The sequence below is a fragment of the Panthera onca genome, chromosome A1 (assembly GCF_046562875.1).
Source record: "Panthera onca isolate mPanOnc1 chromosome A1, mPanOnc1 haplotype 2, whole genome shotgun sequence".
NCBI classification, from domain to species: Eukaryota; Metazoa; Chordata; class Mammalia; order Carnivora; family Felidae; genus Panthera; species Panthera onca.
The window spans coordinates 238,052,199-238,582,117 of record NC_138339.1 but is presented as its reverse complement, the minus strand read 5'-3'; the positions used below and the strand labels follow the sequence as shown (position 1 = coordinate 238,582,117).

The window sequence follows — 529,919 nt, the reverse complement described above, 5'->3', positions numbered from 1 at the left end:
GCAGAAATCAACAGACACACTCAACCAACTGAGCCACCCGAGTGCTCTGGTTTCTTCCAAATTAAAAAAATAATAATAATTTTGGTAAAATACATCTAACTTACCATCTTCACCACTTTTTTAGTGTACAAACTTTTATGTTTCACAATAATGAAAACAGTTCTGATACCAGAGGGGAAAATCCCCAGTATTAAGTTTTCATTTTGCATTCTTATGTGTGTTTTCTAATATTAAAATCATCTTCTCTGATTCTGGCTTATTTCTAATTGCTTTCACCATTTTCCAAAACAGGACCTCCTGGAAAACTTGATGAAACTCTCTAGGGCATCTTTAGGGGAAGGCCCAGGGTCCCAGCAAGGCTCCCAGGGTGGCCCCCTGGCCAGGGTCCACAGACCTGCCTTTCCAGCCCTCCAACACCACCGAGCACAGCTTCATTCTCCGCATAGCAGCCGCTCTGCTGCTCAGATGAGTAATGAAGTATGCGATTGCATAAGTCAGGATTGCTCAAGACTTTAAGAAGATTTGTTCCCAGAAGACCTCAAAGAAACACTGTCAAGATAAAAATCACATTCTGCATTTAGAGAATTCTTATGTTGACACTTCACATTATTAAGAGACGAGTTGCTAAAACAAATTTTCTTTTCTTACCACATCCCCCGTTAGCTTACTTTTCATGCCGAGTGAGCTATGACAGCAACACCAGCTATGTATTTACTTATTTCTCATTACGTGTAGAGTTGGCTGCGATTTCTATTTTCTCTGCAGACACGAGCAGTACGTTGTTGTGTCTGTAACTGAAATACAAATCCCACTGACAAGGTCTATATGCTCCGATATGTTCTAAAACCTTCCATTCAAATTTTTAATTTAATCTTTTGCAGTGAACCTTGGCAAATTTTGCTTTAGGAAGAACTAAAAGTGTGAGGCTCAAAACTGATCTCCACAAAATCAATTTCGTAATGTAACGAAATTAACATTCTCAAAGGGAAACATCTGAGCCAATCTACATTGACAATAACTATTTAAGTGGGTAATTGTAAAAGAAACATTTTCATGGTCTATTTTTAACTTTAAAATTAACTACTAAATGTCATCTTGGTTGTTATTGAACAGTTGCTTTTAAGACCATGTATTTTGTTTCATTAATCAGATCTGAAAAAACAAAACAAAACAACAATTGAGTGTGTTATCTTCAGATGCTTGATAAATGGGTTTTGATCGTGAAAACCACGATGAGATGATGATAAGGCGATTTCACATGCAGAAGTGGAAGGAGGCCAGTGACGGAGAGGCGGCCAAATTTCAAAGAGCAAAGGGAAATCTGTAAAAGTCTGGAAGCACTCACGCAGATTGTATTCGATAGCTGGTAACCCCAGGACAAAAAGAGTTTCTTGGCTTGGGGTCGAAACTTGAAAAATGTCCCAGAGCTAATACCCTTCAGGAAGAGGCGACAGAAAGAATTAAAGTTTGAGGTAAAGATACTCGGAAGGGGAGAAGGGCGGCAGCAAAGTCATGGGAAAGTCTGGTATTCCAGGCATGCGGAGAATGGACAGAATGAAGAGAGTAGGGAGAATGTTAGAGAAATAGGGCCATGAAGTAAACAGAGAAGTGGAGAAGACCAGATGGCATCGCTCTGTCAAATTAATATCTGAGTGGGAGAGAGGAGCTGAAAGAATATTGGTGCGATATCACGGGAGGTGAGAGAAAGTTAAACTGAGCTCAGGTAGAGGGAGGGGAAGAGTGGATAACGCTCTCGTGGGAATTATCACGGTGCCCAGGGTTCACACAATGAAAGAACAGAGCAAGGTTTATGTCTACACCGAAAGGTAACCTTAAAGAAAAAATGAGATCTTGAGTTTGCCTATCATTTCTCTCTGGTGTTTTGCCTAAAGAGGAATTTTGGGTGCGTTCATGGCTAACAGAGGTTACAGTTTGCATTTGAAAGTCCCACATCGTTTCCACACTTCCAAGGGATGCTGGACATTTCCACGTATGTGTCTTGACAACCTTTCAAAGTCAAAATGGTCTCAAATGGAACACATACATTCATTCAAATATTTATTGAGCATTTACAATATGCTAGGCTTGTCACCCTCTCCAACAAGTACCTAATTTGTTCAACGTTGGGTTCAACACCGGGTGCCCAGATGTGCTAGGCACCTGGGACAAAATACTGAAAATGGGCGTTATCACGGAGCTTGCAAGTCTAGCCGGAGAGGTAGATAACAATCAGGCCCACACTATAAACAAATGGAAATTGTGGATTCTGGTTTGTACTATAAAAAGACACAAGTATCCGTGAGATTTTATAAAAGAGGGGATGTGACCTGGTCTAAGAAATCAAGAAGCAATGGGGCGCCTGGGTGGCTCAGTCGGTTAAGCGGCCGACTTCAGCTCAGGTCATGATCTCGCGGTCCGTGAGTTCGAGCCCCGCGTCGGGCTCTGTGCTGACAGCTCAGAGCCTGGAGCCTGTTTCAGATTCTGTGTCTCCCTCTCTCTGACCCTCCCCCGTTCATGCTCTGTCTCTCTCTGTCTCAAAAATAAATAAAACGTTAAAAAAAAAAATCAAGAAGCACTTTAGCTGAGATGTAAAAGATGCAAAGAAATTAACAAGATGGAAAGCATTCTAAGAGAGACAACGGCCCATGCAAAGGCCCCGTGGGGGAAAGATCGGCACATACCACTTCGAACATTAAAGAGGCCATCGTTATCGGAATGCAGAAGTAGGGGGTGGGGGTAAAGACAGAGAGGTGGGCAGAGGTCAGGCTACATCGGGCCTTGCAGGTCGTTTTAAGGAATTTAGTCTTTATACTCAGAACAATGGGAAGTCATGAAAGGGTCATAATGACCTGATGGAATGACATGATCTGACTAGTTTCCAAACGATCATTCTGGCTGCCAAGTGAAAGGATGAGTGGGAGCTGAGAGAAAGGAGGCAAAACTAGTTGAGGTGAGAAGTGATACAGCTTGGGCTAAGACAGTAGCAATGGACATGGAAAAGAGTAGATGAAATGGAGAAAGGACGACAGGATGAGCTGAGAAGGGAGTGGCTCCTAGGTTTCTAACTTCCAAAACTGGGGGGCCATCGTGTCCATCCAATGGACTGAGATCAGGGCTTTGGTGTTGGAGGAACACCACCTTTGAGGTGGAGTGAAGTGAATGGAGGTGTTATGAAGGCAGTTGTAGACACCTATTTGTAACTCAGGAGAAAACCGATCAGGAGGTCCAAACTGGTGAGTTTCTTGCGCGTACTGCGGGTGGCCCCTAAAGCTCAAGGTGTACAAGAATTTGCCCCCGGGGACCGTGTAGAGGGAGAGGGGAAGGAGACTTGACCGTTGAGGAAATGCAACATTTCACGGTGATGTAGAGCAGGGTCAGCCTGTACGGGAAATCGACAAGCTGCCAGAGGGCCGGAAGTAAACGTGGTTTCACAGAAACAAAGGGAAGAGTGTTTCAGGGAAGGAGGGATCAACAAAGATATAAGCTACTCAGAAGGGAGGTAAAATGAGAAGTGAAAAATGCCCATTGGACTTAAAGACCCAGCAGTCATTGGAAGCTTAGCAGAGAGCTCTGCTGGGAGGCTGATAAGGGAAGATGTTAGATGGGAGCACTTCCTGCGAGTGAGGCAGCAAAGAACAAAGAAGATTCTGGGACATGCAGTTGGAAAGGTGAGGAAGTGAAAGCAGTTGGAGGACAAGGAACGTTGGGGCGGGGGCGGGGCTGGTTTTCAACGGGCGACGTCTGCTGCCGTAATAGGTTAGCACACAATTAGTGACTTGAGGAAGCACAGGGTTATTACCTTCCCACCTGGCGGGGCAGAAGAGGACGCCCGCAGCACAGGGGCAGGATGGGCCAGGAGACCCCAGCGTGTCCATTCCCTCTCCTTTGTAGGCCAGCACCTGGGCCTACATGGGCTCCCCTACTTTCAGTTTCTTCTGTCTCCCACCCATTCTTCGCAGCCCGAAGCCACATTAGTTTTCCTAACATACAGCCTACTCCAAAACCTCTAGGGGCTCCCCGCTGCCTACCGAACAAGGCCTAGACTCTCTGATAGTCGACGCCCTCCGCGATGAAGTGGAAAAAGGTGCTTCCAGGCTTCTCTTGCACTCTTGGACTCTGTGTGTGCGTGTAGGTGTGCCCTAGACCTCCTGCTTGGAATCTGGCTCCACATCGTGTCTTGCCAAGTCTCGCCAAGCTTGGCTGTCTTCTCCCCAGTTTCTCTCCTGGTTGAAATCCGACCCCCATATGGGAGGTAGCGGAATGCCTGCCCCCCCCCCCCCAAGATGGCCACACCGTAATGCCTGGAGCCCGAGAATGTGTCACCCCACATGGTGGAAGGGACAGTGCAGATGTGATTAAAGTTACAGATATTGAGATGAGGAGATTATTTTGTATTATTCAGGTGGGGCCCAGGGTAATTAAAAGGGTCCTAAGAAGTGGAAGAAGGCAGATGGGAAGGATTTGACCTGCAGCTGGCTTTGGAGACAGAGGAAGGCCCACAATCCAAGGAATGCAGTGGCCTCTAGAAGCTTTGCAAAGCCTCCGATTTACAGCCAGCAAGAAAACAGGAACCTCAGTCCCACAACTGGAAAGAACTGAATTCCACTAACAACCCAAGTGGATGGGAAACAGACTCCCCCACCTCGTCTCCAGGAAAGAACTCAGCCCTGATAATGCCTTGGTGTTTGCCATTGAGATCCGTGCCGGCCTCCAGAACCACACAAGACATTTGTGTTGCTTTAAGCCACTAAGTTTGTGGAATTCGTGGTGGCAGCAATAGGAAAGTGCCACGCTCTCCTTCGTGGGGTTTCTCCTTCATTAGACACAGTTTCTGATTCAGTGTCTCCGAGAAGCTATCCTTGACCATTTAAGCAAGAAGTGACCACTTTCCTTTCTTTTCATCTCCCAGCAGCACTGTGTGGGACTTCTCTCTCGGTGAGAAATGGTCTGGCGTCCTGGGTATTTGCAGACGGGTCCTAATTCTCCCGTTAGACTTCTGGCTCCTCGAGGTGAGTGGGTTTCGGTGTGTATAAGGAGCTGCCACAGTGCGTGGCCACTTGCCCAGTTCATAGGAGCTTCTCAACCATTGCGTTCGCTTTCTTTTGCTTTGTTTTTAAGTAATCACTAAACAAATGGAAACCGTATAAAGACGGCAGAAGAAAAGTAACCATAGTAAGTGCACCCTTTCTCTTCTCTTTCCCCTTACGTTAAATATTGTTATCTTAACTCGGAAACCAAAGGCCTTTCCTTTACTATCATCAGTGGCCCCAAAACCATTTGGATATTTAGTTAACAGAAAATATTACTCCCATCACATAATTAATTGCGATTAGTTCTATTTCCTGCCTTTCCTCAGAAGCAGACCTTGGAACTTTCTTTAGGGAGTTAATAATAAATAAGAATGGATAAAGAGACATGTTTACCTGTAAATGGTTGCTGGCAGCCAAAGTATTCTGTTTCTTTTTTTTTTTTTCTTTTCTTTCTTTCTTTTTTTTTTTTTTTTAAGTGGGCTCCACACCCAACTGGGGCTGGGACTCATGACCCTGAGATCAAGAGTCGCGTGCTCTACTGACTAAGCCAGTCAGGCACCCCCCGAGGTATTATGTTTCTTAATATTGCTGATTATAATCAGTTACATTCACGCCAAATAGGATTTGGCTTCCTTATGAAGAACTAAGTCTGCATTTTAATGTTTTTTTTCCAGGGTGGAATTATGAGGGAGGAAACAGTACAATGGTGAATATAAATTATATTTAAACTTAGAAAGAGAAAACTGTGTTAAAAAAAAAGTTCCCCCAGATCAAGTGACATGTTCATATCCATCTATACTGAACAAATGCCACGATGAAAATAGCAAGATGGATAGAACATTTACACACTACTAAAAATCCCAAGATGTGAAGCTACAGTGTTCAAAGAATCACTGCGAAAGCATAAAGCAAGATTCAGATATTAGAGACGATTGCTCCCTTGACAATGGATACATGAATTTCACAGATCCCAGAACTAGAAACCTAAGAGGTCAAGAGGAAAGGCAAATATTATCTGAACAGTTGAAACCACTAAAAATCACAACTCAGAGCTGAACTAACAGATTTTTACACTGAGAGGTCAGAATGATAGATTTTGTTTTTACCAGGCTCTTGCTGGATTTTAAGCTTCCACGATACCCTCCCAGTATGCCCTTATTTAGCAGATAGTATACTATATATGAGTTGAAGATCTCTCTAGCGAGCGTGCGACTATACAAATACTGAACGTAGCTAGCTACAGAAATCCAGAGAAATTGTAGATAAAATCTGGCTGGGAAGGAAAGAAGTGGCAGGAAAACAGAGGGAGAAGCCAGAAGTCCAACTGGACCAGAAACTCAGAGAAAGAGCCCTCCGAAGGCAGAGCAGGTGGGGAGGAAAGGCTGAGCTCCCAGCAGGAAAATAAAGAGCATTGGTGCTCCTGCGACAGACAGGGCTATTGGACTATGGGTCCACCCTGTTACTGTAAAATTGTTCTTGATAGATTTCTCAGTTTTCTCCTCCAGACTAAGTTTTAATTACAAAGTGCAATAGAAATACTATAGGATCACATAGGTGCCCGAGCCCAAGTCCTTTTTATGAGTGGGACCTAAAAGGAAGTCAAAAGAGGGGAGATCCTTTGAGGTCCTCATGGAAGGCAACCAACGCTATGTCACCACGTCCCCAGGACAGTGCTAGTCCCAGGTGTGGTCACCTTAGGAAGCCATGTCTGAGCCCATTCTGATGCTGCATTTCCTCTGCAACTGATAACCACTGAGTATTTGTCTTTTAAAGGGAACTCAGGGGGTGAAAAGCCTTTAAGATTCGGGGCCGAATCTCTTCAAGTGGAATCTCGGGGATTAGAAATACTTTGTCATTCATTCATTTATCACACGTATATTGAATTCCAGGCCCGGTGTTGGGCATGGAGATCATAATGGTGACCAAACTCAGACAGGACCCCATCGTCATAGAAGTTACAGCCGAGGAGGAGGAGGGGGGCATAAATCAATCATCATCAAAACAAATGCATGGTCAAAACAGTATTAAGTGTCATATAATCTAATTCCTCTTACCTACTGGGCACAGGTGGCAGTCAGGGCTGCCCTTCCTGAAGGAATGACATCGGAGAGCTGAAGGGTGAGTAGGAGGTAACCAGGCAGAGGGCAGGGGCAGAGGAAGGGGTGGGGGGTGGGGTGCTGTGCTAACAAATGCCTTGTGAAGATTGTAGCCAGTCTGCTGTTGCTGCAAGGACCCTCATTGTTTTCACCAAACCAACCGCCTCTTGGTGATGCTGATAGGAGTGATTTTGGGGCCACCCAAGTTTCTTGGAGGGGCTGAAGGAGATGTGGGTGACCTAAACCCCTCTTCTGTCCCCCTCACCACTAGGCAGAGGGCACTGCCAGGGCAACCTCCTCATCAGGCCCAGAAAAACGTTTTAATTTTAACTTCTTTTAAAATCGGGGAAAAAACACAAATGTAATAATAAATCTAGCCTAGATTATATTTGCCTTTGTACACAGTCATAAATACCCTTTTAATTGTTATGGAGGAAGCGGCCACACCACAGCCCTGGGACGGGCCTGTGGCAGGAGTATGAGGGGAAGTTGAAAGGAAAGGTTTGGAGGGCAGGCAGGGCCAGACTCCTGGGAAGTGTAAGGATGTGGGACTGTATCTACCCCAAAGCAATGGGCAGTCACTGAGGAGCTCTGAGCTGAGGACTGACATGATTGTAAAATGATCACTCTGGCCACCGTGTGGAGAGCAGACGGCGGGGCCCGTCGGGAAGGAGCTTAAGCCATCACTGGGCTCGCAGAGGTGAGAGATGATGGTGTTTCCTCCGAGCAGGGCTGCAGGGCTTTGCTGAGGCTGCCAAACAAAGTACCACCTACCACAAACCGGGGGGCTTAATAAACGGCAAGAATGTGTTGTCATGGTTGGTCAGGAAGGGTAGAAATCTGAGATCCACATGTCAATGGAGTCGGTTCCTAGTGAGGGCCGTGAGGGGGGATGTGTTCCAGGCCTCTCCAGGAGCTTCTGGAATCTTCAGGCGTTCCTTAGCTTGTCGGTGGTCATTTTCTCCCTGTGTCTTCACACGGTCTTCCTCTGTATGCGACTGTGTTCAAATTCCCCCTTTTTATAAGGACATATAATCATACTGGGTTAAGGTCCAACCTGATCACCTCACTTCAAATCGGGTCATGATCTCACAGTCATGGGATTGAGCCCCACGTTGGGCTCTGCACTGAGTGTGGAGCCTGCTTCGGATTCTCTGTCTCCCTCTCTCTCTGCCCCTCCCCCACTCATTCTCTCTCCCTCTCTCTCTCTCACCCCAAAATAAATAAACTTAAAAAAACAACAACTGTGGTTTTGATGTCCACATTTTAATTCCTGATACCGGTAGCTTTGTGTTCTCTTTTCTCTTGATCAGTCTGGCAGAGGTTTATCAATTTTATTGATCTTTTCAAAGAACGAATTAACTTTTCATTGATTTTCTCTATATCTTAACCACTACAAAGACTCTATCGCTGAATAAGGTCACACAGTGGAGGTACTGGGGGTTAGGACTCCAACGTTTGAAATTTGGAGGGACACAACTCAACCCATAACAAAGCCAGCAAACCATGGTCCATGGGCCAAATCTAAGGCACTACCTGTTTGTTTTGAGGTTTTTTTTAATGTGTATAATTTATTGTCAAATTGGCTTCCATACAACCCCAGTGCTCGTCCCAACAAGTGCCCTCCTCAATGCCCATCACCCACTTTCCCCTCTCCCCCACCCCCCATCCACCCTTAGTTTGTTCTCTGTATTTAAGAGTCTCCTGTGGTTTACCTCCCTCCCTCTCTGTTTGTATCTATTTTTTTTCCTCTTCCCTTCCCCCATGGTCTTCTGTTAAGTTTCTCAAGATCCACATATGAGTGAAAACATATGATATCTGTCCTCTGACTTATTTCACTTTGCATAATACCCTCCAGTTCCATCCACGTTGCTGCAAATGGCCAGGCTTCATTATTTTTCATTGCCAAGTAGTATTCCATTGTATATGTAAACCACATCTTCTTTATCCATTCACCAGTTGATGGACATTTAGGCTCTCTCCGTAATTTGGCTATTGTTGAAAGTGCTGCTATAAACATTGGGGAACAAGTGTCCCTATGCATAGCACTCCTGTATCCCCTGGGTCAATTCCTAGCAGTGCTGTTGCTGGGTCATAGGGTAGATCTATTTTTAATTTTTTGGGGAACCTCCACACTGTTTTCCAGAGCTCCTGCACCAGTTTGCACTCCCACCAACAGTGCGAGAGGGTTCCCGTTTCTCCACATCCTCGCCAGCATCTGTCGTTTCCTGACTTGTTCATTTTAGCCACTCTGACCGGTGTGAGGTGATATCTCAGTGTGGCTTTGATTTGTATTTCCCTGATGAGGAGTGACGGTGAGCATCTTTTCATGTGTCTGTTAAGCCACTGCCTGTTTTTATGTGGCCCCTGAGCTGAGTGGTGTTTATATTTTTAAATAGGGGGAAAGCCAGAAAAAGACTAATATTTCATGATTCATGAGTATTTTATGAATCCGTATTTCGGTGTCCACGAATAAAGCTTAATTGGAACGCGACCACACTCATGCAATCGTGTGCCACCTGTAGCTGCTTTTGCCCTACACTAGACTTGAGTAGTTCTGATGGACACCATATGGCTTGTAAAGCCTAAATATTTGCTATCTGGCTTATTACGGGAAAAGGTTGCCAACCCTCACCCCAGAGCCACAGCAGTGGGCATGAAAAATTGGTTGGCTGATGGGGCTGTGGAGGAGGCAAGACTGACACAACTTGGCATTGGGTTACACGGGGGTTGAAAGGGAGGGGGATCAACGAGTCCTGCTTTCCTGGAACCTCCCCCAGAGATCTCCGCAGAGTCCAGGATATGCAAACGCCTCCGCAAACCAACAAGGTGAGTGAAATGACCCTGTGCGTGGACCCCCATAAGAAAGAACCAACACCGGGGCCTTATGGGGGGGTGGGGGAGGGTGGCGTGCCTCGCCTAAAAGTTCGCAGTCGATTTTTGTGAAGACGATGCTGGTGAAACAACACACGTCTGGAAACCAAACGCAGGCCGATTTACTGGTTCATGGCTCCCACTTACAAGGCTGATGCGCCGAGTCCAGTGGGGCCCGTGGGGAGAAAGGTGGGGCCTCGCATCCATCAAATCCCACAGCCCCCTGTCCACCTCGGGGTCTAAGCCACACCGCGCGTGCCCCACCTTTTGTCTCTCCTGCAGGCCCTCGGCACCCAGCCTCGGAGCTCCTTTGTTCCCGCGGCCTCTCCCCCTCCCTCCCTCCTGCACCCTGGCCCGTGTGGAGCCCTCCTCGCCTGTCAAGAGCTCTCCTCCAGGCTGGTTCCTGCCCGTGTAAGAGGAGCACGGCAGGCAGGTGCAGGTGCGTGAGAAGACTGGAAGTGAAGACCGAGGCCACAAGACCAGGATGTGGTTCGGATGTAAGCGGGTTGTTTCCCAACAGACCCCCCTGCACCTCTGCCGGCCTGTTGGCACGTCCCCTCCGGTCTGCGATGGGACCCAGGCCGGACCCAGACAGACTCTGGGGAACCGATGCCCGAGTGCAGCTCTGAGATGCTCCACCAGCCAGAACCTGCCCCCAGACTTCTCTCTGAGTCTTGTCCCCTGGATGTGCTTTTGAGATTCCGGGAAGAGAAAGCTATGAATGAATAGAGGCGGGGAGGAAGGAGAGACCTTACCCTGCCACTGTCAACTGAGCCACGACGGGGATTGTGTCAGTCTTCGTTGGTCCTTAGCACCTAGAACACGGCTGGCACAGAAGAGGTGAGGCATGAATATTGTAGAACGATTTCGGGTAACTGTGTCGTGTGTCTATTTTCCAAATGGTTCTGATCCTTAGTGCTTTTCTCTACTCGTTGCTTTGAAAGCTTCCATCACCCTGGTTTAAAAGAGCTCCCATCCTCCTCCACGGAGTCTTTCCCGAACCTGGATTGCACACATATAACCTCTGCTCTAGGAGGCAGCGGAGTGTGTTGTCCGTGGAGCCAACGTATCTGGTTATTTGTGAGATCTTGACCAATTTCTTCAAAACTCTTCAGAGCCTTGGTTTTCTTATTTATAAAGCAGGGATTCACTTCTGTCTCACGGTATTGGAAGACCAAACGACACAACGTATGCGGAGCCCCCGGCAGATGCAAGGTGGTTGTCGAAGAAGTAAATTTTCGATTCAAGGAAAGTTTTTGAAGAGCGAGAGCTTACCAAATCTCAAAAGAGTAAAAAGAACATCCTAGAAGGGAGGATAAAGTCAATAATCTTTCTGTGAGTCTTCAGCCTAATGAATCAAATTATTAACATCAAATTTAGGGAGGGAAATGCATTTCTACAGAAGGTAATAGCACCATATGCTACCATTTATAGCCCATAGCTGTGCTTTCTTAGGAATCGTGAACAGAACATCTAAAAAAGGCATTTATGAGTTTTAAGTAAGGCACAGTTGTGATCAACATCCTGTAGATACTAAATTGTTTTTTTTTATATAAAACTATTTAGCCATATTAAACTCTACATGCTGTACATGCTGAAAAAAAAGACTAAAAGAATTTGGGGACTTTGAATGGAATTTCCCTAACCTTAGGAAGGAATGCCACAAGTCGAACATCATAAATGCCAGCTGTGGAATTAATTCTAAGCCATTTTAAGGCCTGACAAGTATTTTATTTGGCAAGAGTAGAGCAATGTGATACGGTGGATCTCTGAAACTCAGGGTTCTGATGCGTGGATAACCCTACTTTTCCTTTAGTGCTGCTATTCAGAGAGAAGAAGCAAGATTTACAGGTTAGACTGGAAACATAAAGAAGATGACTTTAAACTTGTTGATATCCCAAAGTCTTACGTCACCATTTCACCTTTTTTGAAGGTTTGTTTTTACGTTCATCACAAAATTACCTGAATTGATCAAAATCAACCCCTATCCTTTAATAAGCATGCATGCGCACACACACACACACACACACACACACACACACACAATGGCCCCCATCTCAGCTGGAAACAAGAGGTCAGACAGGCTGCTCCCCACCGCCTGTTCCGTGAGGCAACACCCTGTTTGGTCAGTTCACACGCCCAACAGAATGTGTCACTGAAAAACTCTCTGAATGTCAGGAAATTGAGACTATGGGTACAGAGAGATGGTCAAATGATTTCAATTCCTTCCTTGAGAGAAGCAATTCCTGACACCATGAGGAATGCTCCGAGGAATTTGCTCTCTCACTTGCAGGAAATCGTTCTCCTATCTAGTGGGCATTATCGCAAACACCAAACGGGCTGACAGAGGACACACGTCAGCACACGAGGGGCTCAGCCCTGAAAATTCCCCGGCGGTGCTGGACGTTAATTGGTGATGCAGTCATTACATGCAAGTTCCACGAAACAAGCACAGCTGGCAAGACTGGGGTTTCATTTGTGCGAAAAACAAGGACTCGTCTGCTCAGCTGCAAATGAATTTCATATTTACGGCTGCCTTCATTGCTCCGCTGCTGAACGTGAGCCACAAATCAGGGCAGTGAACGTTCCGATGTTCTTTCAAATGCCCAGGACACCACAGTAGTGTAGTGCTGAGTTTCTGGAGGTGTGCTACTCAGTAAGGGTAGATAGGACTGGATGTCAGCCAATAGCATCCGTTGAGCACTTTTGTGCCAGGAACCGTGAAGAGAAGGAACAGGAAAGACTGACGGAGGGAGCCCCACAGACAAGAGGAATAACGACTGGCATGTTTTTCATGGAGCAACAGAACAGTAAGAAGTTCAACGTAATATACTAACAAAGCAAGGGCTAGAGTGCTCCCGGGGTGTCACGCCGAAATCCAGGGCTCAGTTGGAATCCAAAGTTCAGACGAGTGCAGCAATGAAAAACAACAAATGAAGCAGACAAGGGACAGCTCTGGGGGCGGGGGGCAAACCGTGTGGTCTAAACACAGGTCTGTGGGCTGGGAAACATAATTGTTTTTAAGTTTATTTATTTATTTTGAGAGAGAACGAGTGAGGGGAGGGCAGAGAGAAAGAGGGAGAGAGAGAATCTCAAGCAGGCTCCACACCACCAGCACAGAGCCTGATGTGGGGCTTGAACTCACGATCTGTGAGATCGTGACTGGAGCCGAAATCAGAGTCAGATGCTTAACCGACTGAGCCACCCAGGCGCCCCCGTTTTTACACGGTGCCCAGGAATTAGGCTCAGAGAGCTATCATTTCACCTTCAAAATCTAGAAGGCAGAATTAAATATATTTTCTTATTTTATTTAAAAAATAAGACTATCTACTTCTACTGAACTGCTAAATTATTCTCATGTAAAAATTGGCTTGTGTGACTCTACACAGTTAACTGATATTTGGTTTGAAGACCGTTTATTCTTAAACTTCTGGCACTTGGTAGTGATAAGACGAAAACGTATAAACAAGTGGAATATTAATGTAAAAACTTGGGTTCGATCATGTATGCTTGGCCTCACAGACCTTCTTTTTGAGGAAGTGGCCTGAGTGGGAAGCAACCAAAATATTCACCAAGTCAACGTATAAACGACCTGCAAAATCACAGGTTTTCGTGAAAGTCAAGGCGCATCCTTCATCATAGCTTCTCGAACACAGACCTGAGTTTGGCAAAGCACCAAGGTGGCGGAAACCTGGAGGGTTTCTGGGGTCAGGTTCATTTGTAATTCACAGACCGGGCTGGAAACCCTCAACCAATATTGTCTATAGGGATAGCCTGGGGAATTTGTTAAAAAAGTGGACTTCTTACTCACTTACCCCAGAGATTCTGAGTCCAAAAGTCAGTCCAAAGTGACAACTCTAGGCATGTTCATTTTGGTTTTTATAATGGAAATTTTTTAAGTATTTACAAACATAAAGGGATTCGTATAATGAGCCCCCATGTACCCCTCACTCAGCTTCAACACATGGCGGCATATCTTGTTTATCTTCTTGTATCCTCCCCCATATTATTCTGAAGCAAATCTCAGACATCATGTTTTCTGTAAATTTTTCAATATCTTTAAAAGATAAGGACACTTTTTAGAAAAACCGTAAAAGGCATCTGAATTAGAAAGGAGAAATAAAATTATCTCCGTGTACAGATGACATGATCATGAATAAATATATATATTTATACATATATATACACCCTAAAAATACATATGAATAAAACTATTAGACCTAATAAATTAGTTCAGCAAAGTAAAAGGGTACAAGAGAAATATAAAAAAATCAATTTTATTTCTGTACATTAGCAATGAACAATCTGAGAATGAAATTTTAAAAATCTATGATAGAATCAAAAAGAAGAAAATATTTAGGAATAAATTTAACCAAGAAGCACAAGCCTTTTATACTGAAAACTACAAAATATTGGTGAAAGAAATGAAAGAAGACCTAAATAAATAGAAACATGTCTGTGTTCATGGATTGGACAATTTCATACTGTTAAAACTGACTACAGATTTAATATAATACTGATCAAAATTCCAAATGTCTTTTTCACGGATATGGACAAGCTAACCCTAAATTTCAATGGACCAGAATAGATAAAACAATCTCTTGGGGTGCCTGGGTGGCTCAGTTGGTTAAGTGTCCAACCTCGGTTTAAGTCTTGATCTCAGGGTCATGCATTCAAGCCCCGCATTGGGCTCTGCACTGAGTGTGGGTCCTACCTAAATAAAAAATCTTGGCGGTGCCTGGATGGCTCAGTCGATTAAGCATCTGACTCTTGATTTTGGCTCAGGTTATGATCTCCCGGTTCGTGGGATCATGCCCTGTGTGGGGTTCTGTGCCGACAGCATGAAGCCTCCTTGGGATTTTCTCTCTCTCTGCCCCTCTCCTGCTCTCTCGCTCTCTCTCTCAAAAATAAACAAACTTTAAAAAAAATCTTGAAAAGAAAAAAAAAAGTTGGAAGACTCAACACTTCCCAATTTCAAAACCTACCACAAAGCTACAGTAATCAAGGAAGTATGATACTGACATAAACATAGCCATGTGAATCAATAGAACTGATTTAAAATTCCAGAAACAGGTGCACCTGAGTGGCTCAGTTGGTTGAACATGTGACTTCGGCTCAGGTCATGATTTCGCAGTTTGTGAGTTTAAACCCTGCATCGGGCTCTGTGCTGACAGCTTGGAGCTTGGAGCCTGGAACCTGCTTCGAATTCTGTGTGTGTGTCTCTCTCTGCCCCTCCCCCACTCGCACTCCATCTCTCTCTATCTCTCTTTCTCAAAAATAAACATTAAAAAAATAATAATAATAATTTAAAAAATCATTACTAGTCCCTTAATAAAATAAAATAAAATAAAATAAAATAAAATAAAATAGGGGCACCTGGGTGGTTAAGCGTCTGACCTTGGCTCAGGTCATGATCTCCCAGTTCGTGAGTTCAAGCCCCACGTCTGGCTCTGTGCTGATGGCTCAGAGCCTGGCCTACTCTGGATTCTGTGTCTCCCTCTCTCTCTGCCCCTTCCCCGCTCACACTCCATGTCTCTCTCTCTCTCTCTCTCTCTCTCTCAAAAATAAACATTAAAAAAATTAAAAATATCTTACTTCTTCCTTACATAAACTGTAAAAACTAGGATCATTTCCACAACAGAGAAAGGAAATACACATGAATTATATCACACACACACACACACACACACACACAAAATAAAATAAAATAAATAAAATAAAATAAAATTCCAGAAACAAACCCATACTTTTATGGTCAATTGATTTTTGGTAAGGGAGTGCAGGTAATTCAATAGACAAAAATAGTCTTTTCAACTAATTGTGCTGGGACAACTGGATAGCCACAGGCAAATCCCTACCTCACACATTCACAAAAATTAACTCAAAATGGATCAAAGACCTAAATGTAAAAGTTAAAATGATAAAACTCTAAGAAGAAAACATAGGTGTAAAGCTTCATCACCTTGGATTTGGTAACCTTTCCTAGATATGACACCAAAAGCACAACCAGCAAAAGGAAAGAATAGATAAATTGGACTTTATCAAAATTAAAAGCTTTTGCATATCAAAGAATAGTACCAAGAAAGTGAAAAGACAACTCACAGAATGAAAGAAAATATTCATAAATCATATACCTACTAAAAGGATTGGGGCACCTGGGTGGCTCAGTCAGTTGAGCATCCAACTTCAGCTCAAGTCATGATCTCACAGTTCATGGGTTTGAGCCCCACATCGGGCTCTCTGCTCTCAGCATGGAACCTTCTTCAGATTCTCTGTCTCTCTCTCTCTCTGTCCCTCCCCCACTAGTGTGCTGTCTCTCAAAAATAAACATAAAAAAAAGAAGTTTCTCTTAATAAAGAAAAATCTACTGAAAGGATTATATATCTAATAATATATCGAGAATATATAAAAAAACTCTTATAACTCAACAATAAGACGAATAAAACACAAGCAAGGGATCCAAAGAGACATGTCCCCCCAAAATCTATACAGATAGCCAGGAAGTGCATGAAAAGATGCTCGACATCCTTAGTCATTAGGGAAATGTAAATCAAAATCATAATGAGATATTAATTCCCAGTTACTAGGAGGACCATAATAAGAAAAGACATATAAGCGTTCGTTAGGATATGGAGAAATTGGAGTCCTCGTCCATTGTTGGTGAAAACGAAGACGGGACAGTCACTGTGGAAAGCAGTTTGACAGTTCTATGAAGCATGAAACCTTGAGTCACCATGACCCAGCAATCCACCCGCCCCCCCCCAAATATCTACCTAGAGGAGTGGAAGCAATGTTGATACGAAAACTTGTACACAAATGTTCATAGCAGCAGTATTCATAATAGCCAAAAAGTGGAAACAAGCCAAATGTCCATCAACTTAGGAATGGATAAACCATATGTGATCATCCAGTCAACGGAATGTTACTTGACCATAAAAAGGAATGAATGAAGTACTGATACGTGTTACTACGTGGATAAGCCTCCAAAGCCTACGGGTGGAATAAGCCAGTCTCCAAAGTCTGTATATGTGATCGTATATGTGAACATTATGAAATGTCCATAAGAGGCAAACCATAGAGACAGTAGATTAGTGGTTGTCAGGACACAAGAGGAAGAAGGGAAGGGGGAGTGACAGCCTAATGAGTATGGGTTTCTTTCTGGGTTGACGAAAGCACTCTGGAATTCGATAGTGGTGATGTTTGCACGACCTTGTGAAATGCTAAGGCCCTGAATTATTATACCCTATAAAATGGTGAATTTTGTTATGTGTGAATTATACCTCAATTAAAAGAAAACATAACCATGATATGATTTTCCCACCTAAGAAGTTAACATGAATCCCTTAAAATCACCAAATAGAATCATTGTTCAAATTTCTAATTTTCTCTTTAAAAATATGGTTCTTGCCCTCTGGTCGAACCAGGATTCCAGTAAAGTCTATACATTGCAGTAGGGCCAATAGGCCTCAGTCCCTTTTAATCTATAGTTTTGCTCCCTGCTGTTTTTCTTTTTCCTTCTTTCCCCCCTCGCAGTATATTCACTAAAGAAACCAGACTACATGTCCCGCAGAGCTTCTGCCGTCTAGATTTGGCTGCTTGCATCCCTGGCACCATTTAACATGTTCCGATACCCCTTTTATATCGTGTGAATGGGTGGTGGGACCAAGCTGCTTGATCAGATCCAGATTCGATTTTTTGGCAAGATGGATGTAATATACCCCCATAGTCGGGCACCTAGTATCAACCTAGTATGATTGTTTCTCTTGCATTGTGTTAGGAGATGTTGATGCTGGGTACCTAATCCATTACTGCATTAGGGGGTTGCACAGTGGCAATATTCCATCATTCCACCTTCATTGATCAGTTGGAATTCTTTTATAAAAAGAAACTTCCCTGAGGGGCTCCTGGCTGGCTCAGTCGGTTAAGCGTCCAATTTTGGCTCAGGTCATGATCTGGCCATTCATGAGTTCGAGCCCCACGTCTGGCTCTGTGCTGACAGTTCGGAGCCTGGAGCCTGCTTCAGATTCTGTGTCTCCCCTTCTCTCTGTCCCTCCCCTGCTCACACTCTGTCTCTCAAAAATAAACATTAAAAAAAAAAAAAGAAATGTCCTCGAGAACTATTTGGTTCTCCTAAGGTTCAGTTCTAATAGAAGATGGAAGATAAATGTTTGACTTTTTTCCCTTTATTTTATCGGTTTCCAGAGGAGTAAGTTGTTTCTCTAGCATTCTGTGAAAGTTACCCATGAGTGTTCGTTTTGCTTTTGGTATCGTTTGAAAGTGTCAGGATGTATTTTGCCCCATCGACGTGTTTATTCTCACACTGCCCCATTTCGACCAGCGCATGCTGATGCACATCGCCTCCTGAGTCCTTCTGAACAGCTTCTTTGCTTTCCTGATGTTCCAAGTTCACCTTGCACATTCAGGAAAGTTCCTTTTCAACAAGTCTTGGTGGTTCTCGTAAGGGAGGTCTAAGGACCACAGTTGAAAACACACGAACCTCAGTAGTTTCTCCAGCTTCAGCCCACGTCACTTACCCTCAACAAGATCGCTTGTGTTTTATCTAATGACATGCTTGTCTGGACTAATTAAAGGGGGTCGTGTTAGTAGTGGCTGTTGGCTAGTGGTGTCCACGAACACCATAGAATTATAGAGATGAAAGTTCTCACACTTATCTCTCTTTTTCTGGGGAGACATCAGTCCACACTGGCATCGGCGACCCGCCACACCCGTGCCAAAGGAGGTGGTGTAGATGACGACGATGGTGTTGACAATATCGACAGTAGCAGCCACCTGTTACTCTGTGCCTGCGATGTGCCCGTCACCGTGTGAAGGGCTTGACAAACACTCTTTCCCTTCAGTCTTCACATAGGCCCTCTCACATCACCCCATTTTGCAGACAAAGAAACTGAGGCTGATGTGGTCTTTGCTGGCAAGTGTCCCTAAGCAGCCTTCAGTCCCTTCAAGGCCGGTGTGAGGTGGGGGCCCCCACGGTGCTTCCAGTCTCGTTGGAACCCCCAGCCCCGTAGTGAGGCTGACCGTGGCATTAGGAAGAGCTGTTTGGTACCATGGGAATTTGAAGCGAGGATCCTGTGAGGTCATTGGTAGGAGGGCCCTTTTTTGTTGTTTTTTTAATTCCAGTGTAGTTCACAGACAGTGTTAGATTGGTTTCAGGAATATGATAGAGTGGTTCAACAATGCCATAGGTTACTCGGTGATCATGATAAGTGTGCTCTTAACCCCTTCACTTGTTTCATTCATCCCTCCCACCCACCTCCCCTCTGGCCACCATCTCTTTGTTCTCTGTAGCTTTGGGGTTTGTCTCTTGTTTACTTTGTTTCTTAAATCCCGCTTATGAGTGAGATCACATGGCATTCTTCTGTCTCCACCTGCATTATTAGCATAATTCCCCCTAGATCCATCCATGTTGTTGCAAATGGCAAGAGTTCATTCTTTTTCACAGCCGAGCAATATTCCATCGTGTATCGTCTTTATCCATTCATCTGTCCGTGGACACCTGGCCTGCTGTCATAAGTTGGCTACTGTAGACAATGCCACAATAAACACAGGCGTGCATAAGCCCTTTCAAATCAGTGTTTCCATTTTCTTTGGGTAAATATGCAGTAGTGGAATCACAGGATCATACGGTAATTCTATTTTTAATTTTTTGAGGAAGCTCCATATCGTCTTCCACGATGGCCGCACCAGTTTGTGTTCTCACCGACAGCACAAGAGGGTTCCTTTTTCTCCACATCCTCACCACACTTGTTTCTTGTGTTTTCTACTGCAGCCATTCTGACACATATGAGATGATATCTGATTGTGGTTTGGATGTGCATTTCCCTGATGATGAGGGATGCTGAGCATCTTTTCCTGTGTCTGTCAGCCATCTGGGTGTCCTCTTTGGGAAAATTTTCATGTCTTCTGTCCATTTTTAATTGGGTTATTTGGTTTTTTGGTGCTCAGTTCTTTATGTATTTTGGATACTTACCCTTTATTGGATATGTCATTTGCAAACATCTTCTTCCATTCAATAGATTGTCTTTCAGTTTTTCTGGTCATTTCCTTTACCGTGCAGAAGCTTTTCATTTTGATGTAGTCTCAATATTTTACTTTTGGTTTTGCTTCCTTTGCCTTAGGAGACATCTCTAGAAAAATGTTGCTACAGCTGATGTCAGAGAAATCACTGCCTGTGCTCTCTTCTAGGATTTTTATGGTTTTAGTTCTCACGTTTAGGTCTTTAATCCATTTTTGAGTTTATTTTGGTGTAGAGTGTAAGAAAGTGGCCCAGTTTCCTTCTTTTGCGTGTTGCTGTCCAGTTCTCCCAACACCGTCTGTTGAGGAGAGTGTCTTTTCGCCGCTGACTAATTGACCATATAACTGTGGGCTTATTTCTGGCTCTCTATTCTGTTCCATTGATCTATGTGTCTATTTCTGTGGACGTACCGTACCGTTTTCATTACCGCAGCTTTGTAGTGTATCTTGAAATCTGGGATTGTGACACCTCCGATTTTGTTTTTCTTTTTCAAGATTGCTTTGCAGTTCGGGGTCTTTTGTGGTTCCATACAAATTTTAGTATTATTTGTTCTAGTTCTGTGTGAAATGCTGTTGGTACTTTGACAGAGATTGTGCTAAATCTAGACATTGCTTTGGGTGGTGTGAACATATACAGATCCATACTTGATCTCCTGATCCGCGAGCATGGAATATCTTTCCATTTGTTCGTGTCATCTTGAATTTCTTTCACCCGCATTTTAGAGTTTTCAGAGTACAGGTCTCTCACCTCCTTGGTTAGGTTTATTCTTAGGTACGTTAGTATTTTTGGTGCAATTGTAAATGGGATTGTTTTCTTAATTTCTCTTTCTGCTGCTTCATTGTTAGTATCTAGAAGGAGGTCATTGCATTTTAAAACTGAAGTTTGTTGGCTCAAATAGCTCTTCTGCTGATGGGAAGTGTGGCCAGGTATTTTGAGGCCCAGGAGCCCTGCTTCCATTTCCTGAGCCTGCATTACGAGAAGAGGAGTCAGAGCCTCGGTTTTCCTGAACGATGACAACTTCCCCCCACGTCGGACCACTCCTGAGCAGAGGTGTCCCTACGGTTCGTAAAGCTCCTTCAGGATCCATGATCATTGCTGATTTCTACCTGTCCTATGTAATAAAGTACATTGATTATAAAAAGCATCTTAGCCAATCAAACTTTGCTAAAACAGCTAAACAGCAAAATGATTCAAGTCAACAGTCCCTTTCACCATGTACGTCCGTGGACACTGCACTGACGTTGCTGAATTAAGTTTGCTTCCCACTCAAACTAAGTATGGAAGTCAGGAAAGCAAGGTGCAGTGGGTGAAATCAATGAGGCAGGGAAGAAACCTTCCACCTCTACAAAAATCGTTCCAAGAAATCGTGAACATGGACTAAAAGTTATACAGGACACTCTTTACTAAAATCCAGTGTAGGCTCAGGACATACGGGCAATGGCAGCCAGCTGGCAGAAAGAGCTCAGACGGCTTAAGGAATCAGGGAGTGCAACAGGATTGTTTTTAAAATGGAAACTGCAGTCTTCTTCTTTGATCACCTGTGTTTTCTGATTTTTCTCTCGGGACCAGATGTTGCTTCTGTGATCAGAGAACAACAGCAATAAACTCCTGTTTGGAAAAACCGAAAAGGGTGTGCCAAAGGAGCCGAGGGTTCGGGCTGGGCAGGGGGTGGGGGGGCGGGGGCAGCCACGTCCAGGTCCCAGAGCCTGGCGACCTCTTCATCCTCTGCCCTCTTACTATGTTCGGGGAGTTGAGGTGGCCGAAGAAGGTTGGGAAGCCGGAAAGCCACTCGAGTGGGACCTTCTGTGTTCAATGGTCAACATCATGGCTGTGAGTTTTAGAGACACTGCTGCCGGGCCTTGCCCCCAGGGGCCCTGCTTCAGTGGGTCTGCGGTGTAGCCCGGACATTATGTGGAAACTCCTCGGGTGAGCATTATTGTTTCACGGGGGCAGAGTCTCTGTTCGGGCAGGTGAAAAAGTTCCGGCGATGGGCAGTGATTGTGGTACATTGTCAGTGTTCTCAAGGCTACTGAACTGCGCCTCTAAAAGTCGTGAGCTGGTAAAGGTTAGGTCATCTGTATTTTACCACAGTAGACACCCCTGCCCCACCTCCCGCCATCACTCCCTGCAGCCGGCGTGGGGCCCAGGGTTGAGAATCGGCGCTCACCGCGTCGAGCGCCAGGTAAATTCCTCCCAGTATGTTTCTCGTCGCATCCTCAGGGTCACTCTACGGGCAGCTACTCCGACCAACTCCATTCCGCAGGGAGGAGGAGGCGGCTCGGAGGCTTTAACTGGTCCAAAGTCTCACAGTCAGTGGCTAAACCGGGTTTCACATGCATATCTAAATTCATTTTTAGAATTTACTAAGTGGACAATTTCATCGCCATTAACACTAACCAGAGGGTGTCAATCAGCAGGCACCTTTCATTCCAAGTGACTTTAATGAAGTGAACAGGGACCTTTCTCTCCTCCTCTCCCCCTCCCCCTCCCCTCCTCCTCTTTTTTATTAAAAACACTGTGTTCATCCTGAGCTGGGAACAGCTTCTAGTTGAGTTTTACAGCCGGCAGAGCAGAAGCCGTTCATCGTAAGTTTCTGTACAGTGGGCCAAGGTTGAGCTTCGCTGAAAACTATGCAATACATTTGCAATAAATCTACTTTTGTTTTGGTGCCACTGAAAATACCGGAGCTCACACCAAAAGCGAGGAATTTGAAGATTATTATTTTTAATAGCAAAGGCTGTCACCGTAACAACGGATCACTAGCAGATCACCAGGCCCAGATGGGAGGACCATGGAAGGAAGGAACAGAAAAGAACTGAGGCGGGTGCCTCCTCTGCCGGTCTGGTTTCTTAGGCAAGTGTTGTTTTCCATCAGCCTGCACTTTGCTATCCGTCCTCCTTCCAGCTCCCTGGAATTCTGAGTAATTGTTGAATCTGGCTGGCAGGGCCCGGGCTTGGGGGACGTCCCAATGCTTGCATGTTTCAGAAATAAGTCTCAGTGGAACAGCTATCTCTCAGTCTGGCTAAACAGGGTTTTTGAATCTCTCTCTTTTTTGGGGGGGGGGGGGGATGAACCTCTTTAACCATCTGGGGAAGCCTGAGGACCCCTTCTCAGAAATTTTCTAATGTGTGAAATAAAATACACATAATGACAAAGGAAACCAATTTTGTTGAAATACAAGTATCAAATAGTTTAAAAGTCTGATGACTTAGTCATATGTGTTTCTTCACTCATGCGTTAAAATCAGATCTAACAACTTCCATTAAAAAGTTAAAAAGTAGTAATGACCGTAAGTGGTATTTCAAGAATAACTACAACTGCCACGTGATAGGAAGATTCTAGTATTTCTACTGGAGACAAAGTCACAGGTTCTGTTCATACTACTGAGAATGTTGTCTACATTCATAAAGGAAGGAAATGCTAAATTTCAGTTAGAAGAGAAAATAAAGATGTAACTTGTCCTTATCTGGGTTCACAAACCCCTTAGCTCTATCCACAGACTTTTTGGGATCTCTGTACCTCAGGTTAAGAACGCTGGATTAGTATCGCCTACAGAAAGCATCCCCCATATGAAGCCTTCAAAGGCTTAACACAGCATTCAGTGTTAGCCGTGATCGCAATATACATCCCAATATACATCACATTTCCTGTTAATGAACCTAACCAGGAACCCTAGAAGGTGTACTTTTCTGCAATGAATACTTAAAAAGGAAATTTTAAAGTACTGATGGTAAACAGCTAAACCTCAGGTAAGGCGACTACGTGAATGTTCCTGAACCACGTGGACACCAAATAATCTGTCCCCTAGGTGTTATAGCTGACCGGAGTTCATTTGATCCCACGCAACTGCTCGGTTCATTTTCATGGGTGATGATAGCTGACAGAGAGTTTTGAAGTGGTCAGGGTTAGATACCCTCCCACATCTCACCATTGGGTTATAATGAAAGCAAATCTCCGACCAAAATCAGATACAAACAGGTATTTATTAGACAGACATTTATTAGCAAAGCGAGCACAAGACAGTTCACACAACCGGTTCTGGAAGATCCAAGAAGTTCCAACTCTCGGTCCTTCAGTTGCTCTGCCCAAACCCTCAACATGGCAGACGCAGCGTTCCCGAGGTGCAAAAGCTGGACCCCCAACTAAAAGGCCATCAGACCCCAGGCCCGACCTTAAGGGTGCAGGCTGCAGGCCTCCAAATTCTTATAACTTGCTCTTACGAGGGTAGAGAAAGTCCAAACTGTTTTAACCAACGCCTACTTGATTAGCCTTAAGGTCACCCATGGGAGCCCATTATTGGCATTTATCATTCTAAAAAACAAGATACTGTCTTACCGATAAAAACCCATTTTTGATAGCCGGTATGCTTCTCAGAAAGGCCTGGGCTGCTGATGGAGACATAGGCGCGGGGGGACTGGCAGTAGCCACCTGTGAAAGCCACCTGTGTGACGCTACTGACCACTCCTGGACTTCCATTCCTCTCTCTGTCTCAACCTTCTATTATGAAAGATTTTAAACTTACAGAAAAACTGAAGGAATTGTACAGTGATCCCTATCTATGTCAATAATTCTCACATCTGAGCATACAGCAGAATCACCTCGAAGACTTGTTAAAACACACATGGCTGGGCCTCACTCCCATAGTTTCTGATTCGGTGGGTCTGGCCTAAAAACGTGCACCTTCTAACAAGTTTCTAGGTGATGCTGATGATGCCAGTTCCTGCACGTCACTTTGAGAACTACAGACCCTGGTTCTACCGTGAACACGCCGAGATATTTGTGGCCACACGTCTATCCACTTACCTGTCCATCCATCCATCCAATTTTCTGATCCATTTCAAAGTAAGTTGCAGGCATCAGTACATTATCCCTAAATTCTTGAACATGCACATCAACTAGACTCCAGTACTTGCACATGGAGTTTTTTCAAAGGAATCTCCAGGGGCACCTGGGTGGCTCAGTCGGTTAAGTGTCCGACTTCGGCCCAGGTCATGATCTCGCGGTCCGTGAGTTCAAGCCCCGCGTCGGGCTCTGTCCTGAGAGCTCAGAGCCCGGAGTCTGTTTCAGATTCTGTGTCTCCCTCTCTCTGACCCTCCCCCGTTCATGCTCTCTCTCTGTCTCAAAAATAAATAAACGTCAAAGGAATCTCCAATGTGGGGCTTGAACTCACAACCTTGAGATCAAGAGTCGTATGTTCCACCAAGTGAGGCAGCCGGGCTCCCCGTCATGGATTTTTTTTTTTTCAAGTAACATTTACATACGGTGAAATTTGGACCGTGTGGTCTCCTTCTTCCTCAAGTTTATTGAAATATAATTTACATATGGTAAAATTCACTCTTTATAGTATATAGTTCTATGAGTTTGGCAGATATCTATAGTTAGGCACCACGATCGAGATACAGAACATTTTCTCTGATATAAAATGTTTCTTCGAGCTCCTATACAAAATGTTTTCCTGTATAAAACGTTCAAGCCCCTTGTAGGAAACACCTCCAACCCTTGGCAAGCGCTGATCAGTTTTCTACTCTGATAGTTTCGCCTTTTCCGGAATGTCATGGCAACAGAATCACAAAGCATGAGACCTTTTCTGTCTGGCTTTCACTTAGCATACTACATTGGAGATTCAACCACGTTATTAGTAATTCCTTTTATTGCCGAGCAGCATTTTACTGCTGACAGTAAAGCTGTTGGCCGGACAGTCTTAAAATTCAATTGGAGGCTGATCAGCACACGTGATTGCACCGAAGTATTTTTTTTTTATTAAAAAAAAAGTGTTTTTTTTTAACGTTTATTTATTTTTGAGACAGAGAGAGACAGAGCATGAACGGGGGAGGGTCAGAGAGAGGGAGACACAGAATCTGAAACAGGCTCCAGACTCTGAGCTGTCAGCACAGAGCCGACTCGGGGCTCGAACCCACGGACCTCGAGATCATGACCTGAGCCGAGGTTGGCCGCTTAACTGACCGAGCCACCCAGGCGCCCTGCACCGAAGTATTTTAAAGTAAATTACAGATGTGGACACACCTGCCCTTGTGAGGACACAGGTGCCGGACACGGGCTTCTGTGATGATCTGCACCTGCCATCCCTGGGCCTTAGTAACGTTTTCTACTCCATGACCCATGATTTCCTTCAAATGACTCAAGGAAGACTGCTGCTCTTTCCCTCCCTTCGCCTTCTAGAAACTCTTAGGACAAGGGTCCTCCTGGCCATTCCGTGAGTGGCCAGCCGTGCTGGGTGTGTGAAATTTGGATGAACTCCCCACGCGATTATAACATGACCCTAGGCCAATTTTTCCTTCAGGCCAATACAGGTTTTTCTTTTCTTTAAACGCTTTGTTTTTTTAAGTTTATTTATTTATTCATTTATTTAGAGAGAGCGTGTGGGGGGAGGGGCAGAGAGAAAGGGAGAGAGAGATCCCAAGAGAATCCCATGAGGCTCGATCCCACGAACCGTGAAATCGTGACCTGAGCCAAAACCGAGAGTCAGGCTCTTAACCGACTGAGCCACCCAGGTGCCCCTCAAAGGCTTTATTTTTTGAAAGCAGTTTTCGGTTCACAGTAAAATTGGGAGGAAGGTGCAGAGATTTCCCATGAAGCCTCTCCCCCTTCATAGGCACAGCTTTCCCCGCTATCAACTCCCCCCACCGGAAGGATACATTTGCTACAATGGGTAAATCTACACTGACACATCATAATCATCCAAAGCCACAGCTTACGTTGAGGTTCACCCTTGGTGTCGTACGTTCTATGGGCTTGCACAGAACAGTTTCTCGGCCCTAACAATCCCCTGGGCTCGCCCTATGCAGCCCTCCCACTTCCAACAACCCCTGCCGATCCCCGATCATTTCACTGTCTCCATGGTTTTGCCTTTTCCAGAATGATGTATAGCTGGAATAACAGTATGTAGCCTTTTCAGATTGCTCTTTTCTTTTCTTTTTTTTCAGATTGCTTTTTTTTAAATTTAGTAATATTCATTTCCTCCATGGGTTTTCATGGTCTGATAGCTCGTTTGTTTTTTCTGCTGAATGATGTTCTGAGTCTGGCTGTATCACAGTTTGCTTATCCATTCACCTGCTGGGGCAGATCTTGGTTGCCTCACAGTTTGGGCAATTCTAAGTAAAAGGGCTAGACGTATCTATGTGCAGCTTTTTCTGCAGACACAGGTTTTCACTCCTTTGGACAAACACCAAGAAGCACAATTGCTAGACCTCATGATAGGAGTGTGTTTAATTTTTGAGAAACTGCCAAGCAACACCTTCCAGAGTGACGGTCCCATTGGCATTCCCACCAGCAGGTGGACGAGAACGCCTGTTGCTCCTTCACCAGCATCTGGTGTGCTCAGTGTTCTGGATTTTGGCCATTCCAGGAGGCGCGAGGTATCTCATCGTTGTGTTAATTTGCATTTCCCTGATGGCATGTGACGTGGAGCATCTTTCCGTACGCTTATTTGCCATCTGTCTATCTTCTTTGGTGAAGCGTCTGTTAAGGTCTCTGGCCCCTTTCTAAATAGCATGATTTGTTTTCTTATTGCCGACATCCTTGTTTTTAACTTGGGAATTTTAATTCAAGTATTTTGTTGAAAGTGTTTCTAGAATAGCACTATCCAATAAAAATGTAATGCAAGTCACATATGCAATGAAATATTTTCTAGTTAGCCACATTAGGAAAAGGAAAAAAAGGAAATTAGTTTTCATAAGTATTTTATTTAACCCAAATTATTATTTTAACATGTCATCGATATTAAAATTTTATTAATGAGATTTACTTTCTGTATTTTTTACTGAGTCTTCAAAATTTGGTGTGTATTTTAACTTATAGCACCTCTACAATAAAATTAAAAAATTTGTTTAATGTTTTTTTATATTTGAGAGAGAGAGAGAGAGAGAGAGAGAGAGATAGTGCGCCAGAAGGGGAAGGACAGAGGGAGACAGAGACAGAATCTGAAGGGGACTCCAGCCTCTGAGCTGTCAGCACAGAGCCCGACGCGGGGCTTGAACTCATGAGCTGTGAGATCATGACCTGAGCCAAAGTCAGACGCTTAACCGACTGAGCCATCCAGACGCCCCTATACTACAATTCTGACTAGCTACATTTTAAATGTTCAAAAGCCACATGTGGCTAGTGGCTACCATATGAGACATTATAGGTGCAGAAGTAACCAGTAGCCAGGACCCCCGTGGCTAAGAGGAAAAGTTGAGTTGTGGATAATAATAATAGTAATAATCACAATAATAACATTTTAGAGCAGGTTTTGGTTTGCAGAGGCTTCCCAGACATTATCTCATACGGTCCTGGTAGCAACCCTGTGAGATAATTATTTTCAGCAGCATCATTTTGCAATGAGAAAATTAAGGCTCTGAGAGGCGAAAGTGGCTTGCCCAACAGTGCTCAGTGGGTAGGTGACACAGCTTGGCTTCTCTCCCCAAGGCGTCTTATCCTCACACAACCTCCCCTAAGCAGACCCTACAATCTAGGTGTCACTAACGAACATGAAAGCAAGTGAAGTTACTTCCCCAATCATTCTAGGGAATGATTCCCCAAGAAGAGATGTTCACATTAAAATGAGGAAAGGCCAGGAGCTCTCAAAGTTCAATGCTCATAAGAATTTCCTAGATGAGCTAACTTTACTGTTATTATTTTTTAATGTTTAATTATTTTTGAGAGGGACAGAGAGAGAGCAGGGGAGGGACAGAGAGAGAGGGAGACACAGAATCCAAAGCAGGGTCCAGGCTCTGAGCTGTCAGCACAGAGCCCGACACAGGGCTCGAACCCACAGACCACGAGATCATGACCTGAGCTGAAGTCGGAGGCTTAACCAACTGAGCCACCCAGGTGTCCCATAGATGAGCTTACTTTAAGTGAAGATTCCTGGTCCCCAAACGTTGACATTCTTATTCAGTAAGGCAAGAATCTGCATTTTTATTAATAGCCCCAGGATCCTGATAGAGGTGGTTCATGGCCCACGAGTTTCCATACGTGGCCTGCAAGAATGTGCAGGGCCTTGAAATGAGAGTCCTGCTTAAGGATTGAAATTCGTTTCAGAAAGTTGCTTGACTTCAGGCAACTCAAGAGTCCCAGGACGGGGGGACCACCGGGGTTCACAAAGTGGAATACTGAGGTTGTGAAGCATGCTATACAAGATTTAACGCCATGTTAAGATATTCGTTATATATTGCATAAAAAAGGTTACCGGATTTGTGCACTTTTCTGTAGGATGTTATACGTTGATGAAAGTTTTATAAAAAGGAGATTATTAAATAAATGTTACAGTGTCAATGCCTTATCTGCATATAGTTATTTCTTTATATTTATACTTACATTTGTATGTGTGTCCACATAAAATGAATGAATAACACCAAAATATGCACAACACTTATCACTGCCTGACATGTTTATGGATAATTCTTAAATTTTCTTCTTTCATCTTGATTTTTTTCCTGAACTGTGTGCAATAAACATGTGCTGTGTTGATAAAAAAATAATGAAATGTTTAAGGCAATAAATCATAAAAGAGAGGTCTTGAAAGATAAGACCAGTTAGTAGTCACTTTATTGTTTTCTTCTGAATGTTTATTTTTGAGAGAGAGAGAGAGAGAGAGAGAGAGAGAGGGAGGGAGGGAGGGAGGGAGGGAGGGGGAGGGAGGGAGAGAGAGAGAGAGAGAGAGAGAGAGAGAGAGAAGGCACGCACCAGTGGGGTTGGGGCAGAGAGAGGGCGACATAAGATCCAAAGTGGGCTCCGCACTGACAGCAGAGAGCCCGACGCGGGGCTCAAACTCAGGAACCGCGAGATCATGACCTGAGCCAAAGTCGAACGCTCCACCGACTGAGCCACCCAGGCGCCCCAGTACTTACTTCACTATATAAATGAGGTCTTAGGAAAAGATTACATTTGGTAGCTTTTAAAACATTTCCATGTTTTCTCATTTGGGGTATAAATGGATACCGTTCATGCTCCATAGACTTGCATAATCACCCTAAAATTGAAAGCCTTAGCTGTCAGGTCCTTTTCCAGGCTCAGAGCTCCTTAAAGGAGTTGCTGAACATTGTCAGGGACGGGATGCACTTTGCATCTCGATGCCACTCTACCCGTGATGAAGGCCGTGTATACCGGGTCACAGGGACCCGAGCAGGGGTGGGGAACCCCTCTGGTTTATCCGACATCAAAGCCCGGGGGTGCACCACAGGGCTCCAGGCAGATCTGGCATAAAGAGGTGGTATAAAACAACGGTTGGGGCATCTGGGTGGCTCAGTCGGTTAAGCATCCGACTTCAGCTCAGGTCATGATCTTGCGGTTCGTGAGTTTGAGCCCTGCGACGGGCTCTGTGCTGACAGCTCAGAGCCTGGAGTCTGCTTCAGATTCTGTGTCTCCCTCTCTCTCTCCCTGTGCCCTGCTCATTCTCTGTCTCTCTCTGTCTCTCAAAAATAAATAAATATTAAAAAAAAAATTTAAAAAAACAACGGTTGTTGGTTCAGGATAACATTAACGTGCACGTACTGAGTATGTGTGTGTGTTATACATTTCTACTTTTATATTTAAAATATGTAAGTATATTTTCTAGAAAGTGAAAGCATCTCTTAAAGACCCCCCAGAAAACTGTTTTAGGGCAGCATGTGTGGCTTCTGGCCGGCCTTCAGGCTAATACAGCCTTCAGGTGGTGAGGGTCCCCTCCGGCTGCCTCACTGGGTAAGTTCCTGGTACCCTGGGAACACCGCGTGAGGGCTGGATTTGAACCTGGCTTGTGTGGTCTCAGGCCACTTTGTGCCCTCTTGAGACCCTCGGTGAAGCGCTCGCTAGTCAAGCTGCAGGGCGATGCTGCCAGGACCCTGACCTCTGTCTGCATCCCTGACGCGCCCCCGAGTCTCCCCATCTGAAAAAAAAAAAAAGAAGAAAAGTGGGAAGAACGGTGATATTCATCTCACAAGGTTTTTGTAAGCCTGACACGAGTTAATTCACGTGAACGGCTGAACCACCTAACGTGGCTCATGCTGCCGCCACCGCCAGAAACATCAGTGAATAAATGAATAAAACGGGGGGAACGTCTGCACAAAGGCCTTTGCCAGAAGATTCCCCGTGGTTACCTCGCCACTAGCTACCGGGAGAGTCGGGAGGGAACAGCCTGCGGGCAGCGGGAGCCCACAGCTTCTGGTCTCGGGCCCACGTCTCCTGCCCGCGGGCTCCCCGCAAACCCGGTGGGCCGATTCTGGAAAGCCTGCCAGACTCCCATTTTCGCTTTTCTCCTCTTTCTGTCTATTTTGGGTCACCCCCTGCCCCCCACCCCCCGGGCAGGCCTTGCCTGTGGGCCAGGATCCAAGGCGGTGGGCGAGGGGCTTTGATGTTCAGAGGCCGTGTGGGAGAGTGGGTGGCCTGTGGATGGCAAGCTCGGCTGGGGAGAAGGGGAGAAGGCACCCCCACTCTTCTCCCACTGCGAGGGGAGCGAGGGGAGCGAGGGGAGCAGGCAAGGCCCCTGTGAGCCTCACAGGGCCCCAGAAAGCCGAGTACGGGAGTTACTTCAGGACAAAACAAGCACGAAGAGAACAGGAGAGAATTGTGTGAAAGTGGCTAAGCTGTGTGAGTCACTGCGTGATGGCCAGAAAAATTCTAGGGTTTCTGATTAGAAGAAAAAAAAAAAGTAACTGTTCCTCGCATTCTGCACGGAGGGAGGCTGCGTTTCACTTACCAACAGGTTACAAAAATGAACTTTCAGGAAGGAAAAAAAGACCCTCCAAAAGCATGAATGAGGTCAAGGCCCACCTCCGAAGGAAGCGCCTCCTCAGGGCAGTGCGGGGAGGCGGTGGCGGCCAAGATGGGTTCCCAGCCTGGGGGACATCCAGACCCCACCGTGGGAGAGGAGGGTCCCTCTGGGAGGTGACTGGCTCCTCCTGGCTGAGTCGGAGGCCTTTGCCGCAAGAAGGCGGGGGGCCAGCCCCTTAATGTGGAAACGTTTCAGTGGTGGAGGATGAAAGCAAATGAAACAGCATCTTCTAGAAAGACGTGCTCTATTGACATGATCCAGAATACTGTGACTGGAATATTCTTAGGCAGCTTTAGACACACTAATGTCTAAAATCATTAACCCGAAAGAAAACGTATCCAAGAGGTCGTGTTTCCAGGGAAGTATCCTCCCCTCGTGCACAGGTTTCCACACATTTCTGACCTTTAAATTTCAGGAACTTGTTTTTTCTTGTTTTAAGGAAACACTTCTGCTGTGCGTCCCCACCCCCCCAGCCCCAAAAGATATGATGAAACGCTAACCCCCAGCACCTCAGAATGTGACCTTATCTGGAACCAGGGTTGCACCGAGGTCATTGGGGAAGGGCTCGTCCCATATGGCCGCTGTTCCCACAAAAAGGGGAGGTGCACCTTCCTTCCTCCCTCCTTTCCTTCCTTCCTTCCTTCTTTCCTTCTTCCTTCCTCCCTCCTTCCCTCCCTCCCTTCCTTCCTTCCTTCCTTCTTCTGTCCTTCCTTCCTTTCCTCCTCCTCCTCCTCCTCCTCCTCCTCCTCCTTCTTTTACTTTTTCTTGCTTATTAGAGTAAAATGTACACATCCCGAATCTTTGATTCACAGCTCAATGAAGTTTTACATACGGGTCTACCTGTGTCGTCACAGCCCAGGCCAAGACATCGAACGCTGCTGGCACTCTAGCAGTTTCCCCTGAGCCCCTCCTCAGGCTTCATTTGTTTAAATTTAGGAATAGATCACAAATACGTCTCATGTCGGTCAATACAGACCTACAAAATTATTTTCAGTTTTGGTACAGTATTCCATTTTATTTAATGGGTGTGTCATAATTTACTTAACTACTGGTATATTTAGAGTCTTTCCAATTTTTAAGACTTTATAAATCGCCCTGACAGGCATTCTCACAAACACATCCTACCTCCTTGGTGTAATTATTCCCTCTAGGAGGTAGGGTTGCTGAATCGAAGGAATGCTCACTTTTTTAGGTGTGCTGCAAGGGGCGCCTGGGTGGCTCAGTCGGTTAAGCGGCCGACTTCGGCTCAGGTCATGATCTCGCGGTCCGTGAGTTCGAGCCCCGCGTCGGGCTCTGTGCTGACAGCTCAGAGCCTGAAGCCTGTTTCAGATTCTGTGTCTCCCTCTCTCTGACCCTCCCCCGTTCATGCTCTGTCTCTCTCTGTCTCAAAAATGAATAAACGTTAAAAAAAATTAAAAAAAAAAAAAAGTGTGCTGCATACTGGCTAATGACCTTTCAGAGAAGTCCTACTGCTGGAGCCTCTCAGCAGCATCACATGCCCGTGCCCGCTTCCCCACGCCCTTCCGGGCACCGAGGCCCAGAGCCCCATCCTCGCCAGTCTTGTTTCACCGGTACCTTAGAAAGGCGGCTTGAGACCCCTCTCGAGAGAGCATCTCCGAGAGACTGCTACACAATTCAGGGAGACAGTGAACACCCGCACTGGTGCAGCGCATTTTCGGAGGCAAGAGGCCGAAGGAGCGACGGGGACAGCATATTGCTTGCGTGCGGTTTACAAGGCGGCCTCACACAGATGCTCTGTCGTCTCAGAAACTCGCTGAAGCCGCCACCGTTATCCTTCTCAGTACTACTGTGGTTCCCGCTATTATTATCCTCCTAGGAAAAATGAGAAGAAATTAAAAAGAGAATCAGAGAATCAGAGTTCACCGATTGTCTGAAATGAAATACCCAGCTGGTTACAGAGCCGGGACTGAAACCTAGATATTCTGGCTCTCCCCCCTGCCCCCCACCCCAGGACTTCTTCCAGTCAAGCTGAGGGCTTTTGTTCATTTTTTATTTATTCGTTTCCTCCCACCCTCCTCGGTCTGTGACACAATCGGATTTAGGGTGAGTGGAATATCTTCCTGTGCCAAGCAGGAAGAATTGACTCGACTTCAAGGGTTCAGTCCAGAAAACCCAGGATAGCATTGAAAGCTCCCATAGACCAAAAAAAAAAAAAAAAAAGAAAAAAAAAAAAAGACAGTTTGAGCAACTGTGAGGACTTTTACTGCATTGGATGGAAACACTTTACAAATGTCTACGTCTATGAATTCAAAAGGATACTAAAAACAGCAATGGTAACACCTTCATTGGTCACCTTCAGAGAATGCTAGGGACACGCTTATTTTCAAGACTCGTAAATAAAAGGCAAGAATCATAGGTATTTATTTCTGCCATTCCAGTATGAACTGTAGTACTGAGTAATCAGAGAGGGACAAGCGGAGGCTTCTATTGACAAAGTATTCCAGCTAATAAATGGAGAAGACAAGGCCGAGTGTCACCACTCTGTGACCTTTGCATGGGCTCGAGGCAAGAAGCATCGATGGCTGATAAACACACAAAAAAAGACAGACCAGCAGACCCTTTGTGTGAAAGGACACACTACCACCTGTGAAGTATTCTTGCCAAGAATTTAAAACTTAAACCTGATCCCACATCTCAATCTAACTACCGATTCCTGGGAAATAGAGGGGACAGGGAAACTTGCTAAGTGACATTACATTGGGCTACAGTGACAAACGTTACCCGCTTTCTTCATCAAAAATTTGCAAAGAGGGGCGCCTGGGTGGCTTGGTCAGTTAAGCGTCCGACTTCAGCTCAGGTCGCGATCTCGCGGTTTGTGGGTTCGAGCCCCGCGTCGGGCTCTGTGCTGACAGCTCGGAGCCTGGAGCCTGCTTCGGATTCTGTGTCTCCCTCGCTCTCTGCCCCTGACCACCCCTTCTTTCTCAAAAATAAATAAATATTTAAAAACATGTGTTAATGTTTTAAAATATTAGAGAAAACCTAAACGCAGGAAAGTTGGTATTTTTGGTGCAACCCTGGGGTGGGATACTATACTTCCGTTACGAATGAAGATGTTCCCAATATGTTGTATATGATAAAAGCAGCTTATAAAGGTAATTTTTATTATGAAAAAACTTTAAATTATTTTGTTTTATTTTTTCCATCGTGATCAGTGTACCTTTTAATCCCCGGCACCTATTTCACCCATTCCCCCACCTAGCTCCTTCCTGCCCCAAGTCAGTCTGTTCTCTATAGTTAAGAGTCTCTTGGTTTCTCTCTTTTTCCCTTTGCTCATTTGTTTTTTTCCTTAAGCTCCACATGTGAGTAAAATCATATGGTATTTGTCTTTCTTTGACTTAGTTTGCTTAGCATTATACTCTGTAGCTCCATCTGTGTCATTGCAAATGGCAAGATCCCATTCTTTTTGACGGCTGAGTAGTATTCCATTGTATACATACTACATCTTCTTTATCCATTCATCTATCGATGGACACTTGAGCTGCTTCATAATCTGGCTACTGGAGATAATGCTGCTATAAACATCGGGGTGCATGTATCCCTTTGAATTAGTGTTTTTGTATTTTCTGAGTAAATCCCCAGTAGTGCAATTCCTGGATCGTAGGGTTGTTCTATGTTTAATTTTTTGAGGAAGGCCCATACTGTTTCCCATGGTGGCTGCAACAGTCTGCATTCCCACCAATAGTGCATGCATGAGGGTTCCTTTTTCTCCGCATCCTCACCAACAATCGTTGTGTCTCGTGTTTCGGATCTCGGCCATTGTTATAGGTGTGAGATGACATCTCGTTGTGGTTTTAATTTATATTTCCCCGACGATGAATGATGTTGAGAATGTTTTCACGTGTCTGTTGGCCATCTGGATGTCTTCTCTGAAGAAGTGTCTGTTCTTGTCTTCTGCCCATTTTTTAATTGGATTATTTGTTTTGTTGGATGTTGAGTTGTATCAGGTCTTTTTGTATTTGGGATATTCACCCTTATTAGATATGTCACTTGCAAATATCATCTCCCATTCCATAGATTACTTTTTAGTTTTATTGGTTGTTTCTTTTGCTGTGCAGAAACTTTTTATTTTGATGTAGTCCCAAGAGTTTATTTTTGCTTTTTTTTCCCTTGTTCAGGAGACACATCCGAAAAATGTTGCTACAGCCGATGTCAGAGATTATTTCCTGTGCTCTCTTCTAGGATTTTTATGGTTTCAGGCCTTACACTTAGTCTTTAATCCATTTTGAGTTTATTTTTGTGTACAGGGTAAGACAGTGTTCCAGCATCATTCTTTTGCATGTAGCTGTCCACTTTTCCCAATGCCATTTGTTGAAGAGACGGTCTTGTTCCCATCTTATATTTATTTCTCCTTTGTCGAAGATGAATTGACAATATAATTGTGAATTTATTTCTGGGCTTTCTGTTCTATTCCCTGATCTATGTATCTCTTTTTATGCCAGTACCATATTGTTTTAATTACTATCACTTCATAATGTAACTTGAAATTTGGAATTGTGATGCCTCCAGTTTCATTTTTCTTTCTCAAGATTGCTTTGGCTATTCGGGGTCTGTGTGTTTGTGGTTCCATACAAATTTTAGGATTGTTTGTTCCAGTTCTGTGAAAAAAAAAATGCTGTTGGCATTTTGATAGGGATTCCATTAAATGTGTAGATGGCTTTGAAGAGTATAGACATTTTAACGATATTTGTTCTTCCAACCCATCAGCGTGGAATATCTCCATTTCTTTGTGCCGTCTTCAATGCCTTTTATCAGTGTTTTCTAATTTTCAGAGTACAGGTCTTTCACCTCCTTGGTTAAGTTTAGTCCTAGATATTTTGTTGGTTTCAGTGCAACGGTAAATGGGATTGTTTTCTTAATTTCTCTTTTTGCTGCTTCATTATTGGTTACAGGCATGCAACAGATTTCTGTACATTGATTTGTATCCTATGACTTTCCTGAGGTTATTTATCAGTGTAAAGGTAGTTTTTAACTTAATTAAGATATTGTAAAGATATTGCATGCTCATTGTAAAAAGAAACTCAGATAATCCAATGGGAGTAAAGTTCCCATCGCCTCCTCTCCACTAATAGCACTCAATTCCTCTTTCTCGTATAGATTTTTTTCAAAGTTACTCATAATGTAAATGTATATTTCTAAACTCTGATGGAAGCCTTTTACTTAATAAAAATATTAACTACTAGTATAAATTAGTAGTTATTTTTTTTACTCTTTCTACATCAATTTTACATGGAGAAACCATTCTTTTTTGTTACAAATTTTCTGAAACTCTAAATTTATTGATTCAATAAATGTTTATTGGGTGACCTACATGTCTCAGAAACTGTGGTGTGTGTGTGTGAGAGAGAGAGAGAGAGAGAGAGAGAGAAGCCATAACGAGTAAGACAAATATCTTAATCTTGTCCACAAAGCTGAGAAACTGGCAAAGGAAATACATATGAAACAATAAGTCAATCTAATATGGTAGAAAGAAAGCTTTTTATTAAAGCCAGGAAAGCAGGCAAGGGGGTGTTTCTCTGGGAGAAACTATGTTTATTTACAAAAATATCTTTTTAAAGAATGTTTATTTTTTTATTTATTTTAAAAGAGAGTGAGCAAGCGAGGGATGGACACAGAGAGAGAGAGAGAGAGAGAGAGAGAGAGAATCCTAGGCAGGCTCTGCACTGTCAGCACCGAGTCGGATATGAGGCTCAGTCCCAGGAACCGTGAGATCATGACTTGAGGCGAAATGAAGAGTTGGCAGCTCAACCGACTGACCCACCCAGGGCCCCCAAAAACCTCTTGATGAACTTTCTTCGTATGAAAAACCACATGCTTAGAGTGCTCTAATGGACTTATTCAGTGGTTCTCAAACCTGGTTGCATATTAGCATAACCTAGGTCAATGAAAAAAAACGAAACCTGATGCCTGAGCTCCACCACCGGAACTTCTGATTTCACTGCTTGAAGGCCCCAAACATAGGATTGTGTGATGCTTCCTGGGTGTTTCTAATGGCTGAGTCTAAGAGTATATTTAATTTGCTCTGCTGCAATGTGAAACCACTCTACCCCCTCCTACCACCACCAGCACGGCTACCGACTTTTTACGAAAGTCGAAACACATCACCTTGTACTCCGTTCAGTAAAAGAACAGGGATCAAGAACACCTCCAAGTAGCTGTCAAATTGTGTCCACATGTACAGGTAGCAAAATGCAGGTAACTTGCATGCAGCTATATAGGAATTTGGATACAGAAATGATCAAGAGAAATTTAGGTTCCCTACTAATTCCTGAAATACTTAGAATATTCTGAACTTCTGCGTGTAGAGTGAAAGTTAAACCCATTTGTATTTATTTATTTATTTGTGTTTTTATTGAAGTATGGTTAACATACAGTATTAGATTAGGTGCAATACAACATATTGATTCCACAATTCTATACATTACTCTGTGCTCATCAACATGGGTGTGCTGTTTCATTCAGCCCCACTCGTCCCCCTCTGGCAACCACCAGTTTGTTCTCCATATTTAGGAGTCTGGTTTTTGGTTTATCTCTTTTTTTTCCTTGTTTTGTTTCTTAAATTCTGCATATGAGTAAAATCAAATGGTATTTGCCTTTCTCTGATTTATTTCACTTAACATAATACCTTGTATATTCTCTTAATAGGCATCTTCTGGTCACATACAAATGTTTAGACATTACTGCTTGCAAGTTTCTCTTTTTTTTAAACTTTTAAACATTTATTTATTTTTGAGAGAGAGAGAGAGACAGAACACTAGCAGGGGAGGAGGAGGAAGAGGGAGGCACACAATCTGAGGCAGGCTCCGGGCTCTGAGCTGTCAGCACAGAGCCCGATGCGGGGCTCGGACTCACAAACTGCGAGATTATGACCTGAACCAAAGTCCGATGTTTAACTGACTGAGCCACCCAGGCACCCTTGCAAGTTTCTCTTTTGACTTAACATATCATGGATGCTTTTCCATGTCAGTTAAAGTTATCTCATTTCTTCAAACAACTGTACAAAATTCCATTTTATGTTCCCACGAGGGTACATTTTTTTTAACCAGTCCCTATTGATGGACATTTAGTCTGTTTATGATTTTCACTATTACTTTAAAAATGCTGTAAAACATCCTTATCCATTTATTTTTACCTTATTTTGTAAGCATTTTCTGCAGGACAAATTCCTGGAAATGGGAATTCCTGTGCAAACAACCCCATGTTATTGTTAAAAGTGTCTGTGTTTGTTGTGTCTGTATACAGGCAATATTTTTTCATTAAATTTTTAAAATATTTATTTATTTTTGAGGGGGGAGAGGCAGAGAGAGGGGGAGACACAGAATCTGAGCCAGACTCCCAGCTCTGAACTGTCAGCACAGAGCCTGACGTGGGGCTCAAACCCATGAACCGTGAGATTATGACCTGAGCCCAAGTCGGATGCTGAACTGACTGAGCCACCCAGGTGGTATTTTAACATATAAACTCATTCTCATTAGTTCCTTTTTATCCCACATTCCCTTCCATCTTTATATCCGGATCATGAGACATGTTTACTGCCATTGAGAGGGCCACAACTCAAAGTAATATGTCATCAAAATAGACTTTTGACGCTCATGACAGAGACAGAAGCTTTGAGAGAGCATATTTTTTGAGTTACCAAAAGCCAGTTTGAAGGCCAAACTCGCCAAGTTTATGCCATAAACAACTGATTCGGGAAAATTTTGTGATGATGTAAGAGCAAGTTCTACCTAAGAGGAGATTAAAGGTCACCGGGGAGAGGATGAACTTCCGAGATGAAGACAAGAGCCATGGAGTCACCCTTTGACGGTGTCTCCAAAAAGCAGTCTGGCTCAGCCTGGATGAAAGCTGACGGCAGCCTTGGAAGGGACCGAGGGGATCCCACATCTCAGGGAGGCCGTAAGGCCCTCTGAGGAGTCCCAGGCCCCTCAAGGCACCAGAGTTGTACAGTGGCCTGGCTGGGTGAGGTTCCTGAGCAGATGGCTTAAGGACAGCATCAAGCAGTCCTTCCCAGCACAGCATGAAAGGGATGTGGGGGTGGCTGAGAGAAGGGACAAGGAGGACTCAGAAAACACAGACACTTGACCAAAGCCCGCGAGGGACCAGGGCCATCCGGCTAAGGGCTAGGAATAGAGCAGTGAACAAAACTGATGCAGGCCTTCCCTTCACAGAACCTGCAGACTACCCCGGATGACACCAAACAGTTGGACAATTATTACATGGGAATATGATGTAACATATTGGCATATCTAGCTTCCTACAGTAAATGATGTCTACGCTGAGACTTGAAGGGGGAATAGAAATCTGCTCGGCACAGGTACATGGGGATAGTCTTCAGGCAGAATAAACATAGTACAAAGGCTCAGGGCCAGAAGATGGAATATCTGGGGGCCTGGCTAGAGAGACAAGGTATAGCTAAAGAGGTAGGCAGGAGCCAGCTACAGAGAACCTAGAACACTGCATTAATTGATTTGCATTTTGTCCTGAAGGCACAGGGGAGCCATTGGAAGATGACCTATTTCCATCATCTATTTTTTTTAAGTTCCCTGCTTTATTAATTAACTAAATCTACAGCTAAATTGCCAATGAAAACTCTAAGATATAAAGCAATCACAAAAAGGTCGGGAATGAACAGCACCAGAGTTATTGTTAAGGCAAGAATGTCACATCATTGAAACTAAAATGTCAAAACCAATCAACCATTTAGGATGTGATGACAATAACATCATTGAGAGTTTAAGACGACTAAGGGGCACTCAATGATTTGAAGCAGGGAATGCCATGACTAGCTTTATGTATTTAAAAAAAAAAACACACATAAGACCACTCGGGCTGTTGTGTGGAGAAAGGAATGGAGGCGGCAAGCCTGGAAACGAGACCAGGCAAGAGAGCTGGAGACCCAAACCAGGCTAGAAACTAGGGCAACCCTACATCCTGTTCCCCAGACCCGGGTTTGCCTAGAACTGACCAAGTTTATGCCTGTTGTCCTCTCTTGCCGTCTGTTGGAGCACCTTTCACTCTTAAACACATCCCAGTTTGGAGGCTCCAACAGTGGCTGGCAGTTGAGGGGGAGAGAAGCCATTCGAGAGCTCTTTGGGACATGGAAGTGACAGGGCTCGGTGAAGGGTCAGATGTGGGGGTGAGGCAGGATGACTCCCAGGGCTGTGGTGTGAGCAGTGGGTGCTGTTCAGGATGTAAGGAGCACTGGTGTAGTCGGTTTGCTACTTCAGGGGCCCTCCCACCTGGAGGGACGAGTAGGGCTTGGCTTTGGCAGGGGAGGAGGAGTTTTCCGGCCGGGAGAGCAGGTACAATGGCACAGAAGCAGGAAGCAAAATGTCACCTTTAGAGACAATTCAAGTGTTTTGTTTTACAGGGGAAGCGAGCGTCCTGGTGTGAAGCAGGGAGGAAGGAATGGTCAGGGGCCTGGGGTACGGATTTTAGCAGGGTCCTACCCGGGCAGCCTGAGACTTGCCTGTGGCTCACCGTGGCTCTGTGTTAGGTTCTCACCCGGGGATTCCCACACTTAAAAAACACTGGGTGAAGCCTTCCTCTATCTCTTTTTTCTGCTTTTCTTTAGCAGGAAAACATCAACAACCAGAACCTTCATCAAATGTGGGATGCCAAACTGTCCCACAAGCCTAGACTACTATATCTGGACTATTATATGAAAAAGAAAGGAACATCTATATCATTTAGGGCTTTGTTTTTTAAATCTTTTTGTTATAGAAATCTAACCTGTGTACTAAAAAACAGTAGGTGTTAATAAACTTATTTAGACATTTTAAATAGAAGTCCCTGCTATTTACTGACATGCTAACCTTAAATAATTCTAATCTCTTCGGTTCCCAAAGTCCTGGGCCCTTAGCTGAAAGCCTGGACTTTGGCCAAACAGCGCAGAAGATGAGCTCCTCATTGAGGGCTCGGGGAAACCAGGAGACAGAAGGGAAGAACGTAATGCTGAGAACTGGCCTTCAGGCCAGAACCAATCAGATGGGGACCCCAGGGTTGGAATGAGCCAAGTTTCCCTTCTAAGTGTCTGTGGATGTGCTGAGCCACAATGGGGATCCACAGTGGAAAACTGCTCAAGTTTGGGCCTCTCTGTTAGGCTCAAGAGACAAATCATTATTAAGTAATGAATGATGAATGGGCTTCAGGGGGCTCTGGAGAAAAACACAGATGCCCATCTACTTGTAGGACCCACAGGGGAATGTCTCTCCTATGATGAAGTCCTCGGGGGATTGAGAAGTTTCTTAAGATCTCCACCTATGCACACTCTATTTATTGGGCACTAACTGGATGCCAGACAAAGGATCAGGTATGAAAAATTAAATGCAAAGTTGAATAAAATGATTCCCCTACCATCAATTAGCTAACCTGGAATCAGGGAAACAGGCCAAGAACTATAGTGTGATCCCAAGGAAATTCCACATCTGTGGACAGCCCTATCAGTCCTCTTGATGCACTGATGGAAAACATCCTGGGAATCCCACCCTTGTCTGGAGTGCTATCTACTGGGCTCATGTGGTACTCAGGGGCGAGATCACTGTTGCACTCCGTAAAGAAAAACCCACTTTTAGAGACAGTGCAGCCCACCCTTCAAACTCAGAGAAACACTGCATACCATCAATACCGTTAGATGTGCTGGCTCTGACTTCAGATACTCAGGTGGAAACTCACCCTGCTCAAGTGGAAAGTAACCCTGCAATCTCTCCCTGCCCTTCTCACTCATCAAAGCACCAATTTTCAGAGTCTGAGTGTCTCACAAATGCCTCCTAATGGATCTATCCCATGGTTTTGTTTACTTTGTTTATCAGAAGAAGCTCCAATGGTATATTTTTATCCTTAATAGGCCTTCTTTAAGGCATGTCAACCTCTTAATTTACGTTGCCTTCGGAACTTTTTCCTTTTTCAGACGGTGGGCAACCAGTTCAAAAGACTAGGGTCTGAGCATGGGGTACAATTTGTATGGGTCGACCCAGGAGTAGCCCACATTACTAATGCTCTACTTCCATCCTTGGCATCTCCAGCCACGAAGAAAAGATGTGAAATGCATTAAAAGACCATTCTTTTTCCCTTGGTTTGTAATGGATGACTGAAGAAGAAAAAGAAGAAGGAGTATGCCTATAAAATTTTGTACATACAGGTGCATAAAATGTATACGTATAAATAAATACATATACACAAAATGTGTATTTATATATAAAGTCTGGCTTTGGTATCAGAATAATGCCAGCCTCATAATATGAGTCGGAAAGTGTTCTATTTCCTAGAAAAGTTTGTGTATAGTTGGTCTTTTTTTCTTCTTTAATGGACGGAAGAATGCACCCGTGAAACCATCTAGGCCATGTGGACCTGGAGTTTATTATATGTAATAAAACATCCTTTCTCTTTTCAGAGGTCTTTACTTAGTATTCATCAGCTTACTTAAACATTGAATTAGGAGGGCTGTGTGCTTTGGGCACACAATGAAGATCTCCAAGTCAATTGAACCCAACTGAAATGACATGTGCTTAACTTCTGAGTCACCTTAAAAAGCTCTTTGGTCTTCAGATTGTTTTGTGGGATTTTGTTTGTTATATAGTCTTATAAATGGCACACAGATTGGCTGAAAACAGCTACAATTTGACACTCTATAATAGTTTAAAACCACATGCCTGGCCAAAAAGCATATGAAAAGATGCTCAACATAGCTAATCATTAGGAAAATGCAAAGCAAAACCACAACAAGGTATCTCTTCACATCCATTAGGACGGCCACTATTATAAAAACAAAAAACAAAAAACAGAAACAGAAACAGAAAAGCCTGAGGGGCAGGCTTTAGATTTGGCAGATGTCTTATTGCCTACAGGGCTGCTCTCAAGGAGCATAGGCTGTAGATGCCATCTTGCCACTTTCCTTCTGTCTTGCTCCAGCTTGCTGGTATCTCCCACAAAAGAGGTTATACTCTCATGTGGAGCCCCAATTTTTGTAACTGCCACCCAGAAGACACCTCTAGATCTCCTGGCTCTGGTGGCCAGTGGGGCTTATGATTGTGATAACTACAGACTGTATATATATTTGCAAACAATTATAAACAGTTTTTTTTTTAACGTTTATTTATTTTTGAGACAGAGAGAGACAGAGCATGAACAGGGGAGGGGCAGAGAGAGAGGGAGACACAGAATAGGAAACAGGCTCCAGGCTCTGAGCTGTCAGCACAGAGCCCGATGCGGGGCTTGAACTCACGGACCGCGAGATCGTGACCTGAGCCAAAGTCGGCCGCTTAACCGACTGAGCCACCCAGGCGCCCCTATTTGCAAACAATTAAAAGCTGATGACTGAGGGTCTGACTTCCAATCAGCCTGAATCTAGGTGCTAAGATCCTCCCCTTTGGGATATTGACAAGTCTAGGCACATATGTAACTATAGGGAGCTACTAAAAATATAATAGACTGCTTGGACAAACACAAAGGTTTGAGAGACAACCAAGAGATGGGACAGGGTTGAACAAAAAGGTATATCTCCTATACAAGGCCACTCCTTCAAGATTGGGAGAGAAGTCTCAACAGCATAGAAACCAATACAGAGAGTCAAGCAAAATGAAGAAATAGAAGAATATGTGCCAAATGAAAAAACAAGATGAAACCTAGAGAAAAACCTTAATTAAATGGAGATAAGTAATTTACCTGATAAAGACTTTAAAGTCATGGTCATAAAGATGCTCACCAAACTGGGGAAAGGAAATGGATGAACATGTGAGAAATTCAACAAACAGACAGAAAACATAAGAAACTATGAAATAGAAGTCACAGAGCTGAAGAACACAATGACTGAAATGAAAAGTACACTAGAGGGGTTGAACAACAGACTAGATGAAGCAAAGAAAGGATCAGTGAACTCAAAGACAAGGCAGTGGAACTCACCTGATTGGAGCAGCAAATAGAAAAAAGGATGGAAAAAAAAGTGAAGACAGCTCAAGGGACTTATGGAGCAACATGAAACTGATTACATTTGTATTATAGGGCTCCCAGAAGGAGAGGAGAGAGGAAAGGAGGAAGAAATCTTATTTGAATAGTGGCTGAAAACTTCCCTGACCCAGAAGAGGAAACAGACATCCAGAATGAGGAAGCCTAAAGGATTCCAAACAAGAGAATCTAAAGAGACCCACATCAAGGCACATTATAATTAAAATGTCAACAATTAAACAAAAACAGAGAATCCTAAAAGCAAGGAGAGAAGAAAAATGCTTACATATACAAAGAAATCCCCATAAGACACTCAGCAGATTTTCCAGCAGAAACTGTGATGGCACAGGTGAGCGGCATGATGTATTCCAAGTGCTGAAAGAAAAAACTTCCAACCAAAAAAAACTTCAATCTACTCTACCTGACAAAGTTATCATTCAGAATTGAGGAAGAGATAAATAATTTTCCAGACACAAAAGATAGAGGAGTTCACCATTAAACCAGCCTTACAAGAAATGTTAAAGGGAATTCTTTAAGCTGAAAAGGAAAGATGATCATTAGTAATAAGAGAACACAGAAAAGAATAAATCTCGTTGGATAGGTAAATATATAGTAAAGATAGTGTACTAATCACTTATTAAGCTGGCATGCAGGTCAAAAAATGAACTAGTAAAAATAACTATGAATATAATAATGAGTTAAGGGATATACAAGATAAAAAGATGTAAATCTGACATTAAAAACATAAAATGTGGGGAGGGAAGGAGAGCAAAAATGTTGAGCTTTAGAATTTGATCAAATTTAAGTTGTTATCAACTTAAAATAGATTATTATAGATATAAATTCTTATATGTAAGCCTCATGGTAACCACAAGTCCAAAACATATAGTAAATACAAAAACATAAAGAGAAAGGAATCTAAATATATCACTAAAGAAAGTCATCAAATCACAAAGAGAGCAAAAGAAGAACAGAGAGGAACTACAAAAACAACCAGAAAACAATTAACAAAATGGCAATAAATACATACTTCTCAAAAAAATATATGTAAATGGACTAAAGTCTTCAGTCAAAATACATACAGTGGCTGAATGGAAAAAGAAAAAAAAGACTCATTGTTTACAAAAGACTCATTTTATTTTTTTAAAGGTTTTATTTATTTTGAGAGAAAGAGAGAGAGAGAGTACAAGCAGGGGGAGGGGTAGAGAGAAAGGGAGAGAGAATCCTCAGCATTAACAGTGTGGAGCCTGATGCAAGCAGGGCTCGATTCCACGACCATGAGACCTGAGCCAAAATCAAGAGTCAGATGCCCAAATGACTGAGCCACCCAGGCGTCCCTACAAAAGACTCACTTTAGATGTAAGGACACATGCAGACTGAAAGTGAAGGAATGGAGACAAATATCCCATGCAAATGGAAACCAAAGGAAAGCTGGGTAGTTATATCAGATAAAATGGACTTAAAATTTTTTTAATGTTTATTTATTTATTTTTGAGAGACAGAGAGAGAGAGGGCACAAAGTGGGGGAAAGGCAGAGAGAGAGAGAGAGAGAGAGAGAGTGAGAGAGAGACAGAAGCCACAGCCAGCTCTAGACTCTGAGCTGTCATCACAGAGCCCGATGTGGGGCTCGAACTCATGAACCATGAGATCATGACCTGAGCCGAAGTTGGACATGTAACCAACTGAGCCACCCAGGTAACCCCAGACAAAACTGACTTTAAAACAAAGACTGCATTAAGGCAAAGAAAAGCATTACATAATGCTAAGGTGGTCAACACAACAAGAGAATACAACATTGGTAAATATTCATGCACCCAACATAGAATAACCTAATATATAAAGCAAATATTAACAGACTTAAAGGGAGAAATTGACAGCAATACAATAATAGAGGGGACTTTAACACTCCACTTACACTGGACAGATTATCCAGACAGAACATCAGTAAGGAAACATTGGCCTTAACACATTAGACCAAATGGACTTAATAGATATATGTATATATATAGAACACTCTATCAAAAAGCAACAGAATACACATTCTTTTCTGGCACACATGGAACATTCTCCAAGATAGATCATGTGGTAGGTCACAAAACAAGTCTTAATTGATTTAAGAGGATTGAAACCATATCAAACTTGTTTTCCAACCACAATGATATGAAGGTAGAAAACAACTACATAAAGAAAACTGGAAAATTCACAGATATGTGGAGATTTAAAAATATGGTACTGAAAAACCTACAAGACAAAAGAGAAATAAAAAAAATACCTCGAGACACATGATAGTGGAAATATAACATAATCAAAATTTATGATGCAGCAAAAGCAGTTCTAAGAGGGAAGTTCATATCAACAAATGCCTACTTCAAGAAACAAGAAAAGTCTCAAATAAACAATCTAACTCTACACTTCAAGGAACCAGTAAAAGAAGAGCAAATGAAGCTCAAAGTTAGTAGAAAAAAAGAAAATAACAGATTAGTGTAGAAATAAGTGAAATAGAGACTAAAAAGGTAATAGAAAAGATCAATGAAGTTAAGAGTACGTTCTTCAAAAAGGTAAACAAAATTGACAAACCACTAAGTAGATTCACCAAGAAATAGAGAGGACTGAAATAAAATTGGATACGAAAAAGATGTTACAACTGATGCCACAGAAATACAAAGGATCATGAGAGACTACTATGAATAATTATACACCAACAAATTGGGCAACATAGAAAAAATGAATAAATTCCTAGAAACACATACCCCACCAAGACTGAATTAGGAAGAAACAGAAAATCTGACTAGATAGATTACTAGAAAGGAGATTGAATCAGTAATCAACAAACAAACAAACAAACAAACCGACAAACTTCCAGGACCAGACGACTTCACTGGTGAATTCTATCAGACATTCAAAGAATTGATACCGATCTTTCTTAAACTCTTCCAAATAATAAAAGAGGAGGAAACGCTCCTAAAGTCATTTCATGATGCCAGCATTACCTGATACTAAAAGCAGACAAGGATGCCACAAGAAAATAAAATTTGAGGCCCTTATCCCTGATGACCGCAGACGCAAATATGTTCAACAAAGTATCAGCAAACCACATTTAATAATGCAGGAAAAGGATCGTATACCAGGATCAAGTGGGATTGATTGCAGGGATGCAAGTTTGGTTTAACATGCACAAATCAACCAATGTGACACACCACGTTATCAAAACAAAAGACAAAATCATTTGACAAAACTGAACATATACGCATTTATATATTAAAAATTCTCAAAGCAAGTAAAGAGGAAATGTACCTTAACATAATCAAGGCCATATATGACAAGCCCCTGGCTAGCATCATACTCAATGCTGAAAAGCTAAAAGCTTTTCTACTAATATCAGGAAAAAAATAAGGATATACTCCCTCTACTTTTATTCAACATAGTAATGGAAATCCCAGCCAGAGTAATTAGACAAGAAAGGGAAATAAAAGGCATCTAAATTAGAAAGGAAAGAGTAGGGGCGCCTGGGTGGCTGAGTCGGTTAAGCGTCTGACTTCAGCTCAGGTCACGATCTCACAGTCCGTGAGTTCGAGCCCTGCGTCGGGCTCTGGGCTGATGGCTCGGAGCCTGGAGCCTGCTTCCGATTCTGTGTCTCCCTCTCTCTCTGCCCCTCCCCCGTTCATGCTCTGTCTCTCTCTGTCTCAAAAATAAATAAACATTAAAAAAAATTTTTTTAAGAAAGGAAAGAGTAGGGGCGCCTGGGTGGCGCAGTTAGTTAAGCGTCCAACTTCAGCCAGGTCACAATCTCACGGTCCGTGAGTTCGAGCCCCGCGTCGGGCTCTGGGCTGATGGCTCGGAGCCTGGAGCCTGTTTCCGATTCTGTGTCTCCCTCTCTCTCTGCCCCTCCCCCGTTCATGCTCTGTCTCTCTCTGTCCCAAAAATAAATAAAAAACGTTGAAAAAAAAAATAAAAAAAAAAAAAGAAAGGAAAGAGTAAAACTGTCATTAATTGAAGATGACATATTACATATAGAAAACCCTAAAGACTCCATAAAAAAGTGTTAGAATTAATAAATTTGATAAAGTTGCAAGATACAAAATCAATACACAAAAATGTGTTGCATTTCTATTTACTCATAATAAACTATCAGAAAGAGAAATTAAGAAAGCAATCCCATTTTCAATCACATCAGAAAGAGTAAAATACTTCGGAATAAATTTAACCAAGGCGGTGGAAGATCTATACCATGCTCACAGATTGGAAGAATCAATGCTGTTAAAATGTACACACTGCCCAAGGCAACGTACAGATTCAACACAAACCCTACCTAAATACCAATAGTATTTTTCACAGAAATAGAACAAAAAATCCTAAAACTTGTATGGGACTGTAAATGACCTTGAATCTTGAGGAAAAAAAAAAACAACAACCCAAAACTGGAGTCATCATGATCCCTGATTTAAAGTTTTATTACTGAAAATAATAGAATAGAGATCCCCAGAATAAACTCACGTATGTCAATTAGTCTTCAACAAAGGAGGCAAGAATATATAATGGGGAAAGGATAGTGTTTTCAATAAATGGTGCTGGGAAAACTGGACAGGCACATGGACGGAATGACGGGACCACTTTCTTACACCATACACAAAAATCAACTCAAAATGGATGAAAGACTGAGGGTGCCCGTCTGACTCATCAGCAGAGCATGTGACTCTTGATCGTGGGGTCATGAGTTCGAGCCCCATGTTGGGCACAGAGATTACTTTAAAGAAAAGAAAAGAGATGGATTAAAGAAAGGAAGACATGGGGGCACCTGGGTGGGTCAGCTGGTTGAGCGTCAAACTCTTGATTTCTGCTCAGGTCATGATCTCACGGTTCGTGGGATCAAGTCCTGAATCAGGCTCCAAGCTAACAGTGTGAAGCCTACTTGGGATTCTCTCTCTCTTCTTCTCTATCTGCCCCTCTCCGCTCACATGCACTTTCTCTCAAAATAAATAAAGCTTACAAAAAGAGAGAATGGAAGACTTGAAACTATAAAAGAAAACATAGACAGTGAGCTCCCTGACACAGGTCTTGGCAACGGCTTTTTGAATCTGACACCAAAAGCAAAAGCAACAAAAACGGAACTATACCAAACCAAAAATCTTCCACACGGCAAAGCAAATAATCAGCAAAATGAAAAGGCAACCTATTGAATGGGAGATATATTTGATCTCGCAAATAATGTATTTGATAAGGGGTTAATTTCCAAACTATGGAACAAACTCATACAACCCAACACCTAACAATCTGGTTAAAAATTGGAGAGAGGACTAAATAGACATTCTTCCAAAGAAAGCATCCAGATGGACAACAGGCACATTAAAGTATGTTCAACTTCATACATCATCAGGGAAATGCAAATCAAAATTGCAATGAGCTATCACCTCGCACCTGTTAGAACAGCAATTATCACAAAGACGAGAAATAACCCGCTGGAGAGGATGTCAAGAAGAGGGAACCCTGTGCACTGCTGGTGGCAATGTAAAGTGGCGCCGCCACTATGAGAAATGGTGTGGTGACCTCCCCACAAAGTAAAAATGGAATTACCGTATGATCCAGTATTCCCACTGCCAGTTCTACACCCACAAGAACGGAAAGCAGGATCTTGAACATATATTTGCAAATCCATGTTCACAGCAGCATGTTTTACAACAGCCAAGGGATGGAGACAACCCAAGCGTCCACTGACAGATGAACAGGTGAAAAACAACGTGATATGTACATACAACGGAGTATTACTCGGCCTTAAAAAAGAAGGGAATCCTGTCACAGGTTACAGCACAGATGAATGTTGAGAGCATTATGCTAAGTGAAAATAAACAGTCACATAAAGATAACACTGCTTGATTCCACTTACAGGAGGCACCTTGAGTAGCCAGATTCATAAGAGACAGAAAGCACAAGAGGGGTTGCTGGGGGCTGGAGGGAGGCAATATGGAATTTCTGTTTTGAAAGATGAAAAATTCTGGAGATCTGTAGTACAACAATATGACTATACTTAACGCTATTGAACTGTATACTTAAACATGGTTAAGATGAGAAATGTTATGTGTTTTTTTTTACCACGATTAAAAATAACCCAGATGCCTAATTTTTAAGTTTTGATCCCTTGTGAACTAATTAATATCATACATGAACTATTATTAGTTCCTCTATGTTTCACACCTTGATTTACATACCCAGGGTTGCTTGGAGTTTCAAATAGATGACAAATACAATCCAGTCACCATCACAATGCACTCAGTGAAAGGAGTTCAGACATGTGTTAGCTTCACTCGTTGTTTAGGATTGGAAACTCTCTCTCCAGTGTTATATGAAATCTCAAATTTTGTATTTTCTTAAAGATTTTATTTTGCTAGTGTTATTTTTTAATGTTTACCTGTCTTTGAAAGAGAGAGAGAGAGAGCGAGTGGGAGAGGAGCAGAGAGAGAGGGGGACAGAGGATCGGAAGCAGGCTCTGCGCTGACAGCAGAGAGCCCGATGTGGGGCTTGAACTCCCAAACCTCGAGACCGTGACCCAAGTCAAAGTCAGATGCTCAACTGGCTAGCCCCAGGTGCCCCTAAAATTTTTATTTTTAAGTCATCTCTATACACAACATTAGGCTCGAACTCACAACCCCGAGAGCAAGAGCTGCAAGCTCTACCGACTGGGCCAGCCAGGTGCCCCTCAAATTTTGTGTTATTTTTGGTTTTTTTAATTTTTTAAAAAAATTTTTTAATGTTTTTATTCATTTTTAAGACAGAGAGAGACACAGCATGAGCAGGGGAGGGGCAGAGGGAGGAGACACAGAATCTGAAGCAGGCTCCAGGCTCTGAGCTGCCAGCACAGAACCTGACGCGGGGCTCGAACTCACGGACTGTGAGATCATGACCTGAGCTGAAGTCCGAAGCTCAACGGATTGAGCCACCCAGGTGCCCCTGTGTTGTTTTTAAAAAATCGAACACAGCATAGAAATTCCAAATAACAAATTTCAAAAAAAAAAAAAAAAAAGAGGTTAGAGTGGAAGAGAGCCAAAGCATAAGAGACTCTTAAAAACTGAGAATAAACTGAGGGTTGATGGGGGGTGGGAGGGAGGGGAAAATGGGTGATGGGCATTGAGGAGGGCACCTTTTGGGATGAGCACTGGGTGTTGTACGGAAACCAATTTGACAATAAACTTCATATATTGAAAAAAAAACAACAAAAAAAACCCCAAAATAACAAATTTCAGTGAGATGTACTATTTCAGCAGTTTTGATTAAAAATAGTAATTTTCTCTTAGTTTTTCAAGACTTTCACTTTCAGTCATAGCACTGTCGTCAATTAGTGTCGCTCCGACGCACGCACATCAAGGCCGGTGGAAGCAGATGGAGGCCGGTTTGCCAATGTGCAAGATATTCCAGTGGTTCTTAGTACAAGTGAATAACAGTTGCCATGTCCCCGGCTTAAACAGGTAGAGTTCGGAGGTGAGGGGGAACAGCGTTCTGAGAGGACAGGAAGAAGACGAGGACGTCGTCCACCCGCGTCCCTTCTGGAGTAGAAGGCACATGGAAGTCCTACACTTTCAGAGACTGTATTGTTTTATGTTACGGTTCAATAGCTGGAAGTGCTTTTCTCTGGGGACGCTGGCTATATTTGGTTCACGGTATTGCTCTGCAGGCATTTCTTCCCAATTTCTTTTATTAGTTAAGTAGACTTTGGTTAAGACCAAGCAGTTTACAGGAACAGATTTCCTTGACAATTTATTTAAAAAGGAGTTGGGGAGGTCAGCTTGTAGTCAGGCTAGATGGGACACATGTGTCAGTTAAATCCCATCAAGAAGCTAAGGATAAAACCACACAAGTCAGCAGCCTTGTCTGATGGCAAAAATTACTCGACTCACGGTGAGGAGACTATAATTTTCATTTCAAGTCAATTACCAACCGGCAAGGCATTGGGGATATCTTTTAAATTCCTTAAGTCGCATTGATTCATCTCTAAAATGGAGGGTGGGACTACGTGATCTCTTAAGGTCCTCTCCTGCTCTAAAATCTTATCGTGTAATGAATCCAGAGACCCGCTGGACCTCCCAGCCTCTGGCCCCAGTCACTCGTGCAGGCTTCTACGTAAGTCCATGCTATTTGGCTGCCCTCCACGACTCAGATCACTTCAAACAGCGGTCACTAACAGCCCTGCAACAAACGTTCCTCCCATCTCCCCCTCCCTGACCTCCCTCGTTCCTCCCATCTCCCCCTCCCTGACATCCCCAATGTAGTTTTCCTGCTTGCTCTGCATTTAAGGGCACCAGGAGGTCAGGATTTTCAGTCCTCACTGTTTACCCTCCAGTCCTCTGAGAGCAGAGTGTGGGCGGGCCCAGTAATGCTTGAGGTTCAGATTCTGTGGAGTAGAGTGCAAAGAGCAGGAATAAACAGACACAGAATGTGGCTCCACCTTTAACCCGCTCTCAGACGTGTTAAGTGCGGTAATGAGCACAAAGGACTGGGATCCGACACATAGAAATATAACCAATCCCTTTCAAGTACAATTAAAAAAATTTTTTTTAATGTTTATGTATTTTTGAGAGAGAGGGGGAGACTGAGCGTGAATGGGGAATGGGCAGAGAGAGAGGGAGACACAGAATCTGCAGCAGGCTCCGGGCTCTAAGCTGTCAGCACAGAGCCTGACGCGGGGCTCGAACTCACAGACCGCGAGATCATGACCTGAGCCGAAGTCGGACGTTCAACCGACTGAGCCGCCCAGGCGCCCCAGGCACAATTTTTAAAGCATTTCTCATACTGTGAAACCGTCCTTGGCCTTCTCCCCTCCTCCTCCCACACCAAGCAGAGAGCCCACCCTACCTGGCAGACGTCCGATTCCCTACAGGACCACTGGCTAAGCCTGCTGGCGTCAACAAACTGGAAGCGGGCTGGATTGCCGTGTAGATGAGAGCAAGGAATCCTATCCACCTGGGCCAAACACAGAAAAGCCCAAAGTATATAAATTTGCTAAGGGGGTGCCGAGTTGACTCAAAAACAAGCAGACACCAACGTCTTGTCCAGACACAGGGATGAAGTCGAGACTCAGGACTAGATGTCACTGAAAAGGAAGCAGGGTGGAATCAAGGCGGGGGGGGGGGGGGGTCCCTAAGTTAGGCGGATCAATAAGGATCCATCTGACCTCTCTTACAATTCAATGAACATCCTTAAAAAGTTCATCTTCAGCGAAGAGTAAAAACAAAGCAAAGGAAAAAGCAAAGAAAAAAGAGGCAAAGGACGTAAAAATCCAATTCAAAAGGCTGACACTTTAAAAAATCAACTTCTCTACGATATAATTTACATACAACAAAATGCACCTATTTAAGCACAATTAAAATAAGAAACATTTCCACCATTGGTTCCATAAGGAACCCAAAAAAGTTCCTTATTCCCCATCTTTTGTTGAAACTTCTCCTTACCCTCAACCCCAGGCAACCACCGGTCTGTTTTCTGTCCCTTAGAGATTAGAATGCCTTTTAAAAAGAATTTCTTACAAATAAAATCAAATGCTGGGACCCCTGGGTGGCTCAGTCAGTTGAGCGTCAATCTCTTGATTTCCAGCTCAGGTTGTGATCTCGCTGTCATGGGATCAAGCCCCGTGTCCAGCTCCGTGCTAAGCATAGAGCCTGCTTGGGATTCTCTCTCTCTGCCCCTCCCCCCTCTGTGTGTGTATGTGTGTCTCTCTCAAAATAAATAACTTAAAATTTAAAAACAAAAAAAATGATATCAAATGCTATGTACTTTTCTGTTTCTGTGTTTTTCATTCTGCAAAATATTTTTGAGATTCGTCCATGTTGTTGCACGTAGCTGAGTATATTCCATTGTATAAATATACCACAAGTTGTTGACCTACTCACCTGTGAATAAATATTTGGGGTCTTGCTAATTTGGGGCTGTGAACATCTGTGCACAAGTCTTTGTGTGGACAACTGTTTTCATTTCTCTCGGGTGCATACTGAACAGCGGAGTTCTGACACGCAAACCTGGTAAGAGATTGCCAAACTGGTTTCCAAAGTTGTTGTACCCTTTCACACTCCCACCGGCAGTGTATTCAAATTACAGTTGCTCTGCATCATTGCCATTACTCGGTATTGTCCTTTCAGTTCTAGTCATTTTAATGTGTGTGTAGTCATTTTTATTTGCTTTTTCCTGAGAATAATAATGCAGAGTGTCTTCATGTGGTTACATTTTTTTTTTGCAGAATCCTTTGTTCTGTTTGAGCTGTTTATCTTGCCGAGCTCTCTTAGAAGTACTAGTATTTTATCCATCCACTTCCTTAAATGGTCCACGTAGATCATCGTATCGTTGGCAAATAATTACAATTTGGATCCTCTGTTCTGATATGCACACATCAGTTATTTTTCTTATTGTATTGCATTAGCTAGAACTTCCAGTAAAATGTACTATAGAGAAATTATAATAAGCATATTCATCTTGTTTCTGACTATAATGAAAATTTTGCACTGTTTCACCATTAAGTATGATGCTTTTGTATGTTTCTGATAGCTATACTTTATTCAATTAATAAGAAATCTTCCTTCTGTTGATAATCTCATGAGTGTAGCAAAATGCTTTTAATGCAAGCAAGGCTGTAAATTTCTTTCTGAATACAATGCACATTTTTTTTCTTTTAAAGTTTACTGATGTACTTTGAGAGGGGGTGGGGTGGGGAAGGGCAGAGAGAGAGGGAGAGAGAGAATCCCAAGCAGGCTCCGTGCCATCACCACTCAATGCCACAAACCATGAGACCATGACCTAAGCCGAAATCGAGAGTTAGTTGCTTAACCGACTGGGCCACCCAGATGCCCCCGGACATTTCTAGAGATATATTTTTACCTAGAAAATAAATGTGATGCTTTAATAAGATCACATAACTATGGAATGTGATGTTATTAATTTGATTTAAACATAAAGAAGTGTCAGTTTAGGGGCGCCTGGGTGGCTCAGTCGGTTGAGCATCAGACTTCAACTCAGGTCACGATCTCACGGTCCGTGGGTTCGAGCCCCGCGTCGGGCTCTGGGCTGATGGCTCGGAGCCTGGAGCCTGTTTCCGATTCTGTGTCTCCCTCTCTCTCTGCCCCTCCCCCGTTCATGCTCTGTCTCTCTCTGTCTCAAAAATAAATAAACGGTAAAAAAAAAAAATTTTTTTTTAATAAATAAATAAATAAATAAACATAAAGAAGTGTCAGTTTAGACACAACTTCTTCTGGTCACGTGTTACAAAGAGTAAACAAGCAAAAGACCCCGGATCTACCGGCCACAGACCCAGAAGGGGAGGGAATGAGGAGGATACATTTTAACTGGTTTCCCGAAGAAAGGGCCCTTGTAAGAGAAAGCGACAAAAGTAATGGGGCCCAAGTGTGCGAGGCCAACCAGATCTCAGATCGCACTTGGCGACAGCAATGGCTGTAACGGGCTAGTCTCACCTGAGAGACTGCACTACCGTGAACTTCCCGACTTCTTCCAAGCGCACGGCGACACGCGGCCCGTGGCAGGCGGCTGCGGAGACGTCGTGGACCCGCCGGGGCAGCCGGGCAGCCCGGGCAGGTGGCCGGGCAAACAGGCGCACTCGCACCGGCAGCCGGAGAGCCCTCGCACCGCGACGGCGTCGCTCTTCCGCCTTGTAGCCCCTCGGCGCTTCCGGAAGCTTCCGCCCCCAACGGCCGCGGCTCCTCACCAGCCAATCACCTTTACCCAACGAGACTAAGCGAGGCCTCCTCCACCGCCCCCCGCCCCCACTGCCCCGGCAGGAGAAGCGTCGGGAGTCGCTGCTACGGAGATCGCAGGAGTGGCGCGAAGCTGGGTTCGTGCCCCTGTGAGCATCTTGTGTTGTCTGTGCCGTTTTCTGACTCTGCAAGTACTCTTTCCGAGACCCCCGGACCCTGCCATCTTGGCACTGACATTGCACAAGTGAGCAGATCTTTTTTTTTTTAGTTTTCAGAAAGAGAGAGAGAGACAGACAGCGCCAGCCAGGGAGAGCGGCAGAAGGAAGAGAGAAAATCTTTTTTTTTTTTTTAACTTTTTTTAAGGGTTATTTATTTTTGACAGAGAGACAGTGTGAACTAGGGAGGGGCAGAGAGAGAGGGAGACACAGAATCCGAAGCAGGCTCCAGGCTCCGAGCCGTCAGCACAGAGCCCCACGCGGGGCTCGAACTCAAGAACCGCGAGGTCATGACCTGAGCTGAAGTCGGACGCTTAACCGACTGAGCCCCCCCAGGGCGCCCCAAGAGAGACAAAGTCTTAAGCAGGCTCCACGCCAGCATGGAGCCCGTCGCGGAGCTCGATCCCTCGACCGGGAGATCGTGACCTGAGCTGAAATCAGGAGTTGGACACTCAAGCAACTGACCCCAGCGGATCTTTCTATTCCACACCATGATGCCAAAGCCAATAAACGGTCAAAACCAAGCTCCCCAGACTGGATCTCGCACAACTGTTCTCACACAAATACGAAAAGCAGCTCCCCCACGACCCTCAAGCCGAACACACATCACTTACACACACTCGCTAAGTGCCAGGCCCTGTAAGTACATGCTTCACCAACACCAAGTGGTCCCATTCAGGCCTCTGGGCAACCTCGCAAGGCTGCTGTGATTCCCCCTCTGTCACAGATGAGGACGAGGCTGGGAGGGGCTCACTAACTTCCCCCAAGGTCGCACACCGGCTGGTGACTGAACCATGAGCAAATCCAGGCCGTGGGCCTCGGAGTCTCTGCTCTTAATCACTACAGGATACTTCCTTTTATCCGAAAGTAAAAGGGAAAAAATGTCACCGGGTGGGGATGTAGTTAAAGCCAAACAATGCATCGTACCCCTGGGCTGCAAAGTGACCTGGGCTGCAAAGTGAATCCTGAGCAACTTGCATACGCAGCACTGGATGGGGACGGGTCACTGTCCGGATACAATCAGAACGGTTTACATAGAGGGGCGCCTGGGGGGCTCAGTCGGTTGAGCGTCGAGTTCGGCTCAGGTCATGACCTGACGGTTCGTGAGTTCGAGCCCCGCGTGGGGCTCTGTGCTGACGGCTCGGAGCCTGGAGCCTGCTTGGGACTCTGTGTCTTCTTCTGTCTCTGCCCCTCCCCCATGCTCTCTCTTCCCTTTTCTTTTTTTTTTTTTTTTTTAACATTTATTTTTGAGACAGAGAGAGACAGAGCATGAACAGGGGAGGGGCAGAGAGAGAGGGAGACACAGAATCTGAAACGGGCTCCAGGCTCCCCGAGCTGTCAGCCAAGAGCCTGACCAGGGGCTCGAACTCACCGACCGCGAGATCATGACCCGAGCTGAAGTCGGAGGCTCAACCGACTGAGCCCCCCCAGGCGCCCCCCTCTCCCTCTCTCTTTCAAAAATAAATAAACATTAAAAATTTTTTTTAATTAAAAAAAAAAAAAAATCAGTTACATGGAGTAGCAGCCAGCAGCCCACACTGTCGTTGGAAGCGGTTGACCCCGTTCTTCCGAAAATGCCCACTGCCCGCTGGTGTAGGGGTCGGGGATAGTGGCCACGGGTGGGTCGCGCGTGACACCAAATTCGTCGTCAGCAAGAGCCACGGTTGAGACCGCGGGGAAGCGGGGAGGCGCCGCAGCCGGAGCCCGAGGCGACACGCGGCTGTTCGGGGGCCCCCCGCGCGCCAAGGGCACGTTGGATCTTGCCCTTCGAGGTGGCGGGACCGGGCGCGAGAACCAGAGCCCCCAGGCCGAGGGGGAAACGTGCCGCGGCTCCCGGGCGCGGGTCGAAGGAGCCTTGCCACCCGCGAGGGGCAGCGGCCGCGGCACCACCGCCCGGAGGCCCCAGGACCCTCGGGCCCCGCTCGGGCCTCCGCCCGCACGTAAACCCTCGGCAGATTCTCTCGCGGTCCCCGATCCCAGCTGGACGCCTAGAGGAGGCGAGCGGCAGCCGGGGACTGGGGGGACCGGGCCGGGGCCCCTGCAGCAGCCCCGGGGAAGGAGGCGGGCAACCTGTGTCACATGGTCTGTGGCAGCTCTTGTCCAAAATGCCGCTCCCTTGCGTCTCCCCAGTGACGGTGTGAGTCGTCGGCATCCCGGCACACGCCTGGAAAAACTGCGCTTCAAAGAGGGCGGGCAATGGGCCCAAATTGGCACGAGCGGGGAGTGCTGCAGCGGCCCTTGAAACCAGGACGGCTGAAGGCCGCACGCAAACCTCCCCGTTGTGTCCTCCTGTCCCGGCGAGTGTGGATGGAGGCGGGGCCTGCTGTCTACACTAGCTCAGACACCGGGGAGTTTCCTAACCAAGGCCGCCGCTTTCTTTCTTCCACTTCACGCATCGTTGTACGGTTTTTCCTTTTCACACGACCGACGACCGACGTAACCACCAGTCTCAAATGACCTCTCTACAGGAATCGTAAGCAGGTATGTTTTTTCGAGCTTATTCAAGTCGACGCAAATGGTGTTGGCAGAATGAACAGTGGGAGCAAAATTTAAATGACTGCAAATGTCGTGTCCGTATCATCTGGATTGGAGAGCGGAAGTCTGGGGATTCGGCATGGGCTTTATTCAGACTAAGGGTCTGAAAAGTGCCACACTCGGCATTGCCTGTCACTGCCGTGTCATTCAACTCAGCCCTGACCCGCTGGGACTGACCCCCACCCCGGGAAGGGGGATGACTGGCTCAGCTTCCTGTCTGGGAAGCGGTGCCCGGGACCCCGAGCCACTCCCTGGGGGCCGAGCCCTCCCTCCGTCCTCAGCTTCGCCTTGACTCTGTGGCAGGCCACCCGGAGCCACCTGGACTGGAGTCAAGACACCCTAATGATGCCAAACGTCTGTAATTACTACTTGTCCGTTTCACCTGCCCTTTTAAGCAGGGTCCAAGAAACTAGGACATCTTTTGTAGTGAATTCAAAACTAAAGCATAACCTCTTGGAAATTCCCATTGGAGGCCGTTCTATTTATAAGGTTCTGAAGACATCATGGCCTCAGCAATGACAGGTCCTGTGCACAAGAAATTTGGAACGTGGACCAAGTTTTGGGGATTTTCTACGTTGCTCCCAGTACAAGACTAACTCAACATGTACCTGAAATAACCACCTTAGCCTTATATTTATTTTCCCATATGTTCTAAAATGTATCGGTCAGGGCCAATTTGTTGTCACTCATTCATTCATTCATACAGTTTCAGCCGATGCTTGTTGAGTGTTAAACTCAGGCGCAAGCTGGGCCTTGGGACACAAGGGAAAAAACACACACCCTACTGTCTGGAAGAAAGAAAGAAAAGAAATAACACTGGTTAAGTGTGAGTCAACTCTGTGCACTGAGTTAGAATGACAGATGTGGTAACAGATAATTGAGATAGAATTTAAAAAAATTTTTTAACATTTATTCATTTTTAAGAGACACAGAGAGACAGAGCACGAGTGGGGGAGGGCAGAGAGAGAAGGAGACACAGAATCTGAAACAGGCTCCAGGCTCTGAGCTGTCAGCACAGAGCCCGACAAGGGACTCAAACCCATGAACCGTGAGATCATGACCTGAGCCAAAGTCAGAGGCTTAACCAACTGAGTCACCCAGGTGCCCCTGAAATTGAGTGAATAGAATAGAATAGAATAGAATAGAATAGAATAGAGTAGAATAGAGTAGAATAGAATAGAATTTTGGAGAGCGGTCACTCAAGATCCTATGGGTGCATGGGAAGGGGAAACGAGGTGTCCTTCCGATGGAGGTGGCCAGCTGGCACCTGCAAATGTAGGCAACACGTTATCTTTTCTAACTCTGTTCTTCTTCCGTGTGTTCCGATACTGTTCTTTCCTCCGCCACACAGGCGTCTCTGGGCGTGAGGGGACTGTTAGCACAGACGATAAACAATTGACCTAACTCCCAAGTAGAGTCTCAGTTTACTCAGTTAGCCTTGTTTTGCTTGTTTATCTAAAAATTTCTGTATTTCTTGAGTGGTTAATGTACCTACATGATTCATGTTAGCAGGCGTTTGGCAGAAGTTGATTCCCACCCTCGGGGATGACTTTGGGGGGGTTGGGGACGTTAGTGGAGGCAGTCGCTGCCGATGTGGTGGGAACAGCGAGAGAACCAGGACTAGAAGTGGGGCCTGAAGGTGGACGGCGTTGCCACGATCCCGTGACAGGATGCGAACGGGTGAGGACTGCTTCTCACGGCTGAGCAGAGAACGTGGTTTCTCGAGCTGGAATCCACTCCCGCTGACGATGCTGTGAAGGTTGTTGAAGTGACCACATGGGATTTGGAATATCACATACACTTAGTAGTTAAAGAAGGGGCAGGGTTTGAAAGGATGGACTCCGAGTTTGAAAGCAGTTCTACTGTGGGTGAAACGCTCTCAAACAGTATCGCGTGCACGGGGAAGTCGTTCACGAAAGGAAGTCAGTCGATGCGGCAAACTTCACTGTTGTGTTATTTCAAGAAATTGCCGCGGCCACCCCAGCCTTCAACACCCACCACCCCGATCGGTCAGCAGCCATCAACATCGAGGCAGGACCCTCCAGCACAAAAAAAATGTCGCTTGCTGAAAGCTCACATGATGATTACTAGCACTTCTTAGCGATACAGTAATTTTAGGTTAAGGTACAGGGAGCCTGGCTGGATCAGTCGGGAGAATCTGTGTCGGTTGGTCTCAGGGCCGCGAGTTCAAGCCCCACGCTGGGGGTAGAGATTACTTAAATAAATTTAAAACTTAAATTAAATTAGGGGCACCTGCGCGGCTCAGTCGGTTAAGTGTCTGACTTCGGTTCAGGTCATGATCTCACAGTTTGTGGGTTCAAGCCCCGCATCGGGCTCTGTGCTGACGGCTCGGAGCCTGGAACCTGCTTCGGACTCTGTGTCTCCCTCTCTCTCTGCCCTTCCCCTGCTTGCACTCTGTCTTTCTCTCTCTCTCTGTCTCTCTCAAAAACAAATAAGCATTAAAAAAATTAAATTAAGGTACATATACTGTTTTTTTAGACATAATGATATAGCAGTTAAGACTACAGTAAACATAACTTTTATATGTACTGAGAAACCAAAAAATAATTTGACTTGCTTTGTTGTGATATTCACTTTATTTTAGTGGTCTGGAACTGAACCTGTAATATCTCTGAGGTATGCCTGTATATTTACTTGTTCATCACCGTTTCTTTTTTCAAAAGACTATAAACTTCACTGGGTCAGATTTTTTTTTTCTGGTTTATTGAACAGCCTCAGCTGTACAGATCCGCAAATACAGTAAATGTTCATTAATATTTATTGAATAGATGCACTAAATTTTCATTTTATTTTTCTGTAAGAATTTTCATCTTTTCTTATGAATTTTTCATAGTTCAGATATTAGCCCTTTATGAATATGCTGTAAATATTTTCTTAGAATATCTGTCTACAGTTTTCTTTATGAATTTTCTTACACTATTGATAACATATTTTGCATACTGTATTATAGACTTTTCCAACTTGTGACTATAGACATTTTCTCATATCTTTAAAAAATCCTTTGAAATCAGGACTACCGGGTGGTAGAAGCAGAAATCTGCTATGTCTGGGCACGTCTTGTGACCTGGAAGAATGTGCTAGATGATTTGTATGAGAGAGAAGGTCTCTCCTGGGAAACAAGGAATTCTGGGGGTGCTGGCTGGCTCAGTCTGTAGAACACGCAACTCCTGATTGTGAGTGTGAGCCCTACGTTGGGCATAGAGATTACTGAAGTAAATAAAACTTAAAAACGAAACAAGGAATTCTGAGGAGAGGAGCCACGTCCCAGGAGCTCGATTTACTGGTTTCCACCCATTCTAAGGCAAGCTTTTGTTTTTTCTTTTCACATTTTCACACTCTGGACCAGGATGTATCTTATAATTGATGGCACCTTCCAATTACAGTTGGCAGTGTTTTTCCCCCTTTTAATAGCACATAGAATAACAACGTGCCTCACAACTGGTAAGTCTTAGATTTGGTGAGATTCAAAATGAAGACTTGGTCACCTAAGGAGAGTGCGGTTGAGACCACAGCGTGGTCCACGGCATGCAGTCCTCCCCTCCCAGCTGTCTCTTCGCTAGTCTCCCTGGGCTCATTTTTAATTCAATGGAGAACGGGAACAGTTAAAAGGAAAAATGAAGGAGGTGTTCCAAGTACGAGGGGATGACCGGCACATGAGAGGGACTGGATTCCCTTATATGAGGACGTGACCCTCTGGGGGTGGGGGGTCAGGCCGCACCTTGGCCTGCAGGTGTTCAGGGGCATTGGTAGCACTTGGCCAAGCAGGCCTGCTCTCGGGAATGTTGGAGACCTTCTCTGGAAAGACTTGGGAGATCGTAAATGGTGCCGGGTTCCACCGACATCTCGCAGTCCCCTCAGTGAGTACATCTCTCTCCCTCCCTGGGTCAGATTTGAACCTCCGGGGTGCGGGTGGGGGCGTGGGGGAGGTTGGCTATTGACTTCAGTTACAGTCGGGAGAAAATGAGGAGATGGGTTAGAGCTCAAGGAGAATCAACCTTCCCTTAAAATGTATTCACTTGAGAAGAGATTATTCAGGGTTTCAGGCACGGTGGGGTGGGTCTCCTCAGACCCACGAGGAATTCCAGCTGCTTCTGCTGGCAAGAAATAATCAGCGGGGTTTGAGAGTATTCACCTCCATCCAAATGCACCCAAATGCCCTCATTACAGTGCATGGGGTGCCTCCCTTTTCCTGTCAGGTCCCTCAAGTTCATAGACCATTGGGCAAGACTGTGGATGCAATGTGTGTTGTAATTCTGAAATCCACAGGTTTGACCTTTGGGCCTTTTGGGGACAGTTTACTGGCCCTACAGCCCTAAAATACAAGAGTTTCTTTTAGAGCCGTTACTGAAAATCTCTGGTTTTCTGACTCTGCATGAAGTTGGAAGTTTTCTTTTGATAAGCATTCCACGCAGCCACTCTGTAGGCCTTATGAGTAGCATTCCTGTCCCTGCGCCCTCGCAGTGGCCACTGGCCCTCAAAGCATCACCTTCGTCCCTGGCGCCCACAGATACAGACCCAAGCAACTGTGTGGTCCGGGTGTTCTGCACCTGCAGGGGCCCATTTCCACTGCCACCCGACCCATTCAGCTTAGACAATGAATCCCAGACCCCCACCTTTGCGGGTCATTTCCTGGAGCCACTTCTGACGCCAAATAGTTCATCAGTCAGGGTTCTATCGAAAAAACAGAAGCCATTCCAGATATTTTAAGCAGAAAGGAATTTAATTTGTGGAATCAGATACTTAAAAAAAAAAAAAAAACCAAAACTGATGGAAGTTCTAAAAGAACAAAAGTCAAGGGAAGCAGTCATCGGTTTCCAAATTCATCATGCGAGCTGTGGGGCAGAGACTTAGGAATCTGTTGCCATTTGTTTCCTGATCGAGAACCTCCACCAAAGGTCAGACACCTGGAAGCAGGGGGCCTCACAAGGGAGCCTGGTGGCTGTGCAGAGCCTTGGCTGTTCTAGGGTCCACACATCAGCCCACTACGTCTGTGCCTCGTTGCCTTTCAAATAATGCACGAGTGCCCGTCGTGGGCAAAATGTAAATCCTAAAACCCTGAAGACAAGGGTTTCGGGGAAATATAGTTCTTTCCATGGAAGGCAGCGGTGATAAACAGGGTTGAAGATTAAAAAAAAGAGGGAGAGAAAGCCTCACTATGTCTAGCACACCCCATAAAAATAACCTTTTTTGTAATCAGGAATTCACCTCTCTTAATTAGACTCTTCCTGTGGAAGGCTCCTGCCCTGGCCATGACCAGAGTTTCTTAATGACTGACCCTCAGGCCAACTGCATCGGGTCAACCCGGGAGTTCCCTGGGCCCCACCCCAAACCTACTCTCTGGAGGAGAACTTTCTGGAACACTTAAGTACATTTACTACTAATGTTAGGGGCAGTCCATGTTGCCTTCTGGGAGGCTTTTCTTTTCCTCCTAGCTATGAAGCTAGCTGAGTTTTAGAAAGCCCACAGAACTCAATGAGCATGTCCAGGTCCCAAGAGCACTCTGTTCAGCCAGACGGGGCACTGACTCTGCTCAGAGTGGCAGCTTGTGTTGTCAGAAGCAGGTGGGGACCTTCCACCCACTGGAGGCATCTGAGACTGGCCCAGCCTCCCGGTAAGCCCCAGTGCGTGTGTCCAAGTACAAAACAGGAAGCTGCCTTTGTCCTAAAGAATGACAAGTAGTCCACTGTAGGCTTCCAGCTAATCATCCCCAATCATTACCCTCGGTAGAAATGACAGATTTATAGTTACATACCTTTATGCCTTAGCAGAGAATAAAATTACGCTGAGTTACAAATCAGATGGATATTAAAATTCTAAAGATGATGGATACAAAGACAAATATACCATTATAAATGCTTGAGACTTAACTATTTTTTCTTTTTAAGGACAAGCAATTAAAAATTAAATTGGTAAAGAACAACAACAAAAGAACAGAGGCAAGTTATCTTGCCCACCAAAATAGTTGGAGCAAAAATGGAATCTGGTCTTAAAAATTCTTTGAACTTAGGGGCCTGGCTGGCTCAGTCGGTAAAGTGACTGACTTCAGCTCAGGTCATGATCTCATGCCTCATGAGTTCGAGCCCCATGTCGGGCTCTGTGCTGACAGCGTTATGCCCAGAATTCGTGATCCCCAAAGACCACCAGGGAGCCGAGTCCGATGCAAAAGCAAAGAGCCTTTATTCGGGCTAGCTCGAGCTCAATCACCTACCTACACCGACGCAGCAGTGAGATGCGGGGGGGGGGGGGGTTTCAAAAGCACAAAGGTTTTATAGGGATCATGGCCTTAGCCGATTGGCTGGGGAAGGGTCGTGGCCTCAGCTGATTGGCTGGGGAAGGGTCGTGGCCTCAGCTGATTGGCTGCAAAGTGTGGTCCCAGATCTGCAATTATCAGCATCACCTGGAACTTATTAAAAATGCAAATGTTGGGCCTGGTGGTCATAGACCCACTGAATCAGAAACTCCGGGGGTGGGGCTCAGCAATCTGTGTTTGAACAAGTCTTCCAGGAGATTCTGATGCACCTGAAGTGTAAGAACCACTGTGTCTGAGGGTCTCTAACATGTTTGGCCTCCGTGTATACAGAACGTTTCTCACTGGCACCTATTAATCATTGGCTGTCAGCCTTGCCGTGCTATATAAATACCTAGCACCAAACACCATCCCCAGAGACTCTGATGAATTGGTTTGGGGAGGGGTAAAATGCTCCCAGGTCATTCGAAGCCTGGACAGGGTTGAGGACTCCTGCCTCTGGCCCCGACCTGAGAGAAGCCCTCCGTCTTCTACTCACACTTTCCACGCCTCTCAATTCCCCTTCCTCCCACCTCAGACTTCGGAAGAATGCATCAATCGGTAGCCTGCTTTCTTAGAAAACATAAGTTACTCAAGGGGAGGAGGCGTGGTCTGAGGTTTGAGCGGGAACTTCTTTCTGCGACCACGTCGGGGACATAGTCACTAGTCGGCCGGCCTAGGTCTGCTCTTTCAACAGCTCAGGGCCTGGAGCCGGCTTCGGGTTCTGTGTCTCCCTCTCTCTCTGCCGCTCTCTCTCTCTCTCTTTCTCTCAAAAATTAGTAAACATTAAAAAGATTTAAAAAATCTTTGAACTTAGAACCGTACAAATGACAAAGAAGGGGTGTCTGACACATTGGTAGCCTTGTACAGAGATTCCCCAGCCTCTTGAATTTCAAAGCTCATGCGCTTTTTTTGCTTGTTTGTTTGCTTCCCATGTGACCCTCATGTGTAGCCGGGATTAGAAACTTCCGGTTTAGAGGTTTGAAAAAATACCACCTAAATGTAACACGCCAAGTCACCATCGTTGAAGGGATACGGAGTCCCCATTGTTTTCACAGCACGTCTCCACCGCCACAGCACTGCCGAAAGCCCTCTGCTGTTTCCTGTCCCACAACGGTGTCTTCCTGGACCCGTGCCAGGGACCGTTGTCTTCACCTGGCCCGTAACCGCCTCCCTGCTCGCCGCCTTTCGGGAGCCTGGGATTGTGGCTGATCCCCGCTCCTGAAAGGCGGCGACTTTCCCTGGGCGAAACCAGGAGCGCCCACTAGTTGCCGTCTTCCGTCTCGGCCGCCATCCGGAAATGTCTTCCGACAAGCCTACCCGTTTACTTTTCCTCTTTTCCCGGCTGAGACCTTAGGATTTTGAAAGAAACCGATTAAAATATATATTCTCAGGAACCTGAATTGGTTGCCAAGAATGTTGAGTCACACCCCCGATGAGGAGGATTTTCAGCAGGAGGAAATTGGCTCCCGCGCGTGACTTCCTGTAACAGAAAACGTGACCGTTGCAGTAGGTGAGCAAATGCTTCCATTTTGAATAAGTTATGCCTCAATTCCGTACCACCTCATGTTTTAAAATAGGTCGTAACGTTTAGTCTTGGAACAAGACAGTGTCACAACCGTCAGGGTGACATTTGTGATGTGGGAACGAACAAGAACACCCAAAGCGATCTTCTTTCTTGTTTAGAACAAAAAATACAAAGTGGGTGAATGACTCAGGTGGCCGGTGAGTAATGCCTGGCCTGGAGTGGTTGTTGCCATCCTTTCAATGCCCCAGGGGCACATTTGGTGCAGACACTGCATTTTTGGCGGTCCTGTGGCTGAAGACTCTTTCTCTATTTCCCTCCATCAGAGGCTACCAGGGTCCGTTAGAGGCACCGCCCTGGACACTGGGCCTGCGGGGTCCACTCTGCTGGCAGCCGGGGTTCCTCCACACTAGTTCCGGGACATGGTCCCGCCTCTTCTGCCCACCGCCCGCCTCGCTGGGCAGCTGCCCATTTTCCAGACCCGACTCATCAGGCTTCTTGGTGGTCCTGCGAGTTTTCCAACCTCTTTTCGGTCAATTCCTTTTCTTAACTCGGCCGGAGCCTCTTTTTACTCGCAGAAGAGCCCCAACCACTACAGTTTCCTATTCCAATGAAAATAAAACTCAAACTCCTGCCGTGGCCTCCAACAGGTGAGCTGGTTCCCTGCCCACCTCTCAGCCTCATCTGATTCCTTTCTCTGCTCTGTCCTCCCTACTCCATCCTGGCTCTTTTCGGTCTCCAGTACACTCTGTCTGAGGCACCCCAGCTCCATCCCAGAGCTCTTCTGCCAGGAACCCTCATTTTCCAGGTCCGCTCCCTTTGCCTCAACCAGTAGAATTTCAGAGCGCTTTGCCCTATTTGTTTCCGTGTGAAGGCGCCATGATCTAAAATCCTGTGTGTGTGTGTGTCTTTGTGGTGTCTTTGTTGTTCTTCACTTCTTTTCCGTCTCCTCTACCCTAAGGTCCTCGTGGACAGGGAATTCATCCTTCTTCACTACTTTATGCTTAGCACCTACGAGGGTAGTAGGCATGTCATAGGAGAAGGTGCTTGGTAAATAGCTGTTTAAATAAATGAGTCGGTTTCCAGTGTCACAGTACTTTTATTTGATCTTCACAATAATCTCGTGAGGTGAATGTGTGCTTTATCATATCCATTTCTCAGGGAGGCCATGAGGCTTGCCTTCAGTCGGCAACTAACGGGGGAAGAACCTGGCTCATGTTAGTTTCGATTTCATTCCTTTTAAAAACCCTTATGGAAAAAATCTGATATTCTTTACACCATACCATACTTGATAAACATTAAAAAAAAAGCATCGTAAAAAAGATATTACTTTTTCCTTCAAAATAGAAACTTCTTAGCAAAATACCTAAGCACCAAATCCTCTCTTCACAATGTCCATGAAAACAATGCCAATTGTTCAAGCCATATGTTTTGGGACCTGCCCATTCATTAGATTAAAATAATGGCAGGGGTGCCTGGGTGGCTCAGTCGGTTAAGCGTCTGACTTCAGCTCGGGTCATAATCTCATGGTCCGTGAGTTCGAGCCCCGCACTGGGCTCCGTGCTGACAGCTCAGAGCCTGGAGCCAGCTTCGGATTCTGTGTCTCCTTCTCTCTCTGCCCCTCCCCCACTCACGCTCTGTCTCTCTCTATCAAAAAATGAATAAACGTTAAAAAAATAAATACATAAAATAAAATAATGGGAGCAGATATGGAAAGAAGTAAAGGGATTTGAAAATGAAGGGCAGGACCAACATGGCTTGCTGATAGGTTGGATACAGAAGATGAGAGGCATGCAGGCTACACTAGCTAGGTTGCCTGCTTCAATCCAGTAATTTGGGACCGTGTTCTGAACCACAGCTTGGCCTGCTCCTGATTTCTGTTTGTTTGTTTGTTCATGACAGTAGATAAATTCTGAAGACTATCAAAACTCTCTGCCTCCGTGATCCTAATATTTGTAGTGTAGGAGAGGTCTTACATCAAATATTTCATTGATAACACAGATAAATGGAGGTTTTATATTAAAGGAACATTTTTGCCTGACGACTTCAGATTTTAATGGTGGTGGTAGTATTGACCTAATTTTTAAATTAAATGCCATTTAATAAAATGCAGTTACTGAGGCACCTGGGTGACTCAGTTGGTTGAGGGGCCAATTTTGGCTCAGGTCATGATCTCCTGGTACGTGGGTGTGAGTCCAGCATCGGGCTTTGTACTGACAGCTCAGGGCCTGGAGCCTGCTTCAGATTCTGTGTCTCCTTCTCTCTCTGCCCTTCCCCCCCACTCACACTCTGTCTCTGTCTCTCAAAAATGAATACACATTAAAAAATCAATCAATAAATAAAACGCAGATACTGGCATTATGATTATATAGGAGAGAAAATACATTTTGAGATACTTACAAAGTTTTAAAAATACAGTAAAACCTTGGTTTGCCAGAGAAACATGGTTGTGATCTGAGGCACTTGTATATCAAAGTGAATTTCCCCATAAGAAATAATGAAAACTCAGATGATTCATTCCACAACCCAACATAGTTGTATAAAAATTATTATAATACTGTAATATAATACAAAATAATAAAGTACAAAATATAAAGAAAAATAAACAAATTGACCTGCACTTACCTTTGAAAACCCTCGTGGCTGGTGTGAGGGAGGCCAGAGAGGAGGGTAATCGGGTAGGACGGCTTTCACTACCACTAACAGAATCACTGCTATCTATTGCTCAATGGACTCTTCTTCTTTTTGTGCAACTTTAACAAGAAACCTATCCAATGACACTTGCTTTTGCCTCCTTTGGAGGATTTCACGGAAATGGGACATTGCGTTGTCGTTAAACAGATTCATCACTCGCACTTCCACAGCCTCGCTCGGGTCGTGTTTTCTACAAAATTTTGCATTGTTTCCCACATTTTACACATCTCCCTAATCTCATTTGAGGTGGGGGATTCCTTTGCCTTTTTTTCCTCCTCCTCTGCAGATGAGATGCAGATGTAGACTTCCTATAAAATCTTGCAATTTCGTACAAATCAAAACCACAAAGAGATACCACCTCACGCCTGTCAGAATGGCTCACATTAACAATTCTGGCAACAACAGATGTTGGCGAGGATGTGGAGAAAGAGGAACCCTTTCCAACTGCTGGTGAGAATGCAAACTGGTGCATCCACTCTGGAAAACAGTATGGAAGCTCCTCAAAAAATTGAAAATAGAGCTACCCTACGACCCAGCAATTTCACTACTAAGTATTTATCCAAAGGATACGAAAATACTGATTCGAAGTGGTACATGCACCCCAATGTTTACAGCAACACTATCGACAATAGGCAAGGTACGGAAAGAGCCCAAATGTCCATTGACATTTGGATAAATGGATAAAGAAGATGTGGTATATATACACAATGGAATATTACTTGATGATCAAAAATAATGAAATCTTGCCATTTGCAACAACGTGGATGGAACTAGAGTGTATTATGCTAAACGAAATAAGTCAGAGAAACAAATATATGGGTTTCACTCATACGTGGAATTTAAGAAACAAAACAGATGAACATAAGGGAAGGGAAGCAAAAATAAGCAAAAAAAACCCCAGAGGTGGAGACAAACCATAAGAGACTCAAATACAGAGAACAAACTGAGAGTTGCCGGCGGGGTGTTGGGTCGGGCAATGGACTAAATGGACAATGGACATTAAGCAGGGCACGTGTTGGGCACTTGTAGCACTGGGTGTTACATGGAAATGATGAATCACTAAATTCCATTCATGAAATCATTATTACACAATATGTTAACTAACTTAGATTTAAATTTAAAATTAATTAATTAAAAATTTAAAATTAAAATTTAAAAAAATCTTGCAATTTCAGCCACTTGTACTTCTTGATGATTTCCTTCTTAACTTCCACCGTAATCATCTCCTTCTTCTTTACCGCCTTTCTTTTCAACCTTTCTCTGCATGGGGGGGCCATTGTATATGCTCACATGGATGTTGACTACAGCACAGTATTCATAAACTCTTATCATATACTGTATTTAACGAAACTGGCAATAAGGCAGCAGAGGAAAGGGTCTACATCTGCAGGCGCTTGACCTAGAATGAAGCAAAGCATTCCTAAGCTTACTCTTGTCTGGAAAAGCAAAGGACTGTCCACAGGTGCTTTGAAGTGACAAAAAATACACTAGTGCCAGTTGCAGGCACCTTCAAATGTTCTGAAAAATCACTGATTTCTGTCAAAACCGTGGTCTGAGACTGAGTGTCAGAGAATGGGAGACAATGACACACAATCCCACAGTGAGGGAGAGAGAGAGAGAACCATTGGTTCAGTTGTGATCATGTGATGTTCGGCGTCACATACTTCTCATATTGCAAGACATCACTCGTTTATCAAGTTAAAATTGATTAGAAATGTTCGCTCATCTCGTGGAACACTCGCAGAACAGGTTCCTCGCAATCTGAGGTTTACTGTACTTGTAAATCATAGTAAGCATGCATAATTTTCTTACGGTACACCTCTGGTCTAAAAACCAAAAGTGGATTTGTGATAAGTCCTAGGAGTTAAATTTCACAATTATTTAATGAAATTCACAATACAAATTATACTTCATGTAATATTTAGTAAAGAAATTTGTGTCAGCCCATATACTGGTGAATAACCTGAATAATGTTTATGGTTTCATACCCCTTATAAGATTGCAACTGCTTGTAAAGATCTAAAACAAGCAGTTTCTATTTCAGTACTTTTTATATGCTTCATAAAAAATTTCTTAAGAGATTTTTTTTGCCCTTGGGGCACCTGGCTGGCTCAGTCGGTGGAGCATGTGACTCTTGATCTCAGGTTGTGAGTTTGAGCCCCATGTTGGGTGTAGAGATTACTTAAAATCTTAAAAGAAAAATAATTTTTTTGTCCAAAATGAAATGATTTTAAGGAATTATTCCATTGCAACTTGTAATATTTTCATTTGGTAGAAGAAAATTTTATTTACTAAGGTAAATGATATAATGATCAAACCTAAGTGATATAATGCTAAAAATGAGGAGAAAAACAATATTTATATATTTATTTATTCATTCATACATTTATTCATTCATTCATTCCTTTTAAAATTTTAATTCCAATATAGCTAACATACAGTGTTATATTAGTTTCAGGTATATAGTACTGTGATTAAACAATTCTATACATTATTCAGTGCTTATCATGATAAATGTACTCTTAATCCCCTTCACCTATTTCACCCACTCCTGTAACCCATCTCCCCTCTGGTAACCATCAGTTTGTTCTCTATGGTTAAGACTCTGTTTTTTCCTTTGTCTCTTTTTTTCTTTGTTCGTTTGTTTTTTTCCTATCCTCCACAGATGAGTGAAGTCATATGGTATTTATCTTTCTCTGATGACTTGATTCCATTTAACATTACACTCATTAGATTCATCCATGTTGTTGCAAATGGCAAGATTTCGTTCTTTTAATGGCTGAAAAATATTCCATTTTGCGTATATACCACATCTTTACCCATTCATTTACCAATGGACACTCGGGTTGCTTCCATAGTTGGCTATTGTAAATAATACAGTGCAATAAACATAGAGGTGCATATATGTTTTTGAATTAGACTTTTTGTATCATTTGGGTAAATACCCAATAGTGGAATTACTGGTTCATATGGTAATTCTATTTTTAATTTTTTGAGGAGCCTCGATGATGTTTTCCACAGTGGCTGCACGAGTTCACATTCCCACCAACAGTACAAGAGGGTCCCTTTTCCTCCACATCCTCACCAACACTTGTTTCTTGTGTTTTTGATTTTAGTCATTCTGACAGGTGTGAGGTGATATTTGTAGTGGTTTTGATTTGCATTTCTCTGATGATTAGTGATATTGACCATCTGTTCATGTGTCTGTTGGCTATCTGCATGTCTTTTTTGGCGGAATGTCTGTTCCTGTCTTTTGCCGATTGCTTAGTTGGATTATTTGGGTTTTGGGTGTTGAGTTTTATAAATTCTTTATATATTTTAGATACTAACTCTTCATCAGATATGTCATTTGCAAATATCTCCCATTCACTAGGTTGTCTTTTTGTTTTATTGTTTCCTTTCCTGTGTAGAAGCTTTTTATTTTGAGGTAGTCCCAATAGTTTATTTTTTTTCCCCTTCCCTTTTGTTTTCCTTGCCTCAGGAGACGTATCTACAAAAATATAGCTACTGCTGTTGTCAGAGAAATTACTGCCTGTGCTCTCTTCCAGGATTTTTATGGTTTCAGGTTTCACATTTAGGTCTTTAATCCATTTTGAGTTTCTTTTTGTGTATGGTGTGAGAAAGTGGTCCAGTTTCATTATTTTGCATGTAGCCATCTGCTTTTCCCAACACCATTTGTTGAAGAGACTGTCTTTTTGGCATTGATTAGTTAATCATATAATTGTGGGCTTATTTCTGGGCTTTCTATTCTGTTTCATTGATCTATGTGTCTATTTTTGTGCAAGTACCATACTATTTTGATGACTATGGCTTTGTAATACAACTTAAAGTCTGGAATTGTGATGCCCTCCAGTTCTGTTCTACTTTTTCAGGATTGCTTTGGCTATTTGGGGCTTTTTGTGGTTCCATACAAATTTGAGAATTGTTTTAGCTCTGTGGAAAATGCTGGTGGTTATTTTGATAGGGATCACATTGAATGTGCAGATTGCCTTGGGTAGTATAGACATTTGCCAAAGCAAAAAACAAGGGGGGGTACATACATCCCAATATTTGTAACAGCATTATCAACAATAGCCAAACTATGGAAAGAGGACAAGTGTCCATCTACTGATGAATGGATAAAGAAGATATGGTATATATATATATATATATATATATATATATATATATATATATACACACATATACATACAATGGAATATTACTCGGCCATCAAAAAGAATAAAATCTTGCCATTTGCAATGACATGGATAGAGCTAGAGTGTATTATGCTAAGTGAAATAAGTCAGTCAGAGAAAGAAATATACCATATTATTTCACTCATATGGAATTTAGGAAACAAAGCAGATGAACATTTGGGAAGGGGGGAAAAAGAGAGAGGGAGAGAGAAGTAAGCCGTAAGAGACTCTTAATGATAGAGAAGAAACTGAGGGTTGATGGAGGGAGGGAAGTGGGGGATGGGCTAAATGGGTGATGGGTATTAAGGAGGACATGTATTGTGATGAGCCCTGGGAGTTATATGTAAGTGATGAATTCTCCTGAAACCAGTATTTCACTATATGTTAACTAGAATTTAAACAAAAATTTAGGGGAAAAAACCCACAATATTTGTTCTTCCAATCCATGAGCAGGGAATGTCTTACCATTTGTTTGTGTCATCTTCAATTTCTTTCATCAATGTTTTATAGTTTTCAGAGTACATGTCTTTCACATCCTTGGTTAATTTATTCCTAGATATTTTATTATTTTTGGTGCAATTGTAAATGGGGATGTTTTCTTAATTTTTCTTCCTGCTGCTTCACTATAGTGTATAGAAATGCAATGGATTTATGTATATTGATTTTGTACACTGTGACCTTACTCAATTCACTTGCCAGTTCTAGTAGTTTTTTAGTGGAGCCTTTAGGGTTTCTGTATATAGTTTCATGTATCTGCAAATAGTGAAAGTTTTACTTCTTCCTTACTGATTTGTATGGCTTTTATTTCTTTTTCTTGTCTGATTGCTATAGCTAGAACTTCCAGTACTATGCTGAATAAAATTAGTGAGAGTGGACATCCTTGTCTTGTTTCTGGTCTTAGGGTACAATCTCTCCATTTTCCACCATTGGGTATGATGCTAACTGTGGTTTTTTTCATGTATGGACTTTATTATGTTGAGGCATGTTCCCTCTAAACCTACTTTGTTAAAGGTTTTTAATCATGAAAGGATGTTGTACTTTGTCAAATATTTTTTCTGCATCTATTGAAATGCTTGTATGGTTTTTGCCCTTTCTCTTCTTGATGTGTGTGTTTCAAACTGATTGATTTGTGAATACTGAACCACCTTTGCATCCCAGGAGGAAATCTCATTTGATCATGGCCAATGATTTTTTAATGTATTGTTGGATTTGGTTTGCTAATATTTTTTTTGAGGATTTTGCACCTATGTTCATCAAAGATAGTGGCTTATAGTTCCTCTCCTTCTTCCTCTCCTCCTCCTCCTCCTCCTCCTCCTCCTTCTTCTTCTCCTTCTTCTTCTTCTTCTTTGTAGAGTCTTTATCTGGTGTTGGTATTACGGTAATGTTGGCTTCATGGAATGAATTTGGAAGCCTCCTCCTCTTTTATATTTTAGAATAGTTTGAGAGAATAGATATTAACTCTAGTCAGAAAAAAATTTGCCTGTTATAAAATAATTTTATTAGTCTATGGAACCCCAAAATATCTGTAACACTCAACAGGTATATTTTTATAGAAAAATGACAACCCACATTAGTGAATTCCAGTTTCAAATTCTGGCCACAATTCTTAGTTTTACAATTTTGTAATTCTTGGTTTGCTGGCCTACTGGAAAAAATCACTCAATAGTGTGCTTGATCACTTCAAGGTATGATATTGAATCTCCCTTTAATGGACTTTGAAGTCCCCAGGCATGAGGTCCTCCATCAGTAAATTGGGCAGTTAGTGCATTGACTCCTTTAGGCTATTGGAGACTATTTAGGAACCATTTATTAAATTGCATAAGGCTAAAACATTGAGATGTTTGCTTAGACAACTAACTAATTACCAGGAACTATATCAGACATTAAGTAGAACTTAGTTAACTTAGGCTGTTTGAAAGTAAAACAAAGTAAAACTGTAAAAATTGAGATTTTTTTGATATTCAATTACATTTTTTTATTAATAGATTTCATTTTTTCTTTTCCAGTGAGATGAGAACTCCTTATCTGAATGCAATAGCTATATGAATTTAAGAAACCATTAGCTTTTCCCCGCCCCTGTCATTTCTTTCTTTGTATGGGATAAGACTTCTTCCACCCCCTTTTAAATTTTTTCCAGGGTTACTTCAATGAAAAAATCAAAGCACAGCTGGTGGAAGGTCCAAACCACCACTATGAGTAGGGACGTAAAGCAACCAGAGTTACAACAGAGAGCATGCAACACATTCCAAAAACACCTCCTGAAGGGCCAGGCCCTGGACAGTGTATGACCCCTTTTTAATATAGTAGTGCTCACCAGTGCAGGACATGTAATAAGCTATTAAAACACATAAGGGGCAGAAAACTAGCCAAAATGATGAAAAGGAAGAATTCTTCTCAAAAGAAATTCCAGGAAGAAATGACAGCTAGAGAATTGCTCAAAACAGATATAAACAATATATCTGATCAAGAATTTAGAATAATAGTCATAAGATTAATAGCTGGGCTTGAAAAAAGCATAGAAGACAGCAGGGAATCTATTGCTCAGAGATCAAGGAACTATGAAATAGTCACAACGAATTAAGAAATGCCATAAATGAGGTGCAAAATAAACTAGATGCAGTGACAGCAAGGATGCAGGAGGCAGAGGGGAGATTCAGTGAAATAGAAGATAAAATTATGGAAAATGATGAAGCCAAGAAAAAGAGAGATAAGAAAATACTAGCCCCCAAGGGGAGGATTAGAGAACTAAGTGATTCAATGAAATGTAATAATATCTGTATCATAGGAGTTCCAGAAGAAGATGAAAGAGAGAAAGGGGTAGAAGGTTTACTTGAACAAATTATAGTTGAGAACTTCTCTAATCTGGGGAAGGAAGCAGACATCCAAATCCAGGAGGCCCAGAGAACTCCCTTCAGAATCAACAAGGTCTTCACCATGGCGAATCATAATGAAACTGGCAAAATACAAAGCTAAAGAGAGGATTCTGAAAGCAGCTAGGGACAAACAGGCCTTAACTTACAAGGGTAGACACATAAATGTAGTAGCAGACCTGTCTACTGAAACTTGGCAGGACAGAAGGGTGTGGCAGGAAATATTCAATGTGCTGAATAAGAAAAATATGTAGCCAAGAATCCTTTATCCAGCAAGGCTGTCATTCAGAATAGAAGGAGAGATAAAGGCTTTCCCAGACAAACAAAAACTGAAGAAGTTCATGACCACTAAACCAGACTTGCAAGAGGTCCTAAGGAGGACTCTGTAAGTGGAATGCTGCAAAGACTACAAAGGACCAGAGACATCACCACAAGCATGAAGCCTACAGATAACACAATGACACTAAATCCGTATCTTTCAATAATAACTCTGAATGTAAATGGACTAAATGCTCCAATCAAAAGACAGGGATCAGAATAGATAAAAAACTAAGATCCATCTATTTGCTGCCTACAAGAGACTCATTTTAGACCTGAGGACACCTTCAGATTGAAAGTGAGGGGATGGAGAACTATCTATCATGCTACTGGAAGTCAAAAGAAAGCTGGAGTAGCCATACTTATATCAGACAAACTAGACTTTCAATTAAAGGTTGTAACAAGAGATGAAGAAGGGCATTGCATCATGATTACAGGGTCTATCCTTCAAGAAGAGCTAACAATTGTCAGGTGTCTGGGTGGCTCAGTCGGTTAAGCATCTGACTTAGGTTCAGGTCATAATCTCTCAGTTCATGGGTTGGAGCCCCACACTGGGCTCTGTGCTGACAGTTTAGAGCCTGGAGCCTACTTCGGATTCTGTGTCTCCCTCTCTGTCTGCCCCTCCTCTGCTCCTTCTCTCTCTTCCTCTCTCTCTCCTTCCCTCCCTCTCTCTCTCAAAAATGAATAAACATTTTTTAAAAATTAAAGATAAGCTTACAAAAAAGAGCTAACAATTGTAAATGTTTATGCCCTCAACTTGAAACACCAACTATATAAATCAATTAATCACCAACATAAGCAATCTTATTGATAAGAATATGGTAATTGCAGGTGACTTTAATACTCCACTTACAGAAATGGGCCAATCATCTGGGCAGATAAATCAATAACGAAACAATGGCCTTGAATGATATACTGAACCAGATAGACTTGACAGATTTATTCAGAACTTTTCATCCAAAACAGCATTCTTCTCAAGTACACGTGGAACATTCTCCAAGATAGATCACATACTGGGTCACAAATCAGCCCTCAATAAATATAAAAGACTTGAGATCATACCATGCATATTTTCAGATCACAACACTATGGAACTACAAAAGACCCTGAATAGCCAAAGTAATGTTGAAAAAGAAAACCAAAGTGGGAGGCATCATAATCCTGGACTTTAGCCTCTACTATAAAGCTAATCATCTACTAATCATCAAGACAGTATGGCACTGGCCTCAAAACGGACACATAGGCCAATGGAATAGAATAGAGAACCCAGAATTGGACCCACAAATATATACCCAACTAATCTTTGACAAAGTAGGAAAGAGTATCCAATGGAAAAAAGACAGTCTCTTTAGCAAATGGTGCTGGGAGAACTGGACAGCAACATGCAGAAGAATGAAACTGGACCACATTCGTACACCATACACAAAAATAAACTCAAAATACATGAAAGACCTAAATGTGAGACAGGAAACCATCAAAACCCTAGAGGAGAAAACAGGCAACAACCTCTTTGCCCTCAGCTGCAGCAACTTCTTACTCAACATGTCTCCAAAGGCAAGGGAAATAAAAGCAAAAATGACCTATTGGGACTTCATCAAGATAAAAAGCTTCTGAGTAGTGCTAAGAAGTATTCTTTCTGCTCCTACTTTCTGGAAGAGATTGTAGAGAATTCATATAATTTCTACCTTAAATGTTTGGTAGGATTCACCAGTGAACCCATGTGAGCCTGGTGCTTCTCTTTCAGGAGGTTGCTAGTTATTGACTCCACTCCTTTAACAGATTTAGGTCTATTAAGAAAAACTATTTCTTCTTGTGTGACTTTTGCTAGAAGTTTACTTTTTAAAATATTACTTTTCATTTCTAAAGTAAATATATGCTTATTATGAAAAATGAGTAAAATACAAGAGAGTAGAGTGTCTCAGCTGCAACTCTGACCAAGAAGTGAAGTCTGTTTCTCCACTTCCTTCATTTTTGTCATGGCCTTGTGACTTGCTTTGACCAAGAGAACGTGGCAAAAGTGAAGTCGTGTAGCTAATGAGCCAAGTCTTCAAGATGCTCTTACTCTATTGGAACCTTGAGACTATGATGTGAAGAAGCCTGAATTGTCCTGGTAAAGACACATGACCCAGCACTATTACCTACCTGGGAGGCAAAGTCCTCTTAGAGATCAGATAACTACAGTGGCATGAGGGAAGCCAGATGAGACCAGAAAAACTGCCCAGCTGAGCCCGGCCCAGATAAAATGGCTGGTGTCTTAAGCTTTTGTGTTTTCAGGTGGTTGTTACATAGCACTAAGAAGATAATTGATACAGTGATCAATAAATATGAACTGATATAATTATTACCATATAAATCTAAAAGATGAGAATATGACCTTGAGATAGTTACCGAGGCACTTTAAAATGTCTTTTATCATTTTTTTTGGTTTATTTATTTTGACAGAGAGAGAGAGAGAGAGAGTGAGAGAGAGAGAGAGTGTGCACAAGTGGGGGAGGGGAAGAGAGAAGGAGAGACAGAATCCTAAGCAGGCTCTGCACCATCAGTGCAGAGTCCAATGAGGGACACAAACTCATAAACCTCGAGATCATGACCTGAGCCTAGATGAGAAGAGTCAGTCGCTCAACCAACTGTGCCACCGAGGCACACCTGTCTTTAATCATTTAATAGATACTTTAGTGTTGGGTATATACAAAGGACTGCCTTAAATTTTATGTATGGTATTATGGTATCAATACCACGAAGACATCTATCACATGCATTTCCAAATCTCAAAGAACTGACACGTTATTGGAGATCTTTCTTCATGTGCAACCTTAGAATCAGGGCCAGAAGAGCCACCCAAGTCTCCCAAAGTATCACTCCTTCTAGATTTGATATTTAAACACCTAAACCAAATACCTTCCATAGCTTTTTTTTTTTTTTTTTTTTTTTTTTTCCAATTGAATAATGCTCTCGGTATTTTGCAGCGATTTAAGATGAGCCCACATCTGGGGCACCTGGATGGCTCAGTCAGTTAAGCATCTGACTCTGGATTTTGGCTCAGGGCATGATTTCATGGTTCGTGAGATTGAGTACTGCCTTGGGCTTTGCGCTGACAGTGCGAAGCCTGCTTGGGATTTTCTCTGTCTCTCTCTGCCCACCCCTCCCCCCTCACACTCTCTCTCAAAATAAATAAACTTAAAAAAAGATTAGTGCATATCTATTTGAATGTACATGATAATGAATTGGCAAGGATTTATGATTAAGTACTCATGAGAGCAATGCTATTTTTTTCCATGAGATTTTCATGAAATCAGCTATCCTTTGGCAATAGAGGGAACTGACAGGGAATTAGCCTCTTAATTTGCCCCCTTGCCTCTTTGCAAAAGATGATGCAGTCTACATAATGATGAATATAACGGCTCACATTTGTTGAGCGTTTAGTTTATAGCAGCCACTGTGCCAACTATTTTAGATGCATTTATTCCTCATGAAGTATTATCCTAATTTATGGATCAGGAATCTTTGACTCAGAACAGTTAAGTGATTCAAGATTAACCAGCTAGTAAGTGACTAAGCTCAAATTTAAATAAAGATCTATCTAAATTCAAAGACTAAGATTTTTAAGCATTAATTAAGCTTTTTAAAACCATTTTTTAAGTTTTTAATTTATTTTGAGAGAGAGTGCGAGTGGGGGAGGGGCAGAGAGAGAGGGAGAGATAGAGAGAGCAAGAGAGAATCCCAAGCATACTCCGTGCTGTTAGCACAGAGCCCGATGCAGGACTCGATCCAACGAATCGTGAGATCGTGACCTGAGCCAAGATCAAGAGCCAGACGCATAACCAGCCGAGCCACCCGGGTGCCCCACCATTAAGTAAGCTTTTTAGTTGCTCCCTACAATTTGCTTCTGGTGAATATGTTGTTGACACTGCAGACTCTTGAGGATGAGGATGTCTGTTTAAAAACGATTATCAATCTGATCATTCAAATGCTTAAAGTAGGGGGTAAAGTGAGAGATATTTCAACCCTCTGAAATGCCAATGCGCCCTCATTCCCTTGGCTTAAAATGTACTGTAAATGAGATGGTTCTCAGAACAACCTGAGAAGCTAGTTAAAAAGTGGATTCCAGAGGCGCCTGGCTGGCTCAGTCAGTGGAGTGTGCGACTCTTGATCTCAGGGTTGTGAGTTCAAGCCCCACGTTGGGTGTAGAGATTACTTGAAAATAAAAGCCTTTAATTAAAATAAACAAAAAAAGTGGATTCCCCAAACCATCCCCCAGAGCACGTTTTAGTGGGAACAGCCTTTACAAACACTGCCTCTCTGGTTGTAGTGTGAGCAATGGCTGAAGGGGAGACACGGAGACCAGCTAGGAGTGTCAGGACTGGCTCATGGCGGCATTGCTTTTAGGGCTGATGCCAAGCAGGCGTGAATGCTTATTTGTAAAAATACAATTTTTAGGGAAACATAAGACAATGTATCTTCTAAGTAGTAATTATACTGCTTCTAGGCTTAATTTTTCTAGGAATGGTTATGGAAATTCACATATTTTTGCTACTCTTGGTAACAAGCAGATGCTTTACTGAGAGTATTCACATACACTGCTGTCCAAAAAAAGAACCCATAAATATTGTGCTTATAAATGTCGTATACCTAGTCTCCCACAGAGGCACCTGAAGAAATTTTAAAAAGGTTTCATAACTCCCCAGAAATATCCAGATTTACAACCCACAGCTTTTGTAAAAAAAGAGTCAGAAAATTTTATGAAAAATACGTTCCACTAAATCTTTTCCAGAAACAGTTTGTACACGTTCATGAATATCTGTTTCCTGCCATCAGAAAGCTGTCCTTCTGAATCTCAACAGCAGAAAAAGCCATGGAGTTATAGTGATTGACTGAGGCAGATTCTATAAAACTTCACCTTACATATTTCTGATTTTAATTAGGGTAATCTACTTGCGCCCTGATTGAAAATGCCAAAACATGTTTCAGAAGAAGAGCGAAGAGGACAGGTGGAGACACATACCTCAAATGTTCATTCTTTAAAAATTTTTTGTTGTGGCAAAATATAACGCGGAATTTGTAATTTTAACCATTTTTAGGCGTACAATTCAGTGGCATTAAGTATATTCACAATGTTGTGCAATTATCACCATTATTCACTTCCAGAACTTTTCATTGTCCCCAGGAGAAACTCTGTATCGTTAGACAGTAATTTCCCATTCCCCTCTCTCCCCAGGCCCAGGTGACATTTATTTTACTTTCTGTCTCTCTGAATTTCCCTATAACGAGTGCTTCGTATGTGTGGAATCATACAATATTTGCTCTGTTGTGTCTGGCTTATTTCACTTGGCATAATGTTTTCAAGCTTTATCCTTGTTGGCATGTATCAGTACCTCATTCTTTTTTAAGACTGAATAATATTCCGTTAATGGGTATCGATTCATCGGTTGAGAGACACTAGGTCGTTTTCACCTTTTGACTATTGTGACTAATGCTGTTATGAACACTGGTATTCAAATACTGATTGGAGTCTCTGCTTTCAATTCTTTGGGGCATACACCTACAAGTGTAATACTCATGCGTGTAAATTCTAAAGAGAACGGACGCATATACTTAAATATTATAATTTGTGTTCAGAGCTGGATCTAGAAGCTCAAGTAGGTGGATTGAAGCATGCTGAAAATCCACCTTAACTTCTAAACTATACCTGCGGTTCCACTCCTTCAAGGTACTGGGAAATTCTGTTTTGATGAGGGCCTGTCATTTGGAAAGGTCCAAATGAGAGCTTACGTCCAAGAAATTAAACCTCCCCAATAATGCCAATAATACGTTGTGAGGTTCTTCATTTCCCCATTTTCATTGTTGTTCCTTTAATTGATTGATTACAGTGCCCTCATGTGTCTATATTTTTATACTATGCAAGTTTTGAAATAAGTGATGGGGAGAAAGGAGCATATTTGTGATGAGCCCTGGGTGATGTATGGAAGTGTTGAATCACTACACTGTACACCTGAAACGAACATGACACTGTATGTTAACTGGAACTAAAATAAAAGCTTAAGTAAAAAAAATTAAATTAAGAAAATAGAATCATAAAATTGGGGAGAAAATTTAAAGATCTTTTTAAAAACTGAATATTCACTTCATGCAAGGACCCATCTCTAAGCAGTTAAAACACTTTAACAGAGATCTAAATTGCACACACAAGAGTATTTAAAACGTATGGCCACAATGTGACCAATGAACACCCCCCCAAAACCCCTCTAGTGAGAAAATGCTAGCTAGTCCATTAGAAGCTCCCTAGATGCCTTTCATAAATTGCATTACCCTAGCTTACACTCAGAAGTAACACCGTCCTGAATTTAGTGTTAATCATTTCCTTGCTTTTCTTTATAGTTTTACCACTTTGTGTTTGTTTTCCTAAACAGCATTCGGGGGAAGGGGGAGAGAAGGTTCCTATTTTTTAACTTTGCACAAATTGAATCCTATTGTATGTATTGTTCTGTGACTTGCTTTTTTTAGTCTACTTTTTAAATAAGCACATTGATGCATTCATTCATTTTCAAATCCTTATGAAATTTCATTTTATGAATATATTCTGGGTAGACATTCAGATTTTTTCTAGTTATGAAGAATAAATGTTTCAATGTTGTTCAACATGTCGCCTGGTGCTCACGTGTGACTATTTCTCTGGGTATACAAATACAACTGGTGTACCTGGGTCTTAAGTTGTGCATATATCCAATCTTTCTAGGTAACACCACTCTTTCCACAGTGGATGAGAGTGGTCTATAAGAATTCCATTTTCTCCATATCCTTGCCAGAACTTGGTTGTCAGACTTTTATATTTTGGCCAATCTGAGTAAAATGTAGTTGTGGTTCAAATGTGCATTTCTATGATTATTCACGAGGTTGGGCAGCTTTTCAAATGTTTACATGTAATTTGTGTTTCTTCTCTCCTATGAAATGCCCATCATGACTCGTGCCCATTTTTCTAATGGACTGTTTGAAAAATTTTTTTTTTATCAATTGATAGGCATTCTTTTGGGGTGGGCTTTTTTTTTTTAATAGCAAGATATAGTATTCATACAGAAGAGCATAAAACATAAACATACTGCTTAAAGAATAATTTAAAATCTAACAACTGTGTAACCACCACAAAGGTAAAAAAAAAAAAAAAAAGAATGTTGCCAGTACTTCAGAAGCACCTTCTTTGCACACACCCCCATCACCGTACTCTTCTCAGAGGTAATTCCCATTCTGACTTCTGTGATTAGTTCATTGCTTTTCTTTTTATAGTTTTATCACCTGGGGATGCATCCTGAACAGTATAGTTTAGTATTGTCTGCTTTTGAATGTTATGAAAATGGATTCACACAGTATATAGATTCTTCTGGCTTTGGTGCCATACAGCCACTATGATGTTTGCGAAATTCCCGTTGTTTCACATAGTTGTATGTAGTTTCATGTAGCTGTAGTTCATTTTTGTTGCCATACGGTGTTCCATTGCTGTTCGGCACTTTTGTTGCTGTACCGTATACCGTGACTCACTGAACTCATGATTCATTGTACTCATGACGGAACTGGGGTTGTTTCTAGCTTTTTGTTCTTATGAACAAAACTGCCAAGAACATTATTGTAATGTCTCTGGATACACTTCAGCAAGATCTTCTCTAGGGCATATACCAAGGAGTGGAATTATAGATCTAAAGTATACATATATTCAACTTTACTAAATAACCCTAAGCCACTTTCCAAAGTAGGTATACCAGTTTACACATTCATCACCAGCATCGGAGAATTCCCATTAAGTCTGCCAGCAAATGTCAGAGTTTCTAATTTTTGCCAAGCTAGTGAGTGTAGTTTGTTTCCAACCAATCAATTCAAGCCAATTACTACGGTTTTAATGCATTCCCTGGATAATTATTCCCGAGCACCTTATATGTTTATTGGCCATTTGGAATTCTTCATTTTAAAAGCACCTGTTCAGTTATGTTACCCATTTTCTATTGGGATGTCTGTCCTATTCTTTATATATCTTGGACACTAGTTTTTGCCAATCACATGCATCACAGATATTTTTCCCACTCTGTGGTTTATGTTTTTCTTTCTTTATGATGAATTTTGAAGGTCAGGTTTTGTTTCGTTTTTCCAATTTAGTCAGATTTATCAATCTTTTCTGGTTAGTATCACGTATCCCAATCCATAGGTCACGAAGATGGCTTATGACGTTATATCCCAAAAGCTCTAGTTTTGCTGTTCATATTCAGGTCTTTGATCCATCCGAAATCGTGTTATTGTGGTGGGGGAATGGCTCACTTCACTTTTCCCCCATACACACAACTATTCCGTGAGCATTTACTGTTCATGGGTGTGTTACACAACTTGTTATTCCTTTACTAAAGAGTTCGATACTTTGCTAATAAAGTCATGTTTTTGCTTACTTACCTCCTGTACCATTCGTAAGAGTTTTGCGTTTGTTAACTTATTCATTACATGCGAAAAGTGCCACCGCAGGCTTCTTTGGCCCGTGAATATTTCAGGTAATAAATTCCCAGGCTACCAACGGCCTGCGAACGACCGCCTCCCTCAGAAGCTCCGCCCCGCGGACGCCAATGCCCGCCTTTTTCCTGAGGACGCAACACGCAGGCGCGGCCGGACCCGAGCTCCCGCGCCGCACAATGAGTTGCGCCTGCGCCGGCAAACGCCCCGCCCCTCCTTCTCTGGTCCTCTATAAAGCCTCGAGCTTCTCCTCGCGAGAGGCTTCGTTCTCATGCTCGCTGCAGGGGTCGGAGGTCAGAGCGAGCGTCTCGCGGGCCGTAGGAGGAAGATGGCGGTGGAGTCGCGCGTTACCCAGGAGGAAATTAAGAAGGAGCCGGAGAAACCGATCGATCGGGAGAAAGTATGGGGTCCGGAAAGAGGTGGAGGTGGGCCTGGCGGGGCGGAGAGCGCGGCCTGTGCCCGAAGGCGGCGGTATTCCAGCTCCCCGGGCGGTTCGGAGGCCGCGACGCCTCCGGAGGGGAAGGGAGCTCTGGGCTCGCAGCCGCTTTCTTTAACTTCTGCCCTTCCTCCTTTCGCCCCCAGACGTGCCCGCTGCTGCTGCGTGTTTTCACCACCAATAACGGCCGCCACCACCGAATGGACGAATTCTCCCGCGGAAACGTACCGTCCAGCGAACTGCAGATCTACACTTGGTGAGAGTGCTGGGGCCGCGGGGGGCGCGGCCCTGGGGGGCGGTCGGACATTAAGTAATTCCCTGTGCCAGGAAAGAAGGGTCCTCCGTGTTTCCGCTTTTTCCCCTCCACTCGGGGCCTTTGGGCCCAGCTCTCAGGCAGTTGGAGGTTTTACCCGGTAGGTAAAAGGGGCCTGTCTTGTAACACGTTTAAGGTTCAAACTTTTTTGAGTTGTGAAGAATTGACGGACCCAAGATTGCTATCGCTTGTTGTGGCTGCTGGGTACAGAAATAATACGTAAAGAAAACGCGGCGGCCTTCTTTACGGGGCTCATGGTCATGGGATAAAGGGAAGTAAAGGGAACTCATGGGATATTTATCCTCGAGAGCATTTATGTGTGATATTAATCCTTAGGTGCCATGCGTTTAAAAAAAAGAAAAAGAAAAAACAGGTTGATTTTTTGATCTGGTGCTTGATGGAAAAGACTGTGGTGCGTGTTCAGTAAAGACCTGCCCCTGAATATTTCTCTCACGGGTGGGTACCTTCCATACCCCCAAGTCTGTCCGGGGCCAGTACATACTGCAGACTTCTCTTTAGTGCTGCACGGATTTCCTTAGTGTCACATCATAATGGCTGTTTAGTAGCAGAAAAAGGTTAATAACTCTTAAAACGATGCCTTTATTGTGATAAAGATACATGTAGCGTTACATTTGCCACTGTAAGGACTCCGTTGCATCAGCTGTATTCACATTGTGCAACTCTTAACCTGGTAGCAAAGCTTTTTCATTTCCCCCAACAGAAGTTCTACGCCTAATAAGCAGTAACTCCCCATTCCCTTCTTCGCCCTGGCGGTCTGTATGAATTTGCCTATTCTAGATATCTTAAACAAGTGGACTCGTAACAGTGTTTGTTGTGTTTGCTTTATTTCACTTAGCGTGATATTTCGTTCTCTTTTTGTGGCTGAATAATACCTCCTTGTAGGATATACCACATTTTGTCCACTTATCTGCTGGTAGGCGCTTGAGTTTCCATTTTTTGGCTTTTGTGAATAATGCTGCTTATGGACCTGGATCTGTTTAATCCCTGCTTTCAATTCTTTTGGGTATATCCCTAGAAATGGGACTGCTGGAACATACAGTTATATGTTTAACTTTTTGAGGAACCACCAACCTTTTTCACAGCAGCTGCACCATTTTATAGTCCTGGAAGGGTATGTAATTTTAAACTGTGAGCCCGGCACAGTACAACTTGATTCTTTAAACATTGGGACCTTCTTTGTCTTTTTGGAGGTACCCTGTAGTGTGCTTCCAGTTGAGCATCATTCCAGGATAAAAGTTCCAGGGAGATTGATTTAACTTACAGGGAAGAACCGTTACTAAAGGGTTGATGAAAATCTCTATTCAGAGATGAAAGTGTATGTTTCTTCCAACAAATAAGAGTTCCTGTTTGCCAGGTGCTATGCTTAGATTCTGAGGGGATGAAGTAAAGGAGGTATCGCGGTTTCCTACAGTAAGCTCAGTCTAGTGGAGAAAGCCCGTGAATAAATACTAATATACTTCAGGGTGAAGATGGCAGAGTGAGATTTCACCAAAGACCTTCTGCTCCTGATCCAGAAGAAAAGTTACAAAAAAATTCTGCCCTAGAGTGTCCTGTCCTTAAAGTACAACCAAATAAGGAAAGACCACCTAGGTCGTCTCTCAAAGTGATGGCCAAAGACAGATTCTGAAAGACTGAGCAGTTGGTGTCATAGTAGCACAGAGCCCTGCCCTCTCTGCCTAAGAGCAGTACTGAAGGAAGATGAGTGAATAAATCTTGGGACTTCTTGATTGGTGCAAGTAGACTGAGGGACTAAATAGGCAGCCCTAAGACAAGTCTAAGAAAGAAGAGTGCAGTCCAGAAGACCCTAGCAGAAGCAAACTGAATGTGCCGAAGCTCAGGGCACTGTATGGAGCGGGGGTAATAATAATAAACCAGATGCCACAGGAGTGGTAAAGCTCCTGTGCTTGTATGGTCATTAAACAGGTTATTGAAAGAGAAGTAGTTAGGTAAGCTGTATCAGGGTTCGGTCAGAAAAACCGAACCAGCAGGAGATCTGCATGAAGGGCTTTGGTTCACGTAATTATGGAGACTGCCTAGGTACCTAGATCCCGATCTGGAGGGCGAGCTAGCAGGAAGGGCCAGGCTGGAACTTGAGCAGGAGCTGAAACTGCCCACAGCAGCCTGGATTTCTTATTCAGGGAAGCCTCCCCTCTGTTCTTAAGGCCTTTCAACTGATTGAATCGGGCCTACTCTGATTGAATGAAGCTTACTCAGATTATCTGGGATAATCTCCTTAATTTAAAGCCAAATGGTTATAGACTTTCATCACATACACAGAATACCTTATAGCAACACCGACATTAGTGTTTGATTGAATAACTGGGGCTGTAGCTTTCCCACGTTGACGCATAAAACTGACTCTTACAGTCACACAGCAAAGTCTCTTCCCAAGAGAGCTCTTTCTTCATCCATGCACTCAAGCTTCGGACTGGTGGTCGGAAAGCAACGCTTGGCATTCCCAGCTATTAGTTTAGGGAGACGGTCGTCGGCAGGTTGGAAGCTTGTAGGAGATTTACTGTCAGAACTGATAACGGATGTAAACCAGATTCCCTCAGCTCGTTAGGACAAGATGACAGTATGGGAAGTATTTTTAGAAAGGAAGAAAGAACTCTTTGTGGTGCACAGCATTAGTATATAAGGTGTGCCAGGGAATAATTAACATCAGGTGAAAAAAAAGGTCACCTCCAAGACTGATTAAAAAATCAGCTTGATCCCAGACCTCATGGGGACAAAGTTAAAACAGGCAGGGGAGTTGTTGCAGAATAGAGTAGAACTCTGACAGTTAAAAAAAGAAAAAAAGCTACAAAATTAGGAGGTGATAGGAGGGTAACAGTGTGACTCTTTATCTGAAATTTTGTAATTCCTTCTATTTTACTTGTTTTTTCTTCTGTTAAATTCAATGGTGAATTTCGTTAAAAATACGTATAATATTTGAAGAATGAATTACATTTTTGAATTACAACTTCATAATACATATGAAGTATAATGTGCTTGACAATCTTCAAGGTTTTTTTTTTCTGCCTCATTGTGTATGTGTACAAGAAGATGCCTACAGTGGTGTTAACGTCACTGGTCATTTCTGGTGGGTGAGATTTGGGATATAATTTACTGCATTCGTGCATGCAGCTTTTCCTCCTCTGTAAAGTGTGTCAAGTGGAGAAAGGCAGTCATGCGCAGCTTCTCGCCCCATCCTTGCGTGGCTGCATAAGAGTGACCTGGGCCTGGAGCTTTTTTACTTGTTTGTTCGTTGGTTTTCCCCAAAGAGATAAGAACCCTCACAGCCTGTGCTGGACGTGTCTCTTTGGCAGTACCTTTCCCTGTTCTGGGTTTGATGTGCCGTTGTCTGGCACCTGACCGGCCCCACTGCAGCGTCCGTTCCCCGGGGGTCCTTTACCTGCAGCACAGGAAGGGTGCGTGCAGACTGTCGGCGCATCAGCTCCAGGGCGAGACCTGCTGGCGCTGAGGGACCCGCGCTCTCAAGCCAGTCTTGTGCTGTCTTTTCTCTGTGCAAGTAAAGCATCGTTCCCTCCGTGGTCTGTGTGAGTCGGGTCCGTCTGGGCAACCCCAGTACCCACACAACATGCAGTAGGTTGACATCCTGGGCCTCCTGCTCCTGCTGGAAGGCACGGGTGTGCTCTGTGCCATCCTCCACGTGATTGGACTCCTCCCCTGGAGGTGGGAACAGCTGTCACTTGTGTGACAGAAGTTTTATACAGAAACGTTTAAAAACCGAGATGGAGAGGAGTTGAAGGCAACATATACGGAGTTCCGTAATGAGGTGGAAATAAGGCAGTGGTGGTGGGGAGTGGAGAAGACGATTCGATCTGTGTTTAGGAGGCAGAAACAACAGAGATGGGAAGAACTTAACAGTGCTTTTAGGTTTATGACCTGAGCGGCTGAGTGGGTCTTGGTAGTTTCGGTGGTTAGAGGGCAAGGGCATTGTTCTGGGGGTGATGCTTTTGAAGAGTGTCTGGTGTCCTTGTTTCATTTTATCGCACCTTATAGGCAAAGTTGTTTCAGTTCCGCATCATCCATTAAGTTCTGAGTTCACATCGTTTCAGGGCAAGAATATGTATTGTCAAAGGAGCTTCTGCTTAGTCTAAAGAAAATTTCATGTTTCATTGGCCTTCTGGCTCTGTCATCTATAGAACTCTTAAGATTCCATCTTAGAAAGAAAAAACGTTACATCTTCACAAAAATGCTTTCCTGTCATTGAGTCTAAGATGCACTTCAACTTTAGACATGATAAAATGTGGAAAAGTATATATGCTTTAGAAACAAGGAAATAGAGTTATTTTAAGTGTTTAGGTTAAATTGGATTATTCTTAAGGAGGTAAATCACTAGCCCAGAAAGATGTTACATAGCAATGAAAGATAGCAGGTGTAATCCCTTAAAGTCCCTTTTGGCACTAAAAGTCTGACTTTAGTTCATCAAAATTTCAATCATTGAGGCTGGTAAGGGGAGTTTAGGGGGCAAATAGTATTAGCCGCTTTAAAATTAAGTATAGGGGGCCCGGCTGACTCTGTCGGTAGAGCTTGCGACTCCTGATTTCAGGGTTCTGAGTTTGAGCCCTGCGTTGTGTGTTTTGAGAATGCTTAAAAATAAAATTCTAAAAAAAATAAGTATAAGACCTTGACAGCCTCAATTCTAACAGGTCACAATCCAGACACACATAATTAACTCATTATATGTCAATATCCTTGCTATCTTACTGTTATATTGTTGATTAATCAAATGTAATGTTTTTTTAAAAAAAATTCAGGATGGATGCAACTTTGAAAGAACTGACTAGTTTAGTAAAAGAAGTCTACCCAGAAGCTAGAAAGAAGGGCACACACTTCAATTTTGCAATTGTTTTTACAGATCCTAAAAGGCCTGGCTATCGGTAGGTAACTTTTAATTTTTTAATTCCTGTAATCTTTTTGGCTTTGATATGTTTTAATTGATAGGGATAACCCCTTTTAATGAGCTTCTTATTGGGCAGAAAATAAATTTATATTATCTTAACGTCTGGTTCAGCTTAATGTAGTCATTAATTTATAACTGTGCCGTAAGATAACGGAGCGAATCCAGTTCCGTGTTTACTTTGCATATTTAGCTTCGTTGGTCTGTGATCCATTAACAGTTGGTCTCCTTTTCTGCAGAGTAAAGGAGATTGGCAGCACCATGTCTGGGAGGAAGGGGACTGATGACTCCATGACCCTGCAGTCGCAGAAGTTCCAAATAGGAGACTATCTGGACATAGCAATCACCCCTCCAAATCGGGCACCGCCTCCTTCAGGGCGCATGAGACCATATTAAATTTTATTTACTATTCCTTGAATTATTTTTCGTTCAGTTATGTAAAATAAACTTTTTCCTCCCCTCGTCATTGCCATTAAGCCTTTAAACTCTAAACGAATTGTAATGCGTCTCCTTAGGAATTAGATCTGGCCGTGTTGAGTGTTAACAGAACGTCCACGTTTCTGGTCCTTCCATAAAATAATGAAGAAAAGTGCTCTTAGCATCCGATGTAAAACTGTATTGTCAAATACATGTGTGCAATCAGCCGGAGTGTGAAAGTTCATGGCGATGGGAACAGGGTTTAATTAGCATTTGGGGTTTATGCCGAGTAGCGGAGGATGTTGTGTTGAAGCCCGAGTGGGGCAAGCGAGAGCCGTGGTATGGCACGAAATGGAGCGCGAGCTCGGGGCCCGGCCGCTCCGTGCAGGTAGAACTAGGGCGAGGTGGCTGGCGAGGCGTCTTGCGGTAGCACGAGCCGAAGCGAGTCGAAGAAGCCACGTGTGCCGGAAGAGATCGCGCCGTCTGAATCAAGGTACGGTGACATAAAAAGTTAGAGGAGGACGGGTGCCACGGGGCGTTTTCTGTTTTAAAAATGGGGAGAATAGGCATTTTGAAGACAGGAACCAGTAGCGAGGAAATCAGGGTGAGAACTTAGGTGAGGGTGGAAAGGTTTCCCTTGAAGCTCTGAAAATGGAGGGAGGGATGAAAGCAGAATCTTGAGACCTGGGAGCAGAGCCAGGGAGGAGGCCCAGTGGAACGAGTAGGAGATACTCTTGCATCCCGTTGACGGGGCCGGTGAGGGGGGGCGGGGGACGGGCTTGCGTCTGAGTATCTGGTTGGAGGGTCCGCGAGCGTGATGCCAAAGACCGGCTGGGACGACGTGATCTGGTTGCACCGGGAGCTCCGCAGCCGCGGACCCGTTGCTTGAATCTGTGTGTTTGTAAAAGGGATGATGGCACACAGGATTAAGTGTCTGCGAAGGCCTGACCTGTAAGCGACCGTAAATCCTACCCGTTCTCGGTAAGGTCGAGTTTAGTCACAACTGGAACTGGTCTTCCGTGGCACTCTTGTTCCCGTCTTGAAGTGTGTGGACCATGTGGCCGCTGCGGAATAAGCCTAAATTACGTTCGTGTATTACGGGAGGAAATGGGAGGCGTGTATTCCAGAATGAAAGACGAGGTGCTAGCAGTGGATTTCAGAGTCGGACTGCAGTCGTTTTGTACCCACAGAAGCAGCCTTTTAAATGTGACGGGATGGGCCCCCCATCGCGAAGGCCGTCACCGGGCTGCAGAGACCAGCTTGGAGCTTAGATCTAATCTCGGGCCTCTTCTCCTCTGAAGCTTACCCCGAACTCTTAGATTCTGTATTCATTCAGACTAGATGGACTTGAGTTCTGGAGGTCATAAAAGTAATTTCAACCTTTTTTTTTTTTTTTTTTTTTTTTTTTTGAGAAGAAGAGCCATGGTCCCTTCCTGTGTGTGGGAAGAAACTGATTTACTGTGCAGACGGCAAAAGCAGGAACTAAATTCAGGACCTTCGTAAGACAGTGTTTCCCATGATGTGAACCGCAGTGAGGGCTCTCCTGTAATTCCAGGTTATTGTCTTAGGAGTTTTAAAGTGGTTTATTTGCTTGGTTCCAACGTGGAATTTTCCCTTTAAAGATTGCGGTCTTCCACCGAAAGTACAGTTAAGGACTATCTAATGAACTTATTACTGACTATAATGCTAAGAGTCAGAAGACTTGTACTTAGTCCTTGTTTACGTTTGGCTTTGGTAAGTATGGCTTTGGGTAAGTAACTGAGCCGTTTCCTTAAATACAAAATAGAAATAAATGGTCACCGTGACAGCACCGTGCTCAGTGCGTAGCATCCTGACTGCCTCGCTTGCTCTTAGGGTATTTTGGAGTTGAAATTTTCCCTTTGGAGTATGTGTTGTAGTTCACGTGTTGCCTGTAATGACTTGCCAGTTTCCTCACGGTGTATGTGAACTTGGCATTTTGAGTTATTTACCAGATGTTCAATAGGGAGTCTCGCCATTACATTCTATTTAGGTTTTACAAAACCCGACTGGGACCGTCCTATCCATAGTGATCCCTGGCTCAGGTGACGTTTGAGACAGCGGTGTGCACGTGTGTGTGAGCACGCGCAGGCCTGTGAGGGGGAGAGAGAGCTATTAAACTGTTAGCCTAGGTTGGAAATTCTAAAATTTAAACGCTGTTATTCTTAAATAAAGAGCTGAACTTAGCCTGCCTCTTTCTATTCAATCAGACACGAATTCCAGACTTGGTTTTGGGGAAACCGAGGAGGCAGCACCCGGAAACAGCTTCTCAGAATTACAGTCAGTGCTGGGCTGTGCCCGGCACGAGGAACTTGACTGCGTTTCCTCACTGGACCTTGACGGCCAAGCTACGGAGACCGTGGTTCCATCTAGCGATCAGGTGGGGGCCTGCTTCAAGCGGGCACCGCCGTGGGGCACGCGCACCCAGGTTCCCAGCAAAAGCTGAAACGTACGTTCCCCCAAGTAGGGTCCTTTGGCGATTTCTTTCATTCTCGCCTCTGCAGCCTGGCTCCCACTCGCGTTGCAGGGCTGCTTCCTGCAGGGAATCTCCCCGCCACAGCTGGTTTCTCCCAGGGGCCAGTCGTCTGGAGTATGTAGACCGGTTTCAGTGTTTGTACAAACCAAGCCACCCGTCGTGAGTGAAACCAGAGCTCCCAGCCGAGAGTTTCAGAGCAGCCGGACGGGGTCCGTGTGTTCCGATTGGTGTTTTGCTGCTTGACTGTGGGTGGTTTTGCCGATAGCTGTAGTTTCTTGGAGCCCGCAGTGGAACCAAACCTGAAGGAAGTCTGTTTCTCAGGGATTTTCTTCCCCCCCGTAACCCCTGGGAGGGGAATAAGCTCAAGCCTCAAAAGCAATTTTAGTACTAAATGCTAAGAAAATCATTTTGTTAAACAGAAATCGTGGTCCTGGGAATGTTATGCAGAATTTATTATAGAAAGGTGTTATCGTTACAAAACCAACCTTGGGTTTGTGGGGAGGAGCCAATGAAATGCTGCTGGGTGTGTGTCAGGTGAATATTCAGTTAAAGTGCTATTTACTAAGGAAGAAGAAAAAAGGCATCTGTGGCCCCTTGTTTTGTGCCTTCGGTTGTCAGAATTTCCTGTCCAGGCTAGCAGCTCCTAAGAAAAGTTCAGATGGGAGTTGATGAAATTAAAGCAATTTGAGTTGTGAATGAGGTGAACCTCCCGAGGCATTTTTCACACCTGTAAACTGTAGAGTCCCTGTTGGGAATTGTTGGAATCTGTACTGTTCCTGGTTACTTCAGCTCCCCTCGTGCTTCTCAGTACTTTGCCGGGACAAAATACATGTGACGAGTGCCCGTCGGGTAGCAGGTGCCGTGGGCCTGGCAGTACACCAATAAACCTGAGCCACATACGGACCCTTAGACAGTCTTCCAGTCTAGGGGTGCCTGGCAGCCGAGTCGGTTGAGCATCTGGCTTCGGCCCCGGTCATGGTCTCACAGCTCGGTTTGTGAGGTCGAGCCCCGCGTCGGGCTCCGTGCTGACCGCTCGGAGCCTGGAGTCCAATTCCGATTCTGTCTCCCTCTCTCTGCCCCTCCCCCGTTCACACTCTGTGTGTGTGTCTCTCTCTCTCCTTCAAAAATAAAAATAAAAATTTTTAAAAAGGCTTCCGGTCTAGTCACGGAAGTGTAACTGGTAACAGGTGGGTCGGAAGGCGTCACGACGAAGGTAATCACTGCTGAAAATGGCACTGGAGCTTGTCCAGCTCCTACGGGCAGCTGGGCCGGATTTCTGTGCCCCACGTGGGGTCTGGCAAGGGCAAAGGCGCGGCTGTGAGGAGGTAGGCGCCGAAGCGCCTGGTGGCTGGGGCAGATACAAAGGACATGTCTGATGCTACTGCGGTGATTCAGGTGAGGGTCGCAGGCCCGGCGCCGGCCGCTGGGGCCCGGGGCCGCGACGCCGCTCCGTCGCGCCCGGAGCTCGGCTGTGCGTTCTTCGGGGACGCCCGGCGGGCCGTTTCCCCTGAAAGGCCGGTGGCGGGCGGGCCGACGCGCAACCTCCGGCCACGGGAGCGCATTCGCCAACTCAGCGGGGCGGCCGGGGAAAGTGCCCTCGAGAGCAGCGTGCGTGAGCCCCGCGGCAGGAGGGGGCGGAAAAGCAGAGTCGCCCGTGCGGCGAGAGCACGAGCTGCGAGAGAAGAGGGAGAAGTGGCCCAAGGTCGGATCGAGTAGGGCCGCGGAGGCCGCCTCCGCGATCTTGGGTTTCATTCCGAAAGCGCGGGGGGGGGGGGGGGGGGGGGGGGGGGACACTGAAGGGTTTCAAGCCAGGAGACAGGCTTGCCGATCCTAACCCTCGGAGCTGAATAAGCTGGAAGCATCGCAGCGCGAAGTAACGGGAACCTGGGCCATGGGCGACAAGTGGAAAGGGTCGGGGGGAGAAGTTTCGGGCAAATGGAAGTCGAGGGGCCGCCGCGAAAAAGCAGGCGACCGGAAACGCTTCCTACGGTCTTTATTTCGCATCTTAAGACACCTGACGCTTCTCACCCCACCCTCTCTCCAGTCCACTGCCAACTTCCTTCCCTGGGGCCCCGCCAATATTAGTGCTGTCGGGGGCGCCTGGGTGGCTCAGTGGGTTGAGCAGCCAACTTCGGCTCAGGTCATGATCGCACGGTTCACGGGTTTGAACTGTGTCCGGCTCGGTGCTGACAGCTGGGGGCCTGGAGCCTGCCTCGGATTCTGTGCCTCCCTCTCTGCCCCTCCCCCGCTCACGCTCTCTCAAAAACAAACGTAAAAAACAAAAAACTAGCGCCGTCAACGACCTGTTTCGCCAAGCCCAGTGGTCGCTTCTGTCTTTTCACTCGGATCCTTCTCGACCTCCTTTGCTCCATCGCTCCGCCTCTTTCCGTCTTCCAAAGTTCGGGGAACCCCAGGCCTGAGTCCCGAATATGCTTCGAGTCCACCCCTCCCTCCTTCGGCCGTCTCATCTGCTCTTGGATCTATGTGCGTGTAGCTCCAGAAAACCGCCAACAAGAGCTTGACAGCAATTTGGGAGTCATATACAAAACTGACCAGAGCTTTCCCTTGAAAAATAAAACTGAAAAACTTGCAGATAATTATGTTACACTACATTTAACAAAATTAAGTTATAACCACATAGTAATTCCTAGAACAAAGAATCAAGTGTTGCTTTAGCGATGATCTTCTAACAGGATGAAAAGAGCACAGTGGGATGGGTCTTCCATTGGACTTCCGAGGCACAGGCATCAAAGAGGGTCGGGTCATCTTTCCTGCGTCAAATTTCCCAAACCTAATAAGCCTTTGAAGGTTAGTAGGTTTGGGAAACCGAAGCACCTTGTCAAGATACTTGCAAACTGCTGCTTCTCAATTTTAACTGGTGTCCACAGAGGACAGGCCCTTCTTTTCCCCCTGGTTGTAATCTGGAGTTCGCCAACATGACTTGCATGAACTTAGAACTACTTCCTGGGCTTGGACAGGGAGGCCTGAAGCTATCAGAGGGCTCAAGAGACAAGGGTCCCTGCCTCCCGGGGTCCCAGGTGACAGTCCACAGAAGGGCACCTGGCCCAGGAAGAGTCCTCAAAACCTTCCACATAGAGGGTCGGGGTGTGCTAGGTGGCCAAGCTGGAGAGAGGGAACGCTGAGAGGGTCAGCAGCCACGTGGTGGATGGAGGGGACTGGAGAGGACAGAACTGACGCGTACGAAGAAGCTGTGAGTGAAAACAAAAGGCACGCGTCCTGATGGGCGAGCCCCCGGCTCCCGTGGTCCACCCGAGGCCGTCCGCGGTATAGTCACCCAGGCCTGCGGCCTTCTCCCTCTTCCTAAATTAACTTAAGCTGTCATCTGTAGACGACAGTCTTAAGAGAGCGCTGCTGAGCTAAAAGGTGTGAAAAGCTCAGGGACAGTCGTGAGAGGAGACAGGACAAGGACAGAGCCAGAATCAAGGGAGGAGCCCAGCTCTGGCGACGGCACCACCACCCCGCCACGAGAAGATCAGGATGGCCTTGTCGGAAGTCACAAACGTTTAAGAACTTTAAACTTTGTACCCTGCGTCCTAGTATCTCTCGACCATTTTGTTAGATCAGGCAGGTGAACGTGAAGTCAGTGCAGTCGTAACGACAACTTTAACAATGGAATAGCTGAGGAAGATCGAGGTTAAATGGAGTCAAATCTTAACAAAAGCACATCTGTGTCCGTGTTCATCTTTACTCTGGGCTGGTTTGGAAAAAGGGGGAAGATGTGGGGTGACACGACGAGTCCATCCCGCTCCGCTTCCACCGCCTTCTGTTCTGTGTCTACAAAACTTGCAAAGTTTTCTGCGAAAAGATACAAAGTTTAAGAAAAATCCACGAGCTATAATAGACATCAACACCGCAAATGACAGAACACTGTGACTATGTATTTTTGCACTTAGAAAATCGTGTAATATAGATGCCCAGTGACATCATCCTACTTGCTAGTGTGGGGATCTGAACTGCAGGGACAGCAAGCTCAGTATCCCGAGAGCCAGAGTTGGGCTGTTAACCTGTTAAGCTGGCAAATGTCAAAACGTTTTTACTACCATCTGAATGCTCATTTGTAAGTGTCTTCCTCCAACAACACAGGTGATTTCTCTGGAATGGCGCCTACCTTCACCAGTTTTCTTTGTTGCCAGCACCTCGGACGCTCGGTGCTCCGTATCTGGCGAGGAACGCTTTGCCGGGTGGCACGGCTCTCACTGCCACTGGAGTAGCTAGGTTCGAGTTGTATTTTGATAAAATCTGAAACAAAACAAATTCCTTTTTATCAAGTCCCAAGAACTACACAACAAACTTGGAAGGTGTTATAAAATACTCAAGAAAAGCCAAGAAAAGGGGCTCGGCTCAGTCGGTTAAGTGTCCGACTCTTGGTTTCGGCTCGGGTCATGATCTCACGGTTTGTGAGTTCGAGCCCCACGTCGGGCTCTGTGCTGACAGTGTGGAGTCTGCTCAGGATTCTCTCTCTCCCTCTCTTTCTGCCCCTCCCCCACTTTCTCTTTCTCAAAAATAAATAAACTTACCCCCCCCCCAAAATCTTTAAAAAAAAAGCCAAGAAAAATGTAAAAATATGGGTTATTTGAAACAGTAATTTTTCAGCAGCACAGACATTCAACAGCAAAGAAAGGATGGAGTTTGAAATTGAACTTCGATGTAGAGGCTTGACTTCTGAAGCCTTCTAAAATGTACTCTAAGATTAGTGGAAGTACAATAAGCAGCAACATATCCCCAAGAGCAAATTAAGCCTTTACAACACTGTCAGGGAAAATATATCTAGGAAAGAGGCAAAATATGTGCTCAAAAGAAAGATGATCAGCTATTAAAGATTATGAAAAGGAGACTCTGAAATATCAGCTATGATTTTTTTTTCACAAAGAGGTGATACATGAAATACAAGGATCCCCCCCTTTCACGTAGAAATAAAAAGGAGGATCGACCACAGCAAAGTAGAAACTCTAGGTAAACTCCTATAAAGATAGAAGACGCTCACCCCATTTTCTAACGTCCAGGAAAACAGAGAAGACCGAAAACAAAGGGTAGCAAATACTTTCTTGATGTCACAGGATGAGTCCGCTCTCTTGGCATTTAGGTATTATTCCAAGTAGCCACGGCTCTCCACAAGCTAGGTAGTTTGCGAGAACGGTTCTGAACGACTCCACTTGCCTAAGCGACAGCTGCCACTCTAACTTCTATTAGGGTGGGGATGACTGGTGGTGACGGGGTAGAGTTGGCAGTCCTTACAGATCAGTAGTAGACTAGAGGTAAGTGGTGTATAAAACAATCAGACATTCTTGGGGTGCCTGGGTGGCTCGATCGGTGAAGCGTCCGACTCTTGATTTCGGTTCAGGTCATGATGTCACAGTTCGTAGGACAGAGCCCCGAGTCGAGCTCTGTGCTGACGGCGCGGAGCCTGCTTGGGATTCTTTCCTTCCCTCGCTCTCTCTGCCCCTCCCCCACTCACGCCTGTGCACTTGTGTGCTCTCTTATAAATACATAAACATTAAAAGAATCAGGTATTCTAACATGTAAGTCAGTGTTTCTCAAACTGATGTCCAAGATGTCTCAGGTTCAAGAAACACTGAAATGTTATCCATGATACCCTACCCTGGAGAATGGGGGGGTATGTGGCCTTTCCGATTTTGCCAGCCATACCTCCAATGGAAAAAATGGTCAACGTGGCAATGGCAGCTGAACAATTATTATAAAATATTATAAGAAGACATTTCAGAACATGAAGTTGAAGGTAAAGAGAAAATGCACCACGAGGAAATAAAAGTATGATGAAATCCTGAGCTCATGCTCAGTCTGAAGAGCCTTATCCAGGTACTCTCAGAAGGGACTGAGAGCCCAGAATTCGGATTTTCTCAGTACACAAACCAGCACATTAGCCCGATGAGAAATCAGACGGTTTTTATAGTTTCAGGTCGTTAATATAAATGTCTAATTTTGAAAAGAATGTATCAGAAAAAGAAACAGCCTGGGAAAATAACCTGAAGAATATCTTCTGGAATGGTAGTGACTTCTGGAGGTGTAGGTGTTCTCAGCAGATTCTCGTAAGAAGAAATTACGGGAGAAGAGGGATCCGCAAAACTCTCAAAACACTTCTCCGAATTTAAAACTAACGATGTACAGTCTTTCATTTCCAAATCGTTTGATGAACTATTTGTTTCCGATAATGGATAATTTGTGGATCCCTATTGAACAGAATAAATCATTAAATTACGATGGCATAAAATACAGTAAATAAAAATTAGTCAATTTTAGTTCTGTCGCACAAAAATGACCCGCTCTTCCTCGACCGATTACTAAAGAAAATGGAGGAAACAAAGAAATGGCACGTGGAGGACAAAATACTCTCTTCTTACTAATAAAGGCTGAGCTACAGCTTATTATGAAAACTAAACGGGCCTGACTGAACAAGGTTAGAGGGACTCACCCACCCAGTTTCAGGCAACACTAAGCTGTCCCAGGTAAGAGTAACACCATGGATGAGCAAAAGTGTGACCACACGCCCTCACTCTTGACACAAAGAAAGCCCGTGTGAGCTAAACTTAGCATGCAATTCGTGCTTACCTGACCAACCCAGTAAATCACCTCCTCTCTCTAGGGTCAGAGTTAATAGAGTCACACCAGCAGGGGGCCTTCCACAAGAACAGGAACACAAGGGGCGAATTCACTGCAAGTGGCAAGTACTAGCAGGAGAGAGCCTGATGGGGACTTCAACTGATACTAGTATTTTATCCGTCTAGCTATTCCGTCCAATAGAGTAGCAACAAGCCACACGGGTCTATTTAGATTTAAATTGAAATTCATCAAGTTTTTAAAAGTGAAAAATCAGCTCCTCAGATGTACTAGCCACATTTTACGGATAGCCCGGTCTACTGTGTTGGTTGTCTTAAGTGTTCATAGTGACTTCAAAAAAGGGAGGAGGTATGATTATATTAATTTGTTCATCGAGTAATATTTGGAAAAAGCATAAAAATTACCCATGAATCTGTGACCTGGAGACAATCACATTTTGGTGTGTTTCTATCCATTCTTTTATTTTTTTCTTGAAATAAAATATATATATTGTGTGTGTGTGTATGTGTGTGTGTGTATACATGCACATGCATGTCATTTTCCATCATTAAGTATTTTTAAAACATTCTTTTTATGTTCTTATCTGTGCTTTGACACATATGTTAGGGGTGCCTGGGTGGCTCAGTGGGTTCAGCATCCAACTCTTCTTTTGGCTCAGGTCATGATCTCATGGTTCGTGAGTTTGAGTCCCATATCTGGCTTTGCACTGACAGTGCGGAGCCTGCTTTGGATTCTCTTTCCCCCGGCCCTCTCCCACTCTCTCTCTCAAAATAAATAAATATTTTAAAAAATAATAAAAACATATGCTAGTAACAGAACACCATACACACCCTAGTGTAGTTTGCTTCTATGCTACCACTTGACATCTAGATCTTTCCCATGCTTTGCTCTTATAAATAATGCTGTTCCTTCCTCTATAAACTCCTTGTTATAATTCTTTGTGCCAATGTACCTTAGAGTAAATTCTGAGACACGGTTGAAGGGCATGAAAATTTTAAAGCTTTTGCTATATGCTGCCAAATTCCCCTAAATTCCCCTCTAGAAATATGTAAATGTACTCTTAAAGGCTGCAGTAGTCTAAGTGGTTTTTTTTCCTTTTTAACTGAAGTATAGTCGACAGACAATATTAAAACAGACTGCGTCTAGAAATAGTAGCGTATATAGGTCATCAGGAAAAAGATCAGAGCTTTCAAGGTTATGGAAACGTACCAAAGCTATACTGTTCTTTGTAGAAGGAATTTTCAAACCAGGAGTGCAGAACGTGGGTGCCAAGGGGGAATCTGTATAGTCGCCATCTAAGAGACACAAACAATGGCATGAAAATATACATTTGGAAATAAAGTTGAGGGGCACCTGGGTGGCTCAGTCGGTTGGGCGGCTGACTTCGGTTCAGGTCATGATCTCACAACTTGTGAGTTCGAGCCCCACGTCAGGGCTCTCTCAACTATTTTAAAAAAAATTTTTTTTAATGTATGTTTATTTTTGAGAGACAGAGTGCGAGCAGGGGATGGGCAGACAGAGAGGGAGACACAGAATCCGAAGCAGGTTCCAGGCTCTGAGCTGTCAGCACAGAGCCTGACATGGGGCTCAAACCCACGAACCGAAAGATTATGACTTGAGCCGAAGTCAGATGCTTAACCGACTGGGCCACCCAGGCATCCCAAGATTTCAACTTTTACGTTACAGTCAATATAATTTGTGTACTTTATGTTTAAGAACTCAAGAAATTAGCTACAGTGTGTGCTTGACTAGACAGGAAGAAACAAAACTTCATATTCGCTTATCATCGGCACTAATAAAAGTTCAGCAAGGCTGCAAGGTGTAAGGGCAATATACAAAAACAAAAATCAGTAGTTCTAGCAAAAGAGCAACAAGCAATTAAAAATATAATTTGATAGAAGATCTTTTTTTTAATATGAAATTTATCGTCAAATTGGTTTCCATACAACACCCAGTGCTCATCCCAACAGGTGCCCTCCTCAATGCCCATCACCCACTTTCCCCTCCCTCCCACCCACCCATCGACCCTCAGTTTATGAGAGAAGACATTTTTTATAACAGCAACAAAGAAGACAAGACGCCTACAGGTAACTCTATTAACATCTGTATGAACTTTCTGGAGAAGATCAAATTTATAAAGAAGAAAAGAGGGAGGGAAGAGGACAAGGAGGTCACCTACCTTTTTTTTTTTTTTTTTTTTAAGAAATTTTTTTTTTAACGTTTATTTATTTTTGAGACAGAGAGAGACAGAGCATGAACGGGGGAGGGTCAGAGAGAGGGAGACACAGAATCTGAAACAGGCTCCAGGCTCTGAGCTGTCAGCACAGAGCCTGACGCGGGACTTGAACTCATGGACCGCGAGATCATGACCTGAGCTGAAGTCGGCCGCTTAACCGACTGAGCCACCCAGGCGCCCCTGGTCACCTACCTTCTAAGACACTAGGATTTACTCTAAAGCCATAACTATCAGAACAAGAAAGAGACCTCAGAAACAGAACCATGTGTATACAGACATTTAATGACTCTCACACATAGTATGATGAAAGCAGTCTTAAAAAAAAAATCAAAGAGAAAAAGTAAACATGTTAGAATAATGATCAGACTAGGAAAATTTTATTATGTCTAAAAATCAAGTGCTGGGAAAGATGGAGAAAAAGGAACAGAAACACTGCTGGTGGGAATCAGAACAGCCACTCTTGGGTGGCAATTAAGCATTTTCCAGAATACGGAAGATATGCATCACCTTTGATCTAGAAATGCCACTCCTAGATGTAACACATGTACGCAAGGAACAAAGTCATCAGAGCATTGCCTGTAAGAGTAAAGAAGTAAAAAACAACTACCCCTTAATAAGCAAATGAATAAATGACATTTGGCTTATTCATGTAGCGCTTAAAACTTAAGATGAACTGGATTTACATGGAGTGAACGAAAAAAAAAACAAGTGACAAAATAAAAATTGGATGTTGTAACTTAAATAAAATTTTCAAACAACACAACTATACTTTAGAATAATCATCACTTTAGGGGAGGAAGGGAAGGAGAATAACGGAGTAGGGATTTAGCTTTACGTGTAACAGTAAAAGAAAGATCTGAAGCAAATGTGGTACGATGCTAACATCTACTTAATCTGAAATCTGCCCGGAGACAGACACGTGGGACTCTAAGACGGCCTCTGAAGGGGCAGTGGAACGGAGACAGTGCATCAAGCTGAGCGCCTGGAAGACCAGTGAGGTCTGCGAAGCAGGAACTGGAAGATGCTTGCCCAGTGGCACCGACTCCAGGGGAACGGGATGAAAGCAAGTGAGGCTAAAAGTCGAGTCTTTGCAAGAAACGGAAAACCAGAGTAGCAGCTCCAACGGTGTAGAGTCGTGGGTTCTGAGCTCACTCTGCGTGTCCAGTGCAGGCGACCTGAGTCAAGCAGTTAACATAAAGACGTGTGCGATCGGTAAGCCCGTGGGGCCTTGGCTGGGGCAAGCGTGAAATGGTTCCACAGGACTCCGTGACAACCCATGACACTGAAAACAACTTCATCTGAGAGGAGTTAAAAACTAAGAGCCTGGCAATCCCTATCAAAATAACACCAGCAGTCTTCACAGAGCTAGAACAAACGATCCTAAAATTTCTATGGAACCAGGAAAGACCCCGAATAAGGAATCTACTCCCGAAATCGCTGTTGCACTATATGCTAACTAACTTGGAGGTAGATGAAAAAAAAAAAAAAAAGACGAAAAGCCTGTAAGGAAACACACCTCCAAGAAAGAGAATCAGAGCAATAAACGAAAGTATTAACACCTTAAACAGTTTTCCAAATACATGTGTCTAAAATGTTCAGAGATAAAGGAAGGCACAGAAATCATAAGGCAAGGGAACAGGATTACGGAAGGGGAAAAAAAGAACAGTCACATCTGAAGGGAAAAACATGTAAGACAGAAAATGTAGTCCCTGGAATAAAAATTCAATAGATTAAAATAATAATTTAGACTCAGTATAAAAGAAAAATAGCAAAGTGGAAGAAAGTTCCAACTAAAGCACATGGTAGCATAGAGAAAAGGAAGATATCAAAGGGAAGTTAACAAACCAAGGAGACTGAAGAAGAACATTCTAAAATCTGTTACAGAGATTCCAGGAGAAAAAAATTGAAGAATTAGGGAAGAGGTAATCTTATTAAAGAGAGAATCTCAGAGTATTTTCCAAAATTGATGACATGAGTTCTTAGTTTGACAATCATACCAAATTCTAAACACAGTAAATAAAAACAAATAAACTTATTTTAAAATTACAGAGAAATGTAGAATATCAAAGATAATGACAAAAATCTTACGACCGGGAAGAAAAGACCACAGATCTACACAGGAAAGCACATCAGGCCCACAGGACTCTGCTCATCAGGAATGGGCACCAGATCACAATGAAATAATTTCTGTATAAAATTTTGAAGAAAGTCAGCTATCTATTGTCTATGTCCAGTTAAATCACCGTTCCAAAATGAATGACAGAGAAAGAAAAAAGAGATCTTCAGACACAAAACCAGAGACCACTTCTCCCAGACGAGAAGTATCCCAGAGAACTGCTGGAGGCTGTGCTTTCACAAGAAGAAAACTAGACCCAGAAGGAATGACTGGGATGTAAGAAGCAACAGTAAATAAAGAAAATGGTAAACAAATGACGAATTTTCACTAGGTATAGACTCTAAGAATCATACTAAAGGTACTTTTGTGGCATAAGAATAGAGTCAAACTGAAATACGATACAATCTCTCTTAACAAGCCGTCACTGAACCAAAGTTCTAATGGATAAACCTAAGCTTGCCATTCCCTCCGTCAAATACACTGCCTGTGGTATACGGAAGTTTTTTCGCCAGTAAGCTGTTCTTTAAAAACTCCCTCCCGGGGACACCTGGGTGGCTCAGTCGGTTCAGACTCTTGATTTCAGCTCAAGTCACGATCTCACGTCCTGTGAGCGAGCCCACATTGGGCTCTGCACGGACCACGCACAGCCTGCTTGGGACTCTCTCCCTGTCTCTGCCCCTTCCCCGCTCGTGCTCTTTCTCTAAAAATAAATAAACTTTAAAAAAGATGTTTAAAAAAAATCCATCCCACTTCAGAAGTAATACACAAATATTCTCCTATATCATTTCCTTTCCTTTTTTTTTTTTTGCTTAAAGTTCATTTATTTATTTTGACAGAGGGAGAACATGTGAGATGGGGGGGGGGGGAGAGAGAGGGAGACACAGAACCGGAAGCAGGCTCCTCACTGTCAGCGCAGAGCCCCACGAGGGGCTTGAACCCATGAACCACGAGATCATGACCTGAACTGAAATCAAGAGTCAGATGCTTAACCGACTGAGCCACCCAGGTGCCCCCCGCTCATCATTTTCTAAAAAGTTTATGCTCCACTGGGAACTGACTCTTGGTGTCTACGAGACGGTGGTCCACTCTCTCCCTCTTTGGTACAGACAGGCTCTTTCCCACAAGCTGAGCTCTAAGTTTACTACGAGTCATTTGTATTTCTTCACACCTGTTGATGCCAGAAATACTTGTTAACTTAATAACATAATTTAATATTATATGTCAGTGAAATTAGTACAAAAAGAATTTTTCTGAAAAGACGTTCCTAAGTTTGGAAGACTTGATAAAGACAAGTTACTTTTAAAAATATGGCAATGGGGCGCCTGGGTGGCTCAGTCGGCTGAGCGTCCGACTTCGGCTCAGGTCATGATCTCACGTCTCGTGGGTTCGAGCCCCACGTCGGGCTCTGTGCTGACAGCTCAGAGCCTGGAGCCTGCTTCGGATTCTGTGTCTCCCTCTCTCTGCCCCTCTCCCGCTTGCACTCTCTCTCAAAAATAAATAAACATAAAAATTTTTTTTTTAAATGTGGCAATAAATTTGACAGAGATTAGACAATTATAATTAATCAAGAAATCACAAAACTCTAGAATGTCTTCTTTTATATTTTTGTGAAAACTGATGTTTTTGTAGTTGGTGGGACAAATATGAAAACACTGTATGAAATTTTTCTTTAAGTTCTTGTATTTTAAAAAAACAATTTGAAATGGTAGCTACTGTATTCTAAGTGTAGTTTATGTAAGAAAAATAATGTAGAATCTGATCAATGGGCTGAAGCTAAATTTTAAAAAAAGGTACTGTTGATTCTGTATCAGAAGTTTGGTGACTGAATATATATTTATGTTTTAAGTTAAAATGTTAGAAACAAACAGGCTGGCAAATATTTTTTTTTAATGTTTATTTATTTTTGAGAGGGAGACAGAGACAGCAAGCACACATGAGCAAGGGAGGGGCAGAGAGAGAGAGGGAGACACAGAATCCGAAGCAGGCTCCAGGCTCTGAGCTGTCAGCACAGAGCCCGTCGTGGGGCTTGAACTCACGAACTGTGAGATCATCACCTGAGCTGAAGTCAGACGCTCATCCGACAGAGCCACCCAGGCGCCCCAGATAAATATTGGCTATAATCAGGAAAACTATGAAAAGCATACCGGAAAATTCTCTTTCTCTGGTATGAAATCATGCCGCACCCAATGGGACAGAACTTTACATAACTCAATAGCATGAACTGACAAGACGCAGAAGGACTATGGGGGTGTCTAAGATGAGAGAACCATTTTTGTACAAAGATAATCTAGAAAAAGGATAGCTGAGAAGTAATGTGATTCTTATACTCACCATTTTTTTTCAACTGCTGGATTATGAGGCCAGGAGTAGCAAAGAAATGATTACTGGTCACCGGTTCTGATTCTACGGCCTCCTCACTGGCGTGATTCATAGGGAAATTATAAGGTGTAAAAAAAAAAAAAAAAAAAGTTAATATTGAACCTCTGGGAAAAAATTCAGTCTTGCTATATACTGTCCAGTGTAGGCAAACATCCAGTTCCATTCTGTGTGACACGAGTCCCATTGAACTGTGTTTGTTTGTTTTTTTAATTAATGCACACACATGGCTCAAAAAAGGTTATGAACCATTTGGTATTGACAGCCTTGACTGCGAAGCAGGCTAAGAACCCCTGACTTAAGGGAAAGCTGTACGTTTAACTCATCAGTTCAAATACAGGAGCTACATACTTCATGGTTTCAAAACCATAAAGTGGAATTTTGCAACCAGTTTACAGACATAAATTAAGAACTTGTCATTTTTTTAGACTAAAAAAGACTGATCCCTGTCATCTAAGGATGTTCTAGCCATTTACTCAGATGTCTGGAATATAAAGAGGAGTATCATCAAGTAACTATAAGATGGTTCAACTAACCAATTGTCCTGGCATAATTTACTGAATAATTTTTACTTCTGTAATATATATATTTATATGTATCTGTATATTATATATTTTACTGTTCGGTCATATTCGTTCATTACTATTATTTTTTATTACTATTTTACTACTCTTTTTTTTAAGATTTTATGTTTTTAAGTAATCTTTACACCTAACACAGTGCTCGAACTCATGACCTCAAGGTCAAGGGTTGCATGCTCTTCCGACTGAACCAGTCAGGCACCCCCTTTTTAGCTACTTTTACTTATTATTCTTCCAAGTAAATTTTAGAGTCATTTTATCATTTACTTTAAAAAAATCCTATCGAGGCTTTGTTGTAAATGCACAACATCTATAAATTAATTTGTCATGATTAAGCATCTTAACATTTAGCCAGTCTATCAGGATGAAGAAAAAACATTATATTCCCCACTTTTTCCTTTACTTAACCCAGAAATATTTATGGTTTTTATCATGTAGATCTTTTTACCCACGACTGGCATCAGTATTTCACTTTTTTGTCGCAAATTTGAATGGATTTTTTTCTACTCCGTTTAGGAACTAGTTATTAATAAAATATAGGAAAACATTATTTTAAATGGTTAACTTACCACTATATAAAATACATCTTCTATGAGCCTCTTTCTTGAAGTTTGAGATGTGAATTTTTTGAGTTGCCCATGTACAAAACATGGCCTAGAAATACTTGTTACTGGCCAGAGTTATCAAGAATGATGTTAAATAATGGTGACAGATAGCTTCACTATTATTAGATACTTGTAATTTATCATGTTAATGAAGTACTCTATTTGGAGTTTGACCAAACGTTTTAAAGGAACGGGTATCAAATTTTACCAAATCCTTAAGGCACCCAGGTGGCTCAGTCAGTTAGGCATCTGACTCTTGATCTCGGTTCATGATCTCACAATTAGTGACATTGAGCTCTCTGACAGCACAGAGCCTGTTTGGGATTCTCTCTCTCCTTCTCTCTTTGCCCTTCCCCCATCTGCACTCTCTCTCTCTCTCAAAATAAATAAACTTAAAAAAAAAAATTTTATCAAATTCCTTATTGGCATCTATTAAGATTATCCTTTTTTCCCTTATTAAATCCAATCATTAAAATGTATGTTATGGGCTTCAAGTATTAAACTATCTTTGCATTCCTGAGATAAGCTTAACTTGTAAGTTATCTACTATACTTGTAATATTCTGTGAATTCAATCTGAGTAGTTTAATTGGGACTTTACCTTATTATTCATCAAGTGGACTGGTTATAGTTTTCTCTTGCATGCTCTGTCAATGTGTGTATCAAGGGTATGTCAACCTCATAAACTAACCTCAGTGTTTTTGGTCTCAGATGTTTTAGAAAAAGAACTTTTTAAAGTAGGTTTCACGTCTGCCACGGAGCCCAGCGTGGGGCCTTAGTATGGGGCCAGAACTCACGACACTGAGATCAAGACCTGGACTGAGATCAAGAGTTGCACACTTCACCAAGTGAGCCACCTAGGTGCCCCCAAAAAGAACTTTTTTAGGCTGTGCTCCAATAAAACTTTATGTACAAAAAATAGGGAGGAGGCTGGATTTGGCCTGTGGCGGTAGTCTGCAGACCCCTGATAGTGACAGTTCTTTTTCAAGATGATTATTTTCAGGGGACCTGGGTGGCTCAGTTAGTTGAGCATCTGACTATTGACTTTGGCTCAGGTCATGATCTCACGGTTCATGAGTTCAAGCCCTGCAGTGGGCTCTGTGCTGACAATGTGGAGCTTGCCTGGGATTCTGTCTTTCCTGCTGTCTCTGCCCCTCCTCCGCTCCTGCTCTGTCTCAAAATAAATAAATAAACTTTTTTTTTTTTTAAAGCGGCTTACCTTTTATTCTCCTTCATATTTTTAAGTCCCATCGTGGAATCTTCATTCAAACACGCAGTACAGTCAGAGATACCGAAGTGTTCTAATTTAGGAGTTACACACTCAAAATCATCCATCTTCAGGGCACATTTTGGAGTTTTTAGTACTTTAACTACGGACTGCTTGGAAGATGGAGTTAAAATTCTGGGCTCTTCTTCATGGTCGTTTACTGCCTGTGGAGGGTTTGGTGGAACTTGGGCTATCATGTACCGCTCAAGTCCAAAATCTGAAAGCTGGGGACTCCGTGGAGACTTCTCAGAACTAGCAGTGCTTGGAACAGCAGGATTGGACAGACTGTCCTTGACATCAGGCATTTGGGCATTTTCATGCTTCGTGGACTCTGAGTCAGAGTCAGTGATTTCTTGTTCATCCGCTGTGAGGAAAAACCAAGGAGGTCGTATTCTGGTCAAACATCAAACCACAAAATCCCAAGTACTAAAGCCACATAAAATAGCTCCATCTGAAATGTCCCCAATCAGCAAAAGTCCTGATTCCCTCTTTAGTCTCTAAAGTTTTATTTCAACTGTCCCTGTAGGAAATTTCTGACCCAGATCCCATTTTGCCTACACATTAAAGAAGGAAAGTAAACTAAAGTATTAAAAGATGAAAAGTCAATGCAAATGAAAGTCCAATATCCTTACTCCCCCAGCTAATGTGATTTACCCATCTTTCTTAATGAATTCTGGAACTATTTTCTCATTTGATGACATTAACTACAGGGTGGAATTAACTATGATCTAGATTTAAAACACAAAGTATAACATTAGTTTAGAGTATTCATTTACAGATGCCTAAGTTAAAAAGGAAAGACTGTCACACCAAGATAAGTTTTTATCCTTCGTCTGGAACGCCTGTATCAAAAGTCTGGTTGAGGAAAATAATAGGAGAGCATTAGAAAGATCTGTAGTTTCTCAACCCCGAAAAGGTCATATCTGGCTCCAGACCCCATATGGTTAATCACCACACTGTACATTTCAAACTAAATAATTTACTAACAACTGTGCTTTTCCCCCACAATCCTTTGCCATTTCCTGCATACATTAATGGTTAGTGAATTTGGTGTGGAACCCAAGTTGCAGTTAAAAGGTCCAGGATAGCACTATGATGCCAAGGAACTGGAGAAGGAAAACCACTAGCTTTCAGTGTGAGAGACAACAGAAAGTCAAAGAGGATAATCAGAAAGAAGATATGTGGATTTGGCCAGGATCTGGGCAGATAACTTAAATGACAGGGTTTCAGTGAGATAGCAAGGTATGGAGAGTGGGATGGGTATTAGGAAAGCGCGGGACAAATGTAAAATGTGTAGCATGAAGTGGAGAAGAAAAATGAACCAGTAATTAGGGTAACAAGAAAGGAAGAGAAAATGGAGGGGGTGAGCTGAAGGAAGAGAAATTAAAATGTGTTTAGCACCCCCCATGGGACAGGCATTTGAATGTTTCACCCCAATTAATTTTCATATTAACTATTTCAAGCACAAAACATCTTAGGATATTTTTTGTTTTTATAAAGGCACCAAACAACATTTTGGAAAACACTCAGCTGATACAATGTAAAGAGCCAAAACTTGACCTCACATCCTCTCATTCCAAACGCTACCATTTGTTTAAGAATAAGGAGGGAGGGAGTTACTACAAAGATCTGTTTTAGCCAACCTTGAATACATATCATTTGGTTGCTAAATTAGAAATATGAATTGGAACAACTGTACTTGCTGAAGGAGATGGGAAAACGTTTCTCCAAAATGCCTTGTTTGTTGTATTCTTTTTAAGAAGAAAGTATTTGTACTTTTGTTATGAATCGGAATGTATTTTTGTTAAGTCTGATAATGGTCTTTTTTGTTTCTCTTCATCTTTTAAAGGAAAGTCTATAGTTAGAGTTAGATGGGGTCTATCAAACATTGGTATAGATCCCTGTCAGAATCTTTTGGGTCCAAAGGAACAGAAAAGGGATGAATTTAGGCTGTACATTTAGTTAGCCAGCGAAGAGATCAAACAGATTGGAGGAAGTGAAGAGGTGCACGCTTTCTCTTTGAAGGTAGGGTTTTCTTTGTTCTGACTGGCAACAGGAAACAAAGTAGGATAGGATACTGTTTTCGCATGCATGATAAACCAGGATGTGTTAAATATGGAGTATGCACCATACCAAAAAAAAAAAAAAAAAAAAAAAAAAGGTTATAGACTCTGGTTTCCTGGCTTTGGGCCCTTGGAAGAGCTGCTCATTCACAGCGTTCTGTTTTGGCATCGTGCTTTCTGCTTTCTGTTAATTCTGAGAAATGTTAGAAGAGCTACCAAAAACTTATCCTTGTATTTATCACAAGGCAGTCACTGATAAGATTAAGAAAATCATCGCGATATCACTGCCTCGCAGGGAGTTACTATCGTCCCCATTTTGCAAGTGAGAAAAAAGCAATTCCGAGAAATCATCCGAGGTCACACACCTGTAGCAACTGCTGGAGCCAGGACTTGAACCCAGAGCTTGTTCACAGTAAAGTCAACTGAATTCTTTGCACTGCACCACGCAGACTGTTTAACATACCCTCCACACAGATCCCCAGTATGTATTTGCTGAATGTAATTAATGGTTGATTTGTGTACAAAGATCATTCTCATAACGGAAACAAAGACACTGAAGTATACTGAAATTAGTCCCTCACAGGTGTGGGCCCAACAAGAGTTGACACCAGGTGATTAACATGCCAGGTACGATTCTAGACAAACTTTATGTCATTCCATCCTGCTGCAACCTCAAAGGTAAGGAGTATTAAACGTCTGCACTCTATAGATGAGATTCGGAGGTACGAGGTTAGGTAAGTGGTCAAAGGTAATACAGTAAATACAGTCAACGGTGGGATTAGAGATTTGCATTCAGATGGTCTGGCTCTACTTCCAAAACACCATGTTATCCTACCCTTCGTTACAACTGTAAAACCTAAAAAAGGACTTGATCAGTTTATATTGCCCCCAATTTCTTGTTCTACGGAAGAAAAAACTGAGAACAAGAAAAATGAAATAGCATGCCTTACCTCCAGTCTCTCGGCTATTTTTGGCAGAGCTGACTAGAAACCAGCCATCCTAAAATCACGTGGATCTATCTTGTAGTCTTCTTTAACGTTTATTTATTATCGAGAGACAGAGAGACACAGAGCATGAGCAGGGGCGGGGCAGAGAGAGAGAGGGAGACACGGAATCCAAGGCAGGCTCCAGGCTCTGAGCCGTCAGCCCAGAGCCCGACGCGGGGCTCGAACCCACCGACCGTGAGATCGTGACCTGAGCCGAAGTGGGTCGCTTCACCGACTGAGCCACCCAGGCACCCCTCTTGTACTCTTCTTTAATCTAGCATTTTGGAAAGGAGAGGAAGGACTGTCTTTGTTTTGCCACCACGAGTCAGCACAGATTGATGAATAAATGACCACACATGACAAGCCACATAATGGCGGAGCCAGAACCAGAGTAACCGTAATCACGCTGCCTTCCTTCTTTAATACTAAAACAAACGCCATAAAATGCAAATCATTCACACCTGAGCTCTTCTTGGCACGTGGATTATATCCATACTTCTGGAAAAACTCCGTTATTTTCATGATATCCATTGAATTTTTTTTCATTAGTACTTTTGTTGCCTTTATGAAACCAATGCTTTCTTGACTTTCCAAACTTGCTTTATCAAGAAGAAGAATGACATCGTCCTTTTATGAGGAAAAAAAGTACATTATAATTTTTCTATCAAAAGACTTAGTCTTAAGACTAAAAGACTAAGTCTATTTATTTAAAAATTACCACACAAAGATGATAAATTAATATTGCAGGACCGATACCTTTAGAGTCTGGACTTCAGAAAGAAGGTCATATAAAATTCTCACTGGATAATCTTCAATGTCTTCAATATGAACAGAGAAAGGAAAAAATGCAATAAGGAAAAAGTACAATAAGGAAAAGGAGGAAAAAGAATAGAAAATATAATTTAGTATTGTTTCTTAGAATTATAAAATCCTTGTAGATATTTATCATTTGTTTCGTATCAATTACAAAGTATTACAGCCTTTGTTTTAAAAGTTATTAAATTATCACATCCGTACAAAAAAGTACAAAAATCCTAAGTATATAGCTTGATCAACTTTCCAAGTGAACATACGTAAATAATTAGCACTCAGATCAAGAAGGAAAGAAGGGAGGGAGGGAGGGAGGGGAGAAGGAGGAAATGTAATTCCACCTAGCAATTTTTTTATAATGAGCACTTTTTGGTTCCTATTTTTAAAATCTCTGCCAATGACAACACTTACGTTTTCTTCTAAAAGCTTTATTGTTCTGCCTTTTGCATTCAGAGCTACAATCCTCCTGGAATTGATTTTTTTTTTTTTTTTTATGGCATGAGGTAAGGATCAAGATCCATTCTTATTTCCAGGTCCAACTGACCTGGCACCATTTATCGCAAAGACATCCTTCATCCGCTGTACTGTCACCTTTCTTACTAATCGGTTGCAATATATAGACTATACATCATGTAAAAGCAGTTTTTTAAAGAATTATATTTCTCTTTCTAAACCATGCCTCCTTTGAAGATCTCCTTTCACCTGTTGAAGCTGACCAATTTTTCTTTGGGAAATGCAAGTCAACGTGACAGTGATACTTCATACCTACTAGAAGGACTATATTCAAAAGACAGGTAATAATAAATGATGAGGATGTGGAGAAACCGCAACCTTCATTCGTTGCTGGCGGAAATGTACAATGGTGCATCCACTTTAGAAAACCATGTGGCAGCTCTTCAAAAAGTGAAACATAGGTTTACCATGTGGCCCAGCAATTCTAGGTGTATACCAAAGAGACCCGAAAGCATAATGTTCACCGGAAATGTTCACATATATTCATAATATCTAAAAAGTGGAAACAACCCAAATGTTCATCAACTGATGAATAAACACAATGTGGCGTATCCGTACAATGGAATATTATTCAGAAATATAATGGAATGAATCACTGATACATGCTGACACGGATGAACCTTGCAACATCAGGCTAAAATAAGTCAGTCACAAAAGCCTACTTTTGTATGATTCCTTTTATATGAAATACCCAGAATATACAAATATATACAGGCAGAAAGCAGATTAGCAGTTGCATAAGGCTAGGGTAGTTGGGGATGGGATTATGGGGAGTGGATATTAACAGTCACAGGGTTTCTTTTGAGGATGATGAAAATCTAAACTTACTGTAATGGTTGCACAACTCTGTGAATACACTAAAAACCACTGGACTGTATCCTTTAAATGCTGAATTTTATATTATGTGAATTATATCTCAAAGAAGTTTAAAAAGTCAATCAATTTAATGATTCATAAAAGCTGAAATTTTTTGGTGATGATTTTCTCTATCACATTTCCGTATATATATTTTTTAATTTTTAAATGTTTTTATTAATTTTTGAGAGAGACAAAGAGCACGAGCAGGGGAGGGGCAGAGAGAGAGAGGGAGACACAGAATCTGAAGCAGGCTCCAGGCTCTGAGCAAGCTGTCAACACAGAGCCGGACCAGGGGCTCGAACCCACAAACTGTGACATCATGACCTGAGCTGAAGTTGGACGCTTAAATGACTGAGCCACCCAGGTGCCCCCATACCATATTTTCTGTAATACATATTGGCCACAAATAGAAGAATCATCCCAACTTTTTCTTATAAAACCAGAAGAAAGTGCAAAATTTGTGTACACGTTAATATGCTGGTAAGAAGGTAAATTAGCACAAGAACCCAAAGTGGCACCTAGCTGGCTCAGTCTGTACAGCATGAGACTCTTGATCTCTGGGTCATGAATTCAAGCCCCACATTAGGTGTAGAGCTTACATTAAAAAAAAAAGAAAAAAACAAAAACAAAAACAAAAAAATAATAAAATATTAATAGTGGTGTCTTTGGATGGCTGAGTTACAGAAAATATTTATTTTCCTCTTTCTACTTTTCATTTCTCAAATTTTTTGTCATGTACGTATATTGTTCTTACAGTCAAAATAAACATTTTTAAATGGCTGGAACACTGTTCATAATATAACAAAAGTAAAAGGAGTCTGTGTCTACAAAGCACGATGTTTTAAGGCAAATTACATTTATGACATTTCTAAAATAATCTCAAAACCTGAGCTACTCTTGCAATATTTTTAAATTTTTTTTATGTTTTATTTTTTCTTTTTTTGAGAGAGAGAGAGAGAGAGAGAGAGCGAGAGCGAGCATGAGCGGGGAAGAGCAGAGAGAGACACACACACACACACAGAATCCGAAACAGGGTCCAGGCTCTGAGCTGTCGGCACAGAGCCCGACGCAGGGCTGGAACCCACGAACCAGGGCCGGAACCCACGAACCGTGCGATCATGACCTGAACTGAAGTCGGACGCTCAACCCACGGGGCCAGCCAGGCGCCCCGCAACAATTTTTCTTAAATGTCTAATACAAAGGTTAGTGGTGAAGAATTCTGCTATATTAATTTTATTTTTAAGCAGTATTGACGGGTGCCTGGCTGGCTCAATCACAAGGTCATGTGACTCTCAATCCCCAGGTCTTGAGTCTGAGCCCTGTGCTGGGTGTCGGGATTTCCAAAAAAGAAAAGAAAAAAAAAAAAAAAAAAAAAAAGGTACTCACTAGTATTGACGGGTTGCTGGGAAATATACAGGCATTTACTGCAACTGTGGGCCATTTGGGTGAGACAAAGTCAGTTTACAAGCAAAGAACCGTGCTAAATAACTGCATTTTGTTTAATTACACAGTATTTTTATTAATATCCATTATGTGACTTGAAGTATATCGTGTATAAATGAGTGTGCGCATTATGAGCTCAGTCTGCCAACTTAATTTACACTTCTATTCTATGCGGTTTCTCCTCCTAACACAGTGACAGTGCTATTTCAATATTTGCGGAGAGCAAATGTGGTTGGACACAGAACTGAAAACAGCCACAACAACGTACTTGAGGGGGCAGAAGAATAAATAATAAAAAGGTGACACCTGCAGCCCCTCGGGGCCCTGCTGACGACAAACGTCGAGCGTTCTGATGGGTGTGCCACCGCCCTTCCATATCTCTTTCGAAGCACCCCTCGCCACTGTAGCTAAAATAACACACTCTCGGCCGAGTGTGTGCGTTCGTACTTGTGAAGGCCCTTCTGAGCCGCCGCACTCGGGGCGGGCTGCGGGCGCCCGGGCGGGTCGCAGGAGCCGCAAAGGCCCCGACGCCCGACGCCGCACTCACCGCTCTCCTCTCCGTCCAGCGCTCGCTGCAGCCGGGCCGTCTCGCTGTCGAGGGTGATGGCCAGAGACCGTAGCTTCGCGTGGAAGCTTCGGATCAGATCCATGGATAAGGGCTGCTCGGCAGGACGCAGGACGCAGGACGCAGGACCCGAGCGGACCCCACCTCTCCGGTCCGGCCCGCCACTAGTTTGAATCTCTCGGCGCCGGAAGTGTCCCGCCTCCGCGGGGGTCGCACGAGCCCTCTCTCGCGAGAGCTGAAGTCTCGCGCGAAGCGGCAAGGAGGTTCCGGGAGGCGGACGCGCTTCCGGGGTCGCGTCCGCTGGCGCGCGGGGGAGCTCGTGAACGACGCGGCCGGTGAGTTGATGACCGTGTTTCGTTGCTTCGGGAGTCCCTCTCTTTCCCTAGGGAGTCTAGTTGGGCTCCCTGCTTCTTTGGGGGCACGCTGTGCGTCCTCGGGGGTGGCGGAGCGGCAGGAGAGCCGGGGTCGCGCGCGCGCGCTGCTGTCACCTGCGGCCGAGTGCGTAGCCATTTCCCGGTGCGACTTTCCCCGTATCTCCGCAGGTACCATGTTCGTGACCGCCCTCCTCCTCCGCAATCGCATTCCTGGCAGCCAGTGGATCGGGAAGCACCGGCGGCCGCGCGCCGTGTCTTTCCGCGCGAAGCAGAACATGATCCGTCGCCTGGAGATAGAGGCGGAGAACCATTACTGGCTGAGCATGCCCTACCTCACCGCGGAGCAGGAGTACGGCCACGCCGCGGGGCGCCGGGCGGCGGCCTTCGAGGCCATCAAGGCGGCCAGCGTGTCCAAGTTCCCCCCCCACAGATTTGTGGGAGACCAGCTGGACCATCTCAATGTCACCAAGAAGTGGTCCTAGCCCAGAGCCACCGCCTTGGAGCTGGGCGGGTCGCGGGGCCGCCATCTCTGTGACCCGGTTCTGGAACTGAAAAGCTAACCTCGAGAGAGAAAATGAACCTTTGGACCGGAGTGGTCTGCATGTAGAATATCTGGGGCTCCCAATTCTTTACTACTTGAGAGTCTGATCTCTGTCGCATTGTTTCCTTTTTCTTCATCCTCATAGGAAGACACAGGAGATTTCCTGGGTCACAGAGGATATGAAATGTATTTTGGGTGGAAGCTTCAAAAAAAACAAAAACAAAAAACCTATGAGCTATGGTTTGGAATCTGTGCCTCAGTATGAAGATAGTTGATGGGGGCTTTATAAAATGTAAATGAGTTCGCTTACCTTCTGTGGAAACATCGCCTAAACATAAATGAAAAAGTGAAATAAATGAAAATCTGAAAAAGTTCAGTTGAACATACTCTCAAAAACAGCATTTTCTTCTGGGATGCTGCTGAAAGTAGACATTTAAATTTTTTTTTTTTTTTAATGTTTATTTATTTTTGAGAGACTGAGTGTGAGCAGGGGAGGGGCAGAGAGAAGGGGAGACAGAATCCGAAGCAGGTGCCAGGTTCTGAGCTGTCGGCATAGAGCCCGACAGGGGGCTTGAACTCACGAGATCATGACCTGAGTCAAAGTCAGTCGCTTAACCGGTGGAGCCACGCAAGGCGCCCCTGAAAGTAGACGTTTAGATAAAGTAAAAGGTATTCATCAGAACTGCGACGTGAAGTTGTATTTTAACAACCTATTTCTGGGATACAATTGACATTACAGGCCACCAGTTGAAGATGTTTGTCTTTTCGAATACCCTTTTTCAGTATATAATACTGTATTCTACTGTATAATACCCTTTACATGTATTACCCAATCGTATGATATATGATATTATGAATCGTATGCTATAAAGGGCTTGACTGTTGTATATACCCTGTATATTTTACATGTGAAGAAAACTCGTCCAAAATCCGTTCCCAGTAATGAATGTGACTTGGGTTTCAATTTCTGTATAATCTCGATATCTCAACTGCTGTGTTTATATTTGACAACATTTTCAAAATACGGAAGAAAAAGAATTCAGTCCCATTGCCCAGAGATGAAATAATCATCTTTTATATATATTTTTCTTGTCGTCTTTATATGCTTTTTGAACACATACTGAATCTATAGGGGTAAATAGAATCTTGAGTTAAAAACTAACATTTAAAGGTTATGATGCATATTGCCAATGGCTTTCCAGAAAAATTGTAAAACAGCAAGACCAATGTATGAGAGTGTGAATCTCATTTGCCAGCATTGACTGTTTTCTTCATTAATGAATGATTCATGGTTCACATTTAATTATCTGCCGTTGGGATGTGTAGGCTGTGGTGCAGACATTATTATTACTTTTTTGATTCATTGCACCTAAAAAATGCCTGCCGCATGATAGTTGAATATTTAACCAAGCTGAACTCTGTTATTGATAGGTCATATTCTGTGGTGTATACTTATTGAATGCTTTTTATAGCTCACAAAAATGTCTCTGGTTCCTATGAGCAAGTTAATATCTGTGACCATCTCTTTTCATTCCTGGAAATGGTGACAGCCAATGCTGTTTAGGAGAAAGGTGAAGGAAGGGGGCTCAGGGGACCTTAGAACTGTAACCATTTCACATAAAATCGTTAACTAAGCGCCTGGGCAGTTAAGCGTCTGGCTCTTGATTTCAGCTCAGGTCGTGATCTAACGGTTCCTGAGATTGAGCCCCACATCAGGCTTTGTGCTGAACAGCACAGAGCCTGCTTGGGATTCTCTCTCTCTCCCCCTCTCTTTCTGCCCCTCTCCCTCTCGCAGACACTCTGTCTCTCAAAAAAAAAAAAAAATGTACCTACTTCTGTTGCTTCGATCTCTGTGTAACTCAGAAACTTTGGAGTTTGAAAAAGGAATGGTTAAGGTGAATCTCAGAGAAGGAAAAAGATGCTAGAATCTTGGGTCTGAAGAAATAGAAGGCAGTTCATGAGAGGAGAGATTTTTATGTATAATCATTGCAGTTGTAAAACAGTCTCGTGAAGTAGTCGTCTCCACTGTACAGGTTAGAAACTGAAGCTCAAATGTCAGCAACACTGTCACGTTCACACGGCTAACAAACGGTAAAACTAGAATTCAGGACTAGGTTTATCTAAAGATCGTACGCATTTTAATATAGTACACTAACTGCTATAAATACAAGGTCACAGCTGTGTTTTAATCACTTCTTGGCCAAAGCGATGCTGTTGAAACATTTGATTTTTTTCCCCGCGAGGCTACAAATGTTAACACCATAGCCATCCTAGAGTTCATCTTTCCTTAACAACAGAGCTCCTTGCCCTCAGCTGATTATAGTTACATGCCTAGTTGAGTATACCTGTGCCAACCTGTGCCTTCTGAACAGTCGCTGGCTTGGATCTGTAATAGAGCTCCTAGGGCTCTGTGTCATCCGGTTGTCCACCTCGCGAATATTAACCTCAAGGAGCTCACTGTCTCACCGGATGAAATGCACAGCATAAGTAATACGGCGTGATGACTCACTTCACGGATACAAGGTGTAATAAGAGTCCAGCGAAAGGGCCGTTTATCAACCTTCCCTGAACAGTCCGGAAAAACTTGAGACGATCTTCGAACGGATGCTTAATTTGCCTGGCAAGCGTGTGGCAGGAAGTAAAGGCAAAAGTAACAGTCTAATGATGAGTCATAGAATTGCCAGTGGTTGCAATGTAGGCTACTTGGGAGTGGGGGAGGAGAAGTGACCGACAGGCTGAGGATGTAAGCAGGACCAGAAGATGAAAGTTCCTGTAGGACACTTTAAGAAGTTTGGCTTTTATCCTGTAAGTAATGGGGAGCCATGAAAAATGCTTGATTCGTTAAATAATGGAGAGCATTGTGGAGAATGGGTTAGTGGAAGAAATGACTAGGAATAGAAAAACCTGGTAGCTATCAAAATAATCCAGCTAAGCACTGAATTTGGATGGCGGAGGTGGAAAGTGGTTAAAAGAATTAACAAGTCTGTGGACATTTGTATTACTCCTAATACCTTGGATCCCTATATGGAGGGTACTTTATCGTTTAATTAGGGTAATTAAAATTTGTTTTAATGTTGGGGCACCTGGGTGGCTCAGTCAGTTAAGTGTCTGACTTTGGCTCAGGTCATGATCTCACCGTCTGTGGGTTTGAGCCCCGCGTTGGGCTCTGTGCTGACAGCCCAGAGCCTAGAGCCTGCTTCGGATTCTGTGTCTCCCTCTCTCTCTGCCCCTCCACTGCTTGCACTCTCTCTCGAAAATAAACATTTTCTTAAAAATAATAATTAGAAAAAGTCTGAAAAAATTGTACAATACCAGTACAGTGAAAACTATAAAGTGTTTGAGGAAAGTCAAATCCTAAAGAAATGGAGATATTCTGTGCACATTAGTCAGAAGAGTCTTAAGGTAACTATGGCAATTTTACCAAAAGTAATCTATAGTTTCAATGTAATCCCATTTTATGTCCCAATAGGTTTTTTTCTTATTTTGTAGAAATTGACTAGCTAACTCTAAAATTCATGAAAATTCAAAGGACCTAGAATAGCAAAAACAATTTTGAAATACAGAAAGTTGGAGGATTTAATACTCCCTGATTTCAAGACTTAATGTAGAGCTTCAGTAATTAAGAGGGTGTGGTGTTGACATAAAGACAAATAAAATGGAAAGTTCATAAATAGGCCACACGTATGTAATTTATTAATTTTTAACAGATACACACAGGAAATGCAGTGAAGAAAGGATAATCTTTTCTAAAACCTGGTGCTGGAACAAATGAGTATTCATATGCAAAAGATGACCTCAGTCTGTGTCTAATGCTAGATACAAAAATTACTTCAGGGGCACCTGGCTGGCTCCGTCGGTTAAGCATCTGACTTCGGCTCAGGTCGTGATCTCACCATCTGTGAGTTCGAGCCCCACGATGGGCTCCGTGCTGACAGCTCAGAGCCTGGGGCCTGCTTCAGATTATGTGTCTCCTTCTCTCTCTGCCCCCTCCCCCCGTTTGTTCTCTCTCTCTTTCTCTCAAAAGTAAATAAAAACATTAATAGAAATTTTAAGGGACGGCTGGGTGGCTCAGTTCGTTGAGCGTCCGACTTCGACTCAGGTCATGATCTCATGGCTAGTGAGTTCAAGCCCCGCGTCGGGCTCTGTGCTGACAGCTCAGAGCCTGGAGCCTGCTTCATATTCTGGGTCTCCCTCTCTCTCTCTCTCTCTCTCTCTCTCTCTCTCTGCCCCTCCCCTGCTCATGCTGTCTCTCTCTCTCAAAAATAAACATTAAAAAAAATTATTTTTTAATTAAAAAAAAATTACCTCAAAACGGATCATGGATTAAATCTAAAACCTCAAACTTGTATAAAACTTCCCATAGGAAACATAGGGGGAAACTCTTTGTGACCTTGGGTTAGGCAAAGATTTCTTAAAAACGTATGAAGTCATGCTTTGTAAAACCCCAATCTGATGAATCAGAATTCATCAAAATGAAGAAATTCTGTTCTTTGAAAGACATTCTGCTAAAAGAATGAAAAAAAACTAAAAAGCCAAAGACTGGAAGAATACCTGATAAAGGACTCATATCCAGAATATATAAATCATTCTTAAAATTCAGTAACAGGAAAATAATTTTTTTGAATGGACAAAATATTTGGACAGATGCTTCATCAAAGGAAACAAATGGGCTGCAAAAAAACGCATGAGTAAATGCTCAGTATTATTAGTCATTAGGGAAATGCAAATTAAAAGCACCATGAGATACCACTACATATCCATTAGAATGTATAAAATTTAAAAGACTGACAATACCAAGTGTCATCAAGGATACAGAATACCTAGAACACTTATATACTGATAAGAATATAAAATGGTGCAACCACTTTGGAAACAGCTTGGAAATTCCTTTAAAAGTTAAACATAACACTTATCATATGACTCAGCCACTCTACTGCTGGGTACTTACTTAAGATTAATGAAAGCATGTGTCCATAGAAAGACCTAAATGTTCATATCAACCTTTAATAAAAAAGTAGAAACAAGTCACTTTCATCTGATGAATGGATAAACATTTGTTGTATATCCTTGTACAAATGTACACAAATGATCTGATAAACACAATCAGATCTGAGTTAAATATTCAAGGAAAAACTAAAGCTTTTAGAGGAAAAAATAAAATCGTCATTATTTGGCCACAGGTAAAGATTTCAACATATCCATGTTATTGCTGCTTCCTTCTTTTATTTTTTTCTTTCTTTGTCTTTCTTCTTTTCTTTCCTTTCTTTTTCTTTCTCTTTCTTCTTTTTTTCTCTTCCTTTCTTCTTCCTCTCTTTTCTTTCTTCTCTTTCTCTCTCTTTTCTTTCTTCTTTCTTTCTTTCTCTTTTCTTTCTGATGTTGCAAGAATCCTTATCATTTTTTGTTGTTGTTGTTTAGACATTATCTAGGGATAGGTCTGCTGGCAATGAATTCATTTACTTTTTAAAAATTGAAACATAGTTGACACACAGTGTTACGTTAGTTTCAGGTGTACAACACGGTGATTCAATGTCTAGGCTCTATCTTACGCCATGCACCATTGCACCAAATTTTAACTACCATCTGTGACCACAAATTCACTTAGTTTTCATTTGAGAAAGTCTTGATTTACATTTCTTCTGGAATAACATTATCATCAGATATGGGATTCCGCATTGGTAATTCCTTTCTTTCAGCACTTGAAAAATGTGTCGCTTCCTTCTTGCCTCGTCTTTTCAGATGAGAAATCCAAATCCACTGCCATTCTTCTTGTTTTTCCCTACAGGTAAGGTGTCGTTTCTCTCACTGCTTCCAAGAATCGTTTCCCTTGTCTTTTAGTTTTCAGAAGTGATTACGATGGGTGTTGGCTTGGATATCTTTGTATTGTTTGAGAGTCACTCAACTTCTTAAATCTGTAGGTTTCTGTATTTTGTCCAATGTTGGAATGTTGGAATTTTTTTTTGTTCTAGTCCCACAGGTCCTTGAGGCTCTGTTCTCCCCTCCTCGAGGGGAGCTCCTTTCTGTTGTTCGGATTGGGTAATTTCATTACTCTCCTTTCAACTTCACTTTCTTCTGTTCCCTCCATTCTACCTACTGTTGAGCCCATCCATTATATTTTCTATTTTGGTTATTGTGTTTTTCAGTTCTAGAACTTCCATTTTTCTTCTTCATAGCTTCTATTTCTTTGCTGAGACTATTTTTCACTTTGCTTCAAGCATGTTTATAATTGCTCACTGGGACATTTTTATGACGGCTGTCTTAACATTCTTGTCAGCTCATTCCAACATCTCAGTGCCAGTGCCTCTTGCATTACCTCTGAAGTTGAGGTTTTTCTGGTTCTTGGTAGGGTTGATTTTTTGTTGTATCTTGGCCATTTTAGGTACGACGGGACCTCGGGTCTTCTTAGATCTTCTGTTTCAGCAGGTCTCCTCTGACACTGCCCACCCTGCCCGCAAGGAAATAGGTAATGTCTCATTTCTGCCAAATGGGGGTGAAAGTCCAGGCTTTCCCTTTGACACTCACTGGGGACAAGGGGTACCTCCTTCTTGTCAGGCAGAGGTGGTATTTTGGGATCCTCTGTAGGCTTTCACCAACCACACCTCTGGTCGCTGAAGCCTCATTATTACCCCCCACCCCACCCCATGTAGTCTCTAATGTCACTGTGGGAGGGGTGAGGTTTCATTATTATCAGATGGTGGTGAAAGTTCCAGTTTCCCTCCTGGTTTTCTCTGATACGACCCCAGCAGGATGGGGTGGGAGGGGACCTCATTACAGCTGAATGGGAGGAGAAATCTAGGCTCCTCACTGGGCTTTGCTGGTAGGGTAAGGCTAGGGCTGCATTTTGGTGGTTGTGTGTATGTAAGCGTGCTGTTGGACTCAGTGAAGTAGTTATTGTCTGAATGTTTTGTCTTGACAGGTGTTCCTTTCTTGGTCTTTTGGCTGGAGAACAGGCTGCTCCCATTGGTGTTCCACACTGCCAGCTTCTCCAACACCCAGTATTAGATATACGTGGCAAAAAAGAAATGTTGTTTCTTGGGTCCTGAGGTTCCTAAATGGCCTCTCTCTCCACTTTTCAGACCCTTATGTTTTTTAGGTAATATCCAGAAATTTTTGTTGTACTTAGTGGGAGTCATAGGGGGCATTATTCAATCTCGTTCTAGAGCTGGAAGTCCTGGAGAAATCTTGGATTACAAACTCACTGTCTTTGCCACTCAGATTTCCTTTCATCTTATCAGTTTTGGTAAGTTGTGTTTCTTTAGGGATGTTTTATCTAAGTTATCAAATTCATTGGCATAACGTTTGTAATATTCCCTTTCTATTCTCTTGATGTCAGTAGGATCTGTAGTGACTTCTTCATTACTGATACTAGTGATTTATGTATTGATCGAGACTTTGCTAATAACTTTGGTAATGTTTCCAGAGAACTTTTGGTTCTATTAGTTTTTGTGCTATTTTTCGTATTCTACATCATTATTCTCTGGTCTTATTTTTACCTTCTTTTCATTTGAGCATCATTTGCTTTTCTTCTTCTGGCCTTTTAATTTAGATCGATTTTGAAGGTTCTTGAAAATACAAGCTTTTAAATATTTAATTTTCCCCGTATGTACTTCATTAGCTGCACAAGACAGGTTTTGAAATTTTGTATTTTCATTATCATTCAGTTCCAAGTATTTACTAATTTCCTTTCTGATTTTTTTGACCCATTGATAGATTTTTTAAAAAATGTTTAATTTTGAGACAGAGAGTGAGCGAGCGAGAGAGCACGAGTAGGGGAGGGTCAGAGAGAGAGAGGGAGAGGGAATCCCTCTGTCTCTGCGCTATCAGCACAGAGCCCAATGCGGGGCTTGATCCCATGAACCATGAGATCATGACCTGAGCCAAAATCAAGAGCTGGATGCTTGAGTGACCGAGCCACCCAGGTGCCCTGACCCATTGATAGATTTATATGCTACGAAAGGACAAATCCTTCCTGAATTTTTCAGTGTTCCTACGAAGTCTTAACCTCCTGAGCTGTAAAATTGATTTTAAGGTGCTTACTTTTAACTCCCCTAGAAATAATAGATTTTCATATATCACTTTGCAGCCATTTGCCCCTGAAAGGTAGAACTAATGGTTACCATCCAAAAGATAAATCCAAAAGATAAGAGCATAATCTCTTTGGGAGCCAAATGGTTACGTTCCAGAGTAGAGACCTAGGCTAATGGCAAGGCTGGCTGAATGAATAACCCAGACCTCAGGAGTGATTTTGGACATTATCTTCCTTTTAGTCTCCCCTCCAGGGAAATATAGTTACATTTCAAAGGTAAGGACCCAGGATCCTTCCTCCTCTCATTGGACAGAAATTCTCTAAGTGCAGAAATTCATATTTTCAGGATTCCCCTCTGACAGTATAATCGCCCCACCACATATGTAGGCATACACAGTCTGAGTTCATCGTCTGCACAGTGTTAGGCATGCGGGGACTAATAATACTGCAGTGTTATTCTGGCTGTTCTTAATGTGAATTAGGCTGACCTCTGACCAAGGTGACTGGTGTTTCTGCTAGTATCTATATAAATATGTAAGAAAGGTAACATCGCAGATCCTTCACTTAATCAGTGTGTCTTTTAATTTCCAATAATTTAAGCTCTTCTAGATGTCTTATTGCTATTAATTTAGTGTTATGCTGTCACGGTAATAAGACATTGAAAATGATTTCAGCCTTTTAAAATTTATTGAAATTTTTTTTATGGCTCACCATGTGGTCTTAGTGAACATCCCATGAGTGCATTCTAAGGTTAATGGGTGAGGTGTTCTGAAATGTCAGTTACGTCAAGGTGGGTAATAGTGTCATTCAAGTCTTTTTATATTCTTACTTTATATCCTGACTTTCGGTATAGCCATTTTATCAATTATAAAGAAAGGCGTTTAGAATATCCTATGACTCCAGGTTTGTCTGTTTCTCTCTTTAGTTGTTTTCATGTATTTGAAGCTTTGTAATTAGGCACATTAAAATTTGCAGGCATTATGCCTTCCTAAAGTCTTGATCTTTGTTTTTTTTTAATTTTTAATGTTTATTTTTGAGAGAGAGAGACAGAGAGTGTGAGCAGGGTAGAGGCAGAGAGAGAGGAAGACACAGAATCCGAAGCAGGCTCCAGGCTCTGAGCTGTCAGCACAGAGCCCGACGCGGGGCTCAAACTCAGACTGTGAGATCATGACCTGAGCTGAAGTGGATGCTTAACCGACCAAGCCACCCAGGCACCCCTAAAGCCTTGATCTTTTATCACTATGAAAGTATATTTTATCTGATGACTAATGTTTGCATGATGTATATTTATTTTTTCATCCTTTTACTTTCAAGTTATCTTTGTGTTTAAAATACATTTCTTAGAAATACCATATAGTCATAGAATAGGGTCTTGTGTTTTTTTTTTAATCCAATATGACAATTACTGTCTTTGTAGTATTTAGTGTATACTTACATTTAAGTATACATTTAAGCATACATTTAAGTATAACTTACACTTAAGTTATGAGTAAAGTCTGCCATTTTGCTATTTGTTTTCAATTAGTCTCATTTGTTTTTGTGTGTGTGTGTGTCTCAGTTCCCCTCTTGACTTCTTTTGGGCTAACATTTCTTATTATTCCATTTTGACTCCTTTGTTCACTTTTTGACTATACCTCTCTGCAGTATTTTTTAGCAGTTTCTCCAGGAATATGAAATACCTCTTTATCAGTCTATTTAGAGTTAATATTATGCTACTTTCGCTACAATTGTATAGTTCCATTTACCAACCCATCCTTTGTGCTTTTACTATGTTACAAATCTCACAATACAGCGCTATACTTTGTTTTAAACAAGCACCTCTTAGACATTTTTAAGTTTAGTTTATTTTGAAAGAGAGAGAGAATGCAAGTGAGGCGGGGCAGAGAGAGAAGGAGAGAATCCCAAGCAGGCTGACACCATCAGCACAGGGCCCCACGCAGGGCTCGAACTCATGAACTGCGAGATCATGACCCGAGCCAAAACCAAGAATTGGATGCTTACCCGACTGAGCCCCCCGGGAGCTCCTAAACAAGCACATCTTTTAGAGAAGATACTAAAATATAATTTTACAAACTATCTACACACTTACCATTACTGTAATCGTTTCCTGTCTATAGATCTGATGCACAAAATTTGTATTTCCTATCTAGATATCTCTTCTAAGCTCCAGATTAAAATATCCCATTATTTCACATCTTTACCGAGATGCTATCTCCAAGTTAAAATGTTCAAAACCAGGGGCGCCTGAGTGGCTCAGTTGGTTAAGCGTCCAACTCTTGATTTCGGGTCAAGCCATGATCTCACGGTTCAAGGGATCGAGCACCACATTGGGCTCTGTCTACACTGTCAGCGCAGATTGGGATTCTGCTTGGGATTCTCCTCTCTGTCCCTCCCCGGCTCACGTGCGCACGCTCTCTTTCAAAATAAATAAACATTAAAAAAAAAATAAAATGTTCAAAAATGTTCAAAACCAAACTATTCACCCCAAAGAATCTTTTCTCATTAACCTATTATGGAAATTCACATTTTCTCATACCAGAAGCCAGAAACTCCAAAGCAACGATTCCTCATATTATTATTCTTACTTATTTGCTGCCCTTTTTCTTTTAAAAAGTTGTTGGTAAAAATGGAAAACTTTCTGTTCCATCCATTTTTGTTCCTTCCTTATACCTTAACTTGAACATGAGTCATTTGCCCACTGAGTGATCTATATGAGCAGCACAATAAAGACCGTATGTATTATTTCAGACTTTATTTCTAGCCACAATTCTAAATTACTCTTATACTATGTTCAATAAATTATCCCTAACTGAAACCAAGAGAGTCATTTACGGTGTCAGCGCAAATCCCACAAGCTTCGTGACATACATGGGCGGGGCGCCCGAATGGCTCAGTCGGTTAAGCGTCCGTCCAACTTCTGCTCAGGTCATGATCTCGTGGTTCATGGCTTCAAGCCCCACGTCGGGCTCTGTACTGACAGCTCAGAGCCTGGAGCCTGCTTTCCGATTCTGTGTCTCCCCCTCTCTCTGTTGCTCCCGTGCTCTGTCTCTCTGTCTCTTGATAATAAATAAAAAAACATTTAAAAGAATTAAAAAAAAAAAAAAAAAAAAAAAGCTTCATGACACACGAGTCTGATTCCAGCCGGGGAGCTTTATCTCCACAGTCAAGGACGGTTTTGTTGGCTGTACTCTTTGTTTATGCTGACAACTTCTGTTTGTTGAAATTTCCAAGAAGCAGATGTTACTTTGTATTTATTTTGATGCCACAGGAATTTCACTGAGCTGATTCCCATGATGACTGAAAAATTCATGCAGTATATAACATACGAAGCAAAACATGAACGATCCCTTCACGGCCACCCTACTTACTCCTTCCCCTTTTCCAACCGTCTTGGTGCTTCCTTCCAATCTCCTTCAATGCTTTTATGTATGTTTTTCTCCTCAAATTTAAAAGTAGTATGTGCCCATCACAGAGAACTAAAAAATAATTCGATAACAGAACAAACTCGCTTATAATCACAAAATCAGAGCCCAGTGCCCAGGCACACACACTTTGTCTATGACTGGGGGTCATACACATGGTTTTGCATCTTACATTTTCATGTATTGTGAATAATGTCCTGTGTCAGAGTCTGAAAGCATTGGTAGTTTTATCAATATGAGTTAACACCTCCAACTCAGACCATAAAGAAAGGCAGTTTAGTCTTTGCTAGGAGAAAAATATGTTTCATCTTAGAAGCAGGAAAGAACATCAGACCTCTGTAAATATTTCAATTAGAAGGGCCCCTTTTCTCTTAATAATCAGTGTAAAATACAGCACTAAGCAACAAAGCACAGAATATATAACTGAATGCTTCTAAGACTAATCATTATTTGATCTATATACTACTAGAGTATTAGCAAGAAAGCATGTTTTCAATTTAATTGCTTAACAATGTATCTATATAGTTACATGCTGATTGACATCGATTGATCTGCAGCTATAATCTAAATATAAACACATCTGTAGAACCCTAACTGTGTACTGCCTTTTCTCTCACAAACCAATGAATAAGTACTGAATGGATAGTTCTCAAAGGTGGTTTGGGGCGCCCGGGTGGCTCAGTCCATTGAGTGTCCGACTTTGGCTCAGGTCATGATCTCATGGTTCGGGGGTTCGAGTCCCGTGTAGGGCTCTGCAGTGACAGGTCTGAGCCTGCTTTGGATTCTGTCTCCCTCTCTCTCTCTCTTTCTCTGCCCCCCTCCAAAATAAATAAATAAACATTTAAAAAAAAAGGTGGTTTAACAATTCCACCTATAAAATATGTCTCCAACTCTACATAAAACTAAACAGAAAGATATTTTAAAAATGTTATTCCACTCGGTGTTTCAAAACAAGAGATGTAATTTCACCCGCTTCAAAGGCATGTTAAAGAAAACACACATATGTGGACCTTCTGGCTCACAGGAGGCCAAGGAGCAATTCTCTTCAGTCTTCCTGAATCCGGGTTCATCCGACACCAGCCACCTCCCCCATGCTGCCTAAGTTCAACCCCAAGGAGATCAAAGCCGTGCCACCTCTGCCCTGGCTCCTAACATCGGCCCCCTGGGTCAATCTCCAAAAAGGGTTGGTGATTGCATCGCCAAGGCAACGAGTGACCGGAAGGGTCTGAGGATAACAGTAAAACTGACCATTCATCGGTATGACAGGTCCAGGCTGAACTGGTACCTTCTGCCTCTGCCCTGATTATCAGAGCCCTCAAGGAACCGCCAAGAGAGAGAAGCAGAAAAACACTAAGCGCAGTGGAAATACCACTTTTGAGGAGGCTCTCAACACTGCCTGACGGACGTGGCACTGATCTTTAGCCAGAGAACTCTCTGGAGCCTGACACAGATCCTGGGGACTGCCCAGTATGTGGGCTGCAATGTTGATGGCCACCACCCTCGTGACATCATTGACGACGTCAATGGAGGTGCAGCCGAATGCCCGCTAGTTAACAACTACAAAGGAAAAGTATTTCAGTAAAGGATCATTTAACAACCGAAACAAACAAAAAACAAAACAAGCCCCCAGACCACCAAAAACCCCTCACACATATGGAACGAAGTATGATTTGCAGTGTTTCCTAAAAGTGAACAGACTGGCAGCGGACCTTTCCTTTCATACATTCTTCTGTCACTTTTCCAGTAAAGAGTCACAAATGTGATACACAGAGATGGACTAACCACATCAGTTCCAGAAGACAGTTCTCTTTTGTAAACCCCATCACAGGACCTTAGGTTTTGAATTTAACAACCAAGAAAAAAAAAGTATGAAAAACCACATTATTTTACTATTTGTAACACACATCTTCACTTCAAAGTGTCTGGAAAGACCAGATGTTAAAATACGGACCCAGTGTTCACTCTGCACACAGCCGTTTGGAATAAAGGGCACAAGGGGAGGGCCGGTTACAATCTGAAAGTGTCGCCTAAATAGGAACATTCTGGCAAATTCTTTCCTTACTTCTTTGTCTTCACAGCCTATCTCAAGGACAAAATACAGGCATGTTGTACTTCAGGGGTAGATGAAGAATTTCACTTCTAAAAGTAATGTTGAAAAGTCTTTCTTACAAACTTAACCAAGAAAGTATACGAAAGTATTTATTAGCTCCCTATTTGTTATATGAAATTAGAGCACGCCCTTTTCTGTTATATACACCACATACACAGCGACACTACAGTAAACGTGCATAATTCCCTTCTCACTCTCCTCCACCCACTTGGTGAATGTATAAATTATTTCTCAGAGTGATTCACTGTTTCCATTAGAAAGACAATCTACGACTATTGAAATATTCTCCCTATTGTTGTATATCATATGTAACATATGACAAGCACACCTAAGCACGTAGAAAAGCTACGTATTTTAAATAAGGACTTAAGTTTAATCACTATATACACTACGTCCAGGACGCTGGAAAACCATGCACGTACGGACAACAGTTCCAACACATTCTGGGGAAACCCTTCCCCATCCCTCACTGTCTTCTCTCCTTCCCTCGAACTCTGGAAACAAGCGTGGACCTGAATCCAAGAAGCGATGCAGAGACTGCATTTCCACAAGTCGTTTCCGGGTGATGCGTCTCTTGAGTGAATTTTAACAGAAAGACGATCGCAAAACAAGTCGTTTTTCTAACTGGACCTTCAGCATACGTCGACAGCTTCTCTGCATCGAGAAAGGCTACAGACTGCAAACAGGGGCTTGAGGTTTCTTGTAAAAGGCTGAGCAAAGTGTTACCGCAGCTTGTCCACCCTGTACAGGTTGGTCGTTGGCAAACCTTCCCAACAGGCGGTCGTCCCTTCCGGGCAGCCACATGAGCTACTGTTCATGCCTGGCACCGAGAATGCCCGGGGGCCCGCTCTGCCTGCCGGCACCCCGGCAGATTTGGGCCTGGGAGCTTCCCCTGCCATTCCAGCGTGTGGGTCCTGGGGTCCCGGTATGTCTCCGGCGGCAGCCAGAGGGCAGGGACAGCTGCGACCCCACCCGAGTCAGCCCCGGACTCCCCCTGGTCCCAGCACTCACCCATCCTCTGGAGCAGGTGCTCCACAAGTAGGCGGAGTTTGAACCCACGGGTACACGACAGGTACTTTGAAGCCTCTAGGCGGGATCACACCCTGTGGGCAAGAGCGCTGCAATTTGATTATTTCACGTCACGTCTCCAAGATCGTTCCAGTGGAGACACTTTAGTTTTGATGAAAATAGCTACACGTGGCCTCTTCTTCAAATGCCTTCATCGTGGTCTCTGGAAAAGAGCGACATAATGTAGATTTCCTATAAATGAACACTGGTATTCCTTTTGTACTGCTTTTACCAAAGCCTCTCAAACAACTCGCCTTATGTGCGTATCTCTAAGTACGAAGATTACGCAGTGAAACTTGGGACATGTATCGCTAAATCACTTTTTTAGTAAAGTGAAGCCATTTTACGTTCCCGCCAAAATGCTTCTTTAGCAACACTGGCTATTATCTACCATAGGCAAAAATAATCTTATTGGTGTTTTCACTTGCATTTCTGTAATTAATGAAGCGAAGTATCTTCTATCCGCTATTATTGATCCGTATTTCTTTCGTGAATTTCTTGTTGTTCTATCTCCATTTTTTCCTATTAGTGCTAATTTTCTTAATTTTGCAGGTATTCAAATCTGTCTTGCTTTAAGGTCACCAGCACTGCACCCACTTAGAAATCCCTTTCCTAGCCCATTATTAAATCCATTACCCATGGGTTTTGGGTTTTTTTTTTTTTTTTTTGCAGTATTTGCTTTCACTATCTAACATATCATGAGCAACTGAAATCTGTTCTGATGTAGGATGTGAAGGACTTTTTTCCCAAGTGGCTAGCACATTGGCCCAGCATCATATATCAAATAACTGATTTCTCCCTCACTGGTCTATAGAATATCTAAACCACCATTGTTCTGTTTTAAAAGTAACATGCACATAATATAAAAATAAATTAGTGAGAGGGCACACAGTGAAATGTATGTAACCTATTCCCCCCCCGTTTCCTCTCTGGAGACACTAATAGTTCATTGTGTATCCTTTCAGATAGTCTCTTGCATTAGGCCACCGTAAACGGCAGTGGGACATGCGGTTTCCAGTCCTGTTGCTTTAAACAGCTCTGCAACTAACATCCTCATGTACCGCTCATAACTCGTAAGTAAATGTGTAACACTCCCCAAAGCAGAACTGCTAGGCCAGAGAATATGGACATTTGGAAGCATGATTTTGCCAAACTGCTCTCCAATGATGCTGCCCCATAAATTTATACTTCCACTAAAATGTGTGAAAGAACGACTAGTATTTTTGAAGTTTGGGATAATTTTATAGGCTCTGATGCTCACTTGTGAGAGCTCGGGACACGACAGAGTAATGAACATGAAATTCTTTCCTCCAATTGTTTCCTGAACTTCCGTGTTCATTTTGTGCGTAGTTAGTAAAAAAAAAAAAAAAAAAAAAAAAAAGTCCTCAAGAATTTATAGTCCAGTGAGTTGACTTCAAAGTACATGTGACTGATCTGTGGCTAAATTAAATTAGTAATAGCACAGCGATGCTAACTTGGCCTGGAGGCCACGGGGAAGTATGATGTAAGTATGATTTCTACTGCATTGGGCATCCTGGATGAAGAGAATTACCTTGTATGGAGAATGGGCTGACAGGTGGTGACATTCTTGCCGGAAGAACAGCGGGAGGGGAGTTAAGGAACCTTAAATCCTCTTTATCAAATGCAAGGCACGGATACGCAGGGGTTCAAGAAAATGAGGCTAACTTCACAGAGTTGTTAAAACATTCATAAAAACCTGTTACACGCAAAAGACTAAATGTTAGTTCTCATCCCTCTAGATTCTGGAGTACCTGAGTAGAAGATAGGTAAGAGAGGCCAACATCTTTTCCAGAAAGGTTCCGAAAAGCTAACTTACGAGAAGTGAGAAAAGTAAGGCCGATGCGATGTCACTACTGCTCTTGGTGTCAAAATGGCCCCTTGACCAGTCAGGAGTCTGTCCTCCTTCCGACCTCAAACACGGTGCTCTAAATTACCACGCCCCCCGCCGTCCCGCCAATTAAAACAGAAAAGGCTGCTGCATCTCTACTGGTTCTTGCAAATGGTTTGAAATTTTGCTCGTCTAAAAATTGGAATCACGGCTCTCAGAACCTTCCTGTTTTGTCCAGCAGCCTCAAATAACAAAACCGCTGATTTGGAAGGGAATGAGAATACAAATGTCAGAAAGAATTCTACGCAAGATAAAACCCATTATTCAGCATTCTGACAACCACAGTTCAACTTTTACAGGGTTTCCAAGGTACTTACAATCCTAAAGTGACTTTTGAATCGAAAGTTAACATGTTCAGAAAAAGCAAACTTAAGACGTTCTGAATAAGCAATCTCTGGCCTACATAAACTACAATACGTTTGCACTCAAATAGCACCTGTCTTAGATGTGGTTAGCACAAATTATTAGCCGCTTCTCTAACTAAACACTATTTTACCAAATTTCCAAAAGGATCAAAATAACAGTTATTCTCTCATTTGATATATACCACTTTATAACAACAACAACAATCTGTTCAAATACGAGACTTTATTTTTATTTATTAATAAGGTAAATATAATGATTTTTGAAAAAAAAAAGCTTAAAAACGTTCAGCCTTCATGTTAATGTAGGTTAGGCCATCCAAAAGACAAAGCAGAGTTAACATTAAGTCATGGTCCAGGATTATACTTATGACAAACAAATACAGGACTTACGGTGCTTGATAAGTAAAGACAACCAAAATAAACCGTATTTCAAATTTGTTTCTATAAAAACATATTAAAGACCATTTGAAAATAGTATCCGTCTTTTCTTTCAAATGGGCATACAGCTTCATTTGCAATCATGTACAAATATAATAAACTTGACTAATAGCTTTCGTAATCTTTTAATACAAATACAATTCCTTCCTCCTTTACGCAACCCAACAGGGTAACAGCAAGTGAAGTCATTAGAAAAATATGGACCTTTCTGAATCTATATTGCATTTGTAACTTAGATTGGAAAACACAGTTCAGATCATACAGCATCACCTGTACCTTGCAAATGATCAGATACGGTCTTTATTTTGGCTGAAATGCAAAAATACGATTAATTTCTCAATAGCAGATTAGTTAAAAATAGTTTCCATTGATAGCAGTGCTAGTCCTAGAACAAAATGTAAGCAAAACATATTTGTAAGTCACTGTCTATTCAGTGCCCCCAATATACAGACCCTAAGCCCTTAATATACATTTGCTTTAAAGATTAATGAATGGACATCTCACATGTCTGATAATCTTTACTTCAAACGATCCTGTAAACATAGTCAAAATCTTTCTAAAAGAAGTAAAATTCAAGTAAACATTGCATATCTGATTTAAACTAACCTTACAGTTAAATTCGCTTCTGACACATTGGATGAAAATCATTCAATACGTAACAAGGTTTTAAAAAATCACCCACATGTAAAAATGGAACTGAACTCTGTAAACATGTTCATGTTTAAGAACTACTGTAGTGCAGCTGCTCTTTGGTTTGGCATAATGAGACCGGCCAGACGCCTCAGGTACCGAACATTCAAGTACATCTGTACCCAGGTAAAACCAAGACTCCTGGTGGAATTTGTCTTTAATGGCAATGGCAGGACCTGAAATTCAACTTTATTTTCCTTAAAGATATCAAAGTGTTCGAGGGACCACAGATAGAGTACTAATAGATTTCGACAGGCCTTCGTTTTGACCTTTGCCCCTAAAGAGTTGATAGCACTAATCAATCAATACCAGTCGAAACACCAAAGAGGCAACCTTGCCGTGACTCCCAGGCCATTTGTAGGCCCCTGCTGAATGACCATTAACACGTATGAATAAATCAGCCAAATATCTAGAATGTGGCAAAGTGCTGGCCATAAATTAAACCAAAGGTAACTAAGGCAAAGGCTTTAAGTGAAAACTTCTCAAAAGGTGTTTGCTATACTATTAAAGATGATGTTAAATAAAACTTAAGAGAGAAAGATTACGTCACCACAAAAGTGCCTGAATAGGGTAAAGGGGAAAAACTGTGTTTCCTCAACTGTTAATCAGGTGCATGCAAATCCTGTGATCTAAATGTAGAAATACTCACAAAAGGTACCGGGAGAACATTTCTGCAAGTAGTCAGGTAAGTTTAAACGTTCACAATTTCCTTACAATACATAAACCGCCAAAGTGAAGTGATTTTTTTTAACTCCCTTAACTCTCATACTTAAAAGTTTTCTGGAGTCAAGAGTATTAGGACTACAAAGTTCAAATAAAGGTAAAGGAACCATTATAATAGTATTCCAAACTGTATTTTCAAAGTAACTCATTCCTTTGGTTCAAAGGGAGAAAACATTACTTCCTATTAAAACCTAATATTAGCATAGCCAATGGAATTAGACGAATCCTATAAACTGAAGATCTGGAACAGCTGACTAAAAATTTATGCTACATTAGGAAATTACAGAGCTATCCCTACAGCGTATGTTTGGCATACAGAAGGTGCCTCCAAAATACTTGGTGGATGAATGAAATATGAGGTTAATTTTGCAAAATTAGGAGTCAAAGAATGTGAGAGGTCATCCAGTCTAACTCATGCATAATACCCCTTCCTCCAATCCTATTTTACAGACCGATAAACCGTAATGGTCAATATTTACAGATGCTGGTTAAGATTCAGCTCTATCCAATACTGGAAGCAATCAATCAGTCATTTTGGTTTGTGTGTGCACATAGGACTAAGCAGGATAAATGAGGTAACATTGCTATGTTGTTTCTCCCTTACAGGGTACAGTATTTTCCCTTAGAATTAATTCAACAATTCCTGTCGCTTAGACTGGATTTCCAAAGGAATAGGGGTATATATGTTTACCAGGCAGAAAGGGGCTGCTGTTTAGGAAGTCAGATTTCAAAATTGGCACGAATAGTGGAATCCACTGCTCCCAGACTGGAAGTTTTAAACGGACTGCTCAGGTTAGAATTTCTCTCCTGAAGGTAGAATGATGCTAAGCAGTTTTATCCTAGTTCAAATTGCATTTTAAGTCACCGTTTAAGCTTTATAGGATTGCTGTAAAAAGTTTCCAAGCAATTTTTAGTAATCACCTAAACTGACATTTGAAAGTCAACAGCGTGTGTATCCTAAATACCTTAGGACGACAAGTAATTTTTAACAGCTTACAAAACCTGCCCATCTTCCTCTTTACTTTTCTCCTGGCCACTGCCACTATTCCGTGTCCAATATTTCTGTAGCACATGTGCCTTCGTGTTTCCCTGCCCATAAAAATACCCATGAAAGTTCAACAAAAAAGGAATTTGAAAGCAGAGAAAACCAAAAACATTTCTCTTTAAGCCTTGGGCACAACACTACATTACACGGTTGTATTAATGCTTAGAACTAAGCCCTCAATGAATTATACAAATGTACTCCACGTTTTAAATAACTATATTTAGATATCTGAATCTTTCTGAGTGTTATTTTATAGCCAACAATAAAAAAACTTTATTATTAAAAATGTTGAAAAGTATAAAACAGTAATTATAACCTAGCAGACACCCAATAAAAAAAGTTATTTTCTTTTCCTTACACGGTACAAGCAACAGTAAGTGGGTATTACCAATCACCTTCAGCCACCACACCGCCCTACATGTACTTCACTTAAGACAACTTCTCAGCTTGTTGGAGTGAAAATTTATATGGGTACAAAGAAACGACTCTAACGACAGAACTCAGGTGTCAAAAAAATACATCTGCCATGTCAACGTGTGTCTTGATAGCTCCTAACTGTAGCATCTCGTAACAGGTGTTATTTCCAAAATAAAATTAAGTCACTTTTGTAGCAGTCAGTCGACGTAGCACAAATGGGCTTATGTAAGATTAAGGCATCTTCCTGCTCTGGAGTTAGTGCTTCTGTGGATCCAGCGATCTGTACAAAGGCTTCCTTTTTTAAAAAATATATCTTCTCTTATACTTCAACTATTTCATTCCATTGATCATTTTCTTGCAAATAAAACTGAAAATATCAGTCCATAATATGTTCTTATAAACCTACAAAATCAGAAACAATTGAGTTATTGGTTAAAACTTAATTCTATAGTTCTGAAAATAAGATTTATTAAGCGGTTCTGTGGGCTAAGGTATAAAGCTGCTAAAATAATAAGACCGGACACAGGGGCACCCGGGTGGCTTAGTCGGCTGCACGTCCGACTTCGGCTCAGGTCATGATCTCACGGTTCGTGAGTTCAAGCCCCACGGCAGGTCCTGTGCTCACAGCTCAGAGCCTGGAGCCTGCTTCGGATTCTGTGTCTCCCTCTCTGTCTGTCCTTCCCTTCCTCATGCTCTGTCTCTCTCTCCTTCAAAAATAAATAAACACTTAAAAAATAATAAAATAAAATAAGACAGGAAATAAATACTTTAATGCAACTAATACTGTAATAATAACAAAGATTTTTATAAGCAGCAAGTAAGGGGTACTGCTGACCTTCTTCCTCTGAAGCAAACGAGAACATTTTAAAAGAGGTAGATTCTTTTGGTTCTCCCTCACTGTTAACTTGGACGTAACCTGCGAGGACATCTTTATCCACCCCTTCCTAAGACTGCTAGAGCATATAGGGAGGTCCCCCAGCAACATTTGTAGATTGTTGAGGATTTTCAACAACCACTAGCATCAGACATTCTTCCACCCACATTAGGAATTCTAGAACCAAGGCTATACCACAGCCACAGTTCTTGGTGGGCATGCTCACCTCACGACACACAGTCACCACTCCTCTCCAGAGTCCAGCCTGACACAAGCCCACCCTGAGAGCCTCTGTTCTGATTCTGCTAGGTCTCACGTAGGCTCTGCCTGTTACCTCGGACCTGGGCTCCAGGTCCTCTGTGAGGAACTGAATGCTAACGAAAACTGCTGAGCAAGGAAGCAGATGTTCCCCTGACTGAGACTGCAGATGAGAACTCCTTGAAAAAATGAACTCCTGCCACAGAAAAACTGACAGTAAAGGGACACTGTCTTCAGTTGCTGTTTGTGGTCGTCTGTTATGCAGCAAAGGGTAACCAATACAGGTTACGAGGAAGGCTTCGGGACAATCTAATAGCTGCCCAAGATGCTACCAAGTCATCGAGAGAGTCCCCAACTGAAACAGAGAGCCGTCTTTGTTTCAAAGCATCGGGAGAGACGGAGCTCACTACATCCCTCACAGTTCAACTTACTTACACCACCTACTTGCACTAAGGCTTATGTTTAGTCTGTCTGGGAAGTTCTTGGGTGCCAGTTAAATTAATTTCCTCTGGCTGCTGTCTCGGGCTGGCCACACAGAGAACAGCTGATCAGCGTGGCTGGCTACAGGAAACTCTCTTTTGTTACCTCTTTTCCAACTAGATCACATCAGCGAACCTCTTCAGTCTTTTCTGCAGCCACTCTTCTCTGGATCAACATCTTTCTACTAGTAGGCAAAAGTCATCTTGTTTTTCTTAAACTAATTAATAAGACACCGTTTACTGAAAAGATTAGTTGTCCACATACCAACCCAAAAAAGCTTTTAGCTTCTTCATTAACCTACCAATACATGTTTACTAAGATTGTGCTAGGAGTGGTAAGAAAAATGGGATTGAGGCAGCTGTTACCTTCCAATCTCTTCTTAACTACCTAATTTTGCTGATATAATTGAAAGAGTAAAAAAAAAAAAAAATGACTTGCAAATTGTTTTGAGATTAGAAAACATGAAAATAACTGCATTTGTTCAAGGAGATTACCTTTATACTGTCTTACCTTGTTCTTATTCAAATGGTTAGTTATGAACCAGTGGTACTCAATTTTCTATTGCCACTGTAACATGGTTATTTGTCCCTGTAAGCACATAATTATATACGACATGACACAAAAAAAGAAGTATTAAGTTTCTGGCTAAATGGTAGAACTGATGATCACAGTAAAAGCAACTCTTACGAAAGCACTATATTATGCTTATGGTTATCAACCATAACCATATCCTCTTGGAGAACCCAGAAGCGCTAAGAGCTAAAAGTCTGGTTTCAGGCTTATATTTGTGAAAATGTCCATTGGCTTTGAAAGCAGCAATAACTGCGAAGCCCATGAATGAATTTTTCCTTTGACCTTACACATGGGTCTGATGATCCTAACGAATACTAATTCAAGAGAATATCCTAATGATACGAATTCAAGAGAATAACTTAAGCACTGCGAAGAGCCAAAAACAAACAAAAAATCAGAAATTCTGACAGCAGGCTTTCAAGTCTTAGGGTATTTCCCTTGGTACAAAATGATCTGAATGTCCAAACCATTTTCCCACAGAGCAAGATGAGGACAGTGCTATTACTATTGCTATTAAAACCGCCATGCAAAGAGTGTAGCTTGTAATGCATTTTAAATGGCCAGCCTATGTCATAAACCTGGCCTGGTTCAAAAGACTACCTCTGTCTTGTCAACTGTTCCACAATGAATTCATAATTCACGAAATGATTAACAGTCATCATGAAAAGGTTAAAATATTTTTGATGCACTCTTTTTATATATTAAGGCAGCAAAGACTACAATGCATTTCAAAAATTATTTTCAAATAAGCAAAATTAAGACCCTAGAGAAAAATCTTGTTTAAACGCCATTCAGAATAGTGAATGCCAAAAGAACTTTCTACATCTGAGGTCAAGAAACATATGGCTGGGTAACAAAAGGAAAGTCCAACCGTGTCAACAGAACAGAACACAGGAGTAGCCACTACACTTCCTCACTCAAGCCTTTTCTCCATAAAAGCTACCAATAAACACTGACACCCCATATGTCAGATATTCCATTAACAAGTCTCTCACATGTTAGTATTTTTAAATATGGTGCTATTTTGATTTCTCCACAATTGTTAAACCTGGTTGACCTTCATTTGAACCAGAAAAAGCAGTGTTTTCGAGAAGACAAGTAAGTATTACCTGATCTGACAGTGCCTTCTTCAGATTCATTCTCTGTCCACTGAGACTCACTGTCCAACAATCGGTTTTTTGATTCACTAAGCGGTTTGATAGGAAAGGGTTGATTTGAGCCAATACTGAAAAGAGGAGGAAAATAATTCAGTAACTAGTTTAATGCTCAATTAATACTTAATTAATAAGCAGCAAATTAGTATTCCTTCTCCTACATATGTGAGGGCAACTCATGAGATCTCAGCACTCTTAAAAAACTCTATCTTCAAAAGAAAAATATGCCCCCAACCCCCAACTGAATGGCTCTCTAGACCCGAGAATCTGTATTCCAACAGTGCCAATGAAAACTATTAGACAAAAGAAAAAAGCTCCAAAGGCTGGTGTGAAACTTTTAAAACGTGTTAATCAAGAGCCGTTAAGGTAGCACAAGGTGGGGATCTAGGTCTGTGGCCAGGACAAAAAAAATTACCTGTCATTTCCCAAGTTTTCTGCTTTCTACCTCTGCAGTTTAGATCTAAGGGGAAAAAACGATTTAGTGACTCCGCGCAGACTTACTTTTCTTGCTAAGAGACCCGGGGAGGGAGGGAGTGGAGGAACGGAAGGAGGAAAAGGGAAGTAGTGTTCCTTGCGTACTTACTACGGGCCAGACACTGTGCTGGGTGCATCAGACACATGTCAAGCTTCACAATAACCCTTGGAGGCAGCTGTGATTGCCCTCATTTGACAGAGCTGGAAACCGAGTCGCACACAGCTGAGGTGACTTGTTCAGACCCACAGTAAGAGTTAGAGTTCTAAGGTCCAAAGACTGGAGGTTCTAAGGTCGACGTTCTGATATTAATGGGCCGGCTTGGAATTTATAATCCCTCCTCCCCCGCAATTTAATTCTGTCTTAAATAAATTTCAACTGTTTCACTTTGACAGAAGCATCTCTATCTTCTTTAAAATTTCATTTAAAATGAGCTATTTCTGTGAATTTATGAATCGGATTGCTTGGCATGGAAATACTGAGAAAATATCTCCTAAGATGAATGAATGAGAAAAAATTTTCCATTTGTATTTTTGAAATCCTCATTATTTTCACACCGCAGTTAACATCTGTTTATCAAAGTATAATGATGGATCGCATGACCAATTTCTTTGAAAAAAACAGAGCTGATACAAACCAACAGAATCAAATCTTGAAAGAATATCTTAGTTTCTAGAAAGATGTAGCATATTTAGGATAGCCATGTTTCCTGGTTGGCCCAGAGATTTCTAGTTCAAGTATTAATAGCAATAGCCAGCATTCTCTTTCTTACTATTAAAAGTGTTATGGTTTGGATGATAAAAAATACGGCTGTCTTCAACATACTAGGTAAACACCCACATTAACTCTCAGTTAAAAACCTTTTATATAGAATTTCTCTTTGCCTATGTTGGCTCACAAATTACTACGTATTTATATGTATGTACAACACACACACACACGCACACAGTTTGCTTTATAATGAATACTGAAAAGTTTAATGACAAGAAGCACACCTTCTGGCATATTCATTTTGATTTGTAACAGGAGCTTGTTCCGGATCCATCCCCACAAGGCGAGTTGGAAAACTGCAACCATCACCCAAGCTGCATAATGAAAAATATCAGCAATAATTTAAATCATATTAATGTAAATCAAGGTGTTCAAATTTAATAACCATTCTTCAAAGTCACAGTATAAAGAAATTATATGTTGTCATTACAGAGAATAATTCTTAAAATTTTCTAATTTAGAGGGTTACTCTTCTCTTATAATTTACATGTATTTAAAAACAAGATCTTTCATGACTACTAAGATTATAAAGCCTCTTATAATACCTCAAACATAGGTATTCAAGTACCAGGGAAGCTGATAATTAAAAATTTGGGTAATTAAGACTATAATTATTATTAAGATTATGCTGCCTCAAACATAGGTAATCAAATATTTGGGTAAGTGACCTGCTCATCACTATCAGTTAGGACATCATAAAGGCACAAAATGGAATTCAAGATGTAAGTTCCACATATTTATTCATTTGACAAGTATTTATTAAATGCCTACAATGCTCCGGGTACTATTATAAGAGGTAGGGATAGAGCAGTGAACAAAGGAGAAGAAAATCTCCGCCCTCAAGAAGTTTACAATTAAAAAATTATAGACATATCTTCACATTTTAAAAATACCAAAAGTAGGTAAAACGGACTTTCACTTCCAGCCAAGATGGGTTAACTGGTAAATGTGACCTCCTGGCATGAACAACCAGAAAACTGAATACTATATACAATAACTATTTTCCAAACAGGCAACACACAACTGTAGTGTCTGAAAGAAGAGAAACCAACCAAGTGAGTCCCAGCTTTCTGCCAGGACCTGGGCACCACCAGGGGAAGCAGAGCAAGGTCGTCTCATTGAATTGAGGTTTCAGAGATGCACGTTTCAAGGTGATGTGCTTGAATCCACTGGACAGAGCGAGAAAGGGCGGATATGCAGAGGAAGGCCTATGGCAACGTGCACAGCATTTGACTGGAGTCTCGTGGTGAATGCTAAACTACACATGTGAATCTGGGAGAAGAACAACTGGGAAGTACAAGAGAACAATCCATGAAGCTCCTACAGCACTGGAAGGCGTTCGAATCTGACCAGCCACACTAGAGAGATCTTACTGTACGTCTGGATTCGGTAGAGACCCCAGCTTGTTCTCGCCTGTGTTGCAGGGCTAAACCTGCCCTAAAGAAAATGCTACTTTAAACCCAACCTAACAAAGCTTAAAACAGCCTCAAAAGGACCACACTAAAAACACAAGTAACTGCCAAAGGGAGAAAGCAAAATTTAACACACAAAATTCAAAATGTCTACCACCTAATAAAAAATTACTAGCATGAAAAGTAGGAAAATGGGATCCACAACTAAGAAAAAAACAGTTACTAGAAAAGAATTAGAAATGACTATGAAAACTTGAAGCGATCACTTTACATTAGTGACTATAAATGTCTGTGAATTAACAGGAAAAATGGACATAATGAGAAGAGAAATTTAAGATACAAAAAAAAGAACCAAACTGAACTTCTACAAAAGTTCAGAAGAAAAACACAATATTCTGTGTATTCTGAAAAACACAATATCTGAAATGAAACATTCATTAGATGAGCTTAACAGCAGAGCAGACACCACAGAAGAAAAGATCAGCGAACTATCCAAACTTCAGCAGGTAGAGAAAAAAGATGGGGGGCAGGGAAAAACAGCAACGACCTGTGGGTCACGATCAAGCAATTTAACATACATATATTTAAGGGTGCCTGAAAACGCAGTGCGGGGAGAGCATGGGCAGACATGATTAATATTATTTAATTGTGATGAAAACTATAAATTCAGAGATCCAAGAAGCCTAATGAATCCCAAAGAGGATAAACACAAAGAAACCATACATCATATCAAACTGCTTAAAATCAGTGATCAAGATAACATCTTAAAAGAAGCTAAGGAGGAAAAAAAAGACCCAGTAATTTACAAATAGTGGAATAAAGATGAATGAGGCTGATTTCCTGTCAAAAACAATGCAATCTGTAAATTAATGGAACAACATCTTTAAAGAATGGGGGAAAAAACAACCAAACCAGTCAACACTGAAATTGCTATTTAGAGCAAATAATCTTTTTTTTTTTTTACGTTTATTTTTGAGACAGAGAGAGACAGAGCATGAACAGGGGAGGGGCAGACAGAGAGGGAGACACAGAATTGGAAGCAGGCTCCAGGCTCCGAGCCATCAGCCCAGAGCCTGACGCGAGGCTCGAACTCACGGTCTGTGAGATCGTGACCTGAGCTGAAGTCGGACACTTAACCGACCGAGCCACCCAGGCGCCCCTAGAGCAAATAATCTTAAAAAATACTAGTCCGTGTTCTACCCAGTCGGAGTGGACTACCTTGTAATACAGGAGACAAGGGAGATTGGTACACTTAAAGATACAGCGATAGGATCTGCCAAATGAAACACAGAAAAAAGACTAAGAAACGGACAGCGCGTCACTGAGCTGTGGTAGAACTTCTCGTGTACGAATACACATGCATTTGGAGTCCCTGCAGTACTTCTTCTTATTTGAAGACATAATGATTCAAACACTTTCCAAATCTGATGAAAGTTATAAAATCACAGCTCCAAGAAGTTCAACCAATTCCAAGCACAAGAAAAACGAACACATACCAAACAATATATACCAAGGCGCATCCTCATCAAACTGCATGAAACTAGTGATAAAAAGCCTATTTTAAAAGCACTCAGTGAAAAAGACACATCACATACAGAGTAAAAAAGAATGACTGCAAACTTGTCAGAAAAAAATGTAACCCAGAAGACCATTAAAGCAATATCCAGAATTATATGCCAAGCAAAATGTTTTTTGAAAGTGAAAACAAAACATTATTTTCAGACAAAACTATAGGAATGCAGTAAATTAAGAGAAGAAAATCCCGTAACATTTATAAATATGTCATTCGAATTTCAAATATTTTTTTCCTTTTCTGTAGTGACTCTGATATATAGACAGCCTAAGATGCCCGGGGTCTGGGTGACAAGGAAACTATGAATCATCTCAAGCATTTATTTTCATTTAAATTTGAAGTTAAAAATTGCATTATGTGTTGGGTCTTTGATTTAAAACACAACAGAATAATCTGTGATAGAATCTTTGAGATGTAGCTAGTAAGTATAAATTCTTATCATTTTCTACTTCAAACAACTTATTTACATTTTGAAGGAGAAAGTGATTGTTATTTTTATGAATCATTTTTTCCACATATATGCCCAAACCAAACCCTCTTTTGCCCATGTAATAAAAAACATGAAAAATAAAATATTTTATATAATCAAGATATTCTGAGTTTTCATTCTCCAGGCTCAGAGGATGTCATATACAGTATTCTGTGAATCTTAACACATTTAGCCAGAGAGACAGAGACTATCACAGATTCTGTAATTTCTGAGACCTGCGTTTCATAAATTACCTTGAAAATATTGGAAGTAGCCAGTATTTCTTTTCATCGCCAAAGACTTGTCTCCAATTTTTACTGCATCCAAGAGAAAAACCATTTCCATCAGGTCCATATGAAAATGTGGGTGAGCGGAAGGATTCTGTTATAGATACATAGATTAAAAAAAAGAATTAATCCATTTAATAATTATACAAGGATGGAAAGTAGCAATTTTCTTGCTTACTCTCTTTGACATCAAAGTTTTATAAATATAATTTAAAACAAATATTTGTAACAATTAAAAGAAACTTCTCAAACTTATTTGGGAAAAAATACTACCTCTGAGTATTTCATCATCTTTATAAAATGAAAATGTGAGAAGAATTATCTAATATTACTAAAAAATTATATCTCACTTAAAAAACAAAAGTTTATGGGGTGCCTGGATGGCTCAGTTAAGCATCTGACTATAGCTCAGGTCACGATCTCACGGTTCCTGAGTTCGAGCCCTGCATGGGGTTCTGTGCTGACAGCTCAGAGCCTAGACCCTCCTTCACACTCTGTGTCTACCTCTCTGTCTCTCCCCCTCCCCCGCTCATGCTCTGTCTCTCTTGCAAGAATAAAACATAGAAAAAATACTTATTTTGAGACAGAGAGCATGTGCACACGCATGCAAGTGGGGGAAGGGCAGAGAAAGGAGGAGAGAGAATCCTCTGTGCTCTGTGCTGACAGTGTGGGGCTCGAACCACATGGGGCTTGAACCCATGAACTGTGATAGCATGACCTGAGCCGAAATCAAGAGTCAGATGCTTAACTGACTGAGCTACCCAGGCGCCCCTATATCTCCCTTTTAAAAAAAGATATGCTAACTCTTGTGACCTCACTCATTCATTACTTACCACGTGCCTGTTGGCACAGTACCAGATGTTTGAGATCCAAAGGTAAATTAGATGAGATTCTTAAAGAACCGACAGTCTAATAAAGTCTAACAAAACTGCACTGTGACACAGATACAGGTGTGAATGGGGGTGGTAGTACTTGAACATGATCTTGAACGATGAATAAAAAAAAGAGGCAGATGCTAATCAGAGACCATTATTTCAAACTTGGCTGCTAAATGCTCCATAGTGAGGGCTGAAGAAAGATACACTTCTCACCAGAAAAATGGTTTTTTTCCTTTATTTAAAAGTACAATGCATTTTAGCATGTTTTATAAGCTATGGGTAAGAAGCCAGGGAGAGAGGAATTGGGAAAGGTTGATGATACAGAACAGTAAAGTAAAAACTGATGCAAGAAAATTCTAGAAGAAATGGGACAGCCTCTAGAAGAGTTCTAAAGATTAACCTTAGGGGCGCCTGGGTGGCTCAGTCGGTTGAGCATCCGACTTCGGCTCAGGTCACGATCTCGCGGTCCGTGAGTTCGAGCCCCGCGTCGGGCTCTGTGCTGACAGCTCAGAGCCTGGAGCCTGTTTCAGATTCTGTGTCTCCCTCTCTCTCTGACCCTCCCCCGTTCATGCTCTGTCTCTCTCTGTCTCAAAAATAAATAAACGTTAAAAAAAAAAAAAAAAAAAAAAAAAAAAGATTAACCTTAGATACCAGAAAAGACATTTGTCCTCAGAATTTAGAGGCAGCGTGACAGTGATGGGTTTGAAAGGAGAAATGTCTGTGTGAGGTTACCAGGGTCGGGGGAAGGCGGTTAAAAATTTACCTGTGACAACTTCTAATTTTTTCAGAGACACATGACATGTGACTGCCAAAGAGAGGAGAAGACCCAAGTGAGGTCTGAGACTTTAACTGGGTAGGTGCACCCATCAGTGTGGGAGTAAGACTGTCTTCCCCAGCTTTCTACACCTCAACATACTTGTGGATAAAGTGAAGCGCTGGGGAATAACCAGGGAGCAGATCAGCAAATGAATTATGGGAGGAAACCAGGGTGGGTGTAGTGTGAGATTACTGTCAGGAGTCGTTAAAGTCACTTGTTACAGGATCTAAAGCGGAAAAGACGAGAAAATGAGACCAGAAAGGAAGGGAGTCCTTGAGAGAGAAGTGCTGGAGAATACAGGCAGGGTCAAAGAGGAAATTCGGTGGCATACAGAAAAGGATAGATGAAAGGATGAAGAACGGCCAGAGAATGGAAAATTCCAATTGAAAATTTCAGGGACTCCTCAGTTCCAAGAGAATAAAAGGTTCACTATTTAGTTTACGGGAATGATTAGCCACCAGAATCAAAGACAGCTTGCCTGTCGGGGATGATCGCAGTTGTCTGAATATAGAAACTCTTTAAATTGGAGAACTGGTCTCAAGGTAGGTAGGTGACAGTAATGGAGAAGGGTAGAGGGGATACCTCAAAGGACAGAAGAGCAGGACTCTGGAAGAAGCAATGGAGAACCAGCCCAAGGTCAGGGGTGTGGAAGGTGAGGCTGTAAAGGAAGTGGTGTGTCCGGGTAATGATTTTTCAAAGTGTGGGTTAAAACACCCGGATAGCTGTTTTTCACATCCGATAGGCTGTGAAATCAACTCAGTGGTTTGTGACCAGCATTTCTTTTTAATGAACTAGAACAGAAAATATTAGAGTACATTGCAAATAAAGATTAATAATGTTTTATAAATTTTTTGCTTATTTTACTTATATAATTTTATAAATGTGTACATGCACTAGGTCACGATACAAATGATGCCTTTCTTACTGGAGTCACAGGCAAAAAAGTTTGAAGAAGACTAAAGAGAACAACGGGTTTCCCATGAAGCACTGCTCTCTCATAACAACAACGCTGGGCAAGAAACGAAGCAGGATTAGAACTGTAAGTGTTCCAAGTGTTAAGGTTAAAAAGTTAAATTAAAAAGTGCTCAGGCTCCCATCTGAAGCAGTCAGCTATGACTCAGCTTCAACCGAAGGATGCCAGATAGGAAAACGGGCCCACTGTTACCAGATTTACCAATTTCTGAAAAGAATTCTACTTTTCTATAGGAAATCTCTCCCTTTCTAGTTCGGGTGGTTCATAAGGACTAGACTTTCCATGTAGGCTGCCTTTTATCATTGCCGGTTAAAGACAAAGAGATGGCAGGATATCTGTGAACAGGGTAACAAATTAATTACTAGACACCAGAAAGTTTATTTATACAGAAAAGGGAGGAATGCATGTTGGGACTGAAGGAGGTGGGCTGGGAAAGAAAAGGCACAGAAATCTTTACCATGGAGCCCATCATGCCTTAAATGACTCAGTAGGACACAAGGTTAAAATAACCCAGAGACATATCTAAAAGTCTCCCTAAGATGTCTTTATCTTTCTGTATGATAATCTATCTGCCTCTAATTCTCCTGTTAGACATATGGCTTTAGATGGCAAGGAGTCTTTGACTTTCCTATGAAACAATGTGACAAGTCCCTATTTTGTCTTTTTTTTTTTTAATTTTTTATTTGAGAGAGAGAGGGGGAGTGTGAGCAGGGTAGAAGGGCAGGGAGAATCTCAGTTAAGCTCCATGTTTAGCACAGAGTCCAACGTGGGGCTCAATCCCATGACCCTTGGGATCATGACCTGAGCCGAAATCAAGAGCTGGATGCTCAACTGACTAAGCCACCAGGTGCCCCAACAAATCCTTATCTTGTACTTTGGTACATTAGCCAATGCCTAAATATTTCGATTAGAGCACGGTAGCTGCTTACAGGCTAATAGCTTAGTTTGAGCAATGAATGCCACATCACCCTTATTTAGGAAATGTTTGTCCAATTATTTTAATACTTCACTGAGTTTCTCCCCTATATTGTACTTTAAAAAATGAACAACAAAAAAAAAGGAAATAAATACTGATTATTAGTGATATAATACATAAATTTCACTGTCAATTGACATAAAGCCATGTTAAAAACACTACTCAATCAGGGAACATGCCAGTCAGTGTGCAATCAACTGTGGAGGAAAAGAGTAAAAGACACATGTTTTAGCTAAAAAAAAAAAAAAAAAAAAAAAAAAAAAGCTGTAAATGAGGATTCAAAAATTTTTTTTGGATTCAGAGAATGAACTTCCTTATAACATGTAAATCTACTATCTACCTTTATAGGTTGATTTTTGAAAAAGCATTGTATAAACGCAGGGAACAGCTTTTGTTTACTAAAATTTATGCAGTCGGTTCTTTTATACACAATGCACCACTGAAAATACATACAAAAGCCAAACTCATTTCCTCAACCTTCAAAACAATGAACGTTTACATTTATTGTACACCCATTGTTCTTATCCAGTCACAGTCTTAATACGGAACTGTTTTACACTTCTTTATCATCTATCTTCTCATGATACTTCATACTCATTTATGGTCATTTTCCTAAATAATTAGGATTTCTTTTAACCTACTTACCTATTGTTGTTCTGTTTCTTCCAACCAGCCAGCAGTGGTAGCTGAAAAGTGACAGGACGCTGATGAAGAACATTGTAGACACAAAGAAAAGAAAAAGTACGTGGAACTTTGCACGTGTATCAGAGAGTTCATTCTGAGGAAGGAAAAAGGAAGAGTCAACTTTAGAACCGTCAGCCTCTAAAATATATTATTATCTGGTTCTTCCTAAAGACTGCCGAATCTACCAAAACTCGTGCCAGGTATGAAGACTATGGAGTAAATTGAGGTAATAAATCCAAAGGCAACATCTCCAAAAGCAGAAAATTGGCATTATCAAAGGAGCTTGCTTATATAAAAGGTGGAAAGAGTCATTTTAAAAATTACTCTTAAACATTTAAAAATTTTAGTAATGTTTTCAATAATAAGGATGCATTTTGCTCAACATTTTCTTTTGTACTTTACGCATATCTTCGTATGCTCTCCCCAATATCCAGGATATACAACGGCTTTCCTTATCTATGCCAAAATATTTGCTTATTTTAATTACACATGCTGCTAATCAGACACTAACTGTGATAAATTTACCTTTAATTTCTACTTTTGGAACACCACAGCAAATATCCCCACGCCCTCAGTTGTCTTGATTCCTACCTTTTTTATCCTCGTTCAATTCCTCCAGTCTTTTTCGGTAATTAGCAATTTTGGTACATACATTTACCACAAGGTATTAGTGAATGAAAACAGCTTCTCTGTTACCCGTTCTTACGGCAATATTCATTTTAACAGAAGCAAAACCTTAACCTGGAATTATTATCTATTAATAGGAGACAGAGGAAGCCCTTAAGTGTTGGCTCTTAAAATAAAACCGTCCATATGGTTTTCCACTAGAGCATGAGGTGGTTCTGCTTGACTGAAACATTGTTTACAGGGTAAATGGAAGGTTTTTAGCATTAGATGATTCTTTCGTCTTTTTCTCTTCTCTCCCAGAGTAACCACAATGTGTTTTCACTACACCAGGTGATTCTTCTAACTTCCCATCTTGTGAAGCAAATGAGTTTTATACGTTTTTACTAGAAATGTCACAAGAATGGCATGGCAATGATGTTCTTTTACCTTTGGACAACTCTCTGTAGATTTCCTGCGGCAAAGCTTGTACAAATAGAGATAATGTATTAAGAAACCAAATTTTATACAAAATTATCCTGAACACTACTTTTGTAGATCTTCTATGTTTTGAAGGAACACTAAGATGTTGCTCTCTAAAGGTCGTTGACATTTCCTCCAAAAACACAAAAGAGAACACAGACACGAATATTTAGCTCTTCAAGCACATTCAAGGTACACTTTAAACAGACACTTTTACACTGTTTTTAAAAACAGAGATTTATATCTAGGAAAAAATAAAATTCATTTTTTTTTAGCAAATAGCTCTTATTAAAAAACTTCTGATTAGTAGTTTCTAAAAACTGTATCTGAGAATTTCTTACCACCTTCACTGCTACCGCAACAGCCTTCTCAGGGCGCTGTCCTTTACCCTGCCGTCTAGTTTCAGCTCGGCAATCAGGGTGACGCGTTACAGTGAGACCACGTCACTCCTCTGCTCCCGTTTCACTCAGCGTGAAAGACAACGTCCTTGACACTCTCCGAGGCCCACTGCCTGGGCTTCGCGTCACTCCCGTTCTCAGTCATTCTACTTCAGCCACACTAGCCCCCTCGCTGTTACACGAACGCGGTGGGGGTGCGCCTACAAAATTTGGGGCCTTTGCTCTGAAGTCCAGATGCTTCCTCAGAAGTCTTCTCTCGGATGTCCACTAACTCCCCTCAAGTCTTGGCTCAAATCTTATCCTTCTTATTGAGATCTACCCTGATCACACTCTTTTTCAAAAATTGAGATATAACTGACATGTAACGTTAGTTTCGGTTGTAAAACATGATTTCACATATATATCAAAATGATCACCACAATAAGTCTAGCTAACATCCATACCACAGGCACAAATTTCTTTTCCTAGTGAGGAGATCTTTTAAGAGGTACTATCTTAGCGACTTTACAACACATTTAACTATAGTCACTATGTTGTGCATTACATACTCAGGACGTATGTTATTTTGAACACCTTCACCCACTGTGCCCACCCCCCGTGCGTTGTCCCTGACAATCACCAATCTGCTCTCTGTGTCTATGAGTTCAAAAAGTTTACATTTAAGTGACAAAAATAGTATTTTTATTTCTCTGACTTATTTCACTTAGTGTAAAGTCCTCCAGACCCATCCATGTGGTCACAAATGGCAGGATTTCCTTCTTTTTATGGCTGAGTAATATTCCATTGTGCGCGCACGCACACACACACACACACACACACACACACACACACACACACAGAGTTTCTTTATCCATTTGTCCATTGATGGATACTTAGGTTGTTTTCATTTCTTGGCTATTCTAAATAAGCTGCAACGCACACAGGGTTACACATATGTTTTCAAGTTAGTATTTTCATTTCCTTTGGATGAATATCCAGAAGTAGAATTGCTGGATCATACAGTAGTTCTAATTTTTTGAGGAATCCTTATACTGTTTCCATAGTGGCTGAACCAATCTACATTCCCACCAACGGTGCATGTATTCCCTTTTCTTTATATCCTCGCCGACACCAGTTATTTCTTATCTTTTGATAATAGTTGCTCTAACAGGTATGAGTTGATGTCTCACCCTGTGGTTTTGATTTGCATTTCCCTGATTAGTGACATTGGCCACTTTTTCATGTACCTGCTGGCCATCCATAGGTCTTTGGAAAAATGCCTGTTCAGATCCTCTGCACATTAAAAAAAAAAAATTTTTTTTTTAACGTTTATTTTTTAGAAGAGACAGAGCATGAGCGGGGGAGGAAAAAGAGGGAGACACAGAATCCGAAGCAGGCTCTGCGCTCTGAGCTATCAGCACAGAGCCTGACACGGGGCTCGAACTCACAGACTGTGAGATCATGACCTGAGCTGAAGTTGTATGCTTAACCTACTGAGCCACCCAGGCACCCCTCCTCTTCACATTTTTATTTTTTTAAATTTACATCCAAATTAGTTAGCATATAGTGCAACAATGATTTCAGGAGCAGATTCCTCAATGCCCCTTACCCATTTAGCCCATCCCCCCCCACACACCCCCTCTAGTAACCCCGTTTGTTCTCCATATTTAAGAGTCTCTTATGTTTTGTCCCCCTCCCTGTTTTTGTATTATTTTTGTTTCCCTTCCCTTGTGTCCCTCTCTTTTGTCTCTTAAAGTCCTTATATGAGTGAAGTCATATGATATTTGTCTTTCTCTAATTTCACTTAGCATAATACCCTCCAGTTCCATCCATGTAGTTGCAAATGTCCTCTGCACATTTTTTAATTGGTTTTTTGGCTACTGAGTTATAGGAGTTCTTTGTATATTTTGTCTATTACCCCCTTATCAGATAATATGAGTTGCAAATATCTTCTCCCATTCAATAGGCTGCTTTTTTGATTTGTTAATAGTTTCCTTTGTCTTCGTAGTCTGATGCAGTCCCACTTGTTTACTTTTGCTTTTGTTGCCTTTGGTGTTAAATCTAAAAAACATGAAGGAGCTTACTGCCTATGTTTTAACCTAGGAGATTTACGGTTTCAGGTCTTATGTTCAAGTCTTTAATCTATTTGGAACGGATTTTTGTATGATGGAGGTAGGGATCCAGTTTCATTCTTTTGCATGTGGCTGTCCATGTTTACCAACATTACTTATTACAAAGATTGTCCTTTGCCCACTGTATATTCTTGGCTCCTGTGTCAAAAATTAACTGACCCAAGATTCATGGGTTTATTTCTGGCCTATTCTGTTCCATTGACCTATGTGTCTGTTTTCACGCCAATACCATACGGTTCTGATTACTATAGCTTTGTAATACAACTTGAAATCAGGAAGCATGATACCTCCAGCTTTGTTCTTCTTGATACCTCCAGCTTTGTTCTTCTTTTTCAAGACTGCCTTAGCTATTTGGGGTCTTCTGTGGTTCCACATAAACTTTAGGATTGCTTGTTCTATTTCTGTGAAAAATGCCATTGGAACTTAGTTATGGGGTTCACTGAAATCTGTAGATGGCTTTTGGTAGTATGGACATTTTAAGAATGTTAACTCTTCCAGTCCATGAGCACAGTTAACTTTCCATTTGTTTGTGCCTTCGACTGCCTTCAGCAGTCTCTTACGGTCCCCAATGTATAGGTCTTTCAATTCCTCGGTTAAAATTATTCCCTAAGTATTTTGCCCTTTCTGATGCCAGTGTAAATGGGATTGTTTTCTCAATTTCTCTTCCGATAGTTTGTTACTAATACAGAAATGCAACTGATTTTATACCCTGCAACTTTACCAAATTAGTTTCCTAGTTCTAACAGTTTTTGTGAAGTCTTTTATTTTTTTTCTGTTCAAATAATGTTTATTGATAGACTAGTATAAAAAGATGGCTGTGAAAATCATAAGGTATTTTCATTGAGAAGACATATCCACCCTGTACTTCCCAATTCTTAAAAGATACTTTATGAGATTTCTAAAATAATGTAGAGTAAAAGTGTATTTATATCATCCCGTTTTTTTTTGTTTTTTTTTAAATGTTTATTTATGAGAGAGAGAGACAGAGCATGAGCAGGGGAGGGGCAGAGAGAGAGAGAGAGAGAGAGAGAGACAGATTTTGAAGCAGGCTCCAGGCCTGTCAGTACAGAACTGTCAGTACAGAGCCTGACACGGGGCCCAAAGTCATGAACCGTGACATCATGACCTGAGCCCAAGTCAGACACTTGACTGACTGAGCCACCCAGGCACCCCAATCATCCTGTTTTTTAAATTTAAATCCAACTTAGTTAACACACTGTAATAATGATTTCAGAAATAGAATTTAGTGATTCATCACTTTCATATAACACCCAGTGCTCATCCCAACAAGTGCCCTCAATGCCCATCACCCATTTAGCCCATCCTCCCCACCCAACACCCCTATAGCAACCCTCAGTTTGTTCTCTATAGTTAAGAGTCTCTTATGGTTTGCTTCCCTCTCTGTTTTTATCTTACTTTTCCTTCCCTTCCCCTCTGTTCATCTGTTTTGTCTCTTAAATTCCACATGAGTGAAATCATATGATATTTTGTCTTCCTCTAACTTATTCTGCTTAGCATAATACACTCTAGTTCCATCCATGTTGTTGCAAATGGCAAGATTTCATTCTTTTTGATTGCCGAGTAATATTACCTTACACACACACACACACACACACACACACACACACACACACACACACACCACATCTTCTTTATCCATTCATCAGTCAATGGACATCTGGGCTCTTTCCATAATTTGGCTATTGTCGATAGTGCTGCTTAAACATTGGGGCGCATGTGCCCCTTCAAATCAGCATTTTTGTATCCTTTGGATACATTTTGGTGGAGTCTTTAGGGTATTCTAAACATATGCATTATGCAAACAAAGATAATTGTACTTCTTTCCTATTTGAATTCCTTTTCTTTTTCTTGCCTAATTGCTGTGGATAGGACTTCCAACACATACCATGTTGAATAAAAGTAGCAAGAGTGGGAATCTTTGTCTTCTTTTTTTTTTTTTTAATGTTTATTTTTGAGAGAGAAAGCATATGCAGAAGGAGGCGCGGAGAGACAGGAGATAATCCCAAGCAGGCTCCATGCTGTCAGCGTGGAGCCCAGTGTGGGGCTAGATCTCACAAACTGTAAGACCACGACCTGACTAGAAATCAAGAGTCCAACACTTAACTGACTGAGCCACCCAGGCACCCCAATCCTTATCTTGCTCTTAACCTTAGGGGAAAAACTTTAAGCTTTTCATCACTGACTACGATGTTAGCTATGGGCTTGTCATATATGGCTTTTATTGTATTAAGATATATTCCCTCTATAACTACTTTGTTACGAATTTTTATCAAAAATGGACATTGAGGGGCCCCTGAGTGACTCAATCGGTTAAGCCTCTGACTTCGGTTCCGGTCATGATCTCATGGCTCATGAGTTTGAGCCCCGCATCGGGCTTTGTGTTGACAGCTCAGAGTCTGGAGCCTGCTTCGGATTCTGTGTCTCTGTCTCTCTCTCTCTGCCCCTTCCTTGCTCATGCTCTCTCTCAAAAATAAAATAAAACATTTTAAAAAATGGCCATTGAATTTTGTCAAATGTTTCTCTGCATCCAGGGAAATAATCATATGATTTTTTTCCTTCATTTTTTCAATGTGGTGCGTCATGCTGATTGACTTAAAGATGCTGAACCAAACCTGCATCCCTAGAATAAATCCCACTTGATCATGGTATACGATCCTTTTAATGTATTCTTTTTTTAAATGTTTATTTAATTTTGAGAGAGAATGCACCAGCGGTGGGGGGGGGGGGGGGGGAGGGGAGGGGGGCAAAGAGAGAGGGAGACACAGAATCTGAGGCAGGCTCCAAGCTCAGAGCTGTCAGCACCGAGGCCAACCCACAAACTTTAGGATCATGACCTGAGCCAAAGTCAGATGCTTAATTGAATGAGCCACCCAGGTGTCCCCTTTTAAAGTATTCTTGAATTCAGTTTGCTAATATATTTTTTTGAAGACTTCTATGTCTTTGTTCAACAAGGATATTGGCCTATAATTTTTTTTCCTTGTAGTGTTCTTGTCTACTTTGGGTATCAGGGTAATACTGGCCTTATAAAATAAATTTGGAAGTGTTCCCTCTTCTATTTTTTTTTTTTTTTTTTGAAGATTCTGAAGACTGGCATTGATTCTTTAAATGTTTGGTTGAATTCACTACCAAACCATCTGGTTTCTGGACTTTTATTTATTGGGAAGTTATTAATTTAATTTTGTTACTAGCAATCTGTTCAGATTTTCTATTTCATCCCGACTCAGTCTTGGTAGGTTGTATGTTTCTAGGAATGTATCCATTTCTTCTAGGCTGTCTAATTTGTTGCTGCATAATTTTTCAGAGCAGTCTCTGACGATCCTTTGCATTTCTGTGGTATCAGCTGTATCCCCTTTCATTTCTAATTTTGAGTCCTCTTTCTTCCTTGATGGGTGTAGGTAAAGGTTTACCTATTCTGTTTATCTTTTCAAAAAACCAACTTTGGCTTGTATGTTCTTTTTCTAGTTCCTGAAATGTAAAGTTAGGTTATTTGAGATCTTTCTTATTTGTGAGTTTTCCAGTTTTCGTTTTTGTGACTCATTTCTGGTTTTATACCACTGTGTTTTCTGTTTCTTTCGGATGGAGTGTTCTGTATGTCTGTTAAGTCCACCTGTTCTAATGTGTCATTTTCCCCCCACGATTTAAACTGCCTCATTGCTCTAATGTGTCGTTTTAATGCCAATCCTTCCTTATTGATTTTCTGTCTGGATGATCTGTCCATTGATCAAAGTGGGGTATTGAAGTCCCTGCTATCACTGTATTGCTCCTCTTTCTCCCTTTAGGTCTGCTAATATTTGCTCTGTGTATTCAGGTGCTCCCATGTTGGGTGCATATATTCCTTTTTCACATGTCCACCAACTCCCGTCAAACCTTTGCTAAAGCCCGGTCTTCTCACTGAGGCCTACGCTGCTCGCTCTGACACCTGCGTCTGTCCTTGTCACGCCACCCCAAGAAACTTGCCGCATCCCTTACTCTGCTCTACTTTTACTTCTCTTCACCGTGTTTACTTTCTAACACACAGTAGGATTTACTTATTTATTACGTGTATATGCCTTCCTCTTCTCAAAAATAAGTTCTATAAAAACAGGACTCTGTTTTGTTCACTGATTTATCCAAAGTGCCTAGAACACTGCCTGGTACATAATAAGTACTCAATAAATATTTGTTGAATGAAGAAAAAGATTTAAGTTTACTAGCGTTTCCTTACTCATAGTGAATCTGAAGGAGTTAAAAATATTTATTCTTTAATTAATAAATCATTATATGCAAACACTGGAGTTTCTGATAAAAAATGTAAAATTCTATAATTTAGACTTTATTCACCTGGCACTAAATCCTTTACTTAAACAGGGCCACTGAACAGGGTTAAGAGGGTTGTTAACTGAACAAAGGTGCTCAAAAGCAGGGGAACAACAGAACCCCAAACTCGGTGGGCTGAGGCCACACAGAACTGGGTGCTTTCTTCTAATATGCACAAAGGCACTGCAGGTGCCAGCATCCCCTGGTTTTCAATGCCCCAAGTCGAAAACATCCAAAAATGTTTTAGGGAAAGTCCTTGTAAAATATCTTAGCTATTTCCTGGATAAATAATTGTGCTTGATGACTGAGGCTTTAATTATGTTACGTCCAAGGAACGCTATGAAAAGCAACTCACAGTGGAAAGTAGCCGGATGCTGAAACAGAAAAAATCTACGTTCAAATTCCGGCTGGTTACCTAACTCGTCCACCCTCAGTTTTCAGCTCTGAAAATGGGAATGGCAACAGCTCCTTCTGCATTAACTTCATTTTCTTATTTTCTGTATTCTTGGCGCACTGGCACCTGGGGCCTTGCTGACTGAAGAGAGGCTGCCTCTCCCACAGCTTTCCGGTCCTTAAGTGACAGCAAGGAATAAACCTGTTTGCCTATGACAACCTAACCAATCCAGAGTTCATACGCCAAGCCACCTCCTCTCCCTGGCTGTCACTCCCCAGGAGACAATACTGCCCTGCCTTCACCACTCCACGGGAAGGTGAACACAACCCAGGGACTACAGACATTATTCAAACTGGCTCACCCTAAATCTGGTCACCCTGCCTGGTGCTTCCCACGTGGTCCTGCATGGCACGGTGGGCCCCTCCCCTCAGACACCGTGAGCAACAAACTTCCTTTTCAATGGTACCTAATCAGCTCCCGATTGGCTGGCTTCAACATGCCTGAGCAGTTCAGTCATAAAACCTACATTTTAAAACCTCTCAATAGAATTTTTAGGAAGGATAAATACAAAGTACTTTTTGACCACAATAATCCCCTCTTCAAAATCAAAGATTTAAATGTGAAAACAAAACTAATTAAAATGCCAATGGAAAAGGAAAACCTGGGTCAATATTGTATAAATGTATAGTGAACAGAGTAAAGCCAGAAGTCATAAATGAAAAGCATGGCTTTTAAATAAATAGGAAAACCAGAAATCATAAAAATACTGCTTTAAAAATATAAAACTTCGATTTGACAAAAACAAAACAGGGTTGTAAGATATAAACTGAAAACGTGGAAAAAAACCTTTGCAACTCATGATAGAAAAAAGATTAACATCTACAGAGGCAGGAAGCAGGTTAGTGGTTATTTCGGGTATTGGCAATTTCACTTTTATTACTGTAATACTGCAGTAAGTCTCTTCAACTCAACTAAAAGCAATTACTTCCCTAAAACTGGTATATCTACTGTTACAATATTGGTGAAAATAGTTTGGATCACTAAAGTTCACTGTATCTTATTTACTATCCATTTATATACAAATAAACATAAACATATGAAGGTAAATTATAACCGATCTCTTTCTGATCCATTATAAATTCCATCTAGTAAAACTGAAATGAAGTGTATCTATTTATAATAAAGAATGAAGGAATTCTTTATGAATATAGCATCTTAAAAAGTCTTAAATATATGTTTTAAGATAGAAAAAAGACTTACCGTCCAAAATTTTATAAAGTACTGTAAAACTGTTGTAGCCACAAAAAGGCAATAGAACAAGGAATACAATAAAAACAGCAGGAAGAATTTGTAATTAGAAAATCCCACACAGTTATTCACCCTAGAAGAATACAAAAAGTCACACTGTAAAAATATGACAAACCACAAACTCACAGAAACAAAAAACAGAATGGTGTTTTCCAGGGCTGCATGGGGCAGGGATGGGCACAGAACCTTAGCTGTGCAGGATGAAAAGTTCTGAACGCTGGGTGCACAACAATGTGAACGTACTTTGTACCTCCTGAAGTGTCCACTTAGAAATGGTTAAGATGGCAAATTTTACGTTATTTTTTAAACCATAATAAAAACAACAACACATATGACAGATAAAAAACTTAATCATTATTACTTGGAAATGAGCCATTTGGGAAGTAGGAGAAGCAGTGTCTTCATTGTGGATGTGTGTTTTTAATAAATTCTATGAGGAATTTGGAATTTATTTTATTTTATTTCTGAGAGAGAGAGAGAGTGAGTGAGAGGAAGAGGGAAAGGACACAGGGAGAGGGAGAAAGAATCTTAAGCAGTCTCCAAGCTCAGTATGGGGCCCAACACGGGCCTTGATCTCACGACTGTGAGATCATGACCTGAGCCGAAATCAACAGTTCAGACACTTAAACGCCTGAGCTATACAGGTGTCTCAAACAATTTGGAATTTTGATGTTTAATTCTTTTTTTTTTTTTAATTTAATGTATTTATTCTGAGAGAGAGAGAGAACGAGCAGGGGAGGGGCAGAGAGAGAGGGAGAGAAGAATCCCAAGCAGGGTCCGTGCTGTCAGTGTGGAGCCCGGGGGGGGGGGGGGGGGGGTGGAGGGGGTTTGATCCCACGAACCGCGAGATCATGCTCTGAGCTGAGATCAAGAGTGGACACTTAACTGACAGCTGCTCAGGTGCCCCAATGTCAATTCTTATTATGTACTTACTTGGGTTAATACATCAGATTTATAGTTAAAGGAATACATTTAATATAAACAACTACATACATATATATTGCATATAAATGACTACATCAATCTTGATATCTATGAGTAATTACACTGACCTTCAAAATTTAAAAATGCTGAGGTAAATTACTCTCAATTGTCTCCTTCCCACCTCTCCACCCCCAATGAGATTTCCTCTATTTTTTATACATACCAAGGACAGTGATGATCCATCTTAAGAATACATCTAAAAAACAAATAAGTGTAAGAAAATCCTTATAAAAATTCCCCTAATTCTAATTGCTCATAATTTTCTTCTTCTTTGGCTTAAATTTTTACCTTCACAAATAACATCTTAGAAGAACCAACCCAGTGAACATTAGGTTCGAAAATATTTCTGATATTTCGCCAAGTACTTTTACAGGTAAGAAATAATGATTTTTTAATACTGGGAATTCAGTTGTGCACAGTCAGCTGCTTTGAACCACATCAAATGATATTTTAATATACTGATATGGTACATGTAACACTAGGTCAATTAGACAGGCCCAGCTTACAAATTAGCTGAGGGAGATAAAATGAAACACAGAAATCCGTAGGCTGTTTTAACCACATGCAAGACATAAAAATAAAACCATAGGAACAAATATGTTAAAATATTACCAATGATGGGCTAGTAGATGGTTATTTTTCCCACACAATTCACAAAATTGGATTCCATAGGTGAGCACGACTATGCTTTTATAATTAAAAAAACCCCTCCAAATCTGCCTCCCCGCCAATACACATAATCCAGATTTGTATGAAGTCAGACCAGAGAACATCTCAAATACAGCCATCTCCCCTATCTAGAGTTGCTTCTCCTCGTCTCAGCTCCCAGCAGTCACCCATGGTCTGAAAGCAGATGATCGTCTGACGCACCCAGAAGGTCAGCGGCAGCCAGACGCTACGTCACAGGGTCTACGTCACCCACCTCCCTTCATCTCTTCCCAGTTGGGGTAGGTACACGGTAAGACATTTTTAGAGAGTCCACATTCACATACACTTATTACAGCCTATTGTCATAACTATTGTTTTATTATTAGCTACTGTTGTTAATTTCTTACCGTGCATAATTTAGGAGTTAAATTTTTTCATATAGTTATGTATGTATGGGAAAAAACATAGTATATATAGTTTCAGGCATTCACTGGGGATCTTGGGACATATCCTCAGACAGATAAGAGGGGACTGCTGTAACATAAGAAATGAATAAACTAATACCCAGAATGTTAAACAACCTAACTACAGTTCAAGGACTAGCAGAGATTCCTAAACTATAGATCTTTCCTTCAACACACTATCTTCTCAAAAGTGCACATAAAATAAAATCTTTCAAATTTTTCTGGGAATGATGTCACAGACAGTAACTGAAAACAGTATGTTTGTGGTTTATGTTTTAATATTAACAAGATAAACAAGAATATTGTCATGATAGTCTTTTTAATCTGCGAGCTAAGGTTATCTTTCTCAAAGGGGTTATTACTTGCTCATCAATGTTACATTAGGCGTAAGCATAGGAAGTATATTTAAAAAACATTCTATCAACTAGTACAGGAAGCGAGATTACTTCAAAGTATATTCTAGCTTATATAAATATTTTTGTTAGCTCAGCATACATAGCAAGTAATTGGAGAGGATGAAGCGTTTTTGCTAAGCATAAAGCATAGAAAATATTGCATCCCCTACTATTCTCCCGTCACCAATGTGCAGTGCTAGGGTTAAACGAAAACAAATGAGTCATACTTACATGTCACATGCTGAGCAGTGATGTGCCCGGTCAGGTTTAATCAACTGACATCTTTCACAATATCTGATGGCTACATTTAAGAATTAAAAGGAAACTGTTGAAGGATGTGCAAGCTGAATTTGACTATAACATTTGCTTTCATTCTTTTACAAATAACTCTGTGAAACTGGCAACTAATCATTTAAAAAAAAACTTAATGTTTACTTATTTTGAGACAGAGAGAGAGAGAGAGAGAGAGCGCGAGCGAGCGAGCCAGGGAGGGGCAGAGAGAGGGAGAGAGAAATCCCAGGCAGGCTCTGCCCAATGCAGAACTCACAAACCATGACATCGTGACCTGAGCTGAAACCAAGAGTCGGACGGATGCTCAACCGACTGAACCACCGGGTGCCCCTCAAAAGTACTTTTTAAAACCATTATTATGGATGAATAACGACAATATCATCATAGTTAGATGCTCACTGTTCTCTGTGTGACGGCCTCCAAAGCAAACAGATTGTACCAACTTGGCAACAAGGCCAAGGGTCTCTCGCAAACTGTTGAAACTTTTACAGATTAGAGCAATTAAATGGTAAATACTCTACTTGATGTTCTAAGTGTAGTGGGCTTCTTTGGGGCGTATCTGGTATCTGCCTGGTCGAAAAGCCACTCTCTCCTCCTCTCAGGGACAAGTTCAGACCACCCTTCTCCCTTCTAGCTCGTGCTCTCTCCCCCGCGGACGCAGAACAGAGACGGAGCCCTGGAGCTGGGAAACACGCGACGGTGACAGTCTGCCATGTGACTTGGGGAAAAAATGAAAACTCATTTGGAGGCAGACAGTGTTTGATTTCAAACAGATCTGCAGGAACAACAAGAAACAAGCTCCACGGAGTCCCAGCTTTGGCTCTCCAATTCTGGTTCCAGTTCTGTCTTGCAGTCCTGCCCTTAAGATACTGGAAATACCCACCAATTCCTGACACCATTTCATATTTTTCAGTAGTTTTTTGGGGTGAGAGTTAAAAGCCTAAGTTGCTGCCTATTACTTGTGATCCTATTTGTTTGAGCCTATTTCCTGTACTATTACTGTTTGTTTCCTAGCACAGAAAATAGGTTCAACTAAAAATTTAAATTAGCGGTACCCTCTAAAAATTGCACGTACGAGGTCATGTGTTACAATCTTTTTGGAAGGAAATTTGGGAGCGTCTATAAAAACTCAATATGTATATGTTCTCTGACCCAGGATTTCTACTTCTAGAAAATTCTACAGACATGTTCACTATAGCATTATTTTTAACAATAAAATATTATGAATTACTTAAATTATGTAAATGGCTAGGCATTTTATATCTATCCATACAGTGGAATACTATGCAGACTTTAACGAGAATTTTCCATACAAAATACACACGTACCCTAAATTGGAAAAATGCAAATATATCAGATGGAAAAAAGCAAACTGTGGAACAGTTTGAATATACAGCATGTTTCGCATCTCTAAGGGAAATAAGTATGTTCTTTTCTCTTCACATATCCCAATAAAATATATCCACCTTCTAGAGGTGAATTAACATGTAAGAGAGACAAAGTGCTATTCTGAAGTTTTGAAGCAATGTTATACTTGCTAAAAGGCACTATCCAGGTAACTAAATCTGTATTGGTTAATACCTATCCACTCTAGTTGCTGAAATATATTAATTGCATGTAAGTTTTGTAATACTCTGCCAAGTGTGAAAATTTTCTGCAAGGATATAAGGGTCCCCCTGGAGAACACTGCCAGGGTGAAGGGCAACCTCACTTTTCATTTGGTGCCCTAAAAGTTTTTTTTTAAATCATGTGCATGTATTACTTTTGTAATTTCAACAAAAACGTCTTTAAAATGAAGGGGATGTAGGTAAATACCCACTCCTTAAATGAGTAAGCCGTACTACACTGAGGGCCTTCTAGAGGGCCTTAACCCCATCACCGGGGTTGGACACTAGGGAGGTAAAACCAGACAATGTAGAAAAAGTAAAGCTTTAGGACCGTAGGAATGTGCTAGCTGATCTCTCCATTCAACAGATGAACAACACCCCAAAGTCGAGAGGAAGTAATCTGCCCAAAGGCTAAACACAGCTGAACTGGCGGTTAAGTAAGATGATGAGGGTCAAGAGTATCTTAGTTTCTTTTTCCCCTATTCTTCTACTCAAAATTCTGAGATGGTAATTTTGCCCTGAGAGGAGACTAAACTGAACAGACTTTTTTTTTTTCAGTTTTTATTTATGTGTTTTGAGACAGAGACACAGTGTGAGTGGGGGAAGGGCAGAGAGAGAGAACCCCGAGCAGGCTCCGCGCTGTCAGCGCAGAGCCCCGTGCGGGGCCCGAACTCACAAAACCGTGAGATCATGACCCGAGCTGCCACGGAGAGTCAGACGCTTAACCGACCGAGCCAGCCAGGCGCCCCTGAACAGACGTTTGAAGACGACTTGTGGTGGATCTTGAGGACTGAGTGGATAGAGGAACCGAGGAAAAGGAAGCAATCAGCAAACTTCTAGGTCAGCTTCTGGTCTAGGGCACCTAGATGAACGAGGCGGCAAACCACCGAAGGGAGCCCAGGTGAGGGCGGGCCGGCCGGGTGGCCTGGGGTAGGTGTTTTTCATGGATTCATTCTCTCACCCATTCATGCAGCAAGTACTGCATTCAGAGAGTTTCTGCCACGTGGCAAATACTGCTTGACGGTATTAAAGTCTGAATTGATGCGTCCAGTTCTGTCTGGGTTTGTAGCTTTGGATAATAGGTGGCTCAAGGACAGCTGTCCTGGGGGAGGCCTGGGAAGACGATAGAGCAGCACGACCCCGAGCTCACCTCATCTCACGGACACCCACCGATCACAGACACATCGGTGCAAGAAACCCAGAACAGGAACCAAGCGGGAGATGCTGAACTGGGCGGCGCAGGCCACGGAGAGTGTGGAGCCTTAAATGATGGGGCCCGGGCCCCCAGGGGGAGAGGGCTACACCTTCTTCCCTCTGCATCCCCAGGGAGGACACTGCAGCCCTGGGGCAGGGAGGTGGGAGGCCTCCAGGCAGACAAGCAATCCTCGAGTGTAGCTGCAACTCCGCCCATGTACCCGACGTACAAGAAAGGGTCTGGGATACAAGGGAGTGCTGGTGTGACAGTGTCCTTGAATCTGCTCTGATTCATATGAGGAAAGTGAACTCATTCTTGAAAACTATTAAAGAAAACAAATTGAGACATAATAAACGAATGATCACAATAGCACGGTGTCAGAATTCCATAACTGAAAACAAAAGTTGGAGGAACAGTACAAAAAGAATTGGGGCAGGGCACCCTTGTGAAGTTAAGAAATAGAAAAAAAAGGGGCGCTTGGGTGGCTCAGTTGGCTGAGCATCTGACTCCTGAATTTGGCTCAGGTCATGATCCCAGGGTCGTGGGATCAAACCTCGTATGGGACTCTGCACTGAGAATGGAGCCTGCTTAAGATTCCCATTCTCTCTCTCTCTCCAAAAAGAAAAAAAAAAAAAAGAAAAAAAATTAAATTAAATTAAATTTAAAAAAAAGAAAAAAATTTAGGAGGATGAATAATCATTCAAGGATGCAGAACAGAACTATACTAGAAAAGCAAAAAGAAGAAAGCTTCTCAAGAAGTCAGAGGGCAAAAGCCACTGAGCTCAAGTAGGGAGAATGGAGGCCGGCTGTCTGGAATCACATGGGAAGGAGCACAGGCCCTGGGTACAGACAGCTTACCAGAGGATCTAACTCAAAATATAATAGTGGTTAGAGTATCAACAGAACCAAATTTTTGTTGTGACTGTTGTTTTAAGTTTATTTATTTTGAGAGAGAGAGTATGTGAGTGGGGGAGGGGCAGAGAGAGGGGCGGGGAGCGGGGAGCGGGGAGCGGGGAGAGAATCCCAAGCAGCCTCCTCGCTGTCATCACAGAGCCTGATGCAGGGCTTGAACCCACGAACTGTGAGGCCGGGACCTGAGCCGAAGTCAGTAGCTGGATGCTTAACCGACTGAGCCACCCAGGTGCCCCGAAATTTTTGTTGTTGTTTTTAAGAGAGACATACTTTGACGCATACCTGAAAGCAGAAGGAAGAAGTTGGTTGTAATTTATTAAGTGGAGAAGCAAGAGTTTTAGGAGAAAACTGGGGGAGAAGAGAAGAAAAAGGTCAGCAATCTCCATGCAAATATAAGAAAGGACGAGGGGTGCCTGCGTGGCTCAGTTGGTTAAATGTCTGGCTCTTGATTTCAGCTCAGGTCATGATCTCACGGTTCATGAAGTTAAGCCCCACGTCAGGCCCTATGCTGACAGTGCAAAGCCTACTTGGGATTCTTTCTCTCCGTCTCTGCCCCTCTACCGCCCTCTTCTCTCTCGAAATAAATAAAATCAACATTACGAACAAAAAGGACAGGAACACAGACACCAAGAGGAAACTGATAAGCTCTGGAAAAGCCAGCCTGTAAGGGTGTGGTGACAGTGCACTGCGCTGGGAGCAGCAGGGACTCTGTCACCAGTCAGGTGAGATGCCAGTTCTCCCGCCAACCGCGTGACCCTGGGTCAGTAACTCACTTTCTACGGCCTCAGTTTCCTCCTGTGTAAGTGCAAATAATACCACGTGTAAGGGATTGCCGTGCAGAGTAAATACAAAATCTTCTACAACATATCAGATTCTCAATAAAGCAGGTGTTATTCATAGGATAATAAAAATTATTTCTGGTAAATATATGATTACAATTCCTGATAAGATAGAAATCCGGACTATGATGGGAAAAATCATGGAGAGAAGGCTAGTTAGAGTCCCAAGTGCACGAACGGTGCGACCCTAGGACTGGGATGGCACAGAGAAGGTCGGCAAGGCCCCCGCACGAGAGTGGCGTGCAGGGAGCGCAGGAGCGGCCCCGGAGGAGGGACAGATTCATTCAACCAACACCTACCGAGGGCCTATTAATGAGACACTTCGTTAGGGACCACGGGAGAAACTCCTGACCGCCAGACTCTTAGAATCAGGTCGAGGAGGTGAGGTAAACAGAAATGACTACGAGGCTGTGATTTATGATCGACAAGGTAAGAATTTGAGAAGTTCCAAGCACTTTTAAAAATTACTTCTTGTTCAAGTGAATAGAACTGGGTGAAAAGTAGACATTAAAACTTACACTGGATTTAAAGAGGAAAAAATAATCATTCTAGGCAGAGGAAAAGACATTTCAAAAAGGTGGGGAAAGACAGAGTGCTTCAGCACAGAGTTGATGCAGGGAAACATTGTGGGACAAAGGGAGAGAGACGTTGGTTGGATCCACCCTGTGGAGACTAAATTTTGTTTGTTTGATGGATAGATAATAATATGTCCACATGGTTCAAAAAGACCGAAGAGGAAGTGAGTGAAAAGCTTCCCTTCTGCCCCCGGAGATCCTTCCCGTGGAGGCAGCTCTGTCACTTTCATTCGTCTCTGGTCTATGAAAGGTCCACTTCCTATAATACGTGTTTCTGTAATTTTGTTTTTTAAAGAATGAATAGATTTGACTTCTACAACAAGAAAAAAGAATAAAAGTCCCCAAAGTTTGGAATTCTAAGCAGCTGAAGTGCAGTATGAAACAGTGCTCCAGAGCCAGGACTCTGCCTGTCGTCAGAAGGTAAGAAGCTGTAAATCTCAGACCTTATCACTCGGGGACTTTGGACCCCTCATTGTGCCTCATGTCCTCATCTCTAAAATGAGGACAAGTGCATCACCTACCTCAGGGTTGTCCGGAGGATTAAATAATCACCAGCAAAGTGTGTAAGACTGAATAGATGAAGGATTTTATTCAGATTAGAGGAAAGTCATTATAATTAATGAAAAATAATAAGGCTTAAAGTGTAAAGATTTTACATCAGTGGCTATTAACTCTTCAGGACACATGTACTGCTCTGAAAATCAGATGATCTTGCTATGAATGGGCTACTCTGAAAGCTACACGTACCCACAACTTTGCATATTATCTCAGGATTCATAAATTCTTCAAAATCTTGGATTTTAGGTTAAGAATGTCTAATCTACAGAACTAGAAGAGCAAATAATTATTGTAAACCACACTTTTCATGATTGACTAGAAAAAGGATTATTTTATATTAGCTATCATTTACTGAAAATTTATAATTACATACCAAGATCTACACTAAATGCACATCTCATTTACGTATCTCACTTAATATTTCCACTAACCCAAAGACGGAGATATGTTTAGCCTTGTTTTAAAATAAGGACACAAGCACTTACAAAGCTAGTGACTCTCACTACACTAGTAATAGAAAAGCTGGGGTCTGATCTGATATTCACGTTTTCGTTATGTATGGCAATGTATTAGTCATGCAAAATGAATAGTATTAAACGCACGAAAAATTTAAAAATCAAATACCCCCTCCTAAAATCTGGTACAAACTTTGTACTTCCTTAGTCACAACTTATATGTAACTATACGAAAGTAAAGTTCCTTTTGCTTCCCCGCGGAGTTCAGCAGCATAGTGGGTTCTAGGGCCACAGCACCTCGATTTTATTCCAATTTTTCACATAGTCTCTGTCTGACCTTGAACAAGTTATCAACCTCTCTGTGTCTCAGTCCGCTCGCCTGTAAAATGAAGACAACAGTGTCTACCGCACAGGGCTGTTGTGAAGTTTAAATGAGTGTGTGTAAAGCACTCAGAACTGAATAACTGTCGGCCATTACAGTATCTACTATTTGAACAAACTCAGGAGGTACGTAATACATAACGTAAAACAATTTCCTATATTGAAGTGACCACACTGGTCACTCAGAAATTCATCCCTGTCGTAAGACTCCCACCTGAGAAAAGGAAGGTGCTGGAGGAGTCACCCACCTCAGTGCAGGAAGCGGGACAGCGGAAATACCAGTGGCTTTGGAACCAGACTAACCTGAGTTCAAATTCTGGCTCTCTGAATAGTAGTTTTAAAAACTGAACAGAGAGCACCCGGGTGGCTCAGTCGGTTGAGCGCCCAACTCTGGCTCAGGTCGAACTCATAGTGAGTTTGAGCCCCACCCTGGGTTCACTGCTGTCAGCGCAGAACCCACTTCGGATCCTCTTTCTCGCTCTCTACCCCTCCCCCAGCCTCAAAAATAAACAAACATTAAAAAAAAAACCAAAAACTGGAACAGGCTTCCTCCCCTTTGTGTCTTTTATTCCTATCCATTCTAAGTTCGTGCATTCTTGATTAAAAAAAAATTACTCTTGTGATGACACACGATATTCAAATTCAAACCAGAATTTCCAAAAGATGGTTCACTAAGAATAACAAATGAAATTTTTAGCCATGATGTTGAGTTGGAAAAAAAATGCACAGAGACTCATAGTGAGCCCCTTAAAAAATCAATTATCAGGGCACTTGGGTGGCTCAGTCGGTTGAGCGTCCGACTTCGGCTCAGGTCATGATCTCGCGGTCCGTGAGTTCAAGCCCCGCGTCGGGCTCTGTGCTGACAGCTCGGAGCCTGGAGCCTGCTTCAGATTCTGTGTCTCCCTCTCTCTGACCCTCCCCCATTCATGCTCTGTCTTTCTCTGTCTCAAAAATAAATAAAAATTAAAAAAAAAATCAATTATCAACATATGGACATATCTCTGAAATACCACAGAAGATACAGAACACGGGAAAATCTTGTTCTTGAAGACATTATCTGCAGCAATCACAATATCCATTTAATAGTCAAATCATGCAGACATATCTTGGCAGGGTTAATTATATTTTAAAAATTCTACGGAAAGGAAAACTTAAGACTGGTTTTTCTTACTCCTTGAAGCTGATGTGGTGTAGATAGGTAAGTCCCTTGCCGCTCTTCTCAAAATTTCTTGTTGTCTTTCTTGGCTGAATTCCTTTTCATAACGTTCCTTTTCAGAACTGGACAAATAGAACTATAAAAGGAGAAATAACTATTAATTCTTTTTAATCCCATGATCATGAACTATATCACACTCAGAAAAAGAAAGTTTTATCCAGAACAAACAAAAAACATTTTCTTCCATGAAGGCAAAATTTGTTTTCAGATTTAAGAGGCTAAATCAAGTACATTTTAACAAAACTACATACCTTTGACAGATTAAAAAATATCTGCCCTCTATTCTAACGATGGGAAAGAATATGAACTAGAAAATTGTGTATCTTTGCTTTCTACAGACAAAACTAAATACCTCCCAACCAAAAAGGGTTAAGTATACACTTTCTATTAGAAAAACTTTGGTGTTTGAAAATTAGTGTCAAGAAATTTTTAATTTCTGGAAGGATGCCCAAAGATTCACTTGCTTTGGGTACAGGTTAAATCGCGGGCATGGGGTCCAACTATTTTCTGGCCAAATATCTCAGTGAGGACAAGCCATTCTTTTACTACTTTGTTTTAGCTTTGAAAAGGCTAACCAACAGGAGTACTTTCTGCAAAATGACTAAGGATTGTCAAGGCAGGCATAGTCTCCTTTTCTCCAAGAGCGATTCCTTTATGGAGTTATTTCTAGTTTCCATCTCTCACGTCTAAATTAATCCCACAGTGTGGCCAGCTTGCAGTTCGTTTCCTTGAACAGCACCTTCCCCACAAAGGACTGTCCAGAGCTGCTCTTCTTGTCAGGTCGTGGTCATCCCAGCATCTCAAGGACCCTGAGTCTTATGCCTCTATAATTTCAGGCAGATAGATGCTTCCAGTTTCTCTCTCTTTATTTCACAGAATTTCTTTTTAAACTAAAAATGGCTTGAGACTTGCTCTGTTTCTCAATTTTTACTTACAGGGTTTTGCTTGAATGGAGTTTCATCTCTTTCCATTCAAGTATTTTCATCCACCTGCTAACTCACTACAAAACTTTCATACTCCTGGTGCCCCATCATCCATATTAACAGTATTAGCTTAGCAGTGCAGTCTCTCCTGTTACAAACAAGGCAACAGTTTGGCATGTCAGAAGGAGCTCTGGGTTGAGGAACTTTCTAAGACTGCGCATTTGCCGACAGAGCTGACATTCAGACACAAGTCTTTTGAGTTTTACTCCAGCATGCGTCCCTCCATACTGCTAACGTAAAATAAATGTTCTTGATTTTTGCAGACTATTACTCTAACCTGACCAGACACCACAGGTCAGGATGTGGAAGTCTATTTAGATTACCTCACCTGGTTCTCACACTCAAATCTTGATGGCACAAGAAATCCCCAAATGATTTGTAAGGAGTAATGCAGACAAATAAAAAGGACAGAAAGCAGTCAGAAAAGATTCCCATAATCTTAACCTGAGACGGTGGAGGTCACTTATCTAACCTCCCGGGCAGGTAGGAATCTTCAGACGACGTTTCTGAGGTCCAGTCCCTCTTGAATCAGATAACGAAGTACTTCCCTGCTTTGCAAAATGGCCCATTCTCTTTTAAGAGAATTATAACTGGTAACTTGTTTGAATTAAAAGTTCTTTCCTGACATGATGTGCCCCTGTCGCATTCACAGTAAAGTATAAGAACCATATGGTATGAGGATAAATATGTATTTGGAAAGGAGACATTCCTTGTAAAACGTGAACAGATTTCCCCGGACCGTCCTATTTCTAGCCAGGCCTCAACATCATCACTCTGCCTTAAGGACTACTGTTACAAACTATGAAAAACTTACACGAGATGAAAATCTCACGAGACACCAGAATTTTAGGTGAGGTATGGAACAAAAAAAATGTTAATGGGTTCGAGTTCTGAAATTATTATTATGTATCTGGTTTTCATTAAAAGCTATGAGTATCATTCAAACTATAAAACGCCAGTATCTTAAATTCAGTGTTCAGATGGTTCCATTTAAATACACATTAAATACCAGTTAAGAACCTGGCACTGTTCCAGGTAACAGGAATCCACAGACGGGTAACAACGTGGCCCTTGCCTCCAAAGTCCATTTCTACAGTCCAGTCACGGCTGGAAGGTCAGCCATGCCATGGACCATGAAGGTCATGTCGGAAGGTCAGCCATGCCAACAGAGAAGTACAAATGACAAATCAGCGTAAGTGCCAGGTACGATGAAAGCTCCCTCAGGGGGGAGCGGGAACTGCCAATGAAAGTGTCTTGGAGGAAGTGGGGTCTGGGCTGGGTTCTGAGAGATAAACAGGAATCTTGCGGGAAAACAAGGAGGGGAAGAGAATCTCGGGAACAGGCGCAGCATGCAGAAAGCACGAAGACGTGACCGCAGCAAGGTATAGTCAGCACGAGATAGGACTTGGCTATTGAGGGCCAGGAAGAAGCAGCGGAGATGACGCTGCTAAGATGTTAGGTCACGAAGGGTCTCGTGCACCGTGCAAAGGAGCACGGCTTGCACCCTGTAGCTGGCCGGCAGCCGCTGCAGGGAGGAGCGATGGGGCCGTATCTTGTCCTCGGAGAGAGGACGCCTAGTGACAGAAGATGCCTGCTGGCTCTTCAGATGCTGCTCCTCCTCACGGTTCATTCATTCACATATTTAGCAATCTGCCCGCTGTGTATGAGGTCTGACTCGAGGCAATGGGGACGGAGCAATAAACAACGAAGATCCTCCCTTCAAAAAGCTAGTACTTCAGTGAGAGAGATACTGTGCTCATAAAGGTCTCAGTTTAGGTGCCACGTCCTCAGAGGTTCCCTTGACCGTACGACCCAAAGTAGCTTTTCTCCCTGGTGGCTTTTATTGTTATGCTTTACTCCATCATCATGTTCTCATTCTAAAACTAGGTAAACGTATCACAGTTATGATCATTTGTTTACCATCTGTCTCTCCCTTTAAAATGTAAGGACCATGTCTGTCTTGTTCCTTTAATTCCCAGAGCCTAGCACAGTCTGGTAAACAGGAGGTGCTAAGTACTTGCTGACAAAGAATGAAGAATATACCCAGGGGCGCCTGGGTGGCTCAGTCGGTTGAACGTCTGATTTCGGCTCAGGTCACGATCTCCCAGTTTGAGAGTTCGAGCCCCGCGTCGGGCTTGCTGCTGTCAGCGCAGAGCCCCGCTTCAGACCCTCTCCCCCTTCTCGTTCCGCCCCTCTCCCGCCTGTGCACGCTCGTGCTCGCTCTCTCTCTTAAAAATAAAAACACTAAAAGAAAAAAAAGAAAAAAGTACCCGTATGTATAATTTAACTTTCCTAAAAATGTAGAGCTTTTTAGATTCAAACAATTTCCCTGCGTCTGATGGCCAAGTGTTTTTCTAACCTCTCAGCTCACAGAGTCCTTTTAATGCAGTTACTTTAGGAGCCGCCTCACAGCTTTGTAACTCCTACAAGGAGCTACCTCAGTCGGCCATCAGAGAACCACAAACTCCTGCTCTTTTCTGGCTGTCACTCTAGCTTAACTTAGCTGCCCTTGATAATTTCATAATTAACTCATTCAGTAGTGAACACCTTACACCTATGCGCTAAGTAGTGGGGAGACGGGTGTAGCACAGAACAGCATGAAAATGATCTCTGCCCTCAATAAACGGACAGTAAAGTGATGCATTCAAGGCACCAGGCAACTATGAAACTGGACGGTAAGTTCTAGGACGGGAAGGTAGAGCATGCCATGGCAGGGCCACTGGCCACAGGCCGGGGCAGTCAGCTCACCTTCTCAGAAGAGGGAGCGTGAAGAATGGGGGTGTATGTAACGGCTTAGGTCCTGGGCTGAATGCTAGATGGATGCAATATGACAAAACAACAACCAAAATAAGTAAATAACATTCAAATGGCGCTTATTACGTGCTGTGCATTCTTCGGAGCACTTTACATACACTATTAACCATATACTATTATCATAAACATTACTAACCACACATATTATTAATTTATTCAACGTTCACAACAATCCCGTAAGGCATATACTAGTATTGTCCTCGTTCTACAGGACAGATGTGAGGTACAGACGGTTGAGGGAAGTCTCCAATGTTGTTGAGCCAGGGCAGTCTGGGGCCGGAGCCTGAGTTCTTCACCTCTACACTGTACTGCTTCTCAAAAGCATTACCGACTGTTTTTCTTATTCTATGTTTTCTTTCCTATAATGAGAACCATTTACTTCTACACATGCTATATTTTCAATGGCCATCACTAGTATTAAGCGATCCAATAAAATCAGTTCCTTTTCAACTCAGAGCTTAAGGTATGGATGGCAGTTTGTAACATAACTTTAAGAGGCGACTAATTATTGCAAATGTCTGAAGAATATATCTGAAGAAACACAAAGTTTGATCGATGATTTCACTACCCCTTAAAACAAAAGCACCCAATAGAAAAAAAGGGCAAAAACCATCTGGCATTTTCTTAATGCTCAATTACACACCACATATGATCCAGCAGTTGTAATCCTAGGCATCTACCCAGAAGAGCTATAGATGTACGTCTGTAGATATGCATGTATGTGTATATAATATGCAAATGCAGAAGAATGTTTACAGCAGCCCTATTTTTAACAGCCTTAAACTGGAACCCACCCAAATGCCCTTGCCCACGAACAACAGACCAGTTAAACAAACTGTTATTTACCGCAACCAATACTCAACAAGAATGAGAATGAATGCTTCGCAACTATATGCAACAACACGGATGAATCTCGCAAACGGAATGTTAATGAAAGAAGCCAGACACACAAACACACAGAGTGTAGGGTTCCATTTACATGAAGTGCAAAACCAGGCAAAGCAAACTGATGCTATTAGGGGGGCAGGAGAGTGGTCTGTGGCAGGTGGGTGCCTGGGAGGGCGCACGAGGAGGCTGACGAGACGCTGGAGATGTGTCGTGTCTTCGACTGGGGGGTGGTTGCTCAAAGGTGCTCGGTTTGTGAAAATCCATCGAGTGTCCACTTATGTTTATACTCTTCTGTGTGTAAAAGTTAAATGAACGTTGGTATCCTTTTTAAACACAGGGTCTATAATTCTGAAAGAATCTGACAGGGGGGGAAATAATTATCATCATCACCTAATCACTGGTTGCCAACCACGTGGCAGGTACTGTGTTAAAAGCTTTACGTGAATGAATCTCACTTAATCCTCACAAACATCTTACGGAAACAGGCACTATTTGTTAGCTCCATTTTCCCGTGAGAAAACTGAGGTTCAGAGACATTATGTAATGTGTTAGAGCAGAAAATCAAACTCAGGTAACCCTAACACCAGAGAGCATATTCTTAGCCATCTAGCTATACCAAATGTCAGTCAGCTATGTCAAGGCAGGAGAAACATACTGGTCTTGAAACTGACTCTACATGAATATTTACTCACATTATTTTTCCCAGTGGAACCTCAAATTAGAAGAAACACTAGACATACTAAAGTATAACAAACAATAGCCTAGACAAGTTGTTCTCCACAACCAAAACTTTCTTCTGTCGCAGCATATTTGTTCAGGCCTGAGAAAATACGTTAAGGTGTCCAAAAATAAACTCTACTTCTCTAATTCAATTCTCTGTCCCTTCAGATTTTTTACTCCAATAAAAAAAAAAAAAAAATGTCTTTAAGAAAACATAGCATGGCAGAAAAATACCAGTATAAGCAAACTTTAGCACTATTCTCGATCTCAGTGTGCTGAGCGGGTTGTATCTGAGACCGGGCTGACGACTCACATTCACAGTGTGGAGTCACCAAGCGAGTTCATGAGCGGAAACAGAACAAATGCATTATGTAATAAAGTTTTAACGAAGGTAACACAGGGAAAATAATTCCACAATTAGCTACAGCATTTGGCAATTTACCAACATGAAATTTACCTCTTTGGAGGGGGAAGCGGGAGATGTGAAAATTGTCATCCAATAGGACCATACAAACATAACAAAGAACAGATGGAAAGCCACAAGGTAAACAACGGCCTTTCCTGGTAAATAAAAACAAATAACATTTCATTGAATCCAGGTGAAAACAGGAAGAAGCTTTACATTAAAACACAATATTTAGGGTCAGGAGGCTTAATCCAATAAATAACCTTCATGAAAATCTACTGAAGACATCAGATATGTAAACGCCTTTATCTGCATGACGTAACAATTACAGATATGAAGAAACATTCAATTTCTGCATTTAAGGGTTATCAGCCTGGTTTATAAGTAAAGACTGCAGTCTGAGAGGAGATTTGATTTTATTAAAACGCTTAAGATTCAAGTTGAAACACCTTCTCTCAGTGTATTTCAAGGTCTTTCTAAGTTATATCTAAAAGTTACATTTTAAATGATTTAAAACTTATTTAAGACAGAAGCCACCACCATGAACATTAAGTCCAAGGAACTATCAGCTGAAAGTAATACAGGGAGTTCCCATCACAGTGAATAATGAGTCATCTGAAAAACTCAGTTCCTGGATTGTCCAGAAAAGTTACGCTAAATTTCATTCTCCTTTCAACAAAGGGTGCCCAAGAATTTTCAGCCACTTAAAATTCGGGCCATAACTGGTTCCCAAGTAGATTAGCGTAACATTCAAACACCCTTAGCTCCAAATATTAACTCACAGATATAATTCAAAGCTTTTTGTTGTTTCTGCAGTTTTTCTATTTGAAAGAAGCAGAACAGGTTTCCGAAAGAAGCAAGGACTATTTACCAGGTGCCTAAAGTCCTTTTCCATTTGGAATGTGGCACCACAAACCACTGAACAAAACAAAGTAGACACAAGCATAAAAGTCTGCAATTCTACTCATTTTGAAAGTTGAGATCAAATATTACTTCTTCCACATAAGCCTTCTCCATTACTTTTGCAATTCATTACCTCTTCGTACCATACTCCCTCCAAAATCTGCTCAGACTTCAGTTAAAGCACTTAATTTGTTTCATTAAAGTTAGCTGCTTAATATTGGTGACCTAATACATGCAAAACATTTAAAACAGTCCCTGGTACATAATAAATCCTTGATAAATCCTGGCTACTTTTTTAAGTAATCTCTACTCCCAACGTGGGGCTCGCACTCACAACCCTGAGATCAAGAGTCACATGTCTACTGACTCAGCCGGCCAGGAGCCCCAGTACTGGCTATTATTATCATTACTATCCGAGAATCTTAATTTCCTCTCAAAATTTGGTTCTTTTTGCACGTTCCCTATTTCAGTGTTTCCCAAGCTAAAGAAATGATAAAAGTTGTCACTGGTCTGCAGTGAAATGAGAAACATTAAGAACAATGTAGTGAAGTTTTCATAAAGCTAACATGTACTGAATTCGAAGTACTATTCTTCCTTTGGTCTGAGGTTATTTTTCTCTCACTTCTGGTTTAAAAAGTGTTCTTTTGAAATAAAATAATCATAAAAAAATTAACAATCGTTGGACCCAGCCTTTTCTTTTGCTGTTATGCTGGTGCATGTGTGGCTAAGAGAGCAGAACCACCAGTCCCACAGTTAACTGGCGCGGGAAGCCTGGGCCCAAGGACTCCTCACATCGCTCCGCTGATCGGCACAAAGTCCTTCAAATTCCAATTCCTAAAATCTCTCTCAAAGTAAACTCTCGCTCGTTATTTTCACTCTCAATGTAACAGCTCATATCCTGTTGCTTATCTCATTTGGTTCACTGCAAAAGCCAACTGGTCTCCTTGCCTCCAGCCCATCTCAATGGCCAGTATAAAATGTGTTGTTCAGAGTATCACCTTGGCTGTGACACTGCTGGGAAGTGACTCCACGTGCATGACCGGTGTATGCGCTGTAAACCACTGGGACTTCTCAGTAGCCACGTTTGACCACAGCTACTCCGATCACTAATTCCACCCACTGAAAGCCTACTTGAAGGTATATAATGTGTACCTTATTTCTAACCCTCCCTATAGTCCTGGAAGGTGTTCTTTCAGTTTACAAATGTGAAACCTGAGGCTCAGAGAATTTAGTATCTTGCCCAATGTCACTTAGTAAATGATAAAGCCAGAATTCAAACCCACATCCGCCTGACAAAAATCCAAGGTTCTTTTCATTACGTCGTATTTTCCAAAAGTAGGTTTCCTTCACTTTACCCACCATCTTAGTAGTTACATCCGATTTCAGAGCCAACATCTGATGCCAAGATAAAATCCTTCCCACATCTCCCATCTATCTTCAAATTTGCTTTCTTTTCAACGTCCACTAAAACTGATTGTCACCCTCACTGAAAACTCTGGTTTCTGAAAATCTCTGCTCCCTTCAGGTTGAACCCCATGGTCTACCCAATGGATTCATTATTATTCCTTCATTTGACTTTCCTTTGGAAAAGTATACTGGAGCTCAGTCTCCTACTCTTATATGAACAGTGAGGCATTTACTGAGTCTGCAGTATTATTTTTACTTAGCTTGCTTCACTTATTTATATTTTTGCCTGGCCTCCATATTCAATCAAATTTGTCAATCTTCGTCTGTATACTACTGTATAGCTTTGAGATAAACGGTAACCTTGAGGTACTTTAAACTTCTTAATCATTTAGTTACTTACAACTAAGGTCAGCATATGAAACAATATACTCTCAAAATATTTTTAAAGACATTTAATATATTTTTAGAGTATTTCTGCTCTCCACAGAACAAAATGGTTTCTGCTTTAAAAATCTCAACCCTCAGCTAAAAGAACAAAACAGATAAATCTCTTAGCATAATGCCTGAAATATAATAAGTTCTTAACAAATGGAAATTATCACATTATAATGTAATGAAACACTGCTTTTATTTATTTATTTTATGTTTATTTTTAATCTTGAGAGGGAGGGAGAGAGAGGAAGAGAGACAGAGCACAAGCAGGGGAGGGGCAGAGAGAGAAGGAGACACAGAATCCAAAGCAGGCTCCAGGCTCTGGGCTGTCAGCACAGAGCCCAACATGGGGCTTGAACTCACGAACCGCAAGATCATGACCTGAGCCGACGTTGGGACACTCAACTGACTGAGCCACCCAGGCGCCCTGATGAAATACTGCTTTTAAATAAATTAGAAATAATGTGATTGTTAGTAAGAAAACTTCTGGTCACATATATATGCTATAAACCATTGGTCAGAAGTAACAAAGTAAAATCTTAGTTAACTAAGCAAATTAAATCAGAGCAAAAAAAAAAAAAATCTATAAATCAAAAAATCTGATTCAAAAATCACCGGTAAGTGAATTTAAAAAAACAAACAAATAAGCAAACAAAAAAACTCCATCAAAAGAATCTTTGAAAGACATGGGCAAAATAGCCCCAAGAAATAATAAGTTAAATGTTCTTTTATAAATACTTCAGAAATTTCTCTGCTTTCTGTATCTGTGTTATCACATATAGAAAACAGTTTTGATTTAAAGGAAGAAAATCAAGGCTACCAAGGGGAGGAAGTCTATATTCCTCTCCAACCCTGGCTAGAACTGACAGATCAGAGTCAAAGGCAACTTGAGATCTACATGCTTAATGCCTCTTTCCAATAAGAATAAGTATTTATCAGTAATTTCTAACCGCTCAACTGTTTTAGAAATCCTCTGGATTTTGTATCTCAAATCAAGTTTTATTTTTGAAATTTGATTTCAATAACTTAGTATTTTCTTTTATCCTGGTGAAATATTGAGCAATGATTTTTCCCTCTAGGCATTATCTCGTTGACTAGTTGTTACAAAAAGTAGAATTCCCTTTCAAAATAAACTCGTAATACAATTCACAAATTTAGTGTGGTTATTTTGTAAGATGTCTGTGAGCAGTAAAGCATTATTTTTAACAAACACATTATCAAGAGAACCATCAGTAAAATCTGGGCGTCATGAAACAAAATCCCCTCTTCAACCCTAGCTAGAATGGATATTAAAAATCTTTGGGGGTGCCTGGATGGCTCAGTTGGTTGGGCACCCGACTCTTGATTTTGGCTCAGGTCATGATCTTGCGGTCCTGGGACCAAGCCCTGTGGCAGTTCCATGCTCAGGGTGGAGCCTGCTTGGGATTCTCTGTCGCCCTCTGCCCCTCCCCCACTCAAGCTCTCTCTGTCCCTCTAAAATAACTAACTAAACATTAAAAAAAAAGAAACAAAATCTTTGAAGTACTACTGTCAAGAGTTCTGAAGAACATACAAGGCATAAATATGTACATAAATATATCAAAGAAGTTTCGGTACTAGGTGCCTTACAAAATAACAGCTACTCCAATTTATATAAACACCACAAATGAAAAGATATCGAATGAATACGAATAAACACAATACTGTATCTCCTACTTAAACTTTAAAAACACAGATTTTATTTCTGAAAACAAAAGCACATATAGTCATCACTAAATAAAAGCAAGCAGGCTGCAATTACAATACCATAAATATTCTACTTAAATTGAGACTTAAATTGCCTTACCGTTTTCTCCATTTCCAGAGAGAGTAACTAGAATAGAAGAAAAATAGTGAATAAATAATATACTTTAAAATTTTGTACATAAATTTTCAGAGCAACTATTCATCCTAATATCTTTTTCACAAAAATAAAATTTAGTTATAATATGTAAACACTAATGCAAATTCAAGATTGCACACTTTTTATTTATTATTTTTTTAAATATAATGTATTGTCAAATTGGCTAACATACAGCGTATACAGTGTGCTCTTGGTTTCAGGGGTAGATTCCCATGATTCATCACTTACATACAACACCCAGGGCTCATCCCAACAAGTGCCCCCCTCAATGCCCATCACCCATTCTCCCCTCTCCCCCACCACCCCTCTTCACCTCTCAGTTTGTTCTCTGTATTTAAGAGTCTCTTATGGTTTGCCTCCCTCCCTCCCTGTTTGTAACTTTTTCCCCCTTCCCCTCCCCCATAGTCTTCTGTTAAGTTTCTCAAGTTCCACATATGAGAAGACTGCACACTTTAAAAACACTAAGCTAAGCATAAAATTTTTTTCTCATCAACCAATCACATTAAAATTTTTTTCAGACCTTTGTTACTTTCAAACCTATCAATATGTATACAGTTATGTTTTCTTTAGCTCTTTCCTTAATGCCACCTACAGAATAAATAGGACTCTCCTCTATGGCACTCATATTTACGTAATCAGTCTGGGATGTACCTTACTAAACTTTGTGAAAACTATACTCAAGACAATTTGTCTTTTTCTATAGAAAAAAGGAAAGGAACCCATCCCTATAATTTTTAGAGTGCTTTTTATCTCTAGCCTAAAACCCTGGGAATTGCTATTTATTCCTTCTCCCCAGGTAGTCCAATGGCTTTTAGGTCCTGTTAATTCTACTACCTAAGCCTCTTCAAATCTGTCACCTCCTTTCAATTTTTCCCATGACCTTATTTCAGGCCCTCTTCAAACATAATGGCTTAAAGACACTTTCAACTATCAGTTTCAACACACCTCACCACCAGCAAATTTGATGGCTGAATATTCTTTAACACTTCCCAGCAGCCTTCAGAATAAAGTCCAAGATCTTCAGGGTAGCAACCACAGCCCTCTGTGATCTGCCTCTCCGGTCTGTCATTTGCCCATACCTGTGGTCTAATTATCCTGAACAAACAGCAGTTTCCTAAATGTATCGAGCAGTTCCACATGTGCCGTGTGCCTCTCCAACTCATACTCCAAGGCACAATTTAAATACTACCTCCTTTGTAAAGCCTTCCCGAGTCCCTCTTTAGGCAGAGCGGACACTCCTTTCTATCATCACTGCTCACTCTTTCATCTCTACCATGCCACGCCATTTTTTTTGCAATTACTTGGTGATATGTCTGTCTCACTCTACTGGACTGCACAGGTGTGGAATCATGTCTTAGATTAACAACCCTAAAAATTATCATTAACTGTATTTTGCAGACAAGTAAGCTAAAGCTCAAAATATTTAAGTGACTTGGCTAAAGTCACAAAACTAGTACATGTAGTGTAGCTCAAGCCTACTTGGACTTGTATTCTGTCCGATAGTGTCTCTCACCTTATTCATTGTTTTAGTTCCAAAGCCTGGCATACGGCAGCAATGCTTAAGAAATATTTGTTAATTCAATAACCATTTTGGACTAAAATCTGTTGATAAAAGAGAGAAGTACCTGGACACCTCCTTAATAAACTAAAATAGATCTACTTCAATCCCCAAACCAGCAGGCATAGGGCTTCTTCTCAACCCAGCTCAGAACAGTCAGGTAGAACAGTGGAGTAGTTAGATCCTGGGCTGGTCCCCCCTGGCCTCACAGAGCATTCCCCATTTATGCTAACATACACTAAAAATAAAATTTTCAATACTGTCACGACGTGAAATGATCAGGAAGCACTAGGCAGGCCACACAATGATGAGAAATAAATTAGTGGTATACAAATGGAAAAGAAGCAAATGTATCACCAGTTGTATATTGTAAGACTACAAGCCTTCATAGCCACAGAAAACCAGCGGAGAAACTACCATAAAGAGAGGTGGTAGTGGTATACAGAAATCAGAGCTTTCCCAACATGCATGCAATCACTCTGTAGAAATTAGAAGTGAATGAAAGTTTTATTTATAAAGCCACCTAAAAAGATAACATTCCTATGGGTGGACATAAGAACTGGGCAAGATCTACACGAGGGCTCCCCACAAGCCTCCACTGATGCCATGGGGACGGATGCTTCATTCCTGCCCCGTGGGAATGGACATCTACCAACTGCCCAGGCCTTCACCTGCTCTGTCACGGCCCCAGTAGGAAAGTGGGGGAGGAGATACAAGAGGGTTTCCTTGCGAAAGCTGGGCCCGGGGGAAGCCTAAGCCCACACTCAGCCTCTGCTGGAGAAAGTGGGGACAGAGTGTAGTTTTTCCGTGGTTTTTGGCTGGAGCAGGGCAGTCACTGTCTAGTTTTGTCTTCCTAGGTTGCCCTTCTCCTGGTTTGGCTAAAGAAAACCAGCTTCCTTGGGGTTTTTCTGTCTGTGCCCACTGGTGCTTCCAGGTTGCCAGCTTCTCTAGCATGCAGGATGGGACACATGAAGCAGGGAGTTTGCCTCACTATCATTCCTCAGGCACCAAGGTCCTCAGCTGATCTGCCTTTCTCTCTCCACACTTCAGAATCTTATGTTTGTTTATGTTCCAGGGTTTTTTTATTGTTATTATTTTTAATGTTTATTTTTTTGAGAGAGAGAGAGAGAGACAGACCGTGAACAGGGGAGGGACAGAGAGAGAGGGAGTCACAGATTCTGAAGCAGGCTCCAGGCTCCGAGCTGTCAGCACAGAGCCCGACGCGGGGCTCAAACTATAGACTGTGAGATCATGACCTGAGCTGAAGTCGGACGCTCAACCGACTGAGCCCCCCAGGTGCCCCCCGTACAATATCCAGGGGTTTTAGTTGTACTTAGCAGGAAGAACAGTGTGTATTCACTTGTCCCAGAACTGGAAATTCCAATTTGTTTCTTTTTACTGCAGAGTAGTATTCTATTGTATGGAGGTCCCACAACTTATTTATCCATTTACCAGCTGATAAGACATTTGCTTTTGGTTTTTGGCTACTATGAATACTCACATACAAACCTTTGGGTGGACATATACCTTCATTACTTGGGTAAATATTAGATACGAGATTGCTGGAGCTCTGTTTAACTTTATCAGAAACAGCCACACCGCTTTCAAAAGTGGCTGTATTGTTTTACATTCCCCACCAAAAATGTACGTTACAAGTTGCTTCACACCCTCATCAACACTTGGAACTGTCCATCTTTAAACTCGCAGCTATTCTAAAAAATATATAGTGATACCTCATTGTGATTTCGTGTTTCCCTAAAGACTAATGATGCTGAATATCTTTTTACATGCTTATTGGCCAGTCCTACACTTCTTTGTGAAGTTGTGTGTTGAGATTGTTGGCCACATTTTAATCATTATTTCCTTTATTATTGAACTGTAGGCTCCTTATATATCCTAGATATAGTCCTTTAACCAATATATTGTGCAAATATTTCCATCTAGTCCATATTTTATCTTTTCACTTATTTAACAGTTTTATTTATTTTTTAAAGAAACACAGTAAAACAGTGAGTTTTAAAAAGCAGAAATATTTTATTTTGATGAAGCCTAATTTATCATTTTTTTTCTTATATGGTTCATGCTTTGGGCCCTACTTAGCAAATCTTTACCAACCAGAGGACACAAAGCCTTGCTCATATATTTCTTTCTTAAGGTTATATAGGGTTTACATTTAGGTCTGTAATCTATTTTAAAAGCTGATTTTAAAAATTATGGTATAAAAAAGATGGTATAAACAGGGTTGAAATAAATTTTATTGCATTTAGATGGCCAACAGTTCCAATCTTTTTAGCTGAAACTATCCTTTCCCTGTTGAACTGCCTTGAAACTTTTGATAAAAAACTAATTAAAAATTAAATTAATGGGGGTTATCTACGTGGCTCAGTTGGTCAAGCATCCGACTTTGGTTCACGTTATGATCTCATGGCTCAGATTCTCTGCTGTTAGTGCAGAAACCGCTTCAGATCCTCTGTCTCCTCTCTCTGCCCCTCCCCCATGCTTTCTCTCTCTCAAAAATAAACATTTTTTAAAAAGTAAATAATTAATATGTGTAAGGGTCTGTTTCTGAACTCTTATTCTGCCTATTGATGTATATGTGACCAATCTTACCCCAATACCACACTCTCTTGATTATATGTAGCTCTTAGTAAATCTTGAAATCAGACAGTGTGAGTCCTCCAACTTCTTCTTTTTGAAAGGTGTTTTGGCTATTTTAGGTCCTTTGCATTTCCATATAAATTCTAAACTTATCTTACTGATTTCTTAAAAAAAAAAAAAAAATGCCTGCTGGGATTTTGGTTGGCTTTGTGTTGACTCCATAGATCCATTTGGAAAGAACGGACATCTTTGTAATAATCAGTCTTCCGTTCGGCGGACACAGTGTATCTCTTCATTTTAGATTTTATCTCATCAATACACAAAATCTTGTATGTATTTTGTTCCATTTATCCCTAAAGTGTTTAATGTTTTTGATGTGATTATAAATAGTGCTTTTAAAAAATTTCAATTTCTAATTCTTATTAGTTAGAAATATAGCTGAGTTTTGTTTAGTGATCTTGCATCATATCCTATGAACTTGCTAAATTCACTTATTAGTTTTTAATAGCATTTTTGTATATTCCTTGGGATTTTCTACATATATGATGTCTATTAACAGTTTTCCTCTCCCTACTATCTATGTATATGCATATACATGCTCTTTTTTAAAGTAAAACATCTCATGAGTTCATACTAATAATTCAAATTCAAATTCAAGTCTACAAAGTTTTTATCATTTATCTTGTAATTGTACTTTTTTTTTTTAAGAACTGAGAACCTGGTTCTCAAAGACAGGATGAAGAATTAGAATATCATATATTACTCATTTAATTTTTTTAAATGCTTATTTTTGAGAGAGAGAGAGAGAGAGAGAGAGAGCGCGAGCGCAAGCAGAGGAGGGGCAGAGAGAGAGGAAGACAGAGGATCTGATGCGGGCTCTGTGCTGACAGCAGCGGGTCCAATGCAGGGCTCGAACACTCCAACCACGGTATCATGACCTGAGCTGAAATTGGATGCTCAACTGACTGAGCCACCCAGGCGTCCCTTATTACTCATTTTCTTTATCCCATATTGCCTACCCAACAACTTCGATAATGAGACCAATATGACTACTGAAAATATGATTACTCATTTAAATAATTTTTTCACACTGCTGTCCATTTTCTAATAGCTCTACTATATCTACATGTTGTAGCATATACCCAATTACAAACTATAGTCCCTTTTCCTTATTACCTTTACTTATAGGTCTCAGGTCTCTAAGAACAGACGTATTTAATGTTCATATCAGAGTTTAAGTTGATATCTCTGCAGTCACTCTGGTTGTCTAAAACTCATTCCCATTCTCTAGCAAACTGGTTTTGTCATAGATATTATTCAATTTGTTGAATGTTTTTGTGCTCTGGGGAGACTCAAAAATAATGCACCATCACCTTCCCAGAATCTCATGACAGTGACTTTTTGAAAAGAACAGACCAGAGGTGCCTGGGATGGTTGAGCATCCGACTCCTGATTTCAGCTCAGGTCATGATCCCAGGGTCATAGGACTGAGCCCCAAGCTTAGCACAGAGCCTGCTTAAGATTCTTTCTCTTGGGGCGCCTGGGTGGCTCGGTCGGTTAAGCGTCCGACTTCGGCTCAGGTCACGATCTCGTGGTCCGTGAGTTCGAGCCCCACATCGGGCTCTGTGCTGACAGCTCAGAGCCTGGAGCCTGTTTCAGATTCTGTGTCTCCCCTCTCTTTGCCCCTCCCCTGCTCATGCTCTGTCTCTCTCTGTCTCAAAAATAAACGTTTAAAAAAAATTTTTTTTAAAAAAGATTTTCTCTCTTCCCCCGCCCCTCTCCGCTGCTCTCCCATGGGCGCTCTCCCTCTTCCTCTCTGAAAATAAATAAGTAATGAAAAGAATAGGCCAGACGCCTTATGAAATGTACCGGATTTGTCTGTTTCTTTTTGGTGTCCTCAAGTTCATACTCTATCCCCTACCCCAAACTCCTCTTCCTATTATTCCGCTCCAAGTGTAAAGGTTTCAATGTAATTTGGGGGTGGGAGGGAGAGAATGGACAAGAATATTCAGATCTGAATATTCTGGGATCAGGAGGCATATTATTGAAGTTTGTTACTCTGCCACGCTTGGAACACTTCACAAGGTAGCAACCACCAAGTCTCTCCTTTGTGAAGGCACATTTTTCACTTAACAATCATGAAGTCTTTTGTGGGGTAAAAGTTAACAATATGTGAGTATCTTCTTCACCCAACACGTTTCACCGAATGGTGTTAATATCCGCTGATGAATCAATTATTTTGTAGAATTTGAAAATTACCATTAAAAACCCTCTTTTATTTATTTCTACACTTTTAAGCAGGCATTCTTCTATAAAGCGCTTTCAACTAGTGATTAACTAGAGCTTCCGAAAAAGGCAGCACAAAAACTTAATTATTGCCCTTTACCCACTTTCAGAACAGAATGTTGATATAACATTCAACTCCACTGTTAGCAAATAAATTCAAATTTTCTCTTTTTGAATATCAACGAGGAAACTTATGGATTTTTATTTAATATGCCATTATCGGCTACCCTCATTCTTTTTTAGGCTCGAACTGTCTCGTCTTTGGCCAATGCTCTTCCGAGGGACCCCTGCAACCTCCTGAATGGGCCCCATTAGTCTCTGAGCACGTCTTTGCGGTCTAGCACAAGATGTCCCAGGGCTCACTTTACATCTTCCCTCCTGCAGACCTGAAATTAGCCATTTCTCCAAGGGGCACTGGTTCTTTTTTTTTTTTTTTTTTTTTTTTTTTTTTTTTTTTAAGTAGGCTCAAACCCTAATGTGGGTCTTGAACTCACGACTCCTACCCATACCCCCCCACCAAATCAAGAGTGGCATGCATTACGGACCCAGCCAGCCACGGTGCCTGCATTGGTTCCTTTTAGTAGTATTTGGAAACCAAGTGTTGAATACTAGGGGTGCTCATAGCTACTGGAGTTTCATTGCTTTTAGGCCCTTTGGGATGACTGAAATAGTGTTACAAATCCATATTTATATTCACATTGATATTTCCAATTCAAATAGAACATTATGAAGTTTTTCCTTAATTTTCTTGGCATTATATTTGTATCTCTTTGCATTTATGTACAGTGAAAATCTTAGTTCCTAATTAATTTACTTACTCAGCTCATCCTAAAATATAAACAAAATAGTTTAAAAACTGCATACTAGTTTACGGTTTCTTTGTAGTTTTAAAATTCTGCTTCGTTTTGGCTTTAAACTATATCCCACGAAGGAGTACAATATCCAAAAGCCACTTGAAACGATTCTTTCCTGTGTATAGTATCAATTTTACGTAAAATTAAGTTATTTGTGTCATGGTCCCAAACTTTACAGTTTGCTCTTGCCTCCTCTTTGTTTAATTTTATTTTTTGAATATGCAAAAAATATAAATGGCTTAAAAGCCAAAACTACACAAAAAGGTACTCAGAAAGACCTAGCTCTCCTTCCTTACCCTCTCACTCCAGGTAGTCATTTTTATTAGCCTCCTTTATCATACTTCTTTTAGCAAAATAAACAAATAAAAATGTATTTCTAATTTCTTCCTTTACATATTTATTCTGCATCTTGCTTTTCTCATTTAACACACCCTAGAAATCACTGCACATTAGTACATAGAGACAATCATTGTCTGTGTTTTAAAGCACTGCACAGTATTCCATTGTGTGGGTGTTCAGTTCTACAATCAGGGCTCTGTTGATAGACATTTGGGCAGTCTCCAACCTCTACCGTTACAAACAATGTGGCAATGAATAACCTTATGCATGTGTTGTTTATTTGTGGAAGTTTATTCTCAGTGTCGATTACTGATAATGAAATTACCGGACCAAAAGTAAATCTGCCTGGTTTCCCCAAATCCCTGTTAGAAGGGTTGTTCCATTTTATACCCCTCCCAGCGATGCTGGAGACTGCCTGTTTTTCCACCATCGACCCAATACAGTGTTTCTAAACGTTTTGTATCACACGGTGATTTTACTTTGCATTTTCTTCTACATGAGAATAAGCATCTTTTCATATGTTTATGAGCCAGTCCCTTCCTTCCATTCTTTCCCCGGAACTGTTTCTGTCACTTATGCACTTTTTTTTTTCCTATTGGGCTTTCCTCACTCCCCGGTTATAAGGCCATCCACCCATGTTTCTTTCCAGTACTTGAGTGTTTTCATTTTTTACATTCAAATGTGGCCCATTTTGAAAGGGGAAAAGTATCAGATAAGCCTGAAAAATCTTGTGTTGCCAGAAAGTCAGGAAAGGATAAATGATGGCGACACGTTGAAAGAACATGGAAAAGTTGAAGGGGCTCCTACGGGCCAGATCTGGGACAATATGAGGAGCAGATTACAGAGTCGCAAGGTATTTGCCCACAAAGACACCCATCTGGGGTCAGATGCTGAGACACCGTGCGGGCCACAAGCCATGTACTAAGGAGAAATCCAACCGTGGCACAGGCTGATCAAAACCTTGGCCGACTACAGAGAGCTCTAGAGCAGGCGGGCCCCTTCTCACTCAGACACGGGATGGACGCAGGCTGGCACAGGAAGGTGTGACCGTGTGTGCAGTTAGTCACATTGACAGAGCTGACAGCCAGAAGCTGACACAACTGAGCGGCAAGCGCCTCCTCGAAGGATCTGTGTGGTACGTCTGAGTCTACTTCTTAATTACAAAGAGACACTGTACCTTTACGGGATGGAGAAACTTGGCCTGAAGCGCCTGAAGTGGTAACTGAAGTTAACATCCGACACATGGTACGATCCATGGCAGAGCGTCACTCTGGGGTACTCCTGCTAAAGACACGCGCTTTGAATCTAATCGTGACGGAGCACCACCTGATTTAAGGGGCATTCCGCAGAGGAAGCCTGTCCTCGTCAAAACTGTTACGGTCACGAGAGGGAAAGCAATACTGAGCAACTCTTCCAGATGAAAAGACACGAAGAGACAGGGGACTACCCGCAGTGTGTGATCCTAGGCCGGACTGTGGAGCAGAAGGGATTAGCGGGGCACCTGGTGAAATCTGAATAAGGCTTACAGACTGGGGTAGTGTTTTATCAACGCTGATTTCCTGATTTTGTGAACCGTATGCTGATACTACGTAAGAAAATGTTCTTTGCTGCGGATGGAAGTTTGTGTCCCCCCCCCCCCCCCCCGCCCGATTCATAGATTTTTTGAAGATGGGGCCCTTGAGAGGTGACTAGGTCATAAAGGTGAAGCCGTTGAGAATGGGATTAGTGCCCTTATAGGAGATCTCAGAGAAATCCTTTGTCCCTTCTGCCACGTGATGATATAGTGAAAAGATGGCCATCTATGAACCAGTAAGCGGGCCCGCACCAGACAACAAATCTGTGGTGCCTGATGCTGGACTTCCCAGCCTTCTGAGAAATAAATTTCTGTTGTTTATAAGCCACCTGGTCTGCGGTGCTGTTACAGAAGTTTGAACAAACTTGTTCTTAGAAAATATCACTGAAGTATCGGTGAAGGGACATTATATCTGCAACTTACTCTCAAACTCTTTCAGAGACAATGACAAAGAACGTGCAGCAAATAATAACATTCAGGGAATCAGGGTGAAGGATATATGAAAATCCTTTGGACTATTTTTCCCAAGTCTGAAATTACTTTGAAATTAAAAGTTTAGGGACGCCCGGAGGGCTGGCTCAAGCGGTTAGGCATCCAACTCTTGATCTTGGCTCAGGTCATGATCTCACGGTTTGTGAGATCAAGCCCTCCATCGGGCTCTGTGCTGGCAGTGTGGAGCCTGCTTGGGATTTTCTCTTTCTCTCTCTCTCTCTCTCTCCCTCCCTCCCTCCCTCCCTCTCTCTCTCTGCCCCTCCTCAGCTCTTGCTGTCTCTCAAAATAAATAAATAAACATTAAAAAAATAATAAAATTAAAATGCTGAAATAGAAGCAAAGAAAAAATAAGATTTTATCAATTTGTAGTTTATTCTTGGAGCATCATGTGAGGTACGGACTGGATTTTATCTCTCACCAAATATCCACCCAGTCGTCCCATCGGTTCCTCTGTGACTTGAGATGCTACTTTCATCATGTCCTACATTTCTATAATTACTATTTGTGGACATTCTAGTCGGCTCCGTTGGCCAATACTTCTATCCACGCACCATACCATACAATTGTTTAAGGCTTTATTTTCTAGAGCAGCTTTAGGTTCAGAGCAAAACTGAAGGGACAGTAGAGTGAGTTCTCAAATACCCCCTTACCCCAACAGGTTTTTTTAATTTAAGAGAGACAGCGCGCGCACGGTGCATGAGCAAGGGAAGGGCAGAGAGAGAGAAAGAGAGAGAATCCCAAGCAAGCTTCATGTTGTCAGCCCAGAGCCCGATGTGGGGCTTGATCCCATTAACCATGAGATCATGACCTGACCCGAAATCAAGAGTCAGACACTCAACTGACTGAGCCACCCAGGCTCCCCCCACAGATTTAATTATAGAGGTTTTGTAGTTTAAAATCTGGTGGGGCTTGCCCTCTTTATGACTCTTTTTCAGAGGTTTCCTGGTTCTTTCTTGTTTGTTTTTCCCAATGACTTTTAGGATCGACTTATCTAGTGCCAGAAAAAAGACAACTTTGTTGAGAATGGAATTCATTTATATATTGACTTGAGGAGATCAGAAATCTCTGTAATGTTGAGTTATTCTATTCATGAACATGAAATATGAAATGTCTTTCCACTTATTTAAGTCTACTTTTGTGTTTTTCAAGAATGTTTACCCCTTACAGATTTGGCATATTTCTTAAGTTTATTCTTAAGTATTTTATCTTTTTGATGTTAGTGGAAAAGGAGACTTTTCTCCCACTATGTTTTCAAACAAATTATTATGCATATACAGAAAGTATTGGGTCTTTGTTTGCTAATTTTACTCACTTCTTTTGGTTTCAGCGTTCTGCTGTTATTGATCCTCTTGGCTTTTCAACATATACTATCACATCATCTACACAGAGAAGTAGCTTTTTCTATTCCTTTCCAATGTCTTAGGCTTCTAATTATTTTCTCTTGATTGAATATAGCAGTTGATTTTGTCAATACAGTACAATGGCACACAGCAATGGCCATGGTAACAAAGCATCTTACTTGTTCCTGGTTTTAGCAGAACGTGATCAAGTATTTTGTATGCGTGCAATTTTGTCCAAAAGTCATTTATTACTATTTTATCAAGTCTTTTTTAAAATGAGAAATAGGGGCATCTTAATGGCTCAGTCAGTTAAGCATCCGACTCTTGATTTCAGCTCAGGTCATGTTCCTACAGTTGTGAGTTCAAGACCCACATTGGGCTCTGTGCTGACAGTGCAGAGCCTGCTTCGGATTCTCTCTCTCCCTCTCTCTCTGCCCCTCCTCTGTTAGCACTCATTCTCTCTCTCACTCTCTCAAAATAAATAAATAAACCTTAAAAAATACATAAAATTAGAAATAGATGTTGGCATTTTTCAAGTAATTCTCCATCATCTACAGCAATAATGCCTTTTCTTCCTAAATGATGAATTTAATAACAAAAGGTAAGTAGAAGAAATTAGCTACTACCTCCCGGATGGACTGTAATACCACTTTTTCCAGAGGCACAGTCCTTTCAGTAGTGATGTGCTCCCCACCCTCCACCCCCTTCACCACTATTGGTAGCTTTGTTCCCAAAGATCAACAAGTCTAAAAGAATTTAAATAGGTATTTCATGAAAAAAGAATTCTACGGCAAAAGTTTAGAAAAATACTGGGTGAAACAGTTACTGACTTGGTTATGGCAGGGCTTCTTAAAACTTGTAATATGCATAAAATATCTAGGAATAAACTTAACAAAAGAGGTGAAAGACCTGTACTCTGAAAACTATAAAACACTGATGAAAGAAATTGAAGACGACACAAAAAAATAGACATTCCATACTCGTAGACTGGAAGAACACATATTGTTAAAAAATATCTATTATTACCCAAAGCAATCTACACATTTAATGCAATCCTTATCAAAATACCAACAGCATTTTTCAAAGAACTAGGACAAACAATCCTATAATTTGTATGGGACCACAAAAGACCCCAAATAGCCAAAAAAAAAATCTTGAAAAAATAAGAAACAAAACTGGAGTTATCACAATTCCAGACTTCAAGTTATATTACAAAGCCGTAGTGATCAAGACAGCACAGTGCTGGCAGAAAAACAGACACATAGATCAATGGAAAAGAATACAGAGCCCAGAAGGAAATTGCTAATTATATGGTCAAATAATCTTTAACAAAGTAAGAAAGAATATCCAATCAGAAAAAGACAATCTCTTCATAAATGGCACTGAGAAAACTGGACAGCCACATGCAAAAGAATGAAACTGGATGACTTTCTTACACACAAAAAATAAATTCAAAATGGATCAAAGACCTACATATGAGACCTGAAACCATAAAAGAGCAAAGACAGTAACCTCTGACATCGGCCATAGCAACTTCTTAGATGTGTCTCCTGAGGCAAGGGAAACAAAAGCAAAAATAAACTATTGGGATTACATCAAAATATAAAGCTTCTGCACAGCAAAGGTAACAATCAACAACCTAAAAAACCTACCGAATGGAAGATATTTGCCAATGACCTATACAATAAAGGGTTAATATCCAAACTAGATGAAGAACTTCTACAACTCAACACCAAAAAAACAAATAATGCAATTAAAAATGGGAGAAGACATGAATAGACATTTGTCCAAGAAGACACACATTTGTCTAACAGACACAGGAAGATGTACTCAACATCACTGATGATCAAGGAAATGCAAATCAAAACCACAACGAGAGATCATCTCACTCCTGTCAGAATGGCTAAACCCAAAAACTTAAGAAACAAGCATTGGTGAGGACGTAGAGAAAAAGGAACCCTTGTGCACTGATGGTAGAAATGCAAACTGGTACAGCCACTGTGGAGGACGGAGGTTCTTGAAAACACGAAAAATAGAGCGACTCTATGATCCAGGAACTGCACAACTGGGTATTTACTCAAAGAATATGAAAACGCTAACTTGAAGGGATATACGCACCCCTATGTTTACTGCAGCATTATTTACAATAACCACCTATGGCAGCAACCCAAGTGCCGACAGATAAATGCATAAGGAAGCTGTGCTATAGGGGCGCCTGGGTGGCTCCGTCGGTTGAGCGTCCGACTTCAGCTCAGGTCACGATCTCGCGGTCCGTGAGCTCGAGCCCCGCGTCGGGCTCTGGGCCGACGGCTCAGAGCCTGGAGCCTGGAGCCTGCTTCCGATTCTGTGTCTCCGTCTCTCTGCCCCTCCCCCGTTCATGCTCTGTCTCTCTCTGTCTCAAAAATAAATAAACGTTAAAAAAAAAAATTAAAAAAAAAAAAAGAAGCTGTGCTGTATATTCACAATGGAATGTTACTGAGCCATAAAGAAGGAAACCTTGCCATTTGCAACAACACGGATGGATCCAGAGGGTGCAATGCTATGTGAAATAAGCCGGTCAGAGAAAGACGAATAGCGCACGGTTTCACTCCCCTGTGGAATTTAGAAGGCAAAACGAATGAACAAAGGCAAACCAAACATAGCCGACTCTCAGCTACAGAGCACAGACTGATGGTTACCAGAGGGGGGGTGGGTGGTGGATGAAACAGGGGAAGGGGATTAAGAGGACGCTTATGCTGACGAGAGACGCGAAGTCTACGGGACTGCTCAATCGCTACGCTGTACCCCTGAAACTAATCCAACACTGTTAATTACACTGGCATTTAAAACGGAAACTTGTAATATGCAAATGAGCACTGTGATATTAAAGAACTACTATATGAAGTACAAGCGCATTTGACCGTGCACATTTATACATCTTTGTATTCCCAGTGCCAAATACGGTACGGAGAACACTATACGCACTTCATGTTTGTTAAATGACGAAATCAACACGGAGATATTCTTAAGGTCGGGGGCATATCTGTATTCAAGATTAATTGTGAGCTATCTCCTATGTGAATACATTCAATTCTCCCTCTTCTCCTAGCATGGAAATTGGTGCTATGTAATCAATTCACTCAGACAACAAATATCTGAGTACATATTAAGCAGGACCTGTTTTTAGGTTCTGGAAATAAAGCAGTGAACATATTACTCAGGAGAGAAACACAAACAACTACATTAAGCAGCAGTAAGTGCCATGAAGAAAAACAACGCGGCGTAAGAAAGTGAAAGAGGAAGTACTTATGCTCCACGGCGCAGTCAGCAAAGCCTCTCTGACAGTTGAGCCTTTCGAGAGAAACCTAGATGGAGAGAAGCAGCCCTTCGGAATCTGGGAGGAAAGCATCCCAAGCAGAAAGAGAAGGAAGTACAAAGGTCCTCAGGTGGGACGTGCGTGGTCCGACAGGTAAAAAGCAAGGAGGCGTGTTTGGCTGAAGCAAAGTGGGCAGAGAAGAGAGGAGTCAAAATCAGTGGCAGACCAGAACACTTAGGGCCTGACGGACTACACAAAGAACACTGGATTTCGTGAGGAGCAAAGAGGAAAGCCACTGGAGGCTGCTGAACACAGAAGTCATCATCTTGCCTCGGATTTTTAATGATTCCTGCTGACATTTGAGGGGGGGGGGCTGTTAGGAAGCTACTGCATATGTGTACATGGTATTTCTCATAGCCATGACCCCTCACTTCTCCTTTTTTAATACTTGTAAAAAGTATACCACTTATCCACAGAAAAATAAGAATCATACAGTACCAGGAACAAGAAAAACTCAGTGTAAATTCACACCAGTGATATATGCGATCCACGTGCAAAAATAACATTTCGGTGTTATTAATTCCTTCAGGTGCTGATGATATCCTTTTCATGCAATTAGTTTAAAAAGCTTCCCTGAAGACTTCACATTTAATAAGTTCATACTTAGGTTTATATGTTGTCCAATTAGTATGCTAATAAAAATGCCTCCTCCTATGATTCCAACTGGGTGGGCCTACGTTCACGTTAGTAAGCATAACGAAGCATTGGAAGAAGGGAGAGGACACAGAGAACAGAAATGTTCTAAAAATAATTTTAAACGATCTTTTATCATCAAGGCGTGTGGATCTCAACTTTAGAGAAACCTGTTTTCCATCAAAGCATCATCACCATTACTTGGGACCTACTACTTGAGCTCAGTGGAGGCCCATCCCCTAAGGACGACGTGCTGCGTATCTCAGCAACACCTAAATCTGTGTAGCTCATACACCTGCAAGAACAGTGCCAGGTATCAATCTTCTTAAAGTCCCATGTGACGTGGAGGACCCCCTCTCTCAGCATACTCCCCGTCCCCCGCCCACCCGCTCATGCCAGATAGGCACACGCTTTTGTAATATGATCTTCAGACACAGTCAATTAAGAATTAAAAAAGACTGTAAGAAAGTGCTCTTTCATTCACTGAAGTCAGAGGGAGGAAGGGATAAAAACTCTAAGAATTAAAAATAGAGAAACACGGGGCGCCTGGGTGGCCACCTGGTTAAGTGTCAGACTCTTGGTTTTGGCTCAGGTCATGACCTCCCGGTTTGTGTGACTGAGCCCGATGTCAGGCTCTGCGCTGGCCGCATGGAGACTGCCTGAGATCTTCCCTCTCCCTCTTTCTGCCCCCCACCCCTGCTGGTGCTCTCTCTCCCTCTCTCTCAAAATAAATAAATAAACATTGTAAAAAACTAAAAATAAAGAAACAAAGAAAACTGCCCAAAAAAAGGAAGACAAGAAAAAATATGCTAGTGGCTACTTAAATCTTTGCCCCACCTCCAGTAATATCTGAAAGCCTGCTCTGCTAAAAACTTTACATTATTTTGCAAGACCGGTATTATTCCATTTTATAGCATGGCAACAAGCACAGGCAGGTTAAATAATTTATGAAGATCATCCAACGAGTATTAGTATGGCCAGGAGGCCAGTGTGTAGCAGCTGTAGAAACAAAGGAGGAATGGAGAGGAAATTATGTCGGAGAAGTCGTGAGGGGAGGAGGCCATGGTAGGGACCTCAGGTAGTCCACTGAACAAGACAGGAAGCCAGCCGGGGTTTTCAGAAGAGGAGTGACAAATGTGGTATTGATTTTCAAGGAGTTATTCCGGCTGCTGTGTGGAGAGCGGACGGGGTACGGGGTGAGGAGAGAGCGCCAAAAATGTCGAGTACTACAATGATGTAACAAACCACCGATAACTCAATGGCTTCAAAAACCACCATGTATTATTTCCAGGAATCATGGGGGTTAGCAGTTCAGGCCGTGATCAGCTGGACTGTTCTCCTGCTCGTTACAGTCAACTGGCAGCTCCGCTGGGGCAGGAGAGTCTAAGATGGTCTCATTCACACATCAAGGCCTCTGGCACTTAGCTCATCTTGGCTGGGCCTCTCTCTCCAGAGAGTCTGACCTCCCTTAAGGCAATCGGTTTCAAAGAGCAGAGACAGGAGAGGCATGCCATCTTGATGCCTCGGGTCCAAATCTCACACGTCACTTCTATCACATTCTATTGATCAAAGCCAGTACAATGCCAAGCCCAGACTCACGGGGGGAGGCAAAGACTCCCTATCCTGACGAAAGGAGGTGCAAATTGCTGGAATCCTGTTTTTCAATCTGCTTCACAAGACAGAGATTTTATGGTGGCTTGAACGAATCCAGTGGCAGTAGTGATGGTCAGCAGGCAGATTCAATGCCAGGATTTGCTGATGTTGGATACGGGATGATTCGTCAACCAAGAAACGAGAAGGATGAAACTATTTACTGAGCTAGGACAGGAAGAGCTGGTTCAGGGGAGAGAGAGAGAGACAAGGACAAAGAGAGACAAAGAAAGATACATGCTGTATCTTCTGTGTCACAAACTAGAAGAGGACAGGGGAGAAGGAAAGTTTTATTTGTATCACTAGGGCATCACCCTCTTCCAAACAGTCTGCCTTGGTTTCTAAGTTGTCCAGTACCTTCTCCTTCATATCTCCTGTCTTCTAAGAAACCAGTGAAGACGCAAAGGATCAGTTTATATAAAAGAATATATAAAAGCTCTTTCTGAGGCGCCTGGGTGGCTCAGTTGGTTGAGCATCTGACTTTGGCTCAGGTCATGATCTCCCAGTTTGTGAGTTCAAGCCCCGCATTGGGCACTGTGCTAACAGCTCAGAGCCTAGAGCCTGCTTCATACTCTGTGTCTCCCTCTCTCTTGGCCCCTCCACTGCTCGTGCTCTGTCTCTTTCTCAAAAATAAATAAACATTAAAAAAAAAAGCTCTTTTTGTTCATTTGGGTTGAGCTGTTTTTGTTTTCTGGCTTTTTTTTTTTTTTTTTTTTTTGATACTTGTTTATAGAGCTCTCTGACCAGTTTGCTTTCTGGTCTCAACAGAGAATAACATAAGAACAGATTAATTCACTAGCAGTGGAAAGAAAAAAAAAATCTGTTCTTTAGAAAAAGAAAAAAAGGAAAGAAGGCTGGGATAATTATAGAATGTAAATAAGGCTTGCAGGGCACTATAGCTTTCAAAAGGCAAGTTATATAGAAAATTACTACACTCCAGGATCTGAGAACAGATAGGAAAAGGAAATAACAAAATAAGAAGGTTTTTAAAAATATTCTAAATCACGTCTTAAATTTTCCTATAATTATGTCAACCACTGGGGATGAGATATAGGGAGCCAGAATTTTTTCCTAAATAATATGAGCATAATTTCAAAGAATCACTGTTTCATTATCCAAAACAAAGACTACAGATACAGAACCAATAAGCATTCTCATCTAGGCTTCAACCCTGAAGACTATGGAAATATATGTCAGGTAATTACAATTTAATTAATATTGTTACTGTGGATGTTTGTTCTAACATATTCAAACACAATTCAAGTGACTTTGAAGACCCTCACTGTATGATTCTATTCAACTGAACACACATTAACTGAATGTCAAATGGAAATTAGACTCTCTAAGGGGCGCCTGGGTGGCTTAGTTGGTTGAGCATCTGACTTCAGCTCAGGTGTTGGTCTCACGGCTCATGAGTTCAAGCCCCGCCTCGGGCTCTCTGCTGTCAGTGCAGAGCCTGCTTCAGATCCTCTGTACCCACCGCTCCCCTCCCCCCTCCCCTACTTGCGCACACGCTCCCTCTCTCTGTCAAAAATACATAAAAACATTTTTAAAAATGTATGCTGTAAACTCTAACGCAAATCACTAAAATAACAGTTACAGCTGATAAGCCAACAAAGGAGAGAAAATAGAATCATTTAAAAAAACCGAAACTCAAAAATCATTTAAAAATTAACTCAAGGGGTGCCTGGGTGGCTCAGTCAGTTGAGCGTGGACTTTGGCTCAGGTCATGACCTCAGGGTTCCTGAGTTTGAGCCCCACGTTGGGCTCCCTGCTGTTAGCGTGGAGCCAGTTCCCAACCCTCTGTCCCCCTCTCTCTGCCCCTCCCCTACTTGCACACTCTCAAAAAATAAACAGTAAAAAAATTTTTTAAATAATCTCAAAAGAAGGCAGAAGGAGAAGGAAAAGGGAACAAAGGATAGGACAGATTTAAAAAATGGCAAATGATAAGACTTAAACCTAACTACATCATAATCACACTACATGTTACTGGTTAAAACACCTCAATTAAAATAGATTGTACAGCAGGGTGACTATAGTTGATAATATTATTGTATATTTGAAAGTTGCAGAGAGTTTATATTTAAAGTTCTCAACACAAGCAAAAAAATTACTTAACTATATGTGGGTGATAGACGTTAACCAGACTTACTGCAGTGATCATTTAATTATGTCAAATATATTTATATTTTAAATTATTATGTTGTACACTTGAAGCTAATATAATGTTATATGTCAATTTTAGCTCTATAAAGCATCCCCAAAAAAGGGGAAAAAAGGCCAGACATTTCAGACTGGATTGAATTAAAACAAACAAACAAACAAACAAACACACAAACAAACAAAAAACCCAACTACATGCTGCTTATAGGAAATGCATTTCAATTCTTTTTTTAAAATAGGCATCACACCCAACATGAAGCCCAATGTGGAGCTTAAACTCACATCCCTGAGATCAAGAGTTGGGACGCTGAACCGACTGAGCCACCCAGGCATTTTAAATGCATTTTAAATATAAAGACACAAACAAGTTAAAAGGACAGGGAAGGATCTGCAATGCTAACACTAATCACAAGGAAGATTAGTGGTACTGTTAATATCTGCCAAACTAGATTTGAAAGCAAACAATACCAGGGATAAGAAAGTCATTTCATAATGACAAAGGGTCAATTCACCAAGAGAACACAATAATCCCAAACATTATATGTACCTAATTACAGAGCTGAAAAATGCATGAAGCAAAAACTGCCAGAACCACAAGGAGAGACAAATGCGTAATTATAGTCATACCTCTCTCAATAATTAATTGCTAGAACAAAGAGCAAATCAGCAAGAACATAGGAGACCTGAAAAACACTGTCAACCAACTTGCCTTGACATCCACAGCACATTATGACATAATAGAAAACTCTACCTAATGGCAAACAGCAAAACACACGACTGAACACTGAATACATTTTCCTCAAATGCAGATGAAATGCTTCTACCACAGACCACAGTTTGGGCCAAAAAACAAGCCCAGGTACATAAAGACTCGTGTCATGCAAGGTATGTCTTCCAACCACATGGAACTGATTCAAAATCAGTACCAAAAGGTACCTGGAAAAATCTTCAAATAACTGCAAACTGGCATAGTTCTAGTCTGACCCATGGGTCAAAGTTGAAATCAAAAGTGAAATTAGAAAATTGTTTTAACTGAATGAAAATGAAAGTATAACATATCAACATTGATGGGATGTGAATTAAGCAGTGTCTGGAGTAAATTTCCAAGACTAAACACGTAAGAAAGGACTCAAATCAGTGACTCCAGTTTCCATATTAAGAAACTAGAAAAAGAGTGGGCGTACCTGAATGACTCAGTCGGTTGAGTGTCCAACGTGAGTTTGGTTCAGGTCATGATCCCAGGGTCATGGGATGGAGCCCCACCTTGGACTCCATGCTGGGCACGGAGCCTGCTTAAGATTCTCTCTCCCCCGTCCCCTCGGCCCTTCCCCTGCTCGCACTCTCTAAAAAGAAAAAAAAAAAAAAAAAGAAAAAAAAAACTAGAGAAAAGAGCAAAGGAACCCAAAGTAAAAGAAAGAAAAGAAATAATAAATATCAGGCAAGAAATCCATGAAATAGAAAATAAAATCAAGAAAAATCAAAAGCTGGTTCTTTTGAAATCAATAAAAAACACTGGAATCAACTGTGGCAAGAGCTACGCTCAATGTTGATATTTCAACTATTTATCTTGCCTCATTCTAAATTTGAAGAAATTACGAAGGAGACACAGGAATGTCAGATATATAGACTCAGAGGTTCCACTTCTACTCTACATACTTCTCTCCGAGAAAAGAGGCATATCCATCCTCGGGCAAACCACACAGCTGTTCCATGCAGTAGTTTCTTCATAAGCTAAATAAATGCAATGATTAGATCATCTCTAAAACCTCTCTGGGCTCTAAGATCTTCTACACGCCACATAAGAGGTACACGTCTACAATCAACAGCTCTAGCTGACCTGAATGAGACATCCCGATAAAACCCTGGGAACCTGAATTAGCACTTTCCTCAGAAATAACCATCTTGACCAAAGTGTAAAAATGGGGCAATCCGCCCATAAATTCATGTTTAAACATCAGCCTTGGGAGAAAATCAAAAGAGGAGTTCAGCTGAACACCAAGCACCGATATGACTAATTACTTGATCCTTATTTCTCTGCTTATCACCCTTGTAACATGGCCACCTTCGATTAATTAATTCTTACTCAATTTTGTCCTCAATATTATTCCGTCTTGTAACAGGAATTACACATTTCATACGTGTGTGTATGGAATTACAAAATTAGAAACTTACAGAGGCTAAGATGGAACGAGGGCCTCTCATAACCTATTTGTCAACCGTCTTCCTGTGGGCCAGGCATTTTAATTGTCTGAGATATTTAGGAACCCTCTGCGGCTACCTTTTAGCAGAAAATTACCTTCTATACATATATTACAGATAAGACTGAAATCTGCCTTCAGTGTACAGATCCTGATAACCAAGTAGACTATTCTTGCATAGTAATTTTATTTTTTTTATTTTTTTAGTATTTATTCATTTTTTCAGAGACAGAGAGAGACAGAGCATGAGCGGGTAAGGGGCAGAGAGAGAGAGACACACACACAGAATCCGAAGCAGGCTCCAGGCTCCAAGCCGTCAGCACAGAGCCCCACGCGGGGCTCGAACACAAGAACCGCGAGATCACGCCCTGAGCCGAAGTCGGACGCTTAACCGCCTGAGCCGGCCAGGCGCCCCGCATAGCAGCTAAGTTTGAAAGCCCGGGTTCTAGCTCCAAGCCACTTGACGCCACTTACTGGTTGTATGACCCTGGACAAATTATTTCACTTCTGACTATTAAATGAATTAACACAGTAAAGATACAATCATCCTTTCCCATCTGGTTTGATAAAAAAATTACCAGGAACTAAGAAAACTCTATAAAAATCATTAAAACAGCACTTTATTTTTTTATTTTAATTCATGTAGTTAACATACTAGTGTTGTATCAGTTTCAGGTGTAAAACAGGCCGATTCAACAATTGCATACAGCACTCCGTGCTCGTCACGTGTACTCTTAATTCCCTTCACCGACTTTACCAACCCTCTCACCTACCTCCCCTATGTGCTCTGTAATTAACAGCCCATTTTTTGGTTTGCCTTTTTTTTTCCTGTTGTTCATTTGTTTTGTTTCTTAAATTCCACCTAAGAGTGAAATCACATGATATTTTTCTCTAACTGATTTCATTTAGTATAATAGTCTCTAGCTCCCATGTTGTTGCAAATGGCAAGGTTTCATTCTTTCTTATGGCCGAGGAACATTCCCTTGTATATATACACCATTTCCTCTTTATCCGTTCACCAACTGGTGGACACTTGGGCTACTTCTGCAGTTTAGCTATTGCAAATAATGCTAAAACAGCACTTCAGGTAAAACTCACACTTCACTCAACTTAAAGCAAAGTTATACAGTGATATATTCTAGTGGCAGGGTCCCTGCTATGAAAACATAAATATATATAAGCAGTAAAGTTAGTTTTACTATGAAAGTGAATGAGCTTTTATGCTCAACCAGACAGTCCCGTGACACTGCAGACCTCCCAAATCCTCCCTAGTTAAACTCAGATAACTTAGAAGTATTAAAACTTTTTTAAATATTTATTATTTTGAGAGAGAGAGGGACAGAGTGTGAGTGGGAGAGGGGCAGAGAGAGAGAGAGGGAGACACAGAACCGAAAGCAGGCTCCAGGCTCTGAGCGATCAGCATGGAGCCCGACGTGGGCCTCGAACCACCAGACCACGAGATCATGATCTGAGCCAAAGTTGGACACTTACCTGACTGAGCCACCCAGGCGCCCCAAACTTAGAAGCATTGAATGCAGGCCCTATGGAAGACCTTTCGCTGCTGAATATTTTAAGATTTTGTCAAGCACTGGGCCTTACTTGTTGCAGAATGTGTAACTTCATGAAATCCTGGGGTATGCTCTCTAAAGGATGGGCCTAAAGCCTAAGTCAAGTTACGATCTCCAGAAAGGGCAACCACTTATCCCCACCGAAACCCCTTCCCCAATCGTGGAACAATGACAGTTGCACTGACGCACTCAAGGTTACCTGGAGACTATAAAGGCGCGGGTCACAGTACAGCGGCCACTCAACCACTGTGTGACCAAAGGACGACCTCTGTGCTCAGTCTCATTTCCTACATCTGTAGAGACATGTATGCCATGAGATATTGAGGATTAAAGGAGGGAAAGAATAAAATGTCCCCGCCACCCACACTCGCACCCAGCACTTCCCAGTTCATATTCATTTCCCTTTCCTTATGTTTCATGTCACCTTTTGATATTCTGGACAAAACCCACCTACAGGTTAAGACGTGTGGTTTCAACGTAACCGTGTTCCTTCACAAGATGCACTTCGAAGCCACTGTGGCATTAGAATGGCGTGGGAATAATCTCCCGACAGAATTAAATGAGACTGGTACCACGTCTGGAATCAACGCCCACTTCAGAGGAAATAAGACCAAGCATTATCAAAAGTGGAAGAGAATCAGTCCTATGATCGCTATCACTTTCGGGAAGCAGCTTCAAGAAATACCTAAATCTAGTCAATTTTAACGGATTCAAACATCATTTTCCAATCACATTCAACAGATGAACGCTATTGTTACTGACAGCTAATTTATTCTGGGCCTAGTCGCAGGGGTAGTTTTCTGTACAATTTTTTGGAAGGTGGTTATTTTCATTTAAAAACCGACCCTGAAACTTCCTGAAGCAAAGCATTCTTTCACGTGCAGAACTCGGTCCAAACCAAGTGGAGAGCCGCACAGATCCCAGAGCCACAACCCGACGCGTCCCGGGTTTGCCACCTGCAAGAGGACTGGGTGCTGTAACTACTTTTCATTTCATCCTGTTGGGATCGGTCTAGCTCAGGTGGCTCTTCTTAAGTGCATGTCACAAGAGCCCTCTGGATAGCTGTGGCCTCAGTCTGGGGACGAACTAGATCATTCTGGGATGCCCAGGGACTGCTTTTACAAACACCACTTCCCACTCGGCCCTGAGTTTTCACGACGCACTGCTATAAACAGCAGACATACGGGAAAGCAGAAGGCTAGCCTAACCGTCTAGCCTAACCCCAGAACAGCCGCACACTCAAAGCCTACGAACATTTAAGGCCGAGCAACCCATCACTGTGACACACACAGTCGGAGCCCTCAAACAACGTTTGGATCACAAACACTTCCCTTCCATCTTAAGGGCAACTTATTCAAATCGGAACCGTACGTCCTCGAAGTGTACCGCCATGCCACTCCTCTTTTTTTTTTTTTTTTTTTTTTTTTTTTTTAATCCCAGGGAACCTGGTGAGCAACTGGGTACGAAGAACTAACGAGAGAATCGGCAGTAACGAACATGAGACCTCAAACCCCCAGCATGGACGTAATATAAAAGAGAATCGGGCTAGATCTCATCTCACTCATTCTTTCGGTCTTACAAATGGCATTTTGTGTCAGTTCCTGGATTCGGACTCGAAAGAAATGAACTTTAAAACGGGTCCCGCGCCACGAGAAATCAGAAGCGGGCGCTCACTCTTGCGCCGCTCACCTGGCTGCGGTCAGCAGGGGACAGCGAACAGACCACCTGTCCCCACCCCCCACCCCCGCCCCGGCCCCCAGCCGGCTGGCTCTTCGGGTGGCACAGTTTTCCTCCCGCGCTGGTTAGGCGATCTAGGAGGGACAGATTTCTTTATTGCAAACATTAACAAAAGCAAAGAATGCAACACACACACACACACACACACACACACACACACACACACACACACACACTTGGACGATGTGCGGCTGCTCCTTTCGAGGAAAGCCCCTCTCTGAGCGCTCCGCCCCAGGAGAACGAGGCGCCCGCGGGGGACCGCAGACCCCAGGACGCTCACACCGCCTCGCTCCGCCCCGACCTCGGCCCCGAGGAGCGCGGCGCGGGGTGTCGCGCACGCCGGAAGGCCGCGCCGCCCCGCACCGCCGCGACAAAGCCACGGGCGCGGCGGCCCGGCCTTCCTCCCGGGTCTGGGCCGGACCCCGGCCGCCTGGCGAGCGCAGGCGCCGGCCGGCGGGGCGCGGGGCCGCAGAGGCCCGGCCTTCCGCCCGCCCGCAGCCCGGCCGCCGGGTACTCACACACGCACAGCTCCACCACGTACGCGTAGTAGGACCAGACGACCACGAAGGTGATGAAGAGCACCGGCACCCAGCCCACGCCGCGCTGGCAGCAGCGCCAGAACGTCCACGGCGCCATGTTCCGCTGGCGGCTGCAGAAGCCGGCGCCCCACGGTCGAGGGGAGCGCCAGGCCCCCGGCGGCGGCGGCGGCGGCGGCGGCGGCGGCGGCGGCGGCGACTCGGCAGCTCCGGGCCGCTCCTCGTCCAGGCGCCCCGCCTCCGAGGCCGAGCCCGAGCCCGAGCCCCAGGAAGAGTAGATGGGAGGCCCCTCCGCGACTCCTCCCCCCGCCTCGCCCGGCCGGGTCCCGCCCCGGTCCTGCATCCCGCCGCCCCCACCCCCACCCCGCCCCCGCCCCCGCGCCCGCCCCGCCTCCGCGCGCCGCAGCCCGCGCCGCGCCTCCGGGGGCGTGGCTCCCGCCGCCAGAGGAGGCGGGGCCCGGGCGTGGGGGCGGGGCCTGCGCCGGCGGCGGCCGTTGGGGGCGTGGCGGGGCTGGGTGCGGACCGGCCCCGGGGGCCGACAAGGAAGCGAGCCCGGAGCGGTGCGCGCGGCGACGGACGCTTCCTGGATGGCTGCCCGGGAGAGGACGTGGCTCTCGTGGGTTGCGTCTCACGTCGGGGGGCAGCTGGGAATGATTTCCTTGGCCGGGTCGTGGGCCTCGGGCCACGAAGTACGGAACTTGCTCCCCTGGGGTCCTGCGGACTCTGACTAGTCGGGGCCCATTTTCCGATAAGGAGCAGACCGTGCCCCCCTCAAGTGCGGGCGAGGAATGGGTATTGTTTTAAGCTCCTCCGATGCTTACGATGACATCTCAGGTTAGGAACCCCTGTACTTGGAAGTAATATGCTCCGTATTGCAGGCAGAACTGACAGATGAAAACACCCCTTTGATCCCTCCTTCCCAGGAGGAGGAGGAGGTGCCCAGGGGCGACCTCAGACCCCAGGGCGTTATCATTTTTCGAAGATGGAACTGGTAGTTGCCTGAGATTTAGTATAGAAGCCATGTAGCATCTGGCAATTTGATCTGGAACCCAAATTTAAGATCGGGTTGTGAGAAGTGGAGGAACCACCGGCTGCCTGCCCCCCAAACGACTACTGAATCTTCGAGAATTTATTTACAAGTGGGGCACCTGGCTAAATGATGCCTGTAGTCATAACAACCCTGAAGCATCACTGTGAAGACATCATAATACAAGGTCAGGAGCATGACGAGTTATTCCACGCCGCATTTCCAGTTGCTCTCATGTCTATTTTGGTTAGACTAAGATTTTAATTAGCTACTGCTCTCCACGTCTCCGTGAGATGGATTTCCCCCTTTTATGGGTGTGATAAAAAGCTGGTGAGAGCAAATAATATGTAACCACCGCACACCGGTGCTAGAAACAATGAAGGATGTGGGAAATATTTTGTTGTCCCAGATTCTGTGTCTTGAAAGTGGTGTTAGTGGCAAAACTGACAGCAGGTTGAAGGCATTAAAGTCGAGCAAATTCAGCTTCTTGTCCAGAGAGGCTTCTCAAGGAGGTTTAGGCTTCAGGCTGGAATTTGGATTGACAGGCAAGCCCATAACTTAAAGCCTTTTTCCTTCCTGCCATCTCTGTATATAAAAATCATCCTCGTAAAGCTCAGTACAAATGCCATGTCCTCTAGAAGTCATTCTTAATCTGGGAATGATTCATTTCCATTGTGCCATTTTGCTCATAATACACGTATTGGTTTCCTAGGACTGCCATAACAAAGCACCACAAACTGAACGGCTTAACACAACAGAAATGTATTGTCTCAGAGTTGTGAAGGCTAGAAGTCCTAAATTAAGGTGACGGCAGGGCTGTACTCCCTCTGAAATGATAGAGGATAATCCTTGCCCATTTCTGGTAGCAGCCGGCAATCCTGAGGATTCCTCGGCTTGCAGCTATATCCCTGTAATCTCTGCCTCGATTGTCGCATGACGTTTTCCCTTCCTGTGTCTATACCCGTCTTTCTCTACTGGATTAAGTACCCATCCTACTCCAGTACTACCGCGTCTTAAGTAACGATATCTGCAAGGATTCTATTTCCAAATAAGGTCACGTTCTAAAGTACCGGGGGTTAGGACTTCAACATATCTTGTGGGGAACACCATCCGACCCACAACAACACACATATTTTTCATAGTTAATTGTAAATGTCACCTTGCCTACTACCTTGTGAGATCCTTGAAGGTAGATGGTATCTACACATCTGATTTTCTCCACAGTGCCTTGTGAGTGGGAAATTTTCAGTAGCTTTTTCTTGAGTGGATGTTTAAATGCTTCCGTTATGATCCAGCTATTCTTCCTAACTTCTGGAGTCACCAACCGGATCACATTAGTTTTGATTTCTAAACGATTGTCACGTGTTCTAAGAAGGTGTCGATGCTACATGGGATCGAGAGAATGTTTCTGAATTAACCCGTGGGGCGCCTGGGTGGCTCAGTCGGTTGGGCGGCCGACTTCGGCTCAGGTCATGATCTCACAGTCTGTGAGTTCGAGCCCCGCGTCGGGCTCTGTGCGGACAGCTCAGAGCCTGGAGCCTGCTTCCGATTCTGTGTCTCCCTCTCTCTCTGCCCCTCCCCCGTTCATGCTCTGTCTCTCTCTGTCTCAAAAATAAATAAAACGTTAAAAAAATTTTTTTAATAAAAAAAAAGAAGAGAATGAGAATAATATTAAAGAAGCAAGTTTTGAAGAGATTATACATGAGAGTATTTCATAATTGAAGAAAGATGTAAGTCTTATGTTAAAATGGTACTTGAATATCAACCAGGATAAATAATGATAAATCTTTACCTAGACAAAGAGTAATGAAACTATTGAACGTTTAGGAAAAAGAAAAAACTCTTATAGAATTCCAGGCGTAAAAGTTAAATTACCAAAGAAACACCGATTAGACTGATGGCTGACTTCTTATTAGCCATGACAGATGCCAGAAGAGAATGAAGTAATATTTTCAAAGTGCTGAGAGAAAATAATATCCTTAAATTTTATCCCCAGAGAAATGATTACTTAAGAATAAAGACAAATTGAAAATGCAATGAATGGAATGGGAGCAAATACTTTTAGTCATATATCTGCTAAGGGATTGATATCAAGAATATATAAAGAGCCCCTATAACTCCACAACAACAAAACCAGACAACTCCATTAAAAAGTGAGCAAAGGAGTGCTCACTTCTGCAGCACATATACTAAAAAGTGGGCAAAGGAGTTGAATAGATATTCCTCCAAAAAGTTATATACAAATGACCAATAAGCACATGAAAAGACACTCAACATTACTAACCATTAGGAAAATGCAAAACAAAAAAATGAGGTACCACTTTACAACCATTAGGATGGCCATTATGAAACAAACAACATGGGTGCCTGGGTGGCTCAGTTGGTTAAGCATCTGACTTTGCTCAGATCATGATCTCATGGCTTATGAGTTCGAGCCTCGCATCGGGCTCTCTGCTCTCAGCACAGAGCCCGCTTTGGAGCCTCTGTCCCCCTCTGTCTCTGCCCCTTCCCCACTCGTTCTCTCTCTATCTCAAAATACATAAAAAACAACAACAACAAAAGAAGGAAATAACAAATTTTGAGGATATGAAGAAACTTGGAACACTTGTATGCTGCTGGTGGGAATATAAAATATATTTATATATAAATAGAAAATATAAAACTTGTGTAGCTGCTGTGGAAAACATATGGCAATCCCTCAAAAAAATTAACCACGGAATGATCCTATGATCTACTTCCGGTGTATCCCCCAGAGAAAAAAAGCAGGGACTCACACAGATATTGTACACCCACGTTCATAGCAGCACTATTCACAATTGTTGAAAGGTGGAAATGAAGACACCATCCAAACATCCATCTTATCAGTTCAGAGCACTAGAGGTCATTTCATCCCCAGGCATAGCTGAAGGAACCAAGAACTCATAGGCCTAGGCTCAAGGGATGGGAATGCTTGCTTATCATCAAAGGAACTTGTAGGACAAGTAGTTAATCAGCACTTACCCTACAGATATTATCACCACATGTTCCTAATGAAATCTCTAGCATGAAAAAGAAAGTGTTTTTTTTTTTTTTTAATGTTTATTTTTGAGAGAGAGAGAAAGAGAGAGAGAGAGAGAGGGAGACAGAATCTGAAGCAGGCTCCAGGCTCCGAGCTGTCAGCACAGAGCCCAAGGTGGGGCTCAAACCCGTGAACTGTGAGATCATGACCCGAGCTGAAGTTGGACGCTTAACCGACTGAGCCACCCAGGCACCCGTATTAGAAAATAATTTTCAATATGCAGAGAAGTTACGAAGATGCTACAGAGAGTTCCCATATAACCTTCACCCAGCTTCTCTAACGTTAGTATCTTACGCAACGATGGCGTAATTCTCAAAAGTAAGAAATGAACCCTGGTACGACACTTTTCACTAAACTACAGGTTGGTTTTTACCAGTTTTTCTGCCAATGTAATTTTCTGGTCCAGGATTTGCATTTAGTTACCATGTCTTCTTAGTCTCCTTCTGTGCACTCAAACTGCAGTAGGTGACTGATGTCAGCCTTCTGTGACCCCTTCAAGAGACCTCAAGGAAATATCAAAAGCAGGAAGAACCGGGAAGCCAGTTAAGCAGAAGCATGCAGGCAATATTTTTGGACAATCAGATATGATAGAAACATAATGTATTAAGATGCCCTAAGGGTCTTTCTCATGTCTATGTGGAAATCCGAAAACCTTAAGTTTTACAACCAAAGTATACCTTGTGAAGCTTACAAGCACATATACCCCTATACGCTTTAAATTCTAGAATCCCCTGTTTTTAATTCCAGAATCGTTTTTAATTCTGGAAGCTGTGGAGCAGTTCTTCAGGGCAATCTGAAAAACTCCCAGTCTACTGTCCTCAGGAGGATAATGAATAAAGTGCTTCCTAACCTACTTGGAGGTTGGCTTTCAGTCAACACTTCTTTCTCCGGCCATTTCTCAGACATTCCTTGCCTTGCATGGAAAAACACTTTTGAAAAGGACTGATCAGGTATTTTGTGGAAGGCCCCTCGACTTGGGTTTGTCTGATGCTTTCCCTTGACTAGACTGGGGCTATGGGTTTGGGGGAAGAAAACTGCAGAGATGATGTGCTTTTCCCCTCCGATCATGTCAGTGTGGACATGCTCTTACTGGTAATATCAGTCTGGCCTCCATCCCTTGGATAAGCTGCTATCGCTACGGTGAAGTCACAATTTCTCTCTTTCCCTACACTATTCATTGGGCAACAGTCATTAAGTCTGGCCGCACTCACGGAGTGGGCAAATTCTACCTCCCGGAGGGAGGAATGTCAAAGAATGTGTGGACATCTATTTAGCCGTTCACAGTGATTGGAGGTACTTTGAGGCTATGCAAATATCCTGTTTCTCTGTGGTTTCTCAAGTTTTAACATCCATCTGGGGACCTGGGCTGCGGCCAGGCCTTTTTCTTTGCTGCATCGTCGACTAATGATCTGTTTCTTGACTAATGAGATACAGCCAAAAAGGGAGTCCAGAGATGTAGCTGTCACGATGAGATGACAGATAGATTCCTGACCCTGATGACCGCAAGAGTTTCTGGCTTGGTTACGTTGATGTTTCCACATCTGGAAGTCTGTCCTCCAGAAAGCTTCTTGGCCGCTTGTTCATCTGTCAGTCCAGGCATGTGTCACCGATTGCATTTAGCCGACAGAGGAGAGTCTGGGTGTGGCTGCTGCCGTTGGAAACACCGATTGACTCCTTGTAGGAGGAGAGCAGATTTCAGGAAACATTCACAACTCCACAGTCTCCACTGTTGTCATCTCTCTCTCTCTCTCTCTGATCACTCTGAATTAAGAGCTGACAAGTTCTTGGAAAACAAAAGCAGAAAGGACACACCAACTCGACAGGAGATGGATAGACGCCACATTGTGTGTGTGTGTGTGTGTGTGTGTGTGTGTGTGTGTGTGAGCGAGTGTGAGTGTGAATGTGTGTGTACAGGGGGACCAGCTTTTGGAACTGCCCTGTAATCATTCTGTTTGTCCCTGTAAAATACACTCAGGTACCTCTCCTATGTATGATTATTTAATTAAACACAGTCACTTTTGGGGTGCCTGGTGGCCCAGTCGGTTAAGTATCCAACTCTTGGCTTTGACTCAGGTCATGACCCCAGGGTTGGGGGATCAAGCCCCAGGTCTGGCTCTGTGCTGAGCGTGGAGTCTGCTTAAGATTCTCTCCCCCCACTTTCTCTGCCCCTCTACCCTGCTCGCCTGCGTGTGCTGGCTCTCTCTCTCTCTCTCTCTCAAAACAAACAAACACAGTCACTTTCCCCAGACTGCAAGCTTTTTAAAAGAGTGACTAGGTCTGTTTTGCTTAGCACTGATAGCCCAGCACATTGCCAGGGACATAAAAGGCACTAAATCATATTAAATGATCAAATGAATGATAAGTACCCTGGAATTATGTATGTCTATGCTTTCCTGATTCTTCTAGAACTTCCCATAACTTCAATCACAGAGGCAGTCTTGTATATGATGGTTATATTCTCTAGGTTATTAGAATAGTGTTATAGTTTATATTATGAGGTGAAAAAAAATTTGTGGGTGAGCCTAGGGATTGAACTTTAATATAGAGCCCTATTCAGGATAAATTGACTTTGGGCAGACTAGAAAAAAATTGTGGAGTCAGTGATATTTGGACTCAGATTCCAGCTTCGTCACTTATCAGCCATGTAGTATTGGGAAATTTGTCTCAGCTCCCTGAGACTTTTTTCCTTTGTATAACAGGGGTAATAGTATCTATCTCAGCATTTGCCAGGACTAGATGAAGTTTTAAGTACAATGTAGGCATATGAGTATTAATGTAGTATACGTAAAACAAGTATATGTATATACTTGTCTGTATATATACACACATACGTTTTCATATGTATATATGAATCTGTTTATCATCTACCTATATTATATACCTATAGTTCCTGGTATATATATAGCAACTGTATCGGTCAGGGGCCACATTAAGTATTTCAACAGACAAAGTGTACTATGAAGGAATGGGTCAAACAGGTGTTAGAGAACTAACAAAGCAAAGGGAAAGCGCAGGGAAAGCACCTGCAGCAAGGGCTACCACTCCCAAGGCCAGGGGCACAAAGGGGAGAGGTCAGGTGTGTTAAGATCTAGATGCTTGGGGGAAAGGCCCTGTCCTGCTCAGGGAGGGGGGTGCCTGCCAGTCAGTACTGGCCCTCCAGGACACAATGGGCTGGTTCTGGGAGCTTCACAACAATAACAACAAGAGCCCGAGACTGGTACCAACAGCTGCCAGGGCGAAGGCTGTGACCGTGGGGACACCGCCAGGACAGCAGGCCAACGGGAGCTGCTCCAGCCCTGAAGAACCTCCCAGCAAAGGGGAGCAGGCTTTGCAGGGTCTGCCCAGCATCAGAAAGCAGAGGGTGTGCAAGGGAGGGGTGGGAGCCGAGAGACAATAGCTTAGTGACCAGCGAAATCATATAACTCTATTTGATTCATTCATCATTTTGGCAGCTGCCTAGAATTCCACGGTGCAGCTGTAGAACAGTTTATTTATCCATTTTCATGCTGCTGGATATTCAAGTCGGGTCCAGGGTTTTCTTATCTGGAATGATGCTGCGATGAGCATTTCTTTAATATTCTTTGGATTGTAAAACTTGCGGTTGGGGAGGGCTTTATGACGTTCCACAAACAATAACGGAGTTATTAATCAGTACTCTTTTCCTGCAATATTGGATGTCTCATAATTATGTAAATCCAGGTGGTATAAATGCTATAACCAAAATATCTTCTGTTTCCATCCTTTTGGGAATAAAACTCTTACAGAAGGAGGATTAGCCCCTCAGGGAGTGCCCTGAACAGAGTTTCAATAAAGGTTTGATGGCAGTGCTGCTGAGGACGTAACCTCCCCAATTCCAGTGCATTAGCTGCAGATTCCAAAGATTAATTTCCTTCCTCGCTGAATCTAACCAAACACAAATAGCACATGTTAGTGGTAAATATGGTAACTTACTGTGTTTATTTCTCTGAGAGCTGGTAAATATTTAGCTAAGGCATGTCAGTCCAAGGTCAGTCCAAGGTCTCCCAGAGTGCTTCTCCTTTAACAAGGAAGTCCTCTTTGAAACGTTCTGTAATTTTCTATACATTTGCTTGGTTTTTCTCTTAAAGATCATGCTTGGTGCTCAGGGCAGGTGAAACATTTTGGAAAAGCAAGAGTGCCATCTGGTGGAACGTTGGTATTTAATTTTCCTTCTTTCTTTCCCTTTTTCTTTTTCTTTCTTTCTTTCTTTCTTTCTTTCCCTTTTTCTCTTTCTTTCTTTCTTTCTTTCTTGATTTTGAATTAACTGTAGAGCTACTGCGGAATATTTGCAGGCTTCTTTAAATTTTTTTCAATATTAGTTTTTCTTTTTAAACATCTCATCCTTTTGGCATTGGGGTAGTATTAGTGTTGATTTGCATCCCAGCTTTTGAGCACAGGTAATTTCCATTACATGAAATTTAATGTTCAACACGTGCATTTGCAGATACCGTTTCTGCTTCTCTTTGGTACCGTGTTGGGAGGGAGGGTGGGGTCTGGAGAAAGGTCGCACATGTCAGTAAGAGAAGGATTCCAGGCCCTAGTGCTTTGACTCGTATGCGGGATCCTTACGGGCTTAGAAAGGAAGACGCAGGACCCAGAGACCTCGCTAGCTGCTCTCTGGCCAAATCTTCCTTCTCTTCCACCTCCCGGCCCCACGCAGAAGTGTAAGACGTGCCATAGCAAGAGGAGGAAAAAAAATAAAGTATGCAAGTCAAATTCAGACCTCTTCCATAGCTCTTAATTTATTCCTTTCCAATACACTTGTGGAAAAAGGTTAAGCATATTGAATTTTTGGAGGAATTTGCCTAGTTGTATCCTTTTTTTGGCCAGGCAGCCAACTTCTTGAAAGTTCTCCTGAAGCCTGCTTGAGTTCTACCTTGCCCTGCATGCCTCTAGAGACTCCTGAACTGGTTGTAGTTTACATCATTTCATTTTGAGGAGAAAGAATCTACTGTGTGCCTGCCTGGTACCTTCACATTCTTCTGAGAGTGGCAATCCGCTGTTTTAGAAAAGGCCCCTGCTCGGCCACACTCCGACCACGCGGCCTCCTAGGAGCTGGCACCCTCTGGCCACAGTTGATTGGTCTGGGCTGGAACCTGATCCGGATGGCCAGCCAACCAGCACCATTCCCAGGAGTTTCTGAATTTCAGAGAGAGCAGAACTGGTCCTTTTCTGGTGCATGTGCAGTGAAAGAGAATGAAATTGTTACCCAGACAGAGCAGAGCAAAGGATGGTAAAAGTTCTGGTGGTTTTCAAGTCCTTGGTTGGAGTTTTTCTAAGTCTCAGCTGCTCCTCTGACTTTCCCAGGGTTTGACTATGTGACACACTTCCAAAAAGTTCCTCTTTTGTCTAAGTCTAACCTGTTTCAGAATAGTTTTCTACAGGGGCGTCTGGATGGCTCAGTCGCTTGAGTGTCCGACTTCGGCTCAGGTCATGATGTTGTGATCTGTGAATTCGAGCCCCGCGTCGGCTCTGTGCTGACAGCTCGGAGCCTGTTCCAGATTCTGTTTCAGATTCTGTGTCTCTCTCTCTCTCTCTGCCCCTCCCCTGCTCATGCTCTGTCTCTCTGTCAAAAATAAATAAACATAAAAAAATTAAAAAAAAAAAGAATAATTTTCTACCGTCTGTGTCCAAGAGTCTTAATGAATGGAAGGACCACATCAAGGTCACAGAGTGATCAGGAAAGGTTGGCCAGACCAGAGTATTTCAAAAAGATATGTGCATATACCCTTTTAGGTGATGATAAAGTTCTATGAAGAAAAAGTGGAATAAGAAGATGGAGAGGGGTTGGAGATCACAAGAGGATGGACATTGTGAGAGTCTCTTTGGTAAGAATAGCTTGCGAGAGGGTAGAGGCTGAGAGAGGGGGTCCCATGGAAGACCCAGCGTCAGAACAGTGTAGGCTAAGTGCATAGCAGGGGCAAACATCTCGAGGCAGGAGTGAGCTTGTAGTTCCAGAAGAAACAAAGTGGCCACGATGGCCAAGCAAGAAGAAGAAGAATGGGCGGCAGGATGGGGACAGTCGGGGCAGGGCCTGGAAGAACCTTGAGACCATGGTAACATTCATATTTTATTGTTACAGGAGGCCTTCGAAAGTAACCTAAATATGTTAGTTACTTTTTTAGTGGTTGTGCCAGAGTTTTCAATATACATTTACAACTAATCACGCCCTCTTTCAGAGAACGCTATACACTTCATGTATGACAGGGTGTTCCCAATTTTTCCCTCACACCCAATAATGATAGTATTGCTGTCATTTCATTTCACTTATCTATGAACTGGTGATCCAGAATCACCCAAGACATTGTTGCTATTATTGTTTTGAGCAAACCGTCATCTGTTAAATCAATAAAGAATAAGAAAAAAAAAAACCCTTCACTTATTCCTTCTCTAATGTTCTCCCTTTATGTAGAGCTGAGTTTCTGACTTACATCATTTTCTTTCTTTCTTAAGAATTTCTTTTAACATTTCTTGCAAAGCTGGTACCCTGGCAACAGATTCCCTGAATTTTTGTTTGTTTGCTTCACTTTTGAAGGATGATTTTGCTAGATAGAAAATTCTAGGTTGGTGGGGTTTTTTTTCTTCCAACTCTTTTTTTTTTTTTTTTTTAACATATATTCATTTTTGAGAGACAGAGAGAGACAGAACATGAGCAGGGAGGGGGAGAAAGGGAGACACAGAATATGAAGCAGGCTCCAGGCTCTGAGCTGTCAGCACAAAGCCCGATGTGGGGCTCGAACTCACGAACTGTGAGATCATGACCTGAGCCGAAGTTGGACGCTTAACCGACTGAGCCACCCGGGTGCCTCCTTTTTCTTCCAACTCTTATAAATATTTCACTCCATTCTCTTCTTGCTCACATGGTTTCTGAAGAGAAATCCAGTGTATGAGCCTGAGAGAAAAAAGTTTTTGGATATATTAATATTCTATTAAATTATAACATGAAGCCATCTTATTAGGTGATGTTGCCTGCATCAGATCCTATTTGTTTTGCTTTATATTGGACCTCAGGTCCATAGCGTTGAGTTAGTCATACTCCTTATTTTCAGGCACGCCATCATTATTGGTCTCATTTCATTTCACTGCTGTTTGTTTTCCTCTTCATTCCTTTTTCTCATCGCCATTCCCTCCCCTCCTCCCCTCTGCCAATGTGGTTGCTCTTGTATTTTAAATTTATGTAAGTTGTATTTGCTATCAATCTTATTTTTTTTCTGTTTTAAACTCAATATTATATTTTGAAGATCTATTCATGTTGTTCCATTTTATAGTCCTATTTTATACCTAGTATTCCACAGCATGCACTCCCCACATTTTACTCATGCAGCTCGTAGCGGTGGACACCTGTGTTCCCCCACCTTTCCCCCAGTTAACATGGGACGAACATCTCTGTACATGCCCTCATGGAGGTGTGTGCTTGTTTTTTTGAGGGCATCTATCCAAGAGTGAGGCTTCTGAGTCACAGGGTGAGCACGTCCTTAATTTCACTTAAGACCACCAGATTGTTTTAGAAAAACAGCAGCATAGGAGGGACTCCATTTCTCCACGCCTACACGAACATCTGGTATCATCAGATTCCTATTTTTCACCAGTCTGGTAAGTGTAAATTGATATCTTGTTGTTTTCATTTGTGTTTCTCTGATTGCCGGTGAGCAAAGATTTCTTTTTCAGTCACTCAGATCCATCTCCTACTTACTACTTCATTTTCCTTTCGTGAGTTACCCAAATCGGTATTAACTGCTTATTTTCCTACCAAGAGCCTCATTCTTTCTTTCTTTCTTTCTTTCTTTCTTTCTTTCTTTCTTTCTTTCTTTCATCCACCCACCCCTCCATCCATCCATCCATTCATTTCATGTAAGCTCTACGCCCAACATGGGGCTTGAACTCATGACCCCAAAATCAATAGTTGCGTGTTGTACCAACTGAGCCATCCGAGCACCCCTCATTTATTTACTTTTTTGTTGTTATATATATTCAATATTGTACTGACCCTTGGAGGTATTTTGGAAATATATGGATATTTTTCTTTTTTGGATCTTCTAGTAGAGTAGTGCCTGAACATATGCATATTGATTACATATTATTTTATTATAAATTCTTTAAAACATTTGTTAGTGCTTTATGTTATTTTTAAAAAACCTGTGTGTAAGAAGGTTATATTACCTATGAATTTTATTTCAGGAGAGGAAAAAGGACATTACAAAATATTTTTAAAAAATAGTGATGGTGGTAGGGAAGATATTGGGTCTCATCAGATTGAGAACCACTGATCTAGATATTAATCCCTTGTTGACTTCTGAGATTTCCAAATATGTTTTCTCAACCTACCATTGGCTAACCTGGTCTGTATTATACATTATGGTTTCTTAAAAAAATAGATTGAGATATAATTCACATACCATATGGTTTAACCATGTAAAGGATAAACTTCAGCATTCATTGGTATATAACATGACTAATTTTTAAAAATTCTGTAAAATATATAACAACATTTTCCATTTTAACCATTTTTAATGTTTATTTTTAAATTTATTTTTGAGTGAGAGAGACAGAGAGAGAGAGAGCACAAGCTGGAGAGGGGCAGAGAGAGAGAGAGGGAGAGAGAGAATCCCAAGCAGTCTCCATGCTGTCAGTGAAGAGCCTGATGTGGGGCTCAAACTCACAAAACATGAGATCATGACCTGAGACAAAACCAAGAGTCAGATGCTTAGCCAGATGCTGACCCAGCCAGGCGCCCTATTTGAAAAACAATTTTTTAAAAATGTTTTATTTATTTTTGACACACACACACACACACACACACACACACACACACAGACAGAGTATGAGCAGGGGAGGGGCAGAGAGAGAGGGAAGCACAGAATCCGAAGAAGGCTCCAGGCTGTCAGCAGAGAGCCTGACACAGGGCTTGAACTCACGAGCTGTGAGATCATGACCTGAGCTGAAGTCGGCCAGTTAACCAGCTGAGCCACCCAAGTGCCCTCCTAATTTATCCATTTTTAAGTATATAATTAGTGGCATTAATTACCTTCACAAATTTGTGCAACTATCATCACTATTTATTTCCAAAAATGTTCATCACCCAGACTAAAATTCTATACCCTTAAGCATTTCCCCATTCTCTTTCCTCCCCAACCCCTGGTGATATCTAACCCACTTTGTGTCTCTATGAAGTTGCCTATGAAGTATCTATATAAGTGGAATCATACAATATTAGTCCTTCTGTGCCTTGTTTATTTTACTTAGCATGTTTTCCAGGTCATCCATGTAGCATGCATGGCAGAGCCTCACTTCTTTTTGTGGTTGAATAATACTCTGTTGTATGGATATACCATATTTGTTTTTCCATTCATCTGTTGATGGATACTTGAGTGTCTTTTGGCTAAGTATATAATGATGCATGAACAATAATGAATATTGTCATGCAAATATCTGTTTCAATTCCTAGGGGTGGAATTCTTGGATCATATGATAACTGTATGTTTAGATTTTGGGGAACCACCAAACTGTTTTTCATGAGTAGCTGCACCATTTTAAATTCCCACCAACAATGAATAAGTGTTCCCATTTCTCCACATTCTCACCAAAACTTGATATTTTCAGGTTTTTTTTTTTTTTTTTTTTTTTGATAATAGGCATCTTAATGGGTGTGAATTGGTTTTGATTTGGTTCCCTAGTGGCTAATGATGTTCGGCATCTTTTCATGTGCTCAGTGACCATTTGTATATTTTCTTTGGAGAATTGTCTACTCAAGTCCTTGGCATATTTTTTGAATCTGGTTGTTTTTGTTGTTGAGTTGTAGGTCTTTATATATTCTGGATATTAATCCCTTATCAGGTATATGATTTGTGAATATTTCTCCCATCCTATGACTTATTTCATTTTTTTTAACATTTTTATTTAATTTTGAGAGAGAGAGTCAGAGCACAAGTGGAGGAGGGGCAGAGAGAGAGGGAGACACACAATCCAAAGCAGGCCCCAGGCTCTGTGCTATCAGCACAGAGCCGGACATTGGGCTCAAACCCATCAACTGTGAGATCATGAGCCAAGCCGAAGTCGGAAGCTCAATCTACTGAGCCACCCAGGCACCCCTCTTTTCATTTTCTTGATACTTTCCTTTGATAAATATATCTTTCTAATTTTGGTGAAGACTAATTTACCTAATTTTTCTTTTGTTGTTTGTGCTTTGGGTGTCATATCTAAGAAATTACTGCCAAATCCAATGTCATGAGCTTGTTCCCTATGTTTTCTTCTAAGAATTTTATAGTTTTAAAGTTCCTTGAGCTCCTTGGATGTGTATATTCATGGCTTTCATTAGATTTGGGAAGTTTTCAGCTATTATTTCTTCAAATATGTTTTCTGCTCCTGCTTTTTTCTCTCTTCTGGGATACCTATGCATACCTTGGTATGTTTAACAGTGTCCCACAGGTCCTTCAGACTGTTCATTTTTCTTCATTCTTTTTTATTTCCATTTCTGAGACCACATCATTTCAAATGCATTGTCTTCAAGTTCACCCATTCTTTGTTTTGCCTGTTCAAGTCTGCTGCTGAGTCCCTCTAGTGATCTATTTTGGTCCTTTTCATAATTTCTCTTTATAGACATTCTTATTTTGTTCAGACATCAGTTTCCTGATTTCCTTTAGTCTTTCTTTGTCCATCGTTGCCTTTAGCTCATTGAACATATTTAAGACAGTTAATTTAATGTCTTTGAGTATTAATTCCAGTATCTGGGATTCTTCAGGGATGATTTTTGTGAATTTTTTTTTCCTGGGAAAAGATCATACCTGCTTGTTGCTTTTTATATTTTATAATTTTTTGTTGAAAACTCGATAGTCTATGTTATAGGAACTCTGGAAACCTAAATTCTTCCACTCCTCTGAGATTTTTTTTTCTTTGGATTAGATCCATCCACTTGTGGCTTTTCCAAACTATTTTTTTTTTTTTTTTAAATTTTTTTTTTCAACAGTTTTTATTTATTTTTGGGACAGAGAGAGACAGAGCATGAACGGGGGAGGGGCAGAGAGAGAGGGAGACACAGAATCGGAATCAGGCTCCAGGCTCTGAGCCATCAGCCCAGAGCCCGATGCGGGGCTCGAACTCACGGACCGCGAGATCGTGACCTGGCTGAAGTCGGACGCCCAACCGACTGCGCCACCCAGGCGCCCCTCCAAACTATTTTTTGAAGTGTATACTTTTTGTTTTGTAGTCATCGAACTTTCTTTTCCATTTTCTCTGTGGCCAGCCCTGACCCGACAAAGATTTCCTTAAATGTCTGGCTCCTAAGAGTAAGGGGGAAAAAAGTCTTGCCTCTTTAAATTCCACGTGACCCAGAAGCTGCTCATAGGAAGTGGGTGTTGAAAAATGGCTGACCTCCGGGTTGGGCCTTCAGTGCCCAAAGGCAGCAATCAGCTATCAACACGACGAACTTTTTGCCCCTCCTGGCTCTAGTAGGCCACGCAAGGAATGTAGGCTGCTACGTCCACAGCTGCCTGCTGCTGGGATGTGGGCTGGTAACTGCAGTCTCGCAAAAGGCTCAAACTCACCAAAACTTGTCAGCCTCTTCCTTGAGCTCTCCCACAGATGCTGAACTTGAGTTCCACAATAGTAACTTTAGACAGTTCCCGCCAGCTCCATAGTTGTTTCCGTGGAGAGACCGATTCTTGGGACTCCTACTCTGCCATCTTTCCTGACATCCTTCTCTATGTTATGTTTGTTTATATTCTTGAACTCCCTGACGGTAAACCTATTTGTCTCGGGAGGGAACTTCACCTTTGTTTCTGTGTGCAGCACCTGTTCTGCCTTTCGACCAGATCAGAGCCCTGGCCAGATTCTCTCACTTGCCCTCTACGTCCAAGGCAGAGGCCAAACCAGAACTGTCTTGTAGTTCTGCTAACACAGATCCTGAGAGAGTGGTCTTCTTTTTCCTGTCCATCCTATAACCGAAAAGCTGAACTACCAGGAAAGGCCATGCACATATGGGGATATTACTCGTCTCAATTTTTTCTTTCTCCTTCCTTCCCTCCTTTTTCTTTCTGATTTCTCACATATTTTTGAGCAACCCCGATGTGCCAGCTCTTTGATGGATGCTGGGGAGATGGTCTTAAAAGAACCATAGATCCTTGTCCTTAATGAGCTGCTAGTTGAGTCCGAGAGGCAAGAAAAAAATTTCAGTATACTTGGTGAGGTTCGAAAGAGGTGGAAAAGATGTTGAGGGAGCCAAGAGAGGGACTTCCTAAATGAGTTTGAGGGAAAAGCTGGGAGAAAAACGAGTAACTTCACAAATGAAGTGGCACTTGAAGAAGTTAGCCAGGTGGGAACATCTTCAGCAGAAGCACCAAGTCCAAATACATGCGGAGTGAGAACACGGCCAGCTGGAGTGCTAACAAGGAATTTTGGTGTGAGGTGTGGGGGCCGGGGAGGGAGGGTTAGGTTAGGAGATGAGGCCAGAAAGGTAGGTGGGGCGAGATCAGGTAGGAATTGAATTTTATTTTATTTAAAAAAATTTTTCTTTAACATTTATTTACTACTGAGAGACAGAGAGACAGAGCATGGGTAGGGGAGGGGCAGAGACAGGAGACACAGAATCTGAAGCAGGCTCCAGGCTCTGAGCTGTCAGCACAGAACCCGGCGCGGGGCTTGAACTCACAAACCATGAGAGCATGACCTGAGTCGAAGTCTCGAAGATGCTTAACAGACTGACCCACCCAGGTGCCCTTTGAATTTTGTTTTGTAGCGACTGTAGTGTCATAGGAATGGTAGTAGTGGAGTAATGTGATCAGATTTGTTTTTGAAAAATCAATCTGTTCTGAAGGCGGATTTGAAAGAAGCTAACAGTAGTTTAACACATAATGAGGATGTACTCCCATGCATTTTTACATATTATCTCATTTAATCCTCATAAAACACTACCACACTGGAATGATAATCATTTCCACCTTTTAGATGAGGACAGGGGCACTTAAAAGTTAAGTACTTTGCCAAAGGCTAGAAAGTTGGTAAGTGATGGAGATTTAAATCCAGTCTACCATCAGTATGGATGCTTAATCACTGTGCTTTTACTGGGGGCAGGGCCTGGAGGGTAACAGTTAGGATTCTATTGTGGCGATGTCAGTAATAACTAACTGCTCCAGGCCTCTACTAAGGCAGTGGCAATGGGGCTGGAAGGTGGAGAGCAAGTTTGGGAGATTTTGAGGAAGTAGAATTCACAGAACTTCATTCGATATGGAGGAATAGGGAAGTAAGATTCTAGGACAACTCCCTGTTTCCTGGTTTGGTCACTGAAATAGAAATAGAGGAACTTGCTGAAATAGAGGAACACATGTGAAGAAGGTCTGGGGAAAGAGGGGGAGATGACCAGATCAATTGTGGACATGCTGAGTTGGACCAACCAAATGCAGACACCCTGAATGTAAGTGGGCCAGGAATTCAGCGGAGGCAACAGAAGCCAGAGGTGTTCATGGGATGGCAGTGGACGAGAAGACAGGTGGAGGCAGGGCTCAGGAATGGACAACCACCCCCCTCCCTGCCTTCGAGAAGCAGAGGAATACAAGCTAACCGCCAAAATAGGAGACTTAATGATCATTTATTCAACATAATCACAGTCAAGGAAATGCCTGAAAATTCAGCTCAGATTAGGAAGTGCAGCTGCTTTCAAGGTGACTGTCTCCAGACTCCTACGAGCAGACACTGGGAAATCTAATTTGCTTATTTGATACAGATATTTTATCCATATTCTTTGCAAATGGGATCGAGTTGTTTGCAGCAATCATAGAGAGTGATAATGAACTATTCATTTTCAGACTTTTTGCTTAGAACACTTTTTGTCTTAGAAAAATTGAAAACTGTATCCTCAATTCCTGAAAACTCTTGGTTTAAGAAAGTTTATTGCAGTTCTCCAAAATTGCTTTCTTAAACATTTTTTAAAATGTTTATTTATTTTTGAGAGGCAGAGAGAGACAGTGCAAGCCCTGAAAATTTCAGAGTGCGAAATCTGAAACAGGCTCCAGGCTCTTAGCTGTCAGCACAGAGCCTGATGCGGGGCTCAAACTCACAAACCAGGAGATCACGACCTGAGCCGAAGTTGGACGCTCAAACCGACTGAGCCACCCAGGCGCCCCTAACATTGCTCTATTTTTAAACAATCAATTTATAATGGTATATTTAAATTCTTTTGCTTTTTTAGAAATAAACATTCGACTGTGTTCCATGAGTGAGTGATCATTTGTCTTAATTCAGCATTTTATGCTCAGCAACCTCGTGGGTCCTCGTTTGCACCGTTATTGGCTGACAGACGTTAAAACCCTTCCTTCCCTCCTTTCTCTTCCGCTCTTTGCCTTTCTCTTCTTTTTCTCCTCCTCCCTTCCTTTGTTTAACCAGTATTTGTCGGATGCCTTCTGTGGCAGGTAGTCAGCTAGATTATATAAAGATGAGAAAGTCACCGTTCCTGCTCCTAATTTGAACAGTTTAGTAGACACAAACTTGGTATGTAGACAGCGACTTGAGGTCTAAAGCTTCACCAGGAGGACAGGAGAGGGAAAAGCATTGCCATCAGGGGAAGGTGGGGTGTGTGTAAAGGCGTGGGGGTAGGGAAAGGTGACGATGAAAAGCACGTGGCCTGTGTGGGGAAAGGCCAAGGGTTTCATAGGGTGGGAGCATGGTATTCATGGGATGGTGTGGAAAGTAGCCGGTGAGGGGGGGGGGGGGGTCAGCACCAGGGGAGGGGCTGGAAAAGTTGAGACTCTGGAGACACCAGAAACTATCCAGTTTTTGGTTTTTATACCCCTAAGGACAGGTGAGCAGACGGGTAGGAGAGAATCAGACAGTATTTTCGTGGCTAACAGAGGAAATGATGCGGACGCACGTTCTCCATTTGTACCGTTTCTCCTTTCTCTTGGTTTGGTTCTACAATAGAGAAATACAAGAATTAGTTATTTCTAAAATGAGAACAAGTTTGTTTCCTAATCAGCAGCAAAATAAGTGCTGTTTTATAATAATGGGACAAAAAGTTTTCACCCCTTGTCATTCTCAAGCATTAAATCACACGAGTCTCCCACTTAGCAGGCGGGTGTATTTCAAGGCCTTATCATTTGACAGCTGTAAAGGGAGGGGCTTCTCTTGTCCCATTAATCAGTCAGTTATCAGTGTAAGCTCATGGATTTATTTATTTTTAATATAATTTATTGTCAAATTGGCTTCCATACAACACCCAGTGCTCGTCCCAACAAGTGCCCTCAATGCCCATCACCCACCCCGCCCTCTGTCCCACCCCCCATCCACCCTCAGTTTGTTCTCCGTATTTAAGAGTCTCTTATGGTTTGCCTCCCTCTCTCTCTGTTTGTAACTTTTTTTCCCTTCCCCTCCCCCATGGACTTCTGTTCAGTTTCTCAGGATCCACATATGAGTGAAAACATGTGGCATCTGTCTTTCTCTGCCTGACTTATTTCACTCAGCATAATACCCTCCAGTTCCATCCACGTTGCTGCAAATGGCCGGATTTCATTCTTTCTCATTGCCAAGTAGTATTCCATTGTATGTTTAAACCACATCTTCTTTATTCATTCATCAGTTGATGGACATTTAGGCTCTTTCCATAATTTGGCTATTGGTGAAAGTGCTGCTGTAAACATTGGGGTACAAGTGCCCCTCTGCATCAGCACTCCTGGATCCCTTGGGTAAATTCCTAGCACTGCTATTGCTGGGTCATAGGGGAGATCTATTTTTAATTTTTTGAGGACCCTCCACACTGTTTTCCAGAGTGGCTGTACCAGTTTGCATTCCCACCAACAGCGCAAGAGGGTTCCCGTTTCCCCACATCCTCGCCAGCATCTATAGTCTCCTGATTTGTTCATTTTAGCCATTCTGACCAGCATGAAGTGGTATCTCAGTGCGGTTTTGATTTGTATTTCCCTGATGAGGAGTGACGTTGAGCATCGTTTCATGTGTCAGTTGGCCATCTGGATGTCTTCTTTAGAGAAGTGTCTATTCATGTCTTCTCTCCATTTCCTCACTGGATTATTTGTTTTTCGGGTGTGGAGTTTGGTGAGTTCTTTATAGATTTTGGATACTAGCCCTTTATCCGATATGTCATTTGCAAATATCTTTTCCCATTCTGTCGGTTGCCTTTTAGCTTTGCTGATCATTTCCTTTGCAGTGCAGAAGATTTTTATCTTTGATGAGGTCCCGATAGCTCAGTTTTGCTTTTAATTCCCTTACCTTTGGAGATGTGTCCAATAAGAAATTGCTGCGGCTGAGGTCAGAGAGGTTTTTTTCCTGCTTTCTCCTCTAGGGTTTTGATGGTTTCCTGTCTTACATTCAGGTCCTTTATCCATTTTGAGTTTATTTTTGTGAATGGTGTAAGAAAGTGGTCTAGTTTCGTTCTTCTGCATGTTGCTGTCCAGTTCTCCCAGCACCATTTGCTAAAGAGACTGTCTCTTTTCCATTGGATATTCTTTCCTGCTTTGTCAAAGATTAGTTGGCCATACTTTTGTGGGTCCAATTCTGGAGTCTCTAGTCTATTCCATTGGTCTATGTGTCTGTTTTTGTGCCAATACCATGCTGTCTTGATGATTACAGCTTTGTAGGAGAGGCTAAAGTCTGGGATTGTGATGCCTCCCGCTTTGGTCTTCTTCAAAATTACTTTGGCTATTCGGGGTCTTTTGTGGTTCCATACAAATTTTAGGATTGCTTGTTCTAGCTTTGAGAAGAATGCTGGTGCAATTTTGATTGCGTTGAATGTGTAGATTGCTTTGGGTAGTATTGTTAATACTTTGTTAAGTATTTTAATAATATTTATTCTTCCAATCCATGAGCATGGAATGTTTTCCCATCTCTTTGTATCTTCTTCAATTTCCTTCATAAGCATTATATAGTTACCAGTCTACAGATCTTTTACATCTTTGGTTACGTTTATTCCTAGGTATTTTATGATTCTTGGTGCAATTATGAATGGGATCAGTTTCTTTATTTGTCTTTCTGTTGCTTCATTATTAGTTTATAAAGATGCAACTGACTTCTGTACATTAATTTTGTATCCTGCGACTTTGCTGAATTCATGTATCAGTTCTAGCAGCCTTTTGGTGGAGTCTATTGGGTTTTCCAGGTATAATATCATGTCATCTGCAAAAAGTGAAAGCTTGACTTCATCTTTGCCAATTTGGATGCCTTTGACAAATTTCCTTTTGTTGTCTGATTGCTGATGCTAGAACTTCCAACGCTATGTTAAACACCGTGGTGAGAGTGGACATCCCTGTCGTGTTCCTCATCTCAGGGGGAAAGCTTCAGTTTTTTCCCATTGAGGATGATGTTAGCTGTGGGCTTTTCATAAATGGCTTTTATGATGTTTAAGTATGCTCCTTCTATCCCAATTTTCTCAAGGGTTTTTATTAAGAAAGAATGCTGAATTTTGTCAAATGCTTTTTCTGCATTGATTGACAGGATCATATGGTTCTTATCCTTTTATTACTGTGATGTATCACATTGATTGATTTGCAAATGTTGAACCAGCCCTGCAGCCCACGAATGAATCTCACTTGATCATGGTGAATAATTCTTTTTATAAGCTGTTGAGTTAGATTTGCTAGTATCTTGTTGAGAATTTTTGCATCCATATTCATCAGGGATATTGGCCTGATATCTCTTTTCTTGCTCGGTCTCTGTCTGGTTTGGGAATCAAAGTAATGCTGGCTGCGTAGAATGAGTCTGGAAGTTTTCCTTCCCTTTCTATTTTTTGGAACAGCTTGAGAAGGATAGGTATTATCTCTGCTTTAAACGTCTGGTAGAACTCCCCTGGGAAGCCATCTGGTCCTGGACTCTTATTTGTTGGGAGATTTTTGATAACTGATTCAATTTCTTCACTGGTTATGAGTGTGTTCAAATTTTCTGTTTCTTCCTGTTTGAGTTTTGGAAGTGTGTAGGTGCTTAGGAATTTGTCCATTTCTTCCATGTTGTCCAGTTTGTTGGCATATAATTTTTTGTAGTATTCCTTGATAATTGCTCATATTTCTGAGGCATTGGTTGTAATAATTCCCTTTTCATTCCTGATTTTATCTACTTGGGTCCTCTCCCTTTTCTTTTTGAGAAGCCTGGCTAGAGGTTTATCAATGTCATTTATTTTTTCAAAAAACCAACTCTTGGTTTCATTGATCTGTTCTACTGTTTTTTTTTTTATTCTATATTGTTTATTTCTGCTCTGATCTTTATTATTTCTCTTCTTCTGCTGGGCTTGGGTTGTCTTTGCTGTTCTGCTTCTAGTTCCTTTAGGTGTGCTGTTAGATTTTCTATTTGGGATTTTTCTTGTTTCTTGAGATAGGCCTGGATTACAATGTATTTTCCTCTCAGGACTGCCTTCGCTGCATCCCAAAGCATTTGGATTGTTGTATTTTCGTTTTCATTTGTTTCCATATATCTTTTAATTTCTTCTCTAATTTCCTGGTTGACCCATTCATTCTTTAGTAGGGTGTTCTTTAACCTCCATGCTTTTGGAGGTTTTCCAGACTTTTTCCTGTGGTTGATTTCAAGTTTCATAGCATTGTGATCTGAAAGTGTGCATGGTATGATCTCAATTCTTTTATACTTATGAAGGGCTGTTTTGTGACCCAGTATGTGATCTATCTTGGAGAATGTTCCATGTGCACTCGAGAAGAAAGTATATTCTGTTGCTTTGGGATGCAGAGTTCTAAATATATCTGTCAAGTCCATCTGATCCAATGTATCATTCAGGGCCCTTGTTTCTTTATTGACCGTGTGTCTAGATGATCTATCCATTTCTGTATGTGGAGTGTTAAAGTCCCCTGCAATTACCACATTCTTATCAATAAGGTTGCTTATGTTTGTAATTGTTTTATATATTTGGGGGCTCCCATATTGGGTACATAGGCATTTATAATTGTTAGCTCTTCCTGATGGATAGACCCTGTAATTATTATATAATGCCCTTCTTCATTTCTTGTTACAGCCTTTAATTGAAAGTCTAGTTTGTCTGATATAAGTATGGCTACTCCAGCTTTCTTTTGACTTCCAGTTACATGATGGATAGTTCTCCATCCCCTCACTTTCAATCTGAAGGTGTCCTCAGGTCTAAAATGAGTCTCTTGTGGACAGCAGATAGATGGGTCTTGTTTTTTTATCCATTGTGATACCCTATGTCTTTTGGTTGGAGCATTTAGTCCGTTTACATTCAGTGTTATTATTGAAAGATATGGGTTTAGAGTCATTGTGATGTCTGTAGGTTTCATGCTTGTAGTGATGTCTCTGGTACTTTGTGGTCCTTGCAACATTTCACTCACAAAGTCCCCCTTAGGATCTCTTGTAGGGGTGGTTTAGTGGTGATGAATCCCTTCAGTTTTTGTTTGGGAAAACCTTTATCTCTCCTTCTATTCTGAATGACAGACTTGCTGGATAAAGGATTGTCGGCTGCAGATTTTTTCTCTTCATCACATGGAAGATTTGCTGCCATTCCTTTCTGGCCTGCCAAGTTTCAGTAGATAGGTCTGCCACTAGTCTTACGGGTCTCCCTTTGTAGGTTAGAGCCTGTTTATCCCTAGCTGCTTTCAGAATTTTCTCTTTATCCTTGTATTTTGCCAGTTTCACTATGATATGTCGTACAGAAGATCGATTCAAGTTACATCTGAAGGGAGTTCTCTGTGCCTCTTGGATTTCAATGCCTTTTTCCTTCCCCAGATCAGGGAAGTTCTCAGCTATGATTTGTTCAAGTACACCTTCAGCCCCTTTCTCTTTCTCTTACTCTTCTGGAATTCCTATTATACGGATATTGTTGTGTTTGATTGCATCACTTAGTTCTCCGATTCTCCCCTCATACTCCTGGATTTTTTCTCTCTTTTTCTCAGCTTCCTCTTTTTCCATAATTTTATCTTCTATCTCACATATTCTCCCCTCTGCCTCTTCAATCTGTGCTGTGGCCACCTCCATTTTATTTTGCACCTCATTTATAGAATTTTTTAATTCATCATGATTATTTTTAGTCCCTTGATCTCTGCAGCAATAGATTCTCTGCTGTCCTCTATGTTTTTTTTCAAGCCCAGCAATTAATTTTATGACTATTATTCTAAATTCTTGTTCCATTATATTGCTTAAATTGGTTTTGATCTACTCGTTAGCTATTGCTACTTCCTGGAGTTTCTATTGAGGAGAATTCTTCCGTTTCGTCCTTTTGGCTAGTTTTCTGTCCCTCATGTGTTTTAAACGCTTGTTGTGTGCTCTGCACCTGCGAGCACTGCTGTATTAAAGGAGGGTCATGCACTGTCCAGGGCCTGGCCCTTCAGCAGGTGTTTTTTCGGCGATTGTTACTTGCTCTCTGTTGTGAGTTCATTTTATTACCCTACTCGTAGTGATAGTTTGGACCCTCCACAGGTGTGCTTTGATTTGTTCCTTGGAGTAGCCCTGGAAAGGAAAACAGATAGACAAACAGGAGACAAAAACACGCAAACACATAAGTGACACAAACAAAGAAAAACAAAAACCTAAAGACTAAAACCAAAAACCCAAAAAACACCGACCGCGAGTAGAGAAGAGGGTGGGGGCGGGGCTGGTGGAAGAGCACAAAGAGAGAAATGACGGGGGAGAAAAAATAAACATTGACCAGGCTGAGAGACTAGAAGGCTTAATCATGAGAGAGAGAGGAAAATAAAGGAGGCAGGGAAAATGAAACAAAGAGAAAGTTACGCAGAGCAACTATATGGCTTGGTAATTCCAGAGAGAGAAAGGAGTGTAAAGAAGGAGGTGTAGAACGTGTGCAAGACAATGGATTAACTATGCCTGTTTAGAGAGACCAATGACCAGAGTAACCAGCCCAGGGGAGGGAGGAGATAAGGAGGAGAAATGGGGCGGGGGTGGCGGAGTGGGGGGAGAATGTATCTGCTCATCCAGAGTTGACCTAGAGTCAATCCAGGCAACGCTTGTGGGGAGGAGCTGTCCGCAGGGTCGGTGCTGCTCCGGTGGATACGCAGTTGCCCAGGGCAAAGGGGCGTGGCTTGGCGTCATCTGGCCCCACCTCCACTATGGGCCCAGGGGGTGAGCCCTGAGTCCCCTCCTTGGGGGGGGGGGGGGTGGAATGCTGAGCCCCCAGTCTCTTCTCCACGGAGCCCACCCGGTGGCCTCCGTTTGAGTCGTCCTCACTGTGCCAGGGGCGCAGACGGGGGGGGGGGGGGGGGGGTCCTTCTCTCTCCGCCAACACCCCTGACCCTGCGCTTGGCTAGGATTCCAAGTCACGCTCCGTGCGCTCTGGCGCTGGGGAAGCGCCTCTCGTCGTGGCCACGTGTGGTCCTGGTGGCTTCGTCTCTGCCGCCGCACTTCAGGGACGACCGCCTTCTCCTACTGCAGACGGAGAGCCGCTGCCCTTGCCCCTGCGAGCCCCGGGGTGGCGGACTCCAGGGACACGGCGGCCTTTTCCTCCTGCAGACTGCACCCCTGGCCCAGCCACTGCACGGGGGTGGGGTGTGTGGGGGGGTGGGGGGGGTGGGGGTGGGGGTGGTGGGGGGGGTGGGGAGGGGGTGGGTGGACGCAGGCGGGTTCTGTGCTATCGCGCAGCCCTCCAGAATGGCAACCGCTTTCTCCAGCTGCGGACTGAGCCCCTGACCTACCCTCGCATCCAGGCCCTGGCTCCCCTCCTCCCCAGGTGCGCTAACAGGGAGCGGGCCCCAGGCCCCAGTCCGAAGAAAGCCCCCCAGAGATCGGATCCCTCTGTCTCAGCCCGAGGCCTGTCTCCTGTCCGGATAAGGTCCCGCACTGTCCTGGCCACTCTTTCTCTTCCCTTCGTCCCTCCGCAGAAGGGGGTCCCTCCCCTCCGCGCGGCCTTTTGTCTCCCCCCGCTCGCAGTTACGCACCTCTCTTTTTTCCCCGCTTTCCCATTTTCTTCCTGGTAGATTCAGTCTCGTTTCCTCCCGGGCTCTGGTGTTCAAAGTCCTTTGGCTTCTGCACTTCTTTGTTTGAGAGACGCCGGACGTATGGATCCCCCTGCTTCTCCGCCTGTTGGCCTCACGGATTCTTAGTCAGTAGGTTACGATCCATTGCTGACATTAATTACTTTGATACTCAGATTGTACCGGATTCGGCCAGGGGGAGCCCCTTCAAGTCGGCTGTTGCCTTTTTGCTACACTTGGGACATCCTCATTATTATCTCTTACTTCCAGGCTCATCTTGTACTTTCCCTGCTCTGGTCTCAGAATCAGCCATTTAACCAGGGAATGGAACATGTTTTAGTTATCATTATTACTATTTTTAAAACTTTTTTTTTTTGTTTGTTTAATTTTAGAGAGAGACAGGAGGAGAAATGGAGGGGTGAGGCAGAGAGAGGGAGAGAGAGACTCTTCAGCAGGCTCTGCACTCGGCTTGGAGCCCGACGTGGGGCTCAATTTCATGAGAGTGAGATTAGGACCCAAGCTGAAATCGAGTCGAACACTTAACTGACTGAGCCACCCAGGCACCCCGAAACATGTTTCAAAGATTTGCAATATTCTTACTTAAGTAGCTTATTTTTAAAATATAATTTTCCTGCGTTCGGCTCTGTGCTGACAGCTCGGAGCCTGGAGCCTGCTTCACATTCTGTGTCTCCCTCTGTCTCTACCCCTCCCCTGCTCATGCTCTCAAAAACAAACATTAAAAAAATTTTTTTAAAGTAATTTTCACTTATCGTGTTTAAAAAATGCCATTTTACTTACAACAGCATTTTATATTTAATGCCAATTAATTTTTAGTGCCATTTTAAACATTTACCCACAACCCACTATATGCCATGAGACCCCGATCTTGTGTTCAAGATTCTCCCCAAAACACTATAGTTTGTTTTTTTTTTTTAATTTTATTTTTAAATGACATCTACATCCAGTGTGGGGCTTGAACCCACAGACCCAGGATCAAGAGTCTTGCTTGCTCCACTGACTCAGCCAGCCAGGGGATCCCCCAATTACGCTAGTTTCTGAGAACCTGAACTAATGTGGTTGGCAAGGATGAGAGTATTTATATTTATAAAAAAGTTTTAAAAAACACATTAAAAATATAATTTTTGGGGGCGCCTGGGTGGTGCAGTCGGTTAAGCATCCGACTTCAGCCAGGTCACGATCTCGCGGTCCGTGAGTTCGAGCCCCGCGTCAGGCTCTGGGCTGATGGCTCGGAGCCTGGAGCCTGTTTCCGATTCTGTGTCTCCCTCTCTCTCTGCCCCTCCCCCGTTCATGCTCTGTCTCTCTCTGTCCCAAAAATAAATAAAAAAAAAAAATATAATTTTTGTATCTGTGTAAATACTTTATTTGGTTTCCACATACGATATTGAAATTTACACATTATTTTTAGGACAATTAATATACAGCTAACTGAAATAAAATGTACAAGAAGCTTATGAGATATGAGATGCAGACAAGAAAATCTGAAATGTTCTTAACTGAATTTGTGCTACTGGGAACACCAGGACTCCTGGCCTTGATCTTAGCCTTGTGTGTCTACTTTTTTCTGTAATTACTCACTGACACCCTTCCAAAGAGATGTTTTACTACTGTGTCTAAGAAATCAGTGAATAATGAGGTTTTCAATCTTATCAAAGTACAAAGCATGACTTCAATTCTAGGCCCTCTGACAGAATCCAGTACCTGTATTTACTAAGTTCTTTAATGAAATTTTATCAAGAAATTACTGAATCAGGAAGTAAATACAAGGCATCTTTATATGACAAAGAAAATCAATGAAGCCTCCAGAAGACAAACATCTAGTACTTAAAAAAAAATTCCAAATTCTGACATTCAGAGCAATGTAATTCCCATATTATTTTTCTAAAAGAGACCTCTTCCAGCTTGTTTCCAGACTTCTTTTACTCCTTTAATGCTTTCTCTTTTCACACATTTCCAGTATTCTTGTATACTTTGTTGCTGTGGGACCTGTTAACACAAAGTGAAAGTAAAGAGATCATTCTCTTCAAGGTTAGACACGATTTCATGCGAGCTCGGTTACCATTTATTTCCCACATGCCTCCAGAGAGTCCCTGAGATGGATTATGTCGTGAAAGAGGATTCCAACAGAACTGTAAGTAGGACGGGGTAAAGGATAAAACGTGAACGTGATGTAAGAACAGCCTTGGGGAACTCAAGAGTGGAGGCTAAGTGCACGTGATTGGAGCCTCTTCCGTAAGAAGATAACGAAGATCGTGGGCAATTTCTTTCATATATTGGTTTTAAAAAATGTAATGATTTCATGACGCTTTATAATATTTTATAATGTTTTCCTTTTTTTTAATTAAAAAAAAAAATTTTTTTTTTAACGTTTTTTTATTTTTGAGACAGAGAGAGACAGAGCATGAACGGGGGAGGGGCAGACAGAGAGGGAGACACAGAATCGGAAGCAGGCTCCAGGCTCTGAGCCATCAGCCCAGAGCCCGACGCGGGGCTCGAACTCACGGACCGCGAGATCATGACCTGAGCTGAAGTTGGACGCTCAACCGACTGAGCCACCCAGGCGCCCCTATAATGTTTTCCTTTTTATGGTGAACTTTATTTAGCTATGTGGAATATAAATTATAAGCCTAAAACTCTGATTTAAACCTACCTAAGTTAAAAAGAAACAATATATTTTATAAGAGGCTTTAAGAAAAAAGACTATAATTCATCTAAGTGCTCTGTGAATTAAAAAGTTCTATGAGTATTATTCCTCTGTTAAAGAAGAAAGTAAAGGTTAAAAAACATGTGTATCCTTGGTGAGCACAGGAGGACAGCATTGCTGGATATCTCCCAAATGGAAGCAAATCTGCCAGTTGAAATTTTTTTTTAGAGAGAGTGAACGAGTGAGCAAGCTAGCATGTGTGAGCAGGAGAGGGGCAGAGAGAGAGAGAGAGAGAGAGAGAGAGAGAGAGAGAGAGAGAATCTTAAGCCGGCTTCATGCCCAGTGCGGAGCCCGACATGGGGCTCTATCTCATGATGGTGAGATCACAACTTGAGCCGAAATCAAGAGTTGGAAACTAAACCAACTAAGCTACACCGGTGCCCTGCTAAAGTTTTAGATTTATTTAAAAAGTTTATTTATTTGAGAGAGAGACAGGGAGAGAGCATGCGTGCACAAGTGGGGGAGGGCCAGAGAGGGAGGGAGAGAGAGAATCCCGAGCAGGCTCTGCGCTATCAGCTATCAGGGTGCAGCCTGACTCGGGGCTCGAATTCACAAACTGGTGAGGTCATGACCTGAGCCGAGATCAAGAGTCAAACGCTTAACAGACTGAGCCACCCAGGTGTCCCTATTTCAGATTTTATATATATTCTTTTCCGGATCGATTTACAGCTCTATTTAATGTCTTTGAGAAATGGCAGAGGCTCGTGGGTATATTAAATCGTTACTGCAAAGGCTGGTTTCATTTTCAGGGACAGGATTATTCACGATGAGATGCTAAATGCCTACAAAGCTTGTGAGACACATCTGCTAACAGAAATCATATTTACTCATTTTCCATTAATAATGTGGGTAGCAGGAAAATGATGTGCTTTTCGAGGAGTAAATGAAGGGGGCTGTTCATGAAGCCACCACATTCTCTCCCTCATTCTCTCCTTTCTTCTGGCCGAACTGCCTCTTACCATACGGTTTTCTTTCCACCCTTGTTTTCAACCTGCAGACTGCTTTTATGAGGGTGCTTCTTTTTTTTAATTAATAATTTATTTACTTTTTGATTTACATCCAAATTAGAATATAGTGCAACAATGATTTCAGGAGTCGATTCCTTAGTGCCCCTCCCCCATTTCGCTCATCCCCCCTCCCACAACCCCTCCAGCAACCCTCAGTTTGTTCTCCACATTTATGAGCCTCTTTTGTTTTGTCCCCCTCCCTGTTTTTATATTATTTTCCTTCCCCTTCCCTTATGTTCATCTGTTTTATCTCTTAAAGTCCTCATATGAGTGAAGTCATATTTGTCTTTCTCTAATTTCGCTTAGCATACTACCCTTATGATGGTGCTTCTAAGCAGATTCCAATTTAAACAAAATTTTGAGTTTTATTTGTCCCACAATTATAGACTAATTTGTGAAGAATCTGAATACAATAACAATGGCTAACATTACTTCAACTGTCTCAGGCACTATCCTAAGTAGAATTAATTCTTACAACATTGTTTTCTGGTAGATTCTATTAGTTTCCTCATTGTACAGATGAGGAATGGGAGGCTCTGAAAAGTTAAGTGGCTTTGCAAGATTAGGCAGCCGGTGACAGAGCTGGGATTTGAATTTAGGTGTGTCTAACTACAGAGCTCAAAGTAAAATGATTTCTGAATAGCAGTTTCTGATTAGATTCATATTAAAAAAAAAAAAAAAAAAGCAAAGGAAAATACTGGATCCCATCTGAAGGAGACATCTCGGTTTGTGATCATGGCTTATAATCTCTTCACAAATGATAAAACCTCCATTTACGACCACACACACATTGCCCAAATTCTAGGTGTAATGCCATTCACTTAATTACATGTAAACATGTAGTTATTAAAAACTCAAAATCTTTACCCATAAACCTCGATGCATCCTGTTTTTTAACACCCCGAGAAACTCTCCATGACTAAGACATTCATCACCATCCACATCAAAGATCTTGAACACGGTGTCCAAAATATTGTTTGAGAGTTCCTGCCCTGTTGCTACTTTCACGGCCCTCTTAAACTCCGCTGAAAAAAGAAAACATAAAACAACGCATCAACTGTGTGAAATAGTCTAAGTGGAATTCACCTAAATTTTATTATTTGAGAAGCAAAATTAAGTCTAAATGTTCATTATCACAAAACAAAAAATACTCATTAAGAATATGTTGAAATAATACATTTGGCTGAGAAATGTCTTGAAAGTAACTGAAAGAGAGGCAGCCTGTTTTAATTGAATCAATGTTCTAAAGAACATATTTAAATATTCCCTTTTCCTTTTTAGGAAATAAGAAAGTAAAAGCAAATAACGTAATTGTTAAATGTGAGAGTCCTTGTAAGTCTAGAGTAACCACACTGAATTAATTAAAAGGCTAATCAACTGTTTCACTGGTAATTGGCTCCTTGACTGGTATGTTCTCGTTGAAGAACAGAGTGATGTTATTTGTAGATGACAAAAATTAAACGAAGTCACGTCACTTACCCAGTCTGACAGGACGGTGAGCTAAACTAAACATTTGCATGGCAATAGCAAAATCTTCTAGGTGGGTGGCAAAATGACAAAAGGACTTGAACTCATCCAAACTAATACTCTAATAAAATAACAAAAGTGAGTGTTAATTACGATTTTGTAAAACCGATCTCAGAATATAAGCAGAAGCGTAAGTCCTGTTTCTACCATAAAGCTTGTGAACTTTTGTAGCCTTCCAAGAGAGTCTATTAAAAAGACGGGCAGGGCCACCGTGCATGGGTGGCAGACTGCACACTCTGTGCAAGGGGTCTCCTGGATCGCGCAGGGCGAGAACCGGGGTGGCCCTGTGTCACAGACCGAGTTGTCTCCGCAAAATCCACAGGCTGAAACCCAGACACCCAACATAACTGTACTCGGAGACGGGACCTTTAGGGAAGCAATTAAGGCTACCTGAGGTCACAAGGGTAGGACCCCACTCTGATAGCACCGACGTCCCGATAAGAGAAGGGGACAGCAGCGCACGCTCACTCCGCACGTAAGCACAGACGACAGGCCTCGTGAGGACAGGGTGAGAAGGCGGTGGTGGTCTGCAAGCTGGGAGGAGAGGCCTCACCAAAAACCAACCTGCCGGCACCTTGATCTTGGACTCCGGGCTCCAGAGTTGTGAGAAAATGAATGTGTTGTTTGAGCCATCCGGCCTGTGGCATTTTGTTATGGCTGAGGAGACTAACACCCCGTTAAGTGCTCTGCCTCCTTGCTTTTCTGCTTTATCCGTGGACACGGCACGGAGAAAGAGCACTGGGTTTGGGAGTCAGAAAAGCTGTGCTTTCATTCCAGTTCTGCCATTTACTGTGTGCATGGTCTTGGCCTCTCCGAGCCTTAGCGGAGTAACCTTTCAGGAAGTAAGTGATTTGCTCAAGATCTACCAAGTGGAACAATCAGGATTTGAACCTTCGTTCCTAACTTCAAAACCTCTGCCCATAAAAACAAAACAAAAATAAGTTAGAAAAACTAGTTTTTCCACTGAAAAAGTAAACAAAGTATGAAAACTGTTAATTTGAAAGTAAATTCTTCCCTGCCTAAAAAAAAAAAAACTTTCTCGGGGCACCCGTGTGGCTCAGTTGGTTGAGCGTCCAACTCTTGATTTCAGCTGAGGTCATGCTCCCAGGGTCATGGAATGGAGCCCTACGTGAGGCTCCGTGCTGAGCAGGGAGCCTGCTTGAGATTCCCTCTCTCTCTCTCCCTCTGCCCACTCCCCTGCTCACACTCGCTCTCTCTGAATATATATAAAGGTTTCTTTTGTAGGCACCTTCAGGATCATGTCCTCTGCATATAGGTGGTGGTCTTATTCAAGTTTCACTGCCCGCAGCCTTGGTAAATTCATGGAATTTTTACTTTTAAAATTTAGTTAAGTCTTTGAAGAGGTAACATATACACATGGTAAAAAAACAAATTCTAGAATGGATAAAAAACAAAAAGTCTTTTTCCCTCCTTTGACCTCCAGTTCCCTTTCCCAGAGGTAAAGCACTGGTACCAATTCTTTGCGTATGCTTCCAGAAATATTCTACTCGTATAAAAGAGCATACACACACCCCTGTTTTACACAGTGGGAGTGTCCTCTTCACACATTTCTACACTTTGCTTTGTACTCTTAAGAATACATCTTATTAGCAGAAGAGTGGCCATTCCTCTGTATCGTAATCTCAAAGCCGCCCCTCGGTGCAACCTTCTGATTTTTCCTTTACTGATAGGTGAAAAACAGCATGCCATCAATGTTTGAATCTGTAGGTCTTTAACTGTGAATGAAGTTTAAACACTTTTCTCTTCTGTTCTTATTGGTGATTTGTGGAGTTCTATTCTTGTGTCTTTTTTATGTCCTCTGCCTAGATTTTTAATGAGCTGTTATGTGGCTTACTGCTGAGAGACAAGTCTCCATGGGTCTCTCACGTTTCTGCACATCTTTCAATGAGAAGCTCCAACTACTTTATTATTCCAGACTATCTTTCTAAGGGCATTTGTATAGCGAACAGCCTAGAATATTGACGATGTCTGCTTTGGAAGTAGAGCACAGTTTTGCTTACTGCCCATTATAAAAGATTCAGAGTCCTGAAGATGAGCTTTCTTGGCTATGTGTGTGGGCAGCATCCACAGGGTACTCAGCATGGTCCCCATGGGACTTGGGAGGCGAGGGAGGACTGACACAAACATGATGCTCATGCTGTTGCTATGCTATGAATGATAATGTTCTTTGTCTCTGACCCGATAGTCTTGTATCTTCGGTCAGCATCCATGAAATGGTACAGGCTAACTTCCAAATAGATAAAATCTCAGATACTTTACATTTATTAACACATTGGTTTTTAGGATCCCTTTATACATTAAATAGGGCAAAATTTAAGACCTTTCAAAATTCTTGATTTTTAAAGATCTCATGATAAATTAAAGAAATGGGCCCATTACATATGATGCCAATATTTCTTCCCTTCCCCCAATTTGTTAATTTTTTTTCTTTTGACTTTGATCCCAGTTTTGAGGGGGATGAGGGGAAAGCAACAGAATTTTTAACTTTTAGACAGCAGTTTCATCAACTTTTCCTTGAAAGCTTCTGAGTTTTGCCTAGAGAAATATGCATACCCTACTCTGAGATGATTGTTTCCAAGTTTCCTTCTCTACATACTCAGTTTCATTTCCCCCTGTAACATTTAATTCTTAGATCTATCTGGAATTTTAGAGTAAGGAGTGAGGCAGAGATTTACGTTCATGTCTCCCTCAGATGGCCAGTCAATTAACCTAATGCCATTTATTAATAATTCCTCTTTTACCCAGCTAATTTACAATATGAATTCACATATACTAGATTTCCATGTGTATTTGGGTCTAGTTTTGGACTTTATATTCTGTTCAATTGATAGGTCTGTCAAATTCATTGTAACAGGCTGTTCCAGTTATCAATATTTGGTAATATATTTTAATATCTCAATATTCTTTTTTTAAAGACTTAATTTTTTATTTTGTTTTTTAAATTTTTATTATTTAGACATTTTAAAACATTTATTCATTTTTGAGAGAGAGAGAGAGGCAGGGTGTGAGTGGGGGAAGGGCAGAGAGAGCGAGAGACACAGAATTCTAAGTAGGTTGAGCTGTCAGCACAGAGCCCGATGCGGGGCTTGAACTCAGAATGGCAAGATCATGACCTGAGCTGAAGTCGGACACTTAACATACTGAGCCACCGAGGCGCCCGAAAGGCTTAATTTTTTAAAAGCCATTTCAGGTTCATAGCAAAATGGGAGAAGTTACAGAGATTTCCTGGATATCTCGTCCCTGCAGCATTCTTTTCATAGAAACTTTTACGGCCTGTCTAGTTCACTCATGACAATCTGATGACATTTTTATTGAAACCCATTACTGCCCACCGATACTTTTTGGTTCCTGCACATAGGAAAGATTACACCTTTCTGCTTCTTTGCAGCTACGTGGGGTCATGTGATCAGTCTGGCCGGTAGCCAAGTGTGATGTTTCTAGGCCAACACACTTAATTGCTGGAATGTACTCACTCCTTTCTTTTCCCTCCACGGCCTCTGAAGATGATGTTTTTTCCAGACGGTAAAGCTCCAAGATGGCAGAGCTTGAAGAGTCTGGGTCCCTGAGCGACTGAGTAGGCAGAGGCGCCTGGCAGCCCACAGTGGAATGTGGCACGACTGAGAAAGAGATCTTCCTTACGTTGGCCACGGGGACGGCGCGGCAGTTTCAGAACTGCAGCAGACCCAGGCTGTTCCAGTATAAGCATTACATTTACAGACGACTCTAAGGGACAACTGCTACATCTATAATACTAAGACTTCCCGTTCAGCAATAGGAGATAGCGCTATAATTAGGCAAGTTTTCTTTTATATCTATCAAGACTTTAAAGTTTCATTTTCATGTATTTCTTGTTAAATTCATTTTTAATTTTATGTGTTTCTATTTCAATTACAAATGAGATCTTAATTATATTTTATGATCTTTTCCCTCACTATAGAAATAGCTTTAAAAAATTATATAGGGGCGCCTGGGTGGCTCAGTCGGTTAAGCCTCTCACTTTAGCACAGCTCATGATCTCACGGTTCGTGAGTTCGAGCCCCGCGTCGGGCTCTGTGCTGACAGCTCAGAGCCCGGAGCCTGCTTGGGATTCTGTGTCTCCCTCTCTCTCTGCCCCTCCCCTGCTTACTCTCTGTCTCTCTCAAAAATACATAAACATTAAAAAAAAAAAGAAAAAATTATATAAAAACATGCCCACTCCAATACTATGTTTTGGAACAATAAAGTAAAAGCAATATATAAAGTAAAAAATCACTTCAAATCTTACAACAGTATATTAATCATTAATAGTTTGGCAATCATTACTTAATACACATATATATAAACATATACACATGTAAACATTAAAAAAAGAAAGTGTGTATATACACACGCCATTACATTTTCTTTCTTTTTTTTTTTTTAATGTTTACTTATTGAGAGTGAGAGAGGGAGAATGTGGGAGGGGCAGAGAGAGAGAGGGAGAGGGAGGGAGGGAGAGGGAGAGGATCCCAAGCAGGCTCCACGCTGTCAGTGCAGAGCCCAATGTGGGGCTCGATCTCACGAACAAGTGAGATCATGACCTGAGCTGACATCAGGATTAATCGACTGAGCCACTAGGTGCCCCTGCCGTTACCTTTTCTAACCTGTAATTTGCACACAGGGCAGCTACTGCTAACATCCTAGCAGTGTAACAGGCACTTCACTGAATTTTGGCTGTTTCTAATCGCTTTTCAGTGCGACTCTCTTGGGTTCTGCAGGCATAGAATCACATCTATGCACACACAGCCGACTGTCCCCCCTTGCAAATGTTCATACTCTTTGACTCTGTTAGTTTGCACTGGCTGGGACTTCCAGAACAACAGTGGTGACAGTGGACGCTGTTATTACTGACTTTGCCGGAAATGCAAAACTCCTGTTTGGAACACTGATTCCATCTGGGCAGTAATTCATTCATAAGAAAACGTAAACACCGTTTCTCACCTTGATTTTACACTCAAATAAGAGAGTAACATGGTTTGGGTTACTTTGAAAGCTACTTTATTTAATTATATAAATGTTTTGAACATGATTTCATCTTTACCAAAAGCATAATAAAAAGGCATACGAACCTCTCCTGCTGACAACTTCTCTCTTACATTTTTCCAATAGATGTCTTTATTTTCAGTGTTAGTGAAAAAAAGTAGCCATTCGGCAAAGTCTTCTTTTCTCATGAAACTCAAGCCTTTAGAAAACTGAAGGAATTCCATTTCTTGGACCTCTGTTTGTAAATTCTCCATAAATCTAAATGTTAAAATATAAAATTGATGTCAGGAACTAGTGGCATTCGATTTTAATATTGTCAGTAGGCCCGCGAGGCACCTTCGGCGGTACCCACGGAACGGCTGGCCTCTTGACATGCTGAGTCAAACAAAGCATTAGTGTGGTGAAAGGGGTGTGGGGAGGAGAAGATGAAGAGAAGCTGATTTAAAAAAAAATTTATTTGTTCTAACTTTTGGCATGTACCACTGTCTTTCTCAAGAGCTTTCCTCTTCATTTCCAGGAACTCTTTTTTTTTATTTATTTTTTTTAATGTTTATTTTTGAAAGAGAGAGAGCATGAGTGGAGAAGAGGCAGGGAGACAGGGAGACAGAAGGATCCGAAGCAGCATCTGCACGGGCAGCGGACAGCCGGACGCGGGGCTCGAACTCACGTACTGTGAGATCATGACCTGAGCGGAAGTCGGACGCTTAACCGACTGAGCCACCCAGGTGCCCCCAGAGAAGCTGCTTAATACTTGCTCCAATTTGTCACACTCTATACTCAATTTGTGCAACTTATACTTGGTAACCTACTTCTGATAGAGATTTATAAAAATTAGGTAAAACGTTGCTCTGATGCATCTGTAACAGTTTTTTTTCCAATGCAGAAAAATTATCAAGATCAGAGAAACTTAAAATTCACTTGGGTTACTGCCTTTAGAATGTTAATCATAATTAGGGGCGCCTGGGTGGCTCAGTCAGTTGGGCGTCCGACTTCGGCTCAGGTCATGATCTTGGAGTTCATGAGTTCAAGCGCCGTGTCGGGCTCTGTCCTGACAGCTCAGAGCCTGGAGCCTGCTTTGGATTCTGTGTCTCTCCCTCTCTGCCCCTCTCCTGCTCATGCTCTGTCTCTCAATAATAAATAAATGTTAAAAAAAAAAAAAGAATGTTAATCATAATTAATGGTTCCTAATATTTTTGGATACCAAAGTTGATCAAGTAATCAATGGCTTTACATCAAAAGCTTAGATTTACTTGAAAATATTTATAATCATTTGGACAATAACATGTGAATATATGACTCAACATTCTTTTTAAAATAAAAACATGGCACTTTGAGCAAACTCTCATCAACAGCTCCCTAGAAAAGTACAAGTTGAAAGGATATCAGATTAAAAAAATACTGTCTTTGAACAAGAACTCAAAACCACTGCACTTCATTTATTTATAAACTAAGTCATGTGAAAAGTATAATCTCCATGTGTTTTAATACGTTGAAGATTGCTTTATTCACCTTTTTACATGTTAAAAGAAATGTACCCTCATGCCACAATTTAATGGAATTATACATGGGGTAAAAAACAGGTCTATTCCAGTTCAATGGGAGAAAAACAGTCACTGTTAAACGACTTGCTTTCGGTTCTACGCTTATCCCATAAACCTGAAAAGCATGGGGGAGTTTGATCTTGGGCTTCTATCTGTGTGATGGGTAAGAGTCTGTTACCTGCAACAGTTTCTGAATGTACTGGAGACACAGATTTATCAATGCCATGTTTTTCCGGGTCAAGGCAGAATTTTATCTACCACTTGAAGCATTTCCAGTTGGGGCTAACACATCAACAAAACCTTTTACTGATATACCTTGTTCTCTGTTTTACCGAGTTTTATTATACTGTATATTGTGATGACATTCAACTTATTAGGATCGTTAAAAAATTTAACTGCTGTTAAACTACACATTGTTTGGCTTCAGCTACTTTCATCTTACTAATTACACTTGTTTTGTTTTAGTTTTTTGAAGATTTTATTTTTAAGTCATCCCTACACTCAGTGTGGGGCTCGAACAACCCTGAGATCAAGAGTTGCGTTCTCCACTGACTGAGCCAGCCGGGCACCTCACTCATTGCGTTACTTTTGAAGAACAAAAGTATATGTTAGGATGCCATCTTTCCTAACTCTAAAATTATCGATCTTGTTATGACTGGAAACTATGGAACATGATACTGGACATAAATACATGAATTGAAGAATTCATACCGTATAAAGTCTCCAGATAAATTCTGAACAAGTTAAACAGTTTATAAATTAGTGGATTAGGTGGGAACATTGGGAAAAAAATCTTTTTCTTACCTGATTTTTAAAAAAATTTTTTAGGTCATGGGTGGGTGGCTCAGTCGGTTGAGAGTCCGACTTCGGCTCAGGTCACGATCTCGCGGTCCGTGAGTTCGAGCCCTGCGTGGGGCTCTGTGCTGACATCTCGGAGCCTGGAGCCTGCTTCGGATTCTGCGTCTCCCTCCCTCTCTGCCCCTCCCCCACTGTCTCTCTCTCTCTCTCTGTCTCTCTCTCTCTCTCTCTCTCTCCCTCGTGCGTTCTCTCTCAAAAATCAAACATTAAAAAATTTTTAAAAATTCTTTAGGTCATGGGGTGCTGGAGCTGGCTCACGCCAGCTCTGAGAATTGTCTACACACGTTTTCCCGCCTGTATTTCACATATGGCAGCTTGAAATTGGCCTGGTAGAGTACTGACGTTACTTATGACCAAATGCTACAAATCAGGCTGTTCTTCCCGAGAGCAGACTGTCACGTGTATTTATTAGCACAACACTGCTTACAGACAGCTTTGAATGTATGAAAGTGCTATTCGGGGATTCAGGCAATAACATTTCTTTTTTTTTTTTTAATTTTAAGTGTTTATTTGTTTTTGAGAGAGATAGAATATGAGCGAGGTAGAGGCAGAGGGAGAGAAAGAGACACAGAATCCGAAGCGGGCTCCAGGCTCCGAGCCGTCGGCACGGAGCCCGACGCGGGGCTCAAACCCACGAGCTGTGAGATCACGACCTGAGCCGAAGTCGGACGCTCAACCGACGGGGCCGCCCAGGCGCCCCAACAGATCACAGATTTATCCACATGCTCCCTCGTTAACTGATCCGTTTCCCTCGACGTGTGGTCGTGTCTACTTAATTTGGCTCTGTCCCTTCGGTCACCTGGTCTAGCGCGAGCTCCTTGAAATCCCATTCAACGCACCCAACCACCTACCAGGGAACTGTGGGACAACTCCTTTTAGGAACTTTGTGGCTATTGAAGCCTTTAAAGAGAAACCTGGGTCTGGACCTCATGTCTTCAATTTCTAAGACATATAACCCTGGACGGAGTCCCTTATGAATCTCATCCGACTCCTGCCTCGCTTTCCAAGGACCGGGGGAATAATATATGTGAAATACCCAGACAAGGGCCAAGCGCGTGGAAGTACTCAGCAGTCCGCCGCGGTGATGGCACCGAGGCTGCAGGTAACCACCTCCCTTTTCATCCTTTTCATCAAGCCCAGACTCCACGTCCTCGGCTTCCTCGGGCCGTCGAAGGCCTTCTTCGGGGGGACCTTGAAGAAAATCCCTCAGAAACTGTGCCTAGTGCTACCGGCATAAACGGACGGTCCGCAGCCGTGACCGGGTCCTCGACGCTGCCAACACCCTTCCGCTAGGCCAGGGGGCTCTCTTCCGTTCTTTCACACAGTGGCCGTTTCAACTTGCGTTCGTTCTCGACAAATCGATCCCATGGCTGCTTGTCTTCAGCACACGGCTTGCCCCCAGTTCCCAGAGCAACCAGAGGTCACTGCTTAGGACGCTCTCTCATTTTCTGGCTGTCACCCCAGGGATGTAACAACACTCATCCCCGTCTCCTTTCTGTCCCAGTGGCAGGAGGAGTCCCTTTCCCGCTGACGGCTGATTTATCTACCTGCACTCTGAATTCCACCTCTATTTTCTTCCTCCTCAGGGGCCTTGCTGCTCTGCTGACTCCCATTCACTCCTGCATTCAGTCCTTCCCTCTTTACATCATCGTTCAAACACGTGTGGAAACCTCTTCATTCCCCTCCTGCTCCTGCCCCCCTTCCTTTGCTATGGTCACTCTTACCCCTCCCCCCTCCTCACCTCCTGCCCCCCACTTCCTGTGCTGTGGTCACTCTTACCCCTCCCCCCCTCCTCGCCCCACTGCAATCTGCCTTCTGCTCCCCCTGAGCATGTCTACCCTGCATGCATCGCCTTCCTTGCTGAGCTTGTTCCTACTCGGGTTGTGCCTCAGTGAACAGGTATCACATTGTTCACCGGCTCCACACACACAGCAGGCGGTGGCCTGGACTTGCTCCTCACTCCTCATCCCGTCAGTCACCACTATTGTTGACTCCCTTCTCCTAAATAATCCCTCGGATGCTCCACTCATTTCTGTTCCCGCCGCCACCACCTCGGTCTGATCACCGCCCTTTCTGCTCTGTTGATGCAACGGCTTCCGACGGATCTCCTTGCCCTCTGCTGGATTTCCCTGGCCAATCTGCCGGATGCGATGCGATGACCGCCTCCCCCCACCCTGCTTCAAGGTCTTTGGTGACTCTCGGCCCTTCTCCACAAGGCACGAAAGCCTTCACCGCTGTGCCTCTGCTGATCTTCCCAGCTTCCGCTCTTACTTCTGCTTCAGCCACGGTGAACGTCTCGTTTCTGAATGTGCCATGTCTCCTGCATTCAGACATGCGACTTTACCTACTTAGTAATCATTGGGTTCGGATAACACTGGTTGACAATTCCTACCGACATTATGCAACTTTGGACTCCTCCTGAGAAATTAAAAACATGAACTATCTGAACACAGCAGTAGTCTGTCTACAGTACATCAGTTAAATTCTTCTGTGGAATGGCAATAACTTAACACATTTCTGATGACGTTTTTCTAACTTAAATTCCCTGTGTTTTGGCTGTATCACACAATGAGCCTGTCTAGTACAGGATTTCTGCATATTATCAGGTATGATAAGAATTTAGGGCCAACAGTTAGATAGAAACATCAATATTTTGTAAAGTAAAAATTGACCTGGAGATTTAAACAAAATTACTGTTTTACAGGATGTAAAACAGATTTTCAAATAATTGCTTTTTCCTTAGTGTCAAGTCTACATTTACTAAGAAATGTTTTTGTTCCAGAAACTTCTAAATTCTCTTGTGTGAAGTATTTAAACTTATAACGAATTCTAGAATTTAAATTAATAATGCATGAAACAAAATCTGGAATATTGACTGGTTCAATTTGACCTACCTTTTCCTATTGATAAAAGAACAATAGAACAGAGTAAGCACTGAGGAAGAAAGTCACTTCAAATGGAGTGGGGAGGACAGTGAAGAGGTAGGGCCTATGAGTATTTCCCGGCTCAGTTCTTGGAAGAATGCTAACCTTGGCTTGTTGCCAAACTGCAAGCATTCTAGACGAGTGTGTGTCAAATGCGAGAATGGACGAAAACGGACTTTCTGCCCAGCACTGATCTTGGCAACGAATCGCGTACGGGACAGTGTTACCCTAAGCCTGCCAGAACCGACCTAAGAAACAAACAAAAAACCCCCCAACTTATGTAATGTGCCTAAAATTCCTCCTTTGCCTTTAAATTTTTTTTTTTTTAACATTTATGTTTTTTTTTTAACATTTTTTAACATTTTTTTAACATTTTATTTTTGAGACAGAGAGAGACAGAGCATGAACGGGGGAGGGTCAGAGAGAGGGAGACACAGAATCCGAAACAGGCTCCAGGCTCTGAGCTGTCAGCACAGAGCCCGACGTGGGGCTCAAACTCACGGACCGCAAGATCATGACCTGAGTCGAAGCCGGTCGCTCAACCGACTGAGCCACCCAGGCGCCCCCTTCCTTTGCCTTTACAAATCTGAGCTCCTTTGTCTCTTTGAACCATGATCTGGGTTGTTGCCTTAATGTCTGTCTCCTGATGCAGTTCCTAAGATCGCAAAATAAATGTGTTTTTAGCCTTGCCTTTTCTTGACACTTTATATATATTAATTCTTGCTTTTTAATTTTGTATTTGTTCATAAGTTTAATTATATTACTAGAGCATTTTCAGCAGATTTTATAAGGACTAGGGATCCTTCATAAAACTGATACAAGTTCTCAATATTTTGTCTTAAAGTGACACTACTGAATTTTCAAATACAAAAATTGATAATAAAGTAGGAAATAGCTTTGTCATCTCTGATGAAAAATACAAGTAGTATCCAGCTTTCTGTTCTAACTTGAAAAATCCTTCTCTCTGAATTTTAAAGCAGTCAGTCCTTGGGGGAAAAGATGAGAATATACTTTTAGTTTTGATTTTTTTCTTTAGATGTTGGATCAAGGAGCCTTTGGGAAAAGAGACTGAGGAAACTCTTAGTGGAAGAAGTCTCTTGGCCAAGAGAGCTGGGGAAATGCAAACAGAGGAAGAAGCCAGAGGAAAAGACTTCAGTAAGGAGACAGATCTGGGAGCTGGGAAACAAACTCACTAGAAACTCTAAAACTAAGGTGACGTGAGTTTGGCACGTAGTCTGAATGCTTACCGTGTGTTATGTTGTGTATACTTTAACCTATATTATCTCATTTAATTCTCAGATCAACCTCAGACTTTTCATGTTGGGGGATAGTATATTAATGTAAATGAGAGTAGAAAGAAAAATGATTAGGAAGGAGGATATTTGCATGAATTAGAGATTTGCTCTTTTCCTTTATTAGATTATTTTAAAATTATAATTTGTAATTTTTAAATTTACTTTTTAAAAATGTATTATCTTAAAGTTTATTTATTTTTGAGAGGAGCAAGTGAGCAGGGGAGGGGCAGAGAGAGGGGAGAGAGAGAATCCCAAGCAGGCTACGTGCTCACAGTGCAGAGCCCAACGTGGGGCTTGAATTCACGAACCGGGAGATCACGACCTGAGCCAAAATCAAGGGTCGGGCACGTAAGCGACAGAGCCACGCGGGTGCCCCTAAATTTACTCACAACTCTTTAAAGTGGGCAGGACAAATATTGCCATGTATCTTTTTACAAAGACTAGAAAAAGGTACATGATTTTCCCAAGACCATACAGCTAAATAAATCGCACACCCAGGATTTACAGCCATTTGGACCTCATGTCCCGTGTTCTCTCCCTTTTATGTTGCTACCAACTTCTCAGACTGTGGCATTTAATTGTTAGTACTTGTACTTGCTTAGTAAAGCTTCAAGCGGTTTTAAAGAAAAAGCAGCTGAATTTTAGAAGCTGAAGTGAAGTATGCCTCCTTGCTTAAAACTGTGACTTTAGTTGTTCTCTACTGACAGGATGCTGTAAAAAAAAAAAAAAAAAAAAAAAAGCCCGTGGAATTTATCGCTGGTCTTACTATAATTGTTAAGAGTATGATTCTTTATGTTACGCAGTGTCCTTTTTATAAAGCCCCTTCGGAAGATTTCTTTCTGACCTCGTGATGAGCACCGAACGTCTCCGCCCCCCCCCAACCCCTCATGCCGAACCAGTGAGCTTCCAATTCAGGCACACGGTGAGTTGGGTAACTGACGTGTACCCCCTTCATGGTGCCTGCCAGAACGCGCGGCCACATGTGCGGTGTGTTCTTAGCAAGTGCCTGGAATCTCACGGTTTGGACTTCGTGTGCGAGCCTCAGTAGTGGCTCCATATTTCATGACACCGCCACTGTTCTTCTTCTGCTCGTTTCTCTTACCCCCTTCCGACATCGGTGTCTACATCCTATTACGAGTGCCTACTTAGAGCCCGACCCTTGTATAGAGTAAGTCGACATATTAATCATTATATATTAATCAACATTCATTATATGAATAATATAATAATTATATGATATGATGCACTATAGGATACAATAACATATGATAATGAATAATGGATAATCACACAATAAATTAACATATACATATATAACCTTATTAAGTAGATATTTATCATCATCACTTCACAAATGAAGGAACAGAGAATGGAGCCTCTGCTTAAGATGCTTGTTCATCAAATCCCACTTAGTAAATGATGAAGTTCCACATCTGAACCCAGGTCTGTCTAAATCACAAATATGTTTTTTTCACAGTCGATACTGTTTCTCTAAATGAGAAGCTAACGTCTACAGGCAAAAGTTTTAAGTAGCCCCAAAGCTATAACTTGGTGGCACCTTCCTTGCCTTTCCTTGAAACTAATAAGCTGTACCTTCTAAAACAAGATCCCTTTATCAGAGAAGCTGGAAGAAGGTGGCCGACACCAAGGACAAACATCTCTTTGAAACAATTTTTTTGGGGGCGCCTGGGTGGCTCAGTCAATTAAGCATCTGACTTGGGCTCAGGTCATGATCTCGCGGTCCGTGAGTTCGAGCCCCGCGTCCGGCTCTGTGCTGACAGCTCAGAGCCTGGTGCCTGCTTCCGATTCTGTGTCTCCCTCTCTCCCTGCCCCTGCACTACTCATGCTCTGTCTCTGTCTCCAAAAATAAATAAACATTTTTTTTAAAGTAAGAATTTTAAATAAAATTATTCTGTTTAAAGAAAATTAAAGTTAGAACACCTTTTTTTTTTTTTTTTTGAGTAAAGCAATAGAGTTTATTGAGAGAAAGTATAAAGCTCTCAAGAGTGAGAGGGGTCGCAACTGAGTGGCCGCTGAGGATTTTTGTCCCTGACTTTTTATTGGGACCTTATCAGAAAGTTTGTGAGATTTCATGCATGGCACCTAGACTGGGCAGGTCCAGAATACTTTTATCTTCACCTCTTTTTCCCCAAACTCTCTGCTGCCTTTGCCAATTCCTCAGCCAGTTTCCCCCTTGCAGCTGCAGCCTGCCTTCCTGGAGGTCCCTTACTTCTTCCTACCTAATGTTAAACCTTTCCCCACTCATTACAATTTGGGAATCTACATAAAGTAAATATTTAATTGTTTTAATAGATACTCTTAACTGTTTTTACATTTCTTAGTTAATTTATTTATAAATACTTCTATTTCATTTGCTTCCCAGAACACCTTTAAAATTAACTAGTTTAGGGAATCTTAAAGTGAAGGGGAAGTGGTGTATTAGTCTGAATAAGTACAGCTGATATAATAGCCTGGCTTGGCTTTAAATCACGGTATTTATTTTGAAATTTTAAGAAGTGTTGAGACAGTAATATTTTTCAAGTATAAGAAAAGACATTTTAAAAAATGTTTGTCGAGAAAAACTATTGTAGAGGTTAAATGACTTCCTGGAGTTCAGCTATGGGGTACATTATAATTGGACAGAATTCAGAAACTTGGGCATTCCTCATTCCTCAATCACTGGGCCCTACAAAATTTCTTTTTAAGTTTATTTATTTATTTTGAGAGACAGAGAGAGCGTGCGCAGGGGAGGGGCAGAGAGAGAGAGAACCCCAAGCAGGCTCCGGGCTGTCGGCTCAGAGCCCGACGTGGGGCTTGAACTCGTGAACTGTGAGACCGTGACCTGAGCCGAATCCAAGAGTCAGATGCTTAACCAACTGAGCCACCCAGGCGCCTCTGGGTCCTACAATCTTATGTCCTAACTATGTCTTAAAAACTCTCCCACTTCAAAATCCTTGTTACTACGTTGGTTCAAGGCTCTCATCATTTCTTGTCTGGGATATTTGAATGGTCTTCTCTCGCATAAAATCTATCCTTTATTCTGCTACCGCACACAACGATGGGCACATCTGACCAGGTATCCTTCAGGCATCACCCTTCAGGATCTTCCATCGCTGAGTCAATTCAGGCTTGATCCCGTGGAGTACAAAATCTTCCACAGGCAAGCACACCCTTCTCCAGCTCCTCTTCTCACCTTTTACCACACCACCTTCCATTTGCTACTCTAGATGCGACTGCTTATAATTCCCTTTACAAACCGTACGTTTTCATGCCTCTACGTCTTTTCTAACGCTGTTCTCGCTCCCTCAGATGCTTTCCCGCCAAACCATTTTTGCCTGGGTATTTCCTGCTCATCTGTCAAGGTTCAGTTTATGCACCATTTCCTTCAGAAAGCCTTCCCTGATCACCTACTCCCCAACTCCAAACCAGTACATTAGTGACCTGTGTTACCGGACAACTCTGTACATCTATGACAGCATTGACTTAAAAAAATTATGGTATGCTATAAAACAGATACTACTTTTCATATAGGTTAGATGTTTTTGAGCAGAGTACTTTAGTTTATATTTCATAGGTTTTGTTCTCAGAGATAAATACTATATAGTTCTGCATATGATGTTCAGTGTTACTGTCTGCAGATCTGTGAAAGGAGTATTTTCAGTTGTTTTGTAACCTCTTAGCTATAAATTTCCCTAAATGAATATAAATATTTACATTTACCTTCGAAATTCTCTATAATGAAGTTTTCTTTCTCCTCTTTTTCCAAAGAAATGTATCTGAAGGGTTGTGGTAATTTCAGGTTCTTTCACTGTTGGTTCCTATAAAAAATGAGACGATAATTCCAAGTAATTATAACCAAGAACAAAAATGGACCCTGTAGCCTGGAACTCTTAGGACAATATCCATAAAAGGTTCTCGTAATAGGGGTGGAAGAATGAGATGTGGTCATCCTGTTACTTTGCATCATATTATTCTGTAATTGTCTTTGCTCAAGCAGGAGAAAAACAACGAGGGTTAAAACTCTCCAAACACTCAAGATGGACTTCAGCAGTAAACAAAATCTTAGATCAGTCCAAAAAGAAAGCTTAGAATAGTGAAAAAAATTATTTCAAAATGTGATCTCTAGGCATTTTTTAATGAAGCAGGACTGAGAACTAAAGCCAGAAGGTCTTTGAGTTTTTGCTGAATATTAGAAATACTTGAAAAGCATCTGCTTTTCATAATTACAAAACTAATAGGTAAGAATTCGATTAATGAGTAAAGCAGATTCATGGATTCTTCCTCCTTCAAATCTCTAACAAAATAAACAACAACAACAAAACAAAACTGCTAAAAAGATGATCAGCTGCAACAAAACAAAAAGGGTTACAGATTTAAACCAAATATTTTGAAAAGAGGCAGTTGGAGAAAGAAACACCAGATTCAGGTGTTGTATGGTCCCCATGTCCCCTAATCCTACCTTCTAATCCTACTTCTCAGAAATAGCAGTGGCACTGAGACTATTACATTAGAAATTCATTAAAAACGTTAATTTAGTGACAGCAGAGTAGTGGGGACAGGTAAGGCCAACTCCAAAAGAAGCTCCTCTAGAGCTTGGGGAGACTTACGCACAGGGAAGGAGGTCTCGAGGGCAGACTCTTTCAGGGGACTATGTTACAGAGGGACCAACCCTAAGCCCACAGAGTTGAATGTACTTCGGCAGGGAGGAGTGAGCTGTGTCTCAGAGCCTTAAGGAGATCAGGAAGATCAACAGAACACAGGCTCTTCAGCAAGGGCTGCATTTGCCCAGGGGAGTCTCCTCCCCCTTGCCTCCACCCCTTTTGTGCATGGAACAGCGCACCGAAATGCAATGCCAGCAGCGGAGAAGGACAAAGATAAATTAGTTCCAGATCAGGTGGGAAGAGTAGCAGAGAGAGTTCCATTTGTGCTCCACTGCAGCGATGAGGTCTGGGCAGGGCACGGGCAGGAACGAAAGAAACAGGAAGACAATTAAGCACAGGCACCACAGCGAGAAACAGAACAGATCAGCAAAAGACACAGAACATCCAGTCTTGCGGTCCATAACACATAATACAAGGAACAAATGCGTGTCCCCATAAGCCCCTTATTTACATTAAAAGTTTCTTGTATTTCGAGATAATGGAAGATTCACATGCAATGGTACCAAATAATGCAGAACGATCTCTTGTACCCTTTACTCAGTTTCCTCCGGTGGTGACTGATGACATCTTGCAAAACATCATCAGATAAGTGGATACAGTCAACACACAGAAGAACATTTTCTTCACTACGATGACCCTTCATCTGCTCTTGTGGCCACACTGACTTCTCTCCAGCCCCGACCCTCTCTTTGACCTCTGGCAACCGCTAATCAACCTCCTTTTCTATAATTTTGTCATTTCAAAATGCTACATACATGGACTCAGTGTGTAGCCTTCTGGTATTGGCATTTTTGTGCAGCCCAATTCTCCGGATATTCCCTCAGGCTGTTGCCGTATCAATCGTCTGCTCTTGTTTCTTGTAGAACAGTGTTCCGCTGTATGGATTACCAGTTTAACCATTCACCTGTTGAAGGACAGCTGGGTTGTTTCCAGCCTGGGGCTGTGACAAATAAAGCTGCCCGACACCTCTGTGGACAGGTGTTAGTGTGAACATAGTTTTTATTTCTTTGGGGCGGATGGCCAGGCGTGCAGTTACCATTTTATCGGAGCAGCAGTATCATTTTACGTTCCCACCAGCAGTGGATGAGTGATCCGGTTTCCCTGCATCTGGTGGTCAGTGGAGTTGTCAGTTATTTCATTTTAGTCACTTGGATGTACTTAAGAGCCTCTTATGGTTTGCCTCCCTCTCCATTTTTATCTTATTTTTTTTAATGTTTATTTTGAGAGAGAGTACACACACATGCCCACGAGCAGGGGAGGGGCAGAGAGAGAGGGAGAGAGAGAGTCCACCCTCAGCGAGGAGCCTGATGTGGGGCTCAGTCTCACAACCGTGACATCGTGACCCGAGCCAAAATAAAGAGTCTCACAGTATGTACTTCTTGATCCTGTGTCACTCCCCCCAAAACACACCGTCCCCTCCCGCAACCACCGACTTGTCCTCTGTATCTATGACTCTTGGGCTTCTGTCCTGTTTTTTAGATTACATATGTAAGTGCAGTCCTGTAGTATTTGTCTCGCTCCGACTTACACTACTTAGCAGGATACCCTCAAGGTCCATCATGTTGTGGCAAATGGCAATATTTTCTTATGTCTGAACAGTACTGGGTATATAAGCCACATTTTCTTTATCCACTCATCGCTCAACGGACACTTAAGTTGTTTCCACACTTTGGCTTTGAAAATAGTGCTGCGATGAAACAAAAGGGGTACACACACCTTTCTGAATTAGTGTTTGTTTTCTTTGGACAGATGCTCAGCAGCGGAATTGCTGGATCATACTGTAGTTCTATTTTCAATTTTGAGGAACCTCCAAGTGGTTTTCCATAGCGGCCGCACCAATTTACAATCCCAACAATGCACGAGGTTCTCTTTTCTCCAAATCCTTGCCAACATTTTGTTATTTCTTGTCATTTTGATACTAGCCATTCCGACAGGTGTAGGTGCTATCTCATTATGGCTCTGATTTGCATTTCCTTGGTGATAAGGGATGTTGAGCATCTTTTCATGTGCCCGTTGGATATCTGTGTGTCTTCTGTACAAAAATGTCTATGCAAATCCTCTGTCCATGTTTTAACTGGATTATTTTTCCTATTGAGTTATACGAGTTCTTTCTATATATATATTCTGGACGTTAACCCTTATTCAGATATATGATTCTCAAATATCTTCTGACATTCATAGGTTGCTTCTCTGTTTGGTTGAGGGTTTCCTTTGCTGTACAGAAGCTTTTTGGTTCGATGTAGTCCCGTTTGTTTATTTTTGCTTTTGTTTCCTTTGCCTTTGGAGTCAGATAAAAAAAATTACTAGGACTGATGTCAAGGAGCTTATTGCTTATGTTTTCTTCTTGGGCATTTTATGGCTTTAGGTCTCACATGCAAGTCTTGAATCCATTTTGAGTTAATTTTTTGTATGTGGTCCAGTTTCATTATTTTGTGTGTGGTAGCTCTCCAATTTTCCCAACACTGTTTACTAAACAGACTGACTGCCTCTTCCCCATTGTATTTTCTTGCCTCCTTTGTTGAAAATTACCTGACCACATACATGTGGGTTTATTTGTGGGTTATCCCCATGTATAGTTCCATTGTCCTCTGTGTCCATTTTTGTGGCAATACTACACGGTTTTGATGATTACAGCTTTATAATCCCATTTGAAACCAGGCACAGTAACCTCTGACTTTGTTGTTCTTTCTTAACACTGTGCTTTGGCTCTTTGGGGTCTTTTGTGGTTACTTCCACGTAAGTTATGGAATTATTCCAATCCGGCAAAAAATGTCATTGGAACTTTGACAGGGATTGCAATGCATTTGTACATTGCTTTGGGTTTATGGACATTTAACAACATTGATTTTTCTAACCCCTGACACAAAATATCTTCCCATTTATTTGTGTCATCTTCAATTTCTTTCATCAGTGTCTTGTGGTTTTCAGTGTATAGGTCTTTCACCTCCTTAGTTCAATTTATTCCTAAGTTTTTCATTCTTATTAATGCAGTTGTAAGTGGGATTATTTTCTTGATTTTCCTGATATTTTGTTAGTGTATAGAAATGCAACAGATCTTTGTATATTAATTTTGTATCTTGTAACTTTATTGAATTCACTTATTAGTTCTGACAGTTGTTTTTTTTTTTTTTTTTTGTAGAGTCTTTTTCCATATCATGTTGTCTGCAAATAGTGAAAGTTTTACTTTTTCCTTTCCAATTTGGATGTCACTGATTTTTTTCTTTCCTAGTTGTTCTGGCTAGGACTTCCAACACTATGTTGAATCAAAGTGGCATGAGTAGGCATCCTTATCTCGTTCCTGATCTTAGACGAGAAGCTTTTAGCTTTTCACCATTGAGGATGATGATAGTTGTGGGTCTGTCATTTACGGCCTTTGTGATGTTGGAGTACATTCCCTTTATATCCATTTTGTTGAGTTTTTCTCATAAATGGATGTTAAATTTTCTCAAATGCTTTTTTGTGCATTCACAAAAATAATATGATTTTTATCCTTCATTTTGCTGATGTGTATACCGTCTTGATCGATTTGCGGATGCTGACCATACTTGCATCCCTGGAATAAATCCCACTTGATCGCAATGTAAGATGTTTTTGATGTATTGTTATTTTGGTCTGTTAATATTTTGTTGATTTCTGCATGTATGTTCATCAGGCATATTGGCCTGTAATTTTATTTACTTTCATTTTCTTTCATTTTCCTTCCTTCCTTCCTTCCTTCCTTCCTTCCTTCCTTCCTTCCTTCCTTCCTTCCTTCCCTGTGTCCTTCTTTGGTTTTGGTATCAGGGCAATGCTGGCCTTGCAAAATGAGCTTGGGAACTTCCCTCCTTTTCAATGTTTTTGAAGAGTTTGAGAAGTATAGGCATTAAATGTTCTTTGAATGTTTGGTAGAATTCACCAATGAAGCCATCTGGTCCTGGACTTTTCTTAGGAGGTTTCTGATTACTGATTCAATCTTTTGTAATATTTGACATGTGCCTGCACTCCTAGTTCAAAGATGTTTTCCTTTCACCACTTTGAATATGCCATGCCACTCTCTTTTGGTCTGCAAAAAGTTTCTGCCAAGAAATCTCCTGATAACCTTATGGGATTTCCCTTGTATGTGACAATTTGTTTTTCTCTTTCTGCTCTTAAGATTCTCTCTTTAACTTTTGACATTTTAATTATAATGTGTCTTGGTGTGGATCTCTTTGGACTCCTCTTATTTGGAACCCTCTGAGCCTTCTGGACCTACATGTCTATTTCCTTCTCCTGGTGAGGGAAGTTTTTAGCCAATATTTCTTCAAATACTTTCCTGGTCTCTCCTCTCTCTTCTCCTGGGACCTTATAATGTAAGTGTTACTCTATTTGATGTTGTCTAAGAGGTTCCTCAAGTTAACTTCATTTTTTAAAACTTCTTTCCTTTTCATTACTCTGCTTTGGTGAGTTCTACTGCAGTCTTCTAGGTCACTGATCTGTTCTGTTTCATCTAGCCTGCCACTGAACCCCTCTTGGTCCTTTCTTATACTATCTCTTTGTTGAAGCTCGCACTGTGTTCATCCATTCTCCCCCTAAGTTCTTTGAGCATTTTTTCCCCTCCAAATGTTTACTCACTTTTTGAGAGAGAGACAGAGTGTGAGTGGGGGAAGGGCAGAGAGAGAGGGAGATACAGAATGTGAAGCAGGCTCCAGGCTCTGAGCTGTCAGCACAGAGAGCCTGATGTGGGGCTTGAACTTGTGAAACGTGAGATCATGACCTGAGCTGAAGTTGGCCACTTAACTGAGCCACCCAGGACCTGTTCTATGAGCATTTTTATGTCCATTACCTTAAATTCTTTTTTAGATTACTTTTCTCCATCTCATTAAGGTCTTTTTCTGAGGTTTCGTCATACTCTTCTGTTTGGAACATATTTCTCTGTTTCTTCATTTTGCTTGACTCCCGGTGTGTTTCTATGTATTAGGTGAAACAGCTCTCAGTCTTCAAGTAGTGCCCTGTGTAGGTGATGAAATTTCTCTTCCAACCTTGCTCTTTGCTGTCTCTTGAACCTTTGTAATTGTCTAAACCGCCTGATTCGTTCTTGATATGTCCCCGGTGTTAGGGTGTGCCAAGACCTGCCTGTTCCAAGAGAGGAATCTCATTTACACCGAGTTTCAGGTTGACTGCAAGCACACTCTTAGGCAGCAGCTTTTAACGTATAAAAGTATAGGGGTGCCTCGGTGGCTCAGTCGGTTAAGTGTCCGACTTCGGCTCAGGTCATGATCTCACGGTTCGTGAGTTTAAGCCCCCCGTTGGGCTCTGTGCTGACAGCTCAGACCCTGGAGCCTGCTTCGGATTCTGTGTCTCCCTCTCTCTCTGCCCCTCCCTGACTTGTGCTCTGTCTCTCTCTCTCTCAAAAATAATTGAACATTTAAAAAAAAAGTTTTAAAATATAAAAGTATATATAGTCCTGTGGGGCTACAATCATAGTCCCTGCTGCCTCCAGACCAGGAGATTTAGAGGTGCCCCCTGGGTGACAGCTGTAAAAAACTGGGGTTCCAGATAAGTGTAAGAGCTCCCTTCTCAGAGTTGAGACCTGGAAGGCCGAGGGGGTGTGCAAGGATGGTGTGCCCCTGCTTAGGGTCTCTGGGGGCACCTCCTTAATCTATATATGCATGGGAAACCCGAAGCCTGTCCCTTAGACTGAAGCTCCAAGCTAAGTACATAGGCCTTTTTTCCAGAAGACGGCTGTGTTTCAGTCTGCTGTCTATGCAGTGCCCTGATGGTGGTGGTCTGCCAAGAACTGTGTTAGCGTTCCTGTGGAGCTCAGGATTGTTGGCCACTTCGGCCACCAGGGCCAGGTGATTGAGTGGTGGCCCCCGTGTGGACGGCATGCACCTGCTGGCGTTAGCTAGGCAAGGTGTATGGGGTAGGGCATGCTTGCTGGCTTCAGACAAGCAGGGGAAAGTGTCTTGACTATACCCCTGTGGACTTCAGGAATGTCGTGGGAGACTTTCTTGTCTGTGCACGCATGCTGGCTTTAAGCCGGGAAAATGACAGCCCCGGCCAGTGGGGGAGCGCTGCAACTGTCTCCACTGCCCAGCTTTATCCAGGGAGTGAGAGGATGCCATGGATGTTGTGCTTGCCCGCCCCAGCTAGGGAGGGGGGCAGTGAACCCTTGTGTGCTCTCCAGCTTCCTCGAGGCAGTGGGATGGGATGGTGACCGCTTGCCCCCACCCGTCTCAGCAACGCAGGAGGAGGGTGCCGCCTCCGAGCCCACCCACTGGTGCTAGCAGGGTAGGCGGAGAGTGCAAAGTTGGCTTCTGCCAGCACCTCTGTCCCCAGGGAGAGTTTCGATGGTCCCTTGCTCTCCCAACAGACGTTCTGAGATTATCAACTGGTTTCTTTTATAGCCGTGGTGCTTTCCAAACTGCTCTTTTTCTGCTGGGTCGTGGGTAGAGCGAGACTGCACGTGAGTTCCTTAAAAGGGGAATCTCGGTTTCCTATAGCACTTCGGGCCCCTCGGATGTCGGCCCTTTGCATTTTTAAGCCAGATGTTCTGGGGGCTCGTCTCTCTGGGTCAGGTCCCAGGGACAGGGGTGTCTTCAGTGGGACACCAGCCCATCACTTTTCTGGGAGAAGCACTGGACTGGTGAGAAGCCTCACTGTTATGCTGCAGTGTCGGGGTGGGGTTTTGGGTGAGACCCTGTCTCTGCCTCTCCCACCCATCTCATTGTGGTCTTTCTGCCTTTTGTTGTGGAGAAGCTGTTCTTCCAGTTTCAGATCTTCCTCAGAGGGAAATGACCCATGTGCACTTAAGGGTTTCGTGTCTGTGTGGGACGGGCTGAGTTCTGCATTTTCCTACACTGCTATCTTGAGAGAAGAGCCCCACCCGTTCTAAAGTATTTCCACAGTTTGATTTTGACATTATTTGATCTCTTTGGAATTTATTTTGCTATGAGAACTGATACACACACTCAGAACTGTTTAGCCAGTCACCCCAGGAGTCAGTCACATGCAAGGATGTAGTAAATGCCCATCATGTGTCAGACATTTTGTTAGGCCTTGGGGCTCCATGGTTTCCTGTTCCTCTTGGGTAACTGGGCATTAAACAAGTTATTAAAAATAGTAATCCAACAATGGAAGTATTGGGAAGAAATTCAAGGAGCTATGAGGGCAGCTCAGGGGAGGCTTTCCTAAGAAAAATACTGTTTAAACGGAGATCTAAGGTTTGAACTGAAGTTAAGAAAATACGAAGTGGTGGTGGTGGGGCACCTGGGTGGCTCGGTCGGTTAAGCATCCAACTTCTGCTCAGGTCACGATCTCAGCTCATGAGTTCAAGCCCCGCGGCGGGTGAGCTCGAGCCCCGCTTTGGGCTTTGCACTGACAGAGCAGAGCCCGCACAGGATTCTTTCTCTTGTCCTCTCTCTCTGCCCCTCGTTCATTGGCACCCTCTCTCGAAATAAATAAAAAAGTCACAAATAAAGAGAAGTGGGAATAAACTTTGCAAACAGGAACAACGGAGCATGGTGCTGTATGGCTGGGGTGTAGAAAGCAGTAATAATAAATATAATAGCAAATACATATATATCGCTTATGTGTTAAGCATAGTTCTAAGAGATTTAAATATATTAACTAATTTAGTCCTCAAAAACACCTGAGGTAGATTACTATTATTCTCAGTTTACAACGAAGAAACTCAGTTTTATGCAAAGAGAAGTAAACTAATTTGCCCAGAGCCACACAGCTATTAACAGATGAAGCAGCATGTAAACAGTCTTCCTGGGCCTGAGTTCTTAACCACTGTGGTATACGCTACAGAGAAAATGGCATAGCTGGAGGCTGGAAGGATGGTTGGCGAGGGCAGTCACATTTTACTTGTGCTTTTAGGCCACCTGTCTATAATGTGAAAAATGAACTAGAAATGACACAGGTGTGCTGTTTCAAAGAGGCACATGCACCCCAATGTTTATAGCAGTGCTTTCAACAACAGCCAAAGTATGGAAAGAGCCCAAATGCCCATCGATGGATGAATGGATGCAGATGTGGTGTGTGTATATATATATATATATATATATATATATATATATATATATGTGTGTATATATATATATATATACCATGGAGTATTATTCGGTGATCAAAAAGAATGAAATCTTGCCATTTGCAACAACGTGGATGGAATTACAGAGTATTATGCTAGGCGAAATTAGTCAGAGAAAGACAAATATCGTATGACTTCACTCATATGTGGACTTTAAGATACAAAACAGATGAACATAGGGAAGGGAAGCAAAAATAATATAAAAACAGGGAGGGGGACAAAACAGAAGAGACTCTTAAATACAGAGAACAAACTGAGGGTTGCTGGAGGGGTGGTGGGAGGGGGGATGGGCCAAACGGGGGAGGGGCATTAAGGAGGACACTTGTTGGGATGAGCACTGGGTGTGATACAAAGGGGATGAATCACTGGAATCTACTCCGGAAATCACTAGTGCCCTGCATGCTAACTTGGCTGTAAATTAAAAAATAAATTGAGTAACTGAAAAGAAGTGACCCAGGTGGATGCAGAGAGGTGAGTCAGGAGGCCGCTGCCGTAAGTCGAGTGGGAAATGAAGCTGGTCTGATGACAGTGGTGGAAACAGAAGCCAAAGGGATGGAGGGGGCAGCGACTCGTGGCAACTGGATGGGAGGGGTAAGGAGAGAGCGGGGAAGACCTCCAGGCTTCTGGGTCACTGAAGAGTAATTTGGTAACTCGTTTTTTTCCTACTGATTCAAAATATCTACATCGTATACCCACAGCCATATGTCTTTGGGTTTGTATTCTGACCGTTCTGTTTCTCACTACACCACTTCATTATCCCTCTCATTACCTGCATTTTCCAGAATGTTCTCATTCCCTCTCATGTTTATTCTTCGAGATGAAGTTAAGGACCATTCTGCCAAGGTTTTGAACACCTCCTACCTGCATCCACTTCCTCTGTAACCACTATCGCCAAAAATCCACCCAAAACCCAAACACGCCACACCCAAACCAATTTCTCAGCCATTGAGTTCTGACCCAGACGGTATGGAATTCACAGATTGATTTTGTGGGACCTGGCCACTTTACGGTGCTCACTCTTCCTAGCTAAGAATAAAGCGTCTCTTTTTATGTATTCCAATCTTCTCTTATGTTCCTGAGTTAAAATTCGTGGTTATAGTTTCTTTCATGTACGTTCTTTCAAGTATTTTCGTTTTCGTTTTTGAATTTGTCTATTTGTGCTTAGTTGACCCCCAATGTTGCATTAGTCTCGGGGAACCACCGGGCTTCAACGTCTCTGTACATTATGCCACGCCCACAAGCATGGCTGCCACTTGTCGCCATACGACCCCATCAAGAAACGACTGACTATGGGGGCGCCTGGGTGGCTCAGTCGGTGGAGCGTCCGACTTCGGTTCAGGTCATGATCTCGCGGTCCGTGAGTTCGAGCCCCTCGTCAGGCTGTGTGCTGACTGCTCAGAGCCTGGAGCCTGTTTCGGATTCTGTGTCTCCCTCTCTCTCTGCCCCTCCCCTGTTCATGCTCTGTCTCTCTCTGTCTCAAAAATAAATAAACGTTAAAAAAAAAAATTTAAAAAAAAAAAAAAAAGAAACGACTGACTACGTTCCCCATGCTACATATTTTACTCCCTAGACCTTTAAAGTCTTAACCTTTACTTTTCATATACCTTAACAACCAGTTATTAAACATTCAGTGCCATTAATATAAGCCACATCAAAACACATTCTACTTCATGCTTCTGGTATAGAGTATGGTATTTATTTTAAAGGGTAAAATTTTAGGGGCGCCTGAGTGGCTAAGTCGGTTAAGCGTCCGACTTCGGCTCAGGTCATGATCTCACGGTTCATGGGTTCGAGCCCCGTGTCGGGCTCTGTGCAGACAGCTCGGAGCCTGGAGCCTGGAGCCTGCTTCGGCTTCTGAGTCTCCTTCTCTCTCTCTCTCTGCCCCTCCCCTGCTCTCACTCTCTCTCCTAAAAATAATAAATAAACTTAAAAAAAAAAAAAAAGGGTAACATTTTATACCATATTAACTATGTTGATTTACCTACAATATTTGCTTTTGGAACTTAGTAACCATGTTTATTATAAGCCAGTGTAAATCTACTGGCCACTTAAAACACGATAACTGTCTTCTGACTTCCTACAGGGTAGAGTGAGGTCCTCTCCCTAAAAACTAGAGAGCTGGACAAAGTGGTCAAGACACAACTATTCAGTGCTGTGGAATTCAACCAAAGGCATATAACGAAGTGAGAAGTGTTTTTCTTTTTCTTTTTTAATGTTTATTTTTGAGAGACAGAGTGCGAGCGGGGGAGGGGCAGAGAGCGAGAGGGGAGACAGAATCCGAAGCAGGTTCCAGGCTCTGAGCCGTCTGCACGGAGCCCGATGCAGGGCTCGAACTCACGGACCGTGAGATCATGTCCTGAGGCAAAGTCAGAGTCTTAACCGACCGAGCCACCCAGGCGCCCCGAGTCGTGTTCTTCAAACGAACCACTAAACTTTGGGCAGCACACAGCCTGCGGCCTTTCTGCCTTTCCAGCTGTACCCTGGGGCAGTTCTAGCAGAGAGCGGCAGGCTCTCCGAAACCGTCTCCCTGCTGCCGACGGAGGGGACTCACTTGGGGATCGTTGTGACTCCTTCAACTGAGACCGCAAGCCTCCTTGAAGCGGGCAGATAGATGGCCAGGTGCCCAAAAGACTGCTCGCCGAGCTCTCCCTGTGCTCCGGGTTGTGCGAATTACACGGCGAGAGCACAGCGGCTCCAGCTCACCGCCCGTCCTTGCTCGAAGAGCTGGCACAGGTCAGAAGAGCCTCGAGAGGGAATGCACGCCCAGCCTTACGCAGACCCATCAGCGGGGGAAGAGGGGACACACCTTAACGGCCCCAGTGTCTCAGCATGACCTCTGGCTGGACACTAAGCCGTGCAGACACTGGAGGGACTCCTAGGAAGCCAGGCTAAACAAAAAATCCAACAGACTTCCTGCTTCATTGCAATAACGTTTCCCTTGAGGGAAAAGAATTTCGCACAATAAAGAAGTCATGTCACTAGGGACGCCCTTAAGAAACAAACTTCAGATGAATGAAAAAAACGAAATGTAAAAAAACAAAAGCATAACTAAACCAGAGGATAACACAGGTTAGTATTTCTAACCGATTTCGACGGAGGAAAGACATTTTAAAAAATGAAAGTAACTAGATAATAAAATGAAAGTAACCAGATAATAAAATTAAAAGACCAACAAATATGACCACATAAAAATAAAAAGACTTATAACCAAAACACCATAAACAGAACCAAATCTGACAAAAATTTCATTAATTTTAAGACACTAGGTTATTAATATTCTTAAACATAAATACTCTTAAAAATAAATACGAAGAAAAACATAAAGAAATTCCCAAAGAACAAAAACAGAAACTTTATAAAATGTCTTGAAAAAAGAACAGCTGAGATACCTTTTCCCCCATCAAACGGCACTGCTTAACCAAAACAAAACAGATACCAACCCCAGAGAGACTGCTGACAGGGGGACATGCCTACTCAACGGCGGTGGGACTGTAAATTTCATAACCCTTCCAGAAGGCAGTTTGGCTACGGGAATCAAAAGTCTTAAAAGTGTCCATGCCTCTGACCCAACAATCTCACCTTTAGAACTCTCCTAAATTTACATGTTTAGCTACTTACTGCGGGCATGTTTCTAATAGCAAATATTTAAAAGCAATCTTAACAATCAATAATAAAAATGTTACATTCATATGATCAAATATTTGCTCATTCATTTACAAATATTTCCGAGCAGGTAGAGCATGCCTGGTGCTTTCCCAGGCTATGCAGATACAACGAGATACAATTTATGTAGTAAAGAATTAACTGTACCCAGGTAGAGGTCTGGCCTTTGTCCTGGGCTGCTGGGAGGTGATCTCCACGTGAAGGGTCTTATTTACTTGGGGGCTTGGGGCCATCCCAGACTAACCATGAGATTTAGCATGGTGGCCTGGCTCACAGGCTCTCAGCCTGACCTCCAGAATGGCTAGGAACAGACGTTAACCACGGGGGGAGCCAACCAGGTTTATATGGCTGACCCCCAGAAAATCTCTGGAGTAGTGGGCACTATTCTGGGCGTACAGTTATACATCTTTGCTGGGAAAGTTGACACCGTCCGTGACTCTACCAGGAGAGGTCAAATGGAACCTCTGCTTGTGGGACTTTCCGGACCTCTGCCTCATGCGTCTCTTCCTCTGGTTGATTTTAATCTGTATCTGCTCACTGTAAGAAAATGTAACCACGAACCTAACAACTTTCAGTGAGCTCTGGGAGTCCTTCCAGTGAATTATGGAACCTGAGGGTGGTCTTGTGGACTGCTCCCTAACTTCAAACAATTGTAAAGAGAGGAATGATGCTTATAGTTCAGAGAAGGACACAGACAATTAGGCAATTATCCTAACATGTGACAGGTGTTATGATGGCGGACATACAGGGTAAGATGGGAACGCACAGGACACAGACATCTAGGAAAAGGGAATTCCATTCAAGGACTTGGATATGGAAAAAAGAAGTCCAGCACAGGATTGCTCAAAGGGATGACATCTAAGAAAGAATTGTGATTTTAATAATTTGAAAAATTTGAAGACATGCTCTAAAAAATGAAATGACTTGAAAATTTAAGAAAATCTCGTGGTAAATATGCTGCAGGACTAGAGCTGATTGAAAGATTATCCATAGAAAATTTACTGATACACATTAGTGGTGGGAATGAAAAATGGTTCATTTTCTAGAAGATACTTGCCACTACTTGTCAAAGTTTATCGACAACCTTAGAAATGCTCAACCTTTTGACCCAGCAATCACGTTTCTGGGAAGCTATCCTTCGGATACATTCCCATATATAAAAAATGTTATAATTACAGGATTATTAACTGCAGCATTATTTGCAACATCAGAAGACTGGACATATATTAAATGTCTTTAAAGAGGGGAATGATCACACAAGCTGCTTACATCTACATGACAACGCACTATGGAGCTGTGAAAAAGGAGATGTTGAGAGGTATTGAGGAAAAACGGGAAAGTGTGGCACAATGCAGTGCTACTCCTTGTGGGGAAATTGGAAACAAAGGACGTACAGATGTATTCAGTTGCTTCTTTACAGACACCCTTATACGCACACGAAGTATCTCTGAGCGCACATACGGGCACTGGAAGCACTCAGTGCTCAGGGACAGCTGGCTGGCTGCTCTCTGCACAGCCCCTTGTGGGCCTTTTGAAGTCCGGGCCATGGGAATGCAGCGCATTGCTTCAAGGTGTTTGGACAAATAAAGTTACTGATAAATCTCCCAACTCTGTCGGGATGTTGATGTAACAAATAGAGAAGCTACCGTAAACATCATCTGTCTGGAAATATGAGTTTATCTGCACATACCTGGCAGTCCGTTTCGTTAGCTGCTGTCTTCAAATCATCTTGTTTACTTATGATCTTCTGCAGCTGAAAAGACGGCAAACACGAATTCAGATGTGTATCTACTGGACTTTTCAAAACAGTCTAAGAAAAAGATACTCAGTTTTCCTTTTAAAACATATACGAGTCGTTAAACATTAACTTAAACTCCTTCTGCATTATAGCTAATAGTGTTAGTTATTTTTTCTTAAATCAGGTAGGAATCGAAGGAAAAACTGATATGCAAGTATCAATGTTACCACTTTTATAATTTGAATCATTTTTTCCTCCTAAGAAAGCTAGTTTACTTAATACATACATATTCCAAAGATATCACTCTGTAAGAATTTCATAATTATCCTCATTCTTCAACAGAATTTTCATTCATAATTAATTTTTGTATCATTGATAATTTATGGCCACATTTTCAAGTATGTAGCTCTTAAAAAGCCACTTGTATCATACAAATGGTCTTCTTCCCCATATGCACTCATAAAGCATCAAAATAATTTAAAAACCTACATTTCTGTCATTAATAAAATTGTCAATAGTACCTTGAGACTGAGTACATTTAGAAACCTACCTTTCAGAGTCATTTGTACCAATCCTCAAAAGGAAAGCAAATTAAAAAAAAAAAAGTTTAAAACAAAAATTAAATGCAGACAAAATCTGAAACTATGGATTTGAACGGATTAGGAGACAAACCTTCACTCATTTTTTTTTCCTAGGCTACTTCTTTGTTAATAATCTGAAAATTGGTAAATTCCAAATTAATCATCTCAAGTTCGGCTGCCTCTATGATGTTTGTTTTAGGTAAACAGTTTATCTCTAAGTCCCTCAAACTTTTCCACATCTCCTCCCTCATACTTATCTTAGAGAAAAAGTGTTGAAAAGTCTTCCATTTGTTTTACCCCTATTTTTCAAGTTGACAATCAAATAGTACAATGCCAACTTCAATATCTTTCTCCCTTTGCTTACTGCACTACCTTAAAAAACTTTTATGATGGAAAATTTCAAACACAGCAAAGAGAACTCTGTAATAAACCGCACATTATTCACCTTCAACAATTATCAGGATTCTGCCCATTCCCAATTCCTTTTCAATTGTTATTTATATCTCTTGAGGAAAAATTTATATACATTGAATGTACAAATTATGGCCATACAATTTTGACAAGTGGATATACCTGAGTAACCTATCCTCCTACCCTGGTATACAACATTTCTATTTTCTCAGAAAGTTCTTTGTGTCTCTTCTCAGTCAATCCTTTCTCTCTTCATCCCCACAGAGCAATATTAGACTTCTGATTGTTTTCGTCCATCTAAATGAGTTTCACTTATTTTAGAAATTCAAATAAATGATATCAAATAAATGATAGTATGTATTCTTTTATGCTATCAACCTTCTCTCTGCATAACGGTTTTGAGATTCATTTACGTTTGAACAGAAGTAGTCTGTTTTTACTGTTGAGTTGTGTCCCATTGTCTGAATAGATCACTACTTGTCCATTCACTTGTTGGCAGACGTTTGCATTGTCTCTAGTGTTTGACTACTGTGAATCAAGCTCCCATAAATTTTCTTTCCCCACCACCCCCGGCTTTACTGAAGTATACTTAATATACAAAAAATTGCACGCATTGATGTATATACCTCTTGATGAGTTTGGACACATGCGTGCATCTGAGAAACATCACCACAATCAAGGTAATAAACATACCCATCACTTCCAAGAGATTCGTGTCCCTGTTTCCTTTTCCCTTGGTCTAAGAACACTTAGCATGTGATGTACCTTCTTTTTTTTTAAACTTTTTTTCATGTTTATTTTTTTATTAAAAAAATTTTTTTAACGTTTATTTATTATTGAGAGACAGAGCATGAGCAGGGGAGGGGCAGAGAGAGAGGGAGACAGAGAATCTGAAGCAGGCTCCAGGCTCCGAGCTGTCAGCACAGAGCCTGATGCGGGGCTCGAACTCACAAACTGAGATCATGACCTGAGCCGAAGTCGGATGCTCAACCGACTGAGCCACCCAGGTGCCCCTTCATGTTTATTTTTGAGAGAGAGAGAGACAGAATCTGAAGCAGGCTCCAGGCTCCGAGCTGTCAGCACAGAGCCCGATGCGGGGCTCGAACCCACAAACCGTGAGACCATGACATAAGCGGAAGGTGATGCTTAACCGACAGAGCCACCCAGGTGCCCTTCTTAAGTTTTTAAATGTACAACACCACAGTCTTAACTATATGCACTATGTTTGTACGGCAGATCTCTGCCATACACTTCCTTGCATAATTCTTATTTTATGTATGTAAATGTATGTTTTAGTATTTCTCTTGGATGAATTCCTAGGAGGGGAACAGTTAATTCATTCTGAACTCTAAGTTATTAAGTGGTAACAGTTCTTTATATATTCTGAATGAGTCCTTTGTCAGATATATGTTTGGAAAATATTTTCTCCCATCCTACAGTTCGCCTATTCATTTTCTTTCTTTTTTTTTTCAAAAAAATTTTTTTAACATTTATTTATTTTTGAGAGAGACAGAGACAGAGTGTGAGCTGGGAAGAGACAGAGAGAGGGGGGAGGTGTCTCCAAGCTATGCCTACATATGGTGTGAACAGGGGTCATAACTATTTTTTTCATATACATATCCAATTGTTCTAGTGTCATTTATTGAAAAGACCTTTTCTTTTCTATGAACTGGGTTGGAGACTTTATTGAGAATTAAGGACCATCTAAGTGTCGGTTCTTTATTATCCTCCATTGATCTACTTGCCCATCCTTAAGTCAATATCACACTGTAACCATTATTGTAGCTTTGCAATTAAGTCTTAAGTCAGGGAGTGTGAGTTATCCAGATTTGTTCTTATTTTTCAAAATTGATTGCAGTGTTTTAGGTTCTCTGCCTTTACATATCCGCTTTAACATCAGCTTGTACTTTCTACCAAAAAAAAAAAAAAAAAAAAAAAAAAAAAGCCTGCTGGGATTTCGCTTGGGAAAGTTAAATCTTTAGACCAATTTGGGAAGAACTGACATCTTAACAGTACTGAATCTTCTAACCATTTCCATGGTATATTCCTCCATTTATTTAAGTCTCTTTGAATTTCTGTTGGCAATGTCTGAAGTTTTTGGTGAATGGTTTTTGTTAAATTTGTTTCTACTTAATGTTATTTGATATCATGCAAAGGAGAACTGATTTTCATTTCATTTTCCAACTATGCTACTAGTATATGGAAATACAATTGATTTCTCCATATTGATCTTCCTAAATTTGCTTTTAGTTATAATAGGCTTTCCTTTTCTTGTTGATCACTTAGAGTTATCTACGCACAATCATGTTATCTGTGAATAGAGTCAAATTTACTTCTTCCTTTCCAATCTTCTATCCCTTTTCCCCCAACCTGTATCGCTATTATCATTAGAATCACCAGTAAAATGTTGAATAGAAGAGATATGAAAATACATCCTTGCCTTCTTTCTGATCATAAAGGAACAACATTCCATATTTAATCTTTTTTTAAAAATCTTTATTTATTTTTGAGAGAAGAAAGAGAGACAGAGCATGAGCGGGGCAGGAGCAGAGGGAGAGAGGGAGACACAGAATGTGAAGCAGGCTCCAGGCTCCGAGCTGTCAGCACAGAGCCCGACGCGGGGCTCGAACTCACAGACTGAGAGATCATGACCTGAGCTGAAGTCAGACGCTTAACTGACTGAGCCCCCCAGGCACCCCTGTATTTAATCTTGTATCATGATGTCACCTTTAAGCCTTTTGTAAACGCCCTCTATCAGACTGAAAAAGTTTTCTTCTGTTTCTACTTTGCTGAGTTTTGTCATGAACGTGCTTATTCTATTGAATGCTTTATATGCATATAGTGATAAGGTCATGTTGATCTCTACTTTACTGTCAATCTGATGGATTGAACTGAGTTGATTTTTAATCATTAAACAAATTTCTATTCTCTGCATAAATATCACTTGATTTTTGTGAATTTTTTATATAGTATACAATGTGTCTTGCTCTAAGTATTTTGTATCTTTGTTTATGATGAAATTTGGTCTATAATTTACTTTTCTTGTTAGATCTTTGCCAAATTTTAGTTATCAGGGATATGCCAGTTATGAGAGGGAATTGTTCCATTTTCTTGTATTTTCTGCAAGACTTTGTGAAAATCTGGCACTTCTTCCTCCTTAAATGCTTGATAGATTTCACCAGTAAAACCATCTGGGCCTGAACATTTCTTTGTGGGAAAGTTTTTGATAAATTAAATTCATTTGTAAAGGGCTATTCAGATTTCTATCTCTTTTAGTTTTGGTAAGTTTTTTTTTTGTTTTTTTTTTTTTTAAGGCATTTGTCCAGTTCATCTGAGTTATCAAATTTACAGTCACATGTGAATAAGCTGTTCACAATATTCCATTTTAATCCTCTGATATTTGCAGAATCTGTGGTGTTATCTCCTTTTCGTTTCTAACATGGGTAATTTGGACCCTCTTCAAGTTCTAAAATTAGATCCAGTACTGAAAATTATTCAAAATTTATCATACAGGTAACAATTTAAAAGTAAAAACAGATGTTACCCATAAGGATTACACTTTTTTGTACAAAACTTAAAACATTTCTTTTATTATGACATTTAATATAGCTGTTATAATCTTCACACAGTCATTAAATAGTTACAAACAAAACAAAGCAAATAGGATTAGTTCACTGAAATGAGAATTTTTTAGGAGGCGTATTACAATATTGGCTTGTTCCAATATGGTGGGGAATTTAGAACAATAAGGGTCTGTCCTAAAGCATAAAGCATAAAGATAAAGCTTGCCATATGAAGAGACAGTGAGTACTGGCGAGGACGCAGAGGAGAGGAACCCTCGTGCACTGTTGGTAAATTGGTAAAACAGTATGGAGGTGTCTCAAAAACTTCAAAACAGAAACACCACCTAATCCAGTAATTCCACCACTGGGTATTCATTCAAAGAGAACAAAAACACTACTTTGAAAAGATCTGTACCCCCCTATGTTTAGTGCGGCATTCTTTATAATAGCCAAGATACAGAAGCAACCCAAGTGTCCGTCCGCAGATGAACTGATAAAGATGTGGGATAAACATACGATGGAATATTATTTAGGCACTAAAAAGGCCAAGATCTTGCTATCTGTGACAACATGGATGGACCCAGAGGATATTAAGCTAAGTGAAGTGAGTCAGAGGAAGACAAACACCGTATGATCTCACTTATATTGGAACTTAAAAAACAAAACAAATGAATAGACGAGCCAGCAGAATCAGATCTATAAATACACAGAACAGATTGATGGTTGCCAGAGGGGAGGGCAATGGGGGGATGGCAACTGGGCGAAAGGGAGGAGGAGGTACAGGCTGCTAGTTATGGAAAGAATGAGTCATGAAAATAAAAGCGAAGGGAATACAGTTAATGGCACTGTGATAGCACGGCATGATGACAGGTGGTTAACTACACTCAGGGTGAGTGACCACAGCCTAACACAGCATTACTGAAGCACTATGCTGTCCACCTGGAACTAATGTGGCATGTGTGTCAGCTACGGTCAAAAAAATGTAAAATAAAATAATAAAAAAAGAAACCCTCGTCATGTTAGTGTCGCATCTACAACATTTCAGTCTGTACTCAGGGAGGGGCTTATGCCAGGTCTTACTGTAGCCTGAAGACTATACTGCTATATATTTAGTTCTACAGTAAAAGCTCCATTTGAAAGAGCAGAAACAGAGGTTGGGGTGCCAAACCTGTGTAGCCGAAAATCTGCGCATAACTTTTGAGTCCCCCAAAACTTACTAATAGCCTATTGTTGACTGAGAGCATTACTGATAACATAAACATATTTTGTATGTTGTGTGCATTATATACTGTATTCTTACAATAAAGTAAGCTAAAGATATTCTTAAATATTTCTTAAATATTAAGAAAATCACAAGGAAGAGAAAATACATTTACAGTGCTGTAAAAGAAATCTGCGTGTAGGTGGACCTGTGTAGCTCAGACCCACGCTGTTCAAAGGTCAGCTGTATTCTCTTCTGCCAAAAGGACTCTCTGGTTTCCTGAGATACTTCCTCAAATGGCTGTACACGACACAGATTCATGCTAGCAATATGCTAAGTGCCTATCATGCAATGAAAGTGCTGTCCCAAGTGTTGAGAACATAGCAGTTAAGGACAGATCATATCCTTGCTGTCACAAAACTTACATTGTAACGGACTAGAGATAACAGTGAACAAATCAGTAAGAGAGTTTCAAATAATGTCAAGTGCAGGACTAGAGTAAGATAAAACAAAAGTGGGGTAACAGGACTCTGAGACTGTTGGGTTACTGCTAGGTTTATTCCGGGTGGTTCTTAGTGAGCACCTGACATTTGGGCTGAGATCTGCCGGATAAAAGCTACCAAAGGAATGGGGATAGGACATTCTGGGCAGAGGGAAAAAGACAGTTTGTGGCAGAAATCAGGGTGCTTTGAGAGAAACAAAGAAAGTAAAGTGGTCAGAATACATGAGCACATTCACCAAATACAAATTCTAGGATTACTGAAGCACTGCCAAGCTATTTAAATTTACATTGATCTGGATTTTCAATTACAGGCCGAAAATGAAGAAATGTATACAGGGTTGATTTAACTTATTTTTACTTTCACAATCGTGAGAGTTTAAATTCTGCAACAAGAACATTAACTGAAAATCAAGAAGAATATTCTACTGAAGGCTTTTACATGTACTTAATAGTAACTCCAGTAGGTGTATTCAGCATGATAAAGTTATAACACTACTATATGAAGAGCAAAAGCCTTCTTGCCAGTATGGAATCAACGTGAAATGAAAGGACCACCTAAGGAGAAATTCACACTGGTAAACAGACTTGTCATTAGGCTATTGTTTAAAGAAATTGCTCTAAAGCCCTGGCACTTGGCCCAAATAAGCAGATGTGCTATCTATCAAGGTAAAGATTAAATGCATTAACTACTGCCAGCTTTGATCATTGCTGGCATTGTTTATTATTATCTGACAGAAACAGCTTATTCAGAGAGTTGCTATTTTACTTGTTTTTGGGATGGAGAATTAAGCAACAACTTCACAGTTTCTAGGTCTGGATATTAACGAAACGTGAATATACTGCATAACCCAAAAGGAACAAATGGAGGAAACGCATGTTTTAGGACATTTTTAAGAGGCTTTATATTAACATATTTCCTGTTATTTTTGTATTTGCTGTCCATATTACTTTGTTACATCTAGGTTTTGGGGATTAAAGTAATTTTCATCACTTACTCTCATTATGCATTAGAACTTATGGTAGGAACAGCAATAAGTAAAATTTACTGGAGAAACATTCAGATAATTTATAAAACAAAACAAATATCCCATACCCTTTAAATATGTTCTGATCTGAGAACTGTTAGGTTTGTCAAATAAAATTTCAAATATAAAATGTTACATGCTTAAGCTTCCTAATAGAATGACCATGGAAATGAAATAGTTATTCAAATAATTAGTGTAAATGTCCTTTTACTCTCTGCTGTAATTTTTAAAATTGAGGTATAATTATGATCTTATTCATATGTGGAATTTAAGAAGCAAAACAAATGAACAAAGGAAAAAAAAAAAAAACAAAGGAGAGAGACAAAGCAAGAAACAGTCTCTTAACTATAAAGAACAACCTGATGGTTACCAGAGAGGGGTGGATGGGAGGATGGGTGAAATGGGTGATGGGGCTCAAGGAGTGCACTTGCGATGGAAAAAAAATAAAATAAATTGAGGTATAACTGACATAGCACTTGTGAGTTTCAGGTACACAACATAATGACCTGATATTTGTATATACTGTGAGATGATCACCACGATAAATCTTGTTTTCCTCTGTTATCATACAGAGTTACATAATATGCAATACAATGTTACTGACTACAGTCACTATGCTGTATACCATATCCCCATGACTTACTTATTTTATGACTGAAAATTTGTACGTCTTGATCCCCTTGTCCCGTTTCACTCACCTCTCCAACCACTCTCCTCTGGCAACCACCAATCTGTTCTCTCTGTCTAGGAGTCTTGTTTTGTTTGTTCATTTGTTTTGTTTTCTAGATTCCACGTATAAGTAAAACCATATGGTGTCTGTTTTTCTCTTAGTTCGCGAAGCATGAACATATCCTAAAGGTCCATCCATGTTGGCACAAAAGGCAAGACGGCCTTCTTTTTCACGGCTGGGTAATACTGCATCACACACACGTACTACTTCTTCAGCCATTCATCCACTGATGAACATGTTGGTTGTTTCCATAGCTTGACTATAGTGAAAAATGCTGAGACAAACAAATGTCCGAACTAGTGTTTTCATTTTCTTGGGGTAAGTACCTACAAGTAGAACTGCCGAATCATGTAATAGTTCTGATTTTAGTTTTTGGAGAATCTTCCGTACTGTTTTCCTCAGCGGCTGCACCGATTTACATCTGCACCGACGAGGCACAAGTGTTCCCTTTCTCTATATCCTTGCCAGCACTTCCACTTCCTGCCTTTCTGACGACAGCCATTCTGACAGGTGTGAGGTGATACCTCCTTGTGGTTTTGATGTGTGCTTCCCTGATAATTAGTGATGTTGAGCATCTTATCATGTGTCTGTTGGCCATCTGCATGTCTTATTTGGAAAAATGCTTATTCAGATTCTCTGCTCATTTCCTAAAACAGATTGTTTGCTTTTGCTTTTGTGTGTGTGTTGAACTGAATGAGTTCTTTACACGTTTTGGATATTAACCTCTTATCAGAATATGATTTGCAAATATTTTCTCCGAGTCAACAGACTGCCTTTTTGTTGTGTTGATGGTTTCCTGTGTTGTGCACGAAGCCTTTTAGTTTGCTGTAGTTCGTTTGTTTATTTATACCTTGTTGCCATTCCCTTTGCAGTCTGATTTATATATATATATATATATATATATATGTTTTGCTAAGAGCAATGTCAAGGAGCTAAATGCCTATGTTTTCTTCTAGAAGTTTTATACTTTCTGGTCTTATATTCAAATCTTTAATGCATTTTGAGTCAATTTTGTGTATGGTGGAAGACAGTGGTATAGTTAGTTTCATTCTTTTGCATGTAGCTGTCCGGTTTTCCCAGTACCATTTACTGAAGAGACTGTCTTTTCCTGATGATATATTCTTGCCTCCTTTGTCATGATTTAATTGACCATATATGCATGGCTTTATACCTGGGCTCTTTCTTCTGTCTCACTGATCTATGTGTCTGCTTTTATGCCAATATTATAGTGTAGATTTGCAATGGTTTGGAATCAGGCAGCATGATAATTCCAGCTTTGATTTTCTTATGCAAGGTTGCTTTGGCTATTAGAAATCTTCTGTGGTTCCAAATAAATTTTAGGACTGTTCTATTTTTATGAAAAATGTCATTGGAATTTTGGTAGGGATTGCATTCAATTTATAGACTGCTTTGGGTAATAGGGACATTTTAGCAATATTAATTCTTCCAATTCATGAGCATGGAATATCTTTCCATTTATTTGTGTCTTCTTTGATTTCTTTCACTAATGTATTGCGGTTTTCAGATTACAGGTCTTTCACCTCCTTGGTTAAATTTATTACCAGGTATTTTATTCTTTTTCATACAATTTTAAATGGAACTTTTTCCTAATTTTTCTGAGAGTTCATTGTTAGTGTACAAAGACATCAACAGGTTCCTGCACGCTGATTTTCTATCCTCACCCTTACTGAATCTGTTTCTGACCAACAGAGTCTTCGGTATTTTTCTATACATACAGTAGTGTTGTCCACGTATAGAGGCAGTGGTTGCTCCAGCTGGGACTGCCAACACTATGCTGAATAAAAGTAGTGGGAGTGGGCACCCTTATTTTATTCCTGATCTTAGAGGAGAAGCTTTCAGCTTCTTACCATTAAGCATGATGTTGGCTGTGGCTTTGTAATATCTGGCCTTATTATGTTGAGGTAGGTTCCCTCTATACCCACTTTGTAGAGACTTTTTATCCTACATTGATGTTGAATTTTGTCAAATGTTTTTTCTGTATCTGTTGAGAGGATTCTATGATTTTTATCCTTCATCTTGTTGATGTGGTGTACCATATAAATTGGTTTGCAGATGCTGAAACATCCTTGCACCCCTGAAATCAATCTCACTTGAACATGACTATGATATTTTTTAATGTATTACTGGACTCAGTTTGATAGTATTTTGTTGAGGATTTCTGCATCTATGTTCATCGAGGATATTGGCCTATGATTTTCTCCTTTTCTTTTCATTTCTTTTCTTTTCTATCCTTTTCTCTTTTCTTTTTCTTTCCTCTTACCTTCCCTCCCTTCTGTTTTTCCTTTTCTCCTTCCTTTCTTTGTGGTGTCCTTGTTTGGTTTAAAAAATTTTTTTTTTCATGTTTATTTTTGAGACAGAGAGAGAGAGAGATAGAGCATGAGCAGGGGAGGGGCAGAGAGAGAGGGAGACACAGATTCCGAAGCAGGCTCCAGGCTCTGAGCTGTCAGCACAGAGTCTGATGTGGGGCTCGAACCCACAGACTGCGGGATCATGACCTGAGCCGAAGTCGGACGCTCAACCGACTAAGCCACCCAGGCGCCCCATATCCTTGTTTGGTTTTAGTGCCAGGATAATGTTGGTCGTCTTGTAAAATGAGTTTGGAAGCATTCTCCTCTTCAATTTTTTAAAAGAAGAATTTCAGAAGTACAAGTATTAAATGTTCTTTGAATGTTTGGGAGAATTCACCAGTAAAGCCATCTGGTCCTGAACTTTTGTTTGTTGAAAAGTTTCTGATTACTGATTCAGTCTCTGTTCTGGTAATCAGTTTAATTCCAATTTTCTATTTCTTCATGACTCAGATGATTGTATGTTTTTAGGAATTTATCTATTTCTTCTAGTTGTTCAGTCTGCTGGGAGCGTAATTCTTCATAGATGTCTCTTATGATTCCTTCTATTTCTGTGGTATCAGATGTAACCTCCCTTCTTTCACTTCTGACTTTACTTATTTGAGCACTTCTTTCTGGATGAGGCTATCCAAAGGTTTGTCAATTTTTTAGTTCTCTTTATTTTTATTACAATTTTTTTTAGTGTTTATTTATTTTTGAGAGAGGAAGAGACAAAGCAAGAGTGGGGAAGGGGCAGAGAAAGAGGGAGACACAGATTCCGAAGCAGGTTCCAGGCTCTGCGATGACAGCAGAGAGCCCAATGTGGGGCTCAAACGCACGAACTGCGAGATCATGACCTGTGCCGAAGCTGGGACGCTTAAACGACTGAGCCACCTGGGCACCCCATATAGTTCTCTTTAAAGAACCAACTCTTAGTTTTATTGATTTTGTCTATTGTCCTTTTAGTCTTCATTTCATTTATTTCTTCTCTGATTCTTAATTATTTTCTTCCTTCTTCCTTCTACTAATTTTGGGCTTCCTTTGTTCCTCTTTTTCTAGATCCTTTAGGTGTAAAGTTAGATTAAGATTTTTCTTGTTTCTTAAGACAGGCCCGTATTACCATAAAGTTAGATTTTGCTTTGTTTGTATTTTCATTTGTCTCAAGGTATTTTTTTATTTTTCCTTTAATTTCTTCATTGACCCATTGGTTGTTCAGTAGCACACTGTTCGATTTCCAAACATCTGTGATTTTTCTGGTTTTGTTTTGTGACTGATTTCTTGTTTCATATCAGAATGGCCTGAAAAGATGCCTGATATGATTTCAATGCTCTTACATTTGAGACTCATTTTGTGACCGATCCTGGAGAATATTCCATATGCACTTAAGAAGAATGTGTATTCTGCTGCTATTGGATAGAATATCTGTGTATATCAAGTCCATCTGGTCTAATGTGTTGTTTAAGGCTGATGTTTACTTAATGACTTTGGATGGGCTTTCCACTGATGTAAGGGGGTATTAAAGTCCTCTACTATGATTGTATTGCTGTTGATTTCTCCCTTCATGTCTGTTAATATTGCTTTATAGATTTATATTCATATATTTAGTTGCTCCTATGTTCAGTGCACAAATGTTATATCTTCTTGCTGGATTGAATACTTTATCATTATGTAATGCCCGTCTTTGTCTTTTATTAAAGTTTCTTTTAAAGTCTATTTTGTCTGATGTAAGTAAAGCTACTTATTATCTTTCTTCTGGTTTCCATTTGCATGAACTACCTTTTTCCGTCTCTTCACTTTTCAGTCTGTGTGTCTTAGATCGGAAATGTGTCTCTTGTAGGCGATATATAGATGGGTCTCTCTTTTTTTTTTAAATCCATTCAGGCACTCTATATCTTTTCTTAATAACTTAGGCCATTTGCATTTAAAGTAATTATAGATAGGTATTTATTACTGTCGTTTTGTTGATTGTTTTCTGGTTGTTTTGTAGTTCTTCTTTGTTTCTTTCTTCTTCTCTGGCTCTCTTCCTCATGGTTACGTGCCATCTTTTAGTGTTTAGATTCCATTCTCATTGTCTTTTGTGTATCTACTATGATTTTTGCTTTGTGGTCACCAGGAAGCTTACATATATTGGCCTGTATGCATGTGTGTATGTATGTTTTTATATATATATATATATAAATGTGTGTGTGTGTGCGTGTGTGTAAAACATATATATATATATCAGTCTATTTTACATTGATACCAAGTTAAGACTGCACTCTAAAAACCTACATTTTTACTCCCCTCCCCCTGCACAGTTTAGGTTTTGGATGTCACATTAAACATGTTTTTATTTTGTATACCCATTAACTAATTGTTGTAGTTATAGTTATTTTAACTTTTTTCTTTTAAGCTTCATGCCAGATTTGTGATTTGTCCACTACATTTGCATTGACCATTGAGATTTTTCTTTTGAGATGTTTCCTTGTTACCAATTAGCTCCCCTTCTTTTCAGATTGAAGAAGTCCCTTAAAATTCCTTATAAGGCCAGTCACGGTAGTGAATTCCTTTAGTGTTTGAACACTTCTTTATCTCTCCTTCAATTCTGAATGATAACCTTGCTGAGGAAAGTATGCTTGGTTAAAGTTTGTTGCTTTCAGCACTTTGAATATCATGCCACTCCCTTCTGGCCTGCAAAGTTTCTGCTTAAAAATCTGGTGACAGCCCCGTGGAGTCTCCCTTGTACATACAAGTTGTTTTTCTCCTGCTGCGTTTAAGAGTCTCCCTGTATCTTCAAATTTTGACATTTCAGAGATAATCGGTCTTATGGATACCACTGGGTTCATCTCATTTGGAATTCTCTGTGCTTCCTGGAACTGGAAGTTTGTTTCCTCCCCCAGGTTAGGGAAGTTTTCAGTCATTTTTTCAAATAAAATTTTACATCCCTTTCTCTCTTGTTTTTGGGACTCCTAAATGTGAATGTTTTTCTGCTTGTCGTCCTATAGGTCCCTTAAACTATTTTCCCTTTTTAACATTATTTTATTTTATTTTTTCCTTTTTGTTGCTTTGTGTGGGTGAGTTCCACTGTCCTGTCTTCTAGGTCACCTATCCTTTCTTCATCTTGTCTGCTTTGAGCCCCGTTAGGGTGTTTTTCAGTTCAGTTATTGTGTTCTTTAGCTCTGTGACTTCTGTCTGGTACTTTCTTGTATCTTCTGTCTCTTTGTTGAAGCTCACTCTGCACTCATCCATTCTTCTCACAAGATAGGCAAGCATATTTATGACCATTACTTAGAACATTTTATCAGGTAAATTACTTATCTCCACTTTGTTAAGGTGTTCTTCTGGAATTATCTTGTTCTTTTATCTGGAACATATTCCTCTGTTTTTGTTTTTGCTTTTTTCCCATTTTGTTTGACTCTGTATTTGTTTCTACGTATGAGGCAAAACAGCTGTATCTCATCTTGATGGAGTGGTCACAGGAAGACAGGGGATGTGTTTCAGTCAGCTGTTTGCACACTGCCCTGGGAGTGGTGGCCTGTCAAGAACCGTCTCTTCAATTGTTTTAGTCATGTGGGCCCCCCAAATTCAATCCTCTGTGGCCACCAGAGCCAGGCATTTAAGGGGCATCCCTTATGTGGACTGCACACACCTGTCAACTTGGCGTAACAGGACAAGCCCACTGCCACGTTTAGAAGGGGTGGGCCACGGGAGAGTGCACGAGCGGGGCAAACAGCAGAAGCGAGTTAAAATGACACAGAAGTCTCGTGCTTGTGACCCCTCCACCTCCATCTGCTCCTCCAGCAGGTGCTTTGAAGACTGGCCAGGGAGTTTCCTCCATCGATGGCCTCGGCACTTTGCAACCTACTGCTTTTGTGCTGAATCCTGGGGTGAGTGAGTCTGTGCACGAGTTCTTTAAGAGTAGAGTCTCAGTTTTCTACAGCCCTGTGGATCTCTTGAATGCAAGTCCCCTTGGTTTTCAATGTTTTGGGAGCTCACCTCTTCAGTGTAGCTTCCAAGCGTTGGGGTGCCTGATGTGGGGCTCGAACCCCCTCAGGGACACACTCTTCCTCTCCTATCCGTTTTCATGCGGCCTTGTTATCTTTCAGTGTGGGGAAGCTGTTCAGCTCATTTCAGGTCTTTTTCAGAGGGAAGTGATCCATATGCAGCCACAGACTTGGGGTGTCCACGGGAGGAAGTAAGTTTGGGTTTTCCTATACCCCCAATTTTCTTTATGCAGGTATTTAATTTATTTATCAAAAAAATTTTTTTGTAATGTTTATTTATTTTTGAGAGACAGAGAGATAGAGCATGAGCAGGGGAGGGCCAGACAGAGGAGGAGACACAGAACCCAAAGCAGGCTTCAGGCTCCGAGCTGTCAGCACAGAGCCCAATGCAGGGCTCAAACCCATGAACTGCGAGGCGATGACCTGAGCAAAAGTCTGAGGCTTAACCGACTAAACCACCAAGGCACCTGAAATGTTTATTTATTTTTGAGAGAGAGACAGAGAGAGAAAGACAGAGTATGAGCAGAGGAGGGGCAGAGGGAAAGGGAGACACAGAATCCGAAGCAGGCTCCAGGCTTGAGCTGTCAGCACAGAGCCCAATGTGGGGCTTGAACTCACAAACTACAAGGTCATGACCTGAGCTGAAGTCAGATGCTCAACCAACTGAACCAGGCGCCCCTTTATGCAGTTATTTTAAATGACTATATTATGCTCCATGAGTTATCAAGTTTACTGCTTTATTTCTATGATAAGCATAAAGAACCTTGTATAGGCTTAGAAGTTTGACCTTTATAACCTTACACTTAAAAAAAAAAAATCAGTGACATATTGTAACATGTTCTTTTCTTAATTCATAAGTTGATCATCTAAGAATTTTCCAAATATTTAAGGCAAAAATTGTAGTATTTAGAAAGTGTTGCATAAATTCAGCATGTTAAATTATGTTAAGAAAAAGTATCCAAAAACTTTTCTTATTTAAAAAAATTTTTTTAATGTTTATTTAGTTTTGAGAGAGAGCCGGGAAGGGGCAGAGAGAGAGAGGAGGACACAGAATCTGAAGCAGACTCTAGGCTCTGAGCTGTCAGCACAGAGCCCAACGCAGGGCTTGAACCCATGAACCATGAGATCATGATGTGAGCCGAAGTTGGACGCTTAACTGACTGAGTCACCCAGGCGTCCCAATTTTATTATTTTTTAAATGTTTGTTTATTTACTTTGAGAGAGAGAGAGAGAGAGAGAGAGAGAGAGAGAGAGCACGAGTGTGCACAAATCGGGGAGGGGCGGAGGGAGAGCTCACGAGAGAATCCCGAGCTCTGTACCGTCAGCGCGGAGCCCGATGCAGGGCTCGGACTCACGAACTGCGAGATCATGACCGGAGCCGAAATCAAGAGTTGGATGCTTAACAGACTGAGCCACCCAGGTGCCCCCCAAAACTTTTGAAGTAGGTATGCTCAGCAATCTTAGCAGTGAAGGCTGTATATGCAGTAAAAGAGACTTGCCTAGTCTCTTGGAGTAGGAAACTATGTTTCACTGCGAGAAGAGACCTGAAGACGACAAAGAAAAAAACCAACGTGCCTTCTATTGTCTTTTTTCAGTTTCATGTTCAGTGTCTTCTTTATCCGCAGGCTTTGTCATTCAGACTTGGGTTTCATCAAACATTACTGTAATGAATCAGAACTTCGGTCTTTGTAAGTATGACAGCGATATTACCAGGGGCTCTATTGTGCCCACTGTGTAAAATTAGTTCCGACATCACAAATCTAGGGATGTACGTATGGTGGAGGCAGTACTTCTGAGGTCTGACTCCCCATGCTTTGCCACTGCCCAAAACAAAAGCAGAAAGTTCATCCAAGTCTGAGGGATTTATGGTTTGTGAACGTGCTGACAGTTTAATTAACATAACGGAATTTTGCCTTCATATAGAACAGCCTTTTCATAACTATTAGCCTCTACCTGAGTAATAATCTTAAACATGCCCTCTTCTTGCACCTGAGGTAGACTGAGGTAGGCGGAGCGTAATGGTACCCCGTATGACACTATTTTAGGTGTCACTTGTGCAGACAGATAGGTTTCCTACCTTCAACTAGTGTCAGATTAATTTCCTTCTTTAAATGCCAAGCATCTCAGAAGAATAATTTTTATCTACGGACATCGATTTTGTATTTCCTTTTTTTTTTTTAATATTAACCGTGTAATTTATTATTTAAACCAGGTACTTGCAAGAGTGAAGGAGGGCACTACAAATACTGGCAGTTAGTACGAGTAACCACTGGACTGTCTACATTTGAACAAACTGGGCTGTATATTTATTCTAGTGACAGGAAGAGTGATAAAGGGTTTATTTTATTTTATTTTTTTTTGTGGCTATATCTTTATTCAACAAGTTATTATTTTTTCCCAGGTTTTATTTAAATTCAAGTTGGTTAACATATAATGTAGTTGGCTGTAGGAGTAGAATTTACTGATTCATCACGTCCATGTAGCACCCAGTGCTCATCCTAACCAGTACCCTCCTTAATGCCCATCCCCCCACCTACCTCTCCTCCAGCAACCCTCCGTTCTCTATTTAAGAGTCTCTTACAGCTTGCCTACCTCTCTGTTTTTATCTTATTTATTTTTCCTTCCCTCCCCTATATTCATCTGTTTAGTTTCTTAAATTCCACATATGGCTGAAATCATACGGTATTTGTCTTTCTCTGACTGACTTATTTAGCTTAGAGTATAATACACTCTAGCTGCATCAACGTCATTGCAAATGGCAACATTTCATTCTTTTTGATGGCTGAGTAATATTCTGATGTATGTGCATGTATCTATATGTGTGTATACATACATTACTCACATGTATACACACATATACATATATACACATGCACATCAAGTTTTCTTTTTCCATTCATCAGTTGATGGACACAGGCTGTTTCCATAATTTGGCTATTGTTGAAAGTGCTGCTATAAACAATAGGGTACATTTGCCCCTTCGAATCAGTATTATCGTATAGTTTGTGTAAATACAATTCCTGTATTGTAGTGCAACTGCTGTGCTGTAGGGTAGTTATTTTTAACTTTTGAGGAATTTCCATACTGTTTTCCAGAGTGGCTGTACCAGTTTGCATTCTCACCAATGGTGTAAGAAGGTTCCCCTTTCTCTGCATCCTCACCAACATGTGTGGTTTCCTGAGTTGTTCATTTTAGCCATTTTGACAGGTGTGAGGTGCTATCTCATTGTGGTTCTGATTTGTATTTTCCTGATGATGAGTGATGTGGAGCATTTTTTCATGTGTCTGCTAGCCATTTGTGTGTCTCCTTTGGAGAAATGTCTATTCATGTCTTCTGCCTATTTCCTTCTTAGCTGGATTATTTATTTTTTGGGTGTTGAGTTTGGTAAGTTCTTTACAGATTGTGGATACTAGCCCTTTATCTGGTATGTCATTTGCAAATATCTTCTCCCATGACACAGGTTGCCTTTGCTTTGTTGATTGTTTCCTTCACTGTGCAGAAGCTTTTTATCTTGAAGAAGTCCTAACAGTTCATTTTTGCTTTTGTTTCCCTTGCTTCCAGCAACATGTTTAGTAAGAAGTTGCTACAGCTGAGGTAAAGAGGTTGCTGCCTGTGTTCTCCTCTAGGATTTTGATGGTTTCCTGTCTCACATTTAGGTCTTTCATCCATTTTGAGTTTATTTTTGTGTATGGTGTAAGAAAGTGGTCCAGGTTCCTTCTGCATGTCGCTGTTCAGTTTTCCCCACACTATTCGTTGGAAACTGTCTTTTCTGCATTGGATATTCTTTCCTTCTTTGTCAAAGATTAATTGCATACAGTTGCGGGTCCACTTCTGGGTTTTTTATCCTGTTCCACTGATCTCTGTCTGTTTTTGTGCAAGTACCGTACTGTCTTGATGATTACAGCTTTATAATACAGCTTGAGGTCTGGAATTCTGATGCCTCCTGCTTTGCTTTTCTTTTTCGACATTACTTTGGCTATTCGGGGTCTTTTCTGGTTCCACACAAATTTCAGAACTGTTTGTTCTAGTTCTGTGAAAAATGCTGTGTTATTTTGATAGGGATTGCACTAAATGTGTAGATTGCCTTGGGTAGTATAGACAGTTTAACATTTTTTCTTCTGATCCATGAGCATGGGATGTTTTTCCACTTGTTTGTGTCTTCTTCAATTTCTTTCATCAGTGTTTTATGGTTTTCAGGGTACAGACCTTTCACCTCTTTGGTTAGGTTTATTCCTAGACATCTTAAAGGTTTTTGGTGCAACTGTAAATGGGATTGATTCCTTGATTTCTCTTTCTGTTGCTTCATTATTGGTGTATTGAAATGCCACAGGTTTCTGTACGTTCATTTTGTATCCTGTGACTTTGCTGAATTCATGTATCAGTTCTAGCAATTTCTTTGGTGGATATTTTGGGTTTTCCACATAAAGTATCATGCCATCTGCAAAGCCTGAAAGTTTGACTTCTTCCTTGCTGATTTGGATGCTTTTTATTCCTTTGTGTGGTCTGATTGCTGAGGCTAAGACTTCCAGTACAATGGTGAATAACAGTGGTGAGAGTGGACATCCCTGTCATGTTCCTGATCTCAGGGGGAAAGCTCTTAGTTTTTCCCCATTGAGGATGATATTAGCTGTGGGCCTTTCATATATGGCCTTTATGATGTTGAGGTATTTTCCTTCTATCCCTGCTTCCTTGAGGGTTTTTATCAAGAAAAGATGCTGTATTTTGTCAAATGTTTTTTCTGTGTCTATTGAAAACATCACATGGTTCTTATCCTTTCTTTTATTAATATGGCATATCACGTCGATTGATTTGCAGATCTTGAACCCCCAGCCCTGCACCCCAAAAGTAAATCCCACTTGATTGTGGTGAATTATTCTTTTAATATACTGTTGGATTTGATTTTCTAGTATATTGTTGAAGAGTTGTGCATCCATGTTCATCAGGGATATTGGTCTGTAGTCTTTCTTTTTAGTGGGGTCTTGGTCTGGTTTTGGAATTAAGGTAATACTGGCCTCACAGAATGAGTTTGGACGTTTTCCTTTCTTTTCTATTTTTTGGAACAGTTTCAGAAGTATAGGTAGGATTTCTTCTTTAAATATTTGGTAGAATTCCTCTGGGAAGCAATCCAGCACTGGACTCTTGTTTGTTGGGAGATTTTTGATTATTGATTCAATTTCTTTGCTGGCCATTATGAGTCTGTTCAAATTTTCTATTTCTTCTTGTTTCAGTTTTGGTAGTTTATGTTTCTAGGAATGTATCCATTTCTTCCAGATTGCCCAATTTGTTGGCATAGAATTGCTCATCATTTATTTTAGCTTTAATCTTTATTATTCTGCTGGTTTTAGGCTTATTTGGTGTTCTTTTTCCAGCTCCTTTAGATGGAATGTTAGGTTGTGAGAGACTTTTCTTGCGTCTTGAGCTATGGCCTACATACTTCCCTCTTATGACTGTCTTTGCTGCATCCCAAAGATTTTGGAATGTTGTGTTTGCATTTTCATTTGCTTCCATGTATTTTTTATTTCTTCTTTAATTTCCTGGTTAACCTATTCATTCTTTTGTAGGATGTTCTCTAACCTCCAAGTATTTGTGGTCTTTCCAAATTTTTTCTTGTGGCTGACTTCAAGTTCCATAGCATTGTGGTCTGAAAATATGCATGGTATGATCCCTATCTTTTTGTATTGGTTAAGGCCTGATTCGTGACCCAGTATGTGATCTAGTCTGGAGAATGTTCCATGTGCAGTTGAAAAGAATATGTATTCTGCTGCTTTAGGACAAAATGCTCTGAAAGTATCTGTTAAGTCCATGGGGTCCAGTGTGTCGTTCAAAGCCATTGCTTCCTTGATGATCTGCTTAGATGATCTGTCCATTGCTATAAGTGGGGTGTTGTAAGTCCCCTACTATTACTATATGATTATCAGTGAGCTTAAGTTTGTTATTAATTGATTCATATATTTGGCTGCTTCCAAGTTTGGGGCATACATATTTACAACTGTTAGATATTCCTGTTGAGTAGATCTCTTTATTAGGATACAATGCCCTTCATCTCTTATTACAGTCTTTGGTTTAAAATCTAGTCTGTCTGGTAGAAGTATGGCTATTCCAGCTTTCTTTTGATGCCTATTAGCATGAAAAATGGTTTTCCATCCCCTCACTTTCAATCTGAAGGTGTCTTTGGGTCTAAAATGAATCTATTGGAAGCAGCATATTGATGGGTCTTGTTTCTTAAATCCATTCCGATACCCTACGTCTTTTGATTGGAGTATTTAGTCAATTTATATTCAGAGTAATTACTGATAGATATCAAGTTAGTGCCATTGTATTACCCGTAAAGTTGTGTTCCTGTAGATCATCTCTGTTCCTTTCTGGTCTTGGTTGCTTTTGGTCTCTCTTTCCTGCTCAAAGGGTCCCCTTTAATAATTCTTATAGAGCTGGTTTAGTGTTCACAAACTCTTTTAGTTTTTGTTTATCCTGGAAACTTTTTACCTCTCCTTCTACCCTGAATGACAGCCTTGTTAGATTCAGTATTCTTGGCTGCATATTTTTCCCTGTAGCACGCTGCATACATCATTCCACCCCCTTCTGGCCTGCCACGTTTCTATGTGTCTGCTAAACCTAATGTGTCTACCCTTGTAGATTAAGGATCTTTGTGCCTTTCTCTATCTTTGTATTTTGCAAGTTTCACTATGATAGGTCTTGGTATTGACCTGTTTTGTTGATTTTCAGGGGAGTTCTCTGTGCCTCTTGGATTTGAATGCCTCTTCCTTCCCCAGATTAGGGAAGTTCTCAGTTATAATTTGTTCAAATAAACCCTCTCCCCCTTTCTCCCTGCTCTTCTTCTGGGCCTGCTAAGATATGAATATTATTGCACTTCGTGGAACTGCTGAGTTCCCTAAGTATATATTCACGATCTAATACTTTCTTCCCCTCTTCTTTTCAGCTTCATCGTTTTCCATACTTTTATCTTCTATGTCACCCAGTTGTTCCTTTGCTTTTTCCACCTTCATTGTGATTCCATCCTGTTGGTTTTGCAACTCAGTTATAGCATTTTTCATTTTGGCCTGACTAGTTTTTAGGTCTTTTATCTCTGCAGCAAGGGTTTCTCTGGTGTCTTCTAGGCTTTTCTCAAGCCTATTGTTCTGAATTCTTGTTCAGATATATTGCTCATATCTGTTTTGAGCAAATCCCTGGCTGTGGTTTCTTCTTGATCTTTCTTTGTGGGGTGGGGGGTTCCTCCACCTTGTCATTTTCTCTAGGTTTCTGTCTTTGTGTGTTACGAAAGCCTGTTATGCTTCCTGCTCCTGAGAGTCTTGCTATCTTAAGAAGGGGTCATACACTGTCCAGGGCCTGGCGCTTCAGAAAGTATTTATGGTGTGTGTGGTCTACACTTTGCTACTGTGATTTGGCTGCTCTTTCCCCAGGGTCAGTCCTCTGCAGAGCTCCTCCTTGCTTGCAGTGGGTAGTGTTTGGACTTTTAACTAGGTGTGCTTTGATTTCTTTGTTAAAATAAGCCTGCCAGGTTCTCTCCCTCAAATTATGCAGATTGTTCTCTTAATTCTCACACTGATTTCCTACGTGCTCAAAATGATTTGATGTTGATTTAGCTGTGTCTGAAGGAAGCCCAGGGTCCCCCCACTACTGTGCCATCTTAACTCCCCCAATCGATTTTGCATTTCCTATGCATTCCTCTTTAGTCTTTTGCTCTATGGCATTGGTCCCCACCACTATTTTCAAACTGCTTCTGTAATGGCTCCCAAAGACCTACAAAATTTAAGGAGTCCTCTAATCTGTCGCTATCCAACTTGACCACTTTTAAAAAGTTTGATGTTAAACGTTACTTCATCGTTGCTCTTTTCTTCCCTAGATTCCATTATCCTGCACTTTCTGGGCTTTTTCTTACTTCTCTTGTACTCTGCTCCTTCTCAATTTCATTCTCGGCTTCTCAGTTTCAGCTTAACCTCTTAAATGCAACTGTTTTGTAAAACTCTGATCTTATCCTTCTTCACTCTACATTCTCCCCTTTAGGTCACATACTCTCATGACTTAATTATCACCTGTATCAGGATGCTTCCTAATCCCGGCTACATTCTTATCTCCAGACAGTTGCTTGCTACTCATATCTACCTTTACAGAGATGTCCCAATAGTTTATAAAGGTCAACATTTCCAAGCTCAGAGTTAAGATCTTTTTCAACCCGGTCCTCCTCTGCATTCTCCTTCAAATGAGGCCGGCTAACATTAAGGAAAGAGCAGGGCTGTAGAACTGGATGGACTGACTTGGAATCAAATCATGGCTGCTATATTGACTGTATATCGATTTTATATTTAAAATGGGGATACTACTACTTACCTTGTAGGTTGCTGCAAAGATGCAACAATGCAACATATATGTTGAACATAACCAATCCTCAATAAGAGCTAGTCTTCTGTCCTCTTAGATCAGTCAGTGCCACCATAATTCCTAGTTAGGCTGGCTGGAAAAAGGAGTGACCACTTATGTCTCCTCTCCCCTCGTCTCTTCAATCCAGCTGGAAACCAGGTTCCTCAGAGCCTACTCCACAGCACGTCTTGACCGTATTTCCCACTTTGCATTCGCAGTTGTAAACTGGACTACTGTAATAGTGTAACAAGCCACCTATCTCCAATCTCTTCTAGTTCAGCTTTCACACTGTGGACAGAGATAATTTTTGAAAACTGAAGCACAATTATCTCTGACAGCTGTCCACTGGTATCTCCCGGTGGTGAAGTACAGTTCACATTGGGGACTCTGCCTCTGAGGTGTCTCTTTACATGTCGGCCACACAGGGACAGCAACAATGCTTTTACAGCAGTCTGTATTTTATAAAGTTTCTTTCCCCAAGGGACCGGTAATGACGGTCATTTAATGACTGTTGGTGCTAAATAGAGCAATATGGTTATTTCTGTTTTCCTATGCTGAATGAAATTGAATTTAAAGATAAATTTATGGTGACTATCTAGTATTTCCTTTCCGGCTTGCTTTGTGAGTAATTTTTCATCTGAGGTACTGAGTAGGAGCCATGATACCTAGAAATCCATATTTTATTTTTTATTTATTTTATTTTATTTTATTTTATTTATTTTATTTTATTTTATTTTATTTTATTTTATTTTATATTTTATTTTATTTTATTTTATTTTACTTATTTCCCCCCCATTTTGTCCATTTAAACTACCCTGAACTTCTCTGTAGAATTCCATGCTGCCTTCATAATCCAGTTGCTCTATAATGATCAACTTTATCCATACTGATTCGTGGGTAACAAGCAAATTTGCTAATACTTGCTTACAATGATGTCAGAATGAAACAATTTCTATCTTTTTCAAACCACATGTTTTGAATATGTGAAACATTCCCAATATTCTTTAAGCAGTTACATAGTATAGTTTTCTCCATAACTTTCTGTTACTTTTAACTTCTGCCACTTTAAGAAGTTGAATTCTGGAAGATTACTACCTGTTTTTCTGAACAGTAAGTGAAACTTCACTTATCTGGAAGTATACTTAGGCAATTTCAATCCTCTGGAATCCTCCAGCTTTCTTATGTAAGATGCAAACCCACGCGTAAGAAAAATCCTTTTCAGCATTTGAAACCATTGTTTTAAGGGCATATGATAAAATATATACGAGACTTTCTCAGAATTTATAGTCTTGTATATTCTAAAGCAGTGCTGTCCAATCGAAACATAAAGGAGTTAATAAGTAATTTAAAATTTTTGAGCAGCCACATTCAAAAAAATAAAAGCAACAAAAAAAGACACATGAAAATGAATTAATATCCCATCATACTTCATCATGTATTTAATGTAAAAATTCAGATGTTTTACATTCCTTTCTCTTTTCTTCAAAATCCACTGTGTATTTTACATTTACAGAACAATCAATTCAGATTTACATTTCATTGGAAATACTTGATCTGCGTTCAGATTTCATAAGATTTACAATGTAAAAGGGGTTCCCTATACCCAGGTAGCTTCAAACATATGTAAACATTTCTGAATACCTAAAGGGAATATCAGGGTTTAAATGTAAATTTTACATTAATTAAAATTTAAAAACTTAAGTTTTTTTTTGGCCACAAGCCAAATTTCAAGGGCCCAAAAGCTACATATGGCTACTGGCTACTTTACTGGAGAGCACAAGTAATAGAGTCTATATTTTCTACCTAATTTTAACAAGCTTTGTTGCCTGTCTTCCCAGTACACTGGAGATTGGAAGAAAAACTAGATGACTAGAACCGACATAAAGATCTCACTGATACCAGTGATAGGAAACTAGCGATACCTTTTTTAATTAAAAAAAGTTTTTTTTTATTATTTATTTTTGAGAGAGAGAGAGAGAGAGAGAGAGAGAGAGACCGAGCACCAGCAGGGGAGGGGCAGAGAGAGAAGGAGACCTCCATGAGTCTTATCTTTTTCCAGTTGTACTGAGATATAATCGACATACCTCACTGTGTACAATGATTTGACTTAGAGAAGTTCTGAAATGATTACTGCAGTAAGGTAACATCCATCATCTCATACACATGCAAAAAAAAAAACAAAGGCAAAAGAAAAATCTTTTCTCCTTGTTACAGTAGCTCCTAGGATTCACTCTCTCAACCACTTTCCTATGTAAACACTATGCTTGTCGTGATGCACGTTACACCCCCAGCACTTACTCATCTTCTAGCTCCAAGTTTGTACCTTTTGACCACCTTCCTTCAACTCCCAACCTCGCCTCTGGTAACCACAAATCTGATCTCTTTCTAGGAGTTTGATTTTTTGTTGGATTCTACATAGAAGATCATACATTTTGTCTTTCCGTGACACACACCTATTTTTAAGACAGGTCCTCATAAAGAAGCCTCTTACCTCCCATTATTTCAGTTGTTCCTGAAAGTTTTGAAACTTTTCTGTGTGTTTTGTAAAGTACACCTAACCACACAACAATCCAAAGGTATCTGTTTTAGTGTGAGGGTGTATTTTCTGTGTGTTTTAGCACACCTTCAAGAACTATATACCAACATACTGGTCTGAAATATTGAGGGTATTGAGGGTAGTTATGCTGAGTCCATTCCTTTCTAGATATTCCAGAATTTAATTCCTATAGTTGTATACTGGGTTCTGTTTCCTCAAATAAAATGTAGCAAAAAAAACCCCAAACAAACAAAAAACCAAAAACTTGACCAATGCAGGTTGATCAAGGCTCCCTACTGCAGATCTCCGGGACAGATATTCCCAGTGAGCTCCTGGCCAGTCTCAAGCTTGCTTGCGTATTCCTGCTCTCAGCGGTTGAGCTCAATATCCGCTCTAATTTTTGTGTGTTTCCAAACCAATTACGCTCATTGCACTTGTTACTGTAATGATTTAATTCAATATTACTGTGAAGTAATGTGGTTTTCTGGAAACACCAGAAAGCTGAAGGTAGAAGTTAACTACTTGGGGACACTAGGACATTGGTCTCCTTTTTTTGCCTTAGGTGAGAACGTAGCTTCAAAGACAACTGAATTTGGTGAAAGAAACCAGAAGAGGCTGAAATGGATGCACCAAGCACAGAAGACAGTTTATGTGAGTTTTCTTTTTGTTTTTGAAAGTGATATAAACTCCAAATATAAAAGCGTAACATTTAGTGCCTTATGTTTGGCAACAGCCTGAAATGAGTGGGCCACTGTCACGGGGAGCTGCCAGGCCCCCCAGAAAACGCCATGTCGAGGAAGCCGCGAGGGGATGGCCTGCATCGATTCGTGTCCTGGCGGCTAGCTGTTTCATTGCGTTCGTGGGCCTTGACTACATACACAAAGGGGTGTGCGTGAAGTCACTTGCAACAATGCAAATGCCTGTATCCATGAAAAAGGAGTCTGAAAAGGGTTGCTGCGATAAAAAAGTGAGAGGAATACTTCAGAGTTGTGTTATAAAGGGACACTACTAAAAAAAAGCTGCTCCTGATTAGCTGGGGTATGTCTGTAAAGAGTGGGGAAAATCGCCAGATCTTGAAGGATTCTACATTGAGTGCTTCCTGCCTGTCTTTACATTTTTTCTGCCCTTTAAAGAAAACAAAGTGGAAACTGCAGATGATAAATGATGAGACTGTGTAGCAAGAATCCAATCAGTGGCTCCACTCTAAAGAAACGGCCTTGGTTCCGAAATGGATACAAAAAGAAATAAGTAAAAATGTTAAAAAAAAAAAAAAAAAAGGATGTGTATTTACTTAAGTTAATTAAAAAGTCTGTTACGTAAGTATCTTTATCTTTAAAAATGATTCCCCACTTGGACAGACTTTTTAAGGCAGTGGAACAATTACCGATGGCGGCCACACGGGGTAAGATGGACTGTGCTCCACTTTCAAACACTGACAATTTCATCTGTTTACTCACACAGACGTTCATGTCACTTACCTTAGTCTCCCCCATATGCTAACATTCATGCACTTTATATCCTCTTCCAGATTTCCACATATGTTAAATACTCACGAGCCTATTTTTTGTTTTATATTTATTCTCTGATTAGAACTTTTGCCATGTCCTTTGCTTCTGGTCTTTGACACAGTTTCTTATACGTAGAACCAACTATCTCAGTAACTAAACTTGCAAAGCCTGTGGTACGGAACCCTGTCAAAGGGGTTACTGATGTACAGTTTGTATGATAACAAAACACACACAGCTCGATGGGCTTTGACGCGTTTATATGCCCATGTCACTGCCATCCTCACCAAGATCTAAAGTGGTTCTAGCACTTCAGGAGGCTCCCTCACGGGAGCTGCAGTCAACTGCTCACTCCCTCTCAGCCCCAGGCTGCCAATGATCCGCTTTCTGTTAGTGCAGACACGCTCCTTTTCTAGTTTCGTATCCAAGGGATCACCCGCTCTGTATACTGTCTGTTTCACCTTGATTCATCCATGTTGTTGTATTTATCAGCGACTTCTCCTTCGTATCGCTGAGTACTATTTCATCGTATGGATACAATTTGTTTATCTAGTCACCTGACGAACACTTAGGTTCTGTTTCCAGTTTGGGGCTATTATGAACAAAGCTGTTATGAACGTTCACATACAGGTCTTCGGGTGAACATGTTTTCTTCCTTTGACTAAACACATGGGAGTAGAATTGCCGAGTATAGTTAAGAAACTGCCAATTTTGTTTTCCAAAATGTGTGTTTCTTTTACATTCCTACATGTAAAAGAGTCCATTTGCTTCAGGTCTTAAAGCCTTTTTTTAAAAAAAGTCATAGTCACTCATGTATGTATGCATTACCAATCATAGTTCAAAGAAGTCAGTATGTACAAAGCACTGTGTTATCTATTTATTATGTCGTGTCTTTTTCTCCACAAAACACTCTAATAGATTAAAAACATTTAATTCGGGGCGCCTGGGTGGCTCAGTAGGTAAAGCTTCCGACTTCGGCTCAGGTCACGATCTCACGGTTCGTGGGTTCGAGCCCCGTGTCGGGCTCTGTGCTGACAGCTCAGAGCCTGGAGCCTGCTTCTGACTCTGTGTCTCCCCCTCTCTCTGCCCCTCCCATGTTCACACTCTGTCTCTCTCCTTCTCTCAATAATAAATAAACGTTAAAAAAGTTTAAAAAAATAACAACATTTAACTCTGTCACATACTCAACAGTTTATGCACAGTGAGGTATTTTTTAATACTACCATCAACATTCTTGGAATGAAGTAAAATTTACTGGTCACATGTCCTAGAGTTGTCTTGGAAACATATTTTCACTTAAACGTATTTCCAGCTTTTCAAATATTAGCCTTAGCAAATTCCTGGAAAACCTGCACCCATTTATACCTATTGTAGCTTTTTCATTTTTCTATCATTTCTATTATCGTTATATACATTATATATATTATCGTTATCATTATCATAAAACAAAACCCTAAAAAACGTAGATGCTTAAGTCCATTTCTCCCACAGGCATCTTATACTCTGTTCCTCAACAGTTTCCCTCAAGGCTGCACTACGGAAAGTTTAACACTTCCAAATGTACAAATGATTTCTTGACATGTCGTATGTAAGCAGTGGATATAATTTCTATTTTTATGGAAATGTAAAATCACACAAACACCCAAGTGTCTTATGATAAGCCAAAAATAAGTAGAATCTACTTACCTTAAAAAATTCCTTTTTCTCAACCATCTCATTACCATCTGCATCCAGCATTTTAAAAGCAACATGAAACCCAGTATGGGGTTCTGTAATTAAGTGAAAAGCGAACAGTTATTTGAATGTTGGTGAAATGCAAATTATATTTGCTGATCTGTAGGTCTTCGAATTCGAAAAAAAAAAAGCTTCCAGAAACTATTATGCAAGTGCCTCAACAGAGAAAAAACGATCTCTTCTTACAACAATTTTCAGAGGCTGATCTATTTCCGAAGACGTGTTGTTCTGCCGCTAAATGCTCTGCTTCTCAAGGCAAAATCCATTTGAGAACTTAATTTATTTCTTTAACCCTACCAGGGGTTTCCTCTATTCTCATGACAGCTCGGCTATTTTCGTACAGATTATTACTCTTGATTTCCTTTCCTCGGAGTAGGGTTTTTGTTTTTTAGGTTTATTTATTTATTTTGAGAGCGAGAGGGCGAGAGCGAGTGAGCAGGGGAGGGGCAGAGACAGAGTGACAGAAAGAATCCCAAGCAGGCTCCATGCTCCGTGTGGAGCCCGACAGGAGGCTCGATCTCATGACTGCCAGACCTCGACCGGAGCCAATATCAAGAGTCAGACGCTTAACCAACCGGCGCCCCTCTCAGAGCAGGGTTTTTAAAAAGCTTTTTATTTGGAGGGGCGCCTGGGTGGCTCAGCTGGCTAAGTCTCTGACTTCAGCTCAAGTGATGATCTCACTGTTGGTGGGTTCGAGCCCCCCCGTCGGGCTCTGTGCTGACAGCTCAGGGCCTGGAACTGGCTTCGGATTCTGTGTCTGCCTCTCTCTCTGCCCCTCCCCTGCTTGCTCTCTCTCTCTCAAAAATAAATAAATATGAAAAAAACCAAACTTTATTTTTAAATAATTTTAGCCCTAAGAAATGTTGTAAAGACAGCATAGTGAGTTCTCATACTCTTCACCCAGCTTCCTCTATTTTTAACATCTTATATAACCACAGTATCGTTGTCAAAACTAAGAAATTAACACTGGTAGTAGTATTTTCAACCGAACTACAGACTTTATTTGGATTTCATGTTTTTCCATCAATGTTATTTTTCTATTTTAGGATCAATATAAGAAGTCACGTTGGGGGCACTTGGGTGGCTCAGTTGGTTAAGCGTCTGACTTCGGCTCAGGTCATGATCTCACGGCTCCTGAGTTTGAGCTCATGAGTCCAGCTCTGTGCTGATAGCTAGGAGCTTGGAGCCTGCTTCAGATTCTGTTTCTTCCTCTCTCTCTCTCTCTGCCCCTCCCCTGTTCTCTCTCTCTCTCTCTCTCAAAAATAAATAAACATTAAAAAAAAATGGAAAGAAATCATGTTGCATTTAGTTGTTATGTCTCCTTACTCTGCTCCAAGTTGTGAAAGTTTCTCGCTCATTCCTTGATTTTCATGACCAGTCTAAAGAGTACTGATCGGGAAGTTTGAAGAGTATCTAACGAGGGGTTTTAAATATGCGAAGGTTAAGTCTCATTCTTCTGTTCAACAAGTCTTTTAAGGAGACAAAGTTATGGGGAGCCATAGTACAAGGGAGGTAGAAGGGATAATCTAATCCAACGGTATCATTTCGTTGACACAGAAACTAAGATAGCAGTGATATTTTTCACGATAAAAGACATAAATGCCAAACTTCCAAAACACTGTTTGGCAAGAACAGAGAATTGCACATGATCACAGAGACCAACTGTGGGATACTTACTAGTGAGGATGGTAAGCAAGAAAAGATACTCGGTATAGGATATCAGTCCTGAAAGGGAGAAAATAAAAACATCAGGAAATAAGCTTTACATGGTTTACAAGTAATCACATAGAGGTACTATATGGAAACTTCACTGAATTAAACACACACACATTTTTACTTTAATTTACCCCTCTTTGATACAGTGGAAAACTTCTACAATAGAGTTAAGTACAGTACTGATACTTAAAAAAAGAGACTGTGTTTTTTCATCAGGTTACTATTACCAGTAAGAGGAGGGATGGATGTTGGCTAGCAAACAATAGGCATCCACTACAGGTTTGATTTGCACGGCACTTTATGCGACTCTCACTCAAATTTCACCGTTCACAACATCTCAAGTGAAGCAAATCTGAAAATTCAGTAGAGTAACGGAGATCTTGATATACCAAAGGCCAAACTATATTATTTAAAATAAGAAAATTAAGTCTTTGCAGCAGTAACTTGATTTTCCTTCGGGAAACCATTCCTTCTCCATTCTCAACAGGCAGGCCAGGCGTAGGACTACCCATTCTCACCCCTCAAGGTGGATGCTGACTGACTCAGCCAATCACTGTCCTCTCCCAGAATCGGCACAGACATGGGCAAGAAGCTGAGCCAAGCTAAGGAGCAGGCTGCACATGTCTGGCTGCAGGGACCTGCGACGGGCCTTGACCTAGGCTGGGTCATTCAGAGTGGCATTTCTGATGAGAATGCTGAACCTTCACTTCATTGTTTTCCCTCCGCCAGCCCTCCTGGGCTTTGATGATGTGAGAATGTTTCACTTAGGAATGTGAGGCAATGGAAAGAGGGCCTGGAACTGCCAGACAGCCGGTGTTTAGGGCCTGAGAATGCAGCCAATCCTAATTGGCAGGTATGAAAGATGGATACTGGTGATGTCTGAGCCCTGGATTAAGTTGAACTTGAAGCTAGCTCTGTGTCTGGCCACTAGCTCCACGTCTGTCCTTTCTTGCTCAAATAGATAGTGTCTGGTTTTATGTGCCTGCAATGAAAACAATAGCAATAAATACAGAAAATGTATCTTGTAAATCATGGCCTCCTGATAAGCCAAAAAAATTTTCCTTCCGGATCATAAATTTGATATAATAGTGAAATACACAATTAAAAAAAAACTTTATCATGGAAAACTTCAATCACGCACAAAAGTAGAGAGAGTATAATGAATAAGTGTATTATACGTATATCAGCTTCGGTAATTATCAACTCATGACAGATCTTGGTTTACCTATACCTCTTTCCATTCCTTTCTCCCACTTCCCACTGGATTATTTTGAAACAAATCTCATATATTATTTCATAGTAGAAAATCCAAGCTGTATCTCTAAAAACACGGCTCCCTCCCTCCAAATAATTACCAATAATCCCTCAATATCATCAGATTCATACCACTTTTACAAACGTCCCTGTATCAGAAAAACAATTTTTCAAGTGTTCTCACATCAGGATTCGAGAAAGGTCCTTGCATTGTACTTGGTCAACAGGACTCAGGCCACTTTTTTTGTTGTTGTTGTTGTGGCAAAACACCCATAACAGAATTTGCCATTTTAGCCATTTTTAAATGTACAGGGTAGTGGCATTAAGTACATTCACACTGTTTTGCAATGATTACCAAAACTTTTTTTAGCACCACACACTGAAACCCCACACCCATGGAACACTAACTCCATGCGTTCTGCCTCCGGCCCCTATAATCTCTACCCTATTTGCTGTCTCTATGAATTTGCCTACTCTAGGGACCTCATACAAATGGAATCATACGATATTTGTCCTTTTGTGCCTGGCTCACTTCACTTAGCATCATGTCTTCAAGGTTCATCCACATGGCAGCACGTGTCAGAATTCCATTCCTGTTTAAGGTCGAATAATACTCCACTACATGCATAGGCCACATTTTGTGTACCCATCCGTTGATGGACATCTGGGTTGTTTCCACTCTTTGGCTATTGTGATTAATGCTGCTACAAACATTGGTGTACAAATATCTGTTTGAATCTCTGCTTTTTATTCTTTTGGGTACGTACCCAGAGGGGAATTGTTGGATCATATGGTCATTCTCTGTGTTTAATTTGAGGAACACCCATGCTTTTTTCAAAAGTGGTGGCACCATTTTCCATTCCCACCAACAGTGCAGAGAGGTTATCATTTCTCCACATCCTTGCCAACACTTGTTAATTTTTTTTCTTGATAATAATGGTATTTATTATGTGCTGTCTCATTATGGTTTTGATGTGCATTTCCCTAATGGTTGGTGATGTGGAGCATCTTTTCATGTGGGAATGAAATCATGAAGTCAATCATGTATCTTCTTCAAAGAAATGTCTATTCCAGTCTTTCCCTTTCAATTGGGTTGTTTGGTTTTTTTGTTGTCGTTGAGTTACAGGGGTTCTTTAAATATACTGGATTTTAACCCCTATATATGATTTGCAAATATTTTCTCCCATTCTGTGGGTTGTCTTTTCACTCTCTTCTCTGTGTACTTTGATTCACAAAAGTTTAACATTTTTCTTTTGTTCCCTGTGCTGTTAATCTCTTTTAAAAAATCTATAGATTCTCCCGTGTCTTTCCCCCCTCTCTTTCAACTTAGTTGTTAAAGATGCCTGGCCGTCAGTCCTATAAAGTTTCTTATCGTCTAGAATTTTGCTGACTGTATCTTCTTGGTGTCATTTCAAATGTTCCTCTAACTTCTGTATTTTCTACACACTAGTCTTTGGATCTAGAAGTGTGCTGAGATTCAAGTTGGATTTTTGGCAAGAATTCGTAATAGATGGTACTGTATACTTCCACCAAGGAGGCCGGAATAAAAATGTTTATAAAAATGCTATATACTACTAAGAGACCGTGATAGTAAAAGTTACCGACTTTGGAAGTATGTGAAATCATTTGCAGAGATGTCAGAGGTGATCAGAGATGTCACAGAGGAAGTAATTCTAAAAATGGTCTTCAAATGATGGAAGAAAAGTTAATTAAGTGGGGTGGGATGACAGATAAGGCTGAATATGAAAACTAAATATGAAAATTAAAAAGTTACTGATGGTCTGAAATAACATCCATGTGGAAGAAGCAATGGGAGCTAAGGCCCATGGTAGCCTAGACACAGGAATGAACTCCCGCAGAGGCTGACGGCAGTGATCCTGACGGCTCCCAATCAGGTGGCGCACAGACTTGGGGCCCAAGTTCAGAGCAAGGCAGCTAAGGACTTTCTATCCAGGTAATTCAATGGTTTAGCTACAAGCAACTTCAGGCATATATTTTAAATTTAAATGATAATATTAAAATAATATTTTTAATGACTCATATTTTTGTGCATTACCAACTTTTTGGTTGTTTTTATTTTGGAGCCAGTGTACTTCTTTTTAACAAAAAAGCCCACCGTGAGTTTTCAGATAGTTTTCCTTAAAAACGTTCAGTGTTTATATGGAGAGAGAAAGAAATGTGTTTTGTCAAATCTCGTACCCGAGAGAAGTGCTCTGGTGTGAGTTGAAGGATCAAAGTATTTCATCCCTTGGCAGCCTCAGTAAAGTGGACACTGGCTTTTTTTCCCCTCCAATTTTCAAAGGACTATGGTAATGTGAAAAAATGGCCAAAATGCTAGACTGACGTGGGCTCAGTGCCAAGAGGAGGCCTCACTCTTCTCTTCTTTCCACACAGGTACACGTCCTCTAAATGGGGACTTTGTGAGAAAGAAAATTCCGGTGTCTTTCTTTGACATGCTGACTTGAATAAAAAGCTTGAATAAACAGAGTTGAGACAGTATAAAACAGCACCTACACTCTCAAGTGCATGATAAACAATATAGTTCTACAATTAAAATTAAAAAAAAAAATAATTCTACAATAGCATTCTCAATATCTGCCCTCTGAAAACACTTGTAAAGGAAACTGACACTTTGGAATACAGGAAAAACAATACATATCTCTTACATTTAACTGTAAAGTAAATGGCAATGTTTTAAAAGTACATGTCAAATAGGAAAGTATTTTAAATAATTATATTTAAAAATTTGTTAATGAATCCTTAAGGAAGGGCCACAAGAAGAGAGGATTAAATTCTGTTAATGACTATGCTTCTCTAAAAATATTTTAAATTTGGAACCATTCTAAAAAATGACTTGCTACTGAATGCAATTTTGAGAACTGTTTCCCAAAGCGAGATTAATACATCTATCATAAGAACATGTTTATATATCTTACAATGTATTTAATTTATATTCAGTACATCTTTAAGGACTGTATTATATTGAGAATTCTGCTCAGTTTAAAATAAAAAAAATTTAATACTTATTTATTTAAATGTTTATTTACCCTTGAGAGAGAGAGACAGAGGGAGACCCAGAATCCGAAGCAGGCTCCAGGCTCCGAGCTGTCGGCACAGAGCCTGACGCGGGGCTTGAACCCACAAGCTGCGAGATCATGACCCGAGCCGAAGTCGGACGCTTATCCAACTGAGCCACCCAGGCGCCCCCAGAATTCTGCTCAGTTTACAAGAGCGCACACGAGCCGCACGCTGCGGGAATCCCTGAGGAGTAGCAGCCGTGGCTGTGCACTGCCCTTTGGCCTTGGGCCTCAACGAGGGCCACAAGGTGACTAAGGACGGGGGCAAGTTGAGGCACAGCCGCGGCCACGGGCGCCTCAGCAAGCACCCCAGGCTCGCGCAGGGCGTGATGTGAGAGGCGTGCGGCTTTGTCCATCGAGCGGTGTGCCATGGGGCTGCTCAAGGTCTCCGAGGACAAGTGCGCCCTCAAGTTCACCAAGAACAGGGTGGGGACACACGTCTGTGCCGAGAGGAAGACATGAGGGAAGCGGCAGCCAAGGACTGAACCTCTCCTCTCTGGGTGTAATAAAGCCTTTATGGAACTTGCAAAAAAAAGCACGATAACTTGTATTTTTCTTTATAGTAATGAATGGTGGATAAGTTATTTTCTTATTTCAAAGGTATACTATTTTTTGCTAGTTATCATATGGTGTAATTTTTGATACGTATTTTATGTGGTAAAATGGAATATTTAAAATTGTTCTCAACGTAGCTAAATTTTACATGCTTTTCAAGTGACTTCATTAATATCAATAAAGAAATAAAAAAAATCAACAACGCATATGTGAAAAAAGTGTACCTGTTGAATCTCTCCTCTATTATAATATTCGTATTAGTGTTTTTAAAATTTTTTTTACATTTATTTATTTTTGAGAAACAGTGAGACAAAGCGTGACGGGGAGGGCAGAGAGAGAGAGCGAGACACAGAATCCAAGGGAGGCTCCAGGCTCTGAGCTGTCGGCACAGAGCCGGACGCGGGGCTCGAACCCACTAACCGTGAGATTGTGACCTGAGCCGAAGTCGGACGCTCAACCGACAGAGCCACCCAGGTGCCCCGTATCAGTGTTTTTTCTTTAAGTTGAAAATGCACATTTCAATTCGTGTATTTCAGAGAAAAACAAAAAACTGCTGTTGAGACCCTCTCCAAGATTTTTTTCTTGGTCTGTTTCCTGTAACTTCTTCTCCAGCCGCAGAAGGGAGGAGGAAGTAGATAAATACCCAGCAGGCGACATCAGGAAGACGGTGTTTGACTCCATCTGCAGGGTGGGAGCGGCAACGAGAGAAAGGGTTCCAAGAGATTTGCTGGGTTTCGACGCGGTGGGTGAAAAGCAGTCCTACCAAACGACACTAGAAATAAAGGTGCGGGTTTAGGGCAAGATGATGAGTTGGGTCTGGAATACGGGAAGCTCCAGGGAACTGAGAGTCGCGCGAGCAGGCATCGGGCAGCAGGCTGAGATACCGACGTCTGGAGCTCAGGAGAGCGGCCTGGGCCGGAGACGGGGACACGGCCGGGGATCTGGGATCTGAGAGTCCCAGCGGCACACACGGATGCCAAACCAACGGGAGCAGGGGAACCGTAAGCGGACAGATCCTAGGGAGCACCGGTGTTGCGTGGCCAGGAGGAGGCAGAGAAACCGACGACAGAAAGAGAGGTACCAAGAGAACTGGGATCACGGAGTTTCAAAGAATCCAAGAGAACTCGTGGCACTTGGATTTGCCTAATAATAAAGAGATCTTTCCGGCCTTGACCTCAAGGCACGGTGGAGAAGCCTTACTTACGTTGTTCCCACCGTAACTGTGGAAGCAGAGACCGTTGCCTTCATCTTACAGAGGCAGTAGACACTAAAGAAACGTGCAAGCTCCCAGGGCACACAGGAGTGGTGAGGCTCCGGACCCCTTCCGTCCCCAGGGCCGGGCGCCCTCTTGCCAGCTCCAGAGTCGTGCAGCAGACGTGCTGCTGGAGGGACGGAGAACGCGAAGGGTCGGGCCTGACGTCGCGGTCAGAGTGGAACGCTGGCCGGCACAGGAAAGCCCACGCTAAGGGAGGCCAGCGTTTGGAGGAACGGGGAGCTCGCGGCTCTCACTCTGCCCTTTCGCAGGCAACCCTGCTGCGCATGTCCCTGTCGGCTGCTTACCCTTCTTGCCATCATTCAGTCATACTCTGAGTCCCGATCTCCCTACTGGTCCTTCATTAACGAAGGCTGTGCTTTCATATGCTCCGGGGTCAATGGCAGGAAGTTAGGTTTCATTCCCCTCCTGCGGCTGCGCAGTGCAGATTATTTATTCCTTCTTGCTGACTTTGAAATGAATGCCATCGATATTGTCTATCCTTGCAGTCACTTATTCCTCTGGTTCCTCCTAAGCTCTCTCACTCTCTGTCTCCTTTCCCCTATTTCTCACACTATTATCCTCGTGCACTTTACCTAAAGGAAAAAATATCAACCTTTCTGGTACGGACTTCCGTTTTGTTTTTCTAACAGTCCATCACGAAGGGCCTTCTCCCCAGCCATCTAGAAATACTGGCTTTTCATGCTTTTAGAAATCTTGGAAATGTACGATGCCCCTATTCTTTCTGGGAATATAAATAGTTCTCCAGCTATGTAAGGAACAGGGAGAGAGAACTACCCAACAGGAAAATGTGTGAGTAGGCTGATGAATTTATCTCCCTTGACAGTTATATATATATATATATATATATATATATATATATATATATATATATATATATATGTATTTGGGGAGAGAGAGAGTATATATTGGGGGGGAGAGAGACATACAGACATATAGGTGCCTGAAAGTAAAGAGAATAAAGAAGTTCCCGATCATCTCCCTCAGTGTCCTCTATATATCTGTAAAGATACACAGATTCACAGTCCTTCTCCTGGACACCAGAACCACAGTTTCTGGAAATGGCCACACTCTAAGAGAATCCTGACAGAATACTTCTCATGAGGATGCTTTTCCAATTCCTCATCTGCCAATATGCGAAAATGCTTCATGCATCTTGTGCTGCGAGCAGAGGCTGAATGAGGAGAACAGTGCTCTCAATTTCAAGAAGAGAATAAAACTTAAAAAAAAAAAAAAACCCTCCCCCCAAAAGAAGAAGAGAATAAAGAAAACCTACAGATTTTTTTTCTCCTGCCTGAAGAATTAAGACCGTAAGTAAACACAGTTTTGGAAACCGTAATAACTGTCTTCCCTTCAAACCTCACCGCTGCTTCCGGGCCTGCATTATAATCCGTGTTACGGAAGCACTGCCACCACTCGCGACCTTCTCTCTACCAAGAAAAGGGGTGTCTGCCTACTGCTCTTTGAAATCTCAACCCCCGCGTCACACTTCAGGTCTCAAAGACATTGCCCTTCATCTGCCCAACAGCCTCCTACTTCCTTCCGAGATCCTTAACATTTCGCCTTCAAACTCCATCCCCTCCCGTGAGATGGGCTTTCTCGCTGCTTGCTCAGGACTGAGAGGTCAGCCCCTTCATTCAGACTCCCCCCATCAGAAGGGCCTGTTTGATTTCCCCAGTTTAGGTGGCTCATGGCTGAATTTCACGGAAGGTTTCCTAGGAGGAAACCCCTAGGATGGTAAGAAAACAACACGACAAAGTACGGGGTCCTAGAAGCCCTGGGGCGAGAGCAGGTAACAGCATCGGTACTGCCGGGGTCCTGGGCGTCGAGAATGCAGAATAGCTTCCCCGGGTCTGGTAACAGGGAGGTCACTGATGGTCCCGACGAGAGTGGTGTCGCCGGAGGGTGGGTGCTGGCCCAAGTGGGCAGGAGGATGCCTGGCCTGGCAGGTGAGGAAGTGAGCACAACGCAGCCCAAAGGGCTTGGCTATGAAAAGGGCCGAGAAGTATGGAGAGAGCAGGAGGCAGATGTAGGGTCAGCGGAGGGAGGCTTTTCCTCAAAGATGGGAGATGTCCAGAGGTAGCTATGTAAGAAAGCACGACAGAGTGCGGGCCAGAGAATGGGGCAGGGGAGGGAGTGACAGCAGGGTGAGAAGTCTCGAGAAGGCAACAGAAGAGGCCCGGCACCAATACGGGAGGCAGGCGGCCCTTCCCGTCACAGGGAACGGTGCTCCTGTCACACGGTGACGGTGACGGGGAGAGGACGCGGCTGTCCTGTCGGCTGCCGGAGACAGAGGCGGTAGCTTTGGAGGCATGGCCCCTTTACTTTATGCAAAGGAACAAAAGGTTTAAAATTCACAAAATTCTTCCGTGCACAGGACAGGATATACTTCATTGTGAATTCTACTAGTTTTAATAATTACCTTCATGATTGTGAACACAGAATATGATATGAGGCATATGTTCTTATAATCTACAGTCAGGTAGTGCAACTTAAAAACCTGTTTTGTGCACAAGGCTGCCAAGATCAGGTTTCTTTACTTTAAGCGACTTCATTTCATAGGTAATGAACTCTGAAATGACCACACACCACATAAAATACGGTAATACAGTGAATAACTTCAACTTAGAGAAGATCTAGGTCAGGAAAAGGAAAACTATTCTATAAAATAGCTGTGAGTCATTAGACCGATAAAATGTTGGTTACCAGGGGGCAAACATTTCACCTAGGATATTTTAGAAATATTTTAAGTCAAAAAAGTGTCTAAATGAAAAAGAAAATAAAATTACTTGGTGATAATTTCATGCTTTTATTCGGGTGTTGATAAAGTCAATGTATTCTTTCTAAAATTTATGACAGTGTATTTTGCTGATAAGTGATACCAATTATAACTGGGAAAAAGATCCATATAAAGTGCCAAACAGTTTTAACTGGAAAATAGTTGTAAAAACATGTAGTCTTCACACTTTCAATTCACAGAAAGGCTAACTCAGGTTTGTAACAAAAATATTCCAGAGACTCATTCAAATAGGTCAGAATAATTTGTCATCAGCAATGTCAATGTTAACATTAATTACCATGAAATATAATTAGCATGGAATGCAATTTTGATTTCTTTTAATGTTTATTTATTTTTGAGACAGAGAGAGACAGAGCACGAGCAGGGGAGGGGCAGAGAGAGAAGGAGACACAGAATCCGAAGCGGACTCCAGGCTCTGAGCCTGACGCGGGGCTCGAACCCACGAACCGAGAGATCGTGACCTGAGCCGAAGTCAGATGCTTCACCGACTGAGCCACCCAGGCGCCCCTGGAATGCAATCTTAGAGGAGTATCTGTTACGTGCCAGAGAACATTTAGGCAACATGCTAGGCAAACGACCACACGGAGTCTTCCTCTTAGAGAAGTTGTGGTTTAATTACAGATATGAGAGACGGCACAGTGAAACAAAATGAAAACATTAGAAAGCACAAGACCTCCGGTGGTTCCAGAGATGACTTTAACAGAGGAGGATGGCCAATGGGCAGGAAGCCGACGGGCGAGGGAAGTCTGGCCAGAACAGCAGGCGGCATTTAAGGCACTCCCCAAAGTGGGGCAGGTTAATGGCAGGGAATGAGGCCTGTGGAGGTTACTTCTCTGCAGGAGTGAAGTGTGCTTCTGAGGCCCTTGAAAATGAGTCTCTCGTGTGAGTACTACAGATTAATCTTTTATCTCTCAAACACTTTTCTCTTAAGATAAATTTTTTTTTTTTTTTTTTTTTTTTTTTAATTTTTTTTTTCAACGGTTTTTATTTATTTTTGGGACAGAGAGAGACAGAGCATGAACGGGGGAGGGGCAGAGAGAGAGGGAGACACAGAATCGGAATCAGGCTCCAGGCTCTGAGCCATCAGCCCAGAGCCTGACGCGGGGCTCGAACTCACGGACCGCGAGATCGTGACCTGGCTGAAGTCGGACGCTTAACCGACTGCGCCACCCAGGCGCCCCAAGATAAATTTTTTAAAGTGTATTTATTTATTCTGAGAGAGAGAGGAGAGAGAGCACGCATGTGCACAGGGCAGAGAAACAGGGAGAGAGAGAGAATCCCAACGCTGGGATCGAACTCACAAACCTTGCGATAATGACCCGAGACAAAATCGAGAACTGGACACTTAACCGAATGAGCCACGCAGGCACCCCTCTCTTAAAGTAACTTAAATTTTCTGTCTTCAGTTTTTATTTTATGAATTCCCCTTAAGAATAACTTTTAATTCCTAAAATTACATATTTGTATTAATGCTTTATACGAATGCTGAATTAACCTCCTACTTAGACTAATATTCTGCCACAAGGTCAGAATTTTTCTGGAATTTGCCTTCCCCCTGCCCTGGCTTCCTTTCTTCAGGGGAAAATACAACCAGATAGAAAGTAACTAGTTTGGGGGCACCTGGGTGGCTCAGTCGGTTGAGCGTCCGACTTCGGCTCAGGTCATGATCTCACAGTTTGTGGATTCAAGCCCCGTGTCGGGCTCTGTGCCGACAGCTCAGAGCCTGGAGCCCGTTTCAGATTCTGTGTCTCCCTCTCCCTGTCTGTCCTTCCCCCGCTCATGCTCTGTCTCTGTTTCTCAAAAACAAATAAACATTAAAAAAAATTTAAAGTAAATGAGTTTATATCTACAGACATCACTCAAGTTTTCACACCTGGTAAATATGATATTTTTCTTCAAGTCTCAAAATGCATTCAGAAAGTATCTGTCATGAAAGGATACCTCAAAGCTGCAGCTTTGATCTAAATATCAGTATTTGGGATTTAAATATTATACCTAAAACCACTCTAAAGTGCCAGATTAACGACAATTTCCTAAAATCTTACATAGGGATGTTGTGGTGCCGACTGGAAGGAATCAGGTGAGGGCTGGGGTGGGGTGTTGTCACGTTTGGTACGAGGAGCACTCGTCAAATGTACGTAAAGTCTACGCGGTTCACCAGATGCCGACCCACTGACGTGCGAGCAGGATCGATGCTCGCTAATAATCAGCAGTTTGATTGCTGCTGCCTTCTTGCAGTTAGGGTGCCAATGTGCTCCCCTCTTTGTCACATTTTGTTTTCCTTCTTATGGAGCGTTACGTGATACACTTATGCTACGCTTACTTTAAAACTAACGCTGACATACAAAAACAAAGTGAAAACAAATGTTGATTTGGGAATGTCGTAAATCTCTCGAGCTAAATGGTCACAAGTCTTCTGCACTCAATAAAAGGGTCACGAACGACTGACTTGGAAATTACACGCGGAGCTTAATTCTCCAACTCCTTCCTCAGATAACAGGAGAGAACGTTATCTGTTATTCATTCATCGCCACCTTCAGGTGAACCCTTTTCCTACCTGTCACAGACTGGTCCTTACGTGAAAAGGACCACGCAGGTCCTCTGCCTACTTGTACGGGTGTATTTAAATATATTCCACCGACACTTACTGAAGTGAAATTCGACTTGAATACATAGGAGAGTAAAGCTAAAGGCTATTTAGGAAGTGCTTTTACTCCCCGTCTATGACTTTGGGCAGGTTACGTAACCTCTTTGCGCCTCAATTAACTCATCTAGAACACGGGAGTATGAAACGAAGGTACCTTCCTCAAAGGAACGTTGAGGACTGAACACGGTAATACGTGTAGAGGGCTACGCATACGATGTGATACGTAGGAAGCCTTCAGTAAATATTTCCGGTATTCAAGTTGTTACTGAGCATGTGCATTTGTTTGGAAGCACTTCGGGCACCGCACCGCCAGGCCGCTCCCCTGGGTGAGCCCCCGACCGACCACCCCTTCTCAGGCCGCTTAAAGGGCTCCTCCTCTTCTGCCCGTTCATTAAACTGACCTGATCTATCTCGGGGCCTCTTCTCCCCTCAGTGCTTCCTACGTGGTCACATCTGCCACCGTGGCTTCCAGTGCCATTTTCGATGATGATAAGAAAATCTGAACGCCTTATGTCCTAAACTGGACTCATTCTCTGCCCCCCCCACCCCCCACCCCCTTCGCTCTTTCTCCTACGATCCACGTATCCTGGCGAATGGCGCAATCATTCGCCTAAACCAGAAATCTGGGCATCGGACATGTTTCCTTCTTCTTCCTCCCTCTCATATCCAGTCAGTCATTAAGGCCCATCGCTCGATCACCAAAGATCACCAAAATATCTGGCAAATCTACACTCTTCTCTTCATTTCCATTCCCTCCTCTCCAGCATACAACCTCTTACCCTATTGCAAACCCTCCTCATTGCTTCTTCTGCTCCCTCGTCACTCCATTCACTAGCCAGCTGCCAGAGTGATTGCTCTCATCTGTCACTTGCTTACTTTAAACTCAAGGGCAGCCCACAGTTCTTAGGATGAGGGCTAAACTCTTTAACACACCCTCTACAGGTACCTAAGATTGAGGTTCTGCCTACCTCTCGGCCGACCTCCAACTGCCCTCGGCAGCTTCACACCCCTCCGAAATGGCGCCTGTCCTCTGTGTTTACACATCTGCATGCTGGTCTATGCTTCATCTCTCCCGACTCAACCAGTCTCCCACTCCTCTACTCCTACCCAAACTTTCTTACTGCGCCCTGAAATTCTCTCCGCAGTAAACATCTTTCACCTCTTCATTCACCGTATGCGTGGTCTTGCCTTATCTGAAACCTGGATCTCCGCTAAGGACTTCTGAAAGGGAGGTTACTCATTTTTTCCCGCCTCACTGCTAATTCTGGACCTTTTTTCTTCTAACCTCTTGACAAAAATTTCTGTTCTTCTGAGGCAAATGTCATCCGGCTGGGCCACTGTCTGTTTTCCCTTTCAGCGGTCATCTACCAAAGTGCCGTCTCCCCATCTCTCAGTCGCCCAAGGCTTTAGTAGCTGGTTCATGGTCCATCTCTCCGATCACACTCTCTCACATCCTTGAGAACTAATTCTTGAGATTCGAATTCCAGGACTATACCTAGAACCCCGAAATCACCCAGAACCGTTTCACCTCTGAAATTGTAAACCTCGGCACCTTACTCGTTGACTGCCAGCTCTGTTCTGCTCTGGGACTCCTACTAGAGCTGGCTTTCAACCTCACTGGCAGATCTCACTTCCCTGTTCCACTTTCTTCTTTTCATTTCCCCTTTCCTTTCTTTTGCAATTCGACTTTCTTCTCTATTATCTTGCTCAGATTCCATGGCTCATTACTTAAAACCTCTTTCCCCTCAACATCCTGAATTCCCTAGCCTGTGACCCTTCTCCTACCCATTCACTCAGCAAAATCCTAACTCTAATACAGCTGCCCAACATTTCGACTCCTACCTGTAGCCGGCAGGAGAATCGTCCCATCACTGCACTGACTCGTGATTATTCTTTCATGACCGACGCTATCTTCCGTCGGTCCCTTGAGCTCCCTTCTTCGATCCCTTGAGGTTTCCTAGGACTCTCTGGTTGCGTCTCTTTCCTAATCACAGAAGCTACCTTGAACCTTCTTTCTGCACACGTCCTACTTTATAAAAACAATCAAAGCTATCCAAAACAACCTGCTTCAGGTTCTTGCCACTGAATTTGCAAAATCTGCATGAAACACCCACCTGTATACATCCTTTCTTACTGGTGCAATGGAAAAGCTGTGCACCCTGTGGAATGCTGATCCTCCCATTGGTGCTCTGAAGACAATCCCTTCTCTCCCATTTTCCAGGAGTCTGTCCCACTCATACTTCCTTTCTCTCATTTCCTATCTCTCCCTCTCATCAACAGGAAACGTGCTCAAGTCTCTTGGTCTAACATGAACCAACATTCCCTTGGTCTGTCTCCGTCCCCAGCTACTGCCCTCTAATTCCTTTTGATCACACCCAGGTCTCTCAAGTGGTCTGAACTTAATTTTCTCTTCCCCTAACACTTTCTCCTCTTGGCTTCTGTGTTAACATTAGCTTGATTCTCTTTCGCTTCTTTGATCGCTCTGCCCTAGTCTCTTTCTTGGGCACGGCTTCCTCTTCTACTGCCTTAAATGGTGGTATTCCTCTGGATCTCTCTGAGGCCTTCTCTTCTCACTTTAGATACCCGGCCCCGTTCCTCCTCCCCAGACTTTAATTAAAATTGTAATCGCTCAGAGAGTTTGAGAAAATTATTTCTTACTTGATGAGTATTTTATTATTTAAAAACATTAAAGAACATGGTATTAAAACATTTTCTATGTAGATTCTCTACTGTATGCAGACCTCACAACTTAATTCCTTAATAATACCCCGGTTAAATAAAACATATAAATAGAAAATTTTTTTAATAATTCTTTTTCTTTTTTCATGTTTATTTGTTTTTGAGAGAGAGAGAGAGAGAGAGAGAGAGAGCGAGCATGAGTAGGGAAGGGGCAGAGAGAGAGAGGAAGACACAGAATCTGAAGCAGGCTCCAGGCTCCGAGCTGTCACCACAGAGCCTGACGTGGGGCTTGAACTCATGAACCGTGAGCTCATGACTTGAGCCAAAGTCAGGCACTCAATCAACTGAGCCACCCAGGCACCCCAAACACATAAACAGAAATTTAACAACAAATCAAAATTACCTTTATCGCCAAGGTCTCTAAAAAAGGTTGATCCACGACAAGCTGGTTGGGTTCCTGCCAGTATATCCTCGATATCCTTTGAATACACATTAAAATCTTTAAGTTTAACTTATAAAAGTACATTTTCTATGTCACCAAAAAACAAATGAAAAGAAATAAAGAAAGAACTTTCTCCCACACATACTACTTACCTTTTTGGTCAGCTTCTTCACTGAAGTTTTACCTATAGCAAAAAAGAAACATTATTTAGTATCCATATTACTTGGTAAAACTCAACTTCCACTAACAAAGAAAATCATTTAAAAGACAAAATAAACAACTAAATATTTGTTAAAAAAAAAAAAAACTTGTCAATTTTGCTAATATCCTTATATCAAAGTTGTGAGCCGAGGAATTCTAAGTCTAAACACAAAGATACGTGGGTTCTTGTAAGACCTAGTTTTCAATTTCACTCACCCTACTTCAGACACGTAAAATCTTATCACCATTTTTATACTTCTCTTAGTTGTCTGTATCATAAATTCTTGCCAAGATGATTTAAAAATTCTTTTTGCTTTCGCTGATTAAAAACATACACATTTATGTTTTAGAAAGCTACCTTTTTGAACCCCGAAAAGTTCTTTAAAGTTTACAGCTCTTCAGTCAATTTAAAAGTCTAGCCAACATGACTATCCATTCTAAAGTAATGTTATTTTTAACAGTTTCCATTTGGATAACAGAGAATTAAAATTCTTGGGGCCCCTATGTGGCTCAGTTGGTTGAGCATCTGGCTCCTGATTTCAGCTCAAGTCATAATCCCAGGGACGTGGGACTGAGCTCCGAGTTGGGGGCTCCATGCTCCAAGCGTGGAGCCTGCTTAAGATTCTCTCTCTTTCCCTCTCTTCTTCTGCCCCTCTCCTCTGCTCTCTCTCTCTAAAATTAAACAAACAAACAAAAAAAACCCAAAAATTCTTTCAGGTGTTTAGCCATCTTTTTTACTGCTCACAGCATTTTCCTCTGACCCACTATAATTCTAAAGCAATCAGTTGCTTCTTTTGTTGAGACTTATTCTGATGACAGCCTCAAGTCACTTATCCATCTGGAATACTGAAAAATGTTCTCCAGTACTTTGTTTCCCGCATAAGCCATGTGCATCACAAACTCCCCCTTCTGCTCTCAAGATTATCTTATCTATGAGGTTCCCTCAGTATAATGAAACGGTCTATGAAAGTTTAGGTGACGGGTTAAAAAAATAAATATTTTTACACGTGCCTTTTCTGTAGCGTGGGATGCTTAATTTGGACTATAAATCTACCGGGGATGAATTCTATCATTTGGCATTAATAAACCATCAAGATTTTAGCTTTGCACTATTAATAAAGACAGTAGCTGTGAATATGACGGTCTCATTTTTAGAAACATCTATGACCATGTTTATAAAATTAGATGTTACTATTCTGGGATAATTTTAAACTATTATGTGTTACCCAATGACAAAGAACCCTAGATTCTAATATTAGGTGCTAATATACCATTAGATTATCAAATAGACAAAACTTATCATTTAATTTACAAACCTAAGGGTTTGTGTGAATGTGTGGTAATACAATGCCGATAACAAACCCCAGAAAACTATGTAATACGTGTATTTTATCTGCCTCTGCTATATTCTATTAAAAAAAGAAATTGATCATGATTCACTTACCTTATATTGTTTTTAAAGTCATATTCACATTTATTCATTACTATGGGCAGTTTTATTTTTAGACAATTAAGGTTAGTCCCCAAAAAGACTAATCCTCGTACCCAACTGAAAATGTATTCTAGGAAGTAATAAATGACAATCTTGAAGGTGACAATATGGGTGGTTTCTAAGTAATAAAACTATGTCTAAAGGGTCTTATATTTGCTTCATAGCTAGATTTTTTTTTTTTTTGGTCTTTTAAAATCTTTGTTGTTAAAAAAATGCTCTACTTGAAACCAAGTGAGGAAAGAAGGTAGCATTTGCTTCCCTGCATCTAGAAGTCTTGATGTCAACAGCTAAGTCAGTAAAATTCAGTACTAGATGGAAAAATACAACAATAAAGTCATGAACCAATTGATAATATATTGGTAATATAACACCAGAATCACAGGTAAGAACTAAATTCTAAAACCTTATCAAGGCAGATTCCATCTCTGTCCTTTCCTTAATGTAGCCCAGTGATTAGCATTTAAATATTTATTGAATGAGTAACTGAATAAGAATTAGAAGATTCCAGAATGTCTTCTTATTCAGATCCTTGCCTTTCAGTGGTTAATAAATTATAATCCTCATTTTACAAATAAGACAAATAAGGCCTACTGATGTGCAAGAGGAATTAGGTCACAATATGGGCAATGAAGGGTTTCTCACCCAGGGTTTTCAAAATCTGGTGTTAGATGCCTTGAGCGCTATTAAAGTAGTAATTGGGAACCTGTGGACCACTCTCAACATGTCAGGAAATTTCACAGAACTGAATGATTAAGCATGAGGTGGCTAGAGAAGCAACACTGGCTATTTCGTGTGGATTACAAGTTCTGCTTGGTATTTGAATAGGCATTTGATTATACAAAATGGAGAAACCATGTACCTAATGAACATCTCTCGTAAAAAAACATTTTTTAATGGAATCAATAATTAGAAAATGACATGTTAGCTGCCAAAAAGGGATCGCTCTCTTACATCAAACTCATTTTTAGATTAAAAAAAAAAAAAAAAAAAAAAAGTCACAGCTACCGGGGGTGAATGCCTAATCTCTTTTGTTTCCTCTTTCTCCAACTTAATAAACTTTTCCTTGAGTAAGAGAAGGGGTTGTGGTGCTTCAAACCCAGAACGCTCTGGCAGGTCTCTCCAGCAGGGGGATGTCTCACCCAGGTACGCCCCCTTGTGTACCACTTGTTCATATGCTGTACCAACGAGGAGACCGGAGATCAAAACAAGAGGTCCGTGGTCTGATCTGTAGTATGATGAGCCATGACCTTTATTCTTCTGACAGCAATTATAACATCAGGACATATTTATTAAATAAACCCAAATATATTTGGACACATTTTTCTATTTAAGAATAAGGAATAAAACCCATCTGTAAATAATCTAATTTTCCTTCAGGTTTTTCTGATTTTTTTTTTTTTTTTGGATCTGTTTTTTGGAGGGAGGGGAAAATTCCTGCGTTTCTTTCTTTAATTATTTCTACCTTCACACACATAAAAAACCCAGCCTTACTATATCATCGCTATTCCATATATACTCCTGTAGTCATATATGGAAATAACAGAATGGGGGAAAACAGCAACAAAGGTAGATCTAGAGTTGAGACTGTGATGTTTTATTAAATGAGCATGAAGCGTGGAAAATACATTGTGGCTTTTCTTGGCAGGGGAAAGCATAGATCTTGAAGATCTATGAAGCACCGTGATGGAATTCTGGCTCAGGAAGTAGAATGTTTTTAAAGGTCTCCACTTCTCCTAGAGCTTCCACCATGTGGCTTTCACCGTTTACAGAGGATTTCTGAAGTAAAACTAGGGAACAAGCACATCTTGTTACAGGCAAACAGCCATTTTAATACTTAAAGTAAGTAAAACTGCATTCATACACACTAAGTACCGTCAGTGGTCAAACGCTAGCCAAAGTAGCGTTATTTGATGATTGTAACTGTAAAACATTATTAACGGTATCTAATTCCATTTCATTTTGCTGGAAGTAAGTGGGCTTTCGACACATAGAAATTAGACAACAGAGACACTGCCATCGTACCTTTTGCATGAATATATGGAACACCTTGGCATCGATGTTAGAATCAGTACATGGCAGGACTAGTTACTCCAACACTCGCTTGAATCCAATCACGGCTAATATGGAAACCGAGGCAGAAAATGACACACTAGCAAAACAACTAAACTTCCCAATATCAGCAATAAAAGTGAAAACTGGAGGAAAAAAAGGAGGGCCAATTAAATGGCGTCATTTCCCTTCAACAGAGCACGTGGCTTGCTTACTTCTGCTGGAATAAATACAGGAATAGATACCCTCTGGTTGGTATTTCTTCTAGAGGGAGACAAATGGTGATCTCCTGAGAGGTCTAAAATTGGCCTACTTGTCAACTTTGCCAAACTGCTCTTCAAATACATTTAAATTGGTTTTGAAGGGAAAAAAAGGTGACTCTTTTTTTGCAACCTCAAGTAGTGTGAAATAATAAGAACTACATTATAAACAGCAAATTATTTAATTCCAGTTTAAAAGCTGATGTAGGGGCAGCTGGGTGGCTCAGTCGGTTGAGCGTCCCACGTCGGCTCAGGTCATGATCTCACCGTTCGTGGGTTCGAGCCCCGCTCCGGGCTCTGTGCTGACAGCTCGGAGCCTGGAGCCTGCTTCCCATTCTGTGTCTCCTTCTTTCTCTGCCCCTCCCCCTCTTGTGCTCTGTCTCTCTTCCTCTCAAAAATAAATAAATAAACATAAAAAAAAAACTTTAAAAAAAAGCTGATGTAAAGGGGGAAATACAGCAGCTAAGAAACTAAAGGGGAGAGGGGAATATATGGAAAGCTTCTCCAAATAAGAAATGCTGACGTTAACATCTGAAGGATTAGCATGAATCAGCTCAGTACTGACGCCCGGAGAGTTGGGAGCTCTAGGAACAGGGAGGAGAGCCTGCCAGTCACTTCTATCGTGATGAGGAGGGAGGAGAGGGGCAGGGTCATGCAAGTAGTTTTGGTGGCAGGAAGCCGGCAACTGCTCTCTGAAGACTTTGATCTTCTCTTTGAGTAAGTGACCAGGTAGTTTGCTAGAACTCGTAGGAAAAAGTGTAAGAAACAGCATGTGTGCATCAGAGATTGCAAGAAGAAAGAAAAGCAACAGACTTTTGTATGGGGAGGCTATATCCTGTGACCCTAAGTCACTTATTTTAGTAGTTTTATTTGTAATTGCTTTTGTAATTGTCTACGTAGATAATCATGTCTCTGAACAAAGACAGCGTTAGCTCTTCCTTTTAAACCTGTAGGTCTCCTTTCTTTTTCTGGCCTTTCGGCACCGGCTAGGACTTCCGGTACAGTGTTGAATACGAGTGGCGGAGTGGACGGCCTTGCCTCGTTCTTGACCTTTGGGGCAAAGCGGTCAACCCTTCACCATTAAAAGTGATCGTAGCAACTGGCTTCATGTCCATATGGCATTTGGGGATCTAGCCTCAAAAGCGCCATACTGTCACTTCCACACATGTTCTGTGAATTGAGGCAAGGGGAGGGGACACAGGCTCCACCTCTTGATGGCAAAGCTGTGGAAGACCATATGGGAACAGAAATACTGTTGCAGCCATTTTTGGAAATACAATCTGCCACAGCATCTTGACCAATTTATCACCTATGTGCAATCTGGGCTGTGTTCTTCACTAAAGGAAATTCTATCCAGTCTTCTCATACCCTCTGGTAAGTCCTGAGCACTCTTAGCCCCACTCACCTCTCCACTGAAACTTTAATACTGAAGACAGTCTATTACCCAGACTCTCAGGCTGTAAATTCCACTAACACAATAGCACTATCTGTTTTATTCACCGCTATATCCCAACATCCAACACAGTGCTTGTGGGCTTTAAACCTGTTCTTCTCACACGGGAAAATGCACACTCACTGGTTGGGGGTGAGTTGGTGATGAGCCAGGGGGCATGGAGGTCTCAAGTTACTTGCCATCATGCAGTCTGACAACTAAGGGAATCCTCATTGGGCTCCATTTTAGCTGTGCATGTGTTTATAAGAAAGCGCAGGGTAGAAATGTTTATGTGTGTAGAGCAACCAATTGGAAAAAATTTGGTACTTTTGTATAGTGTTCGAATGCTGTTAGAGTAGATTACACTTAGAGCCCTGGTCTACACAGGTACTGACCTCATGTTTAACTGGAAGAATGAGAATGAGACTTCTTTTCTAAGTGAGTCTCAGAAGCCTAACACAGCAGTTATTTTTTGGAAAATGAATTTATCATCAATCTGTGCTTTTAAAACGTTTCATCATATAAAAACCAAGCTACTTCCTATGAATCAATTCACTTTTCTACTAGAATTGCACTAGATGGATGCTTTGATTTACATGTCTGTTAGACCCACAAGGAGTTCTCTGGTATTAAAAAAGCACGTAGGGTCTTGTGTTTATTATTTTAGTGTCTCCATTTATGTTTTATTTTAAAAAATATTTATTTGAGAGACTCGATGTGTGTGCACACGCTCAGGGGAGGGGCAGAGAGAGAGAATCCCAAGCAGGGTCCGTGCTGTCAGCACAGAGCCTGACGTGGGTCTTGATCCCATGAAGATCATGACTTGAGCTGAAAGCAAGAGCTGGTTTAAAACCAAATGAGCCACCCAAGTGCCCCTCCATTTACGTTTTCTAAACTTTAATAATTTTAATATTAATACTTAAATTTTTTTTTTTCAACATTTATTTATCACTGAGAGAGAGAGAGAGAGAGAGACAGAGAGACAGAGAGACAGAGCATGAGATGGGAGGGGCAGAGAGAGGGGGAGACACAGAATCCAAAGCACGCTCCAGGCTCCGAGCTGTCAGCACAGAACCCTACGCGGGGCTCAAACCCACGAACCATGAGATCATGGCCTGAGCTGAAGTCGGACGCTTAACCGACTGAACCGCCCAGGTGCCCCAATATTAATACCTTCAATTGGGTACTAGGATTGCATTTTACACATGTATTTTGTAAACCTTTATTATGATATATTTCATATGCCACAAAATCCATCCATTTAGGCCGCACAGTTCGACGGTTTTGTGTACGCACAGAGTTGTATAGTCATCAACCACCACAATCTAATTTCAGAACATGACATCACCCGAAAACAATGCAAAACCACTGGCAGTCACTGCTCCGCCCCCATTCCTAGGCAACCACCAATCTACTTTCCGTCCCTACAGATCTGCCTATTCTGGACATCTCATAAAAATGGATCATACGAAACGTGGCCTTTTGTGGTTGTCTTCTTCAATTTAGCATAACGTTCCCTAAGTTCATGCACGTTGTAGCAGCTTTATCAGTACTTCACTTTTTTCAAAGAGCTGGATGATACTCCACTGTATGAATATGCTATATTTTGTGGATCCATTCATCTGTTGGTAGGCATTTAGTTTGTTTCTGGTTTTTGGCTACTGTGAATAATGTTGCTATGAACATTCATGGACAAGTTTTTGTGTAGAGGCACATTTTTACTTCTTGGATGGTACACCTAGGAGTGGAACTGCTGGGTCATACGGTAACTCTATGTTTAACATTTTGAGGAACCGCTGAATTGTTTTCCAAAGTTCTACCGGTTCACATTCCCATAAGCAATATGTTAAGGTTCTAATTTCACCACATCCTTGTCAACGCTTTTTATTGCCTGTCAAAGACTGGTATTTAAACACAAGAAATTTGAAGCGTAAACTTGAAACTAAGGGAAATTTGGAATATCCTGAAATCATAATGGACTATGTCAACAATGAATGCACATGGGTTTGAACTGTGAATGTATGTTCTCTTCCTTATGATTTTCTTAACATTTTCTTTTCTCTACTTTACTTTTTTTTTAAGAATGCAGTGTATAATATGTGTAACATACAAAATATATGTTATTAAACTGTTTATATTATCAGTAAGGCTATTAGTAGTTGAGTTACTGGGGAGTCACAAGCTCTATGTGGATTTCTGACTGCATGGGGGTATGCACCCCAATCCCTATATTGTTCAAGGATCAATTATACTAGCAAAGACCTACTTCAAATACAACTAATAAACTGAAACTAAGGGTAAGCTGTAGTCAATTTGAAAAGCATAAGATAGACCAAGAAGTTTTGTCTTCTAAACTAGCTGGCTCAGTGAGAAGAGCAAGTGATTCTTGGTCTTGGGGTCATGAGTTCGAGCCCCATGCTGGGTGTAGAGATTACTTAAAAATGAATAAGTATGTTAAAAAAAACCTCAGAAAATAAAATGTAGGTTCTATTAGTGGGGAGATGTGACTGAGCCTAAACCTTGTTGTCTCTTAAGAAAACCTGTAGAAACAACTATATAGAATTCTTTTTAGTCACCCAAGAGCATTTCAAAAAGCAATGATGAAACATTTCCGGAAGAACATCCCTACTTTTTTCACTGAAAATGAAAGAAGCTGGTGCAAAGACTTCTTTAGGGAAACGACCTTTTCAACAAATGGTGCTGGGACAACTGGATGGATACTCAAATGCAAACGGATGCATATGGACCCTACCTCTTACCATATACAAAGTTAACTCAATGGATCATAGATCTAAACAGAAGAACTAAAACTATACGAACTTTTACAAGAGGTGAAATTCTTCATGAACCCAGATTAGCTCACAGATTCTTTAACGGACACCTATAGCACAAGCAACCAAGGGGAGCCTGGGTGGCTCAGGCAGTTGTGTCGACTTCGGTTCAGGTCATGATCTCGCGGTTCGTGGGTTCGAGCCCCGCGTCGGACTCTGTGCTGACAGCTCGGAGCCTGGAGCCTGCTTCCCATTCTGTGTCTCCCTCTCTCTCTGTTCTTCCCCTGCTCATGTGCTCTCTCTCTCTCCCTCTCTCTCAAAAATAAATATTTAAAAATAATTTAAAAAACCAAACAAACAAGCAACTAAAGGAAAGAAAATGGATCAACTGGACTTCATCAAGATTAAGACCTTGTGTGTCAAAGGAGACTGTCAAAAAAGGGAAAAGACAGCATCCAGAACGGGAGAACATTACTGGAAATAATTTATCTGGTAACAGTCTAGTATTCAGAATATATAAAGAACTCTTACAACTCCATAATAAAAACCTAAATAAGCCCGGTAAAAATGGGTAAAAAATGTGAAGATATTTTTCCAAAGAAGATGTTCCAGTGGCCAACACGTACAAAAATAGATGCTCGATATGACCGTTCATCAGGAAAATGAAAATTGATACAAGATAACACTTCACGCGCACTAGGATGGCGATCATAAAAAAACAAACGTTGGAAAATAACAAGTTTGGGGGAGGGTGTAGAGAGATGGAACCCTCACACGCTGCTAGCGGGAATGTAGAAACGGTGCGGACCCTGGGGAAGAGTCTGGCCGTTCCTCAAAAAGCTCGACAGGATCACCACACGACCCAGCATTCCGCTCCTAAGTGTACACCCACGAGCAGTGGGAACACGTTCATACAAAAGCCTGCACGTGAATGTCAGGGAAGTGTCTGCTTATCTGCGGTAACCAAAAAGTTGAAACCACCACCAAATGACAGATGACAAAACAGGAACAGTATGTCCATAAGCTAGAATATGTTCAGCCGTTTAAGAAACGAAGTAATATATGCTATAACATAATGAGTCTTGAGAACATTATGCTAACTGAAAGAAGTCAGACACGAAAGGACAAATACCGTATGATTCCACTCATCAGAGGTATCCAGAATAAGCAAATTCACAGAGACAGAAAGTAGATCAGGAATATAACAAAGGTAAGGAGAGAGAGGGAGAAAGTGTTACTGATTGATCCCACAGCCCTATCCCAGACCTTCAGAATCAACATCATCAGGGGAGGCCGGAAAGAGCTTGACATTTTTAACAAGCGCCCCAAGTGAATGTATTATGAAGCAAGTTTGGAAAATCCTGTTATCGCATTTGATTAGAAAGAATGAAATTACACCTAATTTGATAGAGTTGAAAACGATCTCAGAGACTAGCCCCAAATCAATACCTATGATAGTGGCAAAAATAAAAACTATATATATATATTTTATTTTTTTTTAATGTTTATTTATCTTAGAGAGAGAGAGAGATCTCTTTGACAGAGCATGAGTGGGGGAAGGGCAGAGAGAGAGAGACCCCGAATCCGAAGCAGGCTGCAGGCTCTGAGCTGTCAGCACAGAGCCCTAGGCGGGGCTCGAACTCACAGACCGTGAGGTCATGACCTGAGCCGAAGTCAGACGCTCAACCGACTGAGCCATCCAGGTGCCCCAAGAACCATATATTTTAACTATAACCATTTTAAAATTTAAGATTCACTTGTGGAATTTCAAAAGTCCAAGATAAATACACAAAGACATGGGCTCACACAAGCAACCCTGGCACACGCACCACAATAAACTGCCAACAGGTTAAGCTGAATTTGGTTTATTTATTTATTTGCAAATAGTCTGTGTTGTAAGTATACACAAAGGCCCTCAATATATGGAGGTAAGGGAACAGTCCGGACCAGTATGGGGCAAGCTTCCTGTGGTATCTTTCTCCTACTGGCCTTATTCCTCTCTTCCCAGACACTCCCTGACATCTCTTCTGTGACTCCTTTTTGTTTACACTTGGCTTTCAGTAATAGAGGATTAAGCTGTGACTTTATTCTTAAGGGGATTTATATTATAAAAAGGCTTCTGGTTGTGGGAAAAAACTTTTTTAAGAATTAAGCTAAAATCAGTCCAACAAGTGGTGGAACAGATATTTTTTATGGGGTAGCGGCAGCACTGATTTCCCTCCAATATTATTACCAATAATTATTATAAACTGTAGCTGCATAAACAAGAGATACAAATATCTGCCTTCTCTTGGGAAAGAGTTCTCACAGTAAAATGCACTCTATTGCCTTAGCCCAGACACTTTTGGTTTTCCAAAGCTACATAAATTCATTAATGTTTGGTTTTCAGTTTTTAACCACTGAAACTTAAGCAGAGTCGCAACTAAAAATACTTATTGTGCCCCCCCCCCCCGTCCCAATTTTGGGAATAATGCTTATTGTAAAATCTTTAAAAGATATGGAAAAGAATGAAAGAATTAAAATCCTTCACACTCCGAGAACGCAGACACAACAACTGCCCCGATGCTTTGCATCTTCCCTAATAAGAGTAACAATTACAGGAAGTGGCCAAAATCTCAGCCCCCCACGGGCCAGAACTCAGTGCTCTACTTGTATCGCGTTACCGAATCTCCACCCTTGAAGGGAGGTGCTGCTGGCATTCCCGTTTCAGTGACGAGGCAATCGAGCCTGGGAGACCCACTACTTCCAGGGGGCAGGGGCAGCGTCCCAACTCCGCACGCATGCTCTCAAGTGTGCTGCTCTCTTTCCGTCTCGTATGCCGACTCCATCCATGCCTGGAGCCCCTGGGCCCTACGATCTGTTCGATGCCGCCACCGTTTCGTTGTTCCTTTTGCCCGCTGGTGTTGTAATTTCCCACCTGGCTCAGTTTCCACGTCCGACCGGTGCAATCATTTCCTTGCCTCTATTTCACGTTGTCACACGCTCTTGGCCGACCCCAACCCTGGTCAGAGCCGACTCCCTGCCTTTTCCGTCCCAACACTTGTCCAGGGAACATGGAGAAAAGTAACTACAATCACGTCGATTAGACTCACGTAAAATTCGTAAGTAGTGACCTCCACTGGGATTACAATAAGGCCATCGGCGACCATGCTACATTTCCCAATCCTTACGATCAAACCTGACTGTTTTAGAAGACTACTCTGGCAAATCTCCAACACCTCACCCCCCTCTTCACTCTCAGCCGATGACCTGGATTCTTAATTCACCGAGAAAGAGAAACAGAACTTGCACGAGCTCCCACCATGCAGCGTGCCTTTTCCAAGGCCAAGCTTCCGCGCTGTTATTAGTCTCTTTCCCCTCCTACTTTCTCAAAGACTTTGTCCTGGAAACTCTCTCTTTGCTGCACTGTCAAGTTTTCCTCTCTCATCTGTCAACGTATAAACTTTTGTTTTTCCTGTCTTAAAAAAATCCTCTCTTGATCTCACTTCCACCGCCATCTACTGCTTCAAACTTCTCTTTCCTTTTATGCCAAACCCCTCACCGTCTATTTTCGTTTTTTTCCACTTTCTCTTTTCCCATTCCCATCAAAAGCGACTCTAGCTAGGCTTCTCTTCACCCCACTGCACCAAAACTGCACCTATGAAAAGCCACCAATAAACCCTCATGTTGCCAAATCCAATGTTCCATCCATTCATTTACTTGTTTTTTAACTGAAGTATAGCTGGCAATCAACATTATATTAGTGTCACATGTACAACATGGTGACTCCACATTTAACACTTGACGAAATTCTGACCACAAAGGTAGCTACATCCTTCACCACACAAAGTCATTACAATATTTTATTTTCATAATTTTTCAATGTTTATTTATTTTTGAGAGAGAGACAGAGCATGAGTGGGCGAGGAGCAGAGAGAGGGGGAGACACAGAATCCGAAGCAGGCTCCAGGCTCCGAGCGGTCAGCACAGAGCCCGATGTGGGGCTTGAACTCAAGAGCCGTGCGATCATGACCTGAGCTGAAGTCAGACGCCCAACCGACTGAGCCCTCCAGGTGCCCCCACAATATTATTGACTCTATTCCCTATGCTGTGCTTTATATCCCCATGACCCATTTATTTGATAAGTCTGTACCTCTTAATCCCCCTCACCTATTTACTCATCCCACAACCCACCTCCCCTTTGGTAACCACCAGCTTGTTCTCTGTATGAGTCTGTTTCTCATAAGACTTTTTCTTTGTTCATTTGCTCTAAAATTTTTTTTTTAATGTTTGTTTATTCTTGAGAGAGAGTGTGCACATGTGAGCAGGGGAAGGGCACAGAGAGAAGGAGACACAGAATCCAAAACAGGCTCCAGGCTCTGAGCTGTCAGCACAGAGCCCGACGCGGGGCTTGAACTCATGAACTGCGAGATCATGACCTGAGCCAAAGTCAGATGCTAAACTGACTGAGCCACCCAGGCGCCCCTCACTTGTTTTGGTTTTTAGATTCCACATATAAGTGAAATCATTTGGTACTTGTCTTTCTCTGGCTTATGTCACTTAGCCTAACACCTTCTAGGTCCATCAATGTCGTAAGATTGCAAATTGCAAGCTTTCATTTTTTATGGCTAAGTAATATTCCACTGCCGTATAAAGATATATCATAGGCCCCCCCCCACCCACCCCGGGCCTTTTTTGAGTATAGTTGACACACAATGTTATGTTCGTTTCAAGTGTACCACATAGCGATTTGACAGGTTTACACGTTATGCTATGTTCCCAAGATACCCTGCATCACTATCCATTCATCCACTGATGGACATGTGGGTTGCTTCTGTATCCTGGCAGTTGTAAATGATGCTGCCACGAACACAGGGGTGCATATACTTTTTCAAATTGGTGTTTTCATTTTCTTCAGCTAAATATCCAGAAGTGAAATTACTGGATCATATGGGGTTTCTACTTTTCATGTTTTGAGTAACACCATACTGCTTTCCATAGTGGCTGTACCAGTTTGCATTCCTACCAATAGTGCACAAGGGATCCCTCTTCTCCACATCCTTGCCCACACTTACGTTTCTTACCTTTTTGACACTAACCATTCTGACAGGCCTAAGGTGCTATGTCACTGTGGTTTTGATTTGCATTTCTCTGGTGATTAGTGATGTTGAGCATCACATGTGTCTGTTGGCCGTGTGGTTTTCTTTTTTTTAAATGTCTATTCCGACCCTCGACCCATTTTTAAATCAGATTGGGCTTTTTGGTGTTGAGTTGTAGGAGATATTTATATATTTTGGATATTAACCTGTTATCAGATACATCATTTGCAAATATCTTCCCCATTCAGTAGGTTGTCTTTTCATTTTGTTGACGGTTTCCCTGCCATGCAAAAGCTTTTTAGTTTGCTGTGGTTCCAACTGTTCATTATTATTTTTGTTGTCTTTGCCTGAGGAGACAGATCCAAAACAATATTGTTAAGACCGATGTCCAAAAGTTTATCACCTATGTTTTCTTTTAGGAGTTTTATGGCTTCAGGTCTCACATTTAGGTCTTTAATCCATGTTAGTTAATCTCTTAGCTTTAAATAACACTAATTTACTGAAAAGTCTTAAATTTACACTTTTGGTTCAATTCTCTTTCGCGTGTATCTAACTGCTTACCCAATCTCTTCTCTTGTTAATGAACACCTGCTATATGTCAAGTACTTTTCTGGGCATTTGGTCTGTGTCACTGAGCACAAGAGACAAAAATCCCTGCTCACAGGGAACAGGCATTCTAGGGGTGGAAGACAGACAGTAAACCTAGAAAATAAGTAAATTAGATATAGTATACATTAGATCATGATAAGTGTTATGAGAAAAACCTGAACAAGGTAAGAGGGATTAAAAGTGCAGCAAGATGAATGGGTGTGTGTGCGTGTGTGTGTGTGTGAGACTACAGTTCTTCATTGAGAAGCCAATTTTAGCAAAAAGGGAAGGGATTAACGAAGAGATATCTGGACAATGTGTTGCAGGCAAAGGGAACATCCAGTGTAAAGGCCCTAGATGGGACACGTTTGTTGTGTCTGATGGGAAGCAAGGTGGCCGTGTGGCTGGAAAGGAGAGCTAAGAAGAGAATAACAGGAGTTTAAGGTCAGAGAGGTGATGGTGGTGGGCAGATAGCTTTATAAAATACTTTAATGTCATATTTAATTCAGTTCTGTGTATCTGTCTAACTTGGATTTATGAGAAACAGAAGGGCAGTAGATAGCATGCTCATGTCTAGTCTTTGGAGAAAGGGCTAAAAATTTATGTTGTAGGTCTTGAGGATTTGGACAGCCCCCTCCTTCACTGCTGTCTGGGCTGGCTTTTTAGCAAACTTTCCTATATTTCCATTGCAAAGCCTGCAAATGAGGTTAAAAAAGAAATTGCCAATCTTAGCACATCCTTCATCCACTTCTGTGCCTCCTGCCTTAGTTCGGTCAGCTAAATAAAAATGCAGCTCTGTCTGACTAAATGAATTGAAATAAAGTGTCCTAAACAAAATTTATAAGGTAGACAGATACTGTGCAACATTCCATATGTGCTATTATAACAGCATTTGTTCTAAGGCATTATATAAATATGTTAAAGAATCATATAATATGTAGGGGTGCCTGGACGGCTCAGTTGGTTAAGTGTCCGACTTCGGCTCAGGTCATGATCTCACGGCACCCGAGTTCGAACCCTGTGTTGTGCTCTGTGCTGACAGCTCAGAGCCTGGAGCCTGCTTTGTGTCTCTTCCGCTCTCTGCCCCTCCCCGACTCACACTCAGTCAGTCTCTCTCTCTGTCTCTCTCAAAAATAAACATTAAAAAAAGAATCATATAATAGGTATAAGATATACATTATATGATAACAGAACAATACATTCAATTAAGCATGCTGGCCATTAAGGCAAAAAGAAAAGTACGCTTGACCACAAAATTTTCATTTTCTAACATAACACAACGTTCTAACAGTATAAAGACATATTATGGTAATCGTAAACACATTTTCAGCAACGTTTTTAATTATGAAGATGCCAAAATTAATTCACTAAAATTATAATATATGAGGAATACACCAAGTATCATATTCTACTAAAACAAGCAGCCTGATCAAACTACCATGAGAAAAAGTCATATGAAATTTGGCTATTTTCTCCAAATAAAGCTTAAGTGAATTTCTCATGGCAGTATTGCTGCTTTGTTATAAACACAGCTTTATTATGAAACAGTTGGTTGTTAAGTTGCTTTGCATGACTAAGCAAAGAGCACAACACAGAGGAGAGACATAGGCACCAGCCAGAGCAACAAGGGCTCTGAGTGTTAAGCTAAAAGTTGTGGGAAATGCTAAATAATTTTAAGTGGGAGTGTAAAAGGATGAGTTGTTAGTACGGGGAAAAAAGAAGCCTAAACTGAAGGAAAGGCAGCCATTGCAATAATCCAGGGAGAAGTGCTGACAGCCTAAACTAAAGCAAAGGAAATAAGAAAAGGACAGACACAAGAGAAATTAAGGAGGCAGAATGAGCAGGTCTTGGTGATGGGCTGTATATAAAAATGAGAGAGATATAGGGGCGCCTGGGTGGCTCAGTCGGTTAAGTGGCCAACTTCAGCTCAGGTCATGATCTCGCGGTCCGTGAGTTCGAGCCCCGCGTCGGGCTCTGTGCTGACCGCTCAGAGCCTGGAGCCTGTTTCAGATTCTGTGTCTCCCTCTCTCTCTGATCCTCCCCCGTTCATGCTCTGTCTCTCTCTGTCTCAAAAATAAATACACGTTAAAAAAAATTAAAAAAAAAAAATGAGATATAGATGTCTGTGAAAACTCCCAAAAGACTGAGTGGCTCAGGGAGGTGATGAGGGTTGTGCCATCACAAAGAAGATACAGGGAAAGAAAAGATTTGATGGGAATTCAGGCTCAGACACGTTGATTTTCTTTTTTAAAAAATTATTTTTAGGGACGCCTGGGTGGCTCAGTCGGTTAAGCGGCCGACTTCGGCTCAGGTCATGATCTCACGGTCCGTGAGTTCGAGCCCCGCGTCGGGCTCTGTGCTGACAGCTCAGAGCCTGGAGCCTGTTTCAGATTCTGTGTCTCCCTCTCTCTCTGACCCTCCCCTGTTCATGCTCTGTCTCTATCTCAAAAATAAATAAACATTAAAAAAAAAAATTAAAAAAAAATTATTTTTATTTGTGAGAGAGAGGGAGAGAGGACATGTGCCTGCACATGCGATCTGCGGGGGCGGGGCAGAGGGAGTGGGGAGGCAGGGGGTGGGGGGAGAGAGAGGAGAGAGAGGAGAGAGAGGAGAGAGAGGAGAGAGAGGAGGGAGAGAGGACAGCAAGAGAGAGAGAGAGAGAATCCTGAGCAAGCTCCGCACTCAGTGCAGGGCCCAACGTGGGGCTCGATCTCACGAGCCACGAGATCATGACCTGAGCCGAAATCAAGAGTTGGATGAGCCACCCCGGTGCTCCAGACGTGCTGAGTTCCTAATGCCTGTGGGGATAACACCCAAGTGTCTAACGGACAGCCAAGATATGTGCTTCTGGTGGCCACCAGAGTTTGAGGCTAAAGCGAAAAATATCTAAAGGAACAGCCACTTAAACAGCTGAAGTCATGAGTGACAATAAGATCATTCAGGGATTATGCATAGAGTGACCAGAGCTAAGGGAGCACATGGGCATTTAAGAATCGATAGGTAGAAGAGTAGCCACAAAACCAGCTGAGAGGTAACGAACACATCTGTTAGAAAAAAACAAACAAACAGGAAATATGTGTTACAGGGAGAACAAAGTTTCGAGGAGGGAGTAAATGCTGCTCAAAGATTAAGAAGACTCAGAAAAAGCAGCCTTTGGTCTTGGCAATCTGGAGGTCGGTGGTAATGCTTAAAAGATAACATTCAGTGGAGAGGTTAGAGAGGAAGCCAGGCTGCGGGGCACCGAAGTGTACGTGAGCTGTAAAGCAAGGAGTATGGATGGCTGAAATCTGGCTGAGAAGACAAGAGCCAAAGAGAAGCGGAGATCACGTTCACGTTGGGGATTTTTCCGAGAGTAAACACACAGGACGACTTGTAAATTTCAGAGGAGGCAGTAGAGATTCAAAGAATGACAAAACTAGAGGAGATGCTGGGGGAATTAGTCTCAGCAGCGTGAGGAGCACACCAGCCTGAGGGTGTGTAAATGCCTTAGAGGGTCCAGGTGAAGCCAAAGAACGTAAATTTAGAGGCTCCAATCCTCACAGTCATGTGACTTTTCTCCCAAGAGGTCTTAGGTTTAACAAGAAAGACAAAGGAGAAAGATGTTTGAAAGCAAGCATTAGTGACTGACAAGATGACAAACCATGCAGCTACAGAAAAGGAAGAAGATCCAGAAGTGCTGAGGTCAAGAATAGGTGTTTTGGGTATGAGAAAGTGGGGCAGGTGGAGGGTCGCCAGAGACTGGGCCTCTGTGATCTGAAATTTCTAAACCGGAGCAATCCCAGGCAATGGGCATAGGATGTGAGCGAAAAGAGGCCAGGTCCCTGGAACTGAGAAGCTTACAGTTGTAAGGCTAAAGAAATTGAGTAGAAAATAGCAAGCTGGAATTCAATGTAAAGGAACCTAAATAAGGGAAAATGGTGTTTCAAGCACATAAACTAGTTCTCAAGGGAGCATGCTTTTATGGCATTTAGAGTCTGCAAAGGGGAATCAAAGACGGCACGGACCTGCCCCAAACCGAGCAAAGAATGTAGAGGCAGCATCGAACGTCCCCTTGAAAGAAGAGCAGGGAGGTGATTTCCACAAGCCCCATCAATTACTATCAGCAAAGTGTATTATTTGCACGAAGTCCCAAAAACTACGTCCCGGGCAAAAGTGAGTTTCAGATCTAATAAATCTCAGATTGTTTTGTTTCTTTCTGTTTATACGATGAAGATCATGGGTCACTGGGTTGGCTCTGCTTTTCCTTGTTTTTCTGTTCACCATGATCCGAAGGAATGCAACCAAGATTATTATCTTCTTATCCATGATGAAAAATGAAGATGAAGTACATCATATGCATAAAGGACGTATTATTTGGCCTGCAAATTACTGAATTCTTGATTTAGCTAAATGCCTTCTGATGAGTTTAATTGCATTCCAATGAATAATAAAAGTGCAAACACTCTTAAGAACCTAAATTGGTTAAATCAAGCACTGCATAAAAACAATGAAACAAAGAAAAAAGCCATGTAAACTTTGAACTTGATTAGAAGAATAGCATGGGTCTGTGGCTAAAATAAGGTAAAAGCAAAAACTGGATTCAACTGAAAGAAGATAAAAGGGAAGAAATTCTTTGATAACATTAAGCATAGAATAATAGTTGATGAGGAATAAAATACAAATGTTTAAGGAAAATCAAAGGAGTGAACCACTGAGTTAGGGGAAGAGAAAACAAATGCTAATACCTATTATTTACAAGTATATGATACATGAATACTTTGAGGATGATGATCCGTTTCTTACAACCTCTACTTGGAACACTTATATGAAAAAATGAACAAAAATTATAGTCTAGGAGACAGCATAGACATTTCTGATAACCAAGAGCTGTCTGGCTACAAAATATTTCTAGGTAATTCTTCCGTTATCTTTTGTTTTTTCCCATACTGTCTATCATCCCGCTGTTTTGTGTCTTTTAGAACCAAAATTTTCAGAAAAAGCAATCTGTATCTGCTGTTTTCCTTCCTTCTGATTCTGTTCACCTGCCCACCAGTCTCTTGAAACTGATCCACCAAAGGTCCTAATGGCTCATGCTAGTGACCAAATGCAATAGCCTCTTTCCAGTTATCATTCTACTGGACCTTTCTGGAACATCCACCCACACTCTTGACCAAATATTTTCTGACTTCTATGACACTACATTCTCACTGCTGGTTAATAGTCGTATTTTAAAATTCTCTGTAATTGCCTCTTCCTGTTTCACTTACCTTTTAAATGTCGATTTAAGAAGCATTTAAAACTTTTTCTCTTTTATACCCACAATATATTTTGCAGATGAATTAGAAAATGGTAAGAACAAGAAGAAAATATAAAAACTGACAGGGCCAGAAACTCAGCGTGTACTATTAGCAGCTGGTGATGCCCTTGCAGGCTGTGTTTTATGCTTTATGATGAAACCAGAAATGAGTAGCAGAAGGAAGACTAAAAAATTCAAATATTGTGGACATTAAGCAACACACCATTCAAATAACCAATGGGTCAAGGGAGCAATGACAAGGGAAATTAGAAAATACCTTGAGAAGAATGGAAATGAAAATCACCACATACTGAAACTTACAGGACACATTAAAACACTGCCTACGGTGTTGCTTTTGCTACAGAAACTTAAGTGGGTACTGGGGAGCAACCGGGTGGCTCAGTCGGTTAAGCGTCCGACTTCAGCTCAGGTCATGATCTCACGGTTTGTGGGTTCGAGCCCCGAGTCGGGTTCTGTGCTCACAGCTCAGAGCCTGGAGCCTGCTTCCCATTCTGCGTCTCCCTCTCTCTCCGCCCCTCTGCTGCTTGTGCTCTGTCTCTTTCTCTCAAAAATAAATAAACGTTAAAAAAATTTTTTTTCAATAAAAAAAAGTGGGTACTGAAGCCTCTATTATTGTTGAATTATCTATTTCTGTCTTAATGTCTACAGTTTTTCCTTCATGTATCTTGATATGCTCTTCTTACTAGGTGCACAGTTATATCTTGCTGGTGGATGGCCCTTTTCTCATTATAAAATGTTCCTATTTATTTCTGGTAACATTTTTTAAAGTCTATTTTATTTGATACTAGTAGAGCCACTCCAGCATACTTGTGGTCGTTTGTATATCTTTTCCCATCTTTTCACTTTCACTCCTTTTTCTTTTTCTTTTTTGCATCTAGACTGCGTCTGCCGTTAAGAGCAATTAGTTGGATGTTGTTTTTAAACCTAGTCTGACCACATGAAAAGATGTTCATCATCACTTACCATCAGGGAAATGCAAATGAAAACTACGATGAGCTATCACCTCCCACCTGTCGGAGGTGGCTAAAATCAGCAACACAAGAAACAACAGGTGTTGGCAAGGATGTGGCGAAAAAGGAACCCTCTTGCGCTGCTGACGGGAATGCAAACTGGTGCGGCCGATGCGGAAAACAGTACGGAGGTTCCTCAAAAAGCTAAAAATAGAACCATCTTACGACCCAGCAGTTGCACTATTGAGTATTTACCCAAAGAATACAAAAACACTAATTCAAAGGGATATATGCACCCTGTGTTTACTGCAGCACTATTGACAATAACTAAGATATGAAGAAGCCTAAGTGCCCATGGACTGATAAATGGATAAAGAAGATGTGTCCTATATATATACATACTAGATTATTATTTGGCCATGCTAAGTATGAAATCTTGCCATTTGCACTGATACGGATGGAGCTAGAGAGTATACATGCTAAGTGAAATAAGTCAGTTAGAGAAAGACAAATATCCTATGATTTCACTCCTATGTGGAATTTAAGAAACAAAATGAGCAAAGGGGGAAAAAAAGAGACAAATCAAGAAACAGACTTTTAATTATATGGAATAAACTGATGGTTACCGAAGGTGAGAGGAGTTGAGGGATGGGTTAAACAGGTGATGGGGATGAAGGAGGGCACTTGTACTGAGTACAGAACTGCCGAATCACTATATTGTACACCTGGAACTAATACAACACTGTATGTTAACTGGAATTTAAAAAATCTAGTCTGACGAATTCTGCCTTTTGATTGCATTGCTCGATCCATGCCCATCTGATGGTAGTACTCAAATAGCTGATTTATATCTACCATTTTACTTTGTGTTTTCTATGTGTGTTAAGCCTCGGACGTTGCTTCTCGGGGAGGCACAACTTCGGGTGTGCCCACAATCACTGGGATGACAACAGTTTTTGGCAGTTCTCCTGGTCCCTTTCCCTGACCGTATCACGGTGTTAAGCTCCACTAACTGTCAGCTAACTATTGTTTCTGAGAATGCCTGGGACACAGATTGCTTCGGACAATAATACAATCAAAATTGGGCTCCTTGAAGGCATGGTTCCCATGGTCAGTATTTAATATTTGTTATGGACCCAGGAGGGCTCCTTCTAGCTGCCTTTCTCTCATTCTTTTCTGCAAACTAGCCAGCCTACAGTTAAGCTTGTTATCTTCACTGAACCTATCAAAATCCTCTCAATTACCTTTCACCACACTCTTCCACCTGTTTTTTTTTAGAGCATCCTCAGGCTGAAGCTTCTCTCTGCTGTTTAAAATAAAGTCAGTTTCCTTGCAAAGAGATTAGGAACTATTTTTTTTTTTTTTTTACCACCTGCTTCTTCCCCCAGGCAATATCTTTGACCCAGGCCTCTAGAGCTGGGAGTAGGGCTCTGACACCTCTACTCCAAAAGGTGGGTGGTAGTAATCTCCAGTCTCAGTGTGGAAGCAATGCCTTGTGAGCTGGGAAAAGAGAAATCAAGGTTTCAATATTCTCAGTGGCACAGAGCCCAAGGCAGACTCTCAATTCTGTGAGTGAGGTCTGGGGGGGCAAGAAGGGAGCTCCGACCTCTGAACTGCACTTGCACAGAAGTGAGCCTTGGCAAGTAACTGAGGGCAGGCAGGATGAGAAATGCCGGTGTCCTGCTCAACCCTGGGAAGTGAGTCTTCTGCCTAGGAGCTGCGGGTAGAGGGAACCCTGTGTTCTTGGCTGCACCAGTCCGGAATGGAGTTTCGGCCTCAATGAGCTGAAAGGAGGGAGGGATCAGTCTTAGTTCAAACACTACAGCCCCTCATTTCTTATCCAATTTTAGCTGATTTTTTGAATATATGCTTCTCCACGTGCTGTATGGCCTTAAGAACATTTCTAGAGACTTTAAATGATATTTTAAAATATTTAATCAGTTTCAGTGGGAAGCAGGTCCATGGAGCTCCTCAGGTTGACACGATGGGAGCTGATCTCTTCAGTTTGTTCACTTACTACTAAATAAAATTCCACTGTATAAACACACGAACAGTGTATTTATCCATTCTCTAAATGATGGACATTTGGGTTGTTTCTAGCTTTTTTTGCTACTACTGCTGCTATGAGTATTCTTATACATATATTCTATACATGGGCAAGTGTTCCTGTTGGTTGTGCAGTATGTATACACAGAGGAAGGGGATTTTTAGATCAAAAGTTATGCCAACTTTACAAGGCAATGCCAAATTGTTTTCTAAAGCACCTGTTCCAGTCGATACTTATAACCAATAGGATATAAAAGTAAGGCCTTACTGATCTATATCCTCTATAGCCTTTGTTATTAAGAGACTTGACTGTTGAAAATCTAAAAGGTATAAACTTGTATCTTGTAGTCACTAATAAAGGTAAATATATGTTTAAGTTTATTGTTCTTGTATGTTTCCTCTTCTGTGAATGCCATTTGTTTCTTCTGCCCATTTTTTGATCAGGTTGTCTTTTTCTTATTGATTTGTAGATTTGTACATATTTTAAATATTCTTTGTCAGCGCCGTACATAAATGTTGCCAGTTGGTGGCTTGTCTTCAATTTTTCTAATGTGACTTTGGATAAACAGAAGTTCTAATTTTAATATAGTTGAATTTGTCAATCTCTTATGTTAGTCCTTTTTGTGTTTTAAGAAATGTTTTTCTAGCCCAAGGAGACAGATTTTTAAAATTATTTTTATAATTTAACAATTTTAAAATTATCTCCTTCCATATAGATTTATTGAATAGGTCCTCCTTTCCACACTGATTTACAATGCCCCTTCTATCATACATGAGCTCCACTTATGCCCATGTGTTTCTGGGCTCTATCCTGCTCCAATGACCAATCTGTCTATTCCTGTACCAATGCCACTTGATATTAATTACTATACCTTTATAATAAGTCGTAAGCTGGTAGGAGTGTCTTAGATAGTTCAGGCCTGTTGTTTTTCCATTCAAATTTTCAAATCAGCCTGTCATGATACATACACACACACACCCTACTGGGACTTAAAAAAAAAATTTTTTTTAATGTTTATTTATTTTTGAGAGAGTGTGAGCAGGAGAGGGGCAGAGAGAGACAGGGAGAGAGAAAGAGAATCCCCAGCAGGCTCCACGCTGTCAGCAGTGAGGCCGATGTGGGGCTCGAACTCACGAACTGTGAGGTCATGACCTGAGCCAAAGTCAGACATTTAACAGACTGAGCCACCGAGGCGTCCCACCCTATTGGGATTATTACTGGAATTACACCGAAATCTATAGGTTAGGGGTTACAAATTGGGGTCTATGGACCCAATTATGCTTGCAGAAATGTTTAGTTGTGTAGCAGGGTGTTTTACACAATTTTGAAATTTGAATGCTTCTTACAGCTGACCCCTTCTCCCCCACCACCATCATATTGTACGTTGATTCAATCTACATAATACTTTTCTGCCTGGTCCTACATGTTACTGAATTTGCCACTCAGTCTCACATACCATTCCTTCCAAGGATTCTCTTGAGGGTCCCAACTTCCTTCTGAAGATACCAGCTGAAGGCTCCAAATTTCCCACTTCCTTATTATGCAGAAATACTTAGCCCATCTTTGTTTAATTCTGCAATGTTGGCCATACCCAAAGGATATTACTTTTTATAACTGGATAGATTCCTTAAGGTATTTCTTCCAGATAAAAGAACAACTTTTCCTAAAAGGAATTCTGAAATCTTAATGTTACTTACTCAGAATATAGCCAACTTTAAAAATAATCTTTTCTTTTATGGGTTTTGTACAAAATGAGAATCATATGATACTACTTTGCCCCACTTGGTTAACCTGGCTAGAGGTTTATCAATTTTATGATCTTTCCAAAAGTCCAGCTTTTGGTTTCATTGATTTTCTCTATTAATTTCCTGTTTCAAATTTCAACGGTATCTGCTCCAATATTTTATCTTCTGCTTATTTTGGATTTAACTTGCTCTTCTTTTTTGAATTTGCTAAATTGGAACTTAGATTCTGGATTTTAGGTATTTCTTCTTTTCTAACCTGCATTCAGTGCTAACAATTTCCCCCTAGGCATGGCCTTTGCTGTATCCCATAAATTTTCATCGGTTGTATCTCCATTTTCATTTAGTTCAAAATATTTAAAACTTTTTTTTTGGACTCATGTTTTATTTTCTGCCTGCTGCTGCCAATCACCGACAGGGGGCTGCTGAAGTCTCCAGCCTAAGGGGAGATTCACCTACTTCTCCTCGCAGTTCTATCAGTTTTTGCCTCATGTATTTTGACGCTCTGTAGTTGGCCACATACACAGTAGGGATTGTTATGTGTTCCTGAAGAACTGCCCCCTTTTGTCATGATATAATGCCCCTCTTTATTCCTGAAAACTTCCCTTGCTCTGAAATATGGTTTGTTTGTACTTAATATAGCTATTCTAGCTTTCTTTTTTGCAGGGTTAACATGGTACATCTTTCTCCATCCCTTTATTTTACATCTATGTCTTTATATTTAAAGTGAGTTTCTTTTCCATAACACATATAAATGAGATACCTGTCTCTGATTGGTGTCTTTAGACCTTTCATAGCTAAAGTGATTATTGATATAGTTGGATTACTATCTACGATATTTGTAACTGTTTTCTGTTCATCATTGTTTTTTGCTTCCTTTTTTGTCTTTTTTCTATAATTGGATTCTCTCCTCTCATAGCATGTCAATTATATTTCTTCAAATATATTTTAGTGGTTTCCCCAAGGTGTGCAACATACATTTATAACTAACCTAAGTCTACCCTCAAGTAACACCACACTGCTTCACGGGTAGTGCAGGTGCCTTATAGCAGAGCATCCCCAGTTCCTCAACCCCATTCCTCAGAACGCTGCTGGCATGCATTTCACTCTTCCATAAGCTATAATCATTGCTGCTATTGTTATTTCGAGAAAACTGTCAGATCCGTTAAGAAAAATGATTTTCTTGTGTCTTCATTTATTCCATTTCTAACTCTGTTACTTTCTTCATGTAGACCTGAATTTTTGATCTCTGTCATTTTTCCTTCTTTCAGAAGAACTTAACATTTCTTTAGGGCAGATCTGTCTACTGATGACAAATTCCCTCAGTTTTTGTTTGAGAAATTCTTTATTTCTCCTTCGCTGTTGAAGGATAATTTCATTGGATACAGAATTCTAGGTTGGTGGATTTTTCTTTCAAAATTTTCAGTATTTTACTTCATTCTCTTCCTGCTTGTATAGCTTCTGAAGAGAAGTATGATATAGTTCTTATCCTTGTTTCCCTTTAGGTGAGGTTTTTTCCCCCCCTCTGACTTCTATTTCCTCTGTCTTTGATTTTCGTCTCTCTTCGTCTTTAATTTTCTCTTTGAGATTTTCTGCAGTGTGAATGATATGCCTAGGTATAGGGTTTTTAAAAATATTTATCCTGCTGGGAATTCTGTGAGCTCCCCAAATTTGTGGTTTGGTGTTTACAAATAGTTTTGGAAATTTATCAGTTGTTAATAACTCCGAAAATTTCTTCTTTCTTCTTCTGGTATAGCCATTATGTGCATGTTACACTTTTTTGAATTGCCCCACATTTTTTGGACACTCTGTTTTTTCCAGTCTTTCTTCTTTTCCAGTTTGTTAAGTCTCAATTAACATGTCTTCAAGCTTACTGATTATTCCCTCGGCCCAGGGCATTATTCTTATGAGACCATTAAAAGCACTCTTCATTTCTATCATAAGTGTTTTTTACTTCTACGTTTCCTTTTGATTCTAAGAGTTTCTCCATCTCTGCTTACATTACCTCTCTGTTATATGTTGTGTACTTTTTCTACTGGAGTCCTTAGTTATATTAATCATGGTTATTTTACATTCTGGTCTGCTAGTTCCAAAACCTTTGCCATCTTTCGATTTGGTTCTGGTGTTTGCTTGGTCTCTTCAGACTGCCTTTTGCCTGTTGGCATGCCAACTGACCTTTCTGAGAGCCAGCTACAGTCTGGCAGGTGAACGTTACTTAAGGAAACAGGTCTTAAGTGTGAGGTTCTGTTTATCTGGACGACATCAGGATGGGTTTACTGTCTGCTCTGGCTGCAGGTGTCACAGGTTAACATTTCCTCTGCTGTCCTTGTTTCGTCTCCTCTGCTGCTTTCACTTCCTTAGAGACTCCTTCGTACATACGGCCCGAGAGGCACAGCTCTGTCAGTCGTAACCCTCTGTCAGACAGGAGCCCTACTGACGTGTGGGGAGGTGGGGGGGAGAAGCTCTTCCAAAGCCTGTGGTTAGGTCTCAGTTGGCTAGTGAGCCTGTGTCCGTGGGCTGTGATCCTCACAAGTGCTTTCAGGTTTTTGTTTTCCTTCTTAAGCGAGACAGAAAGGCTAGAGGGGGCCAGAGGTGGGCACTACATTCCTCAAGGTTGGTTAGGCTGTGGTAAAACACCAGTGGGTCGGAATCTGGTAAAACGGTGTCCTGTCCGTGCAGGCCTTTGCTAAGGAGAACTGAATGCTCTGGGAGTATTTCGGATGATTACTTTTCCCTTCCCCTTGAGGGAAGGAGGGAAGATTTTTCTCAGATCTCCACTGTGACACATGGTGAGGCTCCTCTAAAACTCACAAAAGTACCTGGGACCCTCGTGGCTGGGTCTTCACAAGTTCTTCTCTCTCAAGCTAGCCCATGCTCAGACTCTAGCAATTAGCCAAACCACTCTCTAAATATGCCTACCAGATGCTGGCTGCAGTGGTGGTTTCTGGGCAGTTTCTGCCCTGGGTAAGCTCTGCTTCTCTGTATCTGCCCGTCCCCAGTTTTCAGGTCCCTGCGCCCTGTGGTCTTAATTCTCTGATGGATCTAAAAAGAGTTGCTGATTTTCAATGTTTCAGCTTTTTTCTTGCTCTGAGGATAGGAATCACCGTGTTCAAACTCTACACGTTGGGAGGGGCTAAACTACATTAAAAAAAAAAAAAAAATTCTTTTGTATCTCTCCAGTCATTTACTTAGACTAATTAGTTTTCTAGCGGGAATTTACTGCAACAAAGTGAGTACATGTTTTAAGGGTTTTGATACATACTGCCAAACTCCCCTCCAAAGAAGAGGTAACCAAAATAACCTACATTTATTTTTCTGCTCACAAACCTTCACTGGTCCCTCACTGGTCACAAACGATGTCCACCCAACTCTACCAAACACACGAGTCTCTGACGGTTGCATAGGGTTACTGTACCATATGGCCCTTATCTGTTTTCCGGTTTGACCTGTCACTACACCGAACCCAGTTCTTCGGTTTTAGTGTCTACAGCATGCCACGATGATTCATTCTGTTTTTGGTCAAGTCACGTCTCAATCTCGACAGTGCTCTCCCAAGTCTTCGTGGTCTTTTCAACTCAACCCGCACTCTGTTACTGCTCCCTGCAGCCTCGCCCACACAGCCACCTACTGCACGGTACTTCTAGCACACTCTGACAGGGGCCAGCGAGGCAAGGAGCTTTCAGAGAACACGTCTATAATAGAGGGCACAGAGGACAGGCCCCAGTTTACTCTCTGCAAAGTAAAAGGGACTAGTTTAGGTAATAAAACTAAGAATTTCTAACATCATTTGGAGTAACTAAAAGTTGACGGTTTAGGGCAGAAAAGTACAGTGGATTTTTGCTTCTTATTGTATTTGTGGGTTCCCCCCCGTTGCTCTAATCTAGTTTCATTTTTTTTGCCCAATTTAAAACACCAATAGCACCAAAAACTAATATCCTGAATAAATTTATTCTATTAAGAACCTAGTTAGTGACATTTAAAAACGTACCTATTTTTCCTCTGGCTCTTTAGAAAAACCCATATACAAAACAACTATTTCTTTTTTTTTATTTTTTTATTTTTTTTAACATTTATTTATTTTTGAGACAGAGAGAGACAGAGCAAGAACGGGGGAGGGCCAGAGAGAGGGGGACACAGAATCTGAAGCAGGCTCCAGGCTCCCAGATGTCAGCACAGAGCCCGACGCGGGGCTCGAACTCACGGACCGTGAGATCATGACCTGAGCCGAAGTCGGCCGCCTAACCGACTGAGCTACCCAGGCGCCCCTCTTAGATAAATACATAAAAAGTTGAACTAAATTTGTGTCACAAAGAAGATAAAGTCTAAACAATAAGCAAATGCGTGGCACAGAGAATTATAATTAAAATGAAGGGGCGCCGGGGCGGCTCAGTCGGTTAAGCATCCGACTTCAGCTCAGATCATGGTCTCACAGTTCGTAGGCTCGAGCCCCACATCGGGCTCTGTGCTGACAGCTCAGAGCCTGGAGCCTGCTTTGGATTCTGTGTCTCCCTCTCTTTCTGCCCCTCCCCTGCTTGTGCTCTGTGTCTCTCTCTCTCTCAAAAACACATAAACATTAGAAAAAATTTTAAGAAAATGAAGAAAAGCTGTTACCAATTCTGAAAAATAGAATTTTTTCAGCCTTAATGTTTGATTTTTTTTGAAAAACTTAAAAAATCCAAAAAACAACTCACGTTCCATTTGCTCAAACATTACTGAAAAGAGGAAGTCTCGTGGTGTCATGTAATATTCGCCCTCATGTTCCAGGGAAGAAAACTGCATGAAGCGCTGTTTCCGAAGGGACAGTTTTTCTCCCATCTCTCCGGAGTCGACCATTTTCTAAAAGAAAAAGAAATTGCAATTTAAGACTTTTTTAAGGATGAGTCCTCAACTTAGCTACTTTTAAGACGATCTTGAAAGAGTAGCTTCAGTGTCTAGGTCTACCAATCTCCGAATGTTTACATCGTTCGTTTAACAACTATTTACTTGAGTGTCTACTTGCCCCTCTTTCAGGCTCGAGGAGACAATGGTGAATGACAAGACATGGGAAGATGACAACTAATGGATACACACAGAAAATCATGTAGGATAATGAGAAGCGCCAGGAAGCAAGAGCAAGCCGGATAAAAGTCATAAGGGGTAGTATTTTAGAGAGGACGGTGAGGGGAGGCCTTTCTAAAGAGCTGACACAGAGACTAAATGAGTGCAGTCATTGAGCCATGGGGCTCTCTGGAGGAAGAGAATTCTAAGCAGGGGGTAGAGTAAGACCCAAAACCATGAGATTCCCGTGTGTGTGTGTGTGTGTGTGTGTGTGTGTGTGTGTGTGTGTGTGTGTGTGTGTTTCTAGGTAAGCTAGAAACTGTTCAAGGAACAGCGTGGCAGTCAATAAAATCAGAGAGATGGGTAGGCAAGAGTTCAAGTACAGTTGTGCTTTTTCACGAAGAGAAAACATATCATGTCTGATAAACAGCCCTGCTTTCAGAAATCTACTTACGTCACAGGTGGAAAGTGCTAAAAGGATAAGAAATGGGAACTGGTAAAATACTATTAGTACAAGAGCCTGTATATCTCAGGCAACGGCACCTAGATCTCGACTCAAACGTGGATAGAGACAATATCGAAATCTTTGTTGCTAACCCTTCGTTGAGCACTTGTTATGTGCTAGGGACTATACTAATAAAGCCTTCCACATGATTACTCAGTCCTCACCACAACTGAACAACAGATACTGCAGGAGGCATGGAGACTAAAGTCAATGGCACAGCCAGTATAAAAAACCAGAAGTGTCCAACTCACAGCGTTTGGACCCTTACCTACCACACTCACCTCCCATCCAAGGCCGGGCATCGTATCCTAGACATATGGAGGAAGACAACACAGGGGTTAACGCAGACACCAATGTCAAGATAGCGGTAGATGCAGAAATCCGAAAGCATCCTCTCACCTTGGATTGTTTTCCTTACAACACTGCTCTGATCTGAACCACAACATCCTCCCTGGACACATCACTTTCCTTTCACAGTTCCTACCACTGAACCTATTATTTGCCCTGACACACAGTGATGCTCACTGACTAGAATCGAGAGGGGGGGAAAATGTGAATTCCAGTTGCTTCAACCTCTCCAAATTCAGAGCCAACAAAATTCTAAGTCAACAGCTCCTTTTGGGCTGATCTCAGTCCTCTGCCTAGTGTTAATGCTCTCTCCTCGGTTTGACTGTTGCTTTCTTCGACCAGCTAGTTTCATACCTCTGTGATGGTCTATGTAGTGCATACCAGAATACTAAACATACATACTCAGTAATACTGCAATGATCTGAACCCCTATCTTCCCCAGAACTTGTCTATTTGTGTCTTTCCTTTTATTTCTCCTTAAATTACTACCACAAAAATAACCCAAGAGTCATGTTTTAATTATATTACTCCATATTCTTATCCTAATCATCAGAAAAGTGAATTTTGGGGCATCTGGATGGCTCAGCTGGTTAAGCGTTCAACTCCTGAATTCAGCTCAGATCATGATCCCAAGGTCATGGGATCGCGCCCCATGTTGGGGTCCACGATGAGCATGGAGCCTGCTTAGGATTCTCATTCTCTCTCTCTCTCTCTCTCTCTCTCTCCCTCTCTCTCTCTGCCTCTCCCCTACCCCACTCATGCTGTCTCTCTCTAAAAAGAAAAAAGGAAGGAAACTGGATTTTACTAACACTCCAAACATTTTATATATGAGGCAGATATAGTAACAGATAACATTATTATTTTATTTAAGAAACTGATACCGAGTATGTGTAGGAAAACAGTGGTAAACAAGACAAACGTTAATTCCTACCAGCATGTACTAAGTGCTTTGGCAGTGAAAAAAAAAGGATACAAATGAGATAGGGGAGAGCGGGTAAGGGTCTTCTCAGTAAATGTCACAGCACTGCCAAAGTCCTAGATATGAGAGAGAATACAGTACAGTAGAAGAATGGAAAGAAGGGCATATATACTATTAGTTTAGAGAATAGTTCTATTTACTATACTAATATTATTGTATAGTTTATTAAGAAATTAACAAAAGTGAGTGATCCATACAAAAATATAGTGTAGTTCCAAATTCTTTTTAAAATTTTTATGTTTATTCATTTTTGAAAGACACGACAGAGACAGAGCACAAGCAGGGGTGGGGCAGAGAGACAGGGGGACACAGAATCCGAAGCAGGCTCCAGGCTCTGAGCCACCAGCACAGAGCCCGACGCGGGGCTCAAACTCACGGACCGCGAGATCATGACCTCAGCCAAAGTCGGAAGCTCAACCGACTGAGCCACCCAGGTGCCCCTGTATTTCCAAATTCTTAAACAAACGTCTTTTTTTAATGCTTCCTAATATCTAAATTGCTCCTGACTAATTAAAAGAACAGCTTTTTGCCCAACTTAATCCTTTTTGTGTAATCAAACTCTTAAATTTCAACCAACTAAAAGGAGTCAATTACTCATTTATGCTCCTCCTCAAATGGTTTCATAACAGGATGGACTGTTACCTCCGCGTCTCTTGGTTTTCATGATGTCCTCCCCCTTGTAGCAATCCTATTCTTCCCTGGTGTGTCAAAAATGACCAAGAAGTAAAAACAAACCTTCCACTATTTTACAGCAAGACATGAAAACTACTTGCAAAGAAATCCTATTTTTTTCTTCTAGGAGATTTAGACCCTAAAAATCCCCTATCTCATGGTTACCATTCCATATTTTCCATATGCCTGTATGTCTGTAACTTGCATAAGCATAACATTTCCGAAGAGTCTTGAGAAGAATCAATTATTCTGGGAAGCGCCATTTTAACGAATGGCCGACTGGGTTGTCATCCCTTCCAGTTTTGATTAAATATCCTCTCCAGTGAACAAGAAAAAGTAGAGGAGGTGAAACTAAAACTCCCTTTCACGGGCGGATCTCTGAGCTTAAAGTTGTCATATGAATCACAGGCCATGAATTTAGAAGGTCACTTAGAAGCACATGACCTCCAAATCTGTCCTACCACCATGACTTTATCAGCAGATGCTATGAAATACAACTAACAACCCCTACCAACACCCTCACAATTCACTCTGGTATTGTGGCCTTTAATTCCTGCTACTTTGTGGTATAAACAAACCTATTCTTTCAACTACCTACAAATCTTTCAACTCCCACGGCATGATGTCTCTTTTTGTCCCTCATCCTTTCTACTACCTCTCCCACTCTGCTTACTGAGTACACAGCCCTCACTTGGAGGTCGCCACCATCGTCGATTCTAATCCTACCACTTCTCCTATGGAACACAAAGTGGAAGCTCCAAGTCAGCCTCTTCCTATTAGTCTTCCCCGCATCCTAATCCACCCTTCAAGTAAAAACGTACTGGAGCATCTACTAACTTGAGGTCTCTCTAGGAAGAGACAGGACACGTGTGAGTCAAGGCGGCAACAGGATAGCAGTAAAGCCTAACAATAATAGCTGGCGTTGACATGGAGTATACGCAGGGCAGCGTGCCAACATCTTTACCACCTTTGCGATAACCCCAACAGCACACATCTTTACCGTCTCCATTTTACAGAGGAAGAAACCATGGCTTGTCAAGGGTCAACGGCTTGCTCAGATTAACACAGCAAGTAAGTCCACAGCATAGGCAGTGTGACAATAACCCCAGTCTCAACCACTACCCTACACTCGCTCCTCTAAGACTTACAGAAGTTAGCAAAACAGAGAAAGCAGTGTGGGTAACGATGGCTGAGGAAGCTCGTGAAAACAGTGGGATTTAAGCGAGGCTCTAGAGAATAAAAATGACTATGACAAGAATTAGCCATATTTAGGCCTGGGCTAACTGTTGTCCATTTCCTAAATGTTAACTATGGCTTCTCTCCTTCAATCAACGTAGGATTTCTAATGTTTCTTTGCTGCCATGAACTTTACCTGGGGGGGGGGGGGGGGGGAAGTACTGTTTTAAAATCACTAGAACCTTTATAATTCCAGGTTGATGAACCAACAAATTAGTTTTATTTAGGTCACCTTTACCATACAGTAGCTGAATTTTAAGTTCAGTTAGTTAGTTAATAATCTCTACACCCAACATGGGGCTCAAACTCATGGCCCCAAGATCAAGAGTTGCACACTCCTCTGACTGAACCAGCCAGGCACCCAGTATTGAATTTTAAAAACCACTAGTATAATTGATGTGCTTATATATATATACATATGCTTACTTCACAGAATTTAGATGATAAATCTAGATCACTGAAGTATGAACATATGACACATAATGTTACGTTTAATTTGCCATTTTTAATCTTTTATTTACCTGCCAGGTTTATTCCTGCCTTACTTCATTTGTGTAACCAATTCTGATCAAATTTCAGACTTACTGGATGGATTTAATTGTCAAGAATGAACAATTTTTCCTTCCTCCCCAACTCTCTTTCATCTGCGTTCTTTTCCTACACACATGCTTGCATGCTCTTTTCCCACCTTCCCTTCTTTCCTTCTCTTACATGTTTCAGGTGGATTTCTTTATTTATTTTTAAAGGTTTTAAAAAAATGTTTATTTATTTATTTGGAGAGAGAGGGAGAGAGTGAGAGCGAGAGCGAGAGAGAGAGAGAGAGAGAGAGCAGGGCAGGGGCAGGGAGAGAGGGAGACAGAATCCCAAGCAGGCTTTGCACTGGTAGCACAGAGCCTGATGCAGGGCTTGATCTCTTGAAATCATGCATGACTGCGCTGAAAATCAAAAAGTCAGATGCTTAACTGACTGAGCCACCGAGGGGCCTCTTAAAGATTTTATTTTTAAGCAATGTCTGCACCCAGTGTGGGGCTTGAACTTACAACCCCAAAATCAAGAGTCTCAGGCTCTACTAACTGAGGCAGCCAAGCATCCCCAAAACAGGAGTTTTCAGGTGGCTTTGTAAAAATTGTTGGCTGCTGCTTTCATATTCCTTGAACGATTACTGTTGTTGTTATTATTGTTATTGATATTGTTTTGGGTACTCATTTGCTTAACCTCCATTCATTTCCTTTAGTCTCTTTCTCACTTTGGGATATATGTGGCCTATCTACGGTAGGTTGGGCTTGGTAAACTTAACTAAGGCAAAGACATTGGCTTATAGACTTTGTAAGTGTCATCAGAATATCAGTTTAGATGGAAAGGATGAGAAGGAACAATAAAGGTCAAAATATTAAAGTTATATCTGAGAGTAACAATATATGAGCAAATCGTAGCTTAGTATTCTTACATATCAGGCAATGAAAAGCTCATTAATTCATTCTCAAACGTTGAAGAACCTGTTATGTGTCACTGTTCTGTAGATATATAGATGGATACTATGAGGTCTTCCTTTAAGGAGTTTACAGAGGGGAGTGCTGGATAGCAAATAAATAATTAATAAGAGCACTGTCTCTCAGGCCAAACTGCCTGGGATTCAAATTCCTGTTCGGTCACTTACTAGACATGTGAAATTTGGACCAGTGACCTCTCTGTGCCTCATCTGATTCATATGAAAAATGTGGAAACGGGAATCAGACTACTTGGGTTTAAATGCCAGCTCTATCAGTTGGTCAAGTTGTATTATCCTTCTTCACTTAACTAATGCATAAAATGGACAAAACAGAAGTCACTACTTCAAAAGGTCTTTTATTCGTTTTTTAGTCATTGAACAAAGTTAAGTGTAATTAACATGCAACGTTACATCACTTTGCTTCAACAGTTCTATAGGTTACTCCATGCTCAGCACAATAAATGTAGTCATTACCCGTCACCATACAAAATTGTTGACTATACTCCTTATGCTGTATCTTTTCATCTCCCTGTATCATTCAAAGGCTCTTTTAAAGAATGAGTGTTCAGTGAAATAATACACACAAAGCCCTTATCATAATGCCCGGCACACACTAAGTGCTCTAGAAGGTTAGCTATTACTACTATGATACAATTTTAACAAATGCTCTAATAGAATTATAGAAAAAATTCTATGAGAAGGCAGAGAGAGGACCAATGAACTGTCTTGTTACTTGGAAGACTTCAGAAAGGCATCGCAGAGCAGAAGATGGCTGAACCACATCACACAAGAGGGGGTACAAGGAGCTGCAGTACAGCAAACTATACTAAAGTCAGTTCTGAGCTTGGGCGGGGGGCACATCCGTGGTGTAGAGGGTTGCTGGGGTATATGAAAACATAAATGGACCAAAGAGGAGAATGGCACACACACTACACTGGAAAGGTCATCTTGGCTACTGACATTTTCTTCTGTTAATTTATACAACAGCCACCATATATGTGGGACACTGGAACCTACCTAGCCGATTCTACAGGAAACTCATACCGCGATTCAACACTTACCCTTAACGTACAAATAGATGTAATAAGCTTGGGTTATTAAGTTTCAGCATCCCAGCACATTAAAAACATTAAGTTACAAATGCTAGATGCACATACACTGATGGCAGAAGTGAGATCTAAATAGCCTGACAGTGAGATAGGAAAGAAGACAAACGTACAACAGACCTGGCTGCAAGAGTCGGAACCAATCACCGTTACGACAACCAGTCAGTAGCCTCGAGAAGAGTCTGAACCAATCACCGTTACGACAACCAATCAGTAGCCGCTGGGGCTATTTATGGGGATGATCTTCAGGCATTGAGAAACTGCCAATTTATGTAGGGAATATTCTGTTAAAAGTGTATGAAAATATGTAACACGGTTTAAATGTTAACGCACATCTTGCATAAAAAGGATGTTTCACTGCTTGCAAGGGTAATTTTAGTCTTCTGGAAGATTCCCTCACATGCACACCCCGGATGATGCTATATAAATTCAGCATTACTGTCTGATCTACAGTATATCCAAAGTACTTTGTAGAATGTGTGTTAGATAAAAATACCAGGCCTATGTTTACATAAACTGAAAATGAGTAGAATCTTCAGTGAAAATAGAATGTCTTTCAGAAAAACTAAGCAGACATGGTTTGGGCTTGCCATAAATACTATTATATGTCAAATAAAATTAGACCACAGGATGTGAATCTTTTCATCTTTCCAAAACTGTTAACATACACCTTTAAAAGAACTTACCACCAGTGTATTCCTAGTCATAACGCAGTATCACTTACAGGAAAAGCATCTACGAAAAACGTATCAGTATGCTGAAACACAGGTGTGGGGGATTTCGGGATGTGAAGAGAAATGCGACTGCTTTTTCCTGGGGCTAAATCAATTCCTTTCAAAGACAAAAAGTAGCATAAGGCAAACCATAATTACAAGCAATTTATTTAGGATATACATTTCAGCATAAATGTAGATATTCATGTCTGAAATCTCTAAGTACAGAGGACTGTTCCAAGGCTCTGGAGAGAATATCAGCACCAGAGGAAGTTGGACTCTCCAGGTATTAAAGGATCTACTGCATAAACAAGTTTTCTTTTTCCTTTGGATTTTTGGTTTTTAATCTCAATCAACATAATAATTCACTTGAAAATAAAATCTGGAAAGGTCCTTTCTACTATACTAGGTTCCTCCAAAAAAAAAAAAAAAAAAAAAAAGAAGGTATGAGGTACCTTCTTAAGAGAGTTAACTCTTAATAAAATCAAAGGGTCACTAAAAAACAAAACAAAACAGAAACAAAATTCTAAAAACTGATGTGAAAGTTCTTAAAACCTCCCTCCCACATCACGACAAAAAAATAAAAAGCAGTAAGTGCAGCCATGCCGAGGCTAGCTCCTAACCTCCTACTTTAAACTTGTCCTAGAAGGATCTTCTGGTAATTTGGATCCAACTGTAAGAAAACACTAGGACCGAAAAAGTAGTTTCTTCTTCCAGGGAGGACAGTGTCATTTGGGGGAGTGAGTGGGTGACGTCCTGAAATCCCTCACTGATGAGGGCCACCCTGGACAGCTGTGTGCACCGCACAAGTCCATGGGGCACCATTCGCTGGAATCACCATGCAATCGTCCAGCAAATGGGAGCAAAGTGCACTGAGGAAAGGGTGTGTGTTCCCAATCTGTACAAAGTTATCATACGGGACAGGAATATTGCTGTCACTGACATCTCCTGGTTTGCAGGGGCTGTGAAGGCCAGAGAAAAGTACAGGACGTCCCACGGGGAGCTCCTGTCACTCTCTGCATTCACTACGGGCCCAACAGTTGTCCTTTTCCCCCTCCTGTATTCTACCAAAGGGGGCCAACATCAGAAGTTATGACTTGGTGGGGCAGAGGGAGATACTTATTCATGACCATGGAGCCCTCAGGCAGCTAAATGATGGAACAGGTGATGTTGCTGTTAACATCCTGCTCTTAGCTAATATTCTAATGCAAAGATAAAGAGTGCTTAGATCAAGATGGAAAGAAGTCAAGGATAAACATTCACATGGTTTTTGGCACACACGGTGTTTGGCTGGAAGTCTGTTTAAAACCTAGTGTTGGGACCATGCAAGTTCTGTGGGAAAAAATGAAGAACAACAAGAAACAATGAACAATGAAAATCCCATTCTGAAAGAAAATAAGAAAAAACCATAGGAAACAAAAGTGGCAACCTTACAACATCAGAAAGCAAGATAAGATGCCAGACAGACAACAGAAACACTTGAGAAGGGAGTTGGTCTCACTAAATAAGAGAAAACGCCATTATAAAACTTAAAATACTTTGAGAAACAGAAAAGATTAGAATCAACCTTGCAGTAGTAATACATGGATTACATGATGGGGGAAAAATCACACAGAAGGCAGAAGAAAAGCACGAAGAAAAGCAATCAGGGAAAAGAACATCCACATGCATGACAGACACAAAAACTCAACCTCTGATTAACTGCCGTGCTCCGGAAAGAGAAAGGGCAAAATCAGACATCAATTTGCAAAATAATAGTGTAAAACAAAAAACAAAACAAAACAAACTTTACTGAAATGAAGCTTTGAATTTGCTCCTCTGCCACCGTCTTATGTATGTGTATGTACTTCGGGTCTGAATAATCCTGGAAGGCCTCAGAGGAAACTGATCAGTTTCAGTCTCTTTCAGAAAACCTAAGTAAGGCAGATGTTAGAAAATCGAAGTAAGGTTGAAACCATGACGCCTTTATTGTCGGTTATCTCAAAAGCTGTTTTCTAAAGGGCTAATACCCAAAAAAGGGCACAGTAAAGGATAAGTCATAACTTATTTCTAAGATGATTTGTTTTTAATTTTTTATGTATTTTATTTTTCTAGTAGACTTCATGCCCCGCGCGGAGCCCAATGCAGAGCTGGAATTCACCACCCTGAGATCAAGACCTGAGCGGAGATCAAGAGTCGGACGCTTAACCAACTAAGCCACCCAGATGCTCCTATTCTAAGGTTATTCTTAAAAGACACGTCTCAGTCTTACATGTTATGTAGGGAAATGAAAGCAGTCCAAAGGGGAGGGCACATTCAAACCACTCGACCCAGAGGGCTCGTCCTCATCTCATTCACCGCAGTTCAAGAGAACTTTTCTACTAGGAACGGACTAAACGGTATTAATCGTAACTTTTATCTGAATAATGAGATTTCATAAGATACTTCCACGGCTCTGCTCTGTTGGCCAAGGTATACTGTTACACATAAATAACCAGCGGACTGGCATGAGGGCAGCAGCTGCCGGAGAAAGTAGCCCCTCAGAACGAAGAGTGTAGAATGCAGTGATGGAGATCAAAGAAACGCCGGGGGCCTGTTGGTGGCTCTCTTGTCATCCGAAACCCACCAGAGACTGAATTTAGAGTCGTGGTAGGTGGAAAGTGATGGCAGTGGGGATGAATTCCCATTACCACAACTATTTGCTTCTCAAACCTGCATCTAAAGCTAAATACGTGGGGAAGGAGGGGCAGCAGAAATGCTGGGATTTGGGGCTATGCTGAGCACGTGAGAACCATCCACATGGTTCTGGTTATCTATAAAATGCTCCATGGATTTCAAGGATTACTTGTAATGCAGGAAAAAATGTGACAAAGGAATTAAGAGCAATGAGTGATGTGAAGTGGATAAAAGAGATCTTTGAAAGCTGATGACTTCTGTTAAAACATTTCCCTAGTTTATTGCCTTTAAAGCAACAGGTGCTTCACCATTCTGTCTCTAGTTTTTATCCATGAAGTGACAAATTCGAAAAAGTTAGCTCTCTGTTCTTTGTTGAACATTCTTTGCTTTCTGCATTCCCAGGAAGAAAGTGAGAAAAGAAAGAGCCTTCCTTACAATGCTTCCAATATATCCAATATACCCACAATGCATTAGACCAAACGTAGTAAAACCGTATTCATTTGGGACCTTTATTTTGGAATTTGTAACAATCTGGATACCATATTATTGCTTTGCTGTCTTTGAACTTTCTGTGGCCCATCTGAAAGACTATCTTTTCTTCTTAAAGAAAGCTTTTACAAGTGGAAAAATTTCAGTCATTAGAACTTTCCGATTTTGTTCTGAATTGGGGGAGAATTCATCGTATATGAAAAAAAAGTCCTGCCAGACTAAATTAGAAATATTAACTGCATAAGCTATACTTCACAATAAACTCTACAAAATGAGAGAATATTAGCCAAGGAGACAAAAGTCACTCTTAGAAGACCCTGAAGTTCCGGGAATGACTCTGGCTGGCTTCTGAACGTTGTCTGGTCTAGTGAGGGCCTAGCCTAGACTTCTTTCCAGACACTAGAAGAACGCTAGTGTGACTTTCCTTGGATAAGTGCAGTAATGAAATGGCACATGCTTCTATTAACTTAAAAAAAAAGCGTAGAGTTCCGTGTAGAGAGGAGTGGCCACTGGCAAGGGACGCTGATGAGTAAAAACATAAGCGCCTTCTCTTCGAGTAACTGCTTTCTCTCTCCTGATGAGATGAGTGAACAGAATACTCACTTTCTCTTCTTCCATAATTACCTTGCAGGAAGTACGTAACAACTACATAAACTTCTGTTTATGCTCTTAACAAAAAGTTTAAATTAGGCTTCATATGATTAAAAAAAAAAAAGACTAGAGTCTCGACTTAAAAAAAAAAAAAAGACTAGAGTCTCGACTTAAAACTACAATCCCAAGTTTCATCAATATCACTCATTGCAACCATAACTAAGTGACATTTTTCAAGGGCATGATTGAGTCACTTCAGTTTATTTCCCCCTGCTCCCACAGGAGAAGGTAAACTACTTTGTGAACTCTTGCTAAAACTATTCAACACCAACCTATTTAACAAATACCAGGCATCTCCTCTGACCTAGCATCGTATGGAGATAAAACGAAGAGGCGCTCACTTTCTAGTGGGGGAGGCGTAATGGAATGGAAGGCGGGAAGTGCTAGACAGAAGTAGGAAAGGAGCTACTAGGGGTTTGCAAGTGTGTGTGTCTCACTGATGATCAATTTCAAACTACGGTCATTACTTGTCCCATGTTATTTATCACCCATGACATTGTGACTTCTTACTTTTCAAAATGAGACATGCATCAGACTAATATTTTTCAAGATGATACAATTAAGTTTAAGTAGGAAGTTAGTAACAGGTCTGGTATCAGTAAATTTATTTGGATTGTGGTCTCTCTCCTTTGGGCAGCAGAGCAGTAACAAAGAACGTTTTGTGGTGGGAGCTGTGGTCTAATTTCTGCAACGAACTCACCCATGCAAAAAGTTCTCAAAACTGAGAATTTCAGGTAAGCCCGGAGAAAGTGCTGCTATCAGAGGGCTGAGTCACAAACAGAGGCCGCTGCTAAAGATAACAACATTTAGGACACCGTATCCTGCAATAAATGACCCAGTCTGGAGTAAAGAAGGGATGGGCCCTTCTCTCCTCCCTCCCTCCCCTTTGTGGGGAACAGCTGCAGTCTGTAGCTGTAAAGTATTTTATAGTTTGGGACTGCAGAGGGAAAGTAACTCATTCCGAGAGTACTTTGCACTGCTTTCTCCCCAGACTGCCACATTCTCTGTGATCTACTCAGACTTCCATCCCCAAGTCCCAGGAAAAGACTGGCCGTCCCCTTAGTTACAGGAACACTCACTGTGTGGATGGCCACGTAAAGCTTGTGGCTGAATACTGATAGCAGTTTGCCTGGCACCAAGTTCCTTTAGCCCCATACCCTAACCCTACACAAAATTTGGTCAAAGAGTGGAATTATTTTTTGAAAACAGCAATTTGTTGCTTGCATATAAACAGAAATTGCATCCAAAACAAAAACAAATTTTTCAAAAAACCTTCAAATAAATAAATGGAAAGATAACAAAAGCCTGAAAGAAGGGGCAGATTCGCAATTTATTAAAAACAAAACTATATTTCTATTTAAAACTTCCATTGGTAAAATAAATAAATAAATATTCCATTGGCACTATTATTATTATTATGAACTAGGTCTTTGTGCAAAATAAATATTGTACTAATTTAAAATGTCGGGGCGCCTGGGTGGCTTAGTCGGTTAAGTGTCTGACTTTGGCTCAGGTCATGATCTCATGGTCTATGGGTCTTTAGGTTCGAGCCCTGTGTTGGGCTCTGTGCTGGCAGCTCAGAGCCTGGAGCCCGCTTCAGATTCTGTCTGTCTGTCTCTCTCTCTCTCTGCCTGTCCCCAGCTTGTGTGCTCTCTCTCTTTCAATAATAAATAAATAAACTTTAAAAAATTATTTAAAAAAATAAAATGTCAACCTTAGTTTTGTTCATTGCTAATATGATTTTCCTGAAACTGATGTTTGCTCCTGTGTCCTTAAGCTTCCGCATTTACCCGGCTACCTGTGATGAGCGTCGATAAACCTTACTGCGTACCTTTCCAGAAGACAGGTTAAATAACCACTTACTGCTTCTGACTGTAATCAAAACACTTCACAAAGCTAAGCATGTAACATAGTTTCTTGCTTCTGGTCCCTTTTTTCATTTGGCTAACTTACTGGGTAAGAATTACTTCTGGTGTTATTGCTCTAGGAATCCTTCCTCAAGTAGCCACTTCGGGTTAGGTAGCCTCTCAGGTAGGAGCATAGAGAACCCAGAGTAAACGTTTATCAAGCTCTGTGCTGGAATCGTCTGTTGTCCAGTACAGTGAATTCTTTAAGAACAGAAAATGTATTTTTGTCCCTCTGTATCACCAGTGCCTACTACATGGTTAATATTGCTAAATGGTTAAAAAAAAGAAAATGTGCCAGAACGCATGGGTCTTCACGAATGGGAACCAATTCCAAACCCAGAGTGTGACGTTAAAAAAATAATAATTTAAAAAGATTTTGGTGGGTGAATACGCAAAATTTTGTTTTGTGTGTTTACACATTTAAAACCCCATTAGCTTATTAAAATATCTTTAGGCAGGTATGCACTTTGTCATGTGCAACTGCACTAAAGAAGTTCTCACGCAAAAGGAAATAAAGGCCCCTTGGTTCCTGTTATTATAACCACAAATTACTGTATCCTGTTAAGTACTTCGGTTTTAAAAAATGCCTTCTTGGGAAGAGGAAAGAGGCAAAGCCATTGACAGGTGGTGGTAGTGTTAACCGTACCAAAGAATATTGCCTTATTTTTTGCCGATTGCAGAAATCATAGAATCTCAGAAACAGAATGCTCTCAACTGGATTACACCAGCTGCTTCACACTCTCCTGTAAATCTGAATGAATGACCTAATGGATTTCAGGCCTTTCGTCATGTTTGGTTTAGGTTTTAACGGATTGTTTCAGCTTTGGCTTGGAGATCACTGACACAACTTTACAGTGTATTTATGATAAAATTTTGCTATCAGAATGTACTGGTAGGAAACGAGCGGGGGATGAGCCAGACATTTTACCAAGCATTGGCAAAGCAGGTAGAGTTTACGAGCAAAGGTACTGGGATGCGTGCCACTTGTATTTCTGTTGATGTTTACAAATTAAATCGCCAGTTAAAAAAAGTGATGCATAGATTACACAATAAAAATACACAATACAGAAAAACAAGTCACACACAGATATGGCTATATATTTTGGCAAATGAATTTATTATTCAAGCAAATCACTTAAGACCTGGCAAAGATTTGCCAAAATCTCTCTTTCGGCTTTTATTTTATTCTTTGGACAAATTTCATGAGAAGATATCCATGCTTTTATTTAGTAATTTCTGAGGATACTGTAACAGTGAAAATTTAAAATGATTCCATAATAGAATCTGTTGTATATTGACTGGAAAATCAAACAGACTGTGTTTTGCTTTAAGCATAAGTCAAGTAGACAACTGCTAAATAAATAAATGGAAGAGAATTTCCCATTTTACTATTTCAAATGCCATTACTTTGAGTACTCAGTCACTTTTCTCCTTCAACTTCTCTACCACGCTTTATGTCATTTACAACACTTGGGTCAAATGAGGAATCATGGGTTTCTATAACTTAACATGCAAATACAGGAAAGGAGCCGTATAAAACCGTGCCAGTGAATCATACACGAAGTTAGCAGAACTGTTAGCATTTGCCTAGGAAACAGTGAGGTGTGTACTAAATACGAAGTTCTCTGGGTACATGTTAAGAAAAATTTTATCTTGACCCCTGAGAATTTTAGAATCGTTTTTTTAAGTTAGAGTTCTTTATTTTTGAGAGGGAGAGAGTGAACAGGGGAGGAGCAGAGAGGGAGAGGGAGAATCCCAAGCAGGTTCCATGCTGTCAGTATATAGAGCCCAACATGGGGCTCGATCCCACCAACTGTGAGATCATGACCTGAGCTAAAACCAAGAGTTGGATGCTTAACCGACTGAGTCACCCAGACGTCCCTGAGAATTTTAGAATCTTATATGAGAAACAAAACCAGTAAAAACCTGTGGTTGATGGTAAGTTGTTACATGTGTACTTTAAGGGTAGGCATGGACAGAACTAGCACTGGGGTAATCTTGTTAAAATGTATCTGGTGATAATCTACTCCCGTATTTTTTACAACCAAGAAAATAACTCTACTTGAATCTCGGGAAGAGTAGGGGACAGAAGAAGAGACAGAGCCTGAAGCGCTGAAATGATTCAGGCAACCCAAATCTCCAAACATGAATTGCCAGGGAAGTCCCAAAGAGTAACTAACTCTTAATATTTACATACTTGGACGGATTTTGTCACTTTGTTCAGTATAAAATTAATTTCTCAATATTTATTGCTATTGTTTACTTAATTGACAAAATTAAAAACTTTATATATGTACTACAGATTACCAGTATTAATAACATTCCTGTGAATTTGTAAGTAGAATCCTAAGCTCTGAGAACTCGAATAACCCAACCTACTTACAGGCCACACGGTGAAGAGAGGAAACTTGAAGATGCTCCCTCAGACAACGGGCCTTTAAGACTTAAAGGAGAGGGACAGACAAAGGTGTGTGTTCTCTTTATAAAGCTATACACAGGGTAAGCTAGTGTAATAGGGCTAATGGCCCATACACTGGGCTGGAAACGAGAATGCAGAGAGTCAAACAGAAGCAAAGAATCGGTGAAAGGGAAGAGTAATACCATAAATTATCTGACTTGAGGGTAACATCACTGAAAAGCTAGGAGTAACGCACTGAGACATGATAAAAGCAGTGAACTAGAAATAATTTTAGATGTAACATTGCAAACATTTCATAATATGAAGAAAGAAGGGACAAGGGACGTATTCTAACACACTAGATCTCGCACAGGCTCTAAGTCCCCACACTACATGGTCACACTTCCTGGTGTCCATAACTCCCTGAAATTATACGTGAAAACGTGTATATGCACTTTGGGGAAGAAAGTATACACGTTCTTAAACGGATTCACAACCTATTCAAAGATAAGAAATAAGTGACAATGATGCATCAGCAAATATAAGTGATAATATGATAAAATACAATGATTAATAAAATCTTAAAATGCTCCAATTTTGAGTACTGCCCATATTAGTGTATACAATTAATTAACTTTAAATAGCTGAGATGAATATCAGACTCAATCTGTTTTCAACATTTGGCTGTAGGGATCTCTTAAAATTTCAAAGGAAAAAAAAAAAAAAAGCTTCCCAAACAGGACTAAATATAAAACGAGAAACCTATTTTCTAATTCCAGGTCCTTCCAAAATGTCTTACATTTCCCATCAGCTAAACTAGATTTAAATAAAGAATACACAACTGCTGTCTGGCCAGGACAAAGCAGTGTCCTAAAGGACATCTTCGCTGTATAACATCATCGTACGTTTTCACCGATGCGGTGCAGAAGCCACTGTAGGGTGCCTTCCCCAAACTAGGCACTACTCTAAATAGGGCACTATCTAGGCACGTAGCACAGTAAAAACTTAACAGCTTTTAGCAGAGAAACCACTATATAGAAATATGGATGAGAAGAGATTGGAGAGCAAAGATACAGGGGCAAGAGACAGTCCCCCAAAGGTCAAGGACAGCTCACTTTTACTCTAGTGAGCCATTAACTTTATTTCTATAATATGAAAAAATATTTTGTGAATAATATTGTTTCGCAAAGTTCTAAGAAAAACCTTCCTACTCAAGATATAAAACTCAGAACTTTAATAATGGCAAGTTTTTTTAAGTCATGGTAAAGGGAAGAGAGTTTTTACACTTTCCTTTTTGCCTTTTCGCCTCAATTTTCTGTAACATACGTATATTTCAAGAAAAAACCCAACACGAGTAATCTCCAAGAATCGAGATATAGCCAACAGCTCCAACTCCCTTGCTAATATATTTGAAGGAATTTCAGTAACCACGATAAAATAGTATTTTGACGGTGTTTCAAGAAGCAATCTTTCCATGATGGTAGTTTAAGATGGGTTTAATCAGTGCCCGGTGGCCAAGTCTACTCTTGAAACTCAAAGTCCTAATTTAAAAACAAAACAGTTGCAGTGTTGCATAAATAAGTAAAATCGATTACAAATAAAATATGTTTACTTATCATTAGGTTTTGAAACAAGTGTGCCTTTGGCTCATATTATACCACTGGCTGTCTGCTTTCTATTGCAGTGGTTTCCCGGTGAAATCCCGATGTCTGCTTATAATCACTTTCCTGGCTCGCCATTAAAGTGTCTTACACTTGGTATGTCTACTGGAAGAAACGGGCTTTCCTATTACACCTCGAGAGATGTAGCACTGCTAATCACATGGTGCTCACCTGTCCACTCTCTTTGCAGTATCTGCGGTCACAGCCACGGGACACACACTGAGGCCACACATCAAAGCAGTACTAAGGGGCACCTGGGTGGCCCAGTTGGTTGAGCGTCCAGGCTTCGGCCCAGGTCACGGTCTCATGGTTCCTGAATTCGAGCCCCACATCAGGCTCACTGCTGTCAGCCTGTCAGCCCAGAGCCACTTCAGATCCTCTGTCCCTTCTCTCTGCCCCTCCCCCACTTGTGCCCTCTCAAAAATAAATAAACCTAAACATTAAAAAAAAAAAAAAAAAAAAAAAAAAAGGCAGTACCATACCACAACAGCAGTCTCCTAACACGGACTGTAACATTGGAGCAATTGCAAGCATTCCACAACTCCCCAGCACTGTGGGTCTGATCAGGGGAAGAAGCCCCAGTAGGGCTCTGACCAAATTAACCGGAAAATAATTTGTCTTTAAAACATCGTTAATAGTGTGATTTGATCTCTTGGTATTTACACTGCACACATAGAAATCAACCCACTAATAATTTCTTATGTATTATCTTCTAATTGAATACACTAGCAAATGAGAAAAAGGACAGGATATTCCCAGGTTTAAAAGTCACTCATATTTTGCTTTGAAATATCTAAAACAATTTATGAAAAAATATTGTACTTTCCTATTTTAGGTTTTTATCATGTCTAATTAAAAACATTTTTTAATGTTTATTTGGGGGGGGGGGGAGGGGCAGAGAGAGAGGGAGACAGAAACCGAAGCAGGCTCCAAGCTCCGAGTTGTCAGCACAGAGCCCAACACGGGGCTCGAACTCACAAACCGGGAGATCATGACCTGAGCCAAAGTCGGATGCTTAGCCGACTGAGCCACCCAGGCGCCCCTATCATGTCTAATTCAAAAAACGGTTTGCATTACCAGGGTAGACACCAGCCAAGTCATGAGGACCAGAAGAGGGAGATGCTTGGAACTCACGTGCAATAGGAAACACAGGTATAAAGTTTCTAGTACAAAATACGTAAACCATACCATATACATGTGGATAAATTTAAGATTTTACAAGGCTGTCTAAATGGCCATCAACTGATGAATGGATAAAGAAATTGTGGTTTATATACACAATGGAATACTACGCAGCAATGAGAAAGAATGAAATCTGGCCTTTTGTAGCAACGTGGATGGAACTGGAGAGTGTGATGCTAAGTGAAATAAGTCATACAGAGAAAGACAGACACCATATGTTTTCACTCTTATGTGGATCCTGAGAAACTTAACAGAAGACCATGGGGGAGGGGAAGGAGGAAGAAAAAAAGGTTAGAGAGGGAGGGAGCCAAAACATAAGAGACTCTTAAAAACTGAGAACTGAGGGTTGATGGGGGGGTGGGAGGGAGGAGAGGGTGGGTGATGGGCACTGAGGAGGGCACCTGTTGGGATGAGCACTGGGTGTTGTATGGAAACCAATTTGACAATAAATTTCATATTAAAAAAAAGAAAAAAAGATTTTACAAGGCTGTATTTCTTAATAGTAATCACAACTTTTATTCTACACATCACACATTCATGGAACTTTCATACATGTCAACAAAAATTTTCCACATGGACCAGGCTGTACTTAAATATGTGGTTAAGTATTATTTCTAGAATGAAATTGTTTATAATCTGAAACATTTAACAATCTTATCTCATTCAATCCTATTCAACTTTTAATTCATATATTGCTACTATTGGTGGCTTGAGAGGCGTTTATGCACTGCTGTAACTCATAAAACTCCAAAGGCACAATAACAAGAACATTAATTTGTATACATTATCTACTAGAACATATGTTTGATTGAATAAGAGCATCAGGGATTTTTTACTTGGGTTCAGCTAAACATAACTGCAAAAGAAAGATTAAAATACACTTCTGGTTTGATATACAATTTGTTTTTCTTTCTTTCTTGCCCCCTCCCCCCCCCCCAGACAAGTACCACAAAAGATTTACAGTAGGATATGTAAGTACTGTCCTCCCATTATTCAAGGAAGGAGAGTAAGACAACCTCTCATTCATGTAGGACAAATAGCTATGCCAAAAGCACAAATTACATCTAATTGCAGGGTATAACTTTGTCATCTTTCTTTTCATAATCTAGCTATTTACACACTTTGATTTTTTACTTCCATTTGGGTTTATTAACATCAAAGCTTTGTCATCACTTATCTGTTTCTAGAGACATTTTTACCTGAGGCAATTAAGAATAAAAATGTCTGCATTCTTGCTTTACTGTTGACTAAAGAAAGCTTTAGTTTTCATTGGGCTTTCAACGTTTCACGGTTATTAAACTCCTGTATGTTGCTGTAAAGTTTACTGCCCTTGGCATACCAATTTTAAATGTACTATCACTAAACCCAAAGCCACTGCACGCAAATATACTCCAACCCAAGTACACCCCAGTAAGTTCAAGTTGTACCCAATTGCTAATGGTATTATTAATGTCTTTTACTCTCTTTTCACAAAAATAATCACCACAAATGTAGTCAGACAATCTAGAATAAAAGAGAGCAACACCAATTTTTTTATGAATTGAGTAGGGTTGTCACAGCAAGTTAAAACAGCTCCACTGTATTAATTACATTATTGGGGCTTGTAAATTATCCACTGATATATGATAGAAATGCATTACATTTAATGAAACTTGCAAATTCACTTCTCAATTAATATATATTTTTGACTGTTTAAACATGATCTATGTTCCTTGCTTTTATTTAAAATTTGTGACCATTTGTTTTAGTCGGGTTGTACACACAAAATGTAAAATACGAGTTCAAATGTGAATTTAAATATTATCAAAGGAAAGCAAAACATCTTTGGTGTTCTCTTACTATCTTAGACTTTAATATTTTAAAACTTAATGCCATGGTGCAGGATACTACTTACACTAAAATCATAATACCGAGTTTTCTTCCAAATAACTTACCAGGTATTCCTTTTAGCCACACTGGAAAAACCCACTAAGAGAAAGCCATTCGGATTTTGTGGCAAATTAGTCCTGTATTCACCATGACTGTGGTTGCTAAGCTCTCCTTCTTCATGAACTCGGTTATGCCCTCCCCATTGTCTCTAGGGGTTTTTCTCTCCTGTAGCAGTTAGTATAGATCCCTCTGACATGGCCCATCTTTCCAGACCACTTCACAATCGGGCTCTTTTTGCCTGTCTGTTTTTTCATAGAAGGAAAGTGGGAATTCGGTCTATAGCCAGCTTCTAGGTCTAACCAAACCCTTTGCTTTCACTCCTGTTACAACAGAAGAATCTTTTTTGCTGTCGAAGTCCAACCTTCCTACTTGTGGTCTTGACTCCACACAACTTCCCTTCTCAAAAGACTTCAACCTATAATTATCCCTCACAGATCTGTAAACAATTTTTGCCTCCCTATTATGTCATCCTATCAGCATTCAAATCTCATCTACTGTCTCACATCTGAAAACAAAAACAAAACCTGACCTTGGTCTCATATCTTGTGTCTTTTTTTTTCCTTTCCAAGATTTTATTTAAGTTCAAGTTAGTTAATATATAGTGTAGTGTTGGTTTCAGGAGAATTCAGTGATTCATCAATTCTGCGTAACACCCAGTGCTCCTCACAAAGAGTGCCCTCCTTAATGCCTGTCACCCATTTAGCCCTTCCCCCCACTCCCCTCCCCTCCAGCAACCTTCAGTTTGTTCTCCATAGTTAAGAGTCTCTTATGGTTTGACTCTCTCTGCCTTTATTTTATTTTTCCTTCTTTTTTCCTATGTTCATCTGTCTTATTTCTTAAATTCCACATGTGAGTGAAATCATATGGTATTTGTCTTTCTCTGACTTATTTTGCTTAGCATAATACACTCTAGTTCCAACCAAGTTGATGCAAATGGCAAGATTTCGTTCTTCGTGAAGGTTAATATTCCATTTATATACGTGCCACACCTTCTTTACCCATTCATCTGTTGATGGACATTTAGGCTCTTTCCATGATTTGGCTGTTGTTAATAGTGCTGCTATAAACATTGGGGTGCATGTGCCCCTTCGAATCCTACACAAAAATAAATTCAAGATGGATGAAAGACCTAAATGGGAGACAAGAAACCATCAAAACCCTAGAGGAGAGAACACAGGCAGTAACCTCTTTGACCTTGGCTGTAGCAACTTCTTACCAGACACATCTCCAGAGGCAAGGAAAACAAAAGCAAAAATGAACTATTAGGACTTCTTCAAGATAAAAAGCTTCTGAACAGCGAAGGAAACAATCAACAAAACTAAAAGGCAGCCTACATCATGGGAGAAGATCTCTGCAAATGACGTATTGGATAAAGGGCTAGTATCCAAAATCTTTAAAGAACTTATCAAATTCAACATCCCAAAAATAAATAATCCAGTTAAGAAATGAGCAGAAGACATGAATATACACTTCTCCAAAGAAGACATACAAATGGCTAACAGACACATGAAAAAATGCTCAACATTAGTCATCATCAGGAAAACACAAATCAAAACCACAATGAGGTACCACCTCACACCTGTCAGAGTACCTTCTTGAATATCCTTTAGAGCAGCACTTCTAGAAAGAAGTATCTCTATTCATATCCTTTGTTTCCTTCCTTAGCCATCTCTTCTTAATACATTCCAATTAAATTTCTCCCCCCAGTATTTCACTGAAATTCCTCTTGTCAAAGTCCCCAACACCTTCCCAACTGCCACATCCAAAGCCCAACTATGTGTTCTCATCATCTCAGCAGCAGCAGACTTAAGTGGGCCCTTCCTCCTTGAAAGGTTTTCTCAAGACTAAACCATAGGGGTGCCTGGGTGGCTCAGTCGGTTAAGCATCCGACTTCGGCTCAGGTCATGATCTCACGGTTTGGGAGTTCGAGCCCTGTGCACTGGGCTCTGTGCTGACAGCTCAGAGCCTGGAGCCTGCTTTGGATTCTGTCTCCTCCTCTCTCTGCTCCTCCCCTGCTCGCACTCTCTCAAAAATAAATAAACATTAAAAAAGACTAAACTGTAAAGGTAAACCCATCTAATATTTTCTGGCTATGCAAATATTCCTCTTTGAATTATAAAAAACTGCCATATGAAACCTCTTGCTATACTTATTACTATAACGATGCTACAGTGTTCTCTTTGCGAAACAGGAGAAAATAACTGTCCTGTTCCCAGATTTAGTTGTTTCTAAACAACTGACTACAACGAAGCATATAACTGGCCTGTTCCCCTCTTTGAGCCTGTTGCTAAATTTAAAACCAAATTTGTGATTAACCACAAGTATAACACAAGATCTCATAGCATTACTTTCGTCTTTTCTATAGTTTCATCTTGTATCTACTAGTTTTCTCTCCATTTAAAAATTATTACCCACAACAGCATTTTTCTAAGCCATTTAAAATTATTTCAGTATCAAGCTCAGCATAAACATACAAATATAGTTGAAAACGAAAAACCAACGACGACAGCATTAATGTCAGTGGGGGAAGATACCCACTTTTGTTTTCCTGGAAGTTGCTTTTTTCCAGGCATCCTCTTCCCTCTTTCCTTCTGACATTTCAGAAACTGTCCCTTACTGCATCCTAGGCAAGGTGTTGTTTTGTGTTACTTATGCTACAAGTCCTCTCCTTTTAGATCCGTTAATCAAGAATTGGCTGCAGGCCCCCTCTTCCTCCTTCCCCTTGGTCAGGTGTGAGGGGAGCAGGCGTGGCAGGCCCAAGGCCTATCTTCCAGGAGACCGGTTACATACAGGCAGATCCATTACTCAAATACAGATCTTCCTCCACTTATGATGCAGTGAGGCCCCAAAAAATCCCACTGTAAGCTGAAAATAGCCTAAGTCAAAAATGAGCACCTGGGTGGCTCAGTCCGTTAAGCGTTTGACTTCGGCTCAGGTCATGATCTTGCGGTCTGTGAGTTCGAGCCCTGCGTCGGGCTCCGTGCTGACAGCTGAGCCTGGAGCCTGCTTCGGAGTCTGTGTCTCCCTCTGCCCCTCCCCTGCTCATGCTCTCTCACTGTCTCTTGAAAATAAATAAATGTTAAAGAAAAATTTTTAAAAAAAAATTGAGACATAATTGACACGTAACATACGGTTTCAGGTGTACAAGATAATGATTTGTTGTCTGTACACACGCTGATATGATCACCACCATGAGTCTCGTTAGCAACCATCACCACACAGGAACAATGTTTTTCTCTTCCGATGAGAACTTTTAAGAACTACTCCCTTAGCAACCTTCAAACATAGGATACGGTATTATCAACTACAGTCACCATGATGTACATCCCCAGGACATCTTTTCACAACTGGAGGTCTACCCCTTCTGGCCACCTTCGACTATGTAAGAGACTAATAATTAAACCGACGTTTAATTATTAAGGTGAATGGAATTTCAGTGAGTCTTGCATCTTGATTTGTTTGTTTGGTTTTTTTTTTTTTAGATTCAAAGAAGCCAAACTTAGAATTGCACTCTGGGAAGCATTTTGCTTTCTCCCAACATGAAGTCACCTAAATCAAATTTATTAAGTAATATCAAATCTGGCATTTATAATAAATTTATACAACAGAATTAACTATAGAAATAATTATGTGAAAATTAATGTAACACATCAACAAAGTTTTATAATGTGAGACAGTGAGTGGAATAGGATATTCTGCCGTATTCTTTTTTCCTCGACAACACCTCCAAACCCACATTCTAGGTAGGTTATAAAAATAAGTGAAATATAGGGGTGCCCGGGTGGCTCAGTCGGTTGAGCGTCCGACTTCGGCTCAGGTCATGATCTCACAGCCTGTGGGTTCGAGCCCCGCAACGGGCTTTGTGCTGACAGCTTGGAGCCTGGCGCCTGCTTCGGATTCTGTGTCTCCCTCTCTCTCTGCCCCTCCCTTGCTTGTGCTCTGTCTCTGTCTTTCAAAAATGAATAAACATAAAAAAATAAAAAAATAAAAAATAAGTGAACTATAAAAAGACCAAAGACTTTTAAGGCAATCTTGACACCTATTTAGGAAGACCCTGTAATACTATTTGCTAATTCTCAAATTATGTTAGTCTACCATGATTTGACCCCAGTGACAAATCAGCATCTTCTTCTGACCCCTCTTGGCCTGTTCTGCCTTTTTTTCCTGCCCTAAGCATCACTTTCTGATCTGAGGGAAACTGTGCTTTCATGTTTCTTTGAGAGGTATTTCTATGCCCATGATTTCTCTTCTAAAGACTAAGGTTTTGTCAAACAATGAATGTATCTCAATTTAAGTGATAAAAATGTGGACAAATTCTCACAGGAGGGGGGAGCTGGTTGGCTCGGTTGGTTGAGCCCGACCGACTCTTGGTTTTAGCTCAGGTCAGGGAGTCACAGCACATGAGTTTGCACAGAGCCTGCTTCGGACATTCTCTCTTTCTCTCAAAATAAATAAATAAAACTTTAAAAGTATAATAAAAAAAATTCTCACAATAACAGGCAATGACATCTAGGCCATGACTGCCACCTGGACAAAAGGGATTATAAAACACCACTGACTCTAAAATGTATCCCAATTTCAGATACGTTAAAATGTAAAAAAGTGTCCTAGACGGAATGAAATACAATATAAGTACCAGAGTGCTGACACTCTAATTAATTCCACTTTAATAAGGATTTTTAAAGTTATTAGATATTTTAACAAATTAAATGCTATGAGTCAGAATACAAAAAATAGTTTCTGAACTTAAAGGCTAACGTTGTTAGACTAGACACTAGATTTTCTCATAAGAAAATGCAAATGCTAATTGAAGGCACAAACAAAACATTATGAAAAGTTAAAGAAAGGAGGTATTAAAGGAGGCTTCAAGATCATCATCTCCATGGATATAATTAGGATAGCCAGAAGGAGGGATTCCTAATGATTAACAGGAACTGATAAAACAGAAACTACTAATTATCATGGATGTCAAAATTTGAAAATTAAAGGCATGAAAAACCAGACTGTTCTCAGAAAAAGTTTCTAAGAGCTAATGCCATTTCGTGCTGCAAATTGCTAACAGATTAGTATTGCTGCAGTCTACCTTTTACACCATTGAACATGCTCTATCACAAATCTAAGGTGAGGCAGGATTAAAAGGCAAAATATCATTCCAGAAATATAGGTCAAGATTACTAAATGGGATCTAAACAAAAAATCACATCCACACACATATCACTTCTAAGATATGTTCATGTGTAAGGCATTTCATCATGCATGAAAGATCCTCATATGAATCCATCTTCAAAGTGTTTTTTTGGGGTGCCTGGGTGGCTTAGTCAGTCAAGCATCCAACTTCAGCTCAGGTCATGATCTCACAGTTCATGACTCCGAGCCCCACGTCAGGGTCTCTGCTGTCAGCACAGAACCGACTTCAGATCCTCTGTTCCCCCCTCTCTCTGCCCCTCCCCTGCTCACGTGCACTCTCTTCTCAAAACAAAACGTTTCTTTCTTCTAATTTTTTACTTAAATAAAAGCAAGCAAATTAAAACATCAAGAGAGGAAAATGTATTTAAAAAAAGTCAATAAAGAGAAATGAGAATTATTGAGAAATAAATTAACGAGAAATCATTAAAATCAGACCTGACAACTAAATCATAATCACAATTACGCAAGAAAACAACACATGACCTCAATGTACACAATAACTTCTCCCCTTAGAAGATCAAGGTGATTCTCCCACACAACAAGCCACATTTTTCATAAACCTTGAAACTATAAGTTTCTTATAGTATGGTTTTAAAATGTGTATTTTCTGAACTGCAACACCAATTTCTGGTCCACAAGACTGGTTTTCATATTGGTAATTTTCTCATTAAAAATATAAGCTTTGTTGGAAAACTCAAGGGCATTATAATATCTGATGTATGCTGAACTCTAATAAGATGACTAGTTTAACAATCTAAGATTGTTTTCAAGTTTTAGTAGCAGAGTACTACCTTCCACATAGAAGGCAGATATAAAAGGGATCTCTGAAAGGCTGCCCATTTGATTCTCTTCTGGATCTTGAGAAGTCTCTCTGATAGAAAACGGCTAGAAGCCATAGCTCCTAGAGTCAGACCAAATACTAACTGCATTGTGTCCTAGGGCTCCTGAAACAAAATGCCACAAACTGAGTGGTTTAAATACCAGAAATTTATTGTGTCACAGGTCTGGAGGCCAGAAGCCTGAGATGGAGGGGTCCACAGGCCATGCTCCCTCTGAAGGCATTTCCCCAGCCTGTGGCAGCATAATTCCAGTCTTCACATGACGTTCTCCCTTTGTGTGCACCTAAACTTCCCCCTTTTTTTAAGGACATACTGTATCAGGGGCCCAACCTACTCCAATACGATCTCTTCTTGATTTTAACTAATTAAGTCTACAACAATCCTGTTTCCAAATAAGGTCTGAGGTAATGGAGGTCAGGACTTCAACATGTGCATTTTGCGGGGACACAGCTCACCTCAAGAGTCCACCCTGTGGGCCTCCAAAAGTCACGTGCCTTCACATGCAAAATGCACTCTCCTCATCCTTGACATCCTCCAAAGTTCTAATCAGCCCAGCAGCCACTTTAAGTCCAACGTCTTATCTAAATACCATCAACTGAGTCCTGAGTCTCATCATGTAAATTCTCCCAATCACGTCTGGGTGAGACTCAGGGTATGACTTTCTTAGGGTGAAAGTCTACTTGTTCTGTAAACCTATGAAACTAGTCAAGTCATCCGTTTTCAAAATACAACGAGGGGACACACACAGGACAGACTTCACCATTTGGAAAGAGAGATCCAAGACATGGGTCCCAGGCATGCCTGAAATTTAGAGCAAACCGGATTTTACGGTTTGAGAATAATCCTCCGTGGCTGGGTGCTTTGTGCTTCCGAAATTGTTCTGGTCTTTTCTGGAAAGGTAACACGTCTGCAGCTAGACAGCTCCACCGACCTGCTTCTTGCCTGTGCCTGAAGAAGTGGAGAAGTCCTTCTTTTCACTTCATCGCTCTCTGCTCCCTCCAGTCTAACCCTGGCAGCCTTTTTGCCAAGCTGGTTGACTGGATTCCGGAGCAACACGCGTAATCTCTTCAGCAAATGGTTGTCGAGCCACATCCTTAGTTTTCTCTGCGGAGCGTCCTTCTCATTTGTTCACAATCTAGAGCTGCCCACAGCTTTCCAAACCTTCAGGTTCCGGTCCTTTTGGGTAATAATTCCTTCCTTAATTTCTCTCTCTCTCTTCTCAAATTTTACTATGTCCGGCAAGGAGAAACTGGACCATGACTTCAACTCTCTGCTAGAAATCTGCTCAACTGAATATCCAATTTTATCGCTCACAATTTCCACTTGTCCCAAAAGAGTGGAACACAATTTGGCCAAGTGCCACTTTATCACAGGAACTGCCTCTGCTCCGGTTCCCATTACCGTGTTCCTCTCTCCATCTGAGACCTCACCAGAAGCACCCATGACATTCACATTGGTAGCAACAGTCTCCGCAAGGCAATCGAGGCCACCGCCGTCACGTGCCTCAAAACTCTTCCTGCCTCTACCCAGTAACCAATTCCGAAGCCACTTCCACGGTTCTAGATACTTGTTACAGCAGCATCCTAATCACCAGTCCCAAAATCTGTGGGTTCTCCAGAGAGTGGGACCAATAAGATAGTCATATATCCTATATGTACAAAGGGAAAAAGAGAGACAGAGGGAGTGAGGGGTTTATTTTAAGGAATTACTTCATGAGATTGTGGGCAACAGCAAATCAAAAACCTGTGGGGCAGGCTGGAATTTCTGGTAAGAGACTGGAAATTCAGGCAAGGTTTCTACGTTGCCTGCGGGAGATCAAATTCTTTCTGAGGAAACCTCAGCTTTGTTCTTAAGGCGGTCCACTGACCGGATTACATTCCACACTATGGAGAGTAATCTGCTTTACTGAACAGTCTACTGATTTAAATGTTAATCACATCTTAAAAAACCCCCTCCACAGTAATATCTAGACTAATGTTTAACCAAACAACTGAGCACCACAGCCTTGCCAAGTTGACACATAAAATTAATGATCACTCTGACCTCACTAATTTTCTTGCCATCATTATTGTCATCAGTCTCAATAATATAAACATGGCAATTTCAACAGTGTTTGTAACTTCTTTATTTTTTTGACTACAATGAAAATATTCCTTTTTTAGTTTATTTATTTATTTTGAGAGAGAGCCCATTAGGGGGAGGGGCAAAGAGAGGGAAAGAGAATCCCAAGCAGGCTCAGCACTGTCAGCACGGAGCCTGACACGGGGCTTGATCCCACAGAACCGTGAGATCATGACCTGAGCCCGAACCAAGAGTCAGATGCTTAACTGACTGAGCCACCCAAGCACCCCTACAATGAAAATATTCTAAACCTGAATTACTGGTTTCCATAATACCAGGAATGTTACAAAGAGAAATAATTAATTCCATGAGAAATCTCTGGTGGAGAAGGGTGTACCTTGCAACCTTGGAAATGTACATTGAACAAACATTTAATGAACACCTTTCAAGCGCCAGGCCCTAAGTTCAGCACTAGAGAGACAACACGTGAGAAAAGCTCACTTTGTCTGTTCTTTTACTCCTTGATAACAACTAACTGAAGAAACACAAAGGACACGCCGGACCGTACCAAGTGCCCACGTATCCTCTCCAACGCATAGAACGCCAATATGCAACCCACCTGGTACCATTCGTAACGGGTGGTCAAATGGAGGTTTCCCTGTCCCTTGAAACCTGGGTCAAACACTCTTGAACTCCACAGGAGTCATCGATTGTCTCCGCGCCTCATCTACCCTCCTTCGTCCTGCTTTGTGATACTGGAACTGAACCCCCTGCAGACTTTTCCCCTCGGTCGCTAGAACAGTTTCAGTCTCAGTCAACAGAGAGCACTGCAGTGACACTGCAAGAAAGCGGAGGCCGGAAGCCTTCTGCCTCTTTTATTCTGAGCTGGAGCCCAGCAGCCCTCACAGACCAGCCAGGGCCATTTCCAATCAACTCCAGTAGGCAGGTGCAGCCGCTCTGGCTACGCCGTACTCAGGCCAGACGCTTCCCGCCAGGTGGGCGGCTTCCCGACAGCTCTACAGGCGGACTCCGTGGCCGCTCTTGTGGGGGGTGGCATCAGGCCAACACACAACCCACCAGGCCGCCTCCGATGGGCACGGAGGAGGCACCCGTTGGGATGAGCTCTGCGTGTTGCACGGAAACCAATTTGACAATAAAGTTCACATTAAAAAAAAGAGTAGCTCCAGGTGCTACTTCTGCGGGAGCTCTGGCCACGCCCTCGGGCCACATCCCTCTTCAGTGGGTCGAACCTAGAGACCGGTTCCAGCCCCCATACACCCTCCAGCAGTGACAAGCTTCTTCCAAAGACTGGCTCTGGCCTGCGCCGTCCGGCCAGAGCTACCAATAGTGGTCTTTATATTTTTGTGGCAGCCAAGTCCTCTTCAAAGAGGCTAAATCTCAGCTCAACCCCTCAGGGTTGGAGGGGAGTTTTCCCAAATCCTTAGTTCCTTCTTCACTGTCTATTTTCCTTTCACCTACAGGTAGTAGCTACTTTTTGACACCTGCTACTTCTGGACCTCTTAAAGTCCTTCCTTCCTCTTTTAGCAGTCAACCTTCTTTTACCAGGTCATCCTTCGTATTCAATGTCACCTTTCAAATAACTGGTTTAAGTTTCTGTCTCCTAACTGGACCCTGACAGAGATAAATCCTACCTTTAATTTTAATCTTTAACTGTTCAAAACCATTCCAGGAATTAATATATTAATATTAAAATGTTCATACTACCGGGGCACCTGGGTAGCTCAGTTAAGCATGCGACTCTTGATTTCAGCTCAGGTCTTGATTTCAGCGTCATGCATTCAAGCCCTGGGTTGGGCTTTGAGCTGGGGGTAAAGCCTACTTAAAAAAAAAAAACGTCCATAGTACCCAAGTGATTTACAGATTCAATGTAATCCCTATCAAAATCCCAATGGCATTCTTTACAGAAATGGGAAAAAAATGCTGAAGTTCATATAGAACTACAAAAGATTCTGAAAAGTCAAAACAATCTTGAGCAAGAAGAACAAACCTGGAGGCATCACACTTACTGATTTCAAGATATACTACAACGCATAGTCATCAAAAAAATGTGACAGTCCCATAAAAATAGACATATGGAACAGAATAGAGCCCCCAAATAAGAATACACGATGCGAAAGGACAGTCTCTTCAACAAATGGTATTAGGAAAATTGGATATTTGTATGCAGAAAAATGAAACTGGATGCTTATCTCACATCATATATGAAAATTAACCACAGTGGATTAAAGACTTAAATGTAAGATCCCAAACAGTAGAACTACTAGAGGAAAACATAGGGAAAAACGCTTCTTGACAGTGGTCTGGGTGATGATTTTCTGGATATGTGACCAAAAGCACAGGCAACGAAAGCAAAAATTATCATGTGGGATTGCATCAAACTTGAAAAAACAAAAACAAAAAAGCTCATGCAGAGTGAGGCACCTGGGTGGCTTAGTTGGTTAAGCATCCGACTCTTGATTTTGGCTCAGGTCATGATCTCACTTATGGTCGTGAGGTTGAGACCTGCATTGGGGCTCTGAACTAACAGTGAGGAGTTTGCTTGGGATTCTCCCTCTCCCTCTGCTCCCCCCCCCCCCCCCCCGCCCCTGCCGCTTATGCAAGTGCTTGCTCTGTCTCAAAAAAAAAAAAAAAAAACTTATAAAGAGCAAAGAGAAACCACGGACTGAAAGACAACCTACAGAATGGGAGAAAATTTTTGCAAACCATACATCTGATAAGACGTTAATAACCAAAATATAACTGGAACTCAAACTAAATGGCCGTAGAAATAAATAAAATGACCAGATTAAAAAATGGGCAAAGGACGTGAACAGACATTTTTGGAGACATACAAAAGACAAACATATATATGAAAAGGTGCTCAACATCATGAATCATCAGGAAAATGCAAATCAAAACTTGTATAAGGTATCACCTCACATCTGTCAGAATAGCTATTACCAAAAAGACAAAAGATAACAAGTCATGAAAAGGAGGTGAAGAAAAGAAAACCCTTCTACACTGTTGGCTAGGAAAGTAAAGTGGGACAGGCATCATGAAAAACAATACAGAGGGTCCTCAGGACATTAAGAATAGAACTACCACATGGTCCCGCAGCACTACTTCTGGGTACGTACCTGAAGGAGATGAAATCAGTATTGTGAAGACATATCTGCACTCCCACATTCCTTGCAGCATTATTTACAATAACCAACTGTCCATCAATGGCCGAAAGGAAAAGGTGTGATGTGCATGTACACACACACACGGGAATATTATTCAGCCTTGAAAAAGGAAATCTTGCCACCCAACAATAAGGATGAGAATGGAAGATATGCTAAGTGAAATAAGCCAGGTACAGAAACACGAATGCTACATGGTCTCACTTATATGTGAAATCTAAAATAGTTGAATAGAAGAACAGAGCAGAATGGTGGCTGCCCGAGGTTGGGGGAAATGGGAAGATGTTGGTCACAGGATAATAGTTTCAGTTAAACGAGGTAAGTCCTAGAGATCTAACATACACTATGGCGACTGCAATTAACAATGCTGTTATTATACACTAGAAATTTGTTTTAGGATAAATCTTAAGTGTTCTCATCACACACATACTCTTTGGTAACTAGGTGAGGTGATGGGTATGTTAATTAACTCGTTATTGGTGACCATTTCACAACGTATAAAAAAACATCAAGTTGTACACCTTAGGGGTGCCTGGGTGGCTTCATTGGTTAAGCCTCGACGTCGGCTCAGATCATGATCTTGCGGCTCGTGGGTTCGAGCCCCGTGTCAGGCCCTGTGCTGACAGCTCAGAGCCTGGAGACTTGCTCCAGATTCTGTGTCTCCCTCTCTCTCTCTGCCCCTCTTGGGCTCATGCTCTGTCTCTCTCAAAAATAAATAAATGTTTAAAAAAAAAAAAAAGGAAGTGAATCACTTTTACTGGAAGGTGTATCTGAGTAGTGATGGGTTAGAATATTACCACAACGGGCTTTGAGTATCAAAATTTTCTAATGTGGATTTTATCCTAGGCAGAATGAGGCACCAATGGTTACTGAAGAAGGGTACGCTATGTGGTTAAAAAGTCATTCTTCGTAAGACTAACCTAAAGGTAGCAAACAGAATGAAATAAGAGACTGAGAACAGAGAGAGGGGTGCCTGGGTGGCTCAGTCGGTTAAGCATCTGACTTCAGCTCAGGTCACGATCTCACAGTTCATGAGTTCGAGCCCTGCGTTGGGCTCTGTGCTGACAGCTCAGAGCCTGCAGCCTGTTAAGGATTCTGTCTCCCTCTGTTTCTCTCTGCCCCCTTTCCGCTCAAGCTCTGTCTCTGTGTCAAAAATAAACATTAAAAAAAAATTAAAAAAAAAAAGAGCTGAGAACAGAGAGAAACCAATGATGAATAATAAATTGAATCCTTGGCACCAGAAGAATTAACAAAAATGCCATAAAATACCACAAGACATATCCTCCCACCTATGATCAGAAATGGTAAGAGGATAGGAAAGTTATTGAACCTGTTACCCATATGGCATCTTAATTTAATACAAGTCAAAACATCATTTATCAATGCTTAATTTTAATTCACAAGGCCTGTCTTCCTCTCTTTCTTTGTATCTGACCGTTCCTTGGGTTTTTCATTAGAAAGGTAAAATGTAGGGGTGCGTGGGTGGCTCAGTCGTGATCTCACGGTTCCTGAGTTTGAGCCCCGCATGGGGCTCTGTGCTGACAGCTCAGAGCCTGGAGCCTGCTTACGATTCTGTGTCACCCTCTCTCTCTGCCCACCCCCAAACCGCCCCCCTCTGTCTCTCTCTCAAAAATAAATGAACATTAAAAAAATTTTTTTAAACAGAAGAGACCCTTAAAAAAAAGATACAAGGTACAGCTAACAAAGAATACGATTTCCAATTTTCAAAGCAACGCATACACTAAAACTTATTAAAAGTACATAAAATATCTAAGAAGTAGTACTTTTTCAAATATTTTACCGGGCAGTTTTACACTGAAGTAGGGAACTTTGTCCCTTAAACGTGTAGGTTTCAGAAGAAACGTCTTTTGCTTAGTACTTAGAGTCTACCGAAGATTAAGGTTTATAATCATGTAATACTGTTCCCCATGGGTGATGATAAAATCTGGAAATCATCAACCTGCTAATTTTTATGGTCGGCACTTTTACGGTTAAAAAAAAACAAAAGTCATCTATTAGGACAACTTCACCACGCTACGCAGAGAACCAGTCGTGAAGGATTTAGTTACGAAGGTGAGTCCCTGGAAACACACCCCCTGAGCGTCTGGGCACCACCAGCAGGAAGGGAGGGAGCGCGGGCCAGGTGTAGTGAGAAATCCACAAACCAAGACACGCCCACACCCCTCGTCTCCATTCGCGTCTCGGGCGCTGGGTGTCCGAGCGGCTTTCGCGGGATTCCCCCCGGAGGGGCTGCGCGTCCCGTCGTCGGCCTCGATGCCCTCGGGCGCGCGCGGCGGGGGCCGCGGCTGGAAAGGAGCGCCTCCCACCCGTCCGGGGCCTTCCGCGGCGGCGCCCCTAACGTGGCCTCCGGCAGAGGAGCCGGGGCCGCCCGCGGCAGCCCTCACCCTCCGCCGCCGGGAGTCCGAGGAGGGAGGAGCTTGGTGGGCTTGGCGAAAAGGACCGGTCCCGTACCTGCGCTAAGACGGTGAGCCTGCCTTCGGGCGCCGCGACGTTCACGCGGCCGTGGTACCACGCCACTCCTGTGCCTGCCAGGGCCACGCCGGCCACTGCCGCCGCCAAGGCGCTGGGGCCCGGCCAAGCCCGCCGGCCGGCGGAGAGCCCACGCCGCAGTCGGCCGCCCCAGGCCGTCAGCCGAGCGCTTCTTACCGCAGCCGCCGCCATCTTTGCGGAAGCGCCCCATCCATCACCGAGTCCCGGGCCGCCGCCGCCGCCGCCTCGTCGCACGACTCGAGAACTCCCGCGCGGCCACGGGTCTCGCGAGAGCCGCACGGCCTCCGTCCAGCCCCCCGGAGCCTGCCTTCCGCGGGCGGCTGCGGCCGCGTAGCTCGCAGCGGCGGTAGGGGCGCGTGTGCAAGGGAGCCGGGTAACTGAAAGGGGTCCCAACAGAACCCCAAGTGGCCTCCGCAGTCGAGAACGAGATAGCTCCCCTATTGTGTAGGGAGGTCCTACGATTTTCGTTAGGAAAACGTGTCATTCGCTAGGGAGAAGCCGCTGTTTGGTGGGCGCCGCGGGCTGGAGGGGAAAGCACGGACGGGTGAGCCGGGCACTGCGGACAATAACTGTGATCGAGTGTGTGGTTTGCCTTTCTGATGGGCCTGAGCTTAGCAGTGGACGCCCATCCCCGAAGAAGTTGGGGCGTGTAACTGAAAAACCTTGCATAGTCCTTAACGCTACATCTGTTTTAAATTCCACGAGCCTACGCGTGTTAAGAATTTCTTCCAACTACTTGTATCATTATTCTGAAATCCACAGACGCTGCAGTTACTTTCCCACGGGCCATTTAAAATAACATCAATTAGCTCGCTCAGCTTCTAGTAAACAAAAGTGTTTAAAGCAAGTTTTTTTTTTTTTTTTTTTTTTTTAATGTGAGCGTGTTCTCTTATCTCACTTTAATAGCTTAAGCAAACTTTAAACTTATTTTTTCAGTTGTGACAAAATGCGCACAGCATTACCGTCTTAACCGTTTTTAAATACACACTTCATTGGCGTTGGGACATTCACATTGTTGGGCAACCATCACTACCGTCCGTCTCCGGAACTGCTTTCATCTTGCAAAACTGACAAACCTAAAAAATAGCATCTTCCCCGTCTGTCTTGTTCGTCCTCCCTATTCTTGTATTCTTGACTGCTCTTTCATTTTTGCCACGTCATACCCTATCCCAGCCTGCTCACTCTGACGGGGTATTTTCTAATGAACTCGCAAACAGAGCCGCCCTATTTCAGGCGATCAGCATTTGCTGAGTGTGGAATTTAAATTCTGTCCCAGTGAAGTGTTTGAGACCTGTCGTCCCACCTGGGACCAAGTCAGATGCATCAGGACACCTGCCCGACGTCACTGTCGTCAATGATGTTTTCCCCTGTGCAGGCTTGGAACAAAAAGCCTCCGTCCAGGTTGTTGCGACGGTCAGAAGAGACGATTTAGCTGAGGCTCGTGCCTTTAGCAGAGGCCTTTGTTTGGTAGCCTCCGACCCTCCGTTCTTTGGTCTTTACTTTGCAGAGCACGTTTCCTTAGTAAGCTTGCTTCAGCCTCTGAAGCGTCCCAAGGAGAAGCTTTATGCAGTAACTTGCAGCCAAAATGGTGGCAAGGTCCTGACCACATAGTCACTGTCACCTTGCAGTTTGTGAAACCAACAAAAAAAACAAGTGCCACAGCGAGTCTGATTTGACCACTGAATTCTCAGGTCATTTTGTCGCGATCTGCCCTCGGTTCCTGCTCCCTTTTCCTTCGCCAGCTTGTCCACATCTGCAGTCAGAGCTTCCTCACTGTCCCCCGGCTGCTGAAACCACTTTCCGTGTGCCTTCCCAGGCCAGCAGGCAGTAGATGAGACTCATCACACCGAGATGTGTGAGCCAGACCACACGGTCAGAATCCCGGCTGTGCCAGGATGATCACTGTGATTTGGGGCAAATTAACTTAATTTCTCTGAGTCTCGGTTTTCTCCACTGTGAACAACTCTGCCATGGTTTGGCATTGGGGGATGAAATGAGACCTCCTGTAGAAAGTGCACAAATGCCCGGCACGTTGTAGACTCACCACCCGTGTCAGTTTATCTTCTTCAACTTCTGGGTTTTTCCTGCCCTCTGATCACAAATGAGCTTGACGGAGACCTTACCTTCTGCTTACCTTGCGCTATACTCTTGGCTTCCAGAAACCATGGTTAAAATGGTAGTGTTAGGTATATACATACTGTCTAATTCCCACTGTTCCTCTATTTTATTTAAAAAAATTTCTTTTTTAAAATTTATTTATTTTTGAGACAGAGAGAGAGAGAGCATGAACAGGGGAGGGTCAGAGAAAGAGGGAGACACAGAATCCGAAACAGGCTCCAGGCTCTGAGCTGTTAGCCCAGAGCCCGACGCGGGGCTCGAACCCACGGACCACAAGATCATGACCCGAGCCGAAATCGGACGCTTAACCGACGGGGCCACCCAGGCGCCCCTCCTCTACCTATTTAATGAAACCCCACATCTATTACTTAGTCATGGCTCCGAGCCCCAAATATTCCCATTGCGTATTCCCATTGGAGCATTGGGCATATTTAAAGACATTCTATTTGACCCACAGTTTGACATCCTCCAGGGCAAGCCTATCTTACTTTTCTGTTTCCTCAGCACCTAGCACAATGCCCAGTACATATTAGATATTCCGTGAATGAATATATGAATAAGTGAAAAAAATAGATGGCACAAATGAAACTCTGGTGTGCCTATTTCCATTCTTTGAGTATCAAACATCAGAAATCTATATAATTTATTTTCCAAGACAAAAAATTCATTTATTTTTGCTGAAAATCTTTGAATGTACTTGGAAAATTGTGCTTTGTAATTAGGTTTTTCCCCCCCCCCCTTTTTTTTTTTTGGACTGTGTGCCCAGGCCTGTAGAATTCTCATTAAGATTTAATGTATTCAAACTTTTCTTTTGCAGAGGAAACAAATTCTTATAATAGAACCAATTTCTAGCCGACTAACCATTCTAAGTATGAAATCTTCCCTGGCAGCTGTTGACATTTGTCTGAGTGCATTGACTATATTGGTCTTTTTAGGCTCCAGCTTTGTTCGTCTCTTCAGCACCAGCTGTAGAGAAAAATATACATCCTTGGCTGGGATGTATTTTCAACCATGTAGTTTATAAACTGATCCCCAAATAAGGAACTGCTTCTAAAACTATAAGATCTATGCCGCTTTAAATGATAATTGGAGAAAAACAGAATAGAAACACCGGTAGCTCCAAAATTATTTTTTAAAATTATTTATTTATTTTGAGAGAGAGCGTGTGCGTGTGCCCATGAAGGAGAAGGGCAGAAAAGGAGGGAGCGAGAGACGTGGGGCTCAAACCCATGATCATTATGAGATCATGACGGGATCGTGACCTCAGCTGAAATCAAGAGTCGGGCGCTTAACCCGCTGAGCCCCCCAGGCACCCCCCAAAAGAACACTTTTCATTCACGTTGTGCTTTTTTTCTGAAGGAGGGACATAAGTTATAGGACAGAGAAACTATTCTCAAGGAACTTGGCTTTTACCGGAGGCCAGGCCTGAATTGAAAACAATGCAAGATGGCATTTGACTGTTAACACCAAGGAGGAGGAGTGTGGTTGGCTACAGTGGTCAACTAGGAAAGAGAGGAAGCCTAATCTGGAACTCGGAAAGCAAGGAAGGTTTGCATAGATAGGATCCTCAGAGATCGGAGTAGGGTTGTGAGCATGGGAGAAAACTAGGTACAGTGTGCGTTTGCATGGTTTGGAGCAGAACTGGTTTAGGGGTGACCCTGAGTGGCTTGAGGGCCACAAGGGGTTCTGCAGTATTTCCAGCGATATGTGGGACAGTTGTCAGCTCTCTTGACCCTCTACAGGTTTGTCTTTGGGGTACTTATACCTCTTTTCCAGTATCTCTGCCCCCACTCCCCTTAGGGCCTGATCAGACTTTGCATGTCAGACGCTACCCAAGTGATTGCCTTCTGCCTGCTCAGTTTTATCCTGGCCTTTCTCACCCATTATCCCATCTGCTTCTCTAAATTATTTTCCTTCCCATCTACAATCAAAAGTTTGATTTTCTCTGGGTTGTTGGAACAAAAGAGATCAACCAGCTTTTCTTATTGAAGACATTTACTCTATCGTATGTCCATTTTAAAAGACAAGGTTAACTGAAATGAATCTTTGATCTTAGCGTGTTTAGGGAAGATAAATAAAACTTGCTCTGCTGGGTGGCTCAGTTGGTTAAGCATCCGACTCTTGGTTTTGGCTCGGGTCATGATCTCACGGTTTTGTGAGTTCGAGCTCAGTGTTGGGCTCAGTGTTGGGCTCTGCGCTGGCAGTGGGGAGCCTGCTTTGGATTTCTCTCTCTCTCCCTCTCTTTCTCTGCCCCTTCCGCACCCATGCTGTCTCTGTCTGTCTCAAAATAAATAAACTTTAAAAAAATTGAAAAAAAACCAAAACTTGCTATCCTGATTCTGAAAGATTCCTTACTGTCGTATTACAGAATAACGTGTGTCAAGATTGATTATCTTAGGTGGAGGAGAAAAAAAATGCTGAGGATCTCAAAAGATAAAGAGGTTGGACTTAATCCTACAGCAAAAGAGTAAGTGATGTACAGATGGACATTCTAAAGAACCATTGCTTGGAATAAGCAGAGGTTAAACTATATTTATGGTGGATAATTGTGTAGTGAAGGGTATGAATCACTCTCAGAGGCCCTAGATGAGTCAAAAGAATTGCTAATTATGTCTTTTTTTGTGCAGTTTGGGGCTATGGGTAAAAATATCTGGGTATCGTGATTGATATCAGCTTGTGCAGAAATAGGTCAAGATTAAATCTTACTGACAGTGAAAAAGCAGTGTGAAGGGTACGTTTTCAATGTCTTTCAGATCCTCCTCTGCTTCTCATTCCCTGCCCATCACCCCAGTTTACACCCTCATTACCGCAGGCTTTGATGATGGCAGTCGCCTCTTAACACACACGGTTGCTTCCAGCCTTTTTCTCCTCTGAAGCATCCCATAGATCTATGTCAGATCAATCTTCCTAAACATTTCTTTCACCGCACTTCCATTAGCTGTGTGATTTAACCTTCCCAAACCTCTCTTTGTTGGAGAATGAGGCGTTTGGTTTCAGTTTGTTTTTCCAGTTCTGAAATTCTCATTCTGTGCCACTCCAGAGTGGCTTTTTTTTTTTTTTTAAGTTAAGCAAACTGGATTGAGTGTGAAATATGTGCCAAGCTTAGTGCCATACCTCTGAGATGCACAGACAAATAAGTAACAGCTCCCCCTGTGGGGTTTTGTCACCGGCAGGGGTCTTCACACATTGGATTGTGGCCCTTATGCTTAAAACTTTTTGAAGCTTTATGTACATTTATTTGTTTCTTAAACCAACACATTTACAATTAAACAATGAAAAGCTCATAGTAAAATTTTAATTATGAGATAAAAATTAAATAGTACTTATAAAATAAAATTTAATTTTGGTTTTAAAGGTGCAATAAATGTTTTGCACTGTCTAAAAATGTTAATATCTAGTGGGAACAATGTGATTAAATTGGCTTCATTAAGTTGGATAATTTTGGTTTAAGTTTTGTGAGATAGAAATGCAAAAAAAAAAAAAACCCCTAAAAACAAACAAACAAAAGAAATGCAAAGTTCTGGCATTATGTTCGGTTAATTTAGATGCTAGTTTTTAATAACTGTAAAAACTCAAAAAGCTGTCTCATAAAAAAATGTTCAAAGGGAGGGAAGGAGTGTGTTATTAACCGAAGTACTGAAATCATGATACTTGTGTCTTTTTAAGCTTTTTATCATGAAAAGCTTAAAATATACACAATGCTGGAGAGCATAACATGATAAACCTCCATGTACGTCTACCCTGACTTGAACAGTTACCACCCCGTTACCCATCTTGTTTCATCTGTACCTGCGCCATTTCCCCCGACTAGATTGTGGTGAAGTAATTCTCAAGCTCATACAATTTTATTCTAAATATTTGAGGATGCCTTTTACAAGATGACTTTAAAAGAAAATCTACATACCAATTTCTCGGTTTTGTATTTCTTAATAGTGTTTGTAATCCAATGGACACACAAAAATGCACTGAGGAAAAAAGTCGCAAAGGTTGCGTGAAATGCTGGGAAGTTAGACACGAGGCAACGAGAAGAAGACTGTTCTGCAAGGGTTGCGTAACACTTCCACGTCATGGGGAGAGTGACCTGTACTATAGTGAAGTGCACTTAAGGGTGAGTGGTGGCACAACGTTTGAAGTTGCAAAATAGATGTTATCTGAAAACACATTTATGGGACAGACTGTGTATGCTCGGGGAACTCGATTATTTATTTATTTTTTTTATAAAATTTTTTGTGACGTCAATTTATTTTTCAGAGACAGAGAGAGAAAGAGAGGGAGGAGAAAGAAAGACAGAGCATGAGCAAGGGAGGGGCAGAGAGAGAAAGTCACAGAATCCAAAGCTGATAGCACAGAGCCTGACATGGGCAGAATCCAAAGCAGGCTCCAGGCTCTGTGCTAATAGCACAGAGCCTGACATGGGACACGAACCCATGAACTGTGAGATCATGACCTGAGCTGAAGCTGGACGCTTAACCGACTGAGCCACCAGGCACCCCAAAACTTGATTATTTTCAAGTCAGTTATAATATCTCGAAAGTTCTGCATATGTCACCAAGAAAGGAAAATAATACTTTTTCCTCCTTTGCTGCCTTTCAACTGTAAGCCACGTATTTCCAGCAAATCAAAGATGATTGGAGGGAGCACCTGGGTGGCTCAGTTGTTTGAATGTACAACTGTTGTTTTCATCTCAGGTCATGATCCCAGGGTCATGGGATTGAGCCCCATGTCTGAGTGTAGACACTGCTTAAGATTGTCTGTCTCTCTCTGTCCCTCTTCCCCATTTTTGCTCTCACATTCTCTCTCTCTCTCTAAAAGAAAGAAAAATTAAAAAAAAAAAAGATGACTGGAGGAGTTAGAAGAGCCATGTCATATCCAGGTGAGCAAGGGCAAGACTGGGACGGGAACTAAAAAAATCTAGCAAAATGTTCCTTGATCCCAAGGTTTCATAGAAAATTTCAAGTCCGTGGTATGGATTCATGTGCATCAGGACATCCAGAATATCTTAGCCTGTCTTCGACTGTGCAAAATATGAGGGCATCGAGTTAGTGCAAAAGCGTCACTATTTTCATTCTTTCTTAAAAAAAAAAAACAAAATTAAAAATTGCAACTTCATTATGCTTTTCTTTCCCCCAAGAGCAGGTCTGTTGGTTCTGTCTTCAGGCCACGAAGCTGGGTGACTATGCGGTTAGCAGCAGCACCCACCCAAGGCGATTCGTGCCCTGGGCATTGGCAGGGCTGGAGGCTGGTCATCCGGCAGCAGAATCTAAGTTCCTTTCGGAAGCGTCTTTCTCCAACTGACTGGGTTGTCCTGAGTTTGTTTCGTGCTTCAGGGATTCAGAACAATTACTTTGATATGGTCACTGTTCGGTGGCTCTCCCAGGGACAGTGATGAGCGTTAGGCGTCGAGAAATGTTGGGGCTGTGGCAAGGAGGGCAAGGGCAGGGTGTGACAGGTGACCCTCCAGTAACTTACAGGGTGGATAGAGCTGCCCCTTGAACACACGCAGAATGTTGGCTTGGATGTCGGTGATCTGCTGCCTGCTTGGTTTGCTGCGAGGTGATGCGGATGGCCTTGAGGGATGAGGTATTCAGTCGGGCTTGCTTCCTGGCATGACCTCAGTGACCTCTCCCAGTTGTGAAGCCTTTAGCTGCGACCTTTGGGGGTTGGGAGTTGAGAGTGGGCCTCCAGATGAAGAGACAAGCCTACGAGCCCAGAAGTGGTTGTTGGTGACAAAGATGAGCTGTGCAGACGCTGGGTGGCTTTTGAGAGCCAGTAGTAGCTCTTGCCGTTGATGGGGAACTTGTTCCGAATTAGAGCCAGTAGAGCTGAATCTGTGAAGCCAAGAGCATCTTCTTTGGGGGTGTAGATACCTTCTTTGGGGGATTTGGGTATGTAGATAGTCCGGGGGGCGTGATAGGGCTGCTTCTGGACTGCCTGACCACTGGAGGTCTGTCTTTGAGGAGCAGCCACATGGCAGATGTGGCCTGTGCCACTGAAGCCCTGAACTCAGACACTAGGCCGTAGTGGCGATTTGGAGGTCCTCTTGGCCTTTTTAGGAGCTTGAGATGTTTTGCAGGGCTGGGCTGGCTGAGTGGGCTGGGGGGACTGTTCCCCATCAGTAGGAGGGTCTGAGTGGAAGCCGTGTCTGGGATCAGGAGGGTGTGAGCACGGAGCCTGGGCATGGAAGTTTCCGAGGCCGCTGTGCCTGTTGCTGATTGTTGGAGTAATCGTGAGGGTGGGAGCCTTCTGCCCGGGACAGGCACTGCTTCGTAGCTTCTTCCAGGGCTGTGGCAGGGCTGCTGGCTGTTGGCCGCTCTCCACTGCTCACATGCAGCTGTCCTTCAAGGACGAGCTATGTGGGCACGGCCAGTGGCGAGGACCCTAGGCAGTTGCATGTCTGGCACCTCTGACTGCAAGCCCACGATACCGCCCTGATGTTTATTTATGTCAGTTCCAGCCACCAGTTAGGGGAAGAAGGTGTTAGTTTGACCCCTGGAACCTCTGACTGCCTTGGTCATTCACTTGTGCTTTTACACTAATTGAGTTCGAAACTTGCCAAAAATGTTTGAAGGGGTGAGGGGATGGGCAAAATGAAGGGGAGTGGAGGATACAGGCTTCCAGTTACGGAACGAGTAAGTCAAGGGGATGAAAGGTTCAGCCCCGGGAGTATAGTTGATGGTATCCTAATGGCGTTGTGGTGACCCCAGCATAACAGACTGGCCAGGTCGCTATGTTGTGCACCTGAAGCTAATATAACGTTATGTTTCAACTATACTTTAATATTTAGAAGATTTTCAAATGGGTTAGAACATTTTGTGTTCAGGCTTTGTAAGCGTGTAAATAAAAGAGTTTTCCTAGGTCACACTTACATCACCGGGGGGAACAAATCACATGGTGATGCAGACATCTCCGAGTAGTGGTTTCCAAAATGAACTTTCAAAGCACACGTTTCTTTCAAAAAGCAATCACTTTCTTGGCCAATGTGAAAAACATCACTTTTGCCTTTAAAAGACAAAGTGTTTTTTTAATTAAGTGTGCATTACTGACGGCCACTTGTAGAAGTGGGCACAAAATCTGGAACGCGTCGTTTTGTAAAAGAAAGATGTGCAGCTCATCTTTCCATGTGACAGATGCTCAAATGACTTGCTTGCCGGTCGTCCGGCAAACTGTGGTGGGATCCTCCAGTTTCAGGATCACTTTCTGTCTCATTTCTAGAGCACTGCGAAGATTCTACGGTATGTTACACACCTTATGAAATGGGGCCTTGGCGGTTTCTCAGCCTCGGCGCTGCCGACGCTCTGGGCAGGATAACGCTTTGTGGTGGGCGTCTGTCCCGTGCACGGTAGCATCTTTAGCAGAAGCCCTGGCCCCCAGCCGCTCGATGCCAACAGCACCCCCCTCCTAGTTGTGAAAGCAAAAACGACGTTGCCGAACTGCCTTCAGAGGGCAGAATCTCCGCCCCCGTTGAGAACCAGTGCTCTAAAATGTCAGCTCCAGGAGAGCAATGCGTTTTTCCTGATTTGCGTAACCTTTCTATTCTTGGTGCCCAGAGCCGTACCTACCACCTAGCAGACTGCAATCACTACTTATTAATTCAATGGATGGATGAATGAACGAATAGTACTTTAGTCATTTTTATTATAATAAGAAAAACAAGGATTTTCTCAGTGGGTTTTGGGGTTTCCGTCCTGTGATTAACAAATCTCACAAGGACCTCCTGAGCATTTATCTTTTTTTTTTTTAATTTTTTTTTAACGTTTATTTATTTTTGAGACAGAGAGAGACAGAGCATGAACGGGGGAGGGGCAGAGAGAGAGGGAGACACAGAATCGGAAGCAGGCTCCAGGCTCTGAGCCATCAGCCCAGAGCGCGACGCGGGGCTCGAACTCACGAACCGCGAGATCGTGACCTGAGCTGAAGTTGGATGCTTAACCGACTGAGCCACCCAGGCGCCCCTGAGCATTTATCTTTAAATTTATTAAAATTTTGTTTAACTACTGGATTGAGTATTACTGAGAAAAATTGACTATAGAGGCTTGTCTTCATGCTCTAGATAGTTTGTTTTGAAATCTCATATTGGCTCCATACCATCGATAACTAATGATCTCGGCCCCATACCATTGATAACTAATGACCTCCAGACACAATATACATTCAGGATCAGGTTCATCATTAACGCTAGTGAACATAAATCCGTTTTTCAAATAATTGCTAACTGTTTTGTTTTTATGGACTTTGTCTGATTAGATAGTTGTTTTCATTTCATAATACAGTTGGGAAGGAGAAGCATGAGCCCTGCCGTTTTTACTTCGTTCATTTTAGTGTTTTAGTTATTATGTTCTATTTTTGGCTTTTGCAGGAGTCTTAAAGCCAGTTATCCATTTTCATCAGGCTTATTTATTTATTATTTGTTTGTTTATTTATTTGATTTATTTAGAGAGAGAGTGTGTGTGAGTGGGGGAGAGGAGCACAGGGAGAGAGAGAATCATAGGCAGGCTTCATGCTCAGTGCAGAGCCCGATGCAGGGCTCGATCCCATGACACCAGGACCATGACCTGAGCTGAAATCAAGAGTCTCAGGCTCATGCGACTGAGCTACCCAGGCACCCCAGGCTGATTTTTATTAATGCTAGGTAATGTAATCTACCCCACCCAGATGCACAGAAACTACACTACCTGACAATGTAGCAAAACCTGGTGAGCAGCTGTTGGCATCTGGCCCACTCTTTCAGGTCACAGAGCTCCTACTCTTTTGTCAGGATACTTCATGTATTGTGATATGAAGCCATTTTATGTAGTGAATATATGTTATTTACATGTGGGTATTACTGCATATATGTGTTGCTTATATATGTGTTTTTTTCTTTTTGTTGGATTAAAATAACACAACACATAGAAGTTGTAATATTTTGCGTGTCCTTCATTTTACGTACATTCACATTTGACAGTCACAGGTGTAGTACCTGTTGGATCCAATCCAGTCTCCCGGCCTCGCATGCTCAGTTGTGACACAGACAGTGTTATAAATCAGCCACATCTCATTTTATTTTCCTCTGCCCAGGTACACAGGAAGTTGCATTTCCCAGCTTCCCTTGCAGCAAGGTGTGGTCATGTCGTCATGTCTGGCCAACGGTGTGTAAGTAAGGAGAGATCATTCTGAGCTAAGGGAGTTGAGAGTCAGTGTACCTTCCTCCGTGCCCTGCGTGGATCACCCTCTGCAGTGGTCATGGAGGCCATGCGTTCCAGGTGGTACAGCTGAGAGAGACATCCCCTGTTGGAGGAGAGCTGGCCGGGAGAAACCCACAACCTACATGTGGCTTTGACTTGTTTTGTGTGAAGCGACCTAGACTTTGTGCTTGGACGTTAGGATAGCTGGCATGAATTGCCCTGCGCGACACACAGGTTCTCTGTTAATGTTCCCTATCTAAAATCTCCAGGGCACCTCTCAGTTACTTCTTGTCTTTTGTTGACGTCACTGCGAAGAATACAGCAAAATGAAACTCACGCTTATATTGTTTAAAGAGTATGGAAGTTGTAACCCACTAAGTCACATTGTCTCTCTCTCTTTTTTTTTTTTTTTAACGCTTACTTATTTTTGAGACAGAGAGAGGCAGAGCATGAATGGGGGAGGGCCAGAGACAGAGAGGGAGACACAGAATCTGAAACAGGCTCCAGGCTCTGAGCTGTCAGCACAGAGCCCGACGCGGGGCTCGAACTCACAGACCGCGAGATCGTGACCTGAGCTGAAGTCGGACGCCTAACCGACCGAGCCACCCAGGTGCCCCACATTGTCTCTCTTAAAGAGAATCCAGAGGGGAAATTTCTCTTAGTTCCAGCAGGAAGAAAAGACCTCTCACCAGTGTGCCTGGTCTTTTTTTTTTTTTATCTCACAGACACTCTGTGTCTGGTAACCGGTGCTGTGTTCTTCAGCACCAACTTTGTGACTTGGTGTGGTGACTGTATATATTATTCTGCTATATGTCATTCAGTTTTGTGACATACATTATCCTGGTTTTCTACCTTTATTTTCCCGTGTCACCATACTTTCTTGGTATAACGTAGAAATAAACCCCTGTTTTAATGTTTCGTTACATGCCTCAAATATTTTTTTGGTACAGAAACTGCTATGAATACATTTTAAAATATGTAGACTTTCGCTGTTATCTGGTTCTATTTTTTACTTGAATATAAATTCCTTAAGAGTTTGTAACAGGTCTTCTAGATTTTTGGTAGTTCTCCAGTAACATTTAATAAATATTTCTTGGTTGATTAATTAATTAAGTTATCAGTATATGTGTTGATTTAAAAGTGTTATACATTTAAAATGAATTAGATGTGACAGTGGCACAGAAGTTAGGAAAAGGGACATTATACTAAATGGAGATCAAGACATAAACTGTAGGTATATCTGTAGGGTACACATGACTTTAGTTACATTTATGCCCTCTACATTTCAGTTCAAGTGATCTTAGTGTGCATTGCACTGTTTTTGCAAGAACTGTTTCACTCCTCACTCAAATGTAGACGTCAAATAACTTATGATTTAGGCAGAAATATAGCGTTTGCAAATTTCATTAAAAGTCTTTCAGTGAAGTCAAAGGAGAAAGGTAGTGAGGGTAGCACACGGCACATTTTGTGTTAATATGAGAATTGTTTAAGTATATTTTCTAGTGCAGACATCCAAACTGTCACGGCTGCAGTACAACAGATACTGCAATACGTGATTTTTTTCAAAGATGACAGCAATGATGAATTAGGTGTCCTTGTGAGTGAAGATAAGGTGCCGGCCGCAGCGGTATCGGCCAGTGTCAGGTGGGACGGCGGCTATGCTGTGCTAAAAGCAAGGGCCCGGCAGTGCAGACAGAAGGCTGCACACTTCCACGGTTCCACACTTGCCTAGATGCCTGTGATGTCTATGATGTTCCCCTGGGATAGACTTTGAAAAATGACCGTGGCTCCGGGTCCTTATTAACTGGGAACTCCTCAAAGAACTCTCTGCAGCTTCAGAAAGATATGCTGTGTTTGAAAGCATGTTTTTTTATGGGTGAATTATCAGAAAACAAATATACATGCTGTGTGTGTGTGTGTGTGTGTGTAAAAATTTGCTTCTTCGTGAACAAATGTTTGAATTTGTATAAAGTATCTTTCAGAATATGATACTATGATATGTCTAGAGGGTGTAAAATTTAGGAATAAAGTATTGCTAATCCATATGTAATACAGTATATAAAGTATTAAATTATATAGTGTAGATCTGAGGCATTCTTGGAAAAAGAAAAAAAAGAAGGTAGTCCTTTGTTAAAATTTTATAGTGCTTCTCTCTTTGTGAAGCCTTATCAAAGTTCTAAATCCTTTTTCCAGCATGTGTGAGACTCTTCAAAAATACTTTCCTCAGAGATCAAAATTCTAAATTTCAGATTGGGTTAGATACATTTTATATTTTGTCCTGCAGCTGTTGGAGCTATAACGGAGTAAAATGAGAATTGCCTTTTAGGGCGTATTTCTCAACAGAGCAGTTTTGAAAATGAAACCAAATCTCCATGCTCCACTTGACATTGGAATTTAAAGTTATTTTTACGGGCTCCATTGCAGTCACTATGTGAAACATTTAAAGGCATTAGAATATAGTAAGTTATCGTTAAGACAATTTTCTTCCAACATCTTGTGCAGTAAATAAAAAGCAGGAATACAAATTATATCTTGCTGTCACGTTTCGCAGTTTTTCATATTTACGCTTTGACCAAATAGCACATTTTCTTGTGTAAAATGTTTCCTCCCTTTTAATTATAGCCAGATTTGCTGCCTCGGCAGGTAGAGCTTTTATTAACTTGAAAGTATGTTTGGTTTAAGTAGGGGATGTGGGAGCAAACCCTTCAAGGAAAATCACATTTTCTCTGAAATGTGGTATGGTATCTAAATATAGCCCTGACTAAGTCTCTAGAACATTGAGGCGCTGGAAATTTTTCAGGTATCCCTACTGGGGACATATCTGCTTTCGATTTTACAAAGTAGCGACTGTAAGAAGTCACTGGGGCTGAACAGAAAAAAAAAAGCCCTCAAACTCATAGTAAAGCCCACAAAAGAAATAACCCAAACAAAAGCGTGAGCAAAGGAAGAAATGTGTCCGTCCTCCTTTTTGTGTTTGACTTGAAAGGCCTTTGACCCTAGGTGGATGACTTTTGTTTTTGTCTCATTCAGCTTCCTCCTTCCATTACAGCCCTTGCAAGTAGCCAGTGTCCTTCCTGGAGGGCCTTGTCCCAAGCTAACTGCCAGCTAATCCCTGGTAACATATATGTGAAAGGCTTCTTTCAGAACAGAGGGACTAGCTGTCCCTCATCTCCGCTGACTTTGAGGAATCAGGCTCAAGCTACAGCTTTAAGGATGGAAGGGTTTAGGTTCGTTTACAGTGAAGACTGGTAACTATCGGTTCCATAGCAATTCCGGAAGTCTTTAAAAATAAGAGAATTCCTCGTGTGTCTGAGACAGCTTAAATCTTGATGTTAATCTGGGAGGCACGGAATTAGCTCAAGAGCAAATTCTGGGTAACCGTATCATGGTTGAACGTGTGAGTCCAGTATTAGTCTTTTTTAGATATACAAAAACTTATCTGAGGTCTGGTCATTACTCATTTGTGAAATTCTAACGATTTCGGTTCGGGAGCCACTAGTAGAAAATCTTCATTTTATATATTTAAATGAATAAGCAATGAATAAAACAAAAACCAAATAACTGAAACCTAACAAAATTAATGGCTTGCCCAAAGTTCCATCACAAGATGATGACAAAGTCAAGAATAGAAAATTCAGATTTTTCTGGTCTTAATCGAACGCTCTTTCTGTAACAACAGTATACTACTCTCAAGCGTAAATTGTGATAGTCAATTGATAAGTTTTTCCCAAATAATTTAAATATCCCATAAAATATAATGCCAGCTGAAGACCAGTCTGTTACCATCTTTCCGAACAAGCACGAAAATTAATTGGAATCAGTGTGGCCTATGCTGAATAGTTTAGATCAGCTTTGGAGGCTGTAATGTGTGAACAAATGAGCCAGGCGTCTCATTACCATGCAGGTTCGGTTCCACAGTAATGAGGTGGGCTTGCATTTCTAACAAGCTCCCAAGAGATCCTGATGTGGCAGCTGAGATTCAGACTAGGAATGGGAGACCCTTAGTGTCCTAAGAAGGGCACAGTCTCTGTCCTTAGAGAGCTTGCGCTTAAGACTCCTGGTGAAAAAAATAAGGAACAGAAGACAACAGATAAATACGTCTTGAATATCTGGTTTTTAAATATGTATATTAGTTTTTGTGAATGTTAGATTTTTCCAATTAGAGGAAAGCCCCGCGCCCCCCCCCCCCCCTTCAGTCCCTTTTTTGCTTTCTTATACCACGTAGAAAACCACACTCAGTACATAGTGGGTGTTAAGAAATGCCAAGTGATGGTCATTATCATAGTTGGCTGGAAATATCAGATGAAAATTCCAGGTGGAACTGGATCATTCAGTCTTGTGATAAAATTCTCTTCGGCAATGGATTATCAGAATGGCTGGATGATGGCTTTCTTTGCAACTTCATCGATTCCCCAAATACTTGCCACTTCATAGGCAAAGCAGGGGCAGGCAGTCTCTTCAATGCCTGGGAACATTCTGCAGGTTTCAAGGCTAATGGACAGAGTGTATGTAGATGGCTGGCTATTAACTCTTTCCCCCTCAGACCAGAGTTTGAGGGTGAGGCAGAGGGTGATGGAAGCAATGAAAAAGACTGGGGTTTCCTCAAAAATAGTCTAGAGCTCTGCTCGCCCATGCAGTAGATGCTAGCCACTTGTGGCTATTGAAATGAACTAAAATTAAGTAAAACACTGAAACGCAGTTCTGTAGTTGCACTAGGTACATTTGAAGCATGCATTGGATAGCAGTGCAGACACAGAACGTTTTCATGTTTGCGGAAAGTTCTATTGGCTATAAGGGGCAAAAAAGGAAGGAAAACTTGATTTTTGAGTGAAGGCTGGAAGTTATTGAAGAAATATATAATTAGACAGTGATTGCTTCATACAAGCATTCAGACTGAAGGAGAAGAAGAATGGGATGGGGCAGGTTTAATGGGGGGGGCAGGGAAAAGAAAGATAAATAAAATTAGGTGCTCACATCATAACCAATTCCTTTGACTCATTACCCTTTTTTTTTTAACAAGCAGTGTGTGCACACTACATTTCTTTACAGTTTCATCCCAGAACCCATCCACCTAGGAAAACACTTATTTGCTACAGCACATGGTGGTTTCTGCAGTGCTTCGTATATATTTTACGTTACGCGAACTACTCTTGATTTCGTGTCTCCCCAGTGGTACGTGGGCATTCTTGTGTTAGCTCGGTTTGTGAAAGTGCTCAGATATCAGGATCAGGTGCCCTGCTTTTATGTCTTAACAGCCTTGTCTAGTTATTCTGTCTTCATTCATTCATTCATTCATTCAACAAGTATGTTTTTAAATGTCTATTTATTTCTGAGAGGGGCGGGAGGAAAGAGAGGGGGCAGATGGAGAATCCCAGGCAGGCCCCGCACCGTCAGCGCAGAGCCCAACATGCAGCTCAGACTCACCAACCGTGAGATCATGACCTGAGCCGAAATCAAGGGTCGGACGCCTAACCAACTGAGCCACCCAGGCGCCCCTCAACAAGTATTTATTAAACCTCTACTAGGTGCCAGGCATTTGTGATTCTTAGGCTTTTTTCTCTTTTTCAGTGACAGCTTCTTTCTTCTGGTTGAGAATTTAAGCATCATAAAATGAAACTAACCAGGCTGAACTTCATATTACAAAATATTTTCTCAGTAGAGCAAAACACATTGTTTAGCAATCTGGGCCAAATGGATGAACTTCTGTCTTAGGAGGAGAGAACTTTTAATAGTTTTTCTTCTCTGGTCTTAAGATCCTCTCTGATTACTCAATAGCCTTAGTCCCTGTATTTGCTTCTTGGGGCTGCCATAACAAATTATCACTGACAGAGTGACTCACAACAACAGAAATGTATTCCGTTACAGATCTGGAGGCGAGAAGGCTGAAATCAAGGTGTCAGTAGGGCCGTGCTCCCTCTAGGGAAGCATTCGTTTTGGCCTCTTCCCACCTTCTGGTGCTTGCTGGTAATCCCTGGTGTTCCTCAGCATGCAGCCGCCTCCATCACCATGTGGCTCTTTCTTCTGTGTGTGTCAGTGCCTCTGTGTCCACATCTCCTTCTCCTTTCTGCTCTAAAGACACTACTCTCTAGACCAGGGTCCACTTTAGCCCCCTATGACCTCATCGTAACTTGATTATGTCCACAAAGACTCTGTGTCCAAGTAAGGTCATGGTCACCTGAATTGGGCGTTATGACTGGAACATTTTTTTGGAGGATACAGTTCAACCCACAACAGCCACTTTGAGTATATATGCACATGCATATATATGCAGGTCATTGATTTTAGTCCCAAGAAAAGTAGCAAGGAAGCAGGCCTACAAGGAGAGCCCGGGGTTCAACAAGAGAAGAAATAATATTACTCTGACCCTTGGTCCTTACAGCTTCTTCAGGGAGCGGATGGGACGAGCCGTGAGGAAGATCAAAGACAACCCGGGGCCAGAGGGCAGAGTGATGAGCACGCTGGACACCAAACGGATTATAAATCACTTCTAGTCCTTTTAAGTTACTTCTGCCTTTTATTCTCTCCTACCACTCTTCCTTCCACTTGCCTCTGTTCTCTCTCCCCCCACCCTTCCATTTTCCGCTCAATCTCTCTGTCATCCCTTTCCTTTGAGCGCCAGAGTGAAGAAGAAATATATTATGTGATCAAAGAACTTCCAGAGGACGCTTGCATATTCCCTGTTAGGTTGTAGGTGCTTTATGAAATTTTATCTTTTACAAGCAAAACAACCTAAATCTAGCATCCTGAGGACAAATGATAGGGCAAGTTTTGTAAATTTCTTTCGCTTGATGTCAACCAAATTTTGGTTGAACCCATTTTCTAAAATCCTTTGTCCTATTTTATTAATTCCCAGGGCACACAGTGGAAGCATTAACAACATCTTGTTAATCAGTATATACACATCAAAACAAATTAAGGAAACAGGAAGGATATCTCTTACCATTTCTTAAAGAGCTGACTCATGTTATAGTTTAGTCTACTCTGCTTTTCATGAGACTTTTGTTCACTCTTACCGCAAATATAAAGTACCCACCATGAACAAAGAATTTTGCTCAAATTGTAAATGGTGCAGAAATAAATAGGACACAGTCCCTGTTTTCAAGAAGTTCCCAGTTTGGCGGGAGAAAGATTCCTATATACGTGACTCTGATAGAAGGTAAAATGTGATGAATGCTGCAGACAGGTTCCAAGTATTTGGGGAAAGAGGGATTAATTATAACCGGGAGTGTTCTTGGAAGGGGTAGTGGAGTTTGCAGTGGGAATTCAAGAATGGAGAGCGTTGTCAACGAGCACCTATTGCTCAAAGAATACTTGAGCAAAGGTGTTGAGGTAGGACAGGGCAGGGTATGTTCTGAGAGGACACCCAACAACTATAGGGTACGGTTAAAGGGAAGCGAAGTAGAAAGTAAAGCTGAAAAGAAGTTTAAACATCCAAAAGTGAAGGATTTTCCTTTGAATTTTAGATGGAAGGGTTTGGACTTCATTCTGCGTTTAATGGAGAACCATCACAGTTTCTCATTGGAAGACTGAGAGATCAGTTAGGAAGTTACTGAAACAGTGTAGAAGTCAGAACACAAAGATCCCACCAAGGGAAGGAGCAGAGGATATGGAGAACAGGAGGATTAGAAGCCCGAGCTAGAAGCAGAGTCCAGAGGATGTTGAAGATGAGGAAGAACACGGAACAGTCTTGGTGGTGCCACGAAAGAGGCAGGTTTACACAGGGAGGAGGGAGGTGGTGAGGAAGGGAGTCAACATTCCGTTCTGGTCTTGTGGTAATTTTGAAACGTTGACGTTGGAAAGTACAGCACGTAGTGAGAATGCATGTTTGGAGTTTTGGAGAGCAGTCAGAGCGAATATTCTTGAGCTCAGGGATGCCTATTATTTACTGGAGAATGGATTTTAGGGAGAAATCTAGAAAAGCCCCCATAATACTATAGAAATACCATGTACCCACACTTAAAGTACATTTATCATATTGGAGAAATACTTAGAAACAAAAGCATTAGCATTTATCAGACATAACTGTGTCTAAAGAGGAAAAAAATGTACAAAGGAGAAAAACACTAAGTGTCTTATCACTAAGTGATAAAAAAAGACAGGGGTTCAAGGGGGGAAAAGGGCCTAATTTCAAGAATCGTTTGTTGATTCAAGGGAGTCTTGTTATTGACGGGTTTTATAGTTTATAATGGATCATTGAAAGGTTGTGGAATATACTTACCTAAAAGTGTTATCATCCTAATGTTCGGATGCAGCAGTCAGAATAGAGAGCTGTGCGGGTAGTCAGTTAACGGGAAAACGATTTTGTCCTCTATGCTTAAGTCCTTCTAGTCACTTCGGAGGCATTTCTAGTTTTATTTAACTTTATTTCCTCACTTGATTTCCCTACCACAATGGAACAGGCTTCCTCAGGAGACTTCCCACTCAGGAAGTGCTCAAGGAGAGTATGATTGACCAGATATCTGTTGAGGTATTTCAAAAGTCATTTTTTCTTTGGGAGGAAAGTTGGCCTAACTGTCACCCAAAACCGTATGAGCTCAAGATTAGGAGTTAAAGATTGGTTAGGCATTGCTGGGTTAGAGGCTAGTCATTACCTTCTGGTTCCAACGACATCCCTGTTGTTGATTCTTTTGGAACCCAAAGTAGAAAGGATCACAGGAGATTGTAAATAATCTTAGTATCTTTTATCTTTCCTTTATGATTCTTATTTTCTAAACTTCTAACATTTTTAGTTCCTAGGTAGGGAGAGTAGGAATGGAAACGTGTCTTATGGGGTGTTTTGTTTGAATTTTGAAGGCAGCCACAAAGAGAAGCTTTATTTTAAAATAATATCTTAAAAATTTTATTTCAAGTCAATTCTTGGAGTTTAAATGGAAAAATTACCAAGTATGTTTATGTTGTTATAGTTAAAGGTTTACAATTAATACAAGTACCTTAAAGTTTTCAATTGACTGTAACACTGACAATTTTGTATATACATAAGAGATACATTTCATTATTTAACTTGTTTTTTCACTTGAATCTTACTCTCTTTTCTATGCTTGGAATATGTGCTTATGCTAACTATGATTATAAAATTAGTCCGATTAAATATGGCGGAAAATGAAAACAGTCTTTGTAAATCTTACATAAAGACAAAGATAAGATACAACCGCTTAAGTATCCTCTCCTACTCCATGAGTGTTTTTGTAACAAAATTGTGGTTCTATCATTTGGTAGTCTTAAAGCCAATCTTAATCCAATTTCTAGTCCCATTAGCAAGAGTCATATTCACATATATTTTTTCAACAATAGATGGCACTAGCATACAAGTATCTCATGAGTATTCAACCCAACAGAACTGTTACTAGGTGGGAGAGAGATAAAAGATACTCAGGATGCCTGAAGACCAGGAATGCAGTTCGGATGAACACAGATATATCGGGGAGCCACGTGAGATACAAGCAGTTCTTGAGCAGGAAAGCACTTCCAAACATGAACATAAGTGCCAACACATTTGGGGTAGGCTGGTCTCTTGTTGAGGAGAACAATAAAAACCAGCTCTCTTGGAGAATGTCTAACCAGAAAATCTACCTAATTTCTCAAAATAAATTCTAAAGAATGAAGGAAACCAAGGATTGCATTCGCACACCCCACTGCAACCCTAGCAGAAGTAGAAGTATAGAAGAATGTGAAGAAGAAAAAGGAGACGTTCAGAAATGGGATGATGACTGAATGCCATAGGTATTTGGAACTTCAGAAAAAAGTGCTATGGGGGCACCTGGGTGGCTCAGTCGGTTGAGCATCCGACTTCAGCTCAGGTCATGATCTCGCATTTGTGAGTTCGAGCCCCTCGTCGGGCTCTGTGCTGACAGCTCAGAGCCTGGAGCCTGCTTCGGATTCTGTGTCCCCCGCCCTCTCCGCCCCACCCCTGCTTGTGCTCTGTCTCTCTCTGTCTTTCAAAAATGAATAAACATAAAAAAAAATTAAAAAGAAAAAAGTGCTATGTACTCTCTGCCTATTTCTTCCTAAAAAGTATAAAAAGTATGATGACCGCATAGATGTCTAAGAAAATGTCCTCTGGGGAGAAAAATACCAATAAAGGTGATAAATTGACCCTGATTATGATGCAATACTTGTACAGTTGACCTTTGAACTATGCAGGGGTTAGGGGCACCAGCCCCTGCACAGTCAAAAATCCGTGTATCGTTTTGGATTCCCCCCAAATTTAACTACTAATAGCCTACTTTTGACGAGAAGCCTTATTGATCAACAGTCAACACATATTTTGTATATGTATTATATACTGTATTACAATAAACTAGGGAAAAGAAAATGTTATTAAGAAAAGCATAAGGAAGAAAAAATACATTTACAGTTCTGTACTGTATTTATCGGGAAAAATCCATGTATAAGTGGACCTGCGCAGTGCAAACTCAACTGTAATCACATTACAGTTTTCCATTTGCAAAGCTGGCATACATGAAACTTTACTTGTATTGAATTCGACTTAAAAACCATTGCAATTTGAGTGTTTGTTCCCAGAATGGTCAAACAAACACTGCTTGCTAAATAAGCTAAACTTAATTTTATACTACCACATAAAAATTAATTGCAACTTAAGGCTTTTCTTTAAGTTAAATTCTTTATTAGAATATAAGAGCACAACAATGGGTTTACATATTACCTCTGGGTCTCCTTTTCCTTACTGGTAAAATGTAAGGGCTAGATTATTTTTAATATTCCTCTACTGTTCTATGATATTGCATATAAGAATGATATATGACTTAGAGCAAGATTTAAAGAAATATAAACACCCAAGTTAAAACTAAATATTTATTATTAATGCTTTAATAAAGTTAATCCCTTACATTTTTTCCTTATAAGTTGACAAATTTATTTTGAATCTTTCCTAATGTCAAATATCTACAGGCTGTAGCATACATAGTCCAGGTTTTCCTGGATTTCCATGGTCTTTGGAGTAAAACTATATTGCTTTGAATATATTTGCATTATTTAATATCTTCTGCTAATAAAACTTTTCTCATCTACTTTTCCTGCTTTCCTACTAAAGTCATGAATATGTTTAAAATTATAATTTGTAAAAATACTTAAGATGAACAATTCTCTTAGTAATTCAATAAGTTTGTAACCTACCTTTGACACTCCTCAATGGTGCAAGCTACTTTGGAAGATGAAGCGTTAAAAAGGAAATTAAAAAAGCCAAAAGCACCTGGTGACTTGGTTAAACATCTGACGTTGGCTCAGGTCGTGATCTCATGGTCCATGAGTTCGAGCCCCGCGCGGGGCTCTGTGTTGACAGCTCAGAGCCTGGAGCTTGCTTCGGATTCTGTGTCTCCCTTTCTCTCTCTGCCCCTCCCCCACTCATGCTCTGTGTGTGTGTGTGTGTGTGTGTGTGTGTGTCTCTCAAAAATAAATAAACATTAAAAAAATTATTAAAAAAAAAGCCAAACTCTTGCCACTCATATAACAAATATGGTGGTTTTAAGAACAAGGTCAAGTTCTACTTGTTTGTAAAATCTTTTCTTATATTCCTAGCTACTCAGCTGGACTGTTGTTCTGTAATTGTCATCTTCAAATATGTATCTCTCTGAGTAGATCCTAAGGTAATTAATTGAAACCAAATTATTTTCTTGTGTATTTCACTGATAATTTTCTTTTGCTATTTTCTCTCTCTTTTTTTTCTCCTTGATTTTCTATTTGTCTGATGTCACATATGCTAGACTGATTCTGATCCTGTTTAGAGTTTATCATGAGTAATTCAGTAGACTTTTGATTCCAATAAAGTTGTGGTTTTCTTCATCATGGACTTTGCTACCATTACTCCATTTGGTTTCTTCCAGAACTTTATTGTGATTTCTTATCTGCTGATGGACTCTTGGTCTCATTATTATGTAGGTTTACATTTTAGCAGAGTCTCAGAGTGGAGAGAAGGTAAATACGTATGTATTATCTGTCTTCTATGAGTAGAGTTAAAAGTACTTTTATGGTTAATTTGGTTAGGATTTAAAGACATTAACTTAGATCAGTGGTTCTTAAAGTTTAATCTTTGGACCAGCAGCATCAGCATCACCTGGGAGTTGGTTAGAATGCAAAATCTTGGGCCCATCCTAGACCTACTGAATCAGAAACTTCAGGGATGATTCTGAACAACCCATGTTTTGACAAGCCCTCCACATGATTCTGTTGCAAGATAAAGTTTGAGACTACTGATTAAGGGAATCTGACACTTCTTAGGGCACCGTTTCTTTCTTAGCCTCTTTGTTTTTCTATTGAGTTAATTTTGGCTCTCCTTTTTATTACTTTACTTTCTGTTTATCTTTTTTTTCTTTTTACTAACTTCTTTTCTTTTTTAAAAAAATGTTTATTTTCATTTCGAGAGAGAGTGGATGCATGCGCCCATGTGACGGGCAGAGAGAGGGACAGAGAGAACCCCAAGCTGACTCTGTGTTGCCAGTGCAGAGCCTGATGCAGGGCTCAATCTCATGAACCGTGAGATCATGACCTGAGCCAAAATCAAGAGTCAGATGCTTAAATGACTGAGCCACCCAGGCACCCCTCTTTTTACTAACTTCTTAAGTATATACTTAGATTTCATCTTTATTTTCTCTCTCTCTCTCTTTTTAATTTTAGAGAGCACATGGGGGAGAGGGGCAGAGGGAGAGAGAGAGAGAAAATCTTAAACATTCTATACGCTCAGCACAAAGCTCAACATGGGGCTCGATCCCATGGCCCTGCGATCATGACTGAACCACCTAGGTGCCCCTCTTTTCTAAATTAGGCATCTAAGTCTTTAAATATTCATGAATTACTGCTTTTGCCATACGCCTACAAGTTTTTGAATGTGGTGTTTCTTTTTTCTTTTAATTTTTAATTTCATTTTATTTTTTATTATTTTTTTTTAATGCTTATTTATTTTTGAGAGAGAGAGAGAGAGAAACAGCATGAGCAGGGGAGGGGCAGAGAGAGAGAGAGACAGAGAGACAGAGAGACAGAATCTGAAGCAGGCTCCAGGCTCCAGGCTGTCAGCACAGAGCCCGATGCAGGGCTCGAACTCATGAACTGTGAGATCATGACCTGAGCTCAAGTCAGATGCTTAACCAACTGAGCCACCCAGGTGCCCCTCTTTTTTTTTTTTTTTTAATTTCACCATATTTGGCTTATTTATTTATTTATTTATTTATTTTAAGTAAACTCTACCCCCAATGTGGGGCTCAAGTTGAATATTTGTAAATTATTCATTTACAAATATTTAAAATTTTCCACTATGATGTCTTCTTTGACACATTTTGTGAAGTTTTGCTTTAATTTTCAAATATAGGGCCTTTTGTTTATCTTTTTGTTTATGCCTTCTCTTGTGTTTAGAGAGCAAGACTTGTGTGCTATTTCTTTTAAATGTAGAGACTTGCTTTGCATTAATTTTTGTAAATATTCCCTTTGTGCTTGAGAAAAATGTGCATTCTGTAATTATTGGATCTGTTCTAGATATGTCCAGTAAGTCAAGCTTATTTGTTGTGTTTTCAAATTCTTTCAAAGCTGTAGTTGCTATTGCTTTATTGTTTACTTGTCTTATTTCACGTTTGGGAAAAATATGTTGAACTCTTCCAATCAATATACACATCTTACGACAATAATTTGTCACTTACTTCCTGTAGTTCAAGCAGTAGTTGTTTGTTTGTTTTTTAGTTTTGAGGCATATAAGTTGTAGAATTGTAGTAATTTGTTGGTGCACTGACTCTTTTTATTGTCATGTAATGATGTATCCTTAATAGTGCTTGTGGTCAGAGAATATCTTTTGTCTGAAATAAATATAGCTACTCTAGCTATCTTTTGCTTATTAGTTTCCTGGAAGTCTTTTTCCATATGTAAAAATGAGGTAAAATTTAGTTTAAAATTTTCCATATCTCTATGTTTTGGTTTTTGTGAATAGCATATGGCTAGGTTTTGCCTGTCTTTTATCTGGCAAGTTTAGTTCACTAGCTTTTCTTGTGATTATAGACATATTTAAATTTGTTTCAATAATCTTACTTGGTGCTGTCTATTTGACTATGTTTTCCTATGTTTTTTTACTTCTTTCTTGCCTTTTAAATACTGATAATTAAAAAAAAAAAAGAATACTGGTTGGAAATGATACCTTCAATTTTCATATTTGTACTCTTATGCATACTTATTTATCAACATTTGAAGTTAATATTTTAGCCCTCTTTTGGACAACTTGGGTCCTTGGAACACTTTAGCTCTGATCACTTTGTCCCAATTTTTATCTTGTTTTTATTCAACATTTTATTCTAGCCTTATCTTTCCAAATCAAACATTACTATTGATTCAGAAGATATTTCTGCATTTTAGGCAAGTTATTTGCCCGCTTCTTCCTGCATTTCAGTCCCCCTTTCTGAGATCATTTTCCTTCTCATGAATATATCTTTTATAAGTTCCTCTAGTGTTGTCTTATGGTCTACATGGATGCTTATTTTAGAAAAGAGGGGCACCTGGGTGGCTCAGCCCATTGAGCGTCTGACTCTTGATTTTGGCTCAGATCATGAACCCAGGGCCATGGGATTGAATGTAGTCTTACGGACTACACTAGGGGAACTTAAAAATACTCAGTTTTTTAATTTATCAGGATTTACATTAAAATGATATCACCTGGAAACACATATAATTTTCCTCCTTCCTTTCCAATTTGGACACCTTTTATTTCTTTTTCTTGCCTAATTGCCCTGGCTAGAATTTCCAGTAGTGTGTAATAGAAGTGGTGAAAGTAGACATGTTCGCCTTGTTCCTAATTTTAGAGGAAAAGCTTCCTAACTTTTACTATTGAGTGTGATGTTTCCCATGGAATTTTCATGTGTGGCCTTATGTTGAGGTAGCTTTCTTCTGTTCCTAGTTTGTTTAATGTTTTTATCGTGAAGGGGCATTGAATTTTGCCAAATCCTTTTTCTATAGCAATTGAAATGATCAGGTGGTTCCTCCCATTTCATTCTATTTTTGTGGCATATCACATTGATAGTTTTCATATACTGAACCATTCTTGAATTCCTTAAATAAATCCCACTTGATCATGGTTCATTATTTATTTATTTACTTACTTACTTACTTACTTACTTACCTACCTACTATTTTTAAAAATATAATTCATTCTCGAATTGACTAACATACGGTGTATAAAGTATGCTCTTGTTTTTTGGGATAGATTCCCATGATTCATCACTTACATACAACACCCAGTGCTCATCTCAAGTGCCCTCCTCAATGCCCGTCACCCATTTTCCCCTCTCCCCCACCCCCCATCCACCCTTAGTTTGTTCTCTGTATTTAAGAGTATCTTAGGGTTTGCCTCCCTTCCTCTCCGTTTGTAACTATTTTTCTCTCCGTCCCTTCCCCCATGGTCTTCTATTAAGTTTCTCAAGATCCACAGTGAGTGAAAACATATGATATCTGTCTTTCTCTGACTGACTTATTTCACTCAACGTAATACCTTCCAATTCCATCCACGTTGCTGTAAATGGCATGATTTCATTCTTTCTTGTTGCCAAGTAGTATTCTGTTGTATATATAAACCACATCTTCTTTATCCATTCATCAGTTGATGGACATTTAGGCTCTTGCCATAATTTGGCTATTGTTGAAAGAGCTGCTATAAACATTGGGGTACATGTGCCCCTATGAATCAGCACTCCTGTATCCCTTTGGTAAATTCCTAGCAGTGCTATTGCTGGGTCATAGGGTAGGTCTATTTTTAATTTTTTGAGGACCCTCCACACTGTTTTCCAGAGCGGCTGCACCCGTTCACATTCCCACCAACAGTGCAGGAGGGTTCCCGTTTCTCCACGTCCTTGCCAGCATCTGTAGTCTCCTGAATTGTTCATTTTAGCCACTCTGATCGGCGTGAGGTGGTATCTCAGTGTGGTTTTGATTTGTATTTTCCTGATGATGAGTGATGTTGAGCATCGTCTCATGTACCTGTTGGCCATCTGGATGTTTTCTTTGGAAAAGTGTCTTTTCATGTCTTCCCATTTCTTCACTGGATTATTTGTTTTTCGGGCATTGAGTTTGTTAAGTTCTTTATAGATTTTGCGTACTAACCCTTTATCTGTATATGTCATTTGCAAATATCTTTTCCCATTCCGTCGGTTGCCTTTTAGTTTTGTTGATTGTTTACCTTGCAGTGCAGAAGTTTTTATCTTGATGAAGTCCCAATAGTTCATTTTGGCTTTTATTTCCCTTGCCTTCAGAGACGTGTTGAGTAAGAAGTTGCTGCAGCTGAGGGCAGAGAGGTTGTTGCCTGCTTTCTCCTCTAGGGTTTTGATGGTTTCCTGTCCCACATTTAGGTCTTTAATCCATTTTAATTTTTTTTTTTTTTTCCAACGTTTATTTATTTTTGGGACAGAGAGAGACAGAGCATGAACGGGGGAGGGGCAGAGAGAGAGGGAGACACAGAATCGGAAACAGGCTCCAGGCTCTGAGCCATCAGCCCAGAGCCTGACGCGGGGCTCGAACTCACGGACCGCGAGATCGTGACCTGGCTGAAGTCGGACGCCCAACCGACTGCGCCACCCAGGCGCCCCTCTTTAATCCATTTTGAGTTTATTTTTGTGAATGGTGTAAGAAAGTGGTCCAAGTTCATTCTTCTGCATGTTGCTCTCCAGTTCTCCCAGCACCATTTGCTAAAGAGACTGTCTTTTTTCCATTGGATACTCCTTGCTGCTTTGTCAAAGATTAGTTGGCCATACATTTGTGGGTTCAATTCTGGGTTCTATCTTCTATTCCATTGGTCTATGTGTCTGTTTTTGTGCCAATACCATAGTGTCCTGATGATTACAGCTTTGTAGTAGAGGCTAAAGTCTGAGATTGTGATGCCTCCCGCTTTGGTTTTCTTCCTCAGTATTACTTTGGCTATTCGGGGTCTTTTGTGTTTCCATACAAATTATAGGATTGTTTGTTCTAGCTTTAAGAAGAATGCTGGTGTAATTTTGACTGGGATTGCATTGAATGTGTAGATTGCTTTGGGTAGTATAGAATGTTTTTCCGTTTCTTTGTGTCTTCAATTTTGTTCATAAGTTTTCTGTCATTTTCAGCATACAGATCTTTTACATCTTTGGTTACGTTTATTCCTAGGTATTTTATGGTACTTGGTGCAATTGTAAATGGGATCAGTTTCTTGATTTCTCTTTCTGTTGCTTCATTATTGGTGTATAGAAATGCAACCAATTTCTGTACGTTGATTTTGTACCCTGCGACGTTGCCTAATTCATGCATCAGTTCTACAGCGTTTTGGTGGAGTCTTTAGGGTTTTCCATGTACAGTATCATGTCATCTGCAAAAAGTGAAAGTTTGACCTCTTCTTTGCCAATTTTTATGCCTTTGATTTCCTTTTGTTGTCTGATTGCTGATGCTAGAATTTCCAACACTATGTTAAACAACAGCTGTGAGAGTGGACATCCCTGTCGTGTTGCTGATCTCAAGGGGAAAGTTCTCAGTTTTTTCCCAATTGAGGATGATATTAGCTGTGGGCTTTTCATATATGACTTTTATGATGTTTAAGTATGTTCCTTCTATCCTGCCTTTCTTGAGGATTTTTATTAAGAAAGATGCTGTATTTTGTCAAGTGTTTTTTCTGCATCTATTGACAGGATCATATGGTTCTTATCCTTTTATTACAGTGATGTATCACATTGATTGATTTGTGAATATTGAACCAGCCCTGCAGCCCAGGAATGCATCCCACTTGATCATGGTGAGTAATTCTTTTTATATGCTGTTGAATTCGATTTGCTAGTGTCTTAGGAATTTTTGCATCCACGTTCATCAGGGATATTGGCCTGTAATTCTCCTTTTTTGTGGGGTCTCTGTCTGCTTTGGGAACCAAAGTAATGCTGGCTTCATAGAATGAGTCTGGAGGTTTTCCTTCCCTTTCTATTTTTTGGAACAGCTTGAGAAGGATAGGTATTATCTCTGCTTTAAATGTCTGGTAGAATTCCCCTGGGAAGCCATCTGACCTAGGACTCTTTCTTATTTGTTGGGAGATTTTTGATAACTGATTCAATTTCTTCACTAGTTATGAGTGTGTTCAAATTTTCTGTTTCGTCCTGTTTAAGTTTTGGTGGTGTGTGGGTATCTAGGAGTTTGTCCATTTCTTCCAGGTTGTCCAGTTTGTTGGCATCTAATTTTTCATAGTATTCTCTGATAATTCCTTGTATTTCTGAGAGACTGGTTGTGATAAATCCATTTTTATTCATGATTTTATTATTTGGGTTCTTTCTCTTTTCTTTTTGAGAATTATGGCTGGGGGCTTATCAATTTTGTTTATTTTTTCAAAAACCACCTGTTAGTTTCATTGATCTGTTCTACTGTTTTTTTTGGATTCTATATTGTTTATTTCTGCTCTGTTCTTTATTATTTCTCTTCTTCTGCTGGGTTTGGGTTGTCGTTGCTATTCTGCTTCTAGTTCCTTTAGGTGTGCTGTTACATTTTGTACTTGGGATTTTTCATGTTTCTTGAGATATGCCTGGATTGCAACGTATTTTTCTCTTAGGAGTGCCTTTGCTACACCCCAAAGCGTTTGGACTGTTTTGTTTTCATTTTCATTTGTTTCCATATATTTTTTAATTTCTTATTTAATTGCCTGGTTGACCCCTTCGTTTCTTTAAAAAATTTTTTTTTAAAACATTTTTTCATTTTAGAGAGTGAGAGAGACAGAGCATGAGTGGGGGAGGGGCAGAGAGAGAGGGAGACACAGAATCCGAAGCAGGCTCCAGGCTCCGAGCTGTCAGCACAGAGCCCGATGTGGGGCTCGAACTCATGAACCGTGAGATCATGACCTGAGCCGAAGTTGAACGCTTAACTGACTGTGCCACCCAAGCACCCCTGATTTATGATTTTTGATTGAGAATTCATATTTAGTCGGTTAATGTGTGGAAACCCTGGGGACCTCAGTTGAGGATATTTGTTTCTTCTTGGAAGATAGGGGTTTCTTTGGACCTTTGTCGAGTCTCTGGCCAAATCCTCATGCCTTTATTTCAACTCCCCTCCCTTCATCCTGGCTAGGTTGATATGTAATATTTACTGCCATGCAACACAGCACTTTACCCACGTTTATAACTCACTGTGTATTTTTCTTCCTTGTAAGTTTATGTTATGAATCAGTTAGAATAGGCTAGGCTACATTGTGTTAAACAATTCCAAAAATCTCAGTCTTTTGAAACAGCATAAGTTGATCTCTCAGCCACATAAGGACTGATGCAGGTCACAGTACATGTATCACCAGGGCACCTGTCCTCAGGCAGCCCAGGTTACTTTGTTCTTATGGTTCTGCTGTGTCAACGTGAGGCCCCTGCTTTCATGATGTAAACGGAAAAGAGAGCAGAGAGAATTTTATATGAAACTTTTATTCTGTCAACTCAAAAGCGACATTTGTCATCCGGCTCATATTTTTGGAGGGAGTTATGTGATTCCCCCAGCCGCAAGGGACCTGGGAAATACGATCTTCCACAGGCCCAAGAAGGAAAGGAGAATCAGATACTGGTAACCCCTGATAATGACTGCCACAGCTTAATTCCCGAGAGCCCACCAATGTGGCAAAAATGGCTTTTTATGTAGAATTTACTTGTTGCACGTTGAGAGGGCCTTTCATACTGTCTAGACTGCAACTCTGCCGGATGGGAAGCTCCCAGCTCGTTCTTACATGCACCAAGATCTGAGAGCCCGATGACATCTGATGATGTCACAAGTTCTACTACTAAGAGTTTTTAAAAACTCTGACTACTTTTGATGAGGTGAATGAAATAATGAGATAATTGCCTAGTTTTATTTGCCCCAAAGCAAATACTTGTATTCTTGAAATGTAATGAAATAGAATATGAGTTTTGTGGATACGAGTTTGGATAGAGGCAGCACAGAGTACTATATGAAAATATAAAGGAAGATATTTGAAAAAAATGTAAGTTAAATAGGATTGAGGAAGGTGAATGATTTTTGGAAAACTTTCTAAGGCACATATTACTGTCATTTCACCATGATCCTTTGAAACAGTTGAGCACTTTTGGATTCCTTTCTGGTGAGTATCGATACTCCGTCCTCAGATGAAACGATCAATTCTAGAATGTTTAGGATGTGTAACACTAGCGGAATTAGGTCTTTTAAATTCTTATTAGAGTTACTAATTTTGTTGCTTCTTTTATTGATAGTTTTCTCTTTAAGGTGTTGTTATAATGGGACAATATGTACACTTTTGTCTCTAGGCTCGGAAATAAGCTGAATTAAGAAGCATAATGAAACATGTCAAGATCAACGATTTTAATTGACACATTTGACTCCAAACTTGAGTGAGATTTACCAGAATGTCTGTATCTAAGCCCAGTGTGAATTCCGGAGTTTTGAATAATTACAGTGTGTGAACTTGAATAGGAAGGAAATCTATTAGGTCACAACACTGTTAAGGAGACAAATATAGAACTACTAGTGTTTAAATCTATTTTCAGTAGTTTGAAATTATATGTTGCATGAAAATGCTAAACTCAAAGAAGCTTATTGAGTCTCTAGCTTCTCTGAGCAGCTGCCAATGGCTAATGGTTATAATTATTAGGATTATTGGCAATAATAATGATTAATAGTAAAATCTACCTTAAAATGTGATGCTTTTAAAAATAATATTGAAGATGACAAAGGGCATATAAATTTTCCCTAATAAAGTTGAAGATTGTAAAACTACATCATAATGATTATTTCCTCTAAAGCACATTACGTTTTAACTGGGATTATTTCCTATAGTCGAGATACTTAAAGAGAACACTTAGGAAAAATACACCAAACTCTTTAGGAATAGAAGTGCCATCTGAATGGAGAAAAAGATATTATCATTCTAATATTTGTAGTAATAACAAGGGAAAAAGACTCATTTGCCCATTATATTCAGTAATATTTGAATGGCGATTTAATTGACCTTATAATTTTAAGATACTCTTTTTTAATGATAAATTTTGGTATGAGATTCTGCAAATTTCTTCTATACTAACAAAGAGAACAAGTTTCTTCTTAGAACTTAAGGGTGCTGCGATAACGGTCAACATAACTGATGCCACATGCCTGGCCCCTGACATCACGCTTAACATGTATGGGCTCAGTTAATTTCCCAGCAGCCCAAGGAGGGCGGTCACTCCGTTGACTGCACAGAAGAAGGAGGCTCCGAGATTTGCCTATAGAGAGTCCTATTCCAGTCTTCCTTCTTAACTCTGGTACTGTGCTCCCTCCCGGAGAGAAAGTCAGGGAACCACACTACTAACAAATTGCTTCTTTTAAACCTAACCCTCCTCCTACTATCAGTGGGATAATAGTTGGTTTGTGTACACCCGAGAAAAACAAGACAATATATTGCTAAATAAAACCAGAGTTGTTAAAAGTGAAAGGTGAAATTTGAAATCTCTTTTTCGAATAAAGGACTTATATAATTTTGGATTTGGAAGAAACTTTTAAAATTATTTATTAACTCTTTAATTTTACAAAGGAAATAAAATGAATCCAGAGACTTGACGTTTTTTGTGCTGGATGTAGTGATAGAACCTAGGTCTACTGACTCCTAGATAAGTACTTTCTTCCAGATAAAAATTTTGCTTTTTTTAATTTTTTTTTAAAAACACCATCTTGCTATTAGGCTTTAATAATTTAACATTCTAGATATGACTAGCAAAACCAAAGCCTGCCATGTTAGGTTTAATGTTGGCAGTCTTGTTTACTTCTTACCAAATAATCATGAAACTACATTTCCTGCCTTCAACTCTTTCTTTTCTCTTACCTCTTTTTTATTGATTGATTCTTATGTAATGTGCGTCCAGTTTCTGTAGACGAAAGGTGACCAGAAGATGAATCTGCTGCTTTTGACTGATGATAAAAAACAGTGCTCGGGGCCCCTGGGTGGCTCAGTTGGTTAAGCATCTGACTTTGGCTCAGGTCATGATCTCATGGTCTGTGACTCCGAGCCCCTGGTCGGAAATCTCTGCTTCGGAGATTCTCTATCTCTAGCCCCTGCTTCAGAATCTCTCTATCCCTCTCTCTCTGCCCCTCCCCCACGCATGCTTTTTCTCTCTTTCTCTCTGAAAAATAAAATAAATAAACATTAAAAATCATTTAAAAATACTGAAATAAAAATAAATGCTCTGTATGTTCATGAAAATATCTTCAGAAAATGTTTCCTCTCGTGGATATCCCATCGGAAGGGAGGGCAGATCAATTCCACAGCTTGTGGCCGCCAACCGAGCGGCAGGGGCAACGATATTTTGGGGGCCAGCCTACACCTCATACCTCCGTGTCTGTCTAATCAGTAGTGGCATCGCTTCTCCGAGCAGTATGGTAAGCAGGTCCTTAAACTGACCAGCGCCCTGCCTTCAGCACCTATTGGACACTGTGATGCGGTATCCCATGGTAGCTACCTTTCTCTAGTACTGATCTAACTCACCCGTGACAGCGATAGCCGTCTTGTGACGAAGAGGTCTGCAGTCATGGAGGCAGTTAATCGCAGTGCACTGTGGGAAAATGCTCAGCTCAGACATTGCTAATGTGTGGACCCATCGTTTCCAGTAGTGTTGGGATTGTGGGGCAGCTAACAGGAACACCAGCAGCCTAGATAGCAGAGGACCGGGCGAAGAGATGGAAACTATGCTTAGGAGGTGCCTCCTCAGTGCCTGGTTTGTGCTAGAGGCTACCTGCATGACCTCGTGCAGTTATTCAACCCAGATGTGTAATCTTCATTTTCTAGAGAGGCCCGTTGCACTCCTGGGAGGTCAGGTGACTTGACCACGGTTGCCCAGCTTATATGGGCACGTTACATTCCCGTGGCCAGCTGTGGGCCTGTTTACACTCGGATCCTTACCATTGTGCTGACCTCGCACACTGCTCCCACGTCAGGCGGCCTCCATGTTGGCCGGGCTAAAAGACGGCTCCAGGAGGAATCTGGCAGAAAGGGAGAAGCCAGGCATTTCTTTGGTTGCCGTGGCTCTACCCGGTCCACCGTGGGTCCGGCTTCCACCAAGTGACCCTGGGTTGTGATGGCTCGCTTTTCCCTTTAAGTTCAGACTTGTTGCCAATCTCCAGACCACTTCGCTCAGCTCTTCCATGGCCTCTGTTATACCTCTATCCCAGGTGTATTTGACTCTAAAGTTGACATTAGAAAAAAATCTGATCGAAGTCCAAGAGCTGTCACTTTGCCTTCTTTTCTCTAAAATTGAGTTAAAACTGTTGCCTTCTTTATCTCCCAGGATTGTTTGAAGCTCAGATGAGACAGTGTAGGGGAAGGCTTTGCAGTAAAGAGATGAAGTATTATATGTTTCCGTCACTGAAACAGATAGCCTAACAGGCATTGGGCCCCAGACTTTGGCAAAGCCTTTCCGTCTAGAAAAGTCTTCTATCTGCCTGGGGTGTGGGGGTGGGCTTTAAAATTACTGCTGCTTGGGTCCCACCCACATGGACTCTGATTTCAGGTGTCTTGGGAACCTATGTTTTCAAAAATCTCCAGGTGGTTCTAATGTGCAGTCGGGGTGAGAAACACAGCTTTCTATCGGTGGTTCTTGAAGGGTGGGCTTTGGACCGAAAGCATCAGCACCATCTGGAAACCTGTTAGAGCCGCACCTTCTTGGGACCCACCTAGACCTGCTGAGTCAGAGACTCTAGAGTGGGGCCCTCCGGCTACCTGTAAGAAGCCCCCCGGATGAGTCTGGTGCCCACTCAGGTTTGGGTCCAGCAGCATTGGGTGGGCGTGCCGCGCTTCAGTCAAAGAGGTTTAGCTGCCCTGCCTTTTCTCTCTTTTCACCTCTGCTCTCCTGTGGCTGGAAAGGGGGACTTCTTACCGTCCCAACCACGATTCCTTGTGCTTCCTGTGACCGTGTGAGTACTGCTTCTGTGGCTCTCTTGGCTGCGGCTTCAAGCCAGCCACCGTTGGACACGGAAGTGGAATTTATTTATTCAAGCCCTCGTTATTAAGCACACGCTGTGGGCCAGGAACTGTGCAAGGCCCTGAGAGTGCCACAGTCAAAGGAGGGGATGGGCTCCATCCTCAGAGCACCGGCCGTCTGGGGAGAGGCCGCCAAGCAGCTAGCAATGCACATCTGTCGCGAGAAATGCTGCGCGAGGGCCCTCGCCCTCGCATGCAAGAATGGCACCGTTATTTCCCTGACGACAGTGATCATAAGACTTATCCGCATCAGGGGTTCTTTTGCACACAATGAAGATAGAATTAATGTAGTGTCTGATAAAGGGAGGGACCAGTTTCACTAGCTGTGGCTCCAGGATGTCCCGAAAGGGCGGGACCCGCGGGAGTGCCTGTCAGCCGGGCAGCCCAGGCCTTGTCTGAAATCCCCACAGAGGAGGCGCCTAGAAGGCAGACCCTCCTGGAGCTCACCGGGCTAAGGGCCCGCCCAGGTAAGTCCGCCAAGAAGGATTCGGGAGGCAAGGCGTTTGCTTGTCCAGAAAATGACAAGCTGGTGATGCTTCTGCCTGGTAGAATAAGTGTTTGCTCGAGCAAGAATGAGGAAGGGGAACGTGTCTAAAAGTGTATTTAGGATTCGGGACCCTCTCTGATTTGGCGAATAGGTTTTCGAAGTGGAAGGGCTAGCTGTCTCCAGAAGAGGGCGCCTGTATTCTTTGTTACCATTTTCCATCTGGAAGCGACCGTTTATATTTTCATACTGGCACAGAATAAACAGAAGACTGACTTATGTTTTGCTGTTTGCAGAACTGACTTCATGTAATTTTGACAGTTGTACCACATTCCAAACGGTTATAATTTTTTCCACTGGGACTTGGGGATATTAGATTAGGACATCAGAAAACCATGGGAAATGCATCTCCTAACAGTATTCTTGCACTACATGAGCTCTGTGCTCTTTGGCTTATCTGTAAAAACATCTCCTTCATTAGCGCCTACGAACAAGGCCTGTCAGTAACACACTAGTCTCCAGAGCATGCTTCTGCCTATTTGAAAGAGTATTTACGTGACGCGGAAAACAAGTGGTTGATCCATTTAAAACGGCGAAACAATTGGATGGTACATTTTCTTCTTATTCAGACAGTTACAGCACTATGGAGACGTTGCCATTAATAAGTTCAGACGTGAGTAACACGACACTTTGGCAGGTCGCATGCCAGAGTCAGAAAGGGGCCGCCATGTCAGAGGGGGCCGCGAGCGAGGAGGACACATGTACACAAACACGCAAACTCCGCTCAGTGGCCAAAAAGGGTGAGTGGAGGAATCTGAAAGTAAAAATCTGTGGCTTTTGAATTTAGTGTGAAATTGCAAACAGACGATGCAGTAAGCGGATCAGAGCGCGAGGGAATAGAAGTGAAATTTTGGTGACACTAGATAAAAGCATGTGAAGGGCGGTCCCTGTGGCTCAGGGGTTCTGCTCTGCCTAGAGGGTCGATACGTTGGCACATGGGTGACGGTGCCGTTTTTAAAGCAGATTTGTGCGATTTCCTGCTTTCCTGGGAAGTAATTCTCTCTCTCTCTCTCTCTCTCTCTCTCTCTTCGCTTGCCTGCCCCCACCTTTATACTCCCAAATTAATATGACATGGGGAGAAGGGATGTCCAGGTTGGGCTTTATGTTCACGCGGCTTTCTGCAAAGATAAGAGATGTTAAACCTTCTGGGACTGATGACTTGCCTCACGTGGTTCTGAGATTTGCTCTCCTCGGAAGGTGAAGAAGGGTGGGGAGAAAGGGCGAAACGGCCCTTTCTGTACTGCTTTATTATGTGCAGCGTTTTCTCAAAGTCTTAAGTGTGGATGAAAGCTCTCAGCCTTTAAATTAACGTGACCCAACGTTCACATGGCCGATGCTGCGGACAGGCCCGCCTGTGAGAAGATTCGGGGTCTGGGCTTGATTTCTGTGGATGTAATCAGCAGAGAGCATGAATGGGAGGAATGATTGGGAAGCTCTGAAAGTTTCTAGTGTGCTCCCTGTTTTGTCATTATCTCGGGGTAATTGGAGTTGAGAGGGTAGGACCTCTAATGAGCGGCTGCTCTCCCCTAATGGACGGGGACTGGAAATTAGTGCGGCTCCTGCTGTTCTACGTGAGTGAACCGTGGCGGCCAGAGCCGCCAGCGGGTCCCTCCAGGAAGTTTAGGCAACTGCCTAATGGTGGCCTCGCTAATGGCAACAATTACAGAATAGCCTTTTCAATGAGACCCGTGTGCATCAGTTAGAGACTAATCTCATTGAGCAGCAACAGGCCTGTGACAATGTCCATTCGGTGACTGGTACTTCAGCATCGCTGGCTAGGAGGGGTTTTCGTGTCTCCCGAGAAAGCCGAAATAGACACGAGGCGACACCAACCTGTGCCCCTTTGCAAGACCAAGATTGCAGCAGCAGGCGAGAAAGCAAGCGCGCCTTCTCCCCGGGTCCGTCTCCTGCCGGGGCGGTAGCCCCCTTTTCTACCCACGGCATCCCACTTAACAAGTACAGAGCCGTGGCCGGCACACGGGCGCCGACCCTCCGCCAGCCGCGGCCTTCAGAGTTACCTGTCACATCTTGGAGGGAATGGGGGGGGGGGGGGCACCGAAGGCAGGAGAGGGTTCCCGCGATGAGAATCCGTCAACACGGGTGGATGCCTGTAGCCGGGAACGAGAGCCGGTCGGTGCCGTTTCAAATCACCGGACTCGTTTACTGTCACAGGTTTTAACACCTCCGGTGACCGAACTGGGGCTTCCAGGCCCGGCCGTGGAAGCCACTGTAGTTTAAGGTCACGTGGCTTTACTCAACCTGTGGGAAAGACCGGCCTTGTGCCGTCACGGCAGCCCCGACTTGACCCCAGAAGGGCCTGGACTCCGAGAGAGAGTAAGGAGGCATTGCCTTTTAGGGGCCCTCCCGGGCAGGGTCAGCTCCCCAGCACGAGGGCCTCTTAAACTGTCCATCCCGGGCACCTCTCTGGCCTCACCCTACCCCCATCCCGAGAAGAACCAGTCCCCTTTGAGGCATGAGCGCTCTTTCTCGGAACGATGGGATCCCTTCGTTTTTACGGAATTAGTACGATGGTAAATTTGGCCTAATACGCACACACACACCACATCTCCTCTATAGAAAGACATAGGTGTTGAATGAGCCGCAAACGTCTTTAAACATAAAACCTACGTAAGGAAAAAATTGAAGACGGCAGTATGTTTACTGCGTGGATTTCAAGATAGGCTAGGTCTTTTTCGTCAGAGTAATTTATCCTGAGCAGAATCGACTGACCCAGATCTGGACGTTTTTGTTTGTGTGTGGGGGGTGGGGAAGGGGAAGCTTCAAATTTGTCTTAGCTTTTTGGAGTCTGCTCGCGTAGTATAGCTGCTGACTCATCATCACGGAAGAGTGGAGATGAGAGAAAGTCGCAAATACATTTGGTGTATGGGAGTTTTTAAAAAATGTTCTTGCTGTCATCTTCAGGGTTAAGTGTTGTTCCAGCCGTAGCACACAAAAATTGCTCGTAAAATATAATTTCCCTAGAAGATGATCCCTTATCCGCTCAGAATGAGGAGACAGTGCTGAATTCAGCTCACAAGTGGCCAATTTAACTTAACACTATTTGCATGAAAATAATTGCAGGTGCAAGCAGGGAAGGAAGGTTTTGAGCAGTTGGCCTTAGGTGTGCCTGGTCAAGTCGGGTCCTGTAATATCCGTTCTCTGCTTTGGCTTGAGTCATTTCAGGGACTTGTAGCTTTTTTTTTTTTTTTTTTTTTTTTTAAGAGGGAGCACAAGGAAAAATTGCAGACTTCACCTAATTTAAAATAAGAACTTCCTATCGACTGATTTTACTCTTTTCACTGCAGAATTTAGAGAAAGCAAGCAGTTCACAAGGCACCTATTTCTGGTTTGCAATACAGGTTGTGGTTTCCCTCTTATTAAACATTGGCTATATTTTTAAGACACTTTGCCTAAGAGTGGATAAAGTGCTTGCAAAGTAATGGTTGTTGAAAGCGTCCGAAACTCCCCCAGGAACTAATTTGTTGTTGTTTTTATTCTCTAACTAGAATGGGAGTTTGCCTAAGATGTTGGTGATTTCCTGCAGTGATTTCTGAACGAGAAGTAGATTTAAGGTTCGAAGTCACTTTTGTGTGTGATCTCTGGGTTAAGAAGCAAATTCCTCAGTTTGAAGGTTCAAATGTTTTTCTTTGGAGAAATAGAAAAAAAAAATCCAAGGGACTTGTTAAACATGCTTGTGCCATATCGACTCCATCATAGACTGGAACTTGGCCCACAACAAAGCCTTACGGGTGTGAGGTGCTGGGGGGTTAGGTGTCGTCCTTGGGCCACAGAAACCTCAAGCATGTGGGCAGAATGGTGACCATTGGCAGCCATCAGGCTGTGAAAACAACGTGCTAATTACTGGGGAAAACAAACAGCCAGCAGTTTCTACATACCCATCAGGAGATATGAATAACAGAGTACGTACATTTTTAAATTTAGCGCATTTTTGCTGCTCAATAAATGCATAATAATAATCATCATCACATTTTTATTAGACACTGTGCATTTATGAGCGAGCTTGGTGGTCTCTTTGGGCCTCTGCCAAGGTCTAATGGAGCCTTCATAGCTGTGCAGACTCCTCTTTCAGATTTTCCCCTCCTTTCTGCATAATCTAGGGGACGACAGCAAACCTACCTGGGGTAAAGGGAACGTGAAGGAGGTAGCTTTTACTTTATCTCAGAGTCAATCTACCCTGGCTTTTCCAAGCCAAAGACATTCTTCTAGAAATCACTGTGCTCCGTGACAAAAGTTGAACAGAAGATAATCACTCACAAAGGAAAAGAAAAATGTTAGCATTAGCCTTTTTTCAAAAATTGGTTTCTGACCCAAGTGTCAACGTTCATTGACCTATAATGCTAGACACCCTGCTTCCTTATTAATAATGGCAAAGTTGGGGCTTGGCACAAAAACATCACCTTGCGTTTTAGAAAGCAGAAACGAAGGCAAAGCGAATGCCGTAACATCCCACGTATCGGATCTAATCGGCCTGGGAACATGGAAAGATGGGACGGGGACATGCGTTCAGTCAGTCAACAAATCTCTGTGGAGCATCCAAGATGGCGCAGCCCCTCTTCCTGGGACTTGGACACATTGGTTACCAGGACAAAGGCCCCTGACTTTGCAGGGCTCAACGACTGGGTGGTGTTGAAGAGCATGTCCTACTGAGTAGAAAGTGGCAGTGAAAATCCAAACATCTCGCCTAAGTTTGGACGGACGGTGAGGAAAATGAAAGCGAAGTGAGGGACTCAGGGTCATGGAGCTTGGGAAGACGCAGTTGAAACTAGACTTTCTGGGGCGCCTGGGTGGCGCAGTCGGTTAAGCGTCCGACTTCAGCCAGGTCACGATCTCGCGGTCCGTGAGTTCGAGCCCCGCGTCAGGCTCTGGGCTGATGGCTCGGAGCCTGGAGCCTGTTTCCGATTCTGTGTCTCCCTCTCTCTCTGCCCCTCCCCCGTTCATGCTCTGTCTCTCTCTGTCCCAAAAATAAATAAAAAACGTTGAAAAAAAAAAATTTGAAACTAGACTTTCTGATGGGATTCGAGTATAGGAAGAATTGTTATCTTGGAGGGGACGGCGGCCATCTCCAAGGAGGGTGGTACGGAAGGAGCCATGCCAGCTGCTAGGAAAGAAATCTAGACTCGAAGATATGGAAGAATGGCAATGAGGACTGGAATGCAATGCCAAAGAAAGGAAAAACAATGAGATAAGTTACGCGTGGTCTTCCCAGAGCTGGGCATGAACTATCTTTCAGCTTTCTTCCACCTTTAAAAACTCGAAATAGCTGTAAACTTATTTAACGTCAATAAGCAATACATTGTCTAAGGGAGATAAACACAGAATAGTGCACCATACATGGACCTGTACATTTAGAGAACAAATGTGGATTGTGTCTAACATGTAGGTAGAGGGTTGGGCTTACACACAGGGAACATTTTTCCTCCATCTGAGGCAACATCTATGTAGGAGGCTGGTTCACCACTTCTAGACACGTTTGTATGTGCACCCCACCGCACATGATGCCCCTGTATGTGGCATAGAAATATATATTTCTATGTTGTTTGGGTGTTTTTGCTTGTTTTTGTTTTTAGGTTCCAAGATATATAGTCAACATATCACCCAGAGGAGAACTGTTTGACGCGTTCTTGGAGTGATTTCATCTGTTGAATGTTAGGTAGTGACTGAGAGACCAGGTAGGTTTGTCTGGGGGGGGGGGGCATAATTAGTAAAGCTTTAGCGCAGGTAAGAGCAGGGCCTAGTGCGGCCATTCTACCTACTTTCCTTCTGCCTTTGCCGTTTCTTGCTACTACTAGATTGGTACCCACCACCGACTTGTGGTGAGACCCTTGAGGGCAGGGACCGTGTGTCGTGTGGCATTGAATTCCTAGCCTCCAGCACAGGGCTATGCACTTGGTAGGGGCTCAATGCATATTTATTGGCTAGAATTGAACTAGTATAAACATACAAGGAAAGCCTCATCAGGGAGCCCGGAATACCAAGAACTAAGTTAAAGGAAACTTGGGGCAGGTCTTCCTGCCCAACCCCAGGGCACAGCTCTCCGTGTCTCAGACACCACTCCCTGCAGTTGGGCAAGGAGGGGTGCCGACTTCAGGGTGGACTGTGTCTAGTTTAAATGATGCTCACTGTGCCACTGTGAGTGAAAAACTGTTGACAAGTCGCACATCCATCAATAGGAGAAAATTGGTGGATTATGGTATATCGATGCTATGGAAGGTGAAGCGGCCATTGAAAAGGAACCAGGGAAGTCTGCCTGTTCTGACAGAGGAGGATATCAGTGGTAGAGTACTGGTGTTTTTTTTTTTTTAACGTTAATGTTAATTTTTTTTAATGTTTACTTATTCTTGAGAGAGAGAGAGACAGAGACAGAGCGCAAGCGGGGACAGGGGGGCAGAGAGGGAGACACAGAATCCAAAGCAGGCTCCAGACTCTGAGCTGTCAGCACAGAGCCCGACGCGGGGCTCAAGCTCATGAACCGTGAGATCATGACCTGAGCCGAAGTTGGATGCTCAACTGACTGACCACCCAGGGCGCCCCCACCACCCCCGCTCTGCCCCCACCCCCCAGAGTACTGGTTTTTGAAAAGCAGTGTGCATGTCATTATGTGTAATTTGTTCCCATTTAAAGAACTACCCCTATACATATGTGCATATGTATGGGTACTTACAGAAAGCTCTGGAAGGATGTACGCACATCAAATACTAGCGAGTGCCTATGAAGGGATGGGAGAGATTTAAAAATCCATGTACTTCTGAACTGTCTGAATGTTTTACAGCAAACTTGTATTATGTATGCAATAACATATATATGTTATTTCTCTCTATATTTTTATAGATATATATTTATATATACAGATATTATAGATATATATTTTCTCTCTCTATATATATATATGGAAAAGAAGAGTTTCTCTCCTTTGTGAGAATTGGTTTGTTGTAGTAGCCTAGAATTAATGTATAAATAAGTATATATTAAATAGTTGTTATTTAACTAATTTACTATTGGTTGAGTGATTGATTCTTGGCTCAGTAAAGTGGAACAATTCTCACGAAGGAAAGAGACCATCGTTGACTCGCAAGAAGGTCTTATTTTTCATGACTGAAAGTCCTATCTTTTGGTTGGGCTTGTATTTTAGTGATGAGTTAGGGGCAGTGTCCCTTGAGAACATAGGTCCCCAAATTGTAGGCAAAAAAAAAAAAAAAAATCATAATTTCATGTCTAATACTTTTTTTTTTTTTTGCTCTCTTGCTTTGGACATGTCTACATAAAGCAAGTCAAAAGTTAAAGTAAAACTCTAGATTAGCATTGTCGCCAGAAGGGGAGGGAAATTAGCAGAGAGTCCAAGATGAGTCCCAAGCAGCTATGTTTTTATGTTCCTCCACACATAATTCTGAGGCATAGCCAGGACTGAGACCTACCCCTGGGGTTTCTTTGATACTAACCATACTCTACGGACTACAAGGCAATCTCTCCAATGTACTCTTGACATCAGCAAAAAACAGGAGTAGTGAAACATGATTTGTGCCAACATAAGTTTGCACGTTTCCCATTTGTTTGTGGTCAGCATCGAATCCCAGTCCGATATTTATAGGCTTATTATTTTAAAGTATCCCACATCAAGGCTCTGTCAAACACTCAAGACAAATCTAAATCAACGTCTTGCTTTTCTTTGTCACTATTGGGGGGACTTGGGGATAATCACAAAATTTCCTTCCAATTATGTGATTCCACCGTATGGCTCTGATAAGTCGGTACTTGAGTATACTAAATAGATTTGAATCTTTAGGCCTGGACGAGTTATATCTCAAGGTACTGTAATAATTCATGTATATAATGGCCGAGCCTGGCCAATGGTATTTATGAAACTTTTCCGTGACTCTAAAGAGTCTCTACCACACTAGAAAAATAACGGTTTTATCTATTACCATGGGGCTGAATTATTCTATTTAACTAGAATTCTTATTATTGATGTTAAGTTGCTACTAATTAAAAAAACTTTTTTGAGTGTAGTTGACACACAATGTGACATTAGTTTAAGGGGTACAACATAGTGATTCAACAGTTCTGTGCGGTATACTGTGCTCACTTACGTGTAGCTGCCATCTGTCACCACACAGCACTGTCACAATATCATCGACTATGTTCCCTATGCTGTGCCTTTTGTTCTCGGATCTCCCGCCAATCTCCTTCACCCATGTTGCCCAACCCTGTACCGCCTTCCCTCTGGCAAACATCAGTTTACTCTCTGATTTCTGCTTTTTGTTTATTCACTTGTTTTGTTTTTTAGATTCTACACACGAGTGAAATTATACAGTATTTGTCTTTCTCTGTCTGCCCTGTTTCACTTAGCATGACACTCTCTTGGTCCATCCGTCCATCTGTGTTGTTGCAAATGGCAATATCTCCTCTTTTTTATGGTGGAGTAATATTCCATTGTGTATATATATATATACACACCACATCTTCTTTGTCCATTTATTTTTGGAAAGACACTTGGGTTGTTTCCATATCTTGGATATTGTAAGTTATTTATAATTTTTCCCCCTCTTCCAGGTGTCTTTTTTTTTTTCTCCTGAATGGCCATAGTGATTAATTTTATGTGTCAATTTATGTCGGGTATTTGGTGAAACATTATTCTAGGTGTTTCTGTGAGGGTATTTTTGGATGAGGTTAACATTTATATCGGTAGACTGAGTTGAAGCAGACTGCCCTCCATAAACGTGGGTGGGCCTCAGCCAATCAGTGTATAGCCTGCGTAGAACAAAGGCTGACCTTCTCCGAGTAAGAAAGAATCTTTCAGCCAGACGACAGCCTTTGAACTAGGCACTGCCTCTTCCACTTGGCAGCTTCCAGCCGTTAGACGTGAACTGCAATGTCAGCTCTGCAGATTTCGGACTTGACCAGCATCTGTAATCACATAAGTCAGTTCCTTATAATAAGTCTCTTCATGTAATCTATCTCTATATAATAATCTTCATACATATGTAATCTTTATATATAAAGTCTAATAATATTCTATGTAGTAAATATCTCTCTATGTATATGCATATGTAGAACGCTGACTAATACAATGGATGATAAAAACCACACAATTTTCATTGTATTTTCAACCTTTCTTTTTTTTTTTTTTTTTAGTGATAAATATATTGGATTGTTAGCAGAAAAATATATGTTATGTTACTTATGAATTACATTCATGGGGCATGAGGGTGCTACAGTTATAGGTTAAAAAAACTTCCTCTTATTTTACTTTTGAGATGACATAGATTTTGAATAGATTTTGAATACAAGTTCAATTAAACGGTAAATGAAAAGAACGCTGGTGCAATTTTGATTGGGATTGCACTGAATGTGTAGATTGCTTTGGGTAGTCTTGCCATTTTAACAATATTTGTTCTTTCAATCCATGAGCATAGAATGTTTTTCCATTTCTTTGTGTCTTCTTCGATTTATTTTAATCGCTTCTCGGCCTTTTGGCTAAGATCAAGTGCAGTTTCTTTCATAAGTTTTCTATAGTTTTCAGCATACAGATCTTTTACATATTTGATTAGGTTTATTCCTAAAATTTATATGGAGCCACGAAAGACCCCGAATAGCCAAAGTGATGTTGAAAAAAAAAACCAAAGCGGAGGCATCAGCATCCTGGACTTCAGCCTCTGCTACAAAGCTATAATCCTCAAGACAGTATGGTACTGGCACAAGAACAGACATATAGACCAATGGAATAGAATACAGAACCCAGAATTGGATGTATGAAATGTATGGCCAACTAATCTTTAACAAAGCAGCAAAGAGTATCCAATGGAAAAAAGACAGTCTCTTCAGCAAATGGTGCTGGGAGGACTGAACAGCAACACGCAGAAGAATGAAACTAGACCACTTTCTTACACCATACACAAAAATAAACTCAAAATGGATGGAAGACCTAAATGCGAGACAGGAAACCGTCAAAACCCTAGGGGAGAAAGCAGGCAACAACCTCTTTGCCCTCAGCTGCAGCAACTTCTTAGTCAACACGTCTCTGAAGGCAAGGGAAATAAAAGCAAAAATGAACTATTGGGACTTCATCAAGATAAAAACTTCTGCACTGCAAAGTAAACAATCAACAAAACTAAAAGGCAACCGACGGAATGGGAAGATATTTGCAAATGACATATACAGATAAAGGGTTAGTATGCAAAATCTATAAAGAACTTACCAAACTCAACATCCAGAAAACAAATAATCCAGTGAAGAAATGGGCAGGAGACATGAAAAGACACTTTTCCAAAGAAGACATCCAGATGGCCAACAGGTACATGAAACGATGCTCAACGTCACTCCTCATCAGGGAAATACGAATCAAAGCCACACTGAGATACGACCTCACACTGGTCGGAGTAGCTAAAATGAACAACTCAGGAGACTCCAGATGCTGGCGAGGATGTGGAGGAACAGGAACCCTCTTGCACTGTTGGTGGGAATGCGAACTGGTGCAGGCGCTCTGGAAAACAGTGTGGAGGGTCCTCAAAAAGCTCAAAATAGAACTACCCTATGACCCAGCTAGAAATTTACCCAAGGGATGCAGGCGTGCTGATTCATAGGGGCACATGTACCCCAATGTTTATGGCAGCACTTTCCACAATAGCCAAATATGGAAAGAGCCCAAATGTCCATCAACTGGTGAATGGATACAGAAGATGTGGTTTATATATACAATGAAATAATACTTGGCAATGAGAAAGAATGAAATCCTGCCATTTGCAACAATGCAGATGGAACTGGAGGGTATTATGCTGAGTGAAATAGGTCAGTCAGAGAAAGACAGGTATCATATGTTTTCACTCATACGAGGAACTTGACAGAAGACCATGGGGAAAGGGAAGGGGAAAAAAATAGTTTCAAACAGAGAGGGAAGCAAACCCATGAGATTGAAATACAGAGAACAACTGAGGGTTGATGGGGAGACGATGGAGGGGGGAAAATGGGTGACCGGCATTGAGGAAGGCACTTGGGATGAGCACTGATGAGTATGTAAGCGATGAGTCATGGGAATCTACCCCTGAAACCAAGAACACACTGTATACACTGTATGTTAGCTAACTTGACAATAAATTATATAGATAAATAAATAAATAAATAAATAAATAAATAGAAATAAAAAAATAGTGAATGAAAATTGAATAAATCACTTGAAATATGTTATTTAAATATTTAATATTTAAATTAAATATTTAAATAAATGTGTTATTTAAAAAATAATGTAAATTATGTTTCATGATAAACTAAACCATACATACTACTATATTTAAAGTTGTAATGGTTTAGAGATTTTTATTTTTTTTATTTTTTTTTATAAAATTTTTTTTTAATGTTTTATTTATTTTTGAGACAGAGAAAAACAGAGCATGAGCAGGAGAGGGGCAGAGAGAGAAGGAGACACGGAATCTGAAGCAGGCTCCAGGCTCTAAGCTGTCAGCACAGAGCCCGACGCAGGGTTCAAACTCATGAACTGCAAGATTGTGACCTGAGCCGAAGTCGGATGCTCAACCGACTGAGCCACCCAGGTGCCCCTAGAGATTTTTTTTAAAATTTTTTTTTTTTAACGTTTTATTTTATTTTTGAGACAGAGAGAGACAGAGCATGAACGGGGGAGGGTCAGAGAGAGAGGGAGACACAGAATCTGAAACAGGCTCTAGGCTCTGAGCTGTCAGCACAGAGCCCGACGTGGGGCTCGAACTCACGGACCGCGAGATCGTGACCTGAGCCGAAGTCGGACGCCCAACCGACTGAGCCACCCAGGCGCCCCGAGATTTTTATTTTTAAGTTATCTCTATACTCAGCGTGTGGCTGAAACCCATGACCCTGAGATCAAGAGTTTTGTGTTCTACAGACTGAGCCAGCCAGCTGCCTCTAAAGTTTTAATAGTTTAACTACAATCAGTAACTTTCACTGACTCAGAACATGAATATTTTCAGCCACTTTAAAAGTGAACATATTTTATTCATTTTACCCTTCCAAAAATCACCAAAAACTCTGACATGATTTTAAAGTAATTTCAGCCAAGTTCGGAAACTAAAGATTAAGGGAATTTAACAAGCTTATTTTGTCCATAGACCTAGTGTTTGAGGAACTTGATCAGAATTTGTGGCAGAACTCATACCAGTATCGTCTAGACCAGGGTTTCTTAATCTTCGCACTATTGACATTTGGGGATGGATCATTCTTCGTTGTGGGATCCTGTCTTGTGCACTGTAGAATGTTCAGTAGCACCCCGGCCTCTACCGTGTAACCTCAAGTGTAGCCACCAAAAATGTGTCCAGAGAATGTCAGAAAGCCACTTGGGTGGGGGTGGGGGGTGCAAAACCACCCCAGCTGAGAACCCCTGGTGTAGACACATATGGCATGAGGAAGGCTAGTCGCATAAATAAGGGACCATAGGCTAAAATAAATTTAAATAAGAGATCGTCTAATGAAAATAAAGTTTGATAAAGAAAAACAGTCGAAAACCTTTGGAGCCTGCAGTGTGGGAGTGATAGCTCTTCTCCACCTTTGGCCTCCTCACGGTTGACATTGTGGTTCACAGGGAGCGGATTTTGCTTTTCACCGATTTTTGCAGCGCCTCGCTACCTTGGTCGTCACCAAATTTAAAACAACCACCTACCTGAAGTAAGTATATGTCAAGTGTAAAGGTCCCAATCGACCAAGCGTTGTGTTAAGCGGGCCTTGGAAGGAAGACAGGGCATTATTTCCTAAGAGTTCTGTGTTTGGTGAGGTCTGAAATGAGCTGAGAAAGTAGTCCCGTTAACTAAATTAGCATGGGTGGGAGAGAATATTGAGAGGCCCTGAGGGTCAGTTTGATGTGTCCAGTTGGCGAGGCTATAGTCCCCAGTTGTTTAATCAAACGCTTGTCTAGGTGTTGCTCTGAGGTATTTCATACACGTGGCTAACACGTATAATCAGCTGACTCGAAGTAAAGATTATCCCGAATAATATGGGTGGGCCTGCGCCCATCAGTTCAAAGCCTTTAACGACATTAACTGAGGTTTCCCTGGGGTGGGAAACCTTTCGTCTGTCCACACCGGCTTCAGCTTTTGCTCCCGAGTTTCTGGCTTGCAGGCCTGCCCCACAGGTTTTGAACTCGCCTTGCCGGCCCTCACGGTTGTTGGAATATGTATCTCTCCCTCCCCCTCCCTCTCTCGCTCCCTCCTCTGTTTCCCCTTAAGCCTTAATGCTCAAGCTGACTTACAACAGAAGAACAACCGCCGTTTATTATCCAGGGACAGAAGGAAGACAGGCCTCCATCTCATGTATTCTGTCTCCTTCTGGAGTCTGGCACGTGGTGCTCAATAAATGATGAGTTGGATGCAGCACGTCATACTAGCAATGGCTACAAACACCTCTGGAGCATCTACACTTTAGATGTCTTTGCCAGGAAGTGGGGAATTTCTGTGAAAAAGGCACCGTCTGGCTTTCAAAAAAAAAAAGCATTCTCATATAAGTCACGTTAAACACACTGTTGAAAATGTGGAAAACGGAAGGCACACACACTCACGTTCGCGATCAGAACGTGACTCGGGTCGGCTTTCGGCGCATTTCCTGGAGGCTCCTCTCCTCCTGAACCCCCACCCCGTGCAGATGTTTTTGTGCAGAGGCAGTCACGCTGTGTTTAAAATTTCTCCCAGCTTCCTCTCTTGATACGACTTCATCTTCATAAATCTCATTTTCCCTTTGTTTATTTAGTTTTCTGTTGAAAAAAGCAAAACCGATGAGCGCTCATTAATAAGATGGAACTTTGTGGGGCCCTTTCAGATGCGCGGCCTTTTCCACGGGCTCTCTTTTTATCCTGCAAACAAGCATACGGCGAGTATTTTCATCCCCGGGCTACAGATGAGGAAACTGCCCTGGGAGTCCCTGAAGAGCTCGTGCAGTCTGCCCGATGGCAGGCCTTCGGAAAAATACGCTCTTTCCCCTTTGCCATGCAGTCGTGTTTTGCTTGGTTTACGCCATCTTCTCTTTCGTGGCTAACGGCATTGATGGGTTGAGAGAGCACCCCTGTTCATCTTGTTCTGTGAGAAAGAACGTGCGAAGACTCAGTAGCTCGTTCCATATTGTATCGTATGGCGTCAGTATTTTCCCGCAACTTGACAAAGTGAAGCGCGCCTTTTTTTCACGTTTTACTTCAATTTCTGTTTTCAAATTTAGGTCACATCCCAATGATGCTTACTGAGGAAAAGTGAACTCTGGAGAGCCACGGTTTGGGGCTCTGGGTGAGTCGCTGGTAACCATCCCACTCGAAATCCACGTAATCGGATACATACTTAAGACGGACAGACCAAAGTGCCACATCATCATCCAAGTCCACTGGAAGGACGCAAAGTAAAATGAATAACTGAGTGCATGAATAAGTACAATTCAGCTACGATTAAAGAAATGCTCAGAGATTAAGAAGGAGCACAGCGAGCTGAATCTCTTTTTCACGTGAAGAAGTAACTCCGAGTACAGCATTCTCTCCATTGGGGGTATACTCAGAAATACTAAGGACCTTCTGCTGTTTTGCTGTGTACTGAAGCAAATCGTGCCACATTAGAATAAACGATTCCCTTACATTAAATATATTACATGAAAAAAATAAATAAACAATTCCCAAATATGGCTGATTAAAATCGCGTGTGATCACATTACAGCACGAAAACATGACTTTACTTCCTTTGCCCTCAAGGAGCTCACGTGTACTGTGAATAATAATGCTCCCCCCCCCCCCCCCCCCAGCATTTACTGTCTGTGGTGATGTCGTGTGCTGAGCGTGGCTCTAGTTTTCACTTTTCTTTGAACCCACGCTGTGTAACTATTCTTGAGTCTCGTACACAAGCTGATATCAAATGTGCTTCTTCTCGGTTTGACCAGTTTATGACCAAGACTTGGTCTCCTCCCCTCTCCGATTTCTAAAAGAATTGCACTGATGCTGGGAGAGGATTTCTGACCATAGGGACTTCCCGAATCTCCTCCAGAGAACACCACGTAAGTGTTGCCGGCTCAGCTTAATAGCAGCTACTCTGCCACAGCGACAGGGGCTTTGTCGAATTGCAGAAGCTATCTAGAAGGTACTTAAAGATGGTGTACATTCCACCTCTTTGAAAGGTCAGCTTGGGAAACCTGTCTAGAGAGACAGTAAGGATAAACGTATCCTCCCAGCTCTGTAATAACGAGAAGCCAGCATGGTTCTCTAGAGGTAAGTTTACATACCAGCATAATTCATGAAATTAATGTGCCGGGAGGTTCATAAAGGGTACAGTTTTACTGCTGTGTGTGTGTCTCCTTAGAAAATTTTGGGATGTTACTATTATTCTTTAAATTAATTTATTTAAATTCAAGTGAGTTAACATACAGTGTAGTCTTGGCTTCAGGAGTAGAACCCGGTGATTCATCTCTTACACACGACACCCAGTGCTCATCCCAACACGTGTCCTCCTTAGTGCCCATCACCCTTTTAGCCCGGCCCCCCACCCACCTCCCCTCCAGCAACCCCTCAGTTTGTTCTCTGTATTTAAGAGTCTCTTATGGTTTGTCCCCCTCTCTGTTTTCTATTTGTTTGTGTGTTTTTTTGTTTTTTGTTTTGATTTTGCATTTCTTCCCATCAGTAACCTGGTGGAAAAATGCTGTCTGAGGTGAATGTTTCATAAGTGCTGTAAACCCACCTTTATGAAGATCTCAGGTGATTCACCAATAACCTGAAATCAGCCTGAATCTGCGTGCATTCAAGCATTCTTGTAAGCGGAGACTAACAAGCGTGAGTCAGTTGTTGGAGACTGTGCTGTGTAGCCTGGCAAATAAGCTCCCATTTGTTTTCATGTCCTTCATACAGAGGGACTGCAGACAAGCCAGGTCTCAGAAGAACAGAGGAGAACCCTCCTCCCTTCCCCGTGGGCGGTTGTGCCCAACGGGTGTGGCTTCACAGATGTCCCGCAGAGTCGGGTACCCTAGTTTACCCTACGCCACGGACCTGGTAAACGTTGGGATAGTGGATGTGTCACACCCTTGAAAACTACAAAACATCATGACATATAAGGTAGAATCCTTATCGTAATAATCCTGTCATCTTCAGAAATAAAATGTGAAACTTCTACTTGTGGATACTGTGCAGTCAGCTGAGGCCGGCCAGTAACTCTACTGTAACGACTAGGAAAAACCAGAGAAATTACACAAATGAGATCTGGAAAGGCGCCCCTGGGTTGTGGAAGAAATGAGTAGTAGAGGAACTAAGATCACAGAGAGAGAGAAATTGTTTGCAGGTAAGCTGCAGACGCACAGATGTTTTTGGCCCTGGTGACATTTATTGATTCTGGGCACAGGTTGAGGATCAGGCGTGGCTCGGGCAGAGGGTCCTTGTAAAGGTAAGAGAAACCAACAAAGCTCTAACCAACTGGGGGCCTAGTGTGAAAATATTACAAACTTGAGGGGCTTCACCCTCAAAGCTGGTTTTCTCCACAAGACGTTTGCTGAGTTCTCAGGGTTCATAGGATGCGGGGAAGTGAAGCTGAAAGTTTCTAAGGGGCAAATGAAACCTCCCACAGGCTTATGTTCTTAAAAAGCAAGATGCCTCTGGGGGATCGGGCCCGCTTCAAGCACATGGCTGTTTCCTCCTGGCCTTAAGGCATTTGCCAGATTTTGGGATTCCTGGGTTAAGCGTCGGACTTCAGCTCAGGTCATGATCTCACGGTTCGTGAGTTAGGGCCCCACTTCGGGCTCTGTGTTGACAGCTCGGAGCCTGGAGCCTGTTTCCAATTCGGTGTTTCCCTCTCTCTCTGCACCCCCCCCCCCAAATAAACATTAAAAAAAAAGACTTTTGCCAGATTTTGAAGCTTTGTAAGGGTGAGGAACCTGGAAAGTTGGTTTGAAAATGTCTGACCTCTTCTAGAGTTGAGGAAACAGACACCCCCTGGGCTCTCCATCAGAAGTAGGGAGGGCTATACTCAAGGAACTGGGTGAGCCAAAGATCTGTAGAGTCTTACTAAAACTGCAACCCAACCCCAGCCCAGTTCAATTATTGATTGGATTCACATGATCAGCCACTCATATCTAAGAAGAAAAGGGACACGCTCTCTAGTGGAATATAGCATCAGCAGGAACTTACATATTTCTAAATAGCTGCCATACAATCAATAATATCTAGACATGCATGGATATAAATTAATATAGGCTGTACAAAAGTAAACATTTTCTAGATGTTTTCTCCCACTCTAAAGAGATTTTGATGTAAATAGAAAAGCAGCTATTTATTTATTTTTAAGTCAGTTTTTTTTTTAAGTTTATTTTGAGAGAGACAGAGCAAGTGAGGGAGGAGCAGAGAGAGGGAGAGAGAGAGAGAGAGAGAGAATCCCAAACAGGCTCTGAGCACAGAGTCAGACTTGGGGCTCAAACTCATGAAACTGTGAGATCATGAACTGAGCTGAAACCAAGAGTCAGCTTCTTAACTGACTGAGCCACCCAGGTGCCCCAGAAAAGCAACTCTTTAATAAAAGTATGACGTTGATGTTAGTAGGTAGATAATTGGAATGAGATGCCTATTCTTTTTCACTCATCCTTTACCTCATTTGATATATGACTTCCAGAAATGTCAGTCACACCTCTGATATTATTTTATGCTTCTTAATGTAACTTACATTTTATACTTTTTCTGTTCTTCCTATGTCTTATGTTTTTAGGTACTTATTAAATATTAGAAACTTGGCAATTAAAAAGCATCAAACTATAAGAAACGAAGTAGATAGATGTGCCGTTAAATTTAGCATTCTTATTAATGATAACCAAAGGCAGAGTTAGGAAAAAAAATGGAGAAGAGAATATAGACAGATAACTCAGTGGGAATCTGGTTACAAATTAATCTTAAACTGCAAAGAATTAGGAGTGGAGAACGCAGACTTTTGCGTTGGAAGGTCCGTGTTAGGATCCTGCTTCATCGCTGTTCAGCTGTGTGACTTCAGGCAAGTGTCTTGACCCCTCTAAGTCTTAGTTTCTTCAACCCTAACAAGCAGAGGTAATAATGTCAAATTTGTAGTGTAATGAAGTTTTAAATGAAATAGGGCAAGTGAAATTCTTGGCGTGTATTGAGTGATAACTATTATTGTTGCTGTTGTTACTTTTACCCCATCCATATTCTAAAAGTGGGGGTGGGGGGAAGTAGAGAAAGAGGCAAGAAAAAGAGTTAAAATGAGTTATGCTGGAGTGACCAAAAGGAAAGTGGAGAGGCATGGGAATGGAGAGGCAAACAAGGAGGGGAGGTTACGGTAGGAAGTTGGGCAGCTTTGCAGGCCATGAGAATGAACTCCGAGTGGAAGGTGGGACATTTTGAACCGGCGATGTGATCTAATATTGGGACAATTACAAGTGAAGAAAGTCCTAGGACTTTGCCGGTCACATTTTATGATAGGAGAAATCAGGAGAGGCAGAAAGGTAAAAGGAACCGGGAAAGTGCTGAACACTGCTACGGACACACAAGAATTATCCTGAAAGAGACGGAAAGGAGCAGCATCTGGAGATTGACTCTATTACATTTTCAGAGATGTGTTATTTCACGAACCTGGGTCGTGTGCAGAAAAGTCTTCCCTGATCACATTTTCTGCAGCTCCTCCCAAGACCAGGTGCTGTACTTCCATTCCTTCCAAAGAGGAATATGTAATTACGTAAAAAAGTTAAGCCATGCTTATGTTTTTGTAAAGAAACGCTACATTCGTGTGGTTCAAGATGGTAAGAAAGTGTATGCAGTGAAAATTCTCCCTCCTATTCATTGTCCCCTAGGTATATGATTTTCAGCAGACAAGCAAAGCTATTGTCTTTGTTTCTTCTATATATTTCTAGAGATATTATTTACATGTATTAATATAAAGGTTTTCCTTTAGGACATAAATGATGCCATAACACATATACTGTTCTGGATTGTATTTTTCTCTTCAACAGTATTCTTTGGAGTTTAGTCCATGGTAGTATACAAAAACCTTCCCTATTTTTTTTTTTCCTTTACCAAGCTGCTTGAGATTCTATTTTATGGAATTATTTTTGAAAAAAAATTTTTTTGATGTTTATTTATTTTTGACAGAGACAGAGACAGAGACAGAGACAGAGCATGAGCGGGGGAAGGGCAGAAAGAGAGGGAGACACAGAATCTGAAGCAGGCTCCAGGCTCTGAGCTGTCAGCACAGAGCCCGACGCAGGGCTCGAACTCACAGACTGAGAGATCATGACCTGAGCCGAAGTCGGACGCTCAACCGACTGAACCACCCAAGCGCCCCTATGGAATTATTTTAATTCGTGTAACCAGTCATTCATTTTTAAACTTTATTTATTTTGAGAGAGAGAGTGTGCACGCATGCTTATGAGTCGGGGAGAGAGTGGCGCAGAGCCCCACGTGGGGCTCAGTCTCACGTACCCTGAGATCATGACCTGAGCCAAAACCAAGAATCAGACACCCAACTGACTGAGACACCCAGATGCCCCATAACCTGTTCCTGATGGACACATGAACTGTTTCCAGTCTTTTGCGACTACAAAGAGCGCTACAGTGAGGAATCTTCTGCACACAGGATTTTCTACATGTGTATATAGATACTGAAGATAAATTTCCAGAAGAGAGATTGTTGAGTCAAAGGATCTGTGCAGTTGTGATATACAAGTAGATATTATCAAAGGTGCCCTTCCTCAAGGCTGTGACAACTTCATCTCCACAGTGATATATGAGAGCATCTGAATTCCCCAAACTCTTAACACAGTATTTTATATTATTTTTTAAATAGTTGTCGAATTATAGCAAAAATGGTATATCTGCAGTTTTATTTTACATTTCTTTTATTATAAATGGAATTGAAACTATTTACTAATGTTTAAGAAGCATTTGAATTTTCTGTAAACTATTCTATCGTATTTTTCTTTTGTCCCCCCACACTTTAAATATGTCATTCCACTCTCCTCTTGGTTGCATGGTTTCTGAGGAAAAGTCCAATGTGATTCTTTTCTTTGTTCCTCTATAGGGAGGATTCCCCGCCCCCCCTCTGGTCTTTTTCAAGATTTTCTCTTTGTCTTTGTCTACACTGTGGATATATGTTGAGCGTGAGGTACACTGTACATTGTTTTGGGTTTGTCCTACTTACTGTTCTCTGACCTTCCTAGATCTGTGGCTTAGAGTCTGTCATTAATTTTGGAAATTTCTTAAATGTTATCTCTTCAAATATTTCTTCTGTGTTTCTCTCTTTTTTCTCCTTCTAGTATTCCCATTACATGTGGGATACTTCCCTTGTCGTTTTCCCACAGTTCCTGGATATTCTGTTCCGTTGTTTTCTTTCTTTTATCTCCGCGTTTCAGTTTGAGAAGTTGCTATTGGCATGCATTCCGAGCTCACTGGCTCCTTCCCTGACTGTGTTCAGTGCCCTGCTGAACCCATCAAAGGCCCCCTTCATTTCCGTCGCAGTGTTTCGGATTTCGCGCACTTCCCGTAGACTCTTCCCTTTACCTTTCTCTTTTCTGCTGTCATCACCTATTGGTTCTTGCATGTTATCCACTTTTTCCATTAGAGAGCTTAACCCATTAATGATGTTTTTTTCAAAAAAATGTGTAACGTTTATTTGTGAGAGACAGAGCACAAGCGAGGGAGGGGCAGAGGGAGAGGGAGACACAGAATCCAAAGCAGGCTCCAGGCTCTGAGCTGTCAGCACAGAGGCCAGTGTGGGGCTCAAACCTACGAACCTGTGAAGATCATGACTTGAGCCAAAGACGGATGCTTAACTGACTGAACCACCAGGCGCCCCTAGTGATGGTTGTTTCAAATTCCGGGTGTGATAATTCCAAAACTTCTAACTCTTACTTTGTCTTTGTACACTGTGCTTTTTTTTTTTTTTTTTAACCTTTTAACCTTTTTGTGGAAGGCTGGATATGATGTATTGGGTAAAAATTACTTAGGTAGACAAGCCTTTTGTGTGAGATTTTATATTTATCTGGCTAAGAGTTAGGCTGTTTTTACTGTTTGCAGTTGCTGTGGGGTCAGGGACTAAAATTTCTTCCGGGGTCTTTTTCATTTCCCTTGTTTTATCTGGGAGGCTTCCTAAATAAGGTCTGAGTCTTGCAGTTCTTGTGGCTCTAATAATCCCTGCATTATGCTGGAGCCCTCTGGATGTCGTGGCAAGAGGTAGAGGCAGGGGAAGTGTTCTCTAGTCCTATGACTAGGTCTCAGTCTTTTAGGAATCCCGAACTGGGTATTTCCTTTTCCCCACAGTGAGGTCTAGAGGGGGCTGGAGGGAATGATGACTTCCCCGTCTTTACATGTCAGACTAGAAAACAGAAGTCCTATTTTTCTTATTGATTTATAGGAGCTCTTTACATATTAGGGAAATGAGTTCTTTATCTTGATATGAGATGGACATTTTTTCCATTTTGTCATTTATCTTCTGAATTTGTGTTTTCCCTCCATGCAGTTAAACATTGTTTTGTCTGTGGTAGAATTTGTCATCATTCCCTTTCGGGCATTTGGATTCTGTGATACAATTAGTAAGAACTTCACTACTGAGATGATAAAGGAATTCTTCCATTGTTTCTTTTACTATTTGTTATGGTTTTATTTTTTAATATTGAAATATTTGCTCCATTTAGGTTTTATCTTCACGTAAAGTGTGAGGAATAGATATTACTTATTTTTTCCCAGCTGTCTATTCAGTTGTTTCAAAACCATTTGCTCAATAGTTCATTCCCCACCTCCCCTGATTGCTTATCATGTATTAAATTATACTATGTATTCAGGTCTATTTCTGTGATTTCTATTCGGTGTCATTGCTTTATCTATATGACAACACTACTCTGTTTTGAGTGTTATAGCTTTAAAATATTTAAAAATATTGTATGGCTAGTTACCTTCTTATTTTTCTTGTCAATTTCAAACATTTTTTGGTCAATTTAAAATGAATTTTCGATATTAACTTTAGCATCTGAGTTTCTAATTAAAAAACATATTGGGTTTTTTTTTTGTGTTCATGTTAAGTTTTTAGATTAATTTAGGAATGATTATGTATGTATGAAATTGAGTTTTTTCAGTCTGAGAACACTACATGCCTTTCTATTTGTTTAGTTCTTCTTTTGTGTCCCTAGAGAGCTTTAAATGTGTTTCTTCATGTAGACCTTGCACATTTTTGTTAATTGTATTCCTGGAAATTTATCTTTCTTGTTCCCCCCGTATTGTAACTATGGCCTTTATTCCTTCATTATGTCTTTTAACTAGTTGTTCTTGTATACATATAAGCAATTTCCTTCTGTGTAAATTTCTTTTTTATATTTATATTTATTTAATGCAAACATGCCATTTATAAAAATTTATAATATATGTATATATGTGCATATATGTATATGCTAATATATGCTTATTGTATGCACAGTATAGTATGCATATAGTATATGCTCGTATATGCTTATTATACTAGAGGGTCATATACTTGGCACCATCACTCGTTAGCACTGTGGCAATAGGCATGTTACTTAATGTTTAGAAGTCCGTTTTTTCATGTGTAAAATGGGATAAGAGTACCTATCTCATAAGGCGATTTTGAAAGTTAAAAAGGTAAAACACAAAAGCACTTAGTAGTGTGGAACACAGCAAGCAGTCAATAAATGTTGGTTCCAATAGTTCTGTCCTCTTACCATTGAAGCTTACCTGTAGTCCACGGGGGTCAGAATAGGAACTGACTTCAACCTTCCCAAACACTCCTCTCCACTCCACACTCCTCACAATTTCCAAACCAGAGCCCTTGACTAAGGGGCTGTAGAGGAGGTGGGGAGGGTGGGGGAAATGGAGATGGGAGGGTGGAGGCCCAGTTACACCTTTATTGTAGGAAACGAATGAAAGTATTCCATGGTGATGTGCATTTGGGGGTCCAGGGAAGTCAGGAGGAGGGGACACGTGTTAATGAAGAAAGCAGTAGAGGTGGGCAGAGCGCTTTTTCCAGCGGTCACCTGAAATTTGTAGGGACTTTATTATACCTTACAGGCCATTGTTTACATACATGTGTCATAAACTCAGCCCCGGCCCATGAAAGGGGTATCAGCAATCACGGGGAGCAGATCTCGGTGGGGCAGGGAGGGTTGGGGAAGCTCTTTCCAGATCTGTTGCCCCCTATCTTAGTGCTCATTGCTCTTCATGGCTCTCTTCACTTACCTCATCATTTATTCCCATCGGGGTCTAAGCACTAAATGATCAGCAGAAGAGACTGATGAAGAGAAAACCAGAGGGATTAAAATATTCTGAGAGGAGGGAGACAGCCTGAGAGAGCACTGCGATGGGAATCAATAATAGTATTTGCTGCATATCTCATGGGCAGAGATGTGGGGGGAAGGACATCAGGACTAGCATAATGATAGCTCTTAAGTGTCTATTGTTTGCTGCCCGTTTTATATGCATTTTTCCTTTTATTCCTAACAACAGTCTTCCAAGGCAGGTGTTATTAAGCCAATTACACCACGTGTGTGGAAAGCAAGGCCTCATTCCTCTTGGAGTTTGGCATCTATGTACCAATTGAAAAATACTTATAAAACCTACGCACACAGGCGTGGACCCAGGAGCTCATGACCATGCGTTCTGGCGAAAATGGGACGCGACCCCTGGAAGGAAAGAGATGATCGCCTTAACTGTAATAGGAAGGCAGGACCAAACAGAGGGGAAGGCACCTTGACCCGCACGTTGACGGCGCAAGGAAGGGGCGGAGGCTTCCTGCGGCTCGAGTTCGGCGTGCGGATGAAGTGTGGGTTCGTCCGCCGCAGTAGCAGAGCGACGCCGGGAGCACGCTGCTCCTCGGCGGGGAAGCGCTCCGTCAGCTCCTCAGCCCCGGCTCCCGCCGCCGCATCCTTTTTAAAGTGACAGTCACGGGGCTGCAGGATTCGGAAGCGGAAATGGTCTTTGCTCATTGGCTCACCATCTAAACTCGGACCGAAAGAATGTGGTTGGGGACAGCTGGCGGAAACTGTCCCAGGCCCGTCTTCAGTGGAAGCGTCCACGTGCTGCTCAGGGCTCCCCTCATCGAGCGTCTGGCCCCCTCTCCCCCCGCCCCCGGTCGCCTGTCTCCCTTCATCAGCTTCTGCTGGCAAAGCCACCCACCCGGCACACGGGGCCCGCGCGGCCCAGGGACGGCCCCGCGAGAGCCGGCGCTGCTGGCTGCCTCCGTGCTGGATGCCGGCCACTCGGGTGGTTTATGAGAAGTGACACTTCCTCCCCGGCTTCTTGAGCAGTTACCGTGAAAGCCCACCGTCGACGTGACCGCCGTCAATGCCGCGGGGCAGGGCTCTGGTGCTTCCTAAACACGTAAGCACGACGCACGGAGTCAGCCCGCGGACACCCAATGACCTGGGACTGCGGCAAAGGGGTGTGGGAATGGCCAGGAGGGAGGACCCCCTCGCTCCTCGCCCTCCTCTCCGCCGGGGCCGGGCCGGAGCACGCCTTCCGCCCCGGGGGCGGCGGAAGGTCGCTCCGGGTCGCCGGCTACCCCCCGCACCCGAGAAATCTGCCAATTCACGACTCCCTCTCATCTTCCGGCGAAACCCTCTCGTCCCGAGCAGGGCCAGCCCCGGGGCCTCACCTCCGGCCTCTCGCCGACTCCTGGGGCGGATCCCCCCCCCCCAACCCCGCGCCCCCATAAAGAGGCTGCCTCCCTTTCCCGGCGCAGGGGTCCAGTCTCCGCTCCCACCCCGCGCCTCACTCGCACGTCCCGCGCACTAGAGCCGTGCTCAAGTCCCGGCAACTTTCACCATCTTGACCCGAGAGCCGGGCCATTTCTGAGACAATGTGAACAAAGGGGAGCGGCGGGGCGAGGGGCCGGCGGGCGGACTGCGGGGCGAAGGTGTGCGCGCGCGGGGGCGGGGGGCGGCGCGGGGGGTCCCGGCGCCGGCCGGCCGGCCGGCCCGGGCTCCGAGCGCGCCGCCGCCGGGCTCCGGGGCCGGCCTGGCTCGGCGGGGCCCCCCGAGGCCCGGGGTGGCGATTTCTTTCTTTGTCCCGGCCCGTGGCCGGGCGCGGAGGCCGCTGGCCGCGGGCAGGAAGCCGAGCCCGGGCTCCGGGGCTCGGGCTTGCGCTTGGGGCCCCGCGAGGCAGGGCAGCAAGGAGCGGCTGCGGGCCCCAGGGCGCCCCCCACGCGCCTCCCGCGCGCTCCCCCGACTCCGCGGCTGGCTTCCGACCGTGGGGGAGACCCCGGAACTCCTCGGTCGGGCCGCAACCGCCAGGGCGGCACGGCTCGCCCTCAACAGCGTGGCTGGGGGCAAAGAGGGGGTCCACTGGCGCGCTCGCCTCCACCCCGACCCTCCGAAGATGCGCGCGCTAGTGGAACTCGGGGGCCGAGGCGGTTCTCTGGCGCCCCCGCTGCCGGCTGCACCGCGGTCGCCCGGATCCGGGCTGCCAGGCTGGACCTAAACATAGCCGGGTGTGTAGAAACCGATGCCGTCAGAAAGCCCCGAACAGAACGGTGGGCACATCTGCCTCGCCTGTGTGTGTGTGTGGGGGGGGGGGGGGTGGGTAGGGAGAGGGAGAGAGAGACCGAGAGACAGAGAGGAAAAAGACAGGGAGAGAGAGAAGCTGGGTCCACATCCATCCGGCTTACCTGCAGCACGGTTTGCGCCTCTGCGTGTCTGGCATTAAGAATGAAAGAGAAACTGCCCTGTGCATTCGAGCTCACCGAATCCCCCCCACTTCCCTCCAACTCTTTCAACTAAGTTTTATTTTATAATGCAAGGCAACACTGCAGAGTCCACGCGAAAACCCGCTTCCCGATGGCAGTCTGAACCTCCGTCGGTGTCTCCAGCCAGATTTTAGGTCGCCAGCCTCGATTCAGCAGGAGACGCGGCGTTTCCGCCTCCCGCCTCCCGCCTCCCCCGGTGCATCCTCCTTTGTACGGCGAGGGCTGCTCGGCCGTCTCCCGGGAAGTCCCGCGCTCTGGCACGCTGCGCCGGGCCTGCGGCAGAGCCGCGCGGGCCGTGCGGGCGGGCGCTAGGACCGCGGGGAGCCCGGGCGGCCGCGGCGCTACCTTAAACCCAGCCCAATGCCGCTGCCTGCGCCACTCTGCGCGCCGGCGGGGGCTGCGCAGGAGGAGCGCTCCGCCCGGCTACAACGCTCCGCGAGCCGGCGCGGCAACACCTGTTCGCGGCAGCCAGGGCGGCACGCGAGCTCCCGGTCGCGGCTCCGCTCGCTCGCCGCTCGCCACCCGTTCTAAGCCAATGGACGTCTGCCGAGCCTCTGGAGAATTCTGGATACTAGCTTTGGACGCCTAAAGTTTTTTTCTGCTTTTTGTTTTTTTAAATAACAATAATTTTTTTTTTTTTTTTTTTTTTTTTAGAGGGGGGACCGGGAGGGGAGATTTTGTCGCCGCCGCCAACGTGAGATTTTTTTTTTTTCCCCTTGAAGGATTCATGCTGATGTCTGCAGAGTCGGTTAGAGTAAAAACAGCGCATGCCTTCCTGGAGTCGGGATCCGTAAATTCTGACGTAGCCCGTGCATCTTAAAAATCCTTATAATAACGCCTAGGCATTTAAGTTGCTATGGTCATTCCGATCTCAAACCAAATGGAGAAACTACGGATTTTTTTTCCTTATTACGGTCGGATGGGATGAAGACCTTCCTGCCTGCTAAGAGCTGGGGATCTATCCATAGAGATACATAGATATGTTTATCAATATGTCAGTGTGTGAGTATAAAGTGGTGGTTTCTTAGACTATCAGTGGTTTGACCTTGAACCTGTGCCAGTGAAACAGCAGATTACTTTTATTTATGCATTTAATGGATTGAAGAAAAGAACCTTTTTTTTTTTTTCTCTCTCTCCGCAACTGCAGTAAGGGAGGGGAGTTGGATATACCTCGCCTAATATCTTCTGGGTTCATACCGTCATTATTGTTTATTGCTGTGCTCCAAAAGCCGAGTCCTCTGATGGCTCCCTTAGGTGAAGTTGGGAACTATTTCGGTGTGCAGGATGCGGTACCATTTGGGAATGTGCCCGTGTTGCCGGTGGACAGTCCGGTTTTGTTAAGTGACCACCTGGGTCAGTCCGAAGCAGGGGGGCTTCCCAGGGGACCCGCGGTCACGGACCTGGATCATTTAAAGGGGATTCTCAGGCGGAGGCAGCTATACTGCAGGACTGGATTTCACTTAGAAATCTTCCCCAATGGTACTATCCAGGGAACCAGGAAAGACCACAGCCGATTTGGTAGGTATACCATTAACCCTTTAATGTCCGTGCGATGCCATGTTCGGGTTATAACTACCAAGAAGGTGGTGGCCGGGCGGGGGTATGCAGGAAGGGGTCTCTCCCTCTGCTTCTGTTTCTGTCTTGCCAGCTTAAAAAAAAAAAAAAAAAAAAAAAAAAAGAAAAGAAAAGAAAAAAGAGAAAGAAAGAAAGAAAAGAGAAAAAAAAAAAAAGCCTCCGGAATTGCAGATCCGCTGCTGGCACTGATGCAACTCTACATTGAAAGGCCCCCCCACTTTTTTTTTTGAAAGGAGGGCATGATTTATAAATATAACACAAGTCTCTAGTTCTTTTGCATCAGATACACGGGAAGATCGGGTTTAGGAAGTTTCTTTTGAATGGACTGATTCCGCGAGTTTAAAGCTTTAATCATTAACTACTGAGAACTTGAAAATGCATTTTGCCGAAGGCAGTGGTTATTATCTTGTGCCCCAATGAAGTTTTTGCTCCCCCTCTTTTTCTTCTAATAAGTACACTGCTTGAATTGTAAATTAAGCGTATTGTTTATTCCCACCGCGAGGGTCTGAAAACCCCGTAGGCGAAGGTTGCTGACTGATTGTTCTGCTGGGAGGACTAAAGTCATATTTTAGACTCCGAGAGCAGCAGAGGCAGAGCGCTGGGGGAAAATGACTCGGGAAGGGGTCGAACGCTCACCGGGGGCGTTTGTCTTTACAGCTATCAAGTTATTACCTATGCTCTGTATTTGTACAGTGTGCAGCCCTGTGTGGCTTTCCTGGGTGGTTCCCTGGTGTGTGTGTGTGTGTGTGTGTGTGTGTGCGCGCGCGCGCGCGTGCAAAAGCTGCGAGCTAATTTTAAAGGACATTCCGAGGATTTCATTTCCCAAGGAGGGTACTTGTGACTCAGCACTGAGGGCTGCAGACCCGGGTGCTGGTGACTCTGCTCCCTTTAATGCCTGCACGCACGTGCCTGCGGGGCCACCCTGAGCCCAGCAGCACAGTGTCAGCGAGCACAATACCGATGGGGAGACTCTCGGGTGTTTTCCTTACTCACTAAAAAGCAAGCAAGCTCCAGTTGGGCAACCAGACTGTTGGAAGGAGTTAACTTCTCAGTGAACCCACCTGACAACACTTAAACTAGGTCGTAAAAAACAAAGTCCTGTGGTGATTTTTCTTTCTCATGCTTTAATGCCAGATGTTGAACGCAGCCTAAACTATCTGTTTACATTCGTGGGGCTGTAGAGGATGCCAGAAGGTGAGGACGACTCAGGCCTGGGATGGGGATGGTCCCAGATCCACGAGGCCCAGGATTTTCTCCTTTTGCTCACCGCCAAGCCTAAGCCCCAAGCTGAACCTACTAGTGTAAATATTTCTGGCAGTCTCCCCTCTCTGCTTAAAAAAAGGAAAGGAAGAGGCAAAGCTGTAGGTCTTTGCTTTGCAATTATTCAGTTGAAATATAACTGCCCCTCCCCCCGCCCCCCGAAGTGAACGCAGCCCTGGTTGTTGCAAAGCGTAGACTAAACTTTACTAAAAGTGCTGTTCTGTCTGGCTACTTTAAGGGCTGCTACCGTGCCTAGCGCTCGGTACCCGAACAACAGGCCACGGTGGGCGACCGTGGGTGGGGGAGCGAATGTGCGCCCGGCCGCAGCGGCCCCCCGCTGGACGTCTGCACCGCGCCGGCGGTTGGCCGGCGGCGTGGGCGGGCGGCCTAGGTGCGCCGGGCGGCTGGAGCCCCGGTCCTCCCGCGCTCCCGGCCGGCAGGTGCCGAGTCGGCAGCCCGGGCCCCCCGGCGCTCTCGGCGGCCGCCCGGCCAGCTCCGCGCGGTCCTAAACACGCTCCGTTTCCGTCCCCCTTTCTACCGGGCTGGAGTGCGCCCTTCGGTGCTGCAGGGACTCCTTGCGTCCGGGGGCGACGGGCAGGGGCCGACACGCTTCTGGTAGTGTTTAGGGAATGAGATTTTTTTGGCCCAAGTTTAGTGCCTTCGCTTTCTCTTTGTGTGTGAGTGTGGGTCCAGCGAGGCTGACAGCCGCCGCCCCGGGCAGCGCGGGTGTTCGCGGTGTGGGAACCGCCGGAGGCGCGCACCGCGGCGGGAGAGCTGGTGGCGGGGACTGAGATCAGGCTGGAGGTCGTACCCCTGGCCTCCCCCGTGCCGTCTCGGACCCATCTCCCTCATCTGAAGCACGCAGCCGGGTCTCGGAGAATCGATGGCTCAGCGGTGCCTGGGAGGTGGGTCGAGGACCCCGGCCCTGCCGGCCGGAGCCGCAGGGGAAGGGGTGGGGGGGGGACAAAGGGCCGCGGAGGCGGGTGGAGGGGGCGGTGAGCTATTGTTAACGGCGTTCCGGGAGCGGAGCTCGCGGCCCGCGGGCCTGCGTCTCGGCGCCCCGGCTTGGGCCCTGGCCTCCGGGCCCGGGGGAGCGCGGCGGGGCAACAATGCGGAGCGAGGGTAGCTTCATTGTGTGAATTAGCCGAGTCCTGCCTTGGCGAGAGCGCCTCGGAACCCCGGCGCAGCCCGACTGGGCCCTGGCGTGGACAGATTATGGGCTGTTCCATTTGGGGTTCCTCCACGTCCCCCCCCCCCCCCCCCATAGCCTTTTTCTTTTTTTCTTTTCTTTTTTTTTTTTAATGCAGTCACCTTTAGGGTAGGACGTTTGCTAAACGCAGTCGAGTGAGTCATTAGAAATCTAGTAACTGCCACCGGGGAGAGTGAGGATGCAAGGGTTGAATCGTGGGGACCGCGAGGGTGGAGAGAACCCCAAAAGCGAGTTCTGGGGTCATCGGACGAGGACCGCTGCTACAGCAGCTGAATAGAGACCATAGAACAAAAAATAACTGGAAGTCGTCACCCCCCACCCCTACCCCACCCCCCAATCCTGGAGGTTGGAGAAAGGTGTCGCCAAGGAAGTGACATCTCTACTCCTTAGACTCGCTGGGCACTGTTGGCCGGGTTGGTAGGGGCAGTGCGGGGAGGAGGAGAGGAGGGGAGGTCAGCCCCGGCCCGCGTTGGGGGGCGGGGGGAGAAGGGGCTCGGGTCTGCGAGCTCGAGGGTCGGCCGGGAGCCGGCCGCGGGGGGAAGGGCGCGCCCGGCGCTCCGCTGTGCCACTCGCCCCCGTTTGGATGGAGCCGAGTGGGTGGCTGTGCGCAGTGGGGGTGGGGAAGGAGGGTGAGGCAGGAGGGTTATTTAAGTCTTTCATCCGCTTGCCGGCAGAAGCGGCCCCCGGGGTGACAGCAGTGCCGCGGTCTCCCGCCGCTACCGCTGCGGCAGGTCCCAATATTAGCAACCTCTGCAGCGCCGAGCGAGTGCCGGGAGCCTCCTACCCTTGCCTTCCCAGCCCCGCCCGGAAGCAGGGCCGGGCTCCGCGGCGCTAGGACCCTGCGGGCAGGGCGGGGGAGCGCGCGGCCCGGGGAGGGGGCGGAGGGGCTGCAGCGGCCCGCCACACCTGGCGCTCCCGCTCGCTCCCCGCTCCCCGCCGCAGCCGCCCTGGCCGGCCTCCTCCCTTCCCGGCCCGCTGCCTCCCTCTCCTCGCCCCAGCTCCCTGCAGGGGACTCAGTCCTCAAGACCCTCGGTTTCTGTCCCGATTCTTTAGAAAGGAGTAGCTGTAGGTAGGGGGTGGGGGTGGTTTACACTTCGATGAAAAATATAAGGTGCATTTCTGCGTGCAATGAGCTGGCGGCAGGAGACGTGCCGGAGGAATGATTTTTGCCACCCCCCCATGCAGCCGCAGGTGACTGCAGCTGCTGGCAGGCTTCGTGGTGACACAGCAGCAGTGCAGGGGACGTGGGGGCGGGGGCATCTTACCGTCGTCCCAGCGGGAGCTGCGGCAGTGACAACTTAGGTGGGACCTTGAGAAAGCCCTTTGTGTTTTCCTCGGGGGGGGGGGGGGGTGGTATGCAGATAAGGCTGAGCCAGGAGAACTGGCACAAGGTATTGCATCTCTCTGGGTAATAGGCTCCGGGGGGGGGGGGGGGGGGGTGGCGCGGGATGTTTCACTTCATGCATAGTTTTTGTCTTTAAAGCACTTGCTCGACGGGGAAAAAAAGTGAGCAGAAAATCGATTGAGGAAAAGGTAATGCAGAATAATCAAAAAGTGAGCGCTGCTCCTTTTCCGCTATTTGATTTGGCACAAGGAAGCCCGAGTGGACCGACCCCCTGACTTCGTGGAAAGATGGCGTGCTTCTCTGCTGCTGTGCCCTTTGGGCTGGAGTGTTGGCTCGAAAAGGCCAGACTTCATCAGCCCTCCAGATGAGCATCCGACCTGGGGCTGCTCTAAGAAAGACTGCCTGTTTAAGGTGTTATTTTCCGGATTGGTTCAGATTCTTGAAAAACTGGGAGTTGTAACTCCCACTTCGTCATTTCCTAAGGAAACTCTGAGATCTGCTCTGATTGCTACAGACTCAGCTTTACTCCGTCCCAGGCTTGGAGATGATTGATTTGGCAGCCCGGGTGTGGGATTCTCTGGGTGAGGAGGGAGCTCCGTAGGGAGGGGTGCTAATCTATTTTCGAAAGCCTCCTGTCTTGTCTCTCTCCACAGTCCACATACATTCTTGTCCTCTAAAGAATGCAGCTCTGTTAAGTGTTGGGGGCTTTTAGCCCAGAGGGTTGTTTAACACGGGCCACAGTGGAACATGTGCCCGCCCTTCCACTTGCCATGGCCGGCCTTATTATGGCCTTGGACATGAGGCCCGATACAGACGGGCTTTTGGGAGCCGGGCCAGCTTTGGGTTCGTGGCCCATTTGAACAGAGCTCTGGGCTGACCACTAATATCTAGTAAGTCTGGAGCAAAGGTCTGGTGTGGTCATTTTCCTAAAGTGGTCTCGGGAGCTGTCCCAGCCTCCTGTGGACCAGAGATGACCTCAGACCCCATGAGACCCCCTTGGGCCCAGTGAGCACATCCTCAAAGGAACTGTTGGCTGCTGTGAAAGAGAATAACAGTCAGAAGCTACCAGCCGCTGACCCTGTGCTTCCCGTGTCACTCCACCGCCACCCATTACTGGGGCCCTTCTGAGTTGAGGATGCCTTGGTTGTGCCTGCCTAAGAGAAGGGACAGCCCCCAGCGGCCCACGTGTGAGGGCGTACATTTAGGTGTTCGGCAACAATCCCACCGTTCCCTCCCCCTCTCTCGCTTCCTGTTTTCTTTCTTCTCTTCCTGGCTTTTCCCATCTTGCCCTCCCTCTCCTGTTGCTCATTAAACATTTAAGGGTTTCTACACGGAAGCCTTCTCCTGGGTTGTATTGATCCAGCACCCCTCTATGCCGGACGCTCATGCAAAAACAGGGGTGGGGGCTGCCCTCAAGTGAGAATGGTTGGAAGCCCTTGCTTGGCTCAGGCCCAGAGAGACATTAGTTGACTCGGTGGAGGTTATGGAGTTCACTGTGGACAAGATGGTTCCAGGAATGATAAGGATTCCAATGTGGGCGGAGGGGATCTTGTTGCCCTGTTGCCGGGTCTTTCTGACCTTATGCTGTTGGTGCTCTGGGGGGGGGGGGGGGGGGGGGAGGGGGATGCTGTGACTCAGGCATTCAGGTGTTCTGCTTTTCTGCTTGCCCTTGGATCATTGAGATGACCTCATAAAAAGCCGTGCCTTTCTTTTGAGGTGTCTATTTTTCAAGGATGGTGGTTTGAGATGATCAAATCCTTTCCACCTGGGGTAACTACATAGGTAGTTTCTTCTCACCTCGAGAGCTGCCTCGGAAACTTGTCTCAGGAATCATTTCTTTCCGGAGGCCCCCTCTGACTTCCCTTCCCAAACCTGAGTGAGCTACTCTTCGTTGGACACCGACCACACCCTAAACGTCTTCTTCTCACTGCCTTTCCCACATTGTTGTATTTATCTACTCATTTGTCTCTCCTTCCACTAGATGGTAAACTCTTTGAGGATATAGGCCTAGCCATGGCTTATTTATCTTTATATATTCAATACACAGCACAGTTCTTGGCTTACGATAGTCACTCAATAATAGTTGGTTGATTGGATAAGTCAGTATAAATGAATTACAGCTATCTTGTTGATGCCAGAAAAAGAAACAAGGTAGATATCTCAATACTTTCATTTCCAGAATATATAATAATTTCAGTCCGTAAGGCCTCTAGCAGACTTGAACTTTGCGCACGTAAACACTTTGGGTAAATAGTCTACATGCATAGGAGATGCCCACTGTGGTGGAGTCTCATCTAGGTAACGACTTCTAGTCACCAGTAAGGGAATGACTCTATCAATATGGTACAGAAATCACGGATACATGAAAAAAAAAAAAAAAAAGGTAAAAACAGTGGTAAGATGTGCATAATCAACAAGCATATGGGCTTCGGTGTCTGATTGCGCAGGGGCAAATTATTTAACATCCTAACGCCTCCGTGTCCCCATTTGTGAGCTGAAGAGTAAAACGTTGTAATGCCTTGGGTTGTTGTGAGCACTGAGTGGAAGGCACCGCTGGCACTGACTAAATGCTCCAGTGTCCAAGCTATCTTGACTGTCGTCGTTTTCGGTATCGAGAGTGTTCTCGATGTTCTGCAGGCAAGCTAGTGGAACGGTTTTGTAAGATCACACCCACCCACCCTGTTGCTTTTGGGCCTGACGGGCAACGATGATGAATATTCATGACTCGTTCCCAGAGCTGCCTCATGTTTAGGGAAAACACAGAGATCCTCACATACCCTGGGAGAAGATGCGAGTGTCTTTTAGTCTTGGGATTAAAGCCTTCCCCATTGATAGGACGTAGTAAATTGATCAGACCCCAACGGGGGCAAAATGCTTCCTGTCTTTCGTTTTATGATGAAAATTGGACACTGGCAAATTCCTTATACTCATTTCGGGATCACCGTGACCTATATTGTGGTTGTTTTCAGGTAGCTAAGAAGAGGTGATGCACGTGACTCCCAATAGTAGTCAAATGCCATAGCTGAGATGAGCTTTTAATCATAAGAATTGGAAATAGTACAATGAAAGGAAAGAATTGCGTCAGTCAGGGAGTGCATCTCGTGCGAAGGGAATCTCCTGGAAGTATTTCCTTACTGACCTTTCCGTTTGCTCTGTGAGGTGGGGAAGGCTCGTCGTCCACTAGCTTCTTTGGACGCACCTTCTGACGTAGAGTCTGAGATGATCAGATCCGAAGTGTAATTTGTAATTTCTCTTTATATCTTTTTCCATGCACTGCTTCACATTTTATGAAAATAAATAGTTTTGCATGTTCAGACAGATATTCTATAAAATGCAGACACACGATATTGGTTACATTTTGTGCTTATAAAGAATTAAGACTCCCCCTTTATAAGAAATCTCTCTTCTTTGTTGTATCACCTTGGAACCCTTTGCTTTATGAGATTTATGTAGCGCACGTCTTCTTTGGATTTTGCAGCACAGTCTATTTTGTGAGAGTTGCAGAATTAATTGTTTCAAAATCCACATAAGTGCTTTTTTATTAGTCACAGGAGACTGACTATAGCACACTGTTATCCTTAGTGTTTTGCTAAACTCTCAACTGTAAGTGAATTTTTCAATATTTGAAGATATTTTTAAAACAAGAATTCAATATTTGGTATGTGTTAACTCAAGGTCTACACAGAGGATATCCTTTTATAACAAAATTGAGTGAATGGCTAAGCACAAGAAATACTAGCATTGTCCCAGATATACAGTTGGGTAATCATCTTAAAACAACAATATAGTTAGAGAAATTAAAGTTGCTGTTGTATGGCCATAAAATTCTGGATGGATGCCCAGCTTAGGTGTTGTTATTCTTAGTGAGGTAAGCACGGGGAAAGATGGGGGGAAAAAGATCATGATGTTGGTTTGATTTGGGGATGTAGTCCTTCATACCCATTTTCATTCAAGAGCATTTTTGATGTTAGCATTTTCCCCTCAGAATATTATGTTATCTTAATTGTTTAACTAGTTCTTTGAGGCTTGGATAAGTACAGCAAAAATCAGTACTTCGTTTAAGCAGAAATATTTGGGATGTATGTAGGCTATTTTAATTTTCCAGGTGGAGCTCAATAAAGTTATACAATAAAAAGGTGAATAATATTCTATATAAACCAATCAGGTCTTTGGTTAGCACCTCATACTCTTATTTTAAGGGACATAAGATCAGTCTCTGAATAGAATATTTTCCAATACCTGCCCATACACAAATACTTAATTTCGTATTTATGAAGTAGAAGTAAGTTGTTTTTCTCTTAAAGTAGACTCTTCTAAGGTTAATTTGAAGATGTATTTTGATTTATCTGTCATATCACTTCTTAGGGTATCTGTAAACACTAGCTTTAAAAAAATTTGTTGTTGTTATGTGTCATGTTAGTAAGTACTTTTATATCATTTTTGTAAGATGGAATTTAGTTGAAAAATCAGTTTTCTTAGGCAGTGGTTTTAAGAGAAGACACTTAAATTTTTTAAAAAAAAATGTTTATTTTGAGAGAGAGAGAGAGAGAAATTACAAGCGGGGGAGGGACAGAGAGAGAGGGGGCACAGAATCCGAAGCAGACTCCAGGCTCTGAGCCATCAGCACAGAGCCCGACGCAGGGCTCGAACCCACTAACCGCGAGATCATGACCTGAGCTGAAGTCGGACGCCTAACTGACCGAGCCACCCAGGAGCCCCAAGAGAAGACACTTCTTCAATAAGTGTGAGATTATCCAAGTTGGGAGTTGGGCTCAGTGTCCTCTCAAAAAGTCTTAGGGATGCTGAGACTAAGGAATTGCTCTGTGCTCTGACCTGTCTTCTGCCTTCTGCCATTTGTCTCTTAGGCATTCTGGAATTTATCAGTATAGCAGTGGGCCTGGTCAGCATTCGAGGCGTGGACAGTGGACTCTACCTCGGGATGAATGAGAAGGGGGAGCTGTATGGATCAGTAAGTACTGGGAGAGACTTTGGCGATCTTCATGCTTTATTTGATTGGAACTGCATTTTCTGTAGATGATACATATCTAGAAATGAGGCTGAGTCTCTTTGGAAGGAGAGCGTAAGTTCTTGCTTTTTGAGAAAAACCATTCTGTTTGTATTTATAGATATCAGCCCTGGACCTTCACCAGACCCAAGTTTCTAAGAAAATGCTTTATTTATATGCCAAACCATTTTCATTGTCAAGTAAATAAAAAATTCACAAGTGTGAAAAATCCCATCTTCTTGTATTGAATGGGAGTTATTTTTGAAATGAATTGAAATTATCTTCTCCTAAGCTTTGCAAAGCGGTGTAATTAAAACTAGAAACAGACAGCCATGCAGTGAGTATAAACCCTTTCTCTGAGCTCCATAAGACTCTCATTATGTAGAGGGAAGAGAGGGATGGAAATTATTGCCAGATATTCTTGTACGTGAATAAGAATATAAAAATATTATAATTATTTGCAAGTATCATAAGTTTCTTTTTTTTTTTCCGGTCTCACTTTCCATCTCACTTCCCATCGGGTTGTAAGCTCCCGGAAGGAGGCACTGAAGAAGTATTTATTGTATCCTAGCAGGTGCCAGGTGGTATTCTAGGCACTCTGGGATGGCAGTGACTGAGACAAAGTCCTTGCTTCTGCTTTGAGCGAAGGGGACTGACTTTACATCTTTGTTATCTCCTTACTTGTACTAGCAGTTTCTAAAACACAGTGCATGCTTTACAGTAGGAACTTAATGCATTTTTTTTTTTTTTGCTAAATGTATGAGTATGAATAATAGATTATTCGTTACTACACACCAACTTGAATTTTCGACAAAAAAAAAGCTTGTAGTGAAACCAGTCTTTAGTTTTTCCTTGCCATTATCGGTGGCCAAATGAGAATTTAATCCGCGTTATCGGCAATAGGAGAAGTTCGATTAGATCCACAAAAAGTTGAAAATTAAAAGAAACTGAGAATGGGAGGCAGAAATGAAGGGCATTTTTATACATAATGGAGAGAAACCTTGTCTAGATATACCCCTTTCTTGTCCACATATTAGAAAATATATGTGTGTACTCACACATACACACGCAGGGGTTGGAATGCTTTCAGATGCAAAATCCCCAGATGACAATAAGTGTCCTGCGCCATTTGAATACAGCACACACCATTTTCAATGATGTGACATTGGTTTTTCTGCCTTGGTGAAATTTGAATCTAGATCGGTTGATTTTGCTAGATGTTTAAGTCTTTTAAAAAGAAGTGTGTCCTTGAGAAAATAGATGATTTTAAAGTCTCTTTTTAAGCATAGGATTGGGTTGAGCTTTTGAAACACCGTTCGTGTTTTAGATCAAGTTATTTACTGCCTAAGTTATCTTTGCCAGCACTTTTAAGTGCAAAGATACAAGGTATAAGGAAGCTTTTAAACTTTTAAAACATAAAATGATGTTCTCCTTTGTCACCCCCTCAAATTTTTTTTTTTTTTTTCCACTTTTAGGTATATCGTGTGGATTTAATTAGGTCGGTCACAGTTGAACTCAATAAAACGCTTCTTGTGTGGAGGGCACAGTCTGACATCTAGTGGGTGGAGGGACTGGTTTATCACCATGGTCTCTAGGCTTTTTTGATCACACATCACCACCCAAACAATTTTTTTCGAGTCTGGGTCTCAACAGTGTATGTTAAATTATTTAAGGACTCTCTATATAAAATAGAGTTCATATAGATTGCTATATTTTACAAAACCCGTATTAAGGTAAACATTTGTAAAGGTTGTGACAAATGACTAAACTCAAATAGAGGCCACGTTTGTTCCCCTCTTCATGGACCACCGTGCACGCCCCTGCAGTTTCGTGGTTGACAAGGAGAGCACTGGAACTTTGTGTCCAGCACAGTGGCCTCTGTGTGTGTGGACCAGCCGAGCCTCATCTCCCCGTCTGGATTCTTTCGGTGGCTTCTTGCTTGTCTGTCCCCTCCTCCAGCTGCCTGCCTCTGTAGGCCCCGTCAGCAGCACAGGCTGCGGACAGAATGCGGGCTCTAGAATGTACCCCGAAGGTAGGCCCGGTCATTATCAGTGACAGGACTCTCCGAAACGGTGGCCAGGTGGCAGAAAGTTGGAGAACCCCCTCTTGGCATGTTTTCTGGGAAGCCCACCGAGTGTGTGGCTGGGAGTAGACGTCCCACCTCCGCTGCCATGTGGCCACAAAGCCACACAGCTGGCCGACAACCCCGGTCGTGGAACCCCAGCTAGAAGGGGAGGGTCCGAGAAAAGGCCTCCTCTCCCCCCACCGCCCCGTGCTTGGGGAATGCCCAGTTTCTCGTGTACGGAGTGCCTGCAGGCTTGGGAACTGCTCAGGGGAAAGTATGGAAGGGAACGCTTTTGCATACTGTGGTTTCCCTTCTGGAGAGCGGTCTCCAGAGGCTTCTGCACACCAAGCTTCTCCCCTCTCCAATCCATTCTCCACCTCCTGGGAGAATTGCCCTTCAGAACTCGCAAATGAATGTCAGCTGTCCACGTAGATCAGATGCTTACCTTTGAAGGTGAATGCCTGCGTTCTTTGGCACAGCATTCAGGGTTCCACTTTGCCTGCACCTGCACGTGGTAGGGAGGTGCTCGATAAACACTTGTTGGGCTGAAAAGAACGAAGCGTTGTGATTTATTTTGCTGCTTCGTTAAACAGAGGGGTGTGGCCCTCGCTGTGTCTCTGCCCCTGTGGTCAGGTGTACTTAGGACTCTGCTGGAAGGGAGAACCCCCATCTTCCTATTCCCACACTAAGCTGGACTGTGATATGTCGTCCCTGGTGGGTCCCGCCCAAGGCGGATATGGCTGAGGCTGGGAAAAGATAGTATGGTGGTAAGAGCCTGGCAGTCGGAGTCAGAAGACTTGGGCTCTCATTCTGTCTCTGCCACTTGCAAGGGCCCTTGTTCTCCTCACCTATGAAGCGACAGCTTGACTTGGCTATCTGGAGTGTCTTTTCCTACTCTGGATCTCAAGAATGTGTGGTTTGGATTTGTTGGGATTCACTCTTGGGTCTTATCTGCCTAACGCGTGATGTTCTCTGCATACACAAAGTGTGTGTGCCGCGAGGTCTTTTTGTCTCTTACGTGTAGAGCTGGGAAGAAAGCTTTCTGGGAAGCCAGATGGTTTTCCCTTTGGTCTGTACCTGAGGCAGGAGAGGGGAATGGAAATTAGATCAGGGCTCCTCCGTGGCCGGGAATTACGTTTTCCATCGGGGTTGTGGTTACCATATCTGGTGTGGCAGTGGAAATCGGGAGTGACCAAAACATCACATTTCATTGTGATGAGACTGGGAGAAGGAAAGAAGGGAAACTGGCAATGATTCTGTTATTAAATACAGTTGGCCCTTGAACAACACATGTCTGAACTGTGCGGGTCCTCTGATAGGCAGGTTTTATTTGTTTAATTACTTATTTATTTATTTGTTTAATAAATACAATAGAGTACTGTAAATGTATTTTCTCTTCCTTACCATTTTCTTCGCATTGTCTTTTCGCTAGCTGACTTTATTGTAAGGATCTAGTATCCAAAATGTGTGTTAATTGCTTATGTTGCAGGTAAGGCTTCTAGTCAACAGTTGGCGATCAGTAGTGCAGTTGCACGCAGATTTTCCACCGGGCCGGGGGGCGGTTGATGGGGTCAAGGGTACAGTACAAATTGTAGCTTAAAGACTTTTTGCCTGAATGAGGTTGTGTGTTACTATGAAAGAAGGCTAAGAGGAGATGTGGGGAGATAGCAGACTTCCCCTCACGAAAAGTACATGAATGTGTAGATGCAGCAAAAATTAATTTAAAATGTGTTTTGGGGTAACTTGTCTCTTTTCATCTATGTAATTCTTTTGTTTTCAAGTTTATGTTGGGAATGTATCTCAAAGGCCAGAGGTGAACCGAGTCATATTTCTTTAGAAAAATGCATAGGATTCTGCTATCCTCATAGAACGTGGCAGTAGGAGAAAGGATATTGGTAGTGTGTATCACGATATGATTTAAGGACAACCTGACCTGAATACTTCCGACTCTGGGTTGGGGTCTGACTCTGGCATTCATGGGTTAATTCACCCATGTGTCAATCCTTTGTTTGCTCATTCATTTACAAACACTTACATGCGCAGTACAGCTAATTCTATGCTAAATGCATAACAGCGCAGCAAAGAGCTCAGACTCTGGTAGGAGAAAGGTACTTATAATCATTCAGTGCCGTGTGAAATGTACTATATTAGAAAAACACACAAATATCTTGGGGGGCGGGGTCCGAAAGAGTGCATAATAACTGCTCAGGGAAATTGGGTGATAACACTGAAACTGGATCTTGAGGCATGAATAGGAGTCTCAGAAAAGGAAGAGCAGACAAGTTAGGGCACATGAGCTTTCAAATGTAAAGATTAAGGTATCTGCCTGAGTCATAGAGAAGGTGTCAGATCGCACACACACGCACACACACGGACACACGCACACATGTGCACGCATACTTGCTTGGCCAGAGGATTATGGTATTAGAGTATTACATTTGTCACTTTTGTTCTTATCAAAGAGACTAGAAGTAAGGCTCAGATAGTTACTTTGAGAGTCTTAATCTAACTTATCTGAATATTATCAAGATTCTTTAATCATTAAGAAAAATTGACTATAATAAATATCTCTTTAAAAAAGAATGCCATGGAAAAAATTAATCTCTTTCAAGAAGTTTGCATTTAGGGGTGCCTGGCTGGCTCAGTCAGAGGAGCATGTGAAGACTCTTGATCTTGGGGTTGTGAGTTTGAGCCCCATGTTGGGTGCAGAGTTACTTAAAAATAAAATCTTAAAAAAAAAAAAAGCTTGCATTTAATGAAAGATACTTTACCATTTCATTAAAAAAGGTAGCACGGTAGGGACGCCCGGGTGGCTCAGTCGGTTAAGCATCCGACTTTGGCTCAGGTCATAATCTCACAGTTTGTGGGTTCGAGCCCCGCATCGGGCTCTGTGCTGACACCTCGGAGCCTGGAGCCTGTTTTGGATTCTGTGTCTTCCCCCGCCCCCTCTCTTTCTCTCCCCTGCTTATGCTCTGTCTCTCTCTCTCTCAAAAATAAATATTAAAAAAAAAAGGTAGCACAGTCACTAAAATCGCAATGATAGAGGAAAGTAGTGCATAGAATCTGTAAAAGTGATACAGAAGGATGATGTGCAGATTTCAGGTTTGTATCCCTTCTGTAACACTTACTTTATTCAGTCCAGAACTTTAATTCCTGTTGGTCTTTTCCACTAGATTCAGTTCCTAGGAGTCAGATTCTCTTTCTCATCTTTCTGTTTCTTGAGGGCCCAGCAGTACATGTTATGTGCAGTTGGCATATGGTCAGTGTTTGTCGACTCAACTACTCAGCCTGTCACGACCTGCACACGTGCAGAGCCTTGCTGTACTTGAGCACTGTGTGTCGATGGCATTACCTTGTGTGTAGTTGCCTACAGAGAGAACCTACAGAGCTCTCTCTGTGTTTCCTTATTGAGAGACCCAGGCCTTGTAGATGGCAGAGGGACTCTTGCAGCCTTCAGACCCGTGCGTTGGAACCCGACCATCATCTTGATGGAGATGCTTATGAAACATGTGTTTCCTAGAAGATTTGGTTGTTAGGTTTCCGGAGACAACGTTGGGACCTGGTTTATATGAATCCACATACAAGAAGGTGTGATGGATTTTTGACTATGTTTCCTACGCACATAAACTTAAGAAAAAAACACATTAGTCGAAGCAGTTGTCTCTACGGCCAGAGGTACGTGAGTCAAAAATTGTCCCTTGCCAGGTGTTTCCATGGTGTGGGGTGGAGGAGGAGAGACCCCATAGATCCACCTGTCCCCAAAGGAAGGAATATATCAGCTTCTTTAAGAGGAAAAAAATAAAGTATCTCAGATCCTTAGAACCCCGTACTGATTTCAATTACTGTTACTGTGTCATTTGAATACATACCACCGTGAACTTCTTATACTTCTCTGGCAGCTCCAATTCCAAGCATATTAATGTGAAAGTTCACACGAAGCTCTAAGACCGGTAAGATCCATGTGGGCACAGTTGCGTTGATGTGATGGAAGACGTCACCTGCCGTAGGCTAAGAGGTGCTTCACTGTCAGTGTGGCCCTAGTGCTCTTTGGAGCTCTGCACACCTTGGAGCACCTTGGGAAGACGGCCGCCCCCCGCCACCCCCCGAGTCTTCCTGTTCCAATTACTGGGACGCCACATGATGTCATCTGGTCTTTGCTGATGTGCCCAGTCTGTCCTTTCTTTTCCTGTTGGCCCCGATGGTGGGGGTAGCACTCGGTAGTGCTGTTCAGCACAGATACGTCCTTGGGTGGCAGTGTGTGCTTACAGGTGGTCCTCCGGAGGGTCTCGAATAGCCTCGCCACGATCCCTTTGCTTCGTCACGACACGAAAAGACAAAGTGAAGACGTCCTGGCAGAAAACTCACAGTCCCGCGGATGAGGCCCTGGTGCTCCAGGGGTCTGCACACGCCAGCTTTGAAAACATCACAGGAGGTGTGAGGTCCTACAAGGAGGGTCGGCGGCAGGCCCGAGAGGCGACTTCATGGAGGCCTTCTTGTCTCCAGTAGGCATTCCGCATTGGCACTCGGGAGCAACTTGCGAACAGGCCGAAGACACTCGCGTGCGTGTGGAACGGGAAACCATACCAAACGGCAAGGCCCCACTGGGCTTCGCGATTTGTCCCTGTGGTTTGTCAGTTCCGCTTACTTTGATGGCAGATGTTCAGGCGTGTCCTGTAGAAGGTCTCCAAGGAACGTAGTTCACGTAAAGGAAATGAAAAGGGTCATTTGTTTCGTAATCTCCCTGATAGCGGGTATGCTCTGGAAGTAGGTGGTTTTAAACAGATGTTTTGGGTAATAGAGCCTTGCCTTCACTGTGGGTGCACACTGCCAGTTTTCAAAGGATCAAGGAGTAATTCTCTGAGGATAAAGAGGGCGGCTCCTCAGAAGAGCACCGTATCCTGCATTATTCGGTTTAGTTCATACACTGTCCTTGTATTAGGGCTGGAGAGAGTGAGAGTTTAGTGGCTTAGTGGTTTACTCGAGGTCACATGGAGACTGACAGACAATTATGATTGGAACGTAGGTGAATTAATAAACTTGGTTCGATACCTATGCATAAGAGCAGCCATCCATTTTTGTGAATAAAAAATAATTTTACCAGAATTAACCATGTATTAAGAGAAGGATTTTAGTATTTCCTTTGCAGATATGATTTGGGAACAATTATGTTTTCTCTCTAGCAGCCTAGTTTTTATTTTGTGGTTGGTTTGTTTCTTTAGCATCTATACTGATGGCCAGTAGTTAGTGGAAGATCATTTTAAAAATGTGTCTCTATTTATTTAATTTTACTTCAGCGTTTGTTGTTCAGCGGAGTAGCTGTACTGATTTGCTGATCTACTGAGACATGTTTAAAACATCCCATGTCAGTAATGACCAAAGTCACAGAGCATAGGTCTGGAGATGTTGCAGGTTTTGGAAAGGATTTGGTTTTAGTCATTAATAGCTCAGTAGATTAAAAAAAATTTTATAATGTTCATTTATTTTTTGAGAGAGAGAGAGAGAGGGAGAGAGAGAGAGAGAGAGAGAGAGAGAACGAGCAGGGGAGGGGCAGAGAGAGAGGCAGACACAGAATCTGAAGCAGGTTCTGGGCTCTGAGCTGTCAGCACAGAGCCCGAGGCGGGGCTTGAACTCACGAACCACGAGATCATGGCCCAAGCCAAAGTCAACTGAGCCACCCAGGTGTCCCAATAGCTTAGTAGATTGCTCTCATCTTCTCTGGAGGAGGATGGCTCTGGGTACCAGGCAACATGTTCAGGAACGGTCTTTGCTCAGGCTCAGGAGTCTCACAGTAGAATCCTCCTCATGGCAGGTGCAGACTTCACATAAGGTCCCCTCTGTGTTCCTGCCCTTGGTTTTACTGCTCTAGACTGCTCGTCCCTGCTCTATACTGCTCCCTTTTCTGAAGCCCCACTGCCTAGTGCCTGCCAGCAAAGTCTGATGAGGAAGGCTTGAGAGAGTGAGTGGCTGTTTCTTGGGGTAGAGCCCCCACTGGCTCCTCGTCCTTCGAAGTCCTTTCATAAAGGGTGAGGCAGGGACTCGGTGACTTTTGTTTCCCATGGAACTGCCAGTACTTAAAACTGTCTTGCTTGTGGGTTGACACTTAATACACGTTGAAAGTATGACTGTGTTGTCAGTGGGATCCCAAATCACCCCTTCCTTTCCCTTCCTTCCTTCCTTCCTTCCTTCCTTCCTTCCTTCCTTCCTTCCTTTTTTTCTTCCTTCCTTCCTTCCTTCCTCTTTCTTTCTTTCTTTCTTTCTTCCTTCCTTCCTTCCTTCCTTCCTTCCTTCCTTCCTTTTTCTTTCTTTCTTCCTTCCTTCCTTCCTTCCTTCCTTCCTTTCTTTTTTCCTTCCTTCCTTCCTTCCTTCCTTCCTTCCTTCCTTCCTCTTCCGTCCTTCCTTCCTTCCTTCCTTCCTTTTTCTTTCTTCCTTCCTTCCTTCCTTCCTCTCTCTTTCTTTCTTTCTTCCTTCCTTCCTTCCTTCCTTCCTTCCTTCCTTCCTTCCTCTCTCTCTTTCTTTCTTTCTTTCTTTCTTTCTTTCTTTCTTTCTTAACAAAGACCCGTGGACCCTGGCTCCTAAGCATCCAAATTATAAAGAGGTATTTAAGATTAGAAGGACTGATGTACAGATCAGAGTGGCTCCTGACCATCTTGTGTAGAAGGCTCCCATTTGGATAAAAAGTGTTAGGGAGCCCCACAGGATAGGAATTGTACTGGTGTCTTTGGATTGAAAAAATACATTATGACAAAAACCTCTGCGAATTCCTGAACAGTTTAAAATGAATTTGTTACAGAGCAGTTCATATATTCGTTGGAAAAGAGCAGCATATCTGTGCAATGGATATTTCGCTCACCTATTTTGCGCACTGACAATGCTGACCTCTGGTTTTGAGGTCCTGAGCCTCCCTGTGCCTGGGAAATCTGGTTAATTTGTAAACTGGGGAGTGTGAGGACCCCAAGAGAAAGCAACACCGGGGACAGCAAAGGTACCAACTGACTGCCTCCGACACACCCGCCCGCTGCTGCTTCTGCTCCTAACCTGCCTGGAACTCTCCCTCACCCTGTGCTCTGTGTCACCCCTCCACCATCAGCTCTCGGTTCAGAATAGACTGTTGGTCACAGAGAACCTGAACTGCTCCTGCCTGGAGCCTATGTCGTGGACAGGATCTGAATTGCACAGGCCCCCTGCTTCTCTTTAGAGTGCATCAGTCTTGGGGCACCTGAGTGGCTCAGTCAGTTAAGCATCCGACTTCGGCTCAGGTCATGATGTCACAGTCTGTGAGTTCGAGCCCTGCGTCAGGCTCTGTGCTGACAGCTCAGAGCCTGGAGTCTGTTCAGATTCTATGTCTCTCTTTCTCTCTCTGCCCTTCCCCCACTGGTGCTCTGTCTCTGTCTCTCAAAAATAAATAAGCGTTAAAAATAAATAAATAAATAAATAAATAAATAAATAAGTAAGTAAATAAGTAAATAAGTAAGTAAATAAATTAGTAAGTAAGTAAGTAAAGTGCATCAGTCTCCCCCAGTTCCTTGAATTAGTGATGCTGGACAAGCTGATCAGAGTTAGGAAGGGCTATTGGGTCAGTCCTGCTCATTCCTGCTTCCACTCCCTCGTTCGCTCACTCACTCACACCCTCGCCTGCTCACACCTTCACCGGCTCACACCCTCAGTCTTTCCCGCTTGCTTTCACAAAGCCAACAACGTCACTGACACCACCTCCCACTGACACCTGCTGGGAACACGGTTGATCCTCATGACCTGCAGATTGTATATTTGCCGCTTCGTCTACTTCCTGCATTTGCTTGGAACCCTAACATCATTCCCGCTGGCTCTTCCGTGGTCATTTGCACACATTCACGGAGAAGCGAAAGGGAGTTGCCCGATGGGCACGTTTCCAGCTGGGGCCCACCAGGTGACGCTCTGCCTTCTTGTGTCAGCTCATCCTGAAAACAGGTGTCCTTTTGGGCATCTGTTTAGCGCCATGTTTTTCCTTTTTGTGTTTTTGTTGGTGATTTTACGGGTTAAAATGCCCCCCAAGCTAGTGCTGAAGTGCTGTGTGGTATTTCTAGTATTTAAAATGTTTTAACGTTTATTTTTGAGAGAGAGAGAGAGAGAGAGAGAGAGAGACAGAGCATGAGCGGGGGAGGGGCAGAGAGACAGAGAACGTGAAGCAGCCTCCAGGCTCCGAGCCGTCAGCACAGAGCCCGACGTGGGGCTTGAACCCACGAACCGTGAGATCATGACCTGAGCCGAAGTCGGACGCTGAACCGACTGAGCCACCCAGGCGACCCCGTCTGGTATTTCTAAATGTGAGACGGCTGACGCGTGTTAGGGAGCAAGCCACATAAGTTGGATAGTTTTGTTCGGGCATGAACTCTCGTGCTGTGAGTTTATCGTTAACGAATCTGCAACATTAACTTAAACAGAAACCCACAAAAAACCAAGATCGCGTGTTGATGCTTGTGACCGGGGGCTTACAGGAACCTGACCCTGTATTTCTCTTGGGAGCACTGCTTCCGTATTCGCCCTTTCAGCGTCCACGGCGGCTTTAGAGAACAGCGCTGCCACGCATGATGAGAGCCAACTGTACGTACAAATGCAGATGGTACTTTCTCTTGTGGGTGAACTTGGAACTTGCAGCTTCGGGGGGGGGGGGCAGATACACCAACCAAGAATTATAATTTGGTCTGATACACATTATCACAGAATTACGTGCAAAAAGGGCTCGGAGAGCTTAGAGGAGAGAGCTCAGTTCTAGGGTAGGAGAGGAGGTCAGGATTATTCACGGAGGACAGAGGACAATAGGCAGGTGTCCTGAGGGGAGGGAGGCTTGTGCGAAGGCAGCTTTGCTGCAGGGTTTGGAAACGTGGTGGCTGGTGGATGTGTGCTAATTCTGTTATCTTTGCGCCTGACCTCCCCCCCCCCGCCCCCCATGGTGTGGTCCGGTCCGTTTCTGCCGTTTCTCCCAGCTGCTGCCAATGCTACACTGCTGGCTTTGGAGGGTCTTCCCCTGTCATCATCATCAGCCATGGCCTGGCAGGTGCCCCGTGGCCTCACAAAGAAAGCTGGCCACCCTGGAGCCAAGTGGCAGCCGCTGGCCCGCCAGCAGGTCCAGCAGGGGCCCGGCCACCTCGTCCCTCCTGCCTCCCTCATGCCCGGGACTGACTTGTCCTTGTGCACAGACATCACTTCTCAGTCTGTTGACCTGGTGCACCCCAGCAGCCTCCCAACAGGCGGCCGAGAAAAATGTCTGCATTCCTGACACCCCTAAGGGGAGCAGAGGGCTCCCCTAAGGATTGACAGGTTATGGCGTTAAGTGGGAGAGACCTACACAGAGCTGTGTTTCCTCATCCTCTGTATAAATGCTTAAAATCCTGACCTAAGTTGATCTCCTCTTTCCCTATTCTTGTGTGTGTGTGTGTGTGTGTGTGTTATAATTCATTGAAATCTCCATTGTGATTTGCTTTTGCTTTGTAATGAAATGCTCAAAGCTCAATGCAGTATTCTAAGAACAGACTTGCCAAGGTCATGCCAAAGACATCCCTCTCCCCGTGGTGCACAGTGTGATCGCTTTGCTCTAGCATGGCGTGATCTTTGCCCATTTAGCGGCCACGATGCACTCTGTGTCCTCACATAAATGCTGTCCACTCTCAGCTCTAAGTCTCATCCCTCCCTCCTTCTTGCATACGAATTGCTGTGTTCCGGGTAGTTTTCTCTTGGCTGTGTTCACTTGGCTTGCGTTCCTTTTCTTTCTGCATCTTTCAAGTTGGTCTTCAGTTTGCGATGTTTTGATGGAATAGTTAAGCCTGTACTTGCATTTGGAACAGTTCGAACTTGGAGGTAAGACAGAGAGTAGTGGAAACACGAGGCTTCGCATCCCAGCTCTGTGGCTCCCCGGCTGTGTGACCTCGGGCAGTCTACTCAAACTTGCTGAGCTGTAACTGTGAAACGGGGCTAATGACAGCCACATCACAGCATTGCTGTGAGGATTAGAGGAGATGAAGCCTATGAAACAGCCCGCACACTGCTTGGCTCGCTGTGGCTCGTTAGCACAGGCTTGCTCCCTTAGCATTCTTCACGGATGAGTGTGGCAGTGCTTCTGGAAGGCCGCCTTGGTGCAGCCTCTCATATTCCTTCCGGGGTGGGAGATGCACACAAAGTGTGTTTCTTGCACGTCTGGATTCTGGAATGACGATTTATGACATAATGTATGAAAATACAGATTTCCTCCACATCAAAATGTGGCATCCCTTGAATTATACTTGAAAGTGTTATCCGTGCTCAGGGAGCCTGGGTGGCTCAGTTGGTTGAGCATCGGACTTTGGCTCAGGTCATGATCTCAGTTCGTGAGTTCGAGCCCCACATCTGGCTCTGTGCTGACAGCTCAGAGCCTGGAGCCTGTTTCAGATTCTGTGTCTCCCTCTCTGCCCCTCCCCTGCTCGTGCTCTGTCTCTTTCTTTGTCTCTCTCTCAATAATAAATAAACATTAAAAAATTTTTAATAAAGTGTTAACCGTGTTTATCAAGATTAATTTTAGATACTTTATTTTCATATGTAGCTCGTAATCGTTTTATCCACGTCGTTGAAAAAATTTCTTTCTTTGGGGTTTCATTTACTTTGTATTATTCTTATTCTTTTTTCTAACGTTCACATAGTAGCAAATGCACCAGGCTGTCACAGCCCCAAAATGTCTACCATCAGAATCGTGTTTTCAGGATTCAAGCACTGTTTAAAAAAACATCCGTGTCAGCATATGTATGGGATGGAATTACTAGTTGATGGTATTAGGCCTGATTAGTATGGAAGTGTGTTGTTACAGTCTGGCAGAGAGAGCGGGCCCTGAGAGAGTTAGACACAGTCATCTGTGTGTTACAGAGAGGAAGGGACAGCAACACTGGTCACTTTCTAAGAGAGCAGGGCCATTTATGTATTGGGTGGAAAAGCTTGGTTCCAGACGAATCTGGGCTGGCAGGACTGCAGTTGGAGTTGGAAGCTGGAGACCCAAGAAGAAGGGGGGTTGCTACAGACAAACTTGATCTACTTTGCGATTTTGCACAGTGTTCCTCTGTGGGCGTTGGGTGGGGTGGGGGTGTAGGGGCACACGAGCATGGCCTGGGGGCGTGTGTGAGAAATTCAAGAGTTCCGGTATCATTTCTCTTCGGCGTTGCGTGTTGTCTGCCTTAGGCGCGCGTCCGGCTTTCCCGTCGGGTGTGAGTGCTCTGTGACATTGCTGACTTTTTGTTTTCTTGCAAGACTTGGTTTTTCTCCCAAGTGAGTTCTCCTAGGGAGAGCCTACGATGTAGGGTTTGCTGGTCAGGCAGACATTCGTTGATGAGCCATGTCTATTGCGGCCAACGCGGGGGAGAGGCCAGCGGCGGGCCCCACAATGCCAGGCAGTGGTAGGCAAGACACCTTCCAGGACGGGACCACCCGAAGATCTCCCGGGGAGAGGAAAGCAGGGGCCCCTGGTGCCGAAGTGAGGTCTTCCGCCATGCCGCGTCTCTTCCTTGAAATAGCAGCCTCATTCCCTTGGCTGCTTCTGGAAGCATTAATTCAGTCTGCGTTTCTGATCCGCTGCCCCCACCTTCTCTGCAGTGGGCGACTGATGCAGCACATTTTATTTGGTTTCTTTCCCTGTTTTCCTCCACTGCAGCTTCTTTTTCCATTTCCTGTTCAGCGTGTCCTTCCAGAGCTCTTGTGGATACCTCTGCTTCTGCATTTCCATGTTCCGAGACTGAATCACCAGAATCTCAGACCCAAAGAGACCTCAGGAATATCTTAGTCCGGTTCCCTCGTTTTACAGATAAAGGAAACGAGGCCCAGGATTATTAATCAACCCGCCCACTGCTCCCAGATTGTGTGCGTGTGTTTGCGGAAGTCTGGCATTCCTTTATGTAAGGAAATTCCGTGAATCTTTCAGTTCTTCCAAAATAGTCTTTGGGCTTATACTGTCATTCTATTGGTTCACCTTTCAGTTTCTCTAATTTTATTCCCACAAGCCAAGTTCTTAATGTAACCCGTTTTTGTCTAGCGTAAAAAACCTGAGGCCCATTTTTCCTTTCCGATTCCACTCCCTACAGTATATCAGATGGTTATCATGGAAACACAACAGTCGGATTCAGTTGTCTTTGTCTTTTAGGATCCCTTATTTCCTTCATTTCCCGTCCCAGCTCTTCAGCTGGACGTGTTTCTGCCGTTGTCTGTCAGTCTGACTCTTCAAGGGCATCCTACCCTTGGCTCTTGCCTCGAGTGCTACCTCGTGCGAGGTTTCTTCAGCTTTTGCAGGTTTTTGTGTCTTTTCAGTGGTCACTGGAGGACGTACTCCTCTTACCAGATAATTATCTATGGTAAGAAATGTTACCTGTGATTTCTTTTTCCTCTGGTGTTCCAAGATCCTAAAACAAGTTTCATGAATTTTTCCTGTAAGGTTCTTTGTGGAAGCATTAAAAGTGCATCGTCTCTTCGGGGATACAGGCAATAACATTTCTTTTTTTTTTAATTTTTTTAAATGTTTATTTGTTTTTGAGAGAGACAGAATATGAGCGAGGTAGAGGCAGAGAGAGAGAGAAAGACACACAATGTGAAGCAGGCTCCAGGCTCCGAGCTGTCAGCACAGAGCCTGATGCAGGGCTCCAACTCACAAACCGCGAGGTCATGACCGGAGCCCAAGTGGGACGCTGAGCCAACTGAGCCACCCAGGCGCCCAAGCAATAACATTTCTTAGAGTGAATATTGGACTTCTCAAGTTTAAATCCTTGAGCAAGGTCTTCTTTCCCCTTAGGATTACATCTCTGGAAATGTATTACAAGTTTACAAGCTGATATGATTTGCTAAACAAATGCCTGTGTCTCTAGGCAGCTTCTAAGGAAGGCCCCTAAATTGTCTAGCCTGTCCATGGCAGGTTCTGTCCTTGCCGGCAGGCATCGTTGGTGCCAGAAGGCTGGTGAGGGCACAGCATAGAAGGTGTCTGTGTGCCCCTAGATTCAGACTGGGACCCGACTTTTGAATCCCCAAATACCCAAGTAGCAGCTTCTGGAGAGAAGGTCACTTGTGTTTGTTTTGTGTGGTTTAGTCTCTGGTGGGGAAGGAGAGGAGAGAATGGAGGAATTCTTAATTTTCTATATGTTTTGATGGGACAGAATGAAAAGTTGCCCGCCTACTTGCTTCATTTTGTTTACATTGACCAGATACAGCTATTTCTGTTGTTCCCACAATTCCAATCACGGGTACGAAAGCAGGCCTGCCTGGAATAGTGGGGATTTTAAAGAGGTTTTGGGAGATAGGGCTTAAGGTGAGCCATATCGAGGGCACAAGGGGATATGGCTCTGAATTGGAGCTTGTAATAAAATAAGGAAGAGTGCCCTCATGCCTGTTCTCCTCTGTGTTTGCTGCTTTCTATCTGGGGACTTCTCCCAGGAGAGAAGAGTTAAAAGACCCGGCTTCTTATTAATGGTCCTTTAGTCATCGTATTTAATCACCCCGATCCTTGCAACAACTCCCATTAAGACTTTACTGCTAGATTATTAATGAGGAAGAGTACATCTGTGCGAGTAATTGTGGTCGAGGGAGGTTTAAATGCCATGACTGTAATAAACGGGAGATATAAGAATGAGCGATTACATGAAATCATTAACTTGTAAGATGTTTGGGAACTCTACAATCAGGTTAGTTCCTGTATAGTCGCCGACCTCGGATTAATGTGCCGGGCTAGTTTACACAACCGGTTTAAGTGACCCATTGAGTTGAATACACGCGATCATTTGGATAGGGGGGTAAAACTACACCGTACATATTTACGTATATATAGAAATACGGATGGCTGGAATGGCAGCACGAAGCCTATTTGTTTCCCATGAGAAGAGCTGAGCCGCAAATTTTGAAAAATTCTGATTTCAGTTTTTAAATGGGTATAGATACGAATTGGGCATAATCATAGCCATGTGGATGACACATTTTCCAATTGTCTAATATTTTAAAGTGGTGTCTCTATGAGTCTATGTCTTACGGCGTTCCTGAACATTCTCCAGGGTGTGCTGTAATTTTCACATTATTATCTCATTCTTCGGTTTTAATAGGATTCGTAAAAGTTTCGAAGTTTTAATTTCAGTTTTTCCCACTGCTTAGAATTTGATGATATGAAATGAAAAGAGGTTTCCATAGTTGCTAACATTCACCAGATTTTGTTCCAAAGCATGGGCTTCAGTAGACTTTTGAATTAAATCTGCATTCTCCACCCAAGCCTAGTGATATAATCCAACAGTTCAAAGATAGGTATGCCATAAACAGCTATCGTTAAATAATCTAAAAAAAAATATTAAAACATGGAAATACAATAAAACAAGAATTGATCACTTTATAGTGGAATACTCTATAAACTGTCTGCATTGGAAACATGTGGTGAGTTTTAAAACATCTGACTTCTATAATTCTAAAGTGTACAGTTGAATTTTTTTTCTCCTTTGCACATATAGGAGAATACAGGTTAATGTATTTGTGCTGTCCCAATTTGCACTCGTTTGCTTATTTCCAATTTAGAAAAATCACTGTGGAGTACAAATACATAGGAATGGTCACCTCACTAAATATTTTGTCACCGAGTTCTAAACTGTGAGCATAAAGAGAGCAACTCTGTGAAGTTTGCTATTCTATGTGTCCAAAACAGAAGTCACATGTTAACGTAATCCCAAAATAAGAGGAAGAAATTTAAAAGCACATACGTGGTAGAAAAAAGTAACGAGGCCTTTAATTCTTCAAGATCATTTTAATTTTTAAGGTATGTCAGTTTATCTGAGCGGCATTATACTAAGTGTGTAACAATTGTGGGAGCTGAAAGGTACCAGCGGTTTGCAATGTCACGTCGGCACAGTCTCATTTAACTTGTTAACTGAAGTCATGCAGCCCTTCCGTATAGGGGGCAATTGAACTCTTAACCATCACAAAAAATGCTGGCTATAGATGATACTGTTTTAACTAGAATAATTTACTTTATTTTCTGGGTTGCCTAGAAAGTTATGTGTATATAAACAATGCTATAATAGCCTGCTGGGGGAAATAGAGCAGTGTTTTCTGAGTACTGAAAAGGCTAGTTCAGTTTCTTAGCTTATTGTTTTTTAAACGTTTTTTTCAGGGGTGGCTGGGTGGCTCAGTCGGTTAAGCGTCCAACTTCAGCTCAGGTCGTGATCTCACGGCTCGTGAGTTGGAGCCCCGCGTCAGGCTCTGGGCTGACAGCTCAGAGCCTGGAGCCTGCTTCGGATCCTGTGTCTCCCTCTCTCTCTCTGCCCTCCCCCGCCCCCCCCCCCCCCACACCCTGCTCATGCTCTGACTCTCTCTCTCTCAAAAATAAATAAACATTAAAAAAATTTTTTTTGTTTTTTTCATGTTACAAAACCCTCTTGAAACATGTAGAACAAGAACCTTTTCATAAATACTGACAACAAACGTGTCCTGTTGCTAGACTGTGATGTCCCTGTCACTGTAGAATTCTGTTCCTAATCTCGGTTTTCTTTCCATCTCCATGCATTCCTCTTGCAAAGCCAATTGTGTTTTCTAAAAGTTATATTTTCGTTGAGGTAAAGAAGAAAGGACGCTCAGGAAGCCTCTACGAGTCTGAGACTAACGTTGCCGCACGTAATGTCTGAGCCTCGTCTGTGAGCTCGGGCCTTTCCCCTGCGTGGCCCGCCCTGAGGCCTGGCCCTTTGGAAACAGCATCAGAAGCCTCCCTGTGGGAGGGGGTCTGGAGGAATCACAGATTCCTTAGTGAAATTGCTTAGTGAATTGCTTAGTGAAAAGCAAAACACATGGAAGGGACCGGGCTCCAGAGTGGGGCACCTCCAGCAGGGCTCCTGGAAGCTTCTTGCTGCGGTGGCTGCATTACCACAAGGAGATCCCGTGGCCTAGACCCCGGGGCGAGTCATTTCACATCTGGGCCTCCCTGTCCCACATATTTAATGGGAGAAGTTGCGTTCGCCGTTTCCTAGACTGCGTCCCAGGAGTGAGAGGTGATGATGTGGACTTTATGTCGGCAACCCCCACGGTTCCTGGAGCACCTCCTCTGTGCCAGGCGTGTTCTGGGGCTGGATTTGTGATAGCCCTGCCTCCAGATGCTGTTTACCAACCTGCCTTACAGATGAAGTTACGAGACTTGGAGAGGTTAAGTGAGGAGTTGTCAGTGTCCCGCAGCTAGTGAAGGACGAAGCTGGGATCTGCGTGGGCCTTTGATTCCACAGCTGGGCTGTTCTGTTCACCACCGTGCAAGCTCCCTATACTCTGCTGAGGTGATGTGCATGTGTTCCTTTTTAAAAAACAATTTTTTTTTAATATTTATTATTTTTGATAGAGAGAGACAGAGCGTGAGCGGGGGACGGGGAGAGAGAGAGGAGACACAATGCGAAGCAGGCTCCAGGCTCTGAGCTGTCAGCACAGAGCCCAACGTGGGGCTCGAGCCCACGAACCATGAAATCGTGACCTGAGCCAAAGTCGGATGCTCAACCGACTGAGCCACCCAGCGCCCCTGTGTGTGTTCCTAATCCAACAAAAGCCATCGTGTTATAGGTTCGATAGGTCTGTAAAGCAGGCACGGAGTAGTTGCATTAAGTCATGTTTCCAAAAGGAGAAAGAAGTGTTTTAGTTTGTGAATAAAATGTCTGTCAGGTGATAGGATTTCCTGAGGAAAAGAAAGCTTAATTTGAATTCATTTTTCACTGAGGGTGGAGGCGGGTGGGGGAGAGGGGAAAGTGGGTGATGGGCTTTGAGGAGGGCACCTGGGAGGAGCACTGGGCCAATTTGACGATAAATTATAGTAAAAAAAAATAAATTAAAAAAATGAATTCGGTTTTCATGGTTTCTTTCTCTCTCTCTCTCTTTTTTTTTTTTTTTTTTTTTTGTAGAGTTGGAAGTTCAGTATGCAGGTTTTGTACTCTGGTCCATTTTATTTTTTTTAAATTTATTTTTATTTTTTTTTAAAACATTTTTTTAATGTTTATTTAGTTTTGAGAGAGGGAGAGACAGAGCGTGAGCCAGGGAGGGGCAGAGAGAGAGGGAGACACAGAATCCGAAGCAGGCTCCGGGTTCTGAGCTGTCAAGCACAGAGCCCGATATGGGGCTTGAACTCACAGACCGCGAGATCATGACCTGAGCCAAAGTTGGATGCCCAACCAACTGAGCCACCCAGGCGCCCCGGTCCATTTTATTAAGTAAAAGAAAAAAACCAAAAAAAAAAAAAAAAAAAGCTCACCATAATTTGTTTAGAAAATTTACTTAATCACAGCAAACCCAAACCAGACATTTTTAGCCAGTAGTAATCTTGTCTGTGTGGAGAACATTTATCATACGGATGGAAGTAAAGCCTAAAATAGCTGGTAATGCCTTTAACACACTATTTTTATTTCGTCAGTCTTAACAGAGATGAAAGAACTCACACGCGGCCTTGTCCCCCAGCGCAGAAGCACAGAGCGGGTAGGGGTTGCTGGGCTTTTCTCAGAAGAATGTGCCTCTGGTTTCCGTGTGGACTGAAGCGAAGGGCTGCCCGTGGGCAGGGAGCCTCTCCTGGCGCCCCGGTGGGGTAACCCAGCCAGGGGGGAGCCACAGAGTACTTCCCACTGCCCACAGTTCACTTTGTCCCTGTAAACACGGCGTCAGCCTTGCCAAGTTTCCCCATCGCTCCCCACGTTGACGGAGGCGTCGTTTTTTTCTTTTGGCTTTTCCCTGTCGGATTTCGCGAGAAACACGTCCAATGAGGTGACGCTGTGTCACAGACCCTTCTGGTGCCCGGAAGAGCGCCTGTCTGGAGTGCAGGCCCCGTGTGGTTTCCCGTGGGTTCTAAGCCTGCGGTGCGTTCAAAAGCGGGGAAGCCGGCCTTCCACTGGCCGCTTCACCTTGTCACATTGTCTCCGTCTGTCCCTTCCTTTGCTCTCCTGACTGCCTCCGCAGAGAGGAGCCCAGGGCTGCTGCCCGTGAGCTCAGGGCACCAAGTGGCGTCCCAGGTGTGGCATGCGGAAAGGGACACCTGTACTTTGGTTGTGCCTGGTTCGCCGTCCTCTGGGTCCGAATGCGAATGTCAGAAATGGAAGGACGTCGGACGCCTTCCTGGGTTGTGCTGCGTTAAGCCTGTGCACGGACACGGGTTGGTCGGGTTGTTTTCTTATTCATGTCAGGTGGGGGGGGGGGGGCAAGAGCAAGGGGGACAGTTTGCAAGATCGCTCTGTGTTTGTTCTGTAAAAGTACCGTCTAGGAAGGTATTGGTTTGAAAAACTTGAGTCCAGTGGTGACAAGGGCAGAGAGGCTCTCGGATCCTGTCGCCTTGTTTCTCCAGGGGACAGCTTGTATGCCTGGGGTGTGCTCACGGTTTGGGGGAGCGACGCGTCCCTTGTTTCGGGTCACGGCTGCTGCCCACGAGACACGCGGAGGACCCTGCAGGAGCCCCGGGTTGTGGGGTTAAACAGGGCCTAGAGTCTCCTAAATCTCAGGTCAAGGGAGGGGTACAGCACATTTGTGAAAATGCAGAAGCTTTCGGCTTCGGGAACGTAGGAGTGTCAGCTCTTCTCTCGGTAGCCGTGTGCCCGAGAACGTGGCTTTTTAAGCTGGGTTGCGCGGGGAGGGTTCTTCTGAGTTCCAGGAGGTGGGAGGGCTTCAACATTTGTTTCCACTTCTTTGTATTCAGGAAGCCTCAAGTCACACAGAAAGCCTTCTGTCTTAAAAGGCGGACTGGGAATTAACTGCATCAGAACTGCCCCGAGGGCCTGTTAAAAATGCCTATTTCCAGACTTTCTGGATCCGAATTTTAAAGGATTGGGGATTGGAAATTTGCATTTTAAAGAAGCATCCCAGGTGATTCCTCTGTAAGCCTGAAGTTTGAGAGGCACTCTGACAGAGGAATAAATGAGCACCGCTGCCTATGTTGAGAAGGTTGGTCTACACGGCGAGCACTTCATAAAACACACAATGAAGGTGGAGCAGTTTTGTGAACTTTTGGCTTCAGCTGAGGCTCTCCCCGCCTTGACGGTCCGCTCCTACTTGCTGTGATAAAAATGGGAACAACTCACGGCCTAGGTCGTCCTCTGTCTGTTAGACTCATTGAAATCATTTGGCGTATGAAAAAATCTGAAACCATTTGCGATCTTTCACACTTTGGTCACCGTGAGAAACAATTAGAACGTAGTTAGACTTGTACTCTAACTACCTGTGTCCCGATGGTCAAAATGGGCTAAAATCCGTATTTTCTCTTCAGAGTTATATCGTGTAGCAGCTGAACATTGCTTCAAATACAGAAAGTAGCTATTTTGCAAAAAATACTCATTTGTTGTTTGTGTGTTTGTTTGAACAGGAAAAACTAACCCAAGAGTGTGTATTCAGAGAACAGTTTGAAGAAAACTGGTATAACACCTACTCTTCGAATCTCTATAAGCACGTGGACACTGGAAGGCGATACTACGTTGCATTAAACAAAGACGGGACCCCCAGAGAAGGAACCAGGACTAAACGGCACCAGAAATTCACACATTTTTTACCTAGACCAGTGGACCCCGACAAAGTACCCGAACTATATAAGGATATTCTAAGCCAAAGTTGACAAAGACAATTTCTTCACTTGAGCCCTTAAAAAAAGTAACCACTATAAAGGTTTCACGCGGTGGGTTCTTCTCGATTAGCTGGGGGGTCACCCCAGCTCCACTGTTGCCAAACTTTGCCGCATGCATGATGTCCGATGGAGGCTTGGACGGGAACATGCCGATTCTGTTCTGCACTTACAGGCTGGTCCTCCCGGAGGCCGGCCGCTGCCCACTTGCTCGATTTCTTGTGCGAGGAGGAGAGGGAGACTGAGCGGGGGTGCGAGTGTGTGCGTGGATGAGTAGCAGGGGGAACTGAAGAGAGAGGCAGAGAGGACAACGGCCTGATGCATGCTGGGATTTAGACGCGCTTTTACATTTTTGATCAGTTGTACTTCATCCTGTATCCGCACAGCCATACTTCGACTCATCAGGATCGGGGCTGGTGGCCTTCGCAAGGGCACGCTGCGTTTTCAGAGGTGTGGAGGGTGCAGTCTTACTTCAGAGACTTTTTCAGTTCATGCTCGCTGGTGCCATCCCAGTGAATTGAAAGCAAAGACCTCTTAGGCAAAAAACAAAAAAACGAGAAAACAAATACAAAACAAAACAAAAAAAAAGTTAAATTTATTTATAGAAATTCCAAAGGCAACATTTTATTTATTTTATATATTTATTTATTATATAGAGTTTATTTTTAATGAAATATGTACAGGCCAGATAGGCATTTTGGAAGCTTTAGGCTCTGTAAGCATTAAATGGCAAAGTCCGCTACGAACCTGTGGTAAATTCATGCAAGTAAATAACGGTGCATGGATGTGAGAAATTCTAATGACCCTAATGTACTAAAGGCGACAATCTCTTTTGTGCCCGTATTATTGTAAACTTATGCACATCATTCATGACACTGAGTATTCACTCTTCAGACTGCTTGTTTCATAGCTTATCCCAGAGGATTAAAGAAAAACTGGGTCTCAAACTTTTATTCTGTGTCTGTAATATTTCCTCTCTCATTAAGTGACTTATTCCATCATTGTAACTCCACGGTTGGAAGATATAAGGGTTGGTATATATCCTACGTGTTTAAATCTATTGCAGAATATACCAAAGCTAAACAATAACTCTGCTTTTGTTTTAGTTGGTCTCCAGGACAACAGGTCTACCATCAAACATTGTACTGATTTAGATGCTCAAAAACGGGGGGAAAAAAAAAGAAAGCCTACACAGAACAGATTTTTTTTTTTTTAAAAGGGACAAGAGTCAGGTTAAACAAGGATAATTCTTGGAGAATTTTATTCGTGCACGTGGCTTATCAAACATGAAATGAGACAAGTACCAGGGGGGTCACTGTAAGATCTTTTATAGAAAATTGCTTTCGGTGAGAACCGTCCTAATACATGGTAATAGAATCCTTCAAGTAAAACTTGCAAAACGAAACTAATAAATCTTCATCCATAATGACAATGAGGGGGAAAATATTTTACTTGTTGACTGTGTTTTGTTTTTAAAATGGTCTTCACAAGCGCTCAATTTTTTTAGAGGGGAGGTTACTATATAGAATATCTTTTACGAGGCTTTTATAACATTTTATGCTGAAAAGCGTAAGAATACATATTTCTTTAGTAGCAATAATTTTGGAACTTGCCCTTGGGCAAGGAAGACTATTTCTTACTATATCCTAAGGAGAAAAGAGCCAAATTCTTAAAGCAATATTTAAGAAAAAGGAATTTATAACAAATTCTCATACCACATATAACACTTTGTAGCGTTATGTTGGGACATGGAAAGTGACAGTTACAAAATGTGTTGGGATTTATGTGACGAATTTTAAAATTGAGTATTCCAACTTTGTTTTGCTCTGATGCACATTCTTTATGAAAAAGAAAAGTATGTCCCTGTGGAGTGAAAGCTGTTTTCCAGTAGGAGTGCATGACGTATTGCCACGAGCACACGTGGCCCTTCTGTGGTCCAGGTTTGAGCGTGTAGCAAAACCCTCCTGCTGATGTGCATTAAGGAAAAACCAAGTCTAACATTTGGAATGAACAAATATTTGGGGTGGGGGGAGGGGACAGAAGCAGTGTAAAATAGTTGATTTATGATAAACTCAGAACGTCCTCTTCATGTCTTGTTTTGCTTTTCTCTCTAAACAGAATTACTCAACCCGTGGCTGCTGCTGAAATGTGCACATATTCAGGCTTTAGTTTTCCCAAAAGGCATTTAATATTTTTGGCTGAAAACATTAAACATCTGACCACAGGGAAGAAGCAAGTTTGTAGGATGTCACAGGTACAATACTTAGCACTGAAGAGATTGATTTTAGGAGGTAGCCAAAAGTGGTCTTAAAGTAGCCTGAGATGCTAGGTATTTGGCCTCAAAGAAAGCAACCAATTTGTGGAAAAAGACGAAACTCTCCATGCATTCCTACAAAATGCTACTTTAACGTCCACTTTTGGAGTCACTTTGTTTTGGTAGCTTTTTCTTTTTTCTTTTTTTTTTTTTTAAGAAAAACAAAATGTTACGTGCTTTTGGCAATGGATACAATAAACTGTAATGGTCTGTAAATAAATAAATATTGGCTTATGCAATTTATGTAAATAAGTGTTCTGGGAGAGTAGATGGCTCAGGGTTTGGGCGTGGGCATCGTCCTGCGGGGCTTCAGAGCAAGTGGGTTTGCATCCGGGTCTTGTCGTAAGAGACCCAAAGCCCATCGGACGGCTGCTCCGAGCCAGTGTGGAGTGGGTGGTTCCAGTTTTCGGAAACAGATGCTCAGATGGCCAAACCACGACCTTACTGGTGGCAACACTTGCACCTTGGTCAGAGACTTAACGGGCACGGGCTGAACCACCCTCCCATCTGTCATGTGAATGTCCCCAGGCAGTGTGAAGGGCATGCCAGGTCAGTGTTGGGGAACCTGTCCCTGCCAGGTCCTGTTTTGTAGAGAAACGAATGGCTTTAGTTTACGGTGTTTTCCTTCTATTTCATCTCATTAACACTACAACATTGTGTCATTCACTTGATCATCTGTAATTGTATGTAAATACATACAGGATTATGTAATTTGTGTAAATACATAATTACAGACTTTTGAAAACTGGTATTTTTTACTCGATGTCCATTTTGGAGCTGCTTCAGATTATGTGCCTACATGAACCGATGGAATTTTAAAAACATGCTCTCCTTGTTCTTCCAGCTGTTGCGTGTGTATTGAGGGGATGGGGGGGTGGGGGGTGGAGGGGGAGGAGCAAACACATCCAGATGTCTTTTCTTTTCTGTAGGCTGAGATGAAGAGGCCAGTGATCTGGGAGAAAGATTTATGAACTTGCAGCGGGCGAACCGCAGCGCGTGCACACATTTTCGTGGATGGCTGAACGGACAAAGGCACATTGTTCGAGGTCAAATTCTGTTTGCTGCATCATTTGACCTTGAAACGTGCTGAACTTAGATCCACCGTTTGTGGTCACTCGCACGATAGGGCAGTGAAATCGCGGGGGTGGGAGAACGCGCCAGATGGATCGCAAAGACGCGTTAACCACCGAGCCCCCCTCGGGTGTGTGTGCGCGTGTGTTACGTACTCCACGTGACGCCCCGTGTGTCCACAGACGTGTCCCATTTGAAAACTGCTATTCCACTGTGAAAAGTGGAACGGGGAGGGATGGTGGGAATCAACCCCCCTACCTCCTTCGGTGTGTAGCCCCGAATTCCGGGACTCAGGTTCGCGGCATGGCCCCGGCCACGGCAGGTGTGGTTACCAAGGCGTGAACGGTGGCCGAGGGTGTGAGTTCTACCTTTTCCTTGCAGGGTGCTTTGGTGGCTGCTTTCTCGTAGGTCTTTAGGAGAATCCCCCCCGCCCCGCTCCAGTTTCATTAAGATAAAATGGATACGCACCCCTGTAGACGTGTGAGGGGTCCAGCGTGGTGGGTTTTTGTTTCCACATCTATCGTGAAATGATCACCACCATCGGGGTTCGTTGCCATCCATCCTCTAGAAGACTTTCCAGTGTAACATTGTCTTCACCGGAGAGGAATGTGTGGCCGTGAGAAGTAGCCTCTTGTATCATTTTCTTTGGAAAGGAAGCGCAAGCGAGTATTCTCAATGTGTGTTCTCCCTCTTGCTTCCAGCCAGCATAGGCATCCGGTGGGGAGACAGTTGGCTGTCGGGTCGGATGATTGTCGTGACGGCCACCAGGGATGCACGTGAAACACCAAAGGGAGGTCTCTGCTGGTCTGGTTAATGGTAAAAGAAAATTCTTAGAGTTGCCACGATTCACCAGTTACATTCCATCTTATTGCTTAGAAAACATTTTTAAAACAATGTATTCAAACTGTTTAACATTTATTCATTTTCTGAGAGACAGAGAGAGACATAGTGTGAGCGGGGGAGGGGCAGAGAGAGAGAGGGAGACAGAGAATCCGAAGCGGGCTCCAGGCTCCGAGCTGTCAGCGCAGAGCCCGACGCGGGGCTCGAACCCACGAACCGTGAGATCATGACCCGAGCCGAAGTCGGACGCTTCACCGACTGAGCCACCCAGGCGCCCCAAAACTTAACTTTAATTAAAAGAAAATCATAGGCGTACCAAATATCTCAATAGCCCTGGGCAAGTTGTGCCTGTAACTGGCTGCTTTTTTGGTTTTTCGTTTTTGGTTTTTTTCCTGTTTCCTTCTGAAGATCTTCTACTGACAGATGTGGTTTGGGTTATGATCCCCACTGCCGTTAGTATACCTAGGAACATTCGATACCGGGAAAGAAAGAGTTAAAAGCAAAAGTGTACTCAGGACGTTCAGACTTGAACAACTGGTCCTGCTCTCCTCGCACAAACGTTACGGACGGTGTGCGTGGCCCTTGGAGAAACTTAACTTTTAAAAGCAGTCGTGCAGGCTGTTTCCCAGCCATTTTGTGGGATGTCGCAAGACATCGTGTGAGCTCCTCCTGGCTGCTGCCTCTGGCCTCCTAGCGTCTGTGTGATACAGGGTGTGTGACAGCTCTGGGAGATTTCTGTTTCCGACTGATGGAAAGAGGGCTTTTCCTAGTGTGCTGGGATTAGGATTGGAAGCGCTCTTGCAGAAGGACGAGCTACTCTGAACATCTCCTGACGGTCGACCAGAGTCTGTTTTTCGTTCCGTCCCTCCCCCTCCCTCCTTCGTTTTAGTGGGTGCAGCTGGCCTCGCGACACATGGACGCGGCTCGTGATGGCACACACACAGCTGAAACAAACAGGCATGCTGCATGTTGGAGGAGCACGTGGTGGGGAGGGTCCCGGGGCTGCGGGACAGAGCGTGCCCAGTGTGGACTTAGGAGGGCCCCGGCTCGTGAGGCCCGAGGTGACATGCCAGAGACGAGAGGAAGTAGAGAAAAGAGAGCTGTAGTTGTTGGCGTTCTAAATGTGTCAAGGAAGGGCCTTGTGCTCGGAGCATTTGGGGTCGTCGTGTCTTTTGCTCATGGTTCCTGGACGCCTGTGACTGAGCCTGAGGATGAAAGAAGTCCTGGCTGACGGGCCAGCCTTGGCCGTGGATGCATCATTGGTTCATGGAGATGACCACAATCAGGTTTTGAGTTGGGGCCTGTTGGCCTGTGCTTACCCAGGCCACGCTCAGAATGCCCTTTTGCCGGTGACTCTTGGTTTCTATCCAGAGGAAGGCGACTCTGTTCAATTTTGTTAACATTAGTCGCTTCAGTGACTAATGGTTTCCCCACCTCACATTTGCCTCCCGTCTGGGGCAAAATCCGCAACGTGAAAGTCATTAAAATATAGGATAATAAAAGAGGTAAAAGCATAACACAATTTTTAGAATATGCACTCCGTTCTTTCAATAAATACGTATTGGGCAACTGCTCTATTGCATGGAACAGTGTTGAGGATATGATAGAGAAAATACCAGACAGCATTCAGATCTTAACTGCCAGGCTAGGCTCCACAGCACTGATTATACAGACATGCAATACTTGCTTAAAACACTGTAGGACTGGGATGTCCACATTTTAAGGCAATTAGGCCAACACTGGCAATTTTCCATGAACTTCATTTTCTTCAACTGGATAGTCAATTTATACTAAGAACCCAGAGGCAGCCTCATTCAAATCCCTATTGTTTCAAGGAGGATAGCCTTTTAAAAGAGTGTGCTCAGGTTTGATGATACAGATTCTTTCAATAGATGATGACTCCTTCTTGACAGTAAATGGATTTCTTTTGAAGAAAAAAACAACAGAACCGGTGTTGTTTCATTTCTCCCCCTTCAGGAAAATCCAAAGGAAAAGGCAATGGAATTGTAACAGTTTATCAATTGTAGATTTGTGATGTCTTTTAAGGGTACCAGAACTCCATGACACTAAAAGGACTAAGGAAGCTTTGGAAAAATACCTTATTTCCCATAGAATTCACCTCGCTGAAATGTAAAAGGGCCGATGACCACAGCTTTAATACCGGAGAGATGATATTATGCATCGTGGCTAGAGGGATACAACTTTCATTGTTTGTCTTCAACGGAATTACGAATCTGTGGCCAATCAACTTCTGGTTTCCTTGTGGCTTGTTTTGATTTCCTCTTCTGTTCTAGGGATGCCTGGACTTCCCACTGTCTTGGGTCTCCTTGTCCCTATTCCACACTGAAAGAGGACACCTGTTTAGGTGCATGCTACAGAACAAGTAGGACGGACAGAATGTGATGGACGGTCTCTGGAATTTTTCCAGAAGAGGTTTATGATCTTAAATTTGGCTGAGGAAATGAGGGCTAATTGGATTAGAGCAGTACTCAAAGCAAGCCATATTGGCAAGGAAAGAGAGTCTCCACCCTTCGGGAGATGCATCGTGACTGTCTCTGGTTGGATAAAACCCCAGGGCAGGTTGTTTCCATGATGCTGCCGTTCGCCCCATGTCTAAAGTGAGATAGATTCAAGTTAGAAGTGACTCTTCGGTAAGTGGGTGAAAAATTAGAAATAGGACTGTTTCTTTTGATGATCTGCTTCAGAGGAGCAAGTTTAAATTTTGTGGTGACTCTCATATACCTATATATATGCTTCCTGTTTCTTCCTGCTGGCGTATTTCCACGCAAGAAGGTTGAGTGCTACTATGGTCATCTCAGAACTTTCATTTGGTCCTAGATGCAAAATTCTTATTCCTGTCAATATATAGATATTATGTGGAAGAGTTGTATTATTTTAACAGTGCTTCCTGTTGAAGCAGGGGAATTAACCTGCCTGAAAATACAGCTTAGTCACATTGAGCTCATATCCACGAGCCATGGCCCTATTCTGTGTTCCATGGGGTCCTAAATATGTTCTCAAATGCATCAGTACCTTGAAATGGCTGAACTGCATCTCAAATTAGTTGCTCTATGTTCTCATTAGCTGGTTACTATAGACACTTGGGTCCTATGTTTTTTTCAAGTAGCAGAGGCTCAGATTATAGGAATACTAAAAATAAAATAGAAATAATAAAATTATTACCGTAGTTTGGATAAATACAACTTACTGTTTTTGTAGTCATGGGTCACATTTGGTGCTTTTATTTTTTAGCAAACTTTTAAAAAATTGCTCAACTATTGAGTTTTATCCTTAGATAACCCCCCGATTTTTCAGTATGTCCATATAATACCCAACGGATGATTTTAGAACCTGACCAAAATTTAAGCAAAGGGAACTTTTCATTGAAACTCATCAATTTATTCAGCAAGCAATTATTGATATATATTGTATTCCAGGAATTATGAAAATATAAACAAAATTGTTACAATTTGTTTTCACCTGCAATGTGACTATATATTGACTCACTGTCCTAAGTTTTCCTTCTTATACAAACCATGACTTCTTCTTGGAGAGGTGGTTTGAAGTATAGTACCATCTTTAAATAATGGACTCAGGCCGTTTGGAGATATTCTTTTGGTTTTCATTCAACGGGGTGCTTAAAATTGTTCCCAAAGGAATTCATTCTTGGTTTGACTTTGAATTAGAAAATGCCTCTGAAAAATAAAACCTGCGTAAAGTCAAAACGATGTAATTTAGCATACCTTTTTGGCATGCTTTATAATGATTAGTCTATATTTTTAATTTAGAACAGCAGTTAAGTTTCAAAATTCCTGGGTGACTGTTTTTATCTCAGAAACATGTGATGGCTTGTCATGAGGCTATCTTATTTGGGAACCACACCCAGTGGTTCTGAGCACACTCAAGGAACTATATTAAGGAGCATGTGACAGATGTATGACCGATTTATAAATACATTTGATTAGTTACTGCCCTCTAGAAAGGAGCTGATTAGTACACGAATATATGGAAATAACCTGAGAATAGAGAAAGACCGGTTTAAAGGATGCAAGGTAACAGTACTTGGAGCTTACCAGGAACAGTGCGTCTTCTTACCAACCAGACTAGAAAACCTCAAGATTCAGAGGGCGTTGGGCAGAGCACACAGAAGGGTCTTGCCTCAGTTGTGAAGAATAATTATCCTTAGACTAAATACTATTTCAGTTCCACTTAATGTATTTTGCAAGAAACACCAAAAAGGATCAAGCTATTTTAAGCCAACTTCATCCCAGAACAAGGCTCAATCAAATTTATGGGAATAAAAGGTATCTGGCACCCAGCAAGATAAAATACATCATGTTTGTCATCCAATTAAAATCACCAGACCTGAAAAAGAAGCAGGAAAATGCAGCCCTTAATGAGAAGGAAAAAAAAAAAAAAAGCATTCAAGTCAACCTGATGTAGAACTGATAAATATTTTAGAGTGAATGGAAAAATAAATTGAAATAGTTATTATAACTATGTTCTTTATTAAGAAACTTTGAGACAAGGAAGGTGCAAGAAAAGATTAAAACTCGACTTCTCGAGAAAAAAAGTACATGTGTGAGATGAAAAATACATTGGATGGGATTAATGGCAGATTAGACATTGCAAAACAGGGGATGTGTGCCCTCAAAACTACAGCAACAGAAACTATCTAAAATGGAAGACAGAGAAAAAAGACATGAAAAAACTTGAATAGAGCATCAACTAGCTATGGGACAACTTTAAGCAGCTTAATATACAAATAATTGGAGTCCTTAAAAGAGAGGAGGGAGAGGAGGAAACAAAAAATATTTGAATAAATTATGGCCAGAAGGTTTCTAAATTTGATAAAAACTATAAACACAAGGATCCAAGATGCTTGGTGAATCTGAAGCATAAGAAATGTGAAAACAAACAAACAAAAAAACAGTGTACCAAAGGCACGCAACAACCAAACCGCTAACGACTAGTGTTAAGAGAAAATCTGAAAAGCAGCCAGTTAAGAAAACCACGCATCACATACAGAGGAACAAAGTTAAAGATGACCGCAGATGTCTTTTCGGAAAAAATGTAAGCAGGAGGACAGTGGGTAACATCTTTGAAGTTACTGAAAGAACAAATTCGTCAAACTCAAATTATATACCCAGCGACAGGACAGTTCAAAAACAAAGGTGAAGTGAAGACTTTTTCCGTCATACAGAAGCTAAAAGAAGTTAGCATCAGCTGACCCATATGATAGGAACCCTTAAATTGTAAATATTAATTGTTAATGTTAAAATCCTTCAGGCGGAAGGAAAAAGATACCACATGGCAATATGGATCTATATAAAGGAATGAAGAGTGCCAGAAATAATAACTACATGGGCAAATATATATATATATATATATATATATATTTTTTTTTTTTTTTTTTTTTTTTTCTTATTTAAATCTCTTTAAAAGATAGTTGACTGTTTAAACAGAAATAATAACAATGCACCGTGGGGTTTATCACATATGGAAAAGTAAAATGCGTGACAGCGATAGCACAGACCGGGAAGGGGAGAGATTGAAGTATATTATTGTAAGGTTCTTTGGATGTTTGTTTGTTTATTTTTGAGAGAGAGAGCAAGCGTGTGTGCATGCGTGTGCAAGCAAGCAGGGGAGGGTCAGAGAGAGAGAGGGGGGGAGAGAGAGAACCCTAAGCAGGCTCTGCACTGTCAGCGCAGAGCCGGATGTGGGGCTTGAACCCACGAACCACAAGATCGTGACCTGAGCTGAAATCAAGAGTCGACTGCTTAACTGACTGAGCTACCCAGGTGCCCCTGTAAAGTTCTTGTACTATATATACATGGAATGGTATATAATATCACAATAAGTTAAAGAGGTGTGGCATAAAACTCTAAATTAATTCCTAAAATAATAAAAAAGAAGAGCTATAACAAGATGATAAGTTTAAACCTATCCACTCTAATAATCACATTAAAAGCAAATGGTGGAAACATCTGCAAACAGAGATATACTGGATTTAAAAAAGTGAGGTTCAGCTACATACTGCCTATAAGAAACACACTTCAAAGGCACAGATGGATTAAAAGTAAAAGGATAGAAAAATATATACCATGCTAATAGTCTACAAAAGAGAGCAGGAGGGGCTCTGTTCACATCAAACAAGCTTGATTTCACAGCAAAGAATGATATTAAGGATAAAAAAATTCATCTTACATTAATAAAGGAATCAGTTCACCAAGAGAACATAAAAATCCGAAATGTTTGTGTACCTAATAAACAAAACTTCAACACACATGAAATGAAATGTGAAAGACGGCAAGGAGAAATGGCCACATTCGCAATTATAATTTGAGATTTCAATAACCTTCGTCAATAACTGATAGAACAAGTAGACAGAAAATCATTAAGACTATAGAATATTTTGACAACGCTAACAGCCAGTTTGACCTAATTGACATTTATAGAACAATCTCCCCATCCCCAACAACAGAGTATATATTCTGTTTAAGTGCACAAGGAATATTTATGAAACTAATCTCACTAAAGGGTCGCCTGGGTGGCTCAATTGGCTGAGCGTCTGACTTGCAGCTCAGGTCATGATCTCTCCCGGTTTGTGGGTTTGAGCCCCAGGTCGGGCTCTGTGCCGACAGCTCAGAGCCTGGAGCCTGCTTCGAATTCTGTGTCTCCCTCTCTCTCTGCCCCCCTCCTGCTTGCACTCTCACCCTGTTCTCTCAAAAATAACAATAAACATTAAAAAAAGTGAAAAAAAAACCTAATCTCACTAAATTTAAAAGGATTTAAGTCATACAAATGTTCTTTGATCATAATAGAACTCAACTAGCTGAAACGTCTTGATCCCCAAATACGGAAAACTAAATAACACACTTTTAAATAATCCCGTTTTGAAGAAGAAATTAGAACTGAAATTATGAAGTGATTTAAAGTGAATACAAATGAAAATACAACGTATCAAAAACTGGAACATTGCTAAGTTAATACTTAGGGGGAAATTCATAGTGCCACCTTCCTACGGTAGAAAAGAAGAAAGTTCTTAAATCAATGATCTCAACCTCCATCTTAAGAAACTAGAAAAATAAGAGTCAATAAACCTAACGTAAGCAGTAGAAAGGAAAAATAGAGATTGGGGCAGAAATTGATGAAATAGAAAACATGAAAACAGTAGAAAAAATCCATGAAATCCATGGCTGCTTTTTTTTTTTTTTGACAAGATTATTAAAATCAAATTTTTAGCCAAAGTGATCAGGAAAAGAAGACACAAATTTATACATATCAAAAGGGTGAGGTGACATTGCCACAGATTCTACAGAAGTTAAAACAAAATAAGAGAATATTAGGAACAATTGATACTAATGTTTGATGTTGAGTAAATTAAACAAGTTAGATTAAACGGACATATTTCTGGAAGAACGTAAACTACCAAATAACAAAGCTGACTCAAGAAGCAATAGATAACATGAGTGGCCCTAATTTTATATTGATAATAGCCCTAATAATTAATATTAGCCCTACTAATAATTTAATATTAATATTATACAAATATAGCATATATATTAATATTAATTATTAAATTCATAATTAATTTTGTAGTTAAAAACCTTCCCACAAACAAAACTCTGGGCTTAGAGGCATCACTGGTAAATTCTACCAAACACTTAAGGAAAAAGAAATACAATTTCAAGGTAAACTCAGAAAATTAAAGTAAAGGAATTATTTTAAAATTTATTTTATGAATTGGGGCGCCTGGGCGGCTCGGTCAGTTGAGCGTCCAACTTCGGCTCAGGTCATGATCTTGTACTTTGTGAGTTCGAGCCCCGTGTCGGGCTCTGTGCTGACAGCTCAGGGCCTGGAGCCTGCTTTGAATTCTGTGTCTCCCTCTCTCTCTGCCCCTCCCCGACTCATGCTCGCTCTCTCTCTCTCTCTCTCTGTCGAAATAAACATTAAAAAAATTATTTTATGAATTAATCCACAGGAAGACATTACAAGAGGAGAAAATGAAAGACCATATCCCTCATCTTTTTAGACCTCAATTTCAGCAAATTGAATCCAACAATATATAAAAAGGATCATATATCGTGTCCAAGTGGGATTTATCCCAAGAATGCAAGGTTGATTTACCAATAAAAAAATCAATCAATTTTGAGCATCTGGGTGGGTCAGCCCTTAAGCTTCTGACTTTGGCTCAGGTCATGATCTTATGGCTTGTGAATTTGAGTCCCATATTGGGTGAGCTTGAGCCCTGGTTGGGGTGAGCACGAGCCCTGCTTTGGGTAAAACACAAGCCTGTTTCAGATGAGCCCCACTTCTCTGTCTCCCTCTCTCTCTCTCTCTCTGCCCCTCCTAGGATTCTCTCTCTCTGCCCTTTGCTCACTTGTGCCTTCTCTTTCTCTCTCTCTCTCTCAAAAAGAAAAAAAAATCAATGTAATTCATCTTCTTACCAGGCTAAAAAAGAAAACATTATCATCTTGATAAAACCCAGAAAAAGCATTTGACAAAATTAAAATAATTCCTGATAAAATCCTCAGCAAATTAGGAATAGAAAGAAACTTCCTCAATCTGATAAAAGGTCTACAGAGAAACCACTTGAACATCATACTTATGAAAGACTGAGTGCTTTACTTCAAAATTCAGGAAAAAGAAGGATTTCCAGTCTTACCACTTCTATCCAACATTGTGCTAGAGACTCTAGCCAGAGCAATAAGGCAAGAGAAAGAAATAAAAGTATCCAGATTGGAAAGTAAGAAGAAAAATTATCTTTGTTTGGCACATGACGTGATCATCTATGTAGAAAATTTGATGATACCCACAAAAAGCTACTGGACTTAAAACATTAGTTGAGCAAGGCTGTAGGATGAAATATCAATATACAAAAAATCAATTGTATTTCTACAAATCCTTAATGAATAATCAGATATTAAAATGGAAACAACATTTAACAGGATAAAAATACTTAAGGGTAAATATGACAAAAGATATTCAATATCAATTCACTGCAAACTATAAACCAGGGCTGAGATAGATGAAAGGTCTACATACATGGAAAGATATACCATATTTACGTATTGTTTAGATGTAAATTTTTTGGATATTGATACCTTTTAAAAAAAATTTTTTTTTACATGTTATTTATTTTTGAGAGACAGAGCACAAGTTGGGGAGGGGCAGAGAGAGAAGGAGACACAGAATCTGAACCAGGCTCCAGGCTCTGAGCTGACAGCACATAGCCCAATGTGGGGCTCGAACTCACAAACCGTGAGATCATGACCTGAACTAAAGTCGAGCGCTCAACCGACCGAGCCACTCAGGCGCCCCTGGATATTGACATCTTGATTTAAGTCCATCCCAATCAAAATCTCTCTCTTTTTTAATTTAGAAATTAAGGAGTTGATTCTAAAATTCATATATACCTCTGGTCTGCACATATGCATAGCCTTCCCCATTACCAGCACCCCTCATGAGAGTTTGTTACAGTTTGTTACGTTTGTTACAGTTGATGAACCTACACTGATACTTCATAATCAAAGTCCATAATTTACGTTACAGTTCACTCTTAGTGTTGTGCATTTAATGGGTTTGGACAAATGTATAAGGACACATATTTATTGTCATGGTACCATATGGAGTATTTTCACTACCCCCTAAACCGTTTGCACTTTGTTTATTTATATTTCCACCCCTCAAGCCCCTGGAAACCGTTGATCTTTTTAGTGTCTCCATGGCTTTGCTTTTCCTGAATGTCATACAGCTGGAATCATACAGCATGTGGTGCTTTCAGATTGGCTGCTTTCACTTAATACTAGGCACTGAAGTTCCCTCCATGTCTTTCCATGGATTGATGGCTCATTTCTTTTTAGCACCAAATAATATTTCCTGGCCTGAATGTACCACAGTTTATCCCTTCACCTACAGCAGGGCATCTTGGTGGCTTCCAAGTGTTGGCAATTATGAACAAAACTGCTATAAACAGCTGGGTGCAGGTTTTTGTGTAGTCATGGTTTCAACTCCTTTGGGAAAATACCAACGTTCTCAATTGCTAGATCATATGGTAAGAGTATGTTTAATTTTGTAAGAAACTATCAAACTGTCTTCCAAAGGGCATACTATTTTGCATTCCCCCCAGCAATGAGTTCTGAGAGTCCCTGTTGCCCCACACCTTTGTCAGCACGGACAGCTAAGTTTTGACAAAGATGCAAAGGGAATTCAGTGGAGAAAGACAGCTTTCGACAAATGGTGTGGGACAATTGGCTATCCATATTCAAGACATTTAATTCACATCTTGTACATAGAGGTTAACTCAAAATGGATCACAGACCTAAAACATCAAACAAAAAACTATACAACTTCTATAATTAAACAAGGAAATGTATATTTGTGATATTAGGTAAAGATTCTTCAGATACAACACAGAAAGACACAATTTCTTTCAAAGATAGCATTAAGAGGATGGAAAGAAAAGTCATAATCTGGTAGAACATATTTGTAAATTATGACTGGATTTATATGTCCAGGGACTTATATCCAGAATGTAGCTATCAAAACTCAAGAAAATAGGCAAAATATTTGAATAGACATAATTTGAATAGACAAATTGAAAAAATTTATGAATGACAAATCAGTACATGAAAAGAGATTCCACATCATTGCTCATTAGGGAAATGCAAAATAAAACCAGAATGTGATAGATACCATTGCACACCTATTAGAACGGCTAAAATGAAAAAAAAAAAAAAAAAAAAAGACCATTCTAAGTGTCGGTGTGGATTTGGAGGAACTGGAACTCTCACACACAGCTGGTAGAAACATAAAATTTTACAACTTCTTTGGAAAACATTTTGTTACTTTCTTAAAGCGTTAAATGTATGCTTACTATGTGATCCAGATATCCCACTCCTATGTATGTACTCAACAGAAATAGAAGCATATGTTCATAAAAAGACAAACCCAGATTTTAAAATAATAGCCAAAACACCTGGAACATACCCAAATGTACCCTGCAGCTGGATGAATGAACTCTGGAACATCGATACATTGGGATACTGCCCAACAATAAAAACACATGAGTTACTGAAATATGCTGCAGCACTGAGGAATCTCAAAATAGTTGTGCTGAATGGAAGAAGCTAGACAAAAAGAAGTAGATACAGGATGATTTCACTTAGGTAAAATTCTAGAAAGTTCAATCTCACGTAGAGTTATAGAGAGATTAGTGGTTGCCTGGAGATGAGTAGGACAGACAGGGGTGGGAGGAAGAACTACAAAGGGACGTGGGGAGACTTTTGGAATGATGGCTATGCTAGTGATCTTGATTCACTGGGTGTATAAATATGTCAAACTTATCACGTTATATACTTTGGTACAGTTTATTGTATGCCAGCTGTAGATCTATAAAAATACAAACAATATGAAATGATTACAAACAATATCAACCTTCCAGAGCTGTTACACAGATATAAGGAGATAATGGAAGCTGGTGTGATCCTGGCACATCGAGGAATCCAAATATAAGTCAGCTCCCTTTACTTACAATATAGCCCGATGTTTTCCCGACAAGGAAGAGCTCCTAAAATTTGCCAAATAGCAGGCAAAGGGGGAATCAGAAGAAGGGAAAGAGTTTTACGATATCTGTCCCTATGACCGTTTTGGACTGGAGTGAAGGGTCAGAGAGGGGCAGATGATTCCGGGGATGAGCATTTCCTGATGCATGATGGCTGAAAGCATCCCCCGCCCCGATCCTAAATGAAACCTTCATGGGGGGACAGCACACTGTTATCAGGAGAGAGTGACTCTATTTACAAGTACAACAAAGGAGATGCGGAAGCAAACGAAACAAACAAAAAAACCCAACAAGAAAATCAAAACATATACGTAATATCATATAGAGTAGCCTTTTGGGTATGCTTTGTAATGATTAATTCTATATTTTTAGTTCAGAACAGGAGTTAAGTTTCAAAATTCCTGTTTAGCTGTTTTTATCTCCGAAACACGTGACAGCTTGTCACGAGGCTAAATTGGGAACCACACCCAATTGTTCTGAGCACACTCAAGGGACTATATTAAGGGCTACGTGACAAATGTATGAACAAATTATAAACCCATTCGATTAGCTACTGCTGTCTAGAAAGGGCTGAGGATTTGAGGCAAATGCCAGAATTTAGACTATGCTGTGAAGTTTGTGAGAGATTAAAGAATTGATACAATGTGTAATGCAGTGACTGAATTATCCTCTCCACTTCTACTTAAGATATACTATTTTATATTTAACGGATGACATGAAGGCCAGGACCTTTGGGTTATGGATTAATGGTTTGAAAACAAGCCATGTATCAGGGCGAGGAGATCCACTCAGAGCCTCATTTTTGTTTTCTATAACTAGAATGAGAACTTTTCACTTGGTGGGCAGTAGACAGATCAGCTATGGTTTGTCTCAATAGAAACTGGGCCAATTTGTGCCTTGCAGTATAGAGTGTAGTGTCTACACTAAATGGGAATCTACTGGACTTAAACTTCACACGTTCCAACTGTGCTGCTTAATTAATTATTTGAATAGGAGATTGAACCCAGTCCAATATTAATCATACTGGTGTCGATTCACATCTGGGTATTACTAGTTTGTAAAGAATATTTATTTGCGTTTTCTCAGGGGATGGGAGACCGACGAGACTGACGGATACTTTAAGAATCATGAAAGTTGCCTTTGGTGTCATTGTCCACATTTATTAAACACCTATTCTCCACCAAGCCAGTTAGCCTGGTGCTTAAACGCACTGACTTTGTAATCAGGTGGCCCGGATCTGAATCCCATCTCCATTTCTTCCAACTTCGTGGCCTGGGACAAAACTGCATTCCTCTTTCTGCCTTAGTTTGTTTGGCCCTCTATCCCTACCTGTGTAGGGGTTCTCGTCAGGATCAAAGACTTGAGGATTTGTAAAGTATTTTCAGTAGTGCCTGGCACACAGTAAGCACCCATTAGATCTTGGCTATCCTTACATACCTTACATTTGAATCCTTATAATAACATAAAAGGAACTTATTTTCCCTGTTTTATAGGTAGTAAACTAGCTAGTTCATGCCATATCTGTGCTTGTACCTAGGCTTTCTGACTTTGGTCCAAGCTTTTCTCCTTTATATTGTATTACAACGTGAGAGGGGTGCTGTTCACTAAGGTTTCCATTTTTTGGAAACTCCCACCTAGCATTTGTCTGAAATCACAGTGGATTTCCGTGTGTTCTTCCTGACTCTGCTTTGGCAGTCCAAGCTTGGAGTCTGTACTGTTCTTTGCACAAGCTGCAGTGCCTCTTAGAATGCAAAGCAGGGGGAAGGCACAACCTCATTTACCTTCACCGCATTCTAGAGAGTTGAAGCGATGGCCCAGCATTAGCTCCTTCTTCCCCTTCTTCCCCTCTTTCTCCTCCTTTTAATCCTTCTCCTCCTCCTCCTCCTCTTCCTCCTTCTTCTTTAAATTTGAAACAAATGTAAGCTTAAAAGACAATGATCTAATTTTCACTTTATGCATCCCAATCACATGTCCGTTCCTTTCTGTTAAGTCTTCTAAATGTGTTTACTTCATCTCCATGCAGACATCTGACCTATGGGTAGTTCAGGAATCCTGAGATAGTACCTGACTGGGCTAACCTTATCCCTGGGCTCAATGCGGTGTGGGGGGCGAGGGGGGGGCACAGATAGGTGGGGACCACTGTAGATTCTGGTTCATTCTTCCCTTCTCCCAATGAGTGGCTAGCTGAGTTCATCACTACCCAGCCAGAGACTCAATTTCCCAGTCTCCTTTGCAGCTAGGTTTGACCACCTGATCAATTTCTAGCCATGGATGTAGGCAGAAGGGACTTATGGCAATGATAGACTTGGGCCTCAAGTATCACACGTTCACCCTCCTATCTTTCTCCTTCCCATGAGTTGAGATGTATATGACCTTGAGACTCAACTTTGACCATGGCAGACAAGCTCAATATCCCAGGGTGAAGATTGACCAGGGAAGAAACCTGAGTTCCTCAAATGCTCTTATGGAGTCGAACATCCAGCCCCCCTACTCGGGCTGTTAAAAGAGAAATAAAGAAAGATAGCGATACTGTATTGTTAAATGTCTTTTTTTCATCTTTGCCTTTTTTCTTATCTAAGACTTGGTTCTTAGGTTCTTTGTCTCTAGCAGCTTTATGCTGGGTCTTTCGAAACACAGTTTTGTCCATTTGAAAGAAGCAATGAATCCCAATGGCAAAAACAGAAAATGGCTATGCTACCCTCTACGTTAATTGAATGGGAAGAATTTGTTTCACGGAAAATGACTTTGCAATCCTTGGCAGTTCCATCGTTTATTTTCTGTTCCAGAACTGCACTTTGGAATTCAGCCCCTTGTTGGTGACTGTTTGCTGGGTACATTGTTACGCATTCTCTCTGCTGTGGAATTCAGTAGTTTATTACTAGGGGACGCATCTGTGTCTTACAAATGACTTTGGAAACTATTTCCGAGATTATCTGGAGAAGACTAGAAATGTGTATGTAAGGAATCTAGCGCTAGGAAAAGTGTGGTGGTGGAAGCATACATGATTGTTGTATTGTTATGTCTACCTCTACGTAATGAAAAGTCAGCTCAGGAAATTCTGTAACTATTGCGCCAATTTCAGAAGATGGGCAAACCCACATTCTTCCACCTCTGTAACAACAGAAGAGAAAGCCCACGATGTGTTTCTATTTTCGCGCCATATAATGGTGTATGAGTTGCTACCGTGTTGTTCAGCTGAGAACCTGTCCCTGGAATTCACAAAACAGTACATGGATAGTGACCGCCATTGGAGAGTAGGAGAGGCTCTATCAAGAAAGGTGTTTTGGTGCTAACGGGGCCAATGGGAGCAAGCAGCTTTGTAGGTGACCAAGCCAGCGCAAGAAAGGCAGGGGGAACAGACGATGAGGGCAACCTGAGAGCCTTTTCTCTGCTCTCCTGCACCTGCCTCCACTGTATATAACAGACCTTCTTTAGGGAGATTTTGGAGAGCCTGGCCAGATGCTCTCGGCCTTTCTCTGCTTGTCACGCAGAAAGTACCTCAGAAAGGTCTCTGCTTGGGATCACTCTGTCAAATTTTATTTTATTTTATTTTATTTTATTTTATTTTATTTTATTTTATTTATTTACTTATTTAGTTTTTGAGGGAGAGAAAGCGCGCACGCGCGCGTGTGTGTGTGTGTGTGTGTGTGTGTGTGTGTGAGCAGGGGAGGGGCAGAGGGAGAGGGACAGAGAGGATCCCAAGCAGGCCCCATGCTCAGCACAGAGTTGACTCGGGCCTAGATTCCATGACCGTGAGATCATGACTTGAGCCGACATCGAGAGTTGGACGCTTAACCGACTGAGCCAGCCAGGCGCCCCTCACTCTATCAGATGTTGACCTATCAGATGCGTTGCCAAACGGCTCCCCTGAGCTTCTACGTACATGCCCAGCTCCCTGGACAGCTCCAGCTGGATGCCTCGTTGTACTTCAAACTGCTACCCTCAAGTGTAACCTTATTGTGCGACTTCGTAATCCTGCCCTGCTGCCTGTGAACGCCGTCTCTAAGGCGACACCACCACCCACACGCGCACCCAGCAAGAGACTCAGCGTCCTTGTCCCCACCCCAGCCCCGTCCTATTTCTCACAGTCACCAAATTCTGTTGATTTCCCTCCAAGTCGTTTTTCAGAATCCTTTCTTTTCCTCCATCCTTCTTCCACAGTTCCGCCCCCCCTCCCCAGCCCCATCGCTTGAACATACCCCCATAGCTCATCTGGACTCCCCACCTCAAATCACGGCCCCTCCCCTCCATCCTTCACGGGGCTGCCGAGTGGTACGGGCCTGCCTGGGGCCGGCTGGCTTTTGGAATGCTGTAGATTTTAGAAAGGCCATACACGATACATGCCATATGCTAGTTAACACCCCCAGCAGGACCCGAGGTAGCAGCTCCACTTCCAAAGCACGAATGTTTCTGCTCAGAATCAGGTATCACATTCAGCGGATAAAGCGTACACATGGCTTCAGACTAGTGCAGGTCAGGTTTTGCGGCCTCGAGCTCAGATCAGATTCGACTTTGTCACCTAAAGTGTCAAACCTTAGAGCTGTGTTCTGAACTTTCTGGGTTCCGCGGCGGGCACGCCCAGGGACCTTTCACCGCACTGTTCTCTTCACTTTCCGAACCTCTGTGGTCCCCTTGGCCTATTGGACAGATCCTATTGCAACTTCCCAGCTTCCCATCACCTGGGCTCCCTGCACTTCCTCGGGGGCGACATCCGCTCTTCCGTTCCCCTCTGCCCCAGAGCCCCTGACACGGTGCCCCAAGTGCGCCGTGCTCTTTCTTGATTCCGCGTCTTTGTTCCACGATCCCCTGCTGGGCACACTCTTAGACTCACTGCAGGCGTCCCTTCTTTTAGGGTTTTTGCCCACAAGACAGCACCTTGTCCTCCACTGGCCACACAGCATACTGTGTTGACATGGTTTGTTTTTGTATCCTGGGCTGGCAGGGCAAGCCTGGGTCTTGTTTGCCTCTATATACCCACTACCTACAAAATGCCCGGGGACTGGGGAGCATTTAGCAAGCTTATTGAGTCACGTGAAAAGCACGGCTCCCTCTCCTCACTTTCTCCCTGGAAGGTATTTATCCTGTTTTATTATAGGTGTTACCGGGGGGATTGGGATTCCGTAGATGGCACTTTAGGTTTTGAAGTTGACGTTTTCAGATAGCCATTTACGCATCAAGAGCTGTCTGGACTTGGCCTCTGAAGTTCATAACTTCAATTCAGGAGTGTTGGTTCAGCTGACAAAGAGAACCCCGCGTTCCCTGCAAACCTTCACCGACTGGTACTCGGTACTTTTACTCGGTGAGCTGCTGCGGAGAAATTTGGAGTGTGGGGCGGGGTCCCCGGGAGGCCGTAGAGGAGCGGGCGGACAGTGGGGTCTGCAGGTGGCCCTCGTGGCCGCAGTCTGAGCTCCGTTGCTCGATTGACTTAGTGACTTAACTTCTTCGAGACTCTGTTTCCTCCTTTCTGAAGACCATAGCAGACTAAGAATGGAGGCTGATAAGCTCGGTAAATCTACAGTGGAACCATTCCTATGCTTTGGGCTGTGCCATGAACTGGGTCACCCGGGGCAAAGACACTCCAGCTAAGCTGCAAATACGGTGGTGAGCCGGGACAGCAGGCTGGTCTGTGATATGTCAACACACAAACAAGGTGTGAGTAGTGGAACGCGTAACCTTGCCATTCAACGTTCAGAAACTCAGAAAATGTTCTCACGCACCCGGGACGGGGCAGACTTACGTCACAGCTGCCCACACGGAGGCTGAAGTCCTCTAGGGGAGGTGGGCCGCGAGGAAGTACCCCCAAGGGTAATTAGGGAAGCGTTGCTAACAAACAGTCCAGCAACTATTTACTTTTTTGTTTTTGTTTTTCCTTTTTTAATTTTATGATGTTTTATTTATTTTTGAGAGGGAGAGAAAGGGAGAGAGACATAGTGCAAGCTAGGGAGGGGTACAGAGAGAGGGAGACGCAGAATTCGAAGCAGGGTCCGGGCTCCGAGCCGTCAGCACAGGGCCCGTCGCGGGGCTCGAACTGACGAACCGTGAGATCATGACCTGAGCTGGAGTCAGACGATCAACGGACTGAGCCACCCAGGCGCCCCACTTTTTTGTTTTTAATGGACCAGAGTGGCTTCAAGGTTATCCCTGTGATAATGTCACTCTCAATGAGTTGCATTCTGATAAGCTTTTTTTACAGTGGAAGGAAAGGGGTGGAAACGTATTAGTGGGCTGGACATGGTGCATAAAATTCTAGGTGCAAATAAAAAAATAGCAAATGAACGTATATATTAAAAAAGCCTGAAGTGCACACATGAACTGGCTTGGGAAAAAAAGTTGAGAATCAGTGAATATGAGACTTTTAATAGAAAGGCTCTTCTAATGCTAAAATTCTGTGTCTTACAATCAATAACAATGATGCTTCTAGATCTTTGGCGCCATGACTACATTACTACATATCATTTTTGGTAATAAATGCTTTATTTTATTCTGTTTCTTTGCAGTCTGCTCATTCACTCAGCCTTGCATCCTGCCAATATTCATGGGACAGTGACCGTAAGGCAGGCACTGCATCCAGGGCTGGGAAGTCACCAGTGAGCAAAACTGATTTCCACTCTCACTGAGCTTCCAGGCTACAGGAAGGGAGGACAATGATCCGTGTTGTTTCCGTCAGAGTAGTACGTGCCCAGGGTAGACTGGAAGCCAAAGTATGGAGAAAAATGGCGGGTGTGCCTGGGGGGCTCAGTCGGCATTGGACTCTTGATGTTGGCTCGGGTCATGGTCTCAAGGTTGGTGGGATTGAGCCTTGCATCGGGCTCTGCGCTGAGAGTGGAAGCTGCTTGCGATTCTCTCTCTCTCTCTGCCCCTCTCCTGCTTGCACACTCCCTCTCTCTCTCCCTCTCTCACCCTCAAAAGAAAAAAAAAGGGATTTCCTCTTGCTGAATTGGAACATTACTTCTTGGTATCTTTAATTTCTCTCTCCCTCCTCTCTCTCTGTCTTTCGAAAACCCAACACAACTTTTCCAGCATTCTTCATAAATTGTCCTTTTCTTCATCTTCCCCTCATTACTTAGGGATTGTGCCTCCTTGTACCATGCGAAATAACTTCCCGCGGGTGTTTACATGTTTCCATTATTTATAGGCTGCTATGTTTTCTCCTTTGCTCCTCACCAGTCACCACCCAGACGTGCTGTACATAGTTAGTTATTTTAATCTTTCCCAGTAAATCAATTCTCCCAACCTCCCCATCATTTTTATTACTCTTCTCTGAACTCCCCTCAGCTTTTCTACGTCTTTATGGTATTGAAGTGCCTGGAATTTAATGTAATTTTCCAGGTGGGGTTTGAGAAAGGCTATTAGAGAGGGACTCTCACCTCAGTTCTCTGCTGATGAAACCATTGGGAACAAAGCCCAAAACTACATTAGCCTTTTTGCTGCTGTATCAGCGTTACTAACTCATATCTAATTTTCTTTTTCACTGTCTCCTGCCAGCAATTTCTCACAGCCTTAGTGGTTGCTCAGGGGAGAGAATGGGCTTTGGTTTTCTACGGCGGTTTTGCTGGTTTGTAGCTTTCAGTCAGGAGTCCGCACCGAGAATCAGAGGGAGAAAAATCACGAAGCAAATCACACACTCACTGTGTGTGAGTGTGGGGCCGTGCTCTGCGAGACTTACTCGTATAGTCTATTCAGGACTCGGAATCATCTGTAAATAGACTGAGGAGACTAAGGCTCAGAGACATTAGGTAAGTGTCAGGAAGTCACCTGGCTAGAGCGGGCACCACTGGATTTGAATTGGAGTCAGCCCGAGCCAGCTTGACCACAGAGCCTTTGCTTCTGGGAATCGGCGCCTCTTGGGGAGGGGGGGAGGAGAGACAGAGGGGGTAACAGGGCTGCAGGGAGCATCCGAGGCATGTGACAGAGAGTGCCGGAAGGGAGCACAGCTTCAGCGTTTACTCACCGAGGAATCACAGCAGGCACCGTCTGGGCCTCGTGTCCTCGTCCTGGTGAAACGTGGCTCAGCAGAGGGCCACCGAGAACTTCACATAAGTGAGTGATGGTGAAGTCCCCGGACGCAGTAGACACTTCCTACATGTTATCACTTGCCTCCTTCCTAACTCCACTGGCCAGAAGGTAGCTTCGGGAGTTGCCAGAACCGGAACTCCACTGGCCGGTTTTGGGAGTTACCAGAACCGGAATCACACGCAAAGCTCGGGAAGACAGACCCTGACAGAGCAGACCTTTCAAAATTTCCATTCTGGAATGGAATCGGCTAACATCTGAGGACATTTCTAGAAAGATCTGCACTTGAAATACATCCTAATGGTCTCTTGCCCTCTCTCAGCAACAGCACCACTTCTTGGCACCCCACTTTTGTGTCTCCTCCTTTTCAGATCAAAGTTGGGATCGAGTAATTTAACTTTATTTCTCCAAATGCTTGCGCAAACCTTGATCAGATATATATGGAGAACGGAGCCTGATGGGGGATGTTGGGCTGCAAATTGTATGTGTGGTGTGCGTAAGTATGGCCTTTTTTGAGAAAACATGAAATCTGTATTTTGGAACCATTACTGCATTGGGAGATATTGCTGGGATTCCCTTTTTCTGTTAATTCCCAAAGGCTTATTTTGTGCAGTACACGGTGTAGCGGAAAAAGCATGGTTCTGGACTTACCTAGATCTTGAGCCAAGCAGTGTCACACGTAGTTTTGTAAAATTGGGCAAGTGATTAAATCCATTTCATCCTAAGTTTTCTCCTCTTTAAGTTAGAATTCCTGCCCGTGAGTGGCTGTGAGGTATAAAGGAGATAACATACGCTTCACGATCTAAGCAAGTGCCTTGATATCTAAGCAAGTGCTTCACAAATGTTGTTTTTCACTTCTGCTTATCTCTGGCTCATATTCTCCTTTATAATTCATGTGCTATATGCTTTGCCAGATGACCCACATATTAGTCAACACTCCCAAATCATCTACCGTATGGTCAGAACTGTATGATGTGTATTGTCCACCACCATCACCATGACTGTCACCACCATCACCACCAACATCACCACCAACATCACCACCACCATCACCTCCACCATCACCTCCACCACCACCATCACCTCCACCACCACCAACATCACTATCACCACCACCACCACCACCACCACCATCACCTCCACCACCACCATCACCACCATCACCGCCACCATCACCGCCACCGCCACCACCACCATCACCTCCACCATCACCATCACCATCAACATCACCATCACCACCACCACCACCATCACCACCACCAACACCACCATCACCGCCACCATCACCACCAACATCACCACCACCATCACCACCACCACCACCATCACCACCACCACCACCACCAACATCACCATCACCATCAACATCATCACCACCACCACCACCATCACCAACACCACCACCACCACCACCATCACCACCACCTCCATCACTGTCACTACTACCACTGCCACCACCACCATCACCACCAGAACCACCACCAGAACCACCACCAGAACCACTGCCAGCAGCATCACCACCACCACTACCACCATCTATGACTACTCTCATGATCTTGCGCAACCACCACCATCCCATCACCGGTACTGCTACCACCGTCACTGTCACCATCACCACCGCCACCAGAACCACCACCAGAACCACTACCAGCACCATCACCAACATCACCACCATCACCACCATCGCCACCATCTATGACTACTCTCATGACCTCGCGCAACCACCACCATCCCATCACCGGTACTGCTACCACCGTCACTGTCACCATCACCACCACCAGCATCACTGTCACTACTACCACTGCCACCACCACCATCACCACCGCTACGACTACCACCAATACCACTATCCGACCATCACCAGCGTTACACCCCCACTGCCATCACTTCCTCTACCAGCACTTGACAGGACACTCGGTGTGTGCCAGGCACTGTGCCAAACACTTTATAGACATGCTTCCATTGATTCTTCACAATTAACCTTGAAAGTAGGTACCACTGTCATCTGAGAATACTGATTCCTGGGGAGATTAAATTACTTTTTCAAGGTCATACGGGACAAGAGAGAGAAAAAAGAAACGTGAGCCACGAGGCCTGCCCTGAGGAAGTGTATGATCTGTTGGGAAGCAAAATTAATGCATGTGCAAAGTTAGTGACCTTGAGAGACATTCCGTAGTGAGTACCAAATGACATGCTTCAGGTTGGAAGTGCTGCCGATGTGTGGGGGCACAGGGACTGGGAAAGGTCACTGTGCGTGTTAGCTCCTTTTGTTTTTGGATTTAATACTTATTCAGGTCCCCTTAAATTCTGTATGGATACATGGGGGCAACAGAAATCTCAGGCAGTGGTTTGGACCTCACAAGGATCCAGGATAAGGTGTACAGACAGTGTTCTTGGGGAAAATAGACACTGAGTTAGGCCAGCCCCATTGAAAGCGAACTTGGGAGGCTGTACTGGGTCCAAGGCTGCTCCTGTAACAGGGCAAAATCTTGTGGCCTGGCAGCAGCAGGTGCTCTGGCTCCCTCGCTAAGGCTCTACTGTTAACGTAACTTGACCACTTGATGTTTTCGCTCCTGGGCCTCTGAGCTCTCTCCCTCTCTCTCTTGATCTTCTGTTCACGTTTCCAGGAGAGGGGATCTCACTGGTCTGCCTGTACCTCACCACCCTTAATGCCGCAGAGCTTTTGCACCTGGCTAACTCATCTGCCCACCGGCATGCCTGTCGACTGTCCAGATGAGATTGGGAGCCCATCCTGATCCAGCCGGCTTTGGCCGATGGATCTTAGCCACACAGAAAATGGCCGCCTCTGCAGAGCCCCCTGGGGTGGCTGTGTCACCAGGATTGGGATCGCAGGTTTCTGTCACAGGGGAGCTCTGGGAATGGCAGGGCTGTTGACTGCAGCGGGGGAAGCCCCCGTGAAGGAGTGGAATTTGATGGGTAGGAGTTTCGGAAGGGGCATTCCAGTTTGGGAGAAAACCATCTTAGAAAAGACCTTGAGGGTGGACTGAAGTCAGCTTTTGTTAGAGGACGCAAGGAGAGGAATGGTGGGAACCGGGGGCGGGAATTTAGACTCCATCAGGGGCCTTACAAGTCAGGCACACACGTTTGGACAATAGTCGAGAGGCACTAGGGAGCCATTAGGGGTTCTGGAGTACAACAGAGATGTGAAAATGGTACTTCAGAAGAACCCGAGTGGCAGAGATATGAAGCAGTTTGGAACAGACAGGATCAGGGTCAGCGACTCCCATCAGGAGGTGGTTCCATTCATCTAGATGTGTGGCCAGGAAACAGAACAGAATTCCTGTTCAGAGAGGTTTTCTTTCTTATGCTTAGGCACCTTTTAAAATTTCTAGCCCTCTTGCAGAGGCAGGCAATTAACATGTTCACATGACACTCTGTTTATTACACAACTCACACAGTCCGGTTTGAACCACAACAAAAGACCTATTTGAATGAACTCAAATCATAGAGTAGGTTGGTAATGAGTCACAAGCTGTTTTAAAAATAGCTGTTTTGTTTACTGAATTCACCTGTTTGCTAAATGCCTGCATTTAACTTCCATACCTCTTGCTGTGATGTTTTCTGGTTTCTTACCTTCCGTTTTTAAGAATGCCACGCTCACTTCTGGCAGAAGCCACCTCAGTGGTGATTGTTTAATTGGCATGTGTTCTCACACGCTGCCGGAACACCACCACGTTAGCTACCCAACCCTCTGTGGCCCCTCCAGAAAACACAGTGCACTGCATACGTAAGTGAGCTTGATTAGCTTTTCTTCGAGAAAGTACTTCACGGTCTCTAAAAGCTGAAGATGTAAGATTTAAAAATACGATTAGCAAACAATGCACGCCAGTGATGGTTCTGCTCCCTCTGAACTAACTCGAATAATTTGATTTTCTATTGTGTTTTGAACACCGCTACTTAATGTACTGCTATTGCTATGAAAGAAATGTCCTGCAATTAAATGAGGAAACACATGAATATTTGGAGATCTCCTACATGCAGTGGTGCGAAAAATAAACGTGTAAAACTAGATACGTAAAATGCGAAAAACAGCGCGTCTTAGAATTGGTGAAGTAAGAGAGATTACAAGAGTCTTTCGAATCATGTTTTCAAATGGGAAGTGAACCAGTGATAGCCTCGATTCTGCGCCAAGCTGTTAATTTTAATCCTAACCTAAATGTTATCTAACCCTATGGTTAATCTATTCTTAACCCTAACCAATGCCCATCCCCTCTCCCACTGCCCCTGTTCCGTTGGTCACTCCATTCTTTCAATATTACGATAGAAACTGTTCATATCTGATGACTTGCCAGCTGTGTTGGTTTGGGTGCTACAACAAAATATCCTAGACTGGGTGACTTAAGCAACAAACACCTATTTCTCACATTTTTGAAGGCTGGAAAGTCCAAGATCGAGATGCTGGCAGATTGGTGTCTGGTAAGTGTCCCCTCCCTGGTTTGCGGACTGCTGACCTCTTGACTTCGTATTGGATCCTCACATGGAGAGGCCAGAGAGGAAGCGTGTCTTCCTGTAAGGGCACTGATCCCATCGTGCGGGCTCCACCCTGGTGATCTGATAACTGTCCAAAGACCCTGTCTCCTAATACCATCGCCACCCTGGGGGTTAAGATTTCAACGTAGGAACTTTGGGAAAACGCGCTGATTCAGTCCACAGCACCGGCTCGACTGTGATTTGATTTTCTACTGTGTTTTCAACACACGCTGTTGACTGTAAGATCCACCGTTACTTGATGTGCTGCTATTGCTATGAAAGAGACGTCCCTTTGTTGGGATCTTTGTCCTAATTTGCCTGGGATCTTGTAACAGCTCGTTGTTTTGTCTCCTTGCTCTGGTCCCACCCTCTTCTACTCCACCATATTGAAACCATCTTTCTAAAATCAAAATCTTATTGGACGGGTTTTCTATTTACTAATTTCTTTCCTCTACCTGGGATGTACGTTTTTTCCTTCTTGGCCCGGCAGAGCCCCAGTCCCTATGTTGCCTTTGTGAATTCGTTTGTGACACCGTGGGTAGATTTTTGTTGCCGTGTCCCTTTATGCTCCCACTAGCACTTTGTCCAGAAATAAAACCCATGGCCTGGCCCTGGGTGGAGATGAAAACCAGGGCACGTGCAGGGTCGGTGCTAACGGATGAGAATGAAAACGTTGTCTGTGGTCTGACTAGGAGAGTTCTGGGTGATTCTTGAGGACCATAAATGGGGTTCCTAAAGAGACCCAGATGTGAGCAAAGAGGTTGTGTAACTCTTAGCAGGTTGGGAATAAGAATGGGTGCCTGGTGGAAAGGCTGATGAGATTAGTTTCCTTGCTTGGCTCTTTTCTTGGGGTCTCCACATCTGGATCAGCTCTGGATTTAGCGCAGGCATCGGCAAACGATGGCCCACAGGTCACATCTGCTTGCCGACTGTTTTTTTGCAAAGTGTCACTGGCAAACGAGCATGCCTGTTTGTTTCTGTACCATCTCGGGCAGCTTGCTTTTATGCTACAACAGCTACAGAAAGTAGTTTTGACACAGACGACGTGGCCTGCCGAATCTAGGCACACTTACTGTGTGGCTCTTGACCGAACACGTCTGCTGACTGCAGATCTGAGACATCTCAGGGGCACCATCCCATGGCACCCAAGGCTCGAACACTTCTTGTTGCCCCTAGAAAAAGAAACAAGCAGAAGATGAAATAAGTTAACGAAAATAAAGAAGAAGTTTCAAGTAGCCCACAAAAAGAAAAATGGCAAAAACAATAAAAGCGGAGGGCCGGTTAAGAAACAACAAACCCAAGGTCCTAGCCAAGGTCTAGGTCTGCATGAATCCCTTTGAAAGTGCCTGGAAAAATGCCGTGTGTCTGCAGTGACAGTAGAATCAATAGCCAGGATCAGAGGTTTGCTTTGAGGGGTGAGAGAGCCATGGACGGGCTGGCCTTCGGTACCTGATGGGGACGCTTGTTTTTAACTGAGGGACACCAGCTCCTCACCATTCTCCCCTCCCCGTGCCCTGTTCCTTCTTCCCTGCTGGGGATGCCTCACGTCAGGCCCGCGACGTGGACGGCTGTCTCCTTTCTTCCCGCCCGCGGTCCCCCTCGGCTCTGAATTGTGCTTTGGAAGCCTAAGCTGGGCATTTGGGAGGACAGAGTCCGGGGCAAGGGGCCTCTCCTGTCGGAGGCGGCGCAAACCTCCCGCGCGGCCTGCTGAAAAGCTGAGCCGTTCCTGAGAGAACAGATGTCACCCCGAGAGCAGCAAGGGCGGGTTCGGTCGGAAGCGAGCATCCGACTCCCTGGCAGGCTCAGTCTAGGGTAGCCCGGGGCCTGGAGGGAGCCGATATTTCTGTCTCCTTTCCCAACTCTCGTCTTTGCTGTTTACATTCAAATGTCATCTTTTGCCAGAGGTATCTGCTGAGAGGGGTGATGGGGGTTCTCAGGTAAGCGGCTCCCAGGCACCAAGACCAGCCCCCCGGGTGATCTGACAGCGTGGCTGGCATCCAACAGGGCCATATGTCATGTAATCCGAACCCGGACCCTCTGCCAAGCCGGGCTATTCTTACTGTCGTTCAGAGGCAGGTTCCAAAAGAACAAATCTAGAAGCGTTTGTGGAATTGAGGTGCGGTCGAGACGATGTCCGAGGCAGAAGTTTTCAAATGTGCTTCTGATCAACGATAAAGAAGTCAAACGGCCCATTCGTCAGGCGTTTAACTCAGGGCCGTCCTTGACCAGGGGACGGTAGGGAAGAAGCAAGGCAGGGGGAGAGCCAGGGAAAGTGTGCAATCACTTGGTCCTGAGATCTGGAGCCACGGGGCTCTAAGAAGTGATGTGGAGATGGTGTTTCCAGCTGGTGCATCGAACACCAGGTCATCCGCACACAGAGCCTGCCCGCAAGACCTCTCTGTCCCCTGTCACCTTGAGACCTGTGAGGAGACGCCCTCTGTGCACACCCCTCAGCTGTTTGTTGCTCTCCCATGGGTGACTTTCCTCAGTTCACCTAAACACGTGGTATCGGGGACTCACCCTGTTTCATCTGCACAGGGCAAGCAGTGTGTGTGTGTGTGTGTGTGTGTGTTGCAACAAGTATAATGTGAGAGGAGTAAGTTCACTGCTGACAGGATTTAGAGAGAGAAGTCATGTGCTCTTGGGGGACGAAGAATGACTTGATGGAAGTGAAAGTGGGGACATGAGATGGGTCTTGAGACGGGGATAGACTTTCAGTAAGAGAAAAGCAATCAGGTATAGCGCGGAAAAAAGCAGAGGGGTAGGATAGGAGGGTCGATGTGTATAGCTTGCCTTGAACGGTGGATAGGCTGTGGTCAGGGGAGCGAGAAGGGGCACGTTAGGTGAGATCCGTAATAGTGAGGATTAAGCCTGGCTGAGGGTGGCAGAAAGCCAACGGTAACAATGGCTCAACAGGATATAAATCTGTGAAGTCCAATGGTCCCCAGGGCTGGTATGGTGCCCTGGTTCTGTCTCTCTTCTTACTCCACTGTGTGGGACTTTCGTTGGTGGTCTAAGACTGCAGCATCATATGGTAGACATCAGGGTGAAGAAAGGGACCAAGGAGCAGGTGGTAAAGGCATAGGTGTCCTATCTCTTAGAGAGCCTCCCAGAAACTACTGCATAGAACTTCACATGCATTCCATTGGCGAGAACTTAGTCACATGGTCTCACCTAGCCGCAAGGGGTCCTGTGAAATACACTCTTTATTTTAGGTGTCTACATCTCCAGCAACACATTGGGGGTTCTTTTGCCGTGGAAGGAGGAGAGAATGGATATTCAAGGACAACTGGTCGTATCTGTCCTAGATTATGGGGGCTCTTGAGTGTCAGGTGGAGAAGGATATACTAAAGTTCAGAGGTGATAGGAAGCCGCGAAGCTTTTGAAGGGGGGAGTGACGTGAAAAGGTGTCCTTTAGGAAAGTCAATCTGCCAGTGTGATTAGACGGATTAAGATGGGGAGAGACAGAGATGGGGACACTGTCTACTGCAGTATTTCGGTGAAGGACTAATGGTGACGATGGGAATATAATGGGGATGTAGGTTCAAGACTGTTTGCAAAGGTAATACAGCCGAGCTGGTCAGTTGAGAGGAAAGCGAAGAAAAAGTTGAAGGTGATGCAGAGGTTTCAAAACCTGGGTCCTTGGGAGAATGGAACTGGTAATATTTGAAGTGTAGACCAGTAAGAGGGGCTGTGTTAGGGAAGATTGTGGTGACTTTCGAATACGTTAAAGTTGAGGTTCCAGCAAGGCTTCCAAATGAAGTTTAAAATGAATAGTTAAACTTGTGGGTCTAGAATACAATGGCAAATCGGTTGCTCATGAGCCACACTTGGCTTTCAGAAGGAGTTTGTCTCGCGCTGGGTAAGCTGCATGACTTAAAAACAGCTGAGGGGCACCTGGGTGGCTTAGTCAGTTACGTGTTCGACTTTGGTTCAGATCATGATCTCCTGGCTCACGAGTCTGAGCCCCGCATTGGGCTCTCAGCTGTCAGCATCGAGGCCACTTAGAAAACTCTGTCGCCCTCTTTCTCTGCCCCTCCCATTTGTGCTCTCTCTCTCTCTCTCTCTCAAAATAAATAAATAAATAAGTTTATATAAAAAACAGCTGAATTAGTCGTTAATTAACGGCTTATTAAAAAATCTGCATTTTTGACTTCTTTTGGAAAAATCTTAAGATTTGGAATCACTGGGCCCTCATTCTTGCAAGACAACAATTGGCTTGAGTTGAGAGTGAAGAACGTGCTTTCTGCTTTGCAACAGTCTCCACCACTCCCTCGAGTCCAGCCGGGTGTATTTGTATTTATATTTATATTTATATTTATATTTATATTTATATTTATATTTATATTTATATTTATATTTATACACCAGCCTGGTATACATATTATTTATATTTCCTGCCTGGCTTCTGTAGGTATTTGGGTATTCAACCCCTATGTAGGGCTTAGAAAACACGTCAGAGCCACAGAAGCAGGCCCAGGAGCCATGATTTTAGGAAGACAAAGTTGAAGCCATTGAAACGAATGAGACCGCTATAGGGGAGGGTGGAGAGATGGAAAGAGGAGAGCTCTAGAAACTTTGGGGCATCCCACATTTGCAAATCAGAAGACGAGTGGAGCCTGTAATGTAGACAGGAGGGAAAGTATCGTGTAGGCAGGAGGAAACCCAGAGCAGTATCATATCATAGAAACCAGAGAGTAAAGGATTTCGAGATGGAAATCAGCCAGTGTCAAGTGTTACCAGAAAAAGGGAGGAAAATGAATCTCAGCCAAAGGCCACTGGCTTTGGAGATTCAAAGGTCTTGCAGAGTTTCAGGAGAGTGGTGAGGGCAGAAGCCAAAGTGAGACACTGCTTTGACGTTCCTATTAATCTGAGTTCATCACTAGAAAGATGTTGGCGTCTGGAGGAGAGGAGGGCACACCTGTGATTGGCCTTGGTCTAAACTTCTCACTCACCTGGTGAGAGGGGACTTCTCACTCACCTGGGGGTGGGGACGAGACAGGAGGGGAGCGGCCTGTTCTCCAGGGAGGAAGACGCTTCTTGTATTCCACATCTCTAAAATGCCGGGTTCTTTCGATACGTTCCCTCATCTAATCCCCACGAGAACCCTGGACTTAGGTCTCATTATGTGCATTTGTACGGATGGGGAAACTAAAGCTTACAGAGGTTGGGTGATCTGCTTCAAGAGACTCACACAGTGACAGAGCTGGAGAGTTAGGGTTTGAATGTGGGCTCTGTCATCCCTGTTCTTTTCACGCACCAGCCATTTCCATTGTCTTGAGGGGGGAGCCGAGGCACCCTTTCATCCTCTTGTACCTAGATCTTAGCATATTACCCACCTTCACTCATGGCTACGTTCAGCAAAGGACCTTCCTCATAACTTCGTAGCGCTATTCGGTTCAACAGCGACATCTTGCTCTAAGGGTGTGCCGAAATGGTTAAAAAAAAAAAAAAACCACTAAAGTTTTGAGGTGAAAAATCACTTCTTTTGAGTCTCTTCTTATTTAACACACAAAAGGTCTTTGCTTTGTCCCAGTTACACTAACATCTCAGTTATTTCCGAAAATTACGCGCCATGAATAATACCCACGTTACCGCCATGAAAAATAAAAGTGATCTGTGTGAATGCGACCAATCCATGAGTGGACTGGATTTATTTCATTATGATCTCGCAGCATAGGTCAGAATACCCAATCCTGTCTTGTGAGAGGGAAGACGAAGGCAAAGGCATGACCCTCCTCATACAATACGTAGCTCACGGTGGGTACAGTTCATATTTCAGTGGATGAGTAGTATTCTCAATGGCAAGGTGGTAGACAACTCTGTCCTCTCCCACCTACCCTACATCCGCTGGCTTTGAGGTGATGAAGGCAGAGCTCAGGAGTCCACGTTTGCAAAATCTCCCTATTTCTATCACTCTCTCTTCCCTTCGGGGGATCGACGACTGGCATAATAAGACCTAGTATTTCTCTAGCACTTTGCGCCAGTTAGTGTGATAAATGCCTTGGTGTGCACTCGCTCTTTTTATTTTCGAGACAATGCCTTTTGGTTTGTATTCTTAGTGTCTCCGTTTTACACATGAGGAACAGACAGCCTGAGGGGCTGGAGGATTTTGCCCAAGACCACTCAGGAAGCGACTGAGCTGGTTTCAGATTCAGCCTTACCCATGTCCCTGCGTGCCTGCTACGGAGTCGGCTGTCCTATCAGTGGCCAGGACCAACCAGTGTAATTATCAATCGGTTCTCCTTCTGAGGCAGCGCGGGGTCCTGGTGAGCTCGCCTCGTGTCAGACCCAAGGGTCGCTTCTCCGGTGGCCTGGCTGGATCTCTCTTGGGGAGAGGACTCTTCGCTTCCATTTTCAAAATAGGGGAGTTCAAACCAAGGACGGATCCTGATTTCTGGGCCCTGAACCAGGGAGCACAGTCCAACAAAGGATTGTCCTCCGAACCGTGCCATTTCTTCCGTGGAACGTTTTGCCGGGGAGCGACCGTGAAAACCTATTTGCTTCTGTAGTGAACGATTTTTGCTGTTCAAAAGAACAGAGTGCCGATGCAAAATTGAGATCACCCTGGAAAATCCGGGGGAGCCTGCTCGCTTCCAGGGCCCTCCCGTCGCTGTAATTGTGAGAGTGGTTTTGTCAGGTTGGGTTGGGCACAGGCAGCTGTATGGCTCCGAAATGCAGATGGCTTCTCCTTTGGGAAGGGGCAGCGCTCCGTCAGGGACCCCTCGTGTTAACAAGAAACATAAGGTGGGGATGGGCAGGGGGCTTAACAAGGTATTTATCACGGCGATTGTGCCCAGGGGTTGCTCACGGTGATTGCTTCATAAATTTTAGCAATCTTCCCTCCTCTGATTTATGTGGCTCTTCTAAAGGGCATTGTTCGGCAGTACATTAATGCGGATGCCAAATATAGCTGGAAGGAGCCCAGTGCTGATGATCCGGTGCCCGCTGGAAGGCAGGCATCTGCCAGTCAATAACCTACTTTTGTTCCCGTCTTTCCTGCTAGAATATATCATGCCGTAGAGGCTATTTATATCCGGAAAACATTCTGGAAGTTGTTAGAAATCCTTCCTGCCGCAGCGCGCTGCCCTCCCAGGAGCTGCTGAAGTGTAAATGTGCAGCCAGGCGTTCCTCCCAGCAGCGCCTGGACTGAGTGACCTTCATGGGCTCCATCCTTCCTTTGCAAACAAAAACACCAACTTGGAATTTTAATTAAAAGGCAGCGAGTGGGCTATGAAGCTCACGGCGTTGGCTGAACTGCTGGTAATCGCAGTGTGGATTTGAGGTCACCCTTGCGGAGCCTGTAACGTTAACTTATCAGGGACAACGCGTCGGCCGAATTTAGCTCCAGCTTCGCCAGGAGGCAGAGGCTCAGAAGAAGAACTTTCTGGTGCATGAAACAGTGCAGTTAAGAGCACGGGCAGTTCTGTTAGACCGTGCCAGCCGCTGTCCCAAAGCCGGGGAGAGGGGGCTACATAGATCACGTCCTTTTGGTGGGGACCATGTGGAACCTATTGGTTGAACCCCGCAGCACCGGTCACCCAAGTGGGGACAGATGATACAGCCCTGATTGGCGATGCGGCGAGGCTCTCAGAGCCCTAGCGGTTCAGCTGGCCCATAAAACGAATTAAGTCTGCCTGAGTGGGTTGTTTTGCATTGAAAAAGTTATTTAAAGCCTTTTAAAAATAGCATTATTGGAGGCTGTTATTGGTTTGCATTACTTTGTCAGAAGGCACACACTTGTTTATTGCAAGGTCTGATTCCCAGATTTAAAACCACCTCTAACTAAAAGGATCATCCCTATCTTCAGACATTGGCCACCTTGAGTGGTCACGGTGCCTGGCCTCTGGAGCCCCGACGTGGGGGTGGGAGGCTCCCAGCCTAGGTCACCAGTGGGATCCCCGGGGAGCTTTCGGAACAAGCACGTTCCTGGGTTGGCCAACATACTGTTCGGCGAGTCCGGATCCGGGTTTTAAGGGGTTTCCAGAAGATTTTGATGATTGAGATCCTTAGGGAGCTCTCGGCCAGGGAGTTTTGGAAGTCCAGTCTAGTCACGGGATAAAAGTAAAAACAAGAGGAAGGAAAGGGGAGACTCAGATGAGTCCACCCGGACGATCTCCCGCTCCTCCCGTGAGGATATCGGGAAGGTCCAGCAGCCAGGTCGGCTTCTGCTGCAAGGGGCTTACTCTGTGCCCGCCGTGATAGTGCTCCACACCTTACATCCCTTAGTCCCAACCATTGTTGAGCAGATGGCAGTGTCCCCATTGTACAGATGGGGAGGTGGAGGCATGGAGTCATAAGTCCTCGCAGTAGAAGGTGATGGAGACGTTGGCTTGGCCCCCGCTGCCCACCCTGCCTCAGTTTCCTCTTGGACTGTGACAGACCAACCTGACCCCACGCAGCCACGCTTCCTTCGCCACCTGCAGCCACAGAACTGAGCCCCCCTACTTCTACGGCTGAGCGTTGGGGGGGGTGGGAAGCCAGGGCCCCCCCACATCCCAGTCCTCTGCTGCTCATAGCGTCAAGCCCCAAAGCTAACCCGAGGTTCCACACAAAGTTTGCCAGGCTCCCCAGTGACGTGGCCTGCTGTCCTGCACGCCGTCTGATGGATCCCAGAACCCGGGGAGGGGAGAAGGGGGCAGGGATTGTAGGGCTTCAAGGAGATGGGTGAGGTGTGGGATGGGAGAGGCCGCATTTGTAGGACTGGCCGATTTCTGTGGCGTACGTCCTCTCACGGCCTAACAAGTGGCATTGAAAGCTCCCGAACACCCGACCGCTGAAAATTGCGTGTCAACGATGAAGAGTGCGCCTGGTGTCTGTGACCAATGTCTGGGCCCGGCTGGCGCGTCCCTGCCTGGTCGTTGCCTCTGTCTGCCTCGTTTCCCACGCTCCTTTGGGGTGGCCTCCTCCAGCACGCCTCCGATGCTCTGATGCCCCTCGGTGTGTCCCACGCAGTAGGTGCTTAGTAGACGTTACCTGAGGGAACGGACCTGGCCTTCCGGGCCCAACTCCCACTGCACGAACAGCTCACGCCGCACGCTTCAGCCGGGCGCAGGGACCCCCGTGAGCCTCTGGGCTCGAAGTCACCGTTTTAGCGGGTCCGGGGTCCGGGCGCCGGTCGCAGAAGCTGTTCCAGTGCACGACGGGTGGGCACGGGCCAGACGGGCAGAGGGCCCGTCCTCAGACGCCCCGAAGCTCAGGTCCTGTGACGCGGCCCCAGAGAAGGCCGCCGGGCCGCGGGGCGGCCAGAAGCGAGCAGAGGTGGAGGGTGGCTCTTGGCACTGACCTTCTGCGCAGAGCCAGTCTGGGGCAGGTTGACAAACGGGGCCAGGTGCCGAGAGGGCAGCCGCAGCTGGGCACCGGGAGCAGCTTTTGGGAGCCGGACGCTGGAATTCTTAAGGCCCTCCTCCCTCCCTCTCACACACCACGGCCAGAAGCCTCTTAGAAGAGGAAAAGAGCGACGCGGATGTGGTCGTCCCTTACTTAACTGCTGTCTAGTAATATCCACCCCCCCCCCCCCAGGGCTTACCGTAGTGTTCACCCCACGTCCGACTGCTCTCCGAGACTCATCCAACTATCTGGAGCCTTCAGGCCTGTCCCTCCGCCCTGCCGCCTCTCAGCCGGGCCCCCTGAGGCCTCCTCGGATCAGGCCACCGTCTCTCTCTGGGGTCTTCCCGCCTCCGTTCTTGCACTCCTCTGGGAGTTCTTGCCCGTTATCCCCTGGGGCAGTTTCTAGAAGGAGAATCTGCCCCTCGCCCGGAGGAAAATGTCCGCTGTCTTCAGGGTGGAGGCCTCATTTCTTCGCGAGGCCTCTGGGCCCCGCTGGGATCTGGCCCAGGAACGTGCTTCTGGTTTCCTCTCCCGCACATCCTGAGCTCCAGGCCCACCGCCTGCCCTGGGCTTCTACGCACCTGCCCTGCTTGTCTTGCCCCGGCTGCCCCGGCCTCCTCATTCGCTCGGCCGGCTGCTGCCTGGCCCCCTGGTCTCAGTTCCCCTTTATCTCTTTGCCTAAACTCATCCTCTGGGGCCTCCCCCTGCCCTGAGTTCCTCTGCGCTCCCTCACACGTGCCCGCTTCAGCACCCCGGGGAGAAATGGTGACAGCTCCTTGTGACCCATGTACCCCGTTCACTCCGATGCCAGTGACATATCAAAACGCCCAACCTGCGGCAGGCACACACAAAAGGTGCTTTGAAAGTGGATTTGCTCTGGGGCACCTGGGTGGTGCGGTTGGTTGAGCGTCTGACTTGGGCTCAGGTCGTGATCTCATGGTTTGTGAGTTCGAGCCCCACGTGGGGCTCTCTGCTGTCAGCGTGGATCCTCTTCGGATCCTCTGTGCCCCCCTCCTCTCTGCCCCTGCCCCGCTCGCACTCTCCCTCTCTCAAAAATAAATAATAGACATTAAAAACCAAACCAAAACAGAGTGGATTCACTTCAATGGATCATTCACCTCTTGCCTGCTCGCCTTAATTATGGCAAATCAGAATTTGGGCTCCACAGCTCCCCTGAGGGATCGCTGGGTTGAGGGAAGGTGAGGGGCAGAGACACGACACGCGAAGCAAGCAGCGGGTAGCGTAGTGACAAAATCGCAAAGAATAATTGTGCTGCACGTGTGAGCGCATACGGCATTGGATTACAGGCCCTAGAGGACAGAGAACACTCACACCTAATTTGCCTCTCACACCGCCCCGCACAGTGCCACGGACAGAAAAGAGCTTGCAAAACACCCGACAGCTCAGGAAGCTAGCGTGTGTCCGGTTTAACCCTGGCACCGAGCCTACTTCTCTGGCCATAATGCATCAGCCTCCACGGGCAACCTGATTTCAGTACGGGGACGTTATTTTGCGCAAACATCAACCAGGGAAATAAACATCTGTGGTGTTGTGTAACCGGCTCATCTGGCCCCCAGCAGAAAGTGGGTCATTGAAACGTGGGTAGAAAACCGCCTAGGTGATGCCTTTGCTTGGGAAAAGACATGATTTAAGTCCCCTCTGTCGTTCTGATACCAGAGGCCATGGCACCATGACGTGGATGGCAATGTTAAAAGGACGAGACACAAGCCTTCTGGAAGACCTTGGCCCTTTGTCTGATGTGTCGGTTTTGATTTTTATGATTGATGATGCCGTGAGTCAACACAGCAGCAACACCCACAGCAGCCCGTGTGGACGCTGTGCCGGGCGGCTGTTGGACTTCCATTCTACATACTTTTCTCAAACCGACCCATGTGATTTTCGATAACAAACAAACCGACCCAAAGCCTTTGCCACTAACTCCGAGTTTCTTGATCACGGTTGGCAACTTCCTGTTTGTTTAACCCGGTGATGTGCTAACTGGATTCTACTGAGTTTGGGGAGAAGGGAGTCAAAAGCAACATCGTTATTTCATCCTAACGTGTGTGAGTAAGTCATACTCCGTTTCGTGGGACGTTTAATACAACTCTTCAGTAAACAGCAGTTTTAAGTAGGCTCCTGAGAGTGAAATGAATGCATACTCTAAAACTCAGCCATTCGTCTGCAGTCCTCGAGGAGGTACATTAGTGCTTTGGTTTGTCAAGAGCAGTGTCTTCCAAAACATACTTCGTAGCCTCGAGATCGTTTTGACTTGATTCATTGATACGAGGGGAAAGCGTTGGTTCATAAATTTTTAGGTTTCCAGTTACAGAGTCGCACGGAAGAATAGTGTTAACAGCCAAAGCTGCAAAGCCAAGTTCCATCAGGTACACGTTTGTCAAAAACAACCAGGGTAGAGATGCTATAGGAAAAATAAGTCACACGTACTAGACATTGATTATATGACAAGAGCTCTCCATGTATTATCTCATTTAATCCCATCGGGTAGTTACTATTTTTGTGCCCATTTTACAGACGAGGGAACTGAGGCTTATGTACATCGCCTATGGTCACTTAGTAAGCGGTAGGGCCAGGAGTTGAATTAGGTGATTTGGCTCCAGAACTTGCAAAAACATTCAGTCCCTGAAAGTGCCACCATGTACACAAATGAATGTGGGTCCATTTTAGTCTATAAAATAGGCAGACTTATACACCAAGATCCGTATTCTAGGTGACTCACGTGCTGAAAAAGGCTTCTCCTTCTGGTTTCAATTCTAAGGTAAAAATAAGATGTCTTTTATTTGTTCTGTGGATTTTTTCTGACCGTGTCTCCGGGAAAGTAAACTGGGTGGAGAACTGATGGGTTGATCTGAAATATGGAGCCCATGGCACTTGTGTATGTTCCAGAGAGGGTTCCTTGTGTTTCACCTCCTGCCCACATCTCCTTCTCCCTCCCCTCCCCACCCCCCAAGGTCAAACCCCAGCATTTCAGGGTGCTAGGTAGCTATGGTGGACTTGTGCCTTAATGGGATCTGTCATCCAAGTTCCTAGATGCTCCACATTCCCAGTGCCATAAACTTACCTGGGAACAATTGTGGGTTGGATTGTGTTCCCCAGAAAGCTATGTTCCTAACTCCTAACTTCTGGTACCTATGGATGTGACTTGATTGGAGATAGGGTCCTTGCAGATGTAATCAAGTTAAAATGAGATCGTACTGGATTAGGGTGGGTGTGGATGCTGACTGGTGTCATTACAAGAAATTTGGACACAGATATCCAGGGGGAAAGCCCTCTGAAGACCCAGACGCACGGAGGAAAGAGGTCATGGGAAGACGGAGGCAGAGATTGGAAGAGCTTCTTCCCAGATGCTGGGAGAGAGGCCAGGCAGCGTCCTTCTCTAGCGCCTTCGGAGGGAGCATGGCCCTGCCAGCACGTCGATTTCAGGTTTCTAGACTGCCGAACTGTGAGTCGGTAACTTTTTGCTGTGTTGAGTCCCCCAGTTTGTGGTATTTTGTCAAGGCAGGCTGAGAAGACTAACCTGCGAATCTTGTTAAAATACAGATTCCTGAGTGACCCCTTCCCGCCCCCGCCACGGGTGTCAATTTTGAGCCACGGGTGGGGCTCATGAAAGGGTTTTTTGTTATTTGTTTTTTTAATAAAGATGCAGATGATGCTGATGTGGTGATGGGGACTTATGGGGTCGTGGAAAGCGGACCAGCCTTTCAGCATCAAGACTCCAGAGCGTTTTGCAAGTTTATTTAATAGAACAAAAAAGATGCTTATCACTGTAAATGATAAATAAAGAAAAAGACAAAAAGCCATGCTACTGGTTTTGTAAGAGGAGGTGTAAAAGGAAAGTGAGACAGTGTTACAGATAAAGCCTTGCTATCTGCACACCTGTCTGGGCTCTGAGGCCGGCATTCAGGTTCACACCCTGTCTTATCTTTATTACCTTCTTTATCTTTAACATTCTCGAGTTGACCCGCTGGGGGGGGCGTTGTTTTGAACTGGGAGATACAGAAATATCTTTACATAACTTCAAGCTTGCCTTCTGGGCTTCTACTCCCTCGGTCCACTCCGTAGCCGGAAGGGTCTCTCTTAATCCAAGATCGATGTTGCCTGACTCTGCTTAACCCCCTTCCACAGACCGTCCTCTTCAGGATCAAGGTCCAATGCTCTACCATGACATGGGGCTCTTTGCATCTGGAACCCTATTCATGCCTCCAGCCTGTATCCCCAGCTGCACCACGTGGTCTTCTACCCTGCAGCCCGAACACTCTTGTCTATCCTCCCTCCGCCCCTGGCCGTCTTGCTGGTTTACCCTCCTGGGTTCCCCGAAGTCACTTCCAATGGGAAAGCTTCCTAAACCTCCAAGGCTGGGTAGGGCGCCCCTCCTCGGTGCCTCCAAAGAATCCCAGTTCACCCTCCTTGTGGCACGTGTCACACTGGCTGGACGTTGCAGGCTTGCTTCTGGCACCCCCCCCCCCCCCCCCCCCCCGCCGATCTGTGTGTTATGGACTGATGGTGTCCTTTCCAAATTTCTAGGTTGAAATCCTAATGTCCAAGGTCTTAGGAGGGGGGGCCTTTTCTAGGTGCCTAGGTCATGAGGGGCGCCCATGGGTCTCCTTTGATCCTTCTGCCACGTGAGGACACAGCAAGAAGTCTGCGGCCCGGAAGAGGGCCCTTACGTGAGCGTGCCAGCATCCTGGTCTCAGACTTCCAGCTTCCAGAACCGTGAGTTGTTTAAAGCTGCACAGCCTTTGGTGTTTTGTCGTAGCAGCCTGAGCAGAATGAGGCAAACCGTAACCCTGGATGTGACGCTGTTAAGAAATGGAGCTTCTTTAAGAGGCAGTTAGGTTTAGATGAGGTCGTGAGGATGGGCCCTCACGATGGCATCCGTGCTGGTGCCTTTATAAGGCGAGAGAGACCAGAGCTTTCTTTCCCCGCCGTATGACTTTCTGCAAGCCTGGAAGAGGGCTCTGGCTAGAACCTGACCTCGCTGGTACCTGATCTTGGATGTCCGATCCTCTAGAACTGTGAGAAACAATGTCTTGTTCGAGCCATGCAGTCTGTGGTGGTTGTTCCAGGAGCCCGAGCTCGGACACCATGGCTTCTGCGAGCATAGGGAACATGTCCTACCCCAATACCTGAGACATTGCCTGACACACGAGAGGTGCTCAGTGGGTGTTTTTTGAGTTAATGGCAGCGACACATTCTCAGTTGTACACTGAGTCCTCACTCCTGGCTCCCCGAGGCCAATTTTCTGCTTTTCCTCTGCTCTTGTGGGTGGGCTTCTGAGCGATGTCGAGAAAGTCGCACAAGCTCACGTGATGACTGCATTCACCACCAGCCCCCACATCCTAACTTCTGTGCTTCTCAAATCGGTCTCATCCATCCCTCATGGGCATCGGTGCCCTTCCTGACTCAGCGGTGCTCATGCTCTATGCCCCATTCCATCCCCATCACTCTCACAGAGAGGCTGGCTGCCCCAGGGGCCTCTATCAGCTCTCCTCGCTTCTTGCTGTCTCTCCCCTCCACGTCCGACCTCTCTCCCATTCCCTTTCTTGCGTCCCCTGTGGTCCCTTCTGTCACCTGGCTTTAGCCATAATCTCTTTAACTTTGACCCTTTCCTTTCCACAGACTCCTCCCTCTCCACTGAAAACATGCTTCTCTCTGATCCCTCCTAAAACTTATTTCACACAGTGCTTTCTTCTCAGATTTCCTCAACATCCACCCATCCATCCATCCTTCTATCCTTCTATCCTTCTATCCATCCATCCATCCATCCATCCACCCATCCATCCATCCATCCTTTGATCCATCCATCCATCCATCCATCCATCCATCCATCCATCCAGTTTTCTATCCATCAACCAACATGATATTTCAAATACATAAATTAAGATCAGGTCACTCTACTGCTTAAAATCATATAGGAGCTTCCCAGAGCACTTATGAGAAAATCCAAATTCCTTTTTCCCCAGGCCTTGCAAGATGATGTTGGTATCACACCATCTGGTTCTTGCTTACTTCCCTGACCTTATCTCTTTCCATGCGTGCCTTTGCTCACAAGCTGCACTCACACTGGCCTTTGTTCTGTTCCTTTGACATCTTCTCTTTAGGAAATACACAGTTTTCTACTTGCTTGGGAACTGCTCCCAGACTCTGCATGGCTTTCTTCTTCTCATTCAGACCCTGGCTCAAACACCACTTCCTCAGTGAGCCCTCCTTTGACCATGCAATCTAAATCAGCACCCAGACTTCACCCCAGCACTCTCAATAGCCAACTGGATCTCTTTCTTTTCTAGTATTTATAGAAGGATAATATGACATTTTCTTTGTCATTAGTTTGTTTGAATGCAGCTTGTCTGTCCCCCAATGCTACCCTCATCACTAGAAAATAAGCTTTGTAAGAGTGAGGTCCTTGTCTGTCTTCTTCACCAACGTATCTTTGGGACCTGTGAAGTATCTAGCACACAGAGCAGTACATGCTGAATATTTGTTGAATGCATGCATTCATTCATTCAACAAATATTTATTGAAATCCTTCTGTGTAGTATTTAAGTCTTGGATCTGTAGTGCCTAGGAGCTCACAGTCTAACGGGTAGATACATACATGTGCAATTATAATAATGTTGTAAGTGCCACAGTGAAGGCATGTGTGACTCTGTAACAGAAGCCTCAGGGAGCCAGGCTCCCATTCCACCTTGGGGGTGTCAGAGAGGGCTTCTGTGGATGGAGAAATGGTAAAAAGCCTCAGATCCTTGATTCTACTCCCTCTTCTGAGTCATGAGACCCAGCTCCGCCTCCTACCTCTGATGATTTCTGCCTCATTTCTGGGGCCCTTCCCTCACATTGAAGGCAGACGTTCGTCAGGTCCTTTCTATGTGATGGCCGTACACTTCATTTTAGGGCCTTTGCACATGTTGTCAGAGGTTCAGTCATCAGCTCTGTGTGAGGAATCCCAAATACAAATCTTTAACTGGCATTTCCCCACGTAATTAGTCCAGTACCTCCAACAGCTTTTGAATTCTCTCTAGCTGGATAGACTCAGTATTTCTAACACCAAACTGGTGTTCTCCTCCACCCCAAATCTGTTCTTTCTCGTTTGTTGCTAGCACTTCTGCAAGCACCCAGGCTAGTGTCTTTAGAGTTAGTTAATATGGTTACGCCTTGATTCTCATGTCTCATATTCCATTAATTAAGAGGTTTTGGATTCTGCCTCCAAGATGTTCTCACATACGGTCCTTCCCATCTATTCTTGACTTTGGGCTTCCTTAACTATTCCTCATGATTACTGTATTAACTTCTCTATTTTTTGACCTTTCTCTCTTCTCTAATCTATTCTTTACATTTGATCCTAGTTATTTTCTGAAGGCAGACTGAAATATATATCCCTGTGTAAAAACCTTCCTTATGAGATCGTTATGCGATCACTTAACTTTGCCGACACATACTCTGTACTTTATTTATTTATTTATTTATTTATTTATTAATAAATGTTTATTTAATTTTAAGACAGCGAGAGATAGAGTGTGAACAGGGGAGGGGCAGAGAGAGAGGGAGACACAGAATCTGAAGCAGGGTCCAGGCTCTGAGCTGTCAGCACAGAGCCCAACACGGGGCTCAGACCCACGGACCATGAGATCATGACCTGAGCCGAAGTTGGATGCTTAACCAACTGAACCACCCAGGTGCTCCTCTGTACCTTAGCGTCATGCCCTTTCATTGGCCTAGACTCTCCCCTCTGTTTTTTTCCATATGCTAAAACTATATCTGTCTTCAAGATTCATTTCAAATATCATCTATTTGGTAAACTCTCACTGATCTTACTGGTTAAAGTTAGTCATTTCCTTCTCTGTGTGTCCTAAAACAGTTTTTTTTTTTTCTAATCACTTCTAGCATCTATCTTATTGTAGCCATATCATATTTATTTACATACATTTTTATATTCTTTATGTTAAGTCTCTTGAATGCAGGGACTGCATTTTTTTTTTTTTTTATTTGGCATTTTCCTTTGGTGTTGATCTGTCTGGGGCCTCTGAGAAGCAGAGGCTAAGATGAGATTAGTTTTACAAGAATTTGTTAGGAACAATACTTGTGAGGGATGGGAGGGGTCTAGGATAGAAATGGGATCTGATTCTCAGGTCAAGGAGCGAGGGAAAGAAGGTAGGCTGAGTGGAACAATCTTAGTCTGCTGTGCAGTTCTGAGGGGAATTGGCGAGCCTATCTGGGATTCTGTCAACTGAACTGGCCTATCAGAAGAGTCCCATGTCTTACTGGAGCGAGCCTGCTTTAATATCCCTGCTAACTCAGTCATTGGTTGGGAGCAGCCCATGGAAAGTGTGACTTTGTTGTGAACGCAGTGGTGGCTTTTGTAGTTAGGGCTCTTGGTCGATTATGCTGTCCACAGGGATCTGAGAGTCTCATTTGGGTGGCCTCCATACTCTCTGAAGCTTCATATTTTAAAGACTACTTCTCTTTGTTCTTGTTCCTATGGATCTTCTAAAGTATTTACCTGTTAAGGCCAAGGTCACATACACCTCCTCAAGGAAGCCCTCTCTGGATACTTTAGCTCACCACATTCTCTTTTCAGAATTCCTATACCCAGTGTTTAACCTCTAATTGCTCTCTGATGGTATCTTGTACATTAATTAGGTCTTCCTAGCTCATCTATGAGTTCCTTGGGGACAGCATGTGGGTCTTATTTTTTTTTTTTTTTGTTTGTTTGTTTTTTATGTCTCCTACAATGTTTGCCATAATACTGTCCATATGTCACTCCATAATTTATATCCATTTATATCACTTCATAAATTCTTCTCAACTGGGGTACCTACTGTTTACAGCTGAAATCACCCCCTCACATCTCAAGAATACTAATATTATCTTTTTTCTTGGGCTTTGTATCTTAGTTATTGGTTTTTAAAATTTACAATTAAAATTTTAAATTAAGAAATAGGTATAAGAAAAATAGATCTTGGGCTATTAGGGTTACCCACTTCTTCTTGTGAGCTTTGGCAGATTGTGTCTTTCAAGGAATTTCTCCATATAATGTAAGTTGTTGAATTTATGGGCATACTGTTGTTTGTAACATTCTCTTAACATCATTTTAGTATCTGCTCGATCTGTAGTGATGTTATATCCTTCAGTCCTGATACTGGTGATTTGTGTCTTCTCCTTTTTGTTCCTGGTCACTCTGGTTAATGGTTTATTCATTTGGTTGTTCTTAAAAACCAGCTTGTGATCATTGATGATGGTTTTCTGTCTTTCATTTCATTGATGTCTGCTCTTATCTTTTTAATTTATTTTTCTTCCTATGTTGGGTCTAATTTGCTCTTCTTTTTTTATCTTTTAAAATGCAGATTGAAGTCCTTGGTTTGAAAACTTTCTTCTTTTCTAAGATATGTATTTAGATGTATAAATTTGCCTCCCATGTTTTTATAAGTTGTGTCTTTATTTTCATTCAGTTCAGAATACACCCTAATTTCCTCCTCCCTACTCCCAGGGGCTTAAAACACAAATTTATTATATACCCCTGGACGTTAGAAATCCAAAACCAGTCTTATTGGGCCGAGGTCAAGGTATCAGCAGCACTAATTCCATCTGGAGACCCTAGGGGGGGGCTGTGTTTCCTAACCTTGTCCAGCTTTTAAACTGCCTGCATTCCTTGGCTTGTGGCCCCCTTCCATCTTCAAAAACAGCAGTGGCTGGTAGGGTCTTTCTCATATAGCACTATTCTCATTCTGCCTCTTTTGCTTTGTGTGCCAAAAAAATATCATAGAAAATGTACCATCTTAGCTATTTTTGAGCATACAGTTGACAGTGTTAAGTATATTCATTTTGTTTTTGTGAAACAGACAGATCTCTAGGACTTCATCTTGCAGAACTGAAAGTCTGTATCTGTTACACAAATCCTCTTCCTCTCCCTGCCCTGATAATTAATATTCTACTTTCTGTTTCTATGAATTTGACTACTTTAAATACTTTGTATAAGTGAAATATATAGCATTTGCCTTTTTGTGACTGGCTGATTTCAGCTAGCACCTGTCTTCAAGTTTTATTTATGTGGTAGCGTGTGAGAGAATTTCCTTCCTTCCTCTAAAAGGTTAAATAATATTCCGTTGTGTGTATATACCAATTTTGTTTACCCATTTACTCTTCCATTTATACATTTGGGTTGCTCCCACCTCTTGTCTACTGTGAATGTGCTGCCGTGAGCATGGGTGGGCAAGTATGTCTTTGAAAATTTGCTTTAATTCTTTTGGATATAGACACAGAAGTGGGATTGCTGTATCATATAGTAGTCTTTTTTTTTTTTTTTAAGTTGAAGTGTGGTTGACACACAATGTTGCCTTAATTCCAGGTGTACCACATAGTGATTTAACAACTCTATGTTATGCTCTGCTCATCACAAACGTAGCTACCGTCTGTCACCAGACAACACAATTACAATACCATCGACTATATTCCCTGTGCTGTTCCTTTCATCCTTGTGACTTATTTATTCCATAATTGGAAGCCTGTACCTTCTAGTCCCCATCACTCATCTCACCCGTCTCCCCATGGTCTCCCCTCTGGCACTCATCAGGTTGTTCTCTGTCTTTATGAATCTCTTTTTGTATGGTAGTCTTATTTTTAATATTTTGAAGAACTTCCACGTTGTTTTCCATAGTAGTTGCAACATTTTATAATCCTACCAATGGTATATAAGCGTTCTAATTTCTTTACATCCTTGTCAACACTCATTCTTTTCTTTTTCTTTTTCTTTTTTTAAATAGGAGCCATCTTAATAGATGTGAAATGGTATCTCACTGTGGTTTTGATTTGCATTTTTCTTATCATTAATGATATTGAGCATCTTTTCACGTGCTTGCTGGCTTTCATATATCATCTTTAGAGAAATGTCTGTTCAAATTCTTTGTCATTTTTCGATCAGACTACTTGAGTTTTTTGTTGTTGTTAAGTTGTAGGAGTTCTTTATATATTCTGGATATTAACCCTTTATTAGATACATGATTTGCAAATATATTCTCCCATTCTGTAGGTTGCCTTTTCACTCAGTAGATTGTTTCCTTTGATGTGCAAAAGGTTTTAAGATTGATGTAGCTCCATTTATCTCTTTTTGTTTTTGTTGCCTGTGCTTTTGGTGTCACAGCCAAGAAATCATTGCCAATTTAATTTCTCTTTTGATTTGTTCTTTTGTCCATGGGCCATTTAGTGGTTTGTTCATTTGTTTCAAAATACTTGGGAATTTTTCATATATCAGTTATTGATTTCTGCTTTAATTCAATATTAGACAGAGAATGTACTTTACATAGCTTGCATCCTTTTACATATATGGAGACTTGGTGTTTGGCCCAGAACATGATCAATTTGAGTAAATGTTCAGATACACTTGGAAAGAATGTGCATTCTGCTGTTGTTGGGTAGAATGTCCAATAAAAATGAATTAGGTCAAGTTATTTGATAGCAATGTTCAAATCTTCTGCATCTATATCCTTTAAAAAAATTTAGTTATTTTTTTTTTTTTGTTTTTTAATATAGCTTATTGTCAAATTGGCTAACGTACAGTGAGTAAAGTGTGCTCTTGGTTTTTGGGGTAGATTCCCGTGGTTCATTGCTTACCTACAATACCCAGTGCTCATTCCAACAAGTGCCCTCCTCAATGCCCATCACCCATTTTCCCCTCTCTCCCACACCCCCATCCACCCTCAGTTTGTTCTCTATTTAAGAGTCTCTTATGGTTTGCTTCCCTCCCTCTCTGTTTGTGACTATTTTTTTCCCACTTCCCTTCCCTCATGGTCTTCTGTTAAGTTTCTCAAGATCCACATATGAGTGAAAACATATGGTCTCTGTCTTTCTCTGACTGACTTATTTCACTCATCATAATACCTTCCAGTTCCATCCATGTTGCTGCAAATGGCATGGTTTCATTCTTTCTCATTGCCAAGTAGTATTCCATTGCGTATATAAACCACATCTTCTTTATCCATTCATCAGTTGATGGACATTTAGGCTCTTTCCATAATTTGGCTATTGTTGAAAGTGCTGCTATAAACCTTGGGGTACATGTGACCCTATGAACAGCACTCCTATATCCTTTGGATAAATTCCTAGTAGTGCTATTGCTGGACTGTAGGGTATTTCTATTTTTAATTTTCTGAGGACCCTCCACACTGTTTTCCAGAGCGGCTGCACCAGTTTGCATTCCCACCAACAGTGCAGGAGGGTTCCCATTTCTCCACATCCTTGCCAGCATCTGTTGTTTCCTGAGTTGTTCATTTTAGCCACTCAGACCGGTGTGAGGTTGTATCTCATTGTGGTTTTGATTTGTATTTCCCTGATGATGAGTGACGTTGAACATCTTTTCATGGCTGTTGGCCATCTAGATGACTTTTTTGGAAAAGTGTCTCTTCATGTCTTCTGCCCATTTCTTCACTGGATTATTTGTTTTTCAGGCGTTGAGTTTGGTAAGTTCTTTATAGATTTTGGATACTAACCCTTTATCCGATATGGCATTTGCAAATATCTTTTCCCATTCTGTCAGATGCCTTTTAGTTCTGTTGATTGTTTCCTTTGCAGTGAAGAAGACTTTTATCTTGATGAGATTCCAATAGTTCATTATTGCTTTTAATTCCCTTGCCTTTGGAGACGTGTTGAGCAAGAAATTGCTGCAGCTGAGGGCAAAGAGGTTGTTGCCTTCTTTCTCCTCTAGGGTTTTGATGGTTTCCTGTCTCACATTTAGGTCTTTCATCCATTTTGAGTTTATTTTTTATGTATGGTGTGAGACAGTGGTCTAGTTTCATTCTTCTGTATGTTGCTGTCCAGTACTCCCAGGACCATTTGCTGAAAAGACTGTCTTTTTTCCATTGGATACTCTTCCTTGTTTTGTCAAAGATCAGTTGGACATACATTTGTGGGTCCAATTCTGGGTTCTCTATTCTATTCCACTGGTCTATGTGTTGGTTTTTGTGCCAATACCATACGTCTTGATGATTACAGCTTTGTTGGAAAGGCTAATGTCTGGGATTGTGATGCCTCCCACCTTAGTTTTCTTTTTCAATATTATGTTGCCTATTCAGGATCTTTTGTGGTTCCATACAAATTTTAGGATTGCTTGCTCTAGCTTTGGGAAGAATACCGGTGCAATTTTGATTGTATTGTATTGAATGTATAGATTGCTTTGGGTAGTATTGACATATTAACAATATTTCTTCTTCTGATTCATGAGCATGGAATGTTTTTCCATTTCTTTGGGTCTTCTTCCATTTCCTTCATAAGTTTTCTATCATTTTAAGCATACAGATATTTTACATCTTTGTTTACGTTTATTCCTAGGTATTTTATGGTTCTTGGTGCAATTGTAAATGGGATCAGTTTCTTGATTTCCCTTTCTGTTGCTTCATTATTGGTATATATTCTGTACATTGATTATGTACCCTGCAACTTTGCCTAATTCATGTATCAGTTCCAGAAGCCTTTTGATGGAGTCTTTTGGGTTTTCCATGTAGAGTAACATGTCATCTGCAAAAAGTGAAAGTTTGATTTCTTCTTTGCCAATTTTGATGCCTTTGATTTCATTTTGTTGTCTGATTGCTGTTGTTAGTACTTCTAACACTATGTTAAACAACAGTGGTGAGAGTGGATATCCCTGTCATGTTCTTGATCTCAGGGGGAAAGCTCTCAGTTTTTCCCCATTGAGGATGATATTAGCTGTGGGCTTTTCATAAATGGCTTTTATGATGTTTAAGTATATTCCTTCCATCCCAACTTTCTCGAGGGTTTTATTAAGAAAGGATGCTGTATTTTGTCAAATGCCTTTTCTGCATCGATTGACAGAATCATATGGTTCTTATCCTTTCTTTTATTAATGTGGTGTATCACATTGATAGATTTGTGAATATTGAACCAGCCGTGCAGACCAGGAATGAATCCCACTTGATTATGGTGAATAATTCTTTTTATATGTTGTTGAATTTGATTTGCTAGTATCTTGTTGAGAATTTTTGCATCCATGTTCATCAGGGATATTGGCCTGTAATTCTCCTTTTTTGTGGGGTCTCTGGTGTGGGTAAGGCTGGCTTTATAGAATGAGTCCAGAAGTTTTCCTTCTGTTTCTACTTTTTGGAACAGCTTGAGAAGGATAGGTATTAACTCTGCTTTAAATGTTTGGTAGAATTCCCCTGGGAAGCCGTCTGGCCTAGGACTCTTATTTGTTGGGAGATTTTTGATAACTGATTCAATTTCTTCACTAGTTATGGGTCTGTTCAAATTTTCTATTTTTCCCAATTTGAGTTTTGGTAGTGTGTGGGTGTCTAGGAATTTGTCCATTTCTTTCAGATTGTCCAATTTGTTGGCGTATAATTTTTCATAGTATTCTCTGATGATTCCTTGTATTTCTGAGGGATTGGTTGTGATAAATCCATTTTAATTCATGATTTTATCTATTTGGGTGCTCTCTCTCTCTCTCTTTTTTGAGAAGTCTGGCTAGGGGTTATCAATTTTGTTTATTTTTTCAAAAAACCATTTCTTAGTTTCAGTGATCTGTTGTACTGTTTTTTTTTTTTATTCTATGTTGTTTATTTCTTCTCTGATATTTATTATTTCTCTTCTTCTGCTGGCCTTGGGGTTTCTTTGTTGTTCTGCTTCTAGTTCCTTTAGGTGTGCTGTTACATTTTGTATTTGGGATTTTTCTTGTTTCTTGAGATATGCCTGGACTGCTCTCTTAAGAGTGCCTTTGCTGCATCCCAAAGAGTTTGGACAATTGTGTTTTCATTTTCATTTGTTTCCATATAGTTTTTAATTTCTTGTTTAATTGCCTGGTTGACCCCTTAATTCTTTAGTAGGATGTTCTTTAGCCTCCATCCATTTGGAGGTTTTCCAAAGTTTATCCTGTGGTTAATTCAAATTTCATAACATTGTGATCTGAAAATGTGCATGGTATGATCTCAATTCTTTCATATTTATTGAGGGCTATTTTGTGTCTCAGTATGTGATCTATCTTGGAGAATGTTCCATGTGTACTGGAGAAGAATGTGTATTCTGCTGCTTGAGTATACAAAGTTCTGAATATATCTGTGAAGTCCATCTGGTCCAGTGTATCATTCAGGGCCATTGTTTCTTCATTGATTTTCTGTCTAGATGATCTGTCCATTGTTGTAAGTGGAGTATTAAAGTCCCCTGCAATTACCACATTCTTGCCAATAAGATTGCTTATATTTGTGATTGTTTTATTATTTTGGTTCTTCTGATTTGGTGCATAAACATTTATAATTGTTAGCTCTTCTTGATGGATAGACCCTGTAATTATGATATAATGTTCTTCTTCATCTCTTGTTGCAGCCTTTAGTTTAAAATCTAGTTTGTCTGATATAAGTATGGCTATTCCAGCTTTCTCTTGACTTCCAGTAGCATGACAGATGGTTTTCCATCTCCTCACTTTCAATGTGAAGGTATCCTCAGGTCTAAAATGGGTCTCTTGTAGACAGCAAATAGATGGGTCTTGTTTTTTTTTTTTTTTAATTTTTATATCCATTCTGATACCCTATGTCTTGTGATTGGAGCATTTAGTTCATTTATCTTTAGTGTTATTATTGAAAGATATTGTGTTATCTGTAGGTTTCATGCTTGTAATGATGTCTCTGGTCCTTTGTGGCCTTTGCAACATTTCACTCACAGGGTTCCCCTTAGGATCTCTTGTAGGACTAGTTCAGTGGTGATGAATTCCTTCAGTTTTTGTTTGTCTGGGAAAACCTTTATCTCTCCTTCTATTCTGAATGACAGGCTTGCTGGATAAAGGAATCTTGGTTGCATATTTTTCCTATTCAGCACATTGAAAATTTCCTGCCACTCCTTTCTGGCCTGCCAAGTTTCAGTAGATAGGTCTGCTACTACCCTTATGTGTCTACCTTGTAGGTTAAGGCCCGTTTGTCCTTAGCTGCTTTCAGAATTCTCTTTATCTTTGTATTTTGCCAGTTTCACTATGATATGTTGTGCAGAAGATCAATTCAAGTTATGTCTGAAGGGACTTCTCTGTGCTTGCTGGATCTCAATGTCTGTTTCCTTCCCCAGACTGGGGAAGTTCTCAGCTATGATCTGTTCAAGTATGTCTTCAGCCCCTTTTTCTCGCTCTTCTTCTGGAACTCCTATGATACAGATATTGTTCCATTTCATTGAATCACTTAGTTCTCTAATTCTCCCCTTGTGGTCCAGAATTTTTTTTAATCTCTGTGTTTTTTTGGCTTCATCTTTTTCCATAATTTTATCTTCTATTTCACCTATTCTCTCCTCTGCCTCTCCAATCCCCACAATAACCACCTCTAGTTTATTTTGCACCTCATTTACAACATTTTTAAATTCATCGTGACTATTTTTTAGTTCCTTGATCTCTGCAGCAATAGATTCTCTGCTGTTTTCTTTCTTTCTTTCTTTCTTTCTTTCTTTCTTTCTTTCTTTCTTGTTTATTTATTTATTTATTAAAAAAATTTTTTTAACGTTTATTTATTTTTGAGACAGAGAGAGACAGAGCATGAACAGGGGAGGGTCAGAGAGAGGGAGACACAGAATCCGAAACAGGCTCCAGGCTCCGAGCTGTCAGCACAGAGCCCGACGTGGGGCACGAACTCACAAACCGCGAACTCACAGACTCATGAACTCACAAATCATGACCTGAGCCGAAGTCGGCCGCTTAACCGACTGAGCCACGCAGGCGCCCCTATGTTTATTTATTTTTGAGATAGGGAGAGAGACAGAGTGTGAGTGGGGGAGGGACACAGAGACAGAGGGAGACACAGAATCCAAAGCAGACTCCAGGCTCTGAGCTGTCAGCACAGAGCCCAACGTGGGGCTCAAACTAACAGATTGGGGGATCATGACCTGAGCTGAAGTTGGACGCCCAACCAACTGAGCCACCCAGGTGTCCTTCTATGCTTTTCTTCAAGCCCAGTGATTAATCTTATGACTATTATTCTAAATTCTTGTTCAGTTATATTGTTTATATCTGTTTTGATCAATTCTTTAGCTGTCATTTATTCCTGGGATATCTTTTGAGAGAATTCTTCCACTTTATCATTCTGGCTAGTTTTCTGTCCCTTATGTGTTTTAAAAGCTTGTTATGTCCCCTGCTCCTGTGAGCACTAGTATATTAAAGAGGGGTCATACACTGTCCAGGGCCTGGCCCTTCAGCAGGTGTTTTTTGGAAAGTGTTACTTGCTTTCTGTTGTTGTGACTTTGCTTACTTTATCTCCCTACTGTAGTGATGTTTTGGACCCTCCACCAGGTGTGCTTTGATTTGTTCATTGAAGTAGCCTTGGAAAAGAAAATAAACAAAGAAAAAACAAACAACAAATAAAAACAAACAAACAAAAAAAAAACAAAAACCAGAAACACCAGCTACAAGTAAACAACAGGGTGGGAGCGGAGCTGATGGAAGAGGCCTTATCCCATCCGAGGATTGAAATGGGGCAGAGAAAGAAAAAAAGAAAAGAAAATGACCAGACATGGAATCTCTAAGACTTAGTCCAGAGAGAGAGAGAGAGCAAAATAAAGAAGGAGGTGTAGAACATATATCAAGAGAATGGATCAAACATGTCTGCTTAAACAAACCAACAACCAGAATAACCAGCCCAGAGGACGGAAGAAAAAGGAAGAAAAAAATATATATATAATAAGAATTGTCTGAGAATTACATCAGGCAGTGCAAAACCGCTGGGTGCCTTGGAAGTGGTGGCAGCACTGGTCTGGAGGAGGGGCTGTCCGGTTCCACTGTGAATCCCACTCCAGTAGATCTGCGGTTAGCAGGCATGGAAGGGCATGGTTTGGTGTGGGTGGGTCCCACCTCCCCTGTGGGCCTGCTATCCATTCCCTGAGGTCTCACCTTGGTGGTGATGGGGAGGAAAATGGCAACACCCCAGTCTCTCCTCCCCGGACCTGGTGTCCCAAACCACCCCATTCAGGCTGTCCTCACTGTGCTGTGGGCATGAACGAGGCGGTTTGTGCCGTTCCACTGACTCCCTCACCTCCCTGGTGCTCCGCTGGGATTCACACCCTGATATCTTTAAGGGTCCCGCTCCATCCGCCCCAGTTTCCAGGATGTGCTACTCCTTTGAGCAGATATATACCTTCTGCCCACAGCACTCCAGGGAGGGGATCACTTTCTCCCACTGCAGACTGCACCCCTGACCTACCACTGAGCCTGGGGATGGCTCCCCTCCTCCCCAGGTGCACGATCCGGGCAGCCGGCCCCAGTTTGGAGAACTCCTGGCAGTTAGACATTGGATCTTTGTTCAGGTCTGTGGTTTTTCTCTTGTCCAAATACAGTCCTACGCTTCCCCAACGCTTCCCCAGCCTCTTTTTCTCTTCCCTTTGTCTCTCCGCAGAAGGGGATCCTTTCCCTCCGTTCATTTTATCTCTCCCAGTTTGCAATCAGGCACCTATGGCCCATCGGGTTGTCCCGGTGGGTCCCTGGAGACATCTCTGCCACTTTGGCGCCCAGACTCTTGGAGTTCAAAGTCCTTTGCCCTCCCCCGCTCCCCCATCTATATCCTTATTGATTTTCTGCTTACTTGTTCTATCAGTTATTGAGAGGAGGATGCTGAATCTGCAAATGTAAATGTGGGCTTGTCTATTTCTCCTTGCAGTTCTGTCATTTTTATTCATGTATTCTGGAGCTTTTCTTAGGTACATAAACATTTTGGATTTTTATCTTCTCCTGATGAATTGAACCTTTTGTTACTATGAAATGGCCTTTACCTTTGGTAATATTCTTTGCTCTGAAATCTACTTTGTCTGATACTAATATAGTCAATTCAACTTTTGATTAGTAGGAGCTTATTATGCCTTTTTTTCATCTTTTTACTTTTAACCAACTTGCATCTTTATATTTAAAATGTGTTTCTTGTAGGCAACACATAGTTGAATCTTGCTTTTTTTATTTTTTAAATTCAATCTCTGCCTTTTAAATAAGGCATTTAAAATGCTTATATTTAATGTGATTGGCATTGTTTAAATCTACTATCCAGCTATTTGTTTTCTATTTGTCCCGTCTGTTTTTTATTTCTTTTTCCCTTTTTGTATGGCTTCTTTTGGATTAACTGATTTTTAAAATTCTGTTTATCCCCTTTGTTGGCTTACGAGCTGTAAGTTTTGTTTATTATTTTGTGGTTGTTTTGGCATACATAGTCTACTTTCAAGTAATATACCATGTTGTGTGTAGGATAAGAACTTATTAACAATATATGTCCATTCTTCTCTTTTTGGTCTTTGTGTTATTGTTGTCATACATTTTACTTATGTTATCAGCTCCATAGTGCATTGTCATTATTTTTGTTTTGACCAGTTAGTTTTTAAAGAGATGTTAAAAATGAGAAAAAAATATCTTGTATTTCTCATATTTTATTTTTGGTGCTCTTAATTTTTTTTGTTTAGGTTCATATTTCCATCTTGTATCATTTTCCTTTTGATTGAAGGACTTAAAATGTTTTTTACAGTGCAAGTCTGCTGGTGATGACTTATTTCAGCTTTTGTATATTTGAAAAATACTTTATTTCTCTTAATTTTTGGAACTTCTTTTTGTTTGCTATAGAATTCCAGGTTGGTGGTCTTCTTTTCTCATATTTTCACTTTCAGAGGTTTGATGTGGATCTTTAAAAAAAAATCTCCCATGTTGCTATTTAACATACAAATCTTTTAGTTTCCTGAACATATAGAATACAGCTAAGTCACTGTTTTAATGTCTGTACTAATCTGTACACTTCTAAGTTTGTTTCTACTGATTGTTTTCTAACCATGGGTTCTTGGCATGCCTAGTAATTTTTGATTAGATATTGGGCATTGTAAGTTTTATCCATTGGTATGATTGATATAGTTGTATTTCTATAAATATTCTAGAGATTCATTCTGGCTATGGAACAATTATGTAGAAGTGTCTTGATGTTTTTAGGGCTTGCTTTAAAAGTTTTTAAAGCATGACTAGAGCCATCCTTCAATATAGGGTTAGTTTTTGCCCTCTGCTGAGGAAATGCTCCACTGAGTACGTGACCTGATAATTCATGAATTATGAGGTTTTCCATTCTGACTAATGGGAACACGAATTATTTATGAGTCTAAGCCCCAGGGATGGTTCTCTCTGCTCCTTTTGGGTAGTTATTTCCTTAGTCATGGTAGTTTGCTCATATGCATGTTATTTTTTTTTAATGTTTATTTATTTATTTATTTTTGAGAGAGAGAGAGAGAGAGAGAGAGAGAGAGAGAGAGAGAGAGAACATAAGCAGGGAAGAGGCAGAGGAAGAGGGAGAGACAGAATCCTAAGCAGGCTCCATGACCAGTGCAGAGCCCAATGTGGGGCTTGATCCCACCACCATGAGATCATAACTTGAGCTGAAATCAAGAGTTGGTTGCTTAACCAACTGAGTCACCAGGTGCCCCTCCTCATATGCATGTTCTTGTCAGAACTTAGCTGAATGAAGAAGGCTCCAGGGATTTCCCTCTGTTCAGCCCTCTCCTCTCCAGTACTTTGCTTGGCAAGCTCTAGCTGCCTTGGTTTTCCTGGACTTATATTTCCTCAGCTCAGGGAGACTTCATGGTGTCGCCTGCATTCCTTATCAGTGCACTGTGGCCTCGATACCCTCTTGAGACAGTAAGCTTGCCTCATATTTCCTCTTTCAGGAATCACTGACTTGTGCTGTCTGATGTTTAATTTGTGAAAACTCTTTTTCATTTATTTTGTTTAGTTTTTAGTAGTTTCTGGTGGGAGGGTTAACCTGATCCTTGTTAGTCTATTTTTGCTAGTAATGGGATTTTTATTACCATATATTATTATTATTATGATTATTATTTTATTTTTATTTTTATTTCAGCTTTTTTGACATATACTTGACATAAAGAATTGTAAGATATTTGAAATGTATGCCATAGTGGTTAATATACATATATACATTGTGAAAGGATTTCCCTCTTTTTGTGAGAATATGTAAGCTCTACTCTTTTAGTAAATTTCAATTTTACAATACAGTGTTATCAACTAAACTCACCATGTTTCCATTAGGTCCTCAGACCTTATCTTATAGATGAAAGTTTGTATACTTTTACCAAACTCTCCTTATTTCCTCTACCCCCCAAACGCTGGCAGACACTTTTCTACTTTCTGTTTCTATGGGTTTGACTTTTATTTTATTTATTATTTTTATTATTTTTTAAACACTTTTCTTTAATGTTTTTATTTATTTTTGAGAGAGAGAGTGACAGAATATGAGTGGGGGAGGGGCAGAGAGAGAGGGAGGCACAGAATCTGAAGCAGGCTCCAGGCTCTGAGCCGTCAGCACAGAGCCCAACGCGGGGCTCGAACTCATGAACCGTGAGATCATGACCTGAGCTGAAGTTGGACGCTCAACCAACTGAGCCACCCAGGCGCCCCTTGACTTTTGTTTTAGATTCCACCTACGAGTGATACCACGCAACATTTGTCTTTCTTTGGCTTATTTTTCCTGGGATACTGCTCTCAAGGGACATTACTTAGGATAATGAGCTCAAGGATAAAGGCAAGATTTCTTTTTTTTCCCTCATGGCTGAAAGGTATTCCACTGTGTGTAGATGCCACATCTTTATCCATGCATCCATCAATTGATAGGCATCTAGGCTGTTCGATCTCTTGGCTATTATGAATAATGCTTCAGTGAATATGGGAGTGAAGATATCTGTTCAATATCCTGTTTTGATTTCCTTTGGGTATAAACCCAGACGTGGGACTGCTGGATCATACGGTAGTCCTAGTTTTAATTTCCTTTGGATATAAACCCAGACGTGGGACTGCTGGATCATACGGTAGTCCTAGTTTTAATTTTTTTTTGAGAAACCACCATACTGTTCTCCAGAGTGGCTGCATCAGTTTGCATTCCCACCAACAATGCAAAAGAGATGCTCTTTCTCCGCATCCTTGCCAACACTTGTTATCTCTTTGTGATGATAGCCATGCTAACAGGTGTGAGGTGATATCTCATGGTTCTGATACACACTGATGATTAGTGATGCTGAGCCCCTTTTCTATTGTCTTTTTAGTTTTTTATTTCACTGGTAGATGCTATTCACTTTGCTGTTTTTTTTCTTCTGCTAACTTCAGGCTTTGTTCTGTTTCTATTCCTTGAGTTGTAAAGTTAGAGATCTTGTTTGAGATCTTTTTTTTTTTTCAATATATGAAATTTATTGTCAATTGGTTTCCATACAACACCCAGTGCTCATCCCAAAAGGTGCCCTCCTCAATACCCATCACCCACCCTCCCCTCCCTCCCATCCCCCATCAACCCTCAATTTGTTCTCAGTTTTTAAGATTGAGATCTTTCTTAATGTAAATATTTACCACTATGAACCTTCCTCTTAGAACTGCTTTTGCTGCATCCAGTAAGTTTTGGAAGATTTTATTTCCGTTTCCATTTGTCCCAAGAAATTTTTAAATTTCTTTTTTGATTCCTTCTTTGATCCATTGGCTGTTCAGTTGTTGTTTAATCTCCACATATTTGTGTTTTCTTCTTGTATTTGATGTCCAGTTTCATACTGTTGTGGTCAGAAAAGATGCTTAATATGATTTCAGTCTTCTTAAACTTATTAAGACCTGTCTTGTGGCCTAACATAAGATCTATCGTGGAGAATGTTCCATGTGCATTTGAGAAGAATGTGTATTCTGCTGCTTTGGGATGGAATGTTCTGTGTATGTCTGCTAGGTCCATCTGGTCAAACATGCCAGTTCAGTCCAATGTTTTCTTGTTGATTTTCTGTCTGGATGATCTATCCATTGATGAAAGTGGAGTATTGCAGTCTCCTACTATTACTGTATAGCTATCTATTTTCCCTTTAGGTCTGTTAATATTTGCTTTATGTATTTTGGTGCTTTTAAGTTACTAATGCTATATTTTCTTGTTAGATTGGTCCCTTTATCATTATAATGACCTTCTTTGTCTCCTATTATAGTCATTGTCTTTATTTATTTTTAATTTACTTAAGTTTAATTTAAACAGCATATAGTCCAATAATGTTTTCAGGAGTAGATTCCAGTGATTCATCCCCTATGTATAACACCCAGTGCTCATCCCAACAAGTGTCTTCCTTAATGCCCCTCCCCCATTTAGCCCATCCCCTCACCCACTGACCCTCCAGCAACCCTCACTTTGTTCTCTGTATTTGAGTCTCTTATATTTTGTCCCCTTCCATGTTTTTATATTCTTTTTGCTTCCCTTCCTTTATGTTCATCTGTTTTGTATCTTAAATTCCTCATATGAGTGAAGCCATATGATATTTGTCTCTCTCTGACTAATTTTGCTTAGCATAATACCCTCCAGTTCCATCTATGTTGTTGCAAATGGCAAGATTTCATTCTTTTTGATTGCCGAGTAAGACTCCATTATATATATATATATATATATATATATATATATATATATATACACCACATCTTCTTTATCCATTCATCTGTCAATGGACATTTGGGCTGTTTCCATACTCTGGCTATTGTGGATAGTGCTGCTATAAACATTGGGGTGCGTGTGCCCCATTGAAACAGCACACCTGTATCCCTTGGATATATACCTAGTCATGCAATTGCTGGGTTGTAGTGTAGTTCTATTTTTAACTTTTTGAGGAACCTCCATACCGTTTTCCAGAATGGCTGCACCAGCTTGCGTTCCCACCAACAATGCAAAAGAGATCCTCTTTCTCTGCATCCTTGCCAACATCTGTTGTTGCCTGAGTTGTCAATGTTAGCCATTCTGACAGGTGTGAGGTGGTATCTCATCGTGGTTTTTATTTGTATTTCCCTGATGATGAGTGATGGTGAGCATTTTTTCACCTTTATACTCTTTGTCTTAAAGTCTATTTTATCTAATACAAG

General features: G+C 42.5%; 7 protein-coding genes and 2 long non-coding RNA genes across 34 annotated transcripts; 4 read left to right on the top strand and 5 right to left on the bottom strand.

Moving 5' to 3' along the window:
- Window positions 1-85,650: 85,650 nt before the first annotated feature.
- On the top strand, window positions 85,651-91,694 carry SAP18 (Sin3A associated protein 18). 3 transcript variants are annotated; one of them, XM_060637569.1, is made up of 4 exons: window positions 85,651-85,959; window positions 86,135-86,244; window positions 91,086-91,208; window positions 91,468-91,694. In XM_060637569.1, the coding sequence occupies exons 1-4, from the start codon at window positions 85,666-85,668 to the stop codon at window positions 91,622-91,624; spliced, it is 684 nt and encodes a 227-aa protein (XP_060493552.1). In that variant the 5' UTR covers window positions 85,651-85,665; the 3' UTR covers window positions 91,625-91,694. The 3 variants fall into 3 exon arrangements, with proteins under 3 accessions (XP_060493552.1, XP_060493551.1, XP_060493553.1); XM_060637568.1 differs by having other exon boundaries at window positions 85,651-85,977; XM_060637570.2 differs by having other exon boundaries at window positions 85,796-85,952.
- Window positions 91,695-92,397: 703 nt separating this feature from the next.
- Window positions 92,398-118,958, top strand: MRPL57 (mitochondrial ribosomal protein L57). 2 transcript variants are annotated; one of them, XM_060637577.3, is made up of 2 exons: window positions 92,398-92,401; window positions 117,697-118,958. In XM_060637577.3, exon 2 carries the CDS (start codon window positions 117,702-117,704, stop codon window positions 118,008-118,010), a length of 309 nt encoding a protein of 102 aa, XP_060493560.1. In that variant the 5' UTR covers window positions 92,398-92,401; window positions 117,697-117,701; the 3' UTR covers window positions 118,011-118,958. The 2 variants fall into 2 exon arrangements, with proteins under 2 accessions (XP_060493560.1, XP_078304341.1); XM_078448215.2 differs by lacking the exon at window positions 92,398-92,401 and adding an exon at window positions 117,373-117,489.
- On the bottom strand, window positions 97,828-117,351 carry SKA3 (spindle and kinetochore associated complex subunit 3). The gene is made up of 9 exons (XM_060637565.2): window positions 117,137-117,351; window positions 113,722-113,783; window positions 113,427-113,592; window positions 109,869-110,280; window positions 107,420-107,505; window positions 101,946-102,031; window positions 100,145-100,348; window positions 98,269-98,399; window positions 97,828-97,955 (listed from the first exon to the last, which is right to left on the bottom strand). Exons 1-8 carry the CDS (start codon window positions 117,237-117,239, stop codon window positions 98,271-98,273), a joined length of 1,248 nt encoding a protein of 415 aa, XP_060493548.1. The 5' UTR covers window positions 117,240-117,351; the 3' UTR covers window positions 97,828-97,955; window positions 98,269-98,270.
- Window positions 118,959-123,662: 4,704 nt separating the features above from the next.
- Window positions 123,663-125,153, top strand: LOC145715440 (uncharacterized). Its single transcript, XR_014137596.1, has 3 exons — window positions 123,663-123,851; window positions 124,446-124,529; window positions 124,983-125,153. It is a non-coding gene; the product is annotated as an uncharacterized LOC145715440 (long non-coding RNA).
- Window positions 125,154-135,170: 10,017 nt separating this feature from the next.
- Window positions 135,171-206,702, bottom strand: ZDHHC20 (zDHHC palmitoyltransferase 20). Of its 4 annotated transcripts, XM_060637561.3 has the most exons (13): window positions 206,362-206,700; window positions 181,443-181,469; window positions 176,927-177,030; window positions 171,020-171,140; window positions 163,267-163,336; window positions 161,692-161,724; window positions 160,497-160,617; window positions 150,892-151,024; window positions 146,570-146,696; window positions 143,086-143,175; window positions 141,574-141,689; window positions 140,402-140,479; window positions 135,171-138,681 (listed from the first exon to the last, which is right to left on the bottom strand). In XM_060637561.3, the coding sequence occupies exons 1-12, from the start codon at window positions 206,477-206,479 to the stop codon at window positions 140,442-140,444; spliced, it is 1,098 nt and encodes a 365-aa protein (XP_060493544.1). In that variant the 5' UTR covers window positions 206,480-206,700; the 3' UTR covers window positions 135,171-138,681; window positions 140,402-140,441. The 4 variants fall into 4 exon arrangements, with proteins under 4 accessions (XP_060493544.1, XP_060493545.1, XP_078303681.1 ...); XM_060637562.3 differs by lacking the exon at window positions 140,402-140,479; XM_060637563.1 differs by lacking the exons at window positions 135,171-138,681; window positions 140,402-140,479 and adding an exon at window positions 142,034-142,078 and having other exon boundaries at window positions 141,613-141,689; window positions 206,362-206,702.
- LOC145715441 (uncharacterized) lies at window positions 186,452-205,840 on the bottom strand. The gene is made up of 2 exons (XR_014137598.1): window positions 195,003-205,840; window positions 186,452-194,754 (listed from the first exon to the last, which is right to left on the bottom strand). It is a non-coding gene; the product is annotated as an uncharacterized LOC145715441 (long non-coding RNA).
- A 27,006-nt stretch (window positions 206,703-233,708) lies between the features above and the next one.
- Window positions 233,709-375,117, bottom strand: MICU2 (mitochondrial calcium uptake 2). The gene is made up of 12 exons (XM_060637551.2): window positions 374,908-375,117; window positions 340,901-341,045; window positions 312,456-312,487; window positions 312,265-312,340; window positions 297,538-297,585; window positions 295,813-295,895; window positions 267,321-267,383; window positions 252,971-253,068; window positions 242,719-242,890; window positions 237,563-237,671; window positions 236,951-237,108; window positions 233,709-234,358 (listed from the first exon to the last, which is right to left on the bottom strand). Exons 1-12 carry the CDS (start codon window positions 375,115-375,117, stop codon window positions 234,254-234,256), a joined length of 1,299 nt encoding a protein of 432 aa, XP_060493534.1. The 3' UTR covers window positions 233,709-234,253.
- Window positions 374,615-470,305, top strand: FGF9 (fibroblast growth factor 9). 19 transcript variants are annotated; one of them, XR_014137592.1, is made up of 7 exons: window positions 375,407-377,132; window positions 379,433-379,531; window positions 380,998-381,172; window positions 403,889-403,962; window positions 424,910-425,936; window positions 426,346-426,494; window positions 429,807-433,461. XR_014137592.1 is itself a non-coding variant. In XM_060637552.3 (3 exons), exons 1-3 carry the CDS (start codon window positions 437,637-437,639, stop codon window positions 468,414-468,416), a joined length of 627 nt encoding a protein of 208 aa, XP_060493535.1. In that variant the 5' UTR covers window positions 437,066-437,636; the 3' UTR covers window positions 468,417-470,305. The 19 variants fall into 19 exon arrangements, 1 of the variants encoding a protein (XP_060493535.1); XR_013556015.2 differs by lacking the exon at window positions 429,807-433,461 and adding an exon at window positions 426,570-429,792 and having other exon boundaries at window positions 426,346-426,474; XR_013556024.2 differs by lacking the exon at window positions 429,807-433,461 and adding an exon at window positions 386,122-389,625 and having other exon boundaries at window positions 426,346-429,792.
- Window positions 470,306-470,310: 5 nt separating this feature from the next.
- On the bottom strand, window positions 470,311-506,734 carry LOC132682286 (uncharacterized). Of its 2 annotated transcripts, XR_009611604.3 has the most exons (4): window positions 506,247-506,726; window positions 497,791-497,889; window positions 472,272-472,613; window positions 470,311-470,389 (listed from the first exon to the last, which is right to left on the bottom strand). XR_009611604.3 is itself a non-coding variant. In XM_081795551.1 (2 exons), exon 2 carries the CDS (start codon window positions 493,760-493,762, stop codon window positions 493,175-493,177), a length of 588 nt encoding a protein of 195 aa, XP_081651677.1. In that variant the 5' UTR covers window positions 493,763-497,889; window positions 506,247-506,734; the 3' UTR covers window positions 487,857-493,174. The 2 variants fall into 2 exon arrangements, 1 of the variants encoding a protein (XP_081651677.1); XM_081795551.1 differs by lacking the exons at window positions 470,311-470,389; window positions 472,272-472,613 and having other exon boundaries at window positions 487,857-497,889; window positions 506,247-506,734.
- Between the last annotated feature and the right edge of the window lie 23,185 nt (window positions 506,735-529,919).

Coding starts and splice junctions, on each gene's coding strand:
- ZDHHC20 (XM_060637561.3), bottom strand. CDS start 206,479: ATGGCGCCGTGGACGTTCTGGCGCTGCTGCCAGCGCGGCGTGGGCTGG. Junction 181,470..206,361: donor CGTGGTGGAGCTGTGCGTGT/GTGAGTACCCGG, acceptor CTTCTATTCTAG/TTACTCTCTCTGGAAATGGA. Junction 143,176..146,569: donor CTACTTCCAATATTTTCAAG/GTAATTTATGAA, acceptor TTCATTATGCAG/CTTGGGTGATGGTTGCAGTT.
- SAP18 (XM_060637568.1), top strand. CDS start 85,666: ATGCCCGCCTTTTTCCTGAGGACGCAACACGCAGGCGCGGCCGGACCC. Junction 85,978..86,134: donor GGGTCCGGAAAGAGGTGGAG/GTGGGCCTGGCG, acceptor TTTCGCCCCCAG/ACGTGCCCGCTGCTGCTGCG. Junction 86,245..91,085: donor GAACTGCAGATCTACACTTG/GTGAGAGTGCTG, acceptor AAAAAAATTCAG/GATGGATGCAACTTTGAAAG.
- LOC132682286 (XM_081795551.1), bottom strand. CDS start 493,762: ATGGTGGTAGTGGTGGTGGTGATGCTGCTGGCAGTGGTTCTGGTGGTG.
- SKA3 (XM_060637565.2), bottom strand. CDS start 117,239: ATGGATCTGATCCGAAGCTTCCACGCGAAGCTACGGTCTCTGGCCATC. Junction 113,784..117,136: donor GCTGGACGGAGAGGAGAGCG/GTGAGTGCGGCG, acceptor TTCATATTGAAG/ACATTGAAGATTATCCAGTG. Junction 100,349..101,945: donor CAAAGAACAGTATAGCTTTG/GTACGTTTCCAT, acceptor TCTGTTCAATAG/GGATCCACAAATTATCCATT.
- MRPL57 (XM_060637577.3), top strand. CDS start 117,702: ATGTTCGTGACCGCCCTCCTCCTCCGCAATCGCATTCCTGGCAGCCAG.
- FGF9 (XM_060637552.3), top strand. CDS start 437,637: ATGGCTCCCTTAGGTGAAGTTGGGAACTATTTCGGTGTGCAGGATGCG. Junction 437,914..446,650: donor GAAAGACCACAGCCGATTTG/GTAGGTATACCA, acceptor TTTGTCTCTTAG/GCATTCTGGAATTTATCAGT. Junction 446,755..468,170: donor AGGGGGAGCTGTATGGATCA/GTAAGTACTGGG, acceptor TTGTTTGAACAG/GAAAAACTAACCCAAGAGTG.
- MICU2 (XM_060637551.2), bottom strand. CDS start 375,117: ATGGCGGCGGCTGCGGTAAGAAGCGCTCGGCTGACGGCCTGGGGCGGC. Junction 312,488..340,900: donor AATGTTTGAGCAAATGGAAC/GTGAGTTGTTTT, acceptor TTTTTGCTATAG/GTAAAACTTCAGTGAAGAAG. Junction 237,672..242,718: donor AGAAGTTGTCAGCAGGAGAG/GTTCGTATGCCT, acceptor TTATTTTATTAG/AGTATTAGTTTGGATGAGTT.